The sequence below is a fragment of the Jaculus jaculus genome, chromosome 1, assembly GCF_020740685.1.
Source record: "Jaculus jaculus isolate mJacJac1 chromosome 1, mJacJac1.mat.Y.cur, whole genome shotgun sequence".
Classification (NCBI taxonomy): domain Eukaryota; kingdom Metazoa; phylum Chordata; class Mammalia; order Rodentia; family Dipodidae; genus Jaculus; species Jaculus jaculus.
The window spans coordinates 141,877,532-142,341,401 of record NC_059102.1 but is presented as its reverse complement, the minus strand read 5'-3'; the positions used below and the strand labels follow the sequence as shown (position 1 = coordinate 142,341,401).

The 463,870-nt window shown below is 46.8% G+C and overlaps 9 protein-coding genes and 3 pseudogenes across 29 annotated transcripts; 3 read left to right on the top strand and 9 right to left on the bottom strand.

Moving 5' to 3' along the window:
- Window positions 1-2,887: 2,887 nt before the first annotated feature.
- Window positions 2,888-13,388, bottom strand: Rnf183 (ring finger protein 183). 5 transcript variants are annotated; one of them, XM_045133198.1, is made up of 3 exons: window positions 13,142-13,388; window positions 7,791-7,856; window positions 2,888-4,740 (listed from the first exon to the last, which is right to left on the bottom strand). In XM_045133198.1, exons 2-3 carry the CDS (start codon window positions 7,821-7,823, stop codon window positions 4,126-4,128), a joined length of 648 nt encoding a protein of 215 aa, XP_044989133.1. In that variant the 5' UTR covers window positions 7,824-7,856; window positions 13,142-13,388; the 3' UTR covers window positions 2,888-4,125. The 5 variants fall into 5 exon arrangements, with proteins under 5 accessions (XP_044989133.1, XP_044989134.1, XP_044989142.1 ...); XM_045133199.1 differs by having other exon boundaries at window positions 7,791-7,853; XM_045133207.1 differs by lacking the exon at window positions 7,791-7,856.
- Window positions 13,389-21,445: 8,057 nt separating this feature from the next.
- On the top strand, window positions 21,446-21,696 carry LOC123456670 (annotated as a pseudogene).
- Window positions 21,697-39,767: 18,071 nt separating this feature from the next.
- Window positions 39,768-40,805, bottom strand: LOC123454832 (AP-3 complex subunit sigma-1-like). The gene has a single exon (XM_045134358.1). The coding sequence runs from the start codon at window positions 40,791-40,793 to the stop codon at window positions 40,212-40,214; it is 582 nt and encodes a 193-aa protein (XP_044990293.1). The 5' UTR covers window positions 40,794-40,805; the 3' UTR covers window positions 39,768-40,211.
- Window positions 40,806-48,653: 7,848 nt separating this feature from the next.
- On the bottom strand, window positions 48,654-76,604 carry Wdr31 (WD repeat domain 31). 4 transcript variants are annotated; one of them, XM_045130415.1, is made up of 12 exons: window positions 76,533-76,604; window positions 73,655-73,739; window positions 69,340-69,494; window positions 64,617-64,756; window positions 63,702-63,834; window positions 59,089-59,163; window positions 56,392-56,536; window positions 56,193-56,293; window positions 54,952-55,019; window positions 51,127-51,268; window positions 49,716-49,878; window positions 48,654-48,856 (listed from the first exon to the last, which is right to left on the bottom strand). In XM_045130415.1, the coding sequence occupies exons 4-12, from the start codon at window positions 64,727-64,729 to the stop codon at window positions 48,696-48,698; spliced, it is 1,101 nt and encodes a 366-aa protein (XP_044986350.1). In that variant the 5' UTR covers window positions 64,730-64,756; window positions 69,340-69,494; window positions 73,655-73,739; window positions 76,533-76,604; the 3' UTR covers window positions 48,654-48,695. The 4 variants fall into 4 exon arrangements, with proteins under 4 accessions (XP_044986350.1, XP_004662775.1, XP_044986355.1 ...); XM_004662718.2 differs by having other exon boundaries at window positions 63,702-63,831; XM_045130420.1 differs by lacking the exon at window positions 76,533-76,604 and adding an exon at window positions 76,312-76,414.
- A 6,997-nt stretch (window positions 76,605-83,601) lies between these two features.
- LOC101600553 lies at window positions 83,602-84,081 on the bottom strand (annotated as a pseudogene).
- Window positions 84,082-92,011: 7,930 nt separating this feature from the next.
- Bspry (B-box and SPRY domain containing) lies at window positions 92,012-107,387 on the top strand. 2 transcript variants are annotated; one of them, XM_004662675.3, is made up of 6 exons: window positions 92,012-92,212; window positions 96,017-96,115; window positions 100,263-100,493; window positions 102,549-102,574; window positions 105,456-105,580; window positions 106,411-107,387. In XM_004662675.3, the coding sequence occupies exons 1-6, from the start codon at window positions 92,012-92,014 to the stop codon at window positions 106,935-106,937; spliced, it is 1,209 nt and encodes a 402-aa protein (XP_004662732.3). In that variant the 3' UTR covers window positions 106,938-107,387. The 2 variants fall into 2 exon arrangements, with proteins under 2 accessions (XP_004662732.3, XP_044990736.1); XM_045134801.1 differs by lacking the exon at window positions 92,012-92,212 and adding an exon at window positions 94,839-95,229.
- Window positions 107,388-110,226: 2,839 nt separating this feature from the next.
- On the bottom strand, window positions 110,227-113,474 carry Hdhd3 (haloacid dehalogenase like hydrolase domain containing 3). Its single transcript, XM_004662676.2, has 2 exons — window positions 113,351-113,474; window positions 110,227-111,280 (listed from the first exon to the last, which is right to left on the bottom strand). The coding sequence occupies exon 2, from the start codon at window positions 111,118-111,120 to the stop codon at window positions 110,344-110,346; it is 777 nt and encodes a 258-aa protein (XP_004662733.1). The 5' UTR covers window positions 111,121-111,280; window positions 113,351-113,474; the 3' UTR covers window positions 110,227-110,343.
- Window positions 113,475-125,651: 12,177 nt separating this feature from the next.
- Alad (aminolevulinate dehydratase) lies at window positions 125,652-140,315 on the bottom strand. Of its 2 annotated transcripts, none has more exons than XM_045142258.1 (12): window positions 140,190-140,315; window positions 131,255-131,436; window positions 129,808-129,858; window positions 128,651-128,747; window positions 128,115-128,250; window positions 127,915-127,998; window positions 127,741-127,829; window positions 127,420-127,475; window positions 127,254-127,341; window positions 127,080-127,166; window positions 126,640-126,769; window positions 125,652-125,810 (listed from the first exon to the last, which is right to left on the bottom strand). In XM_045142258.1, exons 2-12 carry the CDS (start codon window positions 131,365-131,367, stop codon window positions 125,749-125,751), a joined length of 993 nt encoding a protein of 330 aa, XP_044998193.1. In that variant the 5' UTR covers window positions 131,368-131,436; window positions 140,190-140,315; the 3' UTR covers window positions 125,652-125,748. The 2 variants fall into 2 exon arrangements, with proteins under 2 accessions (XP_044998193.1, XP_004662776.1); XM_004662719.2 differs by lacking the exon at window positions 140,190-140,315 and adding an exon at window positions 138,418-138,573.
- A 4,407-nt stretch (window positions 140,316-144,722) lies between these two features.
- On the bottom strand, window positions 144,723-147,218 carry Pole3 (DNA polymerase epsilon 3, accessory subunit). Its single transcript, XM_004662720.2, has 4 exons — window positions 146,802-147,218; window positions 146,615-146,700; window positions 146,254-146,372; window positions 144,723-146,142 (listed from the first exon to the last, which is right to left on the bottom strand). Exons 1-4 carry the CDS (start codon window positions 146,865-146,867, stop codon window positions 145,967-145,969), a joined length of 447 nt encoding a protein of 148 aa, XP_004662777.1. The 5' UTR covers window positions 146,868-147,218; the 3' UTR covers window positions 144,723-145,966.
- Window positions 147,219-148,020: 802 nt separating this feature from the next.
- On the top strand, window positions 148,021-352,298 carry LOC101593628 (regulator of G protein signaling 3). 12 transcript variants are annotated; one of them, XM_045158617.1, is made up of 23 exons: window positions 216,458-216,625; window positions 236,302-236,352; window positions 239,602-239,660; window positions 240,672-240,766; window positions 241,747-241,815; window positions 250,607-250,667; window positions 251,990-252,080; window positions 252,559-252,614; window positions 259,741-259,822; window positions 261,051-261,156; window positions 261,944-262,295; window positions 262,930-262,969; window positions 268,277-268,473; window positions 270,434-270,517; window positions 275,219-275,330; window positions 282,105-282,148; window positions 289,581-289,703; window positions 338,231-339,178; window positions 346,854-346,915; window positions 349,250-349,351; window positions 349,659-349,720; window positions 350,278-350,444; window positions 351,331-352,298. In XM_045158617.1, exons 1-23 carry the CDS (start codon window positions 216,547-216,549, stop codon window positions 351,514-351,516), a joined length of 3,228 nt encoding a protein of 1,075 aa, XP_045014552.1. In that variant the 5' UTR covers window positions 216,458-216,546; the 3' UTR covers window positions 351,517-352,298. The 12 variants fall into 12 exon arrangements, with proteins under 12 accessions (XP_045014559.1, XP_004662782.2, XP_045014552.1 ...); XM_045158624.1 differs by lacking the exons at window positions 216,458-216,625; window positions 236,302-236,352; window positions 239,602-239,660; ... (12 more) ...; window positions 282,105-282,148; window positions 289,581-289,703 and adding exons at window positions 148,021-148,224; window positions 151,459-151,658; window positions 151,758-151,908; ... (7 more) ...; window positions 165,865-165,919; window positions 168,285-168,388; XM_004662725.2 differs by lacking the exons at window positions 338,231-339,178; window positions 346,854-346,915; window positions 349,250-349,351; ... (1 more) ...; window positions 350,278-350,444; window positions 351,331-352,298 and adding an exon at window positions 294,629-295,080 and having other exon boundaries at window positions 216,453-216,625.
- Window positions 200,752-200,869, bottom strand: LOC123457900 (annotated as a pseudogene).
- A 109,095-nt stretch (window positions 352,299-461,393) lies between the features above and the next one.
- On the bottom strand, window positions 461,394-461,978 carry LOC101595064 (sigma intracellular receptor 2-like). Its single transcript, XM_045139608.1, has one exon. The coding sequence runs from the start codon at window positions 461,947-461,949 to the stop codon at window positions 461,419-461,421; it is 531 nt and encodes a 176-aa protein (XP_044995543.1). The 5' UTR covers window positions 461,950-461,978; the 3' UTR covers window positions 461,394-461,418.
- Between the last annotated feature and the right edge of the window lie 1,892 nt (window positions 461,979-463,870).

The following is a 463,870-nucleotide window of genomic DNA, read 5'->3' as shown; positions in this document are numbered from 1 at the left end:
CAGGTACTAGGATTAAAGGTGTGCACCACCTCACCCAGCTTCAGTTTTGTAGTATTTGTAAAATGAGACATTGGTTTGTTACCATGCAGTCTGGATATAGTATAATAACGAAGGTTTTCAGTTTCTTGGATTTAAATTTTACTCTTACTTTCCTGAGATCTGTCTTTTTGCTTGGTTTTGGTTTAAAGAGATTCCATTAGGTCAAAAATGTTTCATCTGAGCTAGCAAGCCATTTCTACATCATTGTAAGAAAGTGGTTAGCTGAGATGTAGCATTTCATATTAATAAGATAATAACCATTACCTAACAGAACACTTACTCTGCATTGAAACATCCTATGCATCCTCACAATTATGAGTTTATTATTCCCTTTTAATTTATGTATTTAAGAGAGATTGGGTGCTCCAGGGCCACTGCAAACGAACTCCAGGCATATGTGCCACCATGTCCATCTGTCTTACGTGGGTACTGGGGAATCGAACCTGGGTCCTTAGACTTCACAAACAAGCACCTTAACTGCAAATCTCTCTCCAGCCTTTTTGTTGTTGTATTGAGGTTGTTTATCATTCTAGCCCAGAATGATTGGAATTCACTATGTAGTCTCAGGCTGGCTTTGAATTTACAGTGATCCTCCTACCTGTTTCCTGAGTGCTAGGATTAAAAAGGTGAGTGTCATCACACCTGGCCTTAATTATTCTCTTGTTACAGGCAATACTTGCTCAAAGTCACTCAACTAGTAAGTGGTGGTAACCTGAATTTGAATCCTAATCTTTGACCATTTGGGACTATATGAAGAAATTTCACAGGGCTTCATTGGGGATGTTGGCCTCACTAACAAGACCATTACAGCCCACTTTCCTATAAAGTGCTGGCTTTTTAACTGCATTCCCCTATTAGTAAGTCACTGTATCTGACTCCGTGCCACATGGAGTTCCCCACTTCTACCTCTTGAACTTAGGAGAAGACTACTGTGTTGCTGCTCCACAGAATGACTGTTTCAGGACAGGCGAAGTTTCATCATACACAACTGTTACACATTTTTTATATATTTTATTCATTTATTTGAGAGAGGGGAAAAAAAACAGGTGTTCCAGATCCTCCAGCTGCTGCAAACAAACTCCAGATGCATGCACTGCTTTGTGCATCTGGCTTACACAGGCCCTGGGGAATCAAACCTGTCTTAGGCTTCACAGGCAAGTGCCTTAACTGCTAGGCCATCTCTCCAGCACCCCCCCCTTTTTTTTTCCTTGGTTTTTTGAGGTAGGGTCTCACTCTAGCTCAGGCTGACCTGGAATTCACTCTAGTCTCAGGGTGGCCTTGAACTCATGGCAATCCTCCTACCTCTGCCTCCCAAGTGCTGGGATTAAAGATGTGTGCCACCATGCCTGGCTCCCCTTTTTTTTTTTTTTTTTTTTTTTTGGTTTTTCGAGGTAGGGTCTCACTCTGGTCCAGGCTGACCTGGAATTAACTCTGTAGTCTCAGGGTGGCCTTGAACTCACGGCGATCCTCCTACCTCTGCCTCCCGAGTGCTGGGATTAAAGGCGTGCGCCACCATGCCCGGCTTTGGCTCCCCATTTTTTAAAAATATTTTATTCATTTGAGAGAAAGGCAGATAGAATCAGCGTGCCAGAGCCTCCAGATGCTGCAAACTCCAGATGCATGAGCCACCCTGTGCATCTGGCTTACATGGGTCCTGGGGAATCAAACCTGGATCCTTTGGCTTTGCAGACACTGTGCCTTACTGCTAAGCCATTTCTTCAGTCCTGTCATGCATTTTACTGTAGCAGGTCTATGTGTTCCTCACCTTGGCACACTAAATGCAAAAGCATAACCTCCCCCCTTCATTGAGTACCAAAGGTTTTCCCATGCATTCCCCCATAAAGGGTGAGACTGCTTGTTACATTTTGAATCCAAAGTGTCTCTCAAAGCATATTCTTTTGAACACTTGTTCTGCAGCTGATGGCATTATCTTTTGTCTGTTTTAGTTTTTTGAGGCAGGATTACACTCTAGTTCATGCTGACATGGAATTCACTTTGTAGTCTCAGGGTGGCCTCAAACTCACGGCAATCCTCCCTCTGCCTCCCAAGTGCTGGGATTAAAGGTGTGCGCCACCACACCTGGCTTCCACCTCTGCCTCCCGAGTGCTAGGATTAAAGGCATGAGCCACCAAGCCCGGCTTTGATGGTACTATTTTGGACTATGTGGAACTCTTAGGATGTGGGACCTGATTGGCGGAAATAGGTCACCACTAGCAGATCATTAAAAGTTCTTAATCCAGCCCCTACTTCTAGAGGTTCTTTGCCTCCTGGTCTGCTGTGAGTGTTTGCAACAAGATCCTTCTGCCATGGACTATACTCTAAAACCATGAGCCAGACCTTCCTTCAGTTGTTTCTGTCAGGTACTGACCCAGTGAGAAGACCAGTATTACACTGCCCCAAGGTTAGAACTACCAAGTGCAAAGACAGAATAATAATTAATTTTCCTTTGTCCAAAGGAGCTAAACCTGTGTCTGTGTTTGTTAGTTTATCAATCTCTCCAAGAATGTAGGTTGTATTCTGACAAAGGGCTCTACCACATGCTAGCCTCTGTTCCATCAATGGATGGAGTTTGCTTGAACCATAGGCCCTAGTGCAGAGGAAATGGTCCTTGGGCTTTCCCCATCTCCTCTCTGTCCGTGTTCCTATTAGCTCAGGATATGGTGAGATCATTGCCTAAGTTACCTGCTACAAAGTTATAAGGAACAAAAGTGTAGAGAAATGAAGTCAGTGGAGAGAGATGAGTCAGCTTCGGGGCAATTATCTGACGGCAGCACCGATGGAGGGAAGGCACTGCTCCCGGAGGAAGCTTTCCAGTTTCGTCATGGAGAATTTCCCTTCACATCGGAGCTTACAGGCATCAGGCTTTACTAAATGTAAAGTATATTTTACATCTTTGCCATTTTGGAATAGTTTGTACATTAGTATTCCCTAAAGATTTATGGAAGTTCTTTGACCAGTTAAATAAAACTGACTCAAGTTCTGGCCTCTGACAGCTTATTTGAAAATTTTTAAAAATGCAACATTGTATAATAGTATTTTAACAAATTTGTGATTGTCTCGGTCCAAAGCTACCAGGTAAGATTAGAATCAGAGAAGCAGAAAACAGGGCTTTAGACACTGGGAACCTGTCCCACAGCAGCTAGAAGGGGGTATCTGAAATTTCAATGCTTGGCTCTTGGGTTCTGTGGTGTAAGGTGGAAACTGGGCTCTTCCCCCACCCTATGCCCCAGCCTGTTCTGGCCTAGGATGCAGCTGAAGGATTACCTCTACTAGGTTTCTGCCTTACTTCCTGAGGCCAGTGGTACAATGCTGGCCTCAGCTCCATTGCCCTGCACCAATCTAAGCATGGCCTCTGCACTGACTGGGGGAACACAGCCCTGTTCCTCAAGTCCTGGGTTATTTCCACTTGTCTGGCTTCCTCCACCTCTACACTCTCCTCTGAGGAGCTGTATGCTAGAGTTGTCCCGCGCTGCAGAATGAACACACTCTATCTGCCACTACGGGCCATTGGCCATCCCTGCATACCCTTAACTTTTCCTCCCTTATGCTCTCAGTACCTGCCCAATAAATGGCTGTAGAATGAAGAAATGAATGAATTGAAGAATGCAGGCCATTTTTACTGGGACTGTTGGCAAGAACCCTAGAGGAAGCTGAGGACAGGGTACAAGCACATTTGCCCACAGAATTGTAACACTGAAAGTTTTTTAGCAACACAATGAAAATTGGGCAACTCAATAGTCTGAGCCTAGTCCAAAGCAGCGCCCGTGAGAAACGCAACTCTGTCTGGACCAGTCAGCTTCCTGACAGCACTGTCCAGCCCTTTGGCACAACCTGCAGTGTGGTTGTGAAGCCACAGAACTTCTCTGCCCTCCATGACCCCATGGCTAATACTCAGGTCTCTGCTCTTCCTGCTATTATTATTAACACAGAGAGAGATTATCTCTGTTCCCAGAAGTAGACATGTGGCCTAGTGGCGCCCTGGGCTGTAAAATGAGCAGCACTACAGGAAGACACCAAAGGAAGCTCTGCAGTCCCCAACCCAGCAGCAATGAGAAAGGCTCCGTTCCTCATCCTAGAATACAGCACTTACCCCACACCCCAGAAGAACTGCTTAGTCCAAAAGATGGAGAAGATGAGCAGCAAAGTGACACTAAGGATCACAGCCATCAGATAGGCGAAGATCCGGAAGTGTGGGTTGCGGACACACTCCCTCAGAGAGTAGTGGCTGGGGATGGGCACAGGCCTGGTGGCAGGGACAGTGTCCAGGGGGGACCCTGTCTGACTCCCAGGCTCGGGGCTAATGTCTAACGTGTAGACCTGAGGCTGGCGCAGGAAGTAGCGACTCTTGGGCTGATCCTTGAGGCAGAGCTGGTGGCCTTCCAGGATGACATGGTGGGGCTCCAGGCGAAGCAGGGTCAGCATGGCCATATCAGTGGGCAAGTCAGTGACGGGCTGCCCAGAAGCCAGTATGGTGGGCTGGCGACAGAGTGGGCACAACAAACGACGTCGGGCTGGGGCCACCAGGCTGAGGTGGGCCAGGCATTCCACACAGAAGGAGTGGCAGCAGTCCAGCATTTTGGGGGTGTGGAATGTGTTGTTGAAGGGGTTCCAGCAGACAGGACACTCAGCTGCAAGTTCTTGGCCCTGTGGTTCAGCCATCCTCAGACCACACACAGGGCACAGACCCTCACAGGAAATGTCCTTGAGGAAGGAAAAGAAGCAAAGACACCCATGAGGCTCTGTCCCTGCTGCTCCCAGCTCTAGGGGGCATTAAAGACCTCACATACATTGAGGTAAGTCTAAGGCTTCACAGCCACTCATCTCCCAAGGTGAAAGCCCGAGACTGCATCAGCAGCACTTGGAGTGAGGGGATCACACCTGGACTTTGCAGATAGATAAAACAAACACCTGCGCCAACCTCCCCCCACCCGGCCCTACCCCCCATTATTTGCTCTGGGCTCTCCGGGCTCTCGAAAGAAGGGCAAGCCACGCTTTGTAGGTTTTGCCAAAGGACAGATATTCCCTTCCCTGTAACTTCAAATCTGACCAGGGCAAAGATGGACTCTGTAAGTGCCTTGATCTGTCCCTCCTTTGGGGACATGCCAGTCCCTCTTTCCCTTCCCCCCTTAGGCTTGAGGGCCACCCGCCACAGCCTGCTGGCCTCATCCTCATCCTCATCTCGGTGAGCAGCCCCGGGAAGGCTTTCCGGGAGGCTCTCCTGCCCAGGACCCCAGAGCAGCCCCCGTGCTTCTTCCCAGTCCTCAGGCTCCCTGGCTACTCCGCCTGCGTCCCAACACCCACCTGCGTTTCTGCGGACTGTAGCCGAGTCTGGAGGACTACCGAGGAGGGCCCGAGACTCCAGGCTCCCCCTCTCCTGAATCTGCCAAGCTTTGGAAAACTGCCTTCTCGCCACCAACCCCAGGGCCGTTTCCATGGCAGCGTACTCAGGGCACCTGGAGCTGCCAGGTGGCTCTTGTGCCGCCTCAGCACACCTGTCCAGAACCAAGGCCAAAGAGCTGCCCCAGCGGTGCGCCAGAGGTGGGGACCAAGTTCACCACGCACACCCAAGGCGTGGCAACCCCCTCAGTTTGGAAGCCAAGGAGCTGTAGGTCAGTGGGTGACTCTTTCCAGACCAGAAATCCCTGGCCTGGAAAGGTAAGGGTGGCAGTTTCCTTCTCTAGGTCCTGGGGAGCGTGAGTCTTCTGGGTTTCCTCTCTCCTGGGCCCTTGATTTATTTATTTTCTTTCTTTTTATAATGGCTAGAAAGTCCTCTTTACACAAAGGAGCTGCTTCCCTGCTCTTCTATTGCTGCAAATTTCACCTATTAGTTCTGCATATCAAATTCATCAAGGCTACTTCCTCCTCTTCTCATCTTTTCTTTTTTTTTCTTTCTTCGAGGGAGGGTCTCGCTCTAGCCCAGGCTGAGCTAGGATTCACTATGTAGTCTCAGGCTGCCCTCGAACTCATGGCGATCCTCCTCTCTCTGCCTCCCGCATGCTGCATTAAACGGGTGTGCCACCATGCCTAGATCCTCTTCTCATCTTTTAAAAAATATTTGTATTTGCTAGATGTGGTGGCAGAGGTAGGCGGATCACAGTGAGTTCAAGGCCACCCTGGAAATACAGAGTGAGTTCCAGATGAGGCTGGCTACCTCAAAAAAATAAAAATAAAAGACAGAGCGCTGCGTCCACACTGCTTTGGCAGCATGGGAGCAGCTACAGAGGAAGTGCGTGCGCTCCTGCGCAGGTACCTGTGGCAATACCTCTGAGGGTAGGAACCCAGCGCTGTGCAAGGGAAGATCTGGAGTCTCTCTGGAACCCCTGCTATGACCCTGTCCAATTTACGACTGAAGCAGGTTTGCTTTCCCCTTGGCTTCCTGGTTTTGTCTAGACCTCTGTCACTGCTCCGAACAAGGAAAAAGGAAATGAAGATATGCAGGGGAGATGGCATAGCCCTAACCACAGCTAGGGCGGAATCAAGGATGCTTTATTCAGCAGGCCATTCATCTGTGCCCCAGCCAAGGAGTGCTTGCTGTATGCCAGGTGCCATGCCCAGCCCTGAGGAGATAAAGGTGAACAAAATCAACATCATCTTTGACCTTGTGACATTCAGAGGCTAGTGAGGCAAAAAGATATTTAATGAGTAATGGGCAATAGAGAAATACATAATAATGGGGCTGGGAAATGGCTCAGCAGTTAAAGGCTTGCAAAACCTGCCAACCTGGATTCAATCCTCCAATACCCATGTAAAGCCAGATGCACAAAGTGGTGCATGTGTCTAGAATTCATTTGCAGTGGCAAGAGGTCCAATCTCTCTCTTTCTCTCTCTCTCTCTTTCTTTCCCTCCCTCTCTCTCTCTCTCTCTCTCTCCTGTTCACAAACACATAAATTAATTAAAAAAAAAAAAGAAATACAGGGCTAGAGAGATGGTTTAGTGGTTAAGCACTTGCCTGTGAAACCTAAGGACCCCAGTTCGAGGCTCGGTTCCCCAGGGCCCACATTAGCCAGATGCACAAGTGGGCACATGTATCTGGAGTTCGTTTGAGGCCCTGGTGTGCCCAATTTCTGTCTCTCTCTATCTGCTTTCTTTCTCTCTGTCTGTTGCTCTCAAATAAATAAAAATTAAAATTTTTTAAAAAACCTATTTTTTTAAAAAAAGAAATACAAGACAGGTATGGTGGCACACAACTTTAATCCCAGCATTTAGGAGGCAGAGGTAAGAGGATAACCCTGAGATTACATAACGAATTCCAGGTCAGCCTGGGATAGAGTGAGACCCTATCTTGAAAAAACAAAAAAGAAAAGAAAAGAAAAAGAAATGCATAATATTAATCAATAGTATAAAGGACAAAGAAGAAAACCAGCTTGAGATGGAAAGTTTCTCCAAAGGGGTGATATCAACATCAAAACTCAAGGATGGATTCAGCCAAGTGTGCAGGGAGGCAGGAGGCGAGATCTGTAAGTTCTGGAGCTCATTTGGATTTATTGGATGAGGGGAGCCTGATCCCTGACCTATTTCCATTTTTGGAAATCTTTTCCAATTTGAAAAATTCCAATTTAAAAAAAATATGAGATTTGGGCCAGGTGTGGTGGCACATGCCTTTAATCCCAGCACTTGGGAGGCAGAGGTAGGAGGATTGCCATGGGTTTGAGGCCACCCTGAGACTACATAGTGAATTCCAGGTCAGCCTGAGCTACAGTGAGACCCTACCTCGAAACACCCACCCCCCAAAAAAAATTATATTGGCTTACTTGAGACAGGGTCTGTTGCAGTCCGGTTCGCATTGCTATTAGAAATCACCCAACCAAAAGCAGCTTCTGGGAAAAAGAGATTTATTTTGGCTTACAGGCTCGAGGGGAAGCTCCACGATGGCAGGGGAAAAGGATGGCATGAGCAGAGGGTGGACATCACACCCTGGCCAACATAAGGTGGACCACAGCAACAGGAGGGTGTGCCAAACACTGGCAAGGGGAAACTGGCTTTAATACCCATAAGTCAGCCCCCAACAATACACTCCCTCCAGGAGGCGTTAATTCCCAAATCTCCATCAGATGGGACCCTAGCATTCAGAACACCTAAGTTTATGGGGGACACCTGAATCAAATCACCACAGGGTCCAACCTTGAACTTGCTACGTAACCCAGGCTGGTCTCAAACTCAAGATCACTCTTCCTCCTAAATCCCAAATGCTAGGATAACAGATGTGAGCCAACACCCTTGGTCCCTCTTTTTGTTGTTGTTGTTGTTTTGAGTCAAACCCAACAAACTGGACTTTTTTTTTTTTTTTTTTTTTTTTTTTTTTGGTTTTTCGAGGTAGGGTCTCACTCTGGTCCAGGCTGACCTGGAATTAACTATGTAGTCTCAGGGTGGCCTTGAACTCACGGTGATCCTCCTACCTCTGCCTCCTGAGTGCTAGGATTAAAGACGTGCACCACCACGCCTGGCTGGACTTTTTTTTTAATACAAGAGATCAAGAGCAAGGGAGAGGAAGAGAGCCATGCTAATCAAACTCCAGATGCATGCACCACCTTGTGCGCATGTGCAAACTTGTGCACTTGCATCACCTTGTGCGTCTGGCTTACATGAAACCTGGAGAGTTGAACATTGGTCCTTTGGCTTTGCTGGCAAGAACCTTAACTCCTAAACCATCTTTCCAGCCCCTCTTTCCATTTTTAAAATGCCATTCCAGCTATAGAACAGAGCATAGACTGGAAGAGACAAGAATGAGAAGGACAGGGCTGGAGAGATGGCTTAGTGGTTAAGCTACTTGCCTGCAAAGCCCAAGGGCCTTTGTTTGACTCTCCAGGTCCCACATAAGCCATACTCACAATGTGACGTAAGCTTGCAAGGTCACACATGTGCACAAGATGGTGCATGCATCTGGAGTTCGAATACAAGTGGCTGGAGGCCCTGGCATTCCAATTCTCTCTTTCTCTGATAAATAATAATAACAATAATTTTAAAAAGAGGGTGAAGAGATGGCTTAGCAGTTAAGGCACTTGCCTGCAAAGCCAAAGGACCCAGGTTTGATTCCCCAGGACAAATGTAAACCAGATGTACAAGGTGATGAATGCATCTGGAGTTCGTTTGCAGCGGCTGGATGCCCTGGTGCACTCATTCTCTCTCTCTTTCTGTCTGCCTCTTTCTGTCTGCCTCTCAAATAAATTAAAAAAAAAATTTTAGGCATGGGAAGGACAGACCAGCTGGAGGCTGCAGCAGTGTGGTCCTGACATGTTCACTATCCTTCTTAGCCTTCAGGAAACTGTAAATTAGAATAGCACTGAGATCCCCTCTCACCCCAGTCAGAATGGCTACCATCAAGAAAACCAAAAACAAAGTTGGTGAGGATATGAGGAAAGAAGAACTCTTATTCATGCTGGTGGGAATGTAAACTTGCAGCCACTGTGGAAATAGAACTACCATAAGACTCAGCTAAACTGGGAACCAGTCAGCATGCCACAGAGACACATGCTCAGCAATGTTTCTTACTGTACCATGAGCAATAGCCAAGATATGGAACCAGCCTAAATGTCCAGCGACAGATGAATGGATTAAAAGTACAATATATGGACTGGGGAGATGGCTCAGTGGTTAAAGGCATTTGCTTGAAAAGCTTGACAGGCTGTCCTAGTACCTACACAAAGCCAGATGCACAAAGTGGTTCATGTCTCTGGAATTTGTCTGCAGCAGCAAGGAGGCCCTGGCATGCCCTTTCCCTCTCTCTCATTTTCCCTCTCTCCTACTTGCAAATTAATAAATAGAATTTTAAAAAAATGCAATTGGGCATGGTGTTGCATGCCTTTATTCTCAGTACTCAGGAGGCAGAGGTAAGAAGATCACTGTGAGTTCAAGGGCAGTTTGGAACTAGAGTGAGCTCCAGGTCAGCCTGGGCTAGAGTGAGACTCTACTTTGAAAAAGCCAAAGCAAAGCCGGGCGTGGTGGCGCACGCCTTTAATCCCAGCACTCGGGAGGCAGAGGTAGGAGGATCTCCGAGAGTTCAAGGCCACCCTGAGACTACATAGTGAATTCCAGGTCAGCCTGAGCCAGAGTGAGACCCTACCTCGAAAAACCAAAAAAAAAAAAGAAAAGAAAAAAGAAAAAGCCAAAGCACACACACACACACACACACAAAAAAAAAAAAAATGTCCTGGAATACCCATGAGGTCCCCAAAACAATGCAAGTCACTGCCAAAACACTTGATAACCTGCCAGAGCTAAAATATAAGACCCTATTGCTGAAGACATCACTGGTTGCAGTTACAGAACATCAGAATGTCATGCTGGAACCAAAAGGAAACCCATTCCCATCTGTCTAGTCCTCATAGTGCTGGAAAGCCCTATGGGAGCCACGGGAGGAAAACAGATATGGAACCAGCCCAACAACATGAACAAGCAGGAGCCCCTACAGACTACGAAATCAACTAGTCGGAGAAGTACACACTTGTGCAATAGTGGCATGCAGCAGCCTCTGCAGGTAACCAACTGTTCTCTGATTAGACATGAGGCCTGCTCAGTGGGAGAGAACTCATATCTGGTACTGGGAACCAAGTCAGAATCCCATTGTCAGGAAACTCATAGACTCTACAGAGAAGCCCCCACCGTTCTCTGGAAAAGAAGAGTGAGCTTGCACACCAAAATAAAATTTTCATACCCGCTTTTAACCAAGCTGCTCTCATTCTTGGTCAGAGAATCTGCTTTATTTTATAGATGCAAAGAAAACAGAGGAGAACCAAGATCCATTGATAAGATAAGAAGTTAGTTGACTGCCCACCATGAGATGTGCCACCTCTACCACAGCTGCCAGGGCCCAGGAAACATTTCAGGGAAGTGACAACATGAACACTGCTCTTTCTGCTAGCCTGGCAACCAGCCCCAGATTGATGGTAACAAACACAATGATGAATCAACATCTATCAAAATGGGCTGGAGAGATGGCTTAATGGTAAACGTGCTTGCCTACAAAGTCAAAGGAACCAGGTTTGATTCCCCAGAACCCACGTAAGCAAAATGCATAAGGTGGGGCATGCGTCTGGAGTTCATTTGCAATGGCTGGAGGCCCTGGTGTACCCATTCTCTCCCTCTCCTTCTCTCTCTCTCTGCTTCTCTCAAATAAATAAATAATAAAATATTTTTTTAAAAAACTATCAAAGCAGAAATACAGAGGCTACAGAAACTCAACACCAAATCAGACTGCCAACAGACCTGCTGTGGATCTGGGAACATTGTGGAAGAGGGGGCAGAAAGATTGTAAGAGCCACAGAGTGGGTAGGAATACCCTGAGGCATGGTCCCCCACTACCCACAGGGATTGACTGAGGCCTTCAAAACCCCACAGTGAATACCTCAACCCCACTGAGGAGGGTCTCCAGGGTAACAGGAGCTGGGGCAAGGGAATAAAAGAGAATAACCTGTTATAATTAATATAAAAACTAATATATAAAACAATTTGATAAAATATTTTTATATTTTAACTTTATTTTATTTATTTATTTATTTGAGAGAGGGAGAAAGAGAGAGAGAATGGGCATACTAGGGCCTCCAGCCACTGCAAACGAACTCCAGACACATGCACCCCCTTGTACATTTGGCTTACATGGGTCCTAGGGAATCAAACCAAGGTCCTTTGGCTTTGCAGGCAAATGCCTTAACTGCTAAGCCATCTCTCCAGCCCCCTGATAAAATATTTTAATATGGAAATATGTCTATGATATAATGTTATTGCATGAGAAAGAACCAGTAATAAGGCACATTATTATAACATAATCTTATTTCAAAAACAGTACATGGAAAAAATGTCCAGAAACAAGAACAACTAAATACTAGTAATGTTTACTGCTGAGGGCAAGACTAGAGCATTTCTTTCTCATTCCCTTACCTGGAAATTATAACCTTACTCCAATAAATTGGCCTCACTATCCTTGAAGAATAGACCTACATTCTTTGAAGTTCCATTGCCAAAGCGCTCAAGGGGTGCTTAGGAGGAGAGATGGCTACTGTTGCCTGCACCCTTACCTGTGGTGCTTCCCTCAGGTACCCACTGTGTTCCAGGGTCAGTTGGTCTGAGTCCAGACTCCCCAGGAGACACTGCCCCCAGGACAGCTCAGCAACAGTAAGTCCTCCACACCTCCCAACAATCATCCCCAAACAGTTCCTGTCTATGTATTGTTCTGAGATTTCAATATCAAGATGACAGACATGGAGAACTGTCCTTCCCATAGGGCTTCATGCTTTTCAAAGGGGACCTTTCCTTGCTAAGTAAGATCAAAGTGTGGCCACATATCTAAACACCTGCATGAGGCCATTTGGGTCTCCAAACCCATGCTAGGAAGGAAGCAGGATGGAGAGGGGAAAGTCTGCACACTTCAGAACAAGGTTATTGCTGATCTAAAGCAATGGCTTCCCGTCTCTGAGCTTCACTTTCTCCCTAAACAGGCTGAGGACCCTCATTACAGGGATGATGTGAGGAAGGAACCCTTCTGAATTGCCCTGGAACACTGCAGGTGCTTGGTACTTACAGCATGGTGTGTGTGTGTGTGTGTGTGTGTGTGTGTGTGTGTGTGTGTGTGCATTTAGGGCATGTTCTCCCTCTCACCTAGGCTGACCTTGAATTCACTGTAGCTCCAGGCTGGCCTCTAACTCATGGTGATCCTCCTACCTCAGCCACCTAAGTGCTGGAACTAAAGATATGGCCCAATCATATCTGGCTTTTTTGTTTTTTGTTTGTGTTTGTGTACTTTTTCCTTTTCTTTTTTTATTGACAATATCCATATATATATATATATATATATATATATATATATATATATTATGCCATAATTGTAATTCCCTCCTACCACCTTCCATTTTCGCCCTCCTGAATTCCCTCTCCACTGAATCCTTTCTTTTTTCCAACTAGTCTTTCTTTCTATTTTGATGTCATCATTTTTTTCTCTCCTATTAGAGCATGATATTTTTATACCCATTTGATAGGTGGGGAGCCAAGGCCCCGGGATATAAAGTGACTGGGCCAGGGCTTCAGAGCTAAGAGTAGCTGAGCCTGCCTCCCAGGCCAGAGTCCATGCCAGTAGGAGATGCTGCCTCCCTGCCTCCATGCTTCTCCTTACCTGCTGCTGCTCCGAGCCTCCTCCTCCTTCCCAGGCGCAGCCCCCAAGACCGTGCTTTGGGTCCTCACGCCTGCACCTGCTTCCAGGCCACTGCAGGCGGGCCTCATTTGCCTAAGTCTCCCAGCTTTCGTCCAGCTCTGCCTGGCCAGTTTCTCTTTCCTCCCTTCAGACGACTTTGGACTGTCTGCACATACAGGAGATCTGGAAGCTTTGGTCTGTCGGTCTTGCTCTTGTGAGTCACTCTTGAGCTTCTCCAGTGGGTGGGAGGAAGTCCAGTCATGCTTGCAGGCCTCTGTTCTGGGAGGGGCGGGGCTCTAGCCATCCTCCTGCCCTGCTGATCTGCTGGATGGGAAAGGGAGGGGAATCTCTGAAACCTCAGACACTTGGCTTCTCGGAGCCCTGCACTGAAAACACAAAAGGCTCTTGAAAATACAAATGGTCCAGGCCAAGCCTGAAGGCGCACGCCTTTAATCCCAGCATTGGGGAGGTAGAGGTAGGAGGATCACTGTGAGTCCAAGGCCAGTCTGAAACTACATAGTGAATTCCAGGTCAGCCTGGGCTACAGCAAGACCTTGCCTCGAACAAAACTAAAAAAAAAAAAAAAAGGATCCAGCAGGGAAAAAAGAAAGTAGTCAAAGGACAATGAATGCAGTAAGCCTAAGAAGAGCCTGGATTTTCCAGCACATTTTATCAGTAGGGTCAAAACCCGCTGAGAACCCAGACTTTACATATTAGCAACGAAGACAGACAAATCACTCCACTTCCCCAAGCCTCAGTGTCCTCACATGAAATGGGGGATAAAAACCCCCCTCCTGGACCACAGATTAAATGAAGTAATACAGGCTGGAGAGATAGCTCAGCAATGAAGGCGTCTGCCTGCAAAGTCTAATGACCTGAGTTTGGTTCCCCAGTACCCACATAATGCCAGATGTGCAAAGTGGAGCATGCATCTGGAGTCTGTTTGCAATGGTGGGAAGCCCTGGTGTGCCCATTCTCTCTACTTCTCTTCACTATCTCTCTCTGCTTGTAAATAAATTATTTATTTATTTATTTTAAAATGAGGTAATACAAGGAGATCATGGCACACAGAAACACAGTAAATGTTGACAAGAACTGTTGTTATGATAACCTGGTGAAGCACATAGTGGGAAAAGAAATGTAAATGAAACACACAAGACAGATTCAAGAGTGGGAATTGGCAGTCTGGCTCTACAATCTGTCCCATGGCCTCACCATCTTCCAAAAGTGTACCCACGGCTGGGAGCGGTGGCTCACACCTATAATCCCAGCACTTGGGAGTATGAGGTAGGAAAGATAGCTGGGGGTTCAAGGCCAGCCTGGGAATGAGACACTGACTCTAAAAGGGAGGAGGTGGTTGGAAAGATGGCTCAGGGGATGAAGCACTTAGCAGTGTGAAGACTGAAGTTCACATCTCCAGCACCCATGTAGCGCATGTCTGTAATTCTAGCCTGTGTGCTGCAAGATTGGCGGTAGAGACAGGAGAATTGGAAGCTTGCTGACCAGCTAACCTGGTGAACACAGGAGCAAGAGCAGAGACCCTGTCTCAAACAAGGACCAAAGGTTCCTGACTTCACGTGAATGTCATGATTCACATGTGCCTGCACTCACACATATACAGCACACACAAAAGGCAAATAAATAAATAAAAGTGTAGCTAGCTGTGGTGGCACACCACCCCAGCACTTGGGAGGCAGAGGCAGGAGAATTGCTGTGAGTTTGAGGCACCCTGAGTGTACACAGTGAATTCCAGGTCAGCCTGGCTAGAGTAAAACCCTACCTCAACAAAACAAAAAAAGTGTATTCCCCTGGTTAATTTTTGCTTACTTTACAGCATTTCAGATAATTTTTTATTTATTTTATTATATTTTTAGTTTTTCGAGGTAGGGTCTTACTCTAACCCAGGCTGACCTGGAATTCACTATGTAGTCTCAGGGTGGCCTCAAACTCATGGTGATCCTCCTACCTCTGCCTCTGGAATGCTGGGATTAAAGGAGTGCGCCACCATGCCCGGCTAAATTTTAAAACTTTTTATTGACAAGTTTTATACATGTACATAATATATTTGGATCATAATCTCCTCCCATTTACCTTCTTTTGTACCCTTCCAGACCCCTTAGACTAAACACCTTTTCCTCCCAACTAGTATTTCTTCTACTTTGATGTCTTTTTATTTTAATTTAATTTATTTATTCATCAGAAAGAGAGAGAAAATGGGTATGCCAGGGCCTCTAGCCACAGCAAACAAACTCCAGACACACGTACCACATGCACCACCTTGTGCATCTGGCTTACATGGGTTCTGGGGAATTGAACCTAGGTCCTTAGGCTTTGCAGGTGAGTGCCTTAACTGTTAAGCCATCTCTCCAGCCCTGATGTCTTTTTTTTCCTCCTCCATCATACATGCCAGAATGTTGATGAGCCCAATATTGTGCACATAATGACAGTCACTATAAGGTCATGAACACAACAGACATCTCTGGAAGACAGCTTCCTGCCCATCCTCTAGTTCTTACATTATTTCAGCTCCTTCTTCTGCAATGTTCTCTGAGCCTTGGAGGAAGTAATGTAGACGGCCCATTTAACGCACAGCACACAGCAATCACTTTGACAAGTCTCCCTAGTCACCTAGTAATCACCTCCATCTACAATAAAAGAAGCTTCTTTGACCAAAAGTGAAAGCAGCACTACTAAATGGGCCTAGACATAAATATTTAGAGGGCAATTTGATGGACATAACATATTAATTTAGCCAAACAAGTTAATTTTTTAAAAATTTTATTTTTATCATTTATTTTATTACTTATTTGCAAGCAGAGAGAATGAGGGAGAGACAGAGAAGAGAGACATACAGAGAGAGAATGGGCATGCCAGGGCCTCTAGCCACTGCAAACGAACTCCAGATGAATGTGCCCCTTGTGCATCTGGATTACATGGGTCCTGGGGGATTGAACCTGGGTCCTTTGGCTTTGCAGGCAAATGCCTTAACCACTAAGCCATCTCTCCAGCCCCTAAACAAGTTAATTTTTTAACTGATAAACCTGCCAACATTTTCTTTGTATTTATGGTCCTTTTATTATTTTCTTGATCTTCTCAATGGTATTTCAATAAACAGAAATAAATAAATGTATCTGGCTGGGGACAGACTCAAGTGCTCATTTCTCTATTTGACTATTTTAAATGTAATTTTAGGGCTGGAGAGGTGGCTTAGCAGTTAAGGCGCTTGCCTAAATGTAACTTTATTTTTTAACAGTCATTATTTTTTAATATTTTATTTATTTGAGAGGGAGAATATGGGCATGCCAGGGTCTCTAGCCACTGCAAACCAACTCCAGATACATGCACCACCATGTGTATTTGGTTTTACAGGCATCCTGGGAGATCGAACCTGAGTCCTTTGCCTTTGCCAGCAAGTACCTGAACTACCAAGCCATCTCTCCAGCCCTGTCACTTTATTTTTGAATAAGTAATACATTCATGTGACTCAACATATGAAAGGCTTAGTTTTGCAATGAAAATCCTCTTCTTCCAAATACCTAGTTGTCCTGGAAAGTAAGGTGTTGTACTGTATTCCTTTGTGCATATTTCCAAAGATGTCCTGTGCTGCACAAACAAAATGCCCATAAGTTCCTTTTATCTAAATGTGTGTATCGTATAAACTGCTCCACACCTTTCTGTTTCCCTTAACAATATATCTGAGATATTATTTTGAATTAATATGTAATTCTTCATCTTTGATGATTGCATTATAATTAAAAAAATTTACTTTAGAGAAAGAGAAAAGGAGAGAGGGAGAGAGAGAATTGGCACACCAGGGCCTCAGCCACTGAAATCGAAGTCCAGATGCTTGCGCCACCTAGTGGGCATGTGCAACCTTGTGCTCACCTCACCTTTGTGTGCTGGCTAATGTGGGATCTGGAGAGTCAAACATGGGTCCTTAGTCTTCTCAGGCAAGAGCCTTAACTGCTGAGCCATCTCTCCAGCCCTGCATTATAAGTTATTGAATGGCTATATCATAAATTACTCAATCAAATTCTCTACTGACATAACTCTTTAAATTTTTGGGAGGGGTCTCTTAAAAATTATTTTAGTTATTTAGTTAAGAGAGAGAAACAGAGCTATGGAGAAAGAGGCAGACAGAGAATGAGAATGGGCATGCCAGGGCCTCTAGCCATTGCAAATGAGCTCCAGATGCATGCGCCACTTTGTGCATCTGGCTTATATGAGTACTGGGGAATCGAGCCTGGGTCCTTAGGCTTCGCAGGCAAGCACTACACCATCTCTCCAGCCCTTTTTGTTCTTTTGAGGTAGGGTCTTACTCTAGCTCGGGCTGAGCTGGCATTCTCTATGTAGTCTCAGGCTGGTCTCAAACTCACAGTGATCTTCCTGCCTCTGTCTCTCTAATACTGGGATTAAAGGTGTAAGCTACCATGCCCCGCTAAGTTGTTTTTCTTTTGAAACTGGGTCTCAGGTAGCCCAGGATATCCTTGGACTCACTATGTAGTCAAAGCTATCACTAACTCAGTCCTTCTGCCTCCACCTCCCAAGTGCTGGGGCTGCAGGTGTGCATTACCACAAAATTGATTCTTTTTTTTTTTTTTTTTTTTTTTTTTGAGGGAGTCTTGCTTTAGCCAAGGCTGACCTGGAATTCACTGTGTACCCTCAAGCTAGCCTCAAATTCACAGTGGTCTTCCTACCTCTGCCTCCTGAGTGCTGGCATTAAATGCATGTGCCACCACACCCAGATAATTCTTTAATTTTAAATATAAAAATATTGGATGAAAGATTAAATGCAGAAATGATTACAGATTTTAGATGTGAAACAAAATTGTGGTCTTTGTGAGGTGTTAGGTCTATAAGGAGTTCTAGACAATCACCCCTTTTTTTTCTGAGCTGGTGACAGAAAGATGTCATTGTTGGTGGCACTGAGCTGCTCTCAGCCTTGGAACTCCCTGCTTTCCAGGATCACCACTAGTTAACTAAAGTTTCTGTGAGTTCAAGATACCAATTTAGTTCAAAGGATCCAATCTGTGCCTGAGAGTTTGGAAGTCATTGTCTCCAGTTTGAGAATACTTGTGCATACCAACCTCAAAGCCCGTCAGCTAAGTAGGAAGCTACATATTCATTTTAAGTGATGTTGAAGCGGAAAGGAGATTTATTCAATGTGGCCATATTGAGAAGAGGAATAAAATCTGTCTTTGGAGCCCAGAGGTTTAGGTTTAAATGGAGAACAAGACATCTACAAACTAAGCAGTCCTGGTGGGGATGTGGTCCTGCCCATCATTGACACATCATTGTCTGGCTTCAGTCTCTAGTGCAAGGTGTCTGATAAGTTGTCAGAGCTGTGAGAAATCTCTTTCTAGAAGAAAAGTTCAAGACTTCCGGTTAAGATGGCGGCATAGGTACCACACCAAAGCAGCCTAGGGGGGAAAAGACCAAAGAAAACTCAGCAAAATACACGCTTTTACTAAAAAGCAAGGTGTATAGGAAATTGAAGCGGCAGCGGAGAAGTAGAAGAGATCCAGAGCATCCAGAGCCCGCACAGGCCGGCAAAAGTGGCTCCGGCAGCTCCGCCAACCGCCGCGGCCACGGTGCACCAGAAAGCCCCGCAGGAAAAGCCAGGTGCGGGCGCTTCCCCTCACACCGCGCTCTCCGCAAACTCCAGAAGAAAGGATCCCCCTCTGGGTGGCATCCAGATTCAACCTTTTTCTTCCTTCAGCAGGAGATTTCTGAGGAAATTTTTATTGTTTGGGGTCTATTGTTTCAATGGTCTGATAACATGTCTTTTTTAAAAAAATTGTTTTCCCTGGCTTAAAGTTTATTTATTTTTCTTTTCAAAAACTTTTTATTAACAACTTCCACGATTATAAAAAATATCCCATGGTAATACCCTCCCTCCCCTGCTTTCCCCTTTGAAACTCCATTCTCCATCATATCCCCTCCCCATCTCAATCAGTCTCTCTTTTATTTTGATGTCATCGTCTTTTCCTCCTGTTATGGTGGTCTTGTGTAGGTAGTGTCAGGCACTGTGAGGTCATGGATACCCAGGCCATTTTGTGTCTGGGGGGAGCACGTTGTAAGGAGTCCTACCCTTCCTTTGGCTCTTACATTCTTTCCGCCACCTCTTCCTCAATAGACCCCGAGCCTTGGAAAGTGTGATAGAGATAGAGCAATGCTGAGCACTCCTGTCACTTCTTTCTAGCACCATGATGCCTTCTGAGTCATCCCAAGGTCACTGCCATATGAAAAGAGAACATTCTCTACCAAAAGTGAAAGTAGCATTAAGATAAGGGTATGAACATTAAGAGAAATGCTTACTGAGCAGTTTGATAAGCATAGTATATACATTTAGCCAGACAGCAGCAGAAGTTGCACCCCTAGGGCTCATGACTACCCCTGTTTTACATTTTCAGTATCAGGGATGTATTCCCTCCCATGGTTCGGGCCTCCAGTCCAATTAGAGGGCAGTTAGTTTCCACCATGACAGACATGCCACTATTACACCATTGGCTCATTTAACCTGGCTGGCCAAATATAAGGCTTGTAGTGTCCACTGTGGAGTATCTTCACTGGTGATTTCTCTTTCTCCCATTGAACTGCTCGCAGAATGGCTTCTTACAGCTTTCTGTTAGCTGGTCTATATGGAGGAGGTTATCAGCTCAGCTCCAGCCTCAGTGGCCTTGCAACCCAAGTATGTGAAGTCTTCCACATGTCTCTTTTTTAATTTTTTTTCCCGGTTTTTCAAGGTAGGGTCTCATTCTGGTCCAGGCTGACCTGGAATTAACTACGTATTCTCAGGGTAGCCTTGAACTCTCAGCGATCCTCCTACCTCTGCCTCCCAAGTGCTGGGATTAAAGGCGTGCACCACCATGCCCGGCTTCTTTTTTAATTTTTAAAAAATATGTTTTTTGGGCTGGAGAGATGGCTTAGCGGTTAAGCGCTTGCTTGTGAAGCCTAAGGACCCTGGTTTGAGGCTTGGTTCCCCAGGTCCCACGTTAGCCAGATGCACAAGGGGGCGCACGCATCTGGAGTTCGTTTGCAGAGGCTGGAAGCCCTGGCGTGCCCATTCTCTCTCTCTCCCTCTATCTGTCTTTCTCTCTGTGTCTGTCGCTCTCAAATAAATAAATAAAAATTTTTTTAAAAAAATATGTTTTTTATTTATTTGAGAGACGGGGAAGAGAGAGAATGGGCACACACCAGGGCCTGCAAATGAACTCCAGGTGTATGCTCCACCTAGTGCATCTGGCTTTATGTGGGTACTAGGGAATCGAACCTGGATCCTTAGGATTTGCAGGCAAGTACCTTAACCACTGAGAAATCTCTCCAGCCCCCTTTATTTTTATTGACTTTATCAAGGTATGTAATTCACTCTTTAAAACTATACATCTCAATGTTTTTCATATATTCACAGTTACAGAATCATCACCACAATAATTTTAGAAAGCATTCATCAATCCCAAAAGACATTCTGTACCAATTAGTAGTCATTCCTCTTTCTAACTATAAGAAGTGTAGACTTATGGAAGGTGCTGACATCTGTTGGGGAAGAAAATCCATTAACAGTTCCACCTAGCTGTGAACCCTGATTACCGCAACACTGACCCAGCAGACAAGGCACACCCACAGTGCAACAGTGGCATGACTGTCATGGAGTCAACCAATCACCCTCCAATTGGACCTGAAGCCCCCAGCACAGGAGGACGCCTATGCCTGGTACCACAAACCTCACAAAAGCCCATGGTTAGGGAAATCATAGTCTCCCAGGATGGGGAATTACCACTGTCATTCTGACAAGTGGACATGTTATCAAACTTCCCTCTAAGCACTTCTGTCTTTACCCATGTATCAGTACTGCTCCCAGGCCAGCTCACCAAGTGTCTCTCTTAAAAATAACTTCTCTCGCCCGAAATGGTGGTGTATGCCTTTAATCCCAGCACTCAGGAGGCAGAGGTAGGAGGATTACCGTGAGTTTGAGGCCACCCTGAGACTACATACAGAATTCCAGGTCAGCCTGGGCTAGAGTGAAATCCTACCTTGAAAAACCAATATATATATATATATATTCTCTCACCAGGTGTGCTAGTGCACCTTTGATCCCAGCACTCAGGAGGCAGAAGTAGGAGGATCACTGTAAGTTCCAGGTTGGCCTAGGCTAGAGTGAGACCCTACCTCAAAAAAAAAAAAAAAAAAAAAAAAAGAAAAGAAAAGAAAGAAAGAAAAAAGAAAAGGAAAAAAAAAAGAAAGAAAGAAAAGCCTTTCTGGCGTTGACAACCTCCCTGTGAGAACATGCCTCTTGCCAAGGATCTCCTTCACCCTCTCCAGAGGAGGAGAAGAGGAAACACAAGAAGAAGCGCCTGGTGCAGAGCCCCCATTGCTACTTCATGGACGTGAAATGCCCAGCATGCTGTAAAATCACTGCAGTCTTGAGCCATGCATAAACGGCAGCCTTGTGTGTCGGCTGCTCCACTGCCTCGGCCAGCCTGCAGGAGGAAAAGCAAGGCTTACAGAGGATGTTGTTCAGGAGGAAGCAGCACTAATGGCAGCCTGATCAAGATGACTGGGAAATGATCCCAACAAACATGTTTTGGGTATATTGTTAAAAAAAACAACTCTCGCTGGGCATGGTGGTGCATGCCTTTAATCCCAGTACTCGGGAGGCAGAGGTAGGAGGATCACCATGAGTTCTAGGCCACCCTGAGACTCCATAGTGAATTCCAGGTCAGCCTGGGCTAGAGTGAGACCCTACCTCAAAAAATAATAAAAAAAAAACCTCTCCTACCAGAATGGTTACAATACATGTAATATTAGTGAGATATTATGAGACAATTTTTTTAAAGAACTTAATTTTATTTATTTGCTAGCAGAGAGAGAGAGAGGGAGAAGAGACAGTCAGAGAATGGGTGCGCCAGGGCCTCCAGACTCTGCAGATGGATTCCAGACACATGCGCCCCCTTGGTCATCTGGATTATGTGGGTACTGGGGAATTGAACCTGGGTCCTTTGGCTCCTAGTCAAACGCCTTAGCCACTAAGCCATCTCTCCAGCCCATGAAACAAAATTTATGTATAAAGATTAAAAGGCCATGAGATGAAATATTACAATAGTTATTTCTGGATGAAGGCCACTAGTATTTTCATTTTTTTCTTATCGCTATTTCCTAAATTTTCAAGCTAATATGTATCACTTTAGTAGTAAGAAAGTTCACATAGAAAGCTGTCTGAGCTAAGCAGGTGGAACAGGTAAGAAATCAGCCAGGGCACTGCGAGCAGGGACAGAAACATAAAACAAACCAGGGCCCTGTTTTGGGTCACTAACTGTCTAGTGAGCAATGGCATCATCACCGTATCTGTGGGTGGTCAGGCTAAGGAATTCTTTGCAAACAGTGGAAATTTTTTTCTCTGGATATACCCAGGAGAGAGGGCGAGGCATCTTAGGAATTTGAGAGTTAAACTAATTTAGTTCATGCTTGTGGGGGCGAGGCCAGCCAGCCGGAAAAGCGCCTCACCTAAGCAGTACCTTGGAACCTGTAAGAGAAGAGTCATGAGACTCAGGGAGTGCAGCCAAGGTGGGGGGCAGAGGCATGGGGTAGGATTAGCCATCTGGGAAGGAAGGGGTGAACCAGACAGGAGGATGGGCAAAGAAGGATGGAGGGAAGAACCTGAGAGAGGCAGGTTTTGATTAAATGTTCGTGTTTCCCACCTTACCACTACCCCACTGAGGGCAGCGGCAGCTGGCCCTGTGGAGACACCGCATTGTTGTCAGGAGTGTTGGACATCCAAAGTCCCAGTAGCATTGGTTAATCCCAGCAGAGATCTTTAGATATGAAGAATGAAAAAAAGAAGAATGGCAGGCCCATTTCATACCTCCTGTGGTAGTTAATATTGACTGTCAACTTGACAGGATCACCTAGAAAGCAAATCTCTGGCAGTCTGAGGGGGTTTTGAGATTAGTTTAACTGAGATGGGGAGACTCATCCTAAACATGGGTGGTACCATTCCATAGGCTGGGATCCTGGACTGAATAAAAAGCAGAAAGCCAGCTGAGCACCAGCATCCATCTCTCTGCTTCCTGACCATGGAAGCAATGTGAGCAGCTGGCTCCTGCCACCATGCCCTTCCACCAGGATGGATTATACCTCAAACTGTGAGCCAAAACATATCACTTCTTTCTTTAAGTTGCTTTTGTCATAGCAACAAGAAAAGTAAATAATAACCCGAGAGCAAATTTGTATGTTGACAAGGTCCCTGGGAAGCTAGGTTTAGTGACCAACACCTGTAATACCAGCATTCCTGAGGGAGGAGATGGAGAATCATGAGCCAGCCTGGGCTACATACCAAGAACTTATCTTCAAAAAATCTCTAGGAGATTCAGAGACACATCAACGTGTGAGGAGTACTAATTTGAGGGAAATATCACCGCCTATGTTCCTTGATGCAACTTGACTACTCATAAGAAGACCATAAGAGCTTCCCAATGACCTGACTCCCTGGAGAGGGCTGGGTGAGCCCCAGCCTGGGGAAGGGCATCATCGGAATTTGTTTTGCAAGCCTCATCCTTTAGGCAAAAACCTTTGCAGCCAATTTTTTAAATACTTTCATAAGTTAAAATGCATTTGCCATATATTAAATAGTAACACTCCTTCAGGGGTATATCATGCTGTGCCCAGAAGTACAGTGAGTTGTTGATCAGGGAGGCTCTATAGGCCCCCAAAACAATACAGGCTATTGTCAAGGCTCTTGACTGCAAACCACAACAAGATGGTAAGACCCTATTGCTGAAGGTTCCACATGCTTTGACTGTAGGCCACTGAGAAATAAAGATGGAACTGAGCTGGAAGCTTCTTCCCTACTTTGAAACAACAATAACACACACACTTAACACACACACACACACACACACACACACACACACACACGTACATACACCAGCTCTCATCTGAAAAAGAATAAGAAATATTCTGAGGCCAGAAACAGATTCAGGTGGCCCAAAATAGCATAGTATGTTTCATGGTGGAAATGATTACATGAGCTTTTATTAGCCACAGAACAAACGCACATAACAAATTAGTGCATTTACCTGTGAGAAGCACAGGTAGATGGGTCATAGCAAAGTGAGAGAAATTCTTACAGCTTTCAGAGGCTATTTGATGACATTCTTAATTTTTGAATTAGGGAAGCCAGGGTCTGCTAAGAATACATTTGAGAGGAGGACCATGAGCTTGTAAACAGTCTGGGCTACCTAGTAAGACCCTGTTTCAAGGAACCAAAATAAAATTTAAAAAACAAGCCCAAACTCAGCTGAACACATATTCAACACAATCCCAAACTTTGGACTGGTACTCCAAATTTAGAAGATCCCCTAAATTTAAAAAATATGGGGTGGGGCAGGCATGGTTGGCACACACCTTTAATCCCAGCACTTGGGAGGCAGAGGTAGGAAGGCCACTGGGAGTTCGAGGCCAGCCTGAGACTACAGAATGAGTGCCAGGTCAGTCTGAGCTAGAGTGAGAACCTGCCTTGAAAGAAACAATAAATAAATGTAACAAAAAGAATACATTTTAGGGCTGGAGACATGGCTTAACAATTAAGGCACTTGCCAGCAAAGCCAAAGGACCCAGGTTCAATTCTCCAGGACCCACGTAAGCCAGATGCACATGGTGGCACATGCATCTGGAGTTCGTTTGTATGCCCATTCTCTCTCCCCCCCCCCCGTCTTCCTCTCTCTTTCTCAAGTAAAAAAATAAAATATTTTTAAAAAAATACATTTTAGTTATTTTGTTGTTGTTGTTGTTATTGTTTTTCTAGGTAGGGTCTCATTCTGGCCCAGGCTAACCTAGAAATCATTATGTAGTTTCAGGCTGGCCTTAAACTCACAGTGATCATCTTTCCTCTGCCTCCTGAGTACTGAGATTAAAGATGTGCACCACCATGCCTGGTCTTAAAAGTTTGTTTTTAATATATTTATTTGGGGGGACGGAGAGAAAGAAACGGATACAGAGAATGGGCATGCCAGAGCCTCCAGATGCATGTCACCTTGTGCATCTGGCTTATGTGGGTACTGGGGAATCAAACCTGGGTCTCTAGGGTTAACAGGCAAGCATCTTAACCACTAAGCCATCTCCTCAACCCTGAAAGCTTTTTTAAAAAAAACATAGTCTTGGGGCTGGAGAGATGGCTTAGCGGTTAAGCACTTGCCTGTGAAGCCTAAGGACCCCGGTTCGAGGCTCGGTTCCCTAGGACCCATGTTAGCCAGATGCACAAGGGGGCGCACGCGTCTGGAGTTCGTTTGCAGAGGCTGGAGGCCCTGGAGCGCCCATTCTCTCTCTCTCCCTCTATCTGTCTTTCTCTCTGTGTCTGTCGCTCTCAAATAAATAAATAAGTAAATAAAAATTAAAAAAAAAATAAAAAAAAAAACATAGTCTTATGTAGCCAAGGCTGGCTTTGAACTCCTAATTCTCTTGCCTCCATCTCCCAAGTGCTGGTATTACAGATATGTACCACCATGCCCAGATCATTTTAAATTTTTATTTATTTGAGATAGAGAAGGAAGGAAAGAGAGAAAGAGAGAGAGAGGAGGAGGAGGCGAATGGGCATGCCAGAGCCTCCAACTGCTTGAAACAAACTTCAGACACATGTGCCATCTTGTATATCTGGCTTACATGGGTACTGGAGAATCAAACCTGAGTCATTTGTCTTGGCAGGCAAGTACCTTAACCACTAAATCATCTCTCTAGCCCCCAGATAATTTTAAGACCAGAAGAGGACAGTGACTAAAAAATAGCCCAAGATAATTTGGGCTCTGGATCTGCAATGAAACATTACAACTCTCCACAACCCTAACATTTGAATTCATCAATCAGCCTTATAGAATCTCTTTTGTTCTGAAAAATTCCATTCACATACATGGGCAGAGTTCCACCAATGGTGGAAGAAGCTGCTTCCATACATGCAAGCAAAGAGAAACAACCAAAAAGCCTATAAAAAAACAAAAGCACAAAGCACAACAGGCAGCAAACCACAGAGATGACAGCAGAGCTCAACCTCTTTACATGCCTTTGGGCTGGAATTCTGATCTGCCCCTAAACACACCTGTGGTAGTTTGATTCAGGTGTCCCCCATAAACTTAGGAATTCTGAATTAATGTCTGCTGGAGAGTGTATTATTGGGGGCAGGCTTATGGGTGTTATAGCCAGTTTCCCCATGCCAGTGTTTGGCACATTTTTCTGCTGCTATTGTCCACCTTATGCTGGCCAGGGGGTGATGTCCACCCTCTGCTTCATGTTATTGTTTTCCCTGCCATCATGGGACTTCCCCCTCAAGCCTGTTAGCCAAAATAAACCTTTCTTTTCCCACAGCTGTTCTTGATTGGGTGATTTCTACCAGCAATGGGAACCTGACTGAAACAGTAAAGTGGTACCAGGAGTGGGGTTGCTTCTGGACACCTGACTGTGTAGCTTTGGCCTTTTGGAGCTGATTTTCAAGAGGAATGTGGAAGGAGTTGGAACCTTGGCCTCAGAGATGTCTTTCAGTGCTGTAAGTACAGCTTGATGGACTATTTTGGTCAGAGATGAAAGACCTGAATGCAATGAGAACTAATGACTGTGAGGTTTGGCTTATGAGGGTGAGAAAGAGCTTTGCTTGGACTGGGCTAGCAGTTTGTGTGAGAAGCTTGCTCTTATGCCCATGTCCTGAGAAGTTGTGCAGGGTTGAATTGCATAGAAATGAACTGGTGTGAGCAAAGGGATATGACACAGAAAGAAAAATCTTTGGGTGACTGCTGCACATTCAGCTGCAATTGAGAGATTACAACCTTTGAGATGGGGCCAACTGACCTGCACTGGGGTAACAGGAAGAATGTAGACTCTCTTGGAGGGGCCCGAGTGCTCAAGGAGTGCCCTGTTCTTCTAAATCTGATTTATTCCCCCCTGGACTAACAAGTTGGCACCCTACCTGGTCTTGTGGAGTATAAGAAATGCAGGAAAGAGGGTCATTGAGTTTGCAACACTGTCTTGTGTTTTGGAAATGGCCATGGGCAGTGTGAAGCAGGTTTGTTGGATGCCTGCATGGAGACCTGATGGAGTCATGAGAATGAACCATGGATTGTAGTGGAGACCCAGGGGAGATTCCGGGACCACAAGATGGCTGCTAAAGAAAGCTGTGGCCCTGATGAAGTTTTCCAGGACTGTGAGTAGCCTAGCTGGAGGGGCGGAATTGGGATGCCAGAGACTTGTTGCTGGTTATAATTATCAGACTTGGAGATTTGTCACTGGCTAGAGTTGTTGGACTTGGAGATACAGAGTTGGATGTTTGCCTTGGTGGTTTAAAATCATGTATTGCTTGAGTATTTCTTTGCTATACCCAGTGCTATCTTTTGCAGTGTGAATGTTTATTATGTGCCATTATGGGCTTTTTAAGGTTATTTTTTGGTATTACGGCTCAGTTAAAAGATCTTGGACTATGGGGATGTTTGAACATCATTTGAATTGATAAAAACTATGGGGACTTTTAAAGTTGGACTGAATGCATTGTATTTTACATCATGTATGTATATCAGCTTATGGGGTTAGGGGCAGAATGTGGTGGTTTGATTCAGGTGTCCCCCATAAACTTAGGTATTCTGAATGTTAGGTTCCCAGCTGATGGAGATTTTGCAATTAACATTTCCTGGAGGAAGTGTATTATTGGAAGTAGGCTTATGGGTGTTATAGCCAGTGTCCCGTTGCCAGTGTTTGGCACACTCTCCTGTTGCTATTGTCCACCTTATGTTGGCCAGGGGATGGGGTACACCCTCTGCCCATGTTGTCGTTTTTCCTGCCATCATGGGGCTTCCCCCTCAAGCCCATAAGCCAAAATAAACCTCTTTCTTCCCCGCAAGCTGCTCTTGGTTTGGTGATTTCTATCAGCAATGCGAACCTTAGGGCTGGATCCCAGGATCCATCCCCAGGGATACCTCCTCCAGCCAGGCAGATGGAGACAAGCTTTAATAAAACACCAGAGTCTATGGGGGACATATATTCAAACTACCACAAGGGGCTACAAGATATAGGTATTCTTTCAAATGAAAAATCATCTGCATGCTTCATCCTATATATCAGGTCACAATGAGCCTATTTCCAGATCAACTCAAGAGTATCTATGAGTGAGTGAATTTTGGCAAAAATAAGCTGTATACCAGTTAATATTGATGCTGACAGTCAGAACTGAGGCCAGAACCCAGGGTCTGAGACTTGTGGCCAAGAGCTGTCTTTCTCCTTCCTTCTCTGAGGTACTGTGGGTGTGAGGTCTTGGGAACACTTCATACTCTCAGTCCTCAAGTCCTGCATGCAAAATACAGGCTTTTGCTGAGGGATGAAGGATAGAACACATTCTGTGCATGCCTGCTGGTATGCTTAGAAACTCAGGACTGAACTGGACAGCTCTTTCTCCAGCTGGTCTATGAATTAAGTCCTCTGCCACATGAAGGTGGCAGTGACTGACCCAGGTGGTATATGGAGCTGGCACAGTCACATGAGTCTCCACCCTTATTCTGAAGCCTTTGTAGGGATATAGGCAGGCAGAAAAACACTGGCAAAGAGTTGAGCAGAGATGTTTGCATAAGGTGCAGGGAGCTTCCCTGAAGGCCTCAAGTACCTTCTCCAAATTCCAGGAAAGAAGTGCCCAGGGTTAATCCCTGCTCGTGTAATGCTCAGGTGACAACATTGGCAAAGCAGTCTGGTATGTTTTGTACCCTCCAAAACTCATGTTGAAATGCAATTGTCATTGTGACAATGTTGAAAAAGGGTGAGGCCTTTGAAAGAGGTGGCTGAGTCATTGAGAAGAGTTAAGCTTTTCTCACAGGAGTGAGCTCTTCCTCCTAGTGGTGGGTTGTAGTAAGGCAGGCACAGGCCCTTGTAACAATAGAAAATGGACTGAGGGAAAAAACCAAAAAGTGGTACCAAGGAGTAGAGTGTTGCCATAACAATTCTTGAAATGCAGAAGTGGGTTTGGAACTGAGTGATGGGGTGGAACTGGGTAGCAGAGGGAAGAGTTTAGAAGTGAAAGCTGGAGATCTGGGTGTGGTGGTGCACGCCTTTAATCCCAACACTTGGGAAGCAGAGGTAGGAGGATTGGGGAGAGTTCAAGGCCACCCTGAGACTACATAGTGAATTCCAGGTCAGTCTGGGCTAGAGTAAGACCTTACCAAAAAATAAACATAAAAAAAGAAATGAATGCTGGAAAGCCTGCCCCCATGTAAATGGGACATCAAGGAGGATTCTGGGTGAGGGCACCATGAAAACAGCATGATCGGGGAAAATCTACAACTTCCTAAACATTGTTTAAGCGGTCATGACCAGAATGCTGATAGAACAGGCCATTCTGATCGGGTCTCCTATGGGAATGTGGACTTCTTATTGGGTACTGGAGGTAAAAGCTATTCTTATTAAATAGTTACAAAGAACTTGTCCATGTCCAAGGGCCTTATTGAAGGTGGGACTTAAGGGTGATAAGCTAAGATTTCAGAAAAAATGTCTTTAGAAATAGGGTCTTTGGGGGCTGGAGAGATGGCTTAGTAGTTAAGGACCCAGGTTCAATTCCCCAGTACTCACGTAAAGCTAGATACACAAGGTGGTACATACATCTGGAGTTTGTTTACAGTTGCTAGAGGCCCTGGCGCACCCATTCTCTCTTGATCTGCCTTTCCTGCTCTCTCTCCCTCTCTTAAAAATATTTATTATATAAAATATAAGAAATAGATTCTTTCCCAGGTGGAAGAGCCATGGAGTGGGATACCCAATATTCTTCCACTCAGGCTACCACACGCTAGCAAACCTCTCAACAGGTGAGTGTGTGGGGCACCAGAAGGGCACATACATGTGCATACCCCCCCACACACACCAAATTACACACACATATATGCAGGCACACACACAGCAGAAAATTAAATACACACACACACACACACACACACACACACACACACATACACACACACACAAATAGGATTTCTCTGGTGCTTGTAGGATGGTTTAACAGATAAGAGCATTTGCCCAGCAAGTATAGAGTTTGAGACTGATTCTAAGCATCCATGTAAAAATCTAGAAATGGTCATACAAGCCTGCAACCCCAGTCCTGGAGGGGAACACGGAGACTGAAGAATCACTGGGGCTCACTGGTCAGTCAGTCTGACCAAATAGCAACTCCAGGTTCAGTATGAGACTCTGTCTCAACAGAACAATGAGGAAGAGCAATATAGGAGGAGACCCAGTATTCTCCTCTGGCCTCTGCACGAGTATGCACAGGGAACATGCATATACATGCACACACCACACACTATGCATGCAAAAAGAAACGAAAGAGTGCTGGGAAGAGAGCTCAGCATTTAAAGGTGCTTATTTGCAAAGCCTGCTGGCCCTGGTTCAATTCCCAAGCCATTCACGATTCCCAAGCCATCTATGTAAGCCAAATGCAAAAAGTGGCCCAAGTATCTGGTGTTTGTTTTACAGCAGCAAGAGGCCCCGGCTTCCCATACATAGACGCATACAAATTAAATAATAATTTAAAAAATAGAGTATCTCTGTGTTGCCCAGGCTGGCCTTGAACTCTTGAGCTCAACTGAATCTCCTGACTCAGCCTTCCAAGCAGCTGAGATTACAACTATATGCCACTGTGTCCAGCCAGCCTAGAAGAAATATAGGAGTTACAGAGTTATTTTCACTACTTAACTTGAGATGAGGAATCAAGGATTTATTGTTTTATTATTTTTTCTTTTTTTATATATTCAAAAACTGAGTATAATTTATTTTTCTTTTTAAAATATTTTTTTCAAATTTTTATTAAAAAGTTCCATGATTATAAAAAATATCCATGGTAATACCCTCCCTTCCCCTACCTTCCCCTTTGAAACTCCATTCTCCATCATATCCCCTCCCCATCTCAATCAGTCTCTCTTTTATTTTGATGTCATCGTCTTTTCCTCCTATTATGATGGTCTCATGTAGGGTAGTGTCAGGCACTGTGAGGTCATGGATATCCAGGCCATTTTGTGTCTGGAGGGAGCACGTTGTAATGAGTCCTACCCTTCCTTTGGCTCTTACATTCTTTTTGCCACCTCTTCCGCAATAGACCCTGAGCCTTGGAAGGTGTGATATATATTACAGTACTGAGCACTGTGGTCACTTCTTTCCAGCACCATGATACATTCTGAGTCGTCCCAAGGTCACTGCCATCTGAAAAGAGAAGATTCTCTACCAAAAGTGAGAGTAGCATTAAGATAAGGGTATGAACATTAACAGAAGTGCTTACTGGGCAGTTTGATAAACATAATATATACATTTAGCCAGACAGCAGCAGAAGTTGCACCCCTAGGGCTCATGACTACCCCTGTTTTACATTTTCAGAATCAAGGATATATTCCCTCCCATGGAGCGGGATAGACATGCCATGATTTCACCCGTTGGCTCATTTGGCCTGGCTGGCCAAATATAAGGCTTGCAGTGTCCACTGTTGAGTATCTTCACTGGTGATTTCTCTTTCTCCCATTGAACTGCATGCAGAATGGTTTCTTCCAGCTTTCTGTCAGCTTGTCTACATGGAGGAGGTCATCAGCTCAGTTCCAGCAGGATTTCTCAGTGGCCTTGCAGCCCACGTATGTGGAGTCTTCTGCAATAGGGTCTTACCATCTATTCCTGGAGGGAAACCAAGGGCCTCGGCAATGGCCTATAATGTTTTGGGGGTATCAGGGACCTCCCTGGCCAACAACTCACTGGAAGTTATCCCATCCCTGGCACTGAAAATTTCCTAGCAACAATCTACAGCTTCTGAGTGTTCCATTGTCCAAAAAAGAAGGATTCCATATGATTTATTTATATCCTCTTAGATTTTTTATAATTATTTATTTATTTATTTATTTGAGAGCGACAGACACAGAGAGAAAGACAGATAGAGGGAGAGAGAGAGAATGGGCGCTCCAGGGCTTCCAGCCTCTGCAAACGAACTCCAGACGCGTGTGCCCCCTTGTGCATCTGGCTAACGTGGGACCTGGGGAACCGAGCCTTGAACCAGGGTCCTTAGGCTTCACAGGCAAGTGCTTAACTGCTAAGCCATCTCTCCAGCCCTCCTCTTAGATTTTGATTAGCCCTCCCTCCACCTTTCCTTTACTCAATCTTTTCCCCTGACCTCACTTTGGGCCTTTTCACCACCATTAATCTATTCTTCTACTTACATATATATAATACCATCCTACTAAGTACCCCCCTCCCTTCCTCTCTCTTCCCTTCATATCTCTTTTCTATCTTACTGGTCTCTGCTACTAGGTTTTTTCCTTTCACACTGAAGTCCAATCATCTGTAGCTAGGATCCACATATGAGGGAGAACATGCAACACTTGGCTTTCTGGGCCTGGGTTACCTCACTTAGTATAATCCTTTCCAGATCCATCCATTTTCCTGCAAATCTCATAACTTTATTTATTTATTTATTTTTTACCACTGAGTAGAACCCCATTGTATAAATGTGCCATATCTTCATTATCCACTCATCAGTTGAGGAACATCTAGGCTGGTTCCATTTCCCAGCTATTGTGAATTGAGCAGAAATAAACATGGTTGAGCAAGTATTTCAAAGGTAATGAGATGAGTCCTTAGGATATATGTCTAGGAGTGCTATAGCTGGGTCATATGATAGATCAATTTTTAGCTGTCTTAGGAACCTCCACACTGATTTCCACAATGGCTGGACCAGATTGCATTCCCACCAGCAGTGTAGAAGGGTTCCTCTTTTTCCACATCCCTGCCAGCATTTATGGTCATTTGTTTTCATGATGGTAACCAATCTGACAGGAGTGAGAAGGAATCTCAACATAGTTTTAATCTGCATTTCCCTGTACTAGGGATGTAGAAGTTTTTTTTAGGTGCTTAAACACCATCCATATTTCTTCTTTTGAGAACCCTCTATTTAGTTCCATAGCCTATTTTTGATTGGCTTGTTTGATTTCTTATTATTTAATTTTTTGAGTTCTTTGTATATGCTATCAGATGTATAGCTGGCAAAGATTTTTTCCCATTCTGTAGGTTGCCTCTTTGCTTCATTCAGTGTCCTTTGCCATACAAAACCTTTGTAATTTCATGAGGTCCCAGTGGTTAATCTGTGGTTTTATTGCTTGAGCAATTGGGGTTATATTCAGAAAGTTTTTGCCATGACCAATATGTTGAAGGGTTTACCCTACATTTTCCTCTAGCAGCTTCAGAGTTTCAGGTCTGATGTTAAGGTCTTTAATTCATTTGGACTTAATTCTTGTGCATGGAGAGAGAGAAGAATCTATTTTCATCCTTCTACAGATAAATATCCAGTTTTCCCAGCACCATTTGCTGAACAGGCTGTCTTCTCCAATGAGTATTTTTGGCATTTTTATCGAATATCAGGTGGCTATAGCTACCTGGACTTACATCTGGGTCCTCTATCCTGTTCCATTGATCTACATGTCTGCTTTTGTGCCAGTACCATGCTGTTTTTGTTACTATGGCTCTGTACTATAGGTTAAAATCAGATATTGTGATACCACCAGCCTTATTTTTTTTTAATTTTTTTTTGTTTATTTTTATTTATTTATTTGAGAGTGACAGACAGAGAGAAAGAGGCAGACAGAGAGAGAGAATGGGCGCGCCAGGGCCTCCAGCCACTGCAAACAAACTCCAGATGCGTATGCCCCTTTGTACATCTGACTAACATGGGTCCTGGGGAATCAAGCCTTCAACCAAGGTCCTTAGGTTTCACAGGCAAGCGCTTAACTGCTAGGCTATCTCTCTAGCCCTCCACCAGCCTTATTTTTGTTGGTCAGTATTATTTTAGATATTTGAGGTTTTTCATGATTCCAATTGAATTTTTGGATGTTTTTTCTATTTCCATGAAGAATGCCTTTGGAATTTTGATGGGGATTGCATTAAATGTATAGATTGCTTTTGGTAAGATTGCTATTTTCACAATTTTGATTCTTCTGATCCAGGAACAAGGATGTTTTTCCATTTCCTAGTGTCTTCTGCAATTTCTCGCTTGAGTGTTTTATAGTTTTTATTGTAGAAATCCTTTACTTCCTTGGTTAGGTTTATTTCAAGGTACTTTGTTTTCTTTGATGCAATTGTGAATGGGAGTGATTCTCTGATTCCATCCTCTGTGTGTTTGTTGTTAGCATATAGGAAGACTACTGATTTCTGTGTTATTTATTTTGTATCCTGCTACATGGCTGCAGGTTTTTTATCAGCTCTAACAGTTTGCTGGTAAGAGTCTTTAGGGTCCTTTTTATATAGAATCATGTCATCTGCAAATAATGATAACTTGTATTTAATTTTTTCAAGGCAGGTCTCACTCTAGTCCAGGCTGACCTGGAACTCACTCTGCAGTTCCAGGCTCGCCTTGAATTCATGGTGATCCTCCTACCTCTGCCTCCCACGTGCTGCATGCCTGGCTTAAATTCTGTCTTTGAATCATTCCTTGAAGCCAGTTAATCCCATTAGTTCATTTTTCCTTTTTGTTGTAGTTACATCTTTATTATTATAACTTTTTTTGTTTGTTTGTTTTCCGAGGTAGGTCTCACTGTAGCTCAGGCTGACCTGGAATTCTCTATGTGTCTCAGGGTGGCCTTGAACTCACAGCGATCCTCCTACCTCTGCCTCCCAAGTGCTGGGATTAAAGGCGAGTGCCACCATGCCTGGCTTCCCTTGTTTTTATTCTTCCTTCCGTCTTCCCTTCCCTCACTCCCTCCTTTTCTTTCTATCCTATTTATTTATTTATTTAGCCTGATGTAGTCCATGCTGGCCTCAAGCCCCTAATCCTCTACCTTCACTCCCAAATGCTGGGGCTATGGGCTTGTGCCACCATACCTGGCCTCTTACTGTTTTGTAATGTGTTTTATTTCTCTTTTTGCCTCTCTACTATGCAAACTTTTGATGAGATTACTATGGCTAAAAGGGAGCCAGGTGCAAGGCTTTCCCTCCAACCACAGACCTAGAGACCTAAAAGGGCAGTTTTGTTTGAGAACCTTGGCCCAGGTCACATACCAGCAACTCCATGTCATGTGGTAGGTGCATGTCAGGATGCTGTTTCTCAAATCTCAGCATTGCTTTTCTTGTGGGGGGGGGGGGTGGAGTAGGGTCTCACTCCAGTCCAGGCTGACCTGGAACTCACTATGTAGCTTCAGGGTGGCTTTGAACTGATGTTGATCCTTCTACCTCTGCCTCCTGAGTGCTGGGATTTAAGGAGCGCACCACCACGCCTGGCTTCAGCATCACTTCTTTAGCCAACCCAGGTATGACTTAACTGGGCCTAGGTGAGCTTTATGCTGTTCATGGAGGTAAGCCCTGGCAGACAGAGTGAGATGGTGTTAAGTCTGCAGCGTGTAGAATTCAGGACATGTGAGAGCATAGGTTCTTCCATCTGGATGTCAAGGAATGCTATGAACAGCCAGAAGGGACAACAGGGGGAAAGGGGCAGAAATCTGCCACAGGGGTGGAGCCACAGCAGGACTTCCCTGTGAGGAGTGCTTGGTAAAGCTGTGAGGATATGACCACCACTGGGACCTCAGAACAGTGGAGCCCCTATCAGTATGCAATGCTTGCTTCCAACTGGAGGGCTGAAGCAGGGCCCAAGCCCAGAGCAGCCATGGGCGCAGAGCAGAGGTGGAAGGGTACTCTCTAGCTCTAGGACTTAATGTCCGCCCTCTTCGTTTTTGTCTTTCTTTAAGCCTGTCACTCTTTTGCAATGGAAGTATGTACCTTATGTCTGTCTTGCCAGTGTATTTTGGACGTAAATAACTTGTTTTGATTTCACAGGTACATAGATGAGACTTTGGACCGTGCAGTTGGTGCTGGAACAAGTTAAAAATTTTGGGATGGACTCTGGAAACAAGTTAAAATTTGATTGCATTTTACATCATGAGGGGGCAGGGGTGGAATGAATATTGTTTGTCCCCTCCAATGTTGGTATGTGCCATTGTGACAGTGTGGCAGGTACTGAGGCCTTTAAGAGGGATGGGGTCCTTAAGAGGAGCAATGCCTTTCTCGAAGGACCAGATTCTTTCTGGAGAGAACGGGCTGTCAAAGAGCAGCTCCATGTGTCCTACTGCTCTTTAACGTTCTACCCCAGGATGAAGCAGCATAAGGCCCTCACCAGAAGCCTGCACCACGCTCTTGCACGCCCTGGCCCATAAATCACCCGGCCTCAGTGTTTCATTGCAGAAAGCAAGAGCACACAGAGCAAGACAAATCCTGCCCACAGGGCTGCCGTAGTGTAGTCAGGAAGCAGACCATCTCCCACGTCTTGTGTTGTGTACGCAGGTTCGTGCTGCTCCCCCACGCCTTCCTTCTGGATGCTCACCTTTCTCTTTCTCTACAGCCACATAGGCTCTTATCTGTGCCCCTCTCTGTCGCTGTATAAACTTTTAAAAAAAATATTATTTGCAAGCAGACAGACAGAGAGATGGAGAGAGAATGGCTGCCCCAGGGCCTCTAGCTACTACAAACATGATGCAGGTGCATGCAGTTTATGTGGTAACTAGGGAATCAAACGTGTGTGTGTGTGTGTGTGTGTGTGTACATGCACGCACGCGTGTATGTGCACACACCAGGTTTTCTTGCCACTGCCAATGAATGTCTAGCTGGCTTTAAGTGAGTGGCTGAGGAATTGAACCCAGGCCATAAGGCTTTGCAACAAGTGCCCTTAACTGTTAAGCCATTTTCTTGGTCCCTCAATTTGTCAGGTTCTATATCAAAATCATTCATACACACACACATATATATATATATATATATATATATATATATATGTATATATATATATATATATACACACACACATATACATACACATACATATATACATACATACACACATATACATATACATATATATATATATATATTTTTTTTTTTTTGGTTTTTCGAGGTAGGATCTCACTCTAGCTCAGGCTGACGAATTCACTCTGTAGTCTCAGGGTGGCCTTGAACTCATGGGGATCCTCCTGCCTCTGCCTCCCAAGTGCAGTGATTAAAGGCATGCACCACCATGCCCGGCTCATAATTTTTTTTAAAAAGGGGCTGGAGAGATGGCTTAGCAGTTAAGGCGCTTGTCTGTAAAGCCTAAGGACTCATGTTCAACTCCTCAGATCCCATGTAAGCCAGACACACAAGGTGAAGCATGAGCAAGGTTGTGCACATATCTGGAGTTCAGTTGCTGCGGCTAGAGGCCTTGACATGCCAATTCTCTCTCTCCCTCTCTCTCTCTTATAAATTAAAAAAAAAAATCATGCATACTAGAAAGCCTTTTCTTCAAAACAAAGGTCTATGTGCTCACTGCCCTTTTTTCACTGTAACAAACTTGTTTTCTTTCTACTCTGAAAAAAGAAAGGGGAGGGGTGTCTTCCATTGATCTAGTCTTTCCTTGCTATCCTCCCATTCAATCTTTTTTTTTTTTTTGAGGGGGTTTCACTTTAGCCAAGGCTGACCTGGAATTCACTATGTACTCTCAGGCTGGCCTCAAACTCACAGTGGTCCTCCTACCTCAGCCTCCCAAGTGCTGGGATTAAAGGCATGCACCACCACACCCAGCCCATTCACTCTTTTTGACTAAATGTGCTATGGGGGAAAAATCTTTTGTGTTTTCTTACATGTGCATAAAACAGTATCCCAGCTGCCACACCCCAGGAAAGATTACAGAGGAAGGGGTGGATTAAATATGAGGCTGCTTTCACTGGTAGACTGAAAACATCCTCCAGGGAGCTGGCAGTAGACATTGAGGAGACTCAAAACTCTTCAAAGTGGAAAATCAGAGGCTACCAAGAGCTCAACACTGAAGGAGACTTATAACTCACCTTTCAAAGCTTGGGGGACAGGGGCAGAAAAATATAAGAACCACAGGGTGGGAAGGAGTATTTGGAGGCACTGCCCCCCCCCAACCCACACACATTGGTGCATTCATGACGCCACAGTGAATACAAATAACCCCACTGAGGAGTGCCCTCAGTGTGATGGGGACAGGGAAAAGGGAACATAAGAGTATAACCCAATGAGAACATGACCATCAGGCATGTTGCTCATACAACAAAGTTCTCTGTTTACCAACAAAAACAGGCTGCAGAGATTTCTCAGTGGTTAAGACACATGCCTGCAAAGCCTAAGGACCAAGGTTAGATTCTCCAGAACTCACACAAGCCAGATGTACAAGGTAGAGCATGTGTCTGGAGTTTGTTTGTAGTGGCTGGAGGCCCTGGGATGCCCATTTCTCTTTCTCTCTCTCTCAAATAAGTACATAACTACAATATTTCTTAAAAATTAATTTTTTTTGAGAGAGAGTAAAACAGGCATGTAGAAAGACAGATAAAACAGTTGCCCCAGGGCCTCTAGCCCCTGCAAACAAACTCCAGATGCATGTGCCACCTTATACATCTGGCTTATGTGGGTCCTGGAGAATCAAACCTAGGTTCTCAGGCTTTGCAGACAAGTGCCCTAAACCGCTGAGCCATCTCTCCAACCCAAATAAAATACTAAAAAAAAAATTAGAAATCAAGATCCAGGTAAGCTGGCCCATGCCTTCAATTCCAGTTCTTGGGAGGCAGAGATAGGAGGATTGCCATAAGTTTGAGACAAGCCTGAGACTAAATAGTGAATTCCAGGTCAGTCTGGGCTAGAGTGAGACCCTACCTCGGTGGAGGGGGGGGGGAGGAGAAGAAAGAAAGAAAACAGAAACAAGGGCTGAAGAGATGGCTCAGAGGTTAAAGACACTTGCTTATAAAACCTGACAGCCTGGGTTCAATTCCCCAGTACCCATGGAGAGCCAAATGTACAGAGTGGCACATGAATCTGGAGTATGCCCTGGCATGCCCATTTTCTCTCTCCCTATCAAGTAAATAAAACATTTTTTAAAATATTTAAAAACAAAAACAGGGGCTGGAGAGATTGCTCAGTGGTTAAAAGCTACATGCTAGCTGGGTGTGGTGGCGCACGCCTTTAATCCCAGCACTCGGGAGGCAGAGGTAGGAGGATCGCCGTGAGTTCAAGGCCACCCTGAGACTAGAGTTAATTCCAGGTCAGCCTGGACCAGAGTGATACCCTACCTCGAAACCCCCCCCCCAAAAAAAAAGCTACGTGCTGTGATGTTAGGCAAGTCATTTTTCTGCAGGACAGAGATAACAATCTTCATGCTGCTGCCCACCTCAGAATTATTTTCTTGGAAGGCTGAGATTGTGAGTGTAAGGGTACTATGTAAATTACAGGACACTATCTACACTTCAGGATTTATTGAGGGGTAGCTGTCAAGCCAGTTGGTCTAGACTCCTTCTATAGTTGGCACCGGAACTCATACCCCCATGGTGCATTTTCCACCAACATTGCCATATTCATCTTTCTTTTTTAAAATTTCTTTATTTTTATTTATTTGCAAGCAAAGAAAGAGAGAGAGAAAAAATGTCAAACCAGGGACTCTAGCAGCTACAAATGAACTCCAGATGCATGTGCTACTCTGTGTATCTGGCTTTATGTGGGTACTGGGGAATTGAATCCAGGGCATTAGGCTTTGCAGGCAAGTGCCTTAACTGATGAGCCATCTCTCCATCCTTTTTATTTTATTTTTCCTTTTTTTTTCCAGTTACCTTGGAGTTTATTTAATGTTTTCATGCAATACACACTTGGTTTTTTAAATAACAATTGCGACAAACAGCAGAAAGAATTTAAGAATGCTGCACTTGGGATCCATACAAAACACCAACATTTTGGGTTGTACACAATTAAAGAAATATCTCACTTTTCGAAATACTGTGATAGCCAATACATCGAGGCATGCCTGTACGTGAGCACAGTAATGCAGTTTAGAAAAGGGGAGGGAATCACACTGGAACTATTCAATTTCTTTAAAACCACTGAGCAAGAAAAGTAACATTGAACTTCCATACTGATTTTATACAACTTCTATACAGTACCTTGACTTAAATCCAAGAGCAAAGTTAACACTCTCTATTTTTGGTAAACAACTGTAGGGTAAACTTAGATGACTCCCTCCTGGATTTTACCTGGGAGCGGCCTTTTTAATATTTTATTTAAAAGAGGGCAGGTTTGGCACTTTTATACTGATGTCACCAATGTTAATATTTCTTGGGATCTCAGGAAGATTCATATTCTTTACAGCTGATACAGCACGGGCTGGAGCTCCTGCTAAGCCAGCCTCAGATTTCTCCAGCTTATTCTGTGCATCAATCTGTGTAACGATCTCATTCATGTTGGTCTCCAAGACCATTCCCCCCATCACCATTTCTCCAAGAATATTGTGAACCTTGTCTACATGGAATATTAAATCCAGTTCACAGACATTTTCAAAACATTTGTCTAATGTTTCCACAAACACTTGAATTAGATCTAAAATGCCAAGTTCACTTTCTGAGGAATCCACACAGAAGACAAAATACAGTGTTGCATAATGTCTATAAATCAGTTTGTTGTCAGATCCTCCAATTAATAATCCTCCTTCTAGGAAATTACAAACATTCTCATCTCTCTTAGACACCAAATGGAAAGTCTCCCTGATGATTTGCTGCTGCATATCTTCACTGTAAGGCTGGTAGAACTTGGACAGCCGTGGCTTCCCGTGGTTGTTGAAGATGAGGATCGCCTTGATCATGGCTGGGCCGGGCCGACCAGGTGGGCGCCTTATTTTTCCTTTTTTATTAACAACTTCCATGATTGTAAACAATATCCCATGGTAATGCCCTCCCCCCCCCCCACTTTCCCCTTTGAAACTCTCCATCATATCCCCTCCCCTCTCAATCAGTCTCTTATTTTGACGTCATGATCTTTTCCTCCTATTATGATGGTCTTGTGTAGGCAGTGTCAGGCACTATGAGGTCATGGATATCCAGGCCATTGTGTCTGCCATATTCATCTTTCAGACTGAGGGTTGTAAAGTTCAAGAGCTCCAAGTGTGGGCAACGATGCAGAACAACTGACACACTAACTCCTGCACAGCAGCAAGGAAGCTAAGTGGTGAAAATTCCTTAGAAAATGTTTGGCAGTATCCACTAAGGCCGACTGAATGAATTACAGCTGTCCAGCACGTTCTCTACTCATTATAGGAGGAGCACAGTTTACCAAAAGACCTGTTCTGTTATTTGGATGTTCTAGGAACAGTGTTCATGAGAATCCTCAAAGTAGAAACTACCCAAGTGCCCATTAGTGGTTTCATGGGTGAATCAGTACATTCATATTGTGGACTGCGCTGCCCAGTAACGAGAATGGTGCAGCCATATGGATCAATCTCATGCACATGCTGAACAAAAGCAACCTGAAAAAACTAATACATGCTTGTTTCACTTAAGTCTCCTTCTTGCCTAACAAACCCCTCTAAAACCTAGAGTCTTAAAGCAACAGGGACTTATTTCTCATGAGTTTGTAGGCTGGCTGTGCAGTTCCTCCCTTCCTGATTTCACCTGAGTTCATGTACCAATGCTTTACTAAGCTTCAGTTGTCTGGCCTGGAAGGCCCACAGGAACTTCATTCTGACGAGTTCTTTGCCATGTGACTTGAACCACCTTCCTTACACAGTGACCTGAAGGCAGAGGTCCAAGAAGGCAAAAGCGGAGTTACACAGTGCTCTAAGGCCAGTCTCAGCTGCTGCCCAGTGCCCAGTGCTCTGCACTGTACTGGACAAACCAAGCCAGGAGGCCAGGTGCGATTTCAGAAGTGTCAGCTTGGATCCTATCTGAAGAGAAGTCACATTACAAAGCAACACATGTCACTGGGCATGCACACCTTTAATCCCAGCACTTGGGAGGCCAAAGCAGAAGGACTGTTGTGAGTTCAAGGCCATCCTAAGACTACATAGTGAATTCCAGGTCAGCCTAGGCTAGAATGAGACCCTACCTCAAAAAAAAAATTTTTTTTTTCTTTTAGCCCTGTGTGGTAGTGCACGTGTGCCTTTAATCCCAGCACTTGGGAGGCAGAGGAAGGAGAATTGCCAAGAGTTTGAGGCCACCCTGAGACTACATAGTGAATTCCAGGTCAGCCTGGGTAGAGTGAGACCTTACCTTGAAAAAAACAACAAGAAAATGTTTTTTTAAATTCAAAGGGACACATTTCAAGGGATGGAAGAAATCTGTGGCCATATTTTTATCTACTATAGTACAGTGTGATTCGATCTATATGAAGTAAAAGGAGGCAAAATTCATGTATGTTGTTACAATGCCTTTGGCAGATAGGCCTAGAGGAGTCTGCCAAAAACCATCTGGCTTCCTGGATATAAATTCCATTGTCATTCTTATTATGTCTCTCCCTCAATCTCTCTGCCATGTGTAGGTTTTTATTTTATTTATTTTATTTTTATTTTATTTATTTGAGAGCGACAGACAGAGAAAGAGACAGAGACAGAGAATGGGTGTGCCAGGGCCTCCAGCCACTGCAAATGAACTGCAGACGCATGCACCCCCTTGTGCATCTGGCTAACGTGGGTCCTGGGGAATCAAGCCTTGAACTGGGGGTCCTTAGGTTTCACAGGCAAGCACTTAACCTCTAAGCCATCTCCCAGCCCCCCCCCTTTTTTTTTGAGACAGGGTCCCATGTATACCATCTAGGGATAGGATACCATGATCCTATCTCTATCACCTAAGTGCTGGGACTACAGATATGCACCACCACACCTGGTTTATGCAGTGCTGGAGATCCAACCTAGGGTTTCATGAATGGTAAGTAAGCACTCTACTAATTGAGCTACATCTCCAGCTCAGTTCCTTCTTTCCTTTCTCTGTTTCTTTTTTTTTTTTTTTCTTTTGCTTTTACAGTCACAGTATCTGTCTATATTCCAGGCTGGCCTTGAACTAATACTCCTCCTGCCTTGGCTTTTCAAGTGTTGGGATCACAGTGGTGTACTACCACACCTAGCCCATATATTACACTAATACACCTAGGTCTATCCAGTTTATGAAGATTCAGTGAACTTTAAGCTTAGAAAATTTTCATGATTGCTAAACTTGAATTAAAAGTTAAAAATTATATAGTAAGGAGTAAAGTTCACTTCCCTTTCAGCAACAGGGCAGCCAGGCAGACCAGCATAGTGGCTCAACTCAAGGTGACTTGGAGCCATGGCTTCTATCTGCTTGCTGCTCTCAGCTGAGCAGCTAAAGCAGATACCAGCTGCCCACACTCCATTCGTGGGGACTCCAGAGGTCTTCTTGGACACATACATTCCTTTTGTGCTATGGAAGAAATTACACACATCCCTACCTTCCAATCTGATGATAAGCCCAGCTGGATTGTAGACTTAAATGGGTAGCCTGTGTCAGTCACATGCCAACTTCAGGGAAGCCACTAGCAGTCACACACTTGCTGATGAAGCTGTTCTTTAATATCTTCAAAAGGCCATTAAGAAATAGCCAAGGACTGGAGAGATGGCTCAGTGGTTAAAGGTGTTTGCTTGAAAAGCCTGATGGCCTAGGTTCAAATCCCAAATGCCCACATAAATCCAGACGTAAAGAGTTCGTTTGTGGTAGCAGAAGGCCCTGGTGTATCCATTCTCTCTCCCTTATATTCTCTCTCTCTGCTTTCAAATAAATAAATACATTTAAAAAAAAAAGAAGTAACCAACATCCTTTTCCTCACTGCCAAAAGATTAGAACCCTCACACCTGAGTTCTATACTTGGCTGGTAACTCCTGAGTCGAAGTGAAGACCACTCCTCCTTCTCTGGAACCCCTCTATCCCCACTCCTTAGATTTTTTGACCTACTAGCTCTTTTCTTCTAGAAGAAAGAATCAGCTATATAGCACTAAGAATCCAGCACTGGGACTTTCCCTGAGACTCCAATCTACTGCTCCAAGGACCTGCCTTGAATCTCCTTGGAGCCAAACAGTAACGGCAGGCTAAGGGACAGCTCAGGGGCAGAGCCCCACTGTGCACACACCACACTCTGAGTTCAATACCAAATACTTTAAAAAGTTCATAAATGATCTCTCAAAAAGACAAAAACAATGTCATGGTCTATAAATTTCTAAAGCTCTATCTCATCATGCAAAGGCAAAAGGGTACAAAGGAAAATGTTCCAGCTTTGAATGACACAGACCTACATCCACATCTCAGCCCTTCCTCTTCCTACAGGAAGAACTTTGGGTAAAGTTCTGCAAGCCTCTGGGCCACAGCTTTCCCATCTGTGAAATGGGAATGTCAATGCAAATTGTAAGAATATAGTTAGCCCACTGTAGGTGCTCTAGGTAGTAACTTTCTCTTCTCCTACTTCTCTGTCCTTCTAGAGTTCAGCAATCCATAATTTAAAGAATCAAATGACTAAGGTTAAAAAACAAGACTTAGAGCCAAGTGTGGTGGTGCATGCCTTTAATCCCAGCACTCAGGAGACAGAGGTAGGAGGATCACTGTAAATTCAAGGCCACCTGAGACTACATAGTTAATTCCACATCAGCATGGACCAGAGACCCTACCTTGAAAAACCAAAAAGTAAAAAAAAAAGACTTTGGGCTGGGGAGATGGCTCAGTGGTTAAAAGCACTTGCTTGCAAAGCCTGATAGCCTGCTTTAATTTCTCAGAACACATGCAAAGTTAAATGTGCAAAGTGGTACATGCATCTGGAGTTCATTTACAGTGGCCAGAGGCCCTGGCACACTTGTTTTCTCTCTGCTTGCAAATAAATAAAAATATTACTAACTTTTTTTTTTGCCTTAACCACTGTTTATTTGGGGTTTTTGGGTTTTTGTTTGTTTGTTTTTGGTTTTCTAAGGTAGGGTCTCACTCTAGCTCAGGCTGACCTGGAATTCACTATGTATTCTCAGGGTGGCCTCGAACTCTCGGCGATCCTCCTACCTCTGCCTGCCAAGTGCTGGGATTAAAGGCGTGCGCCACCACGCCCAGCTTGTTTTTTTTTTGTTTTTTTTTTTTTTGCAAGCAGAGAGAAAGAGGAGAGGGAGATAAAGAGACAGAGAGAGAAAATGAACATGCCAGGGCCTCCTGCTATTGCAAACAAACTCCAGATGCTTGTACCACTTTGTGCTTCGGGCTTAACATGGACACTGAGGAACTGAACTTGGGTCATGGAGTTGTGCAGGCAAGCACCTTAACCGCCAAGCCATCTCTCCAGCTCAATAAAAATGTTTTATTTTCTTTTTTTAAAAAAAGGCTGGGGCTGGAGAGGTGGCTTAGCGGTTAAGCGCTTGCCTGTGAAGCCTAAGGACCCCTGTTCGAGGCTCGATTTCCCAGGACCCACGTTAGCCAGATGCACAAGGGGGCGCACGCATCTGGAGTTCGTTTGCAGTGGCTGGAAGCCCTGGCGTGCCCATTCTCTCTCTATCTGTCTCTCTCTCTCTCTCTGTCATTCTCAAATAAATAAATAAAAATGAACAAAAAAAATATTTTTTAAAAAAAGGCTGGACAGAGCCTCAGAGGCCCCCAACACCTGAGCACTTAAGCAGGCCAAAAATGAACCCAACATGGCTCAGGGAAATTTTGCGGAAGAGGGGGCGGAAAGAATGTCAGAGTCACATGTTGGGTCATGATTTGCAGAGACATTTATCATACCAATAACTGGGGGCTAACTCCACAATGCACGACCCATTTTCATTAACAAGAAGGGTCTAATGGGAGGGGGTAGATCACAGATGAGACTAAATAATGGTACCAAACTGCCTGTATTTACTGAAAAGAAAACTAATAAATTAAATTTAAAAAAATAATAAAAGAAAAAAAATAAATAAAAGAAAAATAAAAAAAATTTTTTTAAAAAGAAAAAGGCTGGAGAGATGGCTTAGCGGTTAAGCGCTTGCCTGTGAAACCTAAGGACCCTGGTTCAAGGCTCGGTTCCCCAGGACCCACATTAGCCAGATGCACAAGGGGGCACACACATCTGGAGTTCTTTCGCAGTGGCTGGAGGCCCTGGTGCGCCCATTCTCTCTCCATCTGCCTCTTTCTTTCTCTGTCTGTCGTTCTCAAATAAATAAAATTTTTTAAAAAGTAGATGAAAGAATGGCAAACATTTATTTTGGAAAAGAGCATTTAGCCCCCATGAGTCAGCACCTGCTCCCTTACCCAGCATTAATTTAATATGGTTGTATTCAGTCCTTGGAGACTCTTGAGGGCAGATGACTATGAGCCCCATACTACCAGTGAAGAACCTGAAATATGACAGCTTGCCTAAGATCAGCTATATAGAGATGTGGCCATTCAAGCTCATGTCAGATACTCCTCCTGTCCCTGGAGACAGCATGGGGGAGAAGAAGGGAACACAGCAATGGCTGTAAGTCATTGGAACCAGGGATGGGCAGAGGTCAGCAAAGATAAATTCTGGGATTGTCAGAAAGGGAACTGCCAGGCCTCATCTAAAGGCAAAAGAGTTCCATTTTCCTTTGAGGAAAAAGGGCTTCTGCACACCAGGCTAGAAACTGGTGGGACTCCCAGGGGCCACACAGGTTGACCTGAGCACTACCCCTCCTCATTGAAGGGAGCTCAATGACTGGGGTTCAGCTGATTCCTTCCCTCCTCTGAGTTCTTCTGTAAGTTTTACATTCCAGAGATTCTCCATTTGCCTCACTCTGGCCATTCCCAAGGGTGTGTGTATAAAGTTTTATTTATATAGAACTAAAAAAGAATTCAAGGGCTAGAAGATGACTCAGTGTATGTAAAGTGCTTGCTGCATAAGCATGAGGACCTGCATTCAAATCCCCAGAACCCATGTAACATACTAGGTGTGGTATTACATGCCTGAAATCCCAGTATAGGAAGTGGAAATGGGGAATCCCTGGGGATTACTGCCTCAAGAGTAAGGTGGAGAGGAACTTTGGAAGATACCTAACATCAACTATGGCCTTGACATGTGTGCACACACATGGGCACAGACACCTGCACACTGCATACTCACACACATATACACACATTCACACACATGGCCACAGATACCTGCATTGTGTGTACTCACACATACACACAATGCATGCAAACACATGTCAGACAGGTGCCTGTATACTATGTGTACTCACACACAAGCATGCCACACATACATACAAAAGTGTTTAAAAATCAAATTATAAATGCATTTTTCTTAGCCTTAACCTCTGAACCACTCTACCAACTTGTCCATGGACAGGCTTGACAGTGCCTGTAATTCTGGGCAGTGCTGGCTGGCCACTTCAAGTCCCTGGGTTTATACCTTCTCAGCAGCACTGTCTAAGAACATAGCTAGAACAGGAAGGAATTTCCCACCTCCCAGTCTGCAAGTCCAAAGAGAGTCATGGCATTTGCTTTCACGTTCTGATGGATCCTTCACATGTCTGAGAGGTGCCTGAAGCTTAATCTCACTATCTATAATCCACTTCCTTCATGCAGCTCCATTTTTTTTATTGTTGTTTTTTTGTTTTTGTTTTTTGAGTTAGGGTCTTGCTCTAGCCCAGGCTGACCTGGAATTTACTGTGTAGTTTCAGGCTTGCCTCAAACTTGCGGTACCTCTGCTTCCCAAGTGCTGGGTTGAAAGGCATGTGCCACCATGCCCAGCTTTATCCCAATTATTTTTGAGGCAACCAAAAGAAAGCGTTTCTGCCCCAGTGCCTTTCCTCCTTCCTAGAGACATGGAGAATGACAGTTCAGTAACTCAAGCCCATGTTTCTGCTCTCTCCAAGGCCTGGCACAACACCATGACCTGAAGAAGCCATTCTTTTCTGCAATACAGTTCTTCTGAAGACTGGTTTCAAAAGCTCACTAAAAAATTCCATTTGATGTGGGTTGGAGAGATGGCTTAGAGGTTATGGCACTTGCCTGCAAAGCCAAAGGACCCAGGTTCAACTCCCCAGTACCCACGTAAGCCAGATGCACAAGGGGTGCATGAATCTGGAGTTTGTTAGGAGTGGCTGGAGGCCCTGGCACACCCATTCTGTCCCTCCCTCTCCCTCTCTCTCTCTCTCTCCCTGCCTATTTCTGTATCTCTCTCTCAAATGCATAATTTTTTTAAAAAAATTCCATTTGGATTTACTTGAGCCCAAGAAATTTATATTTGGTCTGTTTCTAAACCTGAATTTACCCAGGTGTGCTGGCTCATGCCTATAATCCAAGTACTCAGGAGGTAGAGGCAGAAGGATTGCCAGATTCAAGGGCAGCCTGGGACACATACTGAGTTCTAGGTCAGCCTGAGCTACAGAATAAGACCCTGACTCAAAAAACAAGCAAACAAACAAACAAAAAAAAAACCTAACAAGCTGGACATGGTGGCACACACCTTTAATCCCAGTACTTGGGAGGCAGAGGTAGGAGGATTGCCACAAGTCTGAGGCCACCCTGAGACTACATAGTGAATTCCAGGTCAGCCTGGGCTAGAGCTAGACCCTATCTCAAAAAAAAAAAAACAAAAAGAAAAGAAAAGAAAAAACAAACAAAACCCTGATTTTGAACCACTGGTCTTACACCGACACACCTCCTAAGTAAACCTAAGCAAAAGAATAGCAGCGCTTCTTCTCCCACCTCCCCCTTGACAAGGTACAAGAATTCAGAGCCACACAAAATGGTGGGGCCATAGTTTGATATTGTCCAGTAAACATTTCTTGGCTTCAGAATGTTGCCACTTCCCGCAGTTCCAGCCCTTGGCTTGGGTCCACTCTGAGGAGGTGAACACCTCTGTGGAAACTTGCACATAACAAGGAAGTGTTGTCACCAACAGCCAGGGAGGTCAAAGGTCCCGATCCATCCAGAGACAATGTGAAAAGGCAGGCTGGGGAGGAAGAGGGCACCAGAAACAGGTTAGGCCAAGAACATAGTCCAGTCATAATACTTAATCATGAGAAAAATTTTGAGAAATGCATTATTTGGCAGTTTTACCTACATAGCGGTAATATAAATAAATAAATAATATATATATATATATACATATATATAATTTATTTGCAAGGTGAGTGACAGAGAGAGAATGGGTTATGCCAAGGCCTCTAGCCACTGCAAACAAACTCCAGATGCACGCACCATTTTGTGCATCTGAGGAATTGAACCTGGGTCATTAGGCATTGCAGGCAAGTGCCTTAACCACTGAGCCACCTCTCCAGCTCAAATGTGACTTTTTTTTTGAGACCAAGTCTCATGTAACACAGGCTTCAAACTCACTATGTATCTGTGGATAAATGTGAACTCCTGGTTTCCCTGCCTCTACCTTCAAAGTGCTGGGATTAGAGGTTTGCACCATTTCAGTTTACATGATGCTGGGGATTGAACCCAGGGCTTTGTGCATGCAAAGCAGGCAATCTATCAACTAAGATACATCCCCGGCCCCCAAATGGCAATTCTTATTTCCTTTCCAAACATTTTGAGAGTCACAAGTTAAAAGCTGATGAGAAACCTCAGATAGAAAGAGTGAAAGAGACACTATGTTTTCTCTGAGCTCTCAGGAATGATCTGGACATCACAGTGCCAGAGATGCATGGTGATGGCTTCTAGCAAGAGGCTGATCACAGATATTCTGCCATCTTAGTATAGCATCTCTTTTTTACAGGAGATGGGTGGCTTTATCTATGATGAGCATTGGGAAGAGCTTTAGAGCTTCATGAATCTTTTGAGAAGCACTGATAGCAGCTCCTTACCTCCAGTATTTTGGTTCCAAATCTTCACCTTGGAGTCATGTGCTGAGGTCGCAATCACAGGTATCAAGGCCAAGGATGTTGGCAGAAAGACACAAGATGCAACTGTCTGGAAATGCCCTTTATACTCACATATTCTATTTCTTGTTTGCCTTAGGTCCCACAACTGCAAAACAACAACATGGACATCATATTCCTCTAGCTTCATATGCTTTTTGTACTAATTTTCATCCTCCCACTCCCCACAACCCACTTATTCCCTCATTTACATACATACTCAGGCAGCCACATGAATCTCTTATTTTCACCCATTATATCTAGCCATCCATCCATTCAGTGATTACTTCAGCATCAACAATGTCTCAAATGGCAGATGTGTCAGAAGGGTTGCTGTCTTTCCATGATTAGGGAAGTAAAGCTCACAGTCTGGCAACATGATGGGATGCTACAGGGTTGCTTGCATTCTATGAGAACTTAATTGCTGCCCCTGGAACCCACAGTTAGGAGTACCTTGATATATGTGTGTACAGGTGCTAGCATTCTGATTTGATGCCAATCAAGGAAGTGATAGTCCTGTCAGTTCCATTCTCACTGACACAGATCAGGCCACACCAAGAGAATAATGTTCAGGGAAGAGAGCAAACGAAATTGTGTCCAAAAACAATGAAGTCACAAGACAGTATGCTATTCATGAGCATGGACAAGAGATACTACATCCAACACTTGCAATACCCATCTACACAAGGGATGTGGTCATGTACAGATTTCAGTTTGCCATGCCTCTCTTCCCTCAACTATAAAATGGGCACTGAAACAGCACCTAACTCATGGGGTTATCTTAAAGATTAAATGAAACTGTGCATGTAATGTTAGTGTGCTTAGCCCAATGCTCAGCATGGCATAATGCTTCATAATATAGGAGCTGAAACTGTTGTATTTGGAAACTAGATAATCCTTTTAACTGATAATATACAATTAGGAATCTAAAGCAAGAGCCTAAAGAGTCCATCCTGAGACTGCAGCAAGAAAAGGATACAGGTAAAGGACTGGCTGGGCCCTGCACCAACTCTGAAGCACCATGCTTCCTCTAAAGAGCTTGAACTTCCTTTACTGTGTTCACATATATAAAGGGAATACTCATGGCTCTTCAGTCTAGTTTCCAATAGGAGCATGGACATCAATCTGTGTTTAGCTCTCCTCTATCTTCACTCCCGTTCTATTCCTCTTATGGTAGCCCAACTCTGAGAGTCTCAGGTTAATGAGTATTTCGTAAAGAAGCATCTGGATTGCAAAGGACTATTCACAGTATGCACTGAAAGGTCCTGAGTCATTGCAGATCCTGTGTGTGTAGCCCAGTTAAAGGCCAGATTAGCTTGCTCATCAGTGAGCAGACACCTGGACCCCAGTCTCTTACCGTGGCTTCACAGCCTTCACCCTCAAAGCCATTGCTGCAGGAGATGCACTTGTGTCCATCTACACTGACTTCACAATGGGTCTGGATGTGCTGCTTTGTGGGAAACATATGTGCTACCTGTAGCCCCCGACTGTCCCATAATCTGAAAGATATTAAAGCAGAAAGTGACTGTAGTAAATATGTCTAAAATACCCCAGTGAAATCTCACTCACATAAAGGTCTTGACTGTGACTCAGAATGGAGTGTCACAATTTACCAAACACAGCAGCACAACCTCTGAGGTGCTAAAGCTGACAGGAAGTATTTAAATCAATGCTGCGCAGAATAATCAGTTCATAGGGACTTAGAGCACAAGTCTTTGTGTGTGGGGTGGGATGTAGGGGAATGTGCATGGGGAGGCGAGGACAACCTCAGTGTCAGTTGCTCCTTGTTTTCAATCTTGTTTGAGGCAGGGTCTCTTTGTTGTTCTCCACTGCATAAGCCAGGCTAGCTGGCTCATGAGCTTCTGGGACTCTCCCATCTGCACCTTCCATCTTGCCATGGGTAGGCTGGGATTACAGAGGCTCATATTACTGCATCTGATTTACCGTGATCCTGGGGATCTGAACTCAGGTCATGCTTGCACAGATGCTTTCACCCACTGAGTTCCCAACCTAAATCACATATATTAGTTGTACAAGTTAATTTGGTCCTTCAGGATACTGCTCGCAGGAACAAAAAAAAATTGGGGGCCTTAATTGAAATTTTTAAAAAGATATTTTTTCAATGGGAGAAAGAAAAATCACCAGTGGAGATCCTCAACAGTGGACACAGAAGCCTAAAATTTGGCCAGCCAGGCCAAATAAGCCAACAGGTGCAATAGTGGCATGTTTGTTATGGGGCTATAATTGAACTAGAGGCCTGCTCCATATGAGGGAATACATCCCTGATATTGAAAACCTACAACAGGGGTAGTCATGAGCCCTAGGGGTATAACGTCTGCTGGTGTCTGTCTAAATGTACATACTATGCTCACCAAATTGCCCAGAAAGCATTTCTTTTAACGTTCATACCTATATATTAATGTTACTCTCACTTTTGGTTAGAGAAGCTTCTCTTTTCAGATGGCAGTAACCTTGGGATGACTCAGAAGGCACTATGGTACTAAGAAATGACAGAGGAGTGCTCAGCACTGAAATATCTTTGTCACATCTTCCAAGGCACAGGGTCCATTGCAGAAGAGGTGGTAGAAAGAATGTAAAAGCCAAAGGAAGGGTAGGACTCCTTATGTGCTCCTCCAGATACAAAATGGCCTGGATATCCATGACCTCACAGTGCCTGACACTACCCACACTAGACCACCATAGTAGGAGGAAAAGATGATGACATCAAAATAAAAGAGAGACTGATTGAAAGGGGGAGGGGACACGATGGAGAGTGGAGTTTCAAAGGGGGAAAGGGGGGAGGGAGGAAATTATTATGGGTTATTGTCTATAATTATGGAAGTTATCAATAAAAATAAATAAATTTAATTTTTAAAAAAGATATTTCTTGGGGCTGGAGAGATGGCTGGGGTTAAGTCACTTGGCTTTAGGGCCTAACAACCTGAATTCAGTTCCCTAGTACCCACATACATCAGATGCACAAGATGGCACATACATCTGGAATTCATTTGCAATGGCTAGACGCCCTGGCACACCCACATTCTCTCTCTTTTCCTTGCAAATTAATAAATAAAAAATTTTAAAAAGACACTTCTTGGGACTGAGGAGATAGCTCAGTGAGTAAGAATGCTTGCTGTGTAAGCATGAGGGCCTGAGAGGGCTTGAGTGTGATCCCCAGGACCCATACAAAAAACTGGGTGTGGTCACATATGTCTATAACCCCTGTCCTGCCAGAGGCAGAGATAGAAGAATTACTGGGACTTATTTGTCAACCAGTCTGATTGAAAATGGCAGCTCCACCTTGGCATGGTGGCCCACACCTTTAATCCCAGCATTTGGGAGGCTGAAGTAGGACTGTCATGAGTTCGAGGCCTCCCTGAGACTACATAGTGAATTCCAGATCAGTTTGAGCTAGAGTGAGACCCTACCTTGAAAAACAAACAAAAAAAAAAAAAAAAAAATGGCAGCTCCAGAACTGGAGCAATAGCTGAGAGTTTAAATGCACTTTCTTGCAAAGCTTGCTGGCCTGGGTTCAATTCCCCAGTACCCACATAAAGTCAGATGCACAAGGTGGCACACACATCTGGAATTAGGTTGCAGAGATAGGAGGCCCTGGTATACTAATACTTTCTCTCTCTCTTTCTCAAATAAATTAAAAAAAATTTTTTTTGAGGTAGGGTCTTGCTCTAGTCCAGACTGACCTGGAATTAATCTCAGGCTGGCCTTGAACTCACAGCAATCCTCCTACCTCAGCCTCCTAAGTGCCGGGATTAAAGACTTGTGCCACCACACCCGGCTCAATAAAAATATTTTTTTTCTAAATAGAAAATGGGCTGGAGGAATGGCTTTGTAGTTTAGGCACTTGCTTGCGAAGCCTAAGGCCCCAGGTTCAATTCCCCAGTACCGACATAAGCCAGATGCAAGGGTAAGCATGCATCTTGAGTTAGTTTGCAGTGGCTGCCTCTTCCTTTGCCTCTTCCTCTCTCTGTCTCAAATAAATAAATAGAAGATAGCAGCTCTAGGTTTAGAGAGAGAGTTCTCAAGGAAGCAATGTGGAAGAGTGGTAAAGAAAAACACTGGACATTCTCATCTGGCCTCTGTATGCATATGCACACTTACATGCACATATTATACAGACACACATACATGTGCAAAAACATTTTTTAAAGTACTTCTTTAAACTGGGTATGTCGGTGGATGCCTTTAATCCCAGTACTCAGGAGGCAGAGTAGGAGGACTGCCATGAGTTTGAGAGCTGTCTGGGGCTACAGAATGAGTTCCAGGTCAGCCTGGGCTAGAGTGAGATCCTAGCTCTAAAACAACAACAACAATAAAACCTTTTTTTTGGGGGGGGGGGTTTCGAGGTAGGGTCTCACTCTAGCTCAGGCTGACCTGAAATTCACTCTGTAGTCTCAGGGTGGCCTCGAACTCACTGTGATCCTCCTACCTCTGCCTCCCGAGTGCTGGGATTAAAGGCGTGCACCACCATGCTGGGCTAATAAAAACCTTTTTATATCATTAAGCCAAGGTCTTGCTATGTAGCCCAGGCTGCAATTGTCCTGCCTCAGGCTCCTAAGTGCTAGCATTATTACAGGCATGCTCTCCTACACCAGACTACCAGGATACTTATGAGAGAGCATTCACCATTCTAGAGTCAGATATAGGCCTTGGCCAACCTTGGCCTTGGAGTGCAGAGAACAGTATTTATTTTATCTCATCTCATTTTTACCTCTTTATCACATTCTTTCCATTTTCTAAGAGAATCTCTTCTGAGAGCCAAGATTCTGAGTCATGTTCTCCAGTGTAAGAACTGCTGCCTTTGTCAGCCCTCTCTGAGGCAGAATCTGGCCTGCTTCCCCAGAGCAGACTTCAGCTGTGACTCGAAACCCCAGGAGCTATGCAGGAGTAGCAGTAAGGTGGGACAGCATGAGAGGGTGGGTGAGCAGGTAGATGAGCAAGTGGCTGTCTGAGGCTAGTCTAGACATTTTTCCTGACCTGATCTCCAAAACTGTACGCAGAAGCTCCAGGGGCTCAAATCAGAGAGGCTGCAGCAGCAGCTAGAAGGGAGGAGCATAGAAAGCCCTAGAAAGGGCTTAGCACTGTAGAGAAGGAGTGAGAGCAGTCATGCATGGGAGCCACAAACCTTCACCAGAAACACTTCCACAGCTGTTCAGTAGCCCACCTGATGGTCTTATCTTCGGAGGCCTGGAGTATATATGGCTCTCTGGGAACCCAGCACAGGTGAGTGACCTGGAGGAAACAAAGTTTTCAGCCCTGCTCCATGCCAGGTCATCCCTCTGCTGCAACTCTATTACAGTCTGCTAAGCACCGCCCGTGCACCTCCTCTCTAGGACCCTCAACACAAACTGGGCTTGGCTTCCCTGCAGCTAGCCATCAGTCCTCTGTCTGCATCTCCTCAGTGCTCAGAGCAATGGTAGCAGTGGGCTGGCCTTATGTACCAGATGCTTGCAGTCAGCCTGGGAGTCCTGTATCCCAGCTGGTGATGGTGGGTGGGTGGCAGCCAGGAGAGCAGCTTCTTGCTAAGGGGGACCACAAGAATCCTGCTCTATCACTTCAGGGATCCTTCCTGTCCCTGTAGTCCTGACTGGACAGGCATGAAACCATTTTTAAAGCAACCCATAGTTAAAGGGCCTTCCTTTCTTAGAAGAACATTCTCGACAAATAGGGAGGACATGGGGCAAGCCCATCTGTCATCAACAGCTGTCTCCCAAGTAAGAAAAGCAGAGCAGAACCGAACTCTGATGGCCAGTGGAAGAACATCTGCTATGTGTCAAGCACAGGGACAGCTGTTGAGCTTCACACAGATACTCTCATTTAATCATCTGAACATTCTTGCCTAGTGATATAATACTCTCCATTTTATGACCTAAGAGCTAAAATTCCCCATATAGCACAGCTAAAAAGTGATGCAGTCATAGTTGAAAGCCAGGGTTGGGGGTATAGCTTAAATATACAGTGCTTGCTTAGTATGTGCAAGACTCTTGGTTCAGTCTCCAGCACTGAAAATCACAAAAACAAGAATAAAATAAAAATTTTAAAAAGCATGACTGGAAGCCAGGTATGACTGTGTGCTATCAGAAAACTAGGCTTCACAACCACAGCAATTACACATCAAGCAGGGGTGACAGTTATTTCTCTGCATGATGACATTCAGAGGACAGCAGCCACTTTATATCACACACAGTATGTGTATCTGAGAGCTCCTATCCCATAGGACACTGTGTCCTTTGGTGGGCCAGCAAGGACTAGAAGTATGACAAAGGTAGAAATAAATCAGAATAGCTTTCTCTGTCTCCTCCCTCATGCTAAACACACTATCAGGAGCCATGAACTACATATCCTTCCTCACCCCATGTATCCTTCTGTTGCCCTGTTCTTTCTATACCAAGTCTGAATTTGTACCAGGTTCCTGGAGACAGATGCTCTTTCCACACACTGTCCAGTCTCCACATCCCACAGAAGCAGGGTGTTGTCCCGAGAGCCAGTACACAGCTGTGAAGAGTCTTTGAGAACAATGGTGACAAGATGGCCCTTTAGCTGGGATGTGCACAGAGATTCTGGGAAAGTACCAACATGTTGGGAAGAGATTTGCTTCACTTACCAGGACTCACAGCCAAGCCAGTGACGACCATGGCATGGCCAGAAAGCTGCTGCATGGGTTGTAAGGAGCCATGTAGATCCCACATCATAACTGTCCTGTCTCGAGAGGCACTGAAAAACTGGCTTGACTTGGGGATACAGGCTATCTGTTCAGAGAACAAAGAAAAATAGGAACAGCTCAGGTGTCTGTCTGTGACTTTAAAATTAGAAAATGGTGGCTTTGCATACCCTCCCAAACTTTCACTTTTTTATGTGTGTGTATTCATATTCATATGTGTGGGTGCACATGTATGTGGAGGCCAAAAGTTGATATCAGGTGTCCTTCTCGATTGCTCTTGACCTTATTTATTTTTTTAAACATATTTTATTTATTTATTTATTTGAGAGAGAGAGAGAGAGAGAGACAGAGGATGATGCATATAGAGAGAATGTGTGCACCAGGGCCTCCAGCCACTGGAAATGAACTCCAGATGCACGCACTGCCTTGTGCATTTGCTTACATGGGTCCTGGGGAATCAAACATAGATAGATCCTTAGGCTTCAAGGGCAAGCGCCTTAACCACTAAGCCATCTCTCCAGCCCTCAACCTTATTTACTGAGACTCTCTCACTTTGAACTCAGAGCTCACCAACTCAGCTAGTCTAGCTAGCCAGATTAGCCAGGGGCATCTGCCATGTATCTATCTCCCATGTGCTGGGACTACAGGTGCCAGCCACACCCACCCAGCATTTACATGCATGCTGGGGGTCCAAACTCTGGTTCTCATACTTGCATGGCAAGCATTTTATTCAATATGCTATTTCCCCAGCCCCCCTTTTTTGAGACAGGATCTTATGTAGCCCGGCTGGCCTAGAGCTCGTGATATAGCTGAAGCTGATCTTATTTTTTAAAATATTTTTATTTATTTGATGAGAGAGAGAATGAATATGGGCATGCAAATAAACTTTAAACACATGCATCTCTTTGTGCATCTAGATTTTTTGGTATACATATAATTTTATCATTTATTGAGAGTAAAAGCAAATTTGCATACTAATGAGATGAACCTTTTAAAAAAAATTTTTTTTGGAAGAGGGGGTTCAAGGTAGGGTCTCACTCCAGCTCAGGCTGACCTGGAATTCACTTTGTAGTCTCAGGGTAGACTCAAATTCATGGCAGCCTCCTACCTCTGCCTCCCAAGTGCTGAGATGGCTTAGCAGTTAAGCATTTGCCTATGAAGCTTAAGGACCCTGGTTCAAGACTCGATTCCCCAGGACCCACATAAGCCAGATGCACAAGGTGGCACATGCATCTGGAGTTCATTTGCAGTGGCTGGAGGCCCTGGTGCGCCCATTCTCTCTATATATCTGCCTCTTTCTCTCTCTGTCTGTCACTCTCAAATAAATAAAAATAAACAAAAATTTAAAAAAAGAATTATAAAGGCGTGCACTTTTTGAAATATTTATTTGAGAGCAGAGAGAGAAAGACAGACAGAATGGGCACACCAGGGTCTCTTGCCACTGCAAACTCTAGGCACATGCTCCACTTTTTTGCATCTGGATTTACATGGTATTGGGGAACTGAACCCAGGCCATCAGGCTTTGCAAGCAAGTGCCTTTAACCTCTGAGCCATCTTTCAAGCCCCAAATTTGTTTATTTTTACATAAAAATTAAATTTTTGCTGAATATTTTATGTTGTAGGAGATATAGAACATTTTTAGCATGTTTGGAAGAGGGTCTCACTCTAGCCCAGGCTGACCTGGAACTCACACTGTAATTTCAGGGGGGGCCTTGAACTCAGCAATCCTCCTACCTCTGCCTCCCAAGTGCTGGGATTAAAGGTGTGCGCCATCATGCCCAGCATATCATCAGCATTTTTAATTTTTTTTTTACATAGGTTATAGTTATATTCCCCTCTTCCCCAGTCCCTATTTCCTTGAAGTGAAGCTGGACTTAAACTGCTGTTCCGCCCACCTCCACCTCCTGAATTCTCCCCTCCCAACAGCCTCTAGTAATCAGTATTCTACTGTCACTATAAATTTGACTGTTTTGGGTATCTGATGAGAGTGGAATCAGAATATCTGTCCTCTTTCTAACTTCTTCATAGAGTATGTTTCCAACATTCACCCATGTTGTAACATGTATCATGTTTCATTCTTTTTTTTCTCCTTCTTCAGTACTGAGGATTGAATCCAGGGACTCACTCATGCCAGGCAGGTGCTTTATATCCCTTATGCCAGAATTTCATTCCTTTTAGTTTTTAATTTATTATTTATTTATTTGAGAGAGAGAGGCAAATAGAGAGAAAATGGGCCTGCCAGGGCCTCCAGCTACTGTGAACAAATTCCAGACACAAGTGTCACCTTGTGTATCAGGTTTTACGTGGGTTCTGGGGAATCAAACCCAGGTCCTTAGGCTTTGCAGGCAGGTTTTAGCTGCTGAGCCACCTTTCCAGCCCTTATTCCTTTCTAAGGCTAACTACTACTCTATTGTTATGTATATTAGCACATGTTGCTTATCCATGCGTTTGCCTGTGAGTACCTGAGTTATTTCCAGGTTTGGAAAGCTGTGTTCTTTCTGGAGCATGGCTTCAAAGCATCAAAGGAAGCCTTTGCCTTTTTCCTTCACACTAACCATGTGATCACTCTAAATACCTACAGCTATTACATACTCCTTTATGCAGACCCAAGCTCCTATGGAAGAATCATTTGACAATTACCTTGGTGATTTCACGTTCGTGTCCTTTGAGCCTTTTCACCACACTTCCAGTTTTCCAATTATAGGCCACAACTGTCTGTGGAGAGTCATCAGAATAATTTAGTTCACTCGCTCTACTTTCCTTTAACTTCATTCCTCACCTAATTTCTCTCTGGTAGCTAACTACCCCTGGTAAGGGACTTGCAACAAGTACTAGGGTTTATAGAACTGTTCCCCCTCTTTTTCCTCTGCTTTGAATTATTTTTCTTTCCTCTTGACCATTCTACTTTCTCTCACTAAGAAACTAGACTAACCTTACTTGTGGGGTTGGGCTGGTGCTCCCCAAGGAAATGGGCTCAGGGTGAGGTTGTGGGTTATACCTGTGGATACTAAAGAAGAGTTCCATGTGAGATTAGGTCATTTTCTTACTTTTGTATTGTTCTTTAGGGTTTTGTTGTTGTTGTTATTTTGGTTTTTAAAGGTAGGGTCTTGCTCCAGCCCAGGCTGACCTAGGATTCACTATGTAGTCTTAGGTTGGCCTTGAACGCTCAATGATACCTCTGCCTTGTGAGTGCTAGAATTAAAAGTGTGAGCCACCACGACCCCCCCCCAAATTTGCCATTTCAATAATTTTTAAGTGGACAGCAGTAATGTTAAGTCTATCCACACTATTATGAAATAGATTACATTTGTTATTTCACAAAAGAACTCATTAAAAAAAAATCCTACCTAAACAAGACCATCATAAGAGGAGGAAAATATCATGACATCAAAATAAAAGAGAGACTGATTGAGATGGGAGGGGATATGAAGGAGAATGGAATTTCAAAAGGGAAAGTGGGGGGAGACAGGGTATTACCATGGGATATTTTTTATAATCATGGAATGTTAATAAAAATAGAGAAAAAGGAAAAAAAATTTAAAAAGAATTGAAAACAAAAACTCATCTAGAATCCCATCTGCCAAAGAGATCATTGTCAGAAGTGTCTTTCTATCTTTTCTTCTCAGTATTAATATTTTCTATGGTATTTCTCTTCCTAAACAAGATTTTTAGGCAGGTGTGGTGGTGCACACCTACACCTTTAATCAGCACTAGGGAGGCACAGGTAGGATGACTGCCATGAGATCGAGGCCATCCTGAGACTACAAAGTAAATTCCAGGTCAACTTGGGCTACAGTGAGATCCAACCTTGAAAAGCCAAAAAATAAAAATAAAAAATAAAAATAAATTTTTAAAAATTATTTTATTTTTATTTATTTATTTGGGAGAGTCAGAGAGAAAGAAGCAGACACAGAGAGAGAGAAGTGAATGAGCACACCAGGGCCTCTGGCCCCTGCAAACAAACTCCAGATATAAGCACCACTTTGTGCATCTGGCTTATGTGGGTACTGGGGAATCAAACATAGTTTCTTAGGCTTCGCAGGTAAGTGCCTTAACCATTAAGCCATTTCTCCAGCTCCAATTTTTAAAAAAATATTTATTGGGGGGAATTATCATGGTTTACTTCCATAATTATGGAAATTGTCAATAATAAAAAATGTAAAAATTGGGCTGGAGAGATGGCTTAGCGGTTAAGCGCTTGCCTGTGAAGCCTAAGGAACCCGGTTCGAGGCTCAGTTCCCCAGGACCCATGTTAGCCAGATGGACAAGGGGGCACACACATCTGGAGTTTGTTTGCAGTGGCTGGAAGCCCTGGAGCACCCATTCTCAATCTCTCTCTCTCTCTCTCTCCCTCTGTCTCTCTCTGTCTCTTTCTCTCTCTCTCTCTCTCTCTCTCTCTCTGTCACTCTCAAATAAATAAATAAATACATAATTTTTAAAAATGTAAAAATTTATTTATTTTAGAGAGAAAGAGACAGACAGAGGGAGGGAGGAAGGGAGGGAAGGAGAGAGAGAGAGAGAGAGAATGGGCACACCAGGGTCTCCAGCTACTGCAAAGGAATTCCAGATGCATGCGTTACATTTTGCATATAGTTTCATGGGTACTGGGAATTGAACCTGGGTCCTTAGGCTTTGCAGTAAGTGTCTTAACAGCTAAGCCATCTCTCTAGCCCTAAATTTTTCTACTTACATATTTATTGGTTTTCTGAAACACAATCTATAAACAGTGTCTATATATTTCTGAAACAAGGTCTATATATTGGCTGGCCTGGAACTTGCTATAATAGATCAGGCTGGCCTCCAACTTGCAACAATCCTTCTGCCCCTGCCTCCTAATGCTGAAATTATAGGCATGTACTATGATACCAAGCTGAACAGTATTTTAAAGCATTTTCTGGATGAGTGTCCACAGTTTCATTGCTATAGCACATACTCTAGTAGACCTAGCCCCTGTTGCACTTGACCTAGCTAAATACCAGTTTTGTAGTATGCAAAACGGAATAGATAATCCTTGCCCAAGCCACCCCTAACAGATGTGAGAGGCTCATATAAATAAAATATCTTTGGTCTAAAGTTAGATTTAAAACAAAATGCTCTCAATTAAGTAATAATATTTGGACGCTTCCTGACTTTAATGTTAAAATGTGAAAACAAAGCTAGGTGTGGTGGCACATGCCTTTCATCCCAGAACTTAGGAAGCTGAAGAAGGAGGTATGAGTTTGAGGCCAGCCTGGGCTATAGAGTGAGCTCCAGGTCAACCTAGCCTAGAGTGAGATCCTGCCTCCAAAATAAAAGAAAAAAGGAAAAAGAAAGAAAATAATGCATTTACAACCAGTGAAGTATAGTTTGCCAATGAAATTTGAAGATTCTAAAAGCCCACTGGAAATAAAGAGACACCATTAATATTATTCACAGCATTTTGCTACCATGTCCTAGCAGTGACTACTACAATTTCTAACACAGAAGACAGAAAGCAATCGGTCCAAAGTGAAGATGGGAGGAAAGACCAAAACATAAAGGGAAAGAATCACTATGCACACCCATGTAGATTTTGGCAAAATAGGGGCATAAGAGACTAAAAAATTCCTTTCACTGATGTTGCAGTCTGGGTCGCATTGCTGGTAGAAATCACCCAACCAAGAGTAGCTTCTGGGAAAAAGAGGTTTATTTTGGCTTCCAGGCTCGAGGGGAAGCTTCACGATGGCAGGGGAAACGATGGCATGAGCAAAGGGTGGACATCACCCCCTGGCCAACATAAGATGGACACAGCAACAGGAGGGTGTGCCAAACACTGGCAAGGGGAAACTGGCTTTAATACCCATAAGCCCGCCCCCAACAATACACTCCCTCCAGGAGGCATTAATTCCCAAATATCCATCAGCTGGGAACCTAGCATTCAGAACACCTAAGTTTATGGGGGACACCTGAATCAAACCACCACAACTGACAACTCCAGTATCTGCATTTAACCCTAAAAATGAGTTGGGGCTGGGAAGATGACTCAACAGTTACAGGAGCTTGTTTGCAAAGCCTGACAGGCTGAGTTTGATTCTCCAGTAACCACATAAAGCCAGATGCACAAAGTAATGCATGTGTCTAAAGTTTGTTTGTTTGTTTTTTCAAGGTAGGGTTTCACTCTAACTCAGGCTGACCTAGTATTCACTCTGTAGTCTCAGGCTGGCCTTGAACTCATGGCGATCCTTCTACCTTTGCCTCCCAAGTACTGGGATTAAAGGTGTGCACCACCACACCCAGCAACTGAAGGGTTTTTTTTGTTTTGTTTTGTTTTTTTAAACAGGAGACCCTGGCATGCCCATACTCTCTCTCTCAAAGAAACAAAATATTTTTAAGAAGGTGCCTTTAATCACTGTCCATAAAATATATATACATATTTTTTTGGTTTGTTTGTTTTTTTTGTTGTTTTTTCGAGGTAGGGTCTCATCACTCCAGCCCAGGCTGACCTGGAATTTACTATGTAGTCTCAGGGTGGCCTCAAACTCACGGCAATCTTCCTACCTCTGTCTCCCAAGTGCTGGGACTAAAGGTGTGCGCCACCATGCGAGCTTCATAAAATATTCTTTAAAGGGGCTGGAGAGACGGCAGAATGGTTAAGATGTTTGCCTGCAAAGCCAAATGATCCTGGCTAGATTCTCCAGGTGCACAAGGGGGGGCATACATCTGGAGTTCATTTGCAGTGGCTGGAGCCCTAGCATGCCCATTTTCTCTCTCTCTCTTTCAAATAAATAAATAAATAAATTTTTAAAAAGCTTTTAAAACATATTTTTAAAAAAATGAGTTGGGTTGGATATGAATATCTGCCATTTACAAAAACAGACATAGGGCTATGTTCTCATTTAATCCTCACCAAGGTCCTAGGACATTGGTGTCATTAACTCCACTTAATAGATGAGGACACTGAGCTTAGAAAATATAAATACTTGCTTAACCTAATAAGAAGGGCTGTGTGTGTGTGTGTGTGTGTGTGTGTGTGTGTGTGTGTATGTGTGTGTGTGTATCAGGTGTCCTCATGCTTGAGCAGCAAGTGCTCTTACCCACTGAGCCATCTTGCTATCCCTTAGTTTTTATTTTTGTGGTACTGGGGATTGAACCCTGGCATATGCTAGGTGAGTGTTGTGCCACAGTTCCTGTAAACTTTAAGCCCTGCTGCTAGATCTGTAAAGCTAGACTTTCTTTGATAACAGCTGCCCTTGCCTGCAGTGAGCTGGGTTCCTAGGAAATACCACAAGTCTTACCTTATCTTTTCCTCCAGAGACACAAATGTCTGAGTTCAGAGCTGCAACCACAGAAACAGGATCCACGTGAGCAGGGCTGTAGTCCTGAAAAGCTTTCGTCTGGATTCTCTCTTCTCTAATCCCATCAGGCCTGCTACAAAGAAAATGGAAAGTAAGGCCCACAGGGAAACTAGGGGCAGAAGAATGTGGGTGATGGTGACAATTCAGGATAGGCTGAGGAGAAAGAAGAAAAGGGGCAAAAAAACAAGACCTACTAACATCACCAGAAATGGGATTATTTATTCTAAAAATGTTCAGACTAATTGAATTATTGAAGTCTGATGAAAAGGAATCCTGTGGCCAGGGGTCTCTGCCCTCTCTAAAGACTGCCAAAGATGCAGGGCCCCTCTGGGTACAGGTGCAGGTACCAGCTAATAAGGCCACTAATTTTTCTCTAAAAGAAAGCATACCAGGGGCTGGGGAGAAGGTCAGTTGGTAAAAGCACTTGCCATGCAATCATGAGTTTGGATCCCAGCATCCACATTAACAAAGCACAGGGATATCAACCCAGCACTTGGCAGGTGGAGAAAAGAGGATTCCCAGGGAAGTTGGATGGCTGAACTAGATGAATGTGGGTTCAGTGAGAGACCTTGTCTCAATAAACAATGTGGAGACAATTGAAGGAGACACCCAATATTGACCTCTATCCTCCACAAGCACACACACACACACACACACACACACACACACACACACACAAACTCATGTGCTCATACATAGAAACACTCATCCATACACAAAGAAAAAATATTACACTAAACAAAGTGTTTAGGGAAGATCATTAACCCTCACTGTGAACCTTCTCTTCCTTTAGTAGATTATTTTCATTTAATGGAGCATGATAAAATTGGGGGCCCCAGAGCAGGATCGCTGCACCTGTACTTGTAAGTGCTGTATTTGAGTTTGCTCTGCAGTTTTCCCATCACGGCCCAGAGTGTACAGGGAACTTCCTGAGTAGATTGTTCCAGTTGACATCTGAGTAGTAGCATTCCTTGAGTTGCTGGAAGTTGTGTTCCCTGGAGTGAAGAATGCATATTGTGAGTTTACTTAGGTACAACCTGAGGTACATCAATGGTAGTATGGTTTGCCTAAATCCTTCAAACAGAGAGCGAGAGTGGTGGTGCACACCTTTAATCCCAACACTCAGGAGGCAGAGGTAGGAGGATGCTATGAGTTTGCGGACAGCCTGAGACTACATAGTGAATTCCAGGTTAGCCTGGGCTACAGTGAAACCCTACCTCAAAGAGAGAGAGAGAGGCCAGGTGGTGGCACATGCCTTTAATCCCAGTACTCTGGAGGCAGAGTTAGGAGGGTTACTGTGATTTTAAGGCCATCCTAAGACTGCATGATGAATGCCAAGACAACCTTGGCTAGAGCAAGACCCTACCGAAAAACCAAAAAAGAAAAAAAGAAAGAAAAGAGAGAGAGAGAGAAAGCTGGGCATGGTGGTGCATGCCTTTAATCCCAGCACTTGGGAATCAGAGGAAGGAGGATGCTGTGAGTTCAAGGATACCCTGAAACTACATAGTGAATTTCAGGTCAGTCTGGGCTACAGTGAAACCTGACCTCAAAAACAGACAGAGAAAGAAAGAAAGAGAAAGAGAGGGAGAGGGAGAAAGATGTTAAGCTAGGTGTGAGGTTTATGCCTTTAATTCCAATAATTAGGAGACTGAGGTAAGAAGATCACTATTAGTTCAAGGCCAGCTTGGGCTACACAGTGATTTCCAGGTCAACTTAGACTAGAGTAAGACCCTACCTCAAAAAAAAAAATAATAATAATAATACTTTGCATTTACTTCCCCTCCTCCTTTCCTGCTTTGCACATTTGGCCTTGGGTTGTAATTGTCAATATAGCTTCAACAGATAAGCAAAAATAAGACTAACTGATTAAAAATACAAAGAATAGGGCTGGAGAAATGGCTCTGCAGTTGAGCTCATACCTGTGAAGCCTAAGGACCCTGGTTGGAGGCTCATTTCCCCAGGACCCATGTTAGCCAGATGCACAAGGGGGTGCACATGTCTGCAGTTCATTTACAGTAGCTGGAGGTCCTGGCGTGCCCATTCTCTCCCTTTCTCTCTCTCTCTCTCTGCCTCTTCCTCTCTGTCACACTCAAATAAATAAATAAAAATGAACAAAAATTTTAAAAAATATAAAGAATAATTTACCCTGTTATTAAGCATTACACAATGTATATATGCATTGAATGATACAGTAGGTCCTAGTCCTATTAATATGTACATTCTTGTTTTTCTGTACTAGTTAAAAAGTAAATTTAAAATACTTAAAAAAAAATACTGCCCTTGAGCCTGGCATGGTGGCATATGCCTTTAATCCCAGCACTTGGGAGACAGAGGTAGGAGGATTGCTATGAGTTTGAGGCCAGCCTGAGACTAAGTGTGAGTTCCAGGTCGGCCTGGGCTAGAGTGAAGACCCTACCTTGAGAAAACAAAAAATAAATAAATAAATTCTGCACTTGAGGCTGGGGAGATAGCTTAGTGGTTAAAAGGCACTTGCTTGCAAAGTCTGTAGGCCTGGGTTTGATTCTCTAGTACCCACATAAAGCCAGATGCACTATGTGATACATGTGTCTGGAGTTTGTTTGCTATGGCCAGAGGCCCAAGCATGGGCATAATTCTCTCTCTTCTCTCTCAAATAAATAAACAAAAATATTACTTTTCGAGCTGGAGGGATGGCTTAGTGATTAAGGTGCTTGTCTACAAAGCCAAAAGAACCCAGGTTCAATTCCCCAAGACCCACATTAACTAGATACACAAGGGGGCCCATGTGTCTGGAGTTCATTTGCAGTGGCTGGAGGCCCTGACATGCTCATTCTCTCCCTCTCTCACCCTCTTTCTCTGTCAATTTAATTAATTAATTAATTAATTTAAAAAATCTTATTTTTCAAGGTAGGGTCTCACTCTAGCCCAGGTTGACCTGGAATTCACTATGTAGCCTCAGGTTGGCCTGGAATTCACAGTGATTATCCTACCTCAACCTCCTTAATGCTGGGATTAAACGCATGTGCCACCATGCACAACAATAAAATATATATATATTAGGCCGGGTGTTGTAGCACATGCCTTTAATCCCAGCACTTGGGAGGCAGAGGTAGGAGGATCGCTGAAATTCAAGGCCACCCTGAGACTACATAGTGAATTCCAGGTTAGCCTGAGCTAGAGTGAGACCCTACCTCAAAAAATATATTTAAATAAATAAATAAATAAATAAATAAATAAATATATATATATATATATATGTTTAAAATATATTTTTTAAAAAAATACTGCACTTGGAGGCTGGAGAGATGGCTCAGCAGTTAGAGGTGCTTGCTTGCAAAGCCTGAATCTCCAGCTTTGATTCCCCAGTACCCACGTAAAGCCAGATGCACAAAGTGATGTATGCATCTGGGGTTTGTATGCAGTGGCAAGAGGCCCTGGCATGCCTATTCTCTTTCTTTCTATCTCTCTCTGTCTTCTTGCAAATTAAAAAGAGAAGATGGGCTGGAGAGATGGCTCAGCAGTTAAGGTGCTTGCCTGAAAAGCCTAAGAACCCAGGTTTAATTCCCCAGTACACATGTAAGCCAGCTGCACAATGTGGCGCATGCATCTGGAGTTCGTTTGCAGCGGCTAGAGGCCCTGATTGCCCATTCTCTCCCTCCCTCTCTCTCTTTCTGTCTCTCCCACTCTCTCAAATAAATAAATGAATAAATAAATATTTTTTAAAAAAAGAAAAAGAAAAAAGTACTGCACTAGGTAGGGAAGCTGAAGCAGGAGAATTGCTGCTGTGAGTATAGGTTAGCCAGGGCTACACAGCAAGACCTTGTCAAAAAGAAATTCAAAATAAACAAATATATTTTAGAAGATAGAGCCAGGTGTGGTGAGTCATGCTTAGAATCCCAGCACTCAGGAGGCTGAGGTAGGATTTTCATGAGCTCAAGACCAACCTGGGCTATAGTGAGACACTGCCTCCAAAAGCAAAAATATAGCTGGGCTTGGTTGATCTTTTTAACAAAAATTTATTTATTTATTTGAGAGAGAAAGGAGGCAGCAAGAGAGAGGGAGAGAGAAAATGGGTACCCCAGAGCCTCCAGTCATTACAACAAACTCCAGATGCATGCGCCCCCTTCTGCATCTGGCTTGCATGGGTCCTAGAGAATCAAACCAGGATCCTTTGGCTTGGCAGGCAAGCACCTTAACTGCTAAGCCATCTCTTCAGCCCCCAAAATTTGTTTATTTATTTGAGAGAGAGGGAGAAAGAGAAAGAGAAAGAGAGGATGGTTGTGCCAGGGCTTCCAGACACTGCAAACGAACTCCAGACACATGGGCCATCTTGTGAATCTGGCTATATGTGAGTACTTGGGACTCGACCTGGAAAGCAAGAATAAATAAACAAATAAATAAATGAATGAAAGAAAATACTAAGAAGTTCCTTGATATGTCTACTCACAGGTACATAGCGAAAACAATGAACAAGTGTTGAAATGCAAACTGGTAAGCCAATGTTCATGACAGCACTGCTCACAATAGCCAAAAGACAAAGCTAGGGCTGGAGAGATGATAGCTCAGCTATTAAGGCACTTGCCTTCAAAGCCTAATGCCTAGGGTTTGATTCCCTAGTACCCACATAAAGCCAGATACACAAAGTAGTACATGTATCTGGAGTTTATTTGTAGTGGCTAGAGTCCCTGGCATAGCCAGTCTCTCTCTCAGCCTCTCTCTCTGTCTTTCTCTCTCTCATAAATAAATAATGATATTTTTTTTTAAAGGTGAAAACAGACAGGTGTGGTGCTGCATGCCTTTCATCCCAGCACTTGGGAGGCAGAAATAGGTGGATTGCCATGAGTTCAAGGCTACCTGAGACTACATATTAAATTCCAGGTCAGCCTGGACTAGAGTGAAACCTTACCTCGAGAAACAAAAAAATAATAATAAATTAAACTAAATTAAAATTTAAAAAATAGGGCTGAAGGGATGGCATAGCAGTTAAAGTGTGTGCCTGCAAAGCCAAAGGACCCTGGTTCAGTTCTCCAGGACTCAAGTTAGCAGATACACAAGGAGGGGGGGCACATGCGTCTGGAGTTCATTTGCAGTGGCTGGAGGCCCTGGTGCACCCATTATCTCTCTCTCTGTGTCAAATAAATATTTAAAAAAATAATAAAAGATGAAAACATTCTATCAGTGGATACATGCATACATAAACAAAATATAGTTTTTCTATAGAATGAAATATCATTCAATCATAACAAGAATGAAATACTGATACACGCTATGGCATGAGGGAACTCTGAAAGTATCATGCTAGAACAAAAGCCAGACACAAAGGGTTACATAATATATGATCCTGCTTAAATCGAATATTCATAGTTGGCAATCTATAATGACAGTAAGCAGATTAGTGGTTGCCAAGAGCTGAGGTGAGGTGGAGAATGGGAAGTGACTGCTTCCTAGGTACGGTTTCCTTTGGGGTGATAAAAACGCTGTGAACATAGTGAGTGGTAGATACACAACACTGGGTACGTACAAAATGTCACTACTGGTAAATTTTATGTTACATATACTCTATTCCATAAACTACTACAAGCATGTAGCTGAAAATTACCTAAATTCCACATCAGCAAAGAGAAGTGGCTTGGTTATTCTAAAAAGCTCTATCCTCCCTTGTTTTCTGGATTCTTGTTTAGACCATTTCACTGCAGCGCTTCACTAGCCCAGCAGACCAGGGTCAGGAGGTTACTCCGCAGTAACAAAGAGATGCTAGAGAAAATGACACAAATTAGACCTCATAGGTAATTACCTAGCCCAACAGTTTACCAAGTGTGATCTGAGGACCAGGGCATTCCCGAGTCTTTTATGAAATTTGGGAAGTACTCCCTTCACCTTCATCTCAATGTTTTCATAAAAATTACCACAACAAATATATTGCAACAGACTGAAGCAGGTATGAGAACTCAATTACCTTCATTAAACCAAATGTTAAAGCAGGGGTCTCATAGCCTATGCTGGTCTGGAACCCAGGCTGGCTTCAAAATTATAATCTTCCTGCTTCTGCCTCATAAGTGCTGGAAATACAGGCATGCACCATCACACTCAACTTGAAAAAATGTTTATTAGTATTACTTTTAAATGAGTAAATGTTTTCAACATTTCTCAACTTTACTGTCAATAGGAAATAGCTGACCTAGAAATTAAATCATGGTATGACTGGGTGATATGTAAGAAAAGCTGGGAGCTGGGTGTGCTGGTGCACACCTTTAATCCCAGCATTCGGGAGGCAGAGGTAGGAGGATTGCCGTGAGTTTGAGGTCACCCTGAGACTACATAGTGAATTCCAGGTCAGCCTGGGCTAGAGTGAGACCCTACCTTGAAAAAAAAAAAAAGAAAGAAAGAAAAGAAAAGCTGAGAGTGGTGGCACATACCTCTCATACCAGCACTTGGGGGAGATAGAGGTAGGAGGATTGCCATGAGTTTGAAGCCACCCTGAGATTACATAGTGAATTCCAGGTCAGCCTGGGACAGAGCAAGACCCTACCTCGAAAAACAAAAAAAATTTAAAACAATTTTTTAAAGGATAATAAGAATAGAGCCAGGTATAGTGGTGCACATCTTTAATCCCAACACTAGGGACACAGAGGTAGGAGGATCACCATGAGTTCAAGGCCAGCCTGGGACTACATAGTGAATTCCAGGTCAGCCTATGGCAATAGGAAGCATACACACACACATACACAAATAAATAATTTCTTAAAAGAAGTTCTAAGAGATGAGTGTCCTATGGATATAACCAGCCTAGTTCCAGGAAGAACTGCCCATAGGGGGAATAGCAACTAAATCTCAACAAAGAAATTCTCATTCATATCACCTCCATTAAAAATGAGAGTTTGGGGGCTGGAGAGATGGCTTAACAGTAAGTGTTTGCCTGTGAAGCCTAAGGACTCCGGTTAGAGGCTCCATTTCCCAGGACCCACGTTAACCAGATGCACAAGGGGGCACACGCATGTGGAGTTTGTTTGCAGTGGCTGGAGGCCCTGGCGTGCCCATTCTCTCTCTCTCTCTCTATCTATCTATCTCTCTCTGTCGCTCTCAAATAGATAAACAAACAAAAAAAAAAAAAACAAAAAAAACAAGCTTTCTTTAAAAAAAAAAAAAAGTAGAGTCTGGGACTGGAGGGATGGCTTAGCAGCTAAAGCATCTGCTTGCAAAGCCAAAGGACCCAGGTTTGATTTCCCAGGACCCACACGTTAGCCAGATACACAATGGGGCCCACATGTCTGGAGTTCATTTGCAGTGGCTGGAGGCCCTGGCATACCCATTCTCTCTCTCTCTCCCTCTTTCTCTGTCAAATAAATAAATAAATAAATATATTTTTTTAAAAAGTAGAATTTTGGGCTGGAGGAATGGCTTAGCAGTTAAGGCTTTTGCCTGCAAAGCCAAAGAACCCAGGTTCGATCCCCCAGGACCCACGTTTGCCAGATACACAAGGGAGCACACACATCTGGAGTTCGTTTTCAGTGGCTAGTGGCTCTGGTTCCTATGTGCCCATTCTCTCTCCTTCCCTCTTTCCCTCTTTATGTCAAATAAATAAATAAATAAAAATAAAAAGTAGAGTTATTTTTTTTTCGAGGTAGGGTCTCTCTCTGGTCCAGGCTGACCTGGAATTCGCTATGTAGTCTCAGGGTGGCCTCAAACTCATGGAGATCCTCCTACCTCTGCCTTCCCAGTGCTGGGATGAAAGGTGTATGCCACCACGCCCAGCTAAAAAGTAGAGTTTTGCTGGATGTGGTGGTGCACGCCTTTCATCCCATCACTAGGTAGGTAGAGGTAGGAGAATCACTGTGAGTTCAAGGCCACCATAAGACTACATAGTGAATTCCAGGTCAGCCTGGGCTAGAGCAAGACCCAACCTTGGGGAAAAAAAAAAAAAAAAGTAGAGTTTTGGGCTGGGTATGGTGGTGACTACATAGTGAATCAGCCTGGGCTAGAGCGAGACCCTACCTCGAAAAATGCCTCCCCCCCCAAAAAAAAGTGGAGTTTTTACCAAAGTGTTAAGAAGAAATGACAGTGGTGTATTCAGCACTAAGTGAGCCATCTCTATCACACTATCCAAGGCTCAGGGACCAATGCAGAAAGGGTGGCAGAAAAATGTAAATGCCAAAGGAAGGAGAGGAATACTTTGTAATATTGTCATTCAGACAAATGTGGCTATGGTATTCATGACCTCACAGGTGCTGATGCTACCTACTACATAAGACATTTAAAATAGGAGAGAGAAAAATGACATCAAAATAGTTGGTAAGAAGAAGGGATTCAATGGAGAAGGATTTTGGAGCGGGATAAGGGAGGGTGGTGGGAGGGAGTTATGATCATTCTATATTGTCTATAATATACAGAGGTTGTCAATACAAAGTTAAAATGAAGTTTTTTAGAATAGTTTTAGCCTACCAGTTGAGGAGTTGCCAGAATTGGCCTCCTGACAAGAAGAGGTAGACAGCCGGGCGTGGTGGCGCACGCCTTTAATCCCAGCACTCGGGAGGCAGAGGTAGGAGGACTGCCATGAGTTCAAGGCCACCCTGAGATGATGACAGAGTTAATTCCAGGTCAGCCTGGGCCAGAGTGAGACCCTACCTCGAAAAACCAAAAAAAAGAAGAGGTAGACAGTTCAGAAGCAAGGTGCAGGATCATGAACACTGTGTTCTAGAACTCTGGGATCTGCCCCAGCTCTGCCTCATCTCATTTCATGTCCATGGGTGGCACCCGTCCCCACTCTGTGCCTCAGCCTCCCTGTCTAAAAGTTCAGAATACTAGACTAAATGATTTTTAGTAGATTATGTGTTCCACTAGGGCAGGAGAAATGGCCAAGTAAGTAAAATGCTTACTGTGCAAGCATGAGAACCTGAGTTTGGATGCCCAGCACCCACAGAAAATCCAAGTATGGTGGCATATATCTATAACCCCAGCTATGGAGAGACAGAAACAGGAGAATCCCTGGGGCTTACTGACTAGCTAGTCTAGATGAATCAGTAGGCTCCAGGTTCAATAAGAGACCTTGTCTCAAAAACTAAAGTGAAGGGCTGGAGAGATGCCTTAGTGGTTATGGTGCTTGCCTACAAAACCAAAGGACCCAGGTTCAATTCCCCAGGACCCACATAAGCCAGATGTGCCAGGTGGCGCATGTGTCTGGAGTTCATTTGCAGTGGCTGGAGGCCCTGGTGTGACCATTTTCTCTCTATCTGCCTCTTTCTCCCTCTCAAGTAAATAAAATAAATAAATAAATAAAGTGGAGCACAATAGAGGAGAACATCCTATCTCTAGCCTCCTCATACACATTACGACATGGGCCCACAAACATACAAACACAGAAATGTTAAAAAAAAAAAAAAAAAAGGAAATAAGCTGGGTGTGGTAGCACACACTTTTAATCCCAGCACTTGGGAGGCAGAGGTAGGAGGATCACTGTGAGTTCAAGGCCACCCTCAGACTACATAGTGAATTCCAGGTCAGCCTCAAAAAAAAAAGGAAATAGGTACTCATTATTTATGTACCCCAAATGGCTTTCACAGTACAATAAAATTATTTGTTCTAAACTAGTGAATCTCCGGTCCTTTCTAGACATCTCAGGATTCTCTGTAATAGGCCATAAGATATATTAAAAAGAAAAATTCCAGGACAGTTTCCAACAAACTTGGGATATGTGTTGTTTCCTATTGACCAATCTAACCCACTTTTCAACATTGTCATCAAACTAAAGACAGACACTGCTCACAGATCTAGGACACTGGAAACTGTAGGTGCTATAAATGGACTGACTGTGCTTAAAAGTGATTGGATTCATAGCTGTATCTTCAGTGAATCAGATTTCCCAAGTGAAGAATACTGAGGAGACAGTCTAAGAAAAAGCAACTTTTAGATTTACTTACCCCTAAGCCAGCAGTATCTTCTCAGATTCAAAGATTTGTAATGGTCATTGTTTGGAAAACAGTTCAGGCAGCCACTTCCTAATCTCTGTAATTAGTGAAAAGATGCTCAAATTAATCTCTTCTCCCACTAAGCATATGTTTACACTGAAGAGATTTACAATGCAAGTATAAAGAAGGACCTTGTTTGATTGAGAAGATTATTAAGTGTAGATTTCTCTTACAAAAACAGTATATACAACACCAAGGTTATATAAATCTCCTACTTTCATTCGGCCCAAGCTGACCTCTAACTATATAGCCAAGGGTGGCCTTGAACTTCTGATCTTCCTGCTTCCACCTTCCAAGGTGTTTACAACCATGCTCGGTTTTATTTAGAGCTGGAGATCAACCTCGGGGCCTCATGAATTCTAGGCATGTACTACACCAACTGAACCATATCACTGATCCCTACATATCTTATTTTTAAACTGGCAAAATACAATAGATTTAAGCACATCATTAAGCATTTTGGTTTCACTCATAGTATAGCTCTTCTACTCATCAGAAATCTTCAGGGTGTACTTCTTACTTCAGAGTTTACTGTTTTTGTGGAAAAAGTAACTTTTCTGATTTTAAATAAAAGATGAATCACAGAATTTGAAAGATAGAAGAGCTCTTCAAAATCACCACATATAAATCCGGAAAAGGCAGATACATTAGTTGTTCAAAATAGCACTTAAGGGGCTAGGAGATGGCTCAGCCATTAGAGGTGATTGCTTGCAAAGTTCACCAGCCCGGGTTTGATTTCCCAGTACCCACATAAAGCCAGATGCACGAAGTGGTACATGTATCTGGAGTTTGTTTATAGTGGCAGGAGGCCCTGGTTGCACCCATACATACACACACATTCTCTCTGTGTCTGCCTGCTTGCACATAAAAATAGGACTTAAGGGCTGGAGAGATGGTTCAGCAGTTAAGGCATTTATCTGCAAAGCCAAAGGACCTTGGTTCAATTCCCTAGGACCCACGTAAGCCAGATGCATAAGGTGGCACATACATCTGGAATTCGTTAGCAGTGGCTGGAGACCCTGGGGAGCCCACTCTCTCTCCCTCTCTGTGTCTCTCTCTCAAATACATAAATAAAAATACAAATATTACAAAATAGCACTAAGGGGGTGGAGAGATGGTTTAGTGGTTAAGCACTTGCCTGTGAAGCCTAAGGACCCCAGCTTGAGGCTCGATTCCCTAGTACCCACGTAAACCAGACGCACAAGGTGGCGCGTGCATCTGGAGTTCATTTGCAATGGTTGGAGGCCATTCTCTCACACACACACTCTCTCTCTGTTACTCTCAAATAAATAAATACAAACAAACAAACAAAAAAATTTTAATAGCACTTAAGCTGGATGTGGTAGTGCACACTTGAGGCTGAGGTAAGAGGACTACCACGAGGTAAAGGCCAGTTTGGGTTTCAGAGTAAATTCCAGGTTGGCCTGGGTTAGGATGAAACCCTGCCTCGAAAAATAAAAATAAAACCAAAAGGAACTTAAGGGACTGGTGAGATAGCCCAGTCAGTTAAGTGCTTACTGTGCAAGCACGAGGCTTTGAGTTCAGATTCCCAATGCCTACAGAAGTGCCAAGTGGATATGGTAGTCTATTTGTAGTCCCAGTGCTTGGGAGGTGTAGACAGGGAATCCTAGGGCAAGTTGGCTAGCTAGAATAACTGAACTGATAAGCCAATCTGGGTCCAAGTAAGAGAGATTGGGGAGGACATCTGATACCAACCTCAATGTGCACAAATACATGTGCCCACACACATATGAACATGCATATACATCACACACACGCGTGCGCGCCAAAAAAGTAACACTTAAGATATACCAGGGCTAGGGAGATGGCTTAGTGGTTAAAGGCACTTGCTTGCAAAGCCTGATGACCCAGGTTTAATTCACCAAATAGCCCAACTGTCAAGAAAGATAACTAGTGCTATAAAGCTTACTGTTGAACAAAACGGTGAGATTCCTGCTTATTTTTCCAAATATAGACCTCACACAAATAGCAAATGAGAATTCCTATTTCTTCTCAAGGGGTGATTCTGATAAACCTTCAGTCTGTGTTCTAGTTTGACTTATATCCCTGAAACTAGCTTGTCACTGTTGCTCCCAGCACACCCTTCACTCAAATCCATCGATTCCAAGACCTCAAGCTACTGCTCAAAGAAAAACAAAACCAATGGCAGGGGCTGGAGGGATGGCTCAGTAGTTAAGGCGCTTGCCTGCAAAGTCTAAGACCCTGGGTTCGATTCCCCAGTACCCACGTAAAGCCAGATGTACAAGGTGGCGCCTGCATCTCGAGCTCGTTTGCAGTGGCGCACCTATACTCATTCTCTCTCCTCTTTCTCAAATTATAGATTGATTGATTGATAGATAGATAGATAGATAGATAGATAGATAGATATAGATAGATAGATATATATACACACACATATATTTTAAAAAAAAACCCACTGGCAGAAGCGTGCAGGTTAGCCCTTACTAAGAATACTTCAGATAGAAAAACCGAGGTCCGCCGAGTAGGAGGGTCTAACCCACAACCCCACAGCAGGGCGGTATACTAGGACAGATCGGCCCAGGTTGAGAGCAGCCTGTGCGGCGTTTGTTTCTTTCTGGATTGCTCACATCGCAGGGTTCCTCTTCCCATCCAATATGCCAGCCGCTAACGTTGACTCTTGACGTGCACGGGCACGGAGAACAGTCCCCCAAGACAGAAACCCAGGGTCACCCAACCTAACACCGGCCCTCCTTCGCCCTTTCGGGCAGGTGGGTGGCGGCTGCCGGGAGCGCGAGGGCTCCCACCTCCCAAAGGCTCTCCTCTCTCCCTTCTCGGGCTCCATACGCACCCGCCGGCCGGCGCCGAGGCCTGCGGGCGGGCGAAGCTGGTATCCGCAGCCGCCACCGGCTCCCGCGCCTCCGCCCCCAGCAACCAGGCGCGCGTCGCCAGGGCGGGAGTCCTGGCAAAGAGCTCCGGCGTCCCCCGCGCCTCGGAGCCCGGGTTCCGCCTTCCGGAAGTCTCCCGGGACCGAGCCAGAGAGGTTCCCGCCTTGCTGTCGATGAGGTCCCGAGGACCGGACGCTTGTACCGGGCCACGCTGCCAAAGTCTACTCCAAGGACAGCGGTTATCTCTGTAGTGGCCACGGAGAGAGCACCTTAGTAGTGCCATCTCTGTAGTTAGTATTCGCCCAGAAAATTCCTTTGATGTTTTCATTCCAGTTATAGATGCCCCCCTTTAGACTTCCCGAGCACCCTACTCCATTCCTTTATTACAGGTGACTGTGTGTGTGTGTGTGTGTGTGTGTGTGTGTGTAGTGTTAGCATGCAAAGTAATGGGTTTCAAAATTATGGAACAAATTTGTGTGTCATCCTGTGCAAATCTCTGTATGGTTCCAACTCTGGTATATTTGCTGCCAACCTGAACACCTTCCATTCGTTCTTTTATCAAATAGTGACAGCCCAACAGCCTAGCATTACAGCAAGAAGACCCCTCAGTAACTTCTTGAGATCCAAGTATGAAGACAGCTAAAGAAACTAACAGCAGCTACAACAGAGGTTTTTTTTTGCGTTAGCAGACCGAGTCTGATCTCTGTATTCTTAACGCACAGCATGGGTCTTTTTGAATGTTTCTTGAATGAAGGAATGGGTTCCTAACCAACATTTTTTGTTTTGTTTTCCAGGTAGAGTCTTACTCTAGCCCAAGCTGCTTTGGAAATCACAATGTAGTCTCAGGCTGGCCTCAAATTCACAGCAATTCTCCTACCTCTGCTTCCCAAGTGCTGGGATTAAAGGTGTGCACCACCACGCCTGGCTCTAACCAACATTTTAAATTGAATTTTCATACATGGACATAATGTATTTTGATCACAATCTATTATTTTCTTTTGTTCCCATCTCCACTTCTTCCACTGAACTCCCTTCCAACTAGTCCTTCTTCTATTTTGTTGTCATTTTCTTCCCCTCCTCCATCATCCATGATGACATGTTGATGGGCCCAAAATCATGAAGGTCCACATTGAGGTCGTGCATACAACAACCACCTCCTGCCAGCATTTCAAAGCACTCCTTTCCACCCTTTGGCTCTTACATAATTTCCATCACCTTTTCTGCAGTGTTCTCAGAGGCTTAGAGGGGGTGTCAGTTGTCACTTCTCAGCACTTTGACAAGTTTTCAGTCACTCTTGTAGTCAACAAAAGTGAGAGCAGAGTTGAAGAGATGGCTTAGTGGTTAAGGCATTTGCCTACAAAGCCAAAGGACCTAGGTTCGATTTCCCAGGACCCACAGAAGCCAGTTGCACAAGGGGCCCATGTGTCTGGAGTTCATTTGCAGTGGCTATAGGCCCTGGCATGCCCATTCTTTCTGTGTCTGTCTCTCTTCTCTGTCTCTTCTCTCTCTCTCTCTGCTTGCAAATAAATAAATTTTTTTTTTTTAAGTGAGAGCAGAATGAGCATTGTGATGCATTCCTTTAATCCCAGCACTTAAGAGGAAGAGGTAAGAGGATCACTTTGGATTCAAGGCCAGCTTGAGACTACATAGTGAATTCCAGGTCAGCCTGGGATAGAGTGAGACCCTATCTCAAAACCACCCCACCCCTCCCAACGGTGAGAGCAGCACTAATTTATGGGTATAAATGTAAATATTTAGAGGGTAATTTCATGGATACATGTCCATTTAGCCAAACAATGTATACATTTAGTAGCTTCCCCTCTAAGGCCTATGAACTCCCCAGCCATAGGCTTTTGACTGGGTTTTCAGTACCAGGCATGAATTCCCTCATGGAGAGGGTTGCATTTTAATCAGAGAGCAGTTGGTTATCCTCATAGCAAACATGCCACTACTGTACCAGTGGACACACCTTGCCTGGCTCTAAACCAACATTTCTTTTACTCTCTAGTGACTGATGTCCCTGCAGTGAACAGATGTCTCGGAGGAACCACCGTTCAGTGAAGACTTGAGGTGTTTCTGAATGTTGATGTCTATGCAGAATAGGTGGGATCAGAAGAGTTTGCCCTCACAGACTATCAGCACTGGCTGTTGGGTATATCTCTCAGTCCAGGAAAGAAATCACTTGTGCAGAATCCTTGGTTGAACACCCCTAGCCGTTGCTAATGATGATTCATTCTGTTGATGATACATTCAATACTTTCTGAGCGATTAGCCTATTGTTGGGAGATATTTTTTCCTGGCAAGAAATGGGCTCTACCCCTAAGCAACTTGCAAGACTGGTCTTAGTTCAGAGTTGAAACCTAGCCCTGAATATTTAATTCCTTTTCTCCACACGCAGGATAGCCTTGCTGCTTTATAATGGTGGCACTGGACTGGGCTCAGGTACATCTACAAGCTGAGTTATTAGATTCTTGTCAGGCTCCTGCTGTGTGGATGCAGCTCCCTTGAGAGATGTCTTGGGCTTCCAGCACCTGATGCTCCCACACTGGTATCTGTAGCCAGATCCCTCCTGGAGCCACACCTGTATATCCACCTACCCCCTGCTCATCTCTACTTGGCTGTCTAAAAGATACCTCATCTTTGGCATGACTCACACTAGAAACACCATCTTCCCCCAAACCTGTTCTTCCTCTAATTTTTTTCTCTCTAAATGCTAGGCACTATTATCTATCAATCAGTCATGCCAAAGATCTAGAAGTTATTTGAAACTTCACCCTCTCTTCTGTTTGAAAACTGCCCTCCCAAGCGGGGTGAGGTGGCACACGCCTTTAATCCCAGCACTCTGGGGGTAGAGGTAGGAGGATCACCTTGAGTTCAAGGCCCTACCTGGTATTACAGAGTGAGTTCCATGTCAGCCTGGGCTAGAGTGAGACCCTACCTCAAAAAAAAAAGAAAGAAAGAAAAGAAAAGAAAAAGAAGAATTGCCCTTCTTGCAAGTTTCTCAATTCTGCCTCCTCTGTGTCCTAAAAACAAAAACCTATCCATTTCTCTCTAGTCATCTCCGTAGGGCTAATGCCAAAATCATCCATATTATGATAGGTTGAGAATTACCACAAATTCTTTGTGGTTTCTTCCAGTAGGGCTGGCCTTTAACTTATTTTGCCCAGCAGAGTGTAGTAGAAGGGACACTGTGGAACTCCCAAGTTTAACCCTCAAAAGGATTAAAAAGTTCTGTTCTTTTTTTTTTCTCAATTTTTATTAACATTTCCCATGATTATAAAAAGTATTCCATGGTAGGGCTGGAGAGATGGTTTAGTGGTTAAGCGCTTGCCTGTGAAGCCTAAGGACCCCGGTTCGAGGCTCGGTTCCCCAGGTCCCACGTTAGCCAGATGCACAAGGGGGCGCACGCGTCTGGAGTTCGTTTGCAGAGGCTGGAAGCCCTGGCGCGCCCATTCTCTCTCTGTCCCTCTATCTGTCTTTCTCTCTGTGTCTGTTGCTCTCAAATAAATAAATAAAAAATATTAAAAAAAAAAAAGTATTCCATGGTAATACCCTCCCTCCCGCCCCCACTTTTCCCTTTGAAATTCCATTCTCCATCATATCCCCTCCCCATCTCAATCAGTCTTTTATTTTGATGTCATGGTCTTTTCCTCCTCTTATGATGGTCTTGTGTAGGTAGTGTCAGGCACTATGAGGTCATGGATATCCAGGCCATTTTGTGTCTGGAGGGTCTGCTCTTATCTTCTTGGACTACTGTCATCAGAGGAGAGAGACCAAGTTAACCCTTCTGAGAGACATAGTCCACCCAACAAGTGATAGCCATGTAAGTGAGACTCTTTTACACTCTCCAGCCTTTCATCCAGCCATTAGATGGCTGCAGCTTCAAGAACAGCCATCAGAAAAGCAACTCAGAAGAGCCCAACCTAATTTGCCACCCTCAGGATTATGGGCAAATAAGGAGTCATCATTTTAAGCCACGAAGGTTTGGAGTGGTTTGTTATGCCCAAACAGATAACTGATGTGCAAGGTAGAATCCAACTTCCTTCATCAGGTCTATAAGGCTTGGTCTCTCTCTTGTGTGCGTGTGTGTAATATGTGTATGTGGTGTATGCACATGTTGTACAAATGCATGTCCCCTGTGAGCACATGTGTGGAGGCCAGAGGCAAGAGGAGGGCACTGGGTGCTTTATTTCTTTGAAATGGATGGAGTCTCTCACTGATCCTGGAGCTATCATTTTTCAGTTAGATTGTTTAACCAGTGAGCCTCAGTGATAGTCCTCTCTCTTCCCCAGTGGGTCTGGTATTGTATATGGGTGCTGGGGATTGAACTCAGCTTAGGCTTAGGCAAGTGTTCTTACTCATTGAGTCACCTCTCCCAGCAAAGCTTTGGGGTGATGTGCTAGTTTGAATGTAAAATGTCCCCTATAGCCTCATGTGTTTGTGACTAAGCCTCATACTTAATCCCCAGCTGGTGGTGCTATTTGTGAAGTTGGTGGAGCCTGTGGGAAGTGGAGCCTTATTGAAGGAGGTGTGTCACGTGGTAAGCCTTGGAATATTATAGACTAGTCCCACATGGTACACACAGAGTCACTCTTTCTACTTCCTCCCTGCTGCTGTGGAAATGTGATACCTGCCTATTTGCTCCTCCATGCTTTCCCCACCATGATGACACTTCCTTGCAAAACTGTAAGCCAGAATAAACTCTTTCCTTTCATAAGCTGTTTCAGGTGGACTATTTTGTCCCAGCAACAAGAAAACAATTGCTACAGATGGCTTGTTATGACCAACAGATAACTGATTCCAAGATGAAGTATGAATTCCTTCATCAGGTCTTTAAGGTTTGAAATATCTATGTATATATAATTGATATATGTGTATGTATATAATTGATTTGTACTAAGGCTTTATATATATATTATTGATATGTATAATTGATTATATGTATATATGCCTCATCTTCTGCTCTCACACACAGTGTGCTTCAATGATACAAGCTACGTACAGCTTCCTGACCTACTGTGCTAGCTGTCACCAAGGAGTCTTTTTGTTTGTTTTTTGAGATAGGGTTTTGAGGTAGGAATTCACTATGTTGTGTCAGGGTAGCCTTGAACTCACAGTGATCCTCCTACCTCTGCCTCCCAAACGCTGGGATTAAAGGTGTGTGCCACCACCTGGGAATCTTTGCACACCATCTTTACAATCCCTTATCTTTGACTATGTATCCTCAGCTTAGAGGTCACCCCCCTCTCTACTCCAAAGTCTTCCTGAATTACTCCTGTTCTCCTCCACACTGTCTTAGTCATACTTCTGAACTTCCAAATCCCCCGCACATTCCTCAGCATAGGGTTTTTTTTTCTTCCCTCTCTCTCTCTACTGGGAGCTCCACAAAGGAAGTGAGTCTTAATATACTTGCATGGCTGGTATCTAACACCGAGTCTGTCATAGCACTGTAAAAGGACTTTCTTTCTTTCTTGTTTTTTTTTTTGAGGTAGGTCTCATTGTAGCCCAGGCTGACCTGGCACTCATTCTGCAGTCTCAGGCTGGCCTCAAACTCATGGTGATACTCCTACTTCGACCTTCTCCTGCGTGCTGGGAGTAAAGGCATGTGCCACCATGACTGGTTTACAAGAGGATTTCTTTAATGATGAAATGTTCCATTTCTACACGGTATAAGACAGTAGCCAAAGCCGGGCACGGTGGTGCGCGCCTTTACTCCCAGCACTAGCACTTGGGAGGCAGAGGTAGGAGGATTGTCATGAGTTCAAGGCCACCCTGAGACTACATAGTGAATTCCAGGTCAGCCTGGGCTAGAGCGAGACCCTCCCTCAAAAAAAAAAAAAAAAAAAAAAAAAAAAGATAGTAGCCAATACAGCTAGCTACTGGGTGCTTGAAATGTATATAGTGCAACCAAAGAACTGAATTTTATATTTTATTCATCTTCAATAGTTTAACCTTAAATTTAAACTATAGGATTGGATAGTGCCAGTCCAGCATGCAGTGGATGCTTATGACTTTTACTTTGTTTTAGTTTGTGGAAGTGGAGATCAAATCCAGGTCTTTGGTACATGTAGGCAAGTACTCTCTATCACTGAGCTACATGCATAGCCTTTACTGAGTACTTTTGAATAAAGGATGAAAAAGACAATTAGAAGACAAAATAGACCATGCATACCTCTCCAAGCCCCTCACCTCTCATCCTCTCAGCCTAATACTGCTAGTACCTCCAACTCAGCCTTTCTATAAATATAATCCTGGCTCTTGGCTTTTTGTTAGCTGAGTTGGCCATTCTTCATATATGTGTGTGTGTGTATATATATATATATATATATATATATATATATATATATATGCCATTCTTCATATATACATGAAAGGTGGTGGCACACACCTTTAATCCCAGCGTTTGGGAGGCAGAGGTAGGAGGATCACTGTGAGTTCAAGGCTACCCTGACACAACATAGTGAATTCCTACCTCAAAACACACACACACACATATAGTTTATTTACTCTAAACAGCAACACAGACAAAGCGCCACAGGAACACAAAGGAAGCGGTGCAGTATGGAGCCACTGGCTGACTCTGGATCTGAGGCTCATAAGCAAGAGCCGAGGTGGAGGAGGACGAGGACGGGGAGGAAGGACTGTGGTTCTGTCACAGCCAGCTGGAGGCCAGAGAGCTCTCAACCATGTGAAGCATGCCTGCATCCGAGAAGGAACTAGCTCCTAGGGGCTTGCCCAAGTACAAAAATTTATCATTTTACAGCAGTCAAAATACTGACATCAACATTAAAATAAAAGCAAGTTTTACGTAACAATCAAAAATACAAAAGACCAAAGGAAGAGACCCTGTATGAAAAACTGGGGCATTCAGCAAATCGAGAACTGTATGCCAGTGGCGGGAATGGAAAAAGGCACCTGCCCAGCCCTCCCGGCAACTAGTAACCATACAGAGCAACTTACATCTGCAAAAGGTTGTAAACAAGTTCTTGCCAGGCCAGTCCCTGCCTGGTCATGGAGCCTCAGGGCTGCTGCTCATGAGGGGGCCAACTTCTTCGCTTGTGCTCGAACCCTTTTTTCATATTCCACTCTGTTTTGGCAGTAGATTGTGTAGGCCTCTGCCTGAGCTGGGTCTTGGATCTTTGGTTCATTTAGAAGTTCCTGTATTCCTAATACGATCTGCTTGATTGTGATGGCTGGCCTCCAGTCCTGATCTTCCTCCAGGATGGACAGGCACACTGTGCCCAAAGGGTACACGTTTGGGGTGAAATAGTGGCGGCTCAAATTTACATTTCGGTGGTGAGGACGGATAGTCCTGTTTGAAAAGCATTTGCAGCTTCAACAAGCCTCCTTCCCATGGAGTCCCTTCTTTCCTGGGACGGCACACTCCCAGGTCATCAGGTTCACGGTGCTGTCAGGATTCTTTGTTGGGACAGCCACAAATCCAAAGGGGTGGTCTTTCCTCCACACTTTCCTCTCCTGGGCCAGTTTGCTGAGGGCAATCCCCGACATACTCAAAGTCCCTGGGTGACCGCGGCCCGGACGGTGGCAGTGGCATAGGCTCTTTTGTCTCGGACTTCCCTCCCCGCCGCAGCACGCAGCCCCCAGCCTGAGTTGGCCATTCTCTGCTTGACCTTCACAGTTTGATCAGGTCTTCACTGTGAAGTGAGCTGGACCTGCAAGTACTCTGGAGAGGAGATCTGGGCTCATCTGGTATGATCTAAGTACAGAGGCCTGTCTTCCTTTGAGGGCCTGACTCTCATATGGAACCCAAATACCTGGATTTAAAGGTGGCAGTTGAAGGTGGTTGCACTGTGAAAACGTCATAGGAAGAAATGAAGCTGTGGGGTTGATAGTCTTATTATTGCTGTCCCCAGAATCTGTGCAGAATACAGTCAAATGACTTCCAGCCCAGACATCCAGAGCCCCTGGGTCATACTGTAAGGAGGGAGGAATGCTCACAGGGCTTTGGAAGGCAGACAGTACAAGCTAGGTCTGCCATCGATAAGCAGAGGCTTGGACGGAGAGTTCTTCCTAAAACACTTTCAAAATGTTCACTAAGTACAAAGTTAAGGCTTGAGGTGTACCTCGTGGCAGGGTGCTTGCCTGGCATGTTCAAGACCCTGGGTTTAATCCCTAAAACAAAACAAAACAAACAAACAAATAGCCAAATATCATAAACCAGCAAGTGAAAAGGTAGATCTACCCCAGAGCTTCATCCTTGATACTGAAAACCTACAACAGGGGTAGTCATGAGCCCTAGGATTGTAAAGTCTGCTGCTGTCCGGCTAAATGTATATACTATGCTCATCAAACTGCCCAGTAAGCACTTCTGTTAATGTTCATAGCCATATATTAATGCTACTCTCACTTTTTCATTAGAGAACTTCCTCTTTTTCAGATGGGCATTGACCTTCAGAAGGCATCATGGTTCTGAGAAGTGACAGGAGTGCTCAGCACTGAAATATCTCTATCATACCTTCCAAGGCTCAGGGTCCATTGCGGAAGAGGTGGTGGAAAGAATGTTAAGAGCCAAAGGAAGGGTAGGACTCCTTATAACATGCTCCTCCAGACACAAAATGGCCATGACCTCATAGTGCCTGACACTACCCATACAAGACCATCATAATACGAAGAAAAGATGATGATGTCAAAATAAAAGAGAGACTGATTGAGAGAAGGAGGGGATATGATGGAGAGTGGAGGTTCAAAGGGGAAGGAGGGGGGAGGGAATTACCATGGGATGTTGTTTACAGTCATGGAAGTTATTGATTATAGATACATAAATAAAAATAAAGAATTAAAAAAATTATTTTCAGAGAGAGAGGAAGGCAGAGAAAAAGAGAGAGAATGGCACCCCAGGGCCTTCAGCCACTGTGAATGAACTCCAGATATGTACACCACCTTGTGCACATGTGCAACATTGCATGCTTGCATCACTGTGTCTGGCTACGAGGGATCTGGTGATTCAAACATGAGTTCTTAGGCTTTGTAGGCAAGTGCCTTAACTACTAAGCCATCTTTCCAGCCCAAGACTACTTTTTATTACTTCTGCCTCCTCAGCCCTCAGCACTGGTGTTACAAGTGTGCATGGTCACACCCAATTTTTTTTTTTTTTTTTTTTTGGCTTCTCTATCCCAGGCTGACCTGGAACTCACTATGTAGTCTCAGGGTGGCCTCGAACTCATGGCGATCCTCCTTCCTCTGCCTCCTGAGTGCTGGGATTAAAGGCGTGCGCCACCATGCCTGACAGATCCATTTTTTTTTTTTTTAACGTGGGTGTTGGAGATTGAACTCAGGTCCTCATATTAGTGTAGTATGTGCTCTTCCCCACTAAGCAATCTCCTCAGTACTTTTTTTTTTCCCAAGGTAGGGTCTCACTCTAACCAAGGTTAACCAGAAACACACTATGTAGTCTTAGGCTAGCCTTGAATTCACATCAGTCCTCTTACCTCTGCCTCCCAAGTGCTGGGGTTAAACATGTGTACCACCATGCCCAGTTTAGAACTTTTTTAATATGAATATTTGTGGGGGAAAGGTATAAATTATTTAAACTGAACCTATAATTAACTGAAGATATGAGACACGGGATTACATTCATGAATATAAAAACAGTATTTTCTTATTGGCTTATAGTTTGTTAACTGCTATAACCTTTCCTACCTCTCCTCCCCTTTACTATCAGACACAATAGTTAAATTTAGGATATTTCAGAATTTTTTACGTACCATATAATATTTGAATTTTATTTCTTTTGTTCTGTTTTTGGTTTTTGTTTGTTTGTTTGTTTTGTTTTGTTTTTTCAAGGTAGGGTCTCACTCTAGCTCAGGCTAACCTCAAACTCACAGTGATCCTCCTACCTATGCCTCCCAAGTGCTGGGATTAAAAGCGTTCACTACCACGCCTGGCTTTTTTTGTTTTTGTTTTGAGGTAGGGTCTCACTGTAGCTCAGGCTGACCTAGAATTCACTATATAGTCTCAGGGTAACCTTGAACTCACAGCAATCCTCCTACCTCTGCCTCCCAAGTGCTGCAATTAAAGATGTGCAACACCACACACTTTCTTTCTTTCTTTCTTTCTTTTTTTTTTTTTTTTTGAGGTAGGGTTTTACTCTGGCCCAGGCTGACCTGGAATTCACTATGTAGTCTCAGGGTGGCCTTGAACTCATGATGATCCTCCCTCCTTTGCCTCTCAAGTGCTGGGATTAAAGGCATGTGCCACCACACCTGGCTTCTTTTTTTTTTTTTTTTTTTTTTTTTTGAGGTAGGGTCTCACTCTCACCCAAGCTGAACTGGAAGTCATACTGTAGTTCCGGAAGCACTTTCTACCTCTGCCTCCCAGGTACTAGGATTAAAGGCATGCACTGCCATGCCTGGCTGAATTTTATTTTATTTTTATTTACTTATTTATTTGAGAGCGACAGACACAGAGAGAAAGACAGATAGAGGGAGAGAGAGAATGGGCGTGCCAGGGCTTCCAGCCTCTGCAAATGAACTCCAGACACGTGTGCCCCCTTGTGCATCTGGCTAACATGGGACCTGGGGAACCGAGCCTCGAACTGGGGTCCTTAGGCTTCACAGGCAAGCGCTTAACCGCTAAGCCATCTCTCCAGCCCTGAATTTTATTTTTTGAAACAGTCTTGCTAAATTGCCCAGGCTGGTCTAGAACTCACTCTGAAACCCAGGCTGGCCTCCTGCCTTGGTCCCCTGAGTATCTGGGATTAAAGGCTCGTGCCATCAGCCTGGCATGTTTGAATCTTTTTCATCTTTTATCACTACTGACATGTTATGTTACTTAGTTGTTTGATTTGTCCATGAAGTAACTTTGTTCTTTTGACTGTTGTAGCTGCACTATCTTGAATAAGGCCAAGCACACAGGTCATTGCCCAATAAATTTGTTGAATAACTAACATGTAACAAAAGTGTTCATTCTTCTCTATCCCAGCTCAGTGTCCTGCTTATACACGGGCCCGAAAGTTCAAGTACAGCCCTCCCCCTCCACACATCAAGGTTCCAGAAGTCCCTGTAGAGCTTTAAGCATGTTCAGACTCTCCTGACCAGTCACTCACAGAGAGAAACACATTCCATTTGCACTGCCCACATATATGGTCAAAAGAGCAGGCTGGAGAGATACCTTAGCAGTTAAGGCACTTGCTTGTGAAGCCTAAGGACTCAGGTTCCACTCCCCAGATCCCACGTAAGCCAGATACACAAGGTTGCACATGCACACAAGTTGGAACATGCTTCTGGAGTTCGATTAAGTGGCTGGAGGCCCTGGTGTGCCAGTTCTCTCCTTCTCTGTATCTCTTCCTCTCTCATACAAAAAGGCTGGTCTGCATGTTTATTGCTGCTCAATTTATAATAGCTGGGAAATGGAACCAACCTAGATGTCCCTCAACTGATGAGTAGATAATGAAGATATGGCACATTTATACAATGGAGTTCTACTCAGTGGTAAAGAAAAATGAAGTTATGAAATTTGCAGAAAAATGGATGGATCTGGAAAGGATTGTACTAAGTGAGGTAACCCAGGCCCAGAAAGCCAAGCGCCACATGTTCTCCCTCATATGTGGATCCTAGCTACAGATGATTGGGCTTCTGTGTGAAAGGAAAAAAAACTTTTTTAGTTAAATGATCTAGTTGGTTTTTAGTAACTATTCTAGAATTGGGCCTCATCTCATTCTATAAAATGGGTGAACTGAGTAGAGGAGTTTGGCTTTACAGGCTTAAAAAAAGAAAAAAAATACATTATTTCAAGGTTACTTTCCTCATAGGCTCAAAAGTGGAGCAGTGTCTGTTTTTCATTAGCCCAGCTAAGTCTGGATTGTTTGGGGGCGATAAGCTCCCTTTTGCTTTCTGAGAAGGTCCTGCTGAGCAAATTTGTGATAATTTAGTTTCAATCTGGTAACGTACAACTTCAGCACGAGTGACCGCAGTTTGGTTTTCATACTGGTGTGATGTGACCTAATGCGGGAACCTAGTCCAAAACAATTGTCTCCCGTACATTTTGTACATTTTGTTCGTAGCTTAGAGGGCTGCTGTAAAAATTAAATGAGATCTTATCTGTAAAGTGCTTGGGAGGGTTGACATTTAAGAGAAGAATAAACGTTTTTGTTATCTATATGAGGATCTGTACGGTATTCCTGGCAGGCTTCAGAGGTCAATTCTGTGACATCCTTTGGTGAGGTAGGTATAAAGGTCCTGGCATCTAAGAAGCAGTTCAGTGCATCTTAGGGTCATGTCTCCTAACAGTATCCATCCTCCTCTGGGGTGGGGATGGAAACACACTGTGGTAATTAAGAGATTGTGGTTAGAATTTGCTGTTTTAAAGAAGCTGTGGGAAACAGGGAGAAAAAGATGTTCCGTGTAGTCCGGAGGAAAGCTGTCTTCACATTAGGCATGCACCTGGAGCAGTTAAATGAGGTGCTAAGAAGACCCCTAGAAGGCCGCACATATCACTAGACATGCTTCCAAGCAGAGGAATCTGTAGAGGGCTAAGATAGGAGTGGGTTTACTGAGGATCCTGAACTGCAAGGTATAGCAGCGACGGGCCCAGTGGGCTTATCCTCTACTCTTTGTCTTTCTAGTCACATGGTATAATATGGTGCAAGACAGGGGTCCATACTGGAAATAGCTCCAGGGCCCTTAGCTGCCCTTATCTCACAGGACGAAAGCTTGCAAAGGGAAGGGTTGCATTGTCTTTGTGTAATGGTGGGTTAGAGGGGCTTTGGAGTCAGAGTTGACTGAAGCCCCCCCATGAGCCTCAGGATGTAAGATTTCTTTGCTAGATTTTGCTCCGAAGTGTGTCTATCTGGGATGAACTCAGAAACACCCAAAGCTGGTACTTGCCACTTTAGGCAAGTTGACTGTTCAACTCTCCACTAAAACCTCCACAAGCCAATTTTGAGCACGTTGGACAAGACCCGAGCCAAGCACTCTCCTGGGTTCAGATTGACGCAGCAGATGGGGGCAGAAAGTCCTGAAACAGTTCAGGTACATCTTAGCAACTGTTCTTGGAGCAGGTGAAGTTTTCTTCCACATGCTTATTTGCATATTCATTTGTCTTTAAAATTCACATATATTACCTTTTATCAATGCTAATTAAAAAAGAAAAATCCCAAATAAACAGATTTTTTATTTTTTCAAGGTAGGGTCTTACCCTAGCACAGGCTGACCTGGAATTCACTAGGTAGTCTCGGTGGCCTCGAACTCACGGTGATCCTCCTACCTCTGCCTCCCAAGTGCTGGGTCAAACAGAAAATTTGAATGAAACTACTGTACATTGGAAAAGCAGCCTTTTCAATGAGCCTCATGCAACTAAGAAATTAGCCGAGTGTGTGCTGAGTGTGGTGGCTCACGTCTTTAATCTCAGCACTCGGGAAGCAGAGTTGGAAGATTGCTATGAGTTTGAGGCCACGCTGAGACTACCTAGAGAATTCCAGGTCAGTCTGGGCTAAAATGAGACCCTACCTCAAAAAACCAAAAGAAAACAAAAGTCCATCAGAGGGCTGGGCATGGTGGTACATGCTTTTAATCCCAGCACTTGGGGGGTCAAGGTAGGAGAATTGCCATGAGTTTAAGGCCATCCTGAGACTACATAGTGAATTCCAGGACAGTCTGGGCTAGAGCAAGCCCCTAACTTGAAAACTATATATATCCGTGGGGGCTAGGGAGATAGCTCCAAGTTAAGAGTGCTTGCTATGCAAGACTGAAGGTGAGGACCAGAGTTCAATCCTCAGCACTCACATAAAAAGCTGGGTGTGGTCTCATGTTGCTCTAACCCCAGTGCTGAGGTTGAATCAGAGGCCCTCTCTCAAGGAACTAAAGCAGAAAAGTGGTAAGAAGGGACTGAGGCTTAGCGGTTAAGGCATTTGCCTGCGAAGCTTAAGGACCCAGGTTCGATTCCTCAGGACCCACGTAAACCAGCTGCACAAAGGGGCACATGTGTCTGGAGGTCTGGAATTCGTTTGCAGTGGCTGGAGGCTCTAGCACACCCGTTCTCTCTTTCTATCTGCCTCTTCCTCTCTCTCTCTTAAATAAATAAATAATAAAATATGTTTAAAAGTGGTAAGAGGAGGATGTCACCTGATGTCTTCCTCTGCCCTTAGTACACACACATATTACCCCCCGCCTCCGCACACAGGCACAACAAAATGTCCCTGAAGTCAAACTGCCTAAATTTCAATCTCATTACCATCAATTAGTAATTGACTGAGATCCTGCAAGTTACTTCCATAAAAATAGCAGTCATAAGCGCCAGGTATGGTAGCACCGTTTTGCCTTTAATCCCAGCACTCAGGAGTGGGCTCAAGGACCGAGGACAGCCTGGCTTTGTGTGGGTACTGGGAAATTGAACCAGGTCAGTGGGCTTTGAATCTTTTTTTTTTTTGAGATAGAGAGAAAGGGTGCGCCAGGTCCTCGAGCCACTACAAAGGAACTCCAGACACACCATCTTGTGCAGCTGGCTTATGTGTGACCTGGAGAATCAAATCTGGGTCCTCAGGCTTCGCAGGCAAGCGCTTTAACAGCTAAGCCATCTCTCCAGCCCTCAACAGGCTTTGAAAGCAGGTGCCTTTAACAGCTGAGCCATTGCCCCAGCCTGTGGTGGAGTTTGGTTTTTTGTTTTGAAACAGGGTCTCATGAAGCCCATTAAACTTGCTATGTAGCCAAGGATGACCTTGGACTCTTGATTCTCTTGCCTTCATTTCCCAAGTGTTAGGATTACAGGTGTGTGCCATTTTACACCCGGCTTATTTCAAGTGTGTTCCCCGCCCCCCGCCCCCCAGGCAGGGTCTCACTGTAGCCCAGGCTGACCTGGAACTCACTATATAGTCTCAGGGTGGCCTTGAACTCATGGCGATCCTCCTGCCTCTGCCTCCCAAGTGCTGGGATTAAAGGCGTGCGCCACCATGCCTGGCTTACTTCAAGTGTTTTAACTTTTCTTTCTAAATGGGCGCGCCAGGGCTTCCAGCCACTACAAATGAGCTCCAGATGCAGTCGCCACCTTGTTCATCTGGCTTACGTAGTTACTGGGGACTGGAACCTGGGTGCTTAGGCTTCGCAGGCAAGCGCTTTAAACGCCAAGCCATCTCTCCAACCCTTAATTTACCTTCCATCCCATTTTACAGCCAACGTCACTGAGGGGCCAAGAGAGAGCGAGCCGGATCTGACACGGGAGCCTTACTTAATTCCCTCGTTTAAAGCTGCCTCACAGATGGGCTGTTTTGAGAGTTACAGAAGAGACTTGTGAAGTGCTTATCAAACCCAACACGGTAACAAAGTTTTCCTAAAGTATTCCACACGAGTACTCGGTGCTACGTGTTTATTTTAACAACGCGCTCCCGCGGGAAGGACCCGGGCGAGGCGCGGGGCGGGAAGGGGCGTGGCCACGGAGGCCCCGCCCACGGCACCTGCGACAGGTGGAGCGCAGCGCCGGGCGCTTGGCCATGGCCTCCGAGAGCACCGGGCCCGAGCCGGGGTCGGAACCGGGGTCGGAGCCAGGCCCGCTCTGCCCCGAGCACCGCGAGCCTCTGAGCTGGTTCTGCAGCTCCGAGCGGCGGCTCGTGTGCGCCTCCTGCTCGGGGATGGGCGGCCGCTGCCGGGGGCACCGCATCCGCCGGGCGGAGGAGCACGCCGAGGAGCTGCGGGTGAGCGGCCGTGGGGCCCGGAAGGAGGGCGGCACGCTGCGGGTACCGGGGGCACGCCGGGCACGACTAGCAAGGGCCAGGGAGCCAGGCCGTCCTCCTGGGAGGCTTTCCCGGTAGAGCGAGGCAGTTAAAGGTGTGGCCTGTGGAGGGAGCTCGACTGGAGTTCGAATCCCACCCCCTCCTACCGAGCCTGAGTCACAGAATTTCCGTGAGCCTCTGTGTCGTTGGGGAGGGAAATGGCATTCATAATAGCACGTGTTTTATATTGTAGCTGACCTCGGATAAAACCCGGTTCCCCCTTCCAGTTACCCCCAGGTTTCCTGGTAAGGCGGGGATCTATTTCCTTAACAATCTGGGCTTGATTGTATTTGAAGCTGGGTTCGTCGGAATAACTGTAGCGGGTGGAGACGATGGCAGGACCTTCTCTGTCTTCTAAGGGCTCCTCACCATCATGTTCAGTGTGGCCTCAGGTTGGTCACCTTCCTGCCGAAATTGGAAGCGGTCACCTCCTCCTCCTCTCACCTTAGCCCTGGCCTCTGGGGAACTCCTTGCAATTTGTTTAAATGGCTTAATTCTCCCAACCCCACCCTGGAGTTCAGTTTTGCTGTATGCTGAGGGCTATGGCTGGGGACTTCATCAATGTAGGCTGTAATAAACACAGCTTATTGGATGTTGGAGCCAGAAGGGCTCAGTTATTCGGCAATAATGAAAATAAACTTGGATATCATTATTTTATATTTTTTTTTCCAGCTTGCATCATGGGTAGGAATTCTGTGAACTCCAAAGTATATAAATATCTGTCAACTCATTCCATCCAGACCAGGCCTTTGAAGTGGTGGTCCTAACCCACATTTTACTGATGGGAGACCAGAGTAGGGCAGTAACTCCTCCCAGTTCTCTTAATGTTTAGGGCCCCCGGAGGATAGGTTCATTGACTGGGCAAGAGGAAACCACCTCTTTGCTTCAGTGGTTAGGAGGGAGGAAGTGAGCTAATGGAAAGCCTTGAAAAGTAGCCATCTGGGCCTGAGGGGTGGGAAGGCTGAAGTGGGGGGGATGGGGGACAGACCTGGTGCTTAATTTGGAATGGACTCTGTCCCAGGTGTCTTCCTGTGCCCCCCCCCAAGACTTTGTTATGCTTCTTTTGGCTTTAAGGGAAGCTACCATTGCTTTCTTTCCCTTCAGTCTTTCCTGCTCCTTCCTTCTCCCTCTCTTTGAGGTGCTGGAGATTAAACCTAGGGCTTCATGCCTATTAAGCAAGCATACGCCTTTCCCTATCCCTCTAGCCAGTAAGAAATTGCAGTCTAGGGCAAGAGAGCCACTGAACAGGGCAAAAATAGTACCAGATCAATGGCTCTCTTAGCTTGTGGATTCCTGATCTGCAGCCTTTTAGAAGGTAGGCTCAAGTTATGGATCCTAGGTGCCTAGCAACATGATGAATGGATAAAGAAAATGTGGAAATGATAGAGAGTGATGCCATGAAGAAATAGGAAATTATATCATTTGCAGGAAAATGAATGGAACTAGAATTCACTATGTTGAGTAAAATAAGCCAGGTACAGAAAGACAAGTATCACATGTTTTTCTCTCATATGCAGAAATATAGACCAAACTACAAAAAGATGACATGAGTTTGGTGGTGCCCTCTTGTAACTGTGAAGCAGGAAGATGACAATTTTGAAGCCAGTCTGGACTCCATAAGGAGGCTGTGTCCCACCACAACTTCCCAAAAAGAAGATAGGAAAATAGAAGGGAAGGCTGAAGAGATGGCTTAGTGGTTAAGATGTTTTCCTGAAAAGCCAAAGAACCCAGGTTTGATTGCCCAGGACCCACTTTAGGCAGATACACAAGATGGCACATGTGTCTGGAGTTTGTTTGCAGTGGCTAGAGGCCCTGGCTGGCCTATTCTTTCTTTCTTTCTGCCCCTCCCCCTCAAATAAATAAATAATAATAATGAAAAGAAATTAGGAAGGAGACTGTTAGAGGAGAGTAGGGCAGGAGAGGATTTACAGAAGGTAGATTTATCAGAGAATCACAGTGAGACAGTCCATACAATTAATAAGCGCTCTTTTTTTCTTTTCAAGATAAGGTCTCTCTAGCCCAGGCTGACCTGGAATTCACTATGTAGTCTCAGGCTGGCCTCAAATCACAGAGATTTTCCTACCTCTGCCTCCCAAGTGTTGGGATTAAAGGCGTGCACCACCACGCCCATCCACTATGAATGCACTAATATTGAAAGAGAAAAGCAAAATCTAGACTCACTTTCCTTTGACTGGAGTGTCTGGTTATTGCGGCTTCCTTCTAGTCAGCTCAGTTCTGTAACTTTGCATTTGGACCTGTATCATGTCAGACAAATTCCTTCTGTGAGAAGAAGGATTTGGAGTTGGCCTGTGGCAGAGGGAAATGAGGCCAATTCTTAGGGGAAATTGTAAAGAAGCGGTTGTTTGGAAGTGTTCCATCTGTTCTCTGGAAGAATGGAATGGAGAATCGAGAGTCCAGCCACATCTCCTGGGGCAAGAAACTTCTCCATGGTCTCCAGCTCTTTCATTTCTAAAACACCCCTCTGCCACCATGGTGGATGCTGGTAGCTTTGAGAGCTGTGACCTGCTTGTCAAGACAGTGAATCGTCGTTTATTCAACAAATATTTATTTAAGGCTTTTTATAGACAGGAACTTACTTTTCGGTAGTAAGACATAGAAAACAGGGTGGAGCCATCCATGGTGCTTATGTTCCCATGGTGGTGGTGGGGGGCTCAGACACATATCAAAGTCAACACAGAATAGCTGTCAGAGAGTTGTAAGGTAAAGGAGAGAAATAATAAAAGATAGGCATGAGTCAGGGAAGAGCTGTCTGAAGAGGTGGCATCTGGATGGAGGGAAGGAGTAAGACACACACACACACACACACACACACACACAGAGTGTATGTGTGTGTGAGTGTCTAGTCTTGAAGAAAGAAGAAACAGCAAGTGCAGAGGCACTGAGGTTAGGAGATGTTTGGTGCCTTTAAGGAACAGAAGGTAAGTATGCAGAGTGGTAGAAAGTGATATTGGAGACTTAGCAGAGTCTCATCAGGTAGGGCCTGTTGGCTCAGGTAAGAAGCTTGCTCTCACTGAGAATATTGAAAAGCCATTGAAGCAGAGCACGGCCTGCTCTGATTTCTTTAGGGATGGAGGCTGTGGGTAATGGGGAGGAGAAGATTGAGAAAGGAAACCAGCTTTGTTGGCAGTTCCTATGAGAGATGATGGCTATCTGGAGAGTGCAAGCAACTGGAGTGGTCAGGAGAGACTTTGGAGGTAGGGTTAATAGAGACACATCTGGGTTACAGGTTTATGACTAATGGTACTGTACCACGGATGGGGACAACTTGTAAGAGAGCCATTGAGAAGCCATGCTCTGTCCAGGAGTAGGTGTGGAAAGTCAGGGAGCTGTGTGTGATGGAGGGTTGAGAGGTTATGCAAGGAAGTGAGTACAGTGATAGATTGTGGGGCTTGGGGACAGAAGGAAGTGAGGCCACAAAAGGGGTTGGTGGACAGCAGCAAAAAGTAGTAGTATATTGGTGGCTCCAACTGAGCTGCTGGGCTAGGGATCCTGGCACTCATGAGCTAGATGGAAGGGACATGCTGGGCAGGATGGGGACTCTCTACATAATGGTTTGGGAGTGGTATGATTTGGATAATGGTAAGGTATGGGTTATGACTGTAGGAGTGGGTAACTGAGGTAGAGTAAGAGGGGAAAAAATGATTGACATGAGTGGATGGCTGTCCAGCGTAGATAATGACACAGCAAGTATCATTTGTCTTGCAGAACAAGATTGTGGACCAGTGTGAGAGGCTGCAGTTACAGAGTGCTGGCATCACCAAGTATGTGGCCGAGGTCTTGCCAGGGAAGAACCAGAGAGCAGTGGTAATCCTTCCTCCTTCCCCTCCACACTATGTCTCTCTCAGGAACTTGGACAGCCTATCCAAACCAATGGGCTCATTGTGCTGCTAGCAAACCTGGATGTCCAGAAAGAACCAGAAAGCTGTTGGGAGTCAGCCATAGTGTGTTCATCTCTGCTTGTGTTTACTTGATGATCTTGAGTTCTTTCTCTGTCTGTCATCCCCTTTTATCATTTTTTTTTCATCATATTGCATTGGCTATGACTTCAGTAAAACATTGACTAGAAGCTACAGTAGTTGTTATGTTCAACATCCAACTGTTACTTTAATAAATTCTTTCTGAGTATCAGTGCCAGGTAGTAGTCCATCTCTCTGATCCTCACTCCTACCATCTGGACAGAGCCAGCTCGTTTCTAGGGCCATCAGACTATTGACTCAATTAGAAAGCAATTTTCATGCATATCTTGGGGTAGAGGAACAAGATGGGTAGTATATTTTACCATCTAGTTATTTTGTGATAAAACCAAGAATTATAAAATTACCTAGGGAGTTTTACATGGGATATTAGCTTTTATTTTTTTCTTCCCAATGATAAAGATGAATTCAGGGTCACACACATACTAAGCAAGTGCTCTATCCCTGAGCTACATCTCCATCGCTTTTGAAATACTCTTTTTTAAAATGTTTTTTAGTCAGGAACCCATGTATTTACACCAGCTTTAAACTTGCCATATAATTATGGGTGACCCTGAAACACTGATCCCTGCCTTTACCACCAACATGCTTATTGGCATGATGGAGGATTATAGGCATAGGCCACTATGCCCTGCTCCTTTGAAGCATTATTATGACGATTTCATGCAGTAGGTGGCAGTAGCATCCCTATTTTAGATCGGGAAATGGGTCTTAGAGAGGTTTAACCTACTTGTTCAGGTTCCCATGCGTTGTGGCAGAGTCAGTTCTAGGAGCTGGACCTTCTGACCCCAGGCCAGTGCTCCTTCTGTGACATCCCATTGCTAATCCTTTATTCAATGCCACTGCTATGTCTTTACTCTCGAGCATCTCCTTCAGGGCAGTCCCTGTGCATTTCTCTCTGTACATGCACTCCTTCCTTCTCATGCAGCACACACAAACAAGGTTGGCATTACTCGAGTCAAGTTTCTTTTACTTGCATGGCACAGAATCCAGTTCAAGTAGTGGAAGCAAATGAGAACATCCTGGCAAAATATTGGAGTCCCTCAGAACCAAAGGAGACTAGAACTAAGAACCAGAAGGCTGTTGGGAGTCAGCCATTGTGTGTTCATCTCTGCTTCTGTTTACGTGATGATCTTGAGTTCTCTCTCTGTCTGTCATCCTCTTACCATTTTTATTTTTTTAATCATATTGCGTTGGCTATGACTTCAGTAAAACATTGACTAGAAGCTACAGTAGTTGTAATGTTCAGTGTTCAACTATGACTTTAATAAATTCTTTCTGAGTAACAGTGCCACATAGTAGTGTTGCCCTAAGTGCCATTCCACAATGAACAAAAGATGAAGTTTCCTCTTTTCATGAAGTCTGCATTCTTTTTTAGGATCTCACTAGCCCAGTCTGACCTGGAATTAACTCACTCTGTAGCCTAGGCCGGCTTCAAACTGAACAGTGATCTTCCTGTCTCAGCCTCCCCAGTACTAGAATTAAGGACATAAGCCACTACTCCTTGCTTGAGGTCTACATTCTTTTTTATTTATTTATTTATTTACTTATTTATATAATGTATTTATTAATTTATTTGAGAGAAACAGACAGAATAGACACAACAGGGCCTCTTGCCAACTGCAAATCAACTCCAGATGCATGCACTACTTTGTGTATCTGGTTTTATTTGTATGTTGGGGAATCAAACCTGGGCCATCAGGCTTTGCATGCAAGTACCTTTAACCACTGACCTATCTCTTCATCCCAAGGTCTACATTCTTGATAATAAAATAAAATAAATGCTATATTAGAAGGTGAAACATGCTGTTATAGTTACCTTCTAGATGCTGGATCATAATACTTGACCAAAAGCAGCTGATGGGAGGAAAGGATTTATTTGGACCAAAAAGCATTCAGAACCCATGAGTTTATGGAAGACATCTGATTCAAACCAACACATATGCTACTAGGGAAATGTAAAACAGGAAAGGGGCACAAGGGTTGCAATTACTTGGTGCTGTGATAAGGAATGCCTTCATTAAGAGGGTTGATACTGGCCAGAGAGGAAAGGGGGACAGGGAGAAACTGGATCATGAGCTCATTGGCTACACAAGGATTTGCCCTTCATTTGGGGTATGAAGGGAAGCCACTGGAAAGTTTTGACCAGAGTAAGATGACTTCTGTTTAATAAGGAGCCTCTGACACCTATGCTAAGAAGTGACGCTGGGGGACCGATTAGAAAGTGGTTGTAATAATTAATGCAAGTGGAAGCCACACTGGTTTGTATCTGAGTAAGTTTATCTGCTATTCATTAGCCACTCTTTCCATTGGACTGACTGGATCTCAGATTCTTCTGTAAAGCAGGGATGTTCACCCTCCTCTCCATGGAAAGAAGGTCTCCAGGGAAAGAGCCTAGGTAGCTCTGGCTGTCTATGACCCTCTGACGTGAAGGAGACTGCTCTACTCTGACTTATCTGGCAAAGAGTCCAAGTATAGGTACTTTATGCAGCAAGTGCCTTTGGGGAGGGATCCGACCAGCTGCATCTGGTGTGGCAGAGTAGTGTTGGACTGAGAGGCGGGACAGTGGGGGGTCCTTGGGACTAGCAAGAAAATTTTTCCCAAGTCAAGAGAAATTTCCCATGTAGGCATCCAGTCAATTTTGGAGCACCTGTTGCATGCCAGACACTGCTAGTAGTTAAAGAAAAGCATTTAAATATTTTTGTTTTGTCTTTTTGAGGTAGGGTTTCACCCTAGTACAAGCTGACCTGGAATTCACTGTGTATTCTCAGAGTGGCCTCGAACTCATGGCGATCTTCCTGACTCTGCCTCCCAAGTGCAGGGATTAAAGGCATGCACCACCATGCCTGGCTTTTTTGTTGTTGTTGTTGTTGTTTGTTTGTTTTTGTTTTGTTTTTGAGGTAGGGTCTTGCTCTAGGCCAGGCTGACCTGGAATTCACTATGTAGTCTCAGGGTGGCCTCGAACTCATGCTGATCCTCCTACCTCAGCCCTCTAAATGCTGGGATTAAAGATATGCACCACTATGTCTGGCTAAATTTTATTTATTTATATTCAAGCAGAGAGAGGCAGACAGACAATGGGCACACCAGGGCGTAGTGCCACTGCAAATGAACTCCAAATGCATGCGCCACTTTGTGCATCTGGATTTATGTGGGTACAGGGGAATCAAACCCAGGTCCTTAGGTTTTACAGGCAAGTGCCTTAACTGCTGAACCATCTCCCTAGCCCAGAAGAAACTCAAACTCATTAACTTCATTGGTTGAGAATTCACTTCAGGTTCCCTCTATGGCCAATAAAATTCCTGTTATAAAACCAATTTGAGGGCTGGCTTAGCAGTTAAGGCGTTTGTCTGCAAAGCCAAAGGACCCAGGTTAAATTCCCCAGGACCCACGTTAGCCAGATGCACAAGGGGGCACATGTGTCTCGAGTTCATTTGCAGTGGCTGGAGCCCTGGTGCACCCATTCTCTCTTCTTCTCTTTCTTCCTCTTTCTCTCTGTCAAATAAATAAATAAGAATAAAATATTTTAAATTAAAAAATTTTTTGAATGAATAGCCTTAAGAAGTACTGGGATTGTTGTCCTTAGAGAGGGTAAAATATCAACTGGACTACAGTTACTATGGACCTCGTTGAAGAGGATGCCGGTTTAGGCCCTTCTGCTCTGTAATCTCATTGACTCTCTCCTTTGGTCCCATGGCCTCAGAGTTTCCAACCAAGTGGGAAGTAAGCAGATGATCCTCATCCATCTCTAAGCTCTGTCCAACTCCTCCATTCTGTAATGGTATCTAATGAGATATGGCATGGGTGTCTGGATCTCAGATCTCTCTGGGAACTCTTACTGCTGGGATGTCAAAGTCAATGAATTGAGTACTGTTTTCCCCCTTCATATATGCCCATGACCGACATTGTCAGTCCATCTCAGCACTCCTGCTGAGCCCCAAGCCTCCTAACCCTGCCTTCACGCTATTCCTCATCAGAGCACGGCCAGCGCAGCACGGGAACTGGTTATCCAGCGGCTGAGTGCGGTGCGGAGCCTGTGCGATAGCGAGGAGCAGCGGCTACTGGAGCAGGTGCATGGCGAGGAGGAGCGCGCCCACCAGAGCATCCTGACCCAGCGTGTGCACTGGGCCGAGGCACTGCAGAAGCTTGACGCCCTCCGCACCAGCCTGGTGGGCATGCTTACCCATCTGGATGACCTCCAGCTGATTGTAAGTCGGGCAGGGATGAGGGCACCAGAGGTTGGCCAGGCTCCTCCCAAATCTGAAAACCTTGAGAATGTTTAGATGGGTGGGAGGTAGGCAGCCATGAGAATTTGGAGCAGGGATGAGTGACAATGACTTTTTTTTTTTTTTTTTTTTTTTTTTTGCTTTTTTGAGGTAGGGTCTCTCTAGTGCAGGCTGACCTGGAATTCACTATGTCATCTTAGAGTGGCCTCAAACTCACAGCAATCCTCCTACTTCTGCCTCCCAAGTGCTGGGATGAAAGGCGTGTGCCACCATGCCTGGCTGACAATGACTTTTTGCCTGGGCAAACTCTAACACCTCTAGTTTCATCTGTGTACTTCCTTGTAAAATCCAGTTTTTGCAAGAAACCTCAATCAGTTTGGCCAGAAGTCCCCACCCTGGATATCTGATCACCCTTGACATTTGATCAAGTTCCCATCTCCCCCAGGTAATGCCTAACAACCTTGGCCTGTCCTTAGCTAGAATCCTCATAGGTCAGTTTAAACAGGATCCCCCTTGACCTTCAAGTTTGCTCTTAATAATTTTCCACCCTCAGACCTCACCCTGCTCCTTCAATATCAAGTCCCACCTCCCATGCTATATTCAAGAGTTCAGCCCCTCCCTCCTTTCCCCTACTGCAGAATCCCATGGCAATGGTTTCGTTATCTATCTTCATTACTATGCTTAGGTAAATATCATTGAATCACTTCCTTAACATGAGGCTGGGGAGTAAAATCATATGAATTTTCTGGCAGCCAATAGCAGCACCTCCAATGCTTACTGCATCTCTAAGAGTTGTGCTATAGGGCAGAGTTACAGGGTGCAGCCGCCAGCTGTTCCAAGCCTTACACAGGGCGCGAACATGGAAATGACAGGATGTAGAAGAGTATGTTGATGTGTTAAGGGAGAGGGAAGCCTTCACGAGTCAGGGAGCCCCACAGTGTAAATGGGGGTGGATCACAGAATGCCTCCTCGATGGGGTGATCTTCAAGAAGAGCATCTGTGGGCCAGAGAAATGGCTTAGTGGTTAAGGCGCTTGCCTCCAAAGCCAAAGGACCCCATTTCGATTCCTCGGGACCCATGTAAAGCCAGATGTGCTAGATGGCGCATGTGTACAGAGTTTGTTTGCAGTGGCTAGAGGTCCTAGTGTGCCCATTCTCTCTGTGCCTCTCTCTGTCTCTCAAATAAATAAATAGAATGTTAAAAACAAACAAACAACAACAACAAAAAAAAAAAAAACGGAGCTGGGCATGTGCCTTTAATCCTAGCACTTGTGAGGCAGAGGTAGGAAGATCGCCATGAGTTCAAGGCAACCCTGAGAATACATAGTTCCAGGTCAGCCTGGGCTACAGCAAGACCCTACCTCTGAAAAACTAAATAAAAAGGAGAAGTGCATGCATCCACAGGGAAGTGGGGAGGAGGAAGGAGCTTCAGAAGGGAACAAGAAGTCTGTATTTGTGGGAACAGGGTCTTGATATGAAAATACAGAGCTGATTCTTCTACCAGATATTACAATGATTACCGTTCAGTACCTCATCTTTCAAAGTAACTTATAGCTATCCAGAGGCCTCCAAGTTTTAGGGGACACTGACGTCCTGGTGAAACTACGGAGCAGAGGGAGCAGAATATGGAACAACTGAGTGGCCCCTCTGTCTTTTCAACTAGGGCAGTCATGGGGACTGCCCTAGATTGTGCATCCACTTAGCCATCAGCTTCCAGGCAAGGGCATACTTTGTCCCCGCTACTGGAACAGTCACAAGAGAGGATTCAGCAAGTTGAAGCCATGCAGGGGCCAACTGTCTTCATGCGGGGCCGGGGTAGTAGAAGATGCTACATGGCACTTCATTCTGAGCAGGGATGCGGGTGCGTGTGTGTTTGAGTAAAACATCCCAGAAGGCTTTGGGCTGGGTCTTGAGGGAGGAGGAGCAGGACCTTTATTCAGGAGTCTGTCCACACAGCCCTCAGCAGTTAAATGTGTTCAGGTCCTGACCTCCTGGCAACTTTCTGCTGCCAGGCTGATTTTGTTTTCTTTCCTTGCAGCAGAAGGAGCAGGAGATTTTTGAGAGGTGAGTGTGGCCCATGATTTGCTTGGTAAGTCCTGGATCCCCTCAGGCCTCTCCCCAGTCCACTGCATTCCAGGCACGTAGCTGAGTGGCTTCTCTGCAGCTGACTTGATGGTCAGGAATCTTTTCAGTCCCTGCCTGGATGACTCTTTTAGACCTACATGGAAAAGCAGAGAAACCAATCCTTATTAGCTAGGCATTGACCCTCTCCTTTCTTACCCTAGTTCCTGTTATCCTTTATCTTCTTTCTTTTTTTGTGGGGTGGGGGCTTTGAGGGTCACACTGTAGCTCAAGCTGACCCGGAATTCACTATGTAGTCTCAGGGTAACCTCAAACTCATGACAATCCACCTACCTCTTCCTCCTGAGTGCTGGGATTAAAGGCATGCACCACCTTGCCCGGTTCCCTTAGCTTATTTCAACATGTGGTTACCCCATGCAAGAATTTTATCACCCCACAAAGATATGAATGCTGAGGCCCAAAGAGGGCAGTAGATTTACTTAAGCCCTGAACTGGGACCTGTATGCACCTGACTTCTGTCCCCTTTCTGTCTCCTACCTTACTCCCTTTTTGTGGTAAAAGAATCTTTGAAATATAAGTTTGCATTGCCATTCAAGTTTTGTAATTTTTTTTTTTGCTTGTTTGATTTTTATTTCTTGAGGCAGGGTCTCACTGTAGACCAGGCTGACCTGGAATTCACTATGTAGTCTCAGGGTAGCCTCGAATTCATAGTGATCTTCCTACCTCTGCCTCCCAAGTACTGGGATTAAAGATGTGCGCCACCACGCCCGGCTTTTATGTTACAACTTTGATTCCACTCTAACACTGAAGTATTTTTCCTTTGCTCCCACTTCTGTATTTATACCTTTGTTCCTTTTTTTATACTGAAAACCCCAGATCTCAGGCATGTCAAGATATTTACACATTTGCTCAGTCCTGCTCACATAATATTGACTGAGAACGGCTGAGCCTGTACCTCAACTGATAGACCTACTTGAATAGTTCAAGGTTTGTTTATAGTTCTTTGTGCCCTTAGACCGAGGTCGTGCACTCCCAAAGTGCTGTTGTCAGAAATCTCGCTTGTCTAGTAAGAAATGCCTTTGTTGGTGCAGCGTTTCCATGTCTGTGGCAGGGTTCAATTGTCACCTGACAGTGGCAGCAAATCTTGCTGCACAGGCTGGGCATTTTGATCCCTGGTCTATTCAAGCCTTATCTCACTTCCTCCCCTGTGGGGCTATGCCTTTTGGGTTCGGTGTTGTGTGTACAGTAAGCTGACCTTACTGCACACAGTTGGTCTCAGGGTGTCTCGGGATGGCAGCTTAGCGCTGCTGACACCGGCTCTTCTTTCACCTCCACCTGTTGGCTCTGGCTTCTCCAGGTGGAGCTGCTGTGCTGAGTAGACAGCACAGCCTCTTGTCCTGACCACAACTAGCCTCTGTCACTAGAGACTGAGCATTTGATCTCATTCCTCTGGAGCCAGGGCAGCTAGTGACAGCCTTATAGAGCCCATATGTATCAGGGAGAGGGAAGAAGGTACGTATGGAGAGCTGCTGAGAGACCATAAGACCATCTTGGGGATTAGTAGTGAGAAAGTTTTCTCTAAGAACTCATGTCAGAGGGATGCAAAATGCTGCATAAATCCCCACTTTATTCTGAATGACCTTGTGAGATTTTGTTTCAGCTCAAGGAAAACTATGTTGAATGGTCCCTGGATTCCATCCTGGGGTGTATGTTATTTTTCCCCCTCTGGTATTTCAAGGTAGAGTGTCACTCTAGCCCAGTCTGACCTGGAATTCACTATGTAGTCTCATGGTGGCCTTGAACTCACGGTGACCCTCTGCCTCCCAAGTGCTGGTACTAAAGGTGTGCACCATCATGCCCGGCCCTGTGGGGTTGTATTTTTGCATGGAGGCAGGACTTGAATCCAGTTCTCTTTTAGATTAAATTTTGTGTGTCTTTTATGTATATATGAATGTGTGTATGTGTGTACAAGTGTGCATATGCCACAGTGTGCATGTTGAGGTCAGAGGGCAGCCTTGGGATGTTGTCCTCTCCCAACTCCTTGTTTGAGGTGTTGTTTGCTATAGATAACCTGTGAGCTCCGACGTTCTCCTGACTCTACCTCTCATTACTGACGGTGTGATGGCATTACAGGCACGTGCATCATTTTGCATCTGGCTTTACGTGGGTGCTGTGAGCTCCAGTCAGCAGGCTTACAGAAAAAGCACCTCAGATCACTTAGCCATCCCTCCAGTCCCAGCTTCCCTTTTTGGCTAAGTGCCTCTCTGAAGCTTCGTTCTCTTGGGTCTGATGGGATGACCGTCACCTTCCTGTTACAGCAAAGTTTAAGTGACTTGGACAGAAATAGTAAGCTAGAGCCCAGCAACTAGAAAAATGACTCCCCACCATGATTATCTCTTGCTGACCCTTCCTGGGTGACTCTCAAAGGTATTTGTATTTAAGAGCAGAAGAGAGGCTGCCTTCTGACCAAACCAATGGAAACATCACTGCTGCCTTGGGTTCTGAGGAAGTGAGACATTTTCTGGCTAGGAGACTGGAATGTAAACACTACCACAAAGAGGCTCCAGAGGTCCCAGCCCATCATGAGTAGCTTACCTCTCAGCATACTGCCTCCCATTTTTAATACTGGCACAATATATGTCTCTTCCTGTAAGTGTCCATCTGCTTTTCCAGGGCAAACAGTAAACAGCTACCCTTTGTTCTAGCCAGGCCTCTACATGGCATTAGCTACCAGTTGTGATATCACCCTGCTAGGAGGAGAATTTTACTCCTGTCTTCCTCCCCTTGCCCTTATCAACCCACTTGTATTCCCACAAACCTTCCTGAACCTCACTCTCTCTCTCTCTCTTTTTCTCTGAATAAGGACCGAGGAAGCGGAGGGCATTTTGGATCCCCAGGATTCAGAAAAATTAAGCTTTAATGAGAAGTGCACTTGGAGTCCATTACTGACCCGACTCTGGGCAACGGCGGTTCTTGGATCCCTCTCAGGTTAGAAGTTGCCAGAGTCCAGCATGATCACAGCAAATGGGCTTGTGGGATTTGCTTCTGGGTCACACTGGGCACCACTCCTTATGGGATGGTTGCTTAGGCAACCAGTGATGCTAGAAGCAGGCTGTTCTGAAGGGCCAAAGCTCTTGGTGGAGCTGAGCAGATGGACCAAGTCATTACCATTTCCAGACCAGCCTGTTCTGTGGTTAAGTTTAGGATTAATCTTGTTCTCTTAAATCATGTCTCTCTGACACATGAGATATGTGATATCCTGCCCTTCTGGGGAAGGAAGTACATTATGATTTATTGGAAATTTCAGGTTTCTCTTTAAGAAAGTATGATTGACAGCCAGCCTGAGGGCATCGGGTCCAGTGCTGAAGCCGACTGGATTTGTCTGACTCACTCATTTAACAAGCCTGTACCTAGAAGGTGCTGTCAGATTGCTTGTATCTATAATCCCAGTGCTTGGAAAGCTGAGGCAGGAGAGTTCAAATTCAAGGCCGGCTTGGGTTATATATCAAGACACCCTATTTCTCTCTGGGCCTGTTCTCCATCAGAGTTTACAGGTGAAGATTTTAGACCAATAACCACTGTTAGCCTGGCTACAGTTTACCGAGCATTGTTCAGCTAACTCTCATGATCACCCTGTGATAGGGCCTGCTTGGTCCCTATTTGCAGGTGAAGAAAGTGAGGCTCAGAGAGTGCAAATGACTTGTCTGAGGTCTCACTACCAGTTAGTGGCAAGGAAGCCCTTGACTACCCCATGAGACCATGTTAAGGCTGGGGTAGGGGAGGAACCCTGGACCACTCTTGAGAATTCTTTCTGACAGGCATGGAGGAGGTACGCATCGACGAAAGGACTGTGGGTCCCTTACTGCATGTGTCAGATGATGGAAAGACCTTGACCTTCAATGCCAAGAAGTCCAAGGCCTGTGTAGACAGCCCAGAGCGCTTTGACCACTGGCCCAATGCCCTGGCTGCCACCTCCTTCCACACTGGGCTGCATACCTGGATGGTGAACGTCCAGAACAGTTGTGCCTATAAAGTGGGCGTGGCCTCAGCCCAGCTGCCCCGCAAGGGCTCTGGCAGTGACTGTCGCCTGGGCCACAATGCCTTCTCGTGGGTCTTCTCCCGCTATGGCCAGGAGTTCCGTTTTGTGCACGATGGGCAGTATGAGCCCCTGTTGCTGCTGCAGTGCCCGGTGCAGCTGGGCATCCTGCTGGACCTGCAGGCAGGAGAGCTGCTCTTCTACGAGCCGGCCTCAGGCACGGTGCTCTTCACCTACCACACATCCTTCCCTGGGCCTCTCTTCCCAGTCTTCGCTGTGGCTGACCAGACCATTTCCATCGTCCATTGACCTCTAGCCACCAGGAGGCCAGCTCTACCGCCACCCTTGCAAGCCAGGCTACATGTGATATGTGTGGTGTTCCTATGGGCTACAAATCCTGTGTCTGCCAGCGTGGTGGGAATCTGTTTCTGACCTGGGCATCTGCGGGAAACCTGATTTTTCCCTCGGTGTGGCGGTTTGAACAAAATGCCCTCTATAGGCTTGTGTGTTTTGAATACGTGGTCCCCAGCTGGTGGCAATTTGGGAAGGCAGTGGGGCCTCGCTGGAGGGGGTGTGTCACTGGTGGTGGACCCTAAGGTTAGTCCATCCCACTGGATGTTGACGGCCAGCTCAGACTGCTTCATCGTAGCCAATTTGAGAAGATGTGATGCCCCAGCTGTCTCTTCTGCCGTGTCTTTCCTGCCACAATGAAGCTTCCCTTAGAAACTGAAAGCTGAAATAAACCCTTTCCTTCTTTCAGCGGTTTCTTGGGTGTTTTGTCCCAGCAACAAGAAGGTAACTGTTAGCACTTGGCTTCAAACTCCCAAACCCACCATGCTTGAGGACCTCAAAGGGTCTCATATGCCTTTATCTCTGCCATCCAGCAGTCACCTGGCTCACAGTGAGTGTACAGTGATTATCCCATGGCAGCAGATGCATGGATGGGTAGGTGACTGGGTGGATGAGGCAGTATCTGGACTGTCAGTCTGTGCTTCGTGCACACGAAGAGATTCTCAGCCAAGAAGCTTGTGGCTGAAGCCACTGTGGCCTCAGTTCAGCATTGTCTATTATCTGACATGGCCCAGAGTAAATATTTGTCTAGTACTGCAGACATGGCCCCTCATCCCTCTGCCCACCTAGGTGTCACCCCATTCCCCATCTCCCAGGTTAGGGACACCCCAGAGCCCTCATAGGCTGTTAGCACCAGAACATGTGCTACATTGTACCTGCCTGTTCTTGTAACTTGTGGTATCCTGTGTCTAGCTCTGGGCAAGACAAAGGTGTCCAGAAAACACGTTTGAGTGGTGAGGCAAAGAGAAATAAAAATTTGAAAACTCAACTTCAGAGGGCATGGTGGTACACACCTATAATCTCAGCACTCTAGAAGCTAAGGCATGAGAATGACAAATGGAAAACCAGCACTGACTTCTTAGTAAGACTTTGTTTCCAAAAAAAAAAAAAAAAAGTAAAAATAAACACCAAACCTGCTTTCATCTTGCATTTATCCACTTTTGAGTGTCAGTTCTTGTCTCCTATAGTTCCCTAGCTCCATAGTGGTCCCTATGGCTGGGCCCTTTAAGATTGATGCCATTCAGGACACCTTCCCTGTTGTCTAGATATGTGTCCTAATGGTCAAGCCAATGGGCTTTACATGCCAAAACTGGAACTTTCTTTTCCTCACATGACCACAGGCAAGCCATATAACCCCTTCATCTGTTTCATTTGTAAAGAATGCAGGGAAAGGGTTATATCACCTATGCCCATTTGCTAGCTTTGAGGAATGTAGATAGCAATAAAGAACTTAAGCCAGGGTCAGGAGAGATGGCTTAGTGGTTAAGCACTTGCCTGTGAAGCCTAAGGACCCCGGTTCAAGGTTCGATTCCCCAGGACCCACGTTAGCCAGATGCATAAGGGGCACATGCATCTATAGTTTGTTTGCAGAGGCTGGAGGCCCTGGCACGCCCATTCTCTCTCTATCTGCCTCTTTCTCTCTCTGTCGTTATTCAAGTTAATAAATAAAAATAAACAACAACAAAAAAGAACTTAAGCCAGGCATAGTGGAGTGGCAGACCTTTAGTCCCAGCACTCGGGAGGCAGAGGTAGCAGGATCACTGTGAGTTCAAGGCCACCCTGAGACTATGTAGTGAATTCCAGGTCAGCCAGAGCTAGAGTGACACCCTACCTCACACACACACACACACACAATAAATAGGAGACACAAGTCAGCAGTGGTCCTTCTCATAACTTGTCTCAGATCTAATTGGCTATGTGGTACAAGTGGACAGTATCCCCATGGCACATCTCTGCACCCACTTTCAAATTAAGCTCTGACCTCAAGGATCCTAAGGCCATAGGAAGTGGGGCATGGTGGGTGGTCTCAGATGCGGAAAGAGAAACCTTGTGACTTCCTGGGGTTTTAGTTGTCTTGCATAAAGGGGTTTTGGATTTCCGGTGCTTTGAAAAGTCTGAAAGGACCTGGGTTTTGTGCACATGTGTGTAGTGCTGGGGTTTCAAAGTACTCTATCACTGAACTATAATTCTATGTGTTGAAAGTACCTGGTTGTTGCTAGGTATGGTGGCTCACACCTGTAATCCCAGCATTTGGGAGGATGAGGTAGATCACCATGGGTTACAGTAGGATCCTACCTCACAAAAACAAAAATAAGGCTGGGAGATGGCTTAGTGGATAAAGTGCACAGAGTAAGCACCTGAGTTCAGTCCCCAGAACCCATGTAAAGCTGGACAGTGCGGTGCTAGCATCTGAAGTCATCCCAGCAAGAAGAAAAGCAGAGACAGGATGACCGCCCAGAAGCTTGTAGGCCAGCTAGCATAGTGAACACCAAAGAGAGCCCTGGCCTCAAGGCAGAAAGTGAGAACTCACATCCAAAGTTGTCCTCTGGGCTGGAGAGGGCTTAGTGGTTAAGGTGCTTACCTGCAAAGGCTAATGACCTATGCTCAACTCCCCAGTACCCATGTAAAGCCAGAAGCAGTGGTGCATGCCTCTGGAGTTCATTTGCAGCAGCTGGAGACCCTGGCACACTATCGCTCTCTGCTTGCAAATAAGCAAGTTAAATTAAAAAACAAAAAATGGGCGTGGTGGTGCATGCCTTTAATCTCAGCACTTGAGAGGCAGAGGTAGGAGGATCGCCCTGAGTTCAAGGCCACCCTAAGACTTCATAGTGAATTCCAGGTCAGCCTGGGCTAGACTGAGACCCTACCTTGAAAAACCAAAAAAAAAAAAAAAAAAAAAAAAAAAAAAGCTGGGCATGGTGACACATGCCTTTAATCTCAGCACTCGGGAGACAGAGGTAGAATTGCCATGAATTCGAGGCCACCCTGAGACTACATAGTGAATTCCAGGTCAGACTGGACTAGAGTGAGACCCTACCTCGAAGAAAAAAAAGTCCTCTGACCTCCACATACACACCTGTATGCAAACATGAACATGTATGCATGCATGTGCACATACACACACATATACACACAGACAGTGATTGTGAGATAGATGGGGTGGACTCTCCATGGATATGAGGTGAAGGGGATTCATGGCAGAAAAGCAGCATGTTTGTGAATAAATGAGTGAACTCAGAGACTGGGAGCTGGTCCTCACTGCTTTATAGTCAGACAGGCTAAAGAGGAGGCTGTGAGAGGGCCTGGACCCCTCCCTCTGCAGGACAGGGGAGCAAGAACGGATGCCATCCTCCGTGTTTAAGTCTTAGCTGCTTCCCTCATGAACTCCTGGCCCAGAGTTTGAGGCCTTCAGGCGGTCAAGGGCAGGCAGGAGATGGGACAGTGAGGGAAGAATATGTTCTTTAGGAACAGAATCTCTGATTGAGAGGTCCAGAGGCTCTGGGCCCCTCACCAGGAAGCTGTGCATGCCCACAGCCCGAGCCCCCTGGTAATCACAGAGGAAACTGTCCCCAACATGAGCGGCCTCTGCTGGGTCCACATGAGCACGCCGCAAGGCCTCACGGAAAATGCGGGGGTCCGGTTTGGGCCAGCCAGTAGCCTCAGAAGTCAACACAAAGTCAAAGTGTTCTCTGAGGCCAAGACCCGCCAAGATAGCCTCTAAACGACAGTCAAAGTTAGATATCACTGCCAGCTTCAGCCCCTGCTTACGGCACCCCTTCAGAGCGGTCTCAGCCCCCTCCAATACCTGCCAGGTGCAGGGGCTGCTAAAGTCTTTGTAGAGCTGGCTAGCGATGGGGACCACGGCCTGGGCATCCCGGACTCCCGCCAGGTGGAAAGTCTTGAGGACCGTGTCCTGCCACCACTGCCGCGAGGTGAGACCTTGGCTCAGGCCGTAGTTGGGGAAGCTGTGGCTCTGAGCCCTGTATGCTTGCCTGAAGGCTTGCTCCAGGGCTCTAGCCTCCACCTCCAGCCCACTGGCCCGGGCCTTGGTGGCATATTCCTCCCCCACAGGGCGGCGGAGCTTGAGCAGCGTGTCCTTCACGTCCCATGTCAGTAGACGAATGTGCAGCCGCCGAGCCATGGAAGAGACCTGGTCTGCCTCAGGTCCCGCAGCTGAGGGAGACGCTGAGTTCGACAGATCCACCCCTCCACAAGTGACCAGTCACCTCTTTCCAGGCTGAGTTGGTCCGATTTGTGGGGTGCCCCAAGGCACTTTAGAAATGTCTTCACAGCACGAGATCCTAGAATGAGAAACAGCAATGAGGTGGAAGCTGAGGCCCTGCTGTCTGACTGGGTCCATATTCAGATGCACCAAGTATGTGACCCAAGGAAAGTCACTCTGAATCCGTGTGAATCTCAAGTGTGAGAGGTAAGAGGACACCAACCTCGAAAGATCTTGGGACAAAATGAGATCGTTCATTCACTCATTCATTCCAAAACAAATTTCTGAGCACCTTTAGGAGCCAAGTGCTGGGGAGCAGGCCTTGGTGACATTTATGGGATTCTTGAGCTGGGGAGATGGCTCAGCCGTTAGGAACACTTCCTGTGCAAGCATGAGGACCTGAGGAAGCCTGACAAGACTGCTCAGAGATCCACCCCTAGGACCCAGTGTCAACAGTTGAACACAGCTACACAGGTCTGCAGCCCCAGTCCTGTCAGAAGAGGCCAGAGAATCGCTTGTGCTCATGGGAAAAAAAAAAAAAGGCCAGGCATGGTGGTACACACCATTAATCCCAGCACTTGGGAAGCAGAGGTAGGGGGATCGCCATGAGTTTGAGGCCAACCGGAGACTACAAAGAGAATTCCAGGTCAGCGTGGGCTACAGCGAGACCCTACTTGGATAAGAGACTCTGGCTCAAGTACGAATTAGCAGGTGAAAGTAATGGAGTGGCGACACCCAACATTCCCCTCCATCCACCTCAGGCCAGTCCAAAAGGCCCCACATGGGCACATATACGGGCATTTTCCACCCCCCCACACACGCACACATAAGAATAGAGGATTCTTTGTAGACAAAGTATACAAACTAGCATAATGAAGCTGGTATGCACCATGACAACATACTTCTGGGGACCCACAATCTTCCTAAGCAAGAGAAGTTCTGGTGGTGGTGTGAGGAAGACTATGGCGAAAGCAAAGGTGGCTAAGTGTTCCTGGCAGAAATCTCTAGTGCAAAGGTCTAAGGGTAAGAGTCTGGTACTCTGGGTAAAGTCCAGCTCAGGTACAGCAGTTAAGACAAGGAAGCAATTATGATAACTGCAATTACTAGCAATGTAAAAAAAAAAACAAAAAAAACAGAAGGGGGCTGGGCGTGATGGAGCACTCAGGAGGCAGAGGTAGGATTGCTGTGAGTTTGAGGGCTAGAGCGAGATCCTACCTCAAAAAACAAAACAAAACAACAAAAACCCAGAAAGGTTCCTTCAGACTCTGAGCAACATGGTGGTTGTTGAGAAGGGAAGAATGAACCAGAGAGGACAATTACCTGCCTAAGGTCACCAGTGAATTAGTAAACACAGCCTGGACTAGAACCCAAACTTCCAGACTCTGGCCTGTGTTTCCTTCCACTGTACCCTACTTACATATACTTAAATTAAAACAAAAATTGGGTTTTGGTCGGGCATCATGGCGCGCCTTTAATCCCAGCACTGGGGAGGTAGAGGGATCACCATGAGTTTAAGACTAATAAGACTACATAGTGAATCCCAGATCAGCCTGGGACTAGAGTGAGACCTTACCTCGAGAAAAAAAAACAATGGAGTTTGGTGATCTCGTATAACCGGGGGGGGGGCAGAAGGACAAAGCCTGCTGCTGTCTCTGACCCTCTAGGAGCAGCAGCTGCTCCATCCTTCCTGGAGTTGTACCACCACGGGTCAGTGAGGTCAGCCCAGGGGGATTACTGACTCAATGCCCAGGAGTGAGGCAGAGGCTGACTATAGCATGACACTGCTATCCCTTTGAACCCGAGGACCCCCACCCCCGGGATCAGAGTGCAAGCATGCTGCTGCAGACAGAGGGGCCCTCCCTGGTGGGTTAGGGTTCTAGCCGTAGAGACGTGTAGCTGATCAGAAGATCGGCTTAAGTGAGCCGGGAACGAGGAGACCCCTTCAAAGCGCCCCTCACTGCGCAAGCGGGCAGACCGAGGCCAGCCAGGGCAGGGAAAGTCGCTCCTCTAGAGGGTCAGTGACTTGGCTTCCCTCCGAGCAAAGGACGCAGGCGCCGGACCCACAGTGTCTTCCGCCCCTGGAAGCTGGCTTTGGGGTTCCGGTTGCAGGTCTGAGCGGCTCGCCCTTCCTTCCCTCCGCAGCACCCACCTGGCTTGGCCACAAAGGCAGCCACAGCGACAGCGACAGCTCCCGGGAGCGGCCCGGCGCGCAGCGGTTCCGGGGCTCCTGGGTCACGACCCGAGGCCAGCTCCTCCTCCCGCTCTCGCCCCGCCCCCGCCTGCGTCACCGCCCCGCCCAGCCTCGGGGTCCCTTCCGTCGCCACGCCCCCTCCAGGGTCCCCATGGTCACCGTCACCAGGATCGGGCACCCTCCCGATCTGCGCCCCTCAACCGTGCTCTCTTCAACCCCCATGGTTTTTTCTGCTTCCCACTCCCACCGCGGGCCCTACCACCTCCCTGGGGAGGCATCCCGACGACTATCTTGGAAATCAGAGTATTTGGGATTCGGCCCCGGCTGGCCTAGTGCTTTGAGGACTCTAGCAAGACTCTGTCCCTCTCCCAAGCTGCAGTTCTTGCTAGGAGGGATGGAGAGTGGTCGCACTTGCCAAGGCCATTTGCTGAGGAAGGTAGCGTCTTCTGCAGTTCACCTAGCTATTGATTTGAGACACCATGCAAAAAGGGCTGACCTTGAATACCACTTCTTAGCCTCCATACTGCTGCAGCACCATGCCTTATTAAAGTACTTTTTTAGCGGGGCGTGGTGGGGCACACCTTTAATCCCAGTACTGGGGAGGCAGAGGTAGAAAGATCGCTGTGAATTCGAAGCCAGCCTGAGAATACATAATGAATTCCAGGTCAGCTTGGGCTAGAGTAAGACCCTAGTCAAAAAAAAAAAAAAAAAAAAAAAGGAAAGAAAGAAAGAAGGACTGGAGAGATGGCTTAGCGGTTAAGCGCTTGCCTGTGAAGCCTAAGGATTATGGGTTCGAGGCTCAATTCCCCAGGACCCACGTAAGCCAGATGCACAAGGTGGCGCTCGTGTCTGGAGTTCATTTGCAGTGGCTGGAGCCCTGGTGTGCCCATTCTCTCTATCTGCCTCTTTCTATCTCTGTCTGTTGCTCCCAAATAAATAAAAATAAATAAATAAAACAAATACTTTATAAACTTTTTATTTTGAGAGAGAGAGAGAGAGACAGAGAAGGGAGGGAAATACAGATAGAATGGGCACAGCAGGGCCTGTAGCCACTGCAAATGAATTTCAGACCTATGTGCATCTGGCTTATATTAGGTACTGGGGAACTGAACCTGGCTCCTTAAGCTTCACAGGCAAACCACCTTAACCACTAAGCCATCTCTCCAGCCCTAAAGTACTTAAAAAATCATTTAAGGGGTAAAAAGAACCATGTTTTTGCAAAAGCAATACAAGCTTATCTCAGAAAACTGGAAAAATACTATGCTCAAAGTAAACAAGCCAAAGGTGTTTGTTCAACCTCATTCATTCTTCAACTGGTAAGCACCTTCACTGGCAGCCTGTCCTCTGTGGATACCAGGGGGGGAAACAGGCGCTTCCTGCCTGCAGGGAACGTGGGAGGAGCAGGCAAACTCAAATAAGCAAGTTGGTGAGAGAAGGCTTTGGTGGGTTATGGCTGGGGAAGAGCGTGGAGAATGGAAGGCTTCTCCCCCACCCCCTCCTGGCCGTTCTCTACCCTCCTCCACCCTCTTTAAACCTTTTCTGGTGTCCCATGGCTGGTCTGTGGACTTCATTCAGAACCTACTTTCTCTCTCTGGGCCTGGGGACTCACCTGCAAGACTGGTTTTATGTCACCAGCATGGGTGGAGGCAGGAAGTGTGAGGTCAGAGGTCGGTCAGTATTTCACACCATCCAAGAGTGCCTGAGGGTATCATTTTCTTTTTTCCAGTGTTTCGAGGTAGGGTCTTGTTCTAACCCAGGCTGACCTGGAATTCACTATGTAGTCTCAGGGTGGCTTTGAGCTCACAGCAATCCTCCTACCTCTGCCTCCCAAGTGCTGGGATTAAAGGCCTGCGCCACCACACTTGGTGGGTATCTCTTTTCAAGGTCACCTTCAACTCAACCCTTTAGGGTCTGGAACCAGCATTGCCACCTTGACTATCTGTGAACCTCTGTTCATTTTTTCCCTATCTGAGCCTCAGACACCCAAAATACAAAATAGGAGGAACAGACAAATATCTTCCAATTAAAGTCTAGGCTACCTCTTTGTGTGTGTGTGTGTGTGTGTGTGTGTGTGTGTGCTGTGTGTCTGTGTGGAATCCAGGGGTTCATGTCAGGTGTCTTCCTCAATGCCTCTCCACATTATTTATTTATTTTGTTTTTTGAGGTAGGGTCTCATTTTAGCGCAGGCTGGCCTGGAACTCACTATGTAGTCTCAGGCTGGCCTCGAACTCACAGCGATCCTCATACCTCTGCCTCCCAACTGCTGGGATTAAAGGTGTGTGCCACCATGCTTGGCTTTTCCGCATTATATTTGAGAAAGGGTCTCACTGAACCTGGAGTTCACTGATTCCTACTGTTGCAGTCAGCTTTGCATTGCTGGCAGAAAGTACCCAAACAATAGCAGCTAGTGGGAGGAAAGGGTTTATTTTGGCTTGTGGACTAGAGGGAAACTCCATGATGGCAGGGGAAAAGGATATTGGATATTGGGTAGACAACAGTAGCAGGAGAGTGAGCCAAACACTAGCTAGGGGAAGTTGGCTATAACACATATAATCCCACCCCCTCCAGTAAGGATCCAATTCCCAAATTGCTGTCAGCTGGTGTATTAGTGAGGGTTCTCTGGAGGAACAGAACTGCTAGAATGAATTATGTTAAAAAAGAATTTATTGGGCTGGAGAGATAGCTTAGCGGTTAAGTGCTTGCCTGTGAAGCCTAAGGACCCCGGTTCGAGGCTCGGTTCCCCAGGTCCCACGTTAGCCAGATGCACAAGGGGGCGCACGCATCTGGAGTTTGTTTGCAGAGGCTGGAAGCCCTGGTGCGCCCATTCTCTCTCTCTCCCGCTATCTGTCTTTCTCTCTGTGTCTGTTTCTCTCAAATAAATAAATAAAATTTTTTTTTTTTAAAAAAAGGAATTTATTGGATTAGTTTGCAGTAGTCCAATAGCAGTTGCAGGCCTGAGAATGAAGGAACCCAGTAGCTGCTCAGTCCACGTGGCTGGATGCCACAACAGTCCCCATCTGGCACTGAAGGCCTGGAGGCTTCCTGAAGAGCCACTGGGTTTAGATCCACATGGGTCTTCAGTTGACACTGGTCTTCAGTCTGCGCTGGAAGCAGCAACCAGCTCCAGCAGCCAAGTGGAAGGAAGGAAGGAAGGGGTTCTTTTCACGCAGAGCTTCCTTATATAAAGTCCCCTCTGAGAGGGGCTGCCTGCTCTGGGGGAAGGGCTCACTCTGGGGGAAGGACTTCGCTCTTCAGTTAATCCTTCCTGGAAACAACCTCGGAGACCCACCCAAAGAGGATTTCTGTGGATTACTAACCAGATCAACAACACCCTAACCATCACAGCTGGGAACCTAGCATTCAGAACACATGAGTTTATGGGGACACCTAATTCAAACCACCACACCTACTGTTAGAAGCTCCAGGGATTCATCTCTGCCTCTCTGGCACTGGGATTACAGGTGCTGGGATCAAAACTCAGGTCCCCATGCTTGTGTGGCAAAAGCCCAGGCTGGCTTTTACATGGATGTCCGAGATATGATTAGCTTTGCCCTTGGTTCTACATTTGTCATATGGATATGGGTCACAGTAAATCAGGATGGAGTGACGACCTCACATGGGAAAGTCCCTGTAGAATTCAAGATGATTCTTTTCAAATGAGAAACCTGACAGCCCCAGTAGGCTGTTTTTTTTTTCTAGGTTACACACTGCCTTGACCCAAAGCAAGTACACACCTTTAGGAGAGCTGTTTTGTCCATGGGTATCTGCTCCCTGGGGTCATGGCCCTGATTTAACTACTGGTCCTCTATGATCTCCTTTTTCCCTAGGAAACTTTTTCAGCAGAGCAAAAGGAGCCTTGAATGTCACAGGAAAGCCAGTGACAAATCCCTGATATTCTGGATCAAGTTTCCTTCCTTCCTTCTTTCCCTCCCTCCCACCTTTCTTCCTTCCTGTTTTGTCGAGGTAGGGTCTCATTTTAGCCCTGGCTGACTTGTAACTCACTATGTAGTCTCAGGCTGGCCTTAAACTCATAGCAGTCCTCCTACCTGTGCCTCCCACGTGCTGGGATAAAACGCATGCACTACCATGCCTGGTGTTTTTTTCTCTTTGGGAAAGCAATTGTCACACATGTTCCCTTGAGAAAATCCTACTGAAAATCCTCAAGAAACCCAGACTGGGGCTGGGGAGATGGCTTAGTGGTAAAAGCCACATGCTTATAGTCTGATAGCCAGGTTGGATTCACCAGTACTTATGTAAAGGCAGATATAAGGTGACACATGCATCTGGAGTTCGTTTGTAGTGGCAAGAGGCCCTGGTGTGTTCATTCTCTCTGCTTGTAAACAGATACATTAAAAAAAAAAAAAAAAGCCAGGTGTGGTGGCGCACACCTTTAATCCCAGCTCTCGGGAGGCAGAGGTAGGAGGATCACCATGAGTTGAAGACCACCCTGAGATGACAGAGTTAATTCCAGGTCAACCTGGACCAGAATAAGACCCTACTTCAAAAAACCAAAAAAAAAAAAAAAATTTTTTTTTAAGTTGAATTGCTTGCCTGCAAAGCCTCTCTCTGGATCCCACGTAAGCCAGATGCACAAAGGTTAGGCAAGCATAACGTTGCACATCATGCCCACTAGGTGGTGCAAAGGTCTGGAGTTTGATTACAGTGGCTGAGGCCCTGGCGTGCCAATTCTCTCTCTCCCTCTTTAAAAAAAAAAAAATCAAAATTTAAAAACGGAAAGAAATCAAACTGGGGCTGTGCCTGCCAGACACATGCCTCTTTATCACTTTTAATTTTTCATTTGCTTATTTTTAAAATATTTTATGAAATATACAGAGATAAATGCAAAGTGTACATGTCCTCAAACTGTCACAAATATACCCTTGCAACTGGCACCCAAACCAATAAAGCTATTGTTTCTAGAACCTTAGAGCATGGTTGCTTTCAGGTGCTTAGTCTCCTCCTGCTGCTTGAGACAGTGTCTCACAGTGTACCCAGGCTTGCCTCTTGAACTCAACTCGTGGCAGTCCTCCTGCCTCAGCCTCCTGATTGCTGGGATTATAGGAATTAGCTGCCATGCCTTAGCCTTATTTATTTTTTGTGGTGCTAGAATTAACCCTGGTCCTTACACATGCCCACCATTGCTCTTCCTACTACTGAGCCATATGCTTAGACTTCTCCTGGCTTAAAAAAAAAAATTGTTTTTAATTTTGCAAGCAGAGATAGAGAGAAAATGGGCACAACAGAGCCTCCAACTGCTATAGATGAACTTAAGATGCATGGGCCACTTTGTGCATCTGGCTTTATGTGGGTACTGGGGAATCAAACCCAGGTCATTAGTCTTTGCAGGCAAGCACCTTAACCTCCAAGCCATCTCTCCAGTCCTCTCCTGGCTTTTTATTTTCTTTGTTTTTTTGGGGTAGGGTCTTGCTCTAGCCTAGGCTCACCTGTAATTCATGTTTTGGGTGGCCTTGAACTCTCAGTGATTCTATCTGTGCTTCCCAAGTGCTGGGATTAAAGGCGTACATCACCATGCCACACTCTCTCCTGTTGCTTTTTTAAAATTTTATTTATTTGAGAGAGCCAGAGGGAAAGACGCAGACACACACACACACACACACACACACACACACACACACACAGAGAGAGAGAGAGAGAGAGAGAGAGAGAGAGAGAGAGAGAGCGAGAGAGAGAATATGGATGCACCAGGGCCTCTAGCCACTACAAATGAACACCAGACCCATGTACTACCTTGTGCATCTGGCTTATGTGGGTCCTGGGGAACTGAACCTGGGTCCTTTGGCTTTGCCAGCAAATACCTTAACCATTAAGCCATCTCTCCATCCCTCTCCTGGTTTTTAAATGTAGTTTTACTTGTGTATTTACTGTGTATGAATAATAAGCACGCACCCCTTTTAAATATGTTTGCATGTGTGTGGATGGGTGTAGTGGAGGCCCGAGGACCACTTGGGGTGTCAATCCTTGGGAATGACATCCACCTCATTTTGAAACAAGGTCTTTCATTGGCCCAGAACTCAAAAATCAGACTGGCTGACCTGTGAGCCTGAAACCCACTTCTACCTCTTCAGTACTAGGATTAAAAGTGAGCACCATTATGCCTGGTGCTGGGGACCAAACCAGTACTTGTGTGTTCTTGCATGCTCTTGAGACAAGACCTTGCCGCATTCCCTAGACTGGCCTTAAACTCCTGATTCTCCTGTCGGTCTGTTAGGTAGCTGGGACTACAGGTATGCAACATGGCACTTGGCTATGATTTTTCAGGTGCTAGACATCGAATCCAGAATCTGGCCAAGCTAGGTAAGTGCTCAATACATTGAGTTGCATTGAGTCCTTTGCTGTGGTTATTTTTCTCTACAGATAAATGAGGCTAAACCTTTCATATGCACTGGCTAAGTTCTATATTAATTTGTACAACTGCACATGAACATAGCTTTTATATATCTCATAAAGGCAACACATACAAGGCTAACACCCCTCTTAGTCAATCTTTCATCCCTACCCTCCGCAAATCATTTCCCAATGCTGAGTTCTGGGCTTGGAGGGAGGAAACCTGAACCCCAGCCTTGGCCTGCACCTGCTTGTTATGTGATTTTAAGTCTCTTTTCTAGGTCCATCTCCATCTTTAAAACGGTTTAAATGATCTCTAAGGGTCTCTACCTTGACATTCTGACCATGGCTTCTGTGATTCTAAGAAGTATGTGATGCTTGATGATGATGGTCACTTGCTCATATCCATGACTTTTTTTTTGCGGGGGGGGGGGGGTAGGGTCTCACTCTAGCCCAGGCTGACCTGGAATTTACTATATAGTCTCAGGGTGGCCTCAAACTCATGGCAATCCTCCTACCTCTGATTCCCGAGTGCTGGGATTAAAGGCATGCACCACCATACCTGGCTTATCTTCCTTAGTTTTATTTATTTGAGAGACAGAGTGAGAGAGAGAGAGAGGGAGGGAGGGAGGGAGAGGGACACACACACACACACGGAGGGAGGGAGAGAGGGGAAGGGAGGGAGAAAGGGGGAGAGAATGGATGCCAGGGTCTCCAGCCACTGCAAAGGAAATCCAGATGCATGTGCCCCTTTGTGCACCTGGCTTACGTGCATCCTGGGGAAATCAAACCTGGGTCCTTTGGCTTTGCAGGCAAGTGCCTTAACCACTAAGCCATCCCTCCAGCCCCATCTTCCTTAGTTTTGAATGTCAGAGCAATGATTTATTCAAAACTAAAGAGGACAGAAGGCAAAGCTCTTGTAAAACAGGAGTCCCTAATGGGTAATCTCTTCCTTAGTTACTGAACTTAAGTTTCAGTGGAACATAATTGCTCCAGCCTCCTTCCCCAGTAGGCATGGTCATGTGACTGAATTCACACAAGGGCATGGGGATAAAGATGATGTGTTCAACCTTTGGACCATACCTGTATAAAGGACCATCCTCTCCAATTGCCCTTCTCTTCCTACTAGCTGAGGAGGACCTGACCTATGATAGGAAATGGAGCTGTCATGCCTCACCCCAACACACACACAAGGCCTCACTAGGTAGCCCGGGTTAGCTTTGAACTTCTTCCTTCTGCCTCTGTCTCCTAGTGCTGGGATCACAGGCATGGACCACATGGCTACCATCTTTGCTCACCATGTAAAAAAGACTGAGACATGCTAGGGATGAAGAAAGACAAGACACTACCATCCCATGACAGTGTGACTAGCATATTAGTCCTGGGCTGCTTAGTGAGGTACATTCATCTTGAGCTATTGTTTTGGCTATAGTTATATACAGATCCTGAATCCAGATTAATAAAGGGAATGAGTTTAGAGAAGTGGTTGGGTCACACTGGAGGAACACTCTAGCTTAAAATCTTTACTTATTAGGATAACCAGTTTGGGGAAAACATTCCAGGCAAAAGGGAACCATTGGTGTAGACTTTGTGGCCTTGCCAGCCTCTTGTGTAATGCATTTCTCAGTATATTTTATAATGACTGAGCCAAGGAGTGGGCCATGTGACCCAAACAGGGCCAACCAAGGACTTCTGGAGTTTTGTTGAAGTGAAAAGCCAGAAAGGATTTTTCTGGAATTATAAATCTTATGGGCCACTTAAGCCTAGAGTAATGGGAAATCAGACTGCACCTGATTGAAAGACTCATCTTACAATACAGCCAAGCTGGGTCCAACAAATGAGGGCAAGAAAGGGACAGAGAGACCCATGGGAGCCTTTCACCCAGGGACACATTTGATCCAGGTATGGAAACCTGTCAGTTTCTCTTTTTCTACTGAACTGGATTTTGGCCACTTGCCACCAAGGGCACCTAGAACAATCCAGAGCCTGGCTTGCCACAAATCATAGGCCCTAAAGTATGGTGGCACTGGCAGAGTTTGCGTGGGACAGCAGCAGAGGCTGGTGATCTTTGCTGCTAGGTAGTAAAGTGACTGATTAGAAAGCCTGTCAAAGAAGCCACAGCCCACATGGGCACATATAAGGAAAACAGGAAAATCAAGTTTTGCCAAGAGGCCCAGAATGATCACTACCCAAAGTCCAGTAGTGTGCTTTGCCAGACTGTGAAAGGCAAGTCCTCTGTCTTGGCAATCACTACCAGGCCAGGAAGGTCACACTGCCAGAGATCTGTGGAGCAGATCCACAGCCTTTCAGCTGACACCCATTCCATTACTGCCTCCCTAGCCTTTAAAGAAAAGAAAAAATTCATTTATTTTGGTTTTTCGAGGTAGTCTCACTCTAGCCCAGGCTGACCTGGAATTCATTATGTAGTCTCAGAGTGGCCTTGAACTCACGGCGGTACTTCTTCCTCTGTCTCATGATTAAAGGCGTGCCACCAACCCCCCAACTTTTTGAGAGGGAAAGAGGCAGAGAGAGAAAGAGAATGAAAGAGTGGGCACGCCAGGGCATCCAGCCACTGCAAACGAACTCCAGGTGAATGTGCCACCTTGTACATCTGGCTTATGTGGGTCCTTTGCCTTTGCAGGCAAGTGCCTTAACCATTAAGCCCCCAACCTCCTTTTTGAGCTGATTTTTCTGTAGCCTAGACTGGTCTTGAAGTTGCAGCAATCTTCCTGCCCCTCAACCTACCAAGTGTCAGGATTACAAATATGAGCCACCATGCCCCAGCCTAATACTTCCTTTATAGAAAAAACACTGTGGGCCACAGCCACCAGGCTGGCACTTCAAGTGGCAAGATCTGATCGATCCCACAGGGAACCACTCATGTAGACCACCATGCCTGAAGGCAAATGAGCATCTGGGTCTTCCTCCTGTTCTGGAGTCAATTACACATTACACCCATTACACCCAAGCTCTTATTTTCTTTGTAACTGAGATTCTAACACAGTTCTGACGCCAATCTGAGTGCCCTTGAGTGACATAACTACAATGCATGCGAAGCTAGTTAGTACTGCTCCCATTTCCTGAAACTGCTCCTGTATCTTTCAGGGTTCCCTGACTCAGTAAATGGCCCAGCAGCTACTCAAGGTCAACCTTTACATCAAATTGACCTCCTAATCACATTCTAAATCCATTTCCTTTTCTCTGTCCCCATGGTCACTGTAGCTCAAGGCATCCAAATTCTCATCGCAAAAACCATCTTGAAACAAAAAACAAAACAAAACATAAAATACCCATCTTGATAGCTAGTGCTATTTAGAAAAATACAAATTAGGCCAGGCGTGGTGGCACACGCCTTTAATCCCAGCACTCAGGAAGCAGTGGTAGAGGATTGACGTGAGTTCGAGGCCAGACTGAGACTACATAGTGAATTCCAGGTCAGCCTGCACTAGCGTGAAACCCTACCTTGACAAAAAAATACAAATTAGATTTGAGTTATCCTTGGTTAAAATGTCTTCCTTTGATGTTGAATAAAGTTGGAAACAACTAAGACCTTTGAGCCCCTGAATATGGTTGGGCCCTGGTCTGTTTCTGTACCTCAGGCCCTCTCCGTGTCTGCTAGTCACACCCGCCTCGCGCTCCTCCAGGCCTTTGCATAATGGTTCCCATCCCTGGAACGCTCTTGCCCAATGACACTTCACCTTGCTCATCCAAATGTTGGGAAAGTTTTCCAATCCTTCACAAGTCAGAACCTAGTGGCCTTCACATCTACCTCCAGGCTCTCAGGGCACCTCATCCTGCCTGCTCAGCATTTGCTATGTACCCCTGGACACATTTGTTTACCTCCTTGGGACTGCCTGACCTACAAGGCAATGAATGTCTCTTAGTACTTGCTTGGCAATGATGGGACTGGGATGGACTAGGATAACCTTTCCTTTTCCACTAACTGTTTTCCAGAAGAGTTCAGGCTGTGAAACAAGAGGTCTAGAAGCTAAAATGGTTCATTTCTGGCTTGACCTATCCTGGGTCCAGAAAAGGTTTGTCTCAAATTAGTGACCCACGATCAGGCTCCCTGCAAGGGGAAGCTTTGGGATACCCTAAGACCTAATTTGGGCTAATTACCTTCCAGAAGGCTGCGCACAAGGAGATCGGCTCTAATGGTGTGGTCACAGATGTGACAAAAGCCTCCAAGAATTGGAAGGGACCAGTCTGACTGTAGGAGCTGCAAGTTTAGAATTTTAAGTAAATTTTACATTATAAAAATGAATGCTTAACAGAAGCACAACATGGTAACTGCATCTGGAGTTCATTTGCAGCAGCTAGAGGTCTTGGTGCACCCATTCTCTCTCTCTCTCTGCTTGCAAATAAATCAATCTTTAAAAAAAATGGATGTGTGGGCTAAAGATTGCTTAGTGGTTAAACTGCTTGCCTGTGAAGCCTAAGGACCCAGGTTCAATTCCGCAGGTCCCACGTAAGCCAGATGCACAAGGTGATGAAAACACACAAGGTCGCACAAGCATACAAGACGGTGCACACGTCTGGAGTTCGATTACAATGGCTGGAGGCCCTGGCATGCCAATCCTCTCTCCCCTGACATTAACACAAGAAAAGGCTAGTCTGTTGGGCTTGCCTCAAAAATATTCCTTAGAGTTTAGACTGAAGTTGGGCTGTCATCAGAGTAGGGACACCCTGTCCTTTTGCAGATGGGCAGGTGGACTTGCAAATCCACCCCTCCTTAGCAGAGCCTAACTTTCGTGAGGGGGAAATAAACAGGTCAGTGTCTCAGAAAAATGAACTGAAACCAGCCACACAGCTGTCCAGGGCCTCATGAACACATCCTTGCTCTTGTTCCCTTATTTCTTAGGGATTTAAAGCACTGCTGAAATCTGTTTCCAAAATGCTTCCTGAATGGCCAGAGGTATAGCTCAGTGGCAGTGTGTCTGTCTAGATGTGTTGAGGGCTTTGGTACAATCCCCAGCAGTGTAAAAAAAAAAAAATCTGATAGCTGCCCATCAGATGTGGAATAAATGTGAAGGTCCTTGCCAAGCCTGAGAGCTGACCTCCCCAACTTCCAAATCTACCACATTTTCCTCTTCCTGGCCCGCTCCTCATCTGTGCCCAGCTCCTCCCACCACAGGATCTCTGTATATTGTCTTGGGACCTTCTTTTAACCGTCTTGCCTGGTCCTTCTGTGGTCTCAACTCAGACACTGCTTTAGGCCCTTTCCTTCTAAGTGGGCATCAACACCTGAACTGCTGTTTGTTTTCTTCTACTGTCTCCCCCTTCTCTTTGCATTGACTCCAACAGACAGGCTGCTGCGTGTCCTGCCATGTTTGCATTGCCCTGGCAATGGGCATGGAGCAGAGGTTCTGTCTCGTGAATAAAAAATGATTTGAGTGCTGGTGTTTCCAGTGGCCAGGTGCTCCCTCTTCGCTTCTGGATCTTGATCCTTGCCACTCTTCTCTGGCTTTTTGGCTTGGAGGGAAAGAAGGCCTCAGGCAGCCTGGTGGTCACTGGCCTGTGTGAGAAAAGCTGTCCAGTGGGGCACAGCACAGCTCAACTCTAAGCTCAGGTTGTCAAGCCAGGCCTCAGTCCTGTGCCCAGCTCTGCTGCCAGAGGCCGCGACTTCCCTGAGCTTCTTTGGATGCAAGATCCAATTGCTCTCCTCTTGCCCCAGTGCTCCAGGCTCTTCTCCCGGGCCCAAGCCTGTGCCCAGAGCTCCTGGCTGGTACCCAGCTGAAGCTGGACCTGAGGAGAGTGCTGAGGATGGGGAGGTGGGCCTCAAGGCCGAGCCAGGGCGGGAAGCTTGGAGAGCTGGAAAGCATGTGAATGTGAGTGGTAGGACTTTAGGGTGCTGGTCGGAACCACCTAAGGGTGCTGTGGCCTACAGGCACATGAGCAGGAAGAGGGCACAGGGCACAGTTCTACCAGCAGCATTTACTTTGGTTTTCACTTTCTCCAAGGCCTGGGGAGCTTTGTCAAGATCAACGTTTTGAGTCCTGCACACTCACTCATCACTCCTCCTTTAGCCACTGCAACAGCTGAGGGGTGTAGTAGGTGATGATGATGTCAGCACCTGTGTGGGGAAACAGACGCAAGAGAGTCGGTGTGGTACCAGCGCCTAGCATGAAGCCCATGGAGAAGCACAGCCTGGAGTCACAGCATGAGATTGAGCCCAACTGTGGTGAGCTCCAGGCCTTAGCTTAGCATTTTTCTCTTTCTAAGCTTCCATTTGCCATTATGTGAAATGCAGTGGGGGAAGCAAGCAGCTGCAAGCTTCTGTCCCTTGCTGGCCTGGAGCAATCAAAGCCCAGTGCTGAAATGAGAGCAGACTACAGACAAATTCCTAGCAGAGGTCTTTTCTGCCCTTGCCACCTCACCCTGGGAAGCTGGGAAGGGCTGACTCAGCCTGTCTCCCGCTGTCTCCCCTCAGGTCTCAGTGACAGGTAATAGTGCCAAACTGCTTTCTAGTCTTGTGATCTTCCTGGTGAGGGGGGGACAGACAGGAGTCTGGAGCTGGAGCCCACTCTAAAGAGCAGGATGGTGTGTGACACTAACAACACCTGCTTCCATTTGTAGATCAATAATCATACACTGTCCAGATCACTTCATTTACTCCTTAGGACAACCATGCACCAGGCACCTTATCCCTGGTTTATAGATGGGGATCTTGAGGTTGACAGAAATAGCTTGCCTACACTCTCATAACCAAAAGGCTATGGAAGGCCCTATTTCCTTCATTTTTGCCCAATCTGTTCTACTGTTCCACATCCATTCCTTAGCTTGCATCGAAGTTACCAGTACTTCTAGGCAAAGACTCCAGATCTCTTGTGACTTCACTTTCCTTCTTGGACAAAGTGCCCACCAGTCTCTGTGGGATAGGTCACAACCTGGCCCCTGCTTACCCGCTCTGCGGAAGGCGGTCATGGCTTCCAGTACAGCAGTCTTGAGATCAAAGGCCCCAGCTCGGGCTCCATGCCACAGCATGGCAAACTCTCCAGACACATGGTACACGGCGAGGGGGAGCTCAGGGTGCTGCAGAGAGGCAGTGAAAGGCATGTGGCTTGAAGTGGAGGGTGGGCACATTATGCAAGTGTCCCTTCCTCTCTGTCCAGCCTGTGACCATCTTGAGCCTCATTCTGAGTCACTACTGATGGTAGCCCAGGCTATTCAAGAACCATTCAGCCACAGAGGCCCAATGTTTACAGAGACAGAGAAAGCCAAGCTGGTCTCTAGGCAGGGCTGGGAGGAGAGGACTCCTGTTCTGATTCCAGAGCCCCCTCCATCGGGGATCCCCACACAGGGGCAGACCTCTTGCCTGGACTTGCCTCTGCTCTGGGCTCACCTTGTTCTTCACCTCCCGCACAACGTCCAGGTAGGGCAATCCTGGTTTCACCATAAGCATGTCAGCTCCTTCCCGTACATCCCGGTCCTACAGATGAGGACAAAGTGTGGGCAGGGCCTGGGAAGGAGACAGGCCAGGGTGGGTGGGGCGTGGAGCTCACACCTGTTCACTCACCACTGCACGGAGAGCCAGACCTCGGGCTCCAGGGGGAAGCTGGTAGCAGCGGCGGTCGCCAAAAGCTGGGCTTGACTGAGCCGCATCCCTGCAAAGCAGCATGAGCAGGTTGGGCTCCAGCTTAGGGCTTAATGGGTTAGCCAGACCCCAGCCCGTCCCCACTCACCGAAAAGGCCCATAGAAACAGGAAGCAAATTTGGCGCTGTAACTCATCACTGAGACCTGAGGGGAGACAGTGGGGTACAGGTTGAGTCAGCCCTTCCAAGACTCCCAGGATAATATGTCAAGAGGAGAAAGGATCTCAATCACGAAGTAAAGGACCTGTAGTCTGTCCCATGAAGTGATTTCTTGGGGCAGACCCCGAAGGCGTCATGTGTACTATTCTATTATTTATCTTTTTTTTTTTTTTTTGTAGTTCTGAGATTTCTGAGGCAACGAGGGAAGGGCTGGCCCAGGCTCTCTCCTGTCCCTACTCCCCTGTCCGTACCCTGTTGCCAAGTCCATGTGCCATGAGAGCTGCCTTGATGGCTTCCACACGTCCATCCATCATGTCCGACGGGGCTACCACCTGACATCCTGAGGGGCACAGAGTGTCCTTCAGAGCTCTGGGACCCTCCTGTCCACTATACCCCCTCCCTGTCCCTACTGGGGGCTCACTCACCTGCCTTGGCGTAAGCCAGTGCCACCTCTGCCAGCCGTTGGCGGCTCTCCTCAGCTAAGAAGGATCCATTCTCACTCAGGAGCCCTGGGAAATAAGATGATTTGGCTTGGGGGTACACCTTAGGTCCTGGCCTATGCCTACCTTGGGAATGGCTTGTGAGTGGGTATGGAAGGCACAAGGGTTGGCATAGGGGCACTCACCACAGTGACCGTGGGAGGTGTAGGGGCACAGACAGACATCACAGGCCACCAGGAGGCTGGGGAAGGTTTTCCTCAGCAGACGAATGGCTTCAATAGCAGGGGATTCCTCAGAATCAGCTGCAGAGCCCCGCTCATCCTTGGGGGAGGGGAAGGAAAGACCAAGGGGCATATCTGTATAAGTACCACGCGTTAACCGCTGCGCCACTGGAGCTCCATCCGGGGGCTGTGTCTGTTACATGAAGCTTTGCACGAGGCATAGTGGATGCCCCTAGCAGAGCATGACGCTGGCCCTCTCCTTGCAGCCCCACCACAGCTCTGGATGAGGAAGCAGAGTGAGGAAAGCAGAGGTATGAGAGAGGCCTGGCTCAGCCAGTCGAGGCACTGCAGCCCTACTTAGCTTCCTGACTGTAGGTGCTGTGTCAAGGGCAGGACTGTGGCCATTCATCTGTGGCTCCACAGCCAGCCAAGGGTAGAGCGAGGGCACAGTGAGTGTGGAACTTCAGTCCTCCCTCCTTAGCCCTTCCTTGGTTCTTTACCTTGGGAACTCTGCTGGGGACACCAAAGACCAGGACACAGCGCAGGCCCTCTTCCACTAGGGGCCTCAGCATCTCTTCCAGTCGGTTTACACCGTACCTAGAAGGGAATTGACGCTGACAAAGGGGCAGAGGGAACAGATCCTCCACTCCCAACCCATCATTCACACTGTGCTTCTGTTAAGAGTCAAGTGGTGAGGTGGGAGAGACAACTGTGCAAGCATGAGAACCCGAGCTTGATTCACAGCAAAAACACTGAGGGGCTGGAGAGATGGCTCAGTGGCTAAGGCATTTGCTTGCAAGGCCTAATGACCTGGATTCAATCCACGTAAAGCCAGTGCTCAAAGTAGCACATGCATCTGGAGTTTGTTTGCAGAGGTTGGAGGCCCTGGTGTATGCCCATTCTCTCTCTCTCTGCTTGCAAATGAATAATAATAATAATAACAATAACAACCCACCACTGAGTATAATGGCAAGTGCTTGTAACCCTGGTGTAGATTCACGGGGCTCACTAGCCAGCCAGTCTAGCCTACTTGCTGAACTTCAGGCCAATTAAGGTGGAGTCAGGGAAGAATATGCAGTTTTCCTGAGGAACAACACCAAAGGTTGTCCACTGACCTTGACACGCAAGCATCTAAGTGTGCACGCATACTCACATTTTCATGCGCCCACACACAAGAGCCAAGTTATACACCAAGGAGGTGGCTCAGTGGTAGCAAGCTTGCCTAGTATGGGATAGGTCCTGAGTTCATCCCCAGTAAAAAGCCAAGTTGCACAGGCACCAAGAACGTGCAAGGCCTACAGTGCAGGTTGGACCAGGAGAATACCCAAAGAGGGTTACCTGCTCTAAGGAGCGGCCCTATGGAGTTAGCTGTAGCAGGGTCCTCCAAGGCTCTTACTCAGGTTCCCATCTCAAGCTCGGCTCCTATCTGCAGCAGCCTCAGGCGTGGCATCCCTAGTGCTGGGACCCCAGTTTCTTTACGAGGCTGCCTCCTCCACTGGCCTCCTGCTCTCGTCCCCTGGAAACCCTTCTCCCCACTCAGCTGCACTTCACCTCTCCGTGTCTGCTACGTGCTGGGTCTGCTTCTTGCCCCGTCACCTTCAAATGAGAAAACTTTCCTTCCATCATCACTTTGTCCCCTCACCCCCGCACTGCTCACCTGGCTACTCCTGGGAGGCTGGCGATAGGCTGAACATCATCAGGAACATCCCTGCAAGAGCAGAGGGCAGGCTATGGATTGGTGGCTATGGGAAGGGCCAGTGGTGAGGGTGGCTGAGGGATGGATGGAAGACTGGGAAGGGATCCGATACAGGACTGAAGATGGAGGAAGGGGGGTGGGATCCAGTGTCTGGCTCCCCTGCCTGGCCAAGCCCCTGAAATAATAACAGGAGCAATGACAGCAGTGACAATAAGAACACTGAACTAAAAGAACAGTAATCACATGGAGAACTTGGACTCTAAAGTCACAATGTCCTTGTGTAGTTTCCTAGGCACTTGCTGACTGACCTTGGCCAAGCTGTGGCATCTCGTTGAACCCCAGGCCCAGGCCCTTCACCCTGGTAGATTACTTCATTCTCTCAACAAAAGCTTAGTGGGTTCTCAGGTATGTGAACTAAAGTTCCTGAAAAGCACTGCAACTATTTCAAACAAGGCTGAATGGGCTGATAGGACCCCTGTGATCACAGAGATGGAATGTTGCAGGATCAGAGCTAACTTACCCTGGGCTACCTTCTGTGTCTGACCTGACATCCTTGTGACTATGAGGTGATCAGGTGAAACTTCTGTGGAATATACTAAGAGACACGAGCTTCCACCAGCCCCAAGGTTAAGAATGTCATCAGAGAACATCTTAAGTCTGTAACAGAGATATCCCTGCTTGGCTGGAACCCACCTACCTGTTGTCCTCCCCAATACATTTGAAAAGTGACTCCCTTGGTCTGTAACTATAAAATCTTCATGAAGTTGTAAACATGTTGGAACACAAAATCTGGGGTGAACTGAATCTGTGTTCCTAGGCCACGGTTACTCACATTTGACTGCAGAATAAACTATTTTGTATCCTCTTTGAGGTGAGAGTTGTGTGTTTTGCATCAACCAGTGCCACGTACAGTTGTAGGCACTAAGGATGTAACAGAGACCAAAACAGACAATGCCTGCCCTCATGAGTTGATACTCCTAAGGACAGTCCTTCCTCATTTGAGTGTTGTCTGGACTGAACGAGGTAGTGGAGTAGGTGCTCAGCAAAGCACCTGCTACACAGTGAGCACTCTAAATATCTACTGTCACTACTGCTAAGAGTCACGACTGCTTGACTATTACCAACAACCACTCCTTACATAGACATAGCACTCTACTCCACTACGTTCTCCTTTTCTGTTTTATTGCATTAGTTTAGAATGGCAGGCAAAGGCAAAGATACTTTTCAGGGCTTTTGTCATTGCTAAGACTACTTCCTTAACCCTGTAGGTTGCTTCTAAAACCTTTTGTTTCCACTTGACAGCCCACTTTAAACCTCTCCCTCCCCAGTACTACAGACAGCTTGCTTGTCACACACCTTCCCCCAGCCAAGGCAGGTTAGAAAGGCTTGGGTCATTTCGAGGACTCACGTGACAAAGATGGGGTAGATGAAGTTGGAGGCGCTGAGCGTAGTGGAGGTGGCCTGCCAGGTCCGAAGCAGTGGGTGAAAGTAACCGCTGTGCAGAACAGACTGGTGTTGCATGGTGTGGGCCAGTAGGGCACACAGGAGTCAGTCGGATGGAATCCTGGGGTATCTGCCGCAGGCTCAGCTCTGCGGGGGGGGGGGGGGGGGGGGCAACAGGAGACATAAGACATGGTTCTGCACCCTGGAGATAATTACATGTGGAAGACAGCTCTTTTGTCTTCTCCCTCTGGTCTGTGCCCCTCACAGTGTGGTTCGCCAATTTCTGCTGGTCCTTGACAAAGAATAGATGTTTCCAGAAGCTTCACAGCAAACAATTTAACGATAGAACATTTGAGTTTATCGTTAATATGATGGTTCCTTAAGACCTTGTACATAGTTAGGCAAGCACTCAGCTATTGAGCTACATAACTAGCCTTGTGTCTTTTTTACTTTAACTTTTTTGTATTTTTAATTTTATTTTTAATTTATTTATTTGAGAGCGATAGAGAGAGAAAGAGGCAGATAGGTAGAGAGAAAGAATGAGCACACCAGGGCCTCCAACAACTGCAAACGAACTCCAGTTGCATGTACCACCTTGTGCATCTGGCTTACGTGGGACCTGGGGAATCAAGCCTCAAACTGGGGTCCTTAGACTTCACAGGCAAGTGCTTAACCACTAAGCCATCTCTCTAGCCCCTTTGTATTTATTTGCTTGAGAGAGGGAGAGAGAGACAGAGGGAGGGAGAGAGGACGAGATTGGGCATGCCAGGTCCTCCAGCTGCTTCAAATGAACTCCAAATGCATGTGTCAACTTGTGAATCTGGCTTATGTGGGTCCTAGAGAATTGAACCTGGGTCCTTTGGCTTTGCATGCAAGCACCTTACAGCTAAGCCATTTCTCCAGACCACGCCCCTTTGTTTTTGGGGAGAGAGGGGGGGGGAGACAGAAAGGAAAGAAAGAAAGAAAGAAAGAAAGAAAGAAAGAAAGAAAGAAAGAAAGAAAGAAAGAAAGAAAGAGGGAGAGAGAATTGTGGTGTGCCAGGGCTTCAGCCACTGCAATAGAACTCCAGAGGCTTGCGCCACCTAGTGGGCATGTGCAACCTTGCACTTGCATCACCTTTATGCATCTGGCTTAGATGGGATCTGCAGAGAGAGTGAACCTGGGTCCTTACGCTTTGCAGGCAAGCACCTTAACTGCTAGCTATCTCTCCAGCCTCCTTGTGATTTATTTATTTATTTTGGTTTTAGGAGGTAGGGTTTCACTCTAGTCCAGACTGACCTGGAATTGACTACGTAGTTTCAGGGTAGCCTCAAACTCACGGTGATCCTCCTACCTCTGCCTCCCGAGTGCTGGGACTAAAGGTGTGTACCACCATGCCCAGCTTATTTTTTGCTTTTTAAAATTATTTATTTGTTTGTTTGACAGAGAAAGAGGGAGAGACACAGAGAGAGAATGGACGCACAAGGGCCTCCAGCCACTGCATACGAACTCCAGACATGTGCGCCCCCTTGGGCATCTGGTTAACGTGGGTCCTGGGGAACTGAACCTGGGTTCTTTGGCTTTTCAGGCGAACACCTTAATCAGTAAGCCATCCCTCCAGCCCTATTTTTTGTTTTTTTAAAATAAGAGTCTCACTCTGGCCCAGGCTGACCTGGAATTCACTATGTAGTCTCAGGCTGGCTTTGAACTCAGTGATTCTCCACTTGAACCTCCTGAATTCTGTAAAGGTGTGAGCCACCATGTCTAGCAGAGACAGAGTGGGCGCTACAGGGCTTCCAGTTGCTACAACTAAACTTCAGGTGCATGTGCCACCTTGTGCATCTGGCTCTGCGTGGGTATTAGGAATGAAACTCCATTCATCCATTAGGCTTTGCAGGCAAGCACCCTAACTGCTAAGTCATCTCTCCAGTCCCTGCCTTGTATTTTTTTTTATTTCTTTTTTGTTTATTTTTATTTATTTGAGAGTGACAGAGAGAAAGAGGCACAGAAGAGAGAGAATGGGCGCGCTAGGACCTCCAACCACTGCAAACGAACTCCAGATGCGCGCGCCCCCTTGTGCATCTGGCTAACGTGGGTCCTGGGGAAAAGAGCCTACAACCAGGATCCTTAGGCTTTACCTCTCCAGCCCTGTTTGTTTGTTTGTTGTTGTTTTGTGGTAGGTTCTCACTCTAGTCCACCCTGACCTGGAATTTACTATGTAGTCTCAGGGTAGCCTCAAACTCATGGAGATCCTCCTACCTCTGCCTCCTGAGAGCTGGGATTAAAGGTGTGCACCACCACACCCAGCCTGCCTTGTGGTTTTTAAGAAAAAGTCTTGCTATGTAGCTCAGGCTGGCTTTAAACTTGCTCTGCAGGAATTTTAGAAAAGCACAGATAAGCTAAAGGAGAAAAAAATCCCCTGGAATTCTGCCACTAGCGAAGAGCACTGATGACATCTTGGCACGCAGACCCCTTCACCAGACAGCAAGAGGATAAAACAGTACATGCATGACTGACGTGAGGGACACACACTTCCTGCACTTAGCAAATTGTGCCACATCTTGCCTTGTGGTGGCACACTGTCTCCTTTCCCTGGAATGCACATGCTTTCTGTACAGCCTTCCCTAGAGTGCCCCACATGCTTCTCCTACCTCGCCTGCCGAGGCTTCCTTTTGGCCCAGTTGGAAATCCCTTTTACATAACAGCTCTTTGTGCCTCCAGCTGAGGCTTATCTCGGGCCAGTAGACAGGAGTTCTGCAGGGCAGGGTCCATGGCGAGTTCGCTTTTTGCCTCTTCCATTGTGCTCTGCCTGCACATGGACTTTCGCACAGGACAAATATTTAATTGCATGAAGCACAAGACAACACTGTGCATGCCAAGGAAGTGATAGAAGGCAGAAGACAGAAGGCAGCCTGGGGCACCACGTTTGTATCTACAGCACACACTGTGTGCCAGGCCACACTGGCACTCTCACAGGTGCCTCCTGGAGGCTGTAGGCCAGTCTTGGCAGGCAGGGCTGACAAGTGCACTGCAGGACTAGGACTAGGCAGCCCAGGCTCACAGGTCATGGTTCTGGAGTTAGGAAGGCAGAGACCTGTGGCGAAGGGCTTGAGCTCCACTCTGAAGGATGTGAGGGTTCAGTTGGGGAGGGGCAAAGTGCTAGAGGTCCTGGCATGCCCATTCTCTATCTGCCTCTTTCTCTCTCTCAAATAAATAAAATATTTAAAAATAAAATAATACAATTTTAAAAACTTTACAAAAAAAAAGGAAGAAGAAGAGAAATCCTGTGGCTGAGCTGAGCAGACAGGAAGCAGAGAAACACAGGAGACATAGGGAGCTGGGAGGCGGAGAAGGAAGGACTATCTTGAGGCAGCCAAGAGGCAGTCTCTTAGGGCGGATGTGATGACCTGGAGGACAGCAAGGACAGGTCAGGAAGAGGTAGGAAGCCAGGGTTGGAAAGCTCCCTTTTAGACATTTCCTTCTGAAGGCACTTTTTGGCTATCAAGGAGCCAAGCAGGGCGTTGGGGGGGGGGGGACACACAAAAAAAGTGGGAGCTGGTAGGCCTGTGTCCCACTGCTTTTTGTAGAAATGGGTTCTCAAGGCCCAGAGGGGCAAGGACTTACCAAAGTTCACACAGCAGGCTAGAATCTAAAACCAAGCCAGCACCCTGGGGATCCTTCAGTGTGTCACTGTTGTGTTTCTCTAAGGGTCCCTTAGCTCCTCCCTACTAGATCAGGGGCCCATCTTATCCTGTCTTCCTCCTTAGTGGAGTTGGAGTTATCAGGAGCCACACAAGGACCAACTCTATCACCACACCCATGGGTGGACTGGCCTCTTCATAAGGGGAGGACAGAGATGTCTCCAACTCTAAATGGATAGTCTTTCAGCAGATATGAGGTCTAGCCTGCCCACTATGTGTAAGATTTTACTACTACCTCGCCAGGAGTTAGCTTAAATGTAAAGCCATTTGCCCTAGCTAGTTAATGATCAAGCCAGAATTTGAATTTAGTTCAAATTCAAGCTTTCATATACTATGGTAAACATTTAATTCAATAGATACCTCTGGGGCTGAAGAGATGGCTTAGAGCCAGCAAAACCTAATGACCCAGGTTTGATTCCCTAGTACCCCCACAAAACCAGATACGCAAAGTGGTGCATACATCTGGAGTTCGTTTGCAGTGGCTAGAGGCCCCAGGTGGTCCCATTTTGTCTCTCCCTCTATCTGCTTGCAAATAAATACATGAAAATATTTAAAATAAAAACACAAAAGAGGGCTGGAGAGATGGCTTAACAGTTAAGGCACTTGCTTGTGAAGTCTAAGGACCAAGGTTTAATTCCCCAGTATATACATAAGCCAGGGGCACAAGGTGGCGCATGTGCCGGGAGTTTGTTTGCAGCAGCTAGAGGCCCTGGTGCCTCATTCTCTCTTTCTCTCTCTCTCAAAAATTTAAATTTTTTTTTGTTTATTTTCATTTATTTATTTGAGAGTGACACAGAGAGAAATAGTCAGAGAGAGAGAGAGAATGGGCACGCAAGGGCCTCCAGCCACTGCAAACGAACTCCAGATGCGTGCGACCCCTTGTGCATCTGGCTGACATGGGTCCTGGGGAATCAAGCCTCGAACTGAGGTCCTTCGGCTTCACAGGCAAGCGCTCAACCACTAAGCCATCTCTCCAGCCCAAAATGTTTCTTTTAAAAGTCGGGTGTGGTGGCACACACACTTAATCCCAGTCCTTGGGCGGCAGATGTAGGAGAATTGCTGTGAGTTTGAGGCCAGCCTGAGACTACACAGTGAATTCCAGGTCAGCTTAGCCTAGAGCAAGACCCTACCTTGAAAAGCAAAAACAAACAACAACAAAACAATAAAATTTTAAAAATTAAAAAAATATATAAATGAAATATTTAAAAAATAGCTCTCTCTCTACTCATACTGTTTCTATTTGGATGCTAGGGGGAACAGAAGAAACAGAAAGTCTATTAGCTAGATGCTGGACACTTAAGTTTTACTTGTATCATCTCATCACCAGAAATGACATAACTTTCAGTGATAAGGAATAAGGAAGCAAAGGCTAAGAGAGGCTCTGTGACTTGCTCAATGTCATCCTGGAGCCAAGTCAGATTTTAGAACCAGGTGCACATTCTGATTCACTTTCCAAAAGCCACCTCTGCAGCTGGCCCTGGCTTCTAGAATCCACACCTGCATTCCACTGGCCTCAACTCATCTCCTTTAGGAACCTAAGGGAGAAACTGGTTGGCTATCTGCCTCATTAGACCAATCAGAGGGTCACCTAGGTTGCTGGGCTACCCAAGTTTTACTCCAAGGCACTTGGGAGATGTGGGGCGGGGGTAAGACTAGGAGGGGGTTCTCACTAGAGCAGTTCCACGTGTTTTTTTCTTCTTCTTGCAGTGCTAGGGGTTGAGCTCAGGGCCTTGTAGCACTCTACCACTGAGCTACAGCCCCAGCCTGAGAAGTTCCACTTTGACCTGGGTTTTTATTTTGGAAGTCAGAGAAATAATAGATTGAGCAAGAGCTGTCAGTTCTAAAGGAATTTAAAAATGGAAAAGTTCAGGGCATGGTGGCACATGCCTTTAATCCCAGCACTCAGGAGGCAGAGGTAGGAGGATTGCTGAGTATGAGGCCACCCTGAGACTACACAGTGAATTCCAGGTTAGCCTGGGCTAGAGTAAAACCCTACCTCAAAAAAACAAAGGCGAGTGGGGGGAGAAAGAGCACAGATTCTATTTAGTTACATTTTAATGGGTGTGCAGAAAGGCCAGAGAACTTGCTTGATATCACACGGAGAGACAAAAGTAGGAACTAAACAAAGCTGGTCAGGGCTAGAGAGATGGCTCAGCAGTTTGATTCCCCACTACCTATTGATAGCCAGATGCAAAGTGGCACATGCATCTTGCAGTGGCAAGAGTTCCCTAGAGTGCCCATTCTCTCTCTGCTTGCAAATGATAAAATTTTGGGGAGGGGTTGTTTTGAGGTAGGGTCTCGCTCTTGACCTGGCTGACCTGGAACTCACTTTGTAGTCTCAGGCTGGCCTTGAACTCAGTGATCCTTCTACCTCTGCCTCCCAAGTGCTGGGATTAAAGGCATAAACCACCATGCCCTAGGACTGCTGTAAGTTTAAGGCCAGCCCAGGCTGGGTTGAGACCCTACCTCAAGACAAACAAAAACCTATGTTCCTTGTTTTTGTCAAAAAGTAAATAAAGGGTGCTGGAGAGATGGCTTGGCAGTTAAGGAGCTTGCCTGTGACCCTAAGGACCCGTATTTGATTCCCCAGTACCCATGTAAGACAGATGCACAAGGTGGCATATGCATCTGGAGTTCGTTTGCAGCAGCTGAAGGCCCTGGTGTGTTCATTCTCTCTCTCTCATAAATAAAAGTGATAACAATAAAGAATAAATATAAATAAATTTTGGGATGGAGAGATAGTTCAGTCTGTAAAATGCCCACCTTGCAAGCATGAAGACCTGAGTTCAACCCCCAGTATCCATGTAAAAAAGTAATCAATAAAATGTAAAGACCTAATCCTGAGGCTCCTGGCATGCAGCCTCATGTCTATATAACCTATACTCCATAGCTGATGTACAGTAGTAGGTGGTGCTTATTAAAATGGACTGGGAAAGTACCCTCAGTGATTTCTGTTTTGCAGAGCCAACTCTAGGCCAGGGTTTTGCAGATTCACTTTGCTGGCAAGCAGTGCGTGGCAGTACAGAAAGAACAACATGTCAAGGTCAAATAGCCCCAGGCCTGTGCTGTTGTTCTGCTCTGTAACTTTGGGCCTTTCAGATCCATTATTTCATAATCTCTAAAGCGCTGATATCATCAAGCCTGCAAGGCTGTGGAGTTTGGAGATAGTGATGATGTGTTTCTGCCATCAAGCAGAGTAAACACGTGGCTAATGGTGAACTGGGAATGGAGTAAAGGCCCTGAGCAGCCCCTATACCACACTCCAAGGGCCACAGCTATTTCAAGATAACTGAGGTGAAGGATGGCAGGGGGGCCCGTGGCAAGCAGCTTATATGCTGCAAGAGAAGGAAAATCACCACCACAGAGATGCCACAGTAGGGGGTGGCCTGGGCAGCTTACTGAAGAGACGCTTCATGATAGTGTTTCAGGATGACTATGAAGGTCTCACCTTCCTCAGGAGGCAACACCCTTGGGAGTGACAGTTGCCACCAAGTGTGGCTGAGAAAATGCTGCAGGGCTTGGCTTCCCATGTAGTACTCCATAGTGGATTCCAGATGCTGTACTCTTGGCACAGAGGGTGAAGTGCAGCTACCAGCTCTGGCAGGTTCTGGACTGGCTGGGAAGGAGGTAAGTCAGGAAAGCCAGCTAAGTAGAAGGGCTGGGGCTGGGAAGTCACATCCAAAACCCCAGCAAGGACCAGGACAGCAGCTGTCACATACTGTCTTAAAAGGGACTGCTCGGTGACCTATTTGTATTTCCTGAGCACTCTGACTGTCACCAGCTGTGTGTGTGGGGGGGGGTGGGGGAATCAAAGAAAGAGTAAGACTGCTCAATAGGTCCAGGCCTTAATCTCATGCTCCCCCCCCGCCCCCCGCCCCATAAGAGTCTCACTCTAGCTCAGGCTGACCTGGAATTCACTATGTAGTCTCAGGGTGGCCTCCAACTCACCACCATCCTCCTACTTCTGTCCCCCAAGTGCTGGGATTAAAGGTGTGCACCTCCACTCCAGGCTTCATGTTTGTGTTGTTTTCAAGGTGGGGTCACTCTAGCCCAGGCTGACTAGGAACTCAATCTGCAGTCTGAGGCTGGTCTCACAGTGATCCTTGCTACGGATGCCTCCCCAGTGCTGGGATTAAAGGCCTGCACTACCTAGCCTGGCTTCTTATTTATTTGAAACGCCTTAGCCGCTGAGCTATCTCTCCAGCTGCCCCCCAACCCTGGCCCCTGCGTTTTTAAAAAACTAATTTCTAGTGCTGGAAAGATGGCTTAGTGGTTAAGGCGTTTGCCTGAAAAGCCAAAGGACCCCGGTTCAATTTCCCAGGAACCACGTAAGCCAGGTGCACAAGGAGGTGCATACGTCTGGAGGTCTGGAGTTCATTTACAGTGACTGGAGACCCTGGCGCGCCCATTCTCAAAATAAATAAATAAAAGTCAGAGGATTAAAGAAAAACAAACACTTCATTTCTAGCTAGGAGAAGCTTTCTTTTCCAGACTCCTATAACATAGGCTGAAAGGTTTTTACATCATTCCAATAATGGTGAAACTGAACTCAAGAGAACGGCAGACACTGACCAGGGATCACTCTGCTGGTCAGCTGCTGTTCTGGGCTGGAATTCAGGGGTCTAGCAGCTCAGTCATTTATTCCCACCAGAACCCTTGATACTGGAAGGGCAGAGTTCACATTTTCTTCCCAGCAGAGCTGGGCTTACAAAAGCTCCAGTTGTAGAGAGCCAAGAGGAAGAGGGAGGATCCTGGCTCTGGACCTGTCTGCTGCTGATAGCTAGGATGGTTAAATGTGTGAGCTTTGGGGTCTGAAAGACGTGAGGCCAAGTCCTGTTTCCAGCTGTGTGTCCGCGGCTTTCTCGTCTGGTGAAAGGGGGACTTGTAAGGACTGAATGGCACCATGCATGCGGCGCCTAGCACAAGCCGCTCTTCTTGTTTCCCGCTCCCTCCTCCTCTGAGGCACCTCGCGCTGTGCAGCGATGGAATCCACCCCGGGGAAGGAGAAAGAAGCTAGGTCCCAGTTTCGAGGTCCTGAGCTCAGTGGCTGCAAGATCCTGTACCCCTTACTCAAGCTGGGGCCCATAGGGACCTGGTCTCTCGTGGCAGGGCCAGCGCTTCACAGGGACACAGCGCAACCAGGGATGCGTTCCGGGCTCGTTCAGGACCCGCCCTCGCCAAGACCGCCCCTTCCCGGAGCCCGGCCCGGCCGCCGCTCACCTGCACGCAGAGGTGCTCCCAGCAGCTTCTCGCGCCTCCGCTGGGTCGCGCTGTAATATCCCCAGCCCACGTGGGGGCGGGGCGGCTCACCCGGAAGTAGCTATCCTTCGGCCCGCCCCCGCCCGAGCGCAGGCCACGCCTCCCGAGGGTATTCTCAGGGCCGAGGCGCTGCACCCGCGAGGCCACGCCCACTCGTGGCGGGCTCGAGTTCTAGCCAATGAGGAAAGCCGAGGTGCCGGCGAGCCCGCCCATCTCCGAGCTCCGTCCTAGCGTGGGCGGGGAAGGCCCTAGGGGTGTCCACGTGGGCGCGTAGTATCCACGCGGGAGGGGCCAAGCGTGTGAGTCCCCGGCGGAGGCGGGCCCAACTCCGGGTTGACCGCTGGGTTCACTGGGTTTTCTCCGCCTCGCACTACCCTGGTGCTGGCTCACTGGTGAAAGAACAATTGGATGTCAAGCACATTAAAACACCTCGGTGATGGCCTTAACAGTAGCTAGGTCCATTTTCGCGGACTGAGCACTTTAAAGTTGTCGAGTTCAGCAGCCGACTACTCTCCCATTTCAGACAAAAATTATTCCAGCGTAATTAATTATTCAACGCCTAATTCTACCATGGGTTGGGCAATGTGATACGACGGATACAGACCCCTCAAACAAAACCCCTCAAAGTGTGCTAGGGGCATCGAGCCTATGATGAATGTGTAACTTCTGAAGATCTGCGAAGAACAGAGTACGCAGCACGACAGGAGGGACTTAGGGACGTTTAAGGGGTCAGAAATGCGACAAAGCACACTGGTGGTTGTACAGGGCCTGACACGGGTGTGACTGCTTAATGGGTACAAGATGAAAAAAACTTTAAAAAAATTATTTATTTGAGAGAAAGAGGCAGAGACCAGGAGAGAGAGAATGGGCATGTCAAGGCCTCCAGATCTCTCCAGCTCTCTAGTTGTGAATTTTATTTTTTTAAATGTCTCAACTTCCAGAAAATTGTTTTCTTAGAAAGGTAAAGTTTGGTAAGGGATGGGGGCAGGATGAGCTAAAGCCATATTGTAGTAGTTTCAATGAAATAGTATAAATGTATGTTCACATACATCAGGGATTTTATTATTAAGGTTAAGCTTCCCGTATCAGTCTCCAGCAGACTAAGTGACCAATAAGATCATCTTTGTGAAGTTTTGCTGTGGTTAAGAGATAACGGAGAATAGATTCATGGGGGTGAAAAGGCCCAAGTGAGGTCAGGGAAAAAGACTGAGTAAAGGACAGGTGGAGGGATGGTTAAACAAAATCTAAGAAGAGATAAATAAATCATAACCCTATTTATTTATTTGAGAGGGAGAAAGAGGCAGAGTGAGTGAGAGAAAGAGACAGGAGAGAATGAGCGTGCCAGGGCTTCCAACCACTGCAAACGAACTCCAGATACATGTGCCACCTTGTGCATCTGGCTTACATGGGTACTGGGAAATCGAACTGAGGTTCTCTGGCTTTGCAGGCAAGCACCTTAACCACTAAGCCATCTCTCCAGTCCAGAAACCTACTTTTTTGGACAATGGAACACTCAGGTGCTGTAGATTATTGCTAGAAAATTTTCAGAGCCAGGGATAGGATACCTTCCACTGAGTTGCTAGCCAGGGAGGTCCCTGATACCCCCAAAACATTACAGGCCATTGCCGAGACCCTTGGTTTCCCACGAGGAATAGACAGTAAGACCCTATTGCTGAAGAATCCACATACTTGGGCTGCAAAGCCACTGAGAAATCCTGCTGGAACTGAGCTGATAATCTCCTCCATGCAGACCAGCTGACAGAAAGCTGGAAGAAGCCATTCTGCATGCTTTTCAGTGGGAGAGAGAGAATTCAACAGTGAAGATACTCAACCGTGGACACTGCAAGTCTTAAATTTTGCCAGCCAGGCCAAATGAGCCAACAGGTGCAATAGTGGCATGTCTATCATGGTGGAAACCACTTGCTCTCTAATTGGACTGGAGGCCTGCTCCATGGGAGGGAATACATCCCTGATATTGAAAACTTAAAATGGGTAGTCATGAGCCCTAGGGTTGTAACATCTGCTACCGTCTGGCTAAATGTATATGCCATGCTTATCAAACTGCCCAGTAAACATGTCTCTTAATGTTCATACCCAAATATTAATGCTACTCTCACTTTTGGTAGAGAACCTTCTCTTTTCAGATGGCAGTGACCTTGGGATGACTCAGAAGGCATCATGGTGCTAGAAAGAAGTGATAGGAGTGCTCAGCACTGCAGTATCTCTATCATACCTTCCAAGGCTCAGGGTCTATTGTGGAAGAGGTGGTGGAAAGAATGTAAGAGCCAAAGGAAGGGTAGGACTCCTTACAATGTGCTCTCCCAGACACAAAATGGCCTTGATATCCATGATTTCACAGTGCCTGGCACCACCTACACAAGATCATCATTATAGGAGGAAAAGATCATGACATCAAAATAAAAGAGAAACTGACTGAGATGGGGAGGGGATATGATGGAGAATGGAGTTTCAAAGGGGTAAGTGGGGGGAGGGAATTACCATAGATATTGTTTACAATCATGGAAGTTGTTAATTAAAAAAAAAAGCTAATGTATGGCTGAAGTGATGGGTCAACAGTTAAGGCACCTGCCTGCAAAGCCTAATGACCTAGGTTTGATTCCCTGGTATGGTACCCACATAAAGACAGATATACAAAGTGGCACATTTATCTAGTTTGTTTGCAGCAGCTGGAGGCCCTGGTGTGCCCATTTTATCTCCCTCTGCTTGCAAAAAGTATTTTTTTAAAAAGAGATAATGAGCCGGGCGTGGTGGTGCACGCCTTTAATCCCAGCACTTGGGAGGCAGAGGTAGGAGGATCGCCGAGAGTTCGAGGCCACCCTGAGACTACACAGTGAATTCCAGGTCAGCCTGAGCCAGAGTGAGACCCTACCTCGAAAAACAAAAAAAAAAAAAAAAGAGATAATGAGCCGGGCATGGTATGCCCCTTTAATCCTGGCACTCAGGAGGCAGGGGTAGGACTGTGTTGAGTTCGAGACCATCCTGAGAATACATAGTGAATTCCACATCACCCTGGATTAGAGCTCCTACCTTGGGGAAAAAGAGGTGTAAAAGGAGATAATATGACAGGCATGGTAGCACACACCTTTGATCTTGGGAGGCAAAGGTAGGATTGCTGTGAGTTTGAGGATACCCTGAGACTACACAGTGAATTCCAGGTCAGCCTGGGCTAGAGTAAGACCTTATCTCGAGAAAAAAAAAAGGGGGGGATGGAGAGATGGCTTAGTGATTTAGGTTTTTGCTTGTGAAAAAGGACCCCGGTTTAATTCCCCAGTACCCACATAAAGCCAGATGCACAAGATGGTGTGTGCCTATGGAGTTCATTTGCAGTGGTGAGAAGCCCTGGCACACCAATTCTCTCTTAAATTTTTTTTAAAGAGATATACTCATCAGGTGTGGTGGCCCATGCCTTTAATCCCAGCACTTGGAAGGCAGAGGTTTGAGTTCAAGATCAGCTTGAGACTACATAGTGAATTTCAGGTTACCCAGGGCTACAGCAAGACCCTATCTTGAAAAAACAGAGATAATGGAGGCATGGCAGTCTGCTTTATAAGGTCTAAGCCAACACTTGCTGGGCATGGTGACACATGGCTTTAATCTCAAAGCACTTGGGGGCAGAGGTAGAATTGCTGTGAGTTCGACAGCCTGAGACTAGTTAATTCCAGGTCAGTTTGGGATAGAGCAAGACCCTACATCGAAAAACAACATAAAAAATTGTGAAATGATAAAAAAAGAAAAACAACATAAAAGTCAAATCTCTGGAGGCTGGAGGGACGGCTTAGCGGATAAGGTGCTTGCCTGCAAAGCCAAAGGACCCAGGTTTGTTTCCCCAGGGCCCACGTAAGCCAGATGCACATGCTTCTGGAGTTTGTTTGCAGTGGCTGAATGCCCTGGTACGTCCACTCTCTTCCTCTTTCAAATAAATATTTAAAAGGGCTAGAGAGATGGCTTGGTGGTTAAGGTGTTTGCCTGCGAAGCCTAAGGACACCAGTTCAATTCCCCAGGACCCATGTAAGCCAGATGCACAAAGTGGTACATGCATCTGGAATTTGTTGCAGCAGCTAGATACCCTGGCATGCCCATTCTCTCTTTCCTTCTTTCTCTATCTCTCAAATAAATAAAAATGTTCAAAACCCTGAGCCAGGCGTGGTGGCACACGCCTTTAATCTCAGCACCAGGGAGGCAGAAGTAGAAGGGCCACCATGAGTTCAAGGCACCCTGAGACTCCATAGTGAATTCCAGGTCAGCCTGGGCCAGAGAGCCTACTTTGAAACAACAAAGAAAAGTCAAAAATCCTGAAAGCATTTAGAACAATGCAAGACACAGACCTGGCTCAATAAATGGGAGCTGCTCTTATGTACAGGCTGTCCAGGAGTCACCTAAAGCGCTGGCTGTGAATGAGCAGCACCTGCTGGTCATCCTAGGTGATGCAGGATTCCATCATGTTCTCTCCAAAAATACATTATGAGCCATCACTTTAAACAAGAATGTTCTTTATTTGTATAAACATTAAAATCTTCTCAACAGTCTTCAGCCATTAATCAACAAACTCATCACTTGACCACTTAACAGTGTCCAACTATATTACTCTTCCTGTCAACCCTCAAGTGCTCAATTCAGACCAAAAAAAGTGCTTGGAGCACTGAATGGGAAGAGGAAAAGGCTAAGGATTTTTAGACACTTCAGAAGCAATGAAAGGGCTGCTTGGGGTGGTGACGGAGAACTAGATTCCTAAGCACCATCAGATTTCCCCTAGGGTTCAGGAGTCTCACAATTATTTTTAAAAGACACAGAAATCAGAGGAGCCTGCAGGTAATTCAAGTTTCTGGACTTGCAGATGAAGTGAATAAATGATGGAGAAGCGGTAATGGGAAGGACAGAAAAGATGGAAGAACAGAGAGGGAAAAAGTTTGTGCCTAGAGTATCAAAGTCTGGAACTCATGAGTTAGTGAATGAAAACCCACAGCCACTAGTGTGGAGATAGACTACAAGAAGAGAAAGCCTGGGATTTTATACCTTCCAAGAGGTGACAACAAATCCTTAAGCTGTACAGTGGCAGGCAGAGGGGGTAATCAGAGATTAACTGTTAAGACAGTGGACCTCTTCCTTAAGGGCCAATTCTGCCCTACAACTCAGAATGTAAGAGCACAGCCCTCCACCAGGCTGAATGGCTACAAACAATACGGAAGGGACTGCAAGCCAAGTGGGTCTAGAGAAAACTAAACCGCCGGGAAGTGAGAGGCTTCATTATTCTCCCATAGATTTTTAGTAGGTTCCCTAAGCCAAACCACTGTATCCTTAATAAACTATTACTGCCAAATACTGTACAAACAGGCTGACCATGATCAAAGTCCCAATTTTTTCCTGAGCCTTTGCTGCCTGTGATCTGGAACCCAGTGGGCAGCATGAAGTTATTACTTTTGTGTAGGGGCAGGGAAACTGGGGATTAAAAACTGCCTGGCCAGTCATCTAGGAAACAAGAGCTATCAGAACCCCTCGGACTACAACCTTCAGACTGCCTCAGCAGCACAGAAGTCTGCTACTCAGCCGCTCTGAGTCTGGGAAGAGCTGGTTTTGATTAATTCTGGTCAGTTTTTATTTATTTAATCTCTGGCCCTCGGGCCCAAGACCACTCCGCCCCACAGAGAAAAGCTTCCCAGCCAAGCGAGACATTTCGGGGTGGCAACTCCTACGGCGCCATCGTCCACCAGCCCAACTAGTCAGTTGTCCACTTCATCCTCCTCATTCTGTTCTTCTTCCTCCTCCAGTCTCTCTTCGTCTTCATCGTTGTCCTCGTCCCTGCTCTTGTCGTGCTCGTCCGAATCTGCTCTCCTGTCTTTGTCCTTCTTCTTCTGCTCCGAGGCTTCCTTCTTGCCCTTCTGCTCCCGCCGGTAGGCTGTAAGGAAAAAGGGGGGTTAGGGTTAGGAGGCAGAGGTGGCGGGGCGAAGCTGCAGCAGCCGAGCCGGCCGCGACACCGAGGGCCTCGGGACAGACCCGACAGGCGTACCTTCCAGAGCTTCTTTCAAAGGGGTCACGAACCGCTGGAACTCCATCTCCTCCATCGCGGAGAGCACGTCGCTGGCGTTGAGAGTCTTGCGCTTCCCCTTCATCGCGAAGTTGTTGGCACTGGGAGGAGAAAGAGCGAGAGTTTTGGGAAGCGGGCCGAGCGGGAGGGCGGAGGCGCGGCTGCCCGCGGGACACGGCTCGGCCCGGGCCCTCCGCGCTCTTCCGGAGCTCGCAAGAACCGCAGGGCTGGGGACTCGCTCCGCACGCGGCCAGGACACCACGACTGGGGTGCGTGGGCTCCAGGCCGCGAGCTCGGAGCCGGCGGCCCGTGTGCGCCTCCCTTCCTCCTCGGCACCGCTCACCAGGATGTGGCGTACAGGACGAAGACACTGGCGGCGCGGGAGATGGCGCTCCGGGCCTCCTTGGAGATGTTGACTCCATCCGGGAGCTGTGAGGAGAGCGGAGATGAGTACCCGTGCCGGCCCGGGTCCTGCTTCTCTCCTGCCCGCAGGTCCGCCCGCGTCCCGTTCGCCAGGCCGAGCACCTCACCGCCTCCTTGATGATCCTGGTGATGACGGCGTTGGGCAGATTCAGGTCCTCCGGCCTCTCCGCCATTGCCTCGGGTGGGCCCGAGCTCACTCGGCCTCTTCAGACAGCTAGCGCGTCCGGACTTCCCGCGTCGTTGTGGTTTGACCCTCCGGGGCTTCCGTTACGTGTCTCCCAGCGTCCCACAATGCCTTGCGCACCATGCTGCACCTACCGCAGTCCTGGCTCCGCCTCAAGCCGCTAGGGTATCGGAACTTTCCGCGCCTTAGTGATTTTGTTCACTCCACCATACTCCTGACGTTCCATAAGCACTCTCTCTGTTTCACCTGGTCTCAATCTCGGAAGCTTCCTGACCGATTAAGTATGGCCCACTGAGGGTTCCGTCCGCTTCCCGTCGTGCTCTGCGCCGGTGCTGGGCAACGGAGCGGCAAGGTGGCTAGCTTGGGAGGGGATGGAAGGCATGGACTGAGCGGGGTGGGCTGGATCTCGGGAGGGAGGGGCGGAACTGGTGGGAGGGGCCTGTGCCCTTCCATTACCTCGAGGACGTGGCTGCATTGTCCCGGGAGTCTTTCGAACTCTCTCCTTTAAGAATCCGTTTTTGACCCCATGGAAATGGAACCTCAGTGCACTGGAACCGAGTCCTTTCCTTTTTTTTTTTTTTTGTCACAGAACGAAGCAGGGATTTTTTTTCTGTTTTTTTTTTTTTTTTTTTTTTTTTTTAACTTTTGGAGGTAGGGTCTCACTCTAGGCCAGGCTGACCTGGAATATTAAAAGGTTTTTTGTTGTTGTTTGTTTTGTGGAAATTTTTCCTTTTTCTTTTTTTCTTTTTTCTTTTTCTTTTCTTTTCTTTTCTTTTTTTTTTTTTTTTTTTGAGGTAGAGTTTCGTTTTTGTTTAGGCTGGCCAGAAGTTCACTATGTATTCTCAGTGTGGCCTCGAACTCATGGTAATCCATCCACTTCTGCCTCCCGAGTGCTGGGATGAAAGGCCACAACATCCGGCTGTAGCTTTTTTCTTTGTTTACTTCGAGGCAGGGTCTCTGTGTAGCCTAGGCTGATTTGGAATTAACTATGTAGTCTCAGGGTGGCCTCGAACTCACGGCGATCCTCCTACCTCTGCCTCCCTTGTGCTGGGATTAAAGGCGTGCGCCGCCACACCGGATGATAACCATTTTTTTTTTTCTTTTTGGTTTTCCGAGGAGGGTCTCACTCTAGCTCAGGCTGACAGCTCTGATAGCCATTTTTAATCTTATTCCCCTCATAACTTTGTAATCATGGTATTAAGGACAAATTATCTAAAACAGTTTTGTTTTTGTTTTAAACACTTTTGCCAGCACAGCGTTAAACCTGGCATACTCAAGATGATACTCTTGAAAGCAGGACAAGGTGACCTACACCATTAATCTTAATATTCAGGAGGCTGAGTGAGGTAGGAAATTTGCATAGAATTCAAGGCCAGCCTGGACTACAAAATTCCAGGTCAGCCTGGGCTACAGTGAGGCCCTACTAAAAAAAAAACACAAAGAAACAAAACTAAAGGATGCTCCTCAAGGGACCTCAGGGCCCAGTTTAGGCTTTGCAAGTAACTAAGGGGCAAAAAAGTGTCTATCTGCTGGAAAAGAATAATGCAACATCACATTGATAGTCATGAACCATGTTAAACTGGGTTTTTATATTCATTAAAATATTCATTGTACATATTTCTGAAACATCATTTTATTTTGGGGGCGGATTTGAGGTAGGGTCTCACTCTAGCCCAGGCTGACCTGGAATTCTCTGTGTAGACTCAGGGAGGCCTTGAGCTCATGGCAATCCTCCTACCTCTGACTCCCAATTGCTGGGATTAAAGGCATGTGCCACCACGCCTGGCTTCATTTGATTTTATAGTGTTTTAAGTTGTGTTATTTTCTTATTAAGTGGATAGGACTATTGAGAACTAATGTGTTTTGTTTTTCTCCTTGAAACATGTTCTGAGACTTGCTTTTCTGTGTTTGGTGGAGACATGATTACAGAGAAACATTTCCCTATTAGGAGAAAACAGAACAGATAGCATGATGAATGACAACTGAAACTACTTCAATTAGATTGTTGGTCTGGAGGAGAACTCTGCATTTGGACAGAACAGGCCTGGTGCAAAGACGTCAGCAGCCCTTTAACTCCAGCCACTTGCTAGTTAGTTGGACCTGAGCCCAGTGTTGTCAGACATTTTGATCTCTGAGAGGAGCCAGAAAGCCAAACACTGTGGACTATTTCAGTTTAAAATATTGGCTCAAAGTGTTGTCCAAGCTAAGTAGTCATAGGTTAGGTAGTAATTTTGAGCCTATAGTTTGCTATCTCTGTTTTAATTATAAATTATTTATTATTATTATTTATTTTATATATATATATTTTTTTATTTTTATTTTATTTATTTATTTATTTTTTGAGGTAGAGTCTCTAGCACAGGCTGACCTGGAATTCACTATGTAGTCTCAGGGTGGCCTCAAATGCCTGATGATTCTCCTTCTACCTCCCGAATGCTGGGATTCACTATGCAGCCCATGGTGACCTTAAATTACTGCCTCAGTCGAGTCAATGCTGAGATTTTAAGCATGAGCCAGCATGCTTGGATCTGATATTTATATTGACCTTTTTTTTTTATTTACTTGAGAGTGACAAAGAGGCAGAGAGAGAGATGGAGGGAGAGAATGGGTGTGCCAGGGCTTCTAGCCACTGCAAACGAACTCCAGATGCGTGCACCCCTTTGTGCATCTGGCTAACGTGGGTCCTGGGTAATCGAGCCTCGAACCTAGGTCCTTAGGCTTCACAGGCAAGCACTCAACCGTTAAGCCATCTCTCCAGCCCTATATTGGAACTTTTTAATGTCTATAAACTAATTCTTTCAATGACTGAAGCAGGCTTATCATTTTCTAGATGAGGAAATTGAGGCTCAGAATGGTTAAGCATCAAGACGCTCAGTTGTTAACTGGCTAGTTGAGACCTTCTGAAGTCATTCTCCCAAACTTAACTATTTGATCTCATGCTCTTTAAAAGAAAATTATTTGAGAAAGTGAAGGAGAGAATGAGTGCACCAGGGCCTCCAGCCACTGCATACAAACTCCAGATGCATGTGCTACCATGTGCATCTGGCTTACATGGATACTGGGGAATCAAACTTGGGTCCTTAGGCTTTGCAGGCAAGTGCCTTACTTGCTAAGCCATCTCTTCAACCCCCATGATATACATACATGCATACATACATTTATTTATTTATTTAAATTTAATTTTTTTTATTGACAACTTCTATAACTATAGACAATAAACCTTGGTAATTCCCTCTCCTCCCACATTACCCTTCGCAACTCCATTCTCCATCATATCCCTTCCCCCTCTGAATCAGTCTCTCTTATTTTGACGTCATGATTTTTTCCTCCTATTATGATGGTCTTGTGTACGTAGTGTCAGACACTGAGGTCATGGATATCCATTTTGTGTCTGGAGGAGCACATTGTAAGGAGTCCTACCCTTCCTTTGGCTCTTACATTCTTTCCGCCACCTCTTCTGCAATGGACCCTGAGCCTTGGAAGGTATGATAGAGATATTTCAGTGCTGAGCACTCCTCTGTCACTTCTCAGCACCATGGTGCCTTCTGAGTCATCCCAAGGTCAGTGCCATCTGAAAAGAGAAGCTTCTCTAACCAAAAGTGAGAGTAACTTTAGTATATGGGTATGAACATTAAGAGAAGTGTTTACTGGGCAGTTTGGTGAGCGTAGCATATACATTTAGCCAGACACCAGCAGACGTTACATCCGTTTCCATAATACCTTTTAAAAACTATCTTTCTGGGTGTGGTGGCATATACCTTTAATCCCAGCATTTGGGTGGTAGAGTTATGAGGATCACTGTGAGTTTGAGGCCTGCCTAAGTGAATTCCAGACCATCTTGGGCTAGAGTGAGATCCTGTCTTAAAAAAATGGAAAAAAATATTAATTTATTTTATTTGCAAACAGAGAGGTGGGGGGAGACACAGACATGCACATTGGGGGGAGGAGGGAAGGAGGGAGAGAATATAGGCATGTCAGGGCCTCTAGCCACTGCAAAAAACTTAAGATACATGAACCACTTTGTGCATCTGGATTTACATGGATACTAGGGAATCAAACCCTGGTCATTAGGTTTTGCAGGCAAGTTCTTTAATCACTAAGAAATCTTTCTTGCCTGACCTCCTGCTATTTTATTTTAGTTATTTGTAAGCAGAGAGGGGGAGGGAAGAGGAAGAGAGAGAGAAGGAGAGAATGGGCACACCAGGACCCTAGCCACAGCCAATGAACTCCAGATGCAGGTGCCACTGTGCATCTGGCTTTCTGTTGGTACTGGGGAGTTGAACTTCGTTCCTTAGCCTTTGTAGGCAAGCACCTTAACCACTGAGCCATCTCTCCAGTCCCCATGCTTTTTATTTTTTTGTGGTAGGGTTTTACTCTAGCCCAGGCTAACCTGAAATTCACTATGTAGTCTCAGGATGTCATGCTGTTTTTATATTTGCGAATTACTCAGTCCTTAACCACCATTTTCCTACAGGAGTTCAATAGAAATAGCTAATAATTTCAGTCCAAATGAAGACATTGAATGTATGGCTACTGTTATATAATAATAATTCACAATTATGTGGTTACTGATTCTCCAGGGGGCTCAACTGTGGAAGGATTCGCATTTGTCTTAAGCCACGTATAGCTATGGATTTGCCAGACCAGAGCCAGTGGGATGAAACCACTTGTAACTCGGCTATTTGCCAGCATCCACAGTGCTGGGCGGCTGTCCGCAGGATTGAGAGGGGCCATCCTCGAATCCTGGACTCCTCTTGCAAAACTTCCCTGGATGCTGAAGGTGAATTATGTAGCCTCTGTCTTCTTCCTTGAAAGATCCTTTCTGTTTGACTTTCTTTCAGGCAACTCATTACATGTTTCTTTTGGTTTTCTTTCTCAGATAAACTCCCAATGCTTACCATTGTAAACATCTCAAATTCCTGTTTCCAGACCAAAAGATTTGCTCATCAACAATCATCAGAATTTACCCTCAGCAAGGCTCATTCTTCATTGCCTCGGGGTGCAAAGCTTGACCTCAAATGTCAAGGCAGGTAAATTGTCATCTTAGAGAACTCTAACTCAAAACTCTAAGTTAAAGTTTCTCTTATCCGTGCAGTAGTCTTCAAGAAGTTAGATTTAAAGAAACAAAGAAAGAAAGCTAGATTAAAAAGAAAAACAGGGCTGGAGAGATGGCTTAGCGGTTAAGCACTTGCCTGTGAAGCCTAAGGACCCCGGTTCGAGGCTCGGTTCCCCAGGTCCCACGTTAGCTAGATGCACAAGGGAGCGCACGCGTCTAGAGTTCATTTGCAGAGGCTGGAAGCCCTGGCGTGCCCATTCTCTCTCTCTCTCCCTCTATCTGTCTTTCTCTCTGTGTCTGTCGCTCTCAAATAAATAAATAAAAAAAATTAAAAAAAAAAAGAAAAACAACTTGGAATAAAAATAAATTTAAAAAATAATACTAAGGTCTAGGGATGTACCTAGTTGGTTAGAGCCCTTGCTCAGCATGTATAAGACCCTGGGTTTGATCCCCAGCATTACCAAAAGCAAAGCAAAGCAAAACACCCAAAATAATTCAGTTAAATAACTAGTGAACAGGCAGAGACAACCCAAAAGAAAACTATGCTTATGTTGTAGCAGTTGGATAAATTGAGCTTTATTGGTTTGCTGGGGCTGCCATAATGAATGTCACAGACATGGGCAGCTTAACAATAAAACTCATTTCTTCATAACTGGAGGCAAGAAGTCAGTGATCTCAGTGTCAGAGGGTGGTTTGTAGCCGGAGTCCTCTCCCTTTGCCCTGCAGTCTTTGCTCTGTGTATGTCGTGTGTGTGTGCATGCGCTTATGCACATATGTGTATTAATGATGTGTATGTATGTGTGAGGGTGGGCACTTGTGTATTACAGTGCACATGTGGAGGTCAGGACATCTTTCAAGTGTCAGTCCCTCTACCTTGCTTGAGGCAGGGTCTCTCTTTGTTCACTGCTGCATTCACCAGGCTAGCTGGCCTGCAAGCTTCTGATTCTCCTGTTGAGTCCTCCTGTCTTGCCCTAGGTGCACTGGGATTATAAAAACAGGTTACTACATCCTGGTTACATGAGTTCTGGGGATCTGAACTGTAGTACTTATACTTGTGCGACCACTGCTTACCCAGCAGCGGTCTCCAGCCCCTCTGTACATATGTGTGTGTCTTAATCTCATATTGTCATAAAATATATTTTGTTTATTTACTTGAGAGAAGGAGAATGAATATGGGTGTGTGCCAGGACCTCTAGCTGCTGTAAACGAACTCCAGATGCATGTGCCACTTTGTGCATCTGGCTCTATGTGGGTATTAGAGTCAAACCTGGGTCATTAGGTTTTACAGTCAAGTGCCTTAACCACTGAGAATCTCTCCAGCCTCCTAGTTTCTTTTTCTCTGTTTCTTTTTTCTTTTCTTTTTTGTTGAGGTAGGGTTTTCCTCTAGCCCAGGCTGACCTGGAATTCACTATGTGATCTAAGGATGGCCTTGAACGCATTATGATCCTCCTACTGCTGCCTCTTCAGTGCTGGGATTAAAGGTGTGCATCACCACCCCCAGCCATGTGCCACTTAAATTTTTTTTTTTAGTTATTTGCAAGGAAAGAGAGAAAGAGAAAAAATGAGAATGGGTGCGTCAGGACTTCCAGCTGCTGCCTCTTTGTGCATCCGGCTTTACGTGAGTACTGAGGAATCAAACCTTGGTCATCACGTTTTTGCAGGCAAATGCCTTAACTGCTGAGCCATCTCTCCAGCCCCATATGCCACTTTTTATGGTTTTAAGTGGTACTGGGGAATTGAACCTGGGTCAGCAAGCTTTGTAAGCAAGCACCTTTTGCTGTTGAGTCATCTATCAGCCTGACTCTTCCAAAGGGTATAAAACCCAGGTGAGCAAACAGAATGTCAGCATAAGAATATCCGTAAATGTGGCAGGGACGAGCAGTGCTGGGGATGTTTGGAAGCACCCAGGGACAGTGGTAAGTGGGAAAGCTCAACTTTGACAGAGGAGGAAGAGGAGGAGGGGGAGAGAGAAGAGGAGGAAGTTGCCATATTCACTTATTTAACAGATGCCAAATTTCTACTGTTTGCCATGCAGTATTGAAGACACAGGGAGGCAGAACAGGGAACAAAACAGGCATGGTACCTACTCTGGGAACTAACTTATAACAAAGGGAATTTGTGAAAGTTTGTGGGGAGAGGTGGGGGAAGCCACACCCATGTTAAATCGTATATAGGTTGATTGATGGATTAGAACACTCTAGTTGTGGATAGTTGGGTACAGAGCAGTTTAGGGTTTTTTTGTTTGTTTTGTTTTTTGAGGTAGGGTCTTACTCTAGCCCAGGCTGACCTGGCATTCATTATGTAGTCTCAGGGTGGCCTCAAACTCACAGCAATCCTCCTACCTCTGCCTCCCAAGTGCTGGGATTAAAGATGTATGCCACCATGCCTGGCTCAAGTTTTTTTTTTTTTTTTTTTTTTTTGAGGTAGGGTCTCTCTATAGTCCTGGCTATCCTGGAATTCACTATGTAGTCTCAGGATGGCCTCAAACTCATGTTGATCTTCCTACCTCTGCTTCACAAGTGCTGGGATGAAAGGCATGTGTCACCATGCCCAATTTTGGAATACATTTTAAAAAATACTATATTTTTTCTTACTTATTTGACAGAGAGATAGAGTGAGAGAGAGAGAGAGAGAGAGAGAGAGAGAGAGAGAGAGAGAGAGAGAGAGAGAGAGAGGGAGAGAATGGGTACACCAGGGCCTCCAGCCACTGCAAACAAACTCCAGATGCATGTACCACCTTGTGCATCTGACTAACGTGGGTCCTGGGGAATTGAACCTGGGTCCTTTGGCTTTGCAGGCAAACAGCTTAACCTCTAAGCCATCCCTCCAGCCCAAATTTATAATACTTTTATTGAAAGCACTAACTTTGTTATTCCAATGTCTTTTTTGTATCTGTTTCATGTTTGGGACTGTCATTTTTAGGCCCCAGAAGGGTTTACCTGACAAAGGCGTGATCAGTCATATGACTAGACCTCCCAAAGTAAGTTGCCAGTCAAAAAGTTACTTCTTCTATGCTTTCTCTTCACTGGTGGGAGTATTTTACCTTGAACCTCTCTAGGGTTCCTATAATATAAATAATGAACCTGATAAGAATTGTGTAGTATATTGGCTCTTACTGTATGTTAGGCTCTAGGCTTTACATACTATGTTGTTTTCAGATATCCAGATATGTGGGATTGATTTGTGGTGGTCTGGAAAGGTGAGAAGTTTCTTTATCTATCTACACAGAGCAGGTTCAGCTATTCTACGTCAACATTCTCACTTCACAATCAAAGAAATAAGCCAGAATGCCAGACCTAAAATGAATATTAATGTCATCTAGCCTAATGTTTTCAAATTTTTAAAACTATGATACATGGTAAAATAAAATAGGTTTTTAAAAAATTTCTTTTTCTTTATTAGAGACAGAGAGAAGGAGAGAAAGAAAAAGAAAGAGAGAAAGTGGGCATGCCAGGGCCTCTAGCAACTACAAACAAACTCTAGACACATGTGCCACCATGTGCATCTGGCTTACATGGGTCTGGGGAGTCAAACCTGGGTCCTTAGGCTTTGAAGGACCTTTTGTAGGCAAGCATGTTAACTGCTAAGCCATCTCCCCTGCCCAGTTCTGTGTTTTTAAATAATGTGGCTGTGCTTCGCAAAATTTGATTTTATGACTCATGAATAAGTTGCAATTGTGGTTTGAAGAATATTACTATGGTCTGTGTAATAAATCTTTCACTTGAGGAAACTGCGCCCACATTGGAGGTGATTTGTGGCTAATAGAGGCAGAGCTAAATTAGAACTTTAGGAGGCAAATCCTCCTACTTGCCTGGTATGAAGAGAAAAAAATGAGCTGGAGTGGTGGCACACGCCTTTAATCCCAGCACTTGGGAGGCAGAGGTAGGAGGATCACCATGAGTTCGAGGCCACCCTGAGATTACATAGTAAATTCCAGGTCAGCCTGAGTTAGTGTGAAACCCTACCTCGAAAAACCAAAAAAAAAAAAAAAAAAAAAAGAGAGAGAGAGAGAGAGAGAAATGAACATACATCTTAAGGCTCATTAAACTAGACTTCAGTGTAGTAAGAGACCCAAGCAAGAGAGCATGACCACCCTCCCTTCTGGCTCCTGCTACCTGCAGTTTACTCTTCCTTGTAGTCATACTGGAGATCTTTCATTTTTTTTTTCCCTGAGATGAGTCACTGTTCAGTATCATGTGGTAGAGAATATAAGGGGCTAAGAAACAGTAGAGGGTTTGAATGGATGAACAAATCACTTTACTTATTTATTTTACCTCTTTAGAAAAGAACACTAGGGGGCTGGATAGATGGCTTAGTGGTTAAGATGCTTTCCTGCAAAGCCTAAGGACCCAGGTTCGATTTCTCAGAACCCATGTAAGCCAGATGCACATGGTTGTGCATTTGTCTGAAGTTCATTTGCAGTGACTAAAGGCCCTGGCATACCCATTCATTCTCTTTTTATTTGTTTCTTTCTATCTCTCTTGGTCTCATAAATAAATAAAAATATAATAAAATAAGAGTATTAGGTTAGATTGTTACTTTTTGGCATTTATTTATTTATTTATTTTTTGAGATAGAGTTTCACTGTAGCTCAGGCTGACCTGGAATTCACCATGTAGTCTCACAGTGACCTCAAACTCATGGTGATACACCTACCTCTGCTTTCCAAGTGCATTTATGGCATTTTTGGTATTTATACATCAAATAGTTGTGGAGCCAGGTGTGGCGGTACATGCCTTTAATCCCAGCACTCATGTGGCAGCGGTAGGAGGATCTCTGTGAGTTCAAGGCCAGCCTGAGACTACACAGTGAATTCTAGGTCAGCCTGTGCTAGAGTGAGACCTTACCTCAAAACAACAACAACAAAAAAAATGGTTACATGGAATCTTCAGGTCACTAGGATACACTCAATTATATTTCTTTTGTTTTTCTTTTACTATTATTTTTTTAAAGATTTTATTTTTATTTATTAGACAGAGAGAGAGGGAGAGAGTGAGAGTGGGCATACCAGGGCCTCTAGCCACTGCAAACCAACTCCAGATGCATGTGCCATTATGTTCATCTGGCTTATGTGGGACCTGGCGAATTGAACCTGGGTCCTTAGGCTTCACAGGCAAGTGCCATAACTTCTAAGCCATCCTTCCAGCCCCACTTTTTTTTTTCCCTTGAGGTAGAATCTCACTGTAGCCCAGGCTTACCTGGAACTCACTCTATGGTTTCGGGCTGTCCTCAAAACTTATAGTGATTCTCCTATTTCTGCCTGCCTCCTAAATTCTGGGATTAAATATGTGTGACTTCTTTCCCTTTTATTCTGATTATTTTTTTTCTTTTTCTTTTTTTTCTTTTTTTTTTTTTATGATTTTTCAAGGTAGGGTCCCACTGTAGCCCAGGCTGACCTGGAATTCACTATGGAGTCTCAGGGTGGCCTCGAACTCAGGGCGATCCTCCTACCTCTGCCTCCTGAGTGCTGGGATTAAAGGCGTGTGTCACCACACTGATTATTTCTTTATTTGCAAACATGAATCTAGATTTATATTACTTTTGAAATTTATGTATTTCCATGTGTGTGTGTGGGTGTGTACACTTGTGCTGGAGAATTAAACCCCAGGCCAGCAAGCTTTGTAAGCAAGTGCAATTAATTGCTGAGCCATCTCCTCAGCCCCATGATTCTAAATTTAAAAGGCATTAAAGGGTTTACAACAAGTGAGTTCCCTTTTTTTCCCAGTCAATCAGTTCTTTTTTGCATGGGAAACCTTATATATATATTTTTTTTGGAAGAGGGAGGATGTGTGTATGTGTGTATAGATGTGTATGCCCTATACACATATGAGGAAGATAGAGGTATCCTTCTTTTGCTCATTTGCCTGAGAAACCTTATTTTTATAGTTTGTTTTTAACAAACTCACTAAGAACATGGGCTAAAGGATTTCTGATGTTTCCTAAGTCCTAGTGTTGTATGATTATAATAACTAAAGTGTGAGAGGAATCAACACTTTATTTTTTTTAATATTTTTATTTATTTTTTGATAGAGAGAGACAGAAAGAGGAAGGAAAAAAGCATGACTAGGGCCTCTTGCTGCTGCAAATGAACTTCATATACATGTGTTACTTTCGCAGGTACTGGGAAATTGAACCTGGAATGGCAGGTTCAATTTGAAACCTTTGAAAACAAGTGCTTATAACAGCTGAACCAGCCAAAATTAATATTTTAAGTTTTATATACATATAATTGTAGTTAGTAAATAAAGGTAGAACATTTAGCTGCATGTACCCATTATCTCTCTGCTTCCCAAACACTGACTGTATTATCTGCAGGGAATCTATGTCTGAAATGGAGTGAGTAAAATGAGTAGTATTATTCTAGGTAAAGTTACGGCATCTTGTGGGCTGGGGTGGGAGTTTCCAGATACTACCATAATGTTATAGAGAAGTAGGGAAGATTATCACTTTAAGATTGTCTTGCTTTCAGAGTACCTGTACTGATATCTGATATAGTAGAATGTTTTTTCTGAGAATATTATGCAAATGATTTGGGGATTGGAATTTGTTGTTGTTGTTTTTGTTTTATGTTTTTCAAGGTAGGGTCTCACTGTAGCTTAGACTGACCTGGAATTCACTGTGTAGTCTCAGGGTGGCCTTGAACTTGTGGTGATCCTCCTACCTCTGCCTCCAGAGTGCTGGGATTAAATGCGAGCACCACCACGTTCGGTTTGGAATTTTTAAAAAATTTTTTATTTGAGAGAGAGGGAGGCATATATATAGAGGGAATGGGCAAATGGGCACAGGGCCTCTAGACACTGCAAACGAATTCCAGATGCATGTGCCACCATGTACATTTGGCTTACATGGGTACTGGGGAATCAAACCTGGGTCCTTAGGCTTTTCAGGCCAATGCCTTAAACACTAAACCATCTCCCCAGCTCTGCAATTAAAAATTATTATTGACAACTTCCATTATTATAAATGATATTCCATGGTAATTCCCTCCCTTCCCCACTTTCCCCTTTGAAACTCCACTCTCCATCATATTCCCCCCCTCAATGGAATTTTTTTATTATATGAACCATAAACTTTTTTGGTTAACATAATAGGTCAGCATTTTTTAGACTGGTATTGAGTACTAGCAGGAGCCAGATACCTCATGCTGTACCTTTACATCTTTCTCTTAGGTTTCAGTATTGAATTTGAATAAGACAACACTTCCTTTCTGTGAAGATGTCGGAAATATGATTGTAACCTGGATCCCAGAAGGCACAGAGAAGAATGCAAGGTGAGCATCACATCTAGAACTTGGAAGCCTGTGACCCATATGTTCTGTAAAGTCTGTGATCTCCCTATTCCTTACCCCATCGTAAGTAGCAGGAGGCCAAGCACAGAAGGTGCTTATGCTGTCTTGCTCCTGTTTTTACACTGGAATTCTATTTTTTTTTCAATTTTTTCGAGGTAGGGTTTATAGTTCAGGCTGACCTGGAATTCACTATGTAGTTTCAGGGTAGCCTTGAACTCATGGCGATCCTCCTACCTCTGCCTCCCAAGTGCTGGAATTAAAGGTGTGTACCACTACGCCTGGCTTAGAATTCTATTTTAATACACCTTGAAATTTATGCTGTGGGACTTATATCAAATTCTACTGACAGTTAATAGCATGTAAAATAAGGCCCAGTTTTCTTGTGAGGTGTAATGAAGAAATCAATGCTATCAGTTTTTATTATTAGTGCCCAACAACTAGTAAAGAGCTTTCAGTGTGGATGCAGAGATGGCTTAATTGTTAAGGTGCTTGTCTGTGAAGCCTAAGGACCTAGGTTTGAATCTCCAGTACCCATTTAAGACAGATGCACAAGGTGGTGCATGCCTCTGGAGTTTGTTTACATTGGCTGGAGGCATTGGCATGCCCAATCTCTCTAAGGAAATAAGACTTTTTTTTTTTTTTTTTTTAAAGCTTTCAGAATGTAAGAGCCAAAGGAAGGGTAGGACTACTTACAATGCAATCTTCAAGACCCAAAATGGCCTGGATATGCATGACCTTGCAGTCCTTGGCACTACCTACCTAAGACTCTCATAATAGGAGGAAAGAATGATGATATCAAAATAGAGAAGCTGGGTATAGTGGTGCATGCCTGTAATCCCAGCAATTTGGGATGTAGAGGTAGGAGGATTGCTGTGAGTTCAAGGCCACACTGAGACTACATAGTTAATTCTAGGTCAGCCTGGACCAGAGTGAAACCCTACCTTGAAAAACCAAAGGGGGGGGAGGGATATTATGGAGAGTGGATTTGGAAAGGGGAAGGTGGGGGGGAGGGAATTATCATGGTATATTGTCTATAATTATGGAAGTTGTTAATAAAAGAAATTAAAAAACTTTCAGTCCAGCTGGGTGTGGTGGCGCACGCCTTTAATCCCAGCACTTGGGAGGCAGAGGTAGGAGGATTGCCATGAGTTCGAGGCCACCCTGAGACTCCATAGTGAATTCCAGGTCAGCCTGGGCTAGAGTGAGACCCTACTTCGAAAATCCAAAAAAAAAAAAAAAAAAAAAATTCAGTCTAGCATATGGACCTCTGATCTCAACCTCAAGACCTAGGGTGGTAATACAAAATGAATAGCTTATCATACTGTGTACAAATAACTGAATTATTTGGTGAAAACCCAAGGCTTGTTCGTATTGACAACCATGGAGAGAGTGTTTGGTTTTTTCCTTCAGTGATTATAGAGGTTGTCATATTCTTGTTAAGTGAGTACATTAAAAAAAAAAAAAAAGCCAGCTGTGGTGGCACATGCCTTTAATCCCAGCACTTGGGAGGCAGAGGTAGGAGGATCGCCATGAGTTCAAGGCCACCCTGAGATGACAGAGTTAATTCCAGGTCAGCCTGGACCAGAGTGAGACCCTACCTCGAAAAACCAAAAAAAAAAAAAAAAAAAAACAAACAACAAAAAAAAAACACCCAACAAACAATTTTCTTGTTGATTTCAGCCTTTAGGAATTTCTTTTTTTTTTTTTAATTTTTAAAAAATTTTTATTTATTTATTTGAGAGCGACAGACGCAGAGAGAAAGACAGATAGAGGGAGAGAGGGAGAATGGGCGCGCCAGGGCTTCCAGCCTCTGCAAACGAGCTCCAGACGTGTGCGCCCCCTTGTGCATCTGGCTAACGTGGGACCTGGGGAACCGAGCCTCGAACCGGGGTCCTTAGGCTTCACAGGCAAGCGCTTAACTGCTAAGCCACCTCTCCAGCCCTAGGAATTTCTTTTTCACCTTCTTTTTACAAAATAATTTTGTGAATGCTTTGTTATGCATGCAGTTTTTTTTCTTATTAAACTTTCTTTTAATAGATCTTAAAATTCTGTGACAGGTTTTTGGTCAAGTTGCTTCCATTAAAACGTGCTGATTTTAAAAACTAATAACTTAAAACTGCCACACACAAGCAAGCACCTTAACTGTTAAGCCATCTCTCCAGCCATATGAGTGCTTTTAAGGACCAGGTTGGCTATCAGAGTTTCAGCTGTCATATCCATCCATGCAAGTAGGAGAAGACAGAGCCAAACATACTTCTTGACTACCCCCTCTGTGCTGAACAGTGCAGATCCAGTGTGGACTCACAAAGACTTGGTACCTGTCCTCCTAGAATCTTATGGGTCAGACATGATTTCCAATTTAAATTCATGCTATCAAAGCAAAACTGAGAAACTGTTGGGGACCAAATTCAGAGGTGAGAGTAAAGTGTCTTTTAGCAGTAGGTATTTGGGGAGCAAGTCTGGTTGGGCTCTCAATAGCCATCTTTGATGCGTACAGGAATCTTCATGGTCATAATTCACAAATATCCTTTGTATGTTTCTGTTTATGGTGTCTGAGAATGAGTTATGGTTATTCTTATTTCAAGCTTAGCCAGAAAAACACCTGCCTTTTCTGGTTGGCATGGAAAGAAGAGAAGAAAGAAATTAACAGAGGTGAGTGCTGCGTTCTTTAGGATTTATTTTTGTTTTCTGTTTAGGCCTTCTCCACCCCTTCCTCCACTCTGTTATCTAAATGAACAAAATCTGCAAGAGAAACCCTTTCTTTAAGAATACTTACCAATCTGGATATCCATGACCTCACAGTACTTGACACTACCTACACAAGACCATCATAAAAGGAGGAAGAGATCTTGACATCAAAATAAAAGAGAGACTGATTGAGATGAGGAGGGGATATGATGGAGAATGGAGTTTCAAAGGGGAAAGTGGGGGGTGAGAGGTTATTACCATGGGATATTTTTTATAATCATGGAAGTTGTTAATAAAAATTTGGAAAAAAAAAGAATACCTACCAATGCACACCTTTAATGGCAGCACTTGGGAGGTAGAGGTAGGAGGATTGCTGTGAGTTCAAGGCCACCCTGAAATTACATAGTGAATTCCAGGTCAGCCTGAACTAGAGTGAAACACTACCTCGAAACACCCTCCCCCCATAAAAGAGTGTCTACCATGCCTCTTCAGCCTCTTCCCTATCTGCTCCCTGTCAGAAGGTGAGGAGATGGCAGGAGGAGCCACTGGGTACTCAGGGACCTCTGTCAATTCAAAACACCTCCAATGTTATGTGTAGAATTCTAGTGGACGAGGAATTATATGATTTGTGTTTACAACTTGAACTCTGACTTTTATGGGTAAATGTGGCCTTGGATAAATCATATAGGTATAAGAGAACAGTGTCCATGAAACTAGTATCTTGCTCCACTTTATTCATTGTCCAATCCCCACCCCATATCTGTTCCTGGCATCTGGTTACATAATGAATGACTTCTCTTGAACAAACAAATTAATACTTGTATTAATATAATGTAACAGGGTTGGGACCTCAAGAGGAAAGACTGGGTAGCCTTCTTGGTGAAGAGGAAGCAGGAAAAGCTGGACCACTCTGTGTATTAATTACTTTGTTACTGTGACCAAAATACCTGAGAGAACAACTTAACCCAAGGAAAGATTTGTTTTGGCTCATGATTTTAGAGGATTCAGATCATGATTGTTTGGCCCTGTGTGCTTAGGAAGAATATTATGATGGTAGGGGTATGTAACAGAGGCTGTTATCCCCTTCTAGGCAGATAAGAAACAGAAAAAAGGGCATACAGGAAGAGGTCAGGGCAAGATACAGCTCCCAGAGACATACCCACAGTCACCTACTTCCTCTAAATGGACACCACTTCCTACCATCTCCTTATAATGCCATCATATTATAAATACATCAAGGGATTAATCATCTCATTACATCAGAATCTTCATGGTCTAATTCTCTCTAGAGACTCCTTCACAGACACACTCAGAGATGTGCTTCACTAATCTAGGTGTTTCTGTGTGTGTGTATTCATATGTATGTATGCATGTGTGTGGGGAGGTCAGGGGTGGATGTTTCTTGTCTTCTGTTGATTTCCACCTTATTTACTGAAGTGGTGTCTCTCACTTGCACCCAGAGCTCATTGTTTCTCAGAGATCCCATGTTTCTGTCTCTCAGTTGCTTTGATGGTGGGTCACCATGCCCACTAAGCATTTAGTGGGTATTTGGGGTTTGAATCAGATCTCACACTTGTGTGGCAAGCTCTTTATTGACTGAGCCTTTGCCCAGGCCCTAATCTCCTAAGTGCTTCTCTCTGTATCCCACCCCTATGACCACCCCCCCCCCAACAGTGGTAGGTTCTCATTCTAGCACAAGTCTGGAACTTACTCTGTAGCCCTAGGCTGGCATTAAACTGATCCTCCTACCTCAGCCTCTTGAATGCTGGGATTAAAAGCATGTAACACCACTCCCAGCCTCCTAGAAAACAAGGAGTTTCATATGCTAGGGAAGAAACAGGCTTGAAGAGAGTGCTTTAAAGAGTCCCCTTCATTGTGTTTCTTCCAGAAAAGCAAGTCATCTATGTACTCCTCTGGAAGGCAGTACCCAAGGACACACTTGAAAAGTCCACGGATAATTGTGCCTCCCCCTTCTCCAGTGAACTTTTTTGAGCAGTTAAGTTCAGGATCTGTACCTGTCGGGGCCCGAGCCGACATGCTACCCCAGGATCTATTGAAGGAGTGGTGAGTATCAAAGAGGCCTGGGGAAGAGCTGGAGTTCTGATTTTCACTGATGTCAAGAAGGGTCTAATCAGTGTGTTCTTTGAGGAGAGCAGGAGCAAATTGACACCCTATGTTTTTAGACCTATGAACAGATAGGGATGACAGTAAATAACACCACCATTATCAAGCACTTACCACCTGCCAGGCCCTGGGATAAGCCCATTATGGGAGTTCTCATGTAAACTGTTCTCTTTTCTTGTCATAGATGAATTAGGGATAAGTGGGTGACAAAATGGTGTGTATGGTTTTGGGATGTGACAGCCTTTAACTTTCATATTGAAATTTAACTGACTTTCTGTCTTTTGGTAGTTTATTTAGGCTCTTTCTGCTTCATTTTCCTCATTAGCAAAATTGGGAGGATGATAAGTGTCCATGGGTATTATAAGGGTTCAGGTTGTTTAAAGCATGGGAGCCTGACAGTAAGCACTCAACAGACATGGCTGTGCTTTTCACAGCTACCTGGGGAAGGTGCTGCAACAGGCCTTCCCAGACCCAAAGAGGCCTTTATTTATTTATTTATTTATTTTTCATATTTGAGCCCTTTTCATCTTTCTCCTTAGCTACATTCTCTGGGAAGCACTCTTGCTGACTGTCTGATTGTCTCTGTTCTCTTTAGCATTTTACCACATGGAGAGAAACCCATTCCTTATCCAGATTTGAATATTCAGTTGGCCAAGATTAAAAAGAATCTTCCCCTGGAAAAGGACCGACCTATCAGTGCAATTTCTTCTAAGATGTATCTATCTATACACCGTCTCACCCTGCAAGTAAGAGCTAGGGTACTGCAGAGAAATAGACCTACATGATCAAGCCTATTTCTCTTCATGGCTATAAGAATTGACTTTCTATTCTCTCTTCCTTCTGTGTTTTCACTTTGGACTCAAACCCTATAGAAGGCTCGGCCGAGAGGAGGCTAAAACCAGTGGCAGGGAAGGATGGAGAGCACTGTCTTTATTTCTTCTGTGCTCTGTTTTCCTCAACTCCTGGTACAATGTGTAAAACACTGGTTTCTCAAAAATGTGCTTGTAGACTAAGTGACTACATGCTTACATGGGGAAAGGAAGAGCTTCTCTGTATTTCTCCTGTAGAGACCTCCGTTGCGATATCCAGAACACATGAGGAACCTGCGGTCTAACATGAAGAGAGGAGATGGATATGCCAGTGCTACTGGACTTTCAGGTGCCATACTTCCCTCCTTCATCCTTGGTCTCTAGTCAGTTAGTTAGTTTGAACTCAAGAAATTCCAGTTTCAGAAAGCAGCTCCCTGCTTGGTCCTGACCAGTGAGGGAAAGTCACCATAGTGAGTTAGGTCACAAGTAACTCAGCAGGAGGTTGTGGGCTCTCAGTGGGAAGAGGACTGAGCTGGTTCTCTGGTCACCAGGTCACAGGAAGCAGCAGCAACAGCAGCAGCAGCAGCAGCAGCAGCAGAAGCAGAAGCAGAAGCAGAAGCAAAGGAAGGTGAAAACCCCTACTAAGAAACAGGTAGAATGACAGTGAGGAAAGCTGAGACCCGATGGGTCTGGGAGAAGTGGGCATAGCCTGGGCTGGGCTGCAAGGTGGGATTCATCCTAGTTTGACTAGTTTGGGGCATAAAATTGCCATCTGGTGGTAATTTTAGGTTTCTTCCTTTTTGACTCCCCTCCCCCCCAGAGACTCACTCTGACCCAGGTGACCTAGAATTCACTATGTAGCCTCAGGGTAGCCTCAAACTTATGGTGGAGATCCTCTCACTTCTGCTTCCCAAGAGCTGGGATTAAAAGCATGTTCTACCATGCCTAGCCTTGTTGACTTAACTTTTGCAAAAGTTTTCTTCACTTCCAGAAGTCCTAATTCACATTTTCCTTATTTTAGTTGCAAGAAACGAACAAGAAAGTCAAGAGTGATACACCCAGTTGGGACAGTTCACGTAAGCATTCAGCTGCCATCATTCATAACCCGTCCTGTGGACTTGGTCAGGGAGAAGAATCCCAGTATGTCACCGAAGACAGGAAAAGTCAAACATGTTTTTGTTATTTTCACAACTGCTTGGTCAGACAATCAGAATTTTTCTGGAAATTCTTAGTCTGGCTAGCTGTTCTACCATGGACCATCCTTTAACTAGCTACCAACCAAGCAAGCTGGGTCATATGTTTGCTTCATGTGGGGATTTGAGAGATAACAGTGAAGCATAGTCTTATTTTCTTCAAGTCATGCCTTAGAAAGGAACAGTGGGAACTAGAGATAGTGTACTACTCCAGAGGCTGAGTCAAGAGGATCAAAAGTTCAAGGTCATGAGCTGGATGTTGTGATTATCCCAGCACTCAGGAAGCCAAGGTATGAGGATTACTGTGAGTTTGAGGTCAGCCTGGGGCTACACAGTGAGTTCCAGGTCAGCCTGGAATGAGACCCTACCTTGAAAACAACAACAATAACAACAACAACAAGTTCAAGGTCAGCCTGGGCTATCTAGCCAAACTCTGTCTTTCAAGAGCCTTCGAGCTCTATACCATAAGCTGTAGAATTCAAGGGCTCAGGTGCCCACTCTGATATCAGTGATGTACTTTAACCCAAAGTTCTAAGAACCTGACCCTCATATGGGAGATAGAAGGGGCCAGGGTAGGAGGACACTTATCCAAGATTAGTCCCCATGCAGGTGACAATTACCACTCCCAAGGTTCCATTCTGTTGCCTTTTATTCCTCTTCTTGATGCTTCCAGCAGGTATTATTTTGCTTGGGTGACTGGAGAGCCCCTCTGAGTTATGGTTTAGAGTTGTGGCCTGTTTTCCCTGAGTTGAGAAGGGTTTCATTATAGGAGATGACTTTTGAATTAAATTGTGATTCAGGATTTTCCTGATATGGAAAAGAATTCCTGGCATTAGGACTAGCCTAGACAAAGACATCTTGAATAAACAAGGCTACTCAGGAAACATTAGCAGTTCAGTGTGGCTGTGGGTTAAGGGAGTTAAAGTAGAGTGGTAGATTAGGCCAAACAATAGATAGGGGTTTGTATACTGGAAATCCATTTAACCTTCAATCCCCCAGGTCAGTGGTGCCCACCTAGACAGCATAATTAAACTGGCCAACTGAGAAGCTTGTAAAGCAACACCTAGGTTAAACCACAGACCTATTGAATCAGAATTTCTGGCATTGAGAATCAGGCCTTGCTATCTTTTAAAGCTTCCAGGGGGAAGCTAAGGTAAGAACCAGTGCTGATAAGGGAGCCAACAAAAGTGTTCTTTTGCAGCAGAATATTTCAGGTAGAAGTCTGGAAGATGTTTGTTTAGAAAAGGAGATTGAGAAAGGAAAGGATTAGTGTGTTCATGAGCTGGTTGGGAAAACAGCCAGTTCAAAAGAACTAAAACTATAGCATTTTTTCAGAGGCCAATATGGATGGGTATATTAGGGGTAGAACATTAGGAGGGTGACTCACATTCTTTCAAGAGGAGTATTCACAAATGGAAAAGTAGAGTTTTACATTTCTTTTTAGATGGGGTCTCACCATGTAGCTAAGCTGGAACTTACTGTGTAACTCAGGTTCCTCAAACCTTTAATCTTATAGCTTCTGCTTCCTAAGAGCTGGTATAACAGTAATACATTATCACAATTGGTCTATAGTTAGTTTCTTTGGCTGCTGTTATATGCAAGTGCCTACCTTGGACATTTCTTTGAGGAATCCTGAGTCTTCATACACTTTTACTTGTATCTTTATTATATAGCAGATGTGGTTATAGTATAGGTAAACTAGAACTCAGAAGGCCTCACACAGGATATACATGTGTTGAAGCATTACATGGAATCTCAGTAGAGGTCAATATTTACCGTGTATCAATTAAAAAAGAAAGACTCAGGCTAGAGAGATGGCTTAGTGGTTAAGGTGCTTGCCTGTGAAGCCTAAGAATTCATGTTTGAATCCTACATCCCATGTAAGCCAGACACACAGCGATGCATGCACACAATGTTACACATGCGCATAAGGAGACACACTTATCTGGAGTTTGTTTGCCATGGCTGAAGGCCCTGGTGCACCCATTCTCTCTCTGCCTCTTTCTCTCTCTCCTGCAAATAAAAAAAAAAAAAAAAAAAAAACCCTTCTACAACAAAAAGGGAATTTTAAAGACCTAACTCTACTTCATTTGCCACCAAGGGAATGGCACCTTGGACAAGCAAGAGATTTGTCTTGTATGGGAAATCAATTTAGGGTCAACTAGTAGCTCCACAGTGGGGTATGGGTGTGTCAATAAGAAGAGGATTGAATTGACTATGTGGTTACAAAGTCACAGAATTCTACCAGGTCAGGAACGTGACAAGCAGCAGCAGCAGCAGCAGCAGCAGCTTGAACAGAAGCAGGAGCTTGAGAAGCAGCAGGTTAAAACACAAAGAACCACCTTGAAACAGGTGAGTGTGTTGTACCAGGGCCCAGTTTCAGTTACCTCTTTCTGTATCATAAACACCCCAGATACAAGCCAGGGTGATTTGCTTATTTAAGGCAGGGATTTTATATTCTCAGGCTGGCCTAGTCCTCATGATTATAGCTTAGAATAGTTTCAGACTATTGGTTCTTCCTCCCTCAGCATCCTGAGGGCTAGGCTTATAGGTCTCTACCACCACACCTAGTACAAGATACATTGTTTCTAAAAAATCTGTGGGTTGACAAGATAGTCAATACCACTGGGTAGGGCCTTTTGGGTAAGTTGCATGGATCTCTTCCATGAAGCCTCTTTATGTGATTTAGTTATGTTTATTGATAGCCAGTTATTTTCATTTTAAAATATTTTTATTTATTTATTTATTTGAGAGAGAGAAAGAGGCAGAGAGAAAGAGAGAATAAGAATGAATGGGCATGCCAGGGCCTCCAGCCATTGTAGATGAACTCCAGATGCATGCGCCACCTTGTGCATCCGCTCCTGGAGAGTTGAACCTGGATCCTTTGGCTTTGCAGGCAAACGCCTTAACAGCTAAGCCATCTCTCCAGCCCCATTTTTAACATTTTTATTAACAGCTTCCATAAATATAGCCAATAAGCCATGATAATTTAATTCCCACTCACTACTCATATTTCCTCCCTCCTAAACCTACCCTCCATTGAATCCCTTCTTTATTTATTATTATTATTTATTTATTTATTTTTGGTTTTTCAAGGTAGAGTTTCACTTTAGCTCAGGCTGACCTGGAATTCACTATGTAGTCTCAGGGTGTCCTTGAACTCACAGCACTCCTCCTACCTCTGCCTCCCTAGTGCTGGGATTAAAGGTGTAGCCATAACGCCCAGTGGAATCCCTTCTTTCTAGTTAGTTTTCTTTTCTTTTTTGGTTTTTCAAGGTAGGGTCTTTCTCTAGCCTAGGCTGGCCTGGAACTCACTAGAGTTCACTATGTAGTCTCATGGTGACCTTGAACTCACGGATCCTCCTACCTCTGCCTCCCAGTGCTAAGATAAAGGCGTGTGCTACCATGCCTGGCTAGTGTCCTATTTTGATGTCATTATTTCTTCCTATTATGAAGGTCTTGTGTAGGCACTGTCAGGTACTGTGAAACCATGAGTATCAAGGTCATTTTGTGCCTAGAAGACAGCATTGTAAGCAGTACTACCCCTAGCCACTTTCCTAAGTGATGGGCTTAGAACTCAAATAGTGTCACTTCTGGCACCTTTTATTAGTGAAAGAGGCCACAGTCTAGTTCACATTCACAACTGTGGGAATAGAGCACATCTGTTGATGAGAGGAGCAGCTTATGTATCCAGGAATGGGAGGAGTTGTTGCAGCCTTTGCCAGAGGCTGTCTTGCCCTTAGTTTGTTGCTGGGAATGGGGCTAAGTGGGTCATGGAAGGCAAAGAATGCATGATGGTGGCTTGTTTTCAGTTTCAGGAAGTGGGTCTTTATCTTCCATGTTAATTTCTTCAAGAACAGCATCTTTTAGAGAAATCTTCCTAGTTTCCTAAGGTCTTGATTCACATGTTCTCTACTTACCCTGATGAATTTTAGGTTACCATAGAACGATCAGTGGCAGACGACTCCGAGTACTATTCGGATGTCTTCACCTTCCTAGAAAGTAAGTCATTAGGGTGGAGAACCTTAGTAAGTGACTGAGGGTAGGGAGAGCTGACTTAGTGTTAACCAGGGTGGCTTACCTCCCAGGGGACATAATCTTTAACCTTCTGAAAGCTCCTTTCCTTTAAAAACAGGTATTTTTATTTTATTTGCAAGGAGAGAAGGGGTTGGAGGGAGGAAGGGAGAGAGAAGGTGCATCAGAACCTACTGCCACTGCAACCATGCTCCAGATGCATGTGCTACTTTGTGCATCTGACTTTATATGGGTACTGGGGATTTGAACCAGGGCCAGACCTGGACCAGCAGACTTCTGCCAACAAGTGCCTTTAGTTGCTGAGCCATCCCCTCAGCCCAAGCCATTCCTTTTCTGTATTCCACTTGTCACAGTTATTTGGGCAAAGTCTTCAGGTGTAGTTCATGGTTTGGGTCTTCTTTTAGGTTCTGATGTGTCTGAGACAGACAGATCCACTTCCAAGGATGTTTATCTTCTGGAGGAGTCTATGGTGGAATCCCATGTTGCCAGACAAGAGAAGATCCCCAGGGATATTTCAGAAAGTATGGTTGAACCAGCATGGCATCCTGAGCTCAAGCTGCTAAGGATTCTTCAGGCCACTGCTGATGAGGAGGATGAGAACCAGTCCTCTGGATCTGATAGTGAGCCGTCCCTGGAGGAATAGGCTCAAGCCTCACCTGGGGAGGCCTTCACTGGAGCAGGATGCTTGGCATTCCCAAGAACAAGCAAGATCAAGCATAGGACAGAAAAGAGGGGACTTATGTTCTGGGGAGCCTTGACCAGGACTTGAGCTTAGAGACCTGCTTTCTTTATTCATTTCTATTTACCTCTAAAATAAGAGAAAAAGCCTGACCCCCTTTACATATAGGTGATTTCTCCAGGGCAGAATAATTTTCATGATTAAACACAATCACCTGTCAATCAAGTCTCATGTTCTATTTCTCAGAGAAGACATTTAAAAAAAATTAATTAATAATAAATTTTTTTTTTGAGGTAGGGTTTTGCTCTACCCCAGGATAACCTGGTATTCAGTATGTCATTTCATGATGGCCTTGAACTGATGGCAATCCTCCTGCCTCTGCCTCCCAGCCTCCCTGCTGGGATTAAAGGTGTATGCCACTAGCCCAGCTAAAATAGTTTTAAATTATTTATTTGAGAGGAGGGAGGAAGAAAGAGAAAGCAAGAGAGCGAGCGGGGGGGGGGGGGGTTGAGTGCACATACCAGGGCCTTCAGCCACTGCAAATGAACTACAGATGCATGTGCTACCTTGTGCATCTGGCTTCGTGGATACTGGGGAATTGGACATGGGTCCCTAGGCTTTGCAGACAAGCCCCTTAATGACTAAGTCATCTATCCAGCTTCTCAATATGTATGTGTATGTGTGTGTGTGTGTGTGTGTGTGTGTGTGTGTATTCTGAAAAAGGGAAAGAGGGAGAGAGAGAATGGGCATGCCAGGGCCTCCAGCCCCTTCAAACAAACTCCAGATGCATGCACCCCCTTGTACATCTGCCTTATGTAGGTCCTGGAAAGTCAAACCAGGATCCTCTGGCTTTGCAGGCAAGTGCCTTAACTGCTAAGCCATCTCTCCAGCCGCAGTATTTATATATTTAAGAGAGAGAATGGGTTACCAGGGCCTCTTACTGCTGCAGATACAAACTCCAAATGCATACCCTGCTTTGTGCTTCTGGCTTTCCATGGGTACTTGGGAATTACAGTCAAGCGGCCCAGATGTCAGACTTTGCAGGCAAGCATCTTTGACTACTGAGTTGCTGAGTCATCTCTCCAGCCCCTGTTTCTTAGCATCTGTTTTCTGGGTCCCTTTTATCTCTTCTCTGAAATTCTGAAATGTCTGTAGTGGTAGAGCTGGATTTGGCCTATGGGAACCCCATGATGTGCCTCTGTGTTCTTCTCATTTCCTGGACATGGCTTCTTTTAGAGATGGGGCCTACATTATGTATGTATGTATGTAAGTATATATGTATGTATGTAATTTGTATTAACCAGGAAGAGCCTAACTTTCCAGTTTCTAAGAGACTGAGTCTGTGGGCAGTTTCAGTGACACTCATAAATACTCAGAATCCCAGTCTCAGGTACCTCTAACTTGGGTTTTGGGAGTATTGTTTTTTTTTTTTTTCAAGGTAGGGTTTTGCTCTAGTCCAGGTTGACCTGAAATTTACTATGTAGTCTCAGGGTAGCCTCAAACTCATAGCAATCCTCCTACCTCTGCCTCCCAAGTGCTGGGATTAAAGGTGTGCACCACCATGCCAGGTACTTGTTATTGTTTTTTTTTTTTGTTTGTTTGTTTGTTTTTCAAGGTAGGGTTTTACTCTAGTCCAGGCTGACCTGGAATTCACTATGTAGTTTCAGGGTAGCCTCAAAGTCTTGGCGATCCTTCTATGTCTGCCTCCTGAGTGCTGGCATTAAAGGTCAGCTTGTTATTGTTTTTAAGGACTAAGGCATGAAACAAAAAATAATTTTTCTAGGTAGGGTCTCACTCAGGTAGGGTCTCACTCTAGTCCAGGTTTACCTGAAACTCACTATGTGGTCTCAGGGTGGCTTTGAACTCCTGGCAATCCTCCTACCTCTGCCTCCCAAGTGCTGGGATTAAAGGTGTGCACCACCATGCCTGGCTCAAAAAATTTTTTTAAATTTTAAATTTTTTATTGCTAACTTACATAATTATAGACAATAAACAATGATAATTCCCCTCCCCCACTTTCCCCTTTGTAATTCCACTCTCCATCATATCCCCTCCCTCTCTCAAGTCTTTCTTTATTTTGATATCATCATCTTTTCTTCCTGCTATGATGGTTTTGTGTAGGTAGTGCCAGGCAGTGCAAGGTTGTGGATATCCAGGCCATTTTGTGTCTGGAAGAGTGAATTGTAAGGACTCCTACCCTTCCTTTGGCTCTTACATTCTTTCCGCCACCTCTTCTGAAATGGACCCTGAACCTCGGAAGGTGTGATAGAGATGTTTCAGTGCTGAACACTGCTCTGTCACATCTTCTCAGCACTATGGTGCCTTTTGAGTCATCCCAAAGGTCACTGCCATTTGAAAAGAGAAGCTTCTCTAACCAAAAGTGAAAGTCATATTAATATATGGGTATGAACATCAAGAGGAGTGCTTACTGGCAGTTTGGTGAGCATAACATATGCATTGAGCCAGACACCAGCAGGCGTTACATCCTAGGGCTCATGACCTCCCGCATCATAGGTTGTCAGTACTTGTCCCATGGAATGGGCCTATAGTCCAATTAGAGAATGATTGGTTTCCCCATTTGTACCCATTGGCTCAATTGGCCTGGCTGGCCCATCTTAAGGCTTACAGTGTTCACTATTGTTTATCTCCACTGATGACTTCTCTCTCTCCCATAGAGCTGAATGCAGTGTAGCTTTTTCTAGCTTTCTGTCAGCTGGTCTAATGGAGGAGGTCATCAGCTCAGCTCCAGCAAGATTTCTCAGTGACCTTGAAGCCCAAGCATGTGGATTCTTCAGCAATAGGGTCTTACCATCAATTCCTGGTGGGAAACAAAGAACTTTGCAATGCAATGGCCTGTAGTGTTTGGGGGCATCAGGGACCTCCCTGGCCAACAACTCACTGGAAGGTATCCCATCCCTGGCACTGAACTTTTTCTAGTAACGATCTATGGCTTCTGGGTGTGACATTGTCCAGAAAACTAGGTTTCCATATGGCTTATTCATACTCTCTTAGTTTTTTTTTTTTAAATGAGTGAGTGAGACATAGACAGGGAGAGGCAGAAAGAGAGAGAGAGAATTGGCTTGCCAGGGCTTCCAGGCACTGCAATCAAATTCCATATGTGGACTTCCAGTTAAAATGGCAGCGTAGGAACCATGCCAAAGCAGCATAGGAGAGAAAAAGCCCCGAAACACCCCAGCAAAATACACTCTTATACTAATAAGTGATGTGTGTAAGACATTATCAACTGCAGCAGAGAAGTAGGAGAGATTCAGAGCATCTAGAGTACACAGAAGCTGGCAGAAGTGGCTCCAGCAGTGGCAGAACCAGGTCCATGTGGCCATAGTCACAAGGCTTAGCCTGAGCCACAGAAAAGAACCAGGTGAGGGAATTCTTCATTCACACCAGCCTCCTCCTCAAGAAATGTGAAGGGAGGATGGCAGGGATCAATGGAGTGGCCGGTGAGGAAAAGGATCCTGAGGACCAGTGGGAGAACTTCAGTTACCATTCACAGCCTCCCCTCCTCCACCACGGCGCAAGCACCAGCAAGCACCAGAGACCTGGGGAAGGAAGCTCACCTACACAACACGCAGCACAGGCAATCAGAACAGTGACCCAGCAACCCAGCCAGCCCATTTGAGCCCACAGTGCAGCAAAGAGGGACCCAAGCAGGAGCATAGCATACTTGAGAACAAAAACATCCCAGAAGTTAACTGGGATTACACCAGGTAATAAGCCTGGTACATAGGCTTGACCTGGAAGTGCTAATTGCACCTTCCATGTCAGGGTAAAATTATATGTTAAATTTGATGGATGGTTGGATTTGCCATTCTTAAATAAGCTATATTTTGGGCTTGTCATTTGTTGCTTCCTGATTTATAGCGCCTTTGTTTCCTCTTCTGTTGTTCATTAGTGAAGGGGTCTCACTTGGTCATAAGCTGACCTTGGAACCCTCTACAGACCAGAAATCTGAGCCTCCCAATTGACAGGATTAAGGGTGTAGGCAATACACATCCTCAGGAACTGTGACTTTATTAGAGGATCTGGTTGTCATAATACCTATTCTTGCATAAATACTCTGTGCTATTTTTCACTGGATGTGTACATTTTTTAGTTAAATTTTAGAATCTGCTTGTATTTTGTTCCACTCAGCCTACTTGAATACTCTCCTAGCAGGCAAACCAAACACCTAGGTTCATTTTTGTGGTTACTTTGAGAGTCTTAAGAGCTACACCTAGCACCTTAAACTCCTACCCTGAGGATATATAACATCAGATTGATTAATATCTAATAATATTGCAGATAATTAGAAAATCCAAGCATCAAAATTAATCCAAGATGCAAAAATTGCTACATAATAATATAAGAAACATAAAATATCATGACAATATAAATCCACCAAAAATACTAATGCATCAGAAATGGCATTGAATGAGATTGATTTAGAGGAAATGCCTGAGAAAGATTTCAAAAGAATGATTTTAAATGTGTTCAAAGAAATCAAAGAGGAAATCAAAGGAATGAAAATGGAAATGAAAGGAATCAAATAAGACACAGAAACCAATTTAATGAAATAAGGGGCCAATTCAAGACATAAATAAGGAAATAGAAATAATAAAGAAAAATCAGTCAAAAATACTAGCAATGAAGAACACAGTCAGTGAAATAAAACACTCTAGAAAATCTCACCAGTAGAATTGATGAAGGAGAGGACAGAATATCTAAACTAGATGACCAGGTGACAGATCTAATACAGTTCAATGAAGAGAAAGAGAAACTAATGGGAAAGTATGAGTGGGAATTTCATGATATTTGGGGTGCTATGAAAAGATCAAGCATAAGAATTCAGGGTGGGCTGGAGAGATGGATTAGTGGTTAAGGTGCTTACCTGCAAAGCCAAAGGATCCCTGTTCAATTCTCCAGGACCTATATAAGTCAGATACACAGAGGCACATGCATCTGGAGTTTGTTTGCAGTGGCTGGAGGCCCTGGCATGCTCTCTCTCTCTCTCTCTCTCCCTCTTTCTCTCTCTCTAAAATGAATATATACATTGAAAAAAAATAATTCAGGGTATAGTAGAAGGAGAAGAATTTCACTCCAAAGGCATAGTAGGCGTTTTTAACAAAATCATAGAAGAAAACTTCCCCCAAATTGGGAAAGAGTTGCAAATGCAAATACAGGAAGCCTTTAGAACACCAAACAGACAAAACCTGGAAAGAACTTCTCCTCTCTGTATTATAATTAAACTACCAAACATGCAAACCAAAGAAAATATATTGAAAGTAGTTAGAGAGAAAAATCAAGTTACATACAAAGGCAAGCTCATCAGGATTACAGCAGATTACTCAACACAAACTTTCAAATCCAGAGGGGCTTGGAAAAATGTATTCCAAGTTCTGAAAGATAACAACTGTCAACCAAGGTTACTTTATCCTACAAATCTATCCATTCAAATAGACAGAGAAATAAGGGCATTCCACAACAAAAGCAGGCTAAAGGAATATTTGAAGACAAAACCAGCACTACAGAAAATACTTGACAGGGTCCTCCATGCTGAAGAGAAAGAAAAGCACACATATAAGGAACCTGGAAAAAAACAAACTATACTCACATACTAGTTAATACCAGAGAGCAAAGGTAAAACCGGAAGAACTACAAAACAAGAAAAATGGTAAAAATAAATATATACCTTGGTCTTACTCTAGTTCAGGCTGACCTGGAAATTACTATGTAGTCTCAGGGTGGCCTTGAACTCATGGCACTCCTCCTACCTCTGTCTTCTGAGTACTGGGATTAAAGGCATGTGCCACCATGCCTGGCTAATAACTCTTAATATCAATGGCCTCAATGCCCCAACCAAAAGACATAGGTTAGCAGAATGGGTTAAAAAGCAGGATCCTTTCATTTGTTGCTTCTGAGAAACTCACCTTTCTACAAAGGATGACACTATTTTAGGTTGGAAAATACTGTTTCAAGCAAATGGTCCTATAAAACAAGCAGGGGTTGCTATCCTAATATCTGACAAGTAGACTCCAGTCCAACATTACTTAGGAAAGATAAGGAAGGTCACTTTTATATTGATTAAAGGTATACTGCAAAAGGAGGACATTACAATCTTAAACATATGTACACCTAATATGGGGGCTCCCAACTTCATCAAACAAATGCTATTAGAACTAAGTTCACAGATAACACCAAACACAGTTATAGTAGGTGACTTCAACACCCCACTCTTACCAATTGATAGGTCATCCTGGCAAAAGATAAACAGAGATGCCTCTGGATTGAATGAAGTCATATCCAAATGCTCCAGATTATACATTCTTTTCAGTAGTACATGGAACATTTTCTAAAATAGACCATATACTAGGATACAAAGCAAATCTTAACAAATACAGGAAAATTTAAATAATTCCTTGTGCTCTATCTAATCACAAAGGGATCAAACTACAAATCAATGCAAGAAAAGCTACAGAGCAATGGGTGCAGTAGTGGTATGTCTGTAATGGGGGAAACCAACAGTCCTCTAATTGGACTGGAGGCCCATCCATGGGAGGGAATATATCCCTGATACAAAAAACTTAAAACAGAGGTAGTCATGAGCCCTAGGGGTGTAACGTCTGCTGTTGTCTGGCTAAATGTATATACTATGCTTATCAAACTGCCCAGTTTGCACTTATGTTAATGTTCATACCCTTATATTAATGCTCTTCTCACTTTTGGTAGAGAATCTTCTTTTTTCAGATGACAGTGACCTTGGGACGACTCATGGTGATAGAATGAAATGACTGCAGGGTTCAGTACTTCAGTATCTCTAACACACCTTCCAAGGCTCAGGGTCTAATGCGGAAGAGGTGGCAGAAAGAATGTAAGAGCCAAAGGAAGGGTAGGACTCCATACAACGTGCTCCCTCCAGACATGAAATGGCCTGATATCCATGGCCTCACAGTGCCTGACACTACCTGCACAAGACCATCATAAGATGAGGAAAAGATCATGACACCAAAATTAAAAGAGAGACTGACTGAGATGGGGAGGGGTATGATGGAGACTGGAGTTTCAAAGGGGAAAGTGGGGGGGAGGGAGGGTATTACCATGGGGTACTTTTTATAATCATGGAAGTTGTTAATAAAAATTTGGAAGTAAAAAAAAAGCTATAGAGCATACACAAAATCATGGAAACTAAACAATACCTACTATGTGATGAATGGTCAATGAAGAAATCAAGAAGGAAATCAAAAGATTCATAGAGTCAAATGATAATATACCAAAACATTTGGGACACAATGAAGGCAGTCTTAAGAGGGAAATTCATAGCTTTAAGTGCCTATATTAAGAAATTAGAGGAGGCCCCCAACACCTCAGCACTGAAGCAGACCAAAAATGAACCCAACATGGCTCAGGGAAATCTTGCGGAAGAGGGGGCAGAAAGAATGTCAGAGTTACATGTTGGGTCATGATTTGCAGAGACACTTATCATACTAATAACTGGGGGCTAACTCCACAATGCACGACCCATTTTCATTAACAAGGAGGGTCTAATGGGAGGGGGTAAATCACAGATGAGCCTAAATAATGGTACCAAACTGCCTGTATTCACTGAAATGAAAACTAATAAATTAAATTAAAAAAAAAAAAGAAATTAGAGGAACTATCGGTTAATATGGCAGTGTAGGTACCATGCCAAAGCAGCCTAGGGAAGAAAAAGCCAATAAGAACCTCAGCAAAATACACACTTTTACTAAAAATGAGATGTATAGGAAATTGAAATGGCAGCGGAGAAGTAGGAGAGATCCAGAGCATCCAGAGCCCGCACAGGCCGGCAGAAGCAGCTCCAGCAGGTCTGCCAATCGCGGCAGTGGTGGCGGCGCACCAGAAAGCCGCCAGGCTCGACTTGAGCCACAGGAAAAACCAGGTGAGGGGAGCTTCCACTCATCTCCACAAACTCAAGAAACATGAAGGGAGAGCGGCAGTGAACAATGAAGGAGCAGATCACAAGGTAGAAGAACAGGTGGACCAGCAAGAGAACTAGAGCAGCATCAGCAGCCTCCCTCCCCCCCACAAGTGTCCAGCTCCAGCAAACAGAGCAGCGGTCCAGGGACCTGGCCATGCCAACTTGAACCGACAGCGGGGCTCAAGCAGGAGCAGAGGTAACTGGGATTACACCAGGGAAGGGCCTCTCCTGGTCACAAGCTGACTTGGAACCCTCAACAGATCAGAAATTTTAACCTCCTTGTCAGGATTAAGGGTGTGGGTGGGGCACCACACACCCTAAGGAACAGTTAGAGGATCTGGTTGTCATAATTCCTACTCCTGGATAAATACTCTGAGAGTCTTGAGAGCCACACCTAACGCCTTAAGCTCCTACGCTGAAGTTATATAACATCAGATTATCTGATAAATCTAATAAAACCCAGCTAACTAGAAAGTCCAATCATTAAATAATCCAGGATACAAAAATATATACATTATAACACAAGAAACACCAAAAATAAAGACAATATAAATCCACCAAAAAGTATTAATATAGCAGAAATGACCTCCAGTGAGAACGAGTTAGAGGAAATTCCTGAGAAAGATTTCAGAAGAATGATTATAAATATGTTCAAAGAAGTCAAATCAAAGAGGAAATCGAAGGAATCAAAGAAAACATAGGATACCAATTTAATGAAATAAAGAGGTAAATACTAGACATAAATAAGGATATAGAAATAATAAAGAAAAATCAGTCAGAATTACTAGCAATGAAGAACACAGTTAATGAAATAAAAAACTCTAGAAAATATCACAAGTAGAATGGATGAAGGAGAGGACAGAATATCTAAGCTAGAAGACCAGGTGGCAGATCTAATACAGTCCAACAAAGAGAAAGACAAACTAATAGAAAAATATGAGTGGGAATTTTAAGATATTTGGGACACTGAAAAGATCAAACATAAGAATTCAGGGCATAGTAGGAGAAGAATTTCACTCCAAAGGTATAGTAGGCGTCTTCAACAAAATCATAGAAGAAAACTTCCCCCAAATTGGGAAAGAGGTGCCAATGCAGACACAGTAATCCTTTAGAACACCAGCCAGACAAAACCTGAAAAGAACCTCTCCTCACCATATTATAATCAAACTATAAAACACACAAACCAAAGAAAAAATATTGAAAGCAGTCAGAGAGAAAAATCAACTTACCTACAAAGGCAAGCCTTTCAGAATTACAGCAGATTATTCAACACAAACTTTAAAAGCCAGAAGGGTGTGGAGTGATGTATTCCAAGTCCTGAAAGATAACAACTGTCAAGCAAGGTCACTTTATCCTGCAAAACTATCCATTCAAATAGATGGAGAAATAAGGACATTCCACGACAAAAGCAAGCTAAAGGAGTATTTGAGGACAAAAGCAAGCTAAAGGAGTATTTGAGGACAAAAGCAAGCTAAAGGAGTATTTGAGGACAAAACCAGCTCTACAGAAAATACTTGAAAGAATCCTCCATGCTGAAGAAAAAGAAAAGCACACATATATGGAACTAGGAAAAAAACAAACAATACTCAAATACTAGTTAACAGAAGAGAGCAAAGGTGAAACTGGAAAAACTACAAAAAATGGCAAAATACACACCTTTCAATATTATCTCTTAATATCAATGGCCTCAATGCCCCAACCAAAAGGCATATGTTTGCAGACTGGGTTAAAAAGAAGGATCCTTCAATGTGTTGCCTCCAAGAAACCCACCTTTTTACAAAGCATAGACACTATCTTAGGGTGAAAGGTTGGAAAATGGTGTTTCAAGCAAATGGATCTAGAAAACAAGCTATCCTAATATCTGACAAGGTAGACTTCAGTCCAACATTAGTTAAGAAAGATAAGGAAGGTCACTATATATTGATTAAAGGCACCCTCCAACAGGAGGACATTACAATCCTAAACAATCCTAAACATATATGCACCTAACATGGGGGCCCCAAATTCATAAAACAAATACTACTAGAACTAAGGTCACAGATAACACAAAACACAGTGGTCGTGGGTGACTAGATCGTTGTTAGAAAATTTTCAGTGCCTGGGATGGGATACCTCCAGTGAGTTGTTGGCCAGGGAGGTCCCTGATGCCCCCAAAATATTATAGGCCATTGCCGAGGCCCTTGGTTTCCCACTAGGAATAGATGATTAGACCCTATTGCTGAAGACGTCACATACTTGGGCTGCAAGGCTACTGAGAAATCCTGCTGGAACTGAGCTGATAAAACCTCCTCCATGTAGACCAGCTGACAGAAAGCTGGAAGAAGCCATTCTACATGTAGTTCAATGGGAGAAAGAGATACCACTAATTAAGATACTCAACAGTGGACACTGCAAGCCTTATAATTGGCCAGCCAGCCCAAATGAGCCAACGGGTGCCATAGTGGCAGGTCTGTCATGGTGGAAACCAAATGCCCTCCAATTGGACTGGAGGCCCGCTCCATGGGGGGAAACACATCCCTGATACTGAAAACTTAAAATAGGGGTAGTCATGAGCCCTAGGGGTGTAACATCTGCTGATGTATGGATAAATGTATATACTATGTTGCACCTTCCGAGGCTCAGGGTCTAATGCAGAAGAGGTGGTGGAAAGAATGTAAGAGCCAAAGGAAGGGTAGGACTCCGTACTACATACTCCCTCCAGACATAAAATGGCCTGGATATCCATGAACTCATAGTGCCTGACACTACCTACACAAGACCATCATAAGTGGAGGAAAAGACCATGACATCAAAATAAAAGAGAGACTGATTGAGATGGGGAGGGATATGATGGAGAATGAATTTCAAAAGGGAAAGTGGGGGGTAGGGAGGGTAATACCATGGGATACTTTTTTTTTTTTTTAAACAAACTCCAGATGCATGTACCCCTTGTGCATCTGGCTTACGTGGGTCCTGGGGAATCGAACCTGGGTCCTTTGGCTTTGCAGGCAAACACTTTAATCACTAAGCCATTTCTCCAGCCCCAAGGATACTTTTTATAATCATGGAAAATGTTAATAAAAATTGAGAAAAAAAAGAAAAAAGAAATCAGAAAGGTTGCAAGTAAACAAATTAGTGCTTCACCTTAAAGCCTTGGAAAAAGGAAAACAAGATAAAAAATATCAGTAGATGGGAAGAAATTAATGAATAGAAACCAAAAAAACAATTTGAAGAATCAATGAAACAAAGAGGTGGTTCTTTGAAAGGATAAACAAGATTGATAAACCTTTAGCAAATCTGACCAAAAGAAAGAGAGACGAGACACAAAATTATAAAATTAGAGATGAAAAAGGCACCATCACAACAGATACCAGAGAAATTAAAAGAATAGGGACTTATTATAGGAATATATACTCCACCAAGTTTGAAAATCTGAAAGAAATGGATGATTTCCTTGATTTATATGACCTACCTAAATTAAATTAAGATGAGATTAACCCCTTAAAAAGACCTATAACAAGTGTGGAGATCCAAGCAGTTATCAAAAATCTCCCAACTAAAAAAAGTCCAGATCCAGATGGATTCACTGCAAATGAACTCCAGATGCATGCACCAGCTTGTGCATCTGGCTTTCATGGGTCCTGGGTAATCTAGCCTGGGTCCTTTGGCTTTGCAGGCAAGTGCCTTAATAGCTAAACCATCCCTTCATCCCTCTTTCAATTTTTTTTTCAATGTAGAGTCTCACTCTAGCCCAGACTGACCTGGAATTTACTATGTAGTCTCAAGGTGGCCTTGAACTCATAGTGATCCTTGTACTTCTCCCTCCTGAGTGCTGGGATTAAAGGCATGTTCCACCATGCCCAGCTTCTTTCAGATTTTTTTTTCTTTTTTTCTTTTTTTTGGTTTTTCAAGGTAGGGTCTCACTCTAGCCCAGGCTGACCTGGAATTCACTATGTAATCTCAGGGTGGCCTCGAACTCACGGCGATCCTCCTACCTCTCCCTCCCAAGTGCTGGGATTAAAGGCGTGCGCCACCACGCCCAGCTCTTTCAGATTTTTTAACTTCATGGAGTATATGTTCTTAAAGTATGTCCTAATGATTTTATGAATTTCTTTGGTATCTGTTGTAATGGTGCCTTTTTCATCTCTAATTTTATTAATTTTTGTCCCTCTTCACTCTCTCTTTTTAAAATTTTTATTTATTTATTTATTTTTTTTTTTTGAGGTAGGGTTTCACTCCAGCTCAGGCTGACCTGGAATTCACTATGGAGTCTCAGGGTGGCCTTGAACACATGGTGATACTCTTACCTCTGCCTCCCGAGTGCTGGGATTAAAGGTGTGCGCCACCATGCCCAGCACTAATTTCTTTTTTAAAAATATATTTTTTATTATTTATTTGACAGAGAAAGGGGGAGGGAGGGAGAGAGGGAGAGAGAGAGAGATTGAGAATGGGTGCGCCAGGGCCTCCTGGCACTGCAAACGAATTCCAGATGCGTGTACCCCCTTGTGCATCTGGTTAACGTGGATCCTGGGGAATGGAACCTGGGTCCTTTGGCTTTGCAGGCAAATGCCTTACCTGCTAAGCCATCCCTCTAGTTCTTTAATTTCTTTAAAAATTTTATTTATTTATTTACTTGTTTATTTGAGAGAGAGAGAGAGAGAGAGAGAATGGGTGCACCAGGGCCTCAAGCCACTGCAAACAAACTCCAGATACATGTGCCACCTTGTGCATCTGACTTACTTGGGTACTGGGGTATTGAACCTGAGTCCCTAGGCTTTGCAGGCAAATGTTGTAACAGCTAAGCCATTTCTCCAGCCCTCTAATTTCTTTATTTTTATTTTATTATTTATTTATTTGAGAGCAACAGAGAGAGAGAGAAAGAGGCAGATGACAGAGAGAGAATGGGCACGCCAGGGCCTTTAGCCACTGCAAACGAACTCCAGACGCATGTGCCCTCTTATGCATCTGGCTTACATGGGTACTGGGGAATTGAGCCTCAAACTGGGATCCTTAGGCTTCACAAGCAAGTGCTTAACTGCTAAGCCATCTCTCCAGCCCTGCAATATCTTAAACAACAACAACAACAAAAAACCTTTGAGGCCTAGGGAGATGGCTTAGCAGTTAAGTCACTTGCCTGTGAAGTCTAAGGACCCATGTTTGACTCCCCAGATCCCACGTAAACTAGATGTACAAAGTAGCACATGCGTCTGGAAGTTATTTGCAGTGGCATGAGGCCCTGGCATGCCTATTCTCTCTCTCTCTCTTTTTGCAAATAGTAAAAATAAAAAAAGAAGATGGACAGGAGAGATGGCTCAGTGGTTAATGCACTTGCCTGCAAAGCCTGAGGACCTGAGTTTGATTTCCTAGTACCCATATGAAGCAAGATGCACAAGGTAGTGCACACATCTGGAGTTTGCAGTGGCTGAAGGCCTTAGTGCACCAATTCTCTCTCTCTCTCTCTCTCTCTCTCTCTCTCTCTCACACACACACACACACATGCACACACACAAAATTACAAGAAAAAAAACAACAACTTTTTGCCTGAAGAGATGGCTTAGTGGTTAAGGCACTTGTTTGAAAAGCCAAAGGACCCAGATTTGATTCCCCAGTACCCATGTAAGACAGATGCACAAGGTGGTGCAACTGTCTAGAGTTCATTTGCCCTAGCATGCCCACGCCCCTCCCCCTCTCCCTGCCTCAAACTTTCTCTCTCTCTCAAATAAATAAAAATAAAATATTTTACAAAAAACCTTCATAGATATACATAGTATACCATGATCATAATCCTTTCCCACCACCCCTCCTCTGTCTTCCCTCCTTTTCATCCCTCCATTGAATCCCCTCCTTTTCAACTAGTCCCTGTTTCATTTGTTTATTTAATTAAAAAAATATTTTATTTAGTTGGTTATTTATTAGAGAGACTACATTTGAAAGGTGAGGCTCATGAGGCTCAGTGAGTGTCCTGGCTGAAGTCATGGACTGGGACCTGGTGGAACTGGTTTGATATCTGCTGGGGCAGAGCTCTTCTTGCCACTCTACTCTGCTTATCTCTTGCTTCATTCTCCAGATCCCTGTTAGTTTGTTCACCATCATGTTTGACCAGAGGCTGCCTGACTTCCCTTCCTGACAGGCTACATGTCCTCTCCCTATTATACTAATGTAGGTAGGTCTCAGGGCTAGCAAATCTTTTTAGAAATCAGGGAAAGTGGAAACATATAAAAAAGTTAATGATCTCCCACAGATCCATTATCTAATAGTTACTAATCTAGGGTCAGTTGGTTTTTATTTTTATCTCTACCCTGCTTTAAACTAGATTATGTTAAGAAAAATTCATAAATATTTATTATTTATCCAGAAATATTTCAGTTTAAAATCTTTAAAAGAAAAACATTAACACCTAGAAGAATATTTATTCCAAAAAATTAATGATTGCTTAATATCAAATAAATCCATTCAAATTTTCCTATCTTTTTTTTTTTAATATTTTTTTTAAATTTTTTTGTTTATTTATTTGAGAGCAACAGACAGAGAGAGAGATACTGAGAGAGAGAGAGAGAGATTGACAGAGAGAGAGAGAATGGGCGCGCCAGGGCCTCCAGCCACTGCAAACGAACTCCAGACGCGTGCGCCCCCTTGTGCATCTGGCTAACGTGGGACCTGGGGAACCGAGCCTCGAACCGGGGTCCTTAGGCTTCACAGGCAAGCGCTTAACCGCTAAGCCATCTCTCCAGCCCCAAATTTTCCTATCTTATTAATTTCATTTTTGGTTTTTTGAGGTAGGTTCTTGCTCTAGCCCAGGCTGACCTCGAATTCACTATGTGGTTTTATGCTGGCCTCAAACTCACAGCCATCCTCCTACCTCTGCCTTCTAAGTACTGGAATTAAAGGTGTGTGCCATCATAACTAGCTAGAATCCAAACAAGGTCCATAAGTTACATTTGCTCAAAATGCTCTAAAAGTCTCTTTTAATTTGTAGATTCCCCTTTCTATTTAAATTTTTTCTTTGCTTAGAATTCATTTGTTAAAGAAATTAGAATGGGGAGGTAATATGATGGAGAATGGAATTTCAAAGGGGAAAAAGTGGGGGGTGGGTGGGAAGGAAGGTATTACCGTGGAATATTTTTGTATAATCATGGAAAATGTTAATAAAAATTTAAAAAAATTAAAGAAAAAAGAAATTAGTAGTCTAGCTTTTAGATTCCTACTCTGGATTTTGCTGCTTGCATCCCAATGGTGATATTTCACATTTCTCTGTTTTATTTATTTTCTGGGAACCCATACTGAGACCTGGAGGCTTGAACTGATTCAAGTTTATTCTTTTTTTTTTTTTTTTTTTTGGTTTTTCGAGGTAGGGTCTCACTCTAGCCCAGGCTGACCTGGAATTCACTATGGAGTTTCAGGGTGGCCTCGAACTCATGGCGATCCTCCTACCTCTGCCTCCCGAGTGCTGGGATTAAAGGCGTGCGCCACCACGCCCGGCAAGTTTATTCTTAAGGAAGTTTCCTAGACAACATTCTGTGCTTTGATCAAGAGGTCCATGATGTCTCCTTTCTGATGCTAGTGGCCAGTAATGATCTTTGCCTGGTTTTTGCATATTGCAACTTTGTTAAACTTGTTTATTCTATTTCTTTTTTGGTAATCTTTTTTTTTTTTTTTATGAGAGAGAGAGAGAGAGAGAGAGAGAGAGAGAGAGAGAGAGAGAGAGAGAACTGGCACTTCAGGGTCTCTAACCACTGCAATAGAATTCCAGACTTGTGTGCCATCTTGTGTGCGTGTGTGACCTTGTGCACTTGTGTCACCTTGTGCATCCGGCCTACATGGAATCTGGAGAGTTGAACATGGGTCCTTAGGCTTTGCAAGCAAGCGCCTTAACTGCTGAGCCAGCTCTACCTCTGTTTTTTGAAAGAGTTTATGAAGAGAGGGCATTTAATTCTTCAAATGTTGGTAGAATTTTCTTTGTATTATTGAAAATATTTAATTTGTTTATTTGAGAGAGCGAGAGAGAGAGAAAGAGAATGGGCATGCCAGGGTCTCTAGTCACTACAAATGAATCCCAGATACATATACCACCTTATGCATCTGGCTTTACCTGGGTACTGAGAATTGAACCCTGGTTTTTAGGCTTTGCAGGCAAGTGCTTTAACTGCTAAGCCTTTGTAAGTAGTTTTTTTTTTTTTTTTTTTTCCTTCTAGATAGGGTTTTACTCTAGCTCAGGCTGTCCTGGAATTTACTATATAATCTCAGGGTGGCCTTGAACTCATGGCAATTCTCCTACATATGTCTCCCAAATGCTGGGATTAAAGGTGTGCACCACCATGCCCTGCTTAGTTTTTTTTTTTGGGGGGGGGTTTCGAGGTAGGGTTTCACTCTGGCCCAGGTTGACCTGGAATTCACTATGTAGTCTCAGGGTGGCCTTGAATTCACGGTGATCCTCCTTCCTCTGCCTCCTGAGTGCTGGGATTAAAGGTGTGCGCCATTACGCCCAGCCTTCTTAGTTTTTTTATCTTTTCATTCCTAACTCAATTTAGCATTTACTCTCTTGAGATTACCTATTTATTCTTCAGTTCATTATTGTAGTTTGTTTCTAAATATTTGTCCATTTCAGTTAAGTTGTTATTTCTTAGCATGTAAGTATTTCTTATAATCTTTTTTATTTCTGCAAATTGGCAGTGATGTCTACCCCTTCCTTTTTTATGGCAGGGAAGTTGGCTTTGAACTCATGATGATGATGATCTTGAACTCCTGATCCTCCTTGCTTCCACCTACCAAGTGCTAAGAGTACATGTATGTGCCACTATGTGCCTGGCTTATGTCTCCTCTTCTATTTATTTATTTTAAATATTTTACTTATTTATTTATGAGAGAGAAAGAGAGAGAGAGAGAATGGGCATGCTAGGACCTCCAGCCACTGAAAATGAATTCCAGACACATGCCAACTTTTGCATGTGGCTTATGTAGGTACTGGGGAATGAAACCTGGGTCCTTTGCAGGTGTTGCAGGCAAGGGCCCACACTTAAGCCATCTCTCCAGCCCTTATTTATTTATTTATCTTTGAGGCAAGATCTCACTCTAGTCCAGGCTGATCTGAAACTCACTCTAGCCCAAGATGGCCCTGCACTCACTGTGATCCACGCAAGTGTTAGAATTAAAGACATGCGCCACTACACCTGACTCCTTTTATTTCTGGCTTGAGTAATGTGAGTTTTATTTCTTAAAAAAATTGTTTATTTATTTATTTATTTGAGAGATAGAGTGAGGTAGGGGGATAGAGGTAGAGATAAATAGACAGACAGAGAGAGAATGGGCACACCAGGGCCTCTTGCCAAACAAACTCCAGTTGCATGCACACCTTTGCGCCTCTGTCTTAATGTGGGTACTGGGAAATAGAATCCAGGCATGCAGGTTTTGCAAATGAGTACTTTTTACCTGTTGAGCCCTATTTCCAGCTATTTAATGTTTTTTTTTTTTTTTTTTTTTTTTTTTATTCATAAAGACAGAGGGAAGAGCCAGGTGTGGTGGCATACACCTTTAATTCTAGCACTTAGGAGGCAGAGGTAGGAGGATTGCCATGAGTTCAAGACCACCCTGAGACTACATAGAGAATTCCAGGTCAGCCTGGGCTAAGTGAGAACCTACCCCCCAAAAAAAGAGAGAGAGAGAAGAAGAAGAAATAGAGAAAAAAGAGAAATGGGCATGCCAGAGCCTCCCACTATTGCAACTGAACTCCAGATGCATACACCACTCTGTCCATCTGGTTTTATGTGGGTACTAGAGAATCGAACTTGGTATATCAAGCCTTGTAAGCAAGTGCCCTAAACCACTGAGCCATCACTCCAGCCCTAACGTGAGTTTTCCTTGTTTTTTGGTTAGCTAAGTAAAAGTGTAAATTTTGTTAATCTTTTCAAATAATTAACTTCTGCTTTTTAAAAAATCTCCATTAATTCTACTGTTTAGCTATGTTTGTTCTTTTTCCAATGTCTTTAATTAGAAGATAGATTGTTGATTTGAGTATATATTTATTTTGTAGTACTGGGGATTGGATCTAGGGCAGCACATATTAGGCAGGTTCTCTTCCAGTGAGCTATATTTCCCAGCTTTCTTTTTACCCATTGCGACAAGTTCCATTGAGTTGTCCAGGCTGGCTTGGAACTCACTCTTGTAGTCCTCGATGGCCTTGAACCTGTGACCCTCCTGTCTAGATTCTCCTGGGATTATAGGTCTGTACCACCAGGCCCAGTGATATTTTTTCTTTGTATTGACAATTTCCATACATATAAACAATATACCATGACCATAGTCCCCTTCCCACCACCTTTGTTTTCCCCCCCTCCTGAATCTCCCTTTCACTGAATTCCTTCTTCTTTTCAACTACTCTCTCTCTCCCATTTTGATGTCATCATTTTCCCCCCTGTTATTATGCTGGTCTGTAGCATCAGCCACTATGAGGCCATGAATACCATGGTAACTTTGTGTCTGGAGGACAGTATTGTAAGCACTCCTCCCTATCCTTTGGGTCTTATCTTTTTTTTTTAATTCCAATAAAATAATTTAATAAAATAAGGCCCAATGTTGAATAAAGCAAAATTCACAGGAGGTTAAATAGGGTTAATATGAGATTACATTTTTTATTTCCTGAGGGACAGGGAAGGAAGTTCTAGAACTAAAATAGCTTAACTACTCTTTTTAGAACATTTACCAGCATAATGTAATATGTAAATTTGATACGATAAACTAGACATTTTCCAGAAAACAAATTTAGTTATTGAATCATATTTCAGAATTATATCTTTAGCATTTTAATTATGTATATATCCATACAGATATTACTATTTCCAAGACTGAAAATATAGAGTGTTAAGATATTGGATCATAAAAAATTTGACCAAAGTAAAAGTAACATATAGTTTTAGCATCCTTTGTTGCTGTTGAAGTTCCCAACATTATAAAGTTAAAAATACAGGTTAATTTAGAAATTTCTCCCATATTTTTGTTTTTCATGAATACAACATGTGTTTAGAATATAACACCTCAACCCAAGTCTCAACATGACTTTTAAGGTGACTATTTAGGTTAATATTGTTTCTCAACAAATCAGTATTGACCGTTTAAAACAGTGAAAAGTGCTTTTTCCTAAACATCATGTCTTTCAATACTAGTTCCTTCCCCTAGCAGGAATTCTGAATAAGTCAGTTTTATCCAACTTATTTACAGCCACAAGAGCAAAGTATGTTCTTGTGAATGCAGATGGGTTTTCCAACATGGCTTTCTGGTATAGCAGTTTTGTAAACAATCATTAAACTATTAGATTTTATTATTTATTTTTCTAGATTTTAGTATATACTAAACTGAATTCTTTTTTTTTTTTTGTTTGTTTGTTTGGCTTTTTGGTTTTCTGAGGTAGGATCTCACTCTAGCTCAGGCTGACCTGGAATTCACTATGCAGTCTCAGGGTGGCCTTGAACTCATGGTGATCCTCCTACCTCTGCCTCCCGAGTGCTAGCATTAAAGGCGTGTGCCACCACACCCGGCTTGAATTTTTTTTTAATATTTTCTTTTCATTTCATTAATTTATTTGACAGAGAAAGAGAGAGGGATGGAAAGAGGGAGGGAGAGAGAGAGAGAGAATGGGCACTCCAGGGCCTCCAACCACTGCAAATGAACTCCAAACACGTGTGGCCCCTTGTGCATCTGGCTAATGTGGGTCCTGGGGAATTGAATCTGGGTCCTTTGGCTTTGCAAGCAAACCCCTTAACCGCTAAGCCATCCCTCCAGCCCTGAATTCTTCTCTTATACCAACTGTTGAGTCTCACTAATACTAGGTAAAAGTTTAGCATCACCCAAATGATGATTATCTTGTGAATATTGGTAACATTTGTTAGTGAATTAAAAAAATTATTTCTCAGTAAATATGCACCAAAAATACAAAGAAAATGGAGGCATTTGCACATAATGATGCTAGAGATTCTCCTTTCAATCTATTCTATAGAGGCCAGTGATGAGACATACCAGGCTTCAAAGTGATAGTATCTTCATATGATGCTGTAAATGGGAAATTGGTTAGGAGTTGCTGTTGTCCTTTGGTGGAAAACACACATTATAAGGATAAATATTTTAAGAAAACATGCCTTTTCACTGATTTAATTCAAGGAACCTTGATTCTTATGGCTTTGACTTTTTTTTTTTTAACATTGTAAAATGTTACTAGAATTTGTATACAAATCTTTATTATTCATTTTACTGTTCAGTTGCGTAGGTTTTCCCCTACTTTCAGACAATAGTTGCTACCATCTCACCAGCTGTGGAAATGTAGTTGCTATAATATTAATATTAAATTTGGAATGGTCTTTCAGAATTCCCACAGCCGACCCAGGTGTAGTGGCGCACGCCTTTAATCCCAGCACTCGGGATGCAGAGTTAGGAGGATTGCAATGAGTTCAAGGCCACCCTGAGACTACATAGTGAATTCCAGGTCAGCCTGAGCTAGAATGAGACCCTACCTTAAAAAAACAAAAACAAAAACAAACAAAACAAAACAAAAAAAGAATTCCCACAGCCTTTCATATTATCATCTTGTTTGCTTTTATGAGGTAATAACATTAAATAGTGTTCATGACAGAAAAATGCAAAAACCCAACTGAGTCTGAAGTATCTTGTCTGAAGGATTCGTAGTCTACAATAATTCAGAGTTCACTCTAAAACATTTTCATTGATTATTATTAATTAGAAATTTTCAGAAGAGCTCTGGAAAGTTCCATTTAGCGCAATCATCAAACCTATTAAAATGCACATTCAGTTCATAATTTAATTCCACACTCTCAAAAGCACTTGTATGTGCTCGAAAGTCAGATCTTTTCCATGTTCCCAAAGTCCCTGTTTTACTGATAATCCTAGAACGTTAACCTAGAGAAGGGATGACTGAAGGCAGGTGTGTTTGTGCGTGTGTTGTGTATTAATTCCACAGTGCTAAGCAGGCCCATTATGGAGGAGGGTTAAATTCTTACAGCCCCTGACTAAGGTAGAATTCCACTGGATAGAGCACTTGGGTAACTGGACAGAGGTGACTTGCAATATCCCCAAGTACTGTAGTGATATTATCACAACACCGTTGTTTTGGAGAATGCAAATATTTTCATCACATTAACTTATGCATCTTCAAATGAGCTGATAAAAGCCGGAGTTGATGAAGGAGAAAGGAATGAATTAAGAGGGTGCGAAGAACCATCTGTCTTCATTTTCAGCCTCTTTCTGTGCAGTTATGGGCATTCCTCTGTTTTAAATAGGAAATATCATCTTTTATTAACTATGGTTTGGAGCCTGCAGACAACAGTCTGCACCACAGTCTTCTCCCACACAAGCCAGGAATGGTAACAGCCTCAGGCCGGGAACTCCGCCCCGGCCGCCCATCCCCCGCCGCCCGCTCGCAGCGCGCACGCGTGCCGCCCGCTCCACACACTCTACAGTGTATTTTTAAAATTGGCACCTCAACTTACAAGTAAAGTCTGGAGCTAGGCAAGGTGGCATGCACCTGTGATTCATTCCTGCAGTGGGAAACTGAGGTGGGAGTATCATTAGGTCATGGCCAAGGTGGGCTAAGTAGGCAGCCCCTGTCTCAAAAACCCAGAACCAAACAAAACCAGAAAGGTGTAACATATGCACGGCCACCTTTATCTCTGTCCCCCTTATTCAAATACAGAGACCATCAAGAGCCATGTGCTGCTGTTCTTACGTCACTCGATCCCTGGTGCTATGGAATCAATGCTGTGCTAAGCTAATCTTCCTATTTCCTAAAGCCACATGGCTAAGCTCTCAGGCTCATTTTGCATTGCTGAGAGAATTAGAATCTAGCAATACAGACTACTAAGAATGTATAATAAACCTTGTTCCACTTCAACTACTAGCTCTCCTTCTACATATACTCATGTATTAATGCTTTGCTCATGGATTTTTTTTTTGAGACAGTTTTGCTATGTGGTCTGGGGCTCAGCTCAAGGCAGTCCTTCTGATTCGGTCTTCCAACTGATGCTTTTAAAATGAAATCTTTAAAAAACAGAAACATTGAAAGTTCTTTAGCACTGAAAAATTTCTAATAATCTATGACATCTGAGCACAATATTATCCGCTTCCACAAGATTTTAGAAGGCTGGCGTGAGTGGAAGAATCCTTTCCCAGTAGTTCTGCTGTTGTTGGCTCATGCAGGGCCTGCTGTGCAAGCACTTTCCAGGAGCTGCTGGCTAGAGCCCGATCCCGGCTGATGGTGTGACTGTGGGAAGCTCCAGCCCCTTCCTGCTTTTCTGTCAGGGTCTCACCCAGGTTAATAGTTCCTTGCATATCCTTAACTTTTGGTAGAAGAGGGTATTGTGTGTTATGTCTCTTTTTTCCCCAGGTTGCTTTGGTGATGCTCCTATTCTGTCATCTTAAAAAAACACATTTTATTTTTATTTATTTATGAGAGAGAGAGAGAGAGAGAGGGAGGGAGAGAGGGAGAGAATGGGCATGCCAGAGCCTCTAGCTATTGCAAACAAACTCCAGACACATGTACTACTATGTGCATCTGGCGTGGGTGGGTCCTGGGGAATTGAACTGGGTCCTTTAGCTTTGCAGGCAAGCACCTTAAACACTAAGTCATCTCGCCGCCAGTCCTGATCTGGTCATACTTGCTGTTAAATTCCTGCAAAGTGAGGAATGTCAGGGCTCCTCTCAGGGCCACAGGTGGTGGCTTTGAGGAGATTGCATTTCTCACTCAAGCCCTAGGGTAGTAGGCTCAGTAAATTTCCATCACAATGGGAATTTCAAAGTCATAGACCTGGACACATTTTTTTCAGAACCTCCATTTACATTAGCTATGCTTACTTGGAATTTAATCTTAGCAACAAGTAGCTGTCTCTCCTGGAAAGACAGCCTTCTGAAATAGTGCTGGTGGGAGAAACAGCCTGAGTTCTTGGTTATAACAGTTAGTTGCTGTCTCATGGGGAGGAAGGCACACAGAGGGCATGGTCTTGGTTAATATACCTTAAAATTGGAGAGTTCTTTGTAAGTGAGTTGGAGTAAAAGTCAGTAGCAGAGGCCAGCAAGCTAGACAGGGGCTAAAAAGGAGGGAGGAGAGAGGAGGACTTACAGAGAGGGTACTGTATATATATAAGTAGATGAACAGATTAACAGGGGTGGGAGTTACAAATGGCCTAAGTGAGACCAGGGAAAGGAATTGAGCAAAGGAAGTATGGATGGAGGGTTAATTGAAATGTAAGATATTATGAATAAGCCATTTGGAAGCTGACTTCTTTGGATAATAGTGCACCCAGAAGCCATAGATTGTTAGTAGAAAAATTTCAGTGCTAGGGGTGGGATATCATCCAGTGAGTTGTTGACTAGGGAGGTCCCTGATGCCCCAAAACATTACAGGCCATTTTCAAGGTTCTTGGTTTCCCACCAGAACTACATGATAAGCCACACTGGTGAAGACTCCACTTGCTTGGGCTGACAGGTCACTGAGAAGTCAAGCTGGAGCTTGGCTGAAAACCTCCTTCCTGTGAACTAATTGACAGAAAGCTGGAAAAAGCTATGCTGCATGTAGCCCTATGGGAGGGAGAAGTCATCAAAGGTGATAAACAGCAGTGGACATTGCAAATCTTAAGATTGGCCAGCCAGGCCAAATATGACAAATGAGGCAATAGTGGCATATCTGTTATGGGAGGAACCAACCACTCTCTAATTGGACTGGAGGCTGGCTACACAGGAGGGAATACATGCCTGGTTCTGAAAACCTAGTCAAAAGCACTGTGGCAGTAGAGGTCTTGAGCCCCAGGGGAGTAATGACTAGTGGTCTCTGGCTAAATGCACATAGTATGCTCACCAAATTACCCTGTGAGCACTTCTCTGAATGTTCATACCCATATATTAATGCTACTGTCACTTTTGGTTAGAGAAGCTTCTCTTTTCAGATGGCAGTGACCACTGGGATGACTCGAAAGTCACCAAAGTGCTGAGAAGTGACAGAGGAGTGTTCAGAGCTAACACACCTCTATCACTCCCTCCAAGGCTGAGGGTCCATTGTGGAAGAGATGACGGAAAGAATGTAAGAGGCAAAGTAGGACTGCTTACAATGCAGTCTTCCAGACACAAAGTGGCCCAGATATCCATGACCTCACAGGGCCGGGTACTACCTATACAAGACCTTTGTTATAGGAGGAAAAGATAACATCAAAAATAAATGAGAGGGCTGGAGAGATGGCTTAGCAGATAAGCACTTGCCTGTGAAGCCTAAGGACCCCGGTTCGAGGCTCCATTCCCCAGGACCCACGTTAGCCAGATGCACAAGGGGGTGCATGTGTCTGGAGTTCATTTGCAGTGGCTGGAGGCCCTGGCGCACCCACTCTCTCTCTCTCTGCCTGTTTCTCTCTCTGTCTGTCGCTCTCAAATAAATAAATAAAAATTTAAAAATTACAAAAAAAATGAGAGACTAATTGAGAAGAGGAGGGGATATGATGGAGGATGGATTTGTTAGGGGGAAAGTGAGGGAGGGGAGGGAATGATCATGGCTTATTGTCTATAATTATGGAAGCTGTCCATAAACAAGTTAAAAAGACTGAGAGTTCTGAGGTTTTGTAGATTTTCATTAGTAAAGGTTTCTTCCTTTGCTGTATGCCCTTATGACTATTCCCAGAGACTAGATACTTTCTTGTTTTAAGTAATTTTTATCAGATCCACCAGAGAACAGGCTGTAGAGCTCCTCATATCGTCATGCCCCAAGTGGAACTCCAGACTGGACCTGAGCTAATTCTCTAAAGAGAAATTTTCCCTCGTCAGTTATTTGGTTACCCTAAGTACAATTTGCAGAGGAAGAGCAAGATTAAACACTGTCTCAACACAGATGAAATTAGAAAACCCCTCTACTACCTCCCCATTTCTCTTTTCCAAGCCCAACCAAAACTGTGTGACATCATCTGTGTTATTAGACCTAACTATATTTATCTGGATCTTCATGGCAAGAGAAGTTAGAGATGTCATGTGGGGTATTTTCCTGAAAATAACTTTGTTTTTTCTTCCCTCCCTGGCCTTCTGACTTTATTTATTTATTTTGTTACTTTTTATTGACAGCTTCCATAAGTATAAATAATATACCATGATAAATCCCACCCCACTCTCATTCTCCCCCTCTCAAGTCCACTCTCCATTGAGAAAATAACTTTCTTGACTATACATTGAAGAATGATTCTATGGGTTGACTTTAAAATTTGCAACCTTTTCCATTTCTTAGATTACCTCAAGGCTTGTCCTCAGGCACAACCCAGCTTCTAGAGGTAAGTTGTGGGGATATGGTGGGATTGACGCAGTGTCTGTGGGGAGTCCAGGAGATTCCTGAAATCCCAAACCCTGAATTCGTGTTTGTATTTAACCAAAGAACTGGGCAAACCAAACTGAGAAGGATACTTATTAAATTATTATATTTATTTAGGGAAGTATAAAACCAAGGAGAAAAAAAATGAAGGGCTGGAGAGATGGTTCAGTGGTTAAGGCACTTGCCTGCAATGCCTAGTGACATGGGTTCAATTCTCCAGTACCCACGTAAAGCCAGATACACAAAGTGGTGCATGCATCTGGAGCGCATTTGCAGTGGTTATCGGCTCTGGTGCACCTATTCTCTCTCTCTCCTTGCAAATAAATAATTTTTTTTAAAAAAAGAAAATGAATATACCCACCATGTGGTCAGACAGCCCATGTGGTGGATCTGGAAGAAACGTGAAAAGGGAGAGAGGAAAGAGCTCCTGCAGTGTGGAGGTCAGGAGGCAGTAGAGAGCCCATGTGGGAACTGGGGTCTGGGGTTTTCTCCCCTCCTTTCAGTCCAGCCAGGTCAAGACAAGGGGTAACTCACCAGAACCTGGAAGTTCAAGAGTGATAGTCAGGCAGCCCTGAGAGGGAGAGGCTTGTCCCCTAGCAGCCATCGATTTATAACTTTACTGGGGTGGGTGGTAAGCCAGAGTGAGGGGTGATTGGCTGGGGCTAAGGGCTGGCTCAGGTAGAGGCCAGCCATGATGCCAAGTTCTGGGAGCTGAGCTAGACCAACCACAATGCCAAATTAGATTTGGATCCTAGGAAAGAAGACCTCCCTCCCAGAAGGAGCTCAGGTGTGAAAAACAGGGGTGGGGAACTCAAGCAAGAGGTAAAAGGAGAAGCCAGATTCCTCTCTGATTTCTAGCAAAGTGCAGGCTATAAGAGCAATCCCAGAGATATTCCTGCTTTTTACTTTCAGTAGCCTACCCACCCTAACTGCCTAACAAAGCTACCAGATGCCTTCTCAGAATAAGGCTGCTTCCTCCTCCTCCTCCTCCTCTTCTTCCACTTCTTTTTGAGGTAGGGTCTCACTCTAGGTCAAGCTGACCTGGAATTTACTATGTAGTCTCAGGGTGATCCTCCTACCTCTGCCTCCCAAGTGCTGGGATTAAAGGCATGTGCCACCACACCCGGCAGGATGAGGCTTTTAAAAAGTTTTCTTGCAGAATTGTAACTGCTGGTAAGTTGTACATGCTGTGGTAATGAAACCTCCACCCAAGTTCCTGCAGGCAACCCTAATTAAACTCACTGAGTTACACAAGTATACAAGGAAAGAAGAACCACATCAAAGTAGAAGAGGAACTAATGGGGGAAAAATAAGGGGCTCAGTGGAAGGAGAGCGTGCAAAAGGGTAAGGGAAGGGATTTTCAAAATATGTTATAAATGTGTAAAAACTGTCAGAAAATAAAATAAAATGGGGACTGGGTGAGGCACCCAACTCCTTGTCCTCAGTATTGGATCCCTCTCTGACTGCTTCTTTAATGGAGCTGAGACAGAGACTCCCTGTTGTAGAAAGATCGATAGGAAGTGACTGAGGGAAGAGAGCCCCCTCAGACCCTTCGCCTGAGCCTGTTGAGTTCTGACCAAGGAGAAGCTTGGCAACTGCTGCTAACTGCCACTTCCCATCATGCAGGCCTCAGGAAGCAGACGCAAGCCTCAGCCACAACTGTTTGGTGAGTGGCTTTACATAATATGACAGGGTACATAAGGTTTAGTCTGTCGAAACATTTTCCTAGGAGGCTGATATCCCAAGAAAGTAGTCCTCAGTTTCATTTGTTCTTGGCTACTTTATGATTCCTGCTAGAAAACAGGCCTCATGATTTTGGTTCACTTGAATTTTTGAGCACACTTGCCTGTGATACCTGGCCCATTTGACCTATGTGTAGAAACAGTTAGTGTGAGCACCCTCAGATATCCTAGGTCCACCATGTCTTCCTCTTGGAGCCATGTCCTGTTTGGTCCTGGCCACTGGGAAGACAGACACTGTTCTTTGTTTTGCATTATAGAAAGCTCCTTGAGTTTGATTTGAAAGTGGTTAGGGTTTCATCAGTGACTATCAAAAATCAGTTTCTTCAAATGTGCCTAAAGAATGTCTTTCTGGGCCTGGGGAGATAGCTCAACAGATAACATGCTTGCCTGCAAAGCCTAACAACCTAGGTTCGATTCCCCAATATCCACATAAAGCTAGATGCACAAAGAGGCACATCATCTGGAATTTGTTTGCAGAACCTGAAGGCCCTGGCATGCCAGATCTCTCTCCCCCTCTCTCTTCTCTCTTTGCTAGCAAATAAATAAAATAGTTTAAAAAAGAATGTCTTACTGGATTAAGGACAGAACTATCCATGGACTTTAGATGTAAATGATTATAGGCTCTTTGGATCCCAGAGGAATTTATGAAAGAATTTCCAATTTTTTCTATCAGTTGCTACAAAGTACTAGAGCAAGGGTTAATTTGCCCTCTGTGCATTTATTTAGCAAATACTTATTGAGTATCAACTATGTGTTAGAGGATCAACTTTTAGATTATGGGTTTTTGTTTTTATTTATTTATTTATTACAGAGAGAGAGAGAGAGAGAGAGGGAGAGAGAGAATAGGTACATAAGAGCCTCCAGCCACTGCAAATGAACTTCTGGTGCATGTGCCCCTTGTGCATCTGGCTTACACAGGTTCTGAGGAATCCAATCTGGTCCTTAGGCTTCACAGGAAGTGCTTAACTGCTAAGCATCTCCTCAACTCAGATTATGTGTTTTTGGTTTTTGTTTTTTTTTCCTGAGACAGATTTCACTCTGTAACCCAGGTTGGCTTGGAACTCACTATATATAACTCAGGCTGGCCTCAAATTCACAGTAACATTTCTGCTTCAGCCTTTAGAGTGCTATGTAGAGTGAACCACTACACCTAGCTTTCCTGCATTACCTTGCTAAAGGAAGGAAAAATTCCTTTCTGAGAAATAATAAAGTCATTTCTAGAAATTGAGCTCTGCAGAGCAATTTTCCTGGATCCAAAAGTTTCCTTAGTTGGAACCACTAGGTGGTGGTATTACATTATGAAAATGACACTTTTTATTGTCTCTTCCAAGACTGGAGGCTTGTGTCTACATATACAGAGCTATTTATTTGGGAATAAATGAAGACAAATAAATACATTTCAGGTTGGGGAGATGACTTAGAGGTTAAAGGCGCTTGCTTGTAAAGCCTACCTGCCTGGGTTCAATTCCCCAGTACCCACATTAAGCCAGATGCATGAAATGGTGCATGCATCTGGAGTTTATAGTAGCAAGAGGCTCTAGTGTGCTCACTCATTCTCTCTCTCTGCCTGTAAATAAGTAAATATAAATATAAAAAATAGAATATATTTCATCATTTATATAGAGAATCCAATTTAAATGCTTGAGGGAGCTGGGTATGGTAGCACTCGCCTTTAATCCCAGCACTTGGGAGGCAGAGGTAGGAGGATCCCTGTGAGTTCAAGGCCACTCTAAGTCTATATAGTGAATGATAGGTCAGCCTGGGCTAGAGTGAGACCCTGCCTGGAAAAACAACAAACAAAACAAAAATGCTTGAGAGGACTATAGCTCCTTGAGGAGTGAAGCTGTGCCGATTGTCATGATTACACCCCTGGGTTATAACAGACAGATAGGAGATCGCGGGTAAATAACTGGGAAATAAACGAACCTATCTTTGAACAATTGTCATCCAAAGAACCATTTCAGGTGTGTGGCACATTCTTGGGGTTTGGAAAAGTTGGGAAATATCAATGACCCTGACAGATCATCAGTTGGACAGAGACTCAGAGAGGCAGAGTTATAATAAGCAACTCATGGCACTGATACAACTTTGCATTCCCATGACAGTGTCTGTCTGTCTATGGTCAATCATCTGTCTAGTTTAAAAATATTTTACTTATTGCAAGGAGAGAGAGAGAGAGGGAGGGAGAGAATGGGCACACCAGGCCCTCTAGCCACTGCAAATGAATTCCAGATGCATGTATCACTTTGTGCATCCAGCTTTATGGGGGTACTGGGGAATTGAACCCGGGTCATTAGGCTTTGCAGGTGAGCACCTTAACCGCTGAGCCACCTATCTAGCCTCTCTCTCTCTCTCTCTCTCTCTCTCTATATATATATATATATATATATATATATATATATAATATATATGTGTGTGTGTGTGTGTATATATATACATATACATATATATATGTTTTTTTTTCTGAGGTAGGGTCTCACTCTACCTCTAGGTAACCTGGAATTCACTATATATCCTCAGGGTGGCCTTGAACTCTTGGTGATCCTCCTACTTCTGCCTCCCAAGAGTGAAAGAGAGAGAGAGAGAGAGAGAGAGAGGGAGAGAATGGGTGTGCCAGGGTGTCCAGCCACTGTGAACAAACTCCAGATGCATGTGCCACCTTGTGCATCTGGCTTACGTGGGTCCTGGGGAATTGAATTGAGGTCCTTTGGCTTTATATATATAAATTTAGTTCTTCTAATGAGCCATCTTTACTTTCAGAATTAATTTTGTTTCTGTAGTCTTATTGGAAACATTTCATGTCGTGATTAAGAGCCCACGTTAAGAATCAAATAAGGCAAGTTATTAGTTCAATCTGTGCCAATTACTGTATTACAATCTTGGTCTAGTTGAACTCTAGAATCTGTTACTCCCATATCTGGAATTCACTATGTGATCCTCCTACCTCTGCCTCCCGAGTGCTGAGTTTAAAGGCCTGCTCCATCACACCTGGCTTATTGTAGCCATTTTTAGGGACCTTAATGATCTCAGTTATCTTTAAGGTCCAGAAAATGGCATCACTATTGCCAGCTTTTTCTAAATTTCGGCAGAAACACAAATTAGTTTTTGATATTTTCTATTCAACCTGGAACATTTTTTTTTTAATTTTAATTTTGAGAGAGATAGAGATAGATAGAGAGAGAGAGAGAGAGAGAATGGGTGTGGAGGGCAGTTCAGAGACCATGTACGAATGCCAGATGCTTGCGCCCCCTTGTGCACATGTGCGACATTGCACGCTTGCATCACTGCATTTGGCTATGTGGGACCTGAAGATTTCAACCTGCATTCTTAGGCTTTGTAGGCAAGTGGCTTAACAGCTAAGTCATTTCTCTAGGCCTATAACATTTAAAAAAAAAGATTTTTTTTATTTAAAAGGAAAGAGAGAGAATCAGAGATGAGAAAATGGTCAGGCCAAGGCCTTCCGCCACTGTGAACAAACTCTAGGCCCATGTGCCATTTTGTGCAACTGACTTTACATGGATACTGGAGAATCAAACTCATGCCGACAGACTTTGCAAGTACCTTTAATTGCTGAGCCATCTCTCCAGCCCTGTAACATTTATGTCTTCCTGGCTACTGTCTAGTCGTTTTTTTAGGTTTCAATATCAAGATGAGGTTTTTCCCTCCCCTCTTTTGCTTATGTACATATGTGGTGTGCACACATATACATATGAATGTTCTCATGCTTGTGGGATCGTGTGTGTGTGTGGGCATGTGTGCACTGTGTGTATATGAGTGTGAAGGCCGGAGGTTGATATTGGGTATGCTCCCTATCACTGATACAGTACCTTGCACTTGAACCCAGAGCTTGCTGATTCAACTAGCCTGGCTAGCCAGTTTGCTCAGTAGACCCCCTGTCTGCCTCCTGAGTGTGTGGAGATTACAGGCAGGCCACTATGCCTGCAGACACTTATGTGGGTGCTGGGGATCTGAACTCAGGACTTTATGTTTACTTGGCATGAGTTTTACCCAGTAAGCTATATTCTCAGCCCAGGGTTCCCCTGTTTTACTTTTCCTCTCATTGCCTCTACTGGGGTCACAGTTTGTCTATTGCTACTGTCCAGTGCCAGACTCCTGTGAGTTCTGAGAATGACTGTGTCCAGCCTGTCTTCACTGTGTGTCTCTCCACTGGGTGCCTGACACATTGTGAATGCCCAGTAATCTATGCCGAAGGAGTGAAAAAGTGGAAAATATTCAGGACATGTCTTTTTATTTAGGGTACTCATGATCTGTCAGCATGAGATGCCTGGTACAAAGGTAAAGCCATGGTGATGAAAAGGAGGGGAACCATGGGATGTTGCCATTGGAGGTTGGCCTAGGTATCAACAAATGCATACATTCATGGAATGGGCATTGAAGTGGATGGAGGTGATGTAGGTGGGACAAGTCTGGGGGCCAGACGAGGAGTAGAGTGTTTCTGCCTGGGAAGAGTTGGAAGTAGGACTGGAGATAGTCTGTGACTAGATTGTACAGGACCTAGACTCTAGTTGGTGGCCAATAGAGACTTATTGAGTGCAGGACAGGATTAAATTATGGCTTCAGGGCCTGGGGAGATGGCTAAGTGGTTAAAGGCACTTGCTTGCAAGACTGCTGACCAAAGTTTGGTACTTACCAACCTGAAATTGATCCTCAACATCCGTGTAAAGCTGGACACGAAGTGGCGCACGTCTATGTAAATCCAGTGTGTCTACAGCAGTGGGAGGCAGAGCCTGCGGAATCTGGACACTTGTGAGCAGCAGCAGCAGGAAGACTCTGTCTCAAAAGAGGGTTGAAGAAGGGAAGAAACACTCTGATGTTGTCCTTTGCCTCCACACATGTGCTGTTGCATGTATGCAGCCATATTCATATACATTATACACATACAGAGACACACATGTACATATGCACACAGAAATAAATAATAAAACAATCACCTCTTTAGAAAATGTTGATCTCATGGCAATATGAAACATGAATGGGAAGGAGACCAGCGAGACCACTTGGGAGACTCTCCAAAAAATCAGGATGGAAGGTGGTTAGGGCTTGGACGAGTAGGTGATGGTAAGACTGGAGGGAAAGGAAGGAAGAGTGAAAAACAAACATGGAAATGGACAAGTGGTGAAGAAGAAGGAAGTCCTATGTTTTCAGCCTGATTTGAAAAAATATTTTTTATTTATTAGAGAGAGAAAGAGAGAATGGGCATGCCACGGCCTCCAACTGCTATAAACAAACTCTAGACACATGCGCCACCTTGTGTGTCTGGCTTATGTGGGTCCTCGGGGACAGAACCTGGGTCATTTGGCTTTGCAGGCAAGCGCCTTAACCAGTAAACCATCTCTCCAGCTCCTCAGCCTGATTTTGTGAGGCACTGTCACTACCAGAAAGGTGAAGTCAAGAACCATTCATCAAACCTTTATAAGGAAGAGTTAAAGCTACCCATGCATTTCATTTGTGGAAATTCAACCAAGGTATGGGGTTTAAAAAAGCCAAGCACCAGTGGGAGGAGGAAGCAACAGAGATAATACAGCAACAAGTAGAAGCTGTCCTCGCTCTCCCACTCAGAGCAGTAGCTCCTGGAAGGAAGGCAAGATGGGGAGTGTAAGTTTGTCATTCCCCCTTTTTGTTGTAAAGTCTTTTTTTGTTGTTTGTTTTTGTTTTACAAGGTAGGGTCTCACTCTAGCCCAGGCTGACCTGGAATTCACTCTGTAGTGTCAGGGTGGCCTGGAACTCATGTGATCCTCCTACCTCTGCCTCCTGAGATTAAAGATGTGCGCCACCATACCTGGCAGTCATGTGTATTTTATGAGTGTCATAAGGGGTTATCTGAGGGCAATCATGGCTATTTATAATTTATATCTTCAAGGCTGATTATAGAACTGAAATCTCTGGCAAAATTTAGTATTTAAAGTATGTGCCGCATGCTAAGCTGGGCAGAGGGCAGACATGAAGAAGTCCCTCTCAGTCACTGAGCTAGAGTGGTTCCCATTCTAGCTCAGGACAAGGATATGGGACAGACAGTTTGCACTAGGGTCCACAAGTAGTCAGAAGGGTGGACACAGAGAGGAAGACTGGTGGCTGGAATGCCAAGATCAAGGTGGCCCTGGGCCCTGGGACTGAGAAGCAATCAACACGGGAAAGAACGGCATGAGTAGGTGTCAGGGAACCTCAATGGGAGAGAAAGCTGAGCAAGGAAGGGGACTCAGGACACAGCAAGACACATATTCCCGAGAAGGGAGGCAGAGTCGGGAGGTAGAGGACTGGTGGGAGAAATGGGAAGAAAATTCAGGCAAAAGTGAGTGAGGAGGCAAGTGATTTTCAAGTGAACAGTGGCAATGGCAGGAAAGAGGGTCCGAGCGTGATTGGAAAGAATCTGGGAACGAAGGGCCTACACCCCCCTCCTCCCCTTGCGCTGATCCAGGAGTAGGCTGTGCTTCCCTTCAGTCTGCTAGTCCAGCCTGAGTGCTGTCCCCTGAGCTGCAGATGTGAGCAGGGTGGCGCACTCTGTCCTGATCACTGCCTGCGCTGCTTTCTTCCATACACAGTCCACAGTGCCACATGACCGCAGAGGTGAAGAGTCTGCTTCTCATGATTACCTCCTCAGACTTTAGACAAGACAGCATATAGTAACTTATTTAAGAATGCAAGGCGTTCTGGATGGTTTTCAGTCAATGGTTGCTTATGTCAGTCATATTTAAAGGCTAGGGAGATAATTTAGTGGTTAAGGTGCTTGCCTGTGAAGCCTAAGGACCCAGCTTTGAATACCCAGTACCCATGTAAACCAGATGCACAAGGTGGCACATGCATCTAAAGTTCATTTGCAGTGGCTACAGGCCCTGCCTGGCTTGCCTATTCTCTCTCTGTTAAATAAATAAATGCTATTTAAGAAGTAAAACCTCTTCAACATGTACCTACACTGTTAGCATTAAAAATTATTTGCAAGCAGAGAAGAGAGAGAGAAGAGAGAGAGAAGGGGGGAGGGGAGAGAGAGAGAGAGAGAGAGGGAGGGAGGGAGGGAGGGAGGGAGAGGGAGGAAATAGGTACACCAGGGCCTCTTGCCATTACAAATGAACTTGAAATGCATGTGCCACTTTGTGCATCTGGCTTTACCTGGATATTGGGGAGTTGAACTTGGCCATCAGGCTTTTTAAACAAGCACCTTTAACTACTGATCCATCTCTCCATCCCCAGTTATCCTCTTTTTTGATGTTCTCTTTATTCTTTTCAGCAGATCCAGACTTCAGTATGGCATCTGTTTTCCCTCAGCCTGAAAGATCTTTAATATATCCTGTAGGACATGTTTGTAAAAGTTGCATTCATTCATCTTTTGTAAGTCTAAGAAAATGTCTTGTCTTCATTTTGAAAGATATTTTTGCTGAGTAAAGACTTCCGGCTGACATTTTGTTTCTTTAGGACTTTTAAGTGGTTTCACTGTCTTTTGGCACATAGTTTTTAATGAGAAACCTGATGTCTTTTTTTTTTTTTTTTTTTTTAGTTAGTTTGTTTTTGTTTTTTCGAGGTAGGATCTAACTTACTTCAACTCTGGCTGACCTGGAACTCACTCTGTGGCTCTAGGCTGTCCTTGAACTCATAATGATCCTTCTACCTCAGCCTCCTGAGTTGTGATTAAAGGAGTGTGCCACCACACCCAGCAAGAAGTCTGATGACATTACTTTTTAGGGGATTGGTTTTAAGATGCTTCTCTTTCTCTCTTTATAAAAATTTTTATTTATTTTTACTTTTTTGAAGTAGCAACTTCCTCTAGCCCCAGCTGACCTGGAATTTACTATATAGTCTCAGGCTGGCCTTGAACTCACAGAGATCCTCCTACCTCTGCCTTCTGAGTGCTGGGATTAAGAATGTGCACCACTATGCCAGGCCTACAATGCTTCTCTTTTTCACTGGTTTTAAGCAATGTGATCATGATGCTTTGGCCTGGGCTTTTGCCTATTTCTTGGTCTGGGGTTCATAGAGGTTCTTGGATTTGTGGGTTTATAATTTTCACCAAATTTGGAAAAAAATCCAAACCACCGGCTCCTACTTCTTTAGGGATTTAATTACATATCTATTAGGGCGCCTGAAATTATCTTATAGCTTGCTGGTGATCTATTGTTTAAATCTTTTCTTTTTCCAATTTCATTTTAACACTGTGACTTAAAATTCATTAATCTGTACTGCCTAATCTACTACTAACCCCATCCTATTGTGGTTTTTCTCCCTTTTCATCTCAGACATCATATGTTGTAGTTACTGTGTTGTTGATGGGACCAAAAGTGCTGATGGGAGGAAAGTTTTTATTTTGGCCTATAGTCTTGAGGGGAAGCTTCCTGATGGCAGGGGGAGGCATGACATGAACCAAGGGTGGACATCATCTCTGTCACAGCAGGTGGACAACAATAGCAGGAGAGTGAGCTGAGTTAACTCTGGCAAGCTAGGGGTTAATAAACCTTAAGTCTCCCCCCTACTGCCCCATCTCCTCCAGCGAGGCTCCACCTCCCAAGATGCCCTCAGCTGGGGAGCAAACATTCAGAACACATGAGTGTATGAGGGACATCTGATTCTAACCATCACATCATACTCCCCCGCTTCAGATATTCAACTGGATCTCCTTTGCTTTTACTTCAGTATGTCTGCTTACCAGTGTTAGTGTTTTGTGGATGGGACAAAATATCTGAGGAAACAACTTAAAGGGAGGGAACATTTCTTTAGCTCATGAGTTTAGAGGTTTCAGACCATGGTTCTGTGTTTTTTGTTTTGGGGCCTGTGGTGAGGCAGGACATCATGGTGGAAAGGCATGACAGAGGAAGGTCTGCATAGTGGGGATTGGAGTGTAGGGAGAGAGGGGTCAGGGACAAGATCTTCAAAGCATGCCCCAGTGACCTACTTCTTCCAACCAGGCCCACCTCCTAAAAGCCCATTTACAATGAACTAATACTGATGAAGTCAGGTCCCTCATGATTGAATAACCTTTCAACAGTGCCACCAGCTGGGCACCAAGTCTCCAACACATGAGTCTTTGAGGCCTTCCCTCCCCCCCCAGATAGGGTCTCACTTTAGCCCAGCCTGACCTGGGATTCACTGTGGAGTCTAAGGGAGGCCTCGAACTCACAGTGATCCTCCTGCTTTTGCCTCCCGAGTGCTGGGATTAAAGGCGTGTGCCACCACACCTGGCTCCTTGAGGCCATTTTATATCCAGATCGTAATACTGTTAAATTGCTTATTGAACATGTAAAACACAGTTATACCATTTTAATGGCCTTGCTTACTAAGTGTATTTGTGTTCTTTCTAGGTTCTTTTCTATTTATTGCTGCTTTTCTTTGTTAGGGGTTATAGTTCTTGCTTCTTGGTGTGCCTGGTAACTACTGGACATCAGACATGAATTTTACCTTGTTGGGTGATAGATATTTTTGTCTTCCTATAAATAATCTTGAGCTGGTTCTGGGATGCAGCTAAGTTATGTAGAAAACAGTTTGATCTTTCTGGGACTTGCCTTTAAGCTTTTTGAAATGGGACCAGAGCAACATTGAATCTAGGGCATAACTGGGGCCAGACCCGTCTGAGAATTCTACTTAATGTCTCATGAACTAAGCAGGGGAAAGGTCTTTCTGTTCTGTGTGATGAGAGGAATTATTCCTGGCCCGTGCAAGCTTCAAAGATTGTTCCCTCTACTCCCTTTAGGTGGTTCTTTCTGAGCATCCTGGTACTTGCTTCTCAACCATGAGTGTATCAGTGGAAACCGAAGATGGGAGGCAGGGTTTTGGCAGTGGAGCTCTGCTTTTGGGTGCTGTCTTCTAGTTGCCCTGGCCTCCCAAACTCCTCAATGCAGGTATTGCAATTAGCCTTGGTTCCTTCTCCCTTTTGGAAAGTCTCTCCTGGCCATAGGTTGGTTTCACCCTAGGCTTACCTTGTGCTCTGGTTCTTTGGGTCACAGAGCCTGATATTCCTTATCTTGTAATCTATTGTTTCGTATATTTTTGTCCAGTCTTCAGTTGTTTCAGGTGAAAGTGAAAATCTAGTCCCTGCTATTCCATTTTGGCTAGAAGCAGAAGTCTATATTGTTCTTTAAGTTTGGAACACTCTTGGAGGGCCTCTGGAATGCAGAGATTATGCCAAACCAAGTTGCTCCTTATCAGGCCAGGAAAGGGCTTCTTGCAGGGCTCAAAGGGCTTCCAACTCAAGTTCAGGGATACAGTTATGGGAGGACCCACAGAGCACTCTGCTTTTCCTCTCTGAATCTTATCAAGCCATTAGCTTTTATCTTTGTTACAACTTAACTATTCTCACTGTTCTTTGGCAGTGGAAGTGTTCATCTTTTTCACTTTGAAGCAGTACCTTTCAGCCCACATTTGAAATCTTCTTCTCCCATACCTTTTTTTGACTTGGTTCCTACTTAGACCCTGTTTGCTTATTTAGGTCAGCAAACACTTCTCCACTGGAGGGAAATTAAGCTTCTCAGTGGTATTTTCAGCACCCTGCATGTGCTCCTGTGGAGATCACTCACCTAAAGACACCATGTTCTACCTTGAAGATGACGCTCAGACATACTCTTAAAAGGAAAATTCTCCATTTTAAGGGTGGATAAAATACCACTTAACAAAGCATTCCAGTTGGTTAAATTTAGGACAAGGGAAAAAAAAAAAAAAAAAAAAAAACTGACCCAAGAATATGCTCTGGCTTTGAGCCCAGGGTGTTTTTCCTTTCAGAGTGAATTTGGTCCATTTTCATTCATGTGGCGCTGTTGCCTCCCCAACATTTTATTCTTGGATGGAAGGTCAACAATGACTGCCTGGTTGCTAAATCTAATGGACATGCCTCAGTTATTAACCTACTTGACCTACGAACAGTATTTGATGCTGATAATTATCTCCTGCTAAACATGTACTCTGGCTTTTCTTCTCGTTTTCTGGCCTTTCTATTTCTGTCTTTTTGGTTGGTAACTTTTTCTTGGTTCGGTCCTGAGTCTTCTCACATGAAACACTGTTCTTAGACTCTTATCCATGCCAAGGGCTTCTCTGGGAGTTCCTAAATTGGAATTTCTAGTCTAAGTATTTTTTCTGAGCTTCAGCCCACTATATTCAGCTCTCCACTTACCATCTTCACTTAGCTGGCACAGAGCTATCTCTCCCTTAAGAGCCTCAGTGGGGCTCTCCTCTTGGATAAGCCCTCCTTTCTGTAAATGGCACCTCTCCACATCTACTTTCTCAAGCCAGAATTCCATGCATTCAATGTTGCTTTCAGCTACCCAATCCTGCTGATTCTTCCTCTGTCTGTTCTCTTCCCCCAGGTAGGGTCTCACTCCAGCCCATAGTGACCTGGAATTCACTATGTAGTCTCGGGGTGGCACCGAACTCACAGTGATCCTCTTGAGTGCTGGGATTAAAGGCATGTGCCACCACACCTGGCTCTTCTTCTCATTATTACTGGTACTGTACTTAGTGTGGTCACTATCATCCTGGGTAGCTGGCAGAAACTTGAGCACTTGCTGGTTCCATCCTTTATTTTTTAAAAGTATTTTTTAAATTTATTATAGAGAGGCATCTATCTATCTATCTATCTATCTATCTATCTATCTATCTATCTATTGAGAGAGAATGAGTGTGCCAGGGCCTCTAGCCACTGCAAGGCACTCCGGAACTCCAGAAGCATGCACCACCTTGTGCATCTGACTTACATGGATACTGGGGAATTGAACCTGGGTCTTTAGGCTTCATAGGCAAGCACCTTAACTGCTAAGCCATCTCTCCAGTCCACTTCCATCCTTTATACAGTTGCTCTCATGATTTGCCTTCCCATTCACACTAGCCAGAAAAATCTTTTCTAAACACAAATGAAAGCTTGTTATTGTTTTTCCAAAAATGTTCAACAACTGCCCTTAGAGTATAGAGCTCACACTCTTCTTGTTTTGTTTTATGGAGCTGGAGAGCAGACCAGGACCTCATGCATGCTAGACAAATGCTCTACCACTGATCTTCACACCCAGCTTCCTACGTTCCTTATAATAAAACACAAGGCCCTGTATGATTTTCCTCCTGTTTATGATGCCTACTGTCTCTAAAGTCCACACTATGCTTCTCATTGCCCAATTCCTTGAACTATAATGATTCTCTCTCTCTTTGGTTTTTCAAAGAGTTTTGCTCTAGCCCAGGCTGACCTGTAATTCACTACGTAGTCTCAGGGTGGCCTTGAACTCACGCAATCCTCCTACCTTTGCCTCCCAAGTGCTGGGATTACAGGTGTATGCCACCATGCCTGGCTTCTATGCTCCTCTATCTTTTGGCCTTATATTTTTTTTAGTAATTATGAACTTTATTGTATGAACATTTTGCATGATGGTCATATTCCCATCAGGTTATCCTCTTACATCCTTTCTTCCTTGCATCCATGCTACTGAGGACCCTCGTCAGTGGAGTTATTGGTATTCACCGTGGGGTAATGAATGCATCAGTAAGACTTTGTGGGGGAAGGGGACAATGCCTCAGGGTACTCCCTCTTCTGCAATGTTCCCTGGGTTTTGCTTGGCTTGTGTAAGTCTCTGTTAGTGTTGAGCTCTTGACATCCTCTGAAATTATGCTTTGATGAATTTTGAGTCTCCTCAGTGTCTTCTTTATTCTTTTTTATTCTATAACCCTTTCTTCACCCCCTTTGTCACTTTCTCTAGGAAGTCTTCCCTGACCTCTTTCATCATCTTGGTCGGCTCATGGTCAGTGAGGTATGGTTCTGTGCTTCCAGAGCTTGTCCTGGTTCCTCTGTGATGACCCCGTGCCATTGCCCATTCGACTGTATACTCCTTGTTTATGTTCCAGGGCCAGTAAGGAGAGTAGCAGACATTTGTTGTATTGCATTTTATTTTTCATTTTCATTTTTTCAGATGGAGTCTTGCTAGGAAGTCCAAGCTGGCTTTGAACTTTCTATACTACTGCTTCAGTCTCCAGAGTGCTGATATAGGTGTGTGCCACCACACCCCCCTGTTGCATTGAATTGAATTGAATTTTTTTTTTTTTTTTTACAAGGTAGGGTCTCACTCTGGCTCAGGCTGACCTGGAATTCACTATGTAGTCTTAGGGTAGCCTCGAACTCATGGTGATCTTCCTACCTCTGCCTCCCAAGTGCTCCAAGTGCTCCCAAGGCATGTGCCACCATGCCCGGCTTAAAATTTTTAAAAATGGTCTTGAGGCAGGGTCTCCCTCTAAGCTGTCTTATGCAGTATAGTCCATGGAGGACTCAGACCTACTTTTCTATAGTGTTGTCAGTCTTTTTGAGCAAGGTGGACTGGTGTGAAAGATGGCGTTCCATGGTGGATCTATTGTTGGCAGCTGGATTCTTGTTTCTCCACTGTGTATTTACTAGTTTAGTAACCAAATTAGTTACGAATGCTGCCCCTTAGTTCCTTCATATAGAAAAACATTTGCTTGATCGTCCTAAAGGCAAATAGTAGGATCAGATATTTTTTTGGGTCCTTTTCATTCTTTTGGTTCCTAGCATTTTATTTTATTTTATTTATTTTTGGTTTTTCAAGGTAGGGTCTCACTCTATCTTGGGCTGACCTGAAATTTACTATGTATTCTCAAGGTGGCCTCAAACTCAATGCGATCCTCCTACCTCTGCCTCCCCTGTGATAGGATTAAAGGCATGCGCCACCACACCTGGCCTTGTGCGTGGTTTTTTGAGGAAGGGTCCTGCTCTAGCTCAGGCTGACCTGGAATTCACTATATAGTCTCAGGGTGGTCTCAAACTCATGGCGATCCTCCTACCCCTGCCTCCTGAATGCTGGGATGAAAGGCATGTGCCACCATGTCCAGCTTCTAGTATTTTATATACTAGAAATCATATTTTCTATCTTGTAAAGTGGTTATTCATGTACTTTGGTACATTTTCCTTATTCAAAATTGATTTCTAAGATATTTTGTAGATATTTGTCTTATATTCTACATATATAAACATACATATGCATACATATTTTTGTTTTTTGAGGTAAGATCACACTCTAGTCCAGGCTGACCTGGAAAGTCACTCTGTAGTCCCAGGCTGGCCTTGACCTCACAGCAATCCTCTTACTTCTTCCTCCCAAGAACTAGGATTAAAGATGTGTACCACCACACCCAACAACTATTTTTACTTACTTACTTTCTTTTTTTGGTGTTCAGAATTGGGTGTTGGATCTACTATGTCAAGCAGGCACCTGCCACTGAGCTACATCCTAGCCCTTAACTCATTTTTTTTCAGTTAAAATTTTTTTTTTTGTGGTCACTGAAAATCATTTATTTACTTATTTATGACTTTTTTTTTTTCAGAATAATGTCTCACTCTAGCCCAGGCTGACCTGGAACTCACTATGGTTCCAGGCTGGCTTTGAAATCATAGCAATCCTTCTAACTCTGCCTCTCCAGTGCCGGGATTAAAGGCATGTGCTTCCATGCCCAGCTTCTTTATTATTATTATTATTGGTTTTTTGAGGTAGGGTCTCACTCTAGCCCAGGCTGACCTGAAATTTACTATGTAGTCTCAGGGTGGCCTTCAAATCATAGTGATCCTCCTACCTCTGCCTCCCCAGTGCTGGGACTAATGGCGTGTGCCACCACGCCTGGCTTAAAATTTATTTTTATTTGAGACAGAGAGAAAGTGAGAGAGAGTGAGAGAGAGCAAGAGCGAGAGTGAGAGAGAGAGAGAAAGAGAGAGAATGGGCACACCAGGGTCTCTAGTCACTGCAAACTAACTCCAGACACATGTGCCATCTTGTGCATCTGGCTTACATGGGACCTGTAGAATTGAACCTGGGTCCTCAGGCTTCGCAGGCAAGTGCCTTAACTGTTAAGCCATCTTCCAGCCCAGAAAAATCCCTTCTCCTCCTCCTTTCTCCTCCTCCTTCTCCTTCTCCTCCACCTCCTCCTCTTCCTCTTCTTCTTCTTCTTTTTTTTTTTTTTTTTTGAGGTAGGGTTTCACTCTAGTCCAGGGTAACCTGGAATTCACTATGTAGTCTCAGGGTGGCTTCAAACTCACAGTAATCCTTCTACCTCTGCCTTCTAAGTCTGGGATTAAAGGTGTACACCAGCATGCCCGGCTCAAAAAATCTATTCTTAATTTACTTGCTGTACAAATGCAATCAGTCAGATTTGGCCTGTAGGCCATTGTTTGCTAAAATTCACTAAATTTGAACCATCTTTACATTCCTGGAAGAAATACAACTCAATTATGACTAAACTATTGGATTTGATTTGTTAATATTTAGGATTTCTGCATTTATATTTATTAATTTATATTAATAAGTCAAACTGGTCTTATGTAGTGATTTCAAACTCTAGTGTATAGATGTATTCTATTTGGAAAAATTATATAAAATTGAGATTTTTTTTTTTTTTTTTTTGGTAATGAAAGGAATATAGCAAAGCTAAGAGAATGTTAGCCCAGTTTTGCCACATTTTAATGAATCTTCTTATGGCATATTTTCTATCCCATTCATTTCTACTCTTATTTTAATTTTTTTTTTTTTTTGAGGTAGGATCTCATGAAGTGCAGGCAGGCAATGTGAGTCAATAGGACAAGTCATCTCTCCTATAGGGCCACTGCCCAAGTTCCCACCCACCTCTGTCCTTCATTTCTTGAGAAGTTGGCCTGCTTCTTTAAGAAAGGAAGAGATGGCTTAGCAGTTAAGGCACTTTCCTGGGAAGCCTAAGGACCCACGTTTGATTCCTCAGGACTCATGTAAGCCAGTGCACAAGGTGTTGCATGCATCTGGCTACAGGCCTTGGTGCACCCATTCTTTTCTTTCTTTAAAATAAAATAAAATAATAAAATAAAATAAAACATTCAACAACAACAAAAAGCAAGCAAGCAAGCAAGCCTCTAGGGCTCTACTAAGTGGAGGTGGTAAAGGTGTAATCAGAGGGTCAGATCTGGATCAGGTTGGCCCTAGCCTCTCCCAGACTGAATAGGTTAGCTATCAGAGGAAGTTAGAGGTAAAATGCAAAGTAGTGGGACTTTTGTCCCCATAAGGGTTGAAGTGCCTTATGTGGGTCCTGGTCCTTTCTCCCCAGGCCACATTGAGAAAGTGCAGCTCTGCACAGTTCACAGCCTGGTCCCTGTAGGCCATGCACAGCTTCCTGAGTCCAAAGTCTGCCTTTCCTACCACTGGTATTCTACAGCCATTCTGGCAGAGCTGTGAAGGGTGTGACTGTCACCTTAGATGTCCTCCTGCTCTTTTCTTTATTCTTTGCCATGGCTGCTGCCACCACTGCTGTTTTTTCCCTCTTCTTTCTTTTCTCCCCAGGTTTTAGAGAGAGTGAGAGAGAATTGGTACACCAGGGCTCCAGTCACTATAATCAAACTCCAGATGCTTGTGCCACCTAGTGACATGTGCAACCTTGCGCTTGCCTTACTTTGTGTGTCTGGCTTACATGGGATCTGGAGAGTCAAACATAGGTCCTTAGGCTTTGCAGGCAAGTGCCTTAACTGCTAAGCCATCTCTCCAGCGCCCCCCCCGCCCATTTTTTTGACAGGGTCTTGCTATGTTGCCCTAGCTGGCCTGGTACTCACTACATAGCCCAGGTTGGCCTCAAATTTGCAGCAATCCACCTGCCTCAAATGGGATTATAGGTATGTGCCACCACATCTGGCTTCTGAATGCTGTTCTTTCTAGTTCTCACTGGGAGTGAACATCCTTTGCAGGGGATGTCTTCAGGTCATGCCTAACTTCTGCTTTGATCTGGCTCCTTTAGGCCTACTGGACCTCAGGACTCAGCATCCTGTCTGCTTCCTGTGGCATGAGCCTGAGGCTGCCCACGTTCTCTACTTGGATGGAGTGGCCAAGCCAGGATCCTCCTCTACCTAGAAAAAATGCCTGTACCCAGACTTACCCACCTAGGAGGAGGATTAGGCATGCCCAAATCCAGGGTGCAGGTGAGCCCAATGGTTAAGGTCTGGTGAGTGGGTTGCTCCTGCTAAGAGCACTGTTCATAGTGCTGGTGGTGTGAGGAGAGGGAAGAGCAGGGAGCGTCACAAAACACCAGGATTCAAATGATCCACCAGCCTTTATATGATGCACTTGTTCGTGACCACATGTTTGCTAGTTTTAGGATGCCTTCTCCAGTTTCTGCCCTCCTCCCGGGTGGCCAGCTGGACTTGTGGCATCTAGTTTCCTTATCTGCCTCAAGAAGCCAGGTCTGCTGCTTACACCTGCTTTTAGCGACAGGACAGGTGGAGAGGCCAAGGAAGATCAAAGGGCACAGGCCTGGGTTCCAGTTTTATGTTTAACTGCTCCTGATTCTGCAAGCCTTGAACAAGTTGTTTACCCTTTCTAGTTGAGCTTCAGATCTCTCCCTTGTAAATTGAAGGGAATACTTTCTAGGCTTACTGCGAAGACAAAATGACATGTGAATTGCTCAGCTCAGTTCCTGGTGCGCGCGCGCAGACACACACACACACACACACACACACACACACACACACACACAATTTATTTACTGGGGGAGAGAGAGACAGAGTATGCCAGGGCCTCCAGCCACTGCAAACGAACTCCAGACACATGCACCATCTTGCGCATCTGGCTTAAGTGGGTTCTGGGAAATCAAACCTGGGTCCCTAGGCTTTACAGGCAAGCACCTTAACCCCTAAACCATCCCTCCAGCCCAGTTTATATATAGGGTCTTGCTCTAGCTCAGACTGACCTGGAGTTCACTATGTAGTCTCAGGCTGGCCTCCAACTCAAGGCAATCTTCCTACATCCGATATATAACTCTTTAATCTTGCATTCCCTCCCATCTTATATTAAGTGGATCACGGAACTACAAATATCCACTAGCAATGAAGCCAGAGGACCAGGGACAAATAGCAATACTTCCATTTTGAGGTTCACACCAGATCAGCAGCTTTCCCTCCCAAGGTGGCAGTAGTCAGAGAGTTGCAGAGCAGATGTCTTGGTGTGAAATTGCTCCCTGGAGGTGTCTCATGAATGTTTGCCCACAAATCCAGGCAAGGGTTGACCTTCCCTCCAGCTCTGCCTCTCCACAACATGAATATCCTACCCCGCTCTGTGTCCTCAGATGCTGGGGGCCTGCCCTGCTGTCTGATGGTACCAGGCTGCAGATGGCAGGCCCCGAGGCTGGATGGAGCAAGCTGCTCCGCTCTGGATCTTTGCCAGTCTGTTCTCTTTGCAAGAGGAGCTTCAAGAGAGCAATCCAGGCTGGCAGGCAAGGCGCTGCAGCCTGGCGCGGGGCAGCCCGTCCAAGTGCAGAGAGAGCCTTCCCATACCCTAGGCCAGGAGAGCGCTCCTTGGCCCTGCCGGCTCTGGTCTGGTGATTACAGGTCTGGGCTTCTTAGCCAGTCACAAACCCAGCTAATTGCACTTTGGGGGGACCTGGGCGAGCAGGCCTAGCCCGCTCCAGTGGGAAAGCCAGGCCGCTGGTTCCCAGCGGCGTCGGTACTTCTAGAAGCGCAGGTGCACAAGCCAGGGGTCCCAGGGCAAGCTACCCGGTCCTACCAGATCACCCAGGAAGGAGCCAGCTCTGGAGGCGGGTGGCGGTGTCCTTGCCCCGGGAGCCCACGCCTCCCCCGTTCGGGCCGCGCCGGCTCCGTCAGGTGGAAATCTCCTCATTCAAACCAGCGCGGGCCAATCAGGGCCCGGCGCGCCCGCCGTTCCCGAGCGCGGTGCCGCCGCCGGGCCTCTGCAGCCCGGGAGACGCTGGCACACGCGCGGGCGGGCGGGCGGGCCTGCTGTCCGGGTGACCCCGCACAACACAGCCTCGGGTTACAGGCGCCCCTCTGGCTCCCGCGGGGACACCATGGAGCACTCCCTGCACCGGGTCTCCCTAGGGAGCCGGCGCGCCCATCCGGACTTGTCCTTCTACCTCACCACCTTTGGTAAGTGGCTCTGGGGCACGCTGCCAGGGGCTGCTTCCTCTGCTCTCAGCACCCCGCCCCCCCCCAAAATAAAGCAACCTCACATGGTTATAGTGAGGCTCCCAGAAGGTGTTCATTTTACTCCGGACGCCTTTTCAGGTTCCCCTCCAGACGGAGCAAGCCGCTGGGCACCACCTGCTGCCCTGCCCAGGACCAGCTGCACTTGGTTCTGCCTCACTTGGCTGGAACAATCACGCTCCAGTTAATGTTGTAGAGTCCCATTTGTAACCACGGAGCTCCCTATTAGCGAGCAGATCAGGTTAAATCAGGGTCTGGTTACTGCCTCTGGGGAGCTCATTCACTAGCTTCTTTTGGCCCAGGGACTGGACAGATACGGGGTCAGTCCAGGTGGCCTTGTCTTTTTGTGGTCCACTTAGGAGGCTGTGATCTGACTTCTTATCCAGTATCTGACTCATAGTGGAGATGGGAGTAGTCTGTCCTCCAAAACAGACCATACCAGCATTTCGGCCCCCCATCCCCACCCCAAGGCTTGAGGGGAACAGCAAAGGGCAGTAGGTCCCACTACAGGGCTCAAGGCTGCAGACAGAGTTTCCCCAAATCCCAGCTGGGCAATAGCTCTTGTGAAGCCCTGGGCAAAGTTGGCCTTCCAAGTAGCCACATGGCCCTGCCCAGCTCTTCATTTCCTCCCTGGTCCTTCAACCCCCTGCCAGGATGGGTTATTCTTCCTCTACAAAGACGTGGACCCATACAGAGGATAATCTCCCATGAGCCGGTGGGAGACTTGTCACCTGAGCACAAGCCTTGTGGACAGAGCAAGAGCTGTTTTTTTTCTTTTTCTTTTCTTTTCTTTTCTTTTTTTTTTTTTGAGGTAGGGTCTCACTCTAGCCCAGGCTGACCTGGAATTCGTTATGGAGTCTCAGGGTGGCCTCGAAGTCGCTGTGATCCTCCTGCCTCTGCCTCCTCGAAGTCGCTGTGATCCTCCTGTCTCTGCCTTCCGAGTACTGGGATTAAAGGCGTGAGCCACCACGCCTGGTTTAAGAGTTTTTTTTTTTTTTTTAAACTTGCATACATTTTCCTTTCAAAGGTTGAGGCAGTTTCAAAGGCAGAGCAACCAAGGAATTAATCCCTCAAGGGAATTCTTGGCTTCCTTACTGTCAAGCTTACTCCAGAGCAGTGCACATCCTTGGCTCTTCACAACCTACTATTTTTTTTTCCACCTCTATGGCGAGAGGGAGTGATGGAACAGCAGAGGGTTGGCTCCTGGGGGTGGGCTGCGATCTGGCCTCCTGGAATTCCCTGGTCCAGTTGTTGGAGGATAGTGAGGAGAGCAATTAGGTAGGCAGCATTCCCTGAGCTCTCACTAAACTCTGTGTTACTTACCTGCTTTGTCTCAGTTAGTGCTCCCAACCCTACATGCTCATCCTGCAGTAGATTCAGACTCTATGAGATGAGAATTCTTTCCAGAATGATCCAAGGTGGTCAGGAAAGAGTATCTGGGAGTTGTTATCTTCCATATCCAAATTCAACAGCAAATAAAGTTAATATATTTCACTGTTCTTTCTCCCCATTCCTTCACAAATTGTTCAAACACTTTGGAAACCCATTCCTTGTCATTACTGGGACGATGTGAATATTTCCTTATATCACTGTGTGCTATACTGCTGAACTAATCTCTCTGCTAGATCTGGGGAAGATCCAGGCCTAGCAGGGTGTGGATCCCCTTGACCAGTCATGGCTTCAGGGTTGGGTCTGATGGGTATCAGTGGATATACTGCTTGAACCAGTAGCGTGTGTGTGTGTGTGTGTGTGTGTGTGTGTGTGTGTGTGAGAGAGAGAGAGAGAGAGAGAGAGAGAGAGAGAGAGGGAGAAAAAGAGAGGGAGAGGGAGAGAGAGGGAGAGCTGGGACCGAGGTGGCAGCAACCTGCTCTTTTTTGATGCAGTTTTCTTTCAGATCTTTCTGAGGACACTAATTTACATGTTTGAGAAGTTCTCTTCTATTCCCTGTATTAGCTCTCTTTCCTGGGATCCATTTGCCAGGGTGACTCTTTTTAGGGCTACACAGAGTGTTCTTAGCTTGTTTGCTCATGAAGATTTCTGTTAGTTGTTACCAAATATCGGAAGCATCTTGTGAGTCTTTCCCTGCCCCCTCTCTCTTGGCTGAAGCCGGTGTCCCAATCCTACACAAGTATTCTACCATGGAATCATACCCCACTCCTGGAAGTGGGATAAAACACAGATCCCTTGCTTAATAGGTCTGGGGGAGCGCCTAAGAATCTATACTTTTAAGAAGTCATAGAAGTACTTTGACCATCGGTCAGATTTGGGAGCTATGGGGGGTCAGTTTTGGTCACCAATGTGGACCACCTGTACTCATTTAAAGTGTACAGTTTGGGGCTGGGGAGATAAAACTCAAGTTTGGACCTCCAGCACCTACATGTGGCAGGCAAGTATGGTGGCCCACCTGTGATCCAGTGCTGGGGAGGTGGAGCCAGGGGGTCCTTGGGATAAGCTTGCTAGCTGCATTAGCCAAATCAGTGAGCTCTGGGTTCAAGTGAGAGCACCTATCTCGGTAAGTAAGAGAGAGTGCAAGAGGAAGACACTTGACGTCAACCTCCAGCCTCTACATGGAAGCACCTCCACACATATGTGAACCACATATATATGAACATGCATACACATCACACACACATATACATTCCAGGAAGTACACTTCCATGTTTTGGTAGAGTCACAAAGTTGTACAACTATTATTGGAATCAATTTTAAACCATTTTCATCCCCTCAGGAAGAAACATCATACCTTTTAGCTTATTACTTTCAGTTTATTTATTTATTTATGAGAGAGATTAAGAGAGGGAGGGAGAAGCCGGGCGTGGTGGCGCATGCCTTTAATCCCAGCACTTGGGAGGCAGAGGTAGGAGGATCGCCGAGAGTTCGAGGCCACCCTGAGACTACATAGTGAATTCCAGGTCAGCCTGAACCAGAGTGAGACACTACCTCCAAAAACCACCAAAAAAAAAAAAAAAAAAAGAGGGAGGGAGAGAATGGGCACGCCAGGGCATGTAGGCACTGCAAGCAAACTCCAGATACATGTGCCACTATGTGCATCCGACTTACTTGGGTAATGGGGAATCGAACTTGGTCCCTAGGCTTTGCAGGCAAGCTCTTTAGCCACTAAGACATCTCTCCAGCTCTAGCTTATTACTTTCAACCCTCAGTCCTCCCTCATCCCTAGCCCCAAACAATCACTAATGCACTTACTGTGTAAATACATTTGCTTTTGGGGGCATTTTATATAAGTGGAACCCTATGTGGTTTTCTATAACTACTTCTTTTACTTGGAAAAATTTCAAGGTTTGCTCATGTAGCTTTATTTTTTATTTTAGAGAAAGAGAGTCAGATAGAGAGAGAATGGGGGTGCCAGGGCCTCCAGCCACTGCAAATGAACTTCAGACACATGTGTCACCTTGTATATCTGGCTTTACATGGGTTCTGGGGAATCGAACTCAGGTTCTTAGGCTTTACAGGCAAGCTCTTCAACTGCTGAGCCATCTCCCCAGCCCTCATGTAGCTTTTTTTTTTTAAATGGCTAAACAACAATCTGTTATTTTTCACATTTTGTTTATTCATCTGTTGCTTGGCATTGGGTTGTTTTCAGTTCTGGCTGTTAGGAATAATGCTGCCATGAAATTTTTTGTGTGTGTGCATTTGTGTGGGGTATGCATGCATGCATATGTGCAGGTGTGCATGCACCTGTGTGCACCTGCATATGGAGCCAGTGTCATTCTTTTTTAAGTTTTTATTTGTTTGTTTGTTTGTTTATTTATTAGAGACAGAGAGAGGGAAAGAGAGAGAGAGAGAGAGAGAAAGATAGAGAGAGAAAGAGTGAGAATGGGCACACCAGGCCTTTAGCCATTGCAAATGAACTCCAGATGCACGTGCCACCTTGTGCATCTGGCTTACATGGGTACTGGGGAATTGAACCTGGGTCCTTAGGCTTTGCAGGCAAGTACTTTAACTGCTAAGCCATTTCTAAAATGCCCCAGGACTTTTTTTTTTTTTTTGAGGTAGGGTGTCTCTCTAGTCCAACCTGACCTGGAATTCACTGTGGAGTACCAGGCTGGCTTCAAATTCACAGGGATTCTCCTGCCTCTGCCTCCCGGGTGTTGGGATTAAAGGCATGCACCCCCCCACCTGGCTTGAAAACACTTTAATTCTCCATTGTATGACACCACCCACTTCTCTTTAGAAATGTCACTCCCAATGAATGGCAACATATGTTAATTAGAACCCTATTCTACCTTTTTCTGCCTCTCATTGGAAGCCACAGAGGAAAAAGTAATCCATTTTTTGCAGTGAGAGCGAAGCTTGGGAACCCATGCCTGTCAGCTGCTTCCTGTGTGGGGCAGGGTAAGGTCAGGCTCTGACCTGGAGGCCTTTGTGTTCCGTCAGTCCTGGGTTCTTGCTGCTCACAGCCTGGCAGACTCTTAGGCTTGGCTCAGGAAACTCATCCACTTCTGGGGAGCTCACAATTTGCTGAGCAAGGTCTGTGGCATTGGTTGAATTTTCTGTTATTTGGAGTCCAGCTGCTTTGGGGCATTGAGAGATTTCTCAGGGTTGACAGCCCTTGTCTTATTTCTCAATTCTGGGTGTATGTTCTTATTATGATGTATTGCGCACATGCAGAGAAGTGTCCCCACAGCGACATGCATTTCAGTGATTTAGTATGTGCCTTTGTAACTTTCACTAGTCAGAGCTTGAATATCACTGTTATCTAGAATATGTAGTTCTTTCCTTGTCATTCAGTTAAAATATTTTCTAGTTTTCATGGCCATTTCTATTTCCATATTCTCTGGAAGCATATTTCTTTTTAAAAATTTTTTTTGTTTATTTTTATTTATTTTATTTGAGAGTGACAGGCAGAGAAAGAGGCAGATGTATAGAAAGAATGGACGCACCAGGGCCTCTAGCCACTGCAAACAAACTCCAGATGTGTGCGCCCCCTTGTGCATCTGGCTAATGTGGGTCCTGGGGAATTGAGCCTTGAAACAGGGTTCTTAGGGTTCACAGGCAAGCGCTTAACCGCTAAGCCATCTCTCCAGCCTTGGAAGCATATTTCTTAATTTATAAATAATAGGAAATGTGTAGTAATATGCATGTTATTATTTTTATGTTATTTGTATTTATTTTTGTATGATGTGTGTGTGAGTGTGAGCACACGCATGCCACACAGTGCACATATGGAGGTCAGAGGACAGCTCTCAGGTGTTGGTCCTTGCCTTCTATTTTTTTTTGTTTGTTTTTCAAGGCAGGGTCTCACTCTGGTCCAGGCTAACCTGGAATTAACTATGTAGTCTCAGGGTGGCCTCAAACTCATGGTGATCCTTCTACCTCTGCCTCATGAGTGCTGGGATTAAAGGCGTGCGCCACTACGCCCAGCTCTTGCCTTCTATTTCTTTGAGCCTGGGTCTCATGTTCACTGCTGCTTCTGCCAAGCTTGCTGACCCCCAAGCTTCCAGAAGATTCTCCCGTCTCTGCCTCTTTTCTCACCTATAGGCATGGCTGTTACAAATGCCTGTCACAGTGCCTGACTTTTTACTTGGGGCTGGGGATCTGAACTCAGGTACTCATGCTGAATGTTATTATGTTATGTTATTTTTAGCAGTCTCTCACTTTGTAGCTCAGGCAGATCTCCAACTCACAGCCTTCTTGCTTCTCAGCCTTCTGAATGCTGGGATTGTGGATACGGCCACTGAGTCAGACAATAGTAATATTTTTATTGATATTTTGTGTTTTGGTCAGAGTCCATCCCCTTGAAATTCATTGAGGTTTTCTTGGTGGCCCAACCGAAAGTCTAGATTTTTATGATTGCCTTGTATGTACTTGAAAAGAATTATTCTTTGAGTATGTCAATCAAGTGCAGGTCAAGCAGACTTAGTATGCTATTCCAAAAGTCTATATCCTTGTTGATTCCATCCCCCTTTGTTCTATCAATTACCAATGAGGTATGTTAAAATTTCTTCTATAATTATAAACTTACCAATTTCTCATTGTAGTTGTCAGTTTGCCTTTATTTATTTGCTGTTATGTTAAAATAATACAGTCTTGTTTGCATGTGTATGTGGTATGGTATGTGTTGTGTGTCCACGTGTGTGCAGATGTGTGTGCCCCCTGTTCACTGTTGTTGGAAGCCAGAGGAGAACATGGTATGTCCTCCTCTTCCAGTTATCCACATCCAGGTTTCTTGAAACTGTCTCTCATAGAATCTGAAGCTTCTCCTTTTGGTCAGGCTGGTTCCTCACAGGATTGGGGTTACAGGTGTGTATAGTGACACCCATTTGTATATGTGGGTGCTGGGGAATCAAACTCAGGGTGAGTCAGTTACTCTCAGGTTCTCATGCCTTTGTGGCAAATGTTCTTACCTGCCAAGCCATCTTTCCAGCCCCTAAACATATAGATTCATAATTATTCTCTTCCTAATGTGTAGAAACTTCTGTTATGAAGTCTGCTTTCACTAAATGTTCTTTTTATTTTCAGTAGCAATACAGACTGCTTCTTCTGGTGCTGACACAGCTACCCAGTCACGGTATTTCTCCGCGTCGTCCTTTTCCATCCTGCAGTGTCAGGTACCTTTCTCATGCTGTGACAAAGCCCGTGAAGTACCTGGAGGAAGGAAGGGTTCATGTTGGCTCACAGATCAAGGGAACAGTCCATCATGGCGAGGGGGCCATCGCCGTAAGAGCGTGAAGAAACTGGTCATTTTGTGTCCACAACCAGGGAGCAAGAAGGTAGAATGCTGGTGCTTTTCCAACTTTATTCTTTTTGTGCAGTCCAGGACCCTGACCCCAACCCATGGAGCAGTGCTGCCCATCTTTAGGCTGGTTCTTCCTGCCTCCACCAAATTGAGAAAACCCCTCCCAGACGAGCTCTAGATTTTCTGTGGTGATTCTAAATTCCATCAGGTTGATGGGATTACTCACCAAGCTCTTTCCCTCCCTGCTGAGTCTTCAGTGTTAGGTGTGCTGTCCATGTAAAGGCTGGGTGTAGGGTTACCACTCTTCTTCATTTGCACCTTACAAAAAGATTTTCTTTTGCTTTTTAGGTGCTGGCTGGGGTCACTAGCAGTTTTGGATGAGTTGTTCTTTCTTTCTTTTCTTTTGAGATAGGGTCTTGCTCTAACCCAGGTTGGCCTGGAATTCACTATGTAGTCTCAGGCTGGCCTTGAACCTCTGCCTCCCGAGTGCTGGGATTAAAGGCGTGCGCCACCACACCCAGCTTGTTCTATCTTAGAACAGGGACTTTCTCTACAGCCCGGATTGAGCTTGAACCTGTGACCTTCCTGCCTCAACCTCTCAAATGTAGGGATTATAGGTATGAGTCACTGTGCCTGGCTCCCAGGATTATCTTAATTCAATCTGTCAGGGATTGAGATTACTTGAAGTTGAGCTTCAGTCTCTGGAGAACTATGTCTGTCTACCTTGTTTCTAAGGGGAAAAGCTTTAGGGTTCCAGTACAAAGGTGGGGGCATAGAAGAACCCTGGTTCATGGTGAGTGCTCCTCTCCAACCCTGCTCCTTGATCCTGAACTTGGGAAAGCACTAGTCATACTTCCATAGGCCTATATACCCCACCCTATCCTGTCCTATTTCTTTGTATCTTGTTATAGATCTATGAAGATGTTATTAAGTATTTTGACTGACCTTTCTAGTTTCCTTTAGTGTGTCTGTCATCCCTGAAGTGGAAGTATCTGACACAGATCCCCTAATTTTTCAGATTTTTTTGTATGTGTGTGATGTGTGTGCATGTCTGTTCGCGTGTGTGTACATGTGTATCTGTGGAGGTCGGGGGTGACAATAGATGTTTTCCTCAGTTTCCACCTTATTCTTTTTATTTTTATTTATTTATTTATTTATTTTTTAGGTATGGTCTCACTCTAGCTCAGGTGGACCTGGAATTCACTCTGTAGTCTCAGGGTGGCCTTGAACTCACAGCAGTCCTTCTACCACTGCTTCCCAAGTGCTGGGATTAAAGGTGTGTGCCACCATGCCTGGATTATTCTTTTTATTTTCTTGGTTTTCTGAGGTAGGGTCTTACTGTAGCTCAGGCTGACCTGGAATTCACTACGTAGTCTTAGGGTGACCTCGAACTCATGGCAATCCTCCTAACTCTGCCTCCCAAGTGCTGGGATTAAAGGCGTATGCCACCATGCCCAGCTTCCACCTTATTTTTTGAGATTTTTGTGGATGCCAGGGATTCGAATTCAGGTCCACATGCACTTTACCTACTGAGCCATCTTCCTAGCCCCAGAGATTATCTTTTTCTTTTTCCTCTTCTCTCTCTTCAGTCTCATTTTAATTGGGAGTACCATCTGTTGCCAGGTCCTTTACACATATTAGTTCTCATATCCCTGCTAGAAGTGCATTATTGTTATATTTCTCACTGTTTGCTGGTGGGACTGGCATTCACAGTACAGAATACATGCTTTGCTCATAGCTCCATGCTTCTTCTCTTGTTTTCTAATTTAAGCCTAGTTTACTGGAAAATGTTACTTGACAGTTAAAAAAAATAACACAAATATAAAACATAATAAAAATAACTTATGGATTCCTTTGTGTAGTATAAAGCTATTAGCAAGTACATAAGAGATGTTCATCATTATAAAGTAATAATAAAAAATAACAGTGGAGAAAAAGTTATAATATGAAGCAGGTAAGGATGCTGGGTAGTTGATAAAATGTTATAAACTAGCAATTTTGGGCTTAAAATTATATGACTTTATTTATGTGATTTGAAAAATTTGTCATAATAAAATGCAAAGCAAATCCACAAAAGGCAGGATAATGTGAACGTTTTAGACATAATAGCATTGCATACAAATATACATAAAAGGAAGCTATTTGCTCTGCAGGTAAAGTGTTACACAAATGTACTGGACTGCCTTTGGGTTAATATGGGACAATTCCATATTTTGCAGTTTAGTGGCAGTGGGAATGGTTCAAATCCACAAAATTTTTTAAATTAAGAAAATAAAAAACCTAAAACCAGAGGATCTTCCTTTCTTATAATATACTGATGTATCTTCTGTTTGTTTGTTTATTTATTTTGCAGTACTAGGGTTTGTACTCAGGGCCTCCTGTTTGCTAGGCAAACACTCCAGCGCTGAGCCAGCCCAACTGCTGTATCATAAACTGTAGTTTTGCTTTTTAATTAAAAATATTATTTCTTTATTTGACAGAGAGAAAGTGGCAAAGAGGGAGAGAAAGTGAGTGAGTGAGAGAGAATGGGTGTGCTAGGAACTCCAGCCACTGCAAACAAACTCAAGACACATGCGCCACCATGTGCATTTGGCTTACGTGGGCCCTGGGGAATTGAACCTGGGACCTTTGGCTTTGCAGGCAAGCACCTTAACTGCTAAGCCATCCCTCCAGCCCTTAAAACATATTTTTATTTATTTATTTGTAATTCTGTACTTCCAGCTGATTCTCCTACCTCTGACTCCCAAGTGCTGGGATTAAAGGTGTGTGCTACCATGCCTGGCAAATTTATGGCTTTTTTTTTTTTTTTTGAGGTAGAGTCTGACTCTAATCCAGGTTAAAACTGAAAAATTGCCTCAGAACTGAGATCAAATTTAAGTGACCTAATTGTGGAAGCAACTTATCCTAGAATTTGTCACCTGAAGAGACGAAGCATTATCACTATTTCTGTGAGTTAGGAATTTGGGAGTTGCTTAGAGGGATGGGTGGTTTTTCCCAGACTTTCTCAAAGGGCTGCAGACAAGATGTCAGCCAGGGCCTCAATTATCTGAAGACATTACTGGGGCTGGAGTCCCTACTCAAGCGGGCTATTCACATGATCTTTGGCAGGAGCCCTCAGCAAACTGCTACCTATTTTGTCCTCTTCATAGTGCTGCTTTACTTTCCTCAGGGCATAGCAGCTGCCTTCCATCTGAGCAAGCACTACAAATGTGAAAGCCACAGTGAGCCCTATGAAATGACGGATGACCCAATCAAAATTGACAAAGAATTGGAATAAGCATTTTCCCAAAGAAGTTATGTTAATGGTGAATAGCACAAGATTCTCAGTATTATATCAACTATTAGAGACATGCCAGTCAGAACCCCCAGGAGAGCTGGGCCTGATGGTACAGGCCTGTATAACCTTTCAACTTAGGAGACTAAGGCAGGAGACGTGCAAGTTTAAGGCCTGTCTGGGCTACAGAGTGAGATCAAAGCCACACTGGGCAACCTAGTTACACTATCTCAAAATGAAAAGTAAAAAGAAGGCGGTAATAGAGTTTATAATACATTACTTGCCCTGGGTTTGATCCTTAATACTGAAAAAAAAAAAAACCAACCAAACAAACAAACAAATAAAAAAACCTAAACAAGCCCAAAACTGAAACAACAAGCACCCCAAACAAAATAAATAAATAAATAAATAAACAAAAAGAACAAAACAATAAGACAAAAAAAAAAACCCCAAAAGCAAAACCACAATGAATTGCCCCATTTAAAAAGACAGACAATAGCAAATGATGAAGATGATGAGGAAAAGTTGGAATATCTGTACACAGTTAGCAGGAATGTAAAATGGAATTGCCACTTTAGAAAAGAGTGGCAGTCCTTCAAAAAGTTAATAGAGGTACTGTTTGACCTAGCAATGCCACTCCTAGTGTGGTGGTTTGATTTAGGTGTCCCCCATAAACTTATATGTTCTGAATGCTAGCTCCAGTTTGGGAACTGGATCCTCTTGGAGGTGGTATTTTGTTGGGGGTGGACTTATGGGTATTATAGCCACCTTCCCCTTGCCAGTGTTTGGCATACTCTGTTGCTGTTGTTCATCTGATGTTGGCCAGGAGGTGGTATCCACCCTCTCTGCTCATGCCATCATTTCCCCTGCCACCCTGAGTCTGTAAGCCAAAATAAACCCTTTCCTCCTACAAGCTGCTCTTGGTCGGGTGTTTCCTGACAGCAATGTGAAACTAACTGCAACAGTAAAATTGGTACCAGAGGAGTGGGGTCTTTACTGCTAGAAACTTAATTGCGGCTTTGGTCATTTGGAACTGACTTGAGGGAGGAGTGTGGAAGGAATTGAAACCTTGGTCTGAGAGATGCTTTGCAGTGCTGTAAGTATAGCTTGATGAACTCCTCTGGTTAGAGTTGAAAGACCTGAATGCAGTAAGAACTAAGGACTGCAAGGTTTGGCTTATGAGGGCGAGAAAGAGCTTTGCTTGGACTGGGCTAGCAGTTTGTGTGAGAGGCTTCTGTTATGTCTGTGTCCTGAGAACTTGTGCAGGGTTGCATTGCATAGAAATGAATGGGTATGAACAGACGTATATTGCACAGAAAAAAAAAAAAATCTTTGGTCTGAAATTGCTGCTCATTCTGCTGCAATTGTATGAGAGTGTGGTGTTTGTTTCAGGCGTCCCCCATAAACTTAGGTATTCTGAAGTTAGGTCCCCAGCTGATGGAGATTTGGGAATTAAAGCCTCCTGGAGGGAGTATATTGTTGGGGGTGGGTTTATGGGTGTTATGGCCAGTTTCCATATGCCAGTGTTTGGCACACTCTCCTGTTGCTATTGTCCACCTTACGTTGGCCAGGGGGTGATGTCCACCTTCTGCTCATGCCATTATTTCCCCCGCCATCGTGGAGCTTCCTCTAGAGTCTGTAAGCCAAAATAAATCCCTTTCTCCCACAAGCTGCTCTTGGTTGGGTGATTTCTACCAGCAATGCAAACCTGACTGCAATAGAGAGATTTCAAACACTGAGACTGGGCCAGTTGATCTGCATTGGGACAACAGGAAGAATGTGAACTCTTTTGAAGTAAGGGGCCTGAATGCTAGAGGAATGTCCTATTCTTGAAAGTCTGCTTTATTCCCCCGTGGATTAACAAATTGATAGCCTACCTGGCACTATGGAGTATAACAAATATGGGAAAGAGAAGGTCATTGAATTTGCAACATGGTTTTTTATTTTGGAAATGGCTATGGGTGGTGTGAAGCAGGCTTGTTGGATTACCCACATGGAGACCTGATGAAGCCGTGAGATGAACTGTGGATTGCTGTAGAGATGCTAGGACTATGGGATGGCTGCCAAGGAGAGCTGCCAACACAGGATGAAGTTTTCCAGGACTGTGAGTAGCTTAGCTGGAGGGCCAGAATTGGAGCTCTGAAGACTTGTCAGTGGTTAGAATTATTGGACTTGGAGATTTGTCACTGACTAGAGTTATTGGACTTGGAGCACAGAGTTTGATGTTTGCCCTGTTTGTTTTAAATCTTGTATTGACTGAATATTTCTTTGCTATGCTCAGTGCATCTTTTGCAGTGTGAATGTTTATGTTTTGTTTTGTTTTGTCTTTGGTATTACGGCTCAGTTGAAAGACCATGGACTATGGGAAAGTTTGAACATCATTGGCGTTGATAAAAACTATGGGGACTTTTAAAGTTGGACTGAATGCATTGCATTTTATATCATGTATGGATATCAATTTATGGGGACCAGGGGCAGAATGTGGTTTGATTCAGGTATCTTCCCTACACTTATGTGTTCTGAATGCTAGGTCCTCAGCTGGTACCAATTTGGGAATTAAAGCCTTCTAGGGGTAATGTATTGTTGGGAGCAGGCTTATGGTTGTTATAGCCAGCTTCTCTTTGCCAGTATTTGGCACACTCTCTTGCTGATATTGCCCACCTGATGTTGGCCAGGAGGTGATGTCCACTGTCTGCTAATGCTATTGTTTTACTCTGAGATCATAGAGTTTCCCCTTGAATCTGTAAGCCAGAATAAATCCTTCTGCCCCACAAGCTGCTCTTGGTTCTTGTTTCTGCCAGCAACGTGAACATGTGTGTACACATGTGTGTGGCTCCAAAGTGGAAACAACTCAGTTATTTATCCCAAAATGAAAGGACAAAGAAAAGGCGGTATATCCACACCATGGAATATTATTTTGCCATAAAAAGAATAAAGTATTGATACAGGCTGCAACATGGGTAAACCTTGAAAACATTCTAGTAAATTAAAAGAAATGAGCCACAAAAGCCCATATGTTGTATGATTCCATTACGCTGAGCATCCAGAGTAGGCAAATCCACTGAGACAGAAAGTAGATTAGTGGCTGACAGGGCCTGGGGGAGGAGGGAATTGGGAGTGACTGCTAATTGAGTTTGGGATTTTGTTCAGGGAAAGATGAACATGGTCTAAGGCTAGGTTAGTAGTGACTGACTGCCCAATCCTATGAACATACTAAAGGATAATGAATTATATGTTTTCATTTGGTAAGTTTAAGCCAATACAGCTGTTACAAAAGAAAAATGAAGAGGGACCCTTAGTTCCCATTATACCCCACTCTTGGAAGCCATCCCTTTTCACCTCTGTCTCATTCAGCTTATGATAAGCCAGCCACTAAGTCCAGCCTACATCAGAGTGGAGAACTGGCCCATGAAAGGAAGAGCATCAGAGGCCTGTGGACAAACGCTAAACCCTCCGTCGTGGCTACCCTGGGTCCCACCGCTAGATTCCGGCTTCAGTCCTGCCATTCCCTGCCTCTGTGGCCTGGGTGGCTTGCACAACTCCTAACCTTTGCGTCCCTTGCCTGTATGTATAAGCGAGGAGTCAAAGCAGCAACTATCCCATAGCGTTTTCCCTGGGGAAAACAAAAAAATCAAAAGCATGCAGTGCTGAGTGAACATTCAACAAATGCTGTCTGCCTTCTCCTCTTGCTTGACCCAGGCCAGCACTTCATGTGGCTTTGAACACTGAGCTGTGTGCAGGAAGCTGCAGGGTGTTGGAGTCTGAGGCCTGTCGGATGATGGCCGGCTTTTCTAGCATTGTGGGTCAGCCAAGGTCAGCTGCTGATGGGACTGGATTCAGAAATTTGAAGTCACTGGCTTGCTCAGGAAGGACCACTCCCTTAGGAATGATCCCCAGGCATCTACCCCCATCAAGAGACCTGAATGCTAATGTTTTAGTTTGTGCTGAGTAGAATGGAAGACTTCTGCTGGTAGTGCAAGGTTTCTGGAAGGAAAAACAGTTTGGGATGCCATGTTAGTGTCAGATTTTACAGGAAGCAGAGTGTCAAACGAAAGGGGTTTAGGCTTTGCTGGCAAGCACCTTAACCACTGAGCCATCTCTCCAGCTCGCATTCAGTTTTTTTTTTTTTCTTTTTGCTTGTTTGTTTTGTTTTTTGAGGTAGGGTCTCACTGTAGTTCAGGCTGACCTGGAATTCACTATGTAGTGTCAGGGTGGCCTCGAACTCACGGTGATCCTCCTTCTTCTGCCTCCCAAGTGCTGGGATTAAAGAGTGCACCACCACACCTGGCTTTTTTTTTTTGACAATCAGTTTTTATTTTGGCTCAGTAGCTCTGGCCCCTTTGGATCATCAGCTTTCCTTCTTCTACCAGGATCAGCAGCCCAAGCCAGAAAGGAACCAGATGAATCTGAATGGAACTCAAGATTCTTCCTCTTCAATCCAGTGTCCAGTGTCCAGGGCTGTGGCTCAAGAGCTGAGTAGCTGTCAGGCACACACTGCAGCCTGCCATTCCTCCTCTAGAGGGCAGAGAGCAGGCTGCACCTTTTGTGCGTGGACTGGGGCCTTCTGAGGACCTGGTAGAACCACATAGAGGCTGAGGAAAGTAGCTGGCTCCATGTCACCTGTGTGCATTGTCCTGACATCACCCTTCCTGGGACCTTTTTGTGTGTGGGTGGGGACATAGGCACATATGTGCATGTGTTTGAGGAGGTCAGAGGGAAAACTCCGGTGTCACTCCTCAGGCACTGTCCATCTTTTCTTTTTTGCATATACATATGTATGTGTTGTTGTTGTTGTTGTTGTTGTTGTGTGTGTGTGGTGTATGCACAGCTCGTCAGCTTATTTCCTTGAGACAATGTTTCTTCATTGGTTCCGGGGTTTTGGTGGTTTCATGAGCCCGGGTGATACTCTGGTCTCTTCCCTCACAGGAATGTGGATGCAGATGTGCATGGCCACGCTCAGCTGTTTACATGGGTCAGGGAATCAAACTCAGTGGTTTCTGTTCCCCTCGGGCCTTCATGCTTGCGTAGGAAGGGCTGTTAACTGCTGAGCCATTTGTCTGGCTCACTGTCTACCTTTTTTGAGACAGGGTCTCCTGTGGGCCCGGAGCTAGCTACATAGGCTAGACTGTGTGGCCAGAGAGCCCAAGGATTCGCTTGCTCTGTTTCCCCAGTGCTGAGAGCACAACCATAGGCTACTACTCCTGGAATTTTTAAAATGTGGGTTCTGGGGATTGAACTCAGGACCTCATGCTTGCATGGCAAGCGCTGCTCTGACTGAGCTCTCCTGAGCCCTCCCACCCAGCAGCCCCTTCCTTTGACCTTTACCACACAGCTGTTCTTAATTGAGCAGTTGGTTTGGGGACAAATTGGGTTTTAGGATGATTGCTACTTCGTGTGAGCCAGGAGAGTTTCTTATAGATGTATTCTCGGCACACCCCGGAGTGGCATGAGCTCTCCTGGGACACATGCCTGCTGACCCTTAGACCCAGCAATGGGGCACAGCGCACATCTTCCGTTGTTTTCTGAGCATGACTCCTTGACTATCCCGAGAGTCTGAATTCATCTTCCAGTGGTCTCTGCTGAGTAATGGCTCCAGACAGGAACTTTTCGCCTTCTGAGCCATCTAGTGAGTCTGTCCCCGCCCCCCACCCCTGCCAGTCCTGTTCTCAGCAGAATCTGGGATTCTTTCTGAAGCTTAGTCTCTTCTAGCACTTTCCTTGGGCCATGGGACTCTGTCTGTTCTTGCTTTGGCACTGGATCCACTGTCTCCTAGAACATACATTTTTGTGTATGTGTGTGTAGCATGTGTGCATGTGTATGTGTGGGCACACATCTGTGGGCATTGTGTGTGTGTATATGTATGTAGAGGCCAGAGGCTGGCATTGGACAGCTTCCTGAATGGCTCTCCACTTTGTTGACTGAGGCAAGGTCTCTCTCTTGAACCCAGGGCTTGCTGATTCAGCTGGAGAAATGAGCTGGCTTGTCCCAGGGAATCTCCTGTCTCTCTCTCCCTAGTAGTGCAATTAGGGGCAGCTGCTTTGTGTGCCTGACATTTATATGGGTGCTGGGGAGCCCAACTCAGGCCCTCCCACTTGCACAGAGCACACTTTATCATGGAGCTATCTCCTGAGCCCCCTCCCTGATGCATTCTTACAGGCTCTCTGGGCACCCATTGCCAGGACCCCTTGCAGATGAAGTTGGCATATACCCTTTCCTGTCCCTAATGGACCCTCTGTTCTCAAACCCAAGGGCTGCACTGGCACCAGCAGTATTCTCACTAGAGGAGGTGGCTGCTGGCGGGTGGAGGGCTGGCTTCTAGAAGACTGGTGCCGAACAAGAAGTGCTGGAGCTGGGCAGAGTTCTAACCTGCAGTTATGACTCTGGGACTACCCTGGATGTGCTGGGTGGGTCCAAGTTACCTTCCAAGGCAGATGTGACTATTCTGGCCACCAGTGAGGAGCCTGAGCAAGACAACTTTGGGGAGCCTGAGTGTTGGGCATTTATTTGTTGGAGAGGACTGATAGAAAGGGCAGAGGGGACAGACATGGCCCAGGAAAGGGTCCAATTCCTCGTGTTACCCCCGTCCGTGAGCCCAGAGGGACTAAGCAGGGAGCCTGGAGTGTAGTCTTTGCTGTTCAGGGGTCAGGGTCCTCATGCTTGGCAGGTCTTGCCAGGGAAGGTGCGGGGAGCAGCTCTTCTCCCAGTTCTGAGTCAGTCTCTGACCCAGGTCTATCACGCCATCCTCCAGCTCCATCCTCAGCCCTGCTCCCAACCCTGACGAGGCTACTGGGCTGGGAAGCCTCCAGGGGGGCAGCAAGCACCTGGCTGCTTAGAACAGTCCTCCCTAAAATGCTTGCCAAATCGGATTAAAGACCATTGTGTTGGGACCAGAAGGGCCACTGTTGCGTGATGGGTGCTGTGCAAGGCTGTGGAATCTAAATATGTCTGGGGTACAATTGGTTTTACTGGAAGTAGTTTCAGGAAAAAGAAAACGATTTCTTGCTAAACATGAATGCTGTTGGGTTGGTGAGATTTGATCTGTGCCTTGTCTGTTTCAACCTCCTTCTTCCACCCCACCCCGGGGCAGGCACAGGTTTTGTGGGAGGTTTCTCAGCTCTAGGGAGCCTCAAAAGTGGCAATCACTTGGTCCTTAAGATAATAATACTGTGGATTCTCAAGGAGCCTTTCATCCCAGGACCTCCTCACTCTCTAGCTTGGGGCATGCAGGAACCCCTGTCATTAGTTCTGTGTTCTAGCCATGGACACTGAGGTCCTGAGCCCGAGGAGGACACTAAGGTGGAGCTGGAGCAGGCTCCTGGGCTTCTGAGACCTGCATCCTAGGCAGGAGCACAGCAGCGCTTCTAATGGGCAGAGGGCTAGAGCGTGGATGGTTTCCAGCTGGAGTTTATAGCACAGTGTGAAGACCCAGGGCTCTAGATTACAGTGATGGGGTACTCATGCAGCTAGCAGATATGCAACTTCTTTTTTTAGAAAACATTTTATTTTTCTTTATCTATTTGAGAGAGAGAGAGAGAGGAAGAATGGGCATGCCAGGGCCTCTAGCCACTACAAACGAACTCCAGATGTGTGCGCCCCTTGTGCATGTGGCTTACATGGTTACTGGGGAATCGAACCTGGGTCCTTCGGCTTTGCAGGCAAGTACCTTGACCACTAAGCCATCTCTCAAGCCCAACTTCCTCTTTTTGATCTCCAAACTCTGCCTGCTCATCTTGCAGCCAGAACCAAGCCCAGACTCCAGGCGTCAGCCCAGTCTCAGGGCACATGTCCAAAAGAACAGCAGGGGTGCTGAGGAGTCTCACTTTGCCACGAGGAATGGCCAAAGGACATTGAAATCAGGTCTAGAGGTGAGAGCCCAGAGCTGGTGAGCCAGATGGTCCAGTGAAAGTTCCCGAGAGGCCACTTAAGTGGAGCATAGAGCAATCAGTTATTCGAAAGAGAAAGGATGCCCACTGTAGGAGGTGGGCTCCCCTCCCTGTAGGTGACAGTGCCAGGAAGGTGGTTGCTGGCAGGGTGGCATGCATGGAGCAGGTAGGTACATGTGCCTGGCCTTGCTTCTCTGAGCCTCCAGACCCTAGACGGATGGAGTTCAGTGCCTTCCTGAAGCTCCCAGTAGAGCCTGTTGGACTGAGAGGAATTTTCGATGTCAGAGAGGACTAGAGATATGGCTTCTCTCCTCTGTTCCTTTTGGCTATCTTTGAAGATGATAGGAAGTTTTTTTTTTTGTTATTTAAAAAGCAGTAGGAAAAACAAGGAAGGAACAAACAAACAAACAAACAAACAACCTCACCTCACCCCTCATCCTTCACCTGCTTTCTAGCCCTGGTCTGTTATCTTCACATTTTCCCTTCTTCCATTTTTCTCTTTTCCTCTTTCATTTCCTTCTTTCCTCACTTTTATCTTCCTTCTTTCCTGTCTCCTTCCTTTTTCTGTCCTTTTCTCCTCTGTCATCTTATTTGTTTATTTATGAGGTGATGGGGATTGAGGCTAGGGCATTGCGCGTACTAGGCAAGCACTCTACCATGGGGCTATATCCCAAGTCCTTGTTGTTTCTTGAGACAGGATCTTGCTATATAGCACTGGCTGGCCTTGAGCTAGTGATCATCTTGTCCCCATCTCTAAGTGCTTTATTTTTAACTATAAAAGTGCTATTCATGTGTACATTCATATTGTTAAAACAATAGAAAAGCAATAACTTGGAATTTCTCTTGATTACTTCTCTCCAGTTCCCAGTTTTTTCCCCCTCATGTCAATTTCTGTTTTTAATTTGGTGTCCTTTCAGAACACACCCACACTCACACAAACCCCTCATCTGTTTGGTTCTGCATTTGTCTCTTTAAAAAACTTATCAATAAGCCAGGCATGGTGGCGCATGCCTTTAATCCCGGCACTCAGGAGGCAGAGGTAGGAGGATTGCTGTGAGTTCGAGGCCAGCCTGAGACTAGCCAGAGACTACGTAGTGAATTCCAGGTCAGCCTGGGCTAGAGTGAGACACTACCTCAAAAAACAAAACAAAACAAAAACAAAACAAAAAAAACCTTATCAATAATATTCCCATGAAGGGTCATCTAGAGGTAGTCCAGACCTTATCCTAGCAGAGCTGGAGGTGGAGCCTGTCACTATTTTTGTGGGTGGACACATCAGGCCTTTCCATGTTTTGTTGTTTTCCACAGTGCTGAAGTACAGCCTGTGTGAGCATGTGGGGGATTTGTTTCTTTCTGATAGAGCCTGGAATGAAGATGGCTAGGTTGAAAGAGATGTACATTTGCATCCCAGTAGATATTGCCAGAAGTGGCCCTCCATCTTTCCTTCCTCCTACAAGGTATGAGGGTGCCTGGTGTCCCACCTTTGCTAACATGGCCACTGTCCACTCTCCACTGGGGCTGCCTTGTGTAGCAATGGGAGTTCCATCATCAGAGTGGCATCAGCACTGGCAAACCAGTGCTGGTGGTACTGCAGAAGGGACTCCTCCTGATGGGCACAACCAGGTGGCTTCTGAGGTCTTTTCCAACCAGAGGTTGTGGGTGGCTTCGAATGGCCTGACATGAATAAGAGAGCTCTCCTATCACCATCGCTCACTATTCCCCAGCAAGGATCCAAGTGAGGTCTTTTCTTTCGTTGTTTCCTTAGGTCAGCTGAAGCTGTCGATTGATGCCCAGGACCGGGTTCTGCTGCTCCACAGTGAGTACGGTCATGTGTAGGCTTACCAAGGAAGGAAAAGGCCCCTTCTCTCATGTCCGGAGCTAGTGTGGGGGTCCTCTTTTTCTTTAGAATCCTGTTGTTTGACCATTGACAAAAGTGGATGTTCACTTAGGGCTTTTTCCATAGACCCAGCTCCTGTTCTGACCTTGATGTGTCTGGAGTCCACATCTTGGGCTTTTGTCCCGCAGCAGGCTGGAGCTCTCTCTCTGGGCACCTCCAGATCATCCTGAGCCCTAATGGCAGGTCCACAGGGAGCCTTTCTATCTTTACTCCTGACTTCCTTTTACTCTTTCTTCTGTTTCTCATTTTCATGTTTTCATTCCAAGATTGGCAGTACAGTGTCATGGTCAAGATCATGAATCCTGGCTCTGATACTTGCTGAGTGAAGCGGGCTCGGTTTTCTCACGTTACAGGTGGTGGCAATGACATTCATCTTATGGGTTGTTTGTTATGAAGCATAAAGAGTGACCATTGGTAAAGTGCCTACAACACAGTAAACCTTGTGTAAGTGTGTGTTAAATAAAATGGAAAAGCATAAATTCTAGTGTTGGTGGTTGAGCACTGCTGTTGCTCTAGGGGCCGGAGACACCAAACAGAAGCACCTCCCTCTGTGTAGGTGGTACTAAGGGATGCCAGGAAGGACTTGGCACAGGCACTGATGTCCATTCTCCATTTTGGAGAAAGGACAGGTTTTGTCCAGATGGAAATGAGCAGGAGAGCCAAGCACTTCCTCTAGAGGAGGAGCAAGTGCAAGGCCTGGGGGCCAGAGAGGGCATGATGCGTTTGAAGAGCTGCCTAACACACCTGGGGCACAGCGTGGGAGGACTTCTTTCTTGACCTGTCCACGTACCCATTTGTTTTTCCTTCCTCCCATCCAGTCTAAGCACCAGAAGCAGTGCCAAGCTTATGTCCTGGCCTCCGCTGTCTGGCCCCTTCTGTGGAGCCCAGCGGGCCCTGTCTCTCTCTCCAGCCTCCTTGGCTCTTACTACTCAAGGCGCTCTGTCCCCGTTCTATCCAGCTGCTTGCTGACTCTCCTTGAGTTCATGCTTCATGCCTCTGTTCCATGGGGCCGGCATAACCTTCCTCTTTTTTTTTTTTTTATTTTTCGAGGTAGGGTCTTATTCTAGCCTGGGCTGACCTGAAATTCACTATGTATTCCCAGGCTGGCCTCAAACTCTTGGCGATCCTTCTACCTCTGCCTCCCGAGCACTGGTATTAAAGGTATGTGCCACCATGCCCAGCTACAACCCTCCTCTTTTGTTGAACTCCTTTAAAAAAGGCATTTTCCCACCCTCTACTTTTTCAAGAACTGTGCCTGCCTCAGACATCATAAGTCTCAGGGAGGCAGGCTCATTTTGCTTATTTTTCCCTTTAGGAGTTACAAGCGCTCCTGGCTCACCTGCAGGACTGTTTGCTTTTTCCTGCTTGTGTCCTCATTGCACTGACCACACTGTGCCACCTCTGGTCTGATCTCCTCCATGGGAGTACAGAGAGGGTGTGCCCACGGCTGCCTTGCAGCCACTGGTGGCCAGGGAGACCTGGGAGGTCACTAGGCCTGGATCCTGTCCTGGAGAATCATGCTCTCGAGGGGAGGGGTGCCCTTAGGAACAGTAGCTAGGATACAGAGCAGAGTAGACCCGCAGGCGCCTGGGGTCCTCTGCCCCTGGCCCGAAGGGGTGCAAGGTGAAGTTCCCAAGGACCAAAAGAGAGTGTTCTTCACACGCCAGGGCTGGACTCCAGCTGTACAAACACTTTTTGCAAAATGCATCTTGGCCCCCACCATGCCATTTGTCCTGCACAGTTTGCTTTGGCTCCCCCCCAGCCTCAGCCCTTCATCCCATCCAGCCTGGCTTCTCAGGCCTCATGCCCACACTATTCGGACTCCATGTGAGCCAACCCCCAGGGCTTAATCAAAACCAAACACAAAAGAAAACAGAAGGAGCAGCCAGGCGTGGTGGCACACGTCTTTAATCCCTGAGGCAGAGGTAGGAGGATTGCTGTGAGTTCAAGGCTGCCCTGAGACTACATAGTGACTTCCAAGTCAGCCTGAGCTAGAAAACGAGACCCTACCTTGAAAAAACAAAACAAAACAAACAAATAAATAAAATAAAACAGAAGGAGGTTCAGGTCCTATAAGACCCATTACTTGATTGTACTGGACCTCAGGCAAATGGGCCACACTTCCTTTTCTGGTAGCACTCAACTGCTCCTATCCATTTATTTATGTATTTATTATTTTTTTAGATGAGATTGCTAGCCCAGGCTGGCCTTCAATTTGCTAAGTGGCTGACGCCCTACCTGTCTCTACCTCCCAGTGATGGGATTATAAGCATGCACTACCTTGCTCAGTTTATGGTGTGCTGGGAATTGACCCCAGGGCCTCATGCTCAGCAAGCACACTGCCAAACGAGCCACAACCCCAGGGCCTATTTATTCTCTCTTTTTTTTAATTATTTAATAAACAAACGTTTGTGGAATAGTTACTTATTTGTCAGTCACTCTATCGAACACTTTAGAAACGTTTTCATTCAATAAGTAGAAGCATCATGTGAGTAAGTATTATCACCACTCACTTATGGGAAGATGGAAGATCTGATCTCCTAGAGGAAAGGTAACTTGCTGCTGCTCTAACATGTGTGGGTGGTAGGTGGTAGGAAGGTAGGTGGTTTTGTGATTGTGATCAGGTTGCAGCTGCCCCTGCAATCTGATCGTGTGCTGCATTGCCCATTGCAGAGCACAGCACACTGTGTAGGATTCCCCAGGTTGGACCATGTCCCCAGAGGACGTTTGGCGATGTAGACAGAGCACCGCACTTGGAGCGAAGAGGAATAGGTTCTAGTCCAACTTCCCTTCCCGTAGCTCTGTGATACTAAGCAAGTTCCTTACTTCTCTGCCCTCCCCCTAGTAAGGCATTGTCTCCATTCAGTGTTGTTTTTGGATTCAATAGATCCTAAGTTCCTCTGCAGCTGTAAGATTCAGGGAATGGAATATGCTTTTTCATGCTGTGGTGAGTGTGCTGCCAGACTGTGGGGCATGATGGCCATGGACTAGGCTAGGCAGGACTCAATACCAACAGTAAGGACCTGGGAGTAATGGCCAGAGCCCTGCTATGCACAGGTGGGCATTGTATTTCCTTTCAGATTGTTCCATCACTGTGTGCATGCGTGTGCTCAAGTGTGTGTGTATGTGTCTTCCCACTCCCATCCCAACATTTCAATTCTCTTTTAGTCATCGAAGGCAAAGGCCTGATGAGCAAAGAGCCTGGCACCTGTGACTCCTACGTGAAGGTATCTGATGGGGTTCGAGGAAGGGAGTGGGTATCGAGGGACCACGTCACTGGGTGGAGTCCCAAGGTCCTAGCATACCTGTGGGCTTTGGGCCATTTAAAGTCATGGCTACCACCTCATTCACTGGGTCAGTGGGCATTTATTAGGCTTTGGGTGAGGTTAAGCCCTTGCCTTTTCCCTGGTTTGATCCTTAGGGCTTTGGGTAAGAGCCAGAATCTTAAGGGTGATCTTGGGCATCCACATAGATGAGCACTGTGAGCACGTGGATGGCAAGTCCAAACCTTCTGTGAAAAGCAGCATCCTTATCTCTGTTCCCCTCCAAATTAAAGGAGGACAGTCAGGCTTGGGCAGGCGACTGGAGGGAGTTTCTCTGAGGGCTGGAGGACCCTTCTGGGTTGAGCCCTTGCAGTGAAGCCACAGTCTCACAGACACAAAGGGCTGCTTAGAGTGGCAGCCAAAATCCAGGAACGTCTCAGAGTGTGGCAGGCATGATGCCAGATACAGACCCCAGATGCCCCACTCAGCATTCTCTCTGAAGTCTTTCCCTACCAAGAGCCTGGAGTAGGCCTCGATGGCAAGCGGCTGGGCATCTGAGGTGGGAAAGAAGAGCCCTGGGGCGAGAGCGGGGACTGGGGGACTTGTGGGGGGCTGGCCTGGAGCCTCTTGGGAAGGATGCACCGAGTGGCTATAGGGACATAGAAGAGAGGCGACCTTTGGCTTTGGAGGAAACCTTCCTGCTTAGGGCAAGAACAGAGATGATACACTGATACCCCATTTCTGGTGACTGCCTTCTTGGTACCACTGACCACGATGCCTTGTCCTGGTGTATGATTCTGAAGCTTCTGGCCCCAGGCCCCCTAGTCCTGATGGGAACTCTGCTCTGTGCTCTGAAGAGGCTGGTGTGAAGGGCTCTGGGAAGGTTTTTGTTTGGAGATGTGCAGAGTTAGCTGTTAGGCTTTGGTGGTGATGCATATCTGAGATGAGCTAATGCCTGCTTTTCTCCACCTCAAGATATCTTTGATTCCCGAAGACAATCAGCTCTGCTCTCAGAAGACACAGACCATCTCGGACTGCAGAGACCCAGCTTTCCATGAGCACTTCCTCTTGTAAGAATCTGGCACAGCCAGGCCCTCAAGAGGAGAGGGAGGGAGGGAGTGTTTATCTCCAAAGAACTCTGTTTGCCAGATTTAGAAGGAGATCTAAGCAGAAAACCAGTGACTTCTAAAGCATGTCTTTGTTTTCCCATTCCCTTGTGCCCTTGCATCCCTGGCCTGGGGCCCAGCAATGAGGCCCAGAGTGATATGGTATCATCTGGCTGGCTGGCTGATGGCAGTGCCCAGCCTGGGGGTGACAGTCCTTGAAAAAGAGTAAGCAGTTTCCCATTGAGTCTGTGGCCAAGATTTTTACCTTCAGCAGGACTTTTCCAAGCCAAGGGATGGCTTGTCTGCTCATCCTTGTTTTCACTTAAACTCCCAGGCCTCAGTTTCCTTATTTGTAATAGTACCTGCCTGGGAGGGCTGGGGACTATAAGTGGGGCCTGTGTCAGGGCCTGGCCAAGTGGGAGCTGTGGTTGTTATTACCACTGGTTGTTATTTCCCCACCTCTGGTCTCTGGGGCCAATGGAAAGGTCATTGACATATGGTATTTTCCTACTAGTGAAAATTAATAATAATGTTTTGGTTTTCTCCTCACTCACAAGGTAAAATTTCATTTTATACAAAGTAGAAAGTATAGATGAGCAAAAAGAAAGAAGTAGAAAATTACCCCCAATTCTACTATTCAGACATATATGCTCTACTTTCCTTCTTGTTTGATCATTTTATTTGTGTGGGTATGTACATCTGTGTGTATTTACAACATGGAATTGTTTTCTAGTGATGTACTGTAATGTCCTTTTTGTCCTTTACTTTGTAATATAAACTGTTATGCACATAAGTACTCATCTCCCATAGTTTTTGCCCTCTAATTTATTTAATCAGCTGTTTAGATTCTTTCCAAGTTTTTGCAATCAAGAGTGACTGCATGGTGATGGGTCTGGCCTGGCTCAGCCCTCCTGATGCTCTGGTGGTCTGTTTTTATATCTCAGTCCTGTCCCAGAGGAGGATGATCAGAAACGTCTTCTGGTGACTGTGTGGAACAGGGCCAGCGTGTCCAGGTAAGGAGACTTGCTGAGCTGGACTAAAACCTTGCTCTGCTTTGTGGGTAGCAGGTGGCCAACATGCAGCAGGGGTCTGATCTGCACCTTCTGGATAAATGAGCGGTGGTGACTGTACTGAGTTGCAAAGAATACCCCCCATTGACTCCCCATCACTCAAGGAGAAGCTAAGACCCTGTTGTCAACAAGCATTTGCTCACTGGTATCAATAAGACCACCAGGGCTGCCAACCAGCCTACACTGGGGCTTTGCTCTGAAGATGCCGACTGTCTAGGAAGGGACATCGGGCACCGCCTGGAGATAAACTACAGGAACAGCATGCATATACCCAGTTTCGTAGGACTCTATATACCAGGACTCTTAGTGACCATGGTACCTAGTGGTTGGCATATAGATGATAATAGATAATAGATACTGGCTGCCCAAGTAAAAGAATAAAATAAATAATATGGAAAGTCACTGTGGGCAAGGATCAGGTATTAGGAGGGCCCTATTCAACCTTCAGAATAAAGAGTTTTGATTGTGATCAGAATCTACTTTTCATCACACAATAGTGCTCATGGTACCATAGACCTTGTCCCTCCCTTCCTTCCTCCCTCCTTTCTTCCCTCCCTCCCTCCCTCCAGCTGTCACACTTTTTGGCACCAACATTTGAAGTGCGTGGGAAGTGGGATTAAATTCTTTCTTTGTGTGTGTGTGTGTGTGTGTGTGTGTGTGTGTTTGTATATGTGCGGGCAAATGAGCATGCGCATGTGTATACATGCCATGGAGGCCAAATGACAACTTTGGGTATAATCCTCAGGAATCTGTCCACGTCTTTTGGAGACAGAGTCTCTCATTGACCTGGCACTCATCAATTAGGTAGATTAGATAAGGTGAGTGCTGTCATACTTGGAATTTTTACATGGGTACTGAGGTTTGAACCCTGTCCCTCATGCTTGCAAGGCAAGCCCTTTACTGACTGAATTATTTCCTTAGCCCAAAAGTGGGATTTTGAATGTGGCCATAGAGTTAAGAGTAAGACCCAGAGAAAAGGGTGGAAAAGGCATTCCAGGCCAGGCACACATAAACAAAGGCAAGGAGGCGGGGGTAGGTGTGGTCTGTTCAGATTGCCACGGGCAGCCTGGTTAGGGTGTGCTGAAGTTTCATGGGGGAAAATCTAAACAAGCTTATCTTGTGGGTAGTGGGGGTCACAAGAGGACAGATGTGGTCATCAGTAATGAAACAGTAGGTGGTATGAACAGGGAAGGGATATGGACTGGTGAGGGTGAGGATTGGCTGCTAAGGAGGTGAGGTGGGGACAACTGCCTGTGAAGAAGGCCTGCTGTGACAGCAGCAGTGGGGCTGGCTGAGTGGCGGCGTCTGGAGAATCTGGGAGACCCGCTCGCCAGTACCATTTTTCAGGCAATCACGGAACTGAATGGGACTGAAAAGAGGCTTGTATGACTAAAAACCACCCCAAATCTCTAGCTTAAACCTGGAAAATGTTTCAGAGTTGAGTGTGTGTGTGAGTGTGTGTGTATTGCTGGAGATTAAACCTAGGACCTTGTGCATGCTATGCAGGCATTATACTTTTTTTTAAAGGAAATGTGTTACAAGTTTATTAGACATTATGTTAACTCCTAGTCTATAAAGGAGTTGTATTGTTCCTGGTGATTTCTGTGAATGCCTTTAGGTAGGCCCACACACAAGTATAAGAATTATCATCATCACAAAGGTATTCTATTTTTAAGTTACATCCCTAAATTCCAAGTGCTTTCTAGTACCCTAAAAGGTATTAGGAGGGCCCTATTCAGCCTTCAGAATGAAAAGGTTTCTTTTATTGTGATCAGTATCTATTTTCATCACACCAAGGTGCTCATGGTACTATAGGCCTTGTCCATCCATCCCTTCATCCCTCCACTCATTCACCTACCCACATCCATCCATTCATCCATCCATCCATCCGTCACACTTTCTGGCACCAACATTTGAAGTTCTGAGGGCTTCTAGGTTCTCTAGAAGGTTAGTGGTACAAATGTGGGGCCATTACAGTGACAAAGGGTGAAATATAGGAAAGTGAGACTACGCAAGGGAGCACTGGGTGTCAGGGCCCTGTCTTCAAAGAGACAGGGATCTTCCAGGAAAGCCCTGAAGGAAAACTAAAGTAGTGACGGAGGAGAAGTAGACAGACACCCAGCAAGCTCCTGGGTAGAGGCAGGGGCTGGAGCGGTGCCCCTTGGGAGGACACAGCAAGCCGGCAGAGCTGCTGGAGGAGCCAGCGAGACGGGTCTCGTTACTTTGGGAGAGAAAGTGAAGCTGGGGAAAGTGAGTCAGCCCCTGGTGAGGCAGCACCATCAGGGCACTGTCTCTACTTGTTGCCTATTTTGGGAAAGTGAGATTCTTTTATTAAATCAAATATAGCCAGGCTCATGGTTACAGCCTCAGCCCAAAGCTCAAGAGGGACAGGGCAGGCTCAGACAAGGATCTCCTGCAGAGAAAATGTCCCCTCCCCGATGAAGCTGTCAGCACTGTGCTGGTGGGCTCAGCATCCCAGTTTTCTTGGGGGAACATTCCTTTGTTGATATTCCGAAGGAGGAGGCCTCTGAGCTAGAGGAGACAGACAGTGACTGCAAGAAATCTGGGCTCTTCTGAAAAGCTCCCAAATCAAATTGTGTTTCTCTGAAGGACAGACATTCAACTTATCAACATAAAAGACCATAATGGAAGGAAGGAAGCAAGCGTTTATTTACTCAACTATTTGCTGTCAGACACTCTCCATACATTATCTCATTTAATCCTCATTTGACCTTGAGGAGGAGAAATTATTGTTTTCTTCAGAGAAGGGGAAGCTGAAGCCTATGAAGACCAGACTTAAGGTTATATAACTACATATAAGCATATAACCATAAATATAAATAAATACATATATATAATTTTTTTCGAGGTAGGGTCTCACTCTAGTTTAGGCTGACCTGGAATTTACTATGTAGTCTCAGGCTGGCCTTGAACTCACAGCATCCTCTTACCTCTGCCTCCCAAGTGCTGGGATTAAAGGCATGCACCACCACACCCAGCTGCTTGTATTCATTAAGCACTTACTACTTGTAGATGCTTAGCACATGCCATGCATTATATAATTTAGTCCTATGAAGTGGATATTACTGTTGCTCTTTTGCAGGAGAGGAAGTAGGGACAGAAAGGTCATGCCACTTGCCCAAGGTAACATAGCTGGATTCAGGGAAAACCAGTGGCAAATCCAGGCAGTCTGACGCTTGCCCTCCTCCTATGACGAGTGACCTCAAAGCCATGCATAGCCCTCATCAGCGCTTGCTCTTCAGGCCTGTGGCTATTTCTCTGAACATGAGCAGTGTAGCTTTATATAAGTCACCCAGCCAAATGTGTAGTGGGCACACTTTGAAACCAGTAGGCAGCAAGAGGGAATCATCTGGCCTGCAAATCCTCAGAGCCTCCAGTGATGGCTGTAGATTCCTACTGGAGTCAAGATGTTGGTCAAAGAAGCCCTGGCAGCAGGTGTGTGATGAGTCTAGCACATGCTGGTGGTCCCGGCGCAGCTGAGGAGAGCAGGGCCTTACTCTCATTGGCTGTGAGATGGTGGGCCAGACCTTTCCCAGTTTTGGGTCTCGGTTTCCTTGCCTATGAAATGCAGTAGTTGGGGCTGGAGAGATGGCTTAGTAGTTAAGGAACTTGCCTTGTGAAGCCTAAGAACCCAGGTTTGATTCTCCAGGTCCCATGTTAGCCAGATGCACATGATGCCGCATGTGTCTGGAGTTCATTTGCCATGGCTAGAGGCCCTGGCATGCCCATTCTCACTCTATTGCCTCTCTGTCTCTAATAAATTAATAAAATAAATCTTTAAAAAGGTTTTAAATGCAGTGGTTGATAATGTTTGCTTCTTACACCACATGTTTATGAATTTAAAAAGAAATTATAGACATTTTCATGCAATGGCTGGCTAAACTTAAAAAACTATTTTCAAACATATGCAAAGACAGAAGACATCAGTCCTCATAGACTCAGCCCCATTTCACCTGTTAGCAATGCATGACCAATCTTTTTCACTAGGCCTCACCCGCTTGCCTCTTCTCCAGTGGATTATTTTAAAACAAATCCATGACATCAGCACATCTCATCCACTATATCTATAAAGGTGGCTTCTAGAGAAACACAGCCATGGGGGCATCATCACACTTAGATAATAGAACTAAGTTGTTTGACGGTCCTGTCTGATGCTGCGCTGGAGGCCAAGTTGAAGCTTCTGCTACCATGTACACACTTCCATAGCTCATGGCCAGGGAACAGTCTTGGAGACTTGTAACCACTTCTCTGAAGGACATTCAACTTACCAGAGAGAAACCGTTATGGAGGAAAGAAAGAAGCCAGCTTAAGAAATACATAGATATAATAACTGAAGAAAACAATCTTTTAAATTTTTAAAAAAAGTTTATTTATTTATTTATTTGAGAGAGAGAGAGAGAGAGAGAGAGAGAGAGAGAGAGAGAGAGAGAAAGAATAGGTGCACCAGGGTCTCCAGCCACTGAAAATGAACTCTAGAAGCATGCGCCCCTTTGTGCACCTGGCTTATGTGGGTCTTGGAGAACTGAACCGGGATCCTTTGGCTTTGCAGACAAACACCTTAGCCGCTAAGCCATCTCTCCAGCCTGATCTTTTGAAAATTCATTTAAAAAAATATTTATTTATTAGAGAGAGAGAGAAGGAGGGAGGGAGGGAGGGAGAAATGGGAACACCAAGGCTTCAAGCTATTGCAAATGAACTCCAGATGGCATGCGCCACTTGTGCATGGGGCTGACATGGGCACTGGGGTATTGAACCTGGGTCCTTTGGCTTTGCAGCCAAGTACCTTAACTACTAAGCTATTTCTCTAGCCTGAAAACACTATTTTATGGTAACAATAACTACATTTATGGAGGGTCTGCTTGTTGTGTGTCATTTGAGCACTGTAGGGGACACCTTCTCCTTCAACCCCTTTCATAAACAAAATCTTGGTTTTAAGTTCAGTGGTCTACTGCCAGAAAGCTTATAACTAGCGATAGGTACATAGCCTAAGGAAAACAAAACTTGACATAGCCTAAGGAAAACAAAACTTGAATGGAAAAATATATACTCAATATAAGCCATCAAGTTAGAAATACACTAAGATTAAATTACATAACCCTGTAATACAAAGTAGCTTCAGGTCCCTGAAAGAAAGAATTAAAGTGCCTTCCCTAAAAAGTTCTGCGTTCTCTTCTGGTAAACTGAGTGCTGCTCCCCTGGGTGCCCTGTAAAGTTACCTCTGAGCCTTTGCACTGCTTGTTTCCTCTGCCTGAAATGCTCTTCCTCACATTCTCTTGGGCCCAGCTCATTAGGCCTCCTGCAAGCCTCTCTGCCCTAACCTGCCTCTTGCCTCCTGTACCTTCACAATTTGTTGCCTGTGCCCATTCATCTGTCAATCTCACCCCGTCTTTTGCCAGGCTCTGTATTGCCATCTTGAGCCGCTATTTAAATTCCTGCCTATTTGTCTTGTTTCCTTAACATTGCGGCTCCTTGCCCAGTGCTTGCCAACTGTGGGCATGATGGATTCCCTCATTTGTCATTGTGTTGAGTGCACAGGCCCAGTGCTCAGGCCTTGGCCATCCACAGTGACCAAGGCATAGTTCCAGAGAGCCTTCACCTAGGGAAACTGCAGGCCTCTCCCGCATGAGCTCTGGTGCCCAGGTTGGTAAGCCGGCTGGTACACTGCCATATGCTTAGGCTGATGTAAAAGCAGCTCTTCCTCCAAAGGGTTCTCAAAAGTAGCCTTCAGAAGTAGCTAATTGAAGTACATTCAGAGAGAGGTTCCTGCTTGCGGACATTAATTGTGACAATTTACTCTGCCTGAATGATCATGAAATCACTGGAGGCCCCTTAGCAGGAAGCGAAGCTCAAGGGAGGTTATTAACCATTTAGCATTCTCTAAGCACAAGGGAATAAAAATTCCGCTTACTGCAGAGTAGAGAGAGGCAGCATTTATTACAGCTACAGATGTGGAAGTCTGCGGCCATGGCCAGCGCGAGAACTGAGTGTCCAGCACCTAGGTACCAGCCGGGGTTCTCCCAAATGTGCTGCCAGGCAAAAGGACAGACGAGTGTCTGCTGCTTGTGACAAGCACTGCAACTAACTGCCTCTTGCTAGTGTGACCTTGGCCCCTTCCCAAGGGGGAGGGGGATGTTTGTTTTTGGCTGGGCTGAGGAGGTGAATGCAGAAGGGCTGCTTGATTGGCGTGACTGCATTGTTGGGGACAGGGCAAGAAGAGGGGTGCTGATGAGCTACAGCTGGAGGAGGGATGCAGTGGTGAGAAACAGGCGAGAGAAGGCCCCACCCAGTCCTGCGGCTGTAGCCTAGTGCTGAGGACCAGTCCCCAGCCTCCTGCGTCCCTGCCCCTCACTGGGCTTGGCCGCTGGGGAGAAGGCCATTTTGTTTTGCTCACAACTGTCAGGTGGCAAGCTGCCACCCTTTCCAGACAATCCAAACAATACTTATTTATAGAGGTTTCCAGACCTCTGCTCCCTGGCTGGGGCAGGCATGGGTAGGTGCCCCATAAGATCCCTGGAGAGCTTTCTCCAGGATCCCATGCCCATACCTTGCTTTAGACCAATTGGATTTGGATCTAGGCATGTATTCTAGACAGACATTTTTTTAATTTAAAACATATTTTATTTATTTATTTGAGAGAGAAGGAGAGAGAGGGAGAGAGAGGGAGGGAGGGAGAGTATGGGCGTGCCAAGGCCTCTAGCCATTGCATGTGAATTCCATATCCATGTGCCACCTTGTGCATCTGGCTTTACATGGGTACTGGGTAAGTGAACCCCGGTACTTGGGCTTTACAGGCAAGTGTGTTAACTGTTGAGCCATCTTTCCAGCCATCTTGAAATATTTTTTTTTTTTTATTTTTGTTTTTTGAAGTAGGATTTTGCTCTCTAGCCCCAGGCTGACCTGGACTTTACTATGTAGTCTCAGGGTGGCCTCGAACTCACTGTGATCCACCTATCTCTGTCAGGCAGACTTTTCTGGTAGCCCTGTGGTGCACTGCTGGTCAGAACAGCTGTCCTGAGAGACAGCCCCTGCTGGGATTTCACTACCTCATCACAGTCCATTCCATCTTTGGCTTTGATATTGTGACTCCCAAGACAGGCCAGATCCCTCATATATGTGGACTGTTCAGATTGTGGATTCAGCCACCAGGGTTATATTCCATTTGAAATATCCGTGATGTTTCTGGATAGTCATTAAACCAGTCTATGATGTGATCTGGCTTGGGAGATGCAGTTTGAGAGAAGAAAACACAGAGAAAAAAAATTTAAAAGTGCTGGGGAGAGAGCTCAGTTGGTAAAGTGCTTGTCTTGCAAGTACGAGTCAATGGATCTGATCCTCAGAACCTGCATGAAAGTGCCTGGCTTGGTGGCATATGCTTGTGAGCCCAGCTCAGGGGAAGCAGAGACAGGGGGATCCCTGGAAGAGTTGGTTAGTCATTCCAGCCTAATTGGTGGACTGCAGGCCAATGAAGGACTCTGTCTCAGAAAAGATGAATAGTGTTCCTTAGGAATGACACCTGAGGTGAGAGAGAGAGAGACAGAGAGAATACACAACCCACAAAAGACTCTAGTACCAGCATGAGCAGGGCATGACACAATAGAAGTACTTAAAAATACATAATTCTGTTTTTTCCCCTGATTACAAAAGTAGTGCTCGTTCCTTGTGAAAATTTGAAAACAGTGACAACTCAGAGAAGAAAACAAAAATCTCTAACAATCTCTTATACCAGGCATAGACATTGTTAATATTTTTGAGGGCCTCTTTCTCATTAAACCATAGCTTTGTAAATGTTCTTTTCCCTGACAATGGCAAGGTTTTTCATTTCGTTAACATCAGTTGATTCCATCATTATTAAAATCTGTTAATCAGGGCTGGAGAGATGGTTTAGTGATTAAGGTGCTTGCCTGTGAAGCCTAAGGACCCATGTTCAACTCTTCAGGTCCCATGTCAGCCAGGTGCACAAGGTGCAGCTGGAGTTCGATTGCAGTGTCCGGAGACCCTGGAGCACACATTCTATCTCTTTCGCTCTCATAACAACAACACCACCACCAACAAAAGCTGTTAACCAGTTCCTGGCAGTTGGACATTCTTCAGGAACTTTGAATTTCTGTTACCCAAAAAGGCTCAACTTGAACTCTGCCCCTCTCCTAGCCTGACATTATAGGAGGCCTGACCCTGGCTCACACCTGACTGTCCTACTAACAGCCAGGTCAGATGGGTCACTGTGACTTTTGTGTGTTGGATGTGTTTGGAACTTGGTCAGTAGCCATCTGAGAACTGGTAAATCCCACTAGGACCTGAGGCAAAGCTGCATGAGCTAGGCTCCTATACTTTTCCTTTGGCTAAGTGTCCCCAGCAGATGTAGGGGCTAAGTCCCTAAGAGGGACAGCTGTCTCCACTTGCCTAGGACTCAAACAGCAAAGACACTCCAGGTAGTCTTGAGCTTCCAGGGCAGTGGGGCGAGTATTGTGCATCAGATGCTCAGGTCCCCCACCCCTCCATGACCTGACTACTTGTGACCTTAGGAAGGGAACCAACCCAGCTTGGTGTTTTCCATTGCAAATTAGAGGTGACTCCTCTGTGCTCGGCTTCCAGAGTGGGAAGGACAAAGGAGCCAGTGCAGAGGAAGTGCTCTCTGTAAACCTTGGGTAGAGAAACAGCATCCCACAGCCCTACAGGACAGGCCAGCAGCGCCCACTCTCTGTTCTTCTCGCAGGCAACGGGCACTCATTGGCTGCATGAGCTTTGGGGTGAAGTCCCTCCTGACTCCGGACAAGGTAGGTTCCCAGGAAACTTCTAGGGTGTCAGCCAACCTAGGCCTGAGCTGGTACAGGCAGGATTCCCCTGGAAATGCTGGAGCAGAGCTTCCATCCGTGACATGGTGCCCTCCCTGACCTCCCACTACCTAAGGCAGGTGCGGTGGCCTCAAATGGAGGTCACTGGCCTGGCTGAGGGCTTGGACCTGCTTCCAGAGAGCAGTTTGATGGCCCATGGTCTCTTCAGGTGCTGAGTCTGGTATCTGTCATAAAGGACACTGGCAGGTCCCTCAGGGGTGTTTGGGACCTGAGGCCAGACACCTCTGGTGGCCCACTCAGAGGTTCTTGATGCATCTCTGGGTCTGATTCTCTGGGGTCCAACAGGTGTGTGGGGAAGAGGCAGTGCTGTCATCTGTGGGGCTCCCTTAGGCTGGGTGAAGGTGTGGAGTCAGGACACCCTTTAGCCCTGAGCTGCCTCCACTTACCACCGTACCTCAAACTGTTTTTTTTTTTTTTCCCAAGGTAGGGTCTTGCTCAAGTCCAGGTATTCTCATGGTGGCCTTGAACTCATGGCGATCCTCCTATCTCTGCCTCCTGAGTGCTGGGATTAAAGGTGTGTGCCACCATGCCTGGCTACCATTACTTTTTAAAAATATTTTGTTTTTATTTATGAGAGAGAGAGGGAGGAAGAGAGGGGGCATACCAAGCCTCTAGCTTCTTACAAACGAGCTCCAGATGCATGTGCTACCATGTGTATCTGGCTTATGCGGGTTCTGGGGCATCAAACCTAGGTCCTTAGGCTTTATAGGACTTTAACTGCTGAATAAGCTCTCAAGCCCTTAACTGTTAGTTTTTTTTAAAAATTATTTATTTATTTATTTATTTGAGAGTGACAGACACAGAGAGAAAGACAGATAGAGGGAGAGAGAGAGAGAGAATGGGCACGCCAGGGCTTCCAGCCTCTGCAAACGAACTCTAGACACGTTCGCCCCCTTGTGCATCTGGCTAACGTGGGACCTGGGGAACCGAGCCTCAAACCGGGGTCCTTAGGCTTCACAGGCAAGCGCTTTAACCGCTAAGCCATCTCTCCAGCCCAGTTTTTTTTTTTTTTTTTTTTTTTTTTTGAGGTAGTGTCTCACTCTAGTCCAGGCTGATCTGGAATTCACTATGTAGTCTCAGGGTAGCCTTGAACTCACAACAGTCCTTCTACCTCTGTCTCCCTAGTGCTGTGATGAAAGGTGTGCACCAGCACGCCCAGCTCAGCTGTTACTTTTTAAGGCGTTGGTGGTTGCCTGACCTGTACCCTCCTTGGTCTCAATGTGCCATTACTTCTCTTGTGACAGGAGATCAGTGGTTGGTATTATTTGCTGGGGGAAGACCTGGGCCGCACCAAGCACCTGAAGGTGGCCAGGCGGCGGCTGCGTCCCCTGAAAGGTGTGTGCATGCTCCGTCAGCTCCTCTCCTTTCTCTTCCCACATGAGAGCACCGGTCCCTGCCTCCTCAGGTATGAGGAGTCTCTACATTTGCTGGAATGCAGGTTACAAGATGCTTCTGCCCAAGCCACTGTTAACCACAGATGAACTAACCTTGGAGCAAAGTGTCACCTGGTCCCACACAGATCAATTCCTTTGCCCTGCTCATAGAAATTTCGGGGCTTCCTGAAGGGCCTCTGCTCAGGCTGCATGGCTGAAGGAGCCTCTCTGGGCTTGGAGGTTCAGGACTTGGATTTCCTACTCCTCTCAGTCCTGTCCTTCTCCATGAAGCCTTGGCTCCTGAGCCCCTTCCTTTTCAAACCTTGGCCTCCCAATATCCTGAAGCCCAGGATTGGCCCCAAGAGATTCACCCCTTATTGGTCCGTGGATGGGCCCTTGTGCCAGCAGAAGCTTTCTGACTATGTTCTGTCACCTTTCAGATCCACTGCTGAGAAGACCAGGAGGCGCAGACCCTGACAGCAGGGAGAAAGTCCAGGTGGGTGGGGAAAGCCTGGGTGGTACCTCAGCAGGGCTCCAGGCACCCTCCTCTGCTCCTTGTCAGTCTCTTGGCCCAGGAACCCCCCCCCAAAAAAGGGTGGCATTGGATTGTGAAACTCAGCAAATCATGTGCTGTGAAGGAAAGGATCTTGACTTTCCTAAGGTGGATCAGAGGAAATGGATGTTTTCTTGGGTTATTCATGATTGTGGCAGGGGTGGGAGAATCAGGAAATGAAGGCAACTGGATCTTACTGGATTTGGTTTCTAGAAGCCGAATCCTCCCTTTTCTTTTCTTTTTGGTTTTTTGAGGTAGGGTCTCACTCTAGCCCAGGCTGACCTGGAATTCACTAAGGAGTCTCAGGGTGGCCTCGAACTCACGGCAATCCTCCTACCTCTGCCTCCTGAGTGCTGGGATTAAAGAGTGCACCACCACGCCTGGCCAAATCCTCCCTTTTCCACAGGTCCTCTGCGATCCCTCTCAGCCCAAGTCACTATCTCAGATTAAGCCTGCTGAGGTTAGGGAACAGCTGTGACTGTGGACCTGAAGGCAGTGGGTTCTCACTCCACGAGGGCTTATTTTACCTGCTGTTGTAACCAAGTATCTGACAAGAAGCAACTAGGGAAGAAAGGGCTTACTTCACCTTACCCTCCGAGGCTGCAGTCTGGCCTGGAGGAGACAGTGCGCTGGCAGGAGCTTATTAAGGCAGCTGGTCATGTTCGGTCCACAGTAAGGAAGCAGAGAGTGACGGGTGATGGTGCTTAGCTTGCTCTCTCCTTTTTTTTTTTTTTTTTCTTTTTGAGGTAGGGTCTTGCTCTAGCCAAGCTGATCTGGAATTCACTATGTAGTCTCAGGATGGCCCTGACTTTAGTGATCCTCCTACCCTTGCCTCCTGACTGCTGGGATTAAAGGTGTGTGCCACCATGCCCAGTTGCTCTCTGCCTTTTATTCAGCCCAGAACCCCAGCCTTTGGAATGGTGCTCCCTCCAGTCACGATGAGTCCTCTCACCTCAATTAATATGACCTAGAAAATCCCTCACAGACATTTCCAGAGGTTTGTTTGCGTGATGATTCTAAATTCAGTCAAATTGACAACCAGAGATTAGCCATCACAATTTGATTTGGTGGAATTCTCCAAAGTTCATTGGATCTCTTTGCAGACAGAACCCACCAGGCGACACATGGTTTCTTTTACTACCGAGAGAAGGAAAATCAAATTTCCAGTGATGAATTATTCCTTCAAGTGCTTTTGTGATCTAACCCTCACCACCGCCTCTAAGGTGGTCGTCAGCCACCCGGCTTACAGATGAGGTGTAAAGCAACAGCAAGCAAGAGGTGGAGGGTGGCTCTGAGGAAAGTGTAGCCTTGTCCTCTAGTGCACAGTGTGACTATGCCGTGCTGTCTCCTGTATGTGGAAGATATGATTTTGACATGTTCCCTAATGCCTGGCCTACAGATGTACCACAATTTAGTGAGCTTCTTTATCTCATTGATTCAGTTCATCCACTCTTTCCTGCATCATGAGGTGTTCACATCTGTAAGGGCCAGGCTTGGTGCCAGTGCTGGGATAGAGCCGTGAGCATATCCGAGGTCTGGCTCCTGTGGAGGGCACTGCCAGCACGCTGCTGTCCACGTGGTGGCCGCTTGATGTCTGTGGCTATTGAGCACTTGACTGTGGCTGGTAGGACTGAGAAACTGAAGTCAAGTTTTTCTTAAACTTTTAAACATTCTTGTTTATTTATTTGAGTGTGCACATGGCTATGCCAGCATTTCTTGTTGTAAACTAACACCAGATACTTTATGTTGGGCTTTATATGGGTGCTGGGGACTCAAACTTGGGCCAGTAGGCTTTGCAAGCAAGTGCCTTTAACCACTAAGCCATCTTCCAGCCCCATGAAGTCAACTTTTATTTTAGTTTGAACAATTTTAGTTTGCCTTGCACATACATCCAGCCTCCCATCACATTGGACAGCACAGTGTTAGAGTAACTTGATAGATCTGTTTTTCATGGCGTAATTGGGAGTTTAAAAACTTTCTGCTGCTTCAGAGTGCAGCTGCCAATGCTTTTCTCCCCCGTTCTCTCTACTTGCTAAGCACAGCAGGGATGGGGTTCAGGGACCCTCACAGATGATTTGTGGAAACAGGGACATCAACACTGCAGGTCTCTTGTTGGCTCGAGAAACTGATGCTTTGTGCTAGATTCTGAACATAGTCTCAAGTCCCTGGGGACATTGTTCTGAGGTGCATTCGATTTTTGGGGCTGTACTCTTGGAGACATGTATATGGCTCAGTAGAGTGTAATTGTCAGAGGCTTGGGGAGGGCTGGAGAGATGGCTTAGCGATTAAGCGCTCGCCTGTGAAGCCTATGGACCCCGGTTTGAGGCTCAGTTCCCCAGGTCCCACGTTAGCCAGATGCACAAGGGGGCGCACGTGTCTGGAGTTCGTTTGCAGAGGCTGGAAGCCCTGGCGCGCCCATTCTCTCTCTCTCCCTCTATCTGTCTTTCTCTCTGTGTCTGTCGCTCTCAAATAAATAAATAATGAACAAAAAATATTTAAAAAAAAAGAGGCTTGGGGAAAGTCACTAGAGGTCACCTGTTTAAATCCTCTATCATGCTGGTGGGGAAATAAAGATGTGGGTCATCAGCCCATGATCATAGCAACCAAACCCAAGCTCTGTTATAAGGATGGCAGTGGGCTTTCTTGGGGGGGGGGGGCTTCTTCTAGATGCACAGAGTGGGCTGGGCTCCTGCTGTGCTACTCAATAGGACCAGGTTCTAGGACTACAAGGCAGGAACTTTGGGCCTGTGTTCTGCCCTGGCATATGACCTTAACCTCTCTCGGCCTCAGTTTTCTCATGGCTGAGATGAGGACACTGGATGGCCCCATGATTTGTAATGAGCGCTCACATTTGACTGTGCGATCCATGGATCAGTCCCTTTATGAAGCCCACTTTTGTGGGTGAAGAAATTGACTTTTAAGTAACTGCTGAGTGGCAGGTAGGCCTTAGCCTCCAGGTATTTTGTGTGCCCTGACTTGAAATGGGTCATCTGCAGGTATAACACTCATAGCATCCCAGATTATATGACTGAGTTAGTCTCCTGGATTTGCTACTGGAGACCCCGAGACTTGCACGCGAGGTGCGCTATTGCAGAGCAGGGCGCGTTTTCTGCCTGGGTTTCCCTCCAGCAGGCAGTGCGGGGTGTTTGTGAGAACACTGGACTCACAGAGTGGCCCATGGCGGAGAATGCAGCCAGAACAAAGGCGCCCTCTCCCCGCTGGGCCTGAGGAATACTAACTAGTTGACAGGAATTTTAATATAAAACTCTCCCTCTTCCTTGTCATTCTGAGGTTTCAGGAAGCCTTCGAGCTTATCTGCAGAGGCACACAGCACAGACAGGGCTTGGGGAGGTGAGAGGTGATTTCCTGCCATTCTTCTGTGGGGCGGGCTTCCCAGGGCGGTCATGCCAGGCTGACGGGCGCAGTGCGGGCTCCCGCTCTGGGGGAAGAGCTGGGTTTTCATGGGGCAGCAGCCGAGGCAGGACTTGCAGCCATGAACCGCTTCAATGGGCTCTGCAAGGTGTGCTCAGAGCGCCGCTACCGACAGGTGGGTGCTTGACCCCTTGTGGGGTTCCTGTGGGATGTCTGGAGTCAGGGGTGGGGGTTCACCCATATACGATGTCTCTCCCGACAAGGCCTTCCACGCCTCCTTGCAGGCACATTTTGAAGTAGGGGAAAACTAGAGGCTGGGGCTGGACCCAAGGTCCAATCTGCTCCCTGGTGCTCTGTATCAGAGGCTGCTCTGCGTGTTGTCCTGGTGGTTAGCGTCCTTGGAAAGGTGATCTAGCTGAATTTTGGCTTTTATAATCTGGGGAGGGAGTGATGGTTACAAAAGGTGTCTTAGCCTCGAGATTTCCAATGGCCTGGGAGCTGAGCAGCTGGGTGTTTAGAAGGGCTTGTATTTTTGTTGACTTTTCCTGGGACCTGCACATTTTGATGGGCAGTGTCCATTGTGTGTGTGAGATAGGATTTTTCTGTGTATACATATATGTGTGTGGCTTTCCTCCTACTGCCACACAGCCTTGAGGTAGATGGCTCAGGTTTTCTGTAGCTTTGAAGTCCAGCTTTGCTGAAGGGTCTGCCTCTTAGCACCTAGGCTTAGCGAGGAAATAATTGTCCTATTTGCCCTACATCTATTCTGGAACTAGGCTGAGGCTTTTCTTTCTTATAAGGAAGCAATGGTTTCACTGAGGGTGAAGGTAAGAGATTTGGGAGGTTGTCCAAGCAGGACAGAGCACACAGGTTGTTCGGACTGTAAAAATATAGTGAACTCCCTTTGTTTTATTCTACTGAAATCTGGGTTCTGACTCCTCTGGCAATGTGTAGGTCCCAGAGAGATACCTAGAGGGGCCCTTTGCATACACACCTGCCACTAGGGGACCCACATGTTCCCCTTCCAGCTCTACCGAGCTCTCAGAGTCCTACCCTGCTGGTCCCTCTGTTCCCTGCTGTCCTCCAGTTGGGCTGAGCAGCTCCTGTGACATGGACAGAGTGCTAAGGCAGGGCAAGTGCAGGTGGGCGGTCATGAGATCCCAGGTCTCTTTGGGATGAGGGGCCAGAAACCTGGGGTGTGCTGGCAGTCAGAGTGGGACCAGGAGTGGGTGTGGTCTGGACCTGTGGCTCTGAATTCAGAGTTCAAGATGGCTTCTATATCAGAAGGTAGGGTAGAGTTGAAAATACCAAGATTTCTATGGAACCTACTTAAAAAAAATTTTTTTTGTTTGTTTTATTTATTTGAGAGAAAGAAGGAGGAAGAGAGAGAGAAAGGGAGAAAATGGGTGCGCCAGGGCCTCTAGCCACTGCAAATGAACTCCAGATGCATGTGTCACCTTGTGTATCTGGCTTACATGGGTCCTGGGGAATCAAATCTGGGTCCCTTGGCTTTGTAGGCTAGCACCTTAACCACTAAGCCATCTCCCCAGCCCATGAAACCTAATTCTAAGTCCAAGTTTAGCTTTGTTCCTTAAGCAACTTGCTTTACTTCTCTGAGCCTCAGTCTTTTTGTCCACAAAATAGTAGGGACATAGGGACAAGGCTGTGGGCATAAAGGGATGATATGTAGGAAGTGTCCCTGCTACCCACATTTAGGGAGTGATCAGTAAATGGTGGCGATTGAGGACAGAAGTCCAGGCATGAGAGAGCATCAGTGACCAGGTGGGGCAGTAGAAGTGAGATGCCTGTATGGCTGAGATCTGGGAGTAGTGACAGCGCCTGACCATGACAGGAAAGAGCAAGAACCATCCCCCCCCCCAAAAGATGCCTCTGTTCAGAGCTACTGAGGTCCCAGAGTCAGGGCAGAGCTATTCCCTTCTCCACCCAGGGTCAGAGAGGAGGGCAGGGGAGGTATTCACTCACTTTGAGCCTTAGTTTCCTTTTCTATAAACTGAACAGGCAAAAATCTGTCTTCCCCTTGGCGGGCAGCCGTGGTCACTGCCCTGCGCATGCTCAGCTGTCACAATACCCAAAGCACAGTTCTTTGTGGCTTTCTTTGTGGCCCACCCCTCACTCAGAACCAGAAGGTACACTTGCTTCCTCGCACTCCCTCTTCTGCGGGCCAACAGGGTTGCTGTTCTCTGGCCTGGCACTCAGGACTGTGGAGGGACTCCTGTTCCTGCCTGGACCAGAACACCAGGATGTGGGAACACACTCCTCTCCACATTCACCCAAAAGCTGTTAGCCCCAAATCCAGGGGCTTGGGACCCATTCTCCAAACCAGGTGTGGTGGGGTAGGAGGACTGGGACAATGCTAGAAAAGCTTTGAGGTCCAGCTTCTATGAGGCTCAGAGGGTGGATTGCAAGTCTCCTGAAATCCCCTGCTGACTCGGCAGCGTGGCTCCTGCTGTCTTCTGGGGCCTCAGGCTGTCCTGGCAGCTGGTGGTGGCTCCTCTCCTTTCGCTTTCCACGTTCACTCCAGGCTTTGTTTTTCTTTCTTTCTTTCCATTTTTTTTCCCTTTTCCTGTCTTAGCTACGTGCTTTCCCAGAATTCTTATGGGAACAGGGTATTTTCCTGCCCCCTCCTCCTTCCCCTTGTCTGTCAGATTTCCTGTTTTACAAACTCCCTTTGAATCCAGGCCCAGGGCTGGTGGGAAGCAGAGCCTCAGGGGCCCTTGGTCACCCTGGGCCCCTGCCCATCCCCCTTCCTCATGGCTGTCTTGGGGCACTGGCAGGTGAATGCAGGTACCCAGCTCAAAGAGAATCCATGCAAAGAAGGAGATCCAGCCCCTGAGCAGGCTGCCTTGAGCTGGCTTCTCACCCTGAGCAGGACACCTTCCCTGTGCCTTTTTGGGCTCCACTCTGAGCCTTACTTTTTCTCAGGGGCTCTAGACGCTGAGGCCCTTTTCTGACTTCATGGCCTGAATAAGATGATGGGCCCCTTGGGCTGCCCTCGCTGACAAAGCTTCAGGATAGTTGCGTGTTGATTTGAAAACAGCATCCAGATAATGTGACCCTTTGGTGGGGCTTCTGAAGGGGGAGCTGTGAACCTGCCACGCACACTGCCCGCTGGGGTGAAGTCATTGGCTCACATGGGCTCTGGGAGCCCTCACTGGGAGGCTGGGGACCCTGGCCACAACTTCCCATAAACCCCAGCACTCTTCTTCTGAACCATGACCCAAGGCTGAGTGTGTCCCAGTTTCCTCTCCCCCCCAGTGCTCTGGGAGGGCACCCACCCACTGGGCTTCCTTTCCAGGTCACTAGCCCAAGGCCAGACCTTGGTTGGGGGACATAAGACTTCATGGGAAAGGGAGGTGGGAGCAAGGCAGGCAGTAGGTTCTGGGCAAGGAGTGGGTGTTGTGCTCTAGAGCCCTGGGTAGAGGGCTGGGGCTGTGAGAACTGTGGAGGGCGAGGCCCACCTTTCCAGACCTGGTCTATTCCAGGTTCTGTCTGAGTCCTCAGCCTTCTGTGGGCCCCACAACCCAGGGTCAAGATGCCTGGTTCTGGAGAGGGACAGAGAGGGACTGGTTGGGATCCTTCTGGGCTCAGCTTCAGTGAAGAGGAAGGTGACTCTGGGTGGGGCCCGTGGGACTCCCAGCCTGGACACTGGGCGTGACTAGGCAGGGCTGTGTCCTAGATCACCATCCCGAGGGGCAAAGACGGCTTTGGCTTCACCATCTGCTGTGACTCTCCGGTCCGAGTCCAGGCTGTGGATTCTGGTAAGTGTGTGGTGCAGTATCCAGCCCTGCTCCGCGTCATGTACCTGGGCTTGGGAGACCGCTGGGAACTGGGAGGGGAGCAGAGTCTGGGTTTACAAGAAGAAAAGAAAAATATTTTTAGGTGACCATAGATGAAATTGAAGTTTATGAAGGTATGCTGTTTTTAATCAAAATGAAAACAGGTATGTATGTATGTATGTGTGTGTGTGTGTATATGTGTGTGTGTGTATGTGTGTGTGTGTGTATATGTATATATATATATATATATATATATATATATATATATATATATATAGTTTTATTTTGTGTTTTGAGGTAGGATCTCGCTCTAGCCCAGACTGACCTGGAATTCACTATATATTCTCAGGGTGGCCTCGAACTCACATGATCCATCTACCTCTGCCTCTCAAGTGCTGGGATTAAAGGCGTGCACCACTATGCCTGGCAGGCTTTTATATTTTGATTCCCAATCATTTTAAAGAGGAACAGGATGGCTATATGGGGAAATGAGACTCACTCATGAGCTCTGTTTTGTCATTCCAATATTTAGTGTATGTGCTTCCAAAGTGAGCACACAAGCTCTGTTTGGAATTGCCATTTATCCTATTGCAAGTCTGACTAACACAGGTGGATGTTCTTAGCAAGGCATGGTAGCTCACTTCTGTAATCACTAGGAGGCCGAGGCAGGACTGTCACCTGGAGTTTAAGGCCAGTCTAGTGTACACAGTGAGTTCCAGGTCAACCAGGGCTAATTAGTAAGACCCTGTCTCAAAAACACAAAACAGGGCAGCCCTTCCCACTTGTTCATAAGTAAGGATTTCTTCCTGTCACACAAAGTGCGCCTCCTGGGCAAGCACCAGGACTAAGGGGTCAGGGTGCCCCTGCTCCCTGCACAAGGATGGGTGTGGGTAGGTGCTCATTGAATGGGGCAGGAGGAATGCAGGGCAGGATTGTCAGTGGGCCAGAAGGCCCTGGGGAGGGAGAGACCTGGGTAGAAGGGCTGACAGAAGGGGAGCATAATACTAGGGTAAATGTTGGCATGGGGAAGGAGAAGGCAGAGTGCATCTCTCAGCAGCCACCTCCTCAAGCTCTCGTTTCACAGATGAAGCAACAGAGAGGAAAAGAGCAGTCCTTATCCAAGGTCACCAGCCTAGTAGAGGACTCTGGGTCCTTTGAGGGGATGTTGGGCCTCAGGGGGTCCCTGAGTGGCTTTTCTTTGTCCCTGCAGGGGGCCCAGCGGAGCGGGCAGGCCTGCAACAGCTGGATACGGTGCTGCAACTGAATGAGAGGCCCGTGGAGCACTGGAAATGTGTTGAGCTGGCACATGAGATTCGGTGACAGGGAACAGTGGGTGGTGGACAGCAGGGGCCTTGGCTGATGGAAGGTCTTCCCCACCCAGCCCTGGGCACACTGCCTTCTTCTACGCAGCTCTGTCAGTCCTTCCTTTGCCCAGCTGTGAGCAATTCACTTTACTCCTCAGGGAATCCATTTCTTGACCTGAAAATGGAAGGTTCAGGCTCAGAGCAATTTTGGATCCCACAGCAAACAGCAGGAGAAAAGCTCTCAAACAGACCCTGTGGTTCATGACACGGCTGGGGTGCGGTGGGGGGCAGGTCCCACTTTAGCTAATGACTCCTGCTACTGAAGAGCTAAGTCCTTTGTTTAAGGGTGTGTGGATAGTGCAAAGGTTTCTGCTGCACAATTTCAAAAACGCTCTGTCAAATGTTTGGTTGGGCTTTTTAAATTTGAACCCCTGGGATAAGACCCTAATGACCCATTTAGATTCGCTTCTCAAGGACTAGATGAACGTTGCATTCGGGTGGCTCACGCGCTCCTACTTGCTTGTATCTTGCCCATAGCGGGCATTGTAAGTCAAACATGGCGCTTTTTCCCACTGAACCTGGCTTTGACTTCAGGGTCTTAGCCACAACTGAGTGAGTCTTAGGGCAAGAGATCCCTCTGCAGTTTCTCCTTTAAATGGGATCTTCCAGCCCTTCCTTCTCCAACACTGGGACCCTTGCCCTTCCCTCTTCTTGCTCTCCACCTTACAGCTCCCTGAAGCCTGGCTGGCTCTGGTCTCCCCCAGTCCTAACTTCTCTGTGTGATCCCCGCAACTTGTAGGAGCTGTCCCAGTGAGATCATCTTGCTTGTGTGGCGTATGGTCCCCCAGGTCAAGCCAGGGCCAGATGGTGGGGTCTTGCGGCGGGCCTCCTGCAAGTCAACACATGACCTCCTGTCACCCCCTAACAAGAGGGAGAAGAACTGCACCCATGGGATCCAGGCCCGTCCCGAGCAGCGCCACAGTTGTCACCTGGTGTGTGACAGCTCAGATGGGCTGCTGCTTGGTGGCTGGGAACGCTACACGGAGGTGGGCAAGCACGCTGGCCAGCACACCCTGCCTGCGCTGTCCCGGGCCACTGCCCCCGCTGACCCCAACTACATCATCCTTGCCCCGCTGAACCCTGGGAGCCAGGTATGGGCTGCTGGTGTGGGTAAGGATGCCAGGGGGAAGATCTCTGTGGGAGGCTAGGATGTCGTGGGGTGTGCTGCCATTGTAGGTGGTGAGCCCCCTGTAGTAGGAGGTACGCATGCAGTGATTGTGTGGTGGCATGATGGAGTGTAACCCCTAAAGCGTGAGTCCTATGAGACTCTGGGAAGAAGTGTTCTGAAGTCAAAGAAGTTTGTGAACTATTCTGTGCACTTCCATTTGGGAGGATTCCAATGTGAGTTAGGCTCTTTGAGGTTTGAAGGGCATCCTGCTGGGAAGGTGGCTTAACATTGTTTAGCCTGGCATTTTCCAAGCTTCCTCGAGGATGGTACTCTCTATGGTAGGGCTGCTAGGGTCCTTTCATTCCAGTGATCCATGGAATACACTTTGGAACAAGATGCTGCAAAGGAAGTGGAGGTCTCGCCAAGGGGCTCGACTTCATGGCACTTAAGGCCTCTTTCAGCTGGCCACTCCCTCAGATGCTTAACAGAACTGCTATTTGCCCCTCGTGCCCTTAGTGGCTCCCCTCCCTGTCTCTCAGGCCTGTGTCCAGTATTCTTCAGATTTGTTCTGTCTCATTCCTGGGGCTGAGCTGGTTTTTCCCATCTTTCCCTTGCAGCTGCTGCGGCCTGTGTACCAGGAGGACACCATCCCTGAAGGTGAGTTGTCACCTCTGCTGTGTCTTCTTAACTTGGAGAGATGGTGGAGGTCAACTGAGGCATGGCCCAACTTCCTGCTCAGTTCAAAGGCCTTTCTGCACTCGAGGGCCAGCACACTGACACACCCTGTCTCCTCTTGGCACTCGTTTCCTCCCCCCCCCCAGACTAAACTAATGTGTACTTCTTCTTCTTCTTCCTTTTTTTGTTTTTTAAAAAAATATTTTACTTTATTTATTTATTTATTTGAGAATGACAGAGAGAGAAAGAGAGAGAGAATGGGTGCGCCAGGGCTTCCAGCCTCTGCAAACGAACTCCAGACGAGTGTGCCCCCTTGTGCATTTGGCTAACATGGGTCCTGGGGAACCGAGCCTCGAACCGGGGTCCTTAGGCTTCACAGGCAAGCGCTTAACCGCTAAGTCATCTCTCCAGCCCATTTTTTTTTGGTTTTTTGATGTAGGGTTTCAGTCTAGCTCAGGCTGACCTGGAATTCATTATGTAGTCTTAGGATGGCCTTGAACTCATAGTAATCCTCCTACCTCTGCCTCCCACGTGCTGGGATTAAAGGCGTGCACCACCATGTCCAGCTTAGTGTGTACTTCTTTGAAACCAGAACTGAACAGGAGAAGCGGGCAGACTACGAGAGCCATCTAAGAGACAGGTGCTCAGGACTCAGGGATTCAGCTGCCACCCAGTGTTACTGAGCAGCCATATAGGTTAGGGACTGTGAGCACCACAGCGGGCCTGTGTGGAAAGCAGGCCTACAGTGTGGAGCCGGGAGGTCACAGGTTGGACTTGCAGTCACTGTTCCCTCATCTTATCTCAATTTTGTCATTTATGAAATGAACCGAGTGGTTCCTGCTCAGAGGGTGGAGGGAAGGACTGTGAGAGAAAGTGGCTGTGAGTGGTGCCTGCGTGCTGAGAGTTGCCATTCAGGGTGGAAGTGTGCACTTGTCACTGCTGCTTGGTGGGCTCTTCTCCTCTGGCCTTCAAAGACTGGTGGGGAACAGAAGCCGGCAAAACCAACCCCTTCTCCAGGAAAAAGCTCGAGATAGTGGTCTCCATGCAGAAGCTGGCCGGCCCTACATTTAGGCTCTCTTGTACGTGCCAGAGAGCTTAACACCAAAGTCTACATGGTCTGGAAGGTTGAGATGAGCCTTGCCAGGTGGTGTGGGATACACACCTTGAGTCCTTCCTCTGATGTCTTCAGTATGTCTTTGACCTCCTTTAAGAATGCTCTTTCCCCAGCTCCTCTTAAATACTTGTTTCTGTGCTGTTCCCCTCCATTAGTGGTATCATGCTGTTTCTTGATTCTTGTAGTTGATACTTGAGCCTTTTGGGGGGCAGGTAGCCCCACCAGGCTCAGGATTAATGATAGCAGACATCTTCTCTCTCTCTCCGCTAAGGCCTATGGGCAGTAGGGCCTGGCCTGTTGGAAAAGAAGCTATTTTCTCCCTGGGGAGCTAGTGATTCAACACTAAGTGTCTAGAAAGCTTTTAGTGGGCGCATTAGGTTACAGTGAAGATGTCACTGCTAAATGGTAACTTTATTAAGGACAGGGCTGGGGTTGGCGTATTTCTGTGGGTTTAGGGCCTAGCAAACGGCAGAAACTCAGGATGACTCCAATGGCCTTGGTGGGGGTTGAAGCCTAGTCACCAAGTAAGGGACATGGAGAGGTGTGTGGCAAACGGACACAGGTTCACCCTAGAGACTAGGATTGATTTTTTTCATAGCCCCAGAGATACCTCTGTGGTTGGTTCCAAACAATATCCATGTTTTCAGTCCTCTCTGAGAATACAGTACCAAGCAGGGCACACACATTTAAGCTGTGGGGAACAGGACAAGTAAGGGGATAAGAATTATGGCAATTATTGGGATGCCTTGTATAAAGATCTTCTTGACTCCTCCTCCTCCCCCTCCTTGTCTTCCTCTTCCTCTTCCTTCTTTGGCATTTGTATGTGGTATGGGGCATGCACATGTGGAGGTCAGAGGACAACCTTGCCTTCCACCTCATTTGAGACAGGATCTCTGTTGTGGTTTTGCGCCTGTGACTGTCAGACTAGCTGGCCCTCGAGCTCTGGGATTCTCTTGACACCTCCTCCCATTCTGTAGATGCACTGGGACTGCACATGAGTATACTACTTGTGTCTGGCTTTACATGGGTTTTGGGGCTCCAACCTCTAGTCATCAGGTTTGCACAGCAAGAACTTTTTTTTTTTTTTTTGTTGTTGTTTCACTTTGAGGCAGGATCTTACTCTAGTCCAGGCTGATCTGAAACTTACTCTGTAGTCCCAGGTTGACCTCAAATGTATGGTGATCCTCCTACCTTAGCCTCCCGGGTGCTGGGACTAAAGGTGGGCTCCAGCACGCCAGGCTCAGCAAGCATTTTAAACCATTGAGCCATCTCTCCAGACCTACTTCCCTCATTCTTCATCATAATGATTCCTTTGGTGTCAAAGGACATGTTTGCCCTTCCCCAGTGATTTGTTGCAGTTCTAAGTCCTGGGGTTCAGAGGAAGAGGTGAAATTCAGGGCACATAGCTTCCTTTACATTACACACACACTGGGGTTGTCCTGAGGTTAAATAAGGTTGTTATCTGAGTGCTGACTTCTGAGTTCTCCCACTGGTCTACTAGGAGATGGCCTTTTAAGAGGGAGGGCTCAGTCATCCTTCATTGAATAGGGTCTGGTGCCCTTCCTTGGCCTGGAGTACCTGTCTGCTGTAGTTGGCATGTGTCCCTTGGCCGCTGGTGCCCTTGGCATTGTCTCCTGCTCTATGAAGGCAGTGTCGCCTCAGATTCACCACTGCCAGGGCTGCCTCAGAAGCTGAGAGCAAAGCTGTGTAATTGCTGTGTTTGGTCAATGAAGCAGGTGTTAGAGGAAAAGGGGATGTTGTTATAAGAGCTAGCAGGTGGAAAGTAATGAGTTTGCCTTTGCAGAACTCAGCAAGGGGGTTGCAATCTGGACTGTTCTAAAAAAAGATAACTTGAAAATCAGTTCTGGAAAGCCACGCCCCTTTATTCTGCACCACCAGGGGTGTGTGGCTATGGAGCTGTAGGGTGCGACCACCACCTAGGTTGGGCTGATCTTGCCTGATACCACTTACCAGCCACATAACCTTGGGCAAGTTGCCCAGTCCGTCTAGGCGTCTGTTACCTTGTCTATAAAATGGGGGCTAAGCAGACCTGAAGGCAGAATGATGGTGAAGAATGAAGGCAGGGGGTTGATCTGTGACTCTCGAGACCCAAGATGAAGGTCTTTTGACAGCCCTGGGCAGTGGGCCAGAGAAGGAAAGAGCTGGATTCTTTTAAATGACTGAGGCTTAGGACTCAGCCTCCAGATTTTGCCATGTATGGATTATACCCTTCCTCACTTTTGGTCTAGGTGGCCTTTGTCCCCTTATTCTTAGTCCTGTGTGGTCTTACTCTCTATAGTTGAGATGTGGCCATGTTACACTAACTCGTCTAGCTTCAGTTGGCCTCTGTGGCTCTACGTACAGCATGTCTTAAGGTCTTCTCTGTCTTCCTGCTAGTCCTGATGGTTGGCTAGGTGTTTGAGATGACCCATCATCTAATCTTCTGCTAGCTGGGCCCACCAAACCCTTTCCCATGGGACCTCTTGTGTGCATTCCTTCCTGGCTGTATGGACACAGCAAAGTGTGGTCTTTCTGCTTTGCAGTGGAGAAAACTGGCTCAGAGGGGGAAGGAGACCTGCTCAGGGATGCACAGCCAATGTTTGACTTGCAAAGTCAGTTCTCAAGCCCATTAGTCTTGTTCATTTGCAGTCTGGTCAGACCTGGAGGTGGGTTCTCCCAGTAGAAGAGCCAGCCTGGCTGCCCAGACCTCCCCACCCCTAGCCAGGTCTGACGAGGAGCTGTAGAACTTCTTTCTCACGTCTGTGCAGCTTGCCCCAATTTGGGTGTCTGTTCATGCTACTCCTGTCTAAGCCACTTACCAAAGTACAGGAAGTGGCTTGAGTTGTCATGATTTGAGTGCCACCCCCAAATTTGACTGTGATCATTGGTCACTTGCGTGATGACACAGGGGAGGGGGCGGGGGGGTCCATTTGTTTTTCTCACTTCTCAATGAGAAACGGGGAGAGGTATGGGGCAGGAGGAGGAAGCAAGTGAGAAACCTGGGCTGTTTCCGCCAAACACCTTGCGTTGGTGGGGAACCTCCTTAAGATATGGCTGGGTTGGGCAGAAAGCCAGGGAAGCCTGGGCTCTGGGGCCTAGGCTGAGTACCACAGTCAGAAATGGGTTGGCCCATTTCTCCTGGCAGCAGGAATCCTTGGTAGGGGCCCAGGTGTATGAAACCCATTGCTTGCACTTAATTAAATAGGCACAGTGCAGGCTGGAGATATGGCTTAGCAGTTAAGGCCTTTGCCTGCAAAGGCAAAGGACCCAGGTTCAATTCCCCAGGACCCACGTTAGACAGATGCACAAGGGGGTACACGCATCTGGAGTTCGTTTGCAGTGGCTGCAGGTCCTGGTGTGCCCATTCTCTCTCTCTATTGATCTTTCCCTCTTTCTCTGTTAAATAAATAAATAAATAAATAAGTAAAATTAAAATATTTTAAATAAGCATAGTGCATTTTCCTTCTTATTCTAGCTTGACAGTGGTGGCCAGGTGGCCCTCACTGCATTGGCTGGTGGACCCCAATACACCTTTGTAAAGCTCATTGTCTCTGTCACTACTGCAGGGAATAGACCTTTGTCCATGGGGTCTAAGAGGTGACAAATCAGAAAGGAGGGCTGGGATGGTGGTCAGGGAAGAACTCAGTGAGGTCACACCTTCTCAGTTGTAGATGTGAGCAATTTTTTGATTTGTGGATTTGTTGTTGTTATTATTAAGTCAGGTTTTTCTGCATAGCCCAGGTTGACCTTGAACTGGCTGTCTTCCTGCTCCAGCTTCCTAAGTACTTGAATTTCAGGTGTGTACCACCACACCTGCCATTTTATTTCTTTATTTTGACTTTGAAAAGTGCAGGGCTAATAAGTTGATAGGTCTCTTTGGGGCCTGGGTCACCAGGTAGGAATGGTTACCCTGTTGCAGTTGTGGGTTTGTAGTTTCATCCTAGCCCGGGAGTCGCTTGTTCATACCTCAGCATCTCTCCCTAGAGCATGAAGAATTCCTTCCTTCATGCCTGAAGCAGGGCTGCTTGGAGCCTCTGGTGTTCTCAGCTACTTGTCCAGGTCCACATTATTAGTCAGTGGTGTCAACTGACTGGGTCTGTGTTCCCTTTTTCTATAAGAGGTATTCTTTGAGGGGTGATTGAAGTACTTTACTGACCCCCATCTCTATTCCACAGAATCAGTGAGCCCTAGTAAAGGGAAGTCCTACACAGGCCTGGGCAAGAAGTCCCGGCTGATGAAGACAGTGCAGACCATGAAGGGCCACGGGAACTACCAAGACTGCTCTGCCTTGAGGTCACACACTCCACACTCAAGCTATGGCACCTACGTTACCTTGGCCCCCAAAGTCCTGGTGTTCCCCGTCTTTGTTCAGGTGAGCCTAGGACTAGCACCAGGATTCCCTCTGGAGGAAGCAAGAACAAGGATTCTGGGTGGAGCCTTATGTCAGACCAAAGAATTTTATAGGTCATCAGGGAAGCAGAGGTTTCCAGGATTCTGGCCAGGAAAGGGAGTGCTCCCCTTTCCCTCTCCACCTCCTCTTCCTCTGTGTCTAGGGCAGGTATGTTCCAATAGCTGGCTGTGATGTTGGCTGTCTCATCCAGAGGTTCCCAGGAAGGAGACTGAAGGCAAGCATGGAGCCATAAGAGAGCTCTAGCCTTTCCCTCTCCACATCCCTTCCTCTCTGGCCAGGGCAGGTATGCTCCAATGGCTAGCTGTCATATTAGCTGCCTCACCCAGAGGCCACGTCTGCTGTATTTGCTGGTGGCCCAGGAGTCATTTGAATCTCCTACTTCTTACTCTTCTTATCTCTTTTCTTCCTCATCTCTTTCCTCTTTAAACTTAAATTTCATTAATTACATCACTGAGGCATAACCTACATGAACATTGAGGTGTTTTGAAAGCTCTTATTCTATATCCCTTTCATTTTTCTTTTGCAGTGCTGGAGCTCAAATCCAGGGTCTTGCTCAGGCTATGCCAGCGCTCTACCTCTGAGCTATGTCCACTGCCTTTGGTTTCTTTGAGATAGGGTTTTGTTATGTAAACTTACCATCCTCCTTCTTTAGCCGCTTAAGGGCTGGGATTGTGGGTACATACCACTGTGCCTGGTTATTTTTTTGTTTCTATGTTTAAAACTTTATTTTTATTTTGGTTTTTCGAGGTAGAGTCTCACTCTGGCTCAGGCTGACCTGAAATTCACTATGTAGTCTCAGGGTGGCCTCGAACTCTCGGTGATCCTCCTACCTCTGCCTCCTGAGTGCTGGGATTAAAGGCGTGCACCACCACGCCCAGCTTTAAAACTTTATTTTATAAAATTAAAATTATTTTTAAGTTATGGGAAGCCTGAAAAATTTTAAACTGTGAAATATTCAAACTAAAAGCAATATAATATTTAAAGGTATAAAACAAAGAATTTCAGGAGGAATACCTACCAAGATAAAGAAATACCCCCTTGTTCATGCAGAAGCCCTCCTACCCCTTCCTAATTGCGGTGCCATACCCTCCTCACGGTGACACTCCCAGCCTGGCTTGATAAGCATTTCCTTGCTTTTCTTCAGTTTTACCATCTCTGTCTGTTTTCCTAAGCCACATGTTTTGTTTGTCCACTTTTCGATTGTTTCTTGTTGAGCTGTGCTACAGAGTCATTTGGGTCTCGCTTCTTTGGCCTCACATTACTTATAAACTCCACGCAGGCTCTTGTGCATAGTTGATTCTTGTTTCATTGTCTTTCCACAGCGCCTTGCTGGAGGTGAGGGACTTAGGAGCCATATTCCCACGTGCAAGTCATCCAGAGCTTGGGGGCTTTCTCTGCAGGGATGAGAAGCCTGGGTGGGAACTGGTTCCTGGAGATGAGGTGCAGGGAGCCAGTGGCAGTTTACTCAAGCGTGGGATAAATGCAGAGCAGGGACCAGCCTGGCCTTAAAGGGACTTCAGTGGTCAAATCTCTTGATGTGGGCCTCTCAGGACATCCCCTGGGCCCAATAGCAGAGACCTGCCTGCGTGGCTCACACAGTACAGGTTGGGACTGGGAGGGCCTGGGAGCCCCTTGTGGGGGTGAGAAGAGGGGAGGACTGCAGAAGGCCCAAGCATGTGGTTGACTTCCTGCCTGAGAGAATAGCTCTGGTGGTGAGAAGCGGAGGGGAAGGTGGTGGCCGCAGTTTTACCAAGGGCAGGAGTAGTGTGTTTCTGTTTCCAGGGGCGGGGGAGTTCTTGGGGATGGGGGAGGTGCTGGCAGATGTCTTTCTGCAAGACTGTCTCTAGAGCTGCCTTTGGTGAGCTTCCTCTCCCCGGCCTCTCTGCACTTTTCACTCAGTTCAAGTGTGCTTGGTTTTCAGCCTCTAGATCTCTGTAACCCTGCCCGGACCCTCCTGCTATCAGAGGAGCTGCTGCTGTATGAGGGGAGGAATACGGCTGCCCAGGTGAGATACAAACGTGGCCCAGGTAGGCCTTCCTGTGGGACTTGCTCGCCCATCCTCTAGGCCCCTCACTTTTTTTTTTTTAGTTATGTATGCAGTGTGTATACAGTCATGTTGGTACCATTGTTAGCCTCTTCCCTGTCCTCCCCCCTCTGCAGAGACCCTCCTCGTTGGGGAATGTGGGTCATGCATTGTGGGGTTAGCCATCAGTTATGGGGAAGAGGCAATGTCTCTGTGCATAGTGTCCCAACTTGTGGCTCTACCAATCTTTCTACCCCCTCTTCCGCGAGTTTCCCTGAGCCATGTTGGGTTCTTCTACTTCAGTGATGGGGTTTTGGGATCCTCTAACCCTAACCCTAACCCCTCACTTCTTTTCTCTTACTCATGACCTCGGAACTATACAACCTCAGATTGGAGGACATTTGGAATATCTTCCAAAAGCCCTACCAAGTGGATACATAGCTTTTTTTTTTTTTTTAACATATACTTCCTGTGATGAGGAGCTCACCACCTCTCTAAGCCTATCTTTGATGGATAGAACAGTCCCCCAGCCCCTAAAGACACCCTGTTCTCTATTCTGACTTCCCTTAAGTGGGAGGGGGTGGAAGTTCACCCCATCTGTGGTAAATGACTGTGTGTGAGAAGATTACAGCCAGTGAGAATTGTGAAGGAGTGCTGGTTTCTCCAGCTTTCTTCCTGTATTAACTCAATCCCAGGTCCTCTTCTGAGAGCTCACTCAGTCTATGGCTTTTCCTGGGCTCTAGCTCTGTCCACAGGAGTTACAGGGGCTGGGGGGGGGGGGGGGGCGGTGCTATTCATTGTTGTTGCTGTTGGTAGTGGTCCCTGCTTATCTCTAGCTGGGGGAACCTCACATATCCACACAGAGCAGGCCAGGTCCCAGCTCAGTCCTGAAGTTTGGAACTACTTCGGAGGAGTTGGCACCCTGGGATTTGGCCTGGCTATTAGTGGGCCGAGGGCTTGCTGTGGCTCAGGCCCTGCCACAGAGCTGGCTCTGCCCTGGTGTGTGGCTGGCTGCTTGGGGCCATGGAAAGACCAAGAAGCTTGGAAGCAGGAAGCCTAGATCCAGCCTCAGCTCTGCCACTGGCTCTCTGTGACTTTGACCTTCCTCTTCAGTCTTCCCATCCAAGCAGTGGGCTTGTGTGTCTGAGGCAGAGTCTGTGACGAGCTGATTTCTAGGGGGCCTTGCAACTTTAGTGTCCCAGGGTACTCTGCTTCACTAAAGCAGGAGGTTGGACTTTGTTTCAAATAAGTGTGTCTTTTCTTTTTCTTAAACATTTTCTTTATTTATTTGAGAAAGACAGAGAGAGAGGGAGGGGCAGATAGAGATGGAGAATGATTATGGTAGGGGCCTCTAGTCACTGCAAACAAACTCCGGACACAAGTGTTCCCTTGTACCGCTGGCTTGTGTGGGTACTGGGGAATTGAACCTAGATCCTTAGGCTTTGCGGGCAAATTCCTTAACCACTAAGCAATCTATCCAGCCCATGAGCATGACTTTTTTACAGGTGGTCTCTGCGGAGACTTTATGCTTATTTCTACCATGCTGGTCTTACTGTAGTCATTTATTGACCTCCCTTTGGTAACTTTCTTAAGAATTTCAGCATATCTATCTTTAGCTTGTCTTGGTCATAATTAACTTTCATCAGGTTGTAGGGATCTACAGTTTAAAAACAAGAAGTCATTTTGTGCAGGGTTTGGTGAATAAGTATGTGGTGGCAGTGAGTTAGGTGTCAAGGTCATATGGTGAGATGTGACTATATACTTAGCAGACCCAGAAGAAAGTGGTGAGGAATGGCAGCCGCCCTGAAACATACACCTACATATATTTCACTCTTTCCAATTCCATCCACCTTACACTTGCAAGCATTGAGCATTTACTGTATAGCCTCACTATTCATGCACTACACATACTTGGTTTCAATTAGCTCTGCAGCATTCTCACCCAGGAGAGGTCCAGTGAGAAACCAAGGCTCTGTTGACATTAACCAGGGCCAGAGGGTCTCAAGGTCAGTAAAGAATGGAACCAAGATTAGTACTGGGTTCCTGGCTCACCAATGCTTTCTGTGCATCCTGCTGCCTCTGGTATGCTTGTTAAAAACAAACTAAGAAATATTTGCTAAGCAATAGGGTAGATATAAATCACCCCCACCCCAAATCCTTGCCTTATGGATCTTTTAGGCTTATAACTCTGGGATTCCCTGAAAGAAGTGATTTGAGATGAAGAAAAATAAACATTCTTCTTTTTCTTGAAGTATGATAGCAGCCATATATGAGGGTCTTGATACCCTTTTCTGTTCCTTAAGCTAAAAATAGAAACAGCTTTAGAGGGCATGCATGGAATAGCTTTCAGGAGCCTCAGGATCCTTGAATGCTCAGGAATCTTCCATGGGAGTTGCTACCCTGTTATCTTCCAGGGAGTGACTTTTTCTGAGAGTTCCTGAAGGGGTAGAGACATCCCCTCTAAGCAGCAAAGTTGTTACTGGAAAATGCTGGGACATTCTCTCTTACATTCCACAGAAATCTGTATTTCTAGAATGTTCTCTCTTGCTTCTTTATTCCACTTCTCTGAGTATGCTCAAGTTTGCAAATCTTTGAGAGCTGACCCAGACCCACACCGCAAACATCTGCCCATACAGAAGCCATGAATTTGCTGAGTGGGCAATGAGATCAAGTCACATTTTGTAGTAGCCTCTTAGGCAGCCAAACCATCTAAGATACACCAGCCCCATCCTAGGTTCCAGGAGTACCACAAAGCATGACACCACACCCTCACTTTACACGCTGACTCATGGAGTTTACCATTAACTAAGGCACCAAGGTGTTGTCTGCAAACTTTGCCCTACAGCCAGGTTCTCAGGAGAAGGCTTGGATAAGGGCTACTTGGGAGAAGTCACCTCCAAGTTGTAAGGATTCCATTGCTAAGCCTTGACCCTTTGGGCAAACAGAGGCATCCTGGGAGAAAGTGTGGTAGGGAAGGCACTCGGAGGCCCGGAGGCCACTGGTGGAAGACAGCAGGTAATGGAACCATGGAGATGATGTCACTCATTCTTGGGCTGCAGGGCTCCTACTGGAGGATGCTGGGGAGGGGGTGGTCTACATGCCCTGTCATGGCACATTTGCCCTCTGTCCTGCCTCCAGCCGAGTGCCAGTCCTGTCCTTTCCCTGACCCGACCTTTGGGGAAATTCTTCACTCATGCTTTAATCACTTCCTGTCTAGACCATATTCTCAGCTCTGGGAATCAGGCTGGGGCAGTGACGTGGGGTTTTTCTCACCTTACCCATGGCTCCTCCCACCTACCCTTTCTAGTCTCCGCTCCCCTGTGGGCATGGAAGTGATGGCGGCCAGAACTTCCTTGATTTGAAGAGTGTTTGGGAGAACCTGAGGGTTTGCCTAGTGTTTCTGGGGAGCATAGCAGTTTCTTCCCTTTGGAGAAGCCAGAGCCCTGAGACATTCTGCTAAAAGACATCTCTGTGTCCTGGTTTTCTCCAGCCTCTGTGTTTGTATGACATCCTAAAAGCAGGTGCTCTTTACTAAGTGTATTTTCCATGACTACATGTACATGCAGTTTTGTTGAGACAAAGTTATTATATACCTTGTGTTCTGACCTCAAATACAATGGTCCTCTTGCCTGGGCTTCAAAACTGCTGGGATTATAGGAGGCAGGCACAACCACGTCCAGCTCACCCCTTCTAATTACAGAAATACTGCTGAGAACATCCTTATATGTTCATATTTACATATACTTGTAAGGATTTCTGTAGGAGCTTCAGAAGTGCAACTGTGAGTTCATCTTTAACAGTTTGATAGCTAAATGTCAGCATGCTGGCTTTTTAAACACCACTCACAACCAGCGCACACATGCACCGTGTCCCTCAGTTTGCTCTAAACCCTTCTGGGGGGTTTGTCTGGCTTCCGAAAAGATGAGGTGTCAGGTTTGATCTCTCAAAGAGAAGTTCCCATAATAAAAATACTTTATTATTTTTAGAGAATCTAAAATTGGATTTCATTGGCTTTAACCAAAGGCCACTGCAGGATTTACAAAACAAATGTAAACTTTAGTGGCAGCAGAGGATCAAGTGGACTTTTGTAGCATAAAAATATGCCAAGCATGCCTGTGAGTTGACCTATAATGTCTAAAAATAGCCTTTCCTTTGTCTTGGAGTGGCTAGTCCATAAAGGAGGTAACAGTATGTACAAGTCTGTATTGGAGCACAGGTAAATTGACATTCTCTTGAACTGATTTCTCAATGCACTTAAGTCTGTGAAGAATTTGATAACACTATGATGTGATGCTTTATTTCATGTTACGAAGAGCATGTGGAAGGCGTTTGAGAGGGATCCCAGTGCCGGGTGTGGGCTAGGGCCCCTTGGGAAGGAGTAAGGCATCTAGGGAGATGGGTCGGGGTGGGGGTGGGGGCGTCAGGCATTCTAGCTGTCTATAGAGCTATTTGCCATGGAGGCCAAGAGCCTTTGTTTCCTCTTATTTATTTTTCCTACTTCATGGTGGGGACAAAAGAGTTGTTCTGATGGTATAGCAGATCTCTGCCACGGGCAGGGCTGCATTTGTAACGACACAGTATTTCACCAACCTCTAGTGAGGGACAGGTGCAGGAGGGACCTTGTGACTCTCTGTGTCCAGGGGACAGCAGAGCAGTCAATTGTGCTTGCTCTCTCCTGAGCAGGTGACACTATTTGCCTACTCGGATCTGCTGCTCTTTACTAAGGAGGACGAGCCAGGCCGCTGCAACGTCCTGAGGAACCCTCTCTACCTCCAGAGTGTGAAACTACAGGAAGGTAAGATGGGCCTGACGCCCTGAGAGCAGCTGATCTGGCAGGCTGATGCCCACGTGGGGACCTCTCTGGGATCCTGGCTTCCGGCTTCATTGGAGTATGTGGGGTCAGTCTTTAACACTTGCATTATATCCCAGGGTAGATAGAAATCCTGCTGCTAGATCTGGATCTTTTCAAAAGATTTTGATTGTAAAGACTTTCCAGGGAGGGTATAAAGTAGGGCGGAGAGAGAGCTTTGGGCTTACAGACCTGCATTTAATTCTTGGCCCTGCCCTCATTTCCGGTGTGACCTTGGACAAGTTATTGAACTTCTCTGAGTTTGTTTCCTTTCTGAGAATGAGGATAATAACAGTTCTTCAGAAGGTTGTAGGTGAAGTTAGGTCTTTTATGCAAAGTGTCTGGCCTCAAATAGGTGCCCAATAGATGTTCCTTGCCATAGTGCCCCATCTTAGTGTGGCCCTGGCCCGAGCCCCAGGAAGCTGAACATGCCTGGTTGGGGCTGGTGAGCAGTACATGCAGGAGCAAGCAATGGATTTCTAACCCAAAACTTTCCATGGTGCCCCGGCCCACTGGGGAACAAGGAACGGAAAGCCAGCTGGGAGTATCTGTCCAACAGGCTGCTTTGGCGCCTGAGGTCTCGGCTGAAAGGGGCTCGGTTTCCTCTCCCAGATTATGCAAACAACAACAGACCTGTGTGAGCTCTGGCCGGCTGGGGCAGGGAGGAAAATATTACTGGCAAAAGAATTCTGTTTTGGCGGGTTTTGCTCCAGGAAAACTTCCTGACTGCTTGCAAAGCCATCCTGTGGGCTCAGTGCTGTGGCCACTCTCCCTCCTTGGGAACTGGCCGTGAGAGAACCTGTGTTCTCACCTCCCCATGGGAAGCCCTACTCACGGACCAAGCCTCTGAGCCACTTCCCTCTGAGCCACTTCGTGAGGGACCCTGACCTCCCAGGAGGCTCCCTTAGATCCTCCAGCAATTCTGCTCTTGGTCCCCTGCCGTCTGCTTCCCCTGCACCACCCCCAGGCCCAGCCTCCCCTGCGCTCACGTTCTCACACGCGGTCACTGTCAGTGCGGCCGGCTGGGTGAGGTCCCTGATCCCCCACGCTGCTTCAAGCTGCTCTGCTACCCGGTCAGACCCGAGGAGCACCTGGGCGGGCAGAGCTCAGTGCCACACATCCGATGACAGCACCTGAGCCCTGACTCTGCTGTGCAAATGGCAGGACTAAGGCCACAAGCCCACCAGGAGGGCCATAGCTAACTAAGCATTCTGCTAAGTGGAGGGAGGGGAGAAGCTGGCTGTTCTTTGGGTGGAGATTGGGCTTGGAGGGCGGAGAAGGTGGCTGAAGAACCCGCAGCTAGAGGTTTGTGGGGCCTGGCTTTACTACTAATGTGCTCTGTGACCTCAGCAACCCCTTTCCCTTCCCCTTTTTCTTTTTGGTTGTTTGGTTTTGTGAGGTAGGGTCTAGGGTTTTGCTGTAGCCCAAACTGACTTGGAATTCACTATGTAGTCTCAGGGTGGCCTCAAACTCACAGAGATCTTCCTACCTCAGCCTCCCAAGTGCTGGGATTAAAGGTGTGTGCCACCTTTAAGAGAGAAAGGGAGGGAGGGAGAGAGAGAAGCAGAGAGAGGGAGGGAGGGAGAGAATGGGCATGTCAGGGCCTCCAGCTCCTGTAAACAGACACCAGACACATTCGCTACCTTGTGCATCTGGCTTATGTGGGTACTGAGGAATTGAACCTGGGTCCTTAGGCTTTATAGGCAAGCGCCTTCCTTAACTGCTAAGCCATCTCTCCAGCAACCCCTTCCCCACCTTTCCCCCTTTCTAAGCTTCAGTTTCTCTGTGGAATAAGGGTTGGGCCAGCGTTTTGAGTTCCTGCTGACATTCCCAGGTGGACATACCCCCACCGTGACTGACTGCCAGGAGAAGCTCCCCCACTTCCTGGGGTGGGGTCTGGACTGGCAGTTGGCTGGGTTTCTCCTCCTGTAGCCCTAAGTTCCAAACTTGAAGCTTTAGGAGGAGGAAAGTGCCCTATCCTCCAGGGACAGTGAAGGTCCAAGGTGGTGCAGTGGAGCTCCCCAGGGGCCCCGCTGTGTTAGCTCCGGTGTGGCTTCCTGGGTCTAGAGACACCGATGCTGAGGCAAGCCCAGGCAGCACCTCTCAGGAGAGATGACATGAGAGCCTATTGGGTTGGCATGAGAGAGGATGTACCTGCTATAGTTTGCTGGGCACACCTCAGGCCTAAGAGGGTTTAGAGGCAGCCTCTGGGGAGTCAGATGCTGCTGGAGTGAAGGAAATGGCTTAGTGACAGTGAGCACTCAATCAACATTCCAGCGCTTAGATTTCTTCCCAGGCACCAGTAGAGCCCTCATGCTCTACCTCTGCCCCTGTCTCCCCGAGATAGCTCCCAAGGCTCAAGCCTGGTGATCCCGTCTGCTGCAGTCAGAGTTGGAGGTGCAGGACCCAGTGTTCTAAAGCAGGCGCCCAGTTTCCTGGTCCCTCCCACATGTCCCAAGGGATTCACTGCTGCAGCCAGGGCCTGAGTGAGGCTTTAAGAGATGCACTTGGGGCTCAGCTGGAGCATCTGGTGGCAGAATGGTCTCTGATTAACTTTGTCTATGACACAAAACTCCTTAGTTTCTGATTGCCTTCAAGTCAACTGGTATGCAAAGTTCGATTTGGGGCAAAGTGGTTAATAAAGGCATCTAGCCTTTCTGGCAGACTGGGGGCTGGAGGGGCAGGTGGTGGTAGCTGCTTCCTGGCAAGGCACAATACAATCCACCCCCCAGAACCAGGGACATCCTGGTGACTTGTTTGCTGGCCTTCAGCTCTTCTGGCCACCTATACTCCCAACACTCAGCTTGAAGCATAGGACATCATGTGTACATCCAGTGAATTTATAAATGGCTGACAGACTAAAAGGAAACCATAAGCCCTACCGTAGCTGGGGAGCTGGGGTCCCCCTGTCCCCTGTGCTCTAGGCTGGTGGCCACTTTATCCCTGCCTGCCCAGCTTCCCCCAAGCTTTGACACAGGACTGAATGGCGGTGTAATGGGACTAGGCAGAGAGCTGGTGCTAACAATTGGGACATCTCCGGTAGGCCAGAGCCTATTGTGGTCTCTTCCTGCCACTGCTGCCCACTGGTTTTGCTACTCTTTGTGTTTCTGCCTCTCGGGCGGCCAGCATCACGCCCACAGTGTGTCTTTCCAGCCTGCCCTGGCCTCAGCAGTGGCCTGGAAACATCCAGCTGACTCACAAGTTCTCTAAGCTTGCTGGGGAGCCAAGTTCTCAGCTTAGAAACTCAGCCACTCAGGTCCCAGCTGATGAGTGCTTGTAGCTAAATCTTAGTTGACATTTTCTTTCTTTCTTTCTTTCTTTCTTTCTTTCTTTCTTTCTTTCTTTCTTTCTTTCTTTCTTTTTCTCTCTCTTCCTTTCTCTCTCTCCGTCCTTCCTTCCTTCCTTCTTTTTTTTTTTTCTTCCTTCCTTCTTTCTTTCCTTCTTTCTTTCTTTTCCCCAAGGTAGTTCCCACTCTAGTCCAGGCTGACCTGGAATTTACTATGTATTCTCAGGGTGGCCTTGAACTCACAACCATCCTCCTACCTCTGCGTCCTGAGTGCTGGGATTAAAGGCCTGCAGCACCACGCCCAGTTTAGTTGACATTTTCTAAGCCATCTTCAGAGTCCATCTTGGTGCTGGCCACTGCGGCTGAGAGCTGTGGAAGCAACCTTTATAGTCTGCAGCTCCTAGCCTGGTGGAATGGCAGCTAACCCATGATCAGGGAAACCCCTGTATGGTGCATGCATTCCTTGGTAGCAAGTAAGACCTGCGCTGAGACTAATGGTTCCCTGTTGAATTTTAAAATGGCCTTTCAAGGAAAACCCAAATGTGTGCTGCCGTGCCTACTCTCCTCTAGCCCAGCGCCAATGTTCCGCAGGGCTGAGGTCCTCTGCTGGGTCAGCCCTCACTGCCTGTTTTCCACAGCCGTAGCAGCTCTCCCTTGGCACCCTCAGCATCCTCACTTTGCTGTTCTTTTATGAGGCCCTGAATCACGCTGAGCACTGCCCCCTTCCCCTCTCCTGTCACAGTGCTGCCAGCACAGAACGGTGATGTGGAGCAGGTTCTGGGGAGACTTTTCTGCCATGCCATGGGTCAGGGCAGGCAGGAGTTGGTGTCATAGCATAGAGAAGTTGTCAAGGCAATCCATCAATGAGCCCCTGACATAGGGGATTTCTGAGGGTGTCTTTTCCCAACCTCAGCTCATCTCCTGGACCTTCCCTGTCCTTCTAGAGCCTTCTCTCTCTCCTTACTGCCTGCTTCTAAAACCCTTCTATTATCTTCTCAGATCTCTGTGGCTTTCCTTTGGACTAGGGCCTGCTAGGAAACCTTTCTCTCTCTCTCTCTCTCTCTGTAGTTTAAATAAAATAAATCACCTCTTTTTGTCTACTCTTAGGAACACAAAAAGAGGTGGCTTTGGGGTTAGTTTTCTTAAACATGACAGATATCTGAGGCAGGACTCCTTCCCTTCCCAACCTATGCCAAGGTGGGGAGGAATAGAGATTTAGTCCAAGTCCAAAGTAGACTTCTATTTACTTACAATATATATTTTTTCTTTTTTTGCATTTGTATGTGATATATGTGCATGTGTATTCATGTGTGTGCACCCATGCGTGTGTGCAGGTGCATTTGAATGCATACACCACATGTGTGTGGAGGTCAGAAGTCAGTGTTGGATGTCTTCCTTAACTACCCTCTTACTGAACTTAGAACTCACCAATTTGGCAAGCCTAACTAGCCAGCAAGCCCAGGGATCCTCCTATCTCAGCCTCCCCAGCACTGGGATGACAGCTACACAGCACCATGCCTGGCTTTTATGTGGGTTCTGGGGAGCCATACTCAGGCCCTTGTGCTCGCATGGCAAGGGCTTTAGTGACTGAGCCATCTCTGAAGCTTATCGTGGCCCTGGCTGGTGGTCTCTGCCCCTCAGGAGATTGTGGCCCTGGAAACTGCCCCACATTTATTTCAGGACATCTGAGTTTCACCCGGATCAGGACTGTGCTGGGTTTTCATAGGTTGATTTGACACACAGTCTCTATTTTTTCCCTTGTAGTCTTGCCGTTGTGACAAATCTTGGTTCATTTGACAATTTCTTTGCTTCAGGCATGTGTCAAAGGGTTTACTTACACCTCAGCATTTAGGCAGGCCTTGCAGTGGTCAGAGTGTGGACCCTGGAGCTGGGCTACAGGGTTGCACTTGACCCTGCACCTCACTATCTGGGTGAGTTACCTTACCCTTGTTCTCACATGAGCCATGGATGCTGGGAGCCCTGCCCACAGGGACTGTTGTAAGGGCTGAGCTGACACACGGCAGGCAAGTGCCCTTCTACTGGGTACATCCTAGCTTTTGGGCTGCTGCATGGAAAGCCTTTGGAACAGCAGTTGGCACGTAGCACTATGGTTCTCCAAAGTTCCTTAGTCCTTCAGTTGTTTGCTCTTACACCTGATGGATGATTGTGTCCCTCAAAACTGGCACACTGCTTGGCGACGCTGAGTGCTTGAAATGCAGAATTTCCAGCCCTCTCAGACCACTGCTCCGATGGGGAGCATGACCAGGTCCTGAGGAGAGGCTGCAGTGGTCAGGGTGGTGTCCTGGAGGGCCTTTGTGCTTTCCTGCACTCACCGTCCCTTGAGCTCAGCAGATGTGTCTTCTTCTCCACACCCTTGTCCACGCTCTTCCCACCTCCTGGAGTGGCCTTCCTTTCCCATCTGGAGTTCTCACTCAGAAAGGCCTTTCCACAGAAGGCTCCCCACTATATCTGGGTGTCATCTCCAGGCCTTTGGACTCCTGCCTTAGCTCCTGTACTAGAGAAGAGACCAGTCCCTCCTCTTCCCAGCTTTGGAAAGTGGTTGAGTTTGCAAACCTAGAGCAAAGGTGAGAATGCTCTGGGGAAATAGGGGCTTGGCCCTGCCAAGAAGCCATCTCTGGGGATGCATAGGGATAGTCCTTTCTTTTTTTTTTAAAAAAAAAAACAACAAGTATTTTATTTATTTATTTATTTATTTATTTATTTATTTATTTATTTATTTATTTACTTATAATAAGAGAGAGAGAGAGAGAGAGAACATGAGCATGAGCTTAGAAGCACTAAGGCCTCTAGCTGCTGCAAAAGAACTCCAGATGCTACTTTTTGTGCATCTGGCGATATGTGGGTACTGGAGATTGAACCCAGGTCATTAGGCTCCACAGGCAAGTTCCTTAACCACTGAGCAATCTCTCCAGCCCTAGGGATGGTTTTTCTGACCCATGCTTTCCTTGGTGGAAAACAAAGCTCACAGAGGAACCAAATCGCTCCCTCATAAATTTCAAAAATGGCAAAGGAGGTATGTTTAAGGAAAACTCTGGGGTGAGCTGTCTCCAGGCTCCCTTGTTGCAAGGATTCTGGGAAGGAAGAGGCCTCTGGGATGCAGGTGGCTTCCTGCACTTGGTTTTTTGATCCCAGAGGAGGCTCCAGGTTACCTCTCCTGGGGATGTGGTTTTAGCATTCCTTGAGTCAGGCTGACCTGCTGGCAAATGCCTTTCAGCTGTGCATCAGTCTCCTTGGCTAGAAAGTTAGGGAGCTTTACTCGGAGGCCGCCTTGATCCCCATGCTGCCCTTTCCTTTTTCTTGTTCCAGGAAGCATCGCACATCACCTTCTGGGAGAGACATCTGACTGTGCCCAGCAAGGCACAGAGACTCTGCAGCCAGTTCTAATGCAAGTCTTCCCTTTTGTTCCTTCAAAGGTTCTTCAGAGGACTTGAAATTCTGTGTGCTCTACCTGGCAGAGGTGAGTACCTCTCTCTGAATTGGAGCAGTCATTTGTATCCTGGTGCTTGAGAGAAGATGTCGGGCTGGGGTGCTAGGCAAAGCATCTCATGCTGGCCTCTACACAGCTTTGGTAGTGGCCCAGTGTGAGGCCAGAGGGCAGTTTCTTGCTCTGTGGAGTGAAGCAGTCCTTGGCTGTGCTCTCATGGCTTTGTGAAAGAGCAGCCAGCAAGATGGTACTCAGGATGGCTCCTGAGATCTCCTGCTTGGGACCCTGGGTGTTCCAACTCCTGTGGGCATTATGAAGGTGTGACCTGACAGCTGTGCATCACCCTGTTTATTTATTTAGTAACCTTTCTTCTAGAGATTGCCCCAACTCCCACGCCTGCCTCTTTCATCTACTTTTTCCAGGAAGTTCCACCCACCTCCCTTCCTACAGGGTCTTGCCACTGTTTCAAAGGCCTGAAGGTAATTGTACTTTTACCTGGGCCAGACAACACAGGCTAAAGCTAGCATCAAGTGTCCGTGTTTGAGCTGGAATGATACCCACTTGAGCGATTGATCCTGTTGATTATCACAGATTGGAAGCTCAGATGGGCCTAGGTGGCTAAGCCTTTCAGGAGTGAAATCAGGCAGACAGCTTATTGCTTGATATGGTTTGGTAGATAAGGTATCATGAGACCAGGGGTTTAACCAAGCAGGTGCTTGGTGATAATAGATTTGACAGTGTAGTCTCTATTTCCAACCTTGGGTCTTCTAACAAGTGGCATCTGCTCTAACCAAGGCCCATTTCTGCCCTCTGCCACTGCTGAAGTTTGCCTCATCACCTGTCCTGGGAGCCTGTATATACTGGTGTCTTTACTGGCAGGACAGAGTGTGGAGAATGACTTAGAGCCCAGTCAAGAGGATTGAGTCCTTCTAAGAAAGAATTTATGCTCACTTGTGACTGAAAATCATTTTTTCAATGCATACGAGGTGTGCATCCTGAGGCAGGTCTTTGAACAGACCCTAGGGATAAGGCAGTTGCTGAGAAATTCATCATGGACCATGGCCCACGACATTTGTCACAGCTGAGCTGGGGACTCAGATGCATGGAATTCAGTCTTGTGGAGGTTCTCCCCTGTGTCAGCCACAACCCCGAAGGAACACAGGTAGTGTTTTCTAGAATACCTTCAGCACTGGAGATTGTTTGGTTCCATAGAAACAAGTGAACAGAGTGCATATGGAGGGACCCGGAGCCGGCTGGGCCCTTCCCATGACTCCAGTGCTGGCCTTCTGGGCTGATACACTCTGGCAGCTCTGAAATGAGGCTCTAGGTTTTTAACACCAACAGAGCTAGCTTCCTGCCAGGCTGGGTTTGTTTTTCCCAGAGAAAAGCACTTCTTCTCCATTGGATCTGTGACCTCCTTCATAGTCCTCCAAGGGTTGGGCAGGGATATTGATTTGAGGTCCTGTATTTCCGGAGAGTGCCAGGTGAGCCTACCCTGAGGGGCTGGGAGATTATAGCTCACAGCCAGCCAGGAGCCTTTCTTCTACTAATGGACTGCTATTAATGAGAGGCAAGTCTGTAATGCAGGGGAGACAAGTGCTTGCTTGCTCTTTAGCCTGGGACATTCTTGATATGGGTGGCTTTGGGTCCCACAGAGAGCCCCCAAATTACATCTTAGCTGGAATTTCCACTGAGTGGTTTCTCTTCATTGCCTGACATGCAAGTGGAACCCTGAGAATACACCAGGGGAGGAACTGAGGTTTGGAGAGGAGTTTCCCCCCTTTGGATTAAGAAAGCCTCATCTGCCCTGGGTAGGAGGACAGCAGCTTCAATTGTTTCTTAGCTTCCAGATTTTGGGTAGGGTTGCCCTGAGCAGTCCTCCTCCCCTGGCCAGTGTCCCTCAGTTCTTACAAGTCCATGGGACAGATGTAACTGACAGTTGGCTTTAGAACACTGGGGCACTGGACCAAGAGGAACAGAGTTTAATAACCATTTTCTGACTCCCCTGCAATGTGGGTCTGGATCCATTAATCAAAGACTCTGGGCTTTGGAGTGAGCAGGCCCTAGATGTAAATCTTAGCTCTGCCATTTCCCGAGTCATCTGGGGCAAGTTACATGTGCCTGACACAGGCATGGAGGCCTGCCTTGCAGGGCTGTAATGATTAAATGGGATTCAAGAAGACATCCCATTTGGAACACTTAGCACGGAGCCCAGCACTCAGCGTGCTCTGTGAGTGGCAGCCACTATCGCTTTCAACCTATAGCAGGAGGAAAGGCTGCTCATATCCATTTGCTCTCCATTAGTGATATCACAAATGACTTACTGATTTTTTAAAAAGAAAGCTAGTTGGACTCTCACATCCTTTTAATGCATGCACAGAATTATATAAACAGGGCAAGATCAGAGGTTCTGGAGGGCTAGAGCCTCTTTAAGACTTAACCCTCCAGAGCCCTGAACCTTCTCATCTGAAGAAGGGTGGTAGCTGTACCTTTTTTGCATACCTGCATCGTCAGAGTCATCAGGAGAACCCAATTAAGTGACAGCATGCTTGCCATGGTATATAAACTCCAGTCATAGCTAAAGAGATTTATTTTATTTTTATTGTAGGGGAGAGTGTGTGTGTGTGGGGGAATTGTTATGCCAGAGCCTCAGCCACTGAAATTGAACTCCAGATGCTTGTGCCACCTAGCTGGAATGTGTGACCTTGTGCTTGCCTCACTTTTGTGAATCTGGCTTAGATGGGATCTGGAGAGTCAAACATGGGTCCTTAGGCTTCACAGGCAAGCACTTTAACTGCTAAGCCATCTCTCTGGCCTGAGGTTTTGGTTTTTCATGAAGATAAAATTAATTCAGGAGCAAGGATATTAAGCAGGATGAGGCGTTTTTTTAAATGTAGGGTCTCAAGCTCTCCAGGAATTCACTATGTCGTCTCAGGGTGGCCTCTATACTTCTACCTCCTGAGTGCTGGAATTAAAAGCATGTGGTACCACACTGAGCTCAGGATGAATTTTTTAAAATTTATTTTTATTATTAGATATGGACATCTTTTTTTTTTTTTTTCGAGGTAGGGTCTCACTCTGGCTCAGGCTGGCCTGGAATTCACTATGTAGTCTTAGGATGGCCTCAAACTCTCGGTGATCCTCCTACCTCTGCCTCCCGAGTGCTGGGATTAAAGGCGTGCACCACCACGCCCGGCTAGATATGGACATCTTTTGTTTGTAAACATCACATGTTGGTACCGTCCTTTCCCTCTTCCCTGCCTCTTTTCTAAAGAGGCCTTCCTCAATGGGGATACAGGTCAACTCCATGGGGATTGTGGGTCATGCATTATTGGGGCAGCAGTCAGTTATGAGGGGGAGGCAGTGTCTCTGTGCAAAATGTCCCAACTTGTGGCTCTAACAATCTTTCTGCCCCTTGCTCCTGCAAAATTCCCTGAGCCATGCTGGGAGCATTTTTAAGTCTACTTCAGTGATGGGCATTTAGGAGAATCTAGGTGTCTGGTTTGGTAGGTGTTGAGTGTCCTCAGTATCTTTCTCCATCACCCTTGTGCTAATATAAGCTTAACTAAGAAAACAGCACTCTTTCTCATTTCCCCAATTCTTATGTGGTTTCAGCTGGGGCCAGGATGGAGTGCACTGGGTCATTTATCTCCTCAGGTCCTGTTCCCATCTGAAAAAGAGAAGTAGATTCTCCAATGGAGAGTGAACTCAGCACCAGTTAAATGGGATGACCATTATTAATTTAGAGAGAATGAAATGGGTTTAGACACTTAACAGAATCATTATCTGGATATGATTCTGACTTGTTTTCCAATTCCAGATATGGCTTCCTTTCCACTGAGCAGACCTGTTAGCTAATCCAAGAGCAGTTGGTTACCTACCATGTCTGTGTGCCACTATTGCACTTGTGTGAGCATCATGTCAGGTCGTTTGCTTCTGAATCACTTAGACTTTGAGTTGCTTGGACAGATGTTGTCTACTTTCCCCTGGTAGCTCATGTAGCAACTTCCAGCACTAGATGGGCTAATAGTTTGGGGACTGGCTCTTCAGGATGAGGTTTTTCGAGAGGCCAAGAGGAGCTGGGAGTCTGGCTAAATTTGAGGTTGTGTTGAAGTACAGAGGTCCCTAGACTTCATTGATACCTGCAGTTAGAAGGTGTTGCCTCTGAGGGGATTGGTTGCATGGAGGTGCCTTCAGGATTGCTTACGGCCTTTGACCCTGGAGCCTTGTACTGAAGGCTTGGAGCAAGTCAGCATCAAAACCAAGTTAAAAGCACACATGGATGGTCTCCATGTGAGGGAAGCTGGGCAGGCAATGAGGACCCCAGGTTGGACAGATTTCAGCAGATGGGAATTCAGCTTCCCTGGAGTCTCTCTCTTTCTCTCTCTCTCTTAACCAAATCAGTTTGCAAATCTCCCAAAGATGTTGGCCCATAAGACAGCCAGCTCTGCCTGGAGCCCATGGTTACATCCTGGGTGCCTATAAAGCCTTGTGGATCCTTTAGCCTTCCAGATTTTCAGTTTCAAGCACCTGAGCCAGAGATCCAGTCCTGCACTCTGCTGCCAAGACCTCCAGGAGCAAGGTGGCCACCCCTCATGGAGGGATGCTGCTTTCCTAAGGGGAGTCCAGGGAAGACTCTGGGATGTCTGGCTGCAGCGTCTTATCAAATCCCGTTGAATCATCTGAATGACCTGGTGGCCAATGCTGGTAGAGCAGGATGGTTTCCTATGGAGTGGTTCTTGAGAGAATGATCATAGCTGCCTTATTGCAAGATTGGGGGAAGGAATTCCAAGGCACTGCTGGTCAAGTACTTGGCAAGGTTCAGGGTTATGAGTAGGAAACCTGTCTCTGGGAGAGGTTTGCTGATACCTTTGTAGGGCAAGAGTCCTCACACTGGAGCAGTAAACAGTTGAACCAAAAGCAGCCAGTGAACCCCACAGCTGCTCAGAGACCCCTGACCTATACATAGTTCCTTCTGATGGCTTGGTGCTCAGGTTGCCCGTAGGTCCACCTGTGAGACAGAACAGTCCTGTCAGGGATGTGGCAGCCTCTCCAGCTGACGAGACTTCCCAGGGCTTGGAGATGAAATCCTCCCAGGTAGTTTTCCTAGGCTTAGAGTCTTTTCTCTTCTTCATTATCCAAGTGACTTGGGGAGGACCTTGGCTACTCTGGGCCTTGGTTTTCTTATTCTATATGATATGGATAACAACCAACACTCCAGCTTGGCGTGTCACACATTTGTAATCCTGAGTTCCTTGGAAGTCTGGGTTGCATAGTGTGTGTTGAGTCAGCCTGGGTTATATTGTGAAACTCTGTCTCAAAAAACTCCTCAAGGACTAGGGTGTATCTCAGCTGTAGAGTATTTGCCCAACATATATAAGGTGATATGATCTGCAGGAGGCCCCCCTCCTAAAAGAAATCCATGCCTTCACAGCCTCTTCATGAGATTACCAAGATCAAATCAGACCACAGAAAGGAAAGTGCCTTTTAAAATTGATAAGCTGAAGGAGAAGAAGGGATTTGCAGAATCCCATGGGGCGGCTGAGAGCTTGTGTGGGAGGTGTAGGCCAGCCATGTTTGTGGACTGATGGCCTTCTCCAAGCAGGACAAGATTGCCATCTCCACCTAGGAGAACCTCCTAAGACAGGAAGCAGGGGCCCCTCTGCTCAGCAGCTGCCTCCCTGGGCTTCCCCTGGGGAATCTTGGGGCCTTGGTGCTGGGTGCATTCTGCTTATCTCCCGGCAGTGGCCAGGAGGGTTTGGGAAGCGGAGGGACCTGCCCTTCAGTCGGAGCACAGGATTGCCTTAGCTCGTCCTCCCAGCTCCTCTGTCCCGTGCTTTCGGGATAATCTGCTTGCGAACGTGTTTTAGCAGGAGAGAGGGATGGCGGGCACTCTAGAGGCCAGCAGGAGAGGTGTCCTACCCTGAAGGATGACACTGGGTTGTGTGCAGGGTAGAAGTCCCCAAATACGTTACTAGATAGTAGTCACCACCCTCCCCGCCCCGCCAGCCTTTGCATTTGTTGTCCTTTCTGCCCAGAGCAACTTGTCCCACGTACTTGCCTTGCTGCCTCCTTATCATTCAGCCCTTCTGTGAGGAGTTCTCTGACCACCTCAATCGCCAGTACGGCCTCCTCATTTATGACATTTGTGACACTGTTTATTTACCATCTCTGCCCATCAGCCTGAGGAGAAGGGCTTAGTTTATCTTCCTTACCTCTTTATGTGTCTAAGATGGCCTCTGACACATAGTAGGTGCTTAATAAATATTTGTTAAGCGAGTGAATTACTGAACAATAATAATGGCCGCTGTGTGTAGAGGCCTGAGGTTGTCCCGTTGTTTTACGGCTCTGGGAGGTAGGTGATGTCATTATTTCGCAGGCTGCTCCTGAAGTTGGCAGCTAGGAAGTGGCCAAGCTGGGATTCCAAGGGGGCCTGCACAATGAGGAGAGATGCGATAGAAACGGGGTCTCTGTTCTAAGCTCCCTGGCTCATGCTCTTAGCTCCCCGGGTGAGTGCAGCAAATCTCAGCCCGCTGAGGGGACTAATCAACTCCCAGCTGAGTGAGAAAGAGCTTGTCGTCCCCTGATCCCATCACCTAGTGTTGGGTGGAACCTGGGACCTACTCTACCTACCCCCGCACACTCAGCTGCCTTGGGAGCCACAGCTGGCCTGAGGCTGTTATCCCGAAAGTTTTTCACGGCAGCCAGAGCTTATGAAGGTGCAAGGGTCAGGTGAGAGGGCCAGTCTCCTAGTTGGCGGGATTCAAATGACAGCCACGCCGGTATTGACGTTGCTACCCTCAGTGGGGCTGAACAGTTGTTGCTGAGACCCAGCTCACATGCATTCAGTGGTGAGCTGCAGAGGGGCCTGTGAGGGCCTACCTAGCACTTCCCAAGGCTGTTTCCAGCTGTTCTTGGGTTTTGTTGGTGTGTCCATCCAACCCATCTAACATTGGCCTTGTGATCCAAAGAGTGTGCTAGAGGGAAAGGTGTTCTGTGAGCCTAGATGTGGCAGGGTGGTGATGGGGGAGGTGGGGCAGGGAACCACATCTCCACAGACATCAAGCAGCTCAAGGCTTTGGCTCTCTGGATTCCCCCTTGTGCGCCCCAACTGCAACCTTGTGCTGCCTTCCCCCCCGGGGTGACCTCACCCTCTCTCCCTTGCAGCTTTCCACAGGCATCTACTGTGTTGGGAGCCACTGTTTCACTCCCCTCCCCCAGCCAAGGGACCATGGCTCCCCAGATGGCCTGGCCACCAAACCCACTTCCCTGCCCCTTGGGCTCCTCCATGCCACTGGGGAATAGTGTGCATTTGTGGCTCTTAGCAGACACTCCCTTCTCCCTGCTATAGCCTCGCCCTCCAGAGCCTGGGGATGGGCTTGGGCCAGGGTGGGTTGGGGGGAGCCCCTGGAGCTAAGGAGCAGCCTTGACCACCCATCTCTTTCTCTGTTATCCCTGACGTCAGAAGGCAGAGTGCTTATTCACTTTGGAAGCACACTCGCAGGAGCAGAAGAAGAGAGTGTGTCGGTGCCTTTCAGAGAACATCTCCAAGCAGCAGCAGCTGGCAGCGTCACCCCCGGAGAGGAAGGTAAGGGCTTTGCCAGCGACTGCATCTCTGACTACCTCGTGTCCCTTCTGCCAGTCCAGTCCTTGAGCGGAGCTCCCGTCTGAGCTGAGAGCCAGCCTGAGAGTAGCCCTCAGATCTGGACAGCAGCAGCTTGGCAAAGGGTGTGTGCTCCAATGTCTCCCTGGGGTTTTCCATGGGTCTTTGAGTAGGTCTGACATTGCTCGGGAGAACAGCAGAGCCCAGTTGAGCATGGTCCATTGATTCTCAGCTGTGCTCTTTCGTTTGCTTGTGGTGAGGTTTAACCACCTCCTCTGCCACTGGGCAGGCTTTCCCAGGGGTAGTACATGGCTATGAACACTGGCCCAAGGCAGATGTAACTGGGGGATGGTGGTGTTGTTTGTGGCAGAGCACCATGTGATGCAGGCCAGAGCCAGGTAGAGCTGACTTTGGACTGTTGGGGGCTGGGCACTGGCCAGTTAGAGCACTGGGAAGATTAGAGGGGGCCGGTGGAGGCAGAGCTGGGCCAGGCACAGCTCTGTGCCCAGGAGGGGATGGTATGGGAGCTGTGCCACACCATTCTCCTTTGACACTCTGGTGTCAGCTGTAGCAGTCATTCACCCCCATTGTGGCTCATTTAGGATCCTTGTCTTGCTCCAAGCATGGGCTGTTTGGAGTTGGCGTGGCCGCAAACATGGCTGAGGTAGTTGCTTTGCTGACCGTTAGGGACGAGCACTGAGAGGAGGCTTGTGAACTTGCCTACTTTGTTGCCTCTCACTCTTCAGGCCGTTGTGCCACGAGGCCTGGTCCCTGACTTCTTTTTTTTTAAAATTTTTATTTATTTATTTGAGAGCGACAGAAACAGAGAGAAAGACAGATAGAGGGAGAGAGAGAGAATGGGCGCACCAGGGCTTCCAGCCTCTGCAAACGAACTCCAGACGCGTGCGCCCCCTTGTGCATCTGGCTAACGTGGGACCTGGGGAACCGAGCCTCGAACCGGGGTCCTTAGGCTTCACAGGCAAGCGCTTAACTGCTAAGCCATCTCTCCAGCCCTCCCTGACTTCTTGAAGAGGGAGCAGTGAGCAGGAGGAAGCAAGAGGTGGCCTGCAGCCTCTTCCGTTGGCTGGGACAAAGCCCCCTACCCCAGCCACTGGCAAGGGAAGTTGGAATCTAAGGATTACACTCTCCTGACCTTTGAAAGTATCTTGTTTTACACTGGCCAGGGACAAAAATGAGGAAAGAGGGCTGGAGAGATGGCTTGGTGGCTAAGACACTTGCCTGCGAAGCCTAAGGACCCAGGTTTGATTTCCAGTACCCATGTAAACCAAATGCACAAGGGGCTATGTGTGTCTGAAGTTTATTTTTAGTGGCTAGAGGACCCGGTGTGCCCATTCTCTCTCTTTCACTCACACACACATTCTCTCTTTCTCTTTCTCTCTCTCAAATAAATAAAAATAAAAAGAATGAGAAAAGACATGGAACTCCTGAGTCAAACTCTGCTTCTGATTGCTAGTGTGACCTTGGGCAAGTCACTGTAGTGCTTTGGTGTTCCCATCACCAATCTGGGGACAAGGTTCTTCTTCCAAAGGTTTGTTGCATGCAAGGAAGTGTGTCTGTAGTTCATAGCACAGTGCCTGGTATGTCTAGGTGCTTCTTCCACAAAAGCTGTGTGTGTGGAGTGAACTGTTCCTCCAACTCCACCCCAGGCATCATGGGCTGCTCTGTGTCAGATTCCTCTGTCACTGTGGCTATAGGCTGCCTTGCCCATGAGTCTGGGTTGGCCCCAGAGTACAGGCAACTCCCTCTTCACTGAGGCAGCTCCTGGGACACTGAATGTCAACATGTCTACCCGTGCTTTCTTTGCTGTGGGCTCAGCTCCTCCATTCTGGAGAAAACGGAAAGTGAACGTTCTTGGTGCCTCGCCTTCAGGGTTTGCTGGCTTGGAGACCCTCCCATGTGTGCTCACTCACCTTGGGTCCCTAAATGCAGGCTATGTCTTGGACAGGCTCTGAACCTTGCAGGGCTGTGGGCTTGACTGGCTGACCCTGGCAGGCCTCAAGCCCCACACCCCATACTTGATACATGGACATACTGGGCAGGCAACAGTCCTGGCACCTTACCAACTCTAGGCATGTGTTTGGCAGCACAGCTGTGTATGAGGCAGAAAATGAAAGACAGTGGGCCACCAGAGCAGCTCCTGAGCTGCCTTGTGGAGCTGCGACCCAGGCCCTGCCCAGCCTTCCACACTGACTTGACCCACTCTCTCAGAGGCAGCTATGGAACCACTTGGCTTTTGGGAGGCAGGCCCCTGGAGATGGCGTCTCCACTGTCCTCACTTAAGGAGTCTTAGTAACAGATTCCTTTGAGCCACTTACACAATGCTTCTGGAGAGAAATTCTGGTAAATCCGATTCTCTGTAGTCCTGACTCAGTCCAGAAACACTGCTGAATTCTCTTTAGTGACAGGATCCATCCTTTTGTCCACCTGTACTAGGCCTCAGGGTGACCTTGAACCTCCATCCCAAGGGCTGGGCCCCAGACTGTCCACAGAGGTCACTGTCCTTCGAGGGAGGGGCAGAAAGGCTCATAGAACTCAGAGGCTGGCACTTACTTTTCAGGCATGCTTGAGTGGTGTGCCTTTCCCTCTCTGTTCTTCCCATGGGTGCTCTGTCTCCTGTAGAACTGTGGGCACCAGTGCCTAAGCCCCATTTCAAGCCCTGTCCAGGGAAAGAAGGACCCATAGGCAGTCCCCCAGGCTCCCGCACTGCCCCTTCCCTCTCCCGGCCCCTGTTCTTCTACTGTGTTGCTGACCCTTGGGGAAGGTGACGCTCTCCCCAGTTCATGAACTAGGACAGATGCGATCTGCCCTGAAAGTGACCAGTGCTTGTTGGGATGACGGAGGGATGGAGAAGACTTAACAAACAGCAGACTGGCCTGTGTGTCAATACCTTCTGGGGAACCTTTGGCAACCACTTCCGGCTGTGTGGTTGGAATGGTCCCACCTGCGCATTGGTCAGGTGATTCTTCTTGGCTCTTTTAAGTTTTGTGGGGCTCCAAAGAGTCTAAGGCCTGGGTCCATCTGTTTCCCCTAAGGAGCTACACCATGGAGGGATCTGCCCAACTCAGCTTCCTGTGACATATGCTGCCTTGGGGCCAAGTCTGCTCTCCTCTGGGGTAGGAGGGGGCAGCCATAGGCTTTCTGGGCCATGTTTGAAGTTATCTGTGGACTGTTCTCTGGCAGCATGGGGTCCCAATTGAGGCAGGATGGACCCGATAAGGACGGATATAGTAGCCATTCAGAATTCCTTCTCAGGCTGACAGCTCTCTCCTGCTCAGTTCTGCTGTCCACTGCGGGTAGGGGTCACCCAAAGGGAGGTCTGGAGAGGCCAGAAGCACCTCCTCTTTCTCCTTTTTCCTCATCTTCCTTTTTTTTTCTGAGATAGCGTATCATGTAGCCCAAGAACTTGCTGGCCTGGAATTTACTATGTAGCCATGGATGACCTTGAGCTTCTGATCTTCCTGCCTTCATCTCTTACATGCTGGGATTAGAGGCATGCGCTGCCACCCCTGGTTTGTATAGTGCTTGGAATAGAACCCAGGGCTTTGAGCATGCTAACAAGCAGTGTACCAATTGAGCTACATCCTTAGCCATTCCCAGAAGGAATTCCCAGAGGAAATAAATGACCTGCTTCATGGCCTGTCATTTTCCTGATCAGTACCCCTCCTTCCTCTTCAGAACTCTGCCCCTCTCTCCCTTCCTTACCTGTCCCTGCAGGGGGCATCTATCTTCCTTCTTCCCGGGATCACATGGACTGGGCTCCCTGGGCACACTGCTAGCACTGCTGTGATGCTTCTCATTAGATCAGCTCAGAGCTGGTCCCCGCTGTGGCCAGGGAGGCTGGAAGCGGCCAGGGAGAAGCAGGTAGATGAGACTTTGGTTGTTTGATTAAATACACATCATGAACGTGTCCTCTGTGCCTGACACTGCTTTAGGTCCTTGGGGTGGGGGGGTTCACAGAGATGAATGACACCTGGTTCCTGTCCTTATGAACATTTCCTTCTAATTGGAGAGAGGCAACAAAGGCACTGGAGAGGTGTCCAAGTAATTAGAGGCCATGCCTGCAGATCTAAGAGTGAGTGATCCAGGGGTCCTGGGTAGCCATTGATGGTGATCAGCGAGACTTCTGGTGGGCACCCCATATACGAGTTCCTGGGCTGGGCTCTAGGACCTTCTGAACACAGTGGGTTTGCACCAGCCCTCAGGGGTCTGAGGGTGAAAAGGTGGGTACAGTGAAGCATTGGCCTGGGTTCCATGGGCTGTATGGTGGGAACATACAGAGGAGTCTATCACACTCTCTCCTAGTGAGATCACAAGCTAGTGTCAGAGACAGGTAAGGCAGCAAATGTTTCAAAGTAACCTAGTAATGATGTGAGCTCAGGAAAGCCACCTAGCTTCCCTGAGACTCCGTTTCCCATCAGCAAAGTAGCAAAGATAGATTAGAAAGGTTCTTGTGAGAATTGACCTGGTGATGTGTGGGGCAAAGTGATCTGTGAGAAGCACCTAGTGAACCACCTGCTGTTGCTCTCATTATTGTCCCTCAGTTTGTCTGGGTAGGACAAGTCATCGGTGTCCTTGTTTATTGAAGTTGGTGCTGGTGCTCTGAGCTCATGATGACTGCTCCCTGACACTTCCTGGTAGCCACTTGCTTGATCCCAAGGTGCAGGCTTGGAAGCTGAGGCCACCCTTGGTCTGCTCTGCCTGTAAGATTTCCATATGTGACATCGGGGTGTGAACCATCTTGTCATCTCCTCTGAGACAGCTAGAGATGGTCCTTGGAGATTCCAGGGATTGTCCGAGTGCCTTAGGAAGAAATGGAGGCAGGTTGTGGAGTCAGGCAGCCCTGGCCTGAGTAGACAGTGAGCTAATTCCAGTTCTGTCTGGTTCCACAGAAACTCCATCCTTACGGCTCTCTCCAGCAGGAGATGGGGCCAGTCAACTCCATCAATGCCACCCAAGATAGAAGCTTTACCTCATCAGGACAGACTCTCATTGGCTGAGCAAGCCCAAGGGCAGGACTCTGCTTCTGGCAACTTAACCCTTTCTGGGGCACCCCCTACCACACAGTAACTTCACCACAACTGGACCTAAATCGGAGGACCAAGATGGTGGGCCTGGGGTTGTTTGAAGGGAGTGGTCCCAAGGGTGTGTGTGGACTGCAGCAGAAAGTGCAGTGGTGTGAGAGACCCTGTGGTTATGTGCAGACTGGCAGCAGGAAGTCCTGGATGGAGAAGACTGGAGATCAAGTTCCCTTCAAGCAGAAGGAGGCTAAACGGCACCTGTCTAGGGGCAGCTGGAGAGAGGGGGAGGTCGCTTCGATGGAGTACAACGCTGAAACCTACTGCTGCTCGAAGACGTCTCACCCACTTATGAGTCTTTCACCTGGATCATTCACTTGCTCACTCAGTGGATATTTGTGGGCATCTCCTTTGTGCCAGTGTTTGAGCTAGGACCTGGGCATATTGTGGAGAACCAAGTGGACATGGCTTTTACTCTCCTCAAGATTCCAGTCCCAGTGGGGAGTGAGCACTAAATAAAACAGTACCAACACACATGAGCACACACTGGAAGAGTGTGTGTGGAAATGTCACAGATGCCTTCAGAGAGTATGGAGTCTAGATTGCTGCATATAGGGTGTGGCTGAGGAGAACATAGCCTGTGGAAAAGAGCAAGCCAAGGACTTGGGAGAGCTCATTCCAGGCAGAGGAAACAGTACTCCAATTTCCTAAGAAGCTTGACATGCTAAGGAATGGAGAGTCTGGCATGACCATACCTTAGTGAGGAGGAAGACAGGGTGAAGGCCAGAGTGTGCAGGGCTTAGGCAGTGGAGATTTTCTTGATTACATTCTAGATCCAGGGGAGGTCATGGGAAATTTTTGAGGGAGTCACAGACCCTCAGGTACATTTCTACAAGATAAGATTTCAGAAAGGAGGGATCCAAGTGGGTATGAGACCAGTGAGAGCATCCCTTGGGGCCTGAGGTGAGGGGTGGTGGTGGCTTGTTCTAGAGAGGGCTAAGGTGGTGGGCACATGAACACTAGGATGTAGGGTGGGAAGCGATGGTTTCCTTACCCCACCTGCCTTAATGTCCCACTGGGTCTTATTCTCTTGTTGATGTGAATTAGGTTTGTGGCTTTCCTAAGAGAGACTTTTCTAGTCAGGCCTAGGCTAGGGTACAGTGAGGCTCAGCTTGGCTAAGGTGATAAGATTCGCAGCCCCTGGGCTCTTGCAAGGGTTAGCCTGCATTAGCTCTGCTTCCTATAGTGAGTGGTCTAGGGGAAGCTGAGTCCCAGTGTTCTGGAAACTGCTTTGGTTTGCTTTTTGTTGTACTCCTAAGGGTCAGGGCCTGGGGCAGGGCTGGATGTAGCTCAGTAGCCATCATGGAGACTGTCCTGTCACAAGGCAATAGGAAGACCTGAGAGAGGCAGTGATGAGAGCCTAGCGCATTTCCTCCCTGCGGAAGCTCAGGAGTGGACACTCTCCTGGCCTAACAGCTGAGATCTAGAAGGAAGATATCTATCTCAAGGCCGTAGGTTGGAGGGAAGTAAGTCACACATAAAAAGATATGTGTCTCCAGGACTAGGTACAGGAGGGCCAGACGGGAAGCAGGAGAAATGGCCAAGCCTGAGAAGCCCCCTAACCTTAGACTCTGTTGTCAAGTAAGACCTGTGTCTTTGGAGAAGGTTTCTGTGGTCTTTATGAATTCGTTCAGCTGTCAGGGCCACCTGAACCCAAAATAGTGGCCCAGAAGAAAATATGTCCCTTACCTTCTGTGCATCCTCCCTCCCAACATAGGAACGAGGAGACATGTTGAATCAGCAGTTGAACGGGGGACGGGATGGATCTGCCCATGTCAGGCCAATGCCCTGGCTAGCAGGGAAAGATGCTGCTTGGCTGGAACAAGGGTTAGATGCACAGCATCGTTGCCTGCCAACACTTGGCCCATAGGGCGAATCTGAACAGCTGAGTAGCTGGATCTGTGCAGACAGCAAGCTGCACTTTGATTTCATTTGATTGCCTTACACAGTGACATGAAGGGAATGTGAGGCGTGGGGAAAATCACCCATCTGGGAAGTCAAGGAGCTTGTGTCTCCTAGGTCCGGTGGCCTGCCTCTCTGTCTAGTAGACAGGTACAGAAGAAAAGCTCTCGATGCAGAGAAATGGAGCACCCGAACACAACATCCAGCCCTAGCTCTGACACACTCCTGGGTGGAGCAGATGCTCATGGTCCCAGACCTGCCAGCCGGTGGGAAAATAAACACGCCCCTCTCGGTGGGTCCTGAGCTGGCTGCTCGCTCAGTGACTGTGGTGAACCCTAGCGCCATGCCCGCCCTGCTTCATGAATCAATGCAACAATTAATTGGGTGTCACGGGCCCAAGAAGATGAAATATGACCTGGTGGCCACTGCCCTTCAGCATCCCAGCCCACCCAATGATTCAAGACGAACAAACTATCGAAATTGCATCTGAGAGTCATAATCACGGGAAACACGGCCGGGCCCCGCCCTGCCCACATAAATCATGCTAAGAAGCACACAATGGCCTCTTTCCTGATGGGCCAATTGTCTTAGTGTGATGTCTTAGGTCCAGGAGCTGGGAGGATGGGAGCACAACCATGTATTGTTGGAAGGCCATCTGTGGGATCAGAATACAAAGTGACTCTTTTAGTTCCCTGCACACCCTCTGATTCCCTTTCATGTGTTCTATGTCTCAGGCTCTGGTCCTTTGTAATTCATCTCTCCTTGTAAGCTGTCATGACTGGGTCTTTTGGTCCCTTGGGACCTAGGACAACATGGACCTTTTGGAGATGATAATACTTATTTGTACCTGTCTTTTTTAAGTCTTTACTTCATTTTTCCATTACATTTTGTCATTGAAGCCCTCATTTACCACCCTGGGTATCCAGGCACCAAGAAGGTTCTGGAAAGTAGAAATTAGGCAACTTTGCAGTGTGCAGGGTACTCAACAGTAGAGCCCCACAGTGAGCATGAACTTTGGAGATGACATCTTGGGTCCCTTAAGCAGCCCCATTTTATGAATGAAACAAATAATGGCTCTGAGAAGTGAAATGATTTAGCGTAGGCCATCCAGCTGGTAAGAGGCTGAATTCGCCCTTGAGCTCATATCTTCTAGCCAAGTCCATTGGTCCTTTCTGGGTGCAAAGGTTTCCTCTGAGGGCAAGAAGTAAGAAAGTCCATCCATCTTCTCCCGTAAGAGGCAGGAAGCAGTTACAGGAGCTTTGGAAGTCATGGCCCATCTAGTCTTACAATGAGGTGCCTTATTTGCCACCAGGTGGGGTAACTGCTTTCATGTGTATGTGTGTGTGCGTGCATGCACACTTTCCACAAGATTTGAAAAAAGTCTGAAAAGAAAGGAAGAATGGAAGAATTCAGCTAAGATAAGCTCTCAGGCTTCACTAGAATGTTAGGTTATGTAGGTTAGGTTTCTCCTCTTTTGAGGCTAGCATTCAAGGGATCAAAAGAAATCATCTTTGGGGGACAGGGTAACAAGGTATGTTGCCAAAGGCAGGCCTGCTTGTCTGAGCAGTAGGGCCCAGGGAGACTTTGACTTGAGCCCAGTGGAGGGTGGGGAGACCTTGCCTCTTCTGACTCCTTCTATCAGGATCCAGCCCTGGGTTTTGCTAACTGGTTGACTTAAGATCTCAGCCCTAAGTAACTGGGAATCAAATGGATTGGGTTTCAGCACCATTCCCCAGACACACTCTTTTCTCCAGGAAGCTCCACAGTTTTCCAGGCAGCCTCCAACCTTCTTGCCTCCCTCCCCTGCCACAGGCTTGGCTGAGGGGAGATTGGCCCTTCATAGTCTTGCTCTTGTGCTCAGCCATATTGCTGTTTTTCTTTAGGTCTTAAGTCACAGAGAATAGCCTGACCCTCTGTCTCATCTTGAGCTTCTTTTTCCCCAAGCCAGTGTCTGAATGGGGTTGCCTGTTATTCTCCTAGCCATTCTAGGTCCTTGGCTTAAGCATAGAATAACAGCAGTAGGTAATCTGCACCCATACTGTGAGCCAGGCACGGTGCCCAGCACTTGACGCACAATGCCTTTTGAAACCCTTACAGCAGCCTTATGTGGTTTGTTATCTCGTTACACTTTGACTCCATTATGCCCAGTTATAGATGCTGGGTCTCAGAGAAGCTAAGGAACTTGCCTAAGGCCACACAGCTTGTGTGTGGCTCTGGGCAGCCCTAGTCCCTAGCACCTGCTTTCAATTATTTGGCTTAGCTCCACTGTTCCCTTCCAATCACAGACTACCCCAGCTGGGAGGGCTGGTGAGGTTGGGCAGTCATGGACCTGCTTCGAGGCCATTGTAGGAGGCCATGGACATGAAGCCCAGGTTGCAGCTTGGCTCTTGTACACATCCTTCCCACTTTATTGCTGAAGCCTAGCCACGCAGGACTGCTTCCCCTCTCCCAAGTCCCTGCGCCCATCTATCCCTGCGACCTACTTAATGTTCATGGCACCCTCATAACACATAGGTGTGCCATCCCTTTCATACTGGAAGGCTGTTTCCTGACCCTGCTGCCATCTTGGCTGTCCCTGCTGGGTACATTCCTCAGTCTTTGAAGCTTGGTCTCTCCTCTGAGACACCTTTCCCAGGCATGCCTCAGAAGCCTCTGTTTCCCTCACACTGGCCCGAGGATTTTGTGCATTCTTTGCACAGTTGAATCAGGCAGCTAGCTCTACCTTGACCTTGAGCTAGCAAGCTCTGTGGGAGAACGTGGAGCTCACCATCTTTCATCCACCGCGTGGCCGTGGTAGGTGCCCAGCAGGTTCTGAAGAAGTATGGGCTGTCCAGTTCAACATCTTTCTGTTCTAGACTGGAGATGGGGAAACAGGTCTCAAAATAGGTGGTCTCTTGCCCAGGGTCATGGGCAAGCTGGTGTTAGAGCCAGGGCTAGGACTGAGGTCATCTGGTTCTCTTAGCTCAAGACTTTTGCTGTTTTGCTGTGTTGCCCCTGGCTTTGCAGATACCAGAGCAGGCCTATGTCCCCAGCATTGATGAAGCAAGCCAGCCAGATCTGCCTCAGGGTCAAGGGCCACACCATACTCCCATGCTGCCTCAGATATCTTAATCAGGACTGATGCTGTGGCTCTCTTCCCCAGGCCCCAGTCACCAGTCCTTTTGCATCAGTGAAAAACAGAGTGGGACTCTGAAGCCCTGGTTTTGCATACAGACTTGTCTAGTACTTACCGTGTAACCTTGGACACATTTCTTCACATCTCTGCTCATCTCTTTCCAAGGAAAATGAAGGAGTGACTGTAGACAATCTCCAAGGGCCACCAGAGTCCAAAGTACCAGGCTAGAACCATAAAGATCAGTTTGGCATGGCTGTTCCCCTCAGAAAATGGGGACCAACTCATATTCTGCATCTTTATCACTGTGTCTGGCCCCGTGCAGTCATTCCTTGTGGGGTGGGCAGTGGGCTCAGCTTCGGGTCTTTGAGAATTTACTAAAAGAAGAAAGAAGGCAGTTGTCTCATTGTTCGCATTAAAATAGTGCATGTGCCATGAGTGTGGTTATGTGTGAATGGATCTGGCTCATATTTAGCATGCCCTCATAACACACAAGTGTGCTAGGGAGCTCATACCAGAAGGGGTCCTTATCAAGACACCCATGGGAGAGACCCCATTCCTGCTTCCTCTCTACCTGAAAGTGTCTCCTCCAGGAAGCAATAGCTTGCCCTCCTCATTTCCTCCTCAGCCGTCTGTGCTTCTTTTATTTTATGCTAGAGTATTCGACATGTCCCAGACTCCTGTTTGATGTCCGGCATGCCTGGGTACCCAGGAGGCTGTTTAACCCACCTATGTGCCTGACTGAGCCTCAGGCTTGCCTCAAAGGGACCTGTTGGCGACCAATCCACATTCCTTTCCATCTATTACTCATTGTTCAGGTACTGCTACTCAAGATCAATTTTCTAGCAAGGGGCTTTTTACACAGTAGCAATTTCTCATTGGGGTTAATTCTATCATTACAATAGAAGGATTTGCTTGCAATTCTCCCAGCCAGAACAACAGTAAGGGTTAACTAGGCTAGCCTAGCAGGAAGACCACCATTTATCACATAGTCTTCATGAGAAAATGTATTTTTAGATCCACAATCAACCCTCTAAAGATTTTTGGGAACATAACCCAACACATGCGTAAAAGCAGTGAACAATTATTATGTGGAGTAACTAGAATTTTGGTTGAACCACAGAATCTTTGAGCGTGGAGCCAAAAGCCTCCACTGTACCCCACTAAGATCCACACTTCACAAGTTGGTTTGTAGAAACTAAGACCAGGAGAACAACACGAACTTTGCCAAGGGCCCACGGTGGTGGCCTGAAGGTTCTGCCAGATCGGGGTATAGAGAGAACAGATGGTCCTAGATTATTACTCAAACCCACTCAGCAACTGTGTTGCCTGCCATTAGGAAACATAAGCCCCCACTCTGGGCTGCAATGGACACAGTGAGCAGTCAGCCCTGCTGATGGCATGGGGAGTTGTCTAGTCAGCTGGCTTGTCTAGGAATTCCTGGCGCGCTCTTGCTGGAGCAGAATGAATGGGCTGCTGTGTGTTACCTGGACCCGGGAGTGTGGCGGGGGCTGCTGGAGACACTCAGCTCCTGAGGACCATTCTAAAAATAGCAATGGGAACATTGCTGAGGGGAAGAGGAGTGGGCTCCTTTGGACACTGGGTGGGGCTGCCTCACCCCTTCCTCTTCCTGCCAGGCCCTGTGTGAGAAAGTCCCGCAGATTCACAGAATTCAGATCTGGGGAAGGTCCTGGAGCCATCTGTCCTCACCCCCTCCTCATTCAGGACAGAAGGCCCAGAGGAGGGAAGACTGGCTTGCAGTCACCAGGCCTAAGGAGGAGGTCTCAGAGGGCAGAGCCCATTTTCCTCTTGCTGCTTCAGAGGGTGCAATCAGGCCTTGTAAGGTTTTCTCTCTGTGCCTTGCGTATACAGGGCCTGGGAACTCCTGGGGCCGGATGTAGTCCTGCTTCCTGAGAGTCGCCCGGCAGGCGAGGAGTCCCCTGGCCAGTCCACCCTGTGTCCTGACCTCAGCCAGCTGGCCTTCAGCAGTAGTACGCCTTCCTTTTGCCGGTGTCCCTTCCCATGCTGACCTACCCTTCTGTTGTCTCCTGCAGTATCTGCATAGATGCAGTCTACAAGAGGGAGGGCCTCGTGGTTCTGGAACTTTGCCCTTCTCAGGAACAGGCTGGGGCAGCTAAGGAGACTGCGAGGTTATAGGCAGAACAGGCGAGAGTTTTAATCCCAGCCCGGCCTCAGTGTTATATCCTGTGAAAATGGAAAGGGTGTGCAAAGAGTCTTTTTTAGATATTTTTATTTATATATTAGGAGGGAGAAAAAAAGGGAGGGAGAGAGAGAATATGAGAATATGGCTGTGTGCTAGAGCCTTCTACCACTGCAAACAAACTCCAGATGCACGCACAGCGCTACTTTGTGCATCTGTCTTTACATGGGTACTGGGGGGTTGAACCTGGACCATTAGGCTTTGCAAGCAAATGCCTTTAACCACAGAGCAATTTCTTCAGCCCAAGGGTCTTCTTAAAAGCCTATCAGAGCCGGGCGGTGGTTGCACATGCCTTTAATCCCAACACTCGGGAGGCAGAGGTAGGAGGGTCGCTGAGAGTTTGAGGTCACCCTGAGACTCCATAGTGAATTCCAGGTCAGCCTGGGCTGGAGTGAGACCCTACCTCGAGAAACAAAAACAAAAACAAAACAAAACAAAAGCCTGACAGGTAGTAGGTTTTCAATAAATGGGATTAACCATCAGGAGACCAAGTGGTGGGCGACCTGTGATTGACTCTCTGTGACCCTTTTTCCTTGGGGACACTGCCATGTGGGTGTGGCAAGATTATGATTTGTTTACTGCAGTTGACTTTGTTGTTTTGTTGGCAAAGGACTGAATGCAATTGATGCTTATTATGGAGAAGACATTTAATACAGATGAATAAGGAGATGAAAACAAAGTTCACTCTTATCCCAGCATCCACTGATAGCTACTGTGCCAGGCATTTGTTTATCACACATGTCTCTTATTTACAAATTGGGGTTACTGACCGGTTTAAATTTTTTTTTGGCCATTTCACAGTGTAAGGTTTCCATATTTTCCTGTTGATAAATATTCTTCTACAGCATTAGTTTTAGTATTTAGAATATGTCACTGTGTAGATGAAACATGCTTCCTCTAAATCATCTCTAAGAGTTCAATGTTCAGGTCCTTTCCAATGTTTAAGTGTTCCTCAAACATGAGAGAGAAATCACCAGCATCCAGGTCACACCTGGTGCATGTCTTATTCTCAATAAATAATTGTTGACAAATGAATCTTTTGTTGGGATAAATTTCTTCTGGCACAAAGGGAGTGCATTTGTAAACTAGATTCTTACTCCTGTGGTCTAATAACTTTTCAGAAGTTTGTATCAGTTTCTTTCTTCTTCTTCTTTTTGGGGTTTCCCAAGGTAAGGTCTCATTCTAGCTCATACTGACCTGGAATTCACTATTTGGTCTCAGAGTGGCCTCAAACTCACAGTGATCCTCCTACCTCTACCTCCCAAGTGCTGGGATTAAAGGCGTGTGCCACCACACCCATCCCTACATCAGTTTCTTTTTTTGGCGGGGGGCTTAAACTTTAAAAAACTTATTAATTAGAAACTTTGTTGTATGGACAAATCATGTACTGGTCCCATTCCCCTCCCCCCTGCCATCATACCACCGAAGGCCTACTCAGTGGGGTTGCTGGCATTCATCATGGGCTCATGAGTTATGAGTGCAATAGTCTTTGATATGTTTTGAGTGTCCTTAGTTTCTATTGTCATCTCCCTGGCACAGGCTGTCAGGCTCTCTATGAGAGCAGCACTGTTTTTTTAAAGATTTGTTTTATTAATTTATTAAAGGCAGAGAGAAGGAAGAGAGTGAGAATGGGCACATCAAGGCCTACAACCACTGCAAACGAACTCCAAACCCATGCGTCACCATGTGCATCTGGCTTACATGGGACCTGGAGAATTGAACGTGGGTCCTTAGGCTTCACAGGCGAGTGCCTTAACCATTAAGTCATCTTTCCAGCCCCCCCTTTTTTTTTGGTTTTTCGAGGTAGGGTCTCACTCTAGCCCAGGCTAATCTGGAATTCACTATGTAGTCTCAGGGTGGCCTTAAACTGACAGTGATCCTCCTACCTCTGCCTCCCGAGTGCTGGGATTAAAGGCATGCACCACCACGCCCGGCTTGAGAGCAGCACTTTTACTTAACTTGCCATTTCCTCTGTGGTGTCACCTGGACCCTGGCTGATGTGCAAGAGGTGGCTCTCTCTCATGGTAGGGAGTCAGCTATCTTTTCTTGTCATGTGTGTGGATTTTGGTTCTCCATGGTTTTTGCTGCCTTATTTAAAAAAGAAAACATATTTCCCAATGGAGGGTGAGAGCAGCGTGAGTTAAAGGCGATAAGCATAGTTAATTAAGAGAGGTTTTGTTTTGCTCTGTTTTGTTTTGTGTTGAGTAGGGTCTCACTTTATTTTATTTTATTTATTTTTTATGCTGACCTTGAAATCACTCAGTCTGGACTTGGACTCATAGAAATCTGCCTACCTCTGCCTCCAAGTGCTGGGATTAAAAGTGTGTGCCTGGGAAAGTGTGGGGGTGGGGAGGGAGGGAATTACCATGGGATATATTTTGTAATCATGGAAAATGTTAATAAAAATTTTTTAAAAAAGTGTGTGCCACCACCCCTGGCTAATTAAGAGATTTTGATGGGTGGGTGCAGCCACTCTTTTTGGCCAAAGACTACTGAGATCATCTCACTGGGGTCTATGACCATCATTTCCATAGGGTCCTGACTTGGTTGCCAGTACCAGCTATAAATTCTTTCTCATTGAGCAGGCCTCTCATCCAATCAGAGAACCACTGATTACCTACATAGACTGAGTGCCACTATTGCACAGGTGTGTACATCTTGTCTGGCTGATTGATTTCATATCTAGCAAAATCCCCTGCTTATTTACCACATTGGTGGCCATTATCCCTCAGCAGCTCATATAGCACTTTCCAGCACTATGACAGCTAGCCATTGGGAAGCTTGCTCCCTTTTAAATTCTAGAGTGATCTCTCTCTCTCTCTCTCTCTCTCTCTCTCTCTGTCATTTTTGTTTTCAAGGTAGGGTTTCACTCAAGTCCAGGCTGACCTGGAATTCACTATGTAGTCTCAGGGTGGCCTTGAGCTCATGACAATTCTCCTACCTCTGCCTCCAAAGTGCTGGGATTAAAGGCATGCGCCACCATGCCCAGCCTCACAGTGATCTTTTGATGTCCTATGTCTGTAGCTTGTGGTGTCTTTGGCAATAGAGTCTTACCTTTTAGCTCTGGCAAGTACTCAAGTACTTTCACAGAAACCTACCTTCCTTGTTTTGGGGACTTCATAGGTCTCTCTGACCAACAATCTTAATTATTTTATTTTATTTTTGAGTGAGATACACAGAGAAATAAAGAGGGAGGGAGGGAGGAAGGGGGGAGAGAGAGAGAAAGGGAGAATGGGCACGCTGGGGCCTTCCAGCCGCTGTGAGCAAATTCCACACACGTGTGCCCCCTTGTGGTGCGTGTGTAACATTGCATGCTTGGGTTTCTGTATCTGGCTACCTGGGACCTGGAGATTTGAACATGCATTCTTAGGCTTTGCAGGCAAGTGCCTTAACTGCTAAGCCAACTCTCCAGTCCTTAAGTGTTTTTATTGATAACTTTGATATATGCTGATCATAATCTTATTCCATTGTTTCTCTTGGCCCCACTTTCAATGAAGCCCCTCTTCTTTCCAGCTGTTCCCTCTTCTAATTTGATGTCTTTTTTCATGTGTGTATGAATATGTGAGTGAGTTTAGGTAGGGTTGCTTGAATGAGCATTGGTGGGGATGATTTACCAGTGCTCATACAACTTACCAGTAGCTATTCCTATGAAGAAAATATCACCCATCCCTCTAGCAACCATTAACTGCCAGTAGCTCCTCAGGGAATGATGGGGGCCTCATGCCCTCCTCCATCATCTGTGACAATGTGAACCACCCCAGTATTGTGCCGGCTTTGTGTTGGTAGTGACGGTTATTGTTAGGTCATGAGTGCAACAGCCATATCATGACTGGAGGACAGTGTCCAGCTGTACAAAGTTCTAATCCCACCTTAGATAGCTGCTGCTTGCTCCTCTTTGCTTAGGTTGGTCTGTTTGTTTCTGAAGGTTGGACAAAGGGCCAGTGCATACTAGGCAGGCACTGTACCAATGTGCTATACCCCTAGCCTGGCGTTTTCCTTGTTTAGCACTGACAGTCTTGCTTCCCAGGAAACGGAGAAGTCTTAGAATGTGGATTTCTCTGAACCCTCACTTCACCCTCAGAGCTCAGCAGCTCTATGCATTGTTACAATTTTAAATTATAGGCTCCCTTTGATGACTAGAGTTTGTGGATATTAATTAACATGCTTTCTGGATGCCTATCACCTCTTTGGGCAGCAGTCTCTTCAAGTCTTTTGTCCATTTTTTCTGTTGGACATAATTGTAGTTGAACCATTCATTTAGAATAAGGATATTCACAAGCTAGCCTTTTGTTTTGTATTTATTTATCTTTGTGTGCATGTGTAAGTGTATGTGTGTGTGTGCATGGCTGCTTGTGTACATGTGTATGTGTGTGGGCACACGCAGAGGCCAGAGGACAACCTCAGCAGTTATTCCTCAAGGCCACCACTCCTTTTTAAGAATGTTTTTATTTTTATTTACTTGAGAAAGAGATACACACACACACTCACAGAGAGAGAAAGAGAGAGAGAGAGAGAGAGAGAGAGAGAGAGAGAGAGAGAGAGAATGGGCACACTATGGCTTCCTGCCAGTGCAAATGAGCTCCAGATGCATGTGCCCCCTTGTGCATCTGGCTCTCTGGCTTACCTGGGTCCTAGGGAATCAAACCAGATCCTTTGGGTTTGCAGGCAAATGCCTTAAATGCTAAGCCTCTTTCCAGCCCTCATCTCCCTTTTTTTGAGACAGGGTGTCTCATTGGTCCGGAGCCCTCCAAGTCGGCTAGACTGGCTGGCCTGCAAATCCCAAGGATCTACCATGTCACCTCCTTAGTGCTGGCATTCTAAACCACACCATGTGTTTGTTTGTTTGTTTTGGCATGAGTTCTGAGGATTGAACTCAAGGCCTTATGTTTGCTAGACAAGCATTTTACTGACTAAGCTATCTCCCCAGCCCATTAGCCTTTTATTTTAATTACTTCTTTAAAGTGCAAGTGTTTCTGATGTATAGGTAGTTATATATATATCAGCATCACTGAGATATCTTTCAAATAATTCATCCATCTAAAATGTGTAAGTTCATTGATTTTTTTGCATATTCAGATTTGTACAATAATCACCACAATCAATTTTAGTATTTCATTTTTTAATCGCAAAAAGAAATTGTGCGCTTTAGCAATTACTACCTATCTCCCCATCTCCTCTAGTCCTTAGCAACCTCCAGTCCACTTATTGGCTCTGGATTTGCCCACATTGCACACTCCATATGAATTCAATCATATATTTGGCCTTCTGTGACCAGCTTCTTTCACTTAATGTTTCTGAGTCATAGTATTTAAAAAATTTTTAATTTAATTTTTAATGGCTGCATAATATCGCATTATATGTGTATATATATATATATATATATATATATATATATATATATATATATTCCAAATTTATTTAACCACTCATTAGGTGATAGGTTTTTTTTTGAGGTGTTGTTTCCATCTTTTGACTATTATGAAACAATGCTGCTATGACATTTGGGTGCAAGTTTTTTTTTTTTTAATTTATTTATTTGAGAGCGACAGACACAGAGAGAAAGACAGATAGAGGAAGAGAGAGAGGCGTGCCAGGGCTTCCAGCCTCTGCAAACAAACTCCAGACGCATGCGCCCCCTAGTGCATCTGGCTAACGTGGGACCTGGGGAACCGAGCCTTGAACCGGGGTACTTAGGCTTCACAGGCAAGTGCTTAACCGTTAAGCCATCTCTCCAGCCCAGCAAGTTTTTATATAGACATGTATGTCATCCCTCTTAGGAATACACATATGTGTGGAATTACTGGGTCAATGGTATCTGTGTTTCACTTTTATTGTTTGTTTATTTGATTTTGCTTTTCAAGGTAGGGTCTCACTCTAGCCCAGGCTGACCTGGAACTCACTCTGTAGTCTCAGGGTGGCTTCGAACTCTCAGCAATCCTCCTACCTCTGCCTCCAAGTGCTGGGATTAAAGGTGCCACCACGCCCGGCTCTGTGTTTCACTTTTTTTTTTAAAATTATTTATTTATTTATTTATTTATTTGAGAGCGACAGACACAGAGAGAAAGACAGATAGAGAGAGAGAGAGAGAGAGAGAGAATGGGCGATCTCCAGACGCGTGCGCCCCCTTGTGCATCTGGCTAACGTGGGACCTGGGGAACCGAGCCTTGAACCGGGGTCCTTAGGCTTCACAGGCAAGCGCTTAACTGCTAAGCCATCTCTCCAGCCCTGTGTTTCACTTTTAAAGAAGCTGCCAGGTGGCTCAGGGGATAAAGCACTTGCTATGCAAACATGAGGACTGGAGTTTGGATCTCCAGTACCCGTGTAAGCCTGACTCAGGACTCAGGAGGCACAGACAGGGAATCCTTGGGGCAAGCTGGCCAGCTAGACTAGCCAAATCAGTGAGCTCTGGGTTCATGAGAAAAAAACCTGCTTTGGTAAAATAAAGTGGAGAGCAATTAAGAAAGAGTCGACAGCAACCTCTGACTTCAACATGCATGCACCCCCCCCACATGCCATACCCTTATGAATATGCAGACACATTCCAAAATAGCTTCAGAGTTTTACTTTCTATCAGTGTATGTGGTTCAATTTTTCCATATATTTGCTAGCAACTATTATTTTTCTGTTTTTTTTTTTTTTTTTTTTTTTTTTGATTACAGCCATCCTAGAGGTTGTGAAAAAACATTTCATTGTGGGTTTGGATTGCGTATTGTTGATGACTAATATCTATAAATCTCTAAAAATATTTTTGCCTTTGGTTTATGGTATTTACCCTAGGATTACACTGTACTTACATTTCCCCCTTTGAGTTTATGCTTTTGTTCTTCAACTTGTAGCATTTTAATCCATGTGGCATTTCCTTTGGTTCATAGTACAAGGCAGTACATCTTCCTTTCTACAGTCATTTGCTCTAGAGCAGCATATTATGTGAGGATGAGGCTCTCTCATTACTCTCCTTTTACAATTGTGCTCCGTCTCCTCCCTCACATAGTTATGTTAAGTGGAACTCAGTGTAGTTTAAACTATAATTTTTTGTTTGGATTTTCAAGGTAAGGCCTTCCTCTAGCCCAGGCTGACCTGGAATTCACTATGTAGTCTCAGGCTGGCCTTGAACTCACAGCCATCCTCCTACCTCTGCCTCCTGAGTGCTGGGACTAAAGGAGTGTGCTACCATGCCTGGTTTTAAGCTATAATTTTATTATTCAGTCCTTATTCCTCCCTAAAAACCTCTTTGAGATTTTTACTATAATTATATTTAAAAAAATATAAAATGGGATTATTAAAATAATCAGATTAGGAAGATTCATCTATGCAACTTTTAAAAACTATTTCCCAGGCAAAGTTTTTAAGGAAAATTATATATAAGATTTGCAAATTTTTATTATTTATTTGAGGGAATATAAGCTTTTATTATATTATTAATGGGACTATTTATTTAGCATTATGCATGTTCTATAATATGCTTGCACAAAGTTCTGGCTACATGGAGCCTGGAGATTCAAACATGAGTTCTTAGGCTTTGTAGGCAAGCGCCTTAACCTCTAAGCCATCTCCCCAGCCCGAGAAGGTCTTTCTTGTTTTGCTGGTGCATGCGCTCTACTCTAGCTGGCCCTCGGGCATCTAGATTCTCCTGGCTCTGCCTGCCATTACAGCCATGTGTACCACTTTGTGTCAGGCTTTACAGGGGTGGAAGGGAATTGACTTGAACTTGGACTGGCAGGCTTGTGAGCAAGTACTTTAACCACTGAGCCATCTTCTAGCCCTGATGTGTGTTATATCTTGCTGCAATTTTCTATAGGGTCTAGTGTGACACAAGCTACCAAAGGGCTTTAACAATTCTTTCCTTCTGTTTACACATGTACTGTCTTGAACCTCCGATTCTTCTTCTTCCACATCCTGAGTGCTGGAATTATAGGCATGTGCCAACATGCCCAGTTTATGCATTGCTGGGGATTGAACTCAGGGCCTCATGCATGCTAAGCAAGTAAGCAAGCACTGTATCAATTGAGCTATAGCCCCTGTCCCCTTTTATTTTTTTTACTTTTTACATTTGTATTTTAATTCATCTGAAATTTAGAGCCCACTGTCAGATGGAGTTCCCATTCATCTTTCTCCTCCAATACTTGATCAGTTTTACCAACTCCAGCCTTTGAACTGGCTTCCTTTCTGTGCTGAGATCAAATTTCCCATAGAGCTGTGTTGGTTTAGAACTCAAACACCAGGCTATTCCAATCTTGGGTTGAGACTCAGTTGTTGTAGCTTCATGTTATGTTTTAATAGTATTAAACAACTCAAGGCTATCCCCCATTTTTTTGTTTGTTTTTGTTTTTTGTTTTTTGAGGTAGGGTCTCACTCTGGCTCAGGCTGACCTGGAATTCACTATGTAGTCTCAGGGTGGCCTCAAACTCTCGGTGATCCTCCTATCTCTGCCTTCCGAGTGCTGGGATTAAAGGCATACGCCACCACGCCAGCTCTATTCCCCATTTTTCTCTTTCAAAATGTCTTTCCAAGTTATCTATTCTAACTATAATTGGATAGTACTTTTGGCCTTACCCTTTGCAGGCATCCTGTTAGAGTTGTTCTCCCTCCTACTATCCACCCTGAGCATGCCAGTTGGCCCATGCCACTCTTTGCTTTCCTTCATGGCACCTAGGTATTGTTGAAGTCATCTGGAATTTTAGCTTCAGAGTGTTACTGTTTTTAAAAAATAGCTTTATGGAGTTTTAAAAATCATTTGTTTGAAATCACCTTTAACTCTCAAATATTACCATCAGTGAGAAAGTCTCTATATATGTTGACTTCAGTCACTTGCCACTTTTATTTTTTTTGCAAGCAATGAATGAGAGAGAGAGAAAGTGCATGCCTGGGCCTCTAGCCACTGCAAATCAACTCCAGATGCATGCAACTCTTGTGCATCTGACTTTATGTGGGTCCTGGGGAATCAAACTCAGGCTGTCAGGCTTTGCAAGGATATGCTGTAATCATTGAGCCATCCATCTCTCCAGCCCTCATTTTCCACTTTCTAACACCACACTTTCTTTTTTTTTTTATTATTAATTAGTTTTGTACTCAGCAAATACACTCAAGTTGGTACCATTATTAGGCTCATCCATTACCTACTCCCTCCCCATGGCCCCTCCTTGATGAGGTATATGGGTCATGCATTGTGAAGTTAGCCCACAGTTATGGGTAAGATAAATATCTCTGCATATCATGACCCAACATGTAGCTCTGACATTCTTTCTGCTCCCTCTTCTGCAAAATTTCCTTGAGCCATGTTGGGTTCAGTTTTGGCCTGCTTCAGTGATGAGGTGTTGGGGGCCTCTGGCTCTCTGATTTGGTAGGAGTTGATTTTTTCTGTGTCTATCTCCTTCACCCTTGTGCTGGCACCTGGTTCACCAAGAAAACAACACCCTTGCTTGTTTCACCAATTGTTCTTAGTTTCAGCCAGGGCCCTTTTGAGCTATGATGGGGTTGCTCTCTCCTTAGGAGCTACATCTATCTGAAAAAGAGAAGCAGATTCTCCAATGGAGAATAAGTTAGCACCAAACAAATGAGATAACCCTTTCTTTTTTTATAGAGAATTTAATAGGTGTAGGCCCTTTTGTAGCCCATGATTGGTGGTAGCTTGATAGTGGAGAGTGGGCTTATGTTTGGATATGGTTCTGACTTGTTTCCCAGCTCTAGCTATGGGTCCCGTACCACTGAGGGGATCAGTTAGCCAAATCAAGAACAGTTGGTTTCCCACCATGGCTATGTGCCACTATTGCACTTGTGTGAGCATCACGACAGGTTATTTGCTGCTAAGTAGGTGAGACCATGAGTTGCTTGGACAGATATTGGTCATTTTCCCCCAGTCACCCATGTAGCACCTTCTGGCACTAGACACGCTGACTGTCTGGGGACTGACTCTCTTCCAGCCATGCCATTCCATTTTACGTGTCAACTGCGTAAGGTGTCTTCAGCAGGAGGGTCTTACCACTAACCTATGGTGGGTCATCAAGTACTCGGACAGAAATGTGTCTTTCTTTTAGGAAACCTTGTATGTCTCTCTGATCAAAAGCTCATTGTGGATGATAGCCACATACTGGTACTGAGAGTTACAGGTCAGTGCCCACTAAGAAAAGGAAGAAAAAGATAACTAATATAAAAGAGATAGAGAAAAGAGAGAGAGAGAGGGGCTGTAGAAGATTAAGGTCAGTCTTCAGCATACCCTCTCTAGTGTCTTGTGGGTCAGTTGTTCCCTCTAACGGCGTGGTAAAGGGTCAGCCATTTGGTCTGCCCTTTAGGATGTAGAATTTTATGGTACCATTGCCATTTGGGTCTAGATTTGTGTTTCCCACCCCCTCCGTTTTCCTCCTCTCCCTCCCCACCCATCCTATTGTTTAGTGTATGAGAAGCTTGCTGGGTATGTAAGGCATCTTGGGTAGATTCAGGTTAGGTGCTGTAGATGAGTGAGACTATGTGGCAATTTTTTTTTTCTGTTATTGGGTAAGTTCACTGAGAATGATGTGTTCCAGGTTCAACCATTTTTCTCACAAATTTCATTGTGTCATTTTTTTTCTTTCTGCTGTATAGAATTCCATTGTGCAGATATACCACATCTTAGTTATCCATTCTTCTAGTGATGGACATCTGGGTTGATTCCAGCTCTTAGATGTTATGAATTGAGCTGCTACAAACATAGTTGAGCAAATCTCTCTGGCCTGTGGTTTGAAGGTTTTAGGGTAGATACCCAGTAAGGGAATAACTGGGTCTGTTGGTATCTCTATAGTCAGCTTTTTCAGGAGTCTCCAGATTGCTTTCCAAAGTGTAACACCACACTTTCTTATTCTTAAAGTCAGGGCTTCTATTCATGGTCTGGAGAGCTTTCTTGAGGCATCTTCTCAGAAAGGACTGTGGGTCCCATACTTTCTTAGCCTTCATAACTCTAAAAATGTTTAGCCTCATGCTAGAGTCAAGTTTGCTTAAATAAAAAAGTCTAGGCTAACAGTTTGTTGTAGTTACCTTCTCGTTGCTGGGATAAAGCACCTGATCAAAAGCAGCTGATGAGAGAGAACAAGTTTTTATTTTGGCCTCCAATCTTCAGGGGAAGCTCCATGATGGCAGGGGGAAGCAGGGCATGAGCAGAGGCTGTGATCACCTCCATCACCACAGGCGGCAAGCAGCAGCAGGAGAGGGAGCCAAACTCCGACAAGGGGGATCTGGCTATAACATCCCTAAGCCCACCCCCCACAACACACCTCCATTAGCAAATTGCCACCTCCCAAATTGCTACCATCTGGGGACCAAGCATTTAAAACAGTTTCTGGGAAACATCTGATTCAAGCCACCGCACAATCCTTTCCCCTAAGAAGCATAAGCATGGCTCTGTGGTCTTCTTGCCTTCACTGCTGTACAGTTTACTTGTTTCTCTCAAATTTCTTTCTGGAAATAATTTCTTTTTCATGTCTTTGGAATTCAAAAATTTCACCAGATCATTTCTAGTTACTAGTTCTCAGTTGGTAACATTCCGAGTGCTAATGTTCTGAGACCTTTCAGTCTGGACTCTCAAGTCTTAGTTCAAAGACATTTTCATTAAATTTTAGAGTTATTTATGTTCTATGTTCAAGTCTCTCTTCCTGGAAATTCTATTACAATTAATAATAATAATGGTACTTAATATTCATGGAAGGTTCTTTCCTCCTGCTATAATATGTAATCTGCCCAACACTACTATTCTTATTTTTATTTTATTTGTGTACTTTTGACTCCAAGAAATTTTATTGGTAGGAGCCAAAACCTGGAGCCAGCCCAGATGTCCTTCAGTGGGTGAAAGTTAGACAAGTCAGACACTCATACCACAGAATACTACGGTTAGACCTTTCATTGCTGAGACAAATACCTCAAGGAGGAAGGCTCCGTGCTGCTGGTAGTTTCAGAGGTCTCAGTCCCTCATGGTAGGAAGGGTCTGGGCACACAGGGCAGCTCACACCATGGTGGGCAGGCAGCAGGGAGACAGAATGCCAGGGTCCCTATTCCTGTTTTATGCATGAAGAACAAAAGGAGCAGGGAGGTACCTGTACTCTGCTCCACCCCAGAGCCAGCTTTGACCCTAGTACTGCCTAGTGATGATGCTGAGTGCTGGCTGCCAGGGGCTCCGTAACCAGTGTGGGGGAACTTAGGGGTTCTTGAATGAGGCACTGAGTTATACTGGGAGACGAAAGCCCAGGGAGGGGCTGTTCTCCAGTGAATTTAGAGTTGAGGGCCTTCTCCTTTCCTTTCTTTTTGTCTCAGCCACCCTTCTCGGGCCTCATCTTTGTCCCTGGGACTACTACGTGGTTCTGGCATTACTTCCTCTGCCTACTCTTGTCCCTTTAGTCACATTTCTAAATGACAGCCAAGATGACTCTGCTGAGCAAAGCTGCTCACCTTCTCACTGCTGAGTGTTTGTTGGATGACTGCATGAATGATCTGATACTTTTAGAGTGACTAATGTGCAAGCACTGGTGATGTGTCAGTCAGGATCCGCCAATTGAGACTGACTAAATCACACTCCAATTACCCTCAGCCAGCCAATGAAACCACTGGATTGTGGATGGCAGCCTTCACGTATTTTTGGATTCAGAGCCTCAACTAATGTCACCAAGAACCACTCTCTTTACTTCTTGGTTTTACCAACTTATATACTGGGTCACTTCCCTGGTGGTGGCACCACAGCTGCCAGAAGCACCAGGGCCTTCCAGTTTGACTTGTCTCTCATTTCAACAACAGTGCTGGGACTGAGTCCTATTGGCTCATGCGGGATCATGTGCTCATTAGTCATGAGAGACTGTGGGATGGATGAACTGATTGGCTGAACCCAAGTCACATGCCAATTTCTGGAGTGGCAGGTGAGTCAGTTCTGTCTGATTCACCAGAGTTGAGACATGAAGGAAGGAAATATGGTTCCTCAGATGGCCACTGGGGAATCTCATATGCCTTCTATTTATACTCCATCAGACAGTATGGTTCTCAGCCCCACAAACCTATCAGCCTAGTATAAGGAAGGGCAGTTGGAGGAGAGGCAGACACCAGCCAACTATGAGCAACATGTAAAGAAGGAACTACGGTTAGGACAAAGGGTGCAGTGAGAGCATCTGCCAGGTGGATTTGGTGACAAGGCAGGCTGTTGGGCTTGTTCTAGGTAAGGGCCTGAAGCAGGCCAGTGTACATAGAGAGCTGAGGAAGGGGAGGGAGCATGAGATGAGGCAGGCGGGGGGTGGTGGGTCTGAGAAGTTGTGGTAAGGGCTCTGAACTTCATCCTGAGGGCAGTGGGGCCTGCTTATAGTTGCTTGTGTGTTGTAGAAAGCTCACCATGATCTCACTGAGGCTGAGGAGATAGGGAGCTGTTTGGAGCCATTTCCCCTTCTCTCATCTCACTGGCAGGTGGCTTGGACCAGGGTGGAGGTGTTCACCTGGGATTGAGAGATGAAAAGATCCAAGAGATGGGCAGGAGGTGAAACCTACAAGCTTTGGTAATTAATGGAAGGAGGGTGTTAGGGGGAGGGATGATGTTCCAGAGTCTGGCTCCAGAAAGCAGGTGGATGAACGGTGTGCCACTCTATGCCTAGAGCAGTGGAGGAGGAGCAGTTCAAGTGACCCGCTTGTGAGGTCCATTGTAGGAGGTAGTATGATGGCATTCAAGTTAGAGAGTCCTCACAGAGAAGGGCTGGTTTAAGGAACCTCTTAGACTATCTTAGGGGAAGGTCCTTTGCTTCTTTCTGTAGCACTCTCACTCTGTGTGATTTGTTATGTCTGCATAGGCCTATACCTCATTCAGTGGGACTTGCCCTCTAAACTCCTGTTCAGATGTGGCAATGTCAGTTTGCCATGAAAACTTTCTATATACTCTCCGTTTTGTTACTGATGACATTAAACTGGTAATTAGCAGATCATGTTTTGGGTGGACTTGTGCAGATCTTAGAGACAGGGACACTGAGGTTCTTGGCTTCAGAAGGCAGCCAAAAAGTCAGTGTCTCTGCAGTCTCTCCCACTGACCTGATTTGATGATCTGGGCTCAAGCCCAACTATCCAAGCAGTGGTGTGTCCTGGGGGAGTGAATGGACAAACTGCTCCTGGCCACCAAGGTCACAGAGCTGGCCTCCCCATCACTGATCAGTGACTGAACACTTCCCAGGAATTTGGGCTGTCAGGACACTGCCTAGCCTGCGAGCTGGCAGAAATGCACTGAGTTGAGGATTGTTCCCCAAACCTTGTATTCTCAGGGTAGCGTGTGAATGACTGGGCTTGGGCCAGGAAGGGAGATGTCATGGTACCTGGCCACCCTATGCCATGATAACCATCCAAGATCAGGTCAGCTCTGACCAACGCTGGAGGTAACAACTAAGCATCTTTCAGGCTGGGGCAGAAGCTGGCTGGTGGCAGTCCACAAGGGCTAGCTCCATTTCCATGGAGGTGTATTTTATTTTTATTTATTTATTTGAGACAAAGAGGGAGGGAGGGAGGGAAGAAGGAAGGGAGGGAGAGAGAGAGAATGGGTGTGCCAAGGCCTCCAGCTGTTGCAAACAAACTCCATATGCCATCTTGTGCATCAGGCTTATGTAGGTACTGGGGATTTGAACCTGGGTCCTCTGGCTTTGTAGGTAAGCACCTTAACCACTAGGCAATCTCTCCAGCCCTAGCCTTCTTTTTTTAAAAAAATCTTTTATTTTATTTAGTTAGTTGAGAGAAAGAGGGAAAAAGAGAGGGGGAAGAGAGAGAGAGAGAGAGATGAACCTGGGTCCTTAGACTTTGCAGGCAAGTGCCTTAACCACTATACTATCTCTTCAGCCCACATTTAGCCTTCCTATTATAGTAGATGGGCTTCTTGTTCTGTGGCTGGGATCAACATTAACATGAGCAGGTCAGCATTTCCTTCACCATCTGAGGCTGTTGAGGAGGCAGTGCAAGCATGAAATAGGGGTAGAATGTGCCATTCATAGCACGGGCCTTAGAGCCACACTGCCTGGCAGGTTGACACAAAATAGCTCTCACCTCAAAGGATTAAGAATAGTTTATTCTAGAGCCAGCTATGAGCAACCGTAGCCCAGGACAGATTTAGGTTACTCCAAATGCCATGTTCCAATGTGGTAACGGTTTTATGATTTTTTATAGCAACAGAACAAAAGAAAGTCATAAATCAAGGCACTTGTACAATATCTGGTAGGCAGAGTACAGCAAAGCAGGGGCATCTCTGTTACAGGCGTCAGATGCTATTTGATGATATTCTTAATCTTTGAGTTGGTAGAAGCTAGTGGTCTTGTTAGTACATTCCAGAAGATCTTACCTGATAGTCACAAGGATATTAGGTTAGGCCAAGAGGTGGGCAATGAATGGCTCTTGTGGAGGCTAAAGATAGCTCAAGCTCATCTGGCTCTAAGTATTCCATCTCTCCATAGTCATGGGAATTCTCATTAGTCAATCAGACTTGTAGAATCTTTAACACACTGTTCCTTGGGAACTTCAGTTTCCATGGTCCATGAAGTAGACAAGAAGATTGCAGCCTGCTGTCAATCAGAGCTAGTGATGGCTAGCTATCAGTCCACACAGGCACTTGTTAGGCCTTCCTCTGTTATCCTTCAACATATTCGTTTACATTGAACACAAGTGAATTCTGTCCACCTACAGATGATGACATCACAACAACAGCAATGACAGTTCTGGCTTATTGAGCGTTTACTGTGTGCCAGGCACCCCGTGCCTACCACCTCATTTAGTTCCCCATGAGGCCCAGGCAGATGGCCATAGCCCACGTTTACAGATGAGGAAACTAAGGCTCATCTACATTAAAGTGGCTTGTCCAGCATTTTTTTAAAACATTTTTAAATTTTCTTTTCTTTTTATTTATTTGACAGATAAAGAGGGAGAGAGAGAGAGAGAGAGAATGGGTGCACCAGGGCTTCCTGCCACTACAGATGAACTCCAGACACGTGCACCCCCTTGTGCAGCTGGCTAACATGGGTTCTGGGGAATCGAACCTGGGTCCTTTGGCTTTGCAGGCAAACACATTAGTTGCTAAGCCATCCCTCCAGCCCTTGTCCAGTATTAATTCGCATTCAGAGTTCTAGGTTCCCAGAGGCTGTAGACTTTCCGAAGACCACAGACTAGGCCAGTTCTTTCAGTGAGAGAGCTTTGAGGGATGTGGACTGGCCACTCAGGGGAGAGATGGGGCTGGGACTCTCAGACTCTGGCCTCATTTTAGAGCTGAAGGGTAGAAATCAGAAAGGGGGAAGGGATTTAGGCTAGAGCTCTCTGTGAACTTGAATCTGAGGACATCTGTTCTATCTTTGTCCACAAGGCTTATGAGATAGAAAGCAGTAGGAGAGTGGGTGATCTGCCCTGGTGCTAGGGCCCCAGAGGATAGCATGTGGCAGGCCAGCCGGTCAGTGCCCACATCTACCATATCCAGCTTTAGGTTCACCCCAGCCCCTGCTCTGAAGCCTTAGTTCTGGGCACAGACTTGAGCATGGAGCAGAGGCTCAGTGGGATTGAAACAACAAATTAAACTTTTGTGGTTGACCCTGTGGTCAGCATGGAGTCTGTAGACTCCCTGACCAGGGCTGTGAGCCCTAAGAATAACAGCTTCTAGCTCTCTAAGTGAGCTAGCACACTGAGCTTGAGTTGATGCAGGCATGTTCCCATGGCATTGCCAAGACTCCACTTAACTCTGGTGAAGTCTGTTAGGAGAAATGTCTCTGTGTCTTCAAGGCTCTACACAGGGTTTTGGGAACAAACCCAGCATATCAGGCACAGCAGCGGAGGAAGGAAGATAGGCAAAGACTTGCAACAGTTGTGGCTGCAGGGAGCAGCCTACTTGGCACTGTGCAGCATCCTTGGGGTTCTGCTACATATCCTTAAGGGTTGCTTTGGAACCTGAGGCCCTGCATGGGGGTGCTGTCCTCCAAAAGTGGGGGGAGTCCCTGCTGAGCCTCCTCGCCTCAGCTCTGGAACTGCTGCTGGCTTGTCTGAATACTGGGGAGGTTGCCTGACCCTGGTTTCTTCAGTATAGCAGTAGGAGAGGCTGTTGGGGCACAATGGGAGCAGTGTGCAGGACTTGGTGGAAAGTGGGCTCAGCTTGACCCATAGCACTCTACTTGCTAGTGTGCAACCTCAACAGTTTTGTAATGTCTGTCTACTCCTCTGTGAAATGGTGATATTGGAAATCATATCTCATACGGTTCTGAGGATTTAGTGAATTTTAATGAAATAATCAGAAGGGCTTACAACAGTGCTTGCATAGCATGTCAGATAAATGTTTGTTTTAAAGAAATTGTGGAGCTGAGCCAGGCATGATGGCTCACACTTTTAATCCTACCACTTAGGAAGCTGAGGTAGGACGATTGCTATGAGTTTGAGGTTATACTAGGCTACGGTGAGACTCTGCCTCAAAAAAATATAAGAAAATTTTGTGCATCAAACTGAGCCAAGGGCTGGAGAGATAGCTTAGAAGTTTAGGTGCTTGCTTGTAAAGCCTAAGGACCCAGATCTTATTCCCCAGTACCCACGTAAAGCCAGATGCACAAGGTAGCACATGTATCTGGAGTTCATTTGCAGGGACTAGAGGCTTTGGTGTGCCCATTTTGTCTGCCTTTTTTTCTCTTAAATAAATAATTTTAAAAACTAGGCCAAAACAAATGGGTCTGGGCTCTGAGTGCCTAGGCCCTGACCCCTGTCATGGTGGCTCTCCCGCTTCCACTGAGAAGCACCGGGACACAGTGGGTGGGTCACTTAATAGGAGTTGGTAATCCCTGCTACTGGCCCAGCCATGCAGTTGTTCTGCACCTCCATTTCATGGGAGAGAAGAGTGAAAGATCCTCCAAGGGGCCCAGTGTAAGTAGCTTGGCCATCAGGGACTCTGAATCTGTAGTCTGGAAAGGCCACTGGCTCTGTTATTGGCATCTGGGGCACTAGGTGCTCCCTAAGCTGGCAGCTCCTGAGCAGCTCCACTCCTTCCTCCTTATAGGATTCAGCCACTGATGAATGGGTTCTGGATCCATTCTGGTCACTATGCCCTGGGCCCATCACAATACAGTGTCTAATGGTGGTCTTGAATGAGGCCATCACTGTTGTCTGTCTCTGTGAGTGTAGAACCCAACCCATGTTCTCCACCACATCCCCATGTCTGGTTCCTAATCATGCTCGGGAATTACCAGTTTCGTGAAAGAAGAGCACCTTTTTTTTTTTTTTTTTTTTTTTTTCGAGGTAGGGTCTCACTCTGGTCCAGGCTGACCTGGAATTAACTATATAGTCCCAGGGTGGCTTTGAACTCACAGCGATCCTCCTACCTCTGCCTCCTGAGTGCTGCGATTAAAGGCATGCACCACTACACCTGGCCCTTTTTTTCTTTTCTTGAGACAGAGTCTTATGTAGCCCAGGCTGACCTTGATCTTGCTGTGTATCTAAGGATGACCTTGGATTTCTGATTCTTCTGCTTCCACTTCCTGGTTCTGGGATTAGAGACATATACCACCACACCCAGTTTAGATTGGTGGTGGAGATTGAACTCTGGGCTTCATGTATGACAGGCAGGCACTCTGCCCACTGAGCCTCATCCCGAGCATCAGAACATCCATGCTGGCCACCAGCTGACCCCAGTGAGACTTGCTCGGCCCCTGTGGAACTGGCCGTCTCCCAAGGCTCATCTGCCTGGCTTCCTGCTTCTCAGGAGTCTGAAGGAGAGGCCAGCCTTCTAGTCTGGGATTCCAGAAAGAGGAGAGACCTGGCTCTGTCTACTGGGACAGGTTGAGTGCTGAGTGGAGTGTGGAAGCGATCAGCTAAGAGGAGGGCCGTTCTGCTCCATCAACTCCATCAACCCTGCTGAAGAATTTCTCATAACCACAGCGTGCGTGTGCTTGTGGGTGTGAGAGAGGCAGAAGTGGATAGGCAGAGATAGAAAGGGGCAAAGGACAGTCAGAGTCCCATTCCGAGATCCTGAGACTCCCCCCAGGGAGAGTGAGAGGCCAAGGGACAGTGCCTCAGTCTGGTCCGCGGGCTGAGGTGGAGTGCGCAGAGGCCGAGGGCAGGGCTCCTGCTCAGCCCCTTGAGCGTTGACCCTCGGGGGCCTTTGACTCAGGAGGGAGCAGTATAGGGTGGGCGTTCTCTGCCTTGTCCAGCACAGCCCAAGGAGCATTGCCCACACTGAACAGCATGCTACAGCAGCATAGCCAAGCTTCAGAGACCAGCTCTGTGCTGGCAAAGTAACTGCTTGCAGTGGTGAGGAGATGCTGTGGTGGAGAGTGAGCACCCCAGAGTCTTAAACCCTGATCTCCACGGATACCAAAATACTCAACCACAGATGACTCTGAACCTGGGGGTTTTTATCTGTCAGGATGGCAAGAGCCCTCAGCAACCAAGATGATGCTGAGGCGAATGAACACAGGTGAAGCTTTTGGCCCAGGACCTGGGGCAGAGTCCGTGCTTAGGAGCAGGGGTCTAGAACCAGCTCCCAGAACCCTCTTTTGATTCTGAATGGGCAGGTCAGTGGGCTCCAGCCCCATTTTACAGAGGATGAAATCAAGGCTTAGTGAGGGGCAGGGACTTGCCAGTGCTGGAGCTTCAAGTAGAATTAGGGGTCCTTGCTTCACAGTTCAGTCCTTGTTGGTGGGATCCCCTTCATTGGTAGCTGGGGGGGGCACTTGAGCTACTTTCATAGGCCTTTCTGAGCCATTATGCAGAGAGAGGAAGCTTAAGCTCTCTGTCCATCTTGGATTCCCCAGAGTTTAGCATTCAGAGTGGTCAATACAAACACGTGTGTCCAGCTGTGCTGGGTGATGCTGCTGGAGTGACTGGAGCCGCCACTGTCTGACCCCTGCGCTCTCAGAGTCAGCTGTGCTGGCTGCAAGACCCTGAGTTCAATTGCAACTGCCGGCTGGGACGCTGGGAGGGGGGTGTGCCCGGAGAGCCTCAGTGATTGGTTGGGTCCTTCCAGGGAGCGACAGCCTGGGCTTTGCACTGCCCCATCCCCGGGAGCTCTCAAGACGCGCTTTGGGGTGGAGCCTGCTCAGGATCCCAGGACTAGGGGATGCCACTGAGAGTGTCGGTCGCCTCTCTGGAGTCCCACTTTGGGAGCCAGCTGGGCACCTGGGGTGGGTGGCAAAGGATCCAGAGCTGGCATTGTTAGTAGAGAGTGGAAGCCAGTCTCTGGAGCATGCCTTTCCTGCTGAAGGACCAGCTAGCTGAGCACTCTTCCTTGAGACATCTTGGACTCCTCCGGTGAAAGTGGTTTGGGAAATCACAGAGTTTTCTATTTGATGGAAGAAAGAGAGTCAGCCTCTCTCCCAAGTGGTGGCAGCCGGCTGGACAGGGTGTGTGTTTGGGAAGGGCGCTTGCTGGAGGAGGAGGAGGAGGAAGAGGAGGAGGGCAACTAGGAGGAGGAGGAAGAGGAGGAGGAGGGACTGGTGATGCAAGGATTTTGAAAACGCTACCTAGATGTGGGAGGTGGAACCTGGTCATTTGGTTCTGCTTTTCCCAGCAGGTACCGCTCCCCTGGGGAACTTGGGTAAGTCCATAAATAGCTCTGCTGACACAAAGGAGCTCTGTCTGGGGAAGGCAGCAGCTTGACACGGCCGCCTGCCTGCCCGCCCGCCCTCGGGAGGAGCCGGGTGGAGACCCGGGCGGGCGGGCTGGCAGGAGCAGCAGCCAAGAGTCGCCCGAGTCCCTGCTGGAGTGTGCTGGGTAGGTTCCTGGGTGATGTGTGTGTGTGTGTGTGTGTGTGTGTGTTGGGTGGATGGGGGTCTTGTCCAAGCCACCCCATGTCCCTGCTTCTATTGTTTCTTCCCCAGGGCAGCCATTGATGGGTATTTGCAACCAAGCCAGTCACTTGTATTATTGTTCTGAGGTGTGTGTGTGTGTGTGTGTGTGTGTGTGTGGTGTTGAGGTTGTTGGTTCTACAGGGGTAGGGGGCTCAGTTTCCATTGCTGTCCCCAGCTTCTGGGTTAGCTAGCCAGTTTTTCTTTCTGGGAGAGACAAGGAATGTTTGGTGACCCAGTCGGGACATTGCATGGGAGGGGACCTTCAGCCAACAGACTAAGCTATTGTGTCAGGGATGCTGGCCACACACCAGGCACTGGGGATGGCAGGGAAAGAGGTGGTCTCCTTCCAAAGCTGGTCTCTGAGGTTTACCTCAGATCCCCAAGGCTCACCTTTGGCAGATATGCTCACTGAAAACACATTCAGCCAGACTTGCCGGGTCCCATGAGCTCCGAGCCCCAGGGGCAGGGCCTGCACCTGCTCCCTTGGCTCCAGTTGAGACCCACTCATACCCCAGAACTAGCCCCTGGAAGCAAGCAGACAGAGGCCATTCTGTTCTCAACTTGTCTCCACACTTGTCCCAAAAGAGCCCTTAAACCTAGGGCTCAGGACTGGCAGGAGAATCTGAGCCTAGAAAGGGGAGAGGCCATGTCCAAGTTCAAAGAGCAGGCTGTGACTGAGTCAAAGCAGGATGGAACTCTTCTGCCTCCCAGAGTAGCAAGGACACTGCCCCTGGGAAGCCACTGCCTTGACCTGAGGTCCAAATCTGGCACTCCCGGCTCAAGATGCCTGCCCACCAGTCTTCTCAGGGACTCTTCACTAACTTTTTTTCCACCCTGGTGGTCTCCAGCTTTGTACCAAAAGCTCCTGGTTTCTTCTCAAGATGCCCACGGTGGGCATAACCTCCTGAGGGTCGGAGCTACAGAGACTTGCTTCTGTGCCACCCGCCGGATGTCAGCCAGGACACTGCAGCCCCACTCAGAGTTTCCAGCTCAGCTCCCTGAGTCCTCCGTGTCCAACCAAGGGGTTCCTCCCCTCTTCCTGGCCCTGGCATGTGGCATGGCTTATCCAAGGGCGGGCTCTCCAGGGATCCAAGTTCCACAATGAGACACCCTCTGGTTCAGCCTGGCATCTGAGAAATAGGCACATGGTGAGGATGGAGGCCACAGAGGCAGCATCCCTTCATCGGGAAATCTCTAGGGCTTTGAGTCAGGATTGCTAGTTAGGCTCCTGATTATGGGGGTGGGGGTTGTGTCAGTGAAAGCACCTCACTCCCTGTCTTTCTTCTCTGCTTTTGTGATGCTGTTCTGTTTGCTTTGAAAGCCCCTCTTTAGTCTTCCCTCCAGGTCTTAGCCCTACCCACCTTGCACAAGTGGAGTGCATAAGTCTGTCTATCAGTAGTGGCACCCCCAGTGGCTGCTTGTGTCCTATTTAAGTAGGATATGGGCTTTATTCATCCCTTAGTCACCCATGGGCCTGGCTTGCTCCTGGGGCATGGTTGAAGAGGGGTGTTGAGTTGCCCTGGCTAGTTAGGATAGGTTTTTCTGGAGGACATGCTCTGATGTCCAAGGCAGCGCAGGTTCTCAGCCACCCTAGTACTGTGCCTGACAAGAGAGGCATGCTGCTCGCTAGAGCCCTGGCTCCCTCAGGAAGGGCTGTTGTCTCTGCAGGTCAGCCTTGCATCCAGAGAGCCTAGCGATTGGGAGCTGGGTTCGTTGGGAGGTGAGACAGGGAGCATTTTTGACTTCACTATGTCTGAGCCCTTTGGCCAAGCCTATTGGGAGCCATGCTTGCTGGGTGGTGTCCATCTCATAGTCCAGGCTGTGGGAGGTGGACAGCCCTGGGTGGCTCACGGTGATATTACGGTCCTTCCCACAAGCTCCAGGGGCTTGGAGCTCAGCTTCCTGTGTCTGCTTGGGATGGTCATTAGTCAGGCTGGGTCTTGAGGACTGGTTCTCAGCCAGGGGTCTGCCTGGCCCACTCAGAAGATCAGAGCTGGGGAGGAAGCATGCGTATGCGAGGTCCCTGGAGGGTGTAAGAGCTGCTTCCCATTTGGTCTCCAAGGCCTTTAAGCTGGCAGTCTGTTTACCTTCTGGATAGAGAGGGGCCTGAGGCAGAAAAGGAAGGGCTCCCCTGAGGTTGTGCAGGACCCAGCTGCACAGCAGGGACCAGCATGCTGGCCTCTGGGCACCCCAGCCCAGGTCTATGTGTCTCAGGGTACCTGGGTTTCATCTTGAGGTACTTTCTCTTTTGGACTCCCCATCGACACACTCCTTTATGGACATGGGCTTACCTATTCCAAGCTACCATTCTCTGGAAAAGCAACATATGCAGTAGAGAAAACCCAGGAGGCCAGGATCCTTCTGCTCACTGCCCCCTTTTCTAGCTGGTACCCCCTTTGGAGTAACCAGGGACTGGACCAGGTACTGCCACTCCCCTTCCAGCCATCAGATACTCTAGTTTTCTGCCGATCCCCTCTCTTTCCTGAGCTCCAAGAGTCAGGGTCAATGACAGGGTCTGGCTCAGCCGAGAAGCAGCCTCTGACCTTTTCCTCGGGCGCCTCTGGGTAGAAGCCTTCTCATGCAAGCTGCACCCCAGGCCCTGGCTGGGAGGTTTGTTGTTGTTTGTGGAGCCAGGCCGTTTCTAAGATGTCATTGCTCAGGGAAAACCATCATTTCTCTTAGGGATAAACAAGGCTGCTTATGGCTCAGCCCCCTAAGGCCAGGGAGGCTGGAGCCATTCACAGCAGGCCATCTGGGCTCAGCCCTCCCCTGTACAAGCAGTTACACCCTGGCGTCCAGGTGTGGAGAAGGGGGTGGGATGGAGGGGGCCGTGGCATAATCCGCACCGGAGATGAGAGCGTCCCCACACTGAGGAGGGGGGAGAGGGTCTCGGGATGCCCTGATTCCTTCTGACAGTGGCCCAGGTCATCACAGAACATATGTAGAGTGCTGCAAGGTATACCCTCTGCTTCAAATGGGCTAGGAGCCAGGCCGTTTCCAAAATATCTCCCTTCTGGGCACTGTGTCCCAGAAATACTCATGTCTCCACCTTACAGAGTTGGGTGTGTAGTGAGTTATGAGGGAACGGAGCCAGGCATGTGTTAATCACATGTCACTTCTTGGTGGGATCACCCTCAGTCTGATAGCAGGATCTCAAGGACTCCAAGGCAGGTGGCAGAGGATGAGGGACTGTGCATGGATCAGGACAGAGAAAAGGCTTGGAAGAGCTTCTTGGGTCCAAATGGCTGCGAGGAACCTTTAGAAAAGGCTGGTGGCAGCCAGAGAGAAGGATGTGGAATGGAAGGTGGCATGGCCTCAGGTCAGGGTCTGTAACTGATGTCTAACCAGGCCATGAGAAGTGCATGGCTGAGGCTGCAATGGATGGAGTTCCCAGTGTGTCTAAATTGTAGCTTTGTACTATCTTCTTCCCTCCCACAAACAAAAAGTACCTTAGGGTGCCATGCCCTTGCCAGGTACTGGAAGCATGGACGTAGCAGCCTCAGCCTACCCCCATGCTAATGATGAGCAGATAACGGGTAGACGCAGCACAGCTTCCGTGGTGAGGTGCGCTGGGGGCTGTGGGGACCCTGGCACCCAGTGCCGCCTGGGGTCCTCAGCGACGCTTCCTACAGGAGTGAAGTTGAGTATGCTGGTGTAGGCGCTTGCTGTGGGAAGAGCCGACCCCACTTGACAGTATGTGCCCTGAGGTAGGACCCTGACCCTCCTGCTGTGCCCCTCAGGCAGTGGCCCAACCTCACTGTGCAGATGAGGTGCCCATATACTCCAGGTCATCTTGCAGAGCGAGTGCCTTGTCACCTTGTCTCATGGTTGGCTGTTACTAGATGCAACTGTGGAGCTGAGATGGCTAGGGAAGGGACTGGTCTGTCATGGAAGGCGTTCTTTCAGCAAGCAGGAGGCTGGGCTGCAGCGCTTCAGAAGGGCTCAAAGGAACACACGAGGGCCGGGGAGCTTCCAGGGGAAAGAGCGGAGGGCTCGGGCAGAAGCAGGGAGACACTGGTGAAGGCTTTTGTTTGTCCTTAAAATAAACTTTCACATTGAAGTGTAGAGTACTTAGAGAAAGATTACAAGAGTGCAGCTGACAACCTTTCATCAAGTGGACACACCCATGTAGCCCCCATCCAGCTTGAGAAGCAGAACTTGCCAGTACCTCATACACGTCTGCCTCCAAGGTGTCTCCTGTCCAGATTTCTGATTGCTTACTTGCCTGATTTGGAACTTTTTCTTTTGACTTTGGACTTGTTCGGTGGAACCCTTGAGTATGCATTCTTTCAGACTGATTTCTTGTCATTAGCATTTTGATGATGAGATTCATCAGTGAGTTGTCTAGAGTTTTATTTTGCTCATTCTTATTTCAGTTCTGTGTTTCCCTGTATGCTTGTGCCTCAGTTTATCTATCCTGCTTTTTCTTTTATTTTCTGATGCAGTGTCTCACTTGTGGCTCAGGCTGACCTGACATGGAAGACACTCTATAGTCTCACAATGATCCTCCTACCTCTGCCTCCCAAGTGCTGGGATTAAAGGCATGTGCCACCATACCCGGCTCCCGTTCTACTTTTTTTTTTTTTTTTTTGAGGCAAGCCTGATAGACTGGCCTTTTTTATAAATGTGTGTGTGTGAGAGAAAGAGAGAACAAGAGAGAGAGAAACAAAATTGGCATACCAGTGTCTTCAGTCACCACAATCCATCTCCAGACATGTGTACCAGACATGTGCATCACTTTATTTATTTGAGAGAGCAAGAGAGAGAGGAGGAGAGAGAGAGAATGGGGGCACCACCAGGGCCTCCAGCCACTGCAAACGAACTCCAGACACGTGCGCCACCTTGTGCATCTGGCTTATGTGGGTCCTAGGGAATTGAACTGAGGCTTTGCAGGGAAATGCTGTAACCACTAAGCAATCTCTCTAGCTCCCCATTCTACATTTTTTAAAAATATTTTTATTTTTAATTATTTATTTGAGAGAGACAGAGTCAGACAGAGGGAGAGAGAAGGAAAGAGAAAGAGAGAGAATGGGTGTGCTTAGGTATTGAGCCACTGCAATTGACCTCCAGATGCATGCGTCATCTTGTGCATCTGGCTTATGTGGGTCCTGGGGAATCGAACCTAGGTCCTTTGGCTTTGCAGGCAAATGCCTTAACCACTAAGCCATCTCTCCAGCTCCCTGTTCTACTTTTGATGAATGTTTCGGTTACTTCTAGTTCAAGGCTGTAACAGGTAGTACTGCTAGGGATCTCTACCAATATGTCTTTTGAGGTGCCATCTCTGCTTTCTGCTGGGTCGATATCTAAGGTTTGCAATAACTGACTCATAAAGTTGTGTATAATTAGGCTTTGTGGATACCATTACTATTTTCCAAAGTGTGATGCCAATGTACACTCCTTCAAGCAGTCTGTGGCATTGCCTGTTGAGTACTTAGCAACACTACTGGTATCAGATATTGGGATATCTAATTGTGGTTTTCATTTGCATTTCCTTGATGACTAAGGAGGATGTGTCCCTTTGCATATGCTGATTTCACATTTGGATAACATCATTGGCAAAGTGCCCGTTCTTCAAGTCTTTTCACCACTTTCCTATTGGATTGTCTGTCTTCTTTGATTGGTTTGTGGGAACTTAAACAAGATTCTGGATGTGTGTGTGTTCAGTGTTTGATGAACACATTGTAAATATGTTCTCCCAGCCTAGGGCTTATCTTTTCAGTCTTGTTAGAGATTATTTAAAGAAAAGAAGTTCTTGATTTTAATGCAGGCCAATTTGCTAACGTTTTTCACTTATGGAGAATGTTGAGTGTTTTGGTTTCTTTGCTTATTACTGTTATTACTTGGCATCTGTTGGGAATTGGCTCCTGGAGTCCCTGGAGATGCCTGTTCTGTGGATGCTCAAGTCCCTCATATTAAATGCTGTAATGCTTGCATATCACATGCACACTCTCTTGTATAGTGTAAATCATCGTTGGATTACTGATGATATCTGATAGAATGTGAATTCCATGCTGTTGTAAGAGAGAGAACATGTCAGTTTCCCTATCTGGATATGCATTAGTAGTTTCAGGTATCAGAATAGATGTGTACGGTATTGTTTAGGGGGTGCTGACAAAGAAGAAAAGTTGTGCATTTTCAGTACAGATGAAATAGTTTTTCAAATTTTTTATCTGTGAGTGGTTGAATCTGTAAGTATGAAACCCACAGATATGGAGGGCCAACTCACTTACTTCATAAGTTTTGTCATTTTATGTTTCATAGTTAGATCTCTTTGAAATGTTTTTTTTTTTTTTTTTCTGCACAGTGTGATGTAGAAGTCAAGATTCATTTTCCCAGAGGAGATATCCAATTTAGTGTAAAGCCCAGCCTTTCTCACTGTGGGACCTTGTTGTCTTTGTTAGAGGTCACAGGAAGAGGGGTGGGCTGGGCTTTTGCAGGGCGTGTAGTGTTCTCAGGTGGATGGGACATGGAGGATTTTCTGTGCCAGAGGGGCAACCTGAGAACAGGTGTAGACTGCCCGAGAGTATGTTTGTAGGTAGAAAAGCAGACATGGTGATGGTGAGGTATGGGGTACAGAGCACACAGGGTGAGGATCTGGGACTTTATTCTGGAGGGTTTGGTGCAGAGGTTTTGTGCTACATGAGGCTACATGAGATGGGATAATAGGAGTATGAGTGTGGGTCAGCCCCAGCTTAGCATTATCCCTGTCTCAGAGAGGGGCTCAGTGGTGAGGGAGGCGGGTGCTGGGGGCCCTTGGAGAGTAACCTTTAGCTGCAGAGCTGCAGCTGAGTCCTATGTCCAGATGTGCACTCCAGTGTCACCAGGCAGAAGAGCTTCCCTTCTGACCCTCGCCCCTGCCATTCACCAGAGCCCCCAAGCGCTATAGGCCCTGAAGAGAGAGGTAGTTTAGGAAGAAGGTAGGCACACCAGGCAGGGGGATCACTGGAAAGTGGACTTCTTGCCTCTCTTGCCCTTGCTGTCCCCACAAGAAGATGTGGCTATGCCTTAGGCTGAAAGCTGGCCTTCTGGGCTGGCCAAGATTGGGGGCTGGATAGACTGTGGAGAGAGTGATGCCCAGCATGGGAGTGATGTGCCAAGTTACACAGAGAGCTAGGATGACAGCTCAGGGGGGAAGGCGGGATATAATCTTGACTCTCCCCAGCCTCCAAGGCTTTTGCTGTGGGCTCCATCTCCCTCCCTTGAAATATGAAGCTACGAAGACTCCTACTCTAGGCTGTTGTAAGGGTCAGAATGATGTACTAAGTCCCAGAACTGGGTCTAAGGGTGGGCGCTGGTACCAGTGATGGTGGGGGGATGGGATGAATAATGTGATCAGGAGTTGGAACTACTTACTGAGCACCTCTGATGCGTCAGATACACGCCTTGCACTTTATGCTGGTCACCTCCCAGCACTGGCAGATGTGGGGACAAGGTGTTTGGATCACCATATTGTGCCTGACGAAATCCAGCCTTTCAAGACACACAACAGGCTGCACATCTGCACCAAGCAGGAAAGTGACGGAGTCAGAATTTTAGCCCCAATTTGTCTCTGGGCTCCAGTTCTTCACCACAGTGAACTTTCTTCCTCCAACCTTCTCTCCAAGTGCTCCCTGTCTGCCAAGCTGTTGTTTATTGAAGCCTTCGTCTAGGGTCAGTTCCTTGGGCTCATTAGTGAGCAGAGGGGCACCACTGTGTGCTGTGTACTGCATTGTGCTAGGTTCTGCCTCCACCCACTCCAACGTGGCACACTAACTATGGCACAAGGTTAGGAGGTGGGCATCAACCCCAGTTCCCTGACACAGTTCCAGAGGCTGGCCTTGTGCCCACAGTGCTATTTGTACCCTTCCCTGGGGTCTTCTTGGCATGATAGAGGTTTTTTGTTGTTGTGTTGTTCTGTGAACCTAGAGTAGGATGTTACAGAAAAGTTCCATTTGGAAGTGGTCCTTGGGAGAGAGGGCGTTTGGGAGGGTCTCCAGGGGTGTGGCACTATGATCCTCCCCGCACCAGCTGAGTCACATTCCTGCTACTCTGTGCCCAACCGCTTGGAATGACAGCAGGCCCTGCCCGTAGCCCTGCTCACCACCTCCCGGCTCGCTCTCCAAAGCCTAGCACAGCGCCTGCCCCGCGGACACTCAGGCAAGAAAGGTCATGATGGGGAGCAGAAAGAGCAGGCCTTTGGAATCAGGAGCCCCAACTCTTTGTGTGTGTGTGTGTGTGTGTGTGTGTGTGTTCGTCCATCCATCTGTCCATCTGTGTCGGTGCACTTGCATGCTCATAACTCTGCCTCTTCAAGTCCCCTTCCTGCATGTAAACCCCAGTAAGATGGTCCCTCGCATGCCCTGACCAGAGGGCTCTGGGCTCCCCTGCCTGTGCTTGGCCTGCGCTGCCCTCCTGGCCCAGGCAGGCCCCACTTTGGCTCATGAGGACTGTGGCCCTGGCTCATTTACCATCCCCACCCCTGTCCCCAGAGTTGCTCAGCAAATGTCTACAGAGCTCAGCCGCGTGCCAAGGCCATTCCAGGCCCTGGAGCCAAACAGCAACAAGACCCAGCTGTATGCTGATGGTGTTGGGTCTGTGGTGGAGAGACTCAAGTGGAGATCGGGTCAGTCTCTCCCTACTCAAGCCTGGCCCAGGGACAGTAGGAGCAAAGAGGTAACAGAAGAGGTGTGCAGGGCTCTTGGGGGAGGTGATGGGAAAGGGATCCTCTGGGAAAGAGGCCTGGGTATACATAGGAACCAGAAAAGCACTTGTAGGAATGGGGAAGGCAGGACTGGAGATAGTAGAAACAAATCATGATGGAGATGGCAGGGGTGGTGATCATTCATTAAGCACCTGCTATATGCCAGGCGCTGTGATGGTCCTTTACATTCTCCTTATGTCCAACAACCCTGTGAGGTCAGGATCATGCGGTCCCATTTTGCAAATATGGAAACTGGGGCTTAAAGGTAACGTGACAAACTTGAAACAAGCAAGTAGAAAAACCTTTGTGGGGAGGAGAGGTGAGTGAGCCAGCACACGGTTCTATGAGTCAAACACTGCTTTCAGGGTAAGGTCTGAATTCCCCAGCACACCAGGCCCCTGTCCCGTAGAACTAGCACCTCCTCCAGTGCGTCTGCGCTCTGCAGCTGCAGCTGCCTCGCCCTCCCCAGTCCCTCCTCTGAGGGCCCTGCCTACCTCTCCAGCTGCCTTGAGGGCAGGCCTGACTAGAGAGAGACTAATCTGACCCTTTAACAGAGTCTTGCCCTCACAGACCTGACTCCTTTGGAAGGTAGAGATATGTCATGTTGCTGTTTGGTTCCTGCATCTGGCATATGGCTGGGTTCTGTAGACATTCGCTGAGTAACTCTAGGAGTGAGGATGGGAGTGAGCTGGGGCCCTGATCCTGATGAGCCAAAGCAGGGCCTGCTTGGATCAGAAGGGCAGTGCAGGTCAAGCAGTGGCAGGGAGTCCAGAGCCCTCCAGAGGAGGTGTATGATAAGGGAGCATCCAACGAGGGCTCCTGGGCTCTTTCAGGGGACAGAATTTGCACTTTGAGAGGCATTGGGAAACCACATGAAGGTCTTAAGCAGAAGGGTGGCAAGTTCAAATTTCCCCAAGTACAGCACAGAAAATGGCCAAAGGAATGTAGAAGCACAGTGCCAACTTGATGGAGGTTGATGGTGTGGTATTGGATGTGGGGAGAGTACAAGTATTCTTTTAAAAAATCAATAAGCTTTATTTTCTAGAGCAATTTTGAGAATTGAGCAAAAAGCACAGAGTGTTCCCCTCTGTCCCTAATGCTCAGCCTCCCCCATGTCTGAGGGTTAGTAGGGAAAAATTTCAAAGATTTGGTGATTGGCCTGGCTGGGGGTGGGGAGTAGGGAAAGGAAAGGAAGAAAGAATAATATCTAGGACTCTGGTTGAGTGGACCCAGAGGAGGAGTGGACTCAGGAGAAGACAATGCATTCAGCCTGGCACATGTGAAGTGGGGCCTAGAACAGTGTTTGATCAAAGAGCTCTTCAATGAGGCTTCTGGAAAGGATGGACTATGGGGTGTAGCCTCGGGAGAGGGCTCTGTGGACTGGAAAGTGTCCCGATGGTGCAGAGAGGGTGATTGTAGCCCAGGAATGGATGGGACATAAGGGAGCTTACAGATCTGAGATAAGAGGTCTGGAGCAGGTCCCAGTGGACAGGCAGAGCAGCCTATGGGGAGTAGAGAAGGGATCAGCCATAGGTTAGAGGAAATCCAGGGGATGAGGTCAAAGCTGAGCTGTGCTTGGTGGTCATGGCTACTGTTTATTGGGTACTTATGTGGGCACACAGTACCAAAGTGGGGATGCATATTAGCTCATTTATTTCTATTTTTTTAAAAAAGATATTTATTGATTAAAGAGGGTGAGAGAGACAGATAGAGAGAGAGAAAGAATGGGCATGACAGGGCCTTCAGTTGCTACAAACTAATTCCAGACACATGCCCCACTTTGTGCATCTGGCTTTACATAGGTACTGGGAATTGAACCTGGGCCATCAGGCTTTGCACACAAGTTCCTTTAACTGCTGAGCCATAAATCTCCACCCCCTCATTTATTTTTCTAATAGCACTAGGAGGAGTTGTTCTTAATCTTATGTTATGGCTAAAGCAAATGAGGCACAGAGAGACCAAGCCCAAGGTCCCCCAGCAGGAAGCATTAAGTGTTATCACTGTGAGGGGCTGCCAACATCTTCTCAGCCTTTGCCCCACTTGCCCAGTTGGGGGATGGAAGACAGTGGTCCCTTAGCTGATAGCAGAAGCCTATCCAGAAGGCAGGCCTGGAGGAGCTGTGCTGAAGATGGGTAGGGAAAGTGGAATGCTGGCCTAGCAGCTGAGGTTTGTGGAAAGCAATGCAGAGCCAGGGACCCAGAAGTCTAGAGTGTACCAAACCTGAAGGGGCAACTCAGCATTAAAGCAAAGCCGAGGCTGGGGAAGGGGGCTGCCAGGCTGCACAACCGTCTTGAGGGCCTCTTTCTCTTGCAGAGGACTTCCTGCTCCCCAAGTACTTTTTTGGCCTTTCTCAGTTCTGTAACAGGGCAGCAGACATCCATAACCCATTTCATGGCAGAGAAAACCAGGCATCCTGGGATCTTATGCTTAGCCAATGACTGAGCAGGGGGAGGACTCCAGTTCTGGTCTTCTGGATTCCTGACCAGTGCTTCTTCTGAAAAAAAAAAAAAAAATCCTGACTTGTGTAAGAGCCTCCCTGAAACAGAGGCAATCCAACTCCAGTGTCCCGCCTCATAGAGCAGGAAGTGGTTTTTGAGGGCCAGTGCTGTGCCTGGCATCTGGAGGCTGGGATGAATCATGAGCCACAGGTTGCCTCTGGGGTCAACAGTGCTGGTAGCCACATGACACTGGGCAAGTCATTTCCAGCATCCCCACTACCAAAACCTCCAACTCCAATAGCTGGTGGTGGTGGCTTGGTGGGGGGAGGGGTTGGGACCAGCAGCCAAAGCTGTTGTGAGTGGTAGCTCTGAGCACTATAGCCGCCACCCTTTCTCAGCCTGTTCCAAGCTCTGGACTGCACTTGGGAGAGGATTTGATTAAACCCTGTGCAGTGGCTCCATTTGAAGGGCCTGGCTCATTTCCTGTGGTTGCCAGCAAGTGAGACCAGGGCAGAATTAACCCTGGTCCAGCTGAGCCGAAGAAGTGATGGCTAGAGAGATGCCCATCCCCCAGGAAGGTGAGACAGTGGCAGCCAGCACATGGGACCTAGGCCATGTCAGAACAACTTGGCCCTTGTGGAGTACCCTGGCTAGATTCTTGTCACCCTAGCCAGTTGCAGCAGCTGCCTGCCTATACGGCCCCAGCTACCTGTACTCCCTCCACGATAGATAGCGCCCAACACACTTCTTACAACCCATTATCCTGTGCTGGACTTTTTGCTTAGCTGATGGCAAAGAGCACCTGGCTTGTTCTGTACTGTCTTCACAGTTGCTACAGTACTGCCTGGAAGCTGAATCAGTGAATGCATACACGCATGCATGCATCCCACCCACCCCCACATCCTGCCAAGCACTGCCCAGAGCAGGTTTGGCGTAGATAGCTCTGCCCATGTCGTTCCGTTGCTGACGGGGCAATCCACGCCTTCCGCTTATTCTGCAACCTCGCCCTTGCCTTTATCTCCTCTCTGCCACCATGCGCTGCTGCACCTGCCACCTCCTGCCCCTGGGGTTCTCTGGTAGCTCCTTCCAGAGCACCTCCTCAAGCCACTCCTACCCCAACGAGCTCTCCCAGGAACAGTGGCCTGACCAAACCTGCCCACAGTAGTCGCAGCTCACACAGGCCCTGCCTGGGAGCACAGCGCAGAACAGTGGGCTCTGGGTCTCGTCTGTGAATGACCGGCTCTGTGTGGTTGGGACAGACCAAAGCACTGGACAGAACTCACACCCTGCATGTGGGAGAGGGGAGCAGGAGCCTTAACCTGCATCAGACTCTGGCTTCTTAGGTAATTCTCTCACTGCCTGAGTGCCTCAGCTCCCCGTTTCTAAAATAAGACTAGACTACGAATAGCTCCCGTTGGATCTAGTGCACTTCCCGAGCCAGGGACTAACCACAGCCTGCGAGTCCGCAGTAACATCCCTGGGCTGCTCTCCGCGGGCAGAGACGAGGCTCCCAGAGGTTGGGAAGCTCAGCCAGAGGAGCGCAGCTATAGAGCGGCCCGGCAGGACCCAAGTCAGATTCTGACTGGGGCAACCAAACACATCATCGCCGGGCTCTCAGAGCCCTCCTGTCGTTCTGAGTTTCCAGGCCGATCCCTCAAGGTAGGGCCCCCTGGGGACAGGCGCCCCCTGCTGTAGTGGCTCTTCCACCCTTGGTTCTGTTTGGCTTGGCCTCCGACTGCAGCTGAGTTGGCAGAGGCAGGCAGACTTGCATTTCTGGTTTCAGGGCCTGTTGCTGCACTTTCCCTAAGGGGACAGAGTGGGCTCTGCCAACGGGCACCCCTCGGACAGACCTGGGCCACACCCCCACCCACCTCCCAGGGAAAGGGAAGTTCATCCTGCTTCTCTGTTAGTGGCACTCTGTGCCAGGCCCTGAGGGCACCCAGCTGCTGTTTCCTTCCATCTTTCCCCAGGACTGGCAGGCAGGTTGGGGGGGTGGTGGTGGTTCTAGCTGTGTGGGGGGCAGGGCAATAGGAACATGGGGTGCAGGGCAGTTTGCTTTCCATGGAGATATTTCCTGGTGGATGGGCAGTGGGCTGAGGACTGAGGCTCTGGCTGTAGCCCCCGAATTGTGTGAGGTGGCTTTGGGCCAGTCCAGGCTGAGCCCTCGGACATCCTGCCCCTCACTGGAGGGTCTCTGTTTCTACCTGGGATCAGCCTGGCAGGGCTGGGTTTAGCCCTGAATTGCCTTTGGTTCTAGAACAGGAGAGGTGTTGTCGTGATGACCGACTCTGCTTCGGGGCGGGGAGCGCAGTGTGCTTCTGGCGGCCTGCGGGAAGACAAGCCTCTGGGGCCCTTGAGCTCAGAGTTCCCCTCTCACCCCTCGTTCAAATCTGAGCAGCCACCATCACTGTGCTCATACCCTTTAGCAGCTGTCTTCTCCTGGTCTGTCGTGCGTGCATGGCGGCTGTCGCATTTCACATGTGTTCACTTGGAGACCCAGAAAGGACAGTGCCGGGCTCGGCCGGGCTCCCCCTGGCCCTCCCCGTCATGCAGCGGGGACATGGGGATGTGTCAGAGACGGAGTTGCTGGGTAGCCACTCCTAGGCCAGCAGGATTCCAAGGGCAGGGAGGCCATGGAGTCAGTGCGGCCTATCTTGGACCTGGAAACCAGAGCTCAGGGTCCCCTCCCTGACCCCAGCCAGGTCATCTCAGACTCCTTTGATGCTCCTGCTTCCTCTCTGCCAAGCAGGCCCTTTCACTTTCCTGATCACAGACTCAAGCTCTTCCCACAGTGTGCTTTCACATTCACCCTGTGCTCCCAGGTGCCAGAGTGACCTCTGACCTGCGGGTACAGCACCCTGCAGGCCCCCCTCCCCCCGCCAAGCCACGACCAGGCCATTCACTCTTAGCCATTCATGATCTCTATACAAGAGACTGGAACCCTTGTTCTTGGGGGACCTGCTGTTTAGGGAGAGAATGGGCACATAAGGACCTCTGGCCACTGCAAATGAACGCCAGACACATGCACCACCATGTGCATCTGGCTTATGTGGGTTCTGCGAAATGGAACCTGCGTCCTTAGGCGTTGCAGGCAAGCATCTTAACCGCAAAGCCATTTCTCCAGCCCCCCAAAAGTTTTTTATTGACAATTTTTATACCTACATATAATGTATTTTGATAATAATCTCTCATTACTTGCTTTTATTTCCTCCTCTCCCATCCTCTTTCCACTGACCCCTTCTTTCCAACTGGTCCTTCTTTTTTTTCTTTTGGCCCTCCTTCATCATCCATGACAACATGTTGATTGGCCCAATATTATGCATGTCTTGTTCAGATAATGACAGCCACTGTGAGCTCATGGATATGGCTCTTTGGAGAACAAGACCTGGGCTCTAACTAGTTTTAGCATCAGCATTCTAAGTCCTTGTCCTTGAGTGGGCTGAGCCTCGCCCAGGTCTGGGGCCTGCTTCCCAGCGCATGCTCCCACCGCACTGTGGACGCTTGGGTGGTTTTTGTACCACTCTCCCCTGTGAGATAGCTGCTTCTTGTGTTCTTATCACTGGACTATTTCGCCCTTTACAAACAAGCTCTACTGCCAGAACCTGGAAAAACCCTCAGGGCTCCTTGAGGTGCATGTGAGGCAGGAAGTGACCTTTAAAAAAAAAAAAATCTCTTGAGATTCTTCCACACCCGTTGGAAGATCCCTCAGTGAGGCTCTGTGTGCCTGTGACATCTGGCATTCCAGGTGTGGGTAATATTTGACAGCTCTGGTTTCACTCCAGTTTTCTAGTTTTAAAAATATACTTCACATTTAGAGCAAATTATGGTTTGAATGATTCAGTTGGATTTTCGTTTTAATTGTTGGTTCTGGTGGAGAGACCCACTGGTGAGGTTCAGAGTTCTGCTGCTCACTGGGTCTTCTGGTTTGGGGTTTGGTCTGGTTCTGGTCCATGAAAGCAGACTGCCTAGTGTCTCCGTCACTCACGCAGGCAGTCACTCTGTTTCCTTTGCTGTCAAGTGAGAACAGTGACAAGACAGAGAGAGTTTAGGCCAACATGACTCCTAGTACCCAGCAGGAGACAGACCCATGGCTCTTCCCAGGTGGCCAGCTGTGCCATGCATAGAGCTGAAGTTTCAAGCCAGGAGACAAGGGTGCTTCTGTCTGTCACTTAGACTTTGTGAGTGTGGGGTGCTAGGTTTTCTATCAGCCTCTGTAAGCTGGCTGGAATACACTGTCTGGCATCTTGGAGCCTTCTCTTATAAGCCTTCCTTGTTTTCTTGTTATTTCTCAGATGTTTGAGACAGAAACAGATGAAAAGAAAGAGATGCCCCTGGAGGAGGGAAAGGGGCCAGGTGCTGAGGATGCTGCAGCCAGCAAGGACCCCTCTCCTGGCCAGGAGCCTCCTCCAGGAAAAGACCTCCCATCCAACAAGGACTCTTCTCTGGGGCAGGAGGCTGCTTCTGGCCCAGAGCCACAATCGAGTGAACCTACTCAAGTTCCGGAAGCCCCGACGAGCAAGGACTTGCCATCAGATCAGGAGTCCCCTCTGGTCCCAGACCTCCCATCTTGCCAGTCTCTTCCTGCTGGTCAAGAACCCACTTCTAGCCAAGACCTGGAGCTCAGCCAAGACATCCCTGCCACCCCAGAACTCCCCATCCAGGACCTTCCACCCTGTCAAGACACACCTCCTAGCCAGGGCTCCCTCCCAGCAGAGGCCCTTGCTGAGCAGACCCCCTGTTCTGGGGAACCACCAGTCACCACCACAGCCCCACCAGTGGCCTCTAGACCCAGCTTTGTGATTCCTGAGGTCCGGCTGGATAGTGCCTACAGCCAGCAGGCTGGAGCCCAGGGGGGCAGTTCTGGTGATGAAGAGGATACAGAAGAGGCCGAGGAGGGCGGGGAGGTAGAGGAAGATGAAGAGGAAGACACTAGTGATGATAACTATGGGGAACGCAACGAGGCCAAGCGCAGCAGCCTGATCGAGACTGGCCAGGGCGCCGAGGGCGGCCTCTCGCTGCGCGTGCAGAACTCGCTGCGGCGCCGGACGCACAGCGAGGGCAGCCTGCTGCAGGAGGCCCGCGGACCCTGCTTCTCCTCAGATACCACCTTGCACTGCTCCGATGGTGAGGGCACTGCGTCTAACTGGGCCATCCCTTCACCCCGCACCCTTAAGAAGGAACTGGGCCGCAATGGAGGCTCCATGCACCACCTTTCGCTTTTCTTCACGGGACACAGGAAGGTAAGAAGACAAGGGCAAGAGGCAGGTACAGGAGGTGGGGAAGGACATCCAGGAGTCCAGCAGCTGCCAGGAAGGAGTGGCCACCCTGTCCTACCCCTGCTCCTCGGGAGGCAGCCCAGTGAACGAAGCTTCTGCTCATTAGACTTAGAAGCATCTAGAAATCAGACCCTGGCCTTGCACCTGGACTGAACACTTAGATGCTATGTCTCCATGGTTCCATTGTCCTCTGGTCCCCATAGGAGGCAGAGCAAGTGTGATACTGCTCAGGACATTATGCATTTGGATTTATTCTTTTTATTTATTTATTTATTTAAGAGTGACAGACAGAAAGAAAAAGAGGCAGAGAGAGAGAGAGAGAGAGAGAGAGAGAGAGAATGGGTGTGCCAGGGCCTCTAGCCACTGCAAACGAACTCCAGATGCTTGCGCCCCCTTGTGCATCTGGCTAACGTGGGTCCTGGGGAATCGAGCCTCAAACCGGGGTCCTTAGGCTTCACAGGCAAGCGCTTAACTGCTAAGCCATGTCTCCAGTCCTGTATTTGGATTTAAAAGGTCCGAGAGAGCAGCCGGAGAAATAGAGTTACAGTTTAGATCTGGTCCAGGCCCGGCCAGGCTAGAAATCTATCAGCCCACAACAAAGATGGCATACGTTTATTCTGTGCCAGTATTATGCTGAGCACTTTGCATTAGTGCATTAATTCTTCCAGTAGCCCAGTAAAATAGACAGTATTTTTTTTGTCCGTTTTACAGATGAAAAGTCTGATATACAGAGAGGTTCTGTGACTCACCTCAGATCACACAGTGTATAAGAGTCTGACCCAGAATCAGGATCAGGCTCTGGGGCTGGAACTCTCAAGCATTATGCTCTTTGCCTCGTGCAAATATTTATAAATAAGCAAATAAGTGTTTATGGCTCTCCTGCTATGTGCCAGGCCCTGTGCTCAGTGCCACATCAAGGGCTGCAGAACTGGTGGGTGAGGCTCGCATGCTCTCTATGTGGGCTGGGAACACACTGCATGGTGACCTTTAAGCCCACCAGCCAATGTGAGCCTGGGCTCTGTCTCTTACTAGTATGTGGTCTTGGGTGAGTCACTGGATCCTCTGAGCCTTGCTTTCCTTCCCTGAAAACTAGGGCTTTGTAGCACTGGAGTGGGTGAGGGTGAGCTGAAAGAGCCTGGGGCCTAAGGACATGATTGACATTACACTTCAGATGAAGCCTTCAGGGAGTGCTCACTTCACTCCTTCATCGAGGGTGACAGCAGTGTGAGGTGTCGTTATGACAATGGTGTGTGGCTAGGTGGGAGTGCAGCTGACCCTTAGACATCTGAGAAACTTCGGGGCCCTCAGCCCTCAGGCAGTGGGGCCTGGACAGCAAGTACATTTAGAATAAGCTGAAATGAGGCTAGAGCAGGGCAATCCTAAGACAGACGCATGCCGTGCGTGCTGCCATTCCCTGTCTAGTCCCGTGGCAGGCAGCACAACACTTTTCTGCCAAGTCACACAACTTCTGAAGCCTTCCCAGCTTCCTAGCCTCTAGAAATACCACAGACCCTGCATGTGGAAAGACACTTTCTTCCTGAAAGATGGTCAGACTGGAAGGAGCTGGGCCCTTACAGGAAGGGCTGTAAACTTTGGGCCCAGAAACTAAATCCCAGAGGGGCTGGGATGAGCTCTGTTTGTTCATCTGAAAGTGATCCTCAAGGTTGTGGCTTTCAAGGCATGGTGTGCTCTGACAACACCAGGGGAGGTTATTTACATGTGACTTCTAGTCCCCAGCCCCTGGCCCTCAGATAGAATTTCCAGGGACGGTGGATGACCAGACTTTGCATTTTAAACAAGTGCCCCTCCAGTCTGTGATGTGTGTCTGACCTTGCGGGCCACTACCACCCAGGGCTGTTTCTTGAACCCAGTGCTATAGACAAAAGCCCAGAACTCTGTTCCATCAAGCCAGGCCACTCCTTTCTGGAGGAGGTTCAGAGAATCAAGGGGCCATCGCCTGCCTTGGGCCTCCCAGTCCTGACCTCCACCAGGTCCTTCCTTTCTTGTTCTGCTCCCTCCACCATTCTCGTTCCAGTGCAAATATTTATATAGAGACATTCACACACATTCACACAAACATCTCAATGTAGTTCCTCAGTTTGGTTGACCCCAGTTCCTATCTGAGGACAGCGGCTTCCACTTGGGACACCAGCAGGCCTGCCCCAACTCTTTCTTACCTCAGATTCTTTCTTTGGCTGCCCAAAGGTCCCACTGGTACCCCCTGTTCCCCATTCTCCACGGTTACTTCCTCCTTGTCACCTCCTGTCTTGGGCTTGAGTGACTGACTGACCTGGCAGAGATCTCAGAGGCCATCCTGAGCCCGATGTTGACCTCCTTCCCATGTGGCCTCCAGGCCTTGTGTCCTTCATCAGCCTCATCCTGCTCCCTCCAGCTGTCAGCTTCGGAAAGGAAGCCATCCTAAGCAGGGGAGACATGAAGCCTAGACTAGACAAGCACTTGGCTTAGTGCCATCCCTCACTGATAGCGGGCCTTAAGCCAATCCTTGCCCTCTCTGAACCGCGGTTTCCTTATTAGAAAGTGTGTGTGATAATGATTCTGCACAGGGCTGCTGGGAAGGTGAACTAGCTTGACAGAGGAGGTTAATGTAGAGTGTGGCACTTGATGCCCGTACAAGGGCAGTGTTGCTGTTTCCTTTTCCTTGCTGGTCAAGATACTCAACCGGAAGCAGCTTATGGAAGGGAGGGGTTAATTTCATTTTTACAGTTTCAAGGGGATGTTTCATCATGTCACAGAAAGCATGGCAGAGCAGACAGCCAGGGCATCACATATTGTCACATCATCTGGGAGGAAGCAGCAAAAGCGAGCTATCTAGGGCTGGCAAGGAGGCTGGACTCCAAAGTTCTAAGGCTAGCCCCTGGTGACACACCTCTTCCAACAAGGATCCATCCCCAAAGGCTCTACCAGCTGGGGATCAAAGATGAAGCTATGGGGGACATTTAACATGCAGACTATCACAGGGAGGATGAGAGGAGCAAGGAAGTGGAACGGCAGCTGGATCAAGTGTGGTAATAGTTTTATCCCCATGTGCAGAAAACCATGGTATTCTTTCCTGACCGTCACATTTCTAGTTCATTAATTTATTCAGTCATGTATTTATTTCTGAGAGAGGGTCTCACACTATAGCCTAGGCTGGCCTCAAACTCACGACAATCCTCCCGCTTCAGCCTCATGAATGCTGAGATTACAAGATTGAGCCACCACTTCTGGTGGTCGGCTTATAGGGAGGTGCTGAGACTGTTTTGTGCCAGGCCACATAGTGAGTCATTTGGCTCTACCTGGAGCTCTGCACATTTCATGCTGACGAAGGGTCAAGGGTAGGGGCTAGCAGAAGGGGAGGTAGCATGTTCCCCTAAGACTTCTACTATCCTGGCTTGGGCCTGGCTCGCCGGGATCCAGAGAAGAGGTGAAGAGGGCAAAGTCTTCAGCTGGGGAGCCAGGTAGATCTGTTGGGGTCTCAGCGCTGCCTCCTCCTTTCTGGCTCTGAAACCTTGGCTGACCTACTTCTTTCTCTGAACTCCACTTTCCTCTTGTCAAATGGGACAGTGAAGGGTTCCTAAGATTGGCCCAGGGATTCAAAGCAGTAGTGCATAGAAAGCTCTTTGCTGGAAGCATTTAAAAAAAAAAAAACAAAAACACCAGAGCACAGGACATTGATCTTATGATAATGTAAGACCCAGGAAAGCCAGGCAGAGATGGCATAGCCTTGGGCTGGTCATGTGTGCTGCGGTGTGGATAAGCTGTAGTTGCTTGCTACAGGGTGACAGTCCCAGTTTTGCACCTGTCCTACTGCCTCCATCCTGCCCCCGTGCATCCTGAGAAAATTCTACCGTGAGTTGGAGTTAGAGCCACACAGACTTCCGAGGTGGTCTGCTTGGTCTTGGTAGTCTCAAAGGAGGGCCACTGAGGTGGGGAGAACTATGGGGTTAACTAGTGTACCGCCCACTGGGCCCATGTGTCCAGCTAAATTGGTCCAGGGCACCCCCTGCTGCTAGGGTTTGGTGGCTCTGCAGAGAGGATCCAGTGGGTCTGTAGTCAGGACTGTCCCTGGGTCTCCAGAGGAGCCCCACTGGGTGAATCTGTGTCTGAGCCCAGGACGCTGACATTGTGTGGCACCCCAGCCTGGTGTGGTCATTCTTTGACAGTGAGGAGAACATGGGCGATGGTCCTTCCCTGGCCATTTCTTCCCTGCCCTCCCGGGGGGCTGTCAATGGAGGGTGCCAGCCCACAGTGCTAAGCTTCCAGCTGAGGTCTCAGGCAGACCAGAGAACTCTGAAATGCCCTCCAGATTCAGGGTGTGATAATGCTTTCAAGGGTTCTATTTTCAAGAAAGCCTAAAGAAGGATTATTTCCCATGTCCAAGTAAGTAAGTTTGGCATTTAGACCACACATGGGGTCCAGCTTGGCAGCCATATATGTGACCCCAGCAGTCAGAAACCAACTAGAGTCCTGATCACAAAGGTACTCTGGACCCCCACTGGGATATGGATTCAGACCCCAAATTAACTGAGGCTTGCCAGCTAAGGAGCCCAGCCATGTGACCTCACTGCTCTGGGCCTCAGTTTCTTTGGCTGCAAGCTGGGCAGAAAGACAGCAAATAGCTCTTAGAGTTGTTGTAAGGATTAAATTAGGATAAATTAAATTAAGGATAATATACATTGGCACACTTTCACACAGCACCTGGCATATAGTGAGTACCCAGCAAATGATCACAAACCCCACAATAGTTGGTGGGTGCTGAGCACCTCCCCCATGTTTACTTGTTCAGATCTCACAGCTTGGAGGTGGTGGATCTTGTTAGTTATGATGCTCATTTTTCCAATGAAGGAACTGAGGCCCAGAGAGCATATGGAACACAGCGAAGGTCAATTAGCTAATGTGTGTTTGAGCTAGGATTCAAATCCAGGCCATTTAGAGGTTACACTCTTAATCGTGAGTATCATTACAGTGGTAATGACAATAAGAATTACAGTTATCATTCCAAGAGGCAGTGAGATCCCAGTCCCTAGAGGTGATGAGGTGAGGCTAGGAAGGCCCAGGGGATCCCGCAGGCATGTAGGGGAGGGCCAGTGGCTCTGGGCTCACCTCTGTCTCCTTGGAGGGGCTGGTGGAAGGAGCTTCCCTTTGCAAGCTTGGCCCTGAGCGGGTATTTTAGTTACTTTCTCATTTCTGTAATCAAATATCTGACCAGAAGCACTTTAAGGCAGGAAGGGGCTTGTTTTGGAGGTTACAGTCTGTCACAGCATGGAAGGCATGGCAGCAGGAGCATGAAGCAGCTGGTCACATCGGCACAGGCAAGCAGGAATGGGAGTGACGAGCGCTGCTGTTCAGCCAGCTGTCTCCTTTTCACAGAGTCCAGGACCCCAGCCCATGGAATCGTGCTGCCCACCTTAGCTGGGTCTTCCCACCTGAAATAGCTCTAGTTGAGATAATCCTTCACAGCCATGCCCAAAAGCTAATCTAATTTAGGCAGCCCCTCACAGGCATGCCCAGAGATTTAGTTTTCTTGGTAATTCTAGGTTCTATCATTGACAATCAATATAAACCATTATAGCTGGGTGTGATGGCACACGCCTTTAGTCCCAGCACTCCGGAGGCTGAGTAGGCCTCAGTAGGAGGCCAAGGTAGGAGGATCACCATGAGTTCGAGGCCACCCTGAGACTACATAATTAATTCCCAGATCAGTCTGAGCTAGAGTGAAACCTTACCTCATAAAAATCAAACATATATATATATATATATATATATATATATACACACACACACACACACACACACATACATACATACACACACACCATTACAGTGGGCCTGGAGAAAGAGGGTCTTGGGGGTCACTCTGAACCCATTCAAGGCCTAAGGTTGTATCCAGCATGCAGATTTGGGAGGTTCAAGGATTATGACTCAGACCTTGCCTTTCCATCACAGTCTCTGATCTTTCTGGCCACAGGCCTCCCCTTTCTCGGGTGCCCAGGTTTCCTGGCTACTTGTGGGAGCTGAGTACAGAGCTGCCCAGGCCTCAGTCATAATGCTGGATTTGAATTGGTCCCTGCTGAAGACACTCCCCCTCCCCCTGCCACCCCTAGTGGAAGGAAAAGCCCATTTCCCAGAAGTGCAGAAGCTGGGGATGGTGGCCTGTGGGAGTGGTCCCCAGGCCCATTGTGTGGGGCTGATAAAGTGCGGAAGCTGAGGTTAGAATGGGAGGAAACCCAGCTCAGTGGGCCTTTTCCCACGGGTGGGGGCTCTGATCATTGCTGAGCAAGGTTTGAGACTACAGCCTGTGGGGGTGGGGGTGGGGGAGGAGCTACTGAGGGCACTGTGTGTACCACGGCTGTGCACGGGAGCCCCGACTTCATCCCGTTCTTGGAGGCTGCCCATCATCGTGCCTCCACCATTGCTACAAAGCAAAGCTGAAGGGCTGGAAGACATCTACTGAGTTGCTGGTGGCAGGACCTATGCCCAGGCTCCCCAGCACGTGGGTGTGGGCGTGTGTCGCCGTGTGCACGTACACACACGTTTCCCGCTCTGGTGGGGGCAGCAGTCTCAGGAAGGAGGCAGCTTTTCCTGAGTCTTTCCCTGGAAACACAGTGTGGCATTCTGCTACTTGACATGCTGCTGTCACTTAAATGTTAGCTGTCCCTGGGGCAAGTGGCTCTGTTCCTTTGTTTACTTTATGAACCTACTATGAGGATTAATGGGACAGAAGCTACCTTATGTCCATTTTAATCTCATCTATAATGTGAGCTCCATAAGTGAAAGTGTAATTTATTCATCCACCTGCAGAGCCAGGAGGATCCCTGGGGCTTGCTGGACAGCCAGACTAGCCTACTTGGCCAGCTCTAGGCCAAAGAGAGACCTTGTCTCAAAGGTGGATGGTGTACCTGATGAACAATACCCAATACCCAAGGTGGTCCTATGCTGGCGTCCATACACATGCTCACACATGCACACGCACCTCCACACACACACACTCACCTCCATGCACACAGGACATACACACACACACATACAAAATAAAAAAGGAGTTCAATGGCCAGGCGTGGTGGTGCACACCTTTAATCCCAGCACTTGGGAAGCAGAGGTAGGAGGATCGCTGTGAGTTCGAGGCCACCCTGAAACTCCATAGTGAATTCCAGGTCAGCCTGAGCTAGAGTGAGACCCTACCTTGAAATGTACAAGGAGGTGCATGCATCTGAAGTTCGTTTGTAGTGGCTAGAGGCCCTGGCACACCCATTCTTCCCCTCTCAAATATAAACAAAGTATTAAAAAATGTTTTAAAAAAGGAAATTAAGGAATAAACCCTCAGGAAGGGGCAGTAATTGGCCAAGGCTCACAGCAGAAGATTATCTGGAGCCCCACTCACCCACTATTCCAGCTGCCTGAGCAGTGATGTATCTCCAACTCCATCCTCTGCTTCTCACCAGCTAGCTTAGAGGGGATCTCTTGGCCTGGGGGCGGTGGAGGGGTGTGCTCTGCCTCTGAACAGGCCACGCCCAGTCAAGGGGTCTCTCTCCCTCTTCTGTCCTGTCAAGCATGGGGTGCTTGGAGCGATGTGTCTCAGGGGCTCTTGTAGCTGTGGGCTCCTAAACACTAAATGACATTGTATCTGTGTTGTCTGCAGATGAGCGGGCCTGATCTTGGGGATGATGATGACACCTCCCGGAAGAGAAAGAGCAAAAACCTGTAGGTTGGAAAGACCCTCATCCTCATTCTTCCTCCTTGTCTGGGAGCTCCTTCTTGGCACCCCCATTTCCTCTGCCGCAGGAAGGGGCTCTTCTGGATGGGGAATGGCTGGGGAGAAGGAAGGGCTGCATCTAGTCACTGCCAAGAACTTAAACAGACACCAAGGGACAGTGGGATCTTGACCTTTTGTGGTGGCCACAGGGTAGGTCATCCTAAGTGAGAGGTGTGACTTGGTGCCTAGAAGCTACAGCGAACCAGAGGTGCAGCCAGGGTCCTGTGGTCCTGCCCAGCCTCTGAGTCATTCTGTGACGTGGACAAATCCTTGGCACCCTCTGGGCCTTTGAGCGACCTGAGAAAGGGCTGAACTGACAGTTTCCCTTTCTCCCGTGGAGCTCCTGAATGCTGTTTCAGGAATTGCCAGGAGGGGGTGCTGTTGACTTAGCTTCAGTGTCCCAAGTGCCCCAAACCTTTCAGGCCATGTCCAGCCCCCCCCCCCCCACCTCATTGCTTCTGGAGATTTGTTTATGGTGCCTCTTGACAAAGTCTGTGTGCTGTTTCCGATGGTCGGGTCCTCCTGTTTCCTTGTACCCCAAGGCATGAGCCTCTGGAGATAGGAGGAGCAGACTTATGGGCACCCACCATTGAGCAGGAGCCCAGGGGGACGAAGGTACCCTGTGTATTGAATCTCACCTGAGGCCCATCCCCACTGTGGCTCCTTGAGCTCTCACCGCTGGTACCAGTTCTGAGCTGAGGGTCCCTGCACCCCACACGGGGCTCCCAGGAAGCAGGCTTCTTGCTGGCTGATCCCTAGGACTCTCCTGAGATTTTCCATCCTCAACCAGAGAGAACTAAGGGCTGGTCTCTGGACTCTTTGGCTTTATCTCATTGGATTGGAACCTACTACTGAGGGAATCCATCTCTGGGCAGCTGCCCCAGGCCTCCAGGATAGATGTGACCACAGTGTTCTATGCCCCAGCGCCTTTGCACTAGGTGCTGGCTGTATGCAGCCTTTTATCCTGAGCCCTAAACACCCAAGCTGGTGGGAGCTGCATCACCCCTGCTTAACAGGGAATGTGATGCCCAGAGGTGTTAAACTGGACAAAGGGCACACAGCAGCTGAGTGTGCGGACCTGGGCTCTGAACTCAAGGCTGGCGAGCTCCAGAGGTGGGCAGTCGGTCTCCTCCAGGACAGCGCCGCCACTTACCTAAACCACACAGGGATCTCATAGGTCCTGGGGCCATTTAAGCTTAAGTAACCACAGAAGGATAAATTCCATACACTCTTGTGAAAAGTTTAATTATTTAAATTCTTTGGTACTTAGTAATCATGATAATAAGCTCTCCATCTGACTCCTTGGTTTTAGTCAGCACTTTACAACTTCAGAAGGATGGAGACCCAAACTGAAAATGAAAAAAGAAAAATTATTCAATCACAAAACTGTGCATAAAAATAATGAAACTTTCAAATTATTTTTAAAGTGCATAGGGTTTGCATTTCTGGTTATTCAAACTTAATGCCCTGAGATTTTGCCTAACCCCCCGCCATGCCCCCATATATTCATGGATATCTTTTGGGAGCGCTCCTGTGCAGGGACCAGGGACTAAGGGAGAAAAGTAGAGCAGAAGGTCTTTAACCCCTTTCTTGCCAGCAGCTTTCTGGAGGCTCAAATTTGCCTCTGGGAGGAGCAGCCTGGCTAAAAATGGTTCTTGGCTAAAAATAGCCAGTCCTGCTACCCTGGTGGGAAGAGCCTCCTTCCCTCCCTTTCCTGCCCCACAATTTGCTGACTTGATCCCCAACTCCTCCCTGTTGCCATGGTAAAAAGGAGGCTGGTCACAAATAAATGGGTCTGGCTTCCTACTGGAGGCGGGGCCCCAGAGGTTGTCCCTTGCAGACACATGCCCCTTTCACAACTGCCTCTCAGGGTTGGCCAGAAGGGCTGTTTTTTCTCTGCTCCCCCTCTGGGCCCTCCCATTTCCTGGCTCCGCCTGTCTGAGTCCCAGCCTGGGTTTGTGCCGGGGAGTCCAGTGTCCAGCCAGGGATCCAGTGAGGGCGTGAGCTCAAGCACTCTGGGATCCGCAGCCTGGACCCTCCTGCCGCAGCAGCCCAGCCCCAGGTGGGAGGCGCGTAGGTGCTTCGTGGACAGTGTCCTGGGCTTCAAGGTGGGGGGCTCTCCAGAGATGCTCCGGGGCATGTATCTCACACGCAATGGGAACCTACAGAGGCGGCACACCATGAAGGAGTAGGTACCCCAGCCCACGACCTCATGCACCCCATGTTTGTAAGGGGTTGTGCGGACCAGGCTGATCACTCCTCCTCTGCTTCTACCCTCCCAGAGCCAAGGACATGAAGAACAAGCTGGCCATCTTCAGGCGACGGAATGAATCTCCGGGCTCCCAGCAGGCTGGCAAGACAGACAAGATGACGAAGTCCTTTAAGTAAGTTCCTCTGGGAACCGTGGGACACTTGGGCACTTGACCCTTGCAGAGCCAGGTGGGCAGTGAGGTTGGAAAAGGGCTTTGTCCACTGGTTCCCACTCTGGGGAGATGGAGGGACTTTTGTGGGAGAGCCTGACACCCTGCAAGCAGCGCCCTTGGAGAGCTGCTGTCCTGAGGAAGGAAGCCCAGGCAAGGTTAGGGTGGGGGCTGAGAGCGACCCTAGGCCTGAGGCAGCTGAGAGAAGGAATGCCCCCCCACCCCGTGGCCCCAGTCTCATGGCCCTCGTGGTTCCTGTCCTCACCCCCAGGCCCACCTCGGAGGAAGCTCTGAAATGGAGTGAGTCCCTGGAGAAGCTGCTGCTTCACAGACGTAAGTAGGGCCAGCCGCACTGTCTCCCCTTGCCTTCCCCCTCGCCGCCTCTCCGCAGCTGACTTTGTCTCTCCTGGGCCCAGCCAGGTATCCTTCCCGCTAGGGAAAGGCTTGGTCCAAGTAGGGTCTTTGACTGGGCCTGAGAGTCAGCTCCTGCCAGCCCTTCTGTGCCCATGGGAGCTAGCTGTGCCTGCCACGGGCCGTTGGGACCTGTGTGCTCAGACCATATTCCCAGAATAACAATAAACATTTCCATGTACTGAGGGCTCTTGGTGTGCCAAATGTGCCTGCCGCCTCATGGGCAGGATCCCTTCTGATTGCCACAGGGTTCCAGGAGACGGGATGAGTGATCCTTGTTTTACAGATGAAGGTATTAAGGAATAGATAGGGGACAGATGTGGCCAAAGCCCCGAACATGACATTCACAGGGTCAGCACCATGTCACCAGTGCTCCGGGATGTCTGGGAAGGAGAATGGGAACCCAGCATGTCCCCCCTCAAGGTCCTGGGAGAAGGTGTGTTGGCTGTGCCTCTCACTCTGGTCTGGTTTTCTCACAGATGGCTTAGAAGTGTTCCAGGCTTTCCTACGCACTGAGTTCAGCGAGGAGAACCTGGAGTTCTGGCTGGCCTGTGAGGACTTCAAGAAGGTCAAGTCGCAGTCCAAGATGGCAGCCAAAGCCAAGAAGATCTTTGCTGAATTCATCGCAATTCAGGCATGCAAGGAGGTAGGACTGCAGGCCCTTGGTCCCCATGGCCTTGGGGTCCTTCCACTGCAAGGAGTTGGCTCAGGAAAGGGAGAAACCAGAGCAACTCTTAGAGTCCCGTCTGCCAGGTGGAGCCAGGCAAGACCAGGATTCAGTTCATAGTAAGACTGGCCCTGTCCAGGCACTGCTGGGTGTCTGCACATGCTGTGTCCTTTATGTGCGCTCTCACACGCTTATTCCTCATGACAGTCTCACAAACAGATCTGAGGAGAGTCTGATTTTATCTTATGTCTAAATATTTTATTTATTTTAGAGAGAGTGAGAGAGAAAGAGGTGCGCGCGCACATACACACAGAGGAAGAGAGAGAGAGAGAGAATATGAATGCAAACTAACTCCAGACACATGTGCCACTTTGTAGATCTGGCTTTACATGGGTACTGGGGAATCAAACTGGGGTCCTTTGGCTTTGCAGGCAAGTGCCTTAACTATTGAGCTACCTCTTCAGCCCTAATATTTATTTTAAAACTGAGGGGAGTCAGCTTAATCATAGAAGGGAATCCTCATAGACTGCCTGTTGTGTGCCAAGTTCCAAGTTTGGAGGAACGTGTTACATAACCTGGAGATAGAAAACCCAAGTGAAGGCCACACAGATGTCACCCTGCTGTATATGAACTGGTTGCCTGGTGGTGTTGCTTGCCCTGTTAACTGCACCACCATCAGCAAATGACTACACCAGGACTTGGGTCCTGTGGCCTGAAGGCCTCCACCACTGAGACCCCTTGTGATATGATGTGCGGTGCAAGGGAGACTAGAGGTGGGAGATTGTACCGGCTCCTGCCCCCGATTTCTTGGCCTCCAGACTCACGCCCTCACAGAAGTCCTGACTGTGACCCTGTGACTCCACAGGTAAACCTGGACTCGTACACACGGGAGCACACCAGGGACAACCTGCAGAGCGTCACGCGGGGCTGCTTTGACCTGGCTCAGAAGCGTATCTTCGGGCTCATGGAGAAGGACTCATACCCTCGCTTTCTTCGCTCTGACCTCTACCTGGACCTCATTAACCAGAAGAAGATGAGTCCCCCACTTTAGGGACCACCGGTATACTGCTCACATTCACACCGAGTAAAGTGGGCCCCCCGCCCACTAGCCTCCTTCCCCGCCACGACTGAGGGGGCAAGCAAGTCCCCAGAGGCTGTATCTCCAGACAGATAGATGGACATTTGGATTCGAGGCCTGGACTGAGAGGGGCCCAGGCTGCTGTGGGAGAAGGACTGGTCACATCAGGTCCCCACCACTCCGGTACGAGGGAGCCCAAGGGTCCTGACAGATCAGGGGTCCTGGTGGAGCATAGATGGGGGGCTGTAGCTCCCTGCTTTGGAGATTTGGAGACTTCGCACTGACCAAGTTCTTTAGAGAACTGGCTGGGGGTGGGGGGACAAGAGACCCAGGCCTGGGCTCTGGGGCCATCCTGGGGGCCGCTGGGTCTTGCAGCTCAGACTCCCCCCCCCCCCATTGAGTCTTATTTATTTAAATGGTAGTTGGATGTTTGGCACTTGTCCTGTAATAGGAAACCGTTGCCCATCAGTTTTTTCTAACTTACAATACAAGTGCAATATTTTAACCAATGCCTTGTGAAAGCCACTGGTGAGGTGGACACAGTTCTCCAGTTTCAGGGCATTTGCTGGTCCTGGGAACCAGTGGTGGCAGCTGGGCCTTCTGGACTGATGAGGTCCAGAGGGACGCTGTAGTCTGACCACCACAGAATGTGATGCCTCCTGAGTGGGGCGTCCCTCAAGGGTTCCAGGAAAGCATGGTACCCTCAGGCCACACAGTAGCCAAGTGCTGGAGCAAATAAAAGGCCTGCGTTATTATTTCTAGTCTTTGTGTGTTCCTGGTGTTGAACCTTAGCAGCGGCCTGGGGTGGGAGGCCTGGGTCATGACTTGATGTCTCAGCTGTGGTTCCTTCTCTGACTACCACCTGCCGTCCACCCTGGGGCCACAGACACCGGCACACTAGGGACAGCTGCTCTTGAACTAACTGCCTCTGTGCTGGGCCTGCACCACACACTTCAGATTACATCTTTTCTCCACTTTACAGATGAGGAGAGTAAAGCAGACAGGTCGAGCGACTTGGGTAAGGTCCCTAGGCAGCAGTTGGCAGAGACAGGGTCCACTGGTTGTGAAGCTTGGGCCCTGGATCGTTGTGCTCTCCCACCATGGGATGGCATCTTAGGATGGTCACTCGCTGGCTAGATGACCTTTGGCCTCTTCCCCCACTTTGCCCCACCATACCCTGAGGGCCAGGCTCTCTTGGGGTCAGTCCTAGCTCTGCTACTTCCTATTAGCCTAATGGAACTTTGAGGTGTGTACCAGGATGGTAGAGGTGGTTGGGGCCAGAGCCTTGGGTAGTGTGGCAACAGACTCACAAGGCCTCCTAGAAAGAAGGAAGAGCTGGAGAGGTGACTGGAGGCAGTGCTGAGTCCCTCTGAGACCTTGGCGCAAGTCTCTGTCCTCTGTGCCTTTGTTTCCCTTTCTATCTAGCAAACAAAGAAAGGAAAGGCTGGCCCCACAGACCCCAGGGTAGGACCTGACCCTCTCACCTTAGCAGTGGGCAGTAGAGGTCCTAATACCCAGGCAAAGCTGGTGCCCAAGCCAGCCCCTATGCCCACACATTCAACCTCCCAGGGCACAGGGGAGGGCATGGTCTGGAATGGGACTGGCTCTGGTGGGCAGGTTCTGGAAAAGTTGGGTAGAGCTGGAGCAGGAGGGTCTGGGCATCATCTCCTTGGCTCCTTTCCTGGTCTCGAGTCCTGGGCTTAGGTCTACGTGTGGGAGATCTGGACACTGGAGAACGCAGGCCTGGCAGTCTCCCTGACATGCCATGTCGGTCCCTGCACAGAGAGAGAATCAGAACTGGTGATCTCCGGAGGACATTGGGGAGTTTGGAAGTGACAGAACTGCAGGAGCCTCAGACCAGGCCTGTGTGTATAGAGGAATACCTGGTCTTGTTCTCCGGCTGTCGCATTCCCTCCTTGGTCAGCCCTGGCAAGCAGCATCATAGTCAGGTGCAGCTATGCTGTCTCCAAAGGCTGCTCGGGCCATGGAATAGGTAGCACTGGGTGGGAGTCTCGCCGTTGCTACGACTCGCTCTGTAACCTTGGCTGATCACTGCAGGGCTCCTAGCTTGCAAAGTAAAGATGTCATTGCCGTCTCAGCTGTGGGCTGAAGACCCAGTACCCTAACCCTATCCCCAGAGCTAGTCATTGAGCCTGTTTGGCCTTGTAAACCACGAAGGTTTTCCCTGTCGTGGAGCCTTGTTGAGGCTGAAAGTGAGGGGAGCAGAGCTGCCCTCCTAATTCAGAGCAAGTGGATTTCTCGGGCTTCTTCCAGGAGGCTCAGGAAGCGCTGAAAGGCTTCTCCTTGCCTCCCTCCACCCCAAGGCAAAGCTGGGTCAGAGACTCTTGCATCCCACCTGGCCTGGCTTCTCTCTGGCATCTTTTGTTTGGAGGAACCACTGTCTTTACCAAAAAAATTCCCATTCTTTTTCTTTTACTTTTTTTTGGGGGGTGGTGGTGGGGGTATTCCAGGACTTCAGCCATGAGCCAGGCCCTCCACCTTCCCCAACCCCCAAGTTGCCATGGAAACCAAAGTCCAGGAGAACAAAGTCAGGCAGATGGAATTCCCATTTCAGAAGGCCCCACTGCCTGCTTTCCATTACTCACACCCATCCCCTTGGCCACAGAGTGCCTTTGGCTGCGCCGAACAGCTGGAAACCAGACTGGGAAGGCATCAGGTCCTCATGGCCTGGCCCTACCTGGGCTTCAGAGGAGGACAGGATGGGGATTGGTTAGGCCTGTCTCCTTACCTCTTCAGGGTGGTTGAGCTGGTCCTTACTCTGCTGTCATCTGTGACGGCTTCTTTCTCTGACTATCTAGTGCTGGTCAGTGTGTGTGTGTTGGGGGGGGGGGTGTCATGCTGGGAGGTTGTCATGTGTGGATTCCTCCCTGGGAAGACTGAAGCTTGGCAAGGGTAGAAGGTTTAAACCTTGGGGGCCAGGCTCTCTTGGGGTCAGTCCCTAGCTCTGCTGCTTCCTATTAGCCTTGAACCTGTGAATAAATTGTCCAGCGCCTCTGCCTCAGGTCTCTCGTCGCTGCGTTGTGAGAGGCAGCGATAGCTCAGAGTTGCAATGTTGAGCAGGGCTGCAAAAGTGGTCACTCAAGAGTCAGTCCTGGCAGAAGTATGTGCTCCTTAAATGCAAGCTGCTGTTGGTGACAGTACTGGGGATCCTGGGTGAGTGACCTCAGGCCTGAGCCCTAACCTGACCCGAGCAAATGGGCAGTCTTTGGTCTTGGCCCCTCCTGCACCCTTGCGTTCCGCAGGACCAGTGTTGCTGGAGGGCAAAGCCATGTGTTCCTGGGAGTAAGTCAGAGACAGCCTGTCCCAACTGCTGCCCAGCCTTGGTTTGGCTGAGGGCGGCTGGGGTCAATTGGAAGGGTGAGAGGAAAGGGCACAGCATTGCCACTCCATTGGATGCCAGGGGACTTAGCATTGCCTGTGCCAGTCCAAGCAGACTCCTTGTGGGTGAGTCAAGGACCTCATGCCCAAATCACTATGTGAGCAACCTGTTCTCCTGGCCTGGCCTGGCCTGGTTCAGCATGGCACTGCCAGGGCCCCTGGCCTCCGTAACCTGGAAGAGACCATCGGGTCCAAACTACACCTCTTCCCATGTTTGTGTTTGTATCCCTTTCCTGACAGGCAACTTGTTATCTCTTGAGGTAGCTCAGGAGGACCTGGGAGTTTCATGGAGGTTCTTAAGTTCCTGCCACCTCCATCTTGAGGCTGCAATCCTGGGACAGGTCCAAGAAGGTCTGTGGCCCCAGCAGCTACCTACAGACTCACCAGTTCTCCAGTCTGTTCCTCAGATTCCTAATCTACCTCCTGGCCTCTGTGTTTCCTGGTGGCTTTACCAGCTGCCCCTTGGCCTAGATCCCATACACTCATATCCTACTCCAGGAAGCCTCTCTGATATATCCTTGTGCCCCCCCACCCCAAATCCGAGACTCCTGACACCCTTGGCCCAGCGCTGCCTCATAGCACTAGACCCTCAAGCCAAGCTCCTTGTTTGCTATTGTATTGCTTACAACATCTGGGGAACATCTGGCTTTGCCTGCCTTCTTTCTCCCTGGCTGGACCTGGCAGAAGGAAATGGGTACCAGGGCCTCCTACTGCATAAGTGTCCCTTTCTGGGGAAGGGAGAGTTGAGGGACAGTTGTGGGGCTGGTCCAGGCTGCTACCAAGGATTGGCGTGAGGGTGTAGGCAAGCCGGGGGTGGGAAGGCTGGCTTGAAAATGAGAAGAGTAGCTCCCACCACACAAGACAGGCACTAAACATGACACGGTCCCCACTCTGCCTCCATCCATCCTCATGGGATTTATTTTTAACTCACAAAAGAGAAAATGACGGCTTAGGGAAGTGGATAAGTGTCTGGTGGCTGGCAGGCGCTGAGACCCTTAGTCCTTAACTTCCAGTGGCTTTAGGTAGATCTTTCCCAAACAGTGGAGCCCTCCAGCAGATTGGAGAGTTCTAGAATGAAGAAGGAAGGTGCAGCATGCCACCAAATCCTGTAGTCTTGTGACAGACTAAGTTCTGAGTTCCCTCCCAGCTGTCAGTGGAGTTGGATGACAAAGTGCCTCACCTCAGGCTGTGAAATGGGTGAAATCATAGCCCTATCTCTGTAGCTCTGGGACTTGGTAAGGCCATCAACACCTGGCCAGGCACCGGGGTGTGGGAGGCATGAACTAGGTGGGGACAGGCAAGGACCATGCTACCACTGAACCATACCCTGGTCAGTGCACAGGAAGAAGCCACTCATTAGTATTGTCTCTGCCCCACAGGCAAGTTCTAACCAAGGCTCATTTACTCCCACACTAGGGCAGGACCTGCAAAGGAGAGGTTGCCCAGTCCCCATGGGCTCAGCAGGGCACTGAATGTACCACTTCAGAGCACCTAGGAAGGATGCCAAGTAGTCCAAGTTGGGTCTTCAGACCTGTCCCCAGCCCTTTGTGTGATCTTGGGCCATGGAGGAGATCTCTCCTGCTCTGGGTGAGCATCTCTTCCTCTGATGACTTCCAGTGCAGGCAGAGAAGACGTGGCGGATGGCACTGAGGTGCAGGATCTGTGTGGTGTGTGTATGCCCACGTGCCTATCATGAACACTGCACAGCTGCCTCCAGAGGACTGGGGGGTGGTTGCGTGGTCCGAGCTACCTGTTTCCCACGTGCCTCTGGGTCGATGCTCTCTGGAACCCTGCTATCTAGCAAAGCCGGTACCTCAATCTGTGCGTTATTTATTAGCAGTGCTTGCTCACACTTCTCCTCGCCCTGCTCACACTGAGCAGCACCCAGGGGAGGCAGCTGAGTCTGTGAGAAAGCACAGTGGTCAGCTCCTGGACCAGAGAAAGGCGCACGGCTTCCAGGCCTGGGTCTGCTGCCAACTGGTGACAGGTCTTTGCCACAGAAAAAGTGTGTGTGGGAAAGTTCAAAGTGCCACTCTGACATTTCAGGCTATGGTTTTTGCTTCTCCCTTTCAACTGCTGCTCCTGCTGCCGTTGCTACTGCAGGAAATGCCCCTGCCCCATCGTGTCTACTCCAAGCCCAGGACCACAACGATTAGGAGTGTGGCCTTTGGGGGCTGAGTGACCTGGGGTTCAGACAAGTCCATATACTTCTGTACTATGTCAAGGCAGGCAAACAAGGGAAAGTTGGTAACCCAAATTCCATTCAGTTTGGGCTGTAAACATACCCCTTTCCTAGTAGTGCACCTTATAACCTGATGGACCCTCACTTGCACCAAGATGTACGGATGCAGCCAGGCGTGGTGGCGCACACCTTTAATCCCAGCACTTGGGAGGCAGAGGTAGGAGGATCGCCACGATTTCAAGGCCACCCTGAGATTACATAGTGAATTCCAGGTCAGCCTGGGCTAGATCAAAATGCTACCTAAAAAAAAAAAAAAAATCACCAAACCAAAACAAAACAAAACATAACACAAAGATGCACAGACGCCTGCCTGCTTCATATGACAGAGAGCAGTGAGTTACCTCCCTTAGCTGCATCTCATAAAGCCTGTGTCAAGCAGATCCAGAAACTATTAAGGGAGATGGACTGATTCAATCAGGACCAATATGGGGTGTATGCTTAGTAACACAAACTACATTTTCTGAGTGAACTTTTAGGAAGAATCCCCTATTTACCATCTTTTGCCTATGCGGGATTAGGTATACATATGAATAAAATCAGATGAATCATAAGAAAGAATACACACAGTATAGAAAAAAAAAAACTTATAACCCAAGCCTATCAGTCAAAACAGAAACCCACCTGTGGTGGTTTGAGTCAGGTGTCCCCCATAAACTTAGGTGTTCTGAATGCTAGGTCCCCAGATGATGGAGATTTGGGGATTAATGCCTCCTGGAGGCAGTGTATTGTTGGGGGTGGGCTTACAGGTGTTATAGCCAGCTCCCCCTTGCCAGTGTTTGGCACTATCTTCTGTTTCTATTGTCCATCTTATGTTGGCCAGGGGGTGATGTCTGCCCTCTGCCATCATTTCCCCCTGCCATTATGGAGCTTTCCCTCAAGCCTGTAAACCCAAATAAACCCCTTTGTCCCCAAAGCTGCCCTTGTTCAGATGATTTCTGCCAGTGATGTGAATCTGACTGCAACAGCCACCTAAGCTCCGTCCTTAGCTTCTTCTCTTAAATCATAAAGGAAGCCCAAACAGTAATCAAGGGCTTCTACCTCAAAGCCAAGGTGGCTGACTGAGCTACAGCCACCACAGACAGGTGGTTAATCTTTTTTTAATTACAAAAATCACTTATTTATTTGTGTATGTAGGTATGTGTGTGTTTATAGATATGAGTGTGTGTATGTGTGCACACGTGTGCGTGCCATAGCAGAGGTCAGAAGACAGCTTTTGGGTCTGTCCTTGGCAACTCACCTCTCTGGAGGCAGAGTTTCTCTCCATCTCACTCTTCCTCTGTTCCTGCTCCTGCTGCGCTCCCGGAGAGAGCTTCTAGGAAATCCTCTGGTCTCCTCCTCCCATCTTACCTCAGAGTTCCAAGATTGCGAAGCCTGCCACAGTTCATGAGTATGAGAATAGAACTTGTGTACTCCGGCTGGAGCAGAGAGCTTTGCACCTGCCGAAACATCCATCTCCCCAGTCCTTGATGAAGAATCTTGACTGTGGTCTTGGTAAGACTTAGGATCGCCATGGAAGCAAACCTCTGGGCATGCCTGTGAAGGCTTTTCTATATCAGGTGAGTTGAGGTGGGAAGACCACCAGCACTATGCCATGAATAAAAAGGAGAGATGGCTGAGCTGCAGCATTCGTCTCTGTCCTTCCTGGCTGTGCGTGCGGCGTAACTGGCTGCCTTCTGAGGCATAGCTTCCCGCCATGATGGACTGCACCCTTGGCCTGAGAGCTGAAATACGCCCTTTCTCCCTTAAATTGCTTCTTCAGTCAGGCATTTGTCATGTCGACAAGGAAAGAAACTATCACAGGGGGCTAAGAAAGATGAGGCAGAAGGTGAATGTCAGTTATTTCTTAGAGGGTGCCCCAGACCATTGCCTGACACCTTCCTTTACAATTCATTGATCAAGATTTAGTCACATGGCTACAGTAAGTTACAAAGGATGGTCCTTTTTTTTTTTTAGTTTTTAAAAAACTTGTAATTTTTTTATTATTGACAACTTCCATAATTATAGACAATAAATCATGATAATTCCCTCTTCCCTCATCTTCCCCTTTACAACCCCACTCTCCATCATACCCCTATCCTCTCTCAATCAGTCTTTCTTTTATTTTGATGTCATGATGTTTTCTTCCTGTTATGATGGTCTTGTGTAGGTAGTGTCAGGCACTGTGAGGTCATGGATATCCAGGCCATTTTGTGTCTGGAAGAGCACATTGTAAGGAGTCCTACCCTTCCTTTGGTTATTGCATTCTTTCTGCCACCTCCTTCACAATGGACCCTGAGCCTTGGAAGGTGTGATAGAGATGTTTCAGTGCTGAGCACTCTGCTGTCTCTTCTTCTCAGCACTGTGGTGCATTTTGAATCATCCCAGAGGTCACCACCATCTGAAAAGAGAAGCTTCTCTAACAAAAAGTGAGAGTAACGTTAACATATAGATATGAACATTGAGAAAAGTGCTTACTGGGCAGTTTGGTGAGCATAATATATGCATTTAGCCAGATACCAGCAGATGTTACACTTCTAGGGCTCATGACTTCCCCTGTCCTAAGTTTTCAGTATCAGGCATGTATTCCCTCCTATGGAGCAGTCCAATTAGAGAGCAGTTGCTTTTCCCTATAACAGACATGCCACTATTGCATCCATTGGCTCATTTGGCCTGGCTGGCCCATCTTAAGGCTTGCATTGTCCACTATTGTTTATCTCCACTGGTGACATCTCTCTCTCCCATAGAGCTGCATGCAGTGTAGTCTTTTTTTTTCCCAGCTTTCTGTCTGCTGGTCTACACAGAGGAGGTTTTCAGTTCAACTCCAGCAGGATTTCTCAGTGACCTTACAGTCCAAGTCTTTGGAGTTCTCACCAATATGGTCTTACCATCTATTCCTGGTGGGAAAGCAAGAGCCTTGGCAATAGCCTGTAATGTTGTGGGGGCATCAAGGACCTCCATGGCTAAGATCTCATTGGAAGGTATCCCACTCCTGGCACTAAAAATTTTCTAGTAACAATCTATGACTTTTGGGTATGTCATTGTCCAAAAAATAATAATAAAAATATTAATAATAATAAAATAATAAAAAATAATAAAATAATAAAATAATAAAAAAATTACAAAAAAGTAGGTTTCCATGTGACTTATTCACACCCGCTTATATTTTTTAAAATTATTTTAAAAATTTTTAGAGAGAGTGTATCAGAGACAGAGGGAGAGAGAGAGAATTGGCATGCCAGGGTCTCAGCCACTGCAATCTAACTCCAGATGCTTGTACCACCTAGTGGGCATGTATAACCTTGTGCTTGCCTCACCTTTGTGCATCTGGCTTACATGGGATCTGGAGAGTTGAACATGGGCCCTTAGGCTTCACAGGCAAGCACCTTAACTTCTAAGCCATCTCTCCAGCTCCTTCTTAGATTTTGATTAGCTCCCCCACCCTTCTTTTACTCAGTTTCTTCCCTTGACCTCTTTTAGGCCTTTCCACCCCCAGTAATCTATTCTTCTACTTACATGTATACAATACCCTCCTCTTAAGTCCTCCCCTCTCTTTCTTCCCTTATAGCCCCTTTCTAGATTACTAGCCCCTGACACCGAGTTTAATTCCAACTCACATATGAATCCAAAAAGTTGTAGCTAGGATCCACATATGAGAGAGAACATGCAGTGCTTGGCTTTCTGGGCCTGGATTACCTCACTAAGTATAATCCTTTCCAGGTCCATCCATTTCCATGCAAATTTCATAATTTCATTTTTTCTTTACCACCGGATAATATCCCATTGTATAAATGTACCACATCTTCATTATCATCAGTTGAGGGACATCTAAGCTGGTTCCATTTCCCAGCTATTGTGAATAAAGCAGCAAGAAACATGGATGTGCAAGTATCTCTAAGGTAGTACAATGAGTCCTTAGGATATGCCTAGGAGTGCTATAGCTGGGTCATATGGTAAATCTATTTTTAGCTGTCTCAGGAACCACCACACTGATTTCCACAATGGCTGTATCAGTTTACATTCCCACCAACAGTGTAGGACAGATTCCTCTTTTTTCCACATCCTTGCCAGAAGTTATTGTCATTTTATTTCTTGATGGTAGCCATTCTAATAGAAGTGAGATGGATTTTCAAAGTAGTTTTTTTGTTTGTTTGTTTTTTGAGGTAGGGTCTCACTCTGGTCCAGGCTGACCTGGAATTAACTCTGTAGTCTCAGGAGGCCTCGAACTCATGGCGATCCTCCTACCTCTGTCTCCCGAGTGCTGGGATTAAAGGCATGTGCCACCATGCCCGGCTTCAAAGTAGTTTTAATTTGCATTTCCCTGATGGCTAAGGATGTAGAATATTTTTTTAGATGTTTAAATGCCTTCTGTATTTATTCTTTTGAGAACTCTCTGTTTTGTTCCATAGCCCATTTTTTAATTGAGCTGTTTGTTGCCTTATTATTTAGTTTTTTGAGTTCTTTGTATATCCCAGAGATTAATCCTCAGTCAGATCTATAGCTGGCAAAGATTTTCTCATATTTGCCTCTTTGCTCTATTCACAGTGTCCTTTGCTGTACAAGTTTGTAATTTCATGAGGTCCCAGCATTTGATTGGTGATTTTATTTCCTGAGAAACTGGGATTATATTGAAAAAGTCATTGCCTATGTCAGTCTGTTGAGGGGTTTTGCCTAATTTTCCCTCCAGCAGTTTCAGAGTTTGGGGTCTGATATTAAGGTCTTTGATCCATTTGGACTTAATTCTTGTGCATGGAGAGAGATACGGATCTGTTTTCATCCTTCTGCATATAGATATCCAGTAGAAATGTGGTCTTAATCTAGATAGCCATATGGCCAGATAAAAATAAGTTCTTTTGCTGGGCATGGTGGCACACACCTTTAATTCCAGCATTTGGGAGGCAGAGGTAGGAGGATCAGCGTGAGTTCAAGGACACCTTGAGACTACATAATGAATTCCAAGACCCTACCTTGAAAAAGAAACAAACAACAACAACAACAAAAATCAGTTCTCTCACTCTGGGGTAATATAAGGATAGAGCAGATGTTGGGAGTGAACTAGCCATTTCAGCCCGTCACCAATGACAGACATCTTTCCTCTTCAAGCTGTGGAGAAAAGGTGAGGTACGTGGACATGTATCGGCCTCAAGCTCAGTGGCACAAAGCAAGTGCCATTTCTTCTCCCTCATGTTCTGCATGTCAATTAGAGCCAGCTGATCCTGGAAGAGCTGGGTGGACACAGCTTCTCACTGTGGCTGAGCTAAGATCCACTGCTACGGTCACGCTCCCAGGCATACAAGCCAACACCTTCCTCAGTAAAGTGCTCAGTGCAAAGAAAACAGGGTTTTATTTTAAATTTCAAAGTCCAGAAACAATTATGTATTCCTAGGAAATTACAAAGATAGTACAGAGTGGTTCTACTTTCCATTCATCCAGTGACCCCCAATAAGGACATCTTACATAATTATATAATTACATATCAAAAATGGAAACTGACATTGTACAACATGTGTGTAGAGTTTGATGTCACATTGTCACAAGTGTAGATTTGTGTAACCACTACCACAATGAAGACACAATTCTGCCACCACAAAGATCTCCCTAAATGCCTTTTATAGCCATCCCCATCCCCCACCATCCCACTAGCAACCACTAATTTGTGTTCTATCTGTGTAATTTTGTCATGTCAAGAACGTTACATAAATGGAATCCTACAGTATGTGACCTTTGAGGTCTGGTTTCATTCCACAAAATAGCCTTGAGATGCATCCTGAGCTGGTGTATGCATCAATAGTTGGGACATTTTTACTATCCATTACAATTCCATGGCCTGGCTGTACCGTGGCTTATTAGTCACCTGTTGAGGAACATCTTAGTTGTTTCCAAGATGCAAACAATTCTATGTAGTATCATGTGACCATCACTACTCATTTCTCTGGGATAAGTGGCCAGAAATATCATTTCTGGGTCCAGTAAGTGCAGGTCCAGATTTTAAGTGAGAGATTGTGCATCATACCACATGGTCCCAATTTCTCTACATTCTTGTCAGCAGGTGATGCTGTTCTGTATCTGAGCTTCATCTTCCCTGTGTTCATAGGGTATGATGATACTCACTTATCTTTTTTGTTTGTGCATGGAATGTGTGTATAAGTGTGTGTGTGCATGTGCTTGTGGGTGCACATGTATGTGCATGTGGAGGCCAGAAGTTGACATTGGGTATTTTCCTCAATCCATCCCCATCTTATTCTTTATATATATTTAAATTTTTATTAATTAATTTATTTATTTGAGAGAGAATGAGAGAAAGAGGCAGATATATATATGGAAGAGAGAGAATGGGCATGTCAGGGCCTCTAGCCACTGTAAAAGAACTCCATACACATGGGCCACTTTGTACAACTGGCTTTATGTGGGTACTGGGGAATTGAACTTGGGTCCTTAGGCTTTGTAGGCAGGCACCTTAACTGCTGAGCCATCTCTCCAGCACCTTACTCTATTGGAGACATGGTGTCTTACTGAACCTGGAGCTCATTGATTTGACTAGACTAACTAGCCAGCAAGTCTCAAGGGTCCTCCTGTCTCCACCTCCTCAGAACTTGGATTACATGCATGTACCACCCCTGTGGGAGCAGGGGGCTCAAACTCACTTCCTCATGTTTACATGATAAGCCCTTACAGACTAAACCATCTCCCCTGCCCCAGTATCTCATCTGTACTTCCCAAGGGCCAGTGATGTTACCTACCTTTTCATGCCCTCATTTGTCATCAGTATATTCTCATGGCTGAAATATCTTTTCCCTAATTACGTTGTTTGCTTTTTTACTGTTGCTCATTGAGAGCATTTATTATATTTTGAATTTTATTTTAGTTAGGGCACAAAAATGTGTTTCAGTATGACATTTTCATACATGCATATCATTGTATTTTGTTCAGAGTCACTCCCCATTTCCCTCATGTCTCCATCCTGCAGCTGAATCCATTGTCAAATATGTGATCTGTGAATAATACCTCTTGGCTATTTATTCTCCTAACATTGTCTAGTGCAGAACAAAAGCTTCTACTTTTAATGAAGTCCACTTTATCTTTTTCCTATGAGAGAGAGAGAGAGAGAGAGAGAGAGAACTGATGTGGCAGGGCCTCTAGCCACTGCAATCAAACTTTATACCTAAACCTGTGCCATGCTTTGTGTAAGCCTTGGGTACTATATGAAGCTTAGATAGAGCTTCAGTTTTTGTGCATAAGGCTTTTCAATGGCTCTAACACTTTTTGTTGAAAAGACGACCCTTCCATTGAACTACTTAAGAAAACAAGCCCCACCTTATTGAGACATCCTCATATTGTACTGGCCACCTCAAGTGGACAATTCAGCAGCTCATAGCATATTCAGAATTGTGCAACTGCCATCACAATCAGCTCTATTACAGCTCCATCATTTCCTTAAAAACAAGCAAACAAACCTATATAGCCAGCAAAGCCATTTTCTTCCCCATATCTACCTATGGCTCTCCTTTCTGTCTCCAGATTTGCCAACTCTTGACATTTCATGTAAATGGTCTTACCCAACATGTGGCTTCTTTTACATAACATGATGGTTTCAAGCTTCATGATGTCACATGGCTCAAGTCCTCATTTCTTTTTAATCACCTAATAATATCCTATTGTCTGAAACTACATTTTGCAGAGCCCATTTGAGCTATATTTTCCATTATTTGGTTTGTTTCCACTTTTTTGGCAATGGTAAACAGTGCTGCTATGAATATTCACGTACAATTTTCTTGTGTGGACATGCTTTCAATTCTCTTGAGCATATACTTAGCTGTGGAATTGCTGAGGACTCTACGTTTAACCTCCCCAGGCACTGCCAAGCCACAGTATTTTACATTTCCACCAGCAGCATGTGGGGTTCCAATTTCTCCCCAAACTTCACCAACACTGTTCCAATGTCTTCTGCTTACAGCCATCCTTATGGGTATGTGGTAGATCACTGGATTCCTCTTGCATGCTATCCAGAATCAGCAGGTCAAACTTGTATTGGCCTATTTCAATGCTTTCTGGTCTGGTCTGTGGATCTGTGTTCATCCTTCTGCCAATGCCACACAGCCTTGACTATTGTACCATACAGGCAGTCTTGGTTCTTCCCACCTGATTCTTTTTATTTTTCAAAACCATTTTAGTTCTTCTGGCTCTTTTGCCACTTGGTATAAATTTTAGGATACCCTTGTCTAATCTAGAAAAATTCGTCCTGAAATAAAAAATAATTTTGGCTGGGCATGGTGGCATACACCTTTAATCCCAGCACATGGGAGGTAGAGGTAGGAGGATCGCCGAGAGTTTGAGGCTACCCTGAGACTACATAGTGGGTTCCAGGTCAGCCTGGGCTAGAGTGAGATCCTACCTCAATAAAAAAAAATTTTGGTTTACATATGTGTCCATGTGCATGCTTGTGTGTGCTCATGTGTGTGAGTGCAGGAGCATGTGTGCAGAAGTCAGAGGATGACCTCTGATGTTGGTCTCACCTTCCACCTTGCTCAGGAGCTCTCCTTGCCACTTCATTCCCCAAGCTCCCCAAGTAAGCATACAAGTTGGCCAGTGAGCTCCAGGGACCTGCCCTTATCCCTTTTTCCAGCACTGGGGTTACAAGTGTGGGTCGCCATGCCTGGCTTTTTATGTCACTTCTGGGGATTGAACTCAGGTCCTCATGTTTGCAAGACAAGCCCTTTCCCTATTTAACTATCAGCTTATCCTCAGCTTTTGGCTTAAAAAAAAAATGCTGCTACCCGGGTGTGGTGGTGCACATCTTTAGTCCCAGCACTCAGGAGGCAGATGTAGGAGGATTTCTGAGAGTTTGAGGTCACCCTGAGACTACTTACTGAATCCCAGGTCAGCCTGGCCTAGAGTGAGACCCTACCTCGGGAAAAAAAAAAAAAAAGTGCTGCTGCCTTTGACATTCCAAAGTCCTAGGTGGACTCTACCCACTCCTGGAGGTAAGGGCACTCTCCATCCTCCCCAGTCTTCTGCTCCTGCCTCAGGGGTTGGGAGTGTTCCCTAGGTAGGAACTTGTGAGAAGGTCTTGGAAGTAAAGGTGTTCACAGGACCTGCCTTGTACAAGGTGAGGCCTCCAAGATCAGGAGAGGCTTGCTTGGCATTCAGGGTCCTCTGAGCAAGCCTGAGCTGCCTGGTGAAGCCCATCACCAGCTCTCCCAGGTGACTCTCCAAGCCCTCAGGGCTATGTCCAGCCTCCCCCCCTCATCCTGTGGTTTGTGCCATCCTGCTGCCTGGGAAACATTCTCATTTCTCCTCACCTCGCTGATCCCACCCTATTTTCCAAGCTGTTCCTCGCAATCTACTGCACCACCCCTGAACTCCAAGCTCTGTCCTTCAGGAATCACACAGCCACCCTAGGATTTTCCTCTGAGAATTCTGTGAGTGTGTGTTGGACTCTCTGGTCAGGGTGACCTGGGAATTGGCCAAGCCAGACTTCGTCCCTAGTGGTGGCCAGGAAGAGAGGGCAGGCACCTTTTGACCCCTGGAGCCAGATAAACCACTGGACACAAACACTCTGGGGCCTATTTTTAGCCCCTGGTTCCCAGCAGGGCAAGCCTGGCTTGGCTGGGTTGGGAGGGAGAACAATGAATCATTGAGCCCTCGCTGGGGAGGAAGAGGACAACAGGGCCAGTGCTGGACGAGCGGGGCAGAAGCCCCCAGGCCGCAGCAGGAAGAGCCTCTCCCCTAAGCCAGACTTTCTGCCAGGCCAGGTGTGGGCTGCTGAGTGTCGCTCCTTCAGCAGCACCCTGGGGCCCTGTATCTTTGGTTTTAAGAACTCATCTGTAAGGTGTCACCAGGAACCTTCTCTGGCCTCAGGGGTGTTGGGCTATGAGGGATAGCTAGGACAGGTTCACAAGGTGGTTGCAGGGAAGTCCCAGTATGGATGAAGAGATGGGCTCACAAGCAGGCATGAGGGTGCAGTGAGCAATCCTGTTGTCAGCTCTGGCCACCTTAGCCAGGTCCCCCTCCTGGTGACTTAAACAGCAGGGATTTGTTTCTGGAGGCCACAAGTCCAAGGTCCAGGTGCCAGCAGGGGTGGTTGAGCCTTCTGAGGCCTCTCTCCATGGCTGGCAGATAGCCATCTTCTCCCTGTGGTTTCTGCCTCCAAATGTTGATTGTTCTCTTTTTATACAGATACCAGTCATGTTGGACTAAGAGGACAGTCCTTCTCACTCTAGTGACCTCAATTAATCCATTTTTTTTTGGGGGGGGGTTTTGAGGTAAGGTCTCACACTAGACCAGGCTGACCTGGAATTCACTATGTAGTCTCAGGTGGCCTTGAACTCATGGCGATCCTCCTACCTCTGCCTCCCGAGTGCTGGGATTAAAGGCATGCGCCACCACGCCCGGCTTGTTTTGTTTTTAAGACAGGTTCTTACTCTGTCGCTCAGATTGGTATTGAACTTGCAATTCCTCTGAGTCATCTTCCGACTACTGGTATACCGATGATAAGTATTTGCCACCATGTCTGACTTTCTCATTTTAATCTTAATGCTTCTTGTACATGTCTCCAAGTACAGAATGAATTTACAGCCACAGAAATGGCCATGTAGAATTATCCAGGACAGTTGCAGTTCTGGGGCCTCTGAGAGTCACTGGCCACAGCTTCCACTAGAGTTAGCATTTTACTGTGAGGAGCAGTGTGAAGGGTGCTGAGAGGAGATAGGGAGGAGTTTCCATAACCCTCCTGGAAGCTGGACCCCTCACCCCAGCTTCCATAGAGATTGTGTTCAGAGAAAGCTGGTAACTTCCTCAGAGTGGCCACATTTATCAAATTAGTTCATGGCCCATGTTGGGATCACTCTCTGCTATCTCCAGAGGCCCAGAAAATCTGTCATCCAAGTTAATTCTGCATGAGACCTTTGGGATAGTGTGGGATGTGGCTGTCTCCAGAATGGAGCCTGGTGTCTCTGAGGCAGAGAACAGCTGTGGGTGCTATGAGGGCCAAAGTGAGAGCATGTACATGTCCAGGAACCTGGGTGCTGAGAAGACCAGTGGGTGGAGGCTGCAGCCATCTCACCTCTATAAGGCCACAATGACAAGGGGTTCTCAGGAAGCTCCCCTAGGAAGAAGATGTTCATTCTTTTTATATATTTTACTGATTTATTTGAGAGAGAGAGAAAGAGGCAGATGGAGAAAGAGAGAGAGAGAATGGGTGCACCAGGGCCTCTAGTCATGCAAATGAACTCCAGATGCATGTGCCACCTTGTGCATCTTGTGCATTATGTGAGACCTGGGGAACTGAACCTGGGTCCTTTGGCTTTGAGGTGAGTGCCTTAACTAAGCCATCTCTCCAGCCCAGAACGTGTCCATTCTTGCTTGTACAGGTAGGTACAGGGAGGGCCTCTCAAAAGCGGTACAGTTTAACGAGGGCCTTGAAGGGTAAGTCACAGATTGCCAGAGAAAGGCTATGGCATTCTTAGCAAGGGACACTGTGAGGGCAGAAGTCTGGCATTCTTCAGAGCCTGGGTGACATCTTGCTGAGCAGTCCCTGGGTGCCCGGCACTCAATGAACCTCTTCCTGTGCGTTGTAGCTAGTGAGTGGCATACCAGGTAAAGAGACCCAGGAGAGCTTGGGGGGATGCTGGCTGCACTGGGAGGGGCCCAGGATACCCAGCTTCAGAGCAAGGTCTTCATGTCTATAATTGGAGCTGGGAGACTCTGAGCAAGGGAAGGCCAGGTGGCATGGCTCCAGGGAGGGAGGCCAGGTGGCTGACAATCGGCAAGTACCCAGAGTTCAATGTAGGGGCTGAAGTAGAACCAAGAGTTGGACCATGTCACTGAAGATGGCAGCAAGGGGGCAAAGAGGGACACCCCAGACTGGTTCAGGGCTAATATCACATGTCACTGGCCTTATGGCCTCTTATTCCTGGAAGGACTCCACGATGACTTTCCAAGAACCGTTGTTTCTCCCCTGTAACTTCTTCTGGGGCCAGGAGGAACGCAACCTTTGTATCTGCTACATCCAGTTTCTAACTTATGACTTCTCTGGGGCAGCTGGGGACAAGAAAAAGACACCGATCAATCAGGCCTATGCATAAGCACTTTACACACTAGAACCAGGCTCTTAACCCTCCTTGACAGAGTGGTTGATATCCCCACTTTACAGAGGAGGAAGCTGACTCAGGATGGGAGGAGGGCTGAGGAAGCTGAGAACCTGGGTCTTTTAAAAATACACACACACACACACACACACACACACACACACATATTGACAACTTCTATACTTATAGACAACTAACCATGGTATTCCTTCCCCTCCCCCACTTTACCCTTAATAACTCTGCTCTCCGTTATATTCCTTCCTACTTTCTATTAGTCTCTCTTTTAATTTGATGTCATCATCTTTTTCTCCTATTATTAGGGTCTTGTGAAGGTATTGCTAGGCAGTGTGAGGTCATGGATATCGAGGCCAATTTCTTTCCGGACAGTCATATATAAGGAGTTGTACCTTTCCTTTGGCTCTTACATTCTTTCCGCCACCTCTTCCGTAATGGACCCTGAGTCTTGGAGGGTGTGAGATGTTTCAGTGCTGGACACTCCTCTGTCCCTTGTTCTCAGCACTGTGTTGCCTTTTGGGTCATCCCAGTGGTCATTGTCATCTGAAAAGAGAAACTTCTCTAACCAGAAGTGAGAATAGCATTAATATATGAATATGAACATTAAGTGTAGTGCGTTCAGGGCAATTTGGTGAACGCAATAGTGGTATGTCTGTTCTGGGGGAAACCAACTGCTCTCCAATTGGACTAAAGGCCTGTTCTATGGGAGGGAATACTTGCCTGATACTGAAAACCTAATCAAAAGCCTATAGCAGGGGAGATCATGAGCCTTGGGGTATAAGGTCATCGTCATCATCTTCTTCTTACTTCTCCCCCTTCTTCTTCTTCTTCTTCATCTTCTTTTATAACAAAGTCCAGTTTCCAAGAAGTTCCCCTAGGTTCCAGTGGGCTACCTCACTTTCCAAGAAGTGATATGTGAACCTCTGGGAAGAGAAACAAGTGTGTGGGAAACAGGTATTTGGCCTTTGAGCTGTCTGGGAAAGGTGAAGAAATAGCAGTTCTCATCCTGGTGTGTTAGCCACATCCACTCCTGCCTCCTCCTCACCCTGATTCTGAACAGACAAGAAAGAAGAGGTACTAACACACCTGCAAGCCGCCTCAACTTCTCTTTGTATCCTAAAGTTAAAAAAAACAAAACTTCAGTCTTGGCTCTGGACTGTCATTGGCTGTCAAGGATCTGCCTTGTTTTCTGTCTCCCCTCTGAGTCTGTTTATTCCTCCAGCAGAATGATCTCCCATTCGTGGGGCAGGTGCCTGACAACTAGGTCATGGTGTGGAGATCCCAGGCCCTGAGAACCACCTCTGGGCACCTTTTCTGGGCTGAGATGATTGTTGGGATTGTGGTCTCTGTTGTCACGGTTGGCTGGCTCTTTGGCACTGAAGGGCCTAGAAAGCTAGTCCCATCAGAGGGAGGAGGTGGTGCGGGGCTCTAGGTTCTGTCCTTCAGTGACACTGAACTACTTTGAGTGTCAGTTGTCTGGGGCTCTCTGGACTGGGGGATTTCAGCACCAGAGGCCAAGAGCTTTCTGACATCAGGGTTAAGGCTGGTGGGGGTCAGGATCCCAACATGGCCACTTGTCTTTCAACAGACACTCTGCTTGTCATGCTACTCAACTAATACCCTGGAAAGACCTAGAAAAGATACCACTGGGAGAGTGCTCTAGGGAAAAGTGGGTACCCTTACCCTAGTTCCAGATGGGCCTCAGGCTAGGACCAGGAATGGTCCCTGATGATACCATCTATGGATGGCACACACTAAATGTACAATACACACCATGCACACACTCTACACAGCCATAACACAGACCAGAGCACACAACAGCACGTGTGTGTGGACCACAGTCACACACACATACACACACAAGCACCAATGCTTTTAGCTCCCTTCCATTGAGAAACCATGTTCCAACAAAAGCTCTATTGCGTTCAATGAAGCTAGAACCTCATTTGTCCCAACAGTATCGTCAGATGACTGCATCCTTTATTCCTGTCCCCAGTTGGCATGGATCTGATGAATCCAGACACTCGGTGGAAATGCCACCTAGCCCAGGACCCTGGGTGCAGGTGTGCAGGTCCTGGGGTGCAGAGGTGGAGGTCACCATTCAGTCATTTTTTTTTTTCTGGTGAGACTTTGAGCATAAGCCCCCAGTGGCTTCCAGCCCTTCCTGTTCCTCTGCCATCTTCAATCCAGTGGGCCCCACTGCATGTCACATCCATGTGTTGGGGAAGGGGAAGACATGGTGTCTGTGTCCCTGCCCCGCCTATCTATGAGCTCATCCATCCGGTCCTGGCCTGGAGGAGCCTCCTGCAGAGACTTCCCAGCCAGCTCCACTCATTGGGGCAGGCAGATGGAAAGTTGGAGCAAGCCTTCCTCTTGGGTCAGGGAAGAAAATATTCTTTTTTTCCCCTTCTCTCTAAAAATATGCTCAGAGCTTTTTTTGAGCCTTGAGGCAATAAAAACCAGCTGTGGCTTGGAATGCCCCGGCCGCGTTTGCTGGTGGAGAAGGAAAACAAAAACAGGCGCTGGAGGCTGATGGGCGCGTGGCCCAGCGCTGGCTCAGCCCAGCCCGTGGCACCTCTGGCCCAGAGAGGCTCCCCAGGGGCACCAAACAGTCCCCATTTGCTCATCTTGCTGCGCACACAAGACACAGGCCACTCATTCCTCTCTCTAAATTCTTAACCACCAAAGATGTGGGTGACAAGAGGTGGTATGACTTGGACTCTGCTCCCAGAGATCTCCTCATCTTGTGGGGGAGGCAAGTGACCCAGAGACAGCCTTAGAAGGTCTGGGTACACAGAGGACGAAGAGGTTGTGTCTGATGTTAGGAGCAGGAGGGCTTCCTAGAGCAGGTGACATGGTGATGGCCTTCAAGGGAAGAGATAGAGCAGAGTACTCTAGAAGGAAGGGCCAGAATGGACAAGAGACATGGAGATGGGGGCAGAGAGGACTGTGTAGTGACCAGAATGGAAGGCAAGGTGGGGGGACAGCGGGAGGTCAGCTGGGGAGGGGGGTTGGGACCTTGCATGTTGGGTGGTGGGGAGCCCTGAAAGGGGGGAGTGACTTGTCCAGAGATGGATTCCATGGAGGAGGAGGAGGCTGGCTGCACCACTAGAGCCAGGTCTTGGCTGGGGAATCCCTTAAAGAAGGAGTCAGACCTCCTCTGGGGCTTGGGAACGCTGGCAATGAGGTCTTCCTGTCCATGAGACAGGTAGGCACAGAGAACAACCTCCCAGCCAGGCGGTCACTTGGCTTGGGCAGTAAACACCTCACTTTCCTAACAACATACCGAGGAACCTGTTGGCAACCTGGGACACCCCTGATTCAAACTGTATACAGACCTGCTTTAAACAATGGAAACAAGTTCCCCCCTTTACAAGCCCCTTTTTAAATAATTGATTAATTTTTTAACAGATTATACTCTTCTATGCCCTCTCACTTGTTCCTGTTTCCCTGGGGCCCTCCTCTACGGGCTCATGGGATTTACTGTGGGTCATGCAGGCCTCAGCTAGTCCCTGTGGGATAGTGGGGGGCCCATGCCTAGGGTATTCCCATCCACTCTGTGGCATTTACGATCTTTCCGGCCTCTCTTCTGCAATGTTCCCTATCAAAGCAGAAATCCAGAGGCTACAAAAAAAACTCAACACTAAAGCAGACTGCCAATAGGCCTGCCCTGGCTCGAACGATGTCATTTCGATTCAAACACGTTACATGGTGTATGTAGGATCAGGATATGGAGCCAATCCAGCCTGGACTGGTTTGGGGTGCATGCACAGTTAAACAAACTGTCCTCGGAGTGAACTTTTAGGGAGATTTCCCCTATCTATCCTCTCGTGTCTATGCATAGTTAGGTGTATATATGATTAAAATCAGATGCATCATGGACAAGGGCATGTGTGGTAGAAAACAATTTATATACCCTAATTCTGTCAGTCAAAACAAAGATTCAAACTCCCACCTAGTCCTTCTAGTCCCCCCAGAAAACAACAACAGCTCCTCGGGCAATCTAGCTCAAGGAGCTCTCCTGCAGTGGGTCCCCTATTTGGCGCTCTAGCTTCACCCTCTAGTAAAACGTCTGTGTGCACACTTTAATCCTTTAAATAAGAAGCCAAGAACCTGGCAGCACCCAGATAGAGACCACCAGTAACATCTGGGCCTGGTCCCCTTCAGGGGAATCCAGCCAGGTGAGTGGGCAACAGGGCTCTAAATGCAGTCAATGAAGGTGACAACCCAGCAATTATTTCAGACCAGGTAGCCCAGAGAAGAGGCTGGGGGGGGGGGGGCTGCTGGGGCTACCAAGGGTAGCTGTGAACTGGAAATCACAAGCCCTCTTAGCCTCCAAGTGGCAGACCAGCTCCTAGTCCCCATAAGGAGGGCTGTGCTTGCCATCAGCCACGCTATCTTCTGGGCCTCCCGCCCTCCACCCAGGGCTTGCAGAGCCTCGGTGGGTGTCAGCTATTTGGTGGAAACTGTTTCCGAGGCAAGCCCTCTGCTTGCTGTTGCAGTAGCTCTGCTACCCTCTTTGGTTTGCCCCTCAGACCCCTCGGCCCAGGTCAAGAGACATAACTTTCCCTGCCTCAGCCTGGACCCTTCCTTCAGGCTAAGCTCCTTTGCTGTTGTGCCTGCCTTTGGTCCTGGTGCCTTCTCTTGCCTCTCTCTGCAGCCTCTCAGAGCCCTGTGGCAGCATGGGGTCCCCAAGAACTAATTACAGCCACCATGCCATTAGTGTCCTCAGCACATTTTAACTGAGTAGCAGCTAAGCCAGCTCGGCACCCACCATTCCACCAGTGCCCGGAACGGCGCCGGGAAGGCATGAGTTCTGCGGTCTCTGAGCACGTGACCCAGCTGGAGCAGCGTGTCCATCACCCAGACAGGACCATCTGGGGAGCAGCGAGCTGCTGGGGCCTGCCTCCTGCCTCTCGCCTTCCCACTAGCGGCTCAGTTGTGCTGGGTGTGGTTTGGGCTCTGGGAATTTTTAAGACTTCCAGAAAATTCAAGTTGGGGAACCACTGGGTTTCTGAAGAGACACAAACTCCCTAACAAACGGCCTTATTGAGAGTTAATTGACAAGCCACCCATTGCACATCCTCAGATATATAATTTGATAAACGTTTAAAAAACCATCTTAACTATTTTAAGTATATAGCCCAGTAGTGCTAAGTATAGCCACATCGTTGTGCAAGAAGTTTCTAAGAACTTTCTCATCTCGCAACACTGATACTCTACACCCATTAGCAAGCAACTCCCTACTCTGTCCCCTCTGATACTGTGGCACCCACAGTTCTATTTTCTGTGACTTCTGTTTTGGTTTTTGCTCTACTGGAGTTTGAACCTAGGGTCTTGCACATGCTAGGCATGTTTTGAACCACTGAGCTATGTCCCCAGACCTCTTTTTACTTTTTATGTTGAGAGCCAGTCTTACTAAGTTGCTGGGGGCTAGCTTTGAACTCATCTTGTAGCCCAAGCTGGCCTTGAACTTGTGATCCTCCTGCTTCTGCCTTGCAAGTGACTGGGAGGGCCTCTACCACCATGCCCCATTATTTTCTGTGGAAAGACTATGCCAGATGCTTCTGCTTTTTCTTCTAAAATATTTTTATTTATTTACTTAAGAGACAGAGACAGAGAAAGGGCAGGCAGAGAGAGAGAGTACATTGACACACCAGGGCCTCCTGCCACTGCAAACAGACTCCAAATGTATGGGCCATCTGGCTTTACATGATTGCTAGGGAATGGAACCTGGGTCATCAGACTTCGCAAGCGCCTTAAACTGCTAAGCCATCTCTCTGGCCCTCCTTTTTTTTTTTTTTTTTTTTTCTTTGAGGTAGAGTCTCACTCTAGCCCAGGCTGACCTGGAATTCACTATGTATTCTCTGGCTGGCCTTGAATTCTCAGTGATCCTCCTATCTCTGCCTCCCAAGTACTGGGATTAAAGACATGCACTGCCACACCTGGCTCAGTCCTTTTTAAATTTAGTGTGTGCGTGCGTATTTTTGTGGGTATGCGTGTATATGTGTGCATGGGAAGGCTAAGGACAACCATGGACAGCATCACCCTCCGCTTTCTGTCTTTCTGAGACAGGGTTTATCACTAGCCGGGCATTCACTGAGTCAGCTAGACCTGCTGCTGGTCAGCTGGCTCCAGGAACACTCCTTTCTCCACCTCCCTAGCTCTGGGATTATAGGCGTCTGCCATCACACCAGGCTTATTTACATGGGTTTTGGGGATGGGACTCTGGTCCCCATGCTTGCAAGGCAAGCACTTTGCCAATGGAGCTATCACGCTATGCCCACGTCAGGCACTTCCACACGTGGGATCAAATCCTGCAATAGAACCTTTTATGCTTGGCTTCTTCATTCAGCATGATGTCCTCGAGGTTCATCCCTGTAGTGCTAATAGAAAGGCCTTCCCCTCGAGGCTGACACAATCTTCCTTTGCGGGGTGACCACACTTGTCTTTACCCACTCCGCTGTGTGGACTGCCTGCTGCCACCCCTGGGCTATTGCAGATGATGAACACAGGGCTGTGCGCCTCTTTTCCCAGACTCTGCTCTTAATTCTTTTGGGTCTAGACCCAGAAATAGGATGGCTTGATAACATGCTAAGGCCACTTTCTCAACTTTTGGAGGAAGGGCCCATGGCTGGTAGCACTTGTACAATCCCACCCTCCATACAGTTTTTCTAGCGCCTTGCCGACACTTAGTGTTTTCTGGTTTTTGGATTGGCAGGGTGAAGAGCTATCTCACTATGGATTTTAGTGCCATTTCTCTAACGATCAGCAATGTTCAACATCTTTCCTTCTGCTTTGAACCACCTGCAAGTCATCTTTGGGGAAGTGAAGGGACTTCTTTTATTTTTAATTTTGATTTTTATTGACAACTTCCATAATTGTAAACAATATCCCATGGTAATTCCCTCCCTCCTCCCATTTTTCCCTCTGAAATTCCACTCTCCATCATATCCCCTCTCCCTCAGGGACTTCTTTCTAGGTATGGCTGTAAGATTCAAGTCCCTCAAAACTCCTTATTGGGAGGGAGGAACACAGAGTCCCAATAGCAGGAAGCTGTACCCCCTCCGGCCTGATGGAACAAGGGGAGGTGCAAGGCACCAGAGGCCATGGGAAGGGCACTGCCCACAGGATGGGGTATCTGTGGGAGAGACAGCCACCGTCAGGACTGTGGCCAGGCGGGGGTCTGTAGCCTCTCCCTGCTTTCTCCGTCCTCCTGCATCTCCTGTCTTCGGCTGAGGGCTGCAATGAACGAAGAGCCAGGGAGGAGGACAACCAGAGCAACTCCCGAGCAAGGGGCAAGTCTAGCTGAGGAAAGGAAGAGAAGTTTGGTGCTCTTTGGAGGAGGTTGCGAGGCAGGAAAGCTAGTGAGGCAACATGAGAGGGCACGAGGCGGGAAAGGGCCTCCCCGCTCTCCGGCTCTGAGTTTGTTCTCTCTGGAGGACCCCCGGGACCGCCAACACCTGAGCCGACCCCTAGCAAAGGAACTCATCTTCTCAAGAAACATCACAAGTGAGATTGTTACAAATGGCTAATGAGGGACGAAAGACATGGCTCAGCAGGTAACAGCACTTCCTATGCCAGCATGAGGGCCGGAGAGGGCCTATGTGTGGGCCCCAGCACCCACACAGCTAGGCACGGCCATGAACATCTGTAATGTCAGGCCTGCGGGGAGCAGAGACCAGTGTTAAGGCCTGGTGGGCTGGGGTGCCCGAGCTCAAGGGCCTGAGTTCAGTCCTCAGAACTCACGTGCAAGTGCTGAGCGTGGTGGCATGTGCCTGCGATTTCAGTGCTGGGGAGGAGGCGATCGGAAAATCCCCGAGGCTCATTGGGCAGCCAGTCCAGCCAAATTGATAAAACTCCAGACCAATTAGCTACTATGTCTCAAAAAAAAAAAAAAAAGGTGCATGGTTTTCCTAGTTCCATTTGTCCTCTGGCTGATACACACATGCATATGTGTGTATACACATAATCATTAAGAGAAAAAGAACTGATGCACCTGAGAATCTGAGGAGGGTCCTCAAGTTGCCCACCCAGAGCTGTGACTTCCCATTGCCAGTGTCAGATGGGCCAGAGCGGAGCTTTGGTAAAGATGCTGCCAGTCCAGGTTTCTAATTGTAACAGGGTGCTAGAGGTTCAGGAAATTCTTTGAACCCTAAACCCTAGGTTTGTGTCTAACTTTTTTAATTTTAAAAAATATTTTATTATTATTTATTAATTTGAGAGAGAAAGAGGTTCAGGGGAGGAGGAGGAGGAGGAGGGCGCCCCAGGGCCTTCAACTGTTGTACTCCAGATGCATGTGCCCAAACACCAGATGCATGTGCCATCTTGTGCAGTTGGCTTATGTGGGTCCTGGGGAATTGAACCTGGCTCCTTTGGCTTCTCAGGCAAATGTCTTAACCTCTAAGTCATCTCTCTAGCCCCTTCGTGTCTAATTTTAATCAAAGAATTGAATAAAATAAGACTGAGGATAATTATTAAATTATTATATTTATCGAGGGAAGTACAAAACCAAGGAAAGGAGAGCGAATACGCCCACATAGCTTGAGAGTGTGGAGGCCTAAAGAAAAAACAAATCAACATAGAGGACAGAAAAAAAAGCGCAAAAAGCTCCTGTGGTGTGGAGGAGGCCAAGTGTAAAGCAAGGGCTGGGGGGCTTGGCTGGGTGGAGCAGAGGAGCAACTCCCCCGAAGCTGGAGGTTCAGGAGAGGTCAGGCAGCACAGAAACTTTGTCCTCTCCTGTACCCCCCCCCCCAAAGAAGCCATATTTATGTGGTGGGCCCTACCTTCTGGCTCAGGTGAGTGGCTCAGAGTGTGATTGGTTAGGGCTAGGGACTGTCTCAGGAAGAAGCCAGCAAAGTTCTGGGGTCTAATCTTGACCAACCATACTATGAGGATTAGACTTAAATCCTGGGAGAGACCAGGCTCCCAGGAAGGGCCCAGGTTGTTTGTGGAAAAGCAGATCTAGGGAAGAGATAAGAAATCAGATCATCCTTTGATCTCTAGCAAGTGCAGACTTTTCTGCTTTTTTACTTTCAGGAGCCACCCTGACTAATGACGCTACCTGACCCCTCACGCCATAACCATGAGGCCACACAGCCCACTCAGGGTGCGCTCTTGCTGCTATGGGGGGAGCCCCTCCATGAGTGTGGCCACGGCTACCCTGCCCCTTCTGGGTAGCGCCTGGGTGAAGAATGGTGATGGACTGACAGCCTGTGAGAGAACGGTCACTCCATGAAAGGCAGCTGCTCTCCTGAGCTCAGCCTCACGCAGAACTCTAAGGGCTATCTAGCAGATAAGTTGCTTTTATCTGCCCTTGGAGCCCCCAGGGACTAGAGCCACCCCTCCAGCCACAGACACTCCTGACTCAATCTCTCATTGTCCACAGCAGACTAACTAGAATCCAGGCCACCTCTTTACACGGAAACTGATCTTTACGGTTCCTTCATCTCATAGTGCCAGCAGGAGAAAAGATGGGCACTGTGGGCCTTTTTCCTTGGCCCAGTAGAGCAGGTACCACAGGATTTATTTGTCATCACTGGGCAGGTTCTCTCAGTCAGGCATGGAGGCTGCTTTCCTCTCCATTCAGCCCCTGCCTAGGTGCCCTGAGTTACGACCCAGCTTTATGGACCTCCGAGGTTCCACTTCAGAGCCGCCCAATACTGGCCTGTCCAGCTGGAAGGTTCCCGGCGTACACAGGTGCAGCCGCTTGTGGCTCAGGGAGGAGCCAAGTTTGGAGAAGTGAACTTGTCCAGGGGCTGATTGGTAAGGTAGCTAAGTGGGGATGCCCCAGGCTAGCAGGCTAGAGCCTTTTTTCAGGCCCCTTCCCTGGGGCTGTGCTTGTCCCTGCCCCCCCACACCACCCCCTGCATTTTTGCAAAATGATGTCATCTACAGATAATGGTTTTTCCGTTCCTGGTGGAGCCGGAGTTCCAGATTGAGGAGGGGCCTAAGAGAGCTGAATGTCCATTCTTTAGGCAAGGGGCCTGTGTAGACAGACACTTAGGAGATGTAAGGCAGGGTCTTTGCTCTTGCCTCTTGAATTTCACAGGCCAGAAGGACCCAAATGGCAGAGTCCTCTGAGAGGAGCCCACTTCTTATGCACCCAAGGCCCAGAGAAGGTGGGGCATGCACAATACTTAGAGGCAAAAATCTTCATTTACTGACAGTTGGGGCGGGGTGGAGGGCTTTTGTTGTGCGGAGCTGCTCTGTGCAGTGTGGGATGTTTAAACAGCATTTCTGGATGCTGATAGAGCCAGTACTCGGCACATATTGGATTGCCACCCAAGTTTGGAAGTCAAAGGATAGGGTCAACAGGAGACACTAGCAGAATTTTTGTTGTTGTTTGCCAGAAGAAAGTACCTTTCCCCAGTCCTCCCTGCTCTGCTAGAGGTAGGGTAAGTCCTTGAATCTGAAGACCAGGGATGGTGAAGACACTGCTTCTGAGGCTCAGACCCCACAATGCACACACCTGCAGGATGCTGAGGCCTCCCTGTAGGGGTTCTCAGGGAGAGAGCCCAGGGTCTCCTGCTGGCTACAGGCCTAGCTTCCTCTGAGCACTTTTCTTGGAGCAGAATTGCTGACTTCTTTTCTGGGAGACATAAGAATAAATGCTTGTTTAGGTAATCCCGTGTGGAAAAGCAGGCTCCTGGAACGAGGTCTTGTGAGAGGAAGAGGGCTGCGTGGAGCGGAGCCGGCAGTCACAGAGGGCCCTCCTCCCTCACTGCAACAAGCCAGCTGACATTTCCTTCCCCGTTACACGGTGCCCTTGGAATGTTTGCCCCAGGAGGAGCCTTGGGCAGGAAGAATGTGGGGGAAGAAAGCCCTGCCAGGGTCAGAGGCCAGCTCAGCTTCTGACTTGCTGTGTGATTTTGAGCCATCCCTCTGCTGCTGTCTGGGCTTTCATCCTCCCATCTGTGAAGTGTGGGAGCAGTGATTGCCCATCTGGGGTCTTGGAGCACCTACATTACCACCGTGCTCCTGATTCCCTGCCCTCCCCAGGCCGTCTAAAGTGCCGTGTGCCTGCGGGTGATTTTGATGGTCACGACTCTGGAGAACCACGGTTCCAGGGACCCTGAATTCACTCCCCTTAGGTGTCAGGTTTGAACACCCTGTACTCCCCAGAGTCTCCTTTCCCTCATGGCCCCTCCAATGTGAGGCTCTCACCCAAGGAGAGAGGAAGAAATGATGTAAGGGACTGTCACTGGGCACTGCTCTCAAGCTCCTGGCAGGTCCCTTGACACCCTCTATCCAACTGAAGTCACTGCTAAAGCACTTGACTCCTCCACTGATGAAATTCTAGCTGCTAGTTATAGTGTTTGGCTTCAAAATTGTGCCATTTACTATTTTTGTTGGATGGGACTGTAACCTCGACATACATCATGTAGGATGTAGCATTCCACAAAAATGTCTTCCCAGTTGATGCAGGATTTTGGGTCCAGGGAGGGATTAAATTCTATAAAGATGGAGGAGATTCCAGGCTTGTAGACCCCAACTTTTGGATTTTTACCCACTTTAGCAAAGAATTGAAAATACAGATGCTGAGGAGGGTAAATCATGAATTAATGTGGTGTATTCTAGGGAGAATTAGGATGGAGGGGTGGAGGAAGGCTAGCTAAAAGACTCAAGCCAGAAGGGACTTCTCCCCCTTGTCTGGCTAGAAAGGGAAGGGGGGATGAAGAGAAGCACCCCCACAGAAAAATATCCCAGGAAAAAGCCTCTGGAGATCAGCCCCACCATACACACACGTGTGTGTGCACCCCCCCCCCACACACACATACACAGAAAGCAAAGCATGAGAGCCCAAGCCAAAAGATGCCCTTCATCTTCACTCTCACATAGGCGGTCAGAGAAGGCCTAAGACATAGGACAGGGAAGGACTCAGAGATTAAAGAAAGACCATACATGTAGCAAAACAGGACCATATCTAAAAACAAAGCCAGAAAGCACACGGGTGAATAGGAATTCCTATCCCTTCCCAGCCAGGCTTGCCAGAGCAGGGACCAGAAGATTCAGGAGCCAGGAGAACAAGAGTGGGTCAGGAAGGAGAGAGGTTTACACATGTGCTAGGCCCATTTACCAGTTGAATATCCAATTAGAATGTGCCTCACCATCAAGTTCAGGTGTGTAAGGGCCAGACCTGATTGGTTAGGGGACTTGTATCGGTTTATTCAACCTTTGTTTTATATATATATATATATATATATATACACACACACACACACACACACACACACACACACACACACACACATATATATATATATATATATATATATATATATATATATATATTTTAAAACCATACACACACACAATGATTTTGGCACGTGAGTCTCAGCATGTGTATGGAGGTCAGAGGGCAACATGACTGTTGGTCCTCACCTTCCTCCTCATTTGAGGCAGGGTCCCTTTTTCATCACTGCACATGCCAGGCTGGGTGACTGGCAAGCTTCGGGCCAATTCTCCTGTGTTCTCTCACCAGCGGGAGGGCTGGGATTACAGACCCTCACCTGAACTCTGCTTGTCATGTGTGCATAGCAAGTGTTTGATTTCACTGAGACATCTTCCCAGCCTCAGTTTTGTGTTTTCAAGGACTTCTTCCTCACAGTGTCTCCACAGTTAGCTCTCACCAGGATTCCAGGATCAGCGACCCTCTCACTCCCCGTTGTCTGTATGACGAGTTCATACGTGATGGCCGAGAGGACTCTGATGAGTCAAGGGCAAGGGCATGGGCTTGAAGGTTTGTTTCCATGGTTGGGTGTTGGGTTTTTCTCTTTCATTTTCAGGTCACTGCCTGATGCTTCCTGGTAGCTCTGTGGATAAATGAGAAATGAATATAGATATGGTTTTTCCATGTACCTAAATGATGTTCCCGGTGGACTTGCTTAGTTTTTCTCCATCATATTACCTCCCCATTACATTCATTGTAATTACATATGTACAATATCAACCTATTAAGTATCCTCTTCCCTTCCTTTCTCTACCTTGCTTAGTTTTTGAAGTAGAAAAGCCTTCATTTCCTCTGTATCTACCCCCTGGCTTTGGAGAAGTGGATCCTCCCCTAGCCCATGAATGACAACTGGCCTCCTTGCGCCACCTGGGTCAGTCAGACACTCTGGATGGGTTATCTGCAGCTGGGGTTCACAGCTGGAGAGCCATCCATGGAGAGCTGAGCTTGCAGGCCAGGGGAGTCAGGGTGTGAGACTACCACGGGTGCTGCCCTCAAGGCCTGTGGGGAGCCAGCCAGGAGCCAGGCCGTGTTGTCCTCCCAAGCAGAGTGGGGTGTGCGTGTGTGTCAGTGAGGGGGACACAAGAGTTTGGGGTGGGGAAGGGCTAGGCTGCCATATTAAGTCACAGAGAAAGCCCGTTCCCTCTCTACTCTGGGGAGAGGGAGGCCTGGAAGGGGCAGGCAGACACAGATCCAGACAGGCAGGCTAAAGAAGTTGGCCCTGAACGCTGCCTGCCTGTGCTGTCTTCTTGTCAGCTGTTCAGAGGATGAGGACTGGCAGGCCCGTCTCCTATCTTTACCATCCACTGCAGGCCTCTTCAGCAGCGCTGGGAAGGTGCACGCTGCGCATATTATTCACAGCAGGGGCTCGTCAGTGGACAGAGGGCCCAAGATAAGGAAACAGCATCCCTGGACTCTCCAGGTGGTTTATACCACCATGCAGCCTGAGGAAGATAAACTAGTCAAGCCTGTTTTGCAGAGGAGAAAAGAGGCTCCCAGAGGCTAGGTGACTTGCTCAGTGCTACACAGCAAGTCATAAGCGGGGCTCAGTGCTGCTTGCAGTGCCCAGACTCTGCTCTAAAGCAAGCTCAGCAAAGAGTAGTATATAGGGCGGGAGTTAGAACGGCTGAGAAGGGGGAATTATTCCGTAGGAATTCAGGGCTTGGGATTAGAGCCCAAAGACTTCACAATCTTTGACCCCTTTGTGGGCAACACTTTTCTCACCTCCCTAATGGGGTTGAACTGGTACTGTCAATAGTCCTGAGCACGCTGCGAGCTGAGAGGAGCTGAGGCTCGAGACCTAAGGCAGGAGGACTATTGCAGTCAGGGTTGCATTGCTGGCAGAAATCACCCAACCAAGAGCAGCTTTTGGGAGAAAGGGGTTTATTTTGGCTTACAGGCTCGAGGGAAGCTCCATGATGACAGGGGACAACGACAGCATGAGCAGAGGGTGGACATCACCCCCTGGCCAACGTAAGGTGGACAATAGCAACAGGAGGGTGTCCCACACACTGGCATGGGGAAACTGGCTATAAAGCCCATAAGCCTGCCCCCAACAATACACTCCCTCCAGGAGGTGTTAGTTCCCAAATCTCCATCAGCTGGGAACTTAGCATTCAGAACACTAAGTTTATGGGGGACCCCTGAATCAACCCACCACAAGGCCCCACTAGCAGTAGAGAACTGGTCACCCATGGTCCAGATTTCAAGTGGTTGGGTCAATAGAGTGTGAGCTCTGGAGCGTGACTGACTTCAGATTCTTCTTGTACTGTCAGAGCAGGGTACATAGCCTGTTCAGCCTCAGTTTTCCCATCTGTAAAATGGGAAAAGGGCTAGCCACCACTCTACAGTAAGGGATAAGGAGTTATGTGAAGTTAGTGGAGAGCAATACCCAGGACACTGATGTATTGACTACAGCCACCAGTCTCTGTGCCCTATGGATTAGGGGTGAGAGCTCAAATATTCCTACTTCTCAACTGTAGTGAAGCCCTGGGATCCAGCATCTGGCCCCCATGGGTTTGTTTCCTAGGCTGAGTGAGTTCAGGATGGCTCAGACATGACACATGCCCCCCCCCAACCGCAGGCAGCCAGGCCTGTGCTAAAAATATCCTGTTCATGAATGGAGCCAGCAAGACCGTCCTGGTCCCACAATTAGCCTTCATGGTAAACCCAGTCTTGGCTCCTCACTACTAGGGTTCTGTCTCCTTCTGAGATGCTGTGCTCAGCCACACTGGGTAGAGGAACTGCTAGGAAAGCACAGGGGGTCCCCAGTGAGTCCTTGGGTGGGTGAAGAGCCAGCAGGCCCTCACTGAATTCCAGAGAGGCAGGGAGAGAGAGAATGAATGAGAATCAGGGTGGTCTCACCATCCGCATCCCACTGGGGTCATGGAGACCAGTTAGAACAGGGGTGTGGAAGCTGGAGAATCGAGAATCTCAGAACATTCAGAGTGTTGAGGGTCTTTACAAACATTGGCATCTTGGGAACTTTTGAACTGCTGGAACTTTAGCCTAGAGAACTTTTAGGATTCTGGACTGTTAACATTTTGGGATGACTTTTTAAAATGAGCAGTGTTGGTGAGGATGTGGAGAACTTGGAACCTTAATGCAAGACTGGTGGAAATAGAAAATTGTGCAGCCACTGTGGAAAAAGTTCAAGACTCTTTGGATCTGAGAGTGGCAGGTGTCTGCTTGGTGTGAGGCAGACATTTCTCACCACCCCTGATGTTGGGATCTGATGTTGTGAAGTTTCCATATGGGGTTTAAAAAATGAAACTGTATTGATTATTTTGTGTTTGGTGGTATGTGCCTCAGATGACAAATATTTGTTGGCCTTTTGGACTTCTGTTTTCAACTTTTTAAAAGCTGATTTTTATCTCTTACATTATAAATTAATTAAGTATCCTGCTACTGTGGGACATGGAATCACCTACTTTTGCAAATAGCAGGGAATAGAAGTAAACAGAAGAGGGAAGGAAAAAGGAAAGGGAAGGATGAGAGGGATTAGAAGGAATAGGAAAGAAAACATGAAGAAAAGAAGGAAGGATAAAGGAAAGAGGAATGCAAACAGAAATAAGCTAATTACTTGCCAATAGTCAAGTGAAATACATGACAGTAACCTGTAACAGAAAGTCCATGGTCCTTAATCCATTTGGGAGTATATCCATACCCAGCAGCATTAGTCATAGGGAAACAAATAAAAACCACAGTGAGATACCGCTTCACACTCACTGGCTGGCTATAATTAAAAAAGAAAAAAGAAAATGAGCACTGTTGGTGAGGATGTGGAGAACTTGGAACCTTAATGCAAGACTGGTGGAAATATAAAATTGTGCAGCCACTGTGGAAAAGAACCTGGCAGTTCTTCAAAAGGCTAAACATAGAATTACCATAATCCTAGCAATTCCACTCCTAGGTACGTATTGGAGAGAAGGGAAAACATTCCCACGAAACCTCATGTGTGTTCATAAGAGAATCATTTGTAATTTGTAAACCATAGAGACATCTCTGCGTTTGACTGGATAGATACAACATGGTATATCCATCAATAGAGTTGGCCATTAAGAAGAGTGGAGTCATGATTCCTGCTACAACATGGTGAGCACTGAAAACATTATCCTCTGTGAAAGTAGTCAATTATAATGCAGCTTTCCACTTATGTAACTTGTTTGGAAAGGCAAAGGCAATTCCCAAGCAATAGAAAGTGGGTTAGTTGCTGCCCAGACACAGAGAAGAATGTGAATTGAGACCAATCAATAATAACTTTGATACTTTAAGATATTTTACATTTATTTATTTATTTTAGAGAGAGCAAGAGCAAGACAGAGAATTGGTGTATCAGGGCCTCAGCCACTGATTGAACTCCAGATGCTTGCGCCACCTAGTGCACATGTGCGACCTTGCACTCTTGTCACCTTTGTGCCTCTGGCTTACGTGGGATCTAGGATCATGGGTCCTTAGGCTTCACAGGCAAGCACCTTAACAGCTAAGCCATCCCTCCAGCTGAAATTTAATATATTAAAAAAAATTTATTTTTATATATTTACTTGAGAAAAAGAAAGAGGGAGGGAGAGAGAGAATATGGGTATGCCAGGGCATCCAGCCACTGCAAACGAACTCGTTGCATGCGCCCCCTTGTGCATCTGGCTTACATGGGTCCTAAGATATCATATTGAGGTCCTTTGGCTTTGCAGGCAAACACGTTAACTCTTAGCCATCTCTCCAGCCCCAAATTTGATACTTTAAAAAATTCTTTGTGTTTATGTGTATATGTGTCTGTGTGTGGGGTGCACACATGTCACAGGATGCATGTGGAGGTCAGAGGACAACTTCGGGGTGTTTATCCTCTCCTTCCGCCTTGTTTGGGACAGGATCTCGTTTCTTTTTACCACTGGGTAGACCAGTCTAGCTGGTTTGCAACTTCCATGTTCCTTTGGCGCCACCTCCCATTGCCATAGGTGTGTGGAGGTTACCAGTGCATGTACCACTACGTCCAGCTTTATGTGGGTGCCTGGGGATTGAATTCAGGTCACAGGCTTGCAAAGCAAGTGCCTCGAACCTCTAAGCCATCCTCTCAGCCTCTGATTTTTTGGTAAGCATGTGTGTGGGGTGTGTGTATGGTGTATGCATGTGTGTGTGCAGATGTGCATGCCCTGTGTGCACATGTGCAGAAGCCAGAAGAAGATACCAGGTGCTGTTTAAAAAATAGTTGTATTCATTTATTTGCAAGGAGAGAGAGGGAGAGAGAGAGGATGAATGGTTGTACCAGGGCCTCTAAACAACCCCAGATGCATGTACTACTTTGTGCATCTGGCTTTACGTGGGAACTGGAGAATCACAACTGGGCTGCCAGGATTTGCAAGTAAGTGCCTTTAACAGCTAAGCCATGCCCCCAATCCCAAGTATCCTTCTTTATTGCTCTTCTACCTTATTTCCCTGAGACAGAGTCTCTCACTGAACCTGAGGCTCAGTGATTTTGGTTAGACTGGCTGACCAGGGAGTCCAAGAGAGATCTACCTGTCTCTGCCCTGCCCAATACTGGGGTAACAGGCATATGCCCATGCTAGCTTCTTATGTGGGTGCTGGGAATAGAACTCAAGAGCTCTTATGTGGCTACTGACGTTCTGGAAACGTCACCCTCCTGATGAGACCGTCCTGGGGTCAGGCAGCTGTGATGGTTCCACAGCTGCCTCTCTCAGATGGTGACTTTCATGTCACATGGAATCACATTTCATCTTGGGTAGGGGGGCCGTCTTCATAAATGATCCTGCCATGTATGCAGACATTAAATGTCAAGAAGCTGAGGGCAAAGGGGAGGCAATCTCCAGCCTGGGTTAGGCGGTGGTGAGCAACAGGGGCCCTGCCTCAAACAAGGTAGAAGGCAAGAACCAACATTCAAGATTGTCTTTTGATATACACATCCCACAAACCTGGATGCACATACATGAGTGCACGGACACATACACACAACATAAAGAGTTAGAAAAATTAAAATCCAAGCCGGGCGATGTGACACACGCCTTTAATCCCAGCACTTGGGAGGCAGAGGCAGGAGGATCGTTGTGAGTTCAAGGCCACCCTGAGAATACAGAGTGAATTCAGGTCAGCCTAGACTGAAGTGAAGCCCTATCTGGAAAAACAAAAACAAAAACAAAACAACAAAAACAAAAACCCTATCGCTTGTTACTTAAAAAATGCTTTGCTTTCCTTAAGATGAGCTCGGACCTCCTCACCCTCACCCACTCCTCTGGCTACAGTGGAGGGAAGGGGACTCAGAGGCTTGGGTCTGGACAATGGGCACCAAGGACAATGGGTCTCAGTCCCCACGTGGTGTGCTGTCACAGGCACAGACTTCACAGAGGAAACCGTAGAGAATGCCCAGGGCCTGGAACCGGAAACCTAGGGGAGGAGGGGTCTGGGAGAAAGCCTCTAACGAGAGGGGGGTTCATGTCAGCAGCCCCTTTACCTGCAGCCAAATAAGGAGTGCCTGTTCCCTAAGGTTGGGGCACGGGGGCAATTCAAGTGTCCTGGGTAAGGGAAGAGAAGGGCGGGCTGAGTCTGAGATGACCCGCCCCCCATTTCACCCCTGTGTTTCCTGAGGCCAGATGATGCGGGTCAGGAGAGGAATCTGCAGTCTGCCTGCACCTGCCAAAGAGGATCTTCTGGAAGGGGTCCAGGTCTTCATGGGGCAAGGCAGGAGCGGAGGAAAGTTATATGTGGGACCCAGCCAGGGGCCTCAACCTCCCTGCAAATCCCTACATGGGGAGCTCAGCTACAGAATTAGGGTGAATCTGCACCCTACCCAAGTGGCTAGGGGAGAGCTCTCGGTGCCTCTCTTACTTATTCCTCAAACCCGGGGCTCCAGGGCTGGAATCTGGGAGTGGAGAGGCTGACCAACTGACTCAATCTCTACCTAGACCAGAAGATTCTGCTCATGCTTACCTCACACTTTGTGGTGAGAGGCAGTGTCACTAGGAAGACTGAGCCACAGTGGCCAGGTCGCCACTCCTACATTTGAAAGAGACAGCAAGATACAGAAATAAAGCTGTGCTTTTGTGACCTTACTAGTCTGGCCTGTTCCACCGGTTGCTCTCTGTAGCTTTAGTTTTGTGTCCATGACAGCCAAGCACTGGGCTGCCATAACCAATTTTTGCCTCAGCAAAAAATCTTACAGGCAAACCATACTCTCCTGATGATCCAAAAGCAGCAGCTAGAATCCAGGGTGGTTAGATGGCATGCCCTCAGGTACAGCGCGATGACAGCCAGACCTGCCTCTCTCAGACCGCCTCTTGCTCTGAGATGGGATGCTGTGGGTATCTTGAGGGTACCTTAAGGCTTATTCACAGAGGTGGGGGTGCTCTGTCACCAAAGAAGGTGAAGTCCAGGGCTCTGGACCCTCTACCTGGGTCTGCCAGACCCCAAACCCTGCTGCTGCGTCTCCTGTAAGACCAGAGCTGTTTGGCCTAGTGGGTCCTTGGCTCTGGGGAGCACAGGCTAGCTGGCTCATTTGACTTTTGGATTCTGGAAATCCCTTGTCCTGTTTCTCCTCCACCCTCTTTCTCTAACAGGTAACAAACAGGAAACCCCACAGCCAGGCTGGAATGTCCCATGCAAGGTCTGGTGTCTCAGATGGTCCTGTACAAGGCTCCGTTAACTTCATTCACTGATAACACTGGTTTACTGGGAACCACATAGACCTTCACAGACTCCTTAGAGTGTGAGAGGCTAATCTTTCCTCTGCTGGAGCCTGCCCAGCCCCTTACTGTCTTTTCTGAGAGATCCCAGGAATTGGGCTTGCAGAAATCTGGAAGATGGTACAAATGAGGGCCCTTGTCCCCAGGGCACCAGCCTCATGGTAGGACTCCACGCTGGGAAAGAAGTTCTTTCTTAATCCTCTCATCCTGTGTTCCAACCTTTACTTCTTTGGGCCTTGTGAGTCCATGCATACAAAGATGAGATTAGTTCTCTACCCGTTATGTGTGAATGAGTATGTGTGTGTCGGCATGTGTATTTCAGGGTTTGTGTGTGAGAGACAAAGGACATTCTCTCCTCAATTACTTTCTTTTTTATTTTTATTTATTTATTTGCAAGGAGAGAGAGAAAGAGAGAGAGAGAGAGAGAGAGAGGAGAGAGAGGGACAGACACAGAGAGAGAATGGGCATGCCAGGGCCTGTAGCTACTGCAAACAAATTCCAGATGCATGTGCCCCTTGTGTATCTGGCTCACATGGGTCCTGGGGAATCTAACCTGGGTCCTTTTGCTTTGCAGGCAAATGCCTTAACTGCTAAGCCATCTCTCCAGCTCTCAATTACCTTCTTTTATCCTTCTCCCACTAGTACTCTTCTTCTTCCCCTTTAATTCCCTTTTTACATTCCATAACCCCCCTTTTTTGACCCACTAAATTAAATTGGGGTTGGTGCTTGATCATGTTTGGAAGGTTATTTGTCACAGAATGGGCACCTTATCAGTGGCTATACCACAGATGAGCACTACTGCCTGTCTCCTAGCAACCAGTAGCTGCCATTAGCTACTCTGGGAGATGTGAGGTCTTACACAACCCCTTCTGGGCAGTGGGTATCTTTGTGATCACAAATGATAAAGTTAGGGTGCTGCTGGTGTTTAGCGTGAGGGACTTTTAGTGTCCTGCAAAGCACAGAACAGTGTCACATCATGAGGGCCCTTCGTGTCCCACTGAAAAATCCTGGCTGGACAAGATCACTCCCAAAGAGCAACCCATCTGCTGCAAAGAATTGTCCATGCGAATGCAACTAGATGTTCCTGAGGGCCAGGGAAGGCTATAGAAGACCCCTGGAGTGAGAGAGCAGACCAGTCACCAGAAGGCCCCTGTACTGTGTAGCCAAGTGCGCTTCATGGTTAGGGTTAGAGGTGACTCCCCGGCCTAGGAGACTGAAGGTAGTCTGCATTGGGGAGTTGAGCTTTAGAAAGCTGAGCCACTTGAGGCCTAGAGACCGAGACTGCGCCTGGAGGTGCTGGACAGGAGAAAGACAAATGTCAGCCTGTGTCCTGCAATGTAAGCTATCCCCCATCATACTGTGCCCCTTCCAGCCTGTGGCACCCCAACATATCCTATGATCTGGGGTCCTGGTGCTCCTGCCGGGGAGCAGTCTTCTTAGTCACCCAGTGATGGCGAGCTCACTACCTGTCCTGCATCTCCTCCAGTGTTAGAAGATGCTGGTGTCCCAACGAGGGGACCAAAGGCTTCTTCCAGTAGATGTACTCAGGAGCTGAGAGCCCAGTAGGGATGCCCAGGTGATTCTGGAATGAACTGACCAACTGAGAGAAGAAGGGGGGGAAGGTGACCACCCAGCATGGCCTTCCTGTGATAGCAGGATGCCATGACTAAGCACTGACCCCTCACAGTGGGGAGGGTTGAGTCCTGCTGAGCCTGGTCCCCATTCTGGACCCTGGATCCATATCCCACTTCTGTCTCCTCTCCTCCCACACAGTCTTCGTACGTTGCGCACACATCTGTGCTTGGCTTCCTTACCTATGACACAGCACTGTGCCGTGGGTCCTTCCAAGGTGGCTGTAAAGAGTAAATAATATCACCTGTGTAAAGCTCTGCACACATCCCTGACATCTGGCCTCCACTGGTCTCAGTGGGTGACATTGTGGTTTCATACTTGCTCCCCCTCCTGCTTCCCATAGCAGTCTTCCAAGGCAGGCACTGGGCTGTGAGGTGAGGTGTGGTTTGATTGAGGCCACATAGCCACTGAGCCTGGGAGTCAAGGTTGACAGGTGAATCTCTGGCCTTGGCTACTCCATCTGTGCCCTTCCAGCAGCCTCTGGTATTTTCTAACAGTGGAGGAGTTGGGATATAGGAAGTGAGATCGGTGTGACAGGGTGAATAAAAGGTCTTCTGCTCTGGGCAGGAGCATGGACAGACTCCTGCTATAGGCATCAGCTCCAGAATTGTGTGGCCCTTGGAGACACTGCCTCAGTAGATAGGTAGCAAAAGCCCTAGGTGGCCCTGGAACCACAGCTGATGAGTGAGTCAGGGGTGTGCCAGCCACTACCTCCCTGGGTGACCTCCTCTCTTCCACCTGCCCAGGAGGGCCTGGGCTGCCTAGCAGCTGGTGGGGACTGGGGAAGTCTGTTCAGAGTCCTCGGAATTCCCCAGGCTGGGGAGACTCCCAGCATTTCCCTAAAAGGTCTGGCTGGGACTGACTGGCCCTAAAGAATCAGGATTGCATCAAAGAAGAGGAAAGCAATCTGGCCCACATTTCCGGGCGGAAAGGTAGAGGCCTGTTCCTGGTTGTGAGGTGGCTCAGAGGAGCTCCGCTCAGGCCCCAAGGACCAAGTGTGGGAACTGCTGCAAGGGGGATTAGGGTCCTGAGCTTGGCTCAGAGACACAGCAATCACTTGGAGCTCTCCACTCCTGAAGAATTTGGTCTGCGGCTGTAAACAGGTTTAAGGAAGCTTCCAGAAGCCCAGGGCTTTGAGTGTGGGAAGGGGAAGGGCAGGTTTCAGATCCACACTGGAGTCCCCAGTCTTCTGTGTTCCTGGTGCTGCATTAGGCATCTTGGCAGGGGTACAGGATTTCTGTTCCCCAGAAACTTGTAGCACATTGCTGGAAAAATCTGAAAACAAAAGTCAAAAGCCAAGCAAAGAAAAACTGTCAAAGTTCAAATTCAGAACATGCCACTTACTGAACACATATGTGTGTGAGATCAAGGGACCTACGAGGAAAATGAGATTCGATACTCGATTTTGTGAAAGGGGCTGTGAGCTCAGAAAGGTTGTGCCATTTGCCCAGAGCACAGTTGTCGATAGGAGCTTGTCTCTGTCCCTGTGGTAGAGAGGCTTATGTAAGGTAACCTGAGCGGCCAGACCTTCTTCTCTGTACAAGGAACTAAGTCATATGGTGGGGTCTCAGGACAAGAGACCAGACCCCATCCTCACACGTGACACCCTTCCAATGCAGGGTTGGAGAGCGAGGCTCAGTGTCCACAGATTTGTTCTGGGGAAGGAAGGCCAGGTGGGGCTGCAGAAGCTGGAGGGAGGGGTCTCGCAGGGGACCACACAGTGGCAGATCTCCTGTAGGATGGTGGCCAAGCTACTGAGGACATGTGTCCCCAGCTCCAGTCATAGAAGGAAGTTCACTGTGGCTGGAGATCTTCAAGACACACCATAGATTCTCTCCTCAGAGCCAGGCAAGAGAGATAGCTAGGGACACTGGCTTTGAAATGCAGATCTGTCTCTCCGACTTGGAGCAAACTTTTTGCCCTCTCTGAACCCCAGTTTTCTCTCTCTCTGTTTTGCCAGGGCATAAAACACAAAGCATTTGGCCCCATGTTTGGAGCAGCTATCATTTAACCGGTGTCTAGGTGAGTCCGTCCCCACACACTCCTTGGCCTCGGTTACTGCACATAATAGGGTGCTCTGAGAGGCCAGGGCTTGGGCAGACTCCTGGTAGGGTGAACCGGGCCGGGTCCCCACGGAGATCAAGTTCCCAGCCCCTCCGTGGAGCCAGATAAACACAGGGGAGACAGCGCGGCTCCCTTGGCCGCCCACTAACGACCAGATTCCGAAGCCACCGCAGCAGCCGCGGCCGCCCACTCTGACTGTGCCTGGCTCCAGGGTCCCCCACCCTGCTGCTGTCACCCTCATGAGGTCCTGGGGTCTGGGTGGGGGTGCCGTGGAGGCCAGGGTAACCTTGGCAGCTGTTTCCCTAGCAGCTAGCTCATCTCCCAGCTGCCTCTTCTCTCTGGTAGTGACGTCACTGGGCCAGTTACGCTGAAGATAGATGTGAAGCCCAGGATTCCAAAACAGCTCCCATTACCCCACACCTGTGCATCTCAGCTCTCTGGGGTCAAGGCCGTGGCCTCCATCTTACAACCTCTACGTTCTTCTTTTCCAGGTTGACTTTTTGTAACTTTCTGGAATGAATCAGCCTGTGTCTATTGAACACAACTTTATTCTTGCCATAAACAAGCAAGACATAGAATTCTAAATTCTCAGTGATTTTATTATTTCTATCTGATAAACTCCTGCCTACCCTTCAACACCTAGTTCAAATATCATTTCCTTCCTGTCTGTGCTGTCTCGGGCTACTCCATTGTTGCTCTGCCTGGAGCCACACGACCTTTCCGCAGTTGGGGCCTGAAGGAGGGCAGCAGTGAGGACAGTCTCTAGTGCTGTCCCCTCTCCTATTCCATCACTCCTGGGCCGCCTGGGCTCCGCATTCAGACAGCCCCACCCCCACACAAAGTGGACCCTCAAGGTTACGATCTCCGTCTGTAATTGTGGCAATCACAGTGTGTTTATTTGATGCCTGCTGCTTTCTCTTCCTGGCATGTAAATCCTGTGGAGACAAGTGGTGAGTGTGTGTGTGTGTTTTTTTTTTTTTTTTTTGTCTTCTCTAGGATGGCCTGTGGAGGGCTCAGTGTATGTTTCTGGAAGGAGGAAATGCCTTTTCCGGCTGCTGGGCCTCGGTTTCCCCAGCACCTTTGTTTTCTCTCAACTGCAGTCCCTCAGCACATTCTTTCTTTGCTTATGACGTGTTTATTTTGGAATGTTTTCTGCACAGGGAAAAGGAGGCAACACATGCGCATTGTTTAACAAGTAATTATAATGCAAATATCCCTAGACTGCCCAGGTCAAGATGGAAAGTATTACCAGCGGCTGGAACCTCAGCATGCCTTTCTCCCCCTGTGAGAATGAGACGTGACCTTGACTTCTGATCACTTTTGGCTTTGTAGTACAGCAAGGCTAGCAACATAGCGTTCCTAAACCGCAGAGCTCGCTTTCGTCCCTTTCCTGCATGTTCCACGTGCAGCGTCATACCGCACACATTCTTGTGTGCTTGACTTCTGTGGCTTGCTATTGCTCCCAAAAGCTATCTGTGTCGGTGTGCAATGGCAGTTCATTCATTGCCCGCACTGTATGTCACCATTCTGCATGACATCATGTGTTTATTCTACTGCCAGCAGCCTGCTGTGCCCTGGGGACGTGTTTTCTGGTCTCCCGGGACTGGTGTGCACTCACATTCTATGGAATGTCCTCAGAATTGCTTGGTTATAGGACACACATTTCATCACTTTTAGTAAATAATGCCAAACGATCTTGTGAAGTGTTTGTACCAATTTACACTCCCTCCTATTCCAGGGAGCGCTCTCATGGCTCTATGTCCTCATCAACAGTGGACAGTGAATACTGGCTCTATGACCAAGGCTGTGTGATGGGGACAGGCCAGAGTTTTCTGAGAATGTTGTTGGACCTATTGGCAACCTTACAACAGGGAGAAATAAAACTTGATCTCTCCCCTGTATGACAAAAACAAAACAGAACAACAGAAAACAAAACCTCCCATGTGGATGGCTGCACGGTGTTATTTCCACATTCTAATTTTTGCCAATTGTGTGTTATTCCTAGTAACCCATTTCATTGTGATTCTAACTTGTTTTTCCCTGTGACCAGCAAATATGAGCCTCTTTTTCTACTGCTAGTAGCCATTTGAATCTCCTTTTGGGGAAAGTCTATGATTTTTCCCTTTCAGTTGTTGGGATGGATTCTGGAAGTGAGCTCTTTGTTGGAGTTTTTTGGTGAAAATCATCTCTCACCTGTTTGCCTTTTCATTGCCTTAAAAAAATACATATATAAAATCAGACATGTAAAATTTTAAAGTAATAAACATATAAAATATTTCCTGCATGTTTAATGCTTTTTTTTTTAGTTTTTTGAGGTAGGGTCTCACTGTAGCCCAGGCTGACCTTGAATTCACTATGTAGTCTCAGGCTGTCTTCAAGCTCTCGGTGATCCTCCTACCTCTGCCTCCCGAGTGCTGGGATTAAAGGTGTGCACCACCATGCCTGGCAATGTTTAGTGCTTTTTGAGAAATCTTTGCCTACCTTGGGTTCATACTATTTTTGTTTTTATGCATGAGTGTATATGAATGTGTGTGTGCATATATGTGAGTGTCTGTGGAGGCCAGAGGACAGCCTTGGGTGGTATGCTCAGAAACACCATCTACTTCTTTTTGAGATAGGGATTTTCGCTGGTCTGGAGCTCCCCTATTAGATTAGACTGGTTGGCCAGTGAGCCCCAGGGAGCCACCTGTCTCCACCTTCTCAGGGCTGGAATGACAGGCGTGTACCACCACGTCCAGAATTTTATGTGGGTGCTGGGGATTGAACCCAGGTCCTTCTGCTTTCAAGACAAGTGCTATATTGACTCAGCTATATTCCCAGTTCTATTCATAATACTGTTAAAATATTTTAGGGCTGGAGAGATGGCTCAGGGGTTAAGGTGCTTACTCGCAAAGCCTAAAGGCCTGGGTTTGATTCCCCAGTACCCTACGTAAAGCCAGATGCCCAGAGTGGTGCATGCATCTGAAGTGTGTTTGCAGCAGCAAAATAGGCCCTAGTGCTCCCATTGTCTCTCTTTCCATTTTCTTCTACCACTCACTCTCATTGGGAATAAAGAAACATTTCATAATACTTTTCATCTTGTTTTAAAATTTTTGTTTATTTATTTGGCGGAGAAAGAGGGAGAGAAAGAGAGAGAGAGAGAGAGAGAGAGAGAGAATGGGCACACCAGGGCCTCCAGCCACTGCAAACGAACTCCAGGTACATGCACCCTCTTGTGCATCTGGCTAAGACAGGTCCTGGGGAATTGAACCTGGGTCCTTTGGCCTTGCAGGCAAATGCCTTAACCGCTAAGCCATCCCTCCAGCCCCTACTCTTCATCTTTAGGTCTGCAATCTGCATGGAGGTTTTTGTTTTGCTTATGGTGTGTGGCTCTGGATTCTGATGCCAATGACACCCCTCTTTGAGGACTAAGGTGAACATGAGATTAGAGACTCAAGACTACAGTTCTTCCTGGAAGTTAGTTACCATGTGCTATCTTCCCAGGTCAAGTGTGAATCTCATACTTTAAGCCATGAGCATGTCAGTGCACATGCGTGTGAGCCAACCATCATGCTCTTGACCAAATAAAATATCATCAGATCCAGGGAGGAGGAAGGCAGGTTGTGTGAGATGCCATGAGGAATCTTACACTCTGGTGGCCTCCTCTGTGGGTCCTCCAAGGAGGATTTACAAGGATGGTTTGAGGCCAGTCAGTGTTGTCCTGTGTGCTGACTCCAGATCTGGGTTCCATAGACACTAGGATGGCTTGAGGTCAGTCTGTGTCCTCCTGTGTGCTGGATTCCAGAACTAGCTTCCATAGAAGATAGGACTCCTCCTTGCCATCATGGTATCAGACTACTTGGTAATACCTCCAAGGACGCCCTTATGAGCCTGTGCCATTGTATGAATCGGGAAGGTTCCCCACTCCAAGCCTGCGTGTTAAAGCTTGGTCCCAGGGTGGCAGTATTGGGACTGGTGGGCATTTAAGAGGTGGAGCCTAGTGGGAGGTCTTCAGTGAGGGTGTGCTCTTGAAAGAGATCATGGGCCTCCGTCTCTCCTCTTCGTTTCTCTTCCCAGGCCTGAGGTCACTGGTTCTGCTCCACCCAGTGCTCCCTCCTTAATGTGCTTTCTTGCCACAGCCCTACAGTAATGGGGCCAATAGATTGTGCACCAGAACATCCAAAACTTGAGCCAACACAAACCTTTGCTCTTGGAAGTCAGCCACGCTCACCACTATACCACCAATGCTTCACCCAACCTTTGCTCTTGGTAAATTTTCCCCCAGGTGTTTGATACAGCGACAGCTGCCTAACACGCGCGGTTGTCAGTGCCTGCACTCCCAGCCTTGATCGACACGGATCAGTGTTTTGCCATAAGCAACTCAATTTGCTTGTCTCAAGTTGCACAGTGTATAGTATTTGAGTCTGGCTTTTTTAATCAGTTCAGTGTTTCTGAGGGTCAGACACATGTGTATTAGTTACTTTTCTTGTTGCTGTGACTAAATACTAGGCAAGAAGCAGCTTAGCTGGGCGTGGTGGTGCATGCCTTTAATCCCAGAACTCGGGAGGCAGAGGTAGGAGGATCACCATGAGTTCAAGGCCACCCTGAGACTACATAGTTAATTCCAGGTCAGCCTGGACCAGAGTGAGACCCTACCTCGAAAAGCCAAAAAAAAAAAAAAAAAAAAAAAAAAGAAGCAGTTTAAAGGAATGGCTTAGTTTTGGCTAACAGTGCCAGGGGTATAGTCCATTGTGACAGGAAGGCATGGTGGCAGGATCAGGAGGTGGGTTGGTCTGTTGCGTCCACAGTCAGGATACAGAGAGTTAAGAATGATACTACTCTCACTTTCTCCTTTTTACTAAGTCTGGGGCCACTGCTCTTGGAATGGTGCTACCCACAAGTTAGTTTGAGTCTTCCAATACTAGTTAATTAATTAGTTAATCTAATCAAGATAATCCCTTATAGGTATGCCCAGAAGTTCTTTTCTTAGGTCAGTATAAATCGTGTAAAGTTGACAACAAGAGATGAACTCTCACTACATGCATAGGTGGTTTGCTTCCCACTATTGTGGACTGGCGGCCCCTGTATACATCCAACCCTTGTGTATGCAGACTCTGCTGGATTGACTTTCTTGTCCAGAGGTCTTACAAATAAAGTTTACATGAACATTATGTTCAAGTTTAATATGGACATGTGTTGACATTGTTTTAGGGTAAAATGTTAAATATATGTTAAATTTTTCAAATACTTCCAACCTATTTTCAAAGCATCATTTTATACCCTCAACAGTGCCATGAGAGATCTGATCACCTTACACTCTTGTCCACACTGAATTCTTTCAGTCATTGTAAATTTGTTGTTGTTGTTGTTGTTGTGTTTTTTCCAGGTTGAAATTTCCAGGTTGACCTGGAATTCACTATGCAATTTAAGGGTGGCCTCGAACTCACAGTGATACTCCTGCCTCTGCCTCTTGAGTTCTGGGATTAAATATGTGGGCCACCATCCCCGGCTTTCAGTCACTTAAATTTTAGCCATTCTGGCAGATGTATGCTTGTATCTCAGTGCCTTTTTTTTTTTCTTTTTTTTTTTGGTTTTTCTAGGTAGGGTCTCACTCTAGCTCAGGCTGACCTAAAATTCATTATATAGTCTCAGGGTGGCCTTGAACTCAAAGTGGTCCTCTGCCTCCCAAGTGCTGGGATTAAAGGTGTGTGCCACCATACCCAGCATCAGTGCCATTTTAACTTGCGATTTTCTAACAGCAAATCAGGATAAGCATCTTATATGTTTATGGTCCACTTGCATATCTTTTGAGGTATGTATTTGTGTATTTTAAATTTTAGATTACTTTATTATTGAGTTGAAAAAAATTCTTCATATATTCTTCTTCTATTACTTTTGTTTATTTTTTTGCCGGGGTGGGGAGTTGTTCAAGGCAGGGTCTCAATCTAGTCCAGGCTGACCTGATTCACTTTGTAGTCTCAGGGTGGCCTCAAACTCATGGCAATCCTCCTACCTCTGCTTCCCATGTGCTGGGATAAAAGGTGTGTGCCACTACACCTGGCCATATATTCGTGATACCAATCATTAGTCAAACTACTGTATTGTGGATGTTTTCTCCAAGTTATTTTCTTCCTTCCTTCCTTCCTTCCTTTCTTCCTTCCTTCCTTCCTCCCCCCCATCTTTCCTTCTTTCTTTTTCCTTTGGTTGTTTGAGGTAGGGTCTCATTCCAGGCTGATGTGGAATTCACTATATAATGTCAGGGTGGCCTCAAACTCAGACAATCCTCTTACCTCTGCTTCCCAAGTAATGGAATTAAAGGCATGTGCCACCACACCTGGCTTCTTTTTCTTTCTTTGTTTTCTTTTCTTCTTCTTCTTCTTTTTTTTTCTTTTTTTCTTTTGGTTTTTTGAGGTAAGGTCTCGCTGTAGCCCAGGCTAACCTGGAATTCACTATGCAGTCTCAGGGTGGCCTCGAACTCATGGCGATCCTCCTACCTCTGTCTCCCGAGTGCTGGGGTTAAAGGCATGCACCACCATGCCAGGCTTCCAAGCCATTTTCTTTCTTTTTTTTTTTTTAATTTTTATTAACATTTTCCATGATTATAAAATATATCCCATGGTAATTCCCTCCCTCCCCACCCCCACACTTTCCCATTTGAAATTCCATTCTCCATCATATTACCTCCCCATTACAATCATTGTACTTACATATATACAATATCAACCTATTAAGTATCCTTCTCCCTTCCTTTCTCTACCCTTTATGTCTCCTTTTTACCTTACTGACCTCTGATACTAAGTATTTTCATTCTCACACAGAAGCCCAATCATCTGTAGCTAAGATCCACATATGAGAGAGAACATGTGGCGCTTGGCTTTCTGGGCCTGGGTTACCTCACTTAGTATAATCCTTTCTAGGTCCATCCATTTTTCTGCAAATTTCATAACTTCATTTTTCTTTACCGCTGAGTAGAACTCCATTGTATAAATGTGCCACATCTTCATTATCCACTCATCTGTTGAGGGACATCTACCAAGCCATTTTCTTAAAATATATCCCATGGTAATTCCCTCCCTCCCCACCCCCACACTTTCCCGTTTGAAATTCCATTCTCCATCATATTACCTCCCCATTACAATCATTGTAATTACATATATACAATATCAACCTATTAAGTATCCTCCTCCCTTCCTTTCTCCACCCTTTATGTCTCCTTTTCAACTTACTGGCCTCTGCTACTAAGTATTTTCATTCTCACGCAGAAGCCCAGTCATCTGTAGCTAGGATCCACATATGAGAGGGAACATGTGGCGCTTGGCTTTCTGGGCCTGGGTTACCTGACTTAGTATAATACTTTCCAGGTCCATCCATTTTTCTGCAAATTTCATAACTTCATTTTTCTTTATCGCTGAGTAGAACTCCATTGTATAAATGTACCACATCTTCATTATCCACTCATCTGTTGAGGGACATCTAGGCTGGTTCCATTTCCCAGCTATTATAAATTGAGCAGCAATAAACATGGTTGAGCATGTACTTCTAAGGAATTTAACAAAGCCTTTAAGAAGCAGAACTTTCAGTTGTGATGAAGTTCAATTTATACATTTTTTTCCTATGGTTAGTGCATTTTTGTATCAGATGTAAGAAGAATATACCTATTCTAAAGTTAAGAAGGAGTTTCCTCCAGAAGTTCTATAATTTCAGTTTCATTTCTTTCTTTCTTTCTTTCTTTTTTAATCGAGGGTCTCATAGAGCTCAGGGTAGTCTTCACCTCCCGTCTCCATCTCCCAAGTTCTGGGACTACAGGAGTGTATCACCATACCAGGAACTGGAATTTCCATTTTATTTCTATGTCTATAATCTATTTCACATTAACTTTTGAGTATGATGAGGTAAAGGCCAGGCTCTTTTACACTTTCATAATGCTATGCAGCTGCTTTCATACTGCTTGTCGAAAAGTCTGTGCTTCCCCCCCAAATGATTTTGGTACTTTTAGGCAGGAGCACGTATGATGGTTAGTTAATTTAGCACATCTGCCTGGGACAATTTCCTAATTCTCTTATGTTCTGTTGATCTTTACGTCAGTCCTTTTGCCAGGAACACACTGTCAGAATTCCTGTAGCTTAATAGTTGGCTTGAAATCAAGTGGTTAAGTCCTTCAAATTTGTTATTGGTTTTCAACATAATATTAATGAATCTATATTTTTTCTTTTCCATATATGTTTTAAATTCATCTGGTTCTTTCCTTCCTTCCTTCTTTCTTTTTCTTTCACCTTTCCTTAATTCTTTCTTTCTTTCCTTCCTTCCTCCCTTTATTTATTATCTTTTTGCTTAAGTCTACTAGGATTTTTGAGTGAGATGCACTGGACCTGTAGATCAGTTTGATCCATAGGTCCTAGCAATGTTGAGAGTTTTAATAAAAAAGGAGGGCATAGCTCTCCATTTCATTGAGACATCCTTAGTATTTCTTAGCCAAGCTTTATATATTTTCTCATATAGGCATTGCATATTTCTTATTAACTATATCCCTAAGTATTTAACATTCTGGTTCTATTTTAAATGTTTTTATCAATTCAATTTCCAAATGCCAATTGGGAATAAATTGGAAATACAATTAACTTTTGAATCTCTATCTTGTATCCTGCTACCCCGACAAACTCCTGTTAGTCCTAACAGTGTTTTACTGATATCTTGGATTTTTCTGTTTAGTTTGGGAGGTTTTTCCCAAATAAAAATAACTTTACTTTTTATCTCTCAGCAAATATGTATTTATTTTTTTTTCCTGTCTTGTTGCTATGGTCTATAGCACTTATCCAGTGCTGAATTCCAGTGAGGAGCGTGGGCTTGCTCCCACCCACAACAAGAAGGTAATCAGTGCTGGGCGTGGTGGCGCACACATTTAATCCTAGCACCAGGGAGGCAGAGGTAGGAGGATTGCCGTGAGTTTGAGGCCACCCCAGAGACTCCATAGTGAATTCCAAGTCAGCCTGGGCTAGATAGAGTGAGACCCTACCTCGAAAAACCAAAAAAAAAAAAAAAAAAAAAGGCAATAAGCATTCACTACTAAATATGAGTTTAGCTCATAGATTTTTCACAGATCTCTCTTATCAGCTGGATGCATTTCCATCTATTTTTTTTTGTTTGCTGAAAGTTTTAAAACATGTACAAGTGCTGAATTTTTCTGAATCATTTAAAAGAGTATGTTTTTTCTTGATTACATCAATATTGTGAATAATATGAACTGTTTTCATGTTAAATCCATTAATGTAAATGGTCATTTTATGCATTACTGGATTTGCTTGCTGAGATAGGAAGGACTTCCCTGTGTGTAAGGGGGATCATTCTGCAGCCTGCCATCTCCTTCCTCTTTCATGCATTATAAATTATTTTATGTAACTTCCAAAAGCTTTGAAATTTTTCAAGATATCTGTTCTGTGATTGATTTCCAATTTAATTCTGTTGTGGTCAGAGGTCATACTCAGCTTGACTTGCAGCTTTTTACCTTTGCTGAGACTTCATTATCGCCCAGACAATGATTTGTCTCAGCGACCACTTAGTGGCTTGGGAAATGTGTGTTCTACCTCTGCGAGGCGGAGCTTCCTCTAAGCATCCATTCAGCCGGGTGGGCTGAGAGCATTGCTGAATCTTTATCTAAACTCCTGCTACTATTTGATATTGCACAAGAAGTACTATGCGTACTATAAGAAAAATAGAAGAGTTAGATGCAAGAGGATGTTTCAGAAGACATATCAGTCATTGTGATTGGAATTTTGTTACTTTTTCTTTTGTGTGTCTGTGGTGGTTTGATTTAGGTGTCCCCTGTAAACTTAGGTGTTCTGAATGCTAGGTTCCCAGCTGCTAGAGACTTGGGAATTAATGCCTTCTGGAGGCAGCGTATTGTTGGGAGAAGGCTTATGGGTGTTATAGCCAGTTTCCTCATGCCAGTGTTGGGCACACTCTCCTGTTGCTATTGTACACTTTATATGGGCCAGGGAGTGAGGTTCACCCTCTTCTCATGCCATCATTCTCCCCTGCCATCGTGGAACTTCCCCTTGAGTCTGTAAGCCAAAATAAACCTCTTTTCCCCACAAGCTGCTCTTGGTTGGGTGATTTCTACCAGCAATGCGAACCTGACTACAACAGTAATGTTGGTACCGAGGAGTCAGATTGCTGCTAGACACCTGACTGTGTGGCTTTGACCTTTTGGAGCTGATTTTCAAAAGGACTGTGGAAGGATTTGAAACCTTGGTCTAAGAGATACTTTGCAGTGCTGTAAGTACAGCTTGATGGGCTATTCTGGTCAGAGTTGAAAGACCTGAATACAGTAAGAACTATGGGCTGTGAGGTTTGGCTTATGAGGGTGAGAAAGAGCTTTACTTGGACTGGGCTAGCCATTTATGTGAGAAGCTTGCTCTTATGCCCGTGTCCTGAGACATTGTGCAGGGTTGGTTTGCATAGAAATGAACTGGAGTGAGCAGAGGGATATGGCATAGAAAGAAAAATCTTTGGGTGAACTGTTGCCTGTTCAACTGCAATTGAGAGATTACAACCTTTGAGATTGGGCCAGTTGACCTGCACTGGGGCAATAGGAAGAATGTGGCCTCTTTTGAAGGGGCCTGAGTGCTCAAGGAGTGTCCTGTTCTTCAAAGTCTGCTTTATTCCCCCCGGGATTAACAAATTGGCACCCTACCTGGTATTGTGGAGTATAAGAAATACAGGAAAGAAAAGGTCATTGAGTTTGCAACATGTTCTTGTGTTTTGGAAATGGCCATGGGCAGTGTGAAGCAGGTTTGCTGGATGCCTGCATGGAGAGCCCATGGAGCCGTGAGGATGAACTGTGGATTGCAGTGGAGACCCAGTGGAGATGCCAGGACCATGAGATGGCTGCCAAGGAGAGCTGCCGGACCAGTTTTTGAGGACTGTGAGTAGCCTAGCTGGAGGGGCGAAATTGGAACTCCAGAGACTTGCTGCTGGTTAGAGTTATTGGACTTAGAGATTTGTCACTGGCTAGAGTTGTTGGACTTGAAGCTACAGAGTTTGATGTTTGCTCTGGTTGTTTTAAATCTTGTATTGGCTGAATATTTCTTTGATATGCCTGATGCCATCTTTTGCAGTGTGAATTTTATTCTGTGTCATTATGGGTTTTTCGAGGTTATTTATTTTTGGTATTATGGCTCAGTTAAAAGATCTTGGACTATGGGGATGTATGAACATCAATGGAACTGACAAAAATTATGGGGAATTTTAAAGTTGGATGAATGCATTGCATTTTATATCACATATGGTTATCAGTTTGTGGGGGCCAGGGGTGGAATGTGGTGGTTTGATTCAGGTGTCCCCCATAAACTTAGGTGTTCTGAATGCTAGCTTCCCAGCTGATGGAGATTTGGGAATTAAAGCCTCCTGGAGGCGGTGTATTGTTGGGGGATGGGCTTATGGGTGTTATAGCCAGTTTCCCCCTTGCCAGTGTTTGGCATACTCTCCTACTGCTGTTGTCCACCTTATGTGGGCCAGGGGATGATGTCCACCCTCTGCTTATGCCATTGTTCTCCCCTCCCATCGTGGAACTTCCCCTCGAGCTTGTAAGCCAAAATAAACTTCTTTTTTCCCCACAAGCTGCTCTTGGTTGGTGATTTCTACCAGCAATGCAAACCGGACTGTGACAGTGTCCTTGTGCATGTGTGTGAGCGTAGAAACCAGAGATCAATGTTGGGCATCTTCCATGATTGCTCTCCCACCTTATGTATTTTTTTTTTTTTTTGAGTCAGGCTCTCTAAATGAATGTGGGACTCACTGATTCAGCTAGTCCTGTCTCCACCTCCCCAGGATTGGGATTACAGGTACTCACAACCATGCCTACTTTTCACATGGGTTCTGGGGCTCTGAACCTAAGCCCTTCATGCTCATGTGACAGCACTTTCCCCACTGAACATCTCCCCAGCCTTGTCTTGTTTGTGAGACAGGGTTTTCTGTGTCTCAGGCTGGCCTTGAACTCATGATCCTCTGGCCTCAGCCTTGTGAGTGCTGGGATTGCAGATGCTGGCAGTAGGAACAGATGCTGTTGGCAAGAGCAGGACTATGAGGTCCTCAGAAAGCAGGCATCTTAGTTAACGACTCAGCTCCTGCTTCATCAGGCTATTCACCTGAAGCAGGGTGGGAGAGCTGAAAACCACGGGCCTTCAGGAATGACAGCCCCTCCCCTCGAGCTCTTGAAAACCTAGTACTTGAGAGCAGAAGTCACTGTTATCATCCAAAGCCAGTGGAAGGCGCCATGCTGCTCAGCCTGCTGAGGACGCCATTCCCAAGACTATTCAACCAGCAAGGGCATCTGCCTTCCTTGCAGAGGGCAGAGGGAAGTTCCAGCCACCATGAATCTGGTCATGAGACTCTGGGCGTTAAATCATTCCTCCCTCCTGGCAAGAATGAGGTCTGTGCAGGTGTTCTGGAAGACTCGGAGCAAGGCAGGTTTGCCGCCCACTGATCTGGCAAGTGAACAGCTCACATCCTCACTGGATGTGGGTCAGTGTGTGCAGATCAGGCGCAAGCGGCATGACTCATGAGCCTGGGAGGCCTGAGCTTCCTGTGCCCCAGGGTCCAAAGTTCCTGCCCCTCACTGTCCCCATGGTGTTCCCACCTGTATCCGGTGACAGTCAAGATGCTGTGAGCGTCCAGGGTGACCTTAAAGCTGAGGATGAGGATCCCAGCAAGGGAGGGGAGGCACACTGTCGCGCTGGGGAGGGGAAGGTTCTCAAAACACCACACTCTCCCTGACACAGGAACGGGGCCCCCCGGGGGGGGGGAACCCCACAGGTCAGTTGCTCATGGAGGCTTGGTTCAAATGCAGGCCCTGGATAGGCAGGACTCACTTCTCACTACAGTCAGCTGAGGTGTGCCCTCTTCATTATTATTATTATTATTTTTACTTTGTTTGCCTGTGTATGTGTGTGGGGGTGGTCTGTATGTAAGTATATGTACCCATGTGTGCATATGTGTATGGATGGCAGAGTTGATATTAGGTATGTTTTTCAGTTACTGTGTACCTTTTTTTTACTTTTAATATAATTTATTTAACTGTGAGTTTACATAATTATTTAATAATGGATGTGTTTAATAGCCTGCTTGCCAAATTCCTAAAATCGTCAGAATCAGTTCTTGGGAAAACTATGGAAACTAGTCTTAGCATACCCTTAGAAGGCACTGTGACAGAACATTTATCTGGCTCCCCAGACTTGCTTTGTAGAAAGCACCCCTCCAGTTTAGCCAATGTCTATTGATAACAAGGATCGAAACAACATCACAACTTATTTTTCCAGATGATACAGATCTCCTTGCACCCTAATGATTGACCACGTTGACATATATGCACCCACAACAAGCCACACGAAGTGGGGCCTGTTCTTCAATGGGTTGGGTGATGACCCAGCATAGGGGACTGCTGTGTACCTTTTTAATATATTTTATTTGTTTATTTGAGAGAGAGAGAGAGAATGGGTATGCCAGGGCCTCCAGCCACTGCAAACAAACTCCAGATGCATGCTCCCTCCCCCTTGCGCATCTGGCTTACATGGGTCCTGGAGAATCCAACCAGGATCCTTTGGCTTTGCAGGCAAACACCTTAACTGCTAAGCCATCTCTTCAGCCCCCCTTTTTTTGAGACCGAGTCTCTCAGTGAATCCAGAATTCCACAGATTCTGTCAGCCAGCAGGCGAGCCCCGGGGATTTCCTGTCTCCCTCGGTGCTGGCATTACAGGCACGTGCCACCACACTCAGCTTTTATGTGGGTGCTTGGGATCTGAATTCAGATCCTCATGACTGGACAGCAGGCATTTTCCCCAGCTTGTCATCTCCCCAGCCCCTCTACTCGTTTTAGTAATGAGAAGGTGTATGCTAGAGAGGTCAAGAAAATTGTCCCATAGCACAGTAGGATTGGAACTGGAACCCCAGATTCCTAGCTCTCAAGCCCATCACCTCCAATCTGCTTTCTCCATGGGCCCCCTTTCCTCCCCAGCGGGCTCATGCAGTAAGGTGGGATCCATGATCTAGTCTCCACCTGAGTCAAGTCTCCCATGCTCCGAGTCTGGTTCAAGGTGAAGAATAAAGGTCCCCACTGGACAAAAGGTCTGGATGCAGGCCAGGAGAAAGAATGGCTATCTTCATCTCTCCCCCTTTCTTTTTTTTTTTTAATTTTTATTAGCATTTTCCATGATTATAAAAAAATATCCCATGGTAATTCCCTCCCTCCCCCCCCACATTTTCCCCTTTGAAATTCCATTCTCTATCATATTACCTCCCCATCTCAATCATTGTACTTACATATATACAATATCAACCTATTAAGTACCCTCCTCCCTTCTCTTCTCTTCCCTTTATCTCCCCATTTCTTCACTGAGCCTCCTTGGACAGCCTGGTCACTCAATGGACAACAACTCCCAGGCATTCTAGGATGACAGCTGACCCCTGGCTTTTTTCTGTTAAGGCCTTTGTTTGCATTCTTGGACCACAACTATGTGCATCGTGGTATCTCCACACTCAGCTCCAGGCCCGGCACATGGTAGGTGCTTGGCAAATGCTTGTTTAATGGACTGTATGGCTGCATCATGGCGATGGGGAGGTAAGATCAGTGCTGCGATCTGAGTGATCAGCGTCCCTTCCCTGAGGTGCCATGTGCTGAGCAGGCCTTACAGACAGCATCTCCTGGGCTGGGGAGATGGCTCAGGCAGTAAAGTCCTTTCCTTGTAAGCATGAGGACCTGAGTTCTATCCCTAGAACCTATGTTTAAAAAAAGGGAGTAGGAGGGATGGCTTAGTGGTTAAGGCACTTGCCTGCAAAGCCAAAGAACCCAGGTTTGATTCCCCAAGATCCATGTTAGCCAGATGCACAAGGGGGCGCACACGTCTGGAGTTCTTTCATAGTGGCTGGAAGCCCTGGTATGCCCATTCCCTCTGTCTGTCTCTCTTCCTCGTTCTCTGTCAAATAAATAAATACATAAATATTTAAAAAATTTTAAAAAGAGCTGAGGGTGGTGGAATGTGCCAGTAATCCCAGCACTGGGGAGGCCATGACAGGTGAGTCTTAAGGACTGATGGCCAGCCTAGTCTTAAATTGTTCAGCTCCAGGTCAGCGAGATACCCTGCCTCAAAAAACGTGGATAGAGCCAGATGTGGTGGCGCACACCTTTCATCCCAGCACTCCGGGGGCAGAGGTAGGAGGATCACTGTGAGATCGAGGCCACCCTGAGACTACATGGTGAATTCCAGGTCAGCCTGGGCTAGGGTGAGAAAAACCAAAAAACAAAACAAAACAAAACAAAACAAAAAACCAGATAGTATCTGAAGAATGACACCTGAGGCTGTCCTCTGGCCTCCGAGTGCACCTACACACACACACACACACACACACACACACACACACACACCCCAACACCCCAGCTCACACATCCGGTTGTCTCTTGTCTCCCGAGGCAGCCCCGGGTCCTCAGGCCACGCTCACCATTACGAACAAGATTCACAAGGCTGACCGAAGCTTGCTGAGCTGGGAAGTCATACTCAAAGAGCAGACACACTCTGACCTCTCTTCACTGTCCTGAGGTGAGCTACTGAAACACTTGTGGACAGTTCTGCTGGAGCCTCAAAACACAAGCCCTAAGTCTGTGGGGTCCTGGTCCTGAGCCCTTGGGCTCCTGAGCTCTGTAGGGTCCCTGTGAGTGAGGCCCTCAGGGGAGCAGGAGCAGGCAGCCCCGGCCTCTGTCTTCCAAGCTTGCTTCCACCCACAAAGCCGCCTGGACTTCCAGCTCATGTTGTGTTGTGTCTTTAGGGGACACCCTGAAACCTTCCCACTGGTTATGGGGGAAGCCTGTTGGGTGAGATACTGACCTGACACTGTCTTCATCCTCCCAAATACTAATGTCAGTAGCAGGAGTAACACTAATAGCACCTTCCGTGTGCTTGGGCCATACTCCCAGCAGGGCATCCTGCACACACCATTTCTCCGATCTTGCAATGCGGGCGACTTGCAGCATCCCTGTCTTTGCTCTGCCCAGGTCACACCGCTAGGGGGCGGCAGATGGCGATGTGAACTTGGGTCTGTCTTCCCTGCCCCCAGGTTCCCTAACAGCCCAGCATCTGCCTCACTTCTGGGTTTCTTTCTGCCTTCCCTGTCTGCTCGGGATCTCCTGTCTACACCTTCTAGTCCCCGCCAGCTCCCGGGCTCTGCAGAGGGGCAGAGAGCATGTGGGAGGGGCAAGTGTACCCCACCAGCCTGGGGCTCCCTGGTAACTGGGACTCCCTGGCTTCTCCAGGCCCTGAGAGCCTTGCAGGCTGCGGGCCAAGTCCTTGGCAGAGTGGCCGGTGGAGGATGCTGAGTGGAAGCAGATGTGTCAGCGTGTTTGGCTGGGTGCCCGGGGGACTGCATCTGGAGCCGTGGGGCTTGGCAGAGAGGCTCAGATAGCAAGAGGGACTCAGGGTGGGTGGAACCCAGACAATGCCCCCTCACCTAAACCAGTTTTTTTTTTTTTTAGTTTTTAAATTTTTTATTGACAACCTCCATACATTTGGACAACATGCCATGATCATAATCCCCTCCCTTTGCCCTCCAGACCACAATGTTTTAATTCATTCAGCTTAAGAAAGAGGACATCTTCATTTTTCTTTTGTGTACACCAGAGCTGGTTTTCAGCAACAGCAGCTGAAGATCAACATTCAGCCTCTTTTACAGTTTACACATGGGGAGATTGAGGTCCAGGGAGGACTTGCTCAAGGTCTTCCAACACTTTGTAGACTAGGACGTGCTGCGTCAACTGAGGAATCTGGAGGGTTCAGCTCGACATGACTACAGCATCTTCGTCACAGACACGGCTTTGCCTGCTAGGTGATCCTGGCCCACAGCCTAGGGGCCCACCCTAGAGGACAGACAAGGCCATTGAGACAGGTGATAGATGCTAAGGTTGTCTTTTAGCTGAGGTAATCCTGTTTGTCATTTTATAGAGAGCCTAGAGACATTTGAGCTGGGAGTGGAAGCCTCTTCCTCCTGCACTCGTGTGTCTCCTGGGATCCACCTCCTGTCTTGCTACTGCTCAGGACATGCGTCTATCCTAAGATGCCCTGAAGGTACTCCTGGTCTGCCTGCCTTTCTTTGGCCTCCCAGAACTCTCTGCCTTTGAGTTCCTGTTGTAGTTACCTTTACCATGCCGGGACAAAACACCTGACCAGAAGCAGCTGATGGAAGGAAAGGTGTTTATTTTGGCTTATAGTCTCGAGGGGAAGCTGCATGATGGTAGGGGAAAGCATGCACAAGCAGAGGCTGGACGCCACCTCTGCCACAGCAGGTGGAAAAGAGCAGGAGAGTGAGCCAAACTCCAGCAAGGGGGAGATGGCTGTGACAACCCTAAGCCCACCCCCAACAACACACCTCCTCAAGCAAGGCGCCACCTGTCAAATTGCCATCAGCTGGAGATCAAGCGTTCAGAACACATGAGTTTATGGGGGACATCTGATTCAAAGCACCACACTCCCCTAGCTTGCCTAGCTGCTTCTGACCACTCTTTGGGTATAGCCTGAGTGTGAGCCTCAGAACTGTGAGGTTTCCCAGAAGATAGATCCTCACCATTCCAGGAGAGAATGGCCACTGGCTGTCACAGTAGCTCCTACTTGAACCCCCCCCCCCCCCGGCTCCTTTACCTTCTCCCAGCAAAACTGGCCTCGGTGAAGGCGCGGGAAGAACCTGTCTTTCTCCAGGGATCCTGCTCCAGGAGCTTTGGCACAGGTGTCTCTGAACTTGGTTGGGAACCCTGGGTTAAGTCTGTGTAACATTCTTTGTGGCCTTGGGCAAGCTTGCCCCCTCTCTCTGGGCCTTAGTTTTTCCATCTGAAACATGAAAATAAGAGTATTTAATGTTTTTGAAGACAATAGAATATACTTTGAAAAGCTAGCTCTTGTTGCTTTCTTTTTTTAAGCTTTAATTTTTATTTATTTATTTATTTGAGAAAGAGAGAGAAAGAAAGAGACAGGGAGAAGGAGAGAGAGAACAGGCACTCCAGGGTTTCTAGCCACTACAAATGAACTCCAGACACATGCGCTCGCTTGTGCATCTGGTTTACATGGGTCCTAGGGAATTGAACCAAAGTCCTTTGGCGTTGCAGGCAAATGCCTTAACTGCTAAGCCGTCTTTCCAGCCCCTTTGTCTCTTTCTTGAGAGAAATCAAAGCCAGCTCTTTGATGCAGGAAGAGCAGTATTCTGACTGAAAGTGAATGAGGTAACTAGACTGGTTCAGTGATGAACAGCGTCTGATGAAGTCACTCTGTGGGGTCGGAGAGTCTCCTTCTTCTTTGTCCTGTGGCCATCTTCCGGGAAGACCCACTGTCCCCTGGCAAGCCACATGGGGATGGTAGGTATGGCCTGGAGTCCTGAGGTCCTGGGGTCCTGTACCACACTTCCCAGAGAAGCTCAAAGGAAGACTAAAAGGAAAAGCTTTGTGTTTGCCTTGGCTTCCTGTTGCAAGGGGCAGCTGAAGCTCAGCACAGGATCTGGGGTTTACTATCTCTCCAGCATGGCCCACCCAAGCTAGTGTCCACGGTGAGAGTGGCCCCTCACCAGGCCGGGCCCCTAGCCCCTTGTTGAGACCCCTGCACATCTCAGGCTGTGCTCTGGCTATTCTTTAGTCAGAAGGGTCCAGAAGGCTCTGGAAGTGGCTCAGCTGAATATGCCAGCCCACTTAGCCTCCTCTCATCCCACCTGCTCCCCCACCCATGCCCAAGGCGTTCCTGCCTGGGGCTGTAATGCACCCATAGCACGTGGCTCTTCCTCTCCATCCCTGGCCACATGACAGGGCTCCGGGCCTGGGAACGCACCACACCGGGGTCCTGAAGCAGCCTATTCCTCGCTGGGGAAAGGAAGAGACCTCCAGTATAGGTATATCAGCCGAAGTCTGAGCCCGAGACAGCAAGCTTCTGCCAGGAGTGAGAGTTGGATATGCATCTGGGGCGAGTTCTGTTGCCTCTCTGGGGCTCAACTCTGTTATCTGCAGAGTGGGAGGCCAACGGCGGCCCTCCAGCAGCTCCCTCGGTACAGAGAAAACAGGTGAAGATGCCCAGAGAGAACATGTCCCCTGGGTGAAGCCAGAGGGAGAACAACTCAGCCTCTCCCAGACTCACACCTGAATGCCTCTCTACCCTTCAAGTCTCCTGGCCATGTCCCCTCTGCCCCCCAAGTCCTCAGGCAGATGGGACCCTGACCTTGAGACACCCGCTTCTCAAACTTTCCCAAGCACAGCATCCCGGGATGTTCCAGGGAGGGACAGACTTGGAGATCAATAGGGAAGGAAATTTACTGTCTTCTCATGGCAACTTAAAACATTAAAAAAAATCAAAACCAACAGAGAGATACTATGAGACATGAGGATAAGTTGGCGTCAATTTCGACGATGAGACACATGCAGAGGAGACTTCCAGGTGGTGGCAGGCCCTGGTCTCACCTGGCTCTGTGCTTTGCTCCTCCCTTGGTCCTGGCCCACCTCTTGTTGGCTGGGCTCATGCTTTCTGTAGCAGGGACTGAAGGAGGCAAACTTTTGATCAACCCAGGCCCTGTTCTGCCAAACTCCAGCCACCCTTCTCACTGATTCTAAATACTCTATTCAGATAGCTTGATGAAATGCCCAGGCTGGTTCTCCTGTTCATAAATGCAAGCTGGAACTATTGTCATTGCCCTCACCTTCTCCCATGGGCAGGTTTCTGAAGCTGTGACCCACCATGTTTACATCCAGCAAGGCTAATGCTCGCTAGCCCTGAGTAGATGACCTGGAATGGGGAAGGGACTTGTTGCTCTGAGACCTAAGTTTCCAGCAATCTCTCCGGCAGATCCTGAGACCACACCTGGGCCTCACAGGCTGAGTCTCTCTTCTGTGGCAGCCTGCCACCCTCCTCCACCTGTCACCAGTGTGTCTTGGAAGGCACTGGCAGCCAGGGACAATTTCTGAGGGCACATATCCAACAGCGTCAGGCCTCCTCCTGTTCAGTCTGGGAACTTCCAGCCTCCATCTTTGTAACCTGCGAGTTCACACCAGACTCATCAGGACCTGTAAGGACCATAGGAAGCCAGGTGTTTGGGAACAAGGTATCCCTTGCCTTGGGAATGATCTCCAAGATTCTTACTTAATACAGGGCAGCGTGCTCTGGGGAGGGGGATGCTGGCCATCTGGTGCCTTCCTGTGCTGTAGTTATTTTTATGTTTTTTATTATTGACAACTCCTATCATTATAGACAATAAACCATGATAATCCCCCCCTTTTCCCTTCACAAGTCCACTCTCCATCTTATCCCCTCCTCCTCTCAATCAGTCTCTCTTTTACTTTGATGTCATCATTTTTTCCTCCTATTATGATGGTCTTGTGTAGGTAGTTTCAGGCACTATGAGGTCATGGATATCCAGGCCATTTTGTGTCTGGAAGAATGCCTTGTAAGGAGTCCTATCCATCCTTTGGCTCTTACATTCTTCTCGCCACCTCTTCTGCAATGGACCCTTAGCCTTGGAAGATGTGATAGGGATGTTTCAGTGCTGAGCACTCTTCTGTCATTTCTTCTCAGCACCATGGTGCTTTCTGAGTCTTCCCAGAGGTCCCCGCCATCTGAAGAGAGAAGCTTGTCTAACCAAAAGTGAGAGTTCATGCTGTAGACTTTGCCACCAGACAGGTTGATATGTCCTGCTCTTGCTGGAAAGTGACCTGGGAGATTGTCCCATGGGGCATTCTGCAGGATGTCTGGTCTGGTTTCTTCACAGGATTCAGTGTCACTAGCAACAAAGTAGAAGACATACAGCACTGAGGACGCTTGGTCAGGATGGGAAGAAAATGAACAGCCATAAGGCATGTGTCAGGCCAGGTGGGGACCTATGCGTGTAGGCTTTGTGATGGGTGACGTTGCCTGCTGTATGCTGGTCCTCTTGACTGTAGCAGTGGTATAGGAATGGGCAGGATAATGTCCCTGCTCCCAGGAGCTATGTGCCCAAGGATTTGGGTGATGAACCACGATGTGCACAGCTTTGGACAGTTTGGCAGAAGGTCTCTCTCTCTCTCTCTCTGCACACACACACGCACAGACACAGAAGTGGAAAGGACGAGAAACAGAGGAGAGAGGTCTGTAGAGCAGGCACAAAGGTGAGTGGTGACCATGGCGAGGGCTGTTCTTTCCATCGCACTGTGTTTGGGAGTCTTCCAGGGGCTGGGGCCAGGGCTCAGGGAGCAACACGCTTGCCGCACAAGCCGGAGGAACGGCAGTCTTCACACGTTGTCTGCTCACCGGCTCATGGCTGTCCTTTGGCCCTCCTGTGTTGGGCACCCTAATCTCTGGGTGCTTTGTGATGGCTGGGGTGAAGATGTGCAGGTTAGGCATGTGACAGCTCAGCACTTATGTGGTACTTAAGCCTCCCTGTGTTTCAGTTTCCTAATCCGTAACGAGGGGCAGCATGTTGCAGGGAGCAAATGTCAGCCCCGAAGCTCTGGGCAGGTAGTAAGTGCTCAATTAACAACCCAGCCGTCCATGGCAGCTTGTTTTGCTCAGAGCCCAGTCTTTTTGGGGACATTCCACCCACCCCACCAGGGCCAGCCCCAGCTGAGACTTCTCAGGCTTCATTGAGCAGCCATGTCATGGTGGCAGAGGGCCATCACCGCTCCTCCCTTCTCCCAGTTCTCCTCTTCCTCTGGCACATGAATGACCACACCAAGCCACCACCATGAATTTATGGGTGGCCACATGGTGGCTATCATATAACTGCAGAGACTCCACTTCCTGTGGGCTGGCCCACAGGGACTGCATGAGCCAGGGTTCAGGTTCTGTCTGATCCCCAACACCCCAGCCCAGTCCTCTGCACCAGTGAGAAGAAACCCTTTGCTACCTGCAGCCTTGTGGATTCAGGAGCCAGTCTGTTTTAAATTCATTCTCATCTATTCCCCCTAATGAATCACGATTGGCCTGTCCTGGGCTTGTTTGCATGAATGCATGAAGGGAAGCCTTAATGGGAACTTTCCAAGAGTCTCTGCCTTCACCCACTCTGGTGCTTAAATTGGTTAAATTCTATTGTCAACTCAATCATATCCGGAACCTAGTAAGAGACGTGTCTCTTGGGCTGGTCTGTGAGGATGTTTCTGGGAAGGAGTGATGAAGGGAGGAAATCCTTCCCTACGTGGGTGAGTACTTCTTCCCCAGTTGGTAGCCATGTTTGGTCAGGTTGTGGGACCTTTAGCAGGTGGAACCTTGCTGGAGGAGGTGCATCACTGGGGTGGCCTTGAGGTATTACAGCCAGTCACTTTCTACTCACCCGCTTCCTGCTGATGTGATGATGTGACGCTGGTTTCTGCTTCTGCCCTGCCTTCCCTCCCATGATGGGGTCTGACCTCTGGATCCATAAGCTGAAGTAAACTCTTTCCTTTCCTTCTGGTCAGGCATTTTGTCCCGCGAACAAAGAAGTAAGTAATACGTGTCCTTAGGAGCCTTAGTTCTTGGCGCTGCCCTGCCTGTAGGCCACTGAAACGTCACCTCATTTCCCCAAATAGAGACTCTTGTCAGCCTCATCTGGTGCAGGACACTCAGTCATTGTTTTAGTCTAGACTTTAAAATTAAAATCTCTTATCAGCTCATATACTGGGGAAATCGGGTTACGCTGTATCAGGGCCAACATTCCTCTGCCTTGGGCCCAGCTGCCGTTACTTACATCTGAGAAGCAGATCGTTGAGAGGGAAACCAAGAATGAAGGTCAGAGCCTGGACGCAAGCCAGAGAGCCTGGACTGCAGTCCCAGCTTTGCTTCTCTCTCGGTATTCCTGGGCTAAAAACTAAACAGCTCTGCATTTTTCTGCCCAGGGGGCCCTCTGCACAAGCTAGTCCTCTGCCCATATCCCTGTCTCCGCCTGGCTGATTCCTGCACAGCCATCACATCTCAACCTAAACACAGACCACTGTGTTCAATGCATCCTGCTGTCTGCCACCCTCCCAGCAAATGCTTTCGTTAATGACTTGTTCATGGACCATCTCTCCCGGGGCTTCCAGCCCCGTGAAAAGTCCGGATCTGTCTGACTGACAGAATAAGTGCATACTGTGACTCTGTTCTGTAGTGTGAATCTGGTGCCCACAGAGAGAGCAGTGTGCAGCCTGCCTCTCTCAGGAGCTATGGTGGGCCCCTCTCATTTGGCTGCTGGGACACTTCAGCAGGGTGACACAGCCCTGACATCACCCTATGCTGCCCCCTGGTGTTCACTTCAGATATCACAGCCCCAGATGCTTTCTCCAAAGCAGATAGACAGACCAGTCTTCCCAAGCACTAGCATCTTGCAGCTCTCTTCAGGTTTGACAAATGAAGAAAGTCTACATCTGTTTTTAATCCTGGCAAATCACTAGCCAGTGCCTATGGTTTTCCAGCACTCTGTGAGGAGCTGATGCTTCCCTGGGAAGCTTTGTCCTAGGAGCTCACATTCAGGTCTGCTCTAGAGAAAGAAGTCCTCATGATGACCTTACAGTTTGCAGATGGGAAAACCAAGCCCTGGTTCTCAGCTCCAGGGCTGTCTTCTTAACACTGTAAGATAAAATCTACAAGTTTGGACCTCCAGGGTTTCAAGGGTGGAGCCACAAACCTAGCACTCTTCTCCTCCCATAGAAGAGGTTGAGAGCCTCCTGTTCTGTGGGTTAGGGGAATGGAGAAGATGGGGTGCTATTGATGGCCTCTGCCCTCAGGGAGCCTTGTGGGCTGGCCACAGGGATACCAACCCAGAGGGGCTGTGGAACAGCAGGCTCACAGGGCAGGGAAGGGTTCTTGGAAGAGGCAAGGGCGAGGCGGGCTTGGAAGGTTGAGTGAGTCAGAGGTGAAGTTTGGTGGCTCTCTGATTTGCGTTCCTCTGGTTTCCCCTTGAGTCATTCCACTCAGCGATGCAACTTGACAGCCACAAGCCCTGTCCTTCCTGTGGATGGTCCGGGACGCACCTTCACCTGCCTTAAGCCCTCAGCTTCCTCCTTTCTCTGCTCAGAGCTCACGAGAATACCCAGGTCTCCCCTGACGCCTCCCCGCCCCCCGCCCCAGCTAAACCGGCAGCTCTTTGGGCGGCCGTCTCCCTCCTGCGCTCACCACGTCCGCACACTACCCGCCTTCCTAGGCATGGCTTCATGCACAGCGGGCCTCAGCACTTATGAGCAAGACCTCTGAGCATGGCAGCCACCGGCCATGGGTAGCTGGGGGGGGGGCTGTCAATGTACTGTCCACTCTTCAGTGGTGAGCCAGGGCCACCCGCTGGCTTCCTCAGTTCCACAGACAGTTCCTGAGAAGGCAGAGTGATGAAACAGAGTCAACATACACACACACACACACACACACACACCTATGTGTGCACCAACCTATGCACAGGTATCCACATGCACACATGTGTGCACACACATACACAAGCACAGACACACAACACACATGTGCACGCACACATACACAAAGTGTACCTGTGCACGCACACATACACAAAGTGTACCTATGCAAGCATGTGTGCATGCATGCAACATACACCTACATACACATGTACAAACATGTGTATATACACAACTCACAGAGGGAGTACATGCATATATTCGTGGCCATGTTCACACTACGTGTCCACACATATATGCATGTATTCGCTATGTAGCTGCAGATGACCTTGAATTTCCAGTCCTCATGCCTCTACCTCCTGAGTGCTGGCCTTACAGGTGTGTGACGCAACACCTGGTGCTGAGGCCCAGACTCCGGGCCTTTTGCATGTTAGGCATGCACTCGACCAACTGAGCTACATACATACATACTTCTGACACCGGATTCTGACACCCCTCCCACTGCTATGGGTGCTCAGCAGTAGCTGGAGTCAGCCAGGCCCCCAGGACTCCTTGAACACCTGGGACTTGGGCTGAGCAGGGATGCCCATCGAGCCTCTGCTGCCACCTTCTGGTGACTTTCCAGATGACATCAATAGACAAACAAGCTTCCGCCAGTTTCTGGTCCCTGTCTGAGCTAGATTTCTCCTCCTGTGAAAGTCACCGACTGTCTGAGCCCCGGACCAGGCAAGAGGTCTGTCGGGCGCTGTGGGTGGTCAGCGGGCCTGGAACAGGGTGCTGTGTCCACCTTCCCAGCTTCTATGAATCCTTGCCATCCCCTGCAGGGCTGGCCTCAACTCTAGCAGGCCTCTGCTCCCCTCCTGACCGCTGGATCTCCTTGGGGAGGATTGACTGCTCTTCTCTGTGTCTGGGTCCTTCCTGGAGTGTGCTTCAGATGGGAGATTGGGGGTCAGGGGAATCAGGTAATGAGGGAGCTAGGAAAATGGGGGTTTGATTATGAACTTTCAAGTTTTAGCACCCAAAGTCCCCTATCCCAGGAAACTTCTCATACCTCAGCCACCTACACACTAGGGAGGGGGTTCTCTGATGGATTAAGTGAAACTGAGGGAGGGAGCTCAGTGGTCTTGTAGTGATGGTGACCCCACTATTCTTACCTCTGGTCCTCTGTGGGTTACAGGATCTCCATGGTCCTGAAAGGTCAGGGAGGGAACAGCATTTCGGCAAGGGGAGGCTGAGGGGAATGCTGGGTGCTATCTGGACTTTACTCACGGCTCCTTCAGCCCCTCAACAAACACCGACTGTGACCGAGATAAATGCTTCCTCTCTTCAGTTGTTTCTGCCAGGCATTTGGTGACAGCAACAAGAAAAGTAGCTGACGCAGGCGGGCTCTCGGCCTCATTGGGTCATTGAAATCATGGGCCGGGGCGGGGGGGTTGTTGAGAATGTGGACTCTGGTTGGACCCATCAGAGACCCTGCCATGGGGCTTTGTGACACAGCCCCCTGCATGTTGCATCCTCTGTGGGCTCTTTGCCGCCTTGTGCTCTACAGAGGATGCCTCGGGGGACCCAGTGTGGGTGACTTTGGGTGTTTGGCTCACCTCTGGGACACCATCCCTAGTGCTGCCTGCCATTGCTTCATTCACAGCATTAATAGTCGATGTCAAGTCCTTTCTGGCTCATTCTTGGGTGAGGCCTGTCATAGACCTGCTCAGCCCCCAGGGCTCATGGCAACTTACTCCTCCAGCCCCTCAGCTGGAGGATGAGTCAATGTCTACAGACACCAGGCAGCTGAATCCCTGCACTGTCAGGGCTAAAAAAATGTTCTGCTCTGTGACTGACTTCTCCCTTCCTCCACAGCCTGCCTCTCGGGAGTTCTGAGACAGAGGCACCCCAGGGCCCTGCAGAGTGCACTTTCTCTCGTCAGCTCCCAGTCTCCAGCCCCTGGCGTCTATCTCTGTGGAGCACTGTGTTACCGGTGCACTCTCTTCCTGCAACTTGGGGCAACGTTAGAAGGGTAAAGGACAGCCAAGGTGCTATGGTGGACCCGGAGTGGGAGCACCCTCCCGTCCTTTCTCCTGCTGGTACCAGGAACCCACCATATCCAAACTGGATCAGGTGGTTCCCTTGAAGCAATATCCTGCCTGATTCTCCTCAGGCCTCATGCTGAATGAATCCCTTCTCTCCCCTTAGCCCTCATGTAGGAATGGACCCCTTCATCTCTCCATAACCCTCAGGCTGGGCTGGATCCCTTCATCTCCCCTTAGCCTTCATGTGTATTGCAGTCAGATTCACATTGTTGGTAGGAATCACCCAACCAAGAGCATCTTTTGGGAAAAGGTGATTTATTTTTGGCTTACAGACTCAAGGGGAAGCTCCATGATGGCAGAGGAGAATGATGGCCTGAGCAGAGGGTGGACATCACCCCCTGGCCAACATATGGTGGGCCATAGCAACAGGAGAGTGTGACAAACACTGGCAAGGAGAAACTGGTTATAAAACCCATAAGCCCACCCCCAACTTTACACTGCCTCCAGGAGGCACTAATTCCCAATTGCCATCAGCTGGGGAGACTAGCATTCAGAATACCTCAGTTTATGGGGACACCTGAACCAAACCACCACATTCCACCCTGGCCCCCATGACATCATAACCATCCATGATGTAAAATGCAATGCATTCAGTCCAACTTTAATAGTCCCATTAAAAAAGTATTATTATTATTTTTTTGTCAATCCCAATGATGTTCAAACATCCCCATAATCCAAGGTCTTTTAACTGAGCCGTAATTCCAAAAAATCCCCCCAAAGCCCATAATGGCACAGAATAAACATTCACACTGCTAAAGATGGCATCGGGCATAGCAAAGAAATATTCAGCCAATACAAGATTTAAAACAACAAGGGCAAACATCAAACTCTGTAGCTTCAAGTCCAACAACTCTAGTGGCAAATCTCCAAGTCCGATAATTCTAACCAGCAACAAGTCTCTGGAGTTCCAATTCCACCCCTCCAGCTAGGCTACTCACAGTCCTGGAAAAGTTCATCTGGGGCCGGCAGCTTTCCTTAGCAGCCATCTCATGGTCCTAGCATCTTCACTGGGTCTCCACTGCAAGCCACAGTTCAATCTCATAGCCCCATGGGGTCTCCATACAGGCATCCAGCAAACCTATTTCACACTGCCCATGGCTGTTTCCGAAAGACAAGACTGTGTTGCAAACTCAATGACTCTTTCCTGTATTTCTTATACTCCATAATACTAGGTGGGGTGCCAATTTGTTAATCCGGGGGGGGGGGGGGGAATAAAGCAGACTTTAAAGAACAGGACACTCGTTGAGCACTCAGGTCCTTTTAAAAGTGTCTACATTCTTCCTGTTGCCCCAGTGTGGGTCAGCTGGCCCAATATCAAAGCTTAAATCTCTCAATTTCAACTGAATGGCCAGCAGTTCACCCAAAGATTTCTTTTTTTTCTGTGCCATATCCCTCTGCACACACCAGTCCATTTCTACTCAATGCAACCCTGTACAACTTCTGAGGGCACGGGCATAACAACAAGCCTCTCACACAAACTGCCTCTACCCGGTCCAGGCAAAGCTCTTTCTCACCCTCATAAGCCAAACCTCACAGTCCATAGTTCTTACTACATTCAGGTCTTTTAACTCTGGACAGTACAATCTATCAAGCTGTACCCACAGCACTGCAAGGCATCTCTTAGGCCAAGGTTTCAAATCCTTCCACATTCCTCTTGAAAATCAGCTCCAAAAGGCCAAAGCCACACAGTCAGGTGTCTAGCAGTAACACCACTCTCCATAACAACATTACTGTCGCAGTCAGGTTCACATTACTGGTAGAAATTGCCTAACCAAGAGCAGCTTGTGGGGAAAAAAGGTTTTTTTTATTTTGGCTTACAGGCCTGAGGGGGGAAGCTCCATGATGGCAGGAAAAATGCTGTCATGAGCAGAGGGTGGACATCACCCCCTGGCCAATATCAGGTGGATAAATACCAACAGGAGAGTGTGCCAAACCCTGGCAAGGGGAAACTGGCTAGAACACCCATAAGCCTGTCCCCAACAATACGCTGCCTCCAGAGGTTGCCAATTCCCAAATCTCCGTCAGCTGGGAATCTAGCATTCAGAACAGCTAAGTTTATGGGGGACACCTGAATCAAACCACCACAATGCTGGACTGGATCCCTTCATCTCCCCTTAGTCCTCATGCTGGACTGGATTCCTTCATGTGCTTTCTAGAGTTCCTTCCCATTGCATCATGTTCTCTCTAGCCCGAGTTCACAACATTGCCCTTGAACTCTATGTGGTTTTCTGAACACCCCATATTCATCATAGATCTCCATGCCTTTGCCTTGAGCTTCTCCTAAAGTGACAGTGGCTCCCCAGCCCCCACGTCTACCCCACAGAGGCAGGTGTACACAGCCTCCATGAACCTTTCTTTGGTGTCCCCTGGCTGGATGAGGGCTTCACCCCATCCTGGACCAGGTTCATTCACTCACTCATTTGCCATACATTTCCTGACTGTTGCTTCACTTAAGGCCTGGCAGGTTTCCTGACAGTCCCCTGAGGGTGTCTTCAGCAGTACTGAGCCGAAGACACCCGAACCATGCTGGCCCAACTGAACTCGGGGCCTTACTCTCCCTGTCACCAATTGCTACCACTGAGCTTCCCACAGCAGTGAGAGGTCCATGGGGTAATCTGTAGAAAACTCAGGCCCGACCTTGGATCTGGGATTAGAAATAGAGCTGAGGATAAAGCTCAGTTGGTAGAGTTCTTGCCCAGCGTGTATGCAGCCCTGGGTTCAGTCTCCAGTACCAGTTGTGGTGGCACACTCCGGTAATCCTAGCACGTGGGAAGTCAAGACAGGAGAATCAGAGAAGTTCAAGGTCATCCTCAGTTACATATTAAATTTGAGGTCAGCCTGGGCTACATGAGCCCCTGTAGACAAGAGAAGGCGGGGGGGGGGGGGTCTAGAGCAGAACCTAATGTTTATTAAGCCATTTTTCTGTTGAGCATTTAAAAAAAAATACATGTCTTTCTGAGTGAGGTGGCACACACCTGTAGACCCAGCCACTCAGGAGGTTGAGGCAGGAGGATCGCTTCAGTCCAGGAGATCTGGGCCATGGTGTCCAGGTTAAGTTTAGCACGAATATGGTGGCCTCGCAGGAGCAGGGAACCACCAGGCTGCCCAAGGAAGGAAAAACTGGTCCAGGTAGGAAATGGAGCAGGTCAAAAATCACATGTGTGAGTTGCTTTATCTGTGTAGAATCCATCCTTTTGAAGACAGAAGCTCAGCCTCCTCCCTCCCTCCCACTTATGGGAACTGAGTATAAAAATAATCAATGGCTTTACAGCTTGAAAGCCACCTGGACAGAGAGAAGGCAGGCGCAGGGCAGAGGCAGTGCGGGCCTTGCAAAGGGAAGGTGGGCACAAACTGTGGGATTGTCATTGTACCAGGTTAAAAAAAGCTATTCCCAGCCAGGCTCCTTCTGACGGCCTCCAAGCTGATAAGGAAGCCACCAAATGTGTGTATTTGTGGAGTTGTAAGTAGGTCAGATATTTCTGTCGCTAATTATTACTTGTGGAAAAAAAATATGAGGGAGCCTGCCTCAGGGAGAGAGTATCAGAACCAGCATTGGTCTTTGGGACTCCTAGCTGGGTTTGCTGCCCATGCGGGCTGGGTGCCGAGAAGGGCTAAAGTCAAGGGAAACAGAAGCCATGGATGGTGGGGGAGGCAGCTGAGGAAAGTGTAAGGAAGTGGGGTGTGGCAGTTTAAATAGATGGCCCTCAGTGTATTCAGTGTTTAGCTAGTTTGTGGTTTGCATCTGCAGCCATCTGGCTGGAGGCAGTGTCACTAGGAGGATCTCAAGTGTGATGGTGGGTTTGAGATGTCACTGTAAAGATACACTAAGTGTGCCTAGCTGGAGTTCCTGAGTGTGCTGTGCGGTGTGGCTTTTGGCTTGTGTTTCTCTCTTTCTCTCTCCCTCTCTCTCTCTCTCTCTCTCTCTCTCTCTCCCTCCCTCCCTCCCTCCCTCCCTCCCTCCCTCTCTCCCTCCCTCCCTCCCTCCCTCCCTCTCTCTCTCTCTGCTTGGACCTGTGAAGACAGACCAGCTTCTTCTGCCATTATGGAACTTCCCCTGGATTTCTGTACGCTTCAATAAATACCCCTTCCTCCATAACTGTGCCTGTTCTGGAAGTTCATCTCAGCGAACCTGAAGCTGTCTGCTACATGGGGAAACTTACCTCCAGCCCCTTCACGTTCACTCCCTCCCCCTGCTTGGGTTTGGTCTTCCATTTGACACAGGTTCTGGCTCACAAGCAGCTCAGTAGAAGGTGATTTTCTGGAGACTGGATGTTCTCCTTGTGGTTTAGGAACATGGGTCACTCCCTGATCTGTGAGGTGAAAGCTTATGAATGAGATCAGAAGTTTTTGGCATTAATACCAAGTGGAAAATTTTGTTGTCCCCGGACCAGAACCAATGCCTAAATATTCACTGAGTGTTGAGTGTGTGTTGGACATTGAGAACAGGTCTATGTAGTCCAAATTGTCCTTGAACTTGTGATCCTTCTGTCTCAGCCTCCTCCAGGGTTGGGATTTCAGGCATGGGCTGCCATGATTGATCTTATGGCTTGCATTTAGGATGGGTGGCTTCTTATTGTTGAGGCTGAAAGGCTTGGCCCAAGGTCACACAGAGAGTAAGTAGCCTCACGTCAAGTTAGGACTCTCTCTTGCTAGACAGATCTCGAGGTCCCAGGACTCCAAACCAGCCCCATAGCTGTGCTGAGTGAGCAGACAAGAATGCAGACATGCCCCTCCACTCCTGAGGCAGACAGCTGCTCTAAATTGTTTTCTTGGCTGTAGAGATGGCTTAGCGGTTAAGCGCTCGCCTGTGAAGCCTAAGGACCCTGGTTCAAGGGTCCATTCCCCAGGACTCATGTTAGCCAGATGCACCAGGGGGCGCATGCATCTGGAGTTCATTTGCAGTGGCTGGAGGCCCTGGAGTGCCCATTCTCTCTCTCTCTCTCTGCCTCTTTCTCTCTCTGTCTATCACTTCCAAAAAAATAAATAAAAATGATAAACAAAAAAATTAAAAAAATAAATTTTCTTTTATAAGCACTGAGATTTGTCAATGCTTTATGCAAAATTATGCAGAATATGCAAATCAGGAGCGGCTTGGTTTCCTTGTCACCCGTGGGGCCCCTACGAATCTCCTCTCCGAATCTCCCATCTGGGAAGTTCTAGATGCACAGCCTCCTGCTCAGATGAGTGGTGGGGAGCTGGCTCCTGTCCGCAGTGTCAATTGCTTGAAAGTCTCCTTGAAGGGTGTGTCCCGGAAACAGAATGCAAACATGGAGAAAGCTGGCTCCTCCAAACTCCTTCTCAATGAGTTCCAAGCTCTTAGGGTAATCACGGATGCTTAGATTCTAGTATGGAGGCTTCTGGAAAGATCTGCCTTTACTTTTTCTTCAGCACTTGTTTTATTTGAGACTGCCTTACTATGTTGCACAGGCTGTTCATGAGCTCAAGCAATCCTCCTGCCTCAGCTGCTGTCCCAGTATGAGGATGCAGGTGTGTTCCCCTACCCTGGCTTCAGCACTTTCTTTTGATGGCCTCTGTCCCCACCAGGTCCCAGCCCTCAAGGCCCACTTCATGTTGGTGTTCTGGGAAGCTGTCTTCTGACACCCACCATGGTTACTCTGATTTCCTGTGCCTTGTGCAGGCTGTTCCCAAGCCCTGGAAGGCCTTTCCCCCCTTTCCCCAACTGTCTGTCTCCTTGTCCTTCTTCACAGGCCAGCTCAGCAATGACCTGTCCCTGACACCCACCCCAGGCTTCCTTTGTCCTTAGCCTTCGAGATGGAATCTACTAGCTGGCTTCTTGCTGGCCTTTTTCTTTTTCTTTTGTTTTTTTGTTTTTTTGAGGTAGGGTCTCACTCTAATCCAGGCTGACCTGGAATTAACTTTGTAGTCTTGGGGTGGCCTCGAACTCATGGTGATCCTCCTACCTCTGCCTCCTGAGTGCTGGGATTAAAGGCATGCTCTACCATGCCTGGCTTGTCGGCCTTTTTCAAGAGGAGAGGGGCATGTCACCCAGGGACAGAGACTGCCTGGTCTTCTCCATACATGCCAGAGCTGTGGCCCTGGTCCCTCATGGAGCAATTGTCCCTGAGCAACATTTGAAGAACGAACAACTTAAAAACAAATGCTCCACCTATCTCAGTTAGAACTGTCCACAAGATGCAGTTGCGTTCGCCACCCGGTTTGTGACTTTAGACTAAAAATAAGTACAAGGACACCAGGCTCCTTGCACTCCCTAATATACATTTTAATTTTTAATAACTTGAGAAATCAGTGAACTATACCTGTGGGAAAATGATGAGGAATCAGCCACATAAATTAATGAAAAGTGTGTGTTCACATTATCTAACTGTATTAAGTGTGAATAATAATTAATTATAGGTTCTGCATGCATCCGTGTAGTAGAGAATTCTCTAAGCCCACATGAAGGAATTTAAAAAGTCATTCATCACACCCATGCTCCACCCCAGGCCATAACATAAAAGCAATAGCCAAAGAATTTTCCATAATTTATGAAAATCATCATCTTAGAGGAAAAATAACTCTTATTAGGAGCACAATAACTTAGAAAAAGAAGCTATGCCCAAGTGTTGCTCATGTTGTTGGAATCATCCAGTCTGTCCACCCTGTTTCTCTTGCATTCATTCATTCACTTGCTCACACTCTTCATTCATTCATTCATTCACTGCAAGCCATGGATGGATGCAGGAGAGGAACAGCAAGTGGATGGGAGCCTGAACTCAAGGTCCAGGTTGTTTGGATTCAAATCAAAGCTCTTTCCTACTTTCCAACTGTGTGGTATTAGACAATTGTTCAACATCTCTGCATCCCAATTCCCCTCTCTGTAAGTCACAGGGCCAGGCAGCTTCTCTGAGGAGGTGACTTTGGGTCAGACCTGAGGGCCAGGAGGTGTTGGTTAGAAGATGAGTTGGTGGTAAAAGATTCTAGGTCCTGGTTCAGTGCTATCCCACCTACCAGGCTACCCTCTCCCTATTTTACCCAGCTGTCTTGTCCAGTTCAGATTTTTAAAAATGTATGTGTGCATGCATTTGTGTTCATGAGAGTATGTATGTGGGTGGGTGCATGCATGTGCAGGTGTGTGTGGAGGCCAGAGGACAACCTTGGGTGTTGTTTCTCAGGAACGCCATCCACCTCCTCTAAGGCAAAGTTTCTTATTGAGCTGGAGCTAACCAGCTGGGCTAGACTGGCTGGTCAGTGAGCCCCAGGGATCTAAATTGTCGCCACCTCCCCAGTGATGGGATTACAAGTGTGCCTCATTTTGCCTGGTTTTTTTTTTTTTTTTTTTCAAGGTAGGGTTTCACTGTAGCTCAGGTTGACCTGGAATTCACTATGTAGTCTCAGGGTGGCCTTGAACCATAGTGATTCTCCTATCTCTGCCTACCGAGTGCTGGGATTAAAGGTATGCACCACCATGTCTGGCTTTTTATTTTTTTATTTTATTTATAAATATTATTCATTTATTTATCTATTTGCAAGCAGAGAGAGAAGAGAGACAGACAGAATGGGGTGCCATGGTGTCTAGCCACTGCAAACGAACTCCAGATGCATGCACCACCATGTCACCTGGCTTTGTGGGGGTACGGGAGAGTGGAACCTGGGTCATCAAGCTCTGCAGGCAAACACAGTAACCACGGAGCAGTCTCTTTAAGTGTGGGCTCAGGTCCTCATGCGCGCACCACAATCACTTAACCAAGTGAGGTATCTCTCTAGACCAGACCTCTGTTTCAGTATCTTTAAAGGACAGGTCAGTCACATAAGATGTGAAAGTATACCAAAGAGGGCTGGAGAAATTGCTTAGTGGTTAAGGCATTTGCCTGTGAAGCCTAGGGACCCTGGTTCAATTCCCCAGGACCCATGTAAGCCAGATGTACAAGGGGGCGCATGTATCTGGAGTTCATCTGTAGTGGCTAGAGGACCTGGTGTGTCCATTCTCTCTTTTTCTCTGCCTGCCTCTTCCTCTCTTTCTCTCTCTCTCAAATAAATAAATAAATAAAATATTTAAAAAAAATTACACCATAGACCCCAAGTGATAAAAACCTGGTGGTGATGGAGACAAGGAGTGGATGGGAAGCTCAAAAGGAAGCTCATGGATGCTGGGGGCTGGAGTATGTGGAGAGTCTTGGAAACTGAGAGAGAAAAAGGGAAGCTAAGTTCTCCCTTCTGCTCCTGAGCCACATTGATTCAAGCGAACCTAACAGGTAATAGAGACAAACTGGGGATAACAGGGTTCTGACTTGAGGCGTAGGAAAAATCTTCCTAATTAACACTAAAAAGGCACAAACCATAAAGCAAAACTTTGTTAGATCCAACGTCATGAAAATGAAGAACTAAAGTTCAGCAGAAGGAAACACAGCCCGCGCTGGTGAGCAGGGCCAGGCTGGGCGGACGAGCGTGCCTGAGAGACCAGGCTCAGCGAATGCGGCGCACGGAGAACTGCGAACCAGCACCGGGAGCGCCATGCGGATGAGGGCCGGGGACACGAGGGAGAGGACCGGGTGGAAGTGTGCTCACAGACACAGCAACCCAAACGAGGCGGGGGGATGGCTCAGTGGACAAAGCCCTTGCCACAGGAGCACAAGTAACTGAGTTCCCATCCTAGGAACCCATGCAAAGCCAAAGGCTATAACAGGCATGTGTAATCTCAGGGAGCCAGTGGTGAGATGGGAGGTGAAGACGGTAGAATCCCCTAGAAACTCATGGACCAGCTAGCTGGAAGAATAAGACACTTGCCTCGAGCAAGGAAGGACACACCTGAAGTTGCCTTTTGACCTCCACATACTTGCCATGGCATGTGCACCCCTGTACTCACATATATGAACATGTATATACACGCATCACAAAATAGAAAGTTGGGTTGGAGAGATGGCTTAGTAGTGAAGGTGCTTGCCTGCAAAGCCTAAGCTTCCAGTTTCAATTCCCCAGGACCCATGAAAGGCAGATGCACAAGGTGGTATGTGTGGCTGGAGTTCATTGGCTGGAGGCCCCTGGTGTACCATCCCCCGCCTCTTTCTCTCTCAAATAAATAATTTTTTTTTTTTTTGCTTGACCTTAGCATGACATACAGAACACTCCTTTATTTTTATTTATTTATTTTTTTTAAGGTAAGATTGCACTCTATCCCAAACTGACATGGAATTCACTATGTGGTCTTAGAGAAATAAAATATTTTTAAAAAATTAAAAATCTAAGACATGCAAATGAGACCCAAATTCCTCCTTTCTAACCCAATGGAAGTAGCTCGAAAGAAGGTAGAAGAAACTAGTATTGAAGCAACATTTGAAAATCTTGAACAATTCTAAATTATTTAAACGTGAAAGAATTTAAGAAATTAACTAATTTTGAAGTTTTAGTTATCAGGTTTAAAATTTTTTTTCAGTTTGACAAATAAGATTATTATTCAAATGCATTAGATGTTCTGTCCTTTACATGGTTATTTCTATCTTTAGTACAAACTATAGACACATAGAACTTTAATAAATTGAATGATGTTACAATAAAATAGTATTCTTTTTTCAAAAGTTGTTTTAATTAAAAATAAAACTTTTATTTAAAAAATTCACATGAGCCCCTCCCACTCCCTCCTTTTCCCCATCTCTAATTTCTAATCTCTAATTTCCCTCCACGGAACCCCTTCTTCTTTCTTACTATTACTTCTTCTCTATTTGATGACGTTTATTTGCCCTCATCCATCATCCACAAGAACTTGTCAATGGGCCCAATGATGCAGAGATCTGCTGCAGGCAGGAAACAACAGCCTCTCTCTGTGAAGTCGTGGATGCAATGACAACCAACATGTGTGGAAAACTTACTTCTGAAGCACTCCTCTCCATCTGTCTCTTACATTCCTTCTGCCACCTTGCCCCGTAGAGTCCCTGAGCTATGTAAGCTGTGTTCGAGATGTCTCCTTAAGTGTTGAATACTCAACTGTCACTTCTCAGCACTTTGGTGAGTTTTGAGTTTCTCCAGCAGTTTCACCAACATCTGAACAGCACTATAATGTAGGAAAAAAGCATAAAGCATTTGGAGGGCCATTTGGTGGGCAGGATATATCCATGTAGAAAAAAAAAAGTAACAGCACTCCCCTCTCCCCATGTACACACACATTAGGGCTTGTGACCTTTCCAGCCATACACTAGTCAGGTTTTCAGTATCAGGCATGAAGTCTTGCCCTTGGAATGGGCATCAAATCTAATTAGAGAGCAGTTGGTTACCCCCATAATAGACATGCCATGATTGCACTAGTGGGCATATCTTGGCTAGGTAGCCAGTTGTGTAACTTTTAGGGTCCATTACTGGTTGAGACCATTGGTGACTTTGCCAGCAGACTGCATAGCACTCCCAAGACTATGACTGCTAGTCTGAGCAGGGAGGAAACCTCCACCTCAACTCAAGTCTTTTTTTTTTTTTTTTGGTTATTCGAGGTAGGGTATCACTCTGGCTCAGGCTGACCTGGAATTCACTATGTAGTCTCAGGGTGGCCTCGAACTCTCGGCGATCCTCCTACCTCTGCCTCCTGAGTGCTGGGATTAAAGGCGTGCGCCACCACGCCCGCCCCAACTCAATTCTTGTGTCCTCCTATTAGGATGGTCTTGTGTATGCAGTGTCAGGCACGGTGAGGTCATGGATATCCAGGCCATTTTGTGTCTGGGGAAGCATGTTGTAAGGAGTCCTACCCTTCCTTTGGCTCTTACATTCTTTCTGCCACCTCTTCTGCAATGGACCCTGAGCCTTGGAAGGTGTGATAGAGATATTGCAGTGCTGAGCACTCCTGTCACTTCTTCCCAGCATCATGATGCCTTCTGAGTCATCCCAAGGCCACTGCCACCTGAAAAGGGAAGGTTCTGTACCAAAAGTGAGAGTAGCATTATTATATGGGTATGAACATTAAGAGAAGTGCTTATTGGGTAGTTTGATGAGCATAGTGTATACATTTAGCCAGACAGCAGCAAATGTTACACCCCTAGGGCTCATGACTACAAGTTTAAAAATTCTTTAAAATAATCATTAATATATAGATGACTCACAATTTTTACTTACTTGATATGGACTAAAAGTCTTAGATTTAGAAGAAAGTGTGTCAGGCTGAAAAAGTTAAAAGTTTTGGTTGATCTTGGTAACTTATTATTGTCAGTTGTTCATTTCATAGGCACATTGAATTTTTGTGTGCTTAGAACTAATTTGTTTTCTTTTGAGAGAAAGTGAGGAGATAAAGAGGGAGGGAGGGAGTGAGAGAGAGAGGGAATGAATGAGCATGCCAGGGTCTTTAGCCACTGCAAACAAACTCCAGACACAAGCCCCACTTTGTGCATCTGGCTTATGTGGGTCCTGGGGAGTTGAACCTGGGTCCTTTGGCTTTGTAGGCAAGTGCCTTAACTGCTAAGCCATTTCTCCAGCCCACAATTTTTAAAAAAATTTTTGTTTATTTTTATTTATTTATTTGAGAGCGACGGAGAGAGAGAGAGAGAGAGAGAGAGAGAGAGAGCGAGCGCCAGGACTTCCAGCCACTACAAATGAACTCCAGATGCATGAGCCCCCTTGTGCATCTCAGCCCCCAATTTTTATCTGTTAGAATAAGTTCTCTTTCAAATAAGTTTTACCCAGTGGAAAACCATAGAAAAGTAGAACAATCTTTAAGAAATCTATTTTTTTAAACAACTCCAAAAACATATGCCACCTTGTATATCTGGCTTACATGGGTCCTAGGGAATCAAACCCTGAGCCATGCTGGGAGCATTTTAAGTCTACTTCAATGATAGGCACATAGGAGCCTATGGATCTCTGGTTTAGTAGGTGTTGAGTGTCCTCAGTGTCTCTCTCCTTTACCCTTCAGCTGGTACCAGGTTCACTAAGACAGCAGCGCTCTTGCTCATTTCCCCAGTTCCTCTGTGGTTTCAGCTGGGGCCGGGTGGGGTGTGCTGGGACAATGATCTCCTCAGGTCCTGCTCCTGTCTGAAGAAGAGAAACAGGTTCTCTAATGGAGAGTGAAGCCAGCACTGGTAAATGGGATAACCATTATTAATTTAGAGAGAATTAAAAGTGTTTAGACACCCTTATAGTCTAAGGCTAGTGGTACCTTGACAATGGAAAGCAGAATCATATCTGGATATGATTCTGACTTGTTTCCCAGTTCCAGATATGATTTCTTTTCCACTGAATGGATCTGTTAGCCAATCCAAGAGCAGTTGGTTACCCACCAATACTGCGTTCCACTATTGCGCTTTTGTGAGCATCATGTCAGGCTGTTTGCTTCTAAGTCGCTTAGATTTTGAGTTGCTTGGACAGATGTTGGACACTTTCCCCCAGTAGTTCATGTAGTACCTTCCAGCACTAGATGGCCTAATTGTGTGGGGACTGGCTCTCTTCTAGATTCCAACCAGGTCTCTCCATGGTCCATGCTGAAAGCATATGGTATCTTCAGCAGTAGGGGTCTTACCATTAACCTCTGGTGGGTAATCAAGAGTTCTGAAAGAAGTCTGTCTTATTTGTTTTGGGAGATCTAGTAGGTCTCTCTGATCAATAGCTCATTGTGAATGTAAACCACAGCCTGGCACAAAGAATTGCAGGCCTATGCCAAGGGAAAAGAAAAATGAAAAAGACAGAGAAGAAAGAGAAACAGGAGAAATTTAAGTTAAGTTTTGTCTCACCCTGTCCAGGGCCCTTTGATTCAGGTGCTCCCACTAAGGTTCTGTCAAGAAGACAGAACCAAACTCATGAAGAGGGTCTTGGGTGGTGTGGCACTGGGAACTGAGGCCCGTCCTTTGCCCTTCTGACAAAATGGACAAACAACTAAAGAGACAAAAGAAATTCTGTTCACCTTTGGAGGCTTTTACGGTTTGCATCTAAATTGACCCTCATAGGTTCATGTTTTGAGCACTTGGTTCCCACCTGATGGTACTGTTTTGGGAAATTCTAGAAAGTTGAAAGGAAGGGTTCAAATGTAGGTCCCTAGAAGCAGGCCTTTGAAGTTTTTTGGTTTGTTTGTTTTTGTTTTTTTGAGGTAGGGTTTTACTCTAGCCCAGGCTGACCTGGAATTCATGATGTAGTCTCAGTGTGGCCTCAAATTTATGGCAATTCTCCTAACTCTGCCTCCTGAGTGCTGGGATTAAAGGCATGCTCCACCAAGCCCAGCTAACCTTTGAAGTTTTTAAGCCATCTTTGGCTCCTGCCTGCCTCTGTTTCCTGGTCCACCATGATGTGAACAACTTTTGTGACATATTTCTGCTGCCATTGAACTGGTCTTCCATGCTTTTCCTGCCATGATAAAGTGAATAGCCCTCTGCAACCATGAGCCCAAGTAAATCCTTTCCTCAAGTTGTTTCTACCAGCGATTGTGGTCCCAGTGATGCAGAAGTTAACTGACACAGATGTCAGGTGTCATCTTTTTTCCTCCCTGGGGCCAGGTTCAGCCTCCTGTTTGGGAAACAAGGACCACTGATTCAGAACAGAGCATCACGTACCTGCCAAGTGTCTTTCTTCTCATTGCAAACACCTAGCTCAGGCTGGACTGATTGTCTATTTCCTTCGTGGCCCCAACACCAACTAAAAAAAAAGTGGGGATGAAAATTTTAGGACTATAGCCTCTTTCTTTGTCACCAAGCCATCGGATGGCCTCAGGAAACTGACATCTCTTCTCCAGGCCTCAGTTTCACAGTTAGAAGTCCTCCGTGGCACAGATGGGCCTGCTTGTTCCCAGGTTCAGTCAGCCTACCTTCCCAGCCGCTGCAGTTAGATACTGCTGAGCCCGGAGTCCCTGTGAGCGGCACTCAGGCTGGGCCTGCTCAGTGCAGACACCCTTCCTGAGCCCCTCTCCAGACTCTTAATTTCTCTGCAGGTTGGAGGCTCCCATTGGAAGGAGCTGAGTCCCTGAGTTGTCCTTGGAGAACAGCCAGCGGGACAGCTGGACAGCCACAGTCACTTCCATTGGGTGGTGTGAAATCAAAATGCATTAGTGTTCTGCCTTTGAAATTTTGGGGTTGTTTCTTACACCAGGTGCCCTCTTGACTAATCTATTTTCTTTTGGGCCATGATAGGTGCCTCCAGACTGTTCCAGAATGTGTGCAATATACCTCTACTCTTCACAGTCAACATTTTGTGATCCAGTTCCTTTACTCCAATGTAGCTGCTAAACACACAGAAATGGCAACTCAATGTCAAAAAAAAAAAAAAAAAAAAAAAAAAAAAAAAAACGAGAGAGAGATACAGAGAGAGCCAGTTCAGCGCTGGGATTCTCGGCACTTGCTCCTTGTAACTCATCCATCCTAGGAAATGTGAATCTGATGATGTCTCATCTTCAGATGTGCTATTGTGGTCCCCTGTTCTCCTCAGAGGACATGGAAGAGTTCATGTATGAGACCCCCAAGAACCGGCTCCTGTTCTCCCTTGGCACCCGCCTTCGGTGTATAGCTCAGTTGCAAAAGCAATTTCTTTAGCATACCTAGCGCCATTGCGCATGTCGTTTGCCCAGCCGTTGGAATGCCCTTGCCCCCCTTCTCGCCTTAGGGACTGTAGCAGACAGCTTCGGGTTCATTGAGATGAACTTTCAGACCAGTCACAGTTATGGAGGTAAGGATTTATTGAAGCTTACAGATCCATGGGAAGTTCCAAAATGGCAGAAGAAGCTGGCCTGCCTTCACAGGACCAAGCAGACAGAGAGAAACACAAGCCTAAAGGTCAAAAGCCTCAGCACACTTCAGGAACGCCAGCTGGGCACACTTTGCACATCTTTAGATTGAAATCGGAAACCTACCACCACACCTTAAGATCACCCAGTGACAACACCTTCAGACAGGTAGCCAGCAGATACAAACTACAAACAATAAAGAACTGAATATATTGGGGGCCATCTATTGTATTTAAACCACCACAGGGACTGAGCTTATAAGTGACTTTGTACAGGGTCTGGTCCTCCCGGGAGCACCCCCCCCCACCTCCCTGTGGTCTCCGTTCTCACTGTGCAGATGTGCTTACCTTCCGCAACATTTATTGCAGCAGTACCTGCTTCTTCAGCTGGTGGCACCACACAGTCCCATGGGCACCCTTATGCCATCTTCCTGGGTCCCCTGGCCCTGGCTAGCCCACAGTGCTCATAAATGGCTGCTAGACAGCTATGCCACTAAATGAGCAATCAACCAGTGACCAAGTGACTTTGCATCCTGGGGAAGGGGGCTGTGCATCCTACATCTTTCTGGGAGGGACAGATGGACTTCGAGGAAGGCATGACACTGATGCCTTCAGTGGGTGCAGTGGGTCTCTTGGTGGTGACAGTAAGTCTGAAGCATGACAAGCCCAACACCCAGGAAGACTCCATCACTGGCCGCAGCTTTGAGGCCTGAATCTTCCACCTAATCCAGAGACCCCCACAGAGGCTATGAGCCAGGCAGGAGGCTGCAGGCTGGAAAGGGAGTCCACGCTGGTCCATCTCCATGGCAATTGTTTCGTCTGTGGTTTCAGGAGCAGCCGTTTGTGGCTCTTGATTTGCATACATGAGTGACCTTGTTAGTGCTGTTAGCTCACAGGACAGACGGGTGCTTCCACAGACACTGTTTCTCTCCTCAGCCCATTCTCCCACCCCCTTCGTTACAGCATGTGTAGGAGCCCTGCCAGGTGGATTCAAATGACGTAGATGTTAATAATGAAAACTAACAAATAGGGCTGGAGGCATGACTTAGCAGTTAATGCACTAGTCTGCAAAGTCAAAGAACCCAGGCTTGATTCCCTAGGACCCACGTAAGCCAGATGCACGAGGGGGCGCACGTATCTGCAGTTTGTTTGCAGTGGCTGGGGGCCCTGGTGTGCCCATTGTCTCTATCTACCTCTTTTTATCTCTCTAATAAATAAATAAATTAAATAAATACATAAAAATGGGGAAAAAAACCTAACAAATAGCTTTACATCCTGCTGCTGAACCCCAGGAGCTGGGAGGCTTGTTCTCTTAGCATAGGACCCAGGGGCTCCGGGGTGCTCCAAAATGCAACTGCCCTCCTCACAGTAAGGTGAGGCTCTAAGGTAACTCCGCAGCAGCTTAGTCTGAAGACATCTGTAGGGCCAGCCCCATGGTGGCTTCTATGGCTTGTCAGTTTACTAAGTTCATCCCTTTTTACCCTTGGCAAGGAATCCTGTGTCCCCTAGTCTGCCATGGCTGTGTGTTAATGAATGGTCTGAATGCAGCTTTCCTGTTAGGCAAAATTAGACATAAAAATCATTAATTATTTGAGAGAGAGACATAGAAGCAGAGAGAAAGGGAGGAGGAATGGGTACATCAATGAGGGCTTCCAGTCTCTGCAAATGAACTCCAGATGCATGTGCCACCTTGTGCATCTGACTTATGTGGGTCCTAGGGAATTGAACCTACTAGGCCCTTTGGCTTTGCAGGCAAGCACCTTAACCGAGAAGCCATCTCTCCAGCCCAAAGTTTGCATATCCCCCCCCCCCCAGACATTTGCTTTGTCTTTCCACTCTTTTGCCTCCATCTAAGAGTTCAACCAGCTCACCATTGAGGACAGTGGGTGGGTGTGAGCCTTGCTTGGGTCCACTCCCAGGGCTGGGTGCTGATCCAGCCTGGGCAGCACAAGGCCCAGCAAACCCTAGGAAGAACTGGAGGTTCTTATTGTCGGGAGGGAGAGAACTGTGAACAAACCAGACAGAAATCCCTGCTTGGAGCTTTGGTTTAGTAGAAGGGTGTTTTCTCTTTGGTGGGACTTCTCAGAGCCTTCCATGTCCTAAGGGGCACTGCCCAAAGTAGGCATGGCTTGCCATGTTTGCTATACCTTTTGAACTCCGTGAGCTCTTGTGTGAAATGTGCTCTGATTTCCATGAACTGTCCAGCTTCCTGTGTGTAGATGGGGAAATGGAGGCCATCTTTACAGTTATCAGGTGGAGCTGAAACTGGGTCCAAGGTCTCCCGACTCACAGCACAGGGCTTCACCAGCCCCCACCCCAGACGTGGGAGGCTGTCGTGAACCCAGATCTTCTGATAAAGAGCTGCAAACTCCCATGATCCCTGCTGGCCACCAGGCACCCTGCTGAGACGTCACACTGCCACACTTTTGACCATTTGGCTCATGTTTTGTGACCTCTTCCAAACCCAGAGGGGCACTTTTACCTGTCCCTTGGGGAAGAGGCAAAGTGGGACGTGGAAGAAATGTGAGGCTTCTAGGGGGAAATCACTGATGGAAGTGTGCCCAGCATTCTGGGGCTGGGGCAGCTGCCTGCTTTCTTCGTCAGGTTTGCTATAGGGTTAATATCCCTCCTGGACCTCCCTGGATGCTCTGAAGCCCCCTGCCCTTCCTGAAGCAGGACTGTGTTTGGTGTCCGGACTGTGCAAGGAGCTTGCAGTGTTGAGGCATTGAAGCACAGAGTAGACACTGAGGTAGAGAGAAAAGCATTGGCCTGTGTTTATGAGTTAGTAATACCACTTGATGGACTGGGAGACCTCTTTTCACTTTCAATTTTGAGGTAGGGTCTCACTAAGTTGCCCATGCTACCCTTGAACGCACGCTGTACCCCAGGCCAGGCATGAATGCCAGGAATCCTCATGCCTCTGACTCCTGAGTAGCTGCAATTTCAGGTCTGCAGAACTAGGCCCAGCATCCTGGATTTTAACTAAGAAGTGTCCTGTCTTCAGGGGGTGAAAAACTCACTATGGGATAGGAACATAGATTCCAACTTGTCAAATGGTTTGGCAGGGGCAAATGACACTCAGGTGTCACAGATGATTGACAGAAGTCAGGCGAATAAGAAAACTCAGTAGCAGAGGCCAGTAAACTAGAAAGGGGATATAAAGGGACTAGAAAGGGAGGGAGGGGGGACTTAATAGGATGGTATTGTATATATGTAAGTAGAAGAACAGATTAATGGGGGTGGAAAGACCTAAGTGAGGTCAGGGGAAGAGATTGAGTAAAGGAAAGGTGGAGGGAAGGCTTATCAAAATCTAAGAGGATATAACTAAGTCATATGGAAACCTACTTTTTTGGACAATGGAACACTCAGAAGCCATAGATTGTTACTAGAAAATTTCCAGTGGCAGGGATGGGATACCTTCCAGTGAGTTATTGGCCAGGGAGGTCCCTGATGCCCCCAAAACAATATAGGCCATTGCTGAGGTCCTTGGTTTCTCACCAAGAATAGATGGTAAGACCCTACTGCTAAAGACTTCACATACTTGGGCTGCAAGGCCACTGAGAAATCCTGCTGGAACTGAGCTGAAAACCTCCTCCATGTAGACCAGCTGACAGAAAGCTGGAAGAAGCCATTCTGCATGCAGTTTAATGGGAGAGAGAGAAATCACCAGTGAAGATACTCAACAGTGGACACTGCAAGCCTTATGTTTGGCCAGCCAGGCCAGATGGGTGCAATAGTGGCAAATATGCTATGGTGGGGGACCAATAATAATATAAACCAAGAAACTCCAATTGGACTGGAGGCCCGCTCAAGGGAGGGAATACATCCCTGATACTGAAAACCTACAACAGGGGTAGACATGAGCCCTAGGGGTGTAACATCTGCTGGTGTCTGGCTAAAAGCATATACTATGCCCCCCAAACTTCCCAGTAAGCACTTCTGTTAGTGTTCATACCCATATATTAATGCTACTCTCACTTTTTGGTTAGAGAACCTCCTCTTTTCAGATGGTGGTGACCTTGGGATGACTCAGAAGGCATCATGGTGCTGGGAAGAAGTGACAGAGGAGTGCTCAGCACTGAAACATTTCTATCATACCCTCCAAGGCTCAGGGTTCATTGCGGAAGAGATTATGGAAAAAATGTAAGAGCCAAAAGGAAGGGTAGGACTCCTTACAATGTGCTCCTCCAGACACAAAATGGCCTGGATATCCATGATCTCATAGTGCCTGACACTACCTACATAAGACTATCATCATAGGAGGAAAAGATCATGACATCAAAACAAAAGAGAGACTGATTGGGAGGAGGAGGGGATATGATGGAGAGTGGAGTTTCAAGGGGGAAAGTGGAGGGAGGGGATTATCATGGGTTATTGTCTATAATTATGGAAGTTGTCAATAAAAAAATAGATTAAATTAAAAGAAAAGCAGCACTCACTGTGTATCTTGGCTGTTCTGGATGCTTCCAACATCACCTCAACAAGAAAGATCACATTTTGCTGACAAGGAGACCCAAATTCAGGGCGGTGCCAGAGCTCACCTGTGGTCACGTTGGACCCAGGTGTGTCTGAAATGCGCTGAGAGCCGAGTTTTCTCCTCTGCCTCATGACCACCACTCTGCCCATTATCAAGTCATAAACAATTACTGTGCTAGAAAACAGGCTATCAAGCAGTCACCACAGAATACAGACTGCCTTATCAGCCCAAAATGGGCACATCAGGCCTCTGCAGGGCTGGGCATCAATTCCTTTCTGGACTTTTCCATTTCTCCTTTCCACTTTGGTGCTTGCTTCCTGAAACCACTGAAACCTCATACGAAATAAAACAACGGGCCTTACCACAAACGTGGCTCTCCGTTCAACTGGCTTCTTTCTTTTCTAAAAATTTCTTTACATTTTCTCAATATCATGCCTTTGATTTCATGACATTTCCACAATGCCCTAAGTGATCTTAGCATTTTCTCTAAACGGGAAAAATAAAAAAAAGAAAATACTCTCCTGGGGAGAAAAGGAAAATTGTATGTTCTTTTGTTTACACGAGTGTACAGAAAATCATTATCCTCCAAGCAGTCTTGGTGATTTTCCACTGTGATAGCAAACGAAAAACGGGCGAACCGGAGTTTGCAATCACTCTCCAGGGACTTTGCTCTCATTTGGGTGACCCCAGAAAGGCTTTTGAGTACCTAGCTATTTTTGAAAGAAAAGAGGAAGTGTGGAGGCGTGGCCACCGTTAGCAGCAGGTCACTGCGATGCTAACTTATTCTGATGCTGGCTTCTTTTTATTTTTATTTCGTCTGATGTTTTGTTGCCATTGTTGGTATTTTGTGCTTGACCTTAAACTAGGATCACTCATCTTGGGTATGCCAAGAGGCGGTGAACCACGAATGAGTGAGAAATGGACAAGTTTTAAAAAAATATGACATGATCTTCAGAGAATCCATGGAGTTAAAGTTCATCTAGTGAGGAGGGGCCAACATTGTTTTGATCTTAACTCTCTTTGATTGTCATTTACTCCTTGCTCCCTACAATAGGAGCTTGCTTCCCCTTGCCCAAGGTTTCCAAAAGGCCTGCACATTTGGGAAAGTGCGTGAGCCCAGTCCTGATTTGAAGGGTATTTGTATGCAATACGTGCAGCTTCAGAATAAATTGTCTTTTGAACATTCTGAGCTACATGAATTTTAGCTACAGTTGATTGAGCACTGAAGTGGGAATCACCTTAGGAAGGAGGGAGTGACTGTACCCACATTACAGATGAAAACTAGAGAGTATGAAATGGCAAATTAATTTTCCCTAGCCAGTTAGTTTTGGAGTCTTGGGTTCACGTACAGGAGGTCTCTCTGCCTGGAGTCTCTGCAGATCTGCTGTGTGACCTTGGGTCAGTCCTCTCCGTTCTGTGGCCTCACTTTCTTTTCTTCTAAAGTCAGGTGGCTGGGCTGGATGGTTCTAAAGCCTTTCCAACATGGATTACATGGAAGAGGAGATTTTCCCAGCAGGCATTCAGACTTTCACAGAGGCACAGGGGTTTGTGATCAGCTTCAGTCTCCAGAGTCTGAAGAGAGAGGATTTGGTATAGCTGGGGAGATGTAGGGTAAACCTCCACTCTGTGTCTCATATATGCATTTTATCTACATCCGGTGCTTGACACTGTTTAATGAGGTAAGTATATTGCCGCTGTAGCAGCACCTTCTCATTGCTGGGACAAAACACTTGACAAGAAACAGCATATGGAAGAAAAGGGTTTATTTCTGGCTTGCAGATTTGAGGGGAAGTTTCATCATGGTAGGGAAAGCATGGCAGGAGCAGACGGCAGGCATCACATCTCCACAGCAGCAAGGAGGAAGTACAGAGAGTGAGCTCACTGAGTGTGGCAAGCAAGGCCTGCTCCCAGCAAACACCTCCTCCAGAAGGGACCGTGTCTAAGTCACTTCTCAATCTCTAGGAACCAGGACCTGACCCAGACACATGGCCAACAAGCGCTGTGGTGTGGATGGGTGAATGCATACTCCAGAGCACATTATATACACAGATTATTAACTACATCAGGCTTTCAGATGGCAGGGAAGCTGTGTGTGGAGAGAGGGTGAGGAAGTGCCTGCAGGGCCAGCAGCCATAGCTGGAGCTCATTCACTGCACAGTCCAGGTGCCCACTCTCTTTTGCCAGCTCAGAGTTGAACTCCAGTCAGCCAAATGTCCTACAATGTGTGTCTAGAGAACTAATATGAGCACAACCTCTGCCTCTTGCTGGCTACAGAACAGCCTGCAAGAGCTGAGTGTGGGGTCTCACTTTTTAGCTTGTGCTTTTCAGTATTTTCAAGATTTTGAAGCAGAGTAAGTTATCAAATGCCTTTAATCCCAGCACTCAGGAAGCTTTGGTAGGAGAATTGCCATGAGTTTGAGGCCAACCTGGAACTACAGAGTGAGTTCCAGGTCAGCCTAGGTTAGAGTGAGATGCTGCCTCAAACAAAAATTCATATAATAGTTTTAAAAAAGCAAATGAAAGGTTGGATCTTTTTTTTAATTTTTTTTTTTAAATTTATTCATTTGAGAGCGACAGACATAGAGAGAAAGACAGATAGAGGGAGAGAGAGAGAATGGGCGTGCCAGGGCTTCCAGCCTCTGCAAACTAACTCCAGATACGTGTGCCCCCTTGTGCATCTGGCTAAAGTGGGACCTGGGGAACTGAGCCTCGAACTGGGGTCCTTAGGCTTCACAGGCAAGCGCTTAACCGCTAAGCCATCTCTCCAGCCCGAAAGGTTGGATCTTTTTTTTTTTTTTAATTTTTTTGTTCATTTTTTATTTATTTATTTGAGAGCGACAGACATAGAGAGAAAGACAGATGGAGAGAGAGAGAGAGAATGGGCGCGCCAGGGCTTCCAGCCACTGCAAATGAACTCCAGACACGTGCGCCCCCTTGTGCATCTGGCTAACGTGGGACCTGGGGAACTGAGCCTCGAACCGGGGTCCTTAGGCTTCACAGGCAAGCGCTTAACCACTAAGCCATCTCTCCAGCCCAGGTTGGATCTTTAAAGGTAAGACCTACAAGGCGATTGAATCTTTATTGTTTATTTCTATGCTTTTGGACAACAAAGAAGTGGTTGGTTGGCAGTATCAAGTGATAAGAACTGAGGCATGGAATTTAAGAAATATATATAGGCTTTTTGAGGTAGAGTCTCGCTGTAGCCTAAGCTAACCTGCAATTCACTATGTAGTCTCAGGGTGGCCTCGAACTCATTGCAGTCCTCCTATATCTACTTCCCCATGCTGGGATTAAAGGTAGGCACCACCATGGCCAGCTCTCAAGAATTTGTTGTTGTTTTTTCGAGGTAGGGTCTCACTCTGGCTCAGGTTGACCTGGAATTCACTATGTAGTCTCAGGGTGGCCTTGACTTCACGACGATTCTCCTACCTCTGCCTCCCAAGTGCTGGGATTAAAGGCATGTGCCACCATGCCTGGCTAAAAATATTTTTTTACATATTTTATTTATTTATGAGAGAGAGAGAATGGGCACACCAAACTCCAGATGCATATGCCATCTTGTGCATCTGGGTTTATGTGGGTAATGGGCAATCAAACCCAGATCATTAGGCTTTACAGGCAAGCACCTTAACTGCTGATCCATCTCTCCAGCCTGGAAGTATTTTTTAAAAACACGTTAAAAAAAAGTTATTTTCAGGGGCTGGGGGTGGCTTAGTGGTTACGGTGTTTGCCTGCAAAGCCAAAGAACCTAGGTTTGATTCCCCAGGACCCATGTAAGCCAGATGCACAATATGGTGCATGCATACGGAGTTTGTTTGCAGTGGCTGGAGGCCCTGGCACACACATTCACTCTCTCTCTCTTCTTATCTCTCTGCTACTCTATCTCTCTCAAATAAATAAATAAAAATAAAATACAAAAAATTATTTTCAGAGAGGGAGGAGGGAGAGAGAGAATGGGCATGCCTCTTGCCACTGCAAATGAACTCCAGACACCCTTGCTGCGGGTACTGGGAAATTGAACCTGGAGGGAAAGGCTTTGCAAGCAAGCACCCCCAACTGATGAGCCATTTCTCAAGCCCCCTAAATATTTCTATTTATTTATTTATTTATTTATTTATGGGAGAGAGGTGTAGACAGAGAGAGTATGGGTATGCCAGGGCCTCGGCCACTGCATACGAACTCCAAACCCTTGTGCTACTTTGTACAGCTGGCATTACGAAAGTATTAGAGAATGGAACCCAGGCTGACTGTCCTTGCAAGCAAGCACCCCCACTCACTGAGCCATCTCCCTAGCTCAAAGAATATTTCTTTTTAAATGGAGAGAAGGAAAAAGGCAAACCTGCTGCTTCCACTGATGCCCACAAGAGGGCACCTCAGGGTCATTGGGAAGCAAACGGAAGTGGAGATCATCCCTGTCAGGCTGAGAATGACCAGCAAGTGGGTTCTGGAGTACGAGCCATGGCTACGCCTCCCCAGCCCTGTACAGTGTCCTCTTGCTCCTCCCCTAGGCTATTTGAGCTTCACAAAGCCAGTGATGCCAGGGTTTCCATCCACAAGGGCAGTTATGGTTTTCACTGACAGAGTGGACACACCTAGCGCTGTGTGTGTGTGTGTGTGTGTGTGTGTGTGTGTGTGTGTGCCCAGAGCAGGACTGCAGGAATGGAAATAGCCTGCCAACATCCTTACTGTCTGCTCCTCATGAAGATATGGCATTCCTGCTCTGCCAGCAGCACCCCCTTTTCGAAACTCTGACTCTGAAGCAACCATATTAAAGACATTTGTCACCGGCCTTGTCAAAATCAACCTGATTTTTCAGAGTAGAGGAAGCAAACCAATGAGCTTGTGTGTTTCTCCAGAAGAGGAAGTCCCTGGAGGGCCTGAGGTGGGAGGCACAGGGAGCATGTCTTTCTTCCTATACACCGAGAAGGGCGGAAGGAACATCATCTTGCTGAGAATCACTCGGAACACTGCACATGTCATCTCTTTTGGGGTCCACAACCCCAGCAGGGAAGCATCACTATCCTCGTGTTAAGATGGGAAAGCTAAGGCTCAGCAGAGAAGTCAAGTGGCCTACTCAATGCCACCGCGCCCTTCAGGGACACACAGAATCAAAATGTCAACCCAGCAGGGTCCATACTCCCCTAAATCCCCCCAAATCCTCTATGAGGAAGATCTGGGCCTGGGGAGAGGGCCTTCCAGTGGAAGACAGGGTGGGTCAGGACGTAGGCCTGCGTCTCTGGAATTCGAGTGGCTGAGAGGAAGCTGGGCTCTGCTTCTGCTGCAGTGTGAGCCAGCCAGCATGGAGCCGGTTTCTTTTCCCCATTAACGCTTGCTTTACTTACACTTCTCACTATAATTACTCTGCAGTAATTAACAAGGGAAAATAACACATCTGGGTCTAACTGCAACTGCAAACAGATGTACAGGACGCAGAGGCGTGTGGAGGCCCTCATATTTATTTCATGACTCTGTCTGAGCATCTACTATGCACCAGTAGCGAGCCAGTCAAGAAGACCCCTGCTGGCCACAAGGGTAGAGTTCAGGGAAGGGGTTGAGGGGTGGCACATAGGGAGGGGGCAGAGAAATGAATGCGTTTGTGGTTAGTGCACAAAGATAAAAATAAATAAAATAAAATGGAATAACATGGCCAGGATCAGGCCCTTTCCAGAGACAGCATGTAAGCTGAGGCCTATGAAGATGTGGGGAGAAACATTCCAGTTTGGGGGTGAGGGGGCAAGTGTCAATGTCCTGGGGCAGTTTTGCACACTTGAGAAGGACCACAGGCCAGAGAAGGAGAAACCTAGCCTTTCTCACCCAGGCCCCTGCTGTATCCTTCTGGACCACACTGAGGCCTTTCCAGGCCACACCTCTATGCCAAGAGACAGAGGAGCTGAACTCAGGGCGGTAGAGACCCCCTCAGAGGCAGAGCTTTTGGGAATGCTGCTGAGAGGGCAGAGAAGGGAGAATGATGGTGAAGGAAAGGACTGTGGGCATCCTAAGACCACCTTCCCCAGTGGCAAGGCCCTGGTCCTCCCTGGCTGGGGCCTCCTTCCTCCTATCAGGAAGGACTTTATGGCCCTCGCTGTGGACTTTCTATATCCTTTTCTCCTGCCTCCCAGTTTGGGGGACTCCTTGCTCACGTCTTGTAAGGGGTGGGGAAGCAGAAGGACAAATTTCACCTGTAGACAGAAGTGCAGCTGCAGCAGGTAACTACTCCACTCCGGAGCCACCCACACAAGGCAGATCACTGTCACCTTAGTAATTCGTTGCCCTGCCTTCCAGGTCCCCACCGTCCTCTCTGTATATTCCTCACTCTTCCGAGTCCTCAGGGAGTCTCTGTATCCATCTCTATTTCTTCTGCCCCTGGCTCCCTTATAAGCAAGCCCGAGGGGCTTGGCTTACGGCCACTGCGGGAGTCACTGGAGAAGTTTGCAGGCTGCCCAGATGCAAAGCAGGGCCTAAGCTCCAGGCTCCAGCTCCGGGGTACAGAGGCAGGATCTGAGCAGACACCCATCAGTGCCAAGGGATAGGGGCTGGGGATGGTGGGGGAGGGGTGGTTCCACCCCAAAGCAGCACAGCCATTCAGTCTTCTCTTGCTGCTGGGGACTCACTCCTTCCCTCTTACACCTGATTTGACTTAGGCCTCTCTCTGATCTGTTTCTGCTTTAGGCACTGAAGAGGCCTGTAGGGTACTTAGGGAGAGCAAGAATAAATGATTGTCAAAACCACTTAGTGGGCTGGAGAGATAGCTTAGTGGTTAAGCGCTTGCCTGTGAAGCCTAAGGACCCCGGTTCAAGGCTCGATTCTCCAGGACCCACCTTAGCCAGATGCACAAGGGGGCACACGGGTCTGTCTGGATTTCATTTGCAGTGGCTGGAAGCCCTGGCACACCCATTCTCTCTGTCTATTTGCCTCTTTCTGTCTCTGTCACTCTCAAATAAATAAAAAAAAAATGAACGAAAAATTTTTAAAAAGCCACTTAGTAAGCAAGGGGTATGGACTTATGTAGGGGAGAGGGGCTGGCTTGGTAGGTTAAAGGGACAGGTCCTGGGTTCTAATCCCTGTGCTGCATGATTTGAGGGAGACATTCTGCTTTCTTGGTTCATGTTTATAGCACCTAATGGGGTTAGTTTGAGAATTCAGAGTGTTCATACATGGGAGTGTGGTTAGCATGAGAAGTGCCCATTAAGTGTTGGCTGATGTCAGTTGCCACTCATTCTGCAGGTGAGGGCAGAGGCTGTAGCCCTGGTAGCTTCCTCAGGCACATAACTAATCAGCAGTGGTTTCCTAGGATCAAGTATACTGGTGTTCATGAATATTCTCCCCCTCCCCCTGCCATGGCATTCCTCTTCCCCAGAGTCCCATGTCTCTTAGCAGCACTTCCTGGGGTCACCTGCCACATATACCAAGCACTGACTCGGCTTGGGATGTGGTCTCTTCCCTAGTGGTCCGTACAGCATGGGAATTCTGAGGAGCAAAATCTGGGTGGAAAACTGGATTTCTTTCCTTCTCTGAAGGTTAAATCCAAAAGCCAATTGTTCCAGGTGCTTGAAGGAGCAAGAACCAGGACTATGTTCATGCCACCATGTGGACCTCCACAACCTCTTTGATGTATTTGTCCCAGAAGAATGGACAGGGCTGGGAACACAGAGCACAGGCACACATGTGCAGTTGTCCAGGAGTCATATGGCTGCATCCCCATGCTTGTGATAAGCCGGCAGGGGCGGTGGTGGTGGTGGGGGGGGGACGGCAGGGGAAGAGAGCGCCAAGGGGCAGGAGCAAGGAGACACAATTCACAATCAGAACACAAGATCTGCGTCCATCTGTCCAGTTCATAAAGCACCTCCATGTAACTATCCTGGCAGGAATGAAGAAGAAAGACACACTTGACCCCAAGAAACTGGAATTTCCCCAGGAGTCTCCAACTGGGAGAAGCAAAAGAATGGACCCCTTTGCCAGCAAGCGGGGGAGCATTCCTTTCATGTGGGGATTTCACAGAGTTGTCACAGCGTCTTACACCGCCTGGCTGAGACAAAGATGGGACATTGATGGGCAGGACCACACCCTGACTTAACTGGCATATTAGTTATGTGTACCTCTTGCCCTCTGTTTAGACCTAAACCTCATGTCAGGATCCTGCAGATGGATCCAGGGAGTCACTGGACCCATTTCTTGTTTCATTGTGGCCACATTGAATAAATCTCTTTCCTATGCTTTTCAACATTCCTTGTTTCTTTAGTTAGCCTATTGAGGACCAGTGGCTCAGCCTAGCGCATTAGGCGGCAGGGGTCCAGGCCTCTGACCCTAACGACTCTGGTAACATTCCTACCCATGATTTAAATGCTATGCCTAATGACCTGACTGGGAAAATTTGTTGTGCTTACTATAATGGCTGCCTCTATCGTCACAACTGCTGACTTCATGTTCCTGTGTGGTTCTGTCGCTTTCCATTCCCGGGCCCTGGGCGGACATGGAGAATCAATGACGCGTTTGTCCTATGCCACCTAGCACTCCAGGTAGTCACTGTCGATCAATTGAGGTTGCCATGCAAGCTGAGAACAATTTTCTTCCTAGTTAGTAACTTTCCCAGCAATAAATTCTTATGAAATTGATGTAAAAGGTCCAAGGAGGAAGTGGCAAGAGGCCAGCGTCAGGATTTCTTCACACTCTGTCCATCCTGGCCCCTGCAGGCAGACATACACCAGCTATGCCACTGCTTCAGCCAAAAGTTACCACATTTCTCAGACCTAATGGGATGCCCAAATACTGTAAGACGTGTACACACACACACACACGCACACACACACACCTTATCCATGGGGAGTACTTTCTTTTCTTAAAAATATATATATTTGTTGGGCTGGAGAGATGGCTTAGCGGTTAAGCGCTTGCCTGTGAAGCCTAAGGACCCCGGTTCAAGGCTCGGTTCCCCAGGTCCCACGTTAGCCAGATGCACAAGGGGGCGCACGCGTCTGGAGTTCGTTTGCAGAGGCTGGAAGCCCTGGCGCGCCCATTCTCTCTCTCTCTCCCTCTGTCTTTCTCTCTGTGTCTGTTGCTCTCAAATAAATAAATAAAAATTTAAAAAAAGATATATATATATATATATTTGTTTATTGACAACTTCTATACTTACAGACAACAAACCATGGTATTTCCCTCCCCTCCGCTGCCTTCCCCTGCATAGCTCTGCTCTCCATCACATCCCCCTCTCTCCATTAGTATCTCTTTTAATTTGATGTCATCACCTTTTTTTCCTATTATGAGGGTCTTGTGAAGGTATTGTCAGGCACTGCGAGGTCATGGACATCGAGGCCAATTTCTGTCCGGATAGTTGTATGTAAGGAGTGATTCCCTTCTTTTGGCTCTTACATTCTTTCTGCCACCTCTTCCACAGTGGACCCTGAGCCTTGGAGGGTGTGAGGTGCTTCAGTACTGGACACGCCTCCATTCCTTCTTCTCAGCACTCTGTTGCCTTTTGGGTCATCCCAGTGGTCACTGCCATCTGAAAAGAGACACTTCTCTAACCAGAAGTGAGAGTAGCGTTAATATATGACTACAAACACTAAGTGTAGTGCTTTCGGGGCAGTTTGGTGAGACTAATATATGCATTTATCCAGACAAGAGCAGGCTTTATAACCCTGAGGCTCATGACCTCATGGGGAGTACTTTCTAAGTCATCCAATAGATGCCCAAAACCTCAGATAGTCCTGAACCCTCTCTGCACTCCCATGCCTACTATATATCTATGATAAAGTTTAATGCATAAATTAGGCACAAGAGATTAACAGTAAGTAATGAACAGAACGATTATAGCAATATGCCAATATGTATCAGGTTTTGCTGTAGTTGTTGCTGCTGTGATAGCCTGAAGGAGAAAAGATTGACTTTGGCTCATGGTTTCAGAGGTTCATATCCAGGTCACCTGGCTCCATTGCTTTGGGCCTGAGGGGAGAGGTAGGATGTCATGCTGTGAGTGTGTGTGGTAGAGAAAACTGCTCATCTTGTGGTAACCAGACAGTAGAGGAAGAGAGAAGGGGCCTGCAACAGGATATAACTTACCTGGCCACGACTTCAGTGACCTCTTTCTTTAAGCTAGGAAAGCCCAGCCCTGTGTCTTACCTTTCAGTATCTCTCAACAGCGCCGTATTATTAATCCATTGATTAGGCTGGAATCCTGAGAATCCAGTTACTTCCTAAATGCCCATCAGCTGACAATGGAGCCTTTGGCATGTAAGCCTTCATTGGAAATTAAGATTCAGACCATAATAATCTCTTCTGTCAGTCTCTATATATATTTATATCAGCTCTCTATCCATATTCTTATAGAGTACAGGTAACTGAAACTGGACAAAATTGCAGGTAAATTGGAGACCCCTGGACACTCATAAATCCTTCATGACACACCTCTCTTAAAACTTACTTAAAAAAAAAAAGAGAGAAGCATTTCTAAACAGTGTTGGCCAGTCAGGCAGAACCAGGTTGACCAGGGCTGTGGCCAGGTCCAGTGTTCATTCCTGGGCCATGATGTGGAGCCAGGAACCTTGAGGAGACTGGCCCTGAAACACACTCATCTCTGAAATCCCTGAGAACAAAGACTCAAATCTCCTCTGACCAGAAAAATCACACATTTTCCTCTCATCCCTGTGAGAGCGTGAGTTTCCTTGTGATTTGCTACTTTTCAGAGAAAGAGAGAGAGAGATCTTCCTCCAGACCAGCTTCTAAAACCCTGGAAAGAGGCTTGGCTGAGCCACTGCAGGGGGCTGGGGTGCTGTGTGTGGGGGGACTAGCCTAATCTACGTCGTCAGTGGTGAGAGGGACAGAGGCACAGCTCCCCGCTGTCACTCTCAAAAGCTCGGAGCAGTTCCTGTCATCCTTATGGGACCTCAGCTCAGGCAAACTCAGGGGTCATGGCTTCGATGCAGAAAAAGTTTCAGGACTAGCTAGTATGAAGCAGAGATGGGTTTTTATTGAAGATGCTTTAATACATATGTTAAGTAGGACTGTTAAGAGAAAGAGAGAGACACTCAGAAGAAAAGGAAGGCATACCCCAGAGCATGGACGTGAGCTTCCTCTAGGGACAGGCTCTCTCCATTGCCTTTGTAATAGCCATACGTACCATTTTGGTGGGTTTTGAAGTTACTATCTTTTTTTTTTTTTTAATATTTTTTGTTTTTCGAGGTAGGGTCTTACTCTGGCCAAGGCTGACCTGGAATTCACTATGCAGTCTCAGGGTGTCCTCAAACTTATGGTGATCCTCCTACCTCTGCCTCCCGAGTGCTGGGATTAAAGGCGTGTGACACCACACCCAGCTGAAGTTACTATCTTTAAAGGGTTGCTAGGAAATCTAAATGAGATCACAGAGTGGTTCCTGAGGAACATCTGACAGGATTATGATTTGTAAGGTTACCAGTATGCAGGAAGGTAGGATGTCCTCATTGCTATCACAGTTAACAGTATTGTTTGAAAATGCCTGGGGAAAGAAATGTGTTCCTACCCATGGGCCTTAAGCCTGATTTGTTGCTTTTTTTTTTTTTTTAAAGAATTGTGTGTGTGTGTGTGTGCGCGTGCATGTGTGTATGTGTCTGTGCATGCATGTGTGTGTGTGTGTGTGTGTGTGTGTGTGTGTGTGTGTGCATGAAACACCAGTACCATAACCACTGGGCAATCTCCTCAACCCTAAGCCTGATTCATTGCCATTTTAATGAACACAACTGCATATGAAAGAAATTATTTTCAGGCCAACAACCTTTGTAGCAAATATTGTCTTGGAATTCTTCCTTCTAGTCTGACAAGAGACTTCAGCCAAACTTCTGGGTGAGTTTACTCCTTTCCTTCTCATGTCCCCATCATTTCTTTTGTCCTTCTATTCTGCCTCAATGTGACTTTTCAGACCCTATTTCTCCATCTGGACATACAAACATTTAGTTGTCCCTACCTGGCCACCATGGTATCATGCAGCACGATCATTACCAGCTAAATAACCTTGGACAAGGCGCTTGCTTCTCTGACCACTTTTTAGACTTAGAAACAGAGACCGGTGTTTCCCTCCACACACCACGGAGCGGATCGCGCTCGATGTGTGAGCCGCGGTCCCAAGGCAGCCAGAGCAGAAATGGCCTCTCTCAATCTTGTTAGTTGCATTCCCCTCCTCCGCTCAATGAAACCGTGTAAAACATCAGCGTGGCAGGAGAACTTTCTGGGCAGATAAAGATGTCTCATAGCTGCACATCTAGTGCAGATGCTGCTAACCATAGCTGGCCATTAAACACTTGAAAGGTGGCTCTCAACACACACCATCGAGCAGTCACTGTTCCCCAAGAGTGCCTGAGCTCAGAAGCCAGTTTATGGCTGGTGAGATGGATCAGCAGTTAAGGCGCTTGCTTGCAAAGCCTGACAGCCTGGGTTTGATTCCCCAGAATCCATGTAAAGCCAGATGCACGAAGTGGCGCATGCTTCTGGACTTTGCAGTGGTAATGAGCTCTGGCTCATGCCCATTCTCTCTTTGTACTGTCTCTCTCTTTCTCCACTTGCAAATAAATAAAATAAAAGATGAAAAAAGAAGCCAGCTTAGATGTCTAGCAGCCTTGGAGATGGGTCGGTGGAGCCAACGGTGCCATTTTTGAAAAATACATTATTTATTTATTTCTGAGAGAGAAAGAGAGAGGGAGAGAGAGAGAGAAAGAGAGCTCCAGGGCCTCCAGCCACTGCAAATGAACTCCAGACTCATGCTTCACCATGTGCATCTGGGTTACATGGGTTCTGGGGATTCAAACCTGGATCCTTTGGCTTTGCAGGCAAGCACCTTAACTGCTGAGTGATCTCTCCAGCTCAACTCTGCCATTTTTGAAAACATTTAGATCAAACCGAGTTACTCTGATTCTTATTTCTTCTGCATATAACCTTTCAGGCTCTTGGGGTACACCTGGTTTAGTAGCACCCCAACAAATGCACCTGGTGGAAGTGAGAAGTTTCAGCAGAGAAATGGATTAGTCAAGAGGCTATTTTATGATGACAGAAGACAGAAATCACCTTCTCAAGGCAGAATGACCTCAGGGCAGTGAGGGGATCTTTTACAGACATTGTCATGAGGATTATCCCAGGAATCAGAGTTCATAAGACCCTGCTCAGGAGCTATCACAGCACATGCTGTCTGCCACCTGTCATCCTAGCATAGCAATGCGACTCTTCCTGTGCAAAACATGCCCTCTGTTCCTCAGTCACAGCTGGCTGCCAGCCTTGGAGCAGAGGGGGGAAATCAGGCTGGAAGCTGGGAGTGGTCAGTCTACGGGTGCTTTTCCTCCATGAGCCTTTCAAGTTAATGAGAAGTTATTGTTGCTAGGAAAGCGCTAGTCAGGGAAGCAAAATAGATCTCAACTCTCATGAGCACTTCAGTGGACTGGTAGTGATCACCTGGAGAAGGTTTCTGAGGACATCAGGAGGATTAGGGATGAGAACACTGCTTGATTGTTCATGTCTGCCCTGGGCCTGTGGGTGGGAGTGGTATCGTCCCACAATAAAGCAAGATAAATAATCATGGTGTTATAAACAACAATAATAGCAGTTGCCCCATCATAATGATTACAAGTTAAATTAAATATTGTAATACGCAATGACAATTAATAAACCAGGTAGTCTAACCTAGCCGCTGTGACCTTGGATCCTACCACCACCAGTAACACTTGCTGTACATACGACTCCAACACGGGAAATTACCCAGTTTCCTCAACATGCTATGTGGTTTCCTTCCTCTTCTCTCCACATGCCAGTTCACATTGTCCTGTCTGCTTGTTTTCTTGGTCATTGTCTATTTCCTCCACTGAAATGTCAGCTTTTCCACATCAGATGGACAGTGTATCTGCTGCATTCACTGTAGGGTCCACGTGCGTATAGCGGTGCCTTGCACAGAGAAGCTGCTCAATAAAGACCTGAATGGAACAGTCCAAATTTTTGTAATGTTTTCTGAGATATTGAGGGGGATAGAGTTAGGGTGACTGGACCCCTGAAGGTAAAAAGGGCAGGGAAGTTTTCTTACCTCTTGCGTAGTTCCAAAGAACTGTTTTTCCATCAACAGTCAGACCCACTCCTGGGAGGGAGTCTTTCATAGGATTTAAACATTGTGGTTGGTCAAGTTCAGCCCCCGGGACTTGGTGCCAGAGCTAATCTCTTCCTGAGACAGCCCCTAGCCCTAACCAAGAAGCTGGCTCTCTGGTTCACCTAGGCCAAAAGACAGCCTGCCACCCTAAGATTAGAAATACTTTTGCAAGGGGAGGTCAGGCTCTAGCTCTCTGATCACTCTTGGGAACTTCCAGCTGTGGGTGAGATTTTCCCTCTGCTGGGAGGACCCCCTACTCCTTACTCTCCACATGGGCTCTTTATCTCCTCCAGCTCCCCACATGGCTGGAGCTCCTTGAACTTTCTTTTCTCTTTTCTTTCCATGCTTTCCCCCCAGATCTGCATCCGGTCACATGGATTCCTAGGCTACACGTGGCCCACATGGACTTTTGGGCTCCACATGATGTACTTCTCTTCCTCCCATTTCCCTTTACCTCCCAGCCATCCCTCTTCTGCACTCCTTTGTAAAATCATTCTCTTGCCATTTTTTTTGGTTAGTTTGCAGATATGAACTCAGGGCTTGGGGCTCCAGGAAGTACCACAGAATCCCAAGTTCCCCTTTACAATATGGTACTAAAGTAAAAAATAACAGAGGAGGGCTGGAGAGATGTCTTAGTGGTTAAGGTGCTTGCCTGTGAAGCCTAAGGACATAGATCTGATTCCCCAGTACCCACATAAGCCAGATGCACAAGGTGGTGAATATTGTTTGCAGTAGCTAGAGACCCTGGCATGCCCATTCTCTCTCTCATAATAAATTTTCTAAAAATTATTTTGTTCATTTTTATTTATTTAGTTGAGAGTGACAGAGAGAGAAAGAGGCAGATAGAGAGAGAGAGAATGGGCATACCAAGGCCTCCAGCCACTGCAAGCAAACTCCAGACACGTGTGCCCCCTTGTGCATCTGGCTAACGTGGGTCCTGGGGAAATGAGCCTTGAACTGGGGTCCTTAGGCTTCACAGGCAAGCAAGCACTTAACCGCTAAGCCATCTCTCCAGCCCTTTAGAATATTTTTTAATTAAAATATATTTTTAAAAAGTATTATTTTTTTAAATGACAGAGGAAAAAAATTAATTGGACCTCATCAAAATTAACTTTATGCATCATAAGACACCATAGGAATGTGAAATGACAACCAGTAGAATTGTGTCAGGCTTTTCTGTTGCCAAATATTTTTGTCTCACAACCAGGAAAAATTATACACGCTGATGATGAGAAGTGAGTAAAGGAAAGGAAATTTGTTGAGAAAAGGTGGAAAGTGTAGGGCAAGCATGGTATATTCATCAGGGTTCTCTAGAGGAGCAGAACAAGTATTATAATGAACATGTATTATAAAACGGATTTATTGGATTAGCTCAGTCCACAAGGCTGGATGTCTCTATTTGGCACTGAAGGCCTGGGGGAATCCTTAGAGAGCTGCTGGCCTTCAGTTCACTTTGCCTGGCTGTTGGAAATGGGTTCAAATGTCCACAAAGGATATACAAAACAGGGAAGATGCACATATAATTGAGTAGCAAGAGCATCTAGGCATAAAAAGCACACCCCAGCAAGAAGCCAGAAAGTGGACAGAAACAACCCAAATTACAAGCAACAGATGAATAAATAAGTGAAATGTTATTCATATGATAGAGTGATGCTTGGTGACAAAAAGGAATAAATTCTGATCCGGGCCATGAGATGGAAGAACTCTGAAAACATTCTACGCGACAGAAGCTGAGCACAAAGGACCACCCAAGGTTCTTCTCCCTTAATGCGAATGCCCAAGAGAAGCAAATCTACAGACAGAAGGTAGGTTTGTGATCGGTGGACAGAGGGAAGGGGAGCTGGTGGAAGACGGATCCTGGAGCTGCAGGAGAACCAGGACTGAGCGGAGAGGAACCACTGATTCCCGCAGGAGGGAGACACTTCCTGCTCCACGGGCAGGAAACAGTCCTGCTCCCACGAAGCACCTAGATTCTTTGTTTCGTGATAGATTCGGTGAGCAGCTGCAAGAACCCATTTGTAGTCTTGACTTAGTTCAATGTCAGCACCCACTATGGGCTACAGTAAACGAGGCATGAAGAACTTGACCAGCTCCTGGTATCTGCTTGCCTGAAGGCTTTCTGAGGCCACCAAGTTGGAGCGCAGGCCTGTTGGAAATGGACACTCTTCAAAGGCCACAATCTTCCATCCATGAAGGAGGGAAGTTGGTGCACAAATACTCAGTGCTGAGCCCCAACACGGGGCAAATGAGGTTGTGTCCTGTGCTGGGGAAGTCAGACTCTACTACTAAGAATGTCAGTGGCCTTAGCAGCACACCCTTGGCTGGCTTCATTCTCCGTCTCATGTTTCCATGTCATAAGGTGGCTCCTTTACTTTCCCCCTAAGCTTTGCCCCTGGGGAACAAAGCCCAGTGTCATGGGGACACCCTCTAAGCATCTGAGGAGGAAGACACTCACAGCCAGACACAGTCATACCTGCAAATGTATCTAATCCTCAGAGATTACACTGATGCCCGTGGAGTGGTACTTGTGACATCACTGTACAGATGAGGAACAGGCCCAGAAGGGCAAAGTACCTTGTCTTGGGTTCTACAGCTAGAGAATAATGGAGATGGACCTTAGAAACTCAGCATCTGAGTTTACAGAGACAGAACCCCTGGGAACATGCAAGGTGGTTAACATGCATGTCCACATACCACGACTGGATCCTTGGGTCACTAGGCCTATGAGGTTTTGCATCTAGACTGTCTTAGGCAGAGCAAAAAGACCTGGCCTTGGGCTGGAGAGATGGCTTAGCAGTTAAGGCACCTGTCTGCAAAGTCTAAGGACCCATATTTGACCCACCAGATCCCACATAAGACAGATGCACAAGGTGATGTGCGCACAAGGTCACATGTGCGAACAAGGGGGCACATGCGTCTGGAGTTTGATTACAGTTTGATTTGCTAGAGGCCCTGGCATGCCAATTCTCTCTCTCTCATAAACAAATGGCCAGTCTGTTGGACTTTCCTCAAAAAAAAAAATAAAAAAAAAAAAAAGCCTAGCCTTGTGCCACACCTGCCTTAGGGCTCACAGGCCATCACTAAACGCACATCTAAATGTACTGCTGCCAGCCTGGTGCCTGTTACAGCACCCTGCTTGTTTCCTCCGTGTACTGCTCACAAGCCGTGCCTATTGTTTTCATTTTTGCTTTGTTTGTTTCCTTTACAGTGTGTCTGCTCCATGTGACAATAAGCCGCAGGAGAGCAGGGGGTCCCGTCAACTGTGATCTTGCTATATTCTTAGCACCAATCACAGCCCCTGACTAAAAATGGCCCTTCAAAATATCTATTAGGGCTAGGGGCAGCTCAGCGCAGGAATACTCCCAAGCATGTGTTTGATCTAGATTTGATCTTCAGCACAGATTAAAACAAAACAAAACAAAACAAAACAGAAAGGAAACTACATATGTTAAGAGCATCTGAGCTGGGTCATCTTGTTATGACCTGAGTCCTACCATATGGTCCAGGGGCAGTTGACACCTTGCCCGATTCACATGTGAATGAGTGGCAGAGGGCCGTTTGCAAATGAAGTCTTTACAATCAGTATCTGCTTTTGGGACAGTGCCCCTAGATTTCAGCTTTCAGTCTAGGGGCCAGACTCTCAGATCCCAGCTGTGAATTTTGAATGAGCTGCTCACAGTGAGCTCCTTCCCTGGGTGAGATGTGTATAAATTTCAATAATAATGGAGATGTATTCATCAGACCCATCAATCATTGCCCCTACACTGCTAAACCGATCTCAGTGGTGTCAGACACAGGCCTCCTCACAAACATGTTCTGTAGAGCCTTGCTGCGTGGCCAAAGGCCCAAGGCCTCCCAGAATGGGCAGTGCCCTTCCCCTCCTAAGCATCAGACTCCCTTTCCTCACCAGGGAGGGCATTTGGAGTGGACAGCCTTGCTTTGGTCACCACATTTCAGATCTCCGAACACCAAGATGGCGCACAGTGAAGGTCACAGTGCCTGCGCTGCTCCCACGTGGCTGGTCAGTCTCTCCTAAAGATGCCTTCAGTGGCATCTGGTATTGGTTCTTATTCACTCGGTGGAACCTTGAGGGCGCCCTGTTGTGTTTTCGTTACTTGTCCTGCCTCTGCCTCTGCGGCCCATGGACCTGCCACCTCTCCCCGCATTCATATGGAGCGCCTGGGAACATGCTCCTGACGCTGCTGGGCTCACACACTGCTGCTTTGTGCCCTTCTGGGGACACTGGGGAAGGCTTCAGGCTCAAGGTGACATTTAAGTAGTATCTTGGAAGAAAGACAGGTTGGAAAGGCAGTGACTAGATCATGTGAGAAGGCCAGGACAGAAGTAGGCTTCAAATCCCAGATGACTCAGACTGTGGCTTCTGGTCCGTCAGTCATGCCCAGTGCTTTCAGAGAGCAGGAGGGGCCTAGATGCTGGGGAGAACAGGGTGGTAGGAAGACCTGCCTCTCCGCCTCTGCACATTTTAAATGTACATTGTATCTGAACCTATTCCAAAATGAACAAAGGTAACATTTTTGTTTACAAGAAAATAGCTATGGTATGTATTTATGTCCCAGTTGGAACTGATGAAATTAGAGGCCACTTTCCAGAACAGTAGTATCTGGGCTTGGCTTAGAATTCAACTGGTCTCACACCCAGCAGCACTTGGGAGCACCCACGGAGCTGTCACAGTTCTCAAAGCCTGGCCCCGCCCACCGGGGCGTGGCTTCAGCCTCGGAATTTTTACAAAGCTCAGCAGGTGGTTCCAATGGGCCGCTAAGGTCGAGAGCCCCCTGCCGGTGGGACAGGGCAGGACTCTACTGGGCAGAGAAGGGCCGGGGAGGGGCAAAGTGGGTTACGCTGAGCTGAGCACACAGCGAGAGCAAAATCGGGGCTGAAGTGGGTGATTTGGGTTGAAATCATGAAAAAGAATTGCTTTGGGGGTGTGGATGCTTAAAGTAAACAGAACAAAGCAGAGCAGGCCGTGCTCCCTGTGCCCCAGTGTGCATGATCACAGAGCGGAGTCACAGACATGCCTACCTTCCTGGCTGAATGGATAGCTCCCAGGAGGAACGAATCTGAGGGCTGATAATAATGGGGCTTGTTCGTGGGGAGGAATGATAGGCAGCACAGAATTCCTCATTATACCGGAGTAGCTCTTTCCTGCCCCGAGCTTCGTAGTTAGCCATGGCTTGGGCATTGTCAGGCTGTAGAGAGTGGCTGGGCACCCCTTGGGACCGTGTGTGGTGGATGGTGACCCTGCGGGACTTTCCTTGGGACCGTGTGTGGTGGATGGTGACCCTACGGGACTTTCCTTGGGAGCGTGTGTGGTGGATGGTGACCCTACGGGATTTTCCCTGGACCCTCAGGAAAGGAAGTTCCCCTGCAGGCCAGGCCCTGCACTGCCTGTCCAGTGGGCTCTCTAGCCTAGGTGTGGAGGTGGGTTGAGGGTTGATGACGAATCTTTGCTGTCAACTTCCTTGGCTTGAGAAGCACACCTCTGGAAGTTTCTGCGACAGCATTTCCAGAGAAGATTATGTGAACTGGCAAGACCCCACCTGAATGTGGACACCATCTTCATCGTTGCTTTCTCTGCCTGGGACAATATCAGAGCAGAAGCAGTTTATGGAAGGAAGAGGTTATTTCAGCTCAGTTTTTTTTTTTTTTTTTTTTAAAGGGTAGAGAGACCTTATTAGATTAAGAGAAGGAAAGAGAAGAAAGTGCAGAGAGGTCCTGACATGTCAGGGGTGGAAGGGGGTAGAAAGCCCATGTGGAGGCTGGAGAGATGGATTAGCAGTTAAGGCGCTTGCCTGTGAAGCCTAAGGTCCCAGGTTCAATTCCCCAGAACCCACATAAGCCAGATGCACAAGGTGGCACATGCGTCTGAAGTTTGCTTGCAGTGGCTAGAGGCCCTGGCGTACCCCTTCTCTCTCTCTCTCTCTGCCCCTTGTGCTCTCTCTCCATAAATAAATCAATAAAGAAAATATTAAGAAAAAGAAAGCCCATGTGTGAGTAAGTGTGTGTGTGTGTGTGAGGGGAGTCTCCCTTCACCTTTGTGCTGAGACAAGGGAAGCTTACCAGTAGCTTGAAGTTCAGGAGCCAGCAAGAGTCAGCTCAGCTTACAGTTCTACATGACAGTCCACTGTGGTGAGGAAGGCACGGTGGCAGCAGCTTGAGGCAGCTGGTCACTCAGTCCACAGTGAGGAAACAAGTGGTGAATGTAGGTTCTCAGCAAGCTCTCTCCTTTTACACAGCCCGGGACCCCCGCCCATGGAATCGTGCTGCCCACAGGGTGGGTCTTCCTACCTCAATTAATCCAATCTAGCAACTCCCTGACTTATCAAGAGATTTGTTTCCACCATGACTCTAAATCCTGTTGTGTTGACAGCCAGTAGCCACCTCCCCATCCCTGCAGGGCCGCAGGGCTGCTTGGAATCAAAGAGGAAAGAAGGAGGCAGCCTCGGGCCTCAGATACTGTCTTTCTGCTTCTTGGCTTCCACGAGGTGAGCAGATGCACTTCCCCACACCTTCCATCATCTGGCTCTCCCTCTCCAGGGATCCAAGAACAAGGGAGCCAGCCAGCAGGGATGGACTCAAACCTTGAAGGCTACCAACCAAAATAAATTCTTACTTCTATTAATTGTTTTTCTCAAGTATTTAAAAATATTTTATTTATTTATTTGAGATAAAGAGAGAGAAAGAGGCAGATGGAGAGAGAGAGAGAGAGAGAGAGAGAGAGAGAGAGAGAGAGAGAGAGAGAATATGGGTGGGCCGGGACCTCCAGCCACTGCAAATGAACTCCAGATGCATGCACCACCTTGTGCATCTGGCTGACTTGGGTCCTGGGGAATTGAACCTGGTTCCTTAGGCTTCAGGCAAGCACCTTATCTGTTAAGTCATTTCTCCAGCCTTTCTCAGGTACTTTTCCCCAGTGACCACCCCCCCTTCCCCAAAATGACTAGCAGAGGGCTGTATCTTCAAACTGCTCAGGCAGCTCTGAAAACCAGTCTCACTCCAGATTTAGTGGAGCAGTGGTTGCCGCTTGACCTGTGGTTGTCTTAAGGTTTAAAGAAGACTGGAGCAGGGTCTGCTAGGTCTTGGTGTATCAGAATCACCTGAAAAAAAGCAGCTAGAGAAGAGACAGTCTGTGACTGTCAACTTGACAAGCTTTAGAAATAGCTAGAGACATATAAGTCTGTGATGGTGTTTGCAGAAAGGATTAACTGAGGGGGAAAAGAAGACCTGCCTTAAAGTGGGGGTACCATTCCACTGGCAGCCTGGCTTCACTTCTTCTTCTTCTTCTTTTTTTTTTTTTGTTTTTTTTCAGAAGTCAGCAGCTACCTTTATTTGGATCAGACACAATACCAACTAATGCAACACAGCTTGTGAACAAAACGGAATTGGCTGGGATGTATATTGTCTGGTTTTGTTTAAGGCTTGACTTCCAGGACAGGTTTAGAGATTTAATGGAACACTGGACATTACTACAGAGACCCTAGGTGCACACAATATAGAAACACCTTCTACTTTAACCCATTTCTGACTTAAAGCAGGAAGGCTAAGAAAAAAAATTAAGCTAAAACCTTTTGCAAGAAAACATGATTCAAATTTTCATGACCATTAAAGAGGCATAACTTTTTTTTTAAAAATTTTTATTAACATTTTCCATGATTATAAAATATATCCCATGGTAATTCCCTCCCTCCCCACCCCCACACTTTCCCGTTTGAAATTCCATTCTCCATCATATTACCTCCCCATTACAATCATTGTAATTACATATATACAATATCAACCTATTAAGTAGCCTCCTCCCTTCTTTTCTCCACCCTTTATGTCTCCTTTTCAACTTACTGGCCTCTGCTACTAAGTATTTTCATTCTCACGCAGAAGCCCAGTCATCTGTAGCTAGGATCCACATATGAGAGAGAACATGTGGCGCTTGGCTTTCTGGGCCTGGGTTACCTGACTTAGTATAATACTTTCCAGGTCCATCCATTTTTCTGCAAATTTCATAACTTCATTTTTCTTTACCGCTGAGTAGAACTCCATTGTATAAATGTACCACATCTTCATTATCCACTCATCTGTTGAGGGACATCTAGGCTGGTTCCATTTCCCAGCTATTATAAATTGAGCAGCAATAAACATGGTTGAGCATGTACTTCTAAGGAAATGAGATGAATCCTTTGGATATATGCCTAGGAGCGCTATAGCTGGGTCATATGGTAGATCAATCTCTAGCTGTTTTAGGAACCTCCACACTGTTTTCCACAATGGCTGGACCAGATTGCATTCCCACCAGCAGTGCAGAAGGGTTCCTTTTTTTCCATATCCCCGCCAACATTTATGATCATTTGTTTTCATGATGGTGGCCAATCTGACAGGAGTGAGATGGAATCTCAATGTAGTTTTAATCTGCATTTCCCTGATGACTAGTGACGTAGGACATTTTTTTAGATGCTTATATGCCATTCGTATTTCTTCCTTTGAGAACTCTCTATTTAGCTCCATAGCCCGAGGCATAACTTTTGACATTAAATGTCCTGAAACATCAAAGTTCATTTCATGAAGGGTTTAGTGAAATGTATACATTCTGGGTCATGTGACTCAGGAACTTGTCAACCAGGTCATGTTATGTGGAAGCTCAGCCAGCTTCCAGTCTGCTCCTGTGATGGAGCTTGGACAACAGTAAGGTATTTGGCACCACTTTGCTATCATCTGGTCCACTCCTGTCCTGGCCTGTCCCTGCTGATTGGTCAGTTCATTGCAGTGCCCTTGAAAGGCGAGGGTGGCATGGCTTTTGTCTCAGACTTGTTCTTACATATTGCTGGTGATGTTTCACGTGCTACTGAAGACATGGGTTCAGAGCTGCTTTTCTTACATTGGGTCCAAGGCAGCTGCACTGTGAGTATCTCCCCCACTGGGCTAGGGGCTGTTTCCTTCATTTTTTCTTTCTTTTCTCCTCATACTTGTAGTAGGGGTTCCGCAACATGAAAACTAGAAGAATGAGAGGGATGATGAAGTAGGGGGTGTAGATACATATGAGGGTCAGTCGTTCCCGGAGCGTCTCAGGTCTTTGTCCTTTGAAAGCACTGGCTCTGGAGAAATCCTCAAGTAGAATCGTGTAGAGAATTGGGATTAAAGTTGTTATGGTGTGAACGGAGTAAATGATTGCAGGTGTGCGAATCCACCTGCAGCTTCCTTTGAAGAAAGCATATGCTGCAATGGGAAAGAAAGGTAGCTGAAACACAAGCTCGCAAAACACGAAGGACTTGAACCACACCGGGGGATCCTGCATCAGAGGGTCTTTGAACTCCTTTGAATACCAGTTCTTCAGGTCTGTAAGCTCGACCGGGTAGAGCTCGGGTGACAGCGCCGCCTGCAGGTCCACGAACAGGGTGATGGGGATGTGGGAGAGGAAGTAGAGGCCCAGCAGGCACTCTAGGAAGCGTCTGGTGACCACGGCCCCCATCTTCCGTCGGGTGATCCCCCAGCTCAGCGACGCAGGAACAAGCGGGATTGGCTTCACTTCTTGCTAAGAGAACGCTGACCCCAGACTCCAGCTTCTTTGGCCTTCCATGTGCCCTAAATACCAGGGCCCTTCTAAGCCTTCAACACTGGAGTGGGGCTGCTAAGTCACCCAGCTTCATGGACTGAGCAGCCAGCAGAATCCCAGCCTTTCCGGAGTACAGACAGCCACTATTGCACTACTTGGTCCTTGTTGTATAAGCCAATCTTAAAAAGCCCCTTTACAGTTTATCTGCATTCTATTGGCTTGGTTTCTCTAGAGAACCCACTGAAATAGGGCTGCTTTAAAGAAAACAGGGCCCTGGGCATCTGCCTGTCCACATGTCCCTCCAGAGATTTGGCTGGAGAACCAGTGCTGTGGTGTGCTAGTTTCCAATCCTGAAAAGCTACAATGCTGCCTTGTTTTTCAAGGTAGGGTCTCACTCTAGCTCAGGCTGACCTGGAATTCCCTATGTAGCCTCAGAGTGGCCTCCAACTCATGGCCATCTCCCTACTTCTGCCTCTTGAGTGCTGGGATTAAAGGTGTGCATCACCACACCTGGCTCAATGCTGCCATTTTCATTAATTATTATTATTTTTTATTTATTTGAGAGAGAGAGATAGAGAAAGAGGCAAATAGAGAGAGAGAATGGGTACACCAGGGCTTCTAGCCCTTGCAAATGAACTCCAGACACATGAGCCACCTTGTGCAGCTATTTTATGTGGGTCCTGGGGAATTGAACCTAGGTCCTTTGGCTTTGCAGGCAAATGCCTTAAGTGCTAAGCCATCTCTCCAGCCCAGTGCCTTTTTGATCACATGTCCCATGAGTCTGATTTGATTCATCTGGAATAGGAACCTGGGCTGAAGGGTTGAAACCAGCCAGGTGATGTCCGTGGGAAGCAAAGACTGAGACCCCTTTGCTCAGGAGATCTAGAAACAGATGTCAGTACGTGTGGAGCTGGGACCATGGCTCAATGGATAAATGCTTGCTACACAAGCGTGCGGTCCCCAGCACTCACATAAAACCCACATGTCGTGGCTCATGCCTGTATCCCTACCACTGATGGAGGCCGGAGGGTTCCTGGAGCTTGCTGGCTAACTAGTCTAGCCAACTTGGCTAGCTCTAGGTTCAGTAAGACCCTGTTTCAGGGTGGGGAGGTGGAGAGCAATAGAGAAAGATGTTCAACATTGACCTCTGGCCTCCACATGCAAGTGCACAAAGCACATGTTTGAACACACACACACACACACACACACACACGAACATGTGAGAACTTAGTGTTCAACAACAGTAAAATTTTAAGATCAGCAGGGAAAGGGTGGATTTTCAGTCAAAAGGCTGGGTCCACTGCTAAGCATCTGGAAGTAAATACAGTCAGATCTTTCCGCAGGTCACAAACAGTAATAAATTCCAGATGGATTCAAGACATAAGTATAAAGGACAAAATAACAAAATTGTCATATAGAAAAATATTTCCATAATTATGGGGGGGAGAAAGGCCTTTCCAAACATGACACAAATCCCAGAAGCCACAAAAGAAATGATTGGCAGATTGGCTGCCCCCCAAGTTGAGAATTCTACTCAGAAAAATAAACAGCAAATAAAGATGAAAGACACATGAAGTGTAAGGAGAAAAACATTTGCAAACGTGTACAATAGACTAAGGACTTCTAAGTATAAGATTAACTATACTTATGAAGTAAATAAGGAAAAGACAACAACTAAATAAAAATGGACCAATAATATCAGAGAGTAATTCTCAGAAGAAGAAACATAAGAAAACATTGAAGTAGATGCCAATAAATATACCAAAAGTGTTCATTAATAATCCAGTAAACATATATTAAGGAATAGATATTTTTACTGATCTGGTAAAGAAACAGT

Excerpts from the sequence above, each read along its gene's own strand:
- LOC101593628 (XM_045158617.1), top strand. The coding sequence starts at position 216,547 with ATGGAGCACTCCCTGCACCGGGTCTCCCTAGGGAGCCGGCGCGCCCAT. Across the intron at positions 261,157-261,943 it reads GAGCTGGCACATGAGATTCG|GAGCTGTCCCAGTGAGATCA; the intron begins GTGACAGGGAAC and ends CGCAACTTGTAG. Across the intron at positions 346,916-349,249 it reads AAGAGAAAGAGCAAAAACCT|AGCCAAGGACATGAAGAACA; the intron begins GTAGGTTGGAAA and ends CTACCCTCCCAG.
- Alad (XM_045142258.1), bottom strand. The coding sequence starts at position 131,367 with ATGCAACACCAGTCTGTTCTGCACAGCGGTTACTTTCACCCACTGCTT. Across the intron at positions 127,999-128,114 it reads CACCTCCCACGGTCACTGTG|GGCTCCTGAGTGAGAATGGA; the intron begins GTGAGTGCCCCT and ends CTTATTTCCCAG. Across the intron at positions 127,167-127,253 it reads GTCTGGCTCTCCGTGCAGTG|GACCGGGATGTACGGGAAGG; the intron begins GTGAGTGAACAG and ends CCTCATCTGTAG.
- Hdhd3 (XM_004662676.2), bottom strand. The coding sequence starts at position 111,120 with ATGGCTCGGCGGCTGCACATTCGTCTACTGACATGGGACGTGAAGGAC.
- Bspry (XM_004662675.3), top strand. The coding sequence starts at position 92,012 with ATGGCCTCCGAGAGCACCGGGCCCGAGCCGGGGTCGGAACCGGGGTCG. Across the intron at positions 92,213-96,016 it reads AGCACGCCGAGGAGCTGCGG|AACAAGATTGTGGACCAGTG; the intron begins GTGAGCGGCCGT and ends TTTGTCTTGCAG. Across the intron at positions 96,116-100,262 it reads GGAAGAACCAGAGAGCAGTG|AGCACGGCCAGCGCAGCACG; the intron begins GTAATCCTTCCT and ends ATTCCTCATCAG.
- Pole3 (XM_004662720.2), bottom strand. The coding sequence starts at position 146,867 with ATGGCGGAGAGGCCGGAGGACCTGAATCTGCCCAACGCCGTCATCACC. Across the intron at positions 146,701-146,801 it reads CCAGGATCATCAAGGAGGCG|CTCCCGGATGGAGTCAACAT; the intron begins GTGAGGTGCTCG and ends CTCTCCTCACAG. Across the intron at positions 146,373-146,614 it reads GTCCTGTACGCCACATCCTG|TGCCAACAACTTCGCGATGA; the intron begins GTGAGCGGTGCC and ends TTCTCCTCCCAG.
- LOC101595064 (XM_045139608.1), bottom strand. The coding sequence starts at position 461,949 with ATGGGGGCCGTGGTCACCAGACGCTTCCTAGAGTGCCTGCTGGGCCTC.
- LOC123454832 (XM_045134358.1), bottom strand. The coding sequence starts at position 40,793 with ATGATCAAGGCGATCCTCATCTTCAACAACCACGGGAAGCCACGGCTG.
- Wdr31 (XM_045130415.1), bottom strand. The coding sequence starts at position 64,729 with ATGCTACTACTCAGATGTCAACTGGAACAATCTACTCAGGAAGTTCCC. Across the intron at positions 59,164-63,701 it reads TCTCTGGAGGAAAAGATAAG|ACAGTTGTGGCCTATAATTG; the intron begins GTAAGACTTGTG and ends GACTCTCCACAG. Across the intron at positions 49,879-51,126 it reads GTGAAGGCTGTGAAGCCACG|TTGTGGGACCTAAGGCAAAC; the intron begins GTAAGAGACTGG and ends GTTGTTTTGCAG.
- Rnf183 (XM_045133198.1), bottom strand. The coding sequence starts at position 7,823 with ATGCGAACCGGACTGCAACAGACCCTGTCTCAA. Across the intron at positions 4,741-7,790 it reads TGCAACAGACCCTGTCTCAA|GACATTTCCTGTGAGGGTCT; the intron begins GTAAGCCAATAT and ends TCCTTCCTCAAG.